At 37.9% G+C, this 575,924-nt stretch overlaps 18 protein-coding genes across 46 annotated transcripts; 5 read left to right on the top strand and 13 right to left on the bottom strand.

Annotated features, from left to right (window-relative positions):
• Positions 1-4,771: 4,771 nt before the first annotated feature.
• On the bottom strand, positions 4,772-20,511 carry LOC117412250 (constitutive coactivator of PPAR-gamma-like protein 1). 3 transcript variants are annotated; one of them, XM_058988440.1, is made up of 17 exons: positions 20,417-20,511; positions 16,770-17,016; positions 14,822-14,904; positions 13,942-14,070; positions 13,540-13,630; positions 11,695-11,786; positions 11,034-11,314; positions 10,583-10,643; positions 10,212-10,436; positions 9,810-9,981; positions 9,400-9,649; positions 9,095-9,209; positions 8,514-8,723; positions 7,896-8,071; positions 7,536-7,691; positions 7,353-7,449; positions 4,772-6,701 (listed from the first exon to the last, which is right to left on the bottom strand). In XM_058988440.1, the coding sequence occupies exons 2-17, from the start codon at positions 16,972-16,974 to the stop codon at positions 6,393-6,395; spliced, it is 2,652 nt and encodes an 883-aa protein (XP_058844423.1). In that variant the 5' UTR covers positions 16,975-17,016; positions 20,417-20,511; the 3' UTR covers positions 4,772-6,392. The 3 variants fall into 3 exon arrangements, with proteins under 3 accessions (XP_058844423.1, XP_058844422.1, XP_058844420.1); XM_058988439.1 differs by lacking the exon at positions 20,417-20,511 and adding an exon at positions 19,620-20,410 and having other exon boundaries at positions 7,536-7,674; positions 7,894-8,071; XM_058988437.1 differs by lacking the exon at positions 20,417-20,511 and adding an exon at positions 19,620-20,410.
• Positions 20,512-23,148: 2,637 nt separating this feature from the next.
• Positions 23,149-68,447, bottom strand: LOC117412247 (serine/threonine-protein kinase WNK2-like). 6 transcript variants are annotated; one of them, XM_058988432.1, is made up of 30 exons: positions 68,023-68,447; positions 67,159-67,900; positions 51,773-51,945; positions 51,419-51,639; positions 50,811-50,968; positions 47,966-48,054; positions 47,055-47,274; positions 45,972-46,263; positions 44,630-44,856; positions 42,025-42,180; positions 41,014-41,052; positions 40,237-40,317; positions 39,062-39,565; positions 38,481-38,750; positions 38,040-38,089; positions 37,619-37,781; positions 37,337-37,453; positions 36,742-36,912; positions 35,984-36,035; positions 35,734-35,847; positions 34,198-35,252; positions 33,368-33,434; positions 32,765-32,850; positions 31,912-32,591; positions 30,481-30,701; positions 29,957-30,184; positions 28,977-29,075; positions 27,547-27,591; positions 26,116-26,381; positions 23,149-25,683 (listed from the first exon to the last, which is right to left on the bottom strand). In XM_058988432.1, exons 2-30 carry the CDS (start codon positions 67,810-67,812, stop codon positions 25,333-25,335), a joined length of 6,849 nt encoding a protein of 2,282 aa, XP_058844415.1. In that variant the 5' UTR covers positions 67,813-67,900; positions 68,023-68,447; the 3' UTR covers positions 23,149-25,332. The 6 variants fall into 6 exon arrangements, with proteins under 6 accessions (XP_058844415.1, XP_058844416.1, XP_058844414.1 ...); XM_058988433.1 differs by having other exon boundaries at positions 68,292-68,447; XM_058988431.1 differs by having other exon boundaries at positions 67,159-68,447.
• A 2,885-nt stretch (positions 68,448-71,332) lies between these two features.
• Positions 71,333-86,154, top strand: LOC117963431 (ninjurin-1-like). The gene is made up of 4 exons (XM_058988430.1): positions 71,333-71,808; positions 80,532-80,766; positions 82,298-82,488; positions 83,497-86,154. The coding sequence occupies exons 1-3, from the start codon at positions 71,749-71,751 to the stop codon at positions 82,447-82,449; spliced, it is 447 nt and encodes a 148-aa protein (XP_058844413.1). The 5' UTR covers positions 71,333-71,748; the 3' UTR covers positions 82,450-82,488; positions 83,497-86,154.
• Positions 86,155-89,069: 2,915 nt separating this feature from the next.
• LOC131697694 (caspase recruitment domain-containing protein 19-like) lies at positions 89,070-94,292 on the bottom strand. 3 transcript variants are annotated; one of them, XM_058988427.1, is made up of 6 exons: positions 94,183-94,291; positions 92,415-92,554; positions 91,832-91,988; positions 91,064-91,132; positions 90,336-90,404; positions 89,070-89,643 (listed from the first exon to the last, which is right to left on the bottom strand). In XM_058988427.1, the coding sequence occupies exons 1-6, from the start codon at positions 94,274-94,276 to the stop codon at positions 89,528-89,530; spliced, it is 645 nt and encodes a 214-aa protein (XP_058844410.1). In that variant the 5' UTR covers positions 94,277-94,291; the 3' UTR covers positions 89,070-89,527. The 3 variants fall into 3 exon arrangements, with proteins under 3 accessions (XP_058844410.1, XP_058844412.1, XP_058844411.1); XM_058988429.1 differs by having other exon boundaries at positions 94,140-94,259; XM_058988428.1 differs by lacking the exon at positions 91,064-91,132 and having other exon boundaries at positions 94,183-94,292.
• Positions 94,293-96,596: 2,304 nt separating this feature from the next.
• Positions 96,597-104,013, bottom strand: LOC131697693 (sushi domain-containing protein 3-like). Of its 2 annotated transcripts, none has more exons than XM_058988425.1 (6): positions 103,905-104,013; positions 103,076-103,183; positions 101,101-101,289; positions 98,178-98,325; positions 97,761-97,898; positions 96,597-97,404 (listed from the first exon to the last, which is right to left on the bottom strand). In XM_058988425.1, the coding sequence occupies exons 1-6, from the start codon at positions 103,954-103,956 to the stop codon at positions 97,182-97,184; spliced, it is 858 nt and encodes a 285-aa protein (XP_058844408.1). In that variant the 5' UTR covers positions 103,957-104,013; the 3' UTR covers positions 96,597-97,181. The 2 variants fall into 2 exon arrangements, with proteins under 2 accessions (XP_058844408.1, XP_058844409.1); XM_058988426.1 differs by lacking the exon at positions 103,905-104,013 and adding an exon at positions 103,658-103,716.
• A 17,916-nt stretch (positions 104,014-121,929) lies between these two features.
• On the bottom strand, positions 121,930-181,840 carry LOC117414125 (FYVE, RhoGEF and PH domain-containing protein 3-like). Its single transcript, XM_058988424.1, has 19 exons — positions 181,438-181,840; positions 147,424-147,597; positions 145,439-145,631; positions 143,278-143,884; positions 139,283-139,372; positions 138,037-138,173; positions 136,920-137,076; positions 135,342-135,480; positions 133,514-133,572; positions 132,528-132,674; positions 131,256-131,348; positions 131,081-131,160; positions 130,538-130,568; positions 129,692-129,796; positions 128,276-128,329; positions 128,042-128,164; positions 127,144-127,275; positions 124,633-124,773; positions 121,930-123,018 (listed from the first exon to the last, which is right to left on the bottom strand). Exons 1-19 carry the CDS (start codon positions 181,454-181,456, stop codon positions 122,785-122,787), a joined length of 2,715 nt encoding a protein of 904 aa, XP_058844407.1. The 5' UTR covers positions 181,457-181,840; the 3' UTR covers positions 121,930-122,784.
• A 7,397-nt stretch (positions 181,841-189,237) lies between these two features.
• Positions 189,238-238,601, bottom strand: LOC117963487 (protein bicaudal D homolog 2-like). 2 transcript variants are annotated; one of them, XM_034903727.2, is made up of 8 exons: positions 238,005-238,597; positions 216,248-216,460; positions 205,356-205,508; positions 203,834-204,292; positions 201,286-202,278; positions 200,753-200,904; positions 195,168-195,387; positions 189,238-191,492 (listed from the first exon to the last, which is right to left on the bottom strand). In XM_034903727.2, exons 1-8 carry the CDS (start codon positions 238,242-238,244, stop codon positions 191,490-191,492), a joined length of 2,433 nt encoding a protein of 810 aa, XP_034759618.2. In that variant the 5' UTR covers positions 238,245-238,597; the 3' UTR covers positions 189,238-191,489. The 2 variants fall into 2 exon arrangements, with proteins under 2 accessions (XP_034759618.2, XP_034759617.2); XM_034903726.2 differs by having other exon boundaries at positions 189,238-195,387; positions 238,005-238,601.
• Positions 238,602-242,085: 3,484 nt separating this feature from the next.
• Positions 242,086-245,961, top strand: LOC117412352 (transmembrane protein 40-like). Its single transcript, XM_058988423.1, has 9 exons — positions 242,086-242,613; positions 242,750-242,815; positions 243,404-243,487; positions 243,585-243,665; positions 244,288-244,341; positions 244,489-244,551; positions 245,024-245,098; positions 245,299-245,367; positions 245,518-245,961. Exons 2-9 carry the CDS (start codon positions 242,761-242,763, stop codon positions 245,535-245,537), a joined length of 501 nt encoding a protein of 166 aa, XP_058844406.1. The 5' UTR covers positions 242,086-242,613; positions 242,750-242,760; the 3' UTR covers positions 245,538-245,961.
• Positions 245,962-246,334: 373 nt separating this feature from the next.
• LOC117414185 (transketolase-like) lies at positions 246,335-259,893 on the bottom strand. Its single transcript, XM_058988422.1, has 14 exons — positions 259,607-259,893; positions 256,529-256,646; positions 255,223-255,336; positions 254,413-254,510; positions 252,369-252,560; positions 252,098-252,216; positions 251,506-251,702; positions 251,129-251,293; positions 249,661-249,817; positions 248,895-249,025; positions 248,238-248,321; positions 247,502-247,595; positions 246,995-247,117; positions 246,335-246,580 (listed from the first exon to the last, which is right to left on the bottom strand). The coding sequence occupies exons 1-14, from the start codon at positions 259,711-259,713 to the stop codon at positions 246,393-246,395; spliced, it is 1,887 nt and encodes a 628-aa protein (XP_058844405.1). The 5' UTR covers positions 259,714-259,893; the 3' UTR covers positions 246,335-246,392.
• A 2,022-nt stretch (positions 259,894-261,915) lies between these two features.
• LOC117411791 (mRNA-decapping enzyme 1A-like) lies at positions 261,916-283,407 on the bottom strand. The gene is made up of 9 exons (XM_034019559.3): positions 283,201-283,407; positions 282,461-282,501; positions 280,866-280,993; positions 272,910-272,976; positions 267,362-267,500; positions 266,604-266,723; positions 265,738-266,490; positions 264,012-264,224; positions 261,916-263,850 (listed from the first exon to the last, which is right to left on the bottom strand). The coding sequence occupies exons 1-9, from the start codon at positions 283,333-283,335 to the stop codon at positions 263,770-263,772; spliced, it is 1,677 nt and encodes a 558-aa protein (XP_033875450.1). The 5' UTR covers positions 283,336-283,407; the 3' UTR covers positions 261,916-263,769.
• A 2,038-nt stretch (positions 283,408-285,445) lies between these two features.
• LOC117412172 (voltage-dependent L-type calcium channel subunit alpha-1D-like) lies at positions 285,446-382,132 on the top strand. Of its 16 annotated transcripts, none has more exons than XM_058988412.1 (49): positions 285,446-285,573; positions 290,824-291,142; positions 292,808-292,913; positions 321,624-321,763; positions 323,968-324,110; positions 324,833-324,985; positions 325,797-325,993; positions 327,243-327,346; positions 329,445-329,614; positions 334,474-334,548; positions 335,931-336,018; positions 337,027-337,053; positions 337,747-337,907; positions 338,584-338,809; positions 338,920-339,127; positions 339,441-339,561; positions 339,924-340,038; positions 340,219-340,279; positions 340,616-340,673; positions 340,950-341,082; positions 341,556-341,685; positions 342,884-342,943; positions 344,230-344,336; positions 344,863-344,950; positions 345,180-345,287; positions 345,382-345,434; positions 345,668-345,814; positions 346,174-346,375; positions 346,935-347,093; positions 347,711-347,821; positions 350,024-350,107; positions 355,322-355,354; positions 356,340-356,468; positions 356,993-357,058; positions 357,284-357,375; positions 357,676-357,835; positions 358,200-358,327; positions 358,606-358,702; positions 359,799-359,901; positions 361,431-361,532; positions 364,447-364,577; positions 371,622-371,738; positions 372,077-372,453; positions 374,404-374,430; positions 375,205-375,354; positions 375,447-375,613; positions 376,730-376,851; positions 377,624-377,944; positions 378,366-382,132. In XM_058988412.1, exons 2-49 carry the CDS (start codon positions 290,970-290,972, stop codon positions 378,657-378,659), a joined length of 6,324 nt encoding a protein of 2,107 aa, XP_058844395.1. In that variant the 5' UTR covers positions 285,446-285,573; positions 290,824-290,969; the 3' UTR covers positions 378,660-382,132. The 16 variants fall into 16 exon arrangements, with proteins under 16 accessions (XP_058844395.1, XP_058844386.1, XP_058844385.1 ...); XM_058988403.1 differs by lacking the exons at positions 285,446-285,573; positions 342,884-342,943 and adding exons at positions 288,403-289,118; positions 343,023-343,082; XM_058988402.1 differs by lacking the exon at positions 285,446-285,573 and adding an exon at positions 288,403-289,118.
• Positions 382,133-382,204: 72 nt separating this feature from the next.
• Positions 382,205-390,004, bottom strand: LOC117411968 (choline dehydrogenase, mitochondrial-like). Of its 2 annotated transcripts, none has more exons than XM_058988420.1 (8): positions 389,436-390,004; positions 387,683-388,538; positions 386,835-386,986; positions 385,609-385,738; positions 385,145-385,279; positions 384,710-384,753; positions 384,054-384,156; positions 382,205-383,627 (listed from the first exon to the last, which is right to left on the bottom strand). In XM_058988420.1, exons 2-8 carry the CDS (start codon positions 388,437-388,439, stop codon positions 383,218-383,220), a joined length of 1,731 nt encoding a protein of 576 aa, XP_058844403.1. In that variant the 5' UTR covers positions 388,440-388,538; positions 389,436-390,004; the 3' UTR covers positions 382,205-383,217. The 2 variants fall into 2 exon arrangements, with proteins under 2 accessions (XP_058844403.1, XP_058844402.1); XM_058988419.1 differs by having other exon boundaries at positions 382,208-383,627; positions 384,710-384,852.
• Positions 390,005-390,133: 129 nt separating this feature from the next.
• LOC131697692 (interleukin-17 receptor B-like) lies at positions 390,134-396,457 on the top strand. The gene is made up of 12 exons (XM_058988421.1): positions 390,134-390,693; positions 390,826-390,850; positions 391,082-391,216; positions 391,657-391,781; positions 391,904-392,030; positions 392,329-392,376; positions 392,618-392,790; positions 393,605-393,673; positions 394,205-394,274; positions 394,784-394,825; positions 395,257-395,337; positions 395,531-396,457. Exons 1-12 carry the CDS (start codon positions 390,601-390,603, stop codon positions 396,181-396,183), a joined length of 1,641 nt encoding a protein of 546 aa, XP_058844404.1. The 5' UTR covers positions 390,134-390,600; the 3' UTR covers positions 396,184-396,457.
• Positions 396,458-397,432: 975 nt separating this feature from the next.
• Positions 397,433-404,672, bottom strand: LOC117412626 (actin-related protein 8-like). The gene is made up of 13 exons (XM_034021141.3): positions 404,377-404,672; positions 403,426-403,596; positions 402,869-402,979; positions 402,263-402,367; positions 401,889-402,062; positions 401,496-401,589; positions 400,908-401,040; positions 400,565-400,718; positions 400,316-400,411; positions 399,861-400,001; positions 398,980-399,241; positions 398,652-398,815; positions 397,433-398,334 (listed from the first exon to the last, which is right to left on the bottom strand). Exons 1-13 carry the CDS (start codon positions 404,524-404,526, stop codon positions 398,191-398,193), a joined length of 1,899 nt encoding a protein of 632 aa, XP_033877032.1. The 5' UTR covers positions 404,527-404,672; the 3' UTR covers positions 397,433-398,190.
• An 888-nt stretch (positions 404,673-405,560) lies between these two features.
• On the bottom strand, positions 405,561-408,729 carry LOC117412132 (selenoprotein K-like). Its single transcript, XM_034020134.3, has 5 exons — positions 408,576-408,729; positions 407,689-407,779; positions 407,326-407,409; positions 406,556-406,651; positions 405,561-406,080 (listed from the first exon to the last, which is right to left on the bottom strand). Exons 1-5 carry the CDS (start codon positions 408,592-408,594, stop codon positions 406,077-406,079), a joined length of 294 nt encoding a protein of 97 aa, XP_033876025.3. The 5' UTR covers positions 408,595-408,729; the 3' UTR covers positions 405,561-406,076.
• Positions 408,730-409,812: 1,083 nt separating this feature from the next.
• LOC117414155 (parapinopsin-like) lies at positions 409,813-414,046 on the bottom strand. The gene is made up of 4 exons (XM_034023917.3): positions 413,638-414,046; positions 412,236-412,564; positions 411,593-411,835; positions 409,813-410,655 (listed from the first exon to the last, which is right to left on the bottom strand). Exons 1-4 carry the CDS (start codon positions 413,963-413,965, stop codon positions 410,527-410,529), a joined length of 1,029 nt encoding a protein of 342 aa, XP_033879808.3. The 5' UTR covers positions 413,966-414,046; the 3' UTR covers positions 409,813-410,526.
• An 18,541-nt stretch (positions 414,047-432,587) lies between these two features.
• Positions 432,588-571,499, top strand: LOC117412410 (voltage-dependent calcium channel subunit alpha-2/delta-3-like). 2 transcript variants are annotated; one of them, XM_058988400.1, is made up of 38 exons: positions 432,588-433,294; positions 433,636-433,717; positions 463,126-463,242; positions 474,767-474,826; positions 488,769-488,931; positions 492,847-492,978; positions 494,001-494,061; positions 494,140-494,290; positions 497,926-498,000; positions 502,984-503,073; positions 506,609-506,722; positions 512,979-513,057; positions 514,896-515,029; positions 521,844-521,861; positions 527,183-527,251; positions 527,804-527,884; positions 528,375-528,449; positions 531,450-531,533; positions 532,137-532,208; positions 533,372-533,433; positions 534,295-534,362; positions 534,791-534,836; positions 535,018-535,115; positions 535,649-535,742; positions 536,178-536,273; positions 536,580-536,701; positions 538,685-538,762; positions 549,140-549,201; positions 549,678-549,722; positions 549,856-549,918; positions 551,072-551,142; positions 553,788-553,863; positions 554,157-554,209; positions 555,687-555,742; positions 559,502-559,607; positions 569,810-569,927; positions 570,538-570,615; positions 571,052-571,499. In XM_058988400.1, exons 1-38 carry the CDS (start codon positions 433,176-433,178, stop codon positions 571,145-571,147), a joined length of 3,264 nt encoding a protein of 1,087 aa, XP_058844383.1. In that variant the 5' UTR covers positions 432,588-433,175; the 3' UTR covers positions 571,148-571,499. The 2 variants fall into 2 exon arrangements, with proteins under 2 accessions (XP_058844383.1, XP_058844384.1); XM_058988401.1 differs by lacking the exon at positions 521,844-521,861 and having other exon boundaries at positions 432,589-433,294.
• Positions 540,442-545,931, bottom strand: LOC117412411 (leucine-rich repeat and transmembrane domain-containing protein 1-like). The gene is made up of 3 exons (XM_034020810.3): positions 545,457-545,931; positions 542,879-543,475; positions 540,442-541,099 (listed from the first exon to the last, which is right to left on the bottom strand). Exons 1-3 carry the CDS (start codon positions 545,461-545,463, stop codon positions 540,654-540,656), a joined length of 1,050 nt encoding a protein of 349 aa, XP_033876701.3. The 5' UTR covers positions 545,464-545,931; the 3' UTR covers positions 540,442-540,653.
• Positions 571,500-575,924: the final 4,425 nt, after the last annotated feature.

Below are 575,924 nucleotides of genomic sequence, written 5' to 3'. Positions count from 1 at the left end.
ATTACAGTAATAGAAAATAGAACGATTTATGGTAAATTCGTTCGACTAGATTTTCTGTTAAAATGGTGTCTATTCATAGACAGTTTTTATTTGCTCCATATATATATATATATATATATATATATATATATATATATATATATATATATATATATATATATATATATAAATCCTTAAACTGCTAGTTGTAACTGGTTTAAAATACTCCGTTGTTTGTAATCGTTGTTTTTGTTTGTTTGTTGAGTTGAGTCAGCATTGTCTTTGCACTGCCACTGTCTGTGACCTGTCAGTTAAGCACACTTAACCTGAGGGGGTTTCCCTCTGCATCCACCACGCCAACTCAGCATCGCAAAAAAAACCAAAAAAAAAAAAACTGTGCATGTTCTAAACCGCTGGTAATCTCTTGTCTGTGAAACCAGCCCGTCATCATTCAGACGTGGTACTTTGAGTTACATGGAGTCTTCATAGCATCACAGCGGGATTTAAATGTGCTATAGCAAACGTGCTACTATACATAGTTATGTTATTGTAGTTATATGTTTTACTGCATTGTGATGGTACACAAATAAAATGCACTAAGTGTCCCGGAGGAAAGCACGCCACGGCGAATGACAGCATGATAACCGGATAACAAATACAGTAGGCCTATGCGATGTAAAGACAGTATTATGAAATCCTACCTCCGGTGGTTATATGCATTGTAAACGCCAACCAGCCCTTTACAGTGCATATAGGTGAGCGTTGACAGCTGTGAAACCCATTGCAATTGGGTTACCACAACCCAGCAGAGCGACAGCAATTCCCTCTCAGACAAGATTGCAAACCTTACCTGCAAAAATGAAAATAAAGTGTAACTGGATGCCTGACAGGAGCCACCCACTGTGCATAGGAAAGGTACGGTTAATCGTTAGTGGATCTTTGAGATACTAGTTTTATGAGCACTTACGTAACGAAATAGCCTTTCTGTGTTAATGGGCGACATTAAAGAAAACTGCTTTAAAGAACGGATTGCTCATTTCACACTTATGATTTTCCAATCTCCATTAAGGCAGGACATTTACCATTCGAAGACAAAAGACGCGATCAAAACTATAGCACAGCTTCTGCCTTGTTATAGTTTGTGGAGGAGAGCTATTAAGTGAAACTATGGCATTTATTTGTGCCATAGATTTACTACTGACGGGACATATATGTGTGTGTGTGTGTGTGTGTGTGTAAAAGTGTTTTCTGGAGAGACATTTTGCTGACAAAACTTGCTCATCTAACAATTTCACAGACATCTCGCAACAAAAGTGCTAACGAGAGAGGTTCAGCTGTATATTGATTGATACGTCTACCTTAGACACGTTCTTATTACCTTACCTTAGTACACGCTCCCATGCTGGCGCCCTCATCAGACTGATTTGAATACTGCATGTTCAGATCCTTGCGTGTCAGGTCTTTCCCCACTATAAGCAGCAGAGTGGGGAATCAAGAGTGTGAACAGATTAAGCAAAGGCGGCACAAGGCTGTGGGTGGGGGCCCGTTCTGTACTGGCAATGCGCCATTACTGAAAATAATCACTTCAAAGGGAGATTCGAGCTCTATAGCAAAAAGGCAATGGAAGGTTAATATGGGAACGTAAGAGGATCACGACACGCTTGTAATATTAATTATAGAGAAGATGAATGCTATTATAAATTATGTAATTAGAAAGAACGAAGAAGGTATCATATTAATTCTATGTCTTGTGAATATTGGTTTGAGTTACCAATACCCCAGATTAACCCCAAGAAGCACAAAGAAAGAGGAATGAGGTAATGAGGTATGTATTGATGCAGGAGCCAGAAGAGCTGAAAGCAGTTTTCTATTAATTTGTTGTCTACCATATATTTTGCATAATAGCACTTGTGAAACCAGAAAACCTACACTGCAGTGAAATTGAAAAGCAACAAAAGATCTGGTCTACCTTCTTTGTTACTGTCTGCTAAATACTGTGCAGATTTTATAGTTTGAACACACACACACACACACACACACATATATATATATATATATATATATATATATATATATATATATATATATATAACATTTTTATTAGCACAGTTAAAGCCAACATAGCCCCCCAAATTAAGCCAACCTATTGTTAATTTTAGCCTTGGTGACAAAAGTTAAACAATTTACAGTTAATGTAACAATTAACCAATTAGGTAAACAATTTGAAAACACACACAGTTACTGCCTTCAATTGAAGCCAATGAATTGCTGAATTGATACCAATTAGCACCAGTTAACACTCCATGAAGTTTCCTTTAAATTCTCTGTGAAGGACAAGCACATTAAACATGCATAGAGGAATTTCATATCTACTGGTTTAGTGGAGTAGTTTATAACACTGTTTTCTCAGGACACATTAAATCAGCATTGTTATAACAATATGCTGATGCTGTATGCTGTTTTTGTACTTGGTTAAATAAAGGTATTATGATTGGTAGCACACCGGGAGATGAGAGAACACAATAGCGTAACACCCCTGAACACTGATAGCGTTTGAGGTAACATGAATTATTAACATGGTCAGCGACAGATCAGTTCGCAGAAGTAGTAAAATCACACTGGATTGATCGTAGTGCTCACAATTCAAAGCATTTTACCGTTCTCATCACAGGAGAGTAGAAGGGTCTTTTTTCTCCCTTCTCTTAACATGTTGACCAGATGTACTGCCCTTTGCATGGCACCTGAAATGAGTGACTGGGCAATACAGGACATGAGGTTATGAATGACAGGCAGGTAGCAACCTCATGGCTACTCATTTTCACTTCTTTTCCCCCTAACTTAGTGATACTGTAACTCCTCCTTAAAAAGAAAACACATTCAATTAGCACGAGCCTGGGAGTGCACTGGCCAGGAATACCGATATACATGTACCATTCATTATTAGCTATAGATAAGGAAATGTTTCAATTCATCTTCATTCATCCTTAAAGTTGTGGAATACACGGTAATTGCTTGAGTATTAGGCAAACGATTTGAACACACAACAGTGATTTGTATTTTACAGTAAAAATAGTATGATTGTGCAGCACTGCAGCTTGGAGGTATTATGGTACATATCACTTATATCTAAAGAACCAATCCTAGATTTCTACAGGTCCTTCTATTTACATTGATTTTTTTAGTAGCCATCATCTGTAGAAAAATGTCACGCAATGTCCAGCAGGTGGCAGGCAACACAACTGTGATTATTTTCATTATGTTCTCATATTCATATACAATTAGACAAACAATTAAAAGCACTTGTATAATGAATTTACATTTAAACATATGCAAACATATGGGATCAATCAATGGAAATCATTTAAATTCAGAATCTGGTATGGCTATTGATAAATCTTATTAAGAACATCAGTGATGTAATTTGGAATGTGTAAATGATCATATTAATTAGATTGTAATTACAAAAAATACCTTGCTTAGTCCTAGAAATTAAGAATTACTGGTACAAGTTCATTAGCAGAGTACCATCATCTTTTTAAAGCACTTGCACAATCAACTTACATTTAAGCATGTGCAAACATAAGATTCCAAGGTATTTCATAAGTGAAACTCACATGCAGTAGTGAGGGATAACAGAAGGTTGAACTGATCAGCTCTCCTTAACATATTAATAGCAACATTCCACTTTAAGGGCTATAATAAACAAATCCGATAAGTCACATTCCAAGTAATGTGAAAGCATTCCGCTGTGTACACCTCCTGGAACGTGCCAAGTTCAGCAACACCCCATGATAACCCTGGGGGGGGGGGGGGGGGGGGGCATGCAATGTCTTTAAATCATCAAACCATTTCCTGGTTTTGCCATACAGGAAGCCTCTGTAAGATCCATGCACTGCATTCAGGGAGACTGGCTCATAGACAAGCTAATGCCTGTGTTCAACTCTTTCAACAGACCTAGAATGAGGTTTAAGAAATTTAACACTGCAGACCAGTCAAGACCTTGGGTGCTGAGTATGCCCCTTTATAATGTCTTGTATTGTTGAGGAATAGAACTGCAATGCACATTTAGAATGCTTTAAAAGGCACCCATGGGCACATTTCTTTGTATAGGATTACCTCACTGACATGCTGCATAAAAGGAAGTATATAATCAAATAACATCAAATACAAACCTTTTGGAAGACACGTTTTACTTTTTAATAGGTCACAACACATTGGAAATACTATCACAAAGTAGATAGTGCAAATACTGAAACTTCAGTCATTTCATGGGTAAAGAATATATCTCCTGCGATTTACATTCAGCTTGTGTAGCACAGCATTGACCTTTAAATTCAGTATCGTGTATTATCAAAACTGTTAATACGGAAATATCCCTGAACTTGGCTTGCCATCAACGTGATGATTCATTAGCTCAGTAATAGACAAGCCTTCATCACGTGGGAGCGTAGGGACAGTATGTGAAGTTTGGTTCAATGGTTACTGACACAGCAAACCACAGCTGCAAATCGTACACGTTTAAATGGCATAAAAGATTCTCATTACAAAATAAAGTATACATTGTTTGTTTGTCATAAACCCGTTCCAATTTCATTTTTTCTTTAAAATCATTTTAAAAGTACATTTGAAAGCACCCAGACCTCTCAAGAACTAAATAATTGGTTGTACTGCTGGAGTTTACTTTCGGGATTAAAGTGCTGATTAAACTCAATGCAGCTTGAACACTGAGTATGTGTGATTAATCACCACCACCCTGCAGAAAATACACAAAACAAATACAGAAGACAGTCAGTTATATACTAAAAGAATATACTTTTATTAAGCATTGCAAGTTGCATTCAATAGCCTTCAAATACACCACACCACATTCCATCAACAGTCAGTCAAACCCAACAGTAGTTCATTCTTTTACAATCCATGAGTTAGGTCAAACTCCTCTCAACTTACATCAAGGTAACCTATTTAGCTCTTGCGGACAGGGGATTGGGGATTACACCTTATTTCTGATCACTAATGTGTGATGAAGAGCATCAGGAGAATTAGATGAAAAAAAAAAGATTATAAAGTAATGATCTGGATTCAGAAGAACAGTAAGTTTGGAAACACTAAACGAAAACATCAAAATGATTACAGGTTTACTTGCTTATGCTAAACTCTTGATGGGAACGTCAAACAAACAGAGTGCTTGTTTCCAGCTACAAAAGGGGGTACATTGTTAAGATCAAAGCTTTTTTTTTAAACGTTTTTTTAAAGATGTTTTGCTAATATGAATGCATAAAAACAGCAACAGAGAACAATAGTGAATACAGTAATGGGTACACCAGGGTTAACATTAATATTCAAAGTGGCTAGATTTTTTTTTTTGTTGTAAGTTTTCTTGATTAAATGCAACAGAGGTCAATAAAATCACAATTTAAGGTTAGAGCAAATCAATTAATGACTAAACAGTTAACACTTTTTATAGGACTATTACTGATTATTAGTCTTTTTTTTAATTTTGCAAATGGGCACAGTACTTTTAAGGATGGAAGAAAAAGGACAACATGCATAATAACTACACACTTTTAAAATTATGAACCATGCAGAAAGTTTAGCTGAAACAGTAGTACTAATGTTCTACATTTGATTCAAGAAACCACATTGTTCATTGTTCACTGATGTATGGTCATTTCTGACGCAAAATGTATCTGAACGCACTGTGTTTAAATCTTTGAAAAAGGTCATTTGCATCTTCAGTGATTTTAAGTTGCTTCTTGAAAGGTTAATTATATAGCTAAAGTATGACGTATATTTAGATCATCAGAACTTAAGTTGCAGTATTTACTCTACAGTTACTTAATTGACAAAATTCTGCACATTAACACAATATAACCACATAAACAGTGATGACTCATAAGAGAATTGTGGTTCTGAGTTTTTTTTTCTTCTATATCTGTGAATTTAATTCTCAAAAAAAGCATTTACTGTGACAACACAAAATCAATTACAATGGCAAATATATGGTGCCAGGTACTGAAAATCTCAGCCTATAGTACTTAAACTGCCAAATGAAAGCATATTCTGCTTCATTATTTCAAGAACAGAAAATAAGAACTGTGTCATAAACCCAGTTTGAAATTCTTCTATAATAGATAATTTATGTGGGAGCCAAACGCTCTTCATTCTCTTAAATTGGTAGCATTATGACTGCCACTGGTTTTCATCTTTTTACCCAAAATAAAAATGAAATAAAAGAAAGACATTATTCTTGTTTTAACTTGCTGACATCAAAAGAGGGATCCGAAATTCCAAAAGTCCTCATTTTTCGCTTACGGAAAGGAAAAAATGTACTCAACTGTAGGCTTTCCTTCTTTCCAGATATTCCTAACTCTCACCATTCTATCATCCTTCACCCTCTCTATAAAAAAATAGGTTTACTCTTCTTTTTTTAAGACAGAGGCACCCAGAGCTTCGTCTCTGTGGCAATCACTGTCTGCATTTAGTGCATTTAAATGAAGATTTGTATTGCACATTTTAGAGTCATTACTCAAGGCACTTTCAGCTTGGTTGGAAGCCTTGCCCTCTCCCTTGTTCCCATTCAGCTGGGAATCTGGTTTGCCTTCTACTCCGTTCTCGGCCAGTGAGCTGTCTGAAGACTGAGCAGAGGACTTGGGTTCCTCCGGCTTGGGCTTCTTCCTGTCTTTAACCACCTCGTTTACTGAAGTAGCATATGCAGGCTTGCTCTGTACAGAGATAGAAAAAGGAAAATCACTCAGCACACACTCTTCTAATCTTATTTAAAAAAACATACTGGGAGATAGACTTGTAAATAAAATCAAACTGAATGTCCAAAATACACACACACACACACACACCAAGAAACCTCTTAGAACTCATTTCAGAAATCATGTTGATGCTGTTGAGAGTTCGACACTTGCTCTCTTATACCTGTTCTTACTTCTGGGAACCAAGTGCAAATTCCATACAGAAGTTCGGCTGCTGCAAAGAGTTCACATCAAACTTATTTGAGGATCAGGTGCCTATTTGTGGAGAGTGCAGCGAGGCGGTCTTAGTTTTATTGGAAAAGAACCGTGATTGGCTAGAGGCTTGTATTTCAGTAAAGTTGTCCCGAGACTTCTCCAATAAAGGTTCGGATTAGAACTGCATACTGACAGAATCACCCTGAACCCTCACGGTTATGTCAAGGCCAGAATTCTGTCAGGGACCTGCAATACTTCTAGTGAAATGATCCCATCGAGGTCTGAGAACGGAGTGTACTGTATATACACATATGTATACAATACACATGCTAGACTACAGTTATATTAAGGGCAGGTCCCTCATTGACCTACAGTGTTTTTTCCTTTATTTATTATTAATAAACAATCCCTTACCTGGTATGTTCCCTGATTTTTGGAACCTCTGTTGTGGTACTTGGCTCCTCTGCCAAAGGTCCTAATAACAGGAGTTGAAATAACCCCTCTAGGGCGCCTATCAAGAGGTGGGAAATACAATTCAAATGTAATGCTTTTACAGAACATGACAAGAAAATAATAAGACTGTTTCCAGGAGCCTACCCTCTATTCGGTCCCCCGACTGAAACAACATGCAGAGGGAAGGGGCCTCTGCCTCGCCCACGTCTACTTCCTGCCCACTGGCCAACAACAGTGCCAGCTATCTCAAGTGTCCCTCCCTGGGAAGACATTGCCTGGATACCTGGACGTACAAGACCAATAAACAAAAAAAAAACAAAAAAAAAATGTCAATTGACAGCACTGCAAGGAACAGAACTACTACTCTGATGTTAACAAGTCTACTGCAGAAAAAGAAACAACTGTATACCCTATGTGTTACCAGTTAAGCATATAAGGAACAGCACATCCATTAGGCTTGAGGATACGCTTAAGTGCAATGCTAACATGCTGAGATGCTTACCAGCCAGTCCTCTTCCTCTGCCCTGGTGTGCAGGTTGCATTGGGGGCGGAGGGTACATATTAGCTGGGTAGAACGGCATCCCATGTGGTGGAAAAGGGATTGGATGCACCGGGCGAGAGAAATGCAATCCTTCCAGGATACTCTGACGCATCTTATCTACTTTAGCAACCTGTTCGGCCTGGACAATGAGAAACAGGCACGTTAGTTTAAAATGGCATTGAAAATACTACTTTATCCTTTTTTTTTTTTTCTTTTTTACGTTTTTCTGTCTGCAGACACTCAATAATTCTGGGCACTTTCTACCTCTAAATAGTCACTATCTACCATTTTAACAATGTCATTTTTGCCAACTTGAAAAATCTTACCCCCCCTGCAATGGAAAATAGAATCCCAGGTGTAATATCTTTTTATAGCATATATCTGATTTGTGCCAATTTAAATCAGGAACATAGGGCAATCCCAAAGAACAGATACAACTAGATGGAAGAGACAGCCTCGCTCACTGAAACAGTTATTAATACACACCATAAGGATACAAAACAAACAAAAAAAACACACGGTTATATTAAAAGGTATTATTTTCTAGAAGCAGTGAAATGAGGAAACTAAGAAAACGTTACCTGACCATCACAGAGGTCAATTAAGGGAGCTTTCTCCCTGTTGGCTCTTATGAGTTTACTTTGGAGAAGTTTGCCATCAAAGTACATCCAGGGACAGCAGTGCTCCCATGGGATCGGCTGTCCACAGACATCATTGGCAAAGAGAGCCATATCTACACCGCTCATAAACAGAGCGGCCAGCTGCACGCCTCGCAGATCAAGGCTGTCGATCTAGGCAAAGAGAGGCAGAACTTGCATCAGGACTTCACCAGATAGCAAAATATGCATCCACAAGCTTTCAAAACAAATGTTTTAATATATCTATATGCACACACACACACCACCATCTCTCTCTCTCTCTCTCTCTATATATCTACATCTATACACACACACACACACACACACACACACCCCTATCTCTCAGTGCCTAATCCCACTGTAAAATCGCTTTAAAAAAAAAAAAAAAAAAGTATGTCTTTGCACAATCCGTACTTAAAGCACATGCAGATGTATTTACCAGAAGGGCTGGCAGATACATTTTTGGAAGTTTGTATTTAGTGTGCTTCCGTATGTATAATAATCATTTATACACAGAAACGTACCTTCAGTTCCTGCAGCTGTTCAGGCTCGTAGAGTTTAGGAGAAAGGGCCTGGGCTAAGAAAGCATCGAGCTCGTGACGACGCAAAATTCTTACTCCTGGCCATTGTAGCATGAACCTAGGAAACAACAGGACAGAGTACACATTAGAAACTAATAAAAGCACATCACATTTGGTTTATGTATGGTGGCAACATCTCCCCAGATATTAGTCCATTTCAACTAGAAAGATCCTCCGGGGGGGGGGCTATGATACCCCACAAAACCTCAGAAGTGTTAAGCACACATTTTTTTCCCCCCCAAACTCACCGCAAGACACAGCAAAGCACCATGAGGTGAGTGGGCACATTAGCTGGATTTAACATGGCTGGAGTATCAGATCTCATGCAGGCCAGGAAAGCCCTCATTCTCCTGTTTTTATCTTCCACTGCTTTCCCCAGCCAGAGTTTCTTGAGGTTGGGGCAGGTCCACTCCCGGAAAGCGAGGGCTTCTACCAGTTCTGGGGTGTGGGGAGATTTGCCTTTGTATGCTGCCCATTCCTTTACTATCACTGGGGGATCTGGAGGATTAAGAACATTATACGTTATTGAAAACAAACAAAAAAAAACCCCAACTAACGCACAGCCTTTTATTGATTAAATTGTATTCTTACGAGGTTTCTGTATTTGCGTAGAGAACAGCATAATAAAGAGAGATCTCAAAATCGCCAACAGACTTACACTCTGGGTGTCGGTTCCTTCTCATGGCAAGCCTCTCAGCTTTCTTCCTGGCTTCAGCAAGGCTGAAGAGAACGCCATAAACGTACTGACGAATTGGCCGGTAAAGCTGAGTGGCAGACGGCAAATCTTTATTAGATTCATCTTCAATGGTTACTGGTATCTTTATCTCACCCTGGAAAACAGAATATACATGACTAGATTTGCACTGCATTAGATAACAGATAAGTGTTTAAAAATACCACAAACATCTTGCAAGAGGCAGCGTCTTGAAAAGAATTGGACATATTCCTTTAACAAAAAAACTACACAAAAGTGGTGTAGGGACTGATGATTTTCCTGCCACTCTAAGCGTTTCAGATTAGAAAATCAAGCCGTCTGAAGATGCAATAGCGTTTCCCTTACCTTGGTGAGAACGTGATAGATATAGGGATACATGAGGCCCTTCTTGTGTCTGTGCTCAGCCACTCGCAGGACCTCAGGCGCGACTCCTGGCAGAGGGGGGGTGGTGATATCCATGTGGTTCCGGGTGGACATAGACAGAAGACACGGGATCTGGGAATTACCTCCATGATTCCCGCTGCCTTCGGCTACCTGGCTTCCCGAGGATGCAACAGAAGAAGCTTCTGCCTATAAGACGACAAATCAATAAAATCAGGATGGAACTGGCTCTTAAAGCTACGATAAAGCCCTGCCGACCTGACCTACAAATGTTCCATTTCAAAAGCCTTAACGCAGAACTGACTTATTTCTTTACCTATATATTAAGGAATTACCTTTGTTTGGTCTCCACAGTCTCCCCCAGCAAGGTGTTCGACCTTCTGTCCACTTACATGGCTAGAAAAATAAGAAACAAACTAAGAATTTATTTTGCTTTCAGACTTCTATATATTCCTGTTAGTGTCTACAAGGGACTCTGGTGTTTTCAGAACGAATGCTCATGTGTTAATTGTTAATTGTAACAGCAGAATGACAAAGACAGTGAGGCTCAGACACTACTACTTAGATATGAACACAACACCAAGGGTTTCATTATTATATATATTTTTTAAATAACAATCTTCAAAATTAGCTTTCATTTGACCAACAATTCTATCAACTGCAAAAAAAACCTCGCTCACATACACATCTTCACTTGATGACCAGATATCCCATGCAGGTACCGTCACATTCCTGTAAATCGCAAGCAAAGCACGGAACTATAAACCTAAAAGACTGTGAACTCACTTGGCAGTGGCTGCACTGTTGTCATCATTCTCGGAGGAGGAGGACGTGGAGGAGGTGTTAAAGTATGCAGGCTCCGTGTGGTTCGGGCTGGTCCCCTGGGCAGGGTTAATGGGAGAGGACCGTTCATAGAGAGGCGTGTGCTTTCCTTCATGAGGAATGTTGCTGAAGCTGTTCTGTTCCGCTAAACTTTTTCCGATGGCAGTGTCCAGGTTGAGGGCTGGCTGTGTCAGGTTCGATGGGTAGGCATTTTGTCCTGGGGGCGCACCTTGACCAGACAGCTCCTGGGCCAAAAGTAAAGAGCAAATCATAGAAAAATCAGGGTTTTGGTTTTTCAGTGATTGTAGTTTTTTGGGGTTGGTTCAGTTTATTTTTTATTTTTTTGCCCTCACACTCTGAAAACCAGTTATACGCCTTAAATACTGCAATATTGTGTTATCCACCTGAAACCATACTATATTCTTTATTAACATTCATTTCTATTGATGGCTGGGTTGCAGGTTTGGAATCCCCTCTCCTTTACTATACATCACTAGCCAGGTGTTGACCTCAAATGGGTTAGGGATTTATTACTTTATAATAAGTGCCCATAATTTGAGACTACTCGGATCATCACACACACACTAAAGTTGTTTGCTTTTGGCTAACAGGAATTCAAACTTACACCAGATTTAGCAGGAGGGGTCTGTGGAATGTTGAGCATATGAGGGACACATTGTGGAACAGCATCAAGCACTCCAAACTGATTTGGTCTAACTGTAGACATGCAAAAAGAGAGAGTACAAGTATTAATGTTAAGTAAAGTAGACCATTTATAAAAAGTAAAGATAAAACCTTTAGTACAAACAACCCTCTTGTCAGTCAGTATCAAATAGGGATGCACTGAGTTTTTGAGATTCGGCATACCGAATCCATCTCAAAAGATTCGGCCGAATACCGAATCTACAAAAACAGTCAAGAAAAACCGATGGAAACTGTTGAATGAAAAATAGACTGGCAGCTACTAACAAGGGACGCGCACAATATATAGTTTTGAGCCTTTTACACAAACTTACGCAATTTACCGCTAGCCCCCTCCCCCCACAACAGAAACGTCAAAATACAGAACTGTTCACTTTACAAGAAAGGAGAGCTGCATCTTTGCCATAACCCACTATTTTCTCGACCTGTGTCACCTGATCTGAGAGCAGGGTTGTCAACAGGCTCCGGAGTCTCGGGACACTAAGCTAAACTGCAACATATTCAGTAAAGTGAGTGTGAATTGTGTGAACTGTCGCTAAATTAATTGAATTGTTTTACTTAGTTGTTACCAAAAGCACACACATGCCTGCGAGGATCGATTCCATCAATCAGACCTATACAGCAGCTGATTGGCTTTCTGAGTCTCTGACTGGGCGGGACTGTGTGAAGCAAGAAATATTAAACAAATAGAAACTTTACCTGCTGTCACAAGGTTAAATGAGAGTGCAGGTGAGTGCACAGTTATCTATAATGGTCTTGCACTACTTTGATAGATATTGTTTACTGTAAAAAGAAAAATTCAAACCCCCCGAACCCTGCTCAAAAAGTAGGTATTCGGGCCGAATCCGAAACCGAATCCTGGATTCGGTGTATCCCTGGTATCAAATAAGCATAATTTTAGTGTTTTCAAGGTTTCTCAAACTTAAAACTATATATTTTTACTGAAGAACTTAATTGTTAAACACAACTAACATATTGTACTCATCCGAATGGTGAAAAGCAACAAACTGAACTTTTAAAGAAAGCAAGCTTCACAGTGTACATTTCTGCAGTACGGATGGTTTTGTTTTAGTCTAGTCAGCAAACTACAGGCCATTCTGCTCCTCAACGGTCTTTTCTAAAGCAGTCTGTTTGTATGCTGAGCACATAGCAGTCATTCCAAAGTGCGCTGCGGCTCTGGGTTAAATAAGAAAAATCTCACACGTTAGTGTAGAGAAGGATCCTGTAATCGTCCCATCTATTTATCCCAAATAAAGCTCAAAAGTACAGAAAGTTTTAAATAAAAACTGCAAATCTGCCTCCGACATTTGCTTTGCTTTGTTTAAACTTCACAAAAAGACGCCCAGGCATTCTTGCACCTACTGATACCATGGAAACTTGGTAAATGGTGGCGAGGCCAGAAGCAACAGATTTGTCAAGTATACAGAAAACTCCAAACTAAAGACAGAAAAACATTTGTTCTTGGGTGGAAAATGAGCTGGTTTGGACTTCTCTGTTGCCATTACAGAGCAAATTCTTGAACACTCATTCATAAAATGTTTTGATAAGTACCTTTTAAAAGTAAACTTGCAAGTTATCCATGACTGTACTGAAAGAGTTACTGTATCTATTCCAGCTGGATGTAAATGCTAAGAATTCCATTTCATTTAAAACCCTGCACTGCACTGAACCTCAACGATGAACACAAAACAACTTTCATAAATGCCCAGTTATTGGCAATGCTCCTTCAGTATGACAAGTTTAGGAATTGTGGTAAAGGTTACTTTACCTAAATAAGGAGGGTACTGTAGAGGTTTGCTGGCTGCTGAGTAGTACTCAACTGCCTTCTTGAATCGGACAACTTTGTCATCGGTTCTTGACTAAAGAAAAAAAAAAAAAGTATAAAGTTAAAAAAAGGTAGCAAAACATGGATTTATTGCTCAAGCATAGCAATATAAAAATAAAACATCTCAAACCAATAAGACAGTTAAAATTGACTCCTCATATAATGGGGGTTAAACATTTTTTCTCCCTTTTTTTTCTTTTTTAAAATATTACCTTCTCGAACAAAAATATGCCACGTTGCTAATAAATGTGTCCTAGGTTTTGCAATTTGACTCTCCAAATCCCTAAAGTTATAGACTTTCAAAAGCTGACAGACACTGGGCAGAAGTGCTTTTGATAACCTTACCTGTGAATGTTTGAAGATGTCTTTAGCAATGGCTTCCAAACCTGCGACATCCTGAATGTTGCGGACATAATCTGCTACAGCTTTAATCACCACGTCGCAGGGTGGAAGAACAAGCTGGTGAGCTCGTACCTGTTACAAACAGACCGAACAAAAAAACTAACATAAACACATATTCCAATGCGTTCCTTCTACAGTAACCACTTATCATAAATGCTGCCGAAACTGTAGCTAAACTCACTCTTGCATGCATAATTTGTGAGCTCAAAGTACAACAATCCATTCTGGTGTACACAGAAGCACATTCATTATACTGTAAATGCTGGAACATGTTAAATAGACACTGAATTTTTAAATTCAATATATAACTACATTATTCACATTATAGAAAAGAATGCAATATATCTGCAAATATATTTGGAAACAGGTAAGCAAACAGAGCACATTACAAGCGGATGACGACCTACACTTTTGCATAGTAATGTTTTCAAAGCTACTACACAAATATATCATTGTACAGGCATAAAGCTGCATACATTTACTTTTGCAGTCTCCCGCTAAACAAACAATACAGGACTCAAATTACAAAAAATAAAAAAAAAATTCCTGTCAGCCGTTTAGCAAGATCGAAAAGGTTATTACAACACATGTTCTTAGCATCGACATTTGATTCAAATCAAGTCTTTTTTGGACAAACAAAATCAGACACACATGGTGTTGCACAACAAAACCATAGTTAAGAAATAGAGGGGGGGGGGGGGGGGGCTGAACAAAAACAAAGCACCCCCATCTACAACACTGGTGTTCTACACAGTGCAGACAGATAAAGGCTGACCATGTAGCCTGCCATTCAGAGGGGCATCACAGGGTTTGGGTTCGATACCTTTAAAGATGCTAGAGGATGCTCGGGACCTAGTAAACTCCAGTGAAAGGCAGCCAAATCTTCATCAGGTAGAATATGATTACCTGGAAATACATGCAATTGTATTGTTATTTCAGGTTATACCTCTCCAGAAAACTGAATTCCATGTGATCATTTCTACAGCAGATAAACTTCATTAATTAAATTCAGAGAACATACAGACCATAAAATTATTGCAAAAAAAAAAAAGTGTTTGGCAATTGATGATGTCACAGCAAACAAGTAATTACCAAAGACTTGGTGGTCTTGTTACAAGTTAAAATCTGACTGGTTGACTCTGTCGCACCTGCAAACCAATCGGTGAAAGAGAACTACTGTACTTTGAACATGACAAATCCTTTTCCAGCAACAGCATCTGGCAGCCAGCTCCTGTGCAGTGCGTGATTGCATTTGTGTTAATTCAGCCCTGCATTTACTGCACAGGAGCCAGGTCCAAAACAAGGCACTTGCCTTTAACCCAGATGACTGATCTCTGAATCTGAAGAAGAATCCCTTCAATAATCAGCACTCCTCTCCAGACAATGTGATGAAAGCTCACAATTAATTATTTCTCTCTTATTTTCATTGGCTTCCATTTCAGCATTAACAGGGCAATCATAATTTGGCAGAATAGTAACTGACTTATGTTAACACACACACACACATATATATTACATATACACACACACAAAAGATTTATAAAAAAATAGATATATTATTTCTGGACAGATATGTTATGCTTTGACAACTTTATTCAGAAACATTCTAAAAAGATAAAAACAATCCCAACAGATTCAAACCACCACAACTCACACACGAAACTATGAGTTGCACTTTAGTAAACCTAAACATACCACTTCCCTATTAATATGAATACTTAAACATTTTTTTTTATCTTAACTACCAATGCTAAAAAACAAGAAGAGCACCATCAAAAAGATTACTCGCCTGCAAAAGTGGGAAGCGTGTGTATATATCTGCAGTGAGCTCCGGCAGTACGGAAACATTGTATTACATGTGTCTCAGGATTTAACGAGTTCAATAAGCAGCGGACTCAAAACAGAGACATGGGAGCTCTAAACTCTGCTCAAACATCACTGTGACCTCATTTTAACGTTTAAATCCCTGGACACTAAGCTTTCATTAAAAAGACAGCGTACTGTATAAAAACACAAACACGGACAGGATGTCCTGGCCTATCAACTGTTCCCATTGTTCTTTTATTTGTCTGACAGCTTGTCCATTTTAGAGGAACCAGATCGTTTTGGTTTTTAATGCACTCTGGAAATAAATTAACTTATATCAATACCACAATATGTATTAAAAGCAATACTTGTATATTCATTTTTGCCTGCAGCCTTTGCTGCTGTGGTTCCCGCTCCCAGCCCCGCCCATTTAGTAACATATCATCAACTGAATTTAGGTCAAAGATACGGTTTAATGGGCTCCCGAGTGGCGCATCCAGAAAAAGCACTCGCTAGAGTGCAGGATGCGCTCTATAGCCTGGACGTCGCGAGTTCGAGTCCAGGCTATTCCACAGCCAACCGTGGACGGGAGCTTCCAGGGGGCAGTGCTCAATTGGCCGAGTGTCGCCCGGGGGGAGGGAGGGTTAGTTAAAAAAACTAATTGGCAACGACTAAATTATTTAAAAAAAAAAAAAAAAAGATACGGTTTAAAACCTGCTAATCCAGGTGACATTTTGTGCCTTTAAAATCTTAATGTATTAAATTTAATGCAGAAGTGGCATTTACATTCGTTTCATTTTCTTACTTTTCACTTTTTTTTTTTTTTTTTTTAAAGCTTTGCTACAGATTGTCAACACCTGAAAAATAAGCAAATGGAGGATTATTACTTTCATATGTTTTAACTTTCTTTTTCTGGGGCCAAAAAAAATAAATACGTGCCAACCTAGGAAAATGCGTCTACTTACCTAAAAGTGCAGCGAAGATTACAAAGCGATTTGGATTCAAGTCCAGCTGCTTGGCGACCTCGTGCATCAGGTACTGGCTGGTGGTCAGGCTCTTTCCGTTGCGGCTCAGTTTCAAGGCATGAGCACTGAAGTAGTAAGGGATGTTGCACAATGCATAATCCGAGTCGTAAGCAACCAAACCGTGGAATCCGTTCTCTCTGCACATGGAAATCACTTCTTGGTGGTGGTCCTCAATGCTCTGTGCAACCTGAGAGACGAGAGACAAAGAGATTTTGCTTGAATAAAATACTAAATTATTAACAGTGAAACACAAGTCCTCTTCTGACTAATGTGCGGATCATCATGGTTGAATATATTGACTTCAGTCATGAGAAAACACAAAGAAACGTTGGAGGCATTTTACTGAGCTTATGCTTTAGATACTGCAATACTTATTGGCATTTTAACACTGTGTCGTCATTCTTCAGTCGGAACTGCCAAACTATGAAAAACTGGCAAAATTAGAATACAAAAATGCTAAAAGTTAATTCAATCTATTATTAAAAAAATTTAAAAAAACTTATTTTAAGTGTGGAACAACTTTTATATAAAATATTCAAGCAACACATCCTGCACTTAGGTCCAAAAAGCAATACCTGCATGTTAACCGCACTGCCTGTAAATGCAAACAAGCCTGTAGGAAAGTGCTCTCTACAGCCTGTGCAAAATAAGCCAAAGTCATGAAAGGTGTAAGTCAAGGATGGGATTAAGCACTGTAGGGCTCCAATACTTGTATCCGCGGACGGGTGCCAGTGTGAGTGGTGTGGGGGGTGCAGCTCAAATCACATTGTGGCTACTGTAGGTGTGCTTTAGTATACATCTGTACACATATATATAAATTTGAGACTTCTATTGCATAGCAGTGAGTCATCCAAGTATTTAGAGTGATCTTAATTAGACAAGGCATGCACCTTTTGTACAGGTAACTTACAATTAAAGATCACAGGAAAGCATGGAATGACTCAAACTGCTACAGAATGGGAGACTTGAATTACTCCCTGCAACACTACTCACTGCAGATCAAGAAATGTGTGCAAGAGGGGTATTGCTACTAGAAACCGCTGCTTCTTGTATAAAGTGTCGTCAACTGATGATACTGTAGATAGTTCACATATAACTTTATAAATAAATAATGACTTGCTTACAAATGCAGTATTTTGGAAACTACAGATTTGCCTGGTGGCTGGCACCATAGTGAAAAAAAGTTCCACCATCTACTTGGTGTTCCTATTGGTGGTTGAAAGGATGTGAAGGCTTTACAGGAAGCTGATTGGCTGGCTGTCTGCCTGTACTACATGTCACTCAGCTGTAGCAGTACAGCTGGCAGGACTTAAATGCCTGAAGGCCGAGACTGATTTTAAAAGGTATTTTTTAGTAGCTACACATAACTTAAGTCTAAACGTGCAAATCTTAACTTCCTTAAATCGCTTGAGAACTGCTGTAAAATGGTGTGGCAATAAGCTTTATGGCCATTTTAGATCGTAATTTTAAAAAAATCTGTTGCAGAACTCATAGATATGCCATTTATAAAAACCTGCAATATTTTGCTATGCTTGTGGGAACAAAAGAAATATATCTGCTTTTTATTAACTGTGGCTTAGAAACACAGCCATACTATTAGTCTGCACTACCTAAACACAAAGCACTCTTGCAATTTAGCAGTAGGGTACAAAGTTCAGTTCCTGATGAACATTGTGACTGTTGCAGTGAAACCAGAAGACAAAAAAACCAAAAAACATCCAAACCCAAATGCATATGCATTCAAATGTTCATTTTCACACACAACCTGATTCAAACAGATAGCATGAACAAGTTATTCAAACACAAAAGACCTGCTAGTGCTGTATTTACACATACAGCGCATCTCTTACAAAGGCAGACAGATTGGCACAAAGATGTATTTGAGTCAGCTTGACATCCTGCTATACTGCTGCATAAAAACATTCTTAACCAGTTTAGGTTATACAAAAAAAGGTTTTGTCTGCCCCTGAGTAACCCCTTCAGCATAAGTGCCAGCCGAGTTAAATCCACGACTAATTTTAAACTTTCATTTATTTGATTTACAATCTCTAAGAGCTGCAACTATAAAACTAGGCACAACTTTCTGTGCGTCAGTGCAAAACACTGGTTGCAGGCGGTCCGATGGGACATTTCTGAGTATTTCAACCCCAAATATTTAAAGTCAAGCTGTCATCAATTTTAAAATCCTGGGACAACATGACAGTTGGCTGGACCTTCTACCTTAGCAACCCATTTATTCTCATCAAATCGCTCTGTCAATAATGGCATATTTACACTATTTTGCGGGAGCACAGGATGAATTGATCAAAATTGATGGCGACGCACGCGATGGCGTACAGGCCCCGCCCGGATTTATTAAAATCGATTAGCAGCTGAAACATCTGACGGACAGATTTAGACTCACTTTTCCAGGTGATTCAAGACCTTGCTTTACCGACGTTATTCGCTTCAGCCAATGCATACGTGTACCAGAGGATGATGATGATGGGAACATATTACTTCATCCAAAACTAATGCCCTCAAAGTTCCAGTTAAATAACAGAAATGTCTTTCTGGTTAATGCACTCACTGACAGTTGCTCCGTTTTCCTCCTGACCTTGGTATCCTTTCCATGAAAAAATATATATAATTACAAATATTTGCATTCTGGATCTCATGCAAGGCCTTATGACGGGTCTTATTTATTTTTTAGACCGTGCATTTACAGATAACATGATGAGCAATCCTTAGACTTGCGTCTGCATTTCTTGCGCTGCACACGAACCTTAATAAATAAATTTAATGGCTTACCCCGATGTGGAACCTGAGGAGTGCCAATCGGATGCAGTGGGCCATGCACACCGGGGGCAGGAACCAGACCTTGGGCGGCGGAGTGCCCTTGTTCTGGATGTGGCTGACAATCTGCTGTGCGGTCTGTCTCTCGTTCACCTGCCGTTTGACCCATTCGTGGAGGCGGCCCTTCTCCAGAGCGCCATTAAAGCACACAACCAGCTCTATGTTGCCGTTAAAGCAGGCCTTGGCAAGGGCTGCCAAGTAACCGAGCATGTGGTTCCACTGCCCTCCGCTCACCCAATCTGTGTAGAAGCCGCCGTAGAGCCGGTGGAGACAGTTCTCGGCGTCCACCAGCAACCGCAGCGGGCTCTGGGGCGGTCTCTGTCGGCCGCCCCCGACCAGGCTTCCCCGGGCCAGCTTCTGAAGCTCCACCGGCACCACGGCGCTTGGGCAGTGCTTTTCAATATATTCCTGGAAACCCTGGACTCCCATAATGGCTGCCACTAAAAAAAAATATATATCTATCAATTACAACTGGGAAAAAAAAAAAAATTAAATTGGGAATTTCATGAAAAGTAATCCCCTTCTTTTTAATTTTACGGTTGAATTCTTTTGCCGTTGTTTTTTTGGGGGGGTAAAAATAAAAATCCGGTGAAAAATAAAGCGGGTTGTTACGGGTGCATTTATTTATTTTTTGGCGAGTTGTTTTTTTGGTTCATGGCTGCTGGCCGCCATGTGCTGTCTCACGGAGCCATGTCTCTGGATGTATCTGGACTGTGCAGAGAGAAAGAGAGACAGTGACGCAGGGCACGTACCGTACACAGGAAAGGAGGAGCCAGGATCGGGAGTCTGCTGTCAGCTACAGTGGAGAGCAAGGAACAAAAACCTACCGCAAACCGACTGTGCTACCTGGGGTGAACGAAACATTGCCATATAGATTAGGATTGTGCAATGTTCCACTACTGAGGTCAATTTAGTTTTTTAGAATTTGTGGGCACTGGTACAAACACACCCTCACACCCAACACAGTCAGTATGCCAGGTGTAGATACGTTTTTATTTGTAACAATATATATATTTTTTTAATCTTTGAAAAAATGTCGATATTGAGCGTTTTAAAATCAGTGGTATAGATTTAAGCAGGCATCATATCGACTCGACTACCAATACCACATTTTATCATGTAACTGTTTATCCAATAAGCGTTCAGCATCAAGGGTCTTCGTAAAATGACAGTGCCAGTTCTACGGTACCCTGGAAGTACAGATTATAGGTTTGGCCATCAAAATGAAAAAAATAAAAAATTGTATAATTATATAACATTCCCTGTTACATAGTTTTTGAATCATAGTAACATTATAGTGATACACATCGACAATATGCCTATACATTTATTTAATCTTTGTTTGCAAATATCAACGTGAATTAAAATATTCCACCCCATTATATATCATCTGAAAATGTATGATTTAAAAAAAAAAATCGACATTCACACGGTTTCTGTTAAAATATTTCCACAGTGCCATCTTGTGGACATTAGTACAAAGAGCAGGAACGTATTTCTTTCATTAAAAAAAATTCTGAATTGCAGTTTCCTTGTCATAGTTATATAATAGGAATAGTATTTTATTTTCAATAAATTATTTCTTGCTAATAGTATCCTATAATAATAATAATAATAATAATAATAATAATAATAATAATAATAATAATAATAATCGTCGATATTATTCTTTAATGGAATTATCACAGGGTCGATCTTATTCTTTAATGGAATTATCACAGGGTCGATCTTATTCTTTAATGGAATTATCACAGGGTCGATCTTATTCTTTAATGGAATTATCACAGGGTCGATCTTATTCTTTAATGGAATTATCACAGGGTCGATCTTATTCTTTAATGGAATTATCACAGGGTCGATCTTATTCTTTAATGGAATTATCACAGGGTCGATCTTATTCTTTAATGGAATTATCACAGGGTCGATCTTATTCTTTAATGGAATTATCACACGGTCGATCTTATTCTTTAATGGAATTATCACACGTCGATCTTATTCTTTAATGGAATTATCACAGGGTCGATCTTATTCTTTAATGGAATTATCATAGGGTCGATCTTATTCTTTAATGGAATTATCACAGGGTCGATCTTATTCTTTAATGGAATTATCACAGGGTCGATCTTATTCTTTAATGGAATTATCACAGGGTCGATCTTATTCTTTAATGGAATTATCACAGGGTCGATCTTATTCTTTAATGGAATTATCACAGGGTCGATCTTATTCTTTAATGGAATTATCACACGGTCGATCTTATTCTTTAATGGAATTATCACACGGTCGATCTTATTCTTTAATGGAATTATCACAAGGTCGATCTTATTCTTTAATGGAATTATCACAGGGTCGATCTTATTCTTTAATGGAATTATCACAGGGTCGATCTTATTCTTTAATGGAATTATCACACGGTCGATCTTATTCTTTAATGGAATTATCACAGGGTCGATCTTATTCTTTAATGGAATTATCACAGGGTCGATCTTATTCTTTAATGGAATTATCACAGGGTCGATCTTATTCTTTAATGGAATTATCACAGGGTCGATCTTATTCTTTAATGGAATTATCACAAGGTCGATCTTATTCTTTTCCCCATGGGTATTGAATCCCACATAGGCCCCCTTGTGCTCAACTGTTACCTAAAAAGCAGCACTTTATTGACTTATTTAAAACTAGGATCTTAAAAGACCAGTTTCATATGGATACTTGAAGATAAGTTTTATTAAACTTTTCACTAGATCAGGATCATCCGGTTTTCATGTGTTCTTGGTACAGAGCAGATTCATCCTTCCACAAGATGGGTAAAATCTTTAATATACAAAAACTGTACCTTCTAGATTCTAACAAGTGTTTTCAGGATTTTACAGTACTTGCTTGTAGCACTATTATCCCAGGACCAAATCCCACTTGCAAAATTGGGGTTTGCTGAAATTCGTGGCAATGATGCAACTTCATTCAACTCTTTCCATCCCCCCCAAATAAACAAGAAAATAAAAATCTTAAATGTTTCAAATCTATTCAGGTTTTTGTGTATATTTACTACAGTAGTTTTGGATTAAGACCAGAGGAAAAAGGGAAGACAGAATACATTGTTGATATGTATGGAGTAAAAAATATGCTCCCTGACCAAATGTCATATTCAGTCAGCATTTACATAAGTCATTGGTTTACTCATGTTTCTCATGCCATTACTGCAGCCAACAACCTAGTCGCTGCTGCCATTGATGCCCGCATGTTCCATAAAAACACACAGAGCGACAAGGTACTTCTTCCTTCATGAACATTTTGGCATTCTGATTCCCTACTCTATTTATTTAAAAGCGTGTTTTATAATGCAAAACTCAGAATGGAATGGCAATGACCAGTGTAAGAACTGTAGGAAAGTTTTATAGACAGATACTGTCAAGCAGCTGGCTGCCTTATTAGTCTTCTGACACTGGTAAAATATTTCGATAGGAATAGAAATACAGTCCATATGTTTTCAAGCACAAAATAGGTTTATTTCTTTCTTTAAACATGTACAATATTTGTGATCGAGTGCCAACGACTATGTCAGTCAACATAAGAGGACATTACAACAGGCAGAAGTAATTTAGACATCAAGTTTCAGTGCAAGCATCAATGATTTTCAAAAATAGTTCCCCATGTTTGCTCATGAAGCATACAGACATGACTATAAACAAATAAATGCAAGTGTCAAGTAACATAACAAATCTCTTACTACAGTAAGTATTTGCCAAAGGCAGAAGAATCTGCATAATATTCTATAAAAATCCAATTCTAACCGAATTGATGGAATATATATTGAAGGGTAAGAACAAAACAAAGTAACTGAAGACTAAGATCAGTTAGAAGTACAGTAGAACTATACAATTCACAGCTTGGCAGCACAAAGCATCTCTGCAATTCAGCACGTTGTACAAAATGTGACTGCATGAAAGAATACAAAGGAATTAAGATTTGACTTTGTACAGTGTTCTTTTTAAACCTGTGCCAATGTTTTGCCATTTGTTTTGGTCAAAAACATAAACTACAGGAACAAACTATCAGTTTTACACGTACAGTTTAGTTATTATCTTGTGCCATTTAGTTTATTGAGAAGTTAAACGGCGTGTCCCAGGATTTATGAAGCAGGCTGCTTTTTCAACTAGAGATCTTGAAAATCATTCATGAGTGATTAGCTGTTAACATTCTAGATCTGCTCATCTGAAAAAAAGTAACTTCTCTTTGCGTTAAAAAGCTCTAACTCAGAAACAGAATACAAAGATCTCACATTGATTTATTAAACAGTACCTGCAAAGGAAATGTCACAAGAAAGAAAAATAAATCAAAATAGTACCCATCGTGGTTTATTGGTAAAAGTCCTAGAAAATAATAGCACAGTTCACATCTGCTTTAATGTAGCGAGAACACTGTTTCACATTAGGAACTTACAGTAACAGTTTTCAAGAATACCATAACTTTGAAGGAACAGTATATGCATTTTTGTGTAATATACATTAAAATTATCCCCTTCTGACTTGTGTATTTAAATCATGCAACGGTGTTATCAGTTCACAAGCCAGACAACTATGTGATGTTATCGGTCTTATAGTGAAGTAATAAACTAAATGGATAGCAGGGTTAAGTTGTATACTTCCATGTAGGCAAAATATAACTAAAATGAACGAATAATAATTTTCTGTTCAAACACTGGTTATTGCACAGCCCCAAACAAACAAAAAGCACTGTGCCCACTGCTGTAAATGCATTTACGTCATTAAAAGTGTTAAATGTGCAAACTTTCTGGATAATTGTGAAGACCAATTCCAATGTGAAAAAAAAAAAATCCCTTTGCAATCTTCTACACATCAATATATTTCAACAAAAACACAAAGAATACAATCCCCAGCAGCTTCCAGCTCCCTCCGTGTTAAAAAGCACTGCGGTGTATCGGTGTAGCTCTGGTCTGGTGTGTCTTTAATCCCCTAAACTAAGCATTCTTTTAATCTATTTTCCTTTTCTGACTTTTATTCAAGTGAATCAGAAATTGTACTGGTGTGATTAAGTAAATACAAAAACTTTTTTTTGGCAAGCGAGAACCTACATTCAGAACAAAATATCCATTTGTTTTGGGTCAAGAAAAAAAAAAAAAAAAGCAAACTGCATTTTTAGTGTAGCCGATTAAAGAAAAAAAAAAACCCCTGCAATCAATAGATTTATTCAAAATAAATACATTTACAGTGGCGACTGAGCAGTGCTGGGTAGGTATTTTAGATTTCCTGTAATTAATAAAATTAAAAATTAAAAGAAATTGAAAAGGAAATACACACACAAGCCAAAATAAAAAAAACATAGCTTTCAAACATTTACACCTCTTTCCAGCAGAAACTGAAAAGCATTATTCAAGGCACTATACTCCTGCCAGTGTTTTAACTTGCAAGCATATAACATAATAAAGTGTCTTAATAATACTTAAGCTATAAATTGTCCCAGACAAACTAACCTTAACTTTGTGAAATTGTTTCACAGTGATTGCATGATGCAATGTATGGCTATGTGCTCAATCAGCCTTACATCAGTTGCCAGCAGAACCATATCCAACAGCACAAGTGTTCCCTATAAGCTAATACACACCAGAGTAAAGCTTTATAAAACACTGGACCAGCAAACACACATTAAGCTAAGTAGTCCTCATGTTGGGGCTAGGCGGGTTCACAATGGGTTTCTGTAGTGGTACAGGATAAACTTGCAAGCCTGCATTTCCAAGGGATGGAAATCTGGGCACATCTGGTGCCCCGAACACACCGGCTTGTGCCACTGGACCCGTTATGACTGGCCATTGTACTCCATACACAGACCCTGGAATGGGTCCTCCGAAATGGCAGGCAGGCATTCTATAAGGAGGCATCATCCCAGGCACGTGGCTGCCAGTCATGGCTGGTGAAATCCCTGGTGCCAGAGCAGCAGTCATTGGGCAGGACAGTGGAATCTGGTACTTTTTCATTGTTCCAGGTATACTCGTACATTTCATCTTTAAGGAAAAGAAAGAAATGGGTCATGTTTGGTTTTTTTTTTTTTTTTTGGTTTTAGAAAAATGCTGCAAATAAACAAAACAAAAAAAAAAAAAAACATAGTTTCCAATGGGACACACTAAAGAGCAACACACATCATGTTGCTCAAACACACAACAGTGCCACAAAATAACTTCATTTCTCTGTAAACACTTCAGAATGTTTGAAATGCTGCATTATACTTACAGCAGTTCCTTGTTGAACAGGATTAAGATTATACAGTGCACTGAACTATAATATGAGCCATACCAATGCTGTTTGTCCCTCAACTTCCCACTTTGAAATAAATTGCTTACTTAAAATTGAGCCAAGATTATGCTGCTCTTACTCTATAAAATGTTGATTCCCAATAAATAAATAAATAAATAAAAACACTGCCAATTTCCTCTCACCTCGCTCACAGCTTGCTTTGGTTTGTGCTCCATATCTTGCCATTGTCTCTTTTGCTTTATCTGGTTTAAAGAAGGTTTTATATGTGTGGCTCCAACGGTTTCTTTGGTCCAGTCGTCCACTAGCTTGTGCAGATCATCTGTAAAGGTGCCTTTCTTGTTGTTGTTGTTGCTGTTGTTGGCTTGAGCCTGCCCCAGCCCCTGCAGCTGTTGTGGCATGGGCTGCTGGCTCTGTACCGGCACTGTCGAACTACTACTATTTGAGGACCCTAAAAAGAAAGAGATATCTTAAAACGGTACCCTGTGAAAATACTGTTTAACCATTTTGCTGCTTGGTTTGTAACTTCATTGACTATATTAACAATAAAAGACGTGCCTAACCACTTCCAACAATCTGTCCATACTATTTGTTTTGATTAGGTGTATTCTAATGACTAGCACATTGGATATAGCAATGCAGTCAAATCGCCAGATGAATAGAACCAGGCAGACATTAGCTGCAAAACAGAGCACCAATGATGCAGTACATTTGTATCACAAGAATGGTTTCGGGGGATTAAGTGCAAAACTAGAAGGTAAGAAACAAAAAGTCAAGCAGATAAACATTTCAGATGCAAGTTTATACCTTGCATTTTACTAAGGTAACATTTTAAATGGATATATTCCTTTATAATAAATAATAATAAAAATGTGGCACAGATTAAAATAATTTTTCTTCAAGCCTCAAGAGAAGCACTTGTATTCTTGTAGCAAATAATCATTTCCAGTGTTTTTACTGACCCTACAGAAAACCCCTAACCCTAATGCTGTGACAGACAGACTTGGAAATTTAGAACTTCTGAAGGCTGTGCAGAAACCAAGTGAGATTTGAACAGCCAAGATCAAGAGAAGTGCCTCTGCAATGTCAAGGAACAACTCTTGGGAAGACGACCAAGTTACAACAAAGCTGTTCTATAAAAATGTCTTTCATTTTAAATTGCACCAATTCAAATGGTTTTACAATTAATAGATGAATAACTAAAAGCAGTCACATGTGTCACCATTTAAAATATTAATAACACTAATTATGTGCAATAGATTTGCAGGATATTGGCTTTAGTAAGCATGAGTAAAACCAGCAGCAAAAGCGGTTATAAAAACACATCTCATATAAAATGACTAACAAATAGAAATCAAAATTGATGTAGTATTTAATAATGATACAATAACCAAAACAAGTTACATTCACACACACAGTAATTTAAAAAGCAACACTGCCATGCACTAACACAATAAATGTATATTCACAAATTATATGAAAACCTGCTCTTTGTTTAAATGTACATTTCACAGCAGCTGCTGGAATTACCATCATGAATCTGGCACCAAAAAAACATAAAACACGGAATATTCATGCCATGAGGAAGAGACCAAGAAAGTAAATTGGATAGTTACTACTACTGCGCTCTTTGCCTAGACAAAGTCGTTTCAGGGTAGACCCTACAAGGCAAAACAATACAAGACAAACACAGTTAGACCTTAACAGACTGAACACAATAGGTTGGGTGGACAAGGTGTTTCAAAGCAATACAAAGCCATCATTAAGATAAAATAAAAAGGAAAAAAAAGGGAAAGGGGAATTTTAGTCAAAGGTTTAGATGGGAAACGCTGGACTTTTGACAGATATTGGAATCATCCTAGAACAGAAAGAGAAGTATGTGGCCTTTGTATGGGATATGAAGAAACTTTCTGGATTGCACTGTACAATCAATTAAATGTTTAAATTAATGAATGTGAACAGATTTAAAATGATCAAAATTATCAGATTTACTTCCATTTATAAAAAACAGCCTCAAACATGAATTCTATTTTAAAATCAATGTTAAATTATGAATACTTCAACAAAAGGTACCTTAATATATCTTTATACGTTTCAAAATAAGTGGGTTTGTAAAAAATCACCACTAATTTCACTGACGGATTGTTGAAAGAAAAAAACAAATATACACCTATTCTAGCTCTTAGCTGGTTTATGTTTTTGAATGCAAGATGTAGAATACTTTGCTTATTTGGGAGGTCACACAACAAAACAGCAAAAAGAAACTTGGGGTATATTGCTCCAGCCAGAACATTTTTTGTACAACAGAAATAATTGCCTGTTTCATATGAAGGGGGACATGATTCCTCAAAGATCATATTAAAACGGAAAACCTATTAAGAATATATATATTTAAAAAAAGGGGGTGGGGGTGGGGGTGGGGGGGGTGTATATAAAACACACTTACTCCAGCTATCAAAAACAAAAAATAACAAAAAACAACAAAAAACTAGCTGGAGCACTTCTGTATCCACATTGTCATCATGCAAGTTAAGCAAGAAATTAAAACAGTGGAATTAAATAGAAGAATATTTTAATACAGCCCTTTTAAACAGACGTAATGCCCATCAGTGACCTCCTAGTACTGTATCAGCTTGTTACATGCATGTCTTCATTGTCCAAACATGTGTGAAAGAGACCATTCTTCAAGTGAAGGCCGGGATTCTGCCCTTTTTTTGACACACAGGCTGCAGACTTGTATAATTTGCCACATTGTAACTTAGATAACTCCACAAATTCACCACCAATGCCCACGTTTACAGAAGATGAGCTCTTCCACATATGCTTTTGGTATCCAGTTGCGAGCCAAAAGCAGTGCACGAAAGCATTTGTATGGAAAAAACTAAAGAATACATGAGCTATAAAAAAATAACTAAAAAAGGGTTAAATCAAAAAAGATGGCTGTGAAAAAAGAAAACGCAGGCAACCTGCCCAAATACAAAACTGGAATGAACAAAAGAAGGAAAAGGAATGAAATGGGGCAAAGTACAAAAGAACAAATACAAACAGATGGACAAAGACACAGGTCCACTGAGGAATCTGGTACGAGGTTTGCTACTAGATTTATAGGTCACTCTCTCAGGTGTTTGGTGGTAAACCGTCCAGCCTGCAAATGAATATAGAGGGAAGAAAAAACAAAAACACACTTGTAAAAGGAAATACAGTTCTGATCAGAGACCCTACACCAATATCAGGCAGTTAACCCACAGAATTAAGTTAAGTTAACACAGCCAAGAAAATGTTAGTCAGATGTCTGATTGCGTGCAAGAAGATGCAATGAAAGCATAAGGGCACAGTGTACACGTCAGTAAAAGAGAGTAGCTCTTTTATAAACTTCAATGCCATTCCCACCTTGCTACTTCAAAACCCTGTACGCACTAAACCATTTAAAAATACAATATTTTCACGGAAAACAAAAAGCATTACAGAATAAAGCAGTAAGTTTTGTGTTTGGGGTATTTGTTCTAAGAAGATTATTTTAAAACTACATTAACATTTACAGTCAGCACAACCTCTTAATCTTATTGCAAATCTAAAATTCTTAACTGAACACCTAAAGTACAGACCGATTTCAGAAGCCAATCAGTTTACAAAAGGTATTTCAGGGCCTATTTTTTGGTGTGCATGCAAAGTGTTAAATTGCACCCTAAAATTTCACTTGAGGAAGATGGCTTCAGGATCAGCCTTAGCAAAGTATACTTTCAATTGCTCATTTATACAGCCTTATATAGAAAAATAATTCCATACGATGTTGGTATCCCTAAACAAGTACAATTTTGGTTACCATAGGTTTAAAAACCCATAAACAAAAGGACTGTGTATTTAACCTCCAAACAAATATCTTGTGTAAATTAATTTAAACATCATTAAGATGGTTCTAAGAGGCTTATAAAAGATGCTATCTATATGCTTACCTCATCCAGAATTCTGAAACACCGCACTAGAATGAGACACAGTTTATTACTTGCAATGCTCAGAGATAATCACCTTGACTGAGCCCGCTGTGTGCTCCGCTCCCATCGCTGATGAAGCCGGAATAGATGCCATCAGAGGAAAGAGACTCTTTGACTGAGCAGGGCTGCTGTGTCTGAACAGGCTCTGTAGTTGGAATGACAGTAGCGGAGGAAGGCAGTGTACTTGCAGTGGTTAAAGGAGTACTGTCAGCCAGACCGGAATCTGGGGCTGAGGCAGCAGTGGAATTCACAGGTGGCTCACCTTTAGAAGATAAAACACATACAGTACGTGGATTATTGCCAACAGTATAATTCTAAGCTTAAAACAGAGATTGTTGCTTATATTTATTGTAACCATTCTTTAAGCCTGGAATATTTTAGGGCTGCACATGTAGTCATTAGGTTAATAACCAGGCAGGCAAAAATGTGTGTGCTTGTTTTATTATATATATATATATATATATATATATATATATATCTATATCTATATCTATATCTATATCTATACATACATATACACACACACACACAGAAAAAAGAAAAGACAACTGCACCTACTGTCATTGGTATTAGTGGTAACATTTTTAAGTTGCTGAACCAGCGGATTGAGCAGCTTCCCAGCCTTGAGCTTGCACTTGCTTGCTCTACGCCTGCGACCAGTTGGTGGCGCTGCATGCAGGAATCCCACAGTTGGGGGGAGAGGTTTGCCAAGTTTCTTGAAAAGCAACTCAATCTCACCCCTCTGGTGGGACTGCAGTTCAGAGATCTCCTTCATGTGTCTGGGGTAGAAAATAAAAAAATAAAATAACACAAATATATCTCTCTTCACAAAACTGTACAGGTAAATAATATAACAGGTAAATAAATGTCTTTTAATTACTTTTTTTTTTGTAAACCTGACCAAAATGTGTGTGAGCAGATTTTTATAAAATAAAAACCTGGACTGGATCTCGAGGGCCAGAGTTCAGCACCACTGGACCAGGGTGTGTGAACTATATGAATCAGATGCAGAGTCACTTACAACAATGTCTCACCCAAAAGACAAGGAGCACAAGGAGGTTAAGTGACTTGCTCAGGGTCACACAGAGAGTGAGCCGGGACCTGAACCGGGGACCTGGTTACATGCCCTTTTCTTTAACCACCAGACCACACAGCCTCCTCCACATCAATTCGGCCAGCGTATAGGGGCAGCTAATGAGCTCCAATGGACAAGGCCATGGGCCAAATTATATCACATTTCATTATAGGCATGGTCATTTGTCAAAATGCAATAAAGAATTGTTCATTTCAAATATGGTGGATGTCTCCTTTCTGAAACAGTGAAGAAGTACAGTAAAGAAAGACAGTTGAGAGATAGGCTAGCAAAGCAAGCCATTTAGCATCTACAAGCTTTTTGGGTTTTTGTTTTTTTAATGCTGATCAGGTCCTTGTTGTCAGCACCTCTTTAAAAAATAAATAAATAAATAAACAAAATAATAATAAATCAGAGGCTGGACTTAATGCTACAGAAGTGCATTCTGCTGATTGGCTGACCTGCAAGTTGGTTGCTAGGTAACCACTCAATGTTCAGACAAAGGCAGATGGAGCAAAGGAGTCATTGGGAGTAAAATTTGGAGTGCCAATAACAAATGAACATACCGGTTTCTTAAAACAGAAATAGTTTAAATTGCGCAGGTATTCGTGACCCCATTAAAAGGCAGTCGCAACTCAGTTTGAGAATCGCTGCCTTAACTGAAAACAATTTTCAGTATTTAAAAAAAAAAAAAAAAAAAAAAAAAAATCGAAAACACCCCCCAATTTTTTTTTTTTTAAATAGTAATAATTTACTTACTCAAATAGCTAAAAAAATAAGCACAGAAAAATGTAATACAAACTTAACAGAAGCCCTAATTTTACATAATAATAATAATAATAATAATAATAATAATAATAATAATAATAATAATAAGGAGAGAACAAACAACAACAACAACATCATGTATTACATACTTTTCTCTAAGCCTCTGCAACTCTTTTTTCATATCTGCATCTTCAAATTCAGAATCATTGTCACTGCTGATGTAGGAGGACTGAGAATGGAAGGAGGTAATACTTATTGTTGGAACGTTTGCCCCCTGTCCTTTCAGAGAGTCAGGGCTCTGCACGCTGGTGTGTTTTCCAGATCTTCTTAAGAAAGCAACAGCTTTTTTCATCAGATCATTGCTGGTGTGATCGCCTGTGCCAGCACACGGGATGGTGGCAGAAGCAGCAGATTTGGGTTTGTTAACCTCATCCCCAGAATCCGTAGAATGACTGTGGACAGTGACATCAACAGGAACAGATGTATGAGCACGGGGAACAGGCTTCATTTTGGGACTGGAGGGAGGTTCATCCATGTAGAAGTCAGGAGGTGCTGAATATCTGTTATTGTTAGGTGTCTTGAAAGTTACTTCATCCTTTGTGCTAACGACAGAGAACCTGCCAATAGTTGTGATTGGAGAGCCCTCTGCTGGTGCACCAAGGTTACTGTAGTCAGGCTCAGTCGTCTTGCTCTCTCGAAAGTCTAAACCATGCACCCCATTCACCAGAGGGGCCTGTGCCGGACTGTTTGTGCATTTGGTGCTTGGACAGATACTCTTCTTGCTTCGGTCGAGTCTCCTTATGATGATATCTGGAGGGGTAGGAATAATCTAAAAACAAAAAAAAAAAAGGCAAAAGTTGTCAATTGTTTGAGTGTACAAATTTTCTAAAAATAACGTATCAAATAAAATTATTAATTTTAGAAATGCAGGTCCATACAAAAAAGCAGCATTTTGAAATATGAACTCATTAATATGAGAATATATCTTTTTTTTAAATCTACCTGAAACCTGCTCTTTGTTGTGCTGGTTGGTGTACTAGCGGCAAAGTTCAGAAGAAACTCTCCTCTACTTGTACTGTCAAATGACCCTGAAAGGAAAAAAACAAGATATGTTACTGAAAAGGTCAAAAACAAACATTCCCGGCCACCTCTTAGAAATCCTAAAAAAGAAAACATTTACCTTAAAATGAACAGAATTAAATTAGATCTGGACAAGCAACATCAAATGGATATTTATGGAACAGGTAGTTTCATTTGGGGTATTTTGCTGAGCTTGCAGAGTAACCTGGCAGCCATTAGCAGTCATCAGCTTTCACTAGGAATCACAGCTTTGAGGAGTAAAATAACATTAAACAAAAATACGCAGAACTATCCATTAGAAGCCTTAACCTAGAAATTGTTGACCAAGTGTAAAAACATACCAACTGTCGAAATTACATTGATGAACCACCAGCCAGACTGCAAATACACAAGATATACACAAGTGTGTCTGTTTGGCTCAGGACAGTAATACTTTTTCTACTTGGATAACCTCCAATTAATACAAATATTTTTGTTGCCAAGAAGATTAATTAAATTATTTAATAGGAGTGAAGTAAAGCCTACCTTTTTTCCAGGGTGTGTCAGTTTCATTACCATAGCTCAAGCTGTCATTTCTTTCTGGAATTTGAGGCTGGGAGAGAAAAAATAAAATTTTAAAAAAAAAAAAAAAAAAAAAAAAAGTTACAATTTTTCGCTAAGGAATACATTTGCAAATGTCTTTCACCCGAGCCTGCAAAAGGCTAACTTTGCTCCTGTGAATGCGACGCAGAGATACTAAAAGACCTGGCCTCTAACACACTGGCAAACGCAAACCAAATTTAATTGCCGTGCTGGCCATGGAAGCGTAGCCCCACCATCCCTATATAGTCAGTTCAAGGGTGCTTTACTCAAGGGAAGCTCAGGTTAATACTATAACCCCAACCACTGAGCATGAAAAAATAGCATCTGTGCAATGTATGTGACCTGCCATTTAACAGTACCAATATAGAACACAGACACCTTGAAGGGAAATGTATTGATCTGCCTACCAAGATGCGACTACTGTGGATCCCTAGATAACCTTACGGGATAGCAGTGGTTTAATTTGCCTTTATACTTTGGTATTTGTTTTGCAACCTACAGTAAGGGTACATGCCAAACAATATTAGGAGTTCCAAAGGTTACACCATTTCACAATTCAGATTTAGCATCACGAGGCTAATAGAGCTCTGCACTGCTTTCTAGGCTATTCTGTGACTTTACAGAATAGGAGGGTCTTTTCTCAAGTAATTTTGAAAAACAGTATACACATCACAACAGTCGTGTATACAACACTTTTTTTATAAACAAAACAAACTATATAATAATCAATTTAATTTCTAGAGTGCCTTTCACGGCCAAAAAATAGAACTTGCCATCTGTTCACGAAATGCAGATCGTGGCGACACATAGTTACAAGTCACTGTACTGGCAGGAGCTGTCTGGATGACACCCTTCACAGGTAGTTCTGATGTACACAGAGGATGATTCAACACTTCATCAGGAAACGACATCCGATTGCCAGCTGTGTCAGGGATTCCTGATGGCATATTTTCAATTTCAGCTAGCATACTTTCAGTAATAGGAGGAGAGTGAACATATTCAGCACCAGAACCACCAGGGGTTTCAGATGTACCTGCTGAGCACGTAGGAACGTACTCTTGATATAGCAAAGTGCGTAGTTTTTCATCCAATGTCTTGATTGTGTTGTCCACAAACTCCACCCTTGGCGGGCCTTCTCCATCAGACTCCACCAGAGAAGTCTGCGGAGTGCTAGACAGCCCAGAAGCGGATGCTTGCTGTTGCAGATACTGTTGAGGAGCTTGAGCTGGGCTTTGAGGCTGAGAAGATGCCGTTGTTCCAGTAGCTCCAACGGTTTCCTGCATCTGGGCTGTAAAAGGCTGCTGCAATACCACAGACTGCTGAGCTGATTCAGCCACGCAAGCCGGTGGGTGGTCTAAAATTTGGTCCAAGACAGGGAAAGGTGGGGACATGACCCTATATGCAGAAGTAATTTCCAACGAAGGTGGCACGATGGGGCAGCAGGGAAGATCGGCAACAGAAGCTGCACAAGCAATTTCAGCAACTTGCTGCACAGCCTGCAAGGGTGAGAGTGAACTAAAAAGCTCCTCAATTGGACCTGAGCTCAGAATTTCATTCAGAGGTCCATTGGTCATTACAGGTTGAGTCTGTTGGATTTCTGGCTCTCCTGTACTCCCACACGGATCCTTAACTTGGGCACCAGTCGTTGATGGCAAAGCAGCAGATTGAACAATTGATTGAGCTGATAAAGTTGTTGAGGGGGCGACAACAGCAGGGCCTGTAGCCAAAGGAGGGGGTGTGCTGCGATGGCCATCTGAGACATCAAAGTGAGTCTGAGCTACTGTAGCAGACAAGTGCACTGCCAGAGTACTGATCTGCTTTTCTGGCTCTGAAAATACAATTTTAATAAATAAAAACGAGAACAGTATAATTATGGAACTCTGTTAAAGTATAGCACATTTAAAAGCCTTAGGAAATTCATCAGACCATCTTTCTTTATTAGAAATGAACATATGCATCTCACTGAAGCAGAATTGTAAGCTTGGCAGGGCGTGGTTACATAACCATTCTTTTCTCTGGCCTATACAGAACGTGGAAGTATACCCTCAGATTGTTCCTCTTGGCAAAATGATCAACATGTAAAGTTTATTTCTGTATCTACTTTGTTGTAGCCAAAAAAACCCCACAAAAAAATGATTTCTATTAAAAACATTTTATACAAAACATTCTGTAATTTAATTTAACAAAAAAAAAAAAACTAAAATTCATATATTTTGATCTCAAGTCAACTATTAAACCCTTTGCTATTGCACTTTAGTAAACTAGTATTTGAATTACAATCCGTTCGCTTTTTTTTTGCAGCAATTTACCTTGAGCAGTTGCAGGCTGTGCTGTTGAAGCAGATGAAGTGCTCGTCTTTACCTCAGGTGTGGGCGTTTCATCCACTGGGCATATAATAAACCACCGTCTGCCAGTATGAAGCACTGTCAAGAGGAATAAAATAAATTCGCTACGTTAAGACAGCATTTTTTTAAATGCAATTTTCAACCTATTTCCCTCTACTTGGTTATTTTTTCTCTGGTTCTATAGTTGCAAGCAAGGCAACTAGTTAATCCTTACCATTCTGCTGATAAACAGGCTGGTTGCCCCGCGACTGCTGATCTGTTGAAACCTTAAAATAAAAAAAATAAAAATAAATAAATATATTGTATATATATATATATATATATATATATATATATATATATATATATATATATATATATATATATATATATATATAGACACACACACACACACACACAAAATCTCTATTTTAAAATGATTATAATGTAAATATTTTATATATCAAGAATGTGTTGGGACTACTAAACTGTTCATTTAAAATGTCAGAACGTTTTGAGACACACATTGCTATGGACCTTTGCTGCAGTTGCACAGAGCCGTTTAATATTTTGTAGTACAATGGTACAGACTGGAATATACAAGAGTAGTTAAAGCTCCATCAGCTGTTTCACGGTTTCAAGTAATAATGATTTCAGATCACACAAGACTCCCAGGCTATATTGGCGAGGGCTATAACTTAGTTCCAGCAGTACACGTGTCCAAGCTAGGCTGTAAAGGGAGAACCTAGCTGATTTAATAGGGCTCTGCCACCAGACACACACCACAAGGGAGCTCTTAGCTACTAAGAGAAACACTAATGGGAATGGTAGAAATAATAAGAAAAACTGAAAAATGACATCCTTTAAAAAGGCATTTTTGGAACAACCTTGTGAATTATTATGCCCAAAGAAATCCAAATAAAACACTGATTTTTAGACACATGTTCTCTGGAATTTAGCAACAATGTTTTCTTTTGTAAAATATGTCCTCACCTCTCCCATTTCTAACACAACGGTATGTCCTTGTTGTGGACTTGTTCCTTGATCAGAACTTCTTTCTCCTTCTGTATCCTCACTCAGCATATCCTCAGCTTTATCAATGATATCTTTCAGTTGCTCAATAAATGTCTCTTTTTCGGTCTGCAAGATGAAGTCATTCCCGACCTACAAAAAAGGGGAAAAAAAAACAGAAAGCACTTGATACACAGCATTTCCCCTTGTACACCAAATAGACAGGCAGGGATATGTACAAGTTCAATAGGGAAAGGAAAGAAAACCCGATTGTGGTGACTACATAGTTAGGTAGTTCCATCATTTATTTTAGTTCACACACTACTGCCTATATTGTGGCTTACAAAACAGCATCTTCGTAGCCAATTATTTTTGGCATAATCTTAAAACAACTCCTTCCTACATAAGGCAGTTTAAAAAAAAGTGGGCCTTTTAAAAACACAATGTTAACCCGGAATGTACATTTAAACAAAACCTTATACAGTAATCATCATTTGTGATAATTTAAGAAAATCTGATTCAAAGTTAGAAGCATATTTACCTTTAAACTATACTTTGTCATTAGAGCAAAACTTACCATGTAAATTGCTATTTCTTCAGGAGCATCCCCATCTAAATCAAACTTGAATGTTACCATTTTATGATTGTGTGTCTCCAGCTGGCACTCTACCATCTTATCTCCAGTGTTACAGACCTATTGGAAGATCAATAATTCAGCAATGAAAGAAATGAAAGATATATAAACATGTTTAACTCAAATAATTAAAATGTACCTATTTTTTGTGGAGAGTTTGTAATTATTTTTAGATCAGTATTAGCTATACTGTAGATTATTTTGCTCCATATATTGCGTACTCACATTTAGAATGGTTAGTTTGGGTTTGCTTGTTTTTTCTTGACGGGAGCGAGTTCTCGTTGACCTTCTGTGATGTTTTCTTGACTTTCCTTCTTGCTTTCCACCACCTTGAATTCCTTCATAGCCATCACTCATCTCTTTACCTGACGCAGCATCAGAATTCACACTAACGAAAAAGGAAATGAAAAAAAAATGACACCCTGCCAACTGTGATGATGATGGGCTTAACATTTTATTTTAAGAACTGCCGTGGGACAATTACACAAATATGTGCCCTTTTGCTAGCATGCCTTTGAGCTAATTAATATCATAAATCAACAGCAACAACCTTGGGTGTGACTGTAGCTTACTTCCACAACTTCTGTGTTGAGTAACCCAGAGGTATTCAAGTTGTATGCAGGTAACAAAAGTAAATGTGACTTACCTGTCATAGCAGCAACTGTGTAGTGGTAGCTGTTTCTCTGGTATGGGCTCCTGCGAGTATATTAAACAAATATCTTCAATATATTTTGAAAGACAAAAGAATAAGCAATTACAAACACAAGAGCACACCTTAAAATGATTGAACAGGTATTGCAAATACTGAATAGACTTCCACCTTAACTACAAGCTTCTGCCAAAATAACTGGAGGCCTTGCATTTTGGTAATATGGTTAATTTATTTTTAAAAAATTAAAAAAAATGAAATGCTGAAGAAAGGCTACTGTAGATGCCTGGTCCTCGAAGGGTTAGGGCCTGTTTTGCAATAGGTAATGGAGAAGGGAAGTGTCACAAGAGTTTAAAAGGAAATGATAAAAAAAAGAAATCAAACAGGCACCCTATTAACACCTACAGCCTCATTACAAAAAGTAAAGAATGTTTGCACCTCTTGACAAACGTCTGCTGCTGGCTGGGCAGGTGCAGTCATCCTGGTTTGCTGACTCAGTGGTTGGGTTATGCTTGTAGGGGCAGCTGCTGCGGTCTGCTTGCCAGTGGGATGCAGAACCTGCTCCACTCCAGCTGGTGTAGACATCATTTCCGGCAAAGGTGGGGACACAACTGAAGCCTGGGCAGTTCTTATGGGTGTCTGAAAATGTGTCTCTGCTTGCATTCCCAAATCAAAAGAATACTGAGTGGACATCTGTCCAGCATTCATCTAAAAGAAGATAGATAAAAAATAAAATAAAAAAATCATGCCATTTTGCCTTTTAAGTAAGATTTGTACTTAGTCTTATTTGCTCTGCATTACAATTGTATATTCCTAAAAAAAATAGCTTGATATGCAAGACATTTAAATGCAAAAGGCATAAAACACTGAAGAATCAAGTAAGTTTTATTGGTCAGCATCAAAACAGCCAATCCACTAGGTCTTTGTCAAGCTAGTTTTTAAAAACAATACATAGACCAAACCCTACATAATTCCAGGCGATGTCTGACTTCTAACATGGGGCCTTCTAACATAGTTACCTGCCCGGAATGCTCAGCTTCAGGAATAGCTTGCTCTGAAAGTGGAATTAAATTCTGCTGAAGAGACTGCTGTAGCAAAGGAAGCTGCTGATGCTGCCGAGACACTGTCTGTGCTATTTGAATAGGTTGCAAGGGTGGAACCTCAGCCTGAATCATTTGCTGTAAGGGATACATCTGCTGCTGCTGGGTTAGTTGGTGCATTTGCTGCCGAGCTGGCAAAACTGAATCACCAGAGAGACCCATATCAAGCAAAGACACTGGCGCAGGCAATCCCTGGCATGGCAAGACCACAGATTCAGGGGTTTGAGTCAGGTTTCCCACCTGCATGGCAGGAACCACTTTAGTTGTAGAGAGAGACACAGTAGGGTTCACTGAAGGAGGAGCTACTGTTTTGCCAGGCGAGAAATAAGAGGCTGGCACAGTGGGAACGTTGGAGAAATCAGGGCGAGAAGGAACAAAAGTGTCACATCCAGAAAGGGGAGTTGCAGGGGGAATAACAGGAAACTGCCAAGGGAAAGAAGAAAAGAGTGAGACGAAAGAAAACAAAAGTTGGTCAGAGAAAAATCGTGCAGTCGGGATACAAGAGTGTAACGTTCAAAGTAGTGCTTTCTGTAACTTGACAATTGTTAATATTTTTACCTGCTAAAATTTGTCATTGTAATTAATTGTCCAATATACCCCCCCCCCCCCCCCCTCCCCTCCCCCCTCAAAATGCCAGTAATTTACTTTAAAAAAGAAATTCAGGAGCACAAGCAACTGTCTTTTATAACTAGACATAATACAAACATAGGTTAGTTTAAGCATATAAAACAAATAACGCTACCAGCTTCACTGGTGCACGGCTGCTCGGAAAGGCACTCAAGAGTGAATGTCTCAAAACACCAATATATTACATTCATTTAAGACAAATCACTTCTAAGGGTTTCATAAACACCACTGCAGAGACATTTAGTAAAGGTGGCATTTTTAACATTGCAGTTAAACATGTGTGAAAAAGCGAAGCAGATTGATTTGTACTGTTTCAGTTCTTCATTATGTTTTTAAAAAACAAAATACACAATAAAATCACCTAATAGTATGTCAACTGATGACCTTTAGTACCCCCAAGTGATGTCAAGAAAAGCAGAATTTATCTCAAACAATATTTGGTATTATAGAACTGGGATAACATGTACCTGTGTGGGGGGCATGGAGATGTGAAGTGGCTTCATGTCAGAAACCTGCTGTTGGAGATTCGGCATTGCTGCAAGATGCTGCTGCAGAGAGAAATAACAGATGTTAGAATGTAGTGTTTTTAGACTTGAACTAGTGGCGACTCCAGGATCGTGGAAGAGGGGATGCGACGGATGGGTGGCCCATCCGTCTTTTTTTTATTTTATTATTATTTTTTTTTTTTTAAAGTCTAAGGGGAGGGAGGTCCATGGAAGATAAAGTAATAATCTGCAGAACATTCATAATTTTTTGTTTTTAGTAAACTCAATTGCTAAAGGTGACTCGCAATGTAATATTATATACTCGGTGCCAATAAAATTAGTCAAGAGATACAAATTGTTACCATAGATTATTTTACTGTACACAGCACACAGACAGGGAGAATGTCACACACATAATATCATGAAAGAAACATGTGGGGGGTGGGAACCCAGCCTGGATATGGACAAAAAAATATTTCTGTAACGTATACAATAAAATCTAATATCAATTAAAAAGGTAAACTTTTAAAATAATTTCACCTTACAGATAACCAGAATTTCACACGGATACTTCACAGATTTTCGCTTTTATCTTAAATTCCATAATCTTCACCTTCAACTTCATAGACGTCACAAAAATAACCAAAACAGAATATTTAAATACATACTACTGCAGAAAAGCAAATCAGTTAATTTACAGAAAAGCTTGCATTAAATTAAAATGCATAAAAATAGAATTAAAAAAAACATAACATCTACCTGGGACTGGAATGTTGCAGTGTAGAAATAGCTTTGGAACTACGAGAAATAAAAACAGGAGTGAAATAAAACTAGAAAATTAACAAAAAAAAAAGAAAAACACCGGTTTACAGAGACTGTATTCCTTTTCATAAAAAATTATGAAACATGTAAAACAATCCCACAATATCAACCCCCCCCCCCCCCCCCCCAAAAACTACTTGGAGGAAAACCAACACCATACCATAGCCCTTCAAGTCAGAATGTGCATAATGTATGCGGAATGGTTTGTAAACCTGAAGTAAAATGGACACAGTATGTCATAAAAATAAAACTCTGTATCACGGACATGACCAGTGGTTAAAACACTGCTGTGAGACGGTTAATTTTTACAGGACAATGCCAGTGATAGAACTTGACAAAGGATAATGGGGGGTGGGGGGGGGGGGAAGCTGTGTACCAACTGTAAAGAAAGCATCTTAAAGTGCGTAGTCTAAATTATTCGTATGACCAGAGGCTAAAATAAATATGTGGCTGTGAAACAATTTTTTTTTATTTTTTTTTTATCCTCCCCCCTCCCCCCCAATAAGGAACTCAATTAGTTCCAATGGGTTGCAGCAATTCACGGCATTGGCCATATGATGCAATTTATTTTGCCCAACCAAAATAAAAATGTGTTTTTATTTTCAAAACATGAAAAGGGGTAGTTGTACTTAAATACAAAAAAAAAACACACAACAACCATACAGATCCTGTCCTGCCAAGTCTGGTAACCTTTATAAAGATATTTTTGTCTGACAGGGGGTGCTCTGCTGTGCGGTTCTGGTCCTTACAGTAAATACTCTGCATGAATGTATTTAGTGTATACGTTTGTTTGAATGTAGGTGCTACTGTTTGGAATGGGAAGGGAAGCAAAGCAATTATTTAAAAAGAATGCAGCAGTGGAATACTGCCTCATTAAAATGAAGAAACAGATTTGTTTCTGAATACTCTATTACCATCTGCGTTGGAGTGAATGTGCTGCTCGCTCACCTGCTGTGTTGGAGGCATGGTCTGCGATGGGGCATGCTGCACTGTGGGGATTGCAGTTGGCTGTAGAACAGAGAATGGCTGTGTTGGCTGCTGGTAAAGCTGCTGGGACTGCTGAGAGAGGGCAGCAGCTGGGTTCTGGATCATGGAAAAGCCAGGCTGAAACACAACCGCAATGTTAAGTACATGTCAATCTTAATCCTGTCCTATTTGGTTACGAGGGAGGAATCAGAATACATTTTAAATATGCAACAAGGTAAAAAAATCCTTCAAATTGTGTAAAGTAAAAAACATTGAATTTGTATTTTTGGTTGACAAATTAAAAGGTTAACATACATTTTGTTTTAATTAATTAATTTATTTTTTTAGCAAAAACAAGTAGAAGCAGCCATAACAATGTTGGGTATTACTTAAAAGGTATTTGAACAACCTCTGTTCTTTTTGTAATATGCCTTTATCTAAATATCAATCAGAAACAACATGTTATGAGGGATACCAGGCTGGGCATCACAACACAAAGGATCTGCAGGGGTATTTATAAATGGTGTCTGGTATGACATTGCTGGAGTTAAGGCACTTTTCAATCAGGATCAATCGGATCAGTGTAAGGAAAGGTTATTTCAGTGGGACCAAGCGAGGCTTTCCAATTACTGTCAATCCTCTGTGGAAAAATCTACATTTATTGTTACAGTCCACCAGTCTGGTGAATTGAGGTCTCTTGTACCAGAGAAATGAGAAGGGATGTGCATGGGAAAGTTCCATTCAGTAAAAGCGGTGAAAATCGCATCCAGGAAATATAGGAAAAAAATATCACGTTGTAGGCTGCTTGGTATGCAATTTCAAAAGCAAAAAAAAAAAAAAAGATTTAAAAAACAGAAAAAAAATTCAGCAAAACAGGAGAGGAGAAAACAGAGTTTGGCCCATGCAATTAGCTTGTACACCTCATATGTAAACACTCTAAAAGGTACTTCATCCACAGGGACAACAGGTGAGGGCTAAGTGAAGAGCAAGCTTCTTTATCTAACCTACCATATTACTGCGTCTGTTTTCAATAGCTGGGGTACCCCTGCTGTTTTGTGCAGCTGGAGGCATTGGTTTGGCCTTTTCACTCTGCACACTGCTCCCACAGTAGCCCTTCTCTTGCTGCTTTGGAACTGCATGCACAGCAGCCTCTCCTCGGCTACAAGAAGGCTGATACGATCCTCTTTCAGTAGGCTTTAGGGCTCGAAGAAAAGACACGCTAGTCTTTCGGCTAATTATGTGATGTAAAGATTCATGCAATAATGAAAGGTCTGAAATGTCTGCACTGGTCCGTCTTCTAGCCAACAGAGGCAAAGGACAGGCTGCTGTTGGTTTATTACAGATGCAAGGTGGAAGCGAGTGAGGTGAAACGATTGCAGTGTGCTTGAAATCTGCTCTAGACCTTAGCAGTTGTGCCACACAAGCCTGACAATACTGAGGTTTTTGCGTCAACAGCTGGATGGGATGCATGTGGAGATCCAATTCACAGAGCTTTCGCTCAGCTGCTTCCCCAGGATTTCTATTCTGGGATGAGTTTTCCCTGGCTTGTGCAGAACAAGATAGTAAGGAAGTGGCAAGTACTGTGGTTGCTGAAGAGGATGCCACTGCAGAATCACTGTGACGGCGAGAATCTGGCAGCTTTGGGTTGAGGTGCAGGAGGAAAAAAGGATTTAAAAGCGAAAAACTATTTACATTTCCAGAAAGGGCTTCGGGAAGACTCTTGCCTATTGAACGTTCACTTGTCAATTTCAGAGCTGCCTTACCCAAGGGAGCCAATACTTGCTGAGCAGAGTTTGATTTTCTGAAAAAAGGATGCAGGCTGCTACTGCATTTTGGTGCGTTAATTAGAGAGGTGCTTCCGCAACTGTGTGCAAAGTTCACTCCTTGCACGGTGCTAGAGCCAAGCGCAAAGGAAACTTGACCCTCAGAACAATCAGAGGAAACATCTGACAAAAAAGGCTCCTGGACTATGGCGGGGACACTAGAATGTCTCTGTTTTGATAGCGAAATACAAATACATGTTAAAAATAATTAATTTGAGTCGAGACCAACATCTGTACCTGTAATTCAAAAATTAAGTTAAATCTATAAAATGAACTACATTTAACAGTGTTCTTAACTTTCGGATTTCTCTAGTTTAGCAGTATTTTACACAAAGGGCTGAAGTACTGTTTTCAGTGGTAACACTTGCCACAAAAAACAGGCTGCGTCAGCCATCCGCTTTTTTTTCACTCTGCAAGCCCGCCGTGCAGCCATATCCAGAACTTACAACGTCGGAGGACCAAGCAGTTCTGAATTGCAGGCGGCTGGCCAGTCACAGGGGTCGCTGGTGTGCGGTGAGCCAAGGACTCCCCTGCTGACCTAACCCCTACCCCAACCTGGGAACATTGTTGTTGTTTCTTTCTAACTTCAACTTTCTACCCTCCCTACCACCACAGCTAGCTCCACAATGAATAATAAAACGTCAGTATACACTATGAACTCTTTCCATCACATTGTTATCAAATGGCTGGGGTATCAAATTCTGCAATGTAATCTATTCTGACAGTGTTAAATGTGGGCGAGTATTATATTCTCTACTACTCACTGCTGGAGGCTGTGGATAGGACCCCAGCTGCGGCTGCTGTTGGTGGTGGTGGTGGTGGTGCTGCAGACTAGGGGGAGGGCCCTGGGTGTCACTCAGGGGTGGGCTGCAGACCTGCTGCACAGCACAGGGGATGGGGTCCAGGCGAGATGGGTAGATGACACTCTGCTGGCTGCTCTGAGAGTCCGAGTACACTGTCAAACCCAGGCCACTGTCGAATGTACTGTCAGCTAGAAGCAAAGGAGACAGGTCTAAGCAAACACAGATGCCTCCAATTCCTAAAAGGATAGGTATACTGTCAAACATACATGTGCCAATATGAAAGTACAAGCTAGGCCTTCTATTCTGGGGGGGGGGGGGGGGGGGGGGGGGGGGACGACACCCTATGTATTTAGTCATTTAATAATGCACCTGGTGCAGAGCATCCCACTCCCCACATATCATCCACATGCAGTACGAATTTGCACGCGTTACTTTGAAGGTCACATGAAAGCCGGGCCCCAGGAGATTCACAAGGCTTTTTAAATACACATTAGCATGCAAATGGTGTCTAGCAACGATACGTCAGGCTGAAGTGATAAAGCCCGGCGTGAATAAATTACATCTAGTGGGCTGGAAGGCAAAATGCCAAGCTGATGCATGCACCAACAATGGAATAAAATCCTCCAGCACTCTCTAAAAATGACAGCTCAGCTCAATTATTTCTGCTCTCTGTGGGGTCTTCACGCTGTTTCAATGAAATCCACCCAGTAAGTACATGCATATTGACACAAACATGTTCATGATCATGATCAATCCACTGTAAAGCAATATTCTGAAAGACTAATGCTTCCTAAAAACAGCCTTTTGTTCTAAAATCATTACCTACCATTTAAGTGCACAAGACAACACATGTTTTGATATGCAAATGCTTAAAAAGAAGAATATGAGGTCACCAACAAATAAAGTATTTTTTATGCATTGATTTTTAAGCAACTAGAGATTTTGCTACTACTATTGGAACAAGCATTATTACTCTGTAGCCAGAAACCAATACAGCTTACTTATAGCCTAGGTTGTATCATTTTCAATCTTGCCTTTCTAAGCACTTTCACTGACAACAAGTAGAACATAAAAATGATCCATAACTCATTGTGATCCCTTGATTCAAACCAGGGCTGTCGCTTCCATCCAACCTTAATACTTTGTAGACTGACAAACACAGAGAAATAACCGTATTTGTACATGCAAATGGGATACGCAACTAGGAAGCAATTCATATTAAAACTGCAGTGTCGTGGAGGTTTTTCATTCCTTGTGTAATTTAGATGAGGATGCATCATTTAAAAGCACGGTTTGTTCTTACATGTAACAGATGTGGCACTGGCAGGAAGATTCAGATGGTGGGCATACTGGTCTGCTTCTGGCTCCTCAGGCTCCAAGACGACTGGCTGTCCCACTTGAAGAACGCCTACAACTGGGATCAGCAGTTGTGCTTGTTGGGCTTTCTGTTTCTCTAAGCCTTCGCCATCTCGGTTCTCCTTGTTTACCTGCAACAGAACTGTTCTTTCCCTTTTCCATTTGATTAATGCCACCCTGTCCTTTATAGACTTTCCAACAATCTTGATATCACTTTCATGAAAGAATCCAGACTCAATCTGGAAAAAAAAAAAAAATTAGGTTTTATTAGGTCTTGGCTGCACATTTAAGATAAAAAAGCACAACCAAGCTTTTCAGCAACGAATTATAGCAGCAGTCTTTAAATGGAAATCTGAACAATGACACATGACTTTACATCCCATCCTCACTGCCTTACAAATAAGGACACTATTTCAGGGTCAAAATTAAAATGCTAATGCACAGGTATGTACACACACTTTGAAATGTTGCTGTGGAACAAAACATTCCTAACAATGAACGATGCAGTTATTCAAGGGCTGTCGCCCGACACCTGCTTCTTTACTGCAGAGTAAGCTTGCTCTATACAATTCAAGCCAACGTGGATTTTCTGTCGGATTCACTTTAAACAGCATCACACCGAAATGAAATGTAAATAAATTAGGCTTCCCAGTTTATATTCTCCTTGTAACATCCTGTCAATGGGCTTTAGGCAAATGTTTTTGCTCCAGTTCAAAATTTGAACCTTACATTTATTTATTATTATTATTTCTAGTTTTAAAACACCAGTCTCCTGCCACCACACTCAACAACTGAAAAAAAGTGTTAGTTAATATATAAAGTTTATTTCAGATCAAATCATGGCCAGCTGGCAATTAAATAAAAAAAAAAGAAGGACTGCTGTCTGGTCAGCTAATCAATATTTTTTTTCAATTAAGACATTTAAAAATTACATAACTTCTAATCATTTGAGCACATTGAACAAAAGTTCTGGATTTCCAGCTTCTATCACAATTATCTGAGCCTTATTGCAAATAAAAAAAGGACATACCATTTCCTGAGCTACATCCTCAGGAACTTCATTCTCCAGATCAAAAGTAAATTCAATGGCCCCATTGTCTTTGTATTTCGTTTTGAGTTTCTTGGGATCTTCAACCCACAATTTCAAGGCAATTGAGGACTTCTTGCCATCATCTTCCTCTGCGAGTTCAACCCTCACCCCTGTGTTCTCCGCAAAGAAGGCATGATTTAGAAGATCTTTTATCGAGTACCTGCAAAACAATCCACTATGTTAGAGTCCAAATTACTAGGGATGTGCAAACAAACCAAAACTTCGAACTTGGAAATCTGTTTCAGAGCTCTTTTCAAAATATCCACCAGTGCACCAAGGTTTGAGTTCTGTCCTCTAAATCACTTCTGTTCTGTACCACATCATGGATTATTGCTGTGATACCTGTTTGGCAATGTCGGCAATAATCCTTACACTATCAGTGCACTAAAAACGGACATGTAAACAGTTGTCCGGATGTTAGTAATGAAAAGGAAAATCACAGGCACGTTATTTAAACAGTTGCAGCAACATGTGAGGACATGTAATGCTATATTTTTCAGAACCCTGCAACCTTTTTTTTATTTAGTAAAATCGCCAATTATTTTATTATTTCCTCCCAATTTGGCACATCCAATGGACAAACTTTCAGCTAAAAAAAGGCATTATATCAAGATAAAAATGTTGGCAATTCCTCAGAGATGGAGTAGCAGAGACACTAGCCACACTATTAATGCTGAAAACTGATATTTCAACTACCATGCGCATAACCATTTGCTCTGTACATAGACTCAAGGGCACACTCCACGCCCAAGTACATTTTTTTTCTAAGGTTGTAGTAACCTTTCAATCAAAGGCTTTTGTGCTGCACGAGAATACGGTGGTGTTTGTTCATTGTTCAGTTTCAAACAAACCTTTCTTCTTTTTTTTGGCAGATGCATTCCCCAATAATTTCCTTGATTTCCGGATCAGTAACCTTGTTGTAGCTTGCTGGCTTCACACCCTGAAATAAAAACAGAAATAAGTTGCTGTGGGATACATAGTTTATTACGAATTCCACCCAACTAAAACAAACAAGAAACTGTAAAAAAATAAATAAACATTGTGTCAAAATTATCATTTAGGAACTATAGCCTACATATTTTACAAAGTACAGCAAGCTTAGTAACTTTTAAAATAAAATGCCAATTGGGCAATTCATTTTCTGGTTGTGTTTGAACTGTATTTCACAGCAAAGAGTAAAAACGGAAAAGCCTTATTATTCTTCCCCTCATTTTTCACTTATCTATCGAAAACAGGTAAATACATGCTTGAGAATGCAAAAATCACCTGTTTAATTTTCTGACCACAAAGCGCAGTAAAAAAAAAAAAAACAACGAGTAAGCAGAATTCTGAATATTGTAATTAAAACCACATGATTCTATCCTAAAACCTACAGGATGCTCTCACTATGAGATCTTATGAATTTCCTGGATACAGTAAAATGACAACTGAGAGGAAGAGGAAGATTTCACAAAGCTCAACAAATGTGTTTCGATAAATAAATAAATAAAATTAAACCACAACCTGTATAGGAATATTAAATTAAGGTGACCAATGTTAGCTGAATACAACATTAACTTGACAAATGGTCTTCCTGTTTAGTACAGTGTATTTGGATTGTAGCAATCGTAAAAATGAATGTTTACTTGGAATGTGTAGCATTACTCTAAAAACCACACTCCAGAATACAAACCTTCTAACCATAAGGCATTTAAATCCATCTGCTTGTTCACAAGTTATTGCATGGCAATTTTTTTTTTTTTAAATGTTAGGAGAAAATGGAAATAGGTGGTTGACTAAACAGAATGCCTCCAATCCTGACTAGATAAACACAATGTAAAGTATTAGAGATTATTTTGTTTTTACACGAGAATACACATTAGTAATTCCTGTGGTACTATTACAGTATTTTTTTTTTTTTTTTAATCTTAGTTTTGCTCAAGTAGTGCTACGAGAAACTATAGGAAGCATTTTCAGAATTGCCATGCTCGGGCAAAGCATAAACCCCTTTCTACTTTAAAGTCCCTGCTCAACTACAAAACCGGAGAATCAACTCTTTTTTTTTTTTTTACTGATTTGTGAGACCAAGAAAAATTAGTAAAGCGAGAAGACATGTGCATATTTCTCTTCTGTCAAACAGTGTTTAATAAGGTAGTTTTAACTCTTTGGGGAGTCAAGTACTGCAGACCATCTTGCTAGAAACGGTGTCAGCTGCAGAAGTCAGGCAATCTGTTTTAGATGCATGTTTGGCTCTACTTTAAGAGTAGAAAAAGGTAAAAAGGTAAAATGTAAACGCATGTCAGTAATCCACTACAGAAACTTTGCCAGACAGTAAGTAAGGATTAATTTAAACAAAACTTTGTCAAATCACAAAAAAAAAGAAGAAAGAATATAAACTTTTTTACAGTAAATGTTTCTTTTAGATTCCATCCTTAGTTAAACTCTAGGATTGTGATCAAAATATTCCCCAAAATGCTTAACTTAATGAGGATGGACACAATGCCGAGTAAGCAAAGGTTTACACCACTTTTTCCTAAAGAGATTTTAAGCCTGTGACCTTGGTACAATCCTGATGACAATTGGTTACATCAGCACTGATAGGAGACCCATTTTTGTGCATTCAAAATATTCCCTAGTGGAGGAACACTGCATGCTAGAGGGCACAACGAATTCTTGACAGATCTAGGTTACCGAATGAAACTAACAAACACTTGAGCATTCACCTTCATATTGTAAAAGGAATGTCATACAGTATGTGTTCTTTACACTTTGAAACCCCTATCTAATACTCACCTGAAAAAGTCTTCATTCTAACAGTGCTGGTTCCTAGACAAGGTTTCCCTGTTTGTATAACAGAATCCGTCTTTCTTTACTAACTGACCCTTTCCCCAAACCACCTTCTTTGAGTAAAGAGCAAACATCTACAGGATTACTGTAAACAAATCATTACCCATAACAATTATATTTCAGATGTGCCACAGGACTAATTTTGCAGTTGACTTCTTTCTGGGGAAATTGTGTAATTTAATATGGGTGATGAATCTGCTTTTCCAGTTAAAACAAATTTACATATTTCTTCATGCCAAGTAGAGATTAACATACTTAAACATTTCCAAGGAATTATTACTAAGGCAACAATCCAAGCAACTAATAAACCTTAGAAAAATCCAGTTCCTACTGTACTAATTCCTCAAAACAATTCTGTAATGTTAATGTTTTTTCCTTTCTAAAAAAATTGAATGTCAACAAGTTATATGTTTCAGAAAGGTCATCGTATGACTTACTGCTATAACTCAACAGTCACTTACCCCAGCCAAATAAGTAGTTTAAGACTGTTGCTCTCTTTGGGAACAAACTAATTATTTCATTGAACTTTCATTTCATAAAACCATTTGCCACACTAAGCTCAGCACATTCCACCTATATTAAATTACTGTTGTAAAAATACTGTGGGGTGTGGTTTAATAGTGCTTGTAAATGTATTTAAACCTCATAACCATAACTTTTAATTTAATAACATCTTGAATCTATTTTAAGGTACAGCTGTATATTGTGTGTTTTTAAAAGAAAACACATTTACTGTAGCTCACATCAGAATATAGCTTTACGTTTGTACTTATTTTCCTGTAACAAAGTATTGCAAGTGAATTGATTCCAGCAAAATAGAGTATCTCAATTAACTGCATTTCTGAACTTTTGTAATGGCTTCTTACTCACACTTGTTACTTTTCGGTAAATCTGTGCAGCATTCTGGCACTCTGAGTATGGATATTCAGTGGTAGCCATTTCCAGCATGCACATCCCAAAGGCATACACGTCTACAGATTCATCGTAATGTTCTTCATACATTTCTGGAGCCATAAATTCAGGAGTACCTGGAAAATTTAAAAAGTAGAAAAACACACAAAAAAAAGCCAAATTAATGGGTTTTCCTTTACCTAAACTACTAGGAATAATTAAACAAGGGTATCAAGACATTTTTGCATACAGAACTAACACAGCAGGTTCTCAGAATAATAAAACATCAGTAGCAACATTTGTATATCAAATCAAAGGCTTATATGGTTTAATTTACAGTATCGCAATAAACCACTCTTGAACAGGGCAAGCATGGTGGTCATGGTAGAGCGCAGAAATAATCTGAATTCAGCCATAGTCTCAAAATCTAACTGAATAATAAATGCTGAAAATAAAACGCAGTAAAGTTCAGCAAGACATATGCAAACACAATACTTCAGCATATCCACAAAAATATAAAGGGTAGAATTGCCAACTATACAAATTGCCTCCAAGAAAATAGTAAGACGAAAGGGGATGCAAATTACCTATTACACTTTTGGCAAAAGAAGCCCTTTTTAGAGTTGCAAGGCCCAAATCGCCTATTTTCACAGATCCAGTCGGTCCAGTAATAAATATATTATCACATTTCAAGTCTCTGTGAATGATGGGGGGAGTCCTTGTATGGAAGAAGTGCAGGCCTTTCAAAATCTGTCGGCACCAACTACGCAGAACCTTTGGTTTCATCACTTTAAATCTCTTCAAATATCTACAGAAATAAAAAAAGCAAACAATCAAAACTCACATTTTATTTCTTAATGATGAATTGCTTCAACTTAAATGTTGGAATACAAGACAATTCCCCCAAAGATTTTATAAAATTTTAAAAAAAGAATACTTGCGTTTTTAGAGTTCCAGAGGTCATCAGCTCAGTAACCAATACAATACATTTCTTTCCTTTGAGTGAGGATTCCCAGGAGTCATAAAATCGAACAATGTTTGGATGCTGCAAGCCTTTCAACATTTCTGCCTCCTCCTTAAACCTCTGCCGCTCTACCTTTGAGAGTTTGCGGTCCTGTAGGGGAGAAAAAAAAAAAAAAAAAGTGTGTAATTTGAAAATATAGCCCCACAGGAGCACAATGTGTGTCTATATTTGTAGAATTAAAAGAATAAATCAAATTGAAAAGGTTAATAAAAACACACACTTGTTTTGAAACATTTACAGTAGATATTTTCAAAGATTGCAATAGAAGCCAAATTTGATGCTGCTTCCTGGTCAGAAATCACTTCCTGTGCTCTAGCTCAGTTTCATGCCATGGTCAAGCTGTGTTCAGGTCATGTGACCTACTGCACATGAAGTGATTAGATGCTAGGAATAAATTATTTATATAATATAAAATCTGTATGTGAAGAAAATAAAATCAAAAGAATAAATGCTGCTAACACAAATAATAAAGAAGGAAGATGGATTTTAGGTTACATGTACTGCAACAATCCTTAAAGCACAAAGCTTAATTTGTTTTCATTGCTATTATGTTAAGCATTTAACAGAAGAAAATACCACTGAAAATCCAGCAACTGGTATAACTCTGCCCATATGCTGTGTGCTATCTTGCTTTGTAAACCTGTTAAAACATTGAAGTGTGAAGATGACATTTACATTTAGATTTAATTGAGAGGTGGCGGTGAGGGGGAAAGAGAGCTGGCCAAACACACAGTGGTATTGTTTTCTACTACTGTCATTGTTTTCATTCTAAGAGCTGTCTCTTGAAGTCTGTTTTACATTCAAACCAATACAAATACACTTCATTTATACTAAAATGCTAATGCTGGGGTAGGGTGGGGGGTGATTTAGTATTTAAATTGTAAACAATGCTTGGGAAACAAAGGTCTGATTAAAGTGAGTTTATTACTGTTCCTGGGACAAGCCTCTGTTCATTAACAAAGTCCATCCCGATGTGAATACTGTGCAGTGGGAAAACTAATCCTCAAGTCCCCTTGAACTGTCAAAAAACACTATTTAAAAAAAAAACAAAAAAAAACACCACAATATAGTAAATGCAGCAGACAAATATATAGCCACTACATTTATTGAAACTGCATTTTCACAGAGGATCACTCCGCTCATAAGAGCCTAACCTATAGGTTGCCCCTCCACCTTTTCCACTCAGTGAACACATGCACTAATATTCTGTTTTGCTTTGGCCTTTTAACAAAGTTTAAAATTAAATACAAAAAAATGGAGAAGTATTCAGAGGATGCCAGAAAGACCACAAATGATAGAAAACCACAATTAAAATTCACCCTACACCAACACTGGTGTTTTATTATGGGCAAACTTGACCCTATTTAGAAGCGTGTGTATTTCTGTCAAATACATATTGTTAATTCTTTGTTTTTGCACTTGCCTCAAAGTATCTTACAGTAAGCCAATGTTTGACATGGCAAGTATTTTAAACTGCTATTTCTGTTAACTTACCTTGGAGAATACTTACAGTACACTTAAAAACAGTACTTCCTATTGTTTGTTTAGCACTTCCCTTTAATAAGCTGCAGGTGGCAATTCTAGGTACAGCATTGTGCAGAGATGCTATTGGTACTGGCTAAGCTACTTGCATGTATTTGTATTGAATACATGCTCAGTAAGTACATATTGAACATTTCATGCTGAAACACCTGCTTTTTCTAAAACAATAACTTGATATAGATTGAACAGCAAGGTTTGGTTGGTTTCTCAATCATTCTTGGAGCTGGGCAGTTAGTCCTTTAACTTTCTCCACCCGCTTTCCAACAAACAATCACAGTAGATGCCTGTGGCTCCTCTTAAGTTTTCTTTTTACAAGTAAGGCATACTGAGCCTATAGAAGAGGGGTTCTTAGAAGCCAGAGCCATCAAAATGATTATTGTATACTGTAGTCTAGAAGGGAGCTTTTACTGTACTCTTAATGTATACCATATTAATAATGCATCATTGCAATTAATCCATTATGCATACAGTACTCTTGAAACCAGGTTTTATGGTGATGCTGTTCATAAATTGCAAGTCGGCCTATTTAGTTTGCTGTGGCCATTTCACTAAATAAACCACTGCATTATTAAATTGTAGCATGCAAGGGGGCTCCCGAGTGGCGCATCCAGTAAAGGCACTCCGTGTGGAGTGCAGGATGCGCCTTATAGCCTGGAGATCGCCGGTTCGAGTCCAGGCTATTCCACTGCCGACTGTGGACGGGAGTTCCCAGGGGGTGGCTCACAATTGGCCGAGCGCCGCTCGGGTGGGGAGGGCTTAGGTCGGCCAGGGTGTGCTCGGCTCAACACGCACCAGCGACCCCTGTAGACTGCGGGCCTGCCTGTAAGTTGCCCAGAGCTGCATGGTCCTTCGATGCTGTAGCTCTAAGGTGGCTGCACGTTTGAGGACGCATGCGTCTGTTTTCATCTCTCCCAAGTCAGTGTAGGAATGGCATAATTGGAGAATTGTGATAGATATATAGATTATATACAGTGCAAAAGTTTTAGGCAGGCGTGAAAAAATATTGTAAAGTAAGAATGCTTTCAAAAATAGACATGTTAATAGTTTATATTTATCAATTAACACAATGCAAAGTGAGTGAACAGAAGAAAAATCAAACTCAAATCAATATTTGGTGTGACCACCCTTTGCCTTCAAAACAGCATCAATTCTTCAAGGTACACCTGCACACAGTTTTTGAAGGAACTCGGCACGTAGGTTGGCCCAAACATCTTGGAGAACCAACCACAGTTCTTCTGTGGATTTAGGCAGCCTCAGTTGCTTCTCTCTCCATGTAATCCCAGACAGACTCGATGATGTTGAGATCAGGGCTCTGTGGGGGCCATACCATCACTTCCAGGACTCCTTGTTCTTCTTTACGCTGAAGATAGTTCTTAATGACTTTCGCTGTATGTTTGGGGTCGTTGTCATGCTGCAGAATAAATTTGGGGCCAATCAGATGCCTCCCTGATGGTATTGCATGATGGATAAGTATCTGCCTGTACTTCTCAGCACTGAGGAGACCATTAATTCTGACCAAATCCCCAACTCCATTTGCAGAAATGCAGCCCCAAACTTGCAAGGAACCTCCACCATGCTTCACTGTTGCCTGCAGACACTCATTCGTGTACCGCTCTCCAGCCCTTCAGCAAACAACCTGACTTCTGCTACAGCCAAATCAAATTTTGACTCATCAGTCCAGAGCACCTGCTGCCATTTTTATGCACCCCAGTTCCTGTGTTTTCATGCATAGTTGAGTCGCTTGGCCTTGTTTCCACGTCGGAGGTATGGCTTTTTGGCTGCGAATCTTCCATGAAGGCCACTTCTGACCAGACTTCTCCGGACAGTAGATGAGTGTACCAGGGTCCCACTGTTTTCTGCCAATTCTGAGCTGATGGCACTGCTGGACATCTTCCGATTGCGAAGGGAAGTAAGCATGATGTGTCTTTCATCTGCTGCAGTAAGTTTCCTTGGCCGACCACTGCGTCTACGGTCCTCAACGTTGCCCGTTTCTTTGTGCTTCTTCAAAAGAGCTTGGACAGCACATCTGGAAACCCCTGTCTGCCTTGAAATTTCTGCCTGGGAGAGAACTTGCTGATGCAGTATAAATACCTTGTGTCTTGTTGCTGTGCTCAGTACTATATATATATATATATATATTCTCACTATTATATCACTGTTATCCAATTATTCACATAACACATGCAGCAGTATACACAATAGTTTGTTACAAAACAGAAAAAACTGTTACTGCATAGTTTCACTATTTACAATAAATATTTAAAGTGTTGTTACACACATTAGAAATGCATATCAGATTATAGTGAAACTACTGTACTAAAAAATACGCAACTGCATTTGAAATATATAAACCCTGAACCAGAATATAATTTAATTGTTTTTCACATGTTTATCTTTAGATGGCACAGAATTACAGTACACAATGTGAAATTCACTGTTTCTTTAAAATATCTACTGTTTTTTCATTTTATTTTACCACTGTAAATGCATTAAGCTGGACTTGAATCTTTCGTAATCTGCTTCCAGATCACTTCCCAGTGTTATGGATAAATCACTCCTGGCCTTGTGTTTGATATTGTATGCTACTGAAATCCAGAACCTACTGAATTTTCCATCAAGGTTGATAAGGTTATTTGCATGCAGTTTGATCACACTGAAGCTGTCTGCATCACAGGTCTCTTATTGTAGGTTCAGTTCAGTTCTGATGCTCGTCAGCTGGATACTGGGTCAACGTGAGCTCCCACATGCTGTAGTATTACACTCCGTACTACTGCTTTTGTAAAAAGGTGACTTAAATCTATTGTACCGTATAAATCAGTGATTTTTATTTAACTTCCTTTCTTAAATTCAAGTTTATGAAATCTAAAAGTTACTACATAAAAAGCTGTGGAGGCAAATTGATGCATACAGTGATAACAAGTAATAAAAACAAACAAATAAGCGTTTATTGGAAACTGGACCCATTTTACAGACAAAATTCTTCACAGGAATTCAGAAAACACGCCTTGATCAGTTACAATGTAATGGAAACAACAGCATTCACAGCAACAGTAAACCAAGCCAGAATGATTACTCTTTAAATAGCATATTGGCTTTCAGTGCTCACTCTGACAATCATGGTGAGAGTCTGCAATACTCTTCCTTGACAATAGGCATTTAAATGACTTGGATTACTGTAATTATTATTTTTAAAACACACACATTTTCCTGTTCAGGAAAGGAGTCAAGTGAAAGTCCTGGCCGGGCAATAACATTTTTAGGTATTCTATTTGTACATTTTCAAAGTGGTGCTTTCTGCTTCGGTGCTCCTATATAGACATACATGTGACTTTACAGCAATATAAACCCCCCCATGTGCTACTGGAGTATAAACAGTACTGCAATAAATCAAAATCTGCCGTTTCTGGGTAAGCCAAAAAACAATTAGCAATGTTAAAAATCAAGCAGCTTCAGAAAGCACAACCTGTGCTTTCACAGGGCATTTCAATGACCCTCCAAACATGAGGACACCTTCCCTTCTCAAGGAACCATGCTCACATTTGCAAGGAGTACAGCAGCAAAAGGATACGGACAGCTATCTGTACCTTCAGGGTTTAGGAAAGGCCTGATGAAAGAGATTCCATGCAGTGCTGAATAACTTCACAGGTTCAGGCTTTTTGTTCTGGAACACAAATTACGTAGTGCTGCATTTCAGCAGGCCTTTGCCGGGTAGGGTCTGTGACCAAGCACCAGTACTTGGATTCAAAAGGCTTTCAGACTGTCGAAGAGCCCAAGACCACATATCGTTTAACCCGGTTGTGCTAAAAACTGACAGATCTGAATGTAACCATTCACTTTCGAGGTTTAGCCTCATTTCAACTTGTATCGGTTTTAATACTTACAGCTTGAATAATAATGCAATGCACTGGCAGTGCTACAGTACAGTGACAGGATATTCATCAATCACATATAAACAACACAAAGGCCAACATTACTCTATGTACATCACCTGATAACTTACAGCTACAGTACTCTACATACTGTAGCTACTGTATTATCTTGCAAAGTAATATTTTTATGCAAGTGAAAAAATAAATGTTGTCAGTGCATAAATGTTATTATATTGTCACGGTTCATCCCAATAACCAATACCAGTTACGTTACAATATCAATGCAATGCAATTAAACATGCATGCTCAAAGTACCTTCTGAACCTGTCAAGTTATACTCTGCTCTACGCTTTTCTTCTTGCACACTTGTCTTCCCCTTGTTATTTATGCACTGCAATGCAGTTACCTTGACAGTTAAGATAAAGGTTGCATTAGATTGTTTTTGTGCACTCTGTGCAACAGTGTTTGGTAAACGGTGGGAACAAAATGTTTCAAAACTACTGCAGAGTCATGTGTTCTCTGTGTCTTCACAATCTCACCAGCTTTTGCAGGGTACACTGTTCGGGTTTAAGAAAACCAAATTTAAGTTTTTGGTTTTTTTTGGTCAGTTATAATATTTTGGCTATCAATCCACAGTCGTTGGCTTGGGTTAAGAGAATTTTCTATTGATTGGTATTAAAAAGGGGCCACCCATTTGCTCCGACACACATTGGTACTGCATGTCTCCTGTAAAGCCCAAGCCAGTCCCATGAAAATATGGCTTTCATAATATGAATTTCAACTCTATTTCAAAAACCGAGTATCGCAAAAAATATATTACTGCTTCACATACAATAAAACACAGGAATCAAAAGATAACCAATTTGTCACCCTTTTAGTATAATATGGGTATGCCTGCCCTTCCTGGGTGGTGTGAGACTGTTGGGAGACTGCCAATAACATATTGCAGCAGCCTCAGGGGTGGAACATAGCAACCAAAATTAAAATAAACACAGCAGACGGAATTTCTAAATCTTAGGTTTTACACTATTATGCTTTTTGCGAGTTTAACAAAATGGGCATTAACTGGTTTTAAGTGCATAAAGAAAGAATCCATTACATTAGATATTTGAATTGATGTTAAGGAGCATTTCCACTAAACAAAGTCTACCTGTTAAAAAAGTACCTCGCTCCCATCTGTGTGCTGTACTATACAGTGGAAAAGAGTTATGTTCAAGAAGGGTCTGTCACTATCCTGGAGGAGCTGGTAACGAAAACCATGCTACCATTCCATTTTTATCTTAACTTGACCCTTCCAGTACCTTATCTCCTGTAGCTAGCAAAGTATGCAGACTTCCCTCAGTACATTAAGACAAACTCAGTCAGCATATTGAATACCCTGGAGACAAAATACTGCAGATCAGGAAGGAGGGAGAAAAGTAAACCTTTTTATTGAGACTAATTCCTGATAATCCACTTTATCAACTAAAAACTGCAACGGATGAAATCCAAAATGCTGGATAAAAAATTAAAAAAAAGTTCAACAAGCACAAGATTAAAAATGCTACTTCATAATACACTGAGCTGGATTCCCACTGAATTCATTTATTTCCAACAAAGCAAACATTCATCAAGTCTTTCTCACACTAAACCCACCCCCACCCCCAAATCCAAACCCCACAATGGGCTTGTGCCAAGTTTTCTATTAAAGCTTTAGTAGGTTTCTTGTGTGTTGAATCTTCCGACACTCTTTTGGGAAAATGTAAATCGGGAATGTATCAAGTAAAGACCGGAATACTGAAGGTGTTTACATTTCAACCATACCAGTACAGTACTTGTGTTACTAATTGGCAAACATACTGTAAATATCCACCAAGAATTGATTCTCAGCCCCTGCAATTACTAAAATATCTTTATATTGAATTACAGCACAAAAGCCGCCTTTGACCCGATACAATTTTCTTTATGCTATTAAAATCAATACAAGGGTTGCACCTTTACCACCAGCATATTTTCTTTTAGCATATTGAAGATTAAATTGAAGGCTGCTCACTTCCAACTCCAAGTCTATACAATAGTTCAAAGTGCCCTATAATGGCTATACAATAGTTCTCCAATATAAAAGCATTACAGTCAATCTTACGATAGTGCAGCAGTCTTGAATCATTTACAAACACATTAATTTCAATTTTATTATACCAAAGCCCCCACTGCCTCCAATAACTTATCAAGTATGAGAGACAACAGGGAATTGTGTACTATATTTGTATCCATTTTGTGATCACATTAGAATTAATTATGCAATCTGACCATCTGTGAAGCACTGATCACTAAGCAGTATTGGTATACAGGAGCACTGCAAGTAACTGTGAAGGACAATACCAAGCTATAGGGACTGCAACATGGTCTGACAGAATTTTACTGCAGAGAGAATATGAAAAAAGGTAAATGTACTAATTTTAAAACAAGATTAAAAAGTGTTTTGGGGATAATATTGCATTCATAAGAAAAGGAATACAGCACGTAATGAAGCTATAGTACAGTGGGTTTCAATCTAGTTTTAAGGCAATATTACCAATTCTTGTTTAGAAATTAACATGTCACATCATTAAAAACTTGACTTCGGTTAGAAACTTGCTATTAAAACGATAGCTGTAGAACATCACACAATAATTATTGTACAGAAATAGCCTACCAAGAGATTTTACTGACTATCACATGACTTTTGTGTGAAGCTTCCCCTTAAGAAAAGGAGGAATCAGAGCATGATAGACACCCTACGATACTTGGTAAACATACATATGCTACAATTAGGGAATGGAAAAATGCTAAGTGAATAACTTTTTTTTTTCCTTTCAACAACTATTTTAAAACCGGGAATTATGAACTATTGTATATAGACTATACAGCAGTAAAATCACTGACTATATTCCTAAAATAAATGCTGTGCCAGCTATATGTTTAAAAAGGATCAATCATTTAAAGTGGGAAATGACTCATTAAGAGGGTAGATGATTCACTACACTTCATGTAACCGTTTCCTGTAAAAACTGTGCTAAAACAATAAGAATTGGGGGGGAAAAAATAAATAGAAATGAAAACAGCCGTTTCAGTTGCATTATGTTGCTGGAAATACGCAAACAGTGGGGGGCTGCTTTGTATAACACAATGGTCACTGCTACTTTAAGATTACCCAAGAAAGGGTACCTCTCAATCTGCTCCCAGTGGTCTAGTGTACATCACAAAACCACCATCACAATATCACCAAAATACAAGTTAAAAAGAAATTAATTCAAAGCGCTATATACAGTGCGACTATTGTATGCTCCTTGTGTATGTCTGCTGGTTTTGCCTTGGACATGCACTTACTGTACAATGTGAGGTAAACTGCTAGAAGATACTACAAATACTCACCAAGGCTTTATTAAACGGAGTGTATTTACCGGACAGACACTCAGGTTCAACAGCCAGAAAACAGTTTAAAAAATAATCAGGTGAATGAGTCCTAAGTTTTGGAAACAATGTTCTAATCAGACACAGCTGTTAAACACACAATAGTGCTGAATTAAGAAATAGCCACAAAAAGAAAGTAAAATCCAATGGCAAACGTTTGGACTAAACGTTTTTGAAATTTAGTTCAATATAGCCTTTGTAAAACAACATGGTGGTTGTGCTATTGATCAATAAACAGTTTATTTGATGATTTGCATCCCAGAAAGATCTGTCTGGTAGCCTAATGTAAAGTAACAGAAATTGTTTAGATATATTCATCATTATGTGGGCCAATATAATAAAGTCTTTGTGGTGTAAGAAAGCAAAGTGCTGTTACAAACTATGAAAAACAGAGTCTGTTAAAACATCCATCCTGCACAGGGCCCAATTTAAAAGAATCCTTCAAGCTGCCTGGATTGTATTACAATCACATCTCAAATTAATGCTTTAACATCCCTCTCAATACTTTATTGTTCTGGAGTTTTGAAAAGTATCAGAAATGCAGGTCACAAGTGTTGAATCAAGTGACATATACAGTAGAACTTGTGTTGCAGGATGTCCTTGTAACATAACAGATAGCTGAGGACCATGAAAAATGCGATCTGTCAGTTTACAAAACTGCTGCCAGTACAATAAAACAGTTGAATCCAGGTCACAAGGCTGCATTTGTAACATTCATCCAACATGAAGCTCATGTACAGAATTTGACATGAATCTGTTGCACCAAAAAAGAAAATAACTGGAGTTGCCTGATTAAGGGATCATTTAAAAGGAGTTTATGTTCCACTATAACTATAAATAGGAAGATACTGTTTTATTGCAGCATGTTACAAGTAAAATACTGCATAAGAATGCCCATTTATAGAAAATAAATCAACAAAAGAAATGTATGAATATATTATTTCACTTAATTATTTTTTTTAGAAAAATGCCTTTCAACAACTTTAAATACTAAATTACCTGAAACACTTTGAATCCTTGAAGTATTGGCCCTAAATTAGTTGGCTTCTTTGTCCTATACTTAACCCACACAACGGGAAGAGTTTGGCATTTTATTTATCAACTCACTGTCTTTAAAAAAAAATTAAATAGCATTTTATCAAAGAATACTGTGACGTCCGCCATTCTTGACCTATTTAGAATAAGTTAAAAATGGCAGATCAAAGTAAAATGGGGCCTATTGATTATTTTTATTTATTTATTTATTTATTTTTAAACCAAAGAACCACAATGAAATACATATTAAGATACTAGATTTACCTTTTCCAGAATAGAAACATGTGCAATAAGGAGCAAATGAATCTTACAAAAGGTCCCTGTTGAAAGAATAAGTTAAAATACATAAGTTCCAGGAAAATCCTTGCTTACCCTTTTAAAAAAACAATAAAATCAGTACACGTGTCACTGGAACAGGAATGTCTTTCACAAAGATTTACTGCCCATAGCCAAAGATGCCCCAAGGAAAGTACATAAGAATTGGGAAATACTGTGCACTGGCAACATATGCTCAAACCTAGCCAATTTCAATATAATCCATCCACACACGGTTTCAAAAAACTTTGTTTTGTCAAAATCTTCATTTCCAAATATTCAAAATGTTCTACAGTAAAACAAAACTACTGTATTATCTAACACACAACCACACACACACCGCTTCTACAATGTATGCATCCAAATCGTTCTATAAACGATTTCTCTAAAGCTTTACATACTGTTTACATTACGTTTTCTACCATTTGGAACCATCATTCATTATGGACTAATTAACCAAATGACAGCCTGGAGTGAATAAGGACACGCTTAACAGGTTTTGGTGCATTATTTCTCATAGATCAGCTCAGCCAGTCATGTTCCAAGTAGAGCAGTTGTTATCCTACAAGTAGATGCCCTCGAGAGCAAACTGGCTTAAAACAGCAACATTAACGCCAAGCAGCCTAACAGACTGGAGTAAAAAATATAACCTAAAAACACATCTTACACAAAAAACATATTTGGTTTGTAATAGTATTGATACTATATCTGAGGCAGTGGTCGTAGCTGTTGATAACTGACTGCCACCATCCAGCAGGCAATAATTGCTGCATCAGATATCAATACTTAAATATAATTTGACAAATGATATTAAAATGAGGACACCTACCATGGCATTCAAGCAGTTGTGAGTTTACTATGTTTGAAAGAATCACAAACTACTGCAAGTGCCTCATTACGGCCTGTACAATGTGTGCAACTGTCTGAATCTTTTTTACTTATTTCAACAATGGAAAGTACATACCAAAAACACTCAACACATACAGTAACACAAGTCTTACAGTCCATACTATTGCAACTTCAGTACTTGACAGCCTTTTCACATCTGTCCTATATTCTAATTGCACTACTGTACTGTAAAATGGACAGCATAGGTGAATAAATGCTCTTGAGGAAACATCAGCATACCGTTTTGTTTTAACCCTGCTAGTAACGGGGCTTTTGGAGAAGGCAGTTTATTCCAGTAAAACTGTTTCTACTTGACGTCATGCACACACACACATATATATATATATTACTGCTAATGGTAGTAATGAAAAGATAATATGCAAGAAACAGCAAAATTGATGTTTATTCCTAAAGGCCATGGGTATAAAATTCTAATTTTCCCTGGCCTCCACAAACACATGTGTTTTGTACAGTCATTTCTTGGTGCAGATAGACCCTTCTTGTAGTACAGTGAAATTAAACCTTCTCTGTGGCAGACCAAGACATACGAAACCCTCAAAAGAGCAGCATGATGAAAATGCACCAGCAGGTCACAGCACTGTTTAAATAGCATCCCTGCAACCATAGAAACAAACTTTAATATAAATGTATATTCAATGATTCTTTCCTTGGGTTATTTGGATGGGACATGATGTGGCAGTTAAGGGTACAGTACACCCAGGTGAGTTAATTAGGTATTGCAGATTTATAATCTCAGTCATTCAACACAATTATTACTGCATGTTAAAACACCATCTGGGACAGCCAAAGATAAAACATTGCTTGTTCTTTGAAAAAAAGTCTGCTTCTTCTTGGCTGGTGCCACTTTTTGAAATATTGTAAAACTTTTCTGACAAATGTGAACATTTTTATTAACATTTCAAATACAGTTGCTTTGCTGATGTTCTTTAAATCAAATCGAATGTTGTACAGCAACAATCTCATCCCAACATTACATTTGAATATTACTGTACAGGAAAAAGCCTTCGTTCATGTTCTGGCACTGAAAAGCTTTTAAGGACAATGGATTAGCAAGCACGCAGTACGACATCTGTTTCAGGACAGAGAAAGCAATAGTTTTGAAAAGCAATGTCAGATTATCACATCGTGAGATGGAAACCCAGGTTTGTTTCCATGCGATATACTGGAGCACAGACTCACTTAATGGAAAACAGACATGCCCTTTCTCTCAAGCAGAAACATGAATGTAATCCATAAAAAAAGTTGTACAGTACCTACAGCGTAGGACACAAAAGTGTATTAAAAGGCCACGGAGCAGCGGTTTCGATTTGATTTAAATGGTATGCACCTGGGTCACACTGTAGCACTGTTCATTCTCCGTATAATATACTACATGCACCTCATTCAAAGAAAACACACAAAAAACTATGATAAATCGGTGTCTAGGTCTCTGCTGCTTTCATTAAAACAGACAGCATCACTGCCATAGGGTACAGTTCTTATTACCATTACTGGCACTTGTGATTCAGAGAGTAGTCTTTAATATATACGCAGTAGTCCTATGCAACATGGCTCAAAGGGTAGCTTTTATTTATTGCTTTTTTATTTAAACTGTCTCAGTTTCAACACGCCTTTTCAGTACAATTAAAGTTAAATGTTTAACATCTGCAGACTGACTTGCATCCAAGCTATAGCTGTGACATGTAACTCAGTAACTATAATAGCGATATTGACTCATTGTGATAATGGCATAATCCCAAACCAGAGATGGTTAAGTTTATTCTCTTAATTACTCGATTCACATATACTAAAAGGAGTCCAGTGTGCAAGCAAATTAAAACAAATTACATTCAAGATTTGAAGAGATAACTACAATGAAAACCTATAAATATCAGGGTTAGAGGGCAAGGACACAATGTTCACAAAAACTGGCATGGTTAATGTTAGAGACAGAGACTGCAATGTAATCGCTATAGTGGCTTCACGGATTAGAGATGTATGTGCCATCATAAAGTATTTGCCAGTCTGACTGAAGCCACAGAGATGGTGTAGTCAACCTAAACCCTCATGCTGTGAAAAAGCCATTAATTCCCCAGATGAGATCAAGGATTGAAGATGGCAAAAAGAAAGCAATGGACTCGAGAGCAATGCAGCTACGTATGTATTCTTGGCTGAGGCGTCAAAGTTTGACCTTTTTCTCATCTTTCTGGAAATGCATTCAAGGCAAAATGCCAAGAGAATAAATGCCAGCCATTTTCATCATGAGGAAACACATGTTCTTTACTGTATATAAAGACTTCAATGACATCCAATATCATTGTTCAACAAAATGAACTGTGGCACCAATTTCAACGACATACATATTGAATTACTACTCAATTCCTTTAACATAAGTTCAAGTGCCAAATCAGATTTAAAAAACAACAAAAAAAGACATTGGGGAAATAGCCAACATATCTTCAATTTAGCACACAATGCGTTCTGGTAGCCTAAAACCCATTCTCAACTTACTGCAACACCTTTCTAAAAGTGCTGTTAGAGACATACTACTAACATGACCTGCATTCTTTGGAAAGCATACAGCACTAAAATTGCTTGTGCAGTATGCCTCCCCTAAATACCAATTAGGATGTTCAAACCCAGTTAGCCATTCGCTCTCAGAGAAACATGACAAATGTGTCTGGAAACATCCAGTATAAAAATGATTTGCAGCATTTACACACCAGGCATTTCCTGTTTACGGAACAACACACACTGTAAATTCTATGCTACAGTTTCAAAGAACTAGAAAATGGATTCCCAATTCCAAAATGTTAATTTACAAAAATATTGCTTAGTTAAGATTTCCTAGTCCAGTACACTGTGGCACTGTGTTTTGTTTCTTGTGAAGATGATTTTCTTTACATCATGAATATATATAAATAGTGACAGGGAGGTATTATCAGATTATACCCTGAGGTCACATTTTACCCAGTCAATGTTTCCAGATGCTAATATTTCCCCCAATGTCACGGCTGTAGCAGAAAAGGACAAGAATCTGCCTGTCTGACCTGAAACTTAAATCAGTCACTGGTCCCTTTACTTTATTACCAGGTACTGTAGCCACTTCTCAGGTTCTTCACCTGGACTATAATTCAGGTTTCCTAGTCTTTGCCGTTTTATAAAAACATGATACATAGTAGCAACAAAGTTACACCAACAGCAATCTGTTACCAAATAGCAGTCTACTCTAATGGAATGGCCTGCTTGAAACACTGTAACTCATACTGTAGGTGACAACACATAATTGATACATTGTACACCCTGTGGGCATTTTTTTTTTTTCTTGTGTAATAAATGTGATACATTTTCTCTGTATCCTTTGCTGTTTTAATGGAGTGTCAAAGTAATAATGGTGGAAAGAACTAAAATCAGCCAAGAGTCAATCAGAATTACATTCCACTGTATTCTGTTTTGAAGCGGTGTGGAAATGCCTTGTCACAGTTTAGGCATGATGGCTAGATTTTAAACTGGCACTTGCCCCTATTGCGCTACAGTAGTCTCATTCTAAAAGGTGTTCATTAGAAGTTTTGTTATTCTATGCTGTGCTGAATTTAAGTAGACTTAAGAGCAACGAACTTAAAAAAAAATGTATAAAATGACAACAATTCTCCTGAGAAAGCTAACACTTTGGAAACATGTTAAACATACTGTACATGGAGTTATATTGAACAGAACACGTTCTGCCATCCCTGCAACCCCATTAATCTTTGCAATATAAATCCTGCAAAAGTACTGACTTGGGCAACCGCAGGTAAAAAAAAAAAAAAGTCAAACTTGATACCTTGGGGTAGTTTTACTTCAGTAGTCACATGCATATTCAAACATTTCTACAGATTTGACTTCTCTAAACAGGATTTTCAGAACTTTAATACACTTTTCATTTAATGTTTAGAAATCAGTCATTTTACCAAGGGAGCTGGAACTAGGGGTGCTGGGGGTGCAGCAGCACCCCCTGGGTTTGCATGGCTTCCATCGTATACAGGGGTTACAGTTTTGTTCAATGGCTTTTAGCACCCCCACTTTAAAAATGGTTCCAGTGCCACTGCATTTTACTTGTGTACATTAATGTGTTACTGTCGTTTATTTTTGTGTATATATCATGTACTGTGTTAATCTATTTTGTTTCTCTCTGTGTAATTGGACACTATTGGGATTATTTGCCAAGTGTATTGTACATTACCTGAAGTTCACACCACGCAACTTCAACCCAGGTGTCAGTGTCCAATCCCTTGTAGACAGTCTTGAATGACCCTCTTCCAAGCTCAGTGTCAAATTTAAGAAACCTCCCCCCTGGAGATGTGGAAACTGCTTTCATCCCAGCCTCTTCCTCAGTCTCCTCACTCGCCGATTTCCCCACAATCTTGGTATTTTCAGGCAAGACAGCGTTGCACTTCTGTTCGACTTCAGCTTTCTCCTCATCTGCACTAACGCTTTCCGTTGCACTGTCTTTTTGTCCGCCTTGACTCTCGGTGCTGGAGCCCTCCTGCACGCAACCCTGAGTCCCCACTGTCCTACCTACAATTGTTCGCAGATTTAGATTTTGAATTTTGTTTTTATTGTCACATTCGGGTGAATCAAAGCTTTGTTCTTCGGAGTCAGAAAACCACAAACTTCTCCTTCTAAACCGCTGATTGACAAGCCTATGATGATGTGATGGAGGATAAGCGCTAGGATCGCTTCCCCCTCTCGGCACTGCAGCAGTATCCATGGTATTGACATTATTGTCACTGACGGCGTGATAAATATTAATGTTAAGTTCACAGTCGTTATTGGGAACAGATGGGAATTTACCTCCCAGCGGAGGATTGGAATTAGACTCGCCTCCCGTTTCCATTTCAGCAGGTGATTTTAGTATGTATACTTGATGTTCCCGATTTATATTACCATGGTCTTTCTCCAAAACAGTAGCAGCAGCTCAGTACCTGCAAAATCAGGAGACACTGACGCAGTTTGCTATAGTACGGGTATCAGGATAGCAATTTCAAATACATCCGTCTGAACAGACGAAACCTTATCCATATATAGTTTTGCTACTTAAACTTACCCCCAAAAAACACAATCCAGAATTTAAGAAAACGGTATTTTGCGAATGTACGATAATATGAAATTTTCAATTCCGAGATCGTCGTAGGAGTACTGTAATCATAAGAGCATCTCATCCACCCAGTATTATATGCTCCTATTTTGTAGGGATGTGCTGCGTTAATAAATATTCACTGAAGCAATTTCAGAGGCCAGGTTCAAATTAATTGCAAAACGTTCGAAAAAGAACTGCATATTTATAAAATCCTAACAAATACAAACCAGCTTTACCTTCGCTTCAACGCGTTGTGTGACCTGTAGTTGTTCGTATATTACAATATATTTTTAGTTAAACAAATATATCGGTATTTACACTTACACAGTCCGTTTTAGCTACCTAAGTTACTGTAAAACTCTAAAAAGAAAAAGTGTATATATATATATATATATATATATATATATATATATATATATAATTTAAAGATATACTTAATGAGACTGTATTAATATTATTGACAAGAATATAGCTTTTCCTCTGTGTGCCTGGTGTTCAGCTTCAAGCGTTTTATCCTCAGTCTGGTTTTATTTTTAGGAAAATCCCATTCATTGGCAGCAGCTTGTCTGTGTTCGTTCGCTTGTCCTTCTGAACACGCAAAAATGTAAATAAAATTGCACAGCTTCTGCCCCACTTATAACATCGAAATTACGAACTGTGAACAGAATTTTAAACACGTGAACAATTTTAAATGTTTACGTACAGCCCTTTCACCTCAATATTTAAACTAAAATAGTCCGATATTGTCCATTTTCTTCTGGTCTCTCACATTTTAAAGCTAGTCAATGGAAACCGCTTGCATCCGGCTACCATTTTTACACATCTCTTCCACGCCCCTAGCAACGCCTCACAACCAATCAAAATGCACGTTGTCATTCGATACCGCCTTTTGCATGAGAAACCTATTGAAATGACGAGACATGTGTTCCCGCCCACCGCTCATAGAAGTCCAGTGAAACCCGCCCATATTTGGTACTCATGCTTGTACGCCCTAAAGAAAGCAGTCGTTTTTTATTGTGACGATTCTTTAGGGGTGACGATAGTGTTGCTTTTTTCTTTTATAAAATATCTAAGCCAGTGTTCGTAAGTTATCGGCCCTTACTGCAAACTAACCTTAGTAGTTGTGTGTAGCTAAATCACCTACCCCACTTTAATATTAAACATCTGAGAGATTTACAAGCCAAAGACCACAGTATCTATAACTAATTAAAATTAGAGTACAGCTCCACGACATCCAGCTGAATGTGCGTTTCTGTGTGCTAAACGACTGCATTCACAAGCTCATTATTATGTGTCCGAAAGGATGACGTAAAGACCGAGTCAGCTTAAAAATGCTTGGTTTCTTTTGCAGTGTTGCACAAAGAACTGCCGAGGACCCAGTCTGTTAGGATTTCAATTGGAATCTGAAACAACATTACCAACTGTTTATTTGTTTTGTTTTTAGTTGACTTACTTTTTTAAATACCTTCAAAGAAACATCGTTTTTGTTTGTTTGTTTGTTTGTTTTTGTATTTGTATAAATCACCATCTTAAAATGATATTAGGTCATTAATCTTTGTTCTAGCCTATCATTCAAAATTGTACACCGGTACCTGCACACTTCAGTTTTTAGTTTTTCCATTGTTTGTTTTTTATGCCTTTATTTATAATAACAATGGTGCAAATATCAACAGGCAAATCGTAATAAACAATAATACAGGGCATACTGTAAATCTAAGCAAAAAAAAATAAAAAATACAAACAAAATAAATATTGGGCTTCATACATTTAATCTTTTAAATCTGTGAGCTGTTTCCACCCGTATTTCGCAGCTTCTCTCACAGTCCAGAGTTTGGCTTGTCATTCTGGTTTAGTTCATTATTTTGAGAGATAATTATTATTATTATTATTATTATTATTATTATTATTATTATTATTTATTTCTTAGCAGACGCCCTTATCCAGGGCGACTTACAATTGTTACAAGATATCACATTATTTTTACATACAATTACATTATTTTCTTTACACATTATTTTTACATACAATTACCCATTTATACAGTTGATATATGTAATACATATATGTAATACAGTTGATATATGTAATTGAGCACAGGTTATTTAACAACTGTTGACTCGTTCAATTAAATGATGTCAGTTAACTTAATACAGCAGTGGTCTAGTTGTTAGCCTAAAATGTAATGCATTGGTATCTAGCACCTGTATTAATACATATATAAGTTTAGCATTTGTACTATACTTTATCAGGTAGTAACCTGGTTGAGGCTGACAATCCAGTTTGTTTACATTCTCTAAAGTCGGGTTTAGATGCAAGAATTTAAACCTGTTACCCCGTCCAAAAATAAAAAGCAACAATTTTAAATATTCCAAATGTTTTAAATATAGTTTTTTTTTGTTTTTTTTTTTACATTTGTATTAGCTTACACTAAAAACATAAATACTGGAAACGGGCCTTTTCAAAACGCTACACGTACTATTTTGGATTCTGCTGTTCATTTATGACGCTCGCAAATCCTATTTTTAGAAGGCAATCATAAATAATGAACACTGCAAATGTACAGTAGATGGGAGAATATCGTAGTAACATTGTGAATGCACCTCAGTAAATAACGGCTTGTATTAGGACCATCTCAATAGTCATAGTAACTTACTGCTATAAGGTATTTGTCTGCTTTGCAGGTACATATTGAGGATATTATGTCATCACACTAAATATGGTACCTGTGTCGCATGTCACAGGAGGCTGTGTGGTCCAGTGGTTAAAGAAAAGGGCTTGTAACCAGGAGGTCCCCGGTTCAAATCCCACCTCAGCCACTGACTCATTGTGTGACCCTGAGCAAGTCACTTAACCTCCTGCTCCGTCTTTCGGGTGAGACGTAGTTGTAAGTGACTCTGCAGCTGATGCATAGTTCACACACCTTAGTCTCTGTAAGTCGCCTTAGTCTGCTCCATAAACAAATAATAATAATAATAATAATAATAATAATAATAATAATAATAATAATAATAATAATAATAATAAATAAACAACAATAATTCCAGTCGAGACTGTATCACATTCCAGTCGAGTCTGTATCACATTCCAGTCGAGTCTGTATCACATTCCTGTCGAGATATGTCTTCCGCGACACTTCAGTGCATGTCCTTCCTCCTTGAAGCCCCCTGTCACTCTGTGAATACCAATCTGCAGCAGCAGGAGGTCACACCTACCCTCTGTAAACTCTCCTGTAGTCCACGGAAGCAAAACAAGCACCAAATGGGGTTTGTGTTACTGGTAGCATTTTACATGAAAAACGGAGTAGAAACTGCTAGGCTGCAGTGATATAGTTACAGCAATATAACTGATACAGTCTAAACAGTGCAATGTCATTTTCCCCCTTAAGAGGGCAGTCTTTTTTTGTTTTGCTTTTTTACTGAATGATGAACTACAGTAAATGACTGAAACGGGACACAACGTTTTAAAAACAAACTACACTTAACAAAGCGGCATAGCGATTATTATCATGCGTTGAAAAACCTGGAACTCGCTACATTTTCTTTCTTTCGGATGCAATAATATGAGCTGCATTGTCCAGCCCATAACGCCCCCAAACGGAAGACGCCAAACTTTTGTTTCTCTACTGTAGTACGTAGCGTTTGAAAGCGACATTCATTAAAAGCACACTTGCTTTACTGCGTTCTTCTGTACAGAATGGATCGTGAAAACATCGAACTGAACGGTGTCGCTGGCGCGGGTCCTGCCGACCATGAGGTAAGAAGCATCAATTATATAACCCATTACCTATTTAAACCTAAATTTAAGAGCCATCTTAATTGAACGGAATGCAGAATTCTGAACCTTTGTTAAAACATAACAATGCCTATTTGTTTACATTGTAGTTTATGTTTCAGATCGAATGTGAATTGTTGGTATACTTTTAAGATATATTGTTGAATTCATAGTCATGATGAACCAGAATTCGCCAGATCTGTTTTGTGAAATGAAAGTATGCGGCGCCTAGATGCCGGTGGCTGGTCTACTTGTTATCTTTCAATACCAAACTCGTGTTTACTATTTTGGTTGGGTTTGTCTACTTTTGAAAACAGTATGTATGCATTTACTTATTTATTTATCAGCTTCTGGTGTTGCCATAGTAACTGAAACACATTTGCCTGGTTATAATATAATCTGGTTTCCCGGAAGTGCTATATGATTTCCCGTTGTGTGATGATAGTAATAATATGTGTGTGTAAAGCTAAAAAAAACAGGTGTATGGAATTTATTTGTATTTACATATTTGCCCCATTTCACTGATATGATGAATATACCTGAAAATGACATATAGATATATATAGTTGGGCAGCTGGCTCTTTGAGCTAATATATATATATATATATATATATAATATATATATATATTGGTTATGGACTTTTTTTTTAAACTCACCATAGTAAACAATTCCAAGTTTATGATATGAAATGGAACAAATACTCAAAAATAGTGATTTGTTTTATTGGTATGTGACACATTATGAAAAGACTAACAATCCATTGTCAGGAGGAAGTTGCAGCTTCGTTATGAAGTTCCCCAAAAGTTCTTTACTGTGTCATGTGACCTGCAAATACCGCCCTCTTCCAAAGAACACTATGAGTATGACATCAGAGAACAGTGGATTTTTAAAAGTAGAAGAAATTGAATAGTGATGTACAAGTTATTACTGTTCCACAACATTTATCAAATGTCTAATTTCATCAGGAACCATAGCCCATATTGTATACAATAACACACAATTATATAAATATTTTATAGTCTACAGTACTTTTTACTACACTTGCGAGAAAAAAAAAAAAAAAAAAAGATCCTGATGCTTCTTGCAGGGCTTGATCAAGCTTCAAAAGAACAAAACATGTGATAGTCCTGATGGCACTGCTTTGTTGATACATTGATCAAATGTTTAACAATGGGAGAGTATTCAACTTTAAAACGCACGTATTCTTTATTCAAGAAATATCTGGTGAACCACAACGAGCTATGCTGTGCTTTTTGTATCACGACACAAGCTGTACATACCTGTATTACGATACAATCTATCATGTAAAGAAAGTGTCTTGAATCATTGATGCACAATGAATCATTACACCCTGGATAATAAGTGCCGTTAAATTACTCTTGTCCTTAAAACAACATGCTGCAGGTTCGGTGCCAAAGCACTGAGCTGTCACCTGCCACTGGAACATCTCACTTTTACAGACGTTACTATAAATTCTTGCATCATCTCAGAAGATTCCATTTCGATTCTGTTTTTTAGTTGTCAATACCCAGAGCAGTGTGTGATGCTTGCTGTATACAGTTCTCTTTTATCTCAATGTAGCATTATTAGGGTTAGTGCACAGAGTTGTATCGTTTTGTAAATGTACAAGACGGTAGTTAGGTTCATGGTTTGTAGATTGATGTTCACATTGACAAGTCAAATAGCATATATTTTCATTTGCTAAGTACAGTATTAAGCTGTTCTTTGGGTCTAAAACCCAAATACTGGTAAGTAATAGTTTGTCATGTACACTGTTATAAAGGTTTACCATAGTAAAAGGATAGTAGTGTAATGCAGCATAGTGAAAGTGTGGCAATGCATAGGCAAGCATTTTAAAGCCCAGATACTGTAGGTGTGGTAAACGATGGTAAATGCATAGTAAAACCACAGGGAAGGCATAGGGAAACTGCAAGATTACACTGCAAACCTACCTTGGTAAACTTTTAGCATAAGTTCAATTGGTGTACCGAGTGTGTTGCTGCTTGATACATTTCAGTATAAAACTGAATATACATTTTGGAACATAAAGTAAAAGCTGTTTTTATTAGATCATCTTTACCAGAAATTAATTTAAATAAACGAGTACAATGAATTAATACAAAAGCAGGTGTGGTATAATTTCATTCATGTTGAGTTCCATTAACTGTCCTTTGATGTCAATGGGAACAATAGACCTATACAACTCAGCACCTGTTGGTTGGGCATGCTGGATTCACACAAAGCCAGTCCACTAGGAGTTAAGTTTTGGGCTTATGTTGAACATGGATTTCAGCGCTTGGAACAAAGGAATTTAATGAGAAAAGAATGCAAGATTCTTAAGCAGAACGTAGAAGCTAGATATATTTATGAATGGACTTTTAAATAAATACGTTTGAAAACTCATTTTAGCATACAGTCTAGTCTCTTTAAAGTTGAAAAATGCGGCCTCTTAATACAGCATTCCCCTGAATTGAGGCCGTGGTCTGTGGTGTTTCTGTCACTTTGTTTCAAGGAGTTGTGTTATACATATGGCTAACATGGGGGGCTTTTAAGGAACTAAATACAATATTTTAAAGGAAAGTTGTTTTCCCTTTTTTAACTGAAAAAGAAAATATTAATAATGATGGAATGCAAGAATACTGTACCTACTGTATCCTAGTTGTATCCATTTCGTGTTGTAAAAATCAGATTTTTGTATGTATAATTTGCATGGGGTAGGAAAAAAGAGCAGTTTATGGATGTACTGTATTAGGAGAAAGGACTGCATTAGAAATGATGTTCATTTCATGACATTGTGCCAGAAATCACACACGAGTCAGCTGTGTGGTAAAACAGCAGATTTTCACATTCTCCAATTCTAATGACTACAGACGTCAGGATTGCTGCCTTTCAGGGGCTTTCCATTTAAAATCATGCAGCTCTGCCACTGTATGCGAGTGCCTGTCAGATGGAATTTGAGTTAAAAATGAAATGCAATGTCTTCCGGAATGAATAAGAGGCAGGGTGGAGTGTCCTTATAAAAACAGTTTCTTTTTGAGTTTGGGGTGGTGGGTGGGATAATGTAGAGGTGGAATGTAATTACCAGGGGGAGGGGGGGAGGGGGGTGCTGAGGAGGGGCACAGTCTGTTGATTAGGTTTTAGCACAGAGATTAACATTATTCTCTTCAAAGTAGAATGCTCCAATTTTGGCAGTACTAAGAGCAACAACAAAAAAAAGGATTCTTAATTTGACGATAACGCAAGAGGTGACTCGGGCTGCAGAGAAAACAAAATAATAGATCAGCAGAGTGCTGGATCACAACGGCTAGCTGATCGCAAATGCAATAGAAATTGTCCACTGTTTTGGTAAACTATGCTTTGCATTACTGGTTGCCCAAGTTGACAAACACAATAGCTGCCGTACAGTAAACATAGAACAATCAAATGGAAGCTAGTTGTTAATCAGATATTTGTTCATTTTGTGATGGGTATCACTTTTTACTCTTCTCAATAAAGCCATCCATACTGTGTGTTAGAGATAACGCCTGTTCAAGGACTGACCTACTGTAGCTTCCCACTAAAACACTTTGTAAAATATGTGCAAACGCATTCCACAAGTCCAGTTGAACTTTGCAGTACGGGAAGAAGAGGGCCTGTTGGTTACAGTATAACCCAGAAGTGTGCAGAAACAGCACTTTTAAAATCAATCCCAAAACAACATATTACATTCTGATTCAGTCATACAGAACCTCCAGACCTGGAGATGTTTAATACATTAACAGTATCCGCTCATATTCACTGCAGTGCAAATTAATTTCTTTCTGACTTTCTAATGATCTGTATCATTGTCAGTCAATTTAACAGCAATGGCGATGGAGGATTGCACAATCCCCATTGTTAACCACCACAGGAGCAGAAATGACATCCAACCATTTTAACAAATAAACATGAAGTATTGCTGTATTGATTTATGCAGTCAGAACCTTGATGAGTGAAAGCTTACAATACAGAAGTCTCTCTTTACTGTATCTGTAGAGACTTCAAAGGTTCATCAGTCAGTGCATAGACTACAGCTCCTGAAAAGGTTAAGTGCACTGGGAAAGTGATCTAATTGGTGTCAACATGATGTTCCGGTTCTTAAGTAGTCTCAGATGACTGTTTACTAGACTGGATATATTTTCTGCAATTGATACTGAAGGTGAATTATCAATGAGTGTTGCCTCTAAACTAGCCTTGTTGTTTTGCAAATTTAAAACTAAGATTGAGTTGAGGGTGCTGTTTGTTTTCACTGTCTCTGCAGTTTGTACTAGAAGAGTTCAAACATGATTATCTGTCTGTGGAACAGGCTCCTTCTTCCCACAACCACACATGCAACAGTTTACCCACATTATAGAGAAGTCTGTTTCTAAAGCACCTTTTTACATGAAGGTGTTGTAGCAGAGGGAGCTGCAGGTTATGTTGCTATTATTTTTGCAATACTGCAAGTCAAGCCACTTATTATTGAATGATTTCTTCCATATCAAAGGATACGTCTATGATAGTGCTGCATTGTGTGCACTAGATGGACTGGTTAAAGACTTGAAATAAACTATGCTGATACAAATAGTGTATTGTACACTATGTATTGGCACTGTCTTGAAGCTAAAAAAACTGTACCACACATCATTTTATATATATATATATATATATATATATATATATATATATATATATATATATATATATATATATATATCCATATAATTGTGGAACTCAGAATCAGCATCAGAGTTTATGCTGACAAGTACCCAGTTTAACAGTCAGAACAGTGTGTCCACAAAGGGCTGGGAGGATGGAGAGAGACTGTCATGCTGATGGTGCAGAGAGCCCTAACTCAATTAGGAACCACTGCAGAAAAGCAGACTAATATGCTACAGTATGCAAAAGCTGTCATCAAAAGGAGCCTGTTGGTGGCTGTTAGTACTTGTAAGGAAACTGCCTTGAAGTTCAATAAAGGCAACCGTAATGTGTCATTGCATACAGTATGTCATCCCAGACTGAGTCGATAAAAGATCAATAGAGCTTTTAAATGGCTTTCTGTTGGTAGAAATGACTTCATCTTGTGCTGTTGTCTGTAGTCCTATAAACAGGCCAATGTTTGTATATTATGGTAACATTTTAGTTGTGTAAAACAGTTTCTATCTTCTTTATATACTGTACCTACCAGTCTACTGTAAATGTCTACCTTTCTATCTACACCATAAATATATATATATATATATATATATATATATATATATATATATACACAGTATATATATACAGTATATATATATATATATATATATATATATATATATATATATATATATATATATATATATATCTGTCTATCTCTACTGTATCTGAAATGATCAACAGGCGATCTGCAGTTAAACCACTGTAGGATTTCACTAACACATCAGCTTGTTTACGGTAGGCATCAGAGGTCACTATGAAGCAAAATACATTATGATGCAATTTCATAAAATCACCACTTCTGCAATAATTACTTTCACTTCATGGGCTGAAAGGAAATCACATTTTTTCCTAAACAGGGAAAAGTTGCAGCTTTTGTTTGTCTTCCCTTTTTTTTTTTTTAGTATGCTGGCATTTTACTCCTTGGTCACTTTGTAAAGTCAGAAGTGTAAGTGTAACCATTAACCTGCCCCCCTGCAACACTCTAGTGGAAGTACAGCAGGAAACATCACACTGGCTCTTTGTGGTACAGTATCTCTTACATCCCCACATTGTAGACATGCAATTTGAGAGGTATAAACATCATTAAATCCTTATTATTATTATTATTATTATTATTATTATTATTATTATTATTATTATTATTATTTTTATTTATTTCTTAGCAGACGCCCTTATCCAGGGCGACTTACAGTCTTAAACAAAAATACATTTCAAGAATCACAGTACAAGTATTAATACAATTAAGAGCAAGATAAAATACAATGACTTTGGTTCTAGCAAGTACAAGTATGACAAAATACAATTCAATAACAGAGCAGATAACAGTGTCAGTGATAGTTACAGCAGGATATAATTAAATACAAAATACTACAGATTAAATAACACTTGTGACAGATTACAGTACTCTTAAGTACAGGATTAAATGCAGTAAAATAGTGTATATTAAAACAGTGTTCACAAAACTCTATTTAACAACATCAATGTTTTTTTAAACTAAATGAAAAATGGATGGAAAGTTCCGAAGCTGAACTCTGGATTATTATTATTATTATTATGATGATGATGATGATGATGATGATGATGATGATGATGATGATGATGATGATGATGATGATGATGATGATGATGATGATGATGATGATGATGATGATGATGTTAAAATTCATTACAAGTAAAATACATCAGTTAAAATCGCTGATTAGTTGTGACTGGGGAAGATACAGTACAAGTGCAATGTTGAATATTTGGAGCGGGAGGAGGGGTTCATCAGAATCCTGGTCTCCCTGAGTCAGTTAATGTTTCAAGAGTTTTGAGGAGGAGGATATCATGATCTCACCCCGTCTGCCTATTACACAAGGCCTCTCCAGATGCTAATTTACTGGGAAGCCCCCTTGCAGCCTGATCTATCTGCTGTGACTCATAAACAATTGAAATATTTAACACAAATCCCCTCCAGGTTACATTCTTTTTGAAATACAATTCAAGATGGCCACCTTTTGTTTGATCAGGGTTTAAACTTATTGACAAGCTTTTTTGTTTTACCAAGAACAGCACTCTCCCTCAGGGTGGTAATACGTTTGAACAGATTTACATTACAGGAGCCGTTGTAACTATCTTCCCCAAGAACTGCAATCACACCCCGATAGTATACCGGACCACTGTTTATTTTATCTCAAGGAGGAACACAGTAAGCTTGCACGAGAGTAAAGAGGATTTTAAAAAGCACATTATTGCATCACCTTTAAATGGGAATGTGGAAAGCATGGAGATCAACACAATCTTGAAGTGAAACTGGTGTCTATAAATAGGCAGTCTCACTGGCACTGCCTACCCTGTACACATCATTGACACAGTTGTTCCCAGCCCAACAGAGGTAGATAGAGGTAGATAGCCCCCTGACTGATTTATCTTTTCACCCAAGCCAAAAACTGTAAGACATGTCCTGTTATATAAGCCCCGTGGCAAGATGCCTGCAATTAGGTTATTTACAGTATTCAAAAATGCCTTGAAATTATATAAACAAAACAGGAAACATGAAATATGGGGGGGAGGGCAGCTATCCTGCCCCCTGCCCATGGCTTCCCTACAGTCAGCCTCTCCACTATCAGCAAACTAAATTATGGGTAGGGGTACCTTAAAGGGCGAGGCCGAAGATGGAAATATGTATAACGTAGCATTATCTTGTCTTCAGCTTTAGTAAATATTGTTCTTTCAATCGCATGAGTTTTCCTGACTCTTGTGGTGGTTTTGCATAGTGGAATTTGTGTAATTCATGCTGAAGGGTTGAATGACAAACAAAGCATGAAAGCACTAAAACCCTGAGATATACAGTGTAAAGATAAACAGGAAATTGCTTTCCTAATACAGCCTTTGGCCTTGTATTAATGAGTCTGCTTTCGTATTGTCCAGCACAGCAGAAATTTGCATGTGAACGATTTACTTTCAAAGGCTAGAGGATGGAAATAAAACTTTTGCATTATGTTAAACTAGAATAAATAGGAGGCTGTGTGGTCCAGTGGTTAAAGAAAAGGGCTTGTAACCAGAAGGTCCCCGGTTCAAATCCCGGCTCAGCCACTGACTCATTGTGTGACCCTGAGCAAGTCACTTAACCTCCTTGTGCTCCGTCTTTCGGGTGAGACGTAATTGTAAGTGACTCTGCAGCTGATGCATAGTTCACACACCCGAGTCTCTGTAAGTCGCCTTGGATAAAGGCGTCTGCTAAATAAACAAATAATAATGCAGCCCGAGCCGAGTGCCAGTTATGAGTCATGTCCTATCAGCCTTTGTCAGACATGCAATTGTACTTGCAGCGCAACTGCTCATACAGTACTAATGCACAAACTTGTTAAAGTGTAGAGGGCATTTCAAAAAGAACTCTACAAGGTGCTTTAGTGGTTTTCTGTCTGCTTTTCATCTCCAGCAGCTCTTGCCTGCATAGAGTATGTAGCTATCTACCTGACTGGACTCCCAAGTTATTATACTAAGGTGAAAAAACAAACACTTTACAACAGTTTCATAGTTGGGCTTCACTGTTTAACTTTCAACTTGTCCCAAAGCTGAGACACAAACAAAAAACACAATTCCAAAGCCAACAGTTTATACAGCAGTATCCATGAAAGAGTTTAAATGCGCGTTTACAAAACTTCCAATGTAAAATTAAACTAGAAATGTTTGCGTTTAGCATGTTATCAAAGAGGACACACATTAAAACGGTTTTACTTGAGCAAATGGACCGCCAGTAATAAACATGATGGTAACTGTCCAAGTATAAAACATCATTATTTTTTTATCCACAATAATAATAGCTTATTGTATTTCATAGAAGATCTCTTTCCAATTTAACAAGGTGCTTAATTAACACACAGTAATAAATCCAACTACAGCATTTCCTGTTAGCAAGCACATGAATCCAATCACATTAATCAAAGATTTTATAGCTGTGACAGACTTAGTCAACACTTAGTCCCAATTGAAATCTTTGTCTCTTCCTTCCTCGCTGTTGCAGTCCTCATCCTATCGTCGCAGCAGGAGAAATGCCCCGTTCAACATGAATCACTATGCCAACAAGAAGAGCGCTGCGGAGAGCATGCTGGACATTGCGCTGCTCATGGCCAATGCCTCCCAGCTGAAAGCCGTGGTGGAGCAGGGGCCCTCCTTCAGCTTCTACGTCCCGATCGTGGTCCTCATCAGCATATCCCTCATACTGCAAGTCGTTGTCGGGGTGCTGCTAATAGTCATCGGTGAGTGCCTGGAGAGCGAGACCACTTTTCAGTGCATTCACTCACAGATGCCATATTCCAAACTGAGTGTGGGTCTGTTTTCCATTTACAGAGCAAATGGTTTCAGATCTCTTCATTTTACTTGGGTATACGGTATAAGCATAGTTGTAAAGTGTTGCAAAAGTGTAGTGCATGGTAAAGGACAGAGAAATATAGCAAAGCCTGGTAAGACATGACAAAGCATGGTTAAGCACTGGAAACAGTACAACACTACAGTCTTCTCATGTTGGCTGCAGCCCTTAGAGTCTCCCAGGCTTGCTTGGCTAGACAGAGAGAGTCCTTTTCCATTTAGAATTCCCCTTAGCACCAGTTGTGCCATCCTGGTTCAACTGTGGGGCAGGTGAATGACATTGTGATATATTTCCTCTGAAAGGGACTCTCAAGCACAGAAAACAATGGAGGAATCTAAAACAAGCAGCTCAACATGAGCTACAGTCAGCAGGGAAGGGCACTGCACACAGCAAGTGATTGGAAAATGTTCAGTCTTTATTACAGGCAGACCAGTGTGTTTTTCTTTAATTTCCGAAACCGATAATGAATTCATTAAATCGCCAATAGCAGTTGCTAACAATACTGTTAATGGGTAAGCCCTTTGCACTGCTTGTAAAAACAGTGTGAAATGCGTCAGATGATTACTGTGTTGTTTTCCACAGAGTATTTTTCCATTAGCCTTCCTTCTTCCTCCTGGATTGTCAAGAGTAATTTTATGTGAGCCATGAGTCTGTGCTGCATATGAAATCTCCAACTGCTGCTTCACCTCAGCTGTCTGTACAGCCACGCATGTCTTGAATGGCCTACATTTCTGTCCCCTCGGGCTAGGCCAAGCATAAGGAATATATTGCATTTTCAAATGTTGGGATTGCTGTTTGCCATTGCTGACGCACACTACTACATGGGGAAAATCACAGCATTTTGGACAACTCAGTATTAATAATGAAACTGTGTTGTGAACTGCATGAGACTGTGGTCTACTTTTTGCAAGCTTATTCTGTTACCAGGTACAGCAGCTGGTGTTGGTATAACAGACTGATGCTACTAATGTGGTCTATTTTAATGATCTGAACTGTGGTGGAGATACATCCCAAAACTCTTGAACTCTCTTAATCCAGGTGGGGTTTTTGTGATGTACAGAAGCCACTTATTAACTCAGGCTTAGAAACTGAAAAATCAAGTTTATAAACTGTTTAGCTCAGGGGTGTCCAATCCCAGTCCTGGAGGGCCATTACTCCAGTCCAGGTTTAACAGGTAACATCAGATCAGTAAGTACTTCAGGGTCTGGATGGAGGTTTGCTTGGTTCAGTTAAACAATTTAGAACAGGGTTGGAACAAAGTCCAGGAGTGCAAAGGCTAACTTTACATTCAGAGTAATCATTTTCTGATTGAAATAAAAACAGCTTGGTGTGTATTGATGGATCTGCAGCCTTTATATAACACAGCTAAACTTTCAACAAGCCACTATGTAATACTGCCAGTTTTTGTTTATTTTCTATAGTAAAATACGACCTGAATGATGAAAATAGGCAAGCCCGGCTGGACCTTCTCAATAATATTGCGACCGGGCTGGTATTTATCATTGTGGTTGTGAATATCTTCATCACAGCGTTTGGAGTTCAGAAATCAGTCCCACAAAACCTGAAGCAATAGACTGGAAACCGAGAACCTGCATGTCTTCCATTTTCAAAGGTACAGTTTCAAAATCATCTTGGAATGTGTGTTTCAATATTACTAAGACTTTTGTGAAACACTATGTCACGTTGGCATTGTGTGTTTTTGTTTTTTTTAATCCTGTATTTTCACAAACTGCTTTTCAGAGCACTGATTTGATCTGTTAGCTACTGTGGAAAAAGCATGATACTGGACCACACGCCCCCACATACCCACATTGTACTCTACAACCCACACAGACAGTCTATCCACAGAGAGTGCAGCGTGGTGACACTGCTCAGAATGTAGTTTAGTCTCTTCTGTACTGGACAGACCCCAGAGCGAAATAGGAAATCTGAGAGCATTCAGTGCGTTTTGCAGCCTCTTTATTGGAAGTATTCTCATGGGGTACCTTAAACAGGTATATAAGTGATCTACAATTTCAGTCTGCCCATAAATTAACACAAAAAATATAAAGTGACCCAGCAGCTTAGGGCACTGTACTGTATGCAGTTATTTAACACTAACACTGCGTTAAATGGCAAGCATCAGAGATCTTTATCACTGCTGTTGTTTGCTTTGGTATTTAGTACTTTCAATGATTTCAGTCTGTCCCTCTTGTGGGGACAGTTCACTTTATTAATTATCATGTATAATATGTGTTGCTCATCATTCCTGTTTTCATTTTAAATGTCTCGCTGCACTGTCTGACTTATTAAGGCTTGGTTGAAGTATTTTTAGTTTGCCAGCATTCCGCAGAACACAATACACAATAACACTTCAAAAACTACAACCTCATATATATTATGACATCATAAGGGGAAAATCTGGACTTAAGTGTTTTCTTCATTTATAGTCAAATAGGATTCCTGTTCTCAACAAGGGGGTACAAAAGGCAATAAGCTTAGCAATGAAAGTCTTTGTTCATTAATTGGACTTTGATTCACAACAGCTATAAACAGTAGGTCTCTGAAGCAGTGTTGCGATTCAAGGAAAACAACGCGATTGATGGATTCCTCAATTCACTCCCTTTTAAATATATTCCAGCGCTCCCTGGTATCTTCATTCAGCAACCCGGGACTACAGAGAGATGATAAACACAACTCAGATTCATCAGCACAGCGGGCCCTGAGAAGAGGTTTGGTTTACGAAGGAAACAGAACACAGAACACGGAACACAGCCCAAAAGCCTTGATTTATCAGCAGTCACACCTCATAGGCTCCTTCCTTCTTTACAGGGTCTTTGGACTTTTAGACCCCAATGAAATCTACCAAGTTACAGCAATATGCTTTGTAAAGTCATTGTTTCACAAAACCCTGTTTTTATCACATCAGGGGAGGACACATTGTAATACATTTTTAATTGCTGTAATGTGACTCGTTGCGATTATTCTCCATCATTAATTGTGTAAAGTGTCTGAAAAGAGCCTAGGCTTAACTACTGTACTAGATATATTCCTTGTATTGCAAATACACTCTGCTACCCCATCCACGTCCTTTTTTTTTAAGGTCAAGATTTTATAGGAGTAATTTATATATCATTTGTATATTCTTCATTCAAATTGAAAAAAAATGGTATATAGAAACAGTATTTTCTTAAAACGCTAAAGGGGTTAGTAGTAGTATAAAGTTTGACTACAATGCATGGGTAGTGGGGTCTACAACATTATCCAAACAAAGCACTTACTGGCACTACGCTGAGGTCATCGGGTATCCTGATCTAAACTGGGTGTTTAGTGGGGGAATGGGTTTTTAATTAGGAACATTACAGTATTCATCGGCATCAATTTCAGCTTCATCAAATAGACCTTCATCAATGGCCATTTTATCATTTCATTCCAGCAGGAGCCCAGACCATGGTGACAACATTTCAGTTTCTGTTGTGAGTTTACAGACCTTCTCTTGGGAGGGTTGTTTTGGAGCAAGGGCTCCCTCTAGGGCCTCGACTGATAAACTGCTTTATATAAATCTGTTATTTACAAAATAATGTACATGCCTTAACTAAGCTTTTTCTACCAATTGTTTCGTATTTCCTACACCTTTTTTTTTTTTTTTAAAGCAATGCTTTCCCTTGCTATACTGTGGATCTGTACATAAAGTGAATAGCAATATTACAGGAATTTAGATTTTCTGTGAAAGAAAGAAACCAAGAAAGGGGTTGGTCACCCGAATCTTGGGCATTAATGTTTGTTTTTTAATCAAAGTTAATTTTAAATTTAATTTCCGATATGTTAGTGAATAGTATTATATGTGTCACAGTGATAATACATGTTCTTTTTATGTAAAGTAGATTTTATTTGTATATTATTTAATGTTTTATTATAATAGGGTCTATTTGATTCATTTTAAACGGTGACAGATCTAAATGCTGGCATTGTTTTAAATGTTTTTTAAACTAAGTAAAATACCAGGTTTGGTACTGTTTCTGTTTAATGAAATGCATAATTTTTTAAACTTAAAAAATACCACATAATCTGTTTTTATTGCTAGTGTGAGATTATAAAATGTTTATATTGATTTGTACTTCGTGTCACCAGTACCTACTAGACAATAAGATGTCAGAATCCCTGTGTGCATCAGTCTCTCACATTCCATTCCTACAATAGCAATGATATAAGCATGTGGACTTTTTATTACTCGGTATAATGCAGAGAAAGGCATGAATATGGTCCTCACAGATCTAAAGAGTTTTAGCATGTGACTTCATTTTTATTCAACTGTCTTTTAATCTTTTACGTTATTCAGGAATACAACAACGCAGAAAATATCTCCCTTCAGAACAATCTAAAAAAAAAAAAAGCTGCAAAGTGTAAGAATGCATATAACAAAAAAATTAAATAAAATGCATCTTGAAAAATAAAGTGTGCAGAAAATGTGACTTGTTTCAAGAAACCACAAGAAGATGGATAAAACATTTTAAAAGTGGAGAATCTAGCAATAGTATTTATACGATTTTTCTGCAGACCCTTGCTTTGTACTGTATGTGCAGTATGTACTACCAACAATATACAGTTTATGAAAAGCTGCTGCTGGCACTTGTTCACCCAGTGTGCTGGCATTTTTCAGAGTAAAATAGACCCCCTTCTGTTTATTCATTCAGGAAAAAACAGTTCTCTCCCTTGTTTACAAAATCCCTTTGTGGTTTTAAGTATTAATCGTCTTAAGCTTAGACTGGCTTTCTGTCTGGATGTTTGTGTGTACGATATTAATGGATACAGGCTGAGTCACAAGTGACGCAACAGAGGAAATTATGTACATTTGGAATTGGTCGAATGATGTGCTATTCTGTTATGGCAGGCATCAATCTCTGCATAGAGATGTCCATACATTGCTATATATGCAATCAGCAACAAAAAGGGAATCGCCTACTGTATTCTGCAGACAGAACAAATCAGCTTCGCTTTGTGGTCCTCTCACCCCCACTGCAAGAGAGGATACAATAAGAGACACCCAACACATAGCTTAGGATAGTATTAACAGTAGTATAACCCGTTCTGTTATTCTAAACTAATAACTAAATATGTCACATGCCTTGGCTAAAAATGCTTTATTTGAGCCTCATTTACATTTATATTAAAAGGTTGGCCCACTTGGCAATAATGCACTTTTTGTTATTAATGTAATCAAATTTTGTTAAGTTTTATTAAACAAAATTAATATATATATATTATCTTCTTGCTGTGTTTTGTCTTTTTTCTTTAACAGAGGTTCCCTGCCATCAGGCAGCATTAAAAGCTGAACAAACCAAGTTTATCCAAGTTTCTTTCTTTAGACTGCAGTGGCTAATATGAACCTGTGACCTTCCAGCGAATGCCAGTTACGCAAACCACTGCTTGGTTGGTTTTAGCCTAAACGAAGCAAAATGTTGGAAATCTTATTGTGGATCCTTGATTACTTTGCCGAAGCAAAACTTTACAACACAAGAATAGTTAATGACCATTCCTCGAAGTGCAACTCATGCCCAAAATTAACACAGTTGATTAAACCCTGTTCCTTCGGTTCCAATGGGCTCCTGGGGATGGGGACTTTATCAGTTCTCTGCTACAGCATATATATATATATATATATATATATATATATATATATATATATATATATTCCTTTCATACAAAAAAAGAATCCAGTGCTGTAAATATGTGATTTAACAAACCACTGAGAAACCCGGAGACCACAACTGAACTCATTCTCTGGCAGCTCCAGTTTGCTATTGATCAGGACTGGGCGCTGCTCTTGTTATGGAGACCGTACAGCTAATCCACCTTAACATATCCAAGGTTAAAGCAACATGAATTAAAAATACAATAGCAACAACACAGGGGCTAGCTGCTCCATAGAGATGACACCATGCAACACATTTCCACACGTTGATGCTTCAATTGAATGTACAACAACGCATTACAGTAGAGTGCTATGACCTATGCCCCTCCAAACTGCTTTCCAGTCCCTTCAACAGATGCTCATCATGATTATAATGTGCGATTACATTACAGCATCTTTAGACTGTATCCTGTTAGTGACAAAACTCAGCTGTGTTTTGAATCCAGTACCATAGGGGTTTAGCATAGCTGTAGCTATTAAAGCTCAAAATGCAGGTATGTTTTAATGAAGTCAGTGTAACTCAAATCTTCTGTAGTCTGTATTTGAGTTTCTAGAAAAACATTTCAGGTACTAGTACTGTATTTCATTATGTGTGCTACTGTATAAGCACTATGGGTGTCATGCAAACTAGGTAAATGTGATATACTATCAGAGTTTAAATAATGTAAATAGTGTAACCCTTCCATAATTCTAATACGAAGCCTGTTCCAATCCAGGCAAATACACATCCTGTTCATTTCATCAAGCACTTCTTATATAAGAAAGTTATTTTAAGACCGTACTTAATCAAAACAAGCCTTAAAATAAAACATGCTCTGCACGATTGTCCTGAACTAAACGAAAATAAATAATAAAATCTCCTGGGGCCTTGGGCAGCTGAGTCACAGACAGCAGCATCATTGAGGAGATTGAGAAAAGAGCATGCATCACAACTGGCTAACCAAGAGTCAGTTCTTTTCAGGAATTTCTAAACTGAAATAAAGAAGACAGGAAAGCTTTTCCAAGCCAGTGAGGGGTGATTAATGGATCTTACCATGAAAATCTGTATTCAGCACCTACAGTGCAATAGCGAGGCTTCGGTAATGAAGTGCTGCATTCTGATCAATGTTTTTTCTGTAAAGGGATGCTGTGGAGGCAGTTTAACTGCGGGCTCAGAATTCTGAATGGGCAAAGAACACATATAACAAAATATTCACGCACTCCATCAGTCTCACCAATGCATGCCCGCCTAGCAATACTATAAATAAGTTTATGGTGTTCTGTCCATCGTGTTCACAGACGGCGAGATGGACACAATGTCACATTCTGAATGTTCCCAAAAAAGAGATTGAAAATGTATGGTATAATAAAATGTAAAGCTTCTGATGTTGTTTTGCTACGAGTATGATAAAATAGGACCCACTTTTATAAATGCCATGGATTAGGGTTAGGGTTACATTTAATTATATGAATGCAAATAATCTTTGTTGTAATAAATACCAACCAATCAGTTCAGCTTTAACAGTTTATTCATTATATATATATATATATATATATATATATATATATATATATATATATATATATATATATATATATATATATATAAAAGACAAAATTAAGCTGGATATCTTACAGACATGAATACAAGAGAGTTCAATTGATCTCTTCTGGTCAAAACCTATATACAAATGTTGTATAAACAAACAAACACACAAACAACACCTGTATTCATTGATACACACAAAGCTGCTGCACAGAATGAGGAATATTTCAAGGGTCTAATAGGAAAGTGAAAAATACCGTTACAAAAATAATCAATAATGTACATCATTACATCAATAGCACCACTAATTTTCAGTATCTAATGGCCGATTTCTGTGGTATAAAAGACAAACAACCCTATTCAGAAATACTGTATACAGTTCATATTTAAAGACTTTAGTTTCTGCTCTCTCAGGTGAGTCTTAAAAATGTGGTTAAAGAAAAGGGCTTGTAACCAGGAGGTCCCCGGTTCAAATCCCGGCTCACTCACTGTGTGACCCTGAGCAACTCACTTAACCTCCTTGTCCTCCTTCTCTTTCGGGTGAGACATTGTTGTAAGTGACTCTGCAGCTGATGCATAGTTCACACACCCTGGTCTCTGTAAGTCGCCTTGGATAAAGGCGTCTGCTAAATAAACACATAACAACAAGAACTTCTACAGCATAAGCAGGCTTAAATACAGGCTGTCTATACTGTAGGGGGCAGCCCTGCTTACATAAAGAACAGTTTATGCAACGACAGTCTAGAATTAATGAGTGGAAAATTATACAATTGATAAAACTTACTTTAAAACACTCTTTCTTTTAAATAAATGCTTTCATCTCAAACAAATATTTTATAAAGCATCACAAAGACAAAAAGATTAACCATGTATTTTACAGGCACAGCTGCCTTTACACTCTTTGTTAAAGGGTTTTCTTTGTGAAAGTTTTGACAATGCAACAAAACAATTAGAAGTTAATCCAAGTACTGTATTCACCCAAGAAAATGTCTGCCTCTAGTGGTCAAATAAACGTTTATTAACATATGACTTCATAAACTTAAATTCAGGCAACTACAATATATATTTACAGACTTCAATATGTCCAGGATGACGTATTGTTCTCTGTTGCTTGAGTTTACTATCCAGTTAAAACCTGATGAACAAATTATTCAGCAAAGGGCTAAGTGGAGGGCACTGTACCTGGAAAAGTAAGGACAAAACCATCCTACAAGCATTAGTGTCCAAAACTTTCAATCTTACAGTAAGAATAAAATATATGTTATAAGGCTTAGGATGTCGTCCTATATTTTGAAAGTAAATCATTTAAATCATATATAATTGCATACATGCTTAAAAACAGTGCATTTTCTACTGTTGTACACACATTTCATCTAGTCTTTGGTATGGCATGCTGGTTTGCCTTGTGCTTACTCCATACTGATGTTGGCAAATGCAAGGGGCTGCTTTCTAGCATTACTGGTTCTTTGACTGGTCCTCTGCGTAGGATATTAACATAGCTTTGGCTCGTCTGCTGAGCCCAATTGCTGTAAATCCTAGTATCTTCTTGGCATCTCCAATAACTTTATCCTCTACAAAAATAAGTAAGATTTTGTCAATTATTATTATTTATTTATTTCTTAGCAGACGCCCTTATCCAGGGCGACTTACAATTGTTACAAGATTTCACATTATACAGATATCACATTTTTTTTATATACAATTACCCATTTATACAGTTGGGTTTTTACTGGAGCAATCTAGGTAAAGTACCTTGCTCAAGGGTACAACAGCAGTGTCCCCCACTGGGGATTGAACCCACAACCCTCCGGTCAAGAGTCCAGAGCCCTAACCACTACTCCACACTGCTGCCAATTACCATTTAAGACAAGATAAAAACAACAACAACAAAACATGATGGTTCTCCAGTCAGAATCCATACATATATCAAACTGCTAAGTTAGAAAAAAAAAATTAAAATGTTAAAACATGTATTACTGTGTTTCTTTATAAAGCAGTAAATTAATAAAACAGGTCAGGTATGCAAGGCTTTTTCTCCCGAGTTTAGGTTAAAACTTCAAATCCAAGATAGAAGAACCTCAATGTTTTACATACAGTGACCCGGAAACAGTTATAAAGTGGCATGGCTGTGGCTCCCATTTGACCCATAATGCAGAACACTAATAGCACAGCCTTGTTACTATTGCTCCTTACAATAGCATTACAAAGGGGGAGCACTGTAATACATATACAAGGCTAAAAATAAAACAATGATGGCAATTACCTTCATTACTGTAGTAGTACAATGCCAGCCCAGCAACAACACTAAAGCAGATGATGAAGAACATTGGACCTGGAAGATAAAAAGCCATTATGCTGCTGGAAGAGACTTTCATCAGGGAAAGCATTGCCAGCAAAAGAGCCAGCGGCACAGAGAACAATAAGGGTGCTGCGCTTGTGATTTCAAGTGACGGTAATCTCACTCTGAACACCCAAAGGAAGCGTGCAATTCAACACAACAATGAAATACCATCTGCGCTGGGTTCTAAGGTGAATTCTGGTGGAAGTTTCCATGGACCGCTAACACAGAAGTCAACCTTCCGTTTGAAACTTACTTTTACTCAGCTTCCATTTATGCCTTCAAAACAAAAAGATGCCCATGCAAACACATCTTAATAGATGTACCTGTGCAGCCTAGTCATATTGCCAGCAGAAGAATCAGAACCTGGCTTTTTCAGAAAACTGTCAGCAATGCAATGCAGTTCGCCAGTTGGACCTAAAATTGCTGATGGGCTTGACAACTCCCTTGCAGTTATGCAATGTTGCACAGTCTAAGTATTCCAAGAAGTACAGAAAAAAATTATTGCAGTATTTCTTAGAAATATAGGGCTGTATTAAAAGAGCACTGAAGTCTCATGCACCTGTCCTCCTGCTCATGCTTTATAAATACAAACCAGAAAGAGACAGTTTAAATGCTGATCTCAAACTTCAAGGTTATATGTTTTGATTTACCCCTTTCATTTAGCACAAATCTCTCCCTGGGGTCTGGATGAATGTTAGTCCCATTGGGTTCTGTTGCGTCTAGGAACAAAAGCAGCATATGGTTAGGTCTGCTGCACTACGCAGAACACACAACTACACAATGTTAAAGTGCTGTTGCTAAGTTATTTGATCTTATTAAGCATAGCATTAATAGCTACTGCTAGATTATACTTTAAATTGCAGAGCTGAAAGCGCATCACAAATGAGAATGCCTAAAAATGGAACGTTCATGGATAGAATTATGGCACTATGTGGAAAGGCATTCTTTAGAAGATGTCGCTGTTTACAGGACAAAAGTCATAAAAATATATCAAATAACTGTATGTCTTATAAAACAGATTACATACATCTACGTACTAATAATAATAAGAGTTGGCAAGCTTTACATATGGAAGGCTTATCCATGTTTCTCACATTTTGACAATGCACGTCTTACAATGAGAATGGATTAATGTGGCACCTTATGCAGGGAGCCACCAGGTGTATCTAAACAACAAGTGTTTCTCAAATACCCTTTTCACACTCCAGTACGTAAATAACGCACGACCAAAACACGCTGAAACCACGTGAGCCATTTACCTCATTCACAATCTCATCTCCGAACATGATGATCGTGCGTAGGGTATAAGTCACATCTGAATGCTCTGCACATCCAATTTAGTATGTCATATACCAAAAATCTGGCACAACACAAAAATAAAAAGTTATCCCAGTTTGTTAGTTGTTAGTTAGGCTTACCTCTCTGTCTCTTTCTGCTGGGCAGGCTGATATAAAGTTGCTCAGCATGGATGTGCAGAGCTCTGTAGAACTCATGACAAGCCTCTTCTCCTTTCTCTTTTAAGGTACTCAACAGGTCTGCCAGCCTAGTCTTTGTTGGTACTTTCACGTCCCTGAACTACAAACAATGAACAGTTTAAGAGACTTTCCTTATCCAAATAAGCACTGCTGTTTACTGTGCCTCTCTTCCTCAAAAAGCACACCCTTGCCTTCACAAACCAGTGCAGGGTCGCTATGAATCAGACCACAGACCAAATAAGACTGCCCAGGCTTATCAACCCCTTTTCTGCAAAGTGTTTAAAACGAATACATTCCAAAGAGGGGATACTGTCCTCTTGCTGTACTCTTTTCAGTTTTACAATCTTGGGCTCCTGAGATTTTTGTTTTTGTTTGTTTTTAAAAGGGATGATGTTAAACATTGCTTTTTGTTCAAAAAGAAGATCAAAGTTTTTGTGAAGTTTCCAACTGTTTGCAAAACTCAGGTCCACTAAAAAGAAACTTGTTAGTTTGATATGAGCGCTGCAATGTCTGACGGGCTACCTACTTTCTGTGCTTCTTTGTCACTTAAAACATTGGGGTGGATCCTGTTCAGCTGCAGCACAAGCTTTTCAACCAGCTGCGCACTCAGCCTGTAGTCATTCTTTAAGAACCAACTGTCCTGCTCCAGCTGATCACAGTAAGTGTCTGAAAATCACAAGACACGTTGCTTAATAACATCTACAGGAGTTACAATGAAAACCTTTTTTTTTTTTAAATTTATGAATTTTAGAAAACAAGTATTCAAAAAGGTATTCCGTGGAACATTGTAATCAGTGATTTAATTTGATAATAAAAATAGCATGCAAACATTTCACATTCTATAGAATAGAGCTGTATTTGACTCTAATCTGCTCAACATTGGCACCTGTCCGTCAGCAATTTTAGGCATGTTATCTCATTGAGGAAAAGAATGCGTGAGGGAGCTGCAGTTGTTTTTTTGTTCTCTGCTTGTGTTCTTCACTTCAGTTTGGAATAGGCAGATATTTCATAAACATCGCTGCTTCCTTAGAAATGACATAAAAAAACAGTAATAATAGTATATATATATATATATATATATATATATATATATATATATATATATATATATATAAGGAGGTATAACCGCAGTGCACAAAACTATACAAAATTAAGTGGTTTTTTTTTTTTTTGGATGTACATAAAAAGTTTAAAACAGAAACAGCAGCAGTATCAGTATTTCTTGCCACAACATGTCAGCAAAGCCCATGTTAAACAGCCCTGCTGCTGAATGTATAGATCACAAGCTAAGCACTTGGAATAATGAGAAGCACTAAAGGGATTAATGTAAGATTGAATTTACATGATCATGCAAAACACTCTATAATTACCCGATTACTGGAGATTACACTCCCTCACTTCACTTCATTTTCTCTGACTGCAATTACTGTATTAAACCTATTCGACCTGGACTCGGTCCCACTCCAAGAAGGTCTCCTCAAAATAACCTTGATGAAGAAGTTTTCTTTTTTTAAAATTACTATCAGAAAGTTAATGTCCACTGTTCTAACAATGTTGAAGGAGCTACTGATAGTAGCTAATAGCAGGCGCACACACAGGCTGAAGTGTACAGTGTTGCATGTTTGTGTTGCAGACCACAGAGAACGCCCTGTGACTCACAGTTACCAACACAACTCATCATACTGGCTGCTGGTTTCAAAATACAAGGGGCAGGAATATTAATACAACAAATACATCAATATGATATACTGTATTTGTATGGAAATGTTACGTAACATTACATATTGACAGCGTTTGCGGTGATGAAGAGTGTACGGTATCACTTTGGTATGGTACTGTATCACATAACTGGGAAAAGTTCCATGTCCAAATTGTATACATTCCGTCGAAAGGACAGTCTTTTATAGTACAGCAACAATGCAACAGGACTTAACTAGCTACAGCGCCTACACAATGACTTTGAAAACTATCGCTGCTTTATATTCTATAAACAATAAAAGTTCATTTCCAAATGCTCTGTGCATGCAAAGTAGTCCTACTAAAGTTTAAAGCAAAGTAGATGTAATTACATAGTTACAAAAGAAGTAGAAAACACATGGACACAACTGTGTTTAATGAGATAATGACACGACTTTGCTCTAGCCTGGACTAGAACTTAAGGTCAAGTTTTAATAACAACTCAGGCCCCTCTACGCGCAACAGGCACTTGCTCCTCGAAAATACACAGTGGATTTGAATAATCTCTACTAACCTGACATGGTGATATCTGCGGTAAATCCTGGAACTTTATTTACCCGTCTCGCTTCTCCACTTCCTCACTTCCTCGTCCCTCCCATGATGGCAAGACTTTCCTCCCAGTGCTGCGCTGTCAGGTTTCATCACACCCATTGTACGTCACAAGCAAAAGTTTTTGATTTAAGGTGGTATCGCTATTATTGCAATGACTCTTGCGCGGTAACAGTTAATCTAAAACGTTTATATCTATCTTTACATGTTTTGATTTTTATAAATGTTAACATATGTTTTGGTTGCATTTCGGATGTAGTAATGTTTTCTGAATACATAATTTTTTGTTTTTTCATAATTGACTAAACTCTTTTTGTCCAGCAGAGGCTGCCCTTGTCTGTATATTTTACACAATTATAGGAAATGGATAACGGGAGAGACAATGCAAACCTCAACCAACAAAGAGTGAGGTGATTTCTACAAGAGGAGATTCTAGTCTGTGTGAACAGCAGATACTCCTTGCTGTAGCATTAAAATTGACCATGAAAAACTCAAACCCTGTTTTAAATAAATAAATAAATAAATAAATAAATAAATAAATAAACACTAGCCATCATTTTCTTTATTCATGTCTTCCTGCAAGCCTGCTTGCTTTCAGTCTCAAGCCGAGGCACAGCTTGTCATGCATATCACACATCCCTTAAAGTAAACCCTGAATCCCTTGCCTTGCCTCATGGGCAGTGCTGGCGGTTTGCAATATGACAAATTCTCCAAAGTCTGCACTCGGTAGTGTCTAGCGTCACTTAGGTGGAGTCTCTTGGGTGTAAGGTAGGATCTGAAATGAGCTTCTGATTACCTGAGATAGTGGGTAGATAGAAACAGAACAGACTGTACCGGACACCACAGATCCCAGGCAGGAAACCACACAGACCATGCAGTGTTGGATTCAAGGCCTGGTCCTATGAGGCTGAGGCCAAGACCGAAGCTGGCATTCTCAAGGCCAAGGTGAGGAGCCCTTTTTTAGGATGTTGCCAATTTCACGGTGTGAAGAATTAAGAGCTCCTTCACACTTTCCTCTTTAGGGGTGGAGACCACATTAATCAGTAATGCTTAGGTGCAGAAAGACGGGCCACGCTCTTTACCTGGTGCAGAAAGATGAGCCAATGTAAAACTGGACTGCATTCTTTTGAACACATGAAACGTTCACTTGGAGCCGTTGCTTGTTCTCGAGACCCTAACCCTGATTACTGATTTCAGTCTTAGACTCAGTATTCCAATTCTCTCAGCTGGCCCATCGTTGAAAAGCCTGGCCCGTCTTTCTACACCTATGCCTCCAGTGATGTAAGATTGTGGACCAAAACTCATTTCAACATTGAAGAGTAAATGATGGTATAAATAATTACATTTAAGGTGGGGAATACCAAAAGAGACAGAAGGGGAACTTTATGGGGTGGAAAAATCTTAAACATGTGAAGTTAAAAAAACTGTTCATTACTTCCTGTGCAATGTGCACAAAGCACTTTGCAATTTTTAAAGTGATATTTTGGGCAATTTTACTTTACCATTCTTTCAGTGCTTTAAATGCTGAATTGGAGTGAGTAGTGAAATCCTATTAGTGGGCTTAAAGCATCCCCCAGAGGCAACAGCCAGGGTACTACGCGGTAAGCAATAGACATGACTGGGGAAGTAGCTTCGCTTTTGGAGGCCTGGGTTAGAATTTGGCTTTGGTCACAAGTGAAATTAGTTTTCAACTTTCCCCTCAGTAGAGAGTACCGCACTTCACAAAAAAAAAAACCTCAATGCACTTCCATGCAATCTGTCTTTGCAAGATTGGATTTAGAAAAGAAAAAAAAAACAATGTGCACATCTTCTGTAGGCATTGTTCAACACTGACAGATGCAAACACAGCCCAACTGGCAAATCACAGAGAGCAAGAAGATCTCTATACCAAAGAAAAGTCTGGCTGGAACAAAAAGACACAAGTCTGAAATTCAGCAATGCATTTTATACAGTAACACAGTAGTATAAAGCATTCTCTGTTTTTCGCTGCGTTTTTCATTTATAGAGTAATCAGCCTATTCTGAGTTTTTAGCTGCCAGGATCAATTTTAAATTTAAAATGGCACTGCTCAGCACAGATGGATTTGGTGTGTATCTTCATATCTGGCTTTAATACTGAGCCCTGAATACAAATAATACAATCTGGCCCACGCATATTGACTCATCCCGTCTCCATTGTTCTGTAACAGAAGGAGTGCAAATAAGGGACACTTAAACATAAGAGCTGTATATTTGCAAAATGAAGCTTCCTGAGAAAGCTGTATTAACATTATCATCAATGAATCACCAAGTGCTTTCATTTAAATTGTACTACTTGACCAAATATAATTTGTACTATCCACTGGGTGGGCTGCTTTTTCCATACACAGAACCTGTTTCAGCCATGTAGCGTGGGCAAGTGTTTGCCATAGACAAAACATGTGGACGAGCATCGCACATTTATTGATGTAAATATTACAATCAACAGCTGAAAACATTTTCACTTTCCCAGTGTAAACCAGTCCAGAGTCCTGAAAGGCATAGGTTGGATACTTTTTACCTTGACTGCAGTTTTGTAAAAACAGGTAGAAGCCCATACTAATTACTTTACAAGTCAACTCCACTCATGGCTCTTTTAATGACCTTTTAGTCGCAGTTTTCAAGGGAATAGATTTGAGCATGTTAAGAGAAACAACCAGTTTTAATACAGTGCCTCAATATGGCTGTTTTTCCAAAAATGTTTTTTTTCAACTTCATTCCAACGACAGCACATGAAGACATTTATGTTCCACCTATAACCGAGAAGACAATCTAGTTCACAAAAAAGTCATTGACTGTGCATTGATCGATTGTGTTCTCATAAGAAACTTTCAAATGTTTCAAAAAAGCTCAACCTATTGGCTAACGGCGGTCTCTGCAGAGCAGAAGTGCAAACATCTCTTCTTAGTAAATCTCAGATTCATTAAGTCCAGCAAAAAAAAAAAAGAAATTGTTATTAAGGCACATGGAGGTCCGATTTGTGTCCCGTCTTATACAAAAAAGCCATGCAAGAGGTGCTCCTGTAGCCTGCCCTGTGGCTCTCGGCTGTGTTCATAAACTTCGGCCATGCGAGTCCCACTGACAGCTGAAACACTGCATTCCGGTAACCTGTACTTGCTTGGGATTTTATTCTTCTGTGGCTTAAAAACGACGGACAGGCGATGTTCACTGCAGCATGCTGGGATGGAGATGTTCTTGGAGTGCTCGTGGCACCTGCGGATAGCACAGTACAGAGGTTAATGCTTCCAGACTTATAATCACCATTATAAACCACTCACCGAGACATAAAAAACGACCTTTAAAATGATGTTGAAATGATGTTGCCTTAATAGCCTGCTCATATTATTATTTTTAACCAGGATGTTTTAGACCAATGTTTTGAACATGGTAAAGAAATGCTAAAGATTCGTAAAAGCACCGTTAAAACGTATGGAAACACCTTGTTTCATGCCTGTCTTTTCATGTATCTTCTATACAATTTACATATAACAAGACATATTGTTATAGTGCTGTGTATCATGAAGCTTGAGGAGAAAGCCTCTGTTCATTCTCAGTGGCTTACAGCTCACCTGCAGTAGCCCCGGTTGTCATACCCCGTGTTCCTCTGGTCTCCTGTCCTATTGCTGTTGTTGTTGTTTCGTCCTTTATGCCCATAGTAAGTATCCTCCAGCTCGTCACAGTCTGTCTGATACCACAGCTGCACCTCCCTGAAAAACAACACGCGCGGTCAGTTTAAACCAAAAAAAAGATCATTCAGTTTGGATTTTCCAAAGCAGATGTTTCCATTCTGTGACATTTCTCTCCTTTCCAGTATTTAAGGATGCACTTTTTTTAGTACCAAAGAACAACGGCTTAACACATTTTGATTGGCAGAAATACAAACCCATTCAGAAAATAATTAAATGCTGTTAAGTTAGATTGAGCCCCCCCCCCCCCACTCCTATAATATCAACAGTAGAAAAATAATAATTGTAGGGATAGTATACCTTTCAGTCCTCTTTCTGTCTCCCTTCTTAATGCACTTGATGAAACAGCAGGTTAGAAATGCCATAGACATCAGGAGAATTATAGCACAGCTAACAATGGAAGCAATCACTGCCACTTTGAATCCAAAATCCTCAAATATCAAAATAGCTGAAATAATAACAACAAAAATAGCAGTTAAATTGCGCGCAGTAGCTAGCCCTTCTGTGCATTCTAACTACTTTATCAGAAAACTGGCATGGTTGACCGCCCGCTTGGTTTACATTCTCGAAAGGTTGTTAACTCTAAGGTGACAACACTATGAGTATAAGGAATCAAGCAGTGATTATAAAGGGACAGCACCTTTTATTTCCAAATGGGCTTTTTGTCAAACTGATAACATATTTACAGGAAACGCCTACCAAACTATTATTTTCTACATGGGCTAGATAACAAGCTCCTTATAAACTGGAAGGAAAAACTGATTTTTAACTGACAAGCAGGGAAATATAAAACATGCAGATGACTAAGAAGCACTGTCCTTGATTTCGGTTAGCTGTTTCACCTAAAGCTGACTGATTGCACGGTGTATTGTTTTTGCAGTTTGGCTCCAAGAGCACCGGTTAGGAAGAGGTGTGCATGTTTCCTCTTTTTAACTTAACAGTTACCCTTTATTTTGGGTATTATGACTTAACTATTGAACTGATTCGAAACCATGCATTGAGGAACCGTTCAGTAAGATATCACTGTTATGCTGAAGCTTGTTAACCAATGCTTTACATAGTTCCTGTCTTAAATATGTGTTGGAGCAGGAAGCTACCAATATAGGTACACATCACACATACATAAAGAATACCAGCACAACATTTCAATTGCAGCCTAAAGCAGGTCTATTAAATATCCAATAACTATTCATAGACATGTAACTTAACTACAATACATGGGTAGTGTATCAATCAAGTACTTGTTTATGCCGTGCAAAATAAAGCATTGCCACTAAAGCAAACTTAACATGTGACAAATCTATTTGTGATAAATTCCTACTCATTTTTAATATGCTTTTTAAATAGTGCAATTTGAAAGCTTGCATTTCAGTTCCAGTAATCTTTTAATTGATGTTTTGAGCCCTGGAAATTCCCAAGGGATGAAAGTCAAGGGAAGAAATGAAACTGCTCATCGACTGATTCATTATTTAGTAATTAAGCGAGCACGGTCTTTGACGTGACAAACAATCAATCAGGCAGCCCAAACCGCTGGTTTATATAGTCAGGAATGCTTATCAGCCTATAATGTTGAACTATATTTCCTGAAATGCAGATTGGCTTTAAACTGGCTAATACAGAGTATGAACGCACAGGCCAACACAGATTAGTTTCCTCTTAGCAAAAACACACCTAGTGTGTGAATGAAGTAATGTAAACGCAGGGAAACATACAGGTAACACTTCAAGATAATGGCCACCATTTCATAATGAATTCCGACTGAATGCACTTCCTCTGAGTTCTGAAGTAATTCATTTTGAATTTAGTCCTGTTAATTCCTGTGAATATAGTTATCCATATTCACAAATGATGTTGATCACATTGTTATGAACTTTTATAAACAACAGTGATACTCTGGTATTGTATATTGTCAACTCACACACACAGAATTGGATAAAATATATGCTGTTCTATGTACCAATCTATTAATCTGAGGATGATGTATATGTGTGAGGTTTAATGTACTGATGTACAGCATGAAATATTTCTATAATGTCTATCTTTTTGCATTTCTGTAATTTACTAAACTGTGGAATGTGCTTGAGATTAATTTTTTTCATGTGATACTGTTAATATAATAACTTTTTTGATATAAGAAAACATTTTTTACAAAAAAAACCTATGGGCAACTCTTTAGAAGAGTACTATAGTGTATTTTATATTGGATACTGTCAGGGTTACCTTAGCTTGGTGTAGACAGGCTAGGGAGGGGCTGTTCTTATTCAGTTAAAAATAATCCTGTTTTTGTACTTGTTTCTGTAACTTCCGCTGGTGAAGAACAACACCACAAGGTTTGAACGCCCCCAGACACTCAGCATGCAAATAGCGCTCAGCCCCTGCGCTCCAATGTGCAGTACGAGCCCACGCACTCACAGAAACACATATTAAACAGATCCAGAGAGCACTGTGCAGGTTACATCTCTAGGAACAGGCTGGCATCTTCTAACCCTTCTGCACATTATTTGTTTTTGGTTTCGGTTTTTCTACACAGGTAGTGAATTGTCAGTTGTGGTGAGTTTGAGATAACAGGAAAGTGGCAACTGAGCAGATGCTGTAAACCTCGCCACGGTTTAGTTTGGTTTGACATTTTTAAGCGCAGAGTATTAATAAATATAGAGAGTAAATATAGAGCCTACTATACTTTACTATACATCAGGGACTGCAAGTGAAACATCCAAATGGATCCCATAAGTAGGGTTACTATACGACTCCATGTACACTAGGACAGTTTGGGGCAGTTCAGGCTTTTCAGCTCATATCGCAATGCATTCTGGTAAGTTTTACCTGTCTCAGGTACCTTTCACAGCAGGACTACACTTACCAGAATGCATTGGGGTATGAGTTGAAAAGCCTGAACTGTCCTAGTGTGCACGGAGTCATATGGTAACCCTGTCCATAAGCAATTAGTCAAAGTACTTTTGTAGGCACTTTGTGGTCTTGTTTAGTATCTTGCTCAACTTGGTATCTCCACCTGCAAAGTCCCATTGCAGAGTTATATATATATATATATATATATATATATATATATATATATATATATATACACAGACTGACTACATTTAAAGTATAATTCCCTCCTTACTTAATACAAAATACCAATAAATAGAGGGAGGGGTATCAAAATTGGACGTCTGTGAATACCAGTAGGATAGAAAAGGGATGGGAAGTGCTTCTTTGCCCTTACGTTTGCAGGTTGGCGTGCTCCCTGTCCACTGCGTGCTGTTGCTTTTCCAGACACACGAAATGAACCCGTCTCCCAGCAGCCTGTGCCTGGAGGAACACTGGAAGGAGATGACTGTGCCAATGCTGGTGCCGTTGCCCTCTGTTATCTGCATGCTGCCCAGTGATGGGGAAGTCACTGGACTGCACTGTCCTGGGAACAAGGAGAGAAATACAGCTTCCGCTCAAGCAATCTGATCATGCTGTCTAACCCTCGCAGTCCTGCGGGACTTCAAAGTTAACATATCCTGTCGGAAATCACATCGGAACCTCCTGGGTCCCATGAGGTAGGGTATAAATATATGTTAAAAAAAAAAAATGTTGTTCTGTTTTCATGTATACTCAATAAAGGAGTATATTCTTCAGCTCGACAAAAATAATTCAGGACTGAAAGAGTTAAAGTAAAGTCCTATTGTATTGTCCCATACCAGTGAAAGTTGTTCTTTCTTGCTCACTTTATTCTATCCTGTCCATTTCTGAGCAATCAATATATTCTGTGTGAATTACTAAACAGGGTAACATGCTTTAAAATGTTAAAGGACTGCCAGAACGTAGGAATGGAACATATCCAAAACCTGCACACAGTTTGGCACACTGGAGTCTAAGCACTCATGTTAGATTCGGGTTATTCGTTGGTTGAGCTTTTTATTTTAATTTTTACCTTATTATATTTTAATGAATGCAGATGTTAGCATACATATTTTAGATTAGATTTTGCTCAGATTACCCATATATTACCACTAGAGGCCACCTTTTTCCAGTTGGAAAGGTCGTGACAAGTGAAATGTTTGAAAATAGCAACATTAATTTGAGGTAGGCTATAATGAGACTAACCTTCACACTTGAACATTGGAGGGCATTCTCCACTAGAGGAAATGATCACATTTCATATATTTAAGATATCATCTGCCTGTGTTGCTGAAACAGTTAAAAGGGATCTTTTTATGACAAAAAATATTGGTTATATATATATATACACAGTGCAGTATATATACAGTGCAGAGGAAGAATGTAGTAGCACACACCAAGCAATTCTATTTTAGTTTAAAACCAAACATGATTGAGCAACCCAGAAGACAGCAGCCTGTGTTCACAGATGAAGTAATGTTGTAAACTCCAAAGGACCGTCATTTACTGAATCAAGATGACTAATGAATAGTTAAAAAAACGTAATAAAATAAAAAAATAAAAATAATCAATAAGCTACATAATATTTAGTCTTATAGAACTACATCAGTTCATAACAGTACCTAAAAGGAACTGCATTTCTCTCTTCTGAAGCTTCCTCTTGCACTTTTTGTCTCATGTCCAGAACTGGATACATTATTATTGTCAGATGTATGTTAATTGTCTTTATATTGTTACTCGCTGTATCTGCATCTTAATATTATTAACTTAAAAACAGGAAAATAACTCATTTTTACAATAGCAAATTCAGAAAATATACCAATGATCGTGTCCTTCTGTATCATCCAGAATATTTTTCTTCTAATTTAAAATTAAGAATCATGTTACATTTTTTTTAAAGAAAAGGGGCAACCATAACGTTTATGTATAGAACACACACATACAGTAACCGGCAACACCAATCACGTAACCTATGTAAGTTAAGCAGTACTGGTTGTTCAGTCGACTGAGACTATACATTATGGGTTACTGTACATACTGTAGTACTGCCTGGTAGAGATTCAGGGAAACTTTCAAAGAACGTATTCATTCTCAGAGAATAAATCAATTAAAAACATCAATACAAATAGCAGTGTAACGTTAATGTATAATGCTGCTGAGCTGGTTTAAGCACACATCGTAATAATCATGTGTGTCTTTGTACGTCAGATGATAAAGCAAATGTTATTCTTTGCATTAATGGCGTCCAAAAAACATTTAAATTGAGCAGCAATAGCAGGAACTTGAAGAATTGCCATCCAATCTCGCCTTACCTGTGTGAACGTGGGCACGATTCCCATCTTCGGGAGCCAACATTGTCCTTGAAATATCAAACACAGAAGCAGTTGCTGTAGACATATCCAGTTCTGCAATACCAAGACCTGAATATAAATATAAATTTATCAAATAAATACACAAGATGACGAGATGCAGCCGTGTGTTTCCCTTCGCGGTGTATTTATTGACAGGTCTGGGCTCTGCTTTCTTTAAGGGGTTTAATGATGCCTCAAGCCTCTTTGGATTTCATAATAAACCTGAAAGAGGCATACAGTCCCAGACGAACCTCCCCGGTTTGCACGCTGTTCACTAAACTGTGACAGTCAATGTGCAGTTATTAAACTAACTCGGTTTCTGAAATAAGGCGGAGAAATAATTACAAGGGCACGCTTCCCCCTTTCAGTTTCAGTTGCTCCACCTCCAGTTTTTCATCCTTTAAAAAAAAAATCTGTTTTACTTTTCCGTCTGCACATGTAAACCACTTCCTAGTCTTATTCATCGTTTTCTACAACTGAATAAGCCGAAGCTTTCCATCAGCATGCATGGCGTACGATTTGCGTTAAATGTTACAAACTTACTGTTTTATCAAGTCATTGAGCAGCTTTGAAATGTCAGCTTAAACAGCCACTTATGAAAAATAACGAGTCAAAACATTTTGAAAAGAAAAAATGGGGAAAAAATCAGAAATATCCTAAAAATAAATACATAAATAAATAAATAAATAAAATAAATAAAAGAAATAAAAGAAATAAAGAAATTTGCAGCGCTGAAATTGCCAGTGCGCAGCATTCATTGTCATGCAAGTACTTTAATTATAAAACGCACCTGGCAGAAATAAGCATCTTGGAAGCAGACATTTCACTGAAGGCAGGATCATTCAAGAGCAAAATAATGATGCTCATGCAATACATTTTCACAGGGCGCTCTAGCAGTAGCAATAATGAGCGAGTTTAGGCAGTCTAGTAATCCAGACACCTGAGACAGCTGAACAGCTCATATTTATGCAGTTTTTTTTTTTTTGATGGCTGATCATTGCATCCTGTCAACATAACAAAACTACTATTGTACATATTCAACTTCATTGCTTTCCTCAATCAAAATTGCATAATAACTGCATTCAACTGGGGAGCATTGCTTATGAAAATGCATTATGGTTAATTGCACCAACAGGATATGCAAAACACCAATCTGCTGTATTGAAGTTATAGTTTCAGTTGCTTGACCATTTTTTTTTTTTTTTTGTGAGATGCATGGGGCATGTAGGGGTTCGGGGAGATTAAAATGTTTACTGAAAAAAAAAACAATGTTATAGATGTCATACTGTTTTTAAATGATCATTTTGTTTAATAGGTAAAGGCCCCTAACATGCTTCTTTTCACTGTTCTAATTGAGAGGTGCAGCCTTTTAAATGTTTCTCAGTTTTATTATACTGTATTATACATTCTACACCTGTAATAATTAGATGGGAATACAGCCAAATAAGGGCCATGGTCCCACATCAAAGGGAACCTGAGCTCACTTAAGATTTTAAAGCAGGGTGTAAAACTGTGCTCTGATTCAAGCTCTGAAGTGGGTTTCACATCATGGCAAAAATAGATTCATATTCTTCAACATTATGTTTGGCAGCAACACAACTGAATTGTGAAAGATCTTTTACTGCCCATCCATACTGTAGCAAATTGATGATGCAATTGACCTCTGGAAACGATCAAAAAGCTTTTTCTTTTTTTTTAAATTACAAATACATTGAACATGTATGTCTTTATTTTGTTGCAAACAGCAAACGACTAAAGCTTGTCACTACCATTTTTTTAAAAACAACAAAAAAAAAATCAGCCTAAAATTGTAGAGGGCTAACAGTTTTGGCTGGCTGGTGTTTATATATAGTATATTGGTTAGTATATTTTGTTACAGGTTTCGACCTAGCAATGTCCATTTTAAGAAGCCGTGGGAAGCTGTAATTAGAAGCTGACTTGTCAGGTCCTGGGTTTGACTGTGCTTGTAATAAACAGACAGAAAGCTAATATGGAGTGACTGTTTGTCCCAATGATTTACTGGCCTAGCTCCATCTAATTGGATTCAACATCCCTGGAAGTGTTATAAAACAAAATCCTCCCTGTAAATTACAGACAATACGTGCCTGCGTTCTGAATGAAGCAGTGCCTTCCAATGCAGTACACCAGAGGTCTGATTGTTTAAGATACATCATCACATGCCTTTAGAAAACGTACCAAGGTGATATTCAATGTGAGCGTGCGACTGGTAATGTACGTTTTAGATCATAGTTCCTTACTGATGAAGTCGCTCACAGCTTGACATTTGTTTCAGAGTTAACAGTTATGAATAAGCATTACATTCCTGAGCAGAGAAATCGTTCATTTCTACTAACTATCCTACTGGCTGTTTCCCCAAGAAGACTGACGTAATAAACTACCAAATCATTGAGATCTTTCACCACTATGTAGCCACTTGATGATGCTGGCCCAGGAAACATAAGCAGAGACATGTGGAGATTTATGAAAGATGTCTCAAAGCTATGTTGCAAAATCGCAATACACTAGACGTGTCACTTGGAAGTAAATTAAAAAAAAAAAAAATATATAGCATGGCTTGATGTTGTCACAGTTGTATCTTTTGATTCATTACCTCCCTCAAGGTGAGTTTGTTGGAGAAATTTCTTATGTGTTCTTTTTTAATCATCATTCATTTTAGGGTTACAAAAAGGGGAAGAAAGTTTCCTTGCAGCCAGGAGATCAGTTTTGCAACCTTTCTTTCTTTTCTTACTTTAACCACGTCAAAAACAGTTTCAACACTGCCGCCCGAAACTGAGACAACCACGCAATGTTTTCCTCTTTGCCAACTGAAGACGTGCAGATGACCTTTTGGCATTAATTGCGTTAGCCATTCTCGGCGCAGTCCAGTAAACAAGCAAACTCTGAAATCTGAAAACATCTTTACAATGAAGGATTGGGATATGTTCCTTAAAATGTGGGGCCCATTTCTACATGAATTACAAAAATAGATACATGATATACTGTATATTACTGACAGCTTACTAAAGTGACTTTACATTTTGTAACATTCACTGTCACACTGTTCCAATTATGTCATAATTATCACTGAAGGTCTGGGTGCGGGTTTAGATTTATACATGTATGAATGTTAAAGTTACATATTTGAGAATATGATGGCATTATAAGATTGCATGTATGTTATTTAAAAACGTAATACAAATATTTATATAAAAATAAAGAAGACCTATTCAACTCACAGTTTCTTTTGTTTGGAAGGTAATAGAAGTCATGCCAGCTGGATTATATGTGTGGTTATAGAGTACAATAATGCTTGAGGCCAGACAATTACAGGCTTCTGCAGATTTTATCTGATTTTATGGATCTCTATTGTACCCGGTCATAGCAATTTACTGGTTACAGTTATCCATCATTGTAAGAACCCTTGCCTTTGTTACATTTAAAATATACTTTCATTTTATGGTGGGATAAAGGTACAATGTTAATGGAAAAATGAAATATATACCTGTTTAAATTACAGTATACAGCGCTTACGTTTTTACACCACTTTTTTTTTTCTTTTCCCGGTCAGTGACTAATCTTTATGTCAATTTGATAAAAGAAAAAATTTTCTCGGTGAAAACAATTATCAATTTCTATCATAATTCCCTTCTCTGATTGGTCTCAGAACATGGTCTAACTTGTATTTACAGTATGTCGTGATACTAAAGGCATACTAGGGATCTGTTTTTAAGAAGGTTGTTACTTTGTAAGCCTTATAAAGGAGGGTATTAGCCAGGGAAAACTGGAAAAGTGCAAAAGTGCTGTGGTAACCCCCCTTTTTCTTGCTGATTCATGGTGAGCCATCAGAAGATGGTAGGACTGTTGAAGGAGATAGAGTAGGTGGGTCTGGATTGAGTTTGAGGTTCAGAAAGTCAACACATTGTTATCTATTTGTCCTGATAGGAGAAGTCCTAAAAATGTATTTTGAATGCGTCATAAAGCATGGTTCTGGCAGCTCACTTTAACCTTAGATCAATTTACGATCAAGCATATCTTAGTCTCTTCCATATCAGATCAAATCATCAATCAAATAGCTAGTATCTTATTTGCCCTTCAATAAACAATACGTCCACTGATCAGCAAGGAAAGGGTTTATATCTTACCTCAATCCATTCCGTCCCCGGTGTGTGCCAGGGGTCGCCTTCCACCTCACCAGCCTCCACATGCTTTTTGACTTTGTTTAAAGGCCAAAGAATGTAGTGTAAAATATGTATAATGTAGTAGTGTTGTCTAGTCTATGTTTTAATAAATAATCTATTGCATGAGTTTCCTGACAAAGTGTTTTACATACACCTTTGTGGCTTCATAAATATCTTGAATTATGTTCCACTGCACATGTTCTATTTTGACACCATGTAGTTTTAGTTTTATTTCTGTGTACTTTGAGTCTACAGTTCGGCCAGTTTTTTTTTTTTTTAAATGGAAATTAACCAAGGCACAGTTTCACTTCGCTAAATACTGTACAAGATTATTGTTTTAAGCTTTAAACCAATTTGCACTGGAATCCCCCAGACTAGCCTTCAGCTCTCTCCATTCCATCTCCAGCAGCGCTAAGGAATGGAAGAATGAGCAGCTCCATTGAAAAGAGGCTCAAGCACACTTCAAACCCTCTGGCGAGTTCACAGCACATTGAGGTCTTTGCTGACACTGTATTGTATGCTAAACAGAAGATGGATTATGCAAAAATGGCAGTCGTAGGCACCATTTTACAAGTTCAATTAAATAGTGAGTAACCGGCTGAGTTCAAGCTTGCCTCCCCTGCTTTAGATGATAAAGCAAGGGTTGCAATTCACAATGCAATGCAGAAAACCACACAGGGGTCAGCAGGTGTTCTGTACACCCTGGTTCTCACCAGCAGGATCTAAAGGTTTAAGCACCTGCTGGGATTCCTAAACTAGGAGATTCATATTTGAGTTGCCATTCTATATGGAATAATGCAATTTTATTGGTTTGCTCTAACATTCTCTGCACGTTAATCACCTGGAAATCAGCAATCGGATTGGCTGATGCCGTGTAGTGTTCAGCATTCCATTTGGTTTATCATTAAGACTTGGCAGGGAAATAAAAAAAAAAAAAAACGACAGGCAGTCTTCACATTTTATATGTGTAATGCTACAATACATGCCTCTTAATTACACATTACTACACCACAATAACACAGTACCGACCAGGGCGGTTATGAAGTTACAATGCATCTACAAATTTAATTGCAAAAAAAGTATTTTGTAATTGCATTGTAGTATTTAAAAATGTGGGTGTGTATTTATAATGTAAATACCATGTAACCAAATGGGTACTGCACTGTAATTAGAGACAATGTAAAGTGTAAGCTTTTCTGTTGAAAAGTAGACCAGGCATTTTACAAACAGACTGCTTTCAATGAAACAAATGAAACAAATGAAACATTTACCAAGTTCAATGCTTTCAGCCTGTTATTGATTGTGCAGAGGCACAGTTAGCACAGGTATCTCTCTCATTCTGTACTGGGTCATTATAACAGTTCCTTTGTGATTTGTAAACGAATGACAAGGGTTGATCAATGGTTAAAGGCTTGTACGGTAACATACAGGATTTTTAACACATATTGCCTTGGCATTGTCCACAATCGATTTTACATCATCAACCCTTATCTGGTACATTTTAATAGCTTTGTATTTCTATTCCTTCCTGACAACGTTGAGTTTCATTGTCAAAAATGAGGTCAGAAAGCAATATTAGCTGTGGACCCAGAAGCCTCAAAGAAATCAATGCTATTTTCTCGTGGGAAACTGGGTCTAACTGCTTGGATGTTTCTATAGATCCAGGCATGTGGATTTCTGGTCTCTGTTCTCCTATTATCCCTAGCTGTTCTCCTTCCAGTCAGAGTTATATCAGCCTTCTTTGCCAGATCAATACACTGTGGATCGCCTGCAGTTTCATTTAGTTGGCCTCTAGGTTTATTCTTGCTGTTTGCTGAAGGTGTTATCCCTAAAGTCTTAAAATCCATTTTCCTACTCTATTATCTTTAACCCTTCTTTTATCATTGTGCTGTTGACGATTTCGTTTCTAACACATTTCCATCAAAATCTGTTCCAGTACAGCTACGCTGACATTGTAAGATTCATAAGGAATGGAGGTGATTCCAATAAACAGTCCGACAAGCCTTTAGTTAATAAAAAAAACTTTACATATAAAAAGCGTATTAATACTGTTCACATACAGATACCATACATGAAAATAGCACCTAATTCACCACAATATTATCGATCAGCTCACTTTTCCAAGTCCAATCGTATAGGTTTTTTTCTTTATCTTTTGTATTTGATGGTCAAAACGCTCTGCAGGTTATTGCATATTCCATTTTGTTTGTTTGAAATAATCATTAAAAAAAGAAGCACAGGCATAGATGATAATGCATATATAAATGTGGTAACTCATGGACAAAAAACATGCTTAAGCACTGGAAAGCATGGGAAACGGAATTGTACATATTTAACAGAATGGAGCTTGTAAGGCTAATAGTTAATAGAAGGGTGCAGGCAGCCCCAGTGAGATTCTTTTATTGATGTAAGGAGGAGCACAGACAGTGCAGTGGCCCTTGAGCACATACTGGAAGCCACAGTGTGAGACAGGCTTCACTACAGAGGCTTAAATCTAATGCATGGTCACACTTACTCTTCAAAGGTCACTTGTGAAGAGGGAGATTTGATCACGCAGATCTTTAAAAAGAAGGCGATGTGGAGAGGTATAGGGTTTTTCCTATCCTATTTAAACACTGTAAAGAAAGGCAGAAGCAACTTCTAGAATCCTACCTAAATAAATGTGCAATCAACGTGCATTGAAACCATGTCAATGCCATTCACTTCAATCGCATTGTCAAAACGGGCTGACTGTGCATTATATAGGTAGTGTGGGCAGGGTATTCGTTTTAGAGCTGTTAACCTTATCTCTCGCGCTGGGGTCAGGATTCATTACCACAATGCATCACACAGCACCGCTCGTTACACAAGCACCTGTACAAGCGGCATTTTTGCACAGCTATACAAGGCTCTATTTTTCCAGATATATGATGCCTATTCATTGTCTTTCTATCTGGGCAATCCCATTCATCTTCCGATGTTTCAAAAGCAGTCTACATTTTTGATGAATCAGCATCGGTAGTTGCCAGGTTTTGAGTTTTCTCCTCTTACAGTACTTCCTCCACTTGGTCATTTCCCCACAGAAAACATCATTCATTTTGTCATTCCGGTCCTCTGTATTTCTTCATTTTAGGTAGACGTGTCATTACAGGCTGAACCTATGCCAGTAAGGCATTTGTTATCTTTATTTTTTTTAATCCTATAAAGTGGTCCTTTGGTAACTCCAGATTTTAGATTTTTTTTCTGCACTGCTCCATATTGCTTGTACAATGCAACGTATCATTTGTCTTTTTGATTACCTGGGTTGTTTATTCTTGAGTCTGTTTTGTTGATGTAGTTTATTCTTCAGTCTGTTTTGTTGTTGTAGTTTATTGTTCAGTCTGTTTTGTTGATGTAGTTTATTCTTGAGTCTGTTTTGTTGCTGTAGTTTATTCTTCAGTCTGTTTTGTTGCTGTAGTTTATTGTTCAGTCTGTTTTGTTGCTGTAGTTTATTGTTCAGTCTGTTTTGTTGCTGTAGTTTATTCTTGAGTCTGTTTTGTTGCTGTAGTTTATTGTTCAGTCTGTTTTGTTGCTGTAGTTTATTCTTCAGTCTGTTTTGTTGCTGTAGTTTATTGTTCAGTCTGTTTTGTTGCTGTAGTTTATTCTTCAGTCTGTTTTGTTGCTGTAGTTTATTGTTCAGTCTGTTTTGTTGCTGTAGTTTATTGTTCAGTCTGTTTTGTTGCTGTAGTTTATTCTTCAGTCTGTTTTGTTGCTGTAGTTTATTGTTCAGTCTGTTTTGTTGCTGTAGTTTATTCTTGAGTCTGTTTTGTTGCTGTAGTTTATTGTTCAGTCTGTTTTGTTGCTGTAGTTTATTCTTCAGTCTGTTTTGTTGCTGTAGTTTATTCTTCAGTCTGTTTTGTTGCTGTAGTTTATTGTTCAGTCTGTTTTGTTGCTGTAGTTTATTCTTCAGTCTGTTTTGTTGCTGTAGTTTATTGTTCAGTCTGTTTTGTTGCTGTAGTTTATTGTTCAGTCTGTTTTGTTGATGTAGTTTATTCTTCAGTCTGTTTTGTTGCTGTAGTTTATTGTTCAGTCTGTTTTGTTGCTGTAGTTTATTCTTCAGTCTGTTTTGTTGCTGTAGTTTATTCTTCAGTCTGTTTTATTGCTGTAGTTTATTCTTCAGTCTGTTTTGTTGCTGTAGTTCAAGCAAACTGAAAATATTATTTTGATGCAATTTATATATTATGGATCCATATTGATTCCATGGTTAACTTAAAAGCATTGCAAGCAGAGAAGAATATGGTAAACAATACACAGTATTAGCTAAGAAATGGTAAATGACAGAGAGATATTAAATACTACGTTTGAAGTGTATATATATTTATAATTCCTAGCTCCAGATTAGACATAAAATATGACAATATGTTACAGCTAATACAAATATCCATGTCTCAGACAATATAACAGACAGTATAATAAAAATGAATTATTTATTATTCCGTTCTTTGCCTTGGATTTACATAGACACTGCAAGCAATCAATCAATTGCTGTTGGAAAGCAGATCTATATAGGACCCTCATTAAAACACCATCCATCTGAGGCCAGTGTTGCTCATGCTGTGCCTTGGCAGGTTCTGTACGATGGAGGGTTGTGCAAATACACATCAGGACCGATCAAGCAACATATTCAAGTATCATAGAAATGAAAGAGCATAAGAGGCCATGCTATACTCATTTTCTACCACATGTTTATAAGTTTGATTTCTAAATACGCCATTGAGAAAAGTACAGGAGATGCATACGCAAACTGCAAATGACTGTACAATTTTATTACATGGCAGACTTTTGAAAGGTACATTTATCACTGTCTGTACTCGTCCTTCTCTAGCTAGGCAGTAATACTGTTAAATAACCAATGTTTGCTCCCTGATAGTTTGCATGGCTTTGGAGCCCAATTTAATTATGTACCATTTGAAATATGTTGTTTTATTATTATTATTATTATTTGTTTATTTAGCAGACGCCTTTATCCAAGGCGACTTACAGAGACTAGGGTGTGTGAACTATGCACCAGCTGCAGTCACTTACAATTATGTCTCACCCGAAAGACGGAGCACAAGGAGGTCACACAATGAGTCAGTGGCTGAGGTGGGATTTGAACTCGGGACCTCCTGGTTACAAGCCCTTTTCTTTAACCACTGGACCACACATAATTGTAGCATGGTGAGCAAAACCTGTGCTCTCTTGCATACTGGCCTGAATGAATACATGGATGTGTGTGTGTGTGTGTGTGTGTGTCTCACTTTTGATGCGGGACAGCGGAATGTAAGATCATTCCAACGCGTGTCATCAGATTCTATCTGGCTATGATTATTCATAATATCAGGCTGAGTGAAACATTAACTCACAGCCTTCACAGAGCCAACAAGTAAAAAGATGGCAAACCAGAACCCAGTTCTATTTATTTATTGATTTATTCATTCTTTAACCAGGAATAACCCCATTGAGACTGAGGCCTCATTTACAAGAGTGTCCTGGAAAGATGACCAGAAACAGACAGCAGTAATTTCACATCCCTAAAAACAACATCACTCTAAAAGGCAATCTCATCACACATTCAATCTGGGATCAGAAACACTTACACTTGGATAATTCTTGGAACCGACTCATTAAAATAAATGTAATCTTAGTCATTGTTCTACGTTTAGCTGATACATTTGGGTTATTTATCTGAAGCACTATCAAATACTGGATACTCTGGTCCAGACTACTCCATGCCAAAGGGGGTGCTGTGACTTAATGCTGATCAACCAACAAAGTACCTTCTCCAAAGCACCCGATAAGCAGGTATATAAAAATAGGTCATAAAATGTACTTGGGTATATTTACATGTAACATTGCGCCTAGGTAACCTGGCAACACAACACATTTGCCTTCTACAATTCAGTGACCTCCAATCTAGCCAGTAGGTGGCAGTGATGGGTTTGAGGGTGGCAAAAAGAGAACACCACATACCTAGCTGCCCTTGCTAATCTCAGCACCGCTGGTATTTGCTTGTCACGCTCATCAGATTGGCAATTTTTTTTTTATAAAACCACATTTCCTGCCCCCAAAACTAACCTCGTTATTCCACTCAATATTGGCAGCCGTGACAGCGTCAATACAAATGAATACGGTCTCACTTCCGTGCCGTTTCTTGTACGCAGGAGTTCATAATGAACAATGAGGAAAATGTCTTAACAGATGTTTAGTTCATATGAAAATCAACAGGAAATCAAAAGGTCAAACAACAACACATTTCCTGTACGGACCCTTCTTGTCAAGTGATACCCTGTATTTGAATTGCAAAATCTCTTAAAATTCGATTTTAGTGAGAATGGCAAAGGGACCTGATGTTTATTTATTCTTGTTTTATGGCTTCACACATGCCGTGGATCTTGCACGCTCACAGCCTGAATCAGAAGACTTACAGCAGTAAATGTGACACCAGAGCCTTCGATTTATCACTGCAACGAATGACAGCTGCTAAGAGAGAACAACTCCAGTGTACTTGAGCAAGTTCAATTTTCAGGTTTGTTAGTTTTTTAATTAAAAATGGCAGGAGAGTCCGTGTCCAATTAAAAAACGAGACTGTGGGTCGTTGCCTCAGGGAGACTTCATCTCAATGTGACAAGCTAAATGCTTTTCCTATATCTGGGCCAATGCATTTGTAAAGGCTACACGAGCGAGATAGACAGGTCTTTGGCACCTGTGCTGCCAATTTACAGATTTAACTGCAACTTTGCTCACAAAATGACTACCTCCCAGTACAAGGTAACTACAGATGTCATTTTAATGGTACTGTACATTTTCTAACCTATTTATATCCCATAATGTTAATTCATGTTTATTTATTTATTTACCACTGTGTGTGACATTTTACCCAGTGTTCTATGGGCCCCAGGATTATTTAGAGCATCAAAAAAATGGAAAATATATTTCCCACAGTCTCTCACCCGCAAGCAACCCAAAAATAAATGTCTAGACAGCACGTGACATCAATGACTTACCTGATTACAATCCAAAGCAAAACCTCTGCTAAAAAACCTTACCTGAATGCCCATTCAATTAAATGGCTTGGCATGATGTCCCATTCCATGTCATGTATTCTTTATTTCCGCTGCCCTAAATTACAATCTGTTCCACAGTACACTGTTCCAGTGATTGCCATTCGCTGCAGGTCCATTCAGGTCTCAGTGAGAACAGTTAGCAAAGTGGTTTCAGTGCAGGCTAAACCAGCAACGCAGGAGCTCAACAGGGAAAAATACATCACAGGGGGTGAGATACCTGAACATGGAACATAAATATGAAAGGATATCTTTTAATTGGAGGCTTAGTGAGAAAGGTGCTTGGTAGTGGAAATACAGCTTTTGATCTCAGGAGGTTGATCAAGTCTGAGAGGTGTTTCTAGAATCAAGAAAAAAGGTCTAAGTGTGTTGAGGATTGCTGCGTCCCTCGTGGGTTCAGATGTGCTTTACAATGGAATTGCTAAACACATGTGCTAGTGGAATGACAGTGTAGTTAGAGATGCTTGTTTTTTTAATGAAACAGTTTTCTTCCCTCCTGGCATTCTGGCATGAGAAGCCTCATGTGGTCTTCCCAGCAAATCAAATGACCCATCCATTTCACTCTTGTGTTAATCATTTACATTTATCACTGACAAAATGCAATTGTCTTTCCTAAACATGTTATTGAAAGCAAAGCCTGAAGCTTTTTTTTTATGTATAGGAGTAACACACGCTGTTACTCTATTTCTAATTGGATTTTTATAGATCTGAAGTTATATCGGATATGTTTGCTGTCGGAATTGGAACACAACTTACTCTTACAACCTTGGTGAAAAGCCAGGAATGTCAATGTGGGATTTAAACTAAAGGATTCATAGGTACTTCATTACCAATATGTAGGCATGTGTGATCAAAGGCATTGTCAGGAGTTTTTTACAACAACATTTTCTGTACAATAGCTACAAAAAATGTAAAAGTGATAGCTTGGATTACTATTGCATATACAATAGATGATGATGTAATTAACGTGGGCACCTGCCTTAGTAAGAACTGTGTTAAGGTGCAGTTGTTATTTTGCAGAATGATCTGAGCTGGGCTTCTTGCAAGGTTCATTGCTGCACTCACCTCCATAGCGAATGTTTGAATCCGGTTGAAGTCACAAGTAGAAACGAGCGTGGCAGTCTTGAAAAACCACGATGTAGGGGGCACCTTCCTTTGCAGAAAAAAAGCGAGGCCAAAGATTGGAGGAGCAGATGTGGTGGACGAGATATAATACTGCGGTTGTGGAAAATGCTGTGTCAGTTTGCTACTCTGTGCACAGCACCACTTCAAAAAAAAAAGTGTACTAAAGCCTGAGGAGTCTTATATAAGTACAAGACTGGGACCAGTGTTAGGGAACCTGATCCAAGAGCTCTCTGTTCATTTTGCCACTTCAGTCTGAGCAACAAAACTATAGTAATAATACATAACCAGCGCTGCAATATATTTTGGATCTTTGGAAAATATCTACTAAACACATACCCAAGACTTCCACTGCTTTTCTTGAAGGTATTTCAGTGTCTTATTGGACATACTTAAAATACTGTGTTCAATGGGCCTCAGTCTATGCTATGTCTGTGACACTTCCTTTGGCTCCACCTGCATATTCACCTTCTTAAGCTGGAACTGTACAGAGGTTGTTTCATTCTCCCTGCCTGACAGTTCTGGTTTATTTCTTCTTCTGCTCCAGTTTGATTTCACCTCATTATATCCGTGTCATTTTACAAACACCATTACCATGCAACCCCCGTGCACGCTCTGTCATTCCCAGGTACATTTTCAATGCCGCTCAGCATTTTTCTGAGAGGAGAGTTTATGGGTTTTGTTCTCTCAGCGCTAATGATCAGAGGTTGTTATACGATTGTTTTCATAGATCTGTCTTGTGAGTATAAATGGGCTCCTCCTTTTAGAACAGTAAGCACAGGATCATTGTATTAGCTGTGTGTTTGTCCCCTGATAAGGGCACGTCACGCCTTTCATCTCTCCGCACTGTAGCCAGAGAATAGCTGGGGATGAAAGTCACATTAAAGCCAGTTCAGTCCCTGATGCAGAACAGCTCACCACTCATTATATACACCTAATCTACAATTACATTGCACCTTCCATGTCAACTATCACAAGATGTAGCATATCATAACCTTCATATATTTCCATGGGTATGTTCCCATACATATTTAATGCCTATTTTCTCAACGTCAAATATACTGGACACTGGGCAGCAAAGGGTTAAACCTGTTCTGCAGATGGTATTCAGGTGTGATGATCTATCCTGGCATTTAAATATGTCAGACAGACCGTTGACTACAGAACACTCAGTTTGTACAAATCATGAAAACACCTTGCAAAACCAGCACATTGCCATGACATCATTTACTGTTGTTATTTTAAGAGAGGTCTGATAAAGCTGCTTCTAACATAAGAATCAGCAATACCTCCAGTGGTCACAGTGCATCTACTTTACAATTACAAAATAAAAAGATAAGCATTGGCATGGTAAGAAAGTAGTGTCTCTATAACGCTGATTTGAAAACCTTCCTGCTTTCTGCAGTATTTCTTCCCTGGGTAACACTTTAGTTTAGGGATCCATTAAAAGTGGTTAAATACAATGCACTTTTGAAAATGATTATATGATTCATATGCTGATGTTTAGGCACTTGCAATAGATTCCTGAAACTACTCTTTTTGGCCATAATCCTCAATTGCAGGTGAAATGAAGCAGTTTGGTTTTATCATGATTAAAAGAAAAACAGTCTCAAATTTATTTATCGTCAGGTTTTTAAGATGAAGACATGATGGATTAATAATTTCTAACCACCCTCAATATATTTTGTAGCTGCTTGTTTGAATGCTAGCTATACAGCTGGATCATTAAATGCGAGACAACTGAGGAAGTCTGTGACTGTTGTAAAGTTCTGAGGCTAACCACACTATCGTATCTACAGCACCATTACAGCATCTGTCAAACCTCCTGGGTGCAGTCGTTTCTCGGAAATGACAACTCTTTGTGCCAGCATCATTCGGTAGCCCTATTATCAAAAGTCCACACATTCAAATGCCTGTGTGCTTCCCTCGGAGATATTTTTGAAACCCAAATGATTTATTATGTTCATTAATGCTAGAGAATCAAGATCGTTGCAAGCACCCGGGTCTCTCGCCTGCAGTGGTGTCATAAAACAAAATATAAATCCGCGGCAGGGATGATATACAAATGAAAACCACTTTCCTGTGCTGTGCTGAGAATATGTTAAGAAATGTTTTTGTTTAACGGGCAGTGGTTTCAAGACTCGGTATCAAAGCACCTGTGTGGATTCAATTCAGCTCTAGGAATCATGTCTAGACTTGTTTGCATAGAGCCAATTGTTATAGCAAATGAAACCCTGTATGTATGTCTGCGTGTGTGTATATATATATATATATGTGTATATATATATATATATATATATATACATGAGACTGCTGCTGCCTTCTGGTTTTGCTCATTTCTTTAAAGTGCGGTTCATAGCTGGTCAAGTTTAGCTTCATGCAAGCATTCACACTTTCTTCTGTGAATCTCGAGCGCAGGTTGTTTTTGATACACGTTGCCGACCCCTAGGGACTGTTCTGAGTGAAGGAGCAGTTTGGTCTCCACGTCTATCCCTGGCCACTGTTTTAAACCATGCCGAGCCCATTCATTGTGATGATTTTGTGATCTGAACCTAGACAGGTGGTCACCGAAGTCAAGGATGGGAACAATAGAAAACGAAGGTCCATCGGAATAGATTAACCTATTTCTCTCTGTTCATTCTGTGCCTAGCATAATTATTGATTTACTTTAATTGCAATTCAATCTGCTTAATGTGGGGGCAGCAGGGGATCAAATACTAAGAAATTTAAAGGCTCACTGAGTTGATTCTTACCTTCAGTATTGAATAATCAGCACTAATCATGGATTTGATTGATTTTCACTTTTTTTGTTATCTTTTACAAGTGTCATTAACAATACTATACAATGTAATATACCCTTTGTTGGGATTCCAGAAGTAGCTCATCAAGCTGTAGTTGGAGCAACAGATTTTACTGACTGAATTAGAGCTTATAAAATACTAGGTTTGCCCAGTGAGATAAATTGGCATCCTGGGAGAACAAACAGGGACCCAGTGGAGAATCTCGCACAGATGAGCTGAAGGGTTTTCAAAGTGACTCAAGGACAAAATGAGTTTATTTGTATTTTTTTTTATCAGGAATATGCGCTCCTTGCAAATATGCAATGCAAAGGAATACATCTGCTGAATAAGTGTATTTATTTTGCACTGTCTAAAGGATTTTAACTGCAGACGTGCATGCTGGGTATGTCATTTTTTCATAATGTTCCCAGCAGGTCTCGCTGTCACAGAGTGTAGCAGCAGGCTGTAAGATAGTACAGCCTCTGCATTGATCGAATACACATATTCTGATCTGTATTTGCATTAATGCAAGCTAATGTAATCCACATTTACACAGATCAGAAGAAAAAGTGTTTCAGCTGAATATGTGTTCTTCTGACCAAGAAGAGATGGTCTTGTCAATCCAATTATGTTAAATTATCTGGTGATTTTTTTTTTTTTGTCAGCTGATGACTAAGTTATCAAGCCCATAGAAGTTTTCAGAATTGCATTCTAAATTATGGATTTTTAATTTGGATTTTTTTTTTGTGTGTGCAAAAACGGAACTGTGCAATTTGAGCACAAGCTCAGTAAATTGGGTTTAAATCACTTTTAGATATATGAAAGGCATTCACGACCATAAGGGAGTTATGTCTTATCTAGTTATTAAGAAGCAGCAGCACCATCGGAAGATTAAATAGTAATACATATGAAGATAAATGAACATCTATTGACTGTCCTCGGCTGAATTCAAGATTAACTTTACTCAGCAGCATTTCCACGAGGAGCAAAACAATTCTCTCCTTTAAATGGATTACCAATTTGCTAAAACATAATCCTTTACATGAGAATTCTTCAGTTGTTAAGTGACAAACCGGAGAATAATAGGTACCGTACAATGAATAAATAAATACATCTGCAGTAATATATGGGCAGAAAATTATAAGATGGAAAAGTCACTGTTGTATCAAGACAAAACACAACTGCAGCATATCTTTGCAGCTGGTCTCAACTTTCTGAAGTTAGCAGAAGGGCTGCAACTTGACAAAAAAACGTCTACTGGATTTACATTTCATTAGAATCTTAGAACTAATTATTTTAAAAAAAAATGATCAAGAGCAGTTATCACTGTGCCTGAAGGTAGTGCTGGCAGTTTGTACCCTGTGGGTTTAATACTCCATCACATCGAAGAAGTCTCTAAGCAATATCTGCAGCGTAACTTAACATTTGGGCAAAAAGGGTATAAATCACAATTCAAAAAGCCACCTTGGCTCACTAGCACCCCTACTGGATTAAAGCTGTGCCGTATTGAATTTAGCACTAGGCTCTTTGTAGGGTCGTGTAGGTAGAAACTTAGTTTTGCTACAAGGTCCGAGTAACTAGTTGTGTTTTTTTTTTATTGGGAAGTTTATATATACTTTCCTGGAACCCAAACTTTATTATTAGGCCAATTCCGTTACAAAGCCAACGTCCTAATGAAACATTCCCAAGAAACAAAGTGCATTTTTAAACAGCCCCCCTAATAATACATACAGTACTAGTCTATGATTCCATGCATCACTGAGCACCAGCTTTGAGCTAGGGCTGCATTAAAGGTTAATGTTTCAGTTCTGGAAGAATTTTCATTAACCAGGTTAATGTTATTTTGTAATGGATGGAAAGGTTTGGTAAAATGTGTTTCTGGTATTTCATGACTTTGCAGGTCCTGCATATATAGTTTACCATAGCCACGCATAGTAAGAGAGGTGAGGATAGTATTTTAATATGGCTTTTAGCCTCTAGGTGTGAAATCAAATGACAGTATGTCTTTGCAGTTAAACACATGTTTTCCCTGGGCTAATAAAATATGCATCTTTTCATAGTTAACACCTTTTTCAGTGTCTTTTGGACATTTTTAAGTGGCACAGACAAAGGACTTCAAAGGCCTTCGAAAAAACATGAGGCTTGTGACTATCCATTACATATAATAATAATTCTGGTTGCACAGTAAAACAAACATACAAGGAGCTAGAAACGACATTGCTAAAAAATACAAAACCTGTTTTACTTTGGGCAAATACCACTAATCTGCACTCGAAATGGATTATGCTCTGTTAATAGCTAGTAGGAGTGTTTTTTGCAAAAAAAAAGCTTGAGACAGATGATAAAGACCTCCATCAATAAGGCTGGTAAATCCTTCTCAATAAAATAAGTCTTCCAGCTGTTCGTACAGTAAGTTTATGTAGCTCCTGTCCACGAATACATATTTTGGGCAGTTGATCTCATTTATCACTTTGTCTTTCATTATAGAACACAGTATGTGCACAGCATGCTTACCCACAAACATAAAAAAAAACATATATATCAACATGCAAATTAAATGTTTGGTGGGGAAAAAACATGCTTTGCGGTTGCTCATTTACAGCATAGCCTTGAATGATCTTTGTTCAATTCGTATCATTTTCCTGTGTCATTTGTAATGAAATGCGGTACTTTCAATTTGAAATGGCATTTTCTAGATGCAATGTTTTATGCATGATGCACTGCAGTACACACACCTCATTTGATGATGAAAACACAGCTTAAGAATAGAGGCCTTATTTTCATGCACTGGTATTCAGGAAAAAGCAAAGACTATGGCTTTTCATGGAAGGTGAGGGGAAAATAAGATGCATCACCTGCATCTAATATTATAAATCATGCTGTCATTACCAGCACCAGAGATGGAACATTCCCTTCACAGGAACAAAAAAAAAAAAAAAAACAGCAAAAAGGAAAGTTTAACACCAACGACTTGCACTCTACCTAAAGTAACACTAGGCAGCCCAAGATGAGTGCTAATCACTTTGTGAAACCAGTATTCTTTTCTTTTTCTGCAATCAATCTATAAAACTATAGAAAATAGTCTTACAATGCAACTGTATACAGGGCGGTATTCTCATGTTTGTTTCAGGATGGTCACTTTATCTGCTTGATGGGGAGGCTTACCTTCCAGAGCTCTTAATTGTTAATGATCTAAGACCTACAGTTCTTTACAGTAATCAATTCGAAGATTACCAGACTTCTCTGCTGATTGGACTGTCCATGCCTGAATCAAGACGAATTGATCTTCTCTGTTTGAAAATCAAAACATGTTGTTATCCAATCTTCACGAAAGCTTCATGGACAGTGCATTTCAAATGCCAAGTTTGAGTTGAAATCCAATTTCTCGGCTAAATACGAATAAAACTATGAAACCAAAACTGATTGTATTTGCTTAATCTATGGCTACTAGGTTACCAGAGGAAAGACTTAAAATGGGTGGTAAATTGGTAGCTTGTGTTGGTTTGGAATTTCGTTTCACAGACCACCACAAACCACATCTGGGAGAGACAAGGCTCTTTCTAATATGAGCGAAAACTAGAAGTATTTGGTTCCTAAAAAATAGGTGTGAGCATTGATTAACATTTTGAGAAACCAGACCAAGACACAACACAAATTTCTATACCAAAACTGCCAAAAGTGAACCATATGCATTGTTTTTATTAATGTTTTGCTTACGTTGTTGTTCGTGTGCATGGTCCCAGTTAGCAATATAAAATTTGTCCACTTACAACGAAATGTACTTGATGATGAAAATTAAACATGTTCATTAAAAAGCACAGTACATAAATATGTCAAATAAACATGCAGGCAGAAACTCCCCCCCCCCCCCCTCCCTCTATTGAATTCTTAGGAATTGTAAATGTTCCTGCCTACAGTACTTCATCTTGCTATGTTTATTTAAATCACAAAAACGGCAGACGTAGTCCAATTAGCAGTAGTAAAAGTAAAATAATTACATCACTTAAAATGCACAAGGAGAGTTGCATTGTGAGAGCACAAAGGATGGACAGGAGAAATGTCAGTGGCCAGCCACAAGCTTTCACAACTCTTAATTTAAAAAGTAGCTTTTGTTCAGCAAATGAAAATACTATACATCCCGCACAGAATAGCCACTGAACAGACAAGGAGAGGTCACATTTACAACCAATACTGAATACAAATGAATAAAAGATATACCTTCGCAATTGCAGATGCAGTTAATGCTTCACCAAAACGTGTGCACAACGTATTTATGAGATCTCTCACCAGTTAACAAACTGTTTCTGTTTCTAGATTTATGAACGCATGTTACCAGACTGATGAAACCAAACAACAATTTTCTTTTTAAGGAGGCAGAAAACAGTGATAAAAACACGTACACAGATATGAACACGGAGGAATGATGAGATACATCCTCTAAAATAAAAGTGCCATGGTAAAAGTGAATTCAAGTAATGCGTGTACATTACACACTATTGGAAGTCCACGAGCAGCACGCTGGCTGGTGATTACAGGCTGGTCTTCGCTTCAGTTTTGCTGCAGAGGCCTTCCTGTTCCGACTCCCCTTTGACTGCTTTAGAAAGGATCTCGATCCATTTGCTTTGGAGCTCCTCCTCCTCTGCGCTGAACAATATGCTGTGCTGGGATTGGCTGAGCTTGAAAACATGCTTCATATCAAGCTTCGCTGTTGCCAAACTGACTTCACAGCCAGGCAGCGGAATGGCACGTGGCAATTGAACCTCCTGAAACAGAACGAGTTTGAGAAAGGAAATGCCAAGCATTAAAAAAAAAGGGTCTTATTTTAGAAAGCCTACCAAAAATACCAACAAACATAACAACATTGAACAACCCAGACAGATATCTACACTGTTGGCTAGTGTTGAAATTGCATTGAGGTCGACCACCAACTACTAAGACAGGCTTAAAAATGTGAACTTGTTCAATAACATGACCCTCTTTTAAGAAACTTAAAACATCTCAAATCATTGTCATCTATGCCTAGGATTCAACTGTCATTACGCTGCCATCATTATTACAGTATTAACAGAACTTAATTGCAATTATCTTTGTCACAATTTTTATTATCTGGTACTTTGTTAAAGCCGCAATATAAATAGTGATGCAGTAATTCAATATTCATCCCAGTCCGATGTAAAAACAGAAAGACAAGAAAACAGACACAGGCATTTTGTTATTTAGCAATGGTATTTCCAAGCCATTCACTTGAACTAACTAATCCTGCGATGTCCATTTTGGTAATTGAACAAGGTACTCTATATAATGTATATGCAACAGCTTTACTGTTTGTCCTACATCACTAAAATTCATGGCGTCTAATTTCGGGATAAATTTGTTACATATAAAAGGGTTTACAGTATTTTAATTGAAATGCTGTTTAGACACCAGTCAAGCCATTGACTTAGTTTCACTATTTGGATCTTCTGAGTTCTGGAACGAGATATTGAACTCCTGCTGCAAATCTGGCTAATTCACTGAAATGTGTAGACCTGCATTTATAGTTACTAGGCTCATTATAGTATTTATTTTTAGATCTTTTTAAATCTTTTGTGGCGATTAAAAACAAAATATTATAATTAGCCGGCAACAACATACATACTGCAGTCATAGGAACAACTCATTTCAGCTCAGGGTGACCTCTGAAGTGCAGTGCTCTTAAAATACCCAAACCCATCTGCACAATATTAATTAAGAGCAGCTAATAATCTCGTGCCTCCTTTGAAACAACGACGCTAATTGTTTTTACTATTTTTAGAAAAACCTATTCATTTTTTTTTGGTTGGTAACTTTCTTTTATTCTCTCACAATTGGGCTGGTATTTTCCATTACACTAGAAAAAAAAAGTTGCGTAGTTCTGCATTAATCAGACCCAAAAGTTATGAAAAATCATTCAAAATAACTGCATTCGTCTCAGTCAAAACGTACAGAGTGATCATGATAAATGACTAATGACTCATTCCATGTTACAATTGACAGATGGTTAATTATTGTATGTACAACAAAATTGGGTTTTACTTGTAATACAAAAATATTTCTGTAACTACAGCTTCCTCTCGTAACTCCAAAGAACACTATCTAATGCACTTGCAGTTTGTCAAGTCATGTCAATCCAGCCACCCTGCCTTTCAAATTGGTGGACGCAGTCCGTTCTTATAAACTTATCCCTGACAGCTTAGACAGGATTTGTAATTCTCCAAGGCCTTGTACCCGATACAGATACAAAGGATGAGATTCACTTCTTGTAACTCAGCCAAATCTCCTGACCTGATTCTCTCTCTCGCATGAATGAGCCATCGTTGGTGGAGAGGGACAGGTGTGTTCAGGGAGATCTTTCTTACCTGGCTGCTCGGTAGCAGGTACAACACCAGTGGTTCGTTTTTGGTAATGGAAACCCACGCTTTGTGCCAGGTCTTCCCCTTCTCCTGGAAATGAAGGCTGCTGCACAGGAGGCTGTTCTCTGCTGCTAACGAATTCTGTTTCTGTTAAAGGAAAAAAAAGGTACCTAATGATAAATATTCTACGCTTCTGCTGACTGCTTCTTAAAATGTAGAAAAGCAGGGCGGAACTCTTCTTTAAAATATTATTTTTCGGTTTGTAGGGGCGCGCGGTGCTCTGTGCCAGACAGTGCCCTCTTGTGGTTTTGTGGATCAGATCGAAACAACAGTACATTTTGATGTGCAGGGGGACTCGATTCCAGCTCTACGAGAACATTATTTATGCCAGCATCATGATTACAAACCTCAAACGCTATAGTAAACTTTTGCTACACTTCTATTAGGACCAGCTGTCTATCAACACCACTTTACTCAGTCCTTTTGGTATCGTAATAAAGGAAATGGGGAATTAGCAGGTTCAGCACAGCTGGTCAGCCCATTTGAAACTGAAGTTAGTACAAAGGCAAATGTTATAAAAGGAATAAAATAATTGTAACAGCATGAAACTAGAAAGAAACCACTCAGTTTATGCAAATAAAATCATTGCATTCCTTTCTGAGAAGGTGCCTTTGCACTTTACCCCTAATGTAACTCATGAGAATAGCTTCCTTAATCTGTTGTTCCAGTGTGTCTCAGCCCCGCCTTAGCGATGACAAGGGTTCAAGGGCGTCTTTCTGATTAATTACTTCCAAATGTGCCAGTCAATTAGTGGCATTTACGAAGCTGTCTGTTCTGCTATTCGTGGCGATTGTGTCCGTGTAATAAAAGCAGCTATATTCTTGACTGACAAGCAACACTATTATATTGGCTTGCATACTGTAAACTGAATACATGACCGCGTTTGATTTAGTGTCTGTTAGAAACCGTTTGTATTACCCATCGCACACTCTCACCCTGTAAACAGAGCAACATGTGACCTTGTCAGCGTGCATAGAAATATATCTGGTGCACCGTGTCAGCGGTCAGTCTGCACTTGTATGAGGTACAGTGTTAATAGGGTTACAGCGGCACAGGCTAACTCATTTAGAGGTATTCAAATAATAGGATTGCTACATTGACATTGCAATGCAGTAGACTGAAAACAAGTGATAAAACATTATTACTTACTGTTGTTTTCAGGACTGGCATAAACGTTTGATGAATCGCATAAAGACAGGCTTTACTAACACCTGTATTGCCTAGAATACAGGTACATAGAAGTCCCAATCGGTTATATCGCTATTTAGATTACATTTTTATATTGTGCATGCATATATTCACACTTAACAACTGAAATTGTTCCAGCTCATGTACATGAAGTTCAGCATGTTGTGAGTAAAGAACAGTGCTATAGTGCCATGTGTATGATCACATTCTTTATTTCTGCAGATAAACAACAACAAGTGTTACAAATTCCATGTTGGTTATATGCGCTAGCAAACGTGTTTTATAGTGCGGTAAGTTAGATATTCATAGAGATGATTACGTTGTACGTCTGCCTTACTTTCCTAAGCAGCTAATACTAATGTAATAATTAGGCTTCCAGACAATTATATTAGAATAAGAAAATGAAATAATATGATTGTTTTTTATGTGGGTCCCCAGTTCTCTTTTTTTTCAGGAGCGATCTAATGTTAGTGTATTTTTGGTATACAATTCGCTTAACGGTGGTGAAATGACTGGCAACACAAAGCGCCCTGTATGTGGTGTTTCTCCATGACTGCAGCTTAGCACTAAAAGCAATGTAGTGTAACAGCTGCAGGCTCGCCACCACACAGCAGGCTTGCTATAGATCTGATACTTCAGATCGGAAGCCATCCATGCAGCTTACAGTAAAGAATCTGCAATGATTTCCTGCTGACTCCATTACCATAGAAATAGACCCCATTTCTTTCTCAAGACCACCCCAGGCTGAGTCCAGACTGCAGTTTGACATACAGGGGTGGGACCTTCTAAAGGGGGAAAGCGCTGACCCACAGGCATGTTTGTGTGATCTCAACAACCTCCACAAAAGTGTTTCAAAGCTCTTTTCAAAATGGCTTGGGGTTTGAGATCTGGCCTCTAAATCACTGCAGGAAGAAAAAACGTAACAAGTGCTCTGGCTTTTTTGTTCTGTACCACATCATGGATCGTTCTTGCTGTGTTACCTGTTTGACAACGTGGGCAATAATCCTTACACTATCAGTGCACTACAGCGACCAAAAGAGTTTTGAAACAGACTTTAAAGTGTAAAAAGTTGTCAGGATGTTAAAAATGAAAAGAACAATTACAGGTACGTTATTTAAACAGTTGTAGCAACATGTGGGGACGTGCAACGCTATATTTTTCGGAACCCCGCTACTTACTCGGTAAGACTCAACTGCAACTCTAATTAGGACTTTTGTACAAATTTGTACAAATGCAATCGGCCCATACGGATTCAAAAGAGATTGTCACCTCAACGGCTGCTTTTTTCTTCTGGTCCCCTGTGGTTTCAAGTCCTGGGCTGGAAGGCAGTGCCAGTGGAGATGCGAAACACTCTTTACACACTCGCATCGGCTTGAACTCGGAGCATTTCGCACAGATGGCCTGCCACAGATAGAAATGCATTTGAAGTGAAACTAATAAAAGGGAGAATTGACTTTAAAAATCTCTGTGAGCCCACCTTTAATCATATTTGAGACAGTGCTCTTTGTGGGTAATCATGTCTGTTTATAGTTTAAACAATCACCATATTTAAAAAATAATAATGAAATAACTCCAATCAAAATCTGTCCTCATGCATTGTTCCTGGAATCCAGAATGCTAACCAAATCCCACTGGCACACATGCTAAAATGATCTACATGTTAAGGACTGATGGTCATAGACAGGTTACGATCGCTCGGACAGCCCAGTATTATTCTTCAGTCCTTCCAGGTGCAGATCTGTTCACTCCAGAAGAGGGCTCTGTTAGCTTTATTTCTTAATCTTTTTGCATTTGTGATCCCTTTATCATGCTGTATTATTATTATTATTATTATTATTATTATTATTATTATTATTATTATTATTATTATTATTTATTTATTTCTTAGCAGACGCCCTTATCCAGGGCGACTTACAATTGTTACAAGATATCACATTATTTATTTTTTATTTTTTTTACATACAATTACCCATTTATACAGTTGGGTTTTTTTTACTGGAGCAATCTAGGTAAAGTACCTTGCGCAAGGGTACAGCAGCAGTGTCCCCCACTAGGGATTGAACCCACAACCCTCCGGTCAAGAGTCCAGAGCCCTAACCACTACTCCACACTGCTGCTGTAGGATGTGTGGGAAAGCATGCATGCTTTCTGATCTCATGACACTTACCACTCCACATGCTTTGCAGTGATGACGTCTTTTTGTTATGGAATTAAAGCTTTCGTTGCAGCCTTTGCAGGTTTGCTTCTCTTTTTCCCTCTTTGATTTGGGCTGTTTCTTGCAAGAATCCATCTACAAATATGAACATTATATTTCATGTTATATTTATTTATTATTACTGTAAAAAACCTGAATACAAACTAAGTTGTAACTTGCTCATTATTTTCATTTTTCAATACATACCCCACCAGCAGAGGTGTTTCCATCGAGTGAATCCATTGAAAAGTAGCCAACAGTCTGTAAAACATAAAATATTACTTTGTAACAAAGCTAACAATATGTGCTTTTAAATCCAGTTCTGACATCGAAAAGCAGGACGACATTGGCTCCAGTCCTGACATCGAAAAGCAGGACGACATTGGCTATTCTCCCTGGGGAATCTTCACAAAAACAGAGGACACGGAAAAGATATTCTAAAACAGGAAAAAATGTATTTTGCATTCAGAATGTTTATAAAAAAAAAAGGTTTTCTTTTTCATTTTAAACAAAATAATTCTGAAAATAATTTTCTACAGATGAAAAAAAAACCCTTTTAGTCCTTTAGTTTACTAAGTGACAATACAACATACTCTGTTCTGTTATTTTGTCTTGTTGAACACTAGATGGCAGTAGCTCTCTATCTACTGTCTACTGCAGCATTGCACATCCAACATCTACATTACAGTATGTACTGTACTCGACTTAGAAACAGACCTGAAAGTTACAGTGGGGTATATTTTAATTAACCAAACATCAGCAATTCTAGAAGCGTAATAACACCTTTCAGATGTTTGTGTAATATGCTACACAAATTTCTCAGGTGTGTCGACACCTAAAGTGTGATTAATACTGAAAGACCACATGTGCTAGAGTGATACTGCTTCCTCAGTACCATCACATAAAATACAGTGTGTGACAGATCTGTGTGTTTCCTAATGAATTAATGTTATGTCTACGTACAACGCTCCTCTATTTTGTAATACGTGTTTTCAGTCATTCAGTTGACGTCAATGTCTAGTTGTCTGGATATTAACTCGCAGTAAAACCTCTAGAACGCACTTAAATCGTTATTCTCAGCCTCCTCACTGGTAAATCAGTTTCTAATTAATACTGTAGCGTGCCGTTCCTCACTGCTTCATTTTCTTTTCATGCATTGTGCTATGTTTAGCCACACAGTAGTAATTGTCAAGATAAATAATGTGTGTGTGAGTTCTGTGGGTCTGAGATATTCCAACACCGACAGACCAGCAGAATGCTGGCTGCTTATCAAATAATCCTGCCCACTTAAACAGCCCAAGGGCTGCCGAGTAGAGAATGGTTAAGGTAATTACCACATACATTTTCATAAAGCAGCAGCCCTGATAAGGTCAAGGCATTCCGAGTTCTAGAACTCAACACGCAAAGATTAATAACTGCTTTAACTCTTATGGATCCTGAAAGTATTTTGTAGAAAATCTGTATTTGTTCAGCGATTTTGTTTTTAAAGTTCTAACCTCATTTTCTGTCTGAGCTGTGTAATCCGGTAGTTCAGAACTACAAATAGGAGTTGTGTGCCCCATAGAAACCCCACTGTAACCGCACAGGGAGCCGGGCAGAAAGGGGTCACCATGTGATACTTACAGGCGAGTCTGAGGGGTGATCCTCGTCTCGGGAGAACGAGCTGTTGAAGGCCTTGTTAAAGGTCTCGCTGTTCTGCTTGTGCTTCTCAATGGTAGCCAGGATAACCTGTTGGATAAGGGTAAAGTCACATCAGATCATCTACAGTATGTGTTTTAACTCTTTTACAGTGGTATTGATTTCTGATGGACCACAACCTTTCACTTTCAACTTGATTGAAACATACATATATACATACATACATATGTACATAGGTAGATACATAAATAAATAAAGTTGAAAACAAAGTTTTTCATTTCTTCAAATCAAAAATGTCCTTAACGTGAGCAGGACCACATGTGCATACAAACTGAATCTCTGTGAGCCTGGGTCAATGAATATTCATGACATTGTGATTGGATAAGTTTCTGCTAGAGGCCATGCTCATGCAAAGCCAAGCGGACAACCCCTTCATGGCCCCAGACCAAGGAAATCAAACAAAGAATGATTTCACAGCACAGTACAAGTATGTGGGGGGGGGGGGGGGGGGGGGGGGGGTGAGCTGTCCCTTTTCGTATAGATGTCAATGTGTGCAGTCCTTTCTGGGCCATTCAGACACACAGAGAAAGGAAACCTCCTATTGTCAGAAACACAAGACATCAATCCTTTCACCTACCAAAGATTCACATAGTTCTTCAAAAGAAACCGCTTTTATTTTTTCTGCCTTTATATCAGTTTGGTTTTTATTCCTACACTCTGGAAATCCTTTTCATGGAAACTAAAACACTAATCTTTTACATAATATTTACAGTTCAGTTCAGTACAGAGAGCTAAAAGGTTAAGTTTGTCGGGAAATTAAACGACCATTACCTGAATCCAATCCTTCTTTTCCTCCTCAGTTCTGGAAAAGAAAAACAAATACATAAATAATGACATAATGATGAAAGCAGCACTTCTCAGTAAAGCTTCATACAGACTGCAGGCTATCTTCAAAGAAACCGTAGCATTTGGATCCATATACGAATCACAAGATGAAAAAGCATATGTTGAAACTCATCAGGGGGGTTAGGAGCCTTTATATATATATATATATGTATATATATATATATATATATATATATTTAAAGAATGTTCTTTTCCCCTGACCATTTATCAGAATATTAAACCACATTTATGGGCCTAGAAACAGAACATGTTACATATGTTTATACAGCAAAAGAAAAAAAAAAGGTCAAATCAAACTGTCAAAGACATAGAAAGAGTAATTTTATTATTGCAATACTATACTATTACAGCAGTGACACAAACCAGATACTGTATCCAGTGCAACAGAAACTGGAAGGTGTGCACTATTTTCAATGGATCACATCATATCTACTAAGCTCTAAACTGTATTTTATGGAACACACATACCTGGCCTGCAATTCCAAAGACCTTTGTTTTCCAATTATTGCAAACGTGTGAGTCAAATTTTGCTTGACATTTTCTTGCACCTGAAAAGAAGGCACTGTTTAGAAAAACCACCCGAGCGAAGGGGGGGAACGAGATCAGTGTGACTGCATCGTGAAAGAGAGAGACTGTTACAAACCTGCATGCCTGCAATGTCTATCTTCTGCCTCACGCTGAATTTCTGACCCATCAGCCGCAGTTTTGGTACACAGTACAGCACCATGTTGTTGAACTACAAATAAATCGAAATGATAACACATAAGTGGTTTGGTTTGTATAATGTACATTCCGCTCAAACAAAAGCATCTGGCTCTTTCTAAAAATATATTTTCCTAAAAGACAACTGGTCAGGAAATGAACACCCGGCATTAGAGGGAGCTATACTTACATGTATCTTAACCATTGGCATGCCCTTTGTGTACTTCTATGGAACAGCGAGCTGCTTATGACTAACCATGGAAATGCTGTTCACCAGAAAATCATTGTGTGTTATGAGAATATTTTATATAAAACATAGAAGCCTAGCAAATTATGTCATCAGTCTCTCGTATGGACACAATCCAATTTCACAGGCTGGAAGTACAGCCCACAAAACCTGGCATACAGTAAGTGTTATGTGGGGAGTGGCAGAGTGTTCCTCTCCAGGCAGGTAGAAATGCAATAGATTAGTGCGATGAGGGAGGAGGTGATTTGAAAGGTGTTAAGCAACTTCTGCCTGGGGTGCACCTGTAAAGAATAACCAGCAGGACTATCCTTTATGTTTTTTGTATCTCAAAAAAGCAGGTGATGTCAACTTTATGTTCTAAAGTAAACGGGTAGAGCTGGGCTGAGCCTAGCATTCCATACACCACCTAAGAGGTAAAGCGGTCTTGAACTCAGAGTTCACCTCCTCAGAGTTTTAAGACAAAGCCATCTTTTTCATGGGCGTTCCTTCCGCAAACCATCAGGTGCACCAGTTTACAACAATCAGACACAACAGTCAGCCTCCCTGAAAAGGCGTGCGTGACGTACTCTTTCAAGGTGGAAACACAGGTATATTTTTATTACTGTAGGGAGGTGAAGCGCTGCAATTGTTCTGCATCTCTTGTAAACAGGTATGTCATATCCAGGGATAGAAATAAGACTCCTATTGCACAGCAGTTTCACCCATTCCAGGTTTTAATATGTGCTTGATTAGCCACAGAACATAGGTAACAAGCTCAGGTGTTTCTTATTAAACTGATAGTAAAACCAACCAGGGATCAAACTGCTATGCAAAGGAAGCCTTATTTCCATCCCTGCATCTCTGTTGTTGCAAGCCATTTTTTCTTTTATGATCATGTTATTTTCAAGTGTTTTGCTTCCATATTGTAAATAAGCTCCTTTCAAACCCCCCCCCCCTACACAAAAATACATTAAAATAAAGACTTACCAGGAATAAATACCTATCTTGAGCTGTTCCGTTTTTAGCAGACAGTTTCTGGATATGGCCCTCTTTGATAAGTTCGTTGGCAGGATTTACAATGTCCTCTTCACCCCCCAGTCTTTCGTACACTTCCAGCAGTTTGTGCATCTTCTCCTGAACACAGACAAACCGCACAAACGTCAGCCCAGATGCAAAGTAACTATTACGTGCACGTGGTTTCTGTTGACTCTGAATATTATCCGAGTAATTCTTGATGCTGTTTATTCCTCAACAAGACAAAGCCGAGGATTCTTATTCTACTTTGGGCTAGAAAAAAAACAACAAACAGTCCTGACCACAATGACTTTGCAGTGAAAACAAAAACAAAAACAAAAAGTCTAGCAGCAAGACATACGGAGGGCAACAATATCAAATAATGAAAATAATCTGGAGATTGTAACTGTAACATTCACGATGAGGGAACATTTTTTATTTTTACTAAATCATATACTGTACATGTTTAATTGTATTGCATCGTAACACATTAAAGTGAAAAGCTACTGCCCTATATACAAAAGGCAAGAACCATCCAGCTTATTGTTCAAACAGGAAACGGCGGTTACTTCCTGAAGTGTAAGCTGTCTGCAGCACGTCAGTGTGCTAAAGGAACGCTTGTCTTTTATACTGTGAGAACACATCGGTCAAGTCTCTCCCGTCATGTGTACACTGAATAATTACACGCTCAATACACAGAGAGAGAAAGTGAACGTTGCACAAAGACACTAGTGATGGGTCCAGCCTGAACTAAAAAAAAAAACCTTTTGAAAAAAAAGTTTATGAATTTAGTGGAAACAAGGAAAATAAATAAGTAAATAAACTAAAATATCCTTCTATGGATTGCTGGATAGCCAAACAAGTACAAAAATAAATAAATAAACAAATAAATAAGTAAAATCTGGGGAACTCTGGCTTAGAAAACCATGCTGAACAAACAGTTTTATTTTCCATCTTACCATCTTTCGAATAGCTGTGTTTGAGTGGTTGGCTGCTGTTGAGATGAGCTCCAGTGACTCTGTAATTAGAAACAAAATGAAAACCGTCCTTGAAACCCAATACAAAACCCCACTGATTCCATGAAAGAAAAAAGAAATGGGTTAGACTAAATAAATAAATAAATAAATAAAACACATGTGCCACTATATAAAGCCTGCCTGCCCAAGCCAGTATAAGAGGCCCACAACTGGCACACACCCCAATACATACTGGTATGTATAGACTGCACAGTCCCATTAAAACATCAGCATGCTCTCAGGAAATGAGCTGCCCTTCACAGCAGTAAAATAAATCCAAAGCAAGCTAATTGTGCTGCAGAATATAATCTGAAAATCTGAAATAAGGTAAATCCTGATCATTTAGCATTCAGCACAGATGAGTTAGTTATAGTCTACATGAGGTTAGCAGTGTCTGAAGGTTAGGCTGGCCACAAAAGAAAACCTCAAAACTTAAAATAAATAAACATATTAATACCTCTTTGTTTTTTTGTCACCTGATGGAACACTGCGTTTACAGTAAATGTAGACAACTGGCATTGCAAACTAGATCAACATAGGAGACTATATGTACTACAGAATAAGCTTCCATAGAAAAGGGAAGAGATTTCAAGGTACACTTATTCTGTTCAACAGTGGATTGTGCAGGGAAGGCAGGCAGTTGGTTTTTCACTGGAAAACTAAACATGACCTCGATGTGAAAGAGGAGGGGAAGCATAACAAGAGAATGGGTAAGCGCAGGAAACGAATGCTACTGAAGCAGAAAAGAAACCTGAGGATTTTATAAATTGCACTGAAATGTTTTTTTGGTGTGAGAGAGAAACTGACAAAAAATACTAAATATTGCCCAAGTGAATCGCTTAAATCAGCACATTTAGGAAATAGAAGTGGGAAATGAAGAGTAGTGACCAGCAGGGTTGGAGGTGTAACTGGTCAGTTTACTGATGTTCACAAGTTTATACTATGGAAGCATGCAATAAAAAGACAGCAAGCAATATCTGAATATAAAACTGGACATAATAACAGGACAATCTGGCTTTAAAAAGTACAGTAAAATAAATGACAGAGAAGCTTTACCATTCTCAAAGAATGGGAAGAACTGGAATTATGAGTGTCCCAAGGAAATGGAGTAACTAAACAAGCAAAGCTTTGTAAAAGCAAATAGGATAATTATACATGACAAGGTCCAGCGCGGACAGTGAGGGCGTTAATTGGCAGTTTGGGAGGCTTTGCAAAGTCTTACATGACACCGATGTTATTGCACTGGGTAAGAATGCTTCAAATCATTCTAAATAGTAAAAATAAACACCTTTTGGAGCTTTCAGGGAGAAACATTATTATTGCACTAAAGGTTAAAGGGTGGACAGTTTTGCAAGAGCCAATTTTTTTTTGAACGGCATGCATACACACAGTAGATGGTATTACACTGTAATGTAAAACACCATTTACCTTTACAAGGGCTTATAAAGGTGGCAATTGAAATGCAAATGTTAACTTGACTGAGCAGAAACACTACCATAATTACAATCACATGCACAAAGCCTTCAGTGTAAGTACATGTCTCCTCAAATTTAAGGTTACGTTGCATATGTCAAGGTAGCATTCTACTGTCAAGCTTAATTTATGGTAATTTGTTGGCGCAAAACACAAGTAGAACTTCTCAAGTACATCCAATGATGGCTTCAATTATAGGCCACCCAGGATATAATGTGGGAGTTACAAACAAGTGGAGTCCTGACCTACAGACACAGCTGCATGGTGCCTGCCATGAAAACTCAAGGGTGTCTCTTACTTTCAGCATCCTTCCTGTCCAGTGCATCCTGGGGCAGTTTCTTCAGGTAGTCCTTCAGAAGCAGCACGTAGCGGGGGAGGCGCTGCACCGGCTCCAGCATGTGATGCTGCAAGGTCAGGTTCCCACACACTTCCTGTTTCTGTTGGAGCCATGAGCAAGAACACAGCGGTCTGACCTGAGATAGCTGGCACAGTATTCAACACGGCAGAGCATCAAGTTTTACATGTCATATTCATGTGAAAAAGGCCAGATCTAAAGTGAATCGGAAAGGAGGTCACACCAGCATTCCAAAGTGTTACTGGTATACGTCATTGCTAATCTTTGCCTCTAGGCAAAATTGAGCTAACAATGTACAAACAGGGCGGAACTTGTATTTAATACTTTTTTTTAATAATTCCCCTCACAACAGCACAGCTGACAACTTGCACGGCATTCCTTGTTCTCATGCAGGTAGACCCAGCTTTACAGACCTCGCCCTGACTTTGTGATGGGGTGCTCTTTGTATTGCTAGTACTAAAGTAGGGCTGGTCATCATTGTCACGTTTGAAACAGAAGGCGTGGGATCATACTGGGATCGTACTCCCTGCTCCGACTTGTGTAAACTGACTTGTTATTTCAATCTGCAATGTGTGAGACGTCCTGTCTTTGTCAACCACTAATAGTTCTTAACTCCATTCTCTTGTGACCATCAACATACCATGTTTTTGGGTTCATCAGGACCTAAATACAGCTTCCCAGATGGTGCCTAGTAGACATGCTTCAAATATGCACTTCATACCATCATTTGCACATGTGTCTTCCCTTAGAGAACAACCATGAAAAGAAATGAAGCTGAAAGCCGTCAGCTCCCATTATTTTCTGATAGACTTTACAAGACCCAGCAACTGGCATTAACCCTTTATGTGCCTCCCTGTCATGTGAAAGAAAATACAACCTAACAAAACTGAGCTAGTCTTTTTTGGGTAAAACCCATAGGGGGACAATAGCTCAACTGTTAATCAACAGAATGATGCAAATAAAGCACACAGTGTTAGTCATGTCGACTCTCACAGGCGTTCCACAACGTTATTAACGGCTCATGCAAATTTTAAGAGCTTTATGAAAACTAAAACAGGTTTGTCGTGTTCCTGAATTGTTCTAATAAGGTGGCTCCTATTTCAAGACAAAAGGAGACAAGCTAGACTCCAATGAACAAGGATTAGCCACTAAAACTAGATCACAGTTACACCTCTGAGATCCAAGGTTCACATTTTACTAGAATGACCGTCCGTCGCCTGTTCTGTATATACAAGCCTTTTGGGGTGACATTCGTATATAGTGTACCTAAGCCACGGTGGGAAGCAACTTATGTAAAAACCTAAACCAGTGGCCATACGTTTAGTTTCCAGATCATCAAGACAACAGGGTGAGATTAATCTCTGTAGTCATACAGTACTGTTCAGTAGTTTAGATGAATGCACTGTACAGCTATTGAAACCGTATAGAAAACACTGAACACATGTAGGTCAAGGCAGCTCAGTTAGTAAATAATTTAGTTTGCAGCGGTGGTCTGTGCAAAGAACAGGTCTCCCTGCTTACCTGTATGTTCTGAACCACACTCTTGAACTGAGATGATCTCTGCGTCCACGTATTCACTAGGTCCATGGCTCTGTCAAAGTTTTTCACATATTCTCCATACATCTTCAAGAAAGGGGCCAGCTTCTGCAGAATGTCTCCTATTCGAGGATTTGTGTTCCTGAAGAAACATGAAAAGGATTGATAATCACTAGAAATCCTATGCTTGCCACTGAACTCATCACCAGTAGTTTCCAGCATTAGAACAAAAAGATGGTCATTTTTCAGAATACACTTTTGGGAGAATTTTGCAGCACAGTGGTTGTTTTAATATGTTTTTTAATATACCTTCAGAATATTTAATAATGAAGACATGTGTACAGGTAGAGCATCCTTCATACCTCAACTCACAATATTAAAATAATTTCTCTTAGCAATGAATCAATGATAATAATTTCCTTTGGCACATTAAGTAATGACACCTTTAAAAGCCTTGAATACATTTAAGTTATACTAAGTAGTATAATCTTAAGAGACCACTGGCATCACAAGTGACAAAAACAAATGATACATTAGTTCCCACCCCCACCACCACCTCCACCCCCCCCCCCCCCCCCCCCCCAAACCACACACAATATACTATTTTACAAATTAAACAGTCAATTAAAATCATGGATGTCACTAACCCTCTTTTGTGAGGCTGGTGTTTGTACTTTCTTTGAGTGTGCCAAAGGTTCCTAAGCCAGGGTGCCGTTCACCATTGCCAGTGCATTGATTAATATCATATTTCTACCCAGGTTACCTCAAAGGGAATTCAACCAAGTTGCCCTCTTTTCTGATGGAAAGCGTGTTGTGCTACAGTACGCAAGTTTCTGCAGCAAATACATTCCAGGGATAAGAGCAAGTTGTTTTTACATTAATAAAAACGGAGCCAGAAAAACGTATAAACTTCAAAGCCTGTATTAAATTGCATATCTCTTCTTTTAAACGGCTTTGTACTATTTCTAAGTTTGAAATACAGACGGCTCCTCGATACCGGCGTATCAGCACATGTCTAAAGGGATAAGAGGTTATTTTGTGGCGAGACAGAGAGAGAGCAGTCTTCTGCTGCCGCACCCTGCTTTCATTACCCTGCACTCACCACTCCTCCGTGATTCGAGTTTTGAGCTCAGGAAGGAGAAACTGCTCGTGGAATCGATCGATAGAAGTGATGTTGGAGAAGATTCCGGTGATCACATCTTGTGGAATCCCAGCCTCTGTTAATTTAGTGCAAAATACCTACAAAAAACAAAACACAAACATGCAACCTACTTTAACTGCTTGTATGTGCATAACACCACAGAGATTGTATGCAAAACCGAGGAAGAATTAACAATGAGTGCCCATGGGCCAAACACTGATACCGGAGATTCCCCATCTCTCGGTTGCTTAAGGAGGGGTTTCCTTCAAAGTATCCCACGACTTTTTCTCTGAAGCTACAGTATATGTTTTTCATTTGATCACAAATCCTGGCCAAACCAGAGTAAACTGGCATTTAAACTGCTGATTCATCGCATTTGTAATAAAATGGAATAAGTACACTGAACCAAGGCTATAGTTAGAGCATTCAAGCTTGCTATTTACAAGGCAGCTCAAAACGATGACTTTAAAGTACTCGCTTAAAGATGTAATCCTTCTCAGTAGATCCATAATTTAAAGTATATGGGACGGCTTCAGCAATTTAAAGTCAAAGGGGAAAAAAAAGCAATCTATTAAATCCATATTGAGTCAAGCTAGTTGTTTGTATCCTAAAGCATCAATGATTTATGTATTAATTTATACTGTGAATAATTAAAAAACATAAAAGGATATTGCGTTTGAGTCACTGGATCAAATATAAACCCAGAGCCAATTTGTGCAATTTGTATTATAGATTTATAGAATGACGATGCAGTTAACGTTACAGAAGTGGTTGCAAAACAAATTACAAGGATTTCTTCAAATAGACGTAGAAACAACCAACATGCATAAAGCATGCACTGCAAGTCCTGTGTGTACAGTAGCTGGTTATTGCGGTTATAATGAACCACAATGACCCTGATCCCTGGATCAGAAGGTCACAGACTTAAATCTAGTTTATCCAGGGATTATCATGAAATATTGAATCTACCCGCTTGCTTGCAGGGCATTAGGGGCAGTAGAAAGAAGAGGCACGGTCGTCAGATGATGCTTTACATATATTGCATGTCAGAGATCAACTTGCACGTGTGTCACAGAAGAAGCACAGAAAAAGAACCCAGTGTCCAAATTCAGTTTTCTGTCACTTCAACTTCAATGCACAAGCTTTGCCACTTAAATGCAGCCTAGCTATCCAACAGAAGAAATGTGAAACTGTATTAGAGAATTACCTGATCCAGTAAGTGAAGTCTCTTCACATAAGCTTCCTCTGTCTGCAGGAGTTCCCTTGCAATGTTGAACAATTTCTGTGGCTCTGTGCACTAGGAAATTAAACAGAATCTATTAGCAAAACTGTAAAGCAGTCATTTTGCAAACCTGTATCAAACAATGAGAGGGGTACCGCACAGCTGTTAATGTTTTAATGTTTGAGTTATTCCAGGTTCGACTGCGACACGCTGCTACTTCCGTGTAATTGATGCAAGAAGCTACACCACATCCTCTTCCTCCCTGGCCAAGCTACAATACCAATAAAAAAAACACACAATCAATACCCATTTATATAATCTGATCCGGCAGCATCTATATGGAGCCTGCAATGTAATTATAAAGAGGGTTAATGCACTAGCCATTAAACTCTGGTGGATAGAGTTTGAAATTATTCTGATCCACATCATAAAACCACCACACAATGATTACACTATGTAACACAATTTTTGTTCCTGGGTAGTAAGTGCTATTTCCTAATTGCTTATGCCTCAAAAGTATAGAAAATGGCTATTATTCCCCACAAACTTTGCTTTTGTGACCAGGACAGTGATATTTTGAAATTTACCTATTTCCAATGAGAAAACAGGCGAATTTGTGTGTCTTCGTTCACATAAAGTCAGAAAAAAACAACATATGAATCCAAATTAACATGTATTTATAATACAAATACATTTATAATACAAAAATGACTACAAAAGATTTAGAAGTGAGTAGTTTTTCGAGATTTACGATTATACTGTAAATCACTTACACGAATCAGCCCCCAAATGTAGTCTCCCATCATGTTCTCGTTATACTGTCCTTCATTGACAGCTCATCCAGGAGCCTTAAAGCCGTGCTGCTCCATAATGGTAACAAGTACCTGTCTCTTCCCCTGGCTCACTCGGTGCACCTCAAAGAGGATTACAACAGCACCAAGACCTTGCTGGACGCCTTGAAGTATGATGAGTACGGCTGGGACCCCCGGAAGGTGCTGATGCCACCACTACACATCAAATTGGGCCTTATGAAACAATTTGTCAGAGCTCTAGATAAGGAGTCGGCAGCCTTCAAGTACCTTCAAGACTTCTTCCCTAAGCTGTCTGAGGCAAAGGTCAAAGCCGGTGTTTTCATCGGACCACAGATAAAGAAGATCCTGGAGTGCAATGAATTCCCCAAGAAGCTCACTAGTAAGGAGAAAGCGGCTTGGAACAGCTTTGTCGCAGTGGTTCGGGGCTTCCTGGGCAATCACAAGGCCCTATGTGGAGCTGGTTGAGACTCTGGTGAAGAACTACAGCACAATGGGCTGTAGGATGTCCCTCAAAGTCCATATCCTTGATGCTCATCTTGATAAATTCAAGGAGAACATGGGAGCGTAGTCGGAGGAGCAAGGCGAGCGCTTCCACCAGGATATACTGGACTTTGAATGACGCTACCAAGGACAGTATAACGAGAACATGATGGGAGACTACATTTGGGGGCTGATTCGTGAAAGTGATTTACAGTATAATCGTAAATCTCGAAAAACTACTCGCTTCTAAATCTTTTGTAGTCATTTTTGTATTACTTTAGTATAAATACATGTTAATTTGGATTCATATGTTGTTTTTTTTCTGACTTTATGTGAACGAAAAGACACAAATTCGCCCGTTTTCTCATTGGAAATAGGTACATTTCTAAATATCACTGTCCTGGTCACAAAAGCAAAGTTTGTGGGGAATAATAGCCATTTTCTATACTTTTGAGGCATAAGCAATTAGGAAATAACACTTACTACCCAGGAACCCAGGAAAAAATTTGTTACACGGTGTTACCTTTCAATATATTGGCTGGGCATGGAGATTGAACCCTTATGAGGCTGGTCCCTCAAGGACAGAGATGATGCATGTGAGTGGGGGTATGTAATTATTTTGTATTTGGTTTTCTATTAAAAGTAGGATACCACTAGAAATGAGAGTTTGGTTGAGGTGTATTTTTCTCCAAAAAACATAACCTCACCCAACCAGAGCAAAAATGCATTATTGCACCCTGTATAATCACAAGGTCATGAACCACTTGTGATGTATTGGTCGGACCTACACATGGAATGTCGTCGGCAGACAATTCTAAATTTTGAACATTCTAAAAAGAACAGTGATCAACTTTGTTAATTTCTGAAAAATATATCTGGTTTTATAGCATCCACTTTTTTCTCTCTGAGTCACTTAGTCTGACCGCTGAAGACTCAACTGAAACCTCCAGTGAAAACACAAGTACAGTACAGTTGCTGTTACTGTATTGTAAGAGTCAGCACCACAAAGTTAAAAAGTACTGTAGTATTAATTACATTTGTTTCCAGATCTAAAATAAGGAGGTCACGTGTATAGTATGCAATACTATTCAGATAAATCTTATATTCTGCTGCAAATAAATACAAATTATAAACTGTTGAATGCCTCACTGTTTTATTAGCATGGGTGACAGATTACTGTGATTGAAGTTGTCAAAAGAAAGCCTGGAAAAAAATAAAATAAATTAATAACTAACATGGCTGAGTGATAGTGGGAATACAAACCACAAAGGGTGACTTGAATTAAAAGAAGTTCAATGCCACATACAGCTCTGCTCTGGCGAACAAAAATCACCCAGAAAATACAGAAAATACACGGCAGATCTGGGAGTGTCGGCGATGGATGATGGAAAAAGAAAATCTACTGAATGCACAAACAACCTATACTCTGAACAGACTGATAACCTTTCTTGATCTGAATTTCTGAACAGATGGAAAAATGTGGGCTGACTTTTGGGAGGAGTGCGTCGAAGAGATTAAAAAAGTGTCGGGCAGCACCCAGCGACAGACTGGGGAGGGTGCAGTACGTTTGCTGATATTTGTTTAGCTTGAAGAAGCTGGTGGTAAAAGGAAATTCTGGGTGGGGGTGAGTTCAAAGGGGAATATATAGAGCAAAGGTAGACAGATCACATCAGAAACACAGCTACATATCCCAATGGTATTGTAAAATCAACAGACACTACTGTGAGATTGTAACACATCCATCCATCGTTGGAACACCTGCTGACAGATTGGGGTAAAAAAAATATAAAATACTATTGTCTGAACCGTATAAATGAAGTCAATCAATTCACTATTTTGTTTAAAGGCAACAATCTGGTTTTCAGTGAGTGTGCTAAAAGGCAGCACCTTGCCTTTCCATTGGTTTTGTCATGGGAAGGGGGATAGCCTTAAGAACACCATATGTTACAGTTCAGTAAAACTCTTGTGTACTTCAGATAGGAAAATGATAACTTAGCCGTAGTTCAGGTTGTCATACTCTTCGAACACATGCAATTGCTGGACTATTAGCATGATGTCCTTATAGGGCTCCCCACTGACCTGACAATCATTATCAAATAATAATATAAAAAAGGTTGCCATGGTATCCAAAGGTTATGTAATGGGATTCGCATTCCAACAAATGGGCTTCTAAAGCCATATATTATATTCCTAGTTGTTCACAGATTTACAAGGCACCATACAGCAGTCCTTTCCAAGAGCTGAAATAGACTTGGCCATGCTCCACCACCTACTCATACGATACCACAGCCATCACAGAACCGAGTTTAAAACACCACAGCCAACACCTAGTACTGTAGCAGTGCCTTCACAGATAGTAAGCAAACAAATATCACCAGCATAACTTGGATTCGCTTTAACGTTACGGTAAATCTTTTCTCATCCACCACATCCTCAAAATACCTCAAATATTCTAGGCACAGCATTCGATTATTATTAGTACTCTTCTTATTTTACCACCACTGTTCACTTCTGTTTTGTTTGTCGTATTTAGCCACAAGCTATTTGGCTAATTGGGATTTTGCCATGTGAGAATTTGTGAACTTGGTTTTGTGACCTCCCGTACCAAAAACAGCAATGGTTTAACAGAAGCACTGAATAGAGACAATGACAATGGATTGCCAATTGGCAGCCCACACCCAGGCTTACCTTGGCTGCGTCTGGCTGTTCTGTTTTTGGCACTTCTGCTGTCTCGTGTTCTTCGCTGCTGCCTTCGTCCATATCGCTGTCCTCTTCGTCTTGTGTTGAGTCCCTCTTATGTTCCACAGATGAAACAGAACTCTCCTTCACTTCATTCACCGTCCCTGTGTCTGCCTCGCTCTCAGCGACACTCTCATCCTTCTTCTTCTCCTCATCGATGGCCTCCTCGTTTGAAAACACCTCTCCCTCCACGTTACATGAAGGGCTATCGATTCCACTGTCTCTGTTGGGCACCTTGCCATTCCCATTCTGCTCCAACGTGGAGTCCTGATTGTCATTGAGCTCGCTGGACCCGGCAGCCCCGTTCACAGCAGAACAGTCCCCAGGGGTCTTTAAATTGCATGTGCTGATATCGTCAATACGAAGCGCACTTAAGTTTGAGAGTTCGGTATCGTCAGACATCGTTTCAGAGACGGGGAGCGCAAGGTTTTCTGCGGTTGAACAGTCACTGGAACCCAGAGGTTCAGAGTTTGAACACTCCTCTGGTTCCTGGGCAGGATCCATGCTAAGAGACAGATGAAGCTGGCTTCTCCTATAGACTCCAAGAATGGGTGTTCTGCAAAACACAACAACCTCAATAGATAACTACACCCTTCAAAAGCGAACATGGAAATGATTTCCTATTGCTAACTTCAGAAAAAGTGCTCAGCAACAACTACAAACTAAAAACATGTTTTTACTCCCCAATGAAGGAGAGATTGGGCACTGTTAAGGTAAGTGCTATAACCTGTCTTTCCTGATATTTTAGCTGTCTATTAAATTGGGACAAATTGTATCGATCATTCCAGTTGTATCAGGGTGTTTATAGTGATGCTAAAAAGAGGATCACGAAGTAATCCCAAGCATGATGTCATTTCATTCTGCTGTAAATTATCTCCATATTTGTGTGCCGTGGCAAATCAACCAAAAAAATGCCCCATACAGAAAACATCACCTTCAGTTTAACTGCATGTAATAATTTAGCTGCCCTGTAATTATGTATAATATCTGATACCACTTGTGACGGAAATACAATGATTCTTGGTTGTAAATCTCCCTCCCGACCTGTGAGGGTGCTAAGCAGCGAGAACAGAGTTCCTTGGACAGGCTGGTCTGACAGTTCTTTCCCAGGGTTCAAGGGAAGTCGGCCAGCCTGGAAAAGGGCAAGACTCTGTTGCAATAATGCAATGACCCGGAAGGGAAACGACGTGGCAGCCGCAGATTGGAGAGGCGGTTGCACTCGTTTACCAAGGGGTCATTGTTTGTCTGTGTGTGTAATCGTCTTGTTTGTAACACTGCACCAGACAGCTAACACGAATCCGGAACTGTCCCCGAGGTCCAGCAATAAAGCCGGAACAGCACTGCACTACTGTCACAAAAATAAACTGTATCACCCAACACGAGCACTACTGCACTCACCCAGGACTGGTGACCGTGTGTGTATAATTGTGGGGCAGATACGTGTGGTTTATTATTATTGTTTGGGTCTGCAAACCCGTTATTGTTTATTGTTATTGCTACTGGTCACCAGACCTGGATACAAAAATAAAAGACCCCTTTTCCAAACTGGATTAAATCTCTCTGTCTGTTTTATTACCGCACTGCATCACCCCTGCACCTGCATCCACTCAGCCACTTTGTCACACCACTATACAATATTTATGTTGAAACTGCACAGTGACATCTGAAAATATATTGTAAGTAAGCCATTGCTAGCAGTTTAAGCCATGACTTTACTGTGGTTTTATTTAGACAGATCTTACCAGTCAAAGGGATCTGCCTTTACAAAAGTTATCCCATAGTAAAGTGTAATAAAGCAAGGCAAAGCACAGGTAAGCATTGTAAAGCACAGAGAGGTATTGTAAAACATATTAATAAACATGGTAACTGGTGGTAAACTATGGTAAATGTATATTATAATGATAGGAAAAGCATGAAAAAAACTGAAAAATTACTGTGCAAAATGACCAGAGTAAACGTTTCTGAGGGTGGTGTTCCCTTATTTTCTGTTTCACTGTCTCTGCATGCAACATTCTAATTACAACATTCAAATACTGTGCTAAAATCTCATTCATAAAATCATACAAATGTTAATGAATACATAAAAAAGAAAAAGAAAAGACAACTGTACCTGGAGCTTTCAAACTTCTCAATAAGCAAGCACACACTGTTGGGCGATTCTGTGTCCTCCTTCCACGCAGAGGTGCAGTTCTTGCCTGGCTTGGGAACTGGGTCCGCAGGCAGAGGCCTGGAGGGTGCCGGTGGGATTGCCCTGGGTCGTCTGTCCGGACCAGGGGTCTGAAGATGAACAGGCTTAGGGGGCACTAGGAAGAGAACACAGCGTTGAACAGCCTTCACGACTGAGGCAAGGTCTTCATTGCTGCTCTCCTGCGCGGCTTACATCACCCAAGGGAAGAGTCTTCCATGGTTTAGACTGCCAGCTCCTTAAAGGACGTCCATTTCAATGAGCTTTTTAAAGAATTTTTTTTAAAAATGGCACTGGGTGTTTAAAGTTAGAAAAATGCACTTGTCTGTAAAGAAGAAGATTATTATGGCCAGCCTATGCTGGAGACTACCACTTCCTTATTGCTAAACAGGATGCAGCAATGTGTGCACGTAAGTAGCGTGTGGTTTCAAAAAAAAAATATATACTATATATGATGGAACCATCATATGTCCTCCGCTGAAGTCCCCTCAGTGCTAGGAAGGGGTGTTGTGATAAAACAGGTCAGGTAAAATTACTGTAGACTTCAGAACTGCTTCAGAACTTGAAAAAAATATGTAAGCATAATAAGAGAGCCTTTTTCAGGAACTTGCACACACAAAGTGAGAATAACTCTTTAACTGTGGTTCTCGTTCAACAGTTTCCTTCCTCTTTGGGCTGCACTGAGCTCATGATAATAAAAAGTAAAAACATGCAGCAGTAGCTTATCATTTTGCTGTCATGACGTAAAAGCACCAGCATTGTACAGGGTTTTCGAAGATGGACTTACCAAGACACTGTAGGGGTTGTTTTGTGTCATTTTGTTTGGGGAAGGGGGTGTGGGGCAGGGGTTCACAGTTTCTTTCATGGTTTCAGATTTACGTAAGCAGTAACCCATGGCAACATGTTTACAATTTTGCAGAAGTCCATGTACCATAAAAAAAAAAAAAAAGTGACAATACCTTGCCTGTCTACAGTTCTGAATAATTATCTTATTCTGCTGTGTGAGCCAGTTAACCTGCTGCCAGGGAGAAATGTGTACTTCCCTGAATTACACATTCACAGTAAAACATGGTCAACAGCATTTGCAGTGTGATGTAAACCTGGATTCAAATTACTCAAAATAATTAAATGTTGTGTATCTCAAAATGAGAAACATATTCTGAAAGTCCTAAAGGCAAGTTAGTACAAAAGGCTCCATCACCTAATGCCACTACCCATTACAAAAATAATAAAAATAAATAATATCTAGGTACATTAAATAAAGGCGACTACTGTTTAACAGGAATAAAACCTAATCATGGCTTCTCCTCGAAACCAGAAGCATTGCTTTCATGGTAACGAGTAAGATTGTGGTTGATGGATGCAAGGACACTAATTTGAAGCCATGTGAGAGGTGAGACTACTTGTTCCTTAAACAGGCAAACCATACTACTATACTACTGGAACAGAAGCAGAAGACAGGACTCCTCTAAACCAAACTACACTGCAGAGTAGACTCAACAGCAGCAGCTGTGATGATGGTTTGAATGGATAAACATGATGCACTTGCTATTGTCTGGTTTCTAGTATAACACAGGAGGCATCAGAAACATGCACCTTTTATTATTTCAAATGGGCCTTGTTCTACTTTACCCATAAACAAACAATTTCCCAGGATCTTAAGTCATACTTTCAAATATGCACATTTGAAGTTGGCACCAATCATAATAGCCAGCAGGTGCCAGCTAAGCTTAGAATCTTTGCCTTTTGGCGATATCATATAGATTAGTTGGTTCATAACAGCAATAATGTCTTCTAAGGTAGCTTAATGTATTCCCAGGGAGTTCTAGTTGTGTCCTCCCCTTCTTTTAGCCCCCTTCCCTTCAAGCTCCACAGTTAATCATGAGTATTACTTCTCACTTCGGACCTACCCTGGGGTTTTTGGGCAGGTGGTCTCTTCAGTGCAGCCGTGCTGTTGACACAGTGTGTCCCTGTTTTCTGAAGACATGGTGCAGAGTTATGGTGGGGCAGATAGCCTCTGATTTCCAAGGGTGAGCTAGAGGCAACAGGACGGCATTTAATTTGCAGTAAAGCTTGACTGCAACCTGCACAAATAGGAAAAAAAAAAGAAAGAGAGAAAAAACGTTTAGGGTACTCGTTAATTTAAGCAGTTTGTGATACAGCACTGCACAAAAGCTCCCAATGCACCAGCACTAACAACTGTATGATTTAAATTAGAGTTTGATGAAATAATCACTTTTTGTCGCATTCAATAACCCAGCATTTATTTGCAGTAATCCAATTTGGCAAAACATTTTAAAAAATCCACTACACGGCACACACTTGAGCATTAAAACAGACACAGACACACATTTTCATCATTTAAAAAACACTGTAGATCTCCAATTCTATTTCATATTAAGGGATAAGGATAAGGGTGTCTGCTAAGAAATAAATAATAATAATAATAATAATAATAATAATAATAATAATAATAATAATAATAATAATAATAATAATAATAATAATAATAATATGTTCTAGAAAAGCTTATATCAAAAGATGCATCACAAATCTGCTTATAAATTAATAATAATAATAATAATAATAATAATAATAATAATAATAATAATAATAATCTATGTGCACTTTTATCTGGTTTATCAAAAAACAAAATAATCTTCATTTGTGAAATTTAGAACTCTCACAAGAGTCATTGTATTTGTATTGCTGTGTTCCCGGTATTCCCTTTTCTAAATATATTGAAATACAGAAATACAAATCAACTGCTCAGAGAACCTTTTGGCAGCGGGCTACTTCAGAGCTTGTCTATCCAGGGGATATGGAAAGCATTGAGGCAGCTGAGACCAGACCATTTAAAACAGATCCAGATATCGCTTTTATAAGTATGAGGATCTAGATTAAAATGGACTTCATCACTGCCAGGAATACCAATACACCCCTACCTATATTTCAAACAAGAATACCAACTCGTACAGGTATGCCACTACTGTATGTTGTAACGTTTCACTGAAAAAAAGACAACAGACCAACTCGTAGTCAAAGCAATAGTGTCTATCAATCACATAACAAACCTCCACTACAGTACTTTTGCAAAATAACATGTTTGGTCTGAAGTGAGTATTTTTTTTTTTAAATCTATTTTTAACTCCCAGAACATGTCCAAATATAGACAAGCCCGGAAATTAAACCAGCATTAAACCAACAGACCCTTGTTGGTTTAATGACTCTCACACATTATGTACTGTTCAGATATAAATGTGAAAGCATATATCTCTGTCTACAGCATATTTCAAAACAGCAGGTCCACTTATAAAGAGTAATCTCATGACAAAGACAAAATATTAACAGGCACATATTTATAAAAAGGCTACTCAGTTTTCGAAACCGCACTTAGTGTAGAGACGTTCAGTTTCTATAAAGCGGAGGCAATGTAATTGTATACAACAAACTAACTAGATTTATACAGTATATCTTTCATTCCTTTCAGATTCAGATTGCTCCATAACATAAAATCATCTTTTAAACATGTAGATCAGAGGTGCACAATTCCAGTCCCTGAGGGTCCAAAGCCCAGGGATGGAAATGAGACTCCTATTGCATAGCAGTTTCACCCATTCCAGGTTTTACTATGAGCTTAATTAGCCACAGTTTGTACAGGGTAACAAGCTCAGGTGTGTCGTATTAAACTCATGGTAAAACGAGGAATGGATCAAAAAATGGGAGTCTTATTTCCATCCCCCCTGGTCTTTGTTCCCCCTGTACCCTAAATGACTTAGTTGACTCTATTTAACCTCCTTCCATCATTATTGAATTCTACCTACAACACCATGAGGGTCTGATTTGTGCACCCCTGCTGTAGTGCTCATCCGTAACGTTAATAAACACTTCATCACAAGTTCTTAGGTAAAACAATAAGAACATTTCAACAGAATACATGAATTGGTTTAAATGTAGATATCAGCCTTACACTTATCACGTGGAATATCTATGCAAATTACAACTAGCCTCACTACATCAAGACTGAAGGCCTGCAGTGCATGTTAAAACAAAACTAAAATAAAACGGCTGTTAAACAGTTTGGGTAAAGCATGCGTTTATTTAGGTAAATACAGTACACACACTTCTCTAAGCTACTTCTGCATCCAAAGATGCTGTCCTGGGAAGTGGAAATGTCCATCTTCATTAAGAGCTCCGTAAAACATGTCAAACATCACATGATAGCATGCAGCATTTCTGAACAGTGTGTGGTTCATGCAGCTTCCTGTGTACAATAATCACATGATAATGGAGGGTGATTGAGGTCTAACTAACTAAATAAGCTCTACAAAAGTTGTCTGTTTACCATGCAGAACGTCTCCGCTGTTTTGATGGGTATTCTTCGCAGCCTGTGCATGTACACTACATGTATTGCACACTAAGTGCTCTTTCACCAGAACCAGGATATGTATGCACAGTTATTTGGTTAAGCAAAGCACTTGAAAGACAAGTCTTAGATCTTGTGATAGCACATTAAAGTGTTCAATGCAAATTACTGAAAAAAGTAAGATTAGGGTAGGCTTTGTTGTCATCACTTTTACAAAGTATCATCAAATCCATTTTTCTTTAGTATTAAAATCTAGTATTAAAATTGGAAAGGCAGGCCAGCACAAAAGATAATAACTACTGTAGATTGTATTTCATTGTGTCTTATCACAATCTGCAGTATAACATGCATTTCGCATTGTATTATACAATAGTCATAAATTTAGCTCCCTGTTGATGACAGTACGTGGGCACCATAGGTAAACAATAGGACAGACCTTTAATTTAAATTGTATTTATACAGCAAGACTACTTCAAGTTTCATATTAGCCATTTAGTAACAAAACCCCAAACCCCAAACTAATCGTTGCTCTCACATACTCCATTATATAGCAGTCCTAGACATCTTCTGGGTGACAAACACATTATAGGAACTCAGACCCCACAGTTTCACAATCCTAGTGACACCACTTGCTCTTCCAGTTACCCAGATCATACAGTAAAATAAATGTTGCTCAATGTAGAACATTCAGCAAAATTTCTTTTTAACTTTTATACTATAAATCTTATCATAAAACACCAGCAATCCAAACGGCATTTCTGCATCACTGAGCCTAGAGATTCACTTTCTTAATAGATCTGAGATCATCCAGATGTGTCACAGGTCTAAAACGTTACCTGTTGTTTAGGTCTTAATCTTTCTTGGAAATGACTGATTTTTGCAGAGAATTTTCCACTGATTAGGTGCGGCCAATTCATGCTTTCTATCTTCCCAGCCTTGCTCTCCGGGCACCAATAACTTATTCTTTTTTCCCATGGAGGCAATAAATGCTGCTTTCGGCTTCTGATTCATTAATCTGCAATGGCATTTCATGGAAGATCAGTCCTGCCAACAATCCCTTCCAATCTGGGATGTTTTATAGTTCTGCAGGAACAGCAATTACTCAGTAATAACACGCAAAGAGGCCAACAGGAAGGTAATAATGCACTCCATCCAACCTACCTTTAGGCTATTAAAGCTAGCTTTGAACACTGCCATCAGCAAAATCCCCTGCACAGTAATCAGTTATATAAACTGCAGCACAAGTGTGAAGGGATTTGTAGAACACACCACATTTACTCCACATGGACACATCTAACAGCAAGCTAGTGGTGCAGAGAGGAGCGATGAAAACACACAGCAACCCATTTATAGCAGATAATAACCTTCCTATTGCCCATACGGATGCATACCAGCCTTGGTTATCTGATACAGCACTGTGACAAATACTTATTTTCTCCTTATTTGTACCAGTAGGAAATACTGTATACAAAAGTATCCAAGCAGTCTTGTGTTTTCTTGCGATTATATTGCGGCAGGGCGGATCCCTGCCTGAAAAAAATGTGTTGGTGGTTATTATTATTATTATTATTATTATTATTATTATTATTATTATTATTATTATTATTATTATTATTATTATTATTATTTCTTAGCAGATGCCCTTATCCAGGGAGACTTACAGTCGTAAACAAAAATACATTTCAAGAATCACAGTACAAGTATTAATCGGAGAACTGTGTGTGTGGCTGTGTTTGCCACAGGTGTATTATTTATTCTAATTGATTTATTTTTATTTAATTAGCGTCACCTGCCTGGAATTAACAGGCAGGTATTTAAACAGGACAAAACGTTTGTTCTAGGCAGTCTCCAGTCTGTGTGAAGAGAGAGGCTGTCATTGTGAAGAGACCTGTGTGGTTTAACAAAAGGTTGTGTGTAGACCTTTTTGTTTGTGGTGTAACGTTAATGTTTTGTGACTGGTAAACAGCTTAGCTGTCCAGTTTGTTAGTCTAAGGACGGTACAAAGTTTAGTTAGTACTCCGTGTGAGTTAGGTTTTTGTTTTTGTTTTGACAACTTTGATTTCTGTAAATAATAAAATTGCACGTACGTGCTTAAAAAATTCAAATTCTTTTGTGTGGGTCTGTATAAAAGGGGCGATAAACCTAAAATTAAGTGGAAATCTTTCACAATATACACACACACACAAGCTGCCATAAGGTAAACCTAGTAAATGAACTGTTGCCTGAATTCTTACCAACAAAGCCTGTCTTTCTGTCTAATGGAAGAGAGCCCTTGATGTCAAGCAGTGAAACAAATCCATAATACCCCATGCTAACTGACCATTCAGTTAATCCTGATTGAGATTGAAACTAGCAGAAACAAACTATCATTATTAGGAAGTTGAAAATAACCAAAAACATAGCAATGGCTAGTTTTGTAGTTGGTGTACTGTATACAGTGCATGCAAAATATATAACAGAGATGTGATGCAAGAGGACACATACACAGTGTACCCCCAACATGCCCCAGGCAGCCCCTTCAGCAGCATGACCAAATGCTCTGGGGTAATAGATAAAGATAATAGAATGCAGTCTACAGGAAAACACTGACTTGTTTATGTACAAAGAGTAACAAGGACAACCAAAACAAAACCAATCAACAGAGCAGCATACACCCAAAACATGCTCATCACGGCATGGATCCCTCTATAACAGCAACGGTGACAGGAACATGCATTGCATGGGTGCGTTATCGGGTGTGCTACCGAGGTAAACTACACTGTCATTTATGTTTCAGCATTCCCATTACATTTCATAATAACTTCTTAAGTAGATAAACGTTTCATCTCGTGCCTTCATGAGCGTACGGATCGGATCTCCAACACTGTAATAAGGTATGTACAGCAGATCACACACAATACGTGCGTTTACTGTAATATGGTAAGCATTATGCTGTTCTTTCTTGGCTAATTGAAAATGTAAGAATATCTGAAGACTAAACTCATGACAAACTCATGTTGTCCAGCACTTAACTGTGGAATAGATCTGTTCTGCTTCACAATGAGTTCAGCAGGAAATTGAGGGCTGTTTTAAACATTCCCTGAATTACAGATTCGCAAAATAAAAAGTGTTACCTGATATACAAAGGGCACTTACAGCGTTTACCCAAGGCGTGTTTCTACCTGCACAGCATCTCCTCTCAGAACTAAACAAAGAAAACCAATTCAAAAGAGACTAACTTTTCTCCTTAAATAAATATAAACCGTTTTGGAGAACAAACCACGTATTAAATAAAAAGAACTTGAAAATACACAGGAAGGCATACCATTGTTTGTGTGTGCTGTATTTCCAGGAATGTAAACAGATTTATAATCCACCAGTAGATCAGCTAAACGTAATAAACTCAACTACTTACATGTCTGAGAATAGTCTCTCCTTCAAACCTGTACGACTGTACTTCCAGTATCAAGAGCAGCCTACACAACTGTTCCTTTTTTCAATGGTTTACCGTTTCCAAATTACACAGCAACGGTTCCACTCTCAGTGCAGTGCAGCCGCCACATCACCTGCTTCAACTGAAACTATTTGTGTTACCTTGCAGGATTCTCACCTACACACCTGTAAAACCACGTTGCCATGGCAGCAAAACAATATTCTTCATACTTACCAAACTGGCTCGGCTGAAATGCAAGATTTCCTCTGCAGCCCAGAGTCACAACACCAAGTTCCCAAAGTCATGTGCAGACTTGCAGGTGAGGCTCTTGTACGTTACATTACAACGGCAATGAGACACCGAACATACGTTTTAGAATCTGACTTGGAATCTTGTTGTTAAAATAATCCCAAACAAGAAACGGGACAGATGGCGACAGTGTGTGACGAAGCACAATAAAATGGCAAACACAGCACTAAACAACTCAACAGCAGGTTTCTCAGAATTGCTGGTTGTACCTAAAAAGGTCATACTGTACAGTGCAGTATGGGCAAAGGCACTTCATTACAAAACATTTTAATGAACTGTTGTGAATGGTGATAAACACATGCGTTGACATAAGACTGCATTTACAAGTACAAAAAGGAACCACCAAAGCCAGAAAGCCAACATACCGGTTAACACATCCCACAAAATAAATTCAGACATTTCTGCAGGAACACACTACATAAAATAAAGAAAGCACTTGGGAGATAAATATATTTTTAAAATAATATCATTGACAATGGATAAGGTACTATATGGCACACAGTGATACTTGTTCTATAATAGAAATGCAGTATATTTGTGTCGTATGTTTTTTTTTTATTGTTTAGTGCAGAATTAGCCCCTGCAATGTTCTTTTATCTGTCTATATTAAGGTTAAGGGGAGGTGGAACTGGAGCAGTATTTACCATCTATCACTATTACAGACATACTTCTCCTTGACGTACTTCTCCTTGAGTGAGAGTTTGTGTTTTTGTTCCTCTCCCCTGCACCACCACAAGTCATACAAAATCCTGCATCACTGGAGCGGAAACAACACAATGCATACGAGAGAACCTGCAGAGCTCTGAGCCAAAAAGTGAAGCCTGTGTTTAATTAAAGAGCAACACCCAATGGTATAGGTGGAGGCACAACATCCCACATTGAGTGTATTTAAATGAGCTGAAACAGTGTCAGATATACAGTGTTAAAAAAAACACCATTCTTCAACCCTGCTGGTGTTTACTCCACAGGGGTGATGTACTGACCTCCTCATTAACCGAGCACAATACAAATACAGAGATCAGTGGTAAAGTAGGATTTGCTGCTGCTTAGAGAATTACAATAGAACTTGGCATGACAGGCATTTACCATTTAAAATACCTATCTGAAACTAGAACTAAAATGACATCAATCTCTGCTTTACACCAAGGTTCAATACATCCCACTGTAATGTTGCAAAAATTGATATTTTTAGCAGAAAGAATACCTAGGTCATTTCTATGCATGGAAAAAGAAACAAGATGAAATGATCAAACTGGCTCTTTGTAAGCTGATTCCTTTTATCTGAATGCTAATAGCTGAAGGTTTTTTTTTTACAGCTTTTGACAGATGCATTAATTTAGAATGTGCTGCAGATAGTGTGCAGTCAGAAGCAGGGCATGCTTCACAGACTACAGTATCAGTGCTATTCTTTCTCAGCAGATACAGCAAGATAATGTTACTCTGAAAATGCAACGACAGTCTCTTGGGAATGACCAGGAAGCCATCCTTATTTTAAAATGCAGTTTATATGTGTGGTTCATGCAGTTTAAGATGTCAGCAATAAAGACTGCTAAAATTAGAAAAATAAGTGCTTATTTGGTAATGCATTTTTGATCCTATCATCCATTGTTTCCGAATTAAAAAAACACATTTATATTCTCATGAAACACAGGTTATGGATTGTATTTTCACTAGAAAGTACTGTAAGAACCTTTAAATAAGCTCTTTTCTTTTGGTGTGCTAAAAAACAAAACTATTTATTTTATATTTACTTAGAGCACAGTGCCACCCGGTGGAAAAATATTGCAACCGCAGTTATTTTTTAAAAGGAACAGCCCTGAACAGGATTACAAAAAATACTCTTTGGCACTACAAGTACAATACATGACTCTTTTTGAGTGGAAGATACTGTGAAGTGATTCTTATAATTTCACATTAAAAAACAGCAAGCAAAGATCGAGGATTGCTTCGCTACCGTACGATTACAAGGAACACAAGCAGCAATTCACATTTATCACAACTGTCTTCATTACTGCCAATACGTGTTCAATTTCTAAAACAGCATTCCTGCAGTAACAAGCTTTCTGACCTCAGCTTTTTTGGAATGCATTAAAACACACATATATAAATATATACACATACATACATATACATATATATATATATATATATATATATATATATATATATATATATATATATATATATATATATATATATATATATATACATATATACATATATATACGAGAGACTATTTGTAAATGTGACTAAAATCTTTCCTAACCCTTTCATGGACAAAAAAGACACATTTGAGTTCAGACGTAAGTTGTGAATTACATTTCAAATTCTCTTCATAGCAGTATTATTATTATAATTATTTTTTTTTATTTTTTAAATCACCTCTTGTCTTACAAACTCCTCATGATGGAACTGAAATCATGATTACAGTATTTGACTACATGGTATGATCACAACCAATACCTTTTTGTAATTATTGACGTGTTTTGACAAAACCCAGAGGAATACTGCAGACAACAGTCTCAGCAATGTGAAAGCAAGGGTTGCTTCTGAGGTAATAAAGGAAGTTCCGGCTCCAGCACTTTAAAAGGCTTTCTCCCTTAAGAAGCCGTTTCCAAAAGATAAATCTGGAAACAAAAGCCTCATCACGCTGACATTTATTTTATCCTGTATGGGCCTTGAGGCGAGAACATCTTATTTAATCTGTCAAGGTCTGAATAACTACGGCTGGCATTATCCACAACATAATTATTGCAGCGTCTATCTTGTCATGAGAACTACAATTGAAAGCTGCCGGGGCTCTGAACTGAAATGGGGTAGAATCATTTGTATAAAATATCGCTGCTGTTTCTGAGGTTTCGTATTGTCAAGTTTATGATGTGGACCATGACTAGCCAAACAAAAGTTCATCATAAAACAAATGATACTAACAAAGTTCATAGTATTCCAAGCCAAATGTCAAATCCTTCACTTCATTTTTTTAAACAATTTAAGTTTACATCCAGGCTGCATGTTCAAATAAGGACATGTTGCAGAAAGAAACACACCAGTTAGTAAAGGAATCCTGTAACAATTTGCAGAATCTCTCCAACAGGACACTCTTTAATGAAGTACTGGACCGCATCAAGGCACTGTCGAGGTCTGCTTTCATATTCAAACAGAAACCCATGTACCTCAAAATAAACACACTTGTGTGGAAGCAAAGAATCTGTGTAAACTCAGTCAGGACAGCAATGCAAGTGCTCAGTGCTGACATCTAATGAGAAAGCAATTCTGAGCGTTACATAAAAGCAATTCTAATCTGAAATCAGTCATATTTTACTAGTATCGAAGAAAATAAATCGTATTAATATTTCAGCATGCATCACAATCGCCTGTGTTAAACTGCGCTGCACTCTCTCTTTTTGTTCTTCAGTTTTGACAATGTACAATATCCACACTTGCTTTTTCCACACAATTTGAACACAGTGTGTATGCTGTGCACTGTTCCCTAATACATGGTTCACAAGTTCTGTACAGTATGCTCAGAGGGAATTCTAAGTGGACTGCACTTTACATTCGACTCAATTATAAATATCCAGAAGAGTGCAGACTGAAGTCTTTGGAAGTTGAATGATACCAAAACCAGCAACATCACTCAGTGCCATTTAACTGCAGCACACACTTGCTTCCAGGCCAGGTCAAGGGTTCAATAGACTGCTTGTGGGGAAAGTCCTTTAGCTTACATGCATCTCCACCGCCTAGTTGATCATTGTTTTTATCCTTATAACCCTTCATATTTTCAGTTGCATGTATCTACATCATCCAAGTTTGTGGTCATAAATAAAAGCCACTCACAGACTTAATCTTTGTCAAATTTATAAAAAAAAAAGACTACATTAGACTAAACAAATTGCTGGGTATGATTACAAAGCATTAGGTCTCTACGAAGTCCAAGCAAACAAATCATTGTTTTGGTAACAGGTGTGGGAAGAATTAAGAATCTTGTAACAGGATTTCTATGCAGTCTTCCTGCTTTATTCTGCCAGTCTCCTGACCTTTATCAGGGTCAAAACAGCCTCACAGAATGTCCATGTCCCCCTGGTACTCGCTGAAGTCCTCACATCCACATACTGACCGGGCACAACTTGCATTACTTTCTGATTGAACTGTGCACAGTAAATGCACCAAGTACAGATCTTTATAACTGCTTCCAATAGTGCCAATTAAACACATGTCAACTGTTTTTTGCCGAACAAGCAATTTTGTACAAATACAATGTGAAACTCTGATCACACGCACATTGGAGCCATACAGTAGATCCACACTATTCACTTCAATAGGCAACAGTACTTGAAGTCACATTTAATGTATTGCACTGATTTAAACCTAGAGGAAAAGCTGTTCACTAAATGTGTCACCTGATGATAAAGGAAAAGTAAATCTTCTCAAAACTGTTGATCAAAGCAGTTCTGCTAAGACACGTTGCTGTAAGTGACTACTACATTATATAAACCCCTGCTGTCAGCCTTTCATGTGGAAATCAGTATTAATATTCAGGATTTGTTTTCTTGGATCAGTTTGAAAAAAAAAATGTTAATGGCTCAACAAGATTATTGGAGACTGTTCTGTCTGACAGATATGGAACTTGTGTCTTTTGAAGTTTGGAACCTGAATAAGTTACATGAATAAGGCAGAAGTGCAGTGGGATGCTCACACATAATTGAGCGGAATGTAGGTCGAATGGAATTAAAAATAAGCGCGTTTAGATTCTGAAAGCAGCTGCCGCTCTAAGACACAGATCTGCCGGTCTGATGGAGTCTCTTTTACTTCAAAGAGCGCCTTGAAGAAATGGAGCAATGACTGTAATGAATAAGCACTTGCCCCAATATTTTAGCTACTGCATGTATCTGGTTACCTGCAGTCAATAAAGCAATGCTTGGATTTTCTGAGCTGTCTACAGCTACTACTGATCTGAGGTGTTCTACATCATGGTTGGATTGATGAATAAATGTGTGACAGATATAATGGATTGGTATCTACAGTAACATACAGTTAGATTTAAGATGGTTTATTAGTGGTAAAACAGTGACACACTAAACAGTGGTGTGTCTATATTAAATAGCTTGATCAGTAAATGTTATACATGAAAAAATATATTTTAGCTGAGCTTTAAAAACATCCTCAATAGATTATCAAGATGATACTATACTGTACAGTACTTAACACCTGATAAAAGATAATTATGGTTATTTATTGAAGGCATTTTCATATCTCAGCTCAAAATGATTATTTCCTACGAGAGGTAATCAACATCCAGTTCTTGTGCAAATATTTAGGCAAATGTTTTGCAGAATCGATTTCCAGGTGTCTGTCCTTTCCAGAAGTGTGAACTGCTTACAGTCGCATTCTTGTTAGTGTGGCCGTTTGTGCAATCATCTACTTTGATGGTTTAATCCATCACTTTTTCAGAGCAGCATTACTGGTTATTTAAATGCTGCTGACAGGAGGTTATTAACTAATTCTCATTCCTATTGCTTTTTTCGCCTGTCCTAAAAGTTGCCTGCTGCCTGCCAAACAGCTTGACGCTGCAATTAGTCACTTCCTTGAGAAGCACATCCTGCTGCTTAACACTAAATTGCAGCTTTTGAAAGCCTTTTCCACAGTTTGGATCATTTTGCTGTCTGATTAAATAATGCCCTATTTAATGTGCAACACAGCCCAAGCAACATGCACAAAGTATCCAGAGCCCACTTACAGGTGGCATCCAACTGGACAAACAGTAAGACACTACATCTGGTTTTTTTGTTTAACAAAATCCATGTTTTATTGTTGTTGTTGAAAAGTCAACATACTGTACACCATTTAAAAAAAAAGAGAAAAAAGAGAATTAAATGTTATACTAGTTATCCCCAATTCGTTACCCCAATTTGTTTTATTTAGATGTCATGACTAGGACTAATACTGTTTCAATCTCCTGCCATATGTTTGTATAGAAAACAAAAAAGTAAATGCCATTTAGACATCGTCTGCATGCTGGTAGGATTGGCATCCTAATTCAAAAACAGAGCGCTTGGAAGCGAGAGTGGAGACAATTTAAATGTCATTATTGATGAGTGCAAAACACTGCAGAGGCAGACAAAAATGGATTTCAAAGACCCTGTGTTGATGAATCCTACTGTATGATGCAATTCCCTCTTGCCATCTTACTATGCTGCAAGTAACCTATTAGAAGTGAATACACAGAAGTGAATTAAAATAAAAAATAATGTTAAATAGGAATTCATATCAGCCAAGTAAAAATAATACACTCTGGGCACTGTGCTGTAGGTAAGGTACTGTAGCATCACATAAGCCTAAATCATAATGAAGGTAAAATGCAATTGCACATTTATAAAATAGTCAATGTATGGAAGCCGATTTTCAACCCAGGACGCAGTCAAAGCATGGGTTACAGCAATGCATGTCTGATATCTGGAACTTGGTCCTTTTTCCATTTGCACTAACAATAACCCACTCTTATTTTGCTCCCAAGGTTTCTAACACTGGTGTTTTGATGATAATAATAGCAACTAATTCTAGCCACAATGGTCTGGCCATGCTGCAATCATAAAAAAGGAAGTTAAACCTTTCCATTGTGCAACAGTTGCCAGTGTCTGCTGTATAAAGCCAATACAAAAAAGGCTTTGCCATTGCTGGTTTAAAATATACCTCAAATCGTGACCGCAAGACTACGAGCAGACATGCAGTGCTTGTGATCATTTATCAATAATGCACACTGCAATCACAATTCGGTTGTGATATAAATGTATTGAAAGTGTTGCTGCTGTAGACATTCTAAATCTGAGCACAGGGAGAATGGTCTCAATACCAGAATATTTAGTAGTACAACGATCATTGCACCAAAAATAGTAACAATAATGAAATGTAAAAATCCTGACTGCCAAATGCATGTCGTACATCACACGCTACTGCGAGGAGTATAGGGTCAGTTTTGTCCTGAAGCGTTTTATACAGTATCTAACCCTGTGGAGTTCAGTTGAAGTTCAGCTCACTGTTGGAAGCTTGTTGCTGAATCGGGGGCAATCTAAAAAAACAGAAATGTTATTTCTAGCAGTCGCCCAGGCATAAACATGTTCCTGTGGGAATGAAATCCCAAAATGGCATTTCAAGTGGAAACCCTGTCTCTGTTCTGCTTTACAGTGTATGTTGTTAAGTACTGTGCATAAAAAGTTCAGTGGGATTTTTGGCTTGGCTTTGCCATAATCAGATGCAAATACTGTACAACCCAGCCAGGGAAAATAATGGAATAATAACTAGTGTATATAATGTGAACATAACATGCAGAGTACGTTGTCATGCAGATTTTCAATCCTCCACAGATGCAGTAGCTTATCCCCTCTACAACACAGTTGCATCCATTGCTCTAGTTTACTGATCCAAGATCAAGAAGGGAATCAAACTATTCTATTGCCACAAGGTAATGTAAGGCTTTTAGCACTAAAATAGAACAATTACGATCACCAAGTCTTGTAATATGTTTAGTGCTACAGCTTTAAACTTCCAAGAAAACACTGGGTACCAATTTCATGGAAATTCTAAAGCCACATTCTTTAAATTTCTATGGTAGTCAGATGTCTGGATTTGAGATATGGTAAACGATCACTGTGCTCCGAAACCACTGACAAGAGGACTTACTTAAAAACTGACAGTGTCGGGGCATTGCAACAGATTTGTTTTTATTTATGTAATAAAAAAAATCATTAAATGCAATGGCCTGCCAATCGATTTTGAATAACGCTCGCTATTTTCATACGGTGGCCTCCTTCTCAAACTTGGAGCAATTTATAGCTCCCAGGAGCATTGACATGAGCAACCCCAGTTCAAAGAGTAATAATCATTAGTAATTAAATACTGTTATTAGAAATTGCTAGTAATTTACGTTTTATTTTATTACCCTCATTACACAGAAACAGTGGAAATCCCAGGTGATATCATCATTAACCCAATGCCCTTATCACCATAATATGCTTGTTATTGCATACAGTAATTCTTTATCTAATGATATTGTGAGGTGGATAATATTCACACACTCGCTTTCTATGCTGCAGCTGGTAACAAATTCAACACACAGCATTACCGGGGAAGATCTATATAACTAACAAAGCATTTAGAGTCTGAAACAGATGCAGTCGGATCTTCTATTAGGAACCGTGAGCTAAAAGCTGGTAAAAACAATTAAATAACATGTGGAACAAAGAGTCGTCGTTGTAAAGATTACAAAGCATTTCCAATAGAGCATGTCCAATTGGGTGCACCCTTCATTTTAAAAGAAGCTGCCTGCAGCGGAAATAAATGACACTCTCTCATCCTTCGGTTGTGTTCTTCCAATGAAGTGATAATAATAAATAATCTCATTTAAAAGTCACCACACGTTAATTTGTTTGAAATGTCATAAAATTATGAAAAACGCCCTGACTATTAAATTGGAGAATGGCATCAACATTAACTATTACACTACTCCATTGCTGCTTGTAACTCATGTACTGTACTGGATATAATAGATATCGGTGCAATTATTAAAATGTAATCTTCTGTTTATTCTCAATACAGAAAGAGAACAGCGCAGTACTATGGGAATAACCATAACTGTCATATATACATTCCCTTGGGAAGCAGACGTGAACCAGGATAACTGCCTGTTGTATAATCCAGATCTATAATCAGTATTAATAATTCCAGTCATATCCATTTTCAAAGGCTGGTTTCTCCTTTTATCACTTTACACCTGTGCTGTCACCCGAGGCTCATGTTTAAAGCGCTCTGCTCACACCTGTATGTGCCTGAATAATTCATTGTCTGGAAAGATTTTTGGAAATGTGGCTGTTAAACATGGGAAACAGTAACAAATGGGCGATTGAAGACGGCAGAAAAATACAAGAACTGCATCTGCATTACTTGAACAATGATTACATTAGCTTGTTATATGTGTTTGTAATATTGTAGGACTTAATTCTACTTTTTATAAATTGGATTTTATACTGTATAATTTTGCAATTTTTGAAGAAACGCAGAAATAGACGGCATGCATTTTAGCTACAATGTATCGTGTAATATTCAACACAGTGCAATTAGCAGTCATTTAAGTTTGCAATTAAATGGAGGAATTGGACTCAAACAAACCCACTAAAAAAGGGGGTTACTAATAATACTGCAGCATCTGAAGATGCGTGATGTGCAGACACTGATACTTGTGATCTTCTGGAAACTAACTGGATAATTTCGTTCTGTGGTTTGCTTGAATATTTGCATCCTGATGGCAATTTATGACAGGAGCTTTCCAAATGCTTTGGAACCAGTTCCCATGTATTTCCAAACCACACATAAAATATACTGCAAGTTTGCCTGCAGCAATCTTCAAAAGATAAAAAACAGGGGGAAAATGCACAAAAAACCCCACTTTCAAAGCATCCCTGGGCTAGCTCTACTTTCAAACTGAAAGAATCCCATTTGTATATTGAACATAGATCTATAAAACTACAAAGTAATAATTCTAACATTTTACATTTTAAATACACCAAAGAGAAACATGGAAAATATGTTGTGACTATTATTTTAGAAGTTATCTTTTGTGTGTGAATGCTTCTAAAATAAGACAGTGTTATCTTTATAAGAAATCAGGTCATTAAATGCTTTGTGACCCATATACACTGATATCATTGTTTTAATGAAGGAATGCAAATATTGTGGCCACACTATAGGCTATTAATTAAAAACTGAAAACAAAGCAAATTTAAAAGTGTTTTGTGTGTAGAGTCCAAGGCAACCACATGAACATCTACAAACGAATTAAGAAAACTACAGTAACCTCATTTAAAGTTACAGAAAGGGGTTCATGGACTGTCTCACAATTCCTTCTTTATTATCAACATGACAATAGTACTTTCAGAAAATGCACGGCAGTTGCGCTGAAGCTTTGTCCCACGATTAGAGGGTATATAATAATCCTTACATGTTGCTATAAAAAGATCATTTCAGAAAACAAACGACTAAGAAAGCGAGCACGGTAAACTGCGTGTTACGGTATGGAATGCATAACAGGGCAACAAAAGTAATTTATGAGTTAAATAGGTTGTTCCAGCTGCTCAGGAAGGAGTAAAAATATATGTGTGTTATTTGAGGAGAATGTTTGCATTAACGGGGAGTTGAAGATGCTTGCTGGGGATCCAAACGTACTGTACATACACCATTTCAATCTGAAACGAGCACATTTGAAAACGACAAGGGTCTACAAAATGGGAATTTTGTCAACAAGTGACAGCTCCACAAATGAAACATTTACTACGGAAGTATGGAAGTTGTTACAACTTTAATGGAACCACCACAGTGTATATTTACAGAAATGAACTTGTCTGACACTGCATTCTATTGCCGCATTTCTATACTATATAGGCCCACTTGAGCAATTTAGCACATTTTCAGGTAATTTTTCCTACTTTGCATCCACTGGAAAAAACTCCCATAGACCCTTGTCCTTGTCCCATAGACTATTTTACCTGAAACTCAACATATTACAGCATTAATAGGTCATTATAACCATCAGTCCTTTTCAAGGCACTGTATATTGTAATGCGCCTCAGTACTAAGCTCAAACTGATCATCATCATCACTCTTATATTATCGCACAGCGCATATTTATATACCTTCCCATGAGTTCCCATGAGAAATGTCAAACTCTGTGTCCCAACTCTGTGGCGCACTAAGTTCAGCTTTGATTGATCTGTGGTTAAAAGGTCAGTTATTAGACTGGCAAGCAATGTGTTAAAGACCCTAGCAGCTGGTGCTCTGGTTGTCATGGAGACACTAGGGCCCATGTACGGTGTTCTGCCCGCTGTAACAACACGTAACTCTGAACCACTGGTCTGCTTCCACATGTGCAGTATGAAAATCAAATCATCTTTTAAAGGGTTGTGTCTGGTAAAACCAGCCACAGCAGTGCTGAGGCAGATATTTCATTTCAGCAACAACCCTTCTATAAGCTTACTAGAACTAGACCTAGACATAGCACTGCTTTATGACACCAGCTGCTTGGATCTGGATGAAGTCATGTATAAAACATTACATAGCACATCCTTTGCATACACAAATGGTGAAATACCTTTACAAAAATGCTAAGCCCTGTACGACTGTGTATAGAAAACTGTGATTTATGAATTATATATTTATTTGTTGTTTAATTTGAATAATACAAAATAAAAAACACCTGACACATTTCAAATACTAGAAATAAATAAACAAAGTGCCTGTGATACACAGTACACACCCCAATGTACTACTGTAAAGCTTAAGCTTGTTTTATTCTTGGTAAAACACCACATTTGGAGTCATTTAGAAAAACAATTTCAATGGAAAGCTCTCCTCTAGCCCGTTTTATCATTTATTTCATTCTTTTTAATTTAGAAAACTGAAAGCCCACAACACCCCAAGCAAAATTTCATTTAACAGGCAGCAATCTATTATTTCCACATGAGGAAAACGACATAAATAAATCATCTTGCAAAACAAAATGCTTCATTACCCTGAAAAAATTCTTTGAAGACGATCCAATGCCCAGCATGTCAAAAAACGAACCAAAAAAAAAAATCCATACTGTACTAAAGCAATCTGCATTTATAAAAATGTTATTACACATTAAAACAACTGCATGCAGTAAGAAGACTTTTTTTTTTAATAACCACACATAACTGGTGAAGGAACATGCCTGTAGATAAAGCCCTAATGCAGGCACCATCTTAACTCGGACTCCAATCCTAGAAAGACATGTATTTGCAACAGATCCGTATGAAAGCTAACCAAGCAACTCACCAGCTAAGCCCGGCCAGCCATCTGCCTGTTTTCCAAAAGCAGCTTCATGCCACAGCTTCTCTCATCTCCGCAAGAATAAAACAAATAAATATATGTATCTATGACAAGCCCAGTAGCCACACAGACCACAGCACTTCCAATCAATGAATCAAGCCGGGTTGGTTTTTCCATGCAGCACTTTGTGCTGTAGGTATACAGTGGGTCACGCAAAGGTTGTTTCTTCTGTTTAGTTCCCCCCCCCCCAAAAAAAAATAACACAATTGTCCAACCAAAATGTGCTCTGACTAGCTTCTTTTTTTCAGGCTTCATTCAATGCTGAAGGCACACACAGAGCCTCCTAACAATGCCAGACAGCAACGATGAAAGAGGAAAAAGTAGTTTTCAGCCTGTATAATGCCTTAGAATGGTTGCCATGGAAACAAATGACGGTGGGGGAAGAGAGAGAGAGAGAGAGAGAGAGAGAGAGAGAGAGAGAGAGAGAGAGAGAGAGAGAGAGAGAGAGAGAGAGAGAGAGAGAGAGAGAGAGAGAGAGAGAGACTGCTGACCAATGCTGGTAGAAGGAGTAGAGCTAGGAATCTTTTTTTTTCACTCATGATTCAAGCTGGCAATTTGTGTGACTTCTTTCAGACTGCGAAATAAAAAAAAAAAAAAAAAATAAACTACTAAAGAAATGGCTGCTGCTGTCTTTATGCACATGCATTATTTCTTTCTTTCTTCGGGTGCACTTTGCAAAGTATAGGCCTAATGCAATCGTGCTGTTTGAATTGTTGGTGCATACAAGCTTTCCCACAGGCAGTGTCAGAGGAGAGGGGACCTGAAAGGAGTTCATTTGCATTGAACTGAGCTCAGCTAGGAAATGGATTCCATTGGAGAGCTGCTACTGCTTCTCAGCTTACTCATGAAACTGAGGAGATTCACATGCAGCGCTGTACTCTTGCAGCTCCTTCTGAATTCAGCTTTATGACAAAGTGCCAGTTCCTCACTAAGGTGTCAGAGGGAGCATACTGACCATGGTATGAATTACTGTGAGTCAACACCTGAAGTTTGGAAAGCATGTGTAGTGTGATTTTTAAATGAGAGGCGGTCTACTGCGAAGGCGATGATTACCTGCAACTGGGCTGATGAACATATTAAAGGCACTGCTAGTCTCCAGGTTGGCAGCAGTGATGCAAACTGATCCCCTATCCAGAGATCCATTTTATCCATATATTACTGAAATGAATGTCCTTAGATAGAAGTATTTAGTTACACTCAATACCCCGTCAGGGAATGTATATCTATTCTAGCACACCACAGCCCTACAGATATTGACATGCAAGGAATCAGGACATCGATCCACAGCACTAATGCGTGCAGAGGGCTTTTTGCAGAGTCACTTCCTTGTAGTTAAATTGCTGCTGAAAGATAGCCGTTTTTAATATGCCTGTAAGAGATTAGTTGTCGTGACAGTAATTGCTGGCCTTGTAATTTACATGTCTGCAGGCACACCAAACAAAGGGTTTGGAAGCCATGAAACACCCTTGAAACCCTTTCTTGAGATTGGACCGTTATCCACAGAAACGTCAAGGTCAACCATTGCAGCTGATTTCGAAGCCAGTAAAGCAGTGTGCTGAGCGCTTTGGGATAAGCATGCACTTAAATAAAAACACCCTCTTGACACGGAGGGTTCTGGAATCCAAAGTTCAGAAGAAAAAACAATTGCCCTTCGCAATAGACAAACATCTTGTATTAGAAACGCTGGAATAATACAACTACAGAATACATTTACATCGTTGTTGTCAAAGATTATTTATTCACATAATTAGAACACTTAGGAAGTGCAGGATCTTTAATGATTCAAGTCAGTACAGCTAAGAAGCACGCAGGGATAACCTGATGCCATTCAAATACCGTCCATCTGAAGGCTTTACACCAAGTAGAGCAAATACCATCTTCAGTAAACCTGTCCCTGTTTGTCTTCCTATCGCTTAGAGACTGTCCAGTGGACTTACTGGGCACTGTCAAGTTGCTCCAGGGTACAGCTCGATCAATGTGAATGTTTGCACTTTTATCACATCCCCGTCACGTCAGGGCTGATGCATGCTGGCACAGCAGTGTGGGGATGCCCTTTACTGCATGTAGCTGCCCTTTATCTGCCTGTACACACAGCGAGCTACAGCCTCACATAACTGCCATCCTTCACCCTTCACCAATTCTAAAAACGGAAAACACCAAAGATGGAAATTAGCCTTTCACAGTCTAAGACAGTACTTGTATAGCTTTAATGTCTTCCTATCTGACAGTTGACTATATGTTTACATTTCAAGGGGATACTGCAAAAGAAAACTTTTAGACTGCAAACACTTCCAATTCATCATTAATATTTCATGCAGCTAAATAGGCTTTCAGCGGAACATGCCTTGGTGGAATACCTTGTTTTCCCAAGGTTGAATATATATATATTTTATTTATTATTACAGCAGTTTTACTCTTTCTCTTTGCACCTATTTTACAAATTAAGCGTATGCATTACCCTTTACACCAGACCGTGGTTTCAATCAATAATTATACGACACCTTTGCATCTTCAATTATCATGCCGTCTAAACTGCATTTATCAAATGCACCAGGCACAGACATCGCTCTTCTCTGTCACGATACGAGTAGTTAGCACTTCAGGGAGAAAATAAAAGAGACCCATAACATCTACAGAAGCCTAATTACCTATCCTGAGTATGCTTAGGAGCAAGCCTTGGCAGATACCAACAGCAAGGGAGGCTGCTGTCTGTCAAGCCAGTGAAAGATTGTCTGCAGAGCTGAAGCCTACAATATGAGTCAAACAGGAATCTGGGTACCACATCCTAAGGGTTTACAAGGTTCCCTGTGATGTCTCATATTTGAGTCACGGTAAAGCTAGACAGTCTCACTTCTTTATCCCTTTGTCATTATAAAGGCCACTTGCCTCCAACAATCTGCTCTTGTGGTCTGGCTGCAAAAAAAGCTATTCTGCTGTCTTGTACTGGAGAGGGAGCAACTGAAAGTGGATTAATGCCCCACTGTACAGTAATGATTTAGATACAGTACACTGCTCAGGGGCATCTGATTCACATTCACAAAAAACAAAAGGAACCAAAAAAAAAGTTTTGATCAATTTTGCAAATATTGAAAACAACTGTTTTTCATTAACCAGGGAAATAATTACAGAGCAGGCTTCTCTTTAAAGAAGGATTACTTGTACCTTCGAAACACACCACTCCTCCAGTTTCACCTCAGCTTGCTTACTGCCCTCCTCACCCATTCATTATTCCACTCTTCTGATTCTGACCTTGATAAATAAGCAGGCAGCAACTTCTAATTAAAACCAAATTGCAAGCAAAAGCAACCCTTCATGCTGCTGCAAGGTCTTTTTAATTGAGCACACAGCAATACAGCTGTAATTTTGTTCACCAACATAAAAGAAAGAACGCAAGGAGTTCAGCCCAGCAATGACCCCAAAACACTGTCTCGTCGGTTCAGAAAGGATCCCAGTGATTTAGCAGCAACAAAGTTCCTTGGTAGACCATTCCATTCACTCACCACTTTCTGTGTGTAAAAATAAAAACAAATCCTCCTTTTTAATCAATCACCAAAAAGTAGTACTGCTTGGTGTATTTCAAACATCAGTTTATTTTAATCTACTGCAGATGGCTGTACAGTATACAATTCCACCATAACGTTCTACCGTACTTAAAAACTGAACTCTAAACTAAGATATACAGCTGGTGTTAGGTATATGTTCATCTGACAATTCCATTAATTTGACACAAGCCAGCACACCTATGACTATCTAGCCTAGACAAACCTTTTCTTACGATATTTGCAAAGCTTTGCAAACGCTGCAAACTAGTTTAAACAGAAGAGCCAAATCCTTAGTCCTTTTTGACGCTGGCATGGCTAGGAGATGAATATAATGATACAATTCGGCACTGTTAAGCATTTACTTTGCCAGCACTTCCATGTTCAGGTGACCTAATTCAGTAATGAATATACCCCTCTTGTAGTAGGCTTGCTTAAACAGCCATCTCTGTGTATAGACACATTAGTGTGCTTGTGCAGTCTGGAGTTAGAATTACTGCATGAGAATGCCATTTCATTCAGCACTACACTATTTTTCAGCAATGTTTACAGCAAGTCAGAGTTATTGTAATTAGCGGAGGAGAGAGGAGAGACAAGAAATAATTTCCACAAAGGAATTTAAATTAAACATGGATTCTTCAATTACAGAAGTGTGTACTGTGTGGGTAAGAACCAGGTTTTAGTCGCAAATTAAATCTGCTGTCTTATAATATATTCCTGCTCAACAAGAATAGCTTTCACTAGAGAACAGACCAAGACACACACGGGCAATTCTAGAAGCGGTAGAAGGTGGTTAAAAAAAACAACCTTCACAGCCCCCCAGCTGGGTGATAATTACATGGCTCAAGAGACAGAGAGAGAGAGTGAGAGAGCGAGAGAGAGAGAGAGCGAGAGAGAGAGCGAGAGAGAGACTAGAAGAGCTGCAGGCTCCTCCTTCACAAAGGCATGCTACCAAAATACCAGTCATCAACCAGCTGTATGATTTAACCTGCCATGCTTGACTGGCACTGATGGGATGCGGGCCTGCCTGCCTGCCTGCCATGTGAAAACGGCAGAGACCCTGCCATCTGTCACTGCAAGAGATGGGATTTGCCGAGAGTGGCTGGCATGGATGGAATTCTCAGCTTTGGAACTCCCTCATGATCAGCAGGCAGGATGCGTGGGTGGCACCAAAGGAATCTTGCTGACCCCCCCGTGTCTGCATGGCACAGAAAGGATCGGATCACACCATGTGCCAAGCGAATGGCATGGTCCTACCAGGTGTGGTTAGATTTACAGGATTCAAACCCAGCATGCCTTATGCTTCCCCAGCTCCAGATTACAGCATAGTGGATGTGGCAGTGCACTGCTCGCTGTGCTAACTTGTATTCTCTTGCACAGGGGTTAAAATAGGTCCCCAAGGCTCCGAATAAATAGTACGATTTACAGCGGCTGGTGGCATCTGCTTTATTAAGCAATAAAGGCTTGTGCAGTAACTGGGTTCATTTGGCAAGCTTTGTGGCTCAGTGGACTTGGCTCATTCCAGATTCTTATTCTGTCACAGTTCATCAAGTCATTGATTTCCTTGGTGGTAATTTGAACGATCAGAGCAGTCAGGCCATCAATTTCTAAAGCAATCAAACTGCTGCAAGGCGTGCACCGTGCCAAGACAAAACTGTGGTTGGAAACCTCAGCTTGCTTTTGCACACATTTTTAACATGACGGATATGTGCGGGTGTTCTCTTAATGCAGGACTGTACCTTTTATGGTTGCATGCTGCCCCTCTTCTTGATATTTCACCTGTTCAAACTTTGTAGAATAGATTACCTGACTGCAGGCAACTTGTGAGCTGTCACTACGTATTACTTACAGCCAGTATCTAGCTCCTCATCTACAGTGCTTTCTTCTCTATTGACTGCCTATTTCTTGAATCTAGTGCCTCCTGCAGTATCAGTCTGGAGCTCCTGTGGCTCATCACTGCACTATTGGTGTCTGTCCAGACCTTGTTTAATCCTCCCATCAAAGGTAGGTCATCTTGAAGGTGGTTTCTGATTTAGTTTTGTGGCACAATTCAAGCTACGTTTATGCTATTCTCATGAAAGTTTCTGTTGGTGAAGAGATCCAGTAATTCAATAACAGATCACCTCCCGCATCTCTGATAGCAGGGACCAAAGTCTGTTTAGAGGTCAAAGTAGAAGTGCCCCTAGCAGTCATTTTTGTAAATGGCTGCTTAGAAGATTTTTCTTTTTCTCCCCCTCTCCTTCACGAAGGCATGCTACCAAAGAGACTAGAAGAGTCGTCCGTCTCCCCACCCCCCCCCCCGGACCCTTTTAAGTGCTTCATTCTGACAAATTACCCCCAAGATTTTATCATCGCTCAGAGGGTTTCACTCTTCAACAGGAATCAAGGTCTATTGTCAGCTCTGATGTTTTATTTTGTTTTTGTCTTTTTATCAAAACATCAGCTGGCGCTTTCCTTTATGTAAAGATCAAAAAGGTCATCTGATAAATAGCTTCTGAGGTCAACATAGACATATTCCGTTACTTGGAACACATTTTTCTTTTCTTTTTTTTTTTTTTAAATAAGTCTACTTCTAATAAGTCTCAGCTGGAAGCCAGGATTGACCGTGACGGTTCTCATTTGCTCCTGACAGATCAAGGTGACTTTCTTCCCATTAGTCTTCTGCTGCTGGTTATTATGGAAGTTGTGTGTGAACAGGTAACATGCACGCCACACATCTCTGCTTTGGCGCCATGGATTTCAATCAGGGCTTGCTTTATCTATTTAAAACCTTTGGCGCTCTCTGAACATTTGACTACTGTATTTTAAAGGTGCATTTGTCTACATGCTGAAAGAGCCTGATCTTGAACCAAGCTTGATAATGGGGTTTAAAGCCTCCTACTGCTGCTAGTATTTAGCTCACAGGGACATTCTGTACTTTATACCTTGGGATTACATTTTATGGTGCTGCTGCTCCGTTAAACTGAAATACCCCAAAATCAGTTGTTGTTTGTCTTGTTATTTGCTACTAAGGACAGCGTGTGTGCACATCTGTTGATAATGGTTGTGGGATACAGGATTACATTTGGATTTTGCTTAATGCTGGCAGTGCTGACTTCTTGAAGCAATAATTTAGCCATCTGAGTCTTTTCTTTCATCTCACTAACAAATAAGTCCATATATCATTATATTATTATTAGCAGCTGACTGCATCAGAATATTTTTTCTTGCAGTAAGTGCATGCATGAAATATTGAAAATAGCTTAAAAAAACAGTAATTTTGGACACATTATAAATATGTTTCATTGAAAATGTTTTCCATTTTTCCCATTGCTTTATATGGGGGGAAAATGGCATCCTCACATGAGATCATCATACATTGGCATCTTCCATATGTCCCCATATAAAGACTAGAAGAGAGTTTTTTGGTATCTGTCCTCACGAGGTCGCCATGCATTAAAAGGCTTAAAGAAATAACCAGTTAAAAAAGGCACAGTAATAAAACTGTGGCAAACAACAATCCTGTTACAAAACATACATCATAAGAATATTTCCTTGTCTGGTAATTGCACTAATGCGTACCGCTTGAGCACATTGCTGATGCACAGCAATCTCTGTAATTAAAAACAAACACAGTGACATGAAGAAGCAGCAGGGTGTCACAATGCACAGCAACACGCCTCACAGACTTTGAAAACATACCTCTGGGTTTCACTGCCTCAGACTACAGAGAGACGCGTTATGCAGCACACCATCTACAAAACTCCACCGCACTGAAAAGAATCGGCTTTTGAAGAATAGCAGAAATTAAAATCCTCACACTAGGCTGCTTTCGACAGATAAAACAAGGCCTGGACAACAACCATGAGAAATCTAGGTCTGTTGCACTGGATTTAATTTCTAACACACTTACAACAGATAGACTAATTTTATACATGTGTATCTTTCCATGGCAGATTTTATCAACAAAAACAGTCTGTCTAATTGTAGTAATCTCCTATGTTTGTCTTGAAATGTTCCAATTACGGTGGCTTCCTAAACAGTGAAAAACAAAAAATGTACAGTATGTGAAAACATTCTTGGACGCGTCTTCTCAGCACTTGCCAGCTGCCAGAAGACAGAAGTACTGTAGTAGGAATGCAAAGAATCCTCACTCTCAGCCTGTATCTGGTTTAATGTAAATAGCAATAAAATGAAAGTGAGCTTCAATAGGGTAAATATGTGACAACGGCAGCAAAAAAATAATAATTCATTCCAGCTTTACACAGCCACGAACAGAACCCTTTTTTATGTGGCTTTTTGAAGCAGGCATACCACACCGTTTTTGGAAGGACCTTTTAAATTCCTACCCTGTTCATTCCCTCTGAGTCAGCCAGAGCTTAGTTAAGGTTACATTATATAACCCACACAATTACCAACTGTAGAATGATCAAAGCTCAAGAGTATGAATGGCGCTACAGTATGAAGTCCCAGCGTGTTCAAACCACACAAAATCAAAACCTCCCAATCTATCGATGCACTTCTGCCAGCAATCAGTCAGCCTCCAGCGAGCATTGCTTGCGCTCTCGACACAGCTGCTTTATGCAATGGTGTACGACTGGCCCGTGTAAAGCAAACCTTGCAGGTAATCTCTCTAGGGCTGGAAAAGCCAGTCGTCACATGGGTCCAGGTCAATGAAGAAGACAATGTGAAACTTGGTCCAGACTGCAGGGATGGAAAGAAGACTCCCATTGCACAGCAGTTCCATCCAATTTAAATGTTTTATTAGTGCATACAGGTAAAAAGCTCAGGTATATCTTAATAAACTCATAGTAAAACCAGGAATGGCTCAGACTGCTGTGCAATGGGAGTCTTATTTCTAACTCTGAGTTCGAGATATATGCAAAGCAACATATCTGCATGGGGTCACTGCTCTCACACACAGAGCATCATCTTAGACTTAAATAAATAAATAAATAAATAAATAAAAAAGAAGAGTTTTTTTCTCCCTCTGATAACATTACATGCCATATTCAGTTAATTTTGCTTGAACACAACGTTTATTTTGTTATGTTTATATAACAATATTTTCCTTCCATCTTATTACACAGTATCTTGACTTATGGTCAAGTAAAAAGTATGCCATTGGACTGGAGTTAAACTATTTATTAGTACTAAACGCCAGAGTCTTAATCCACCGATTCTGCAACTGGCACTTAATGAAATAATGTGGATGTGTGCGTGTGTGCTTTAAATGACAGCAATGGCAATGATTCTCATACCCAGCAGAGGAAGCTCCTGAGCACATAGACCTTGGATAATTCCCTCCACATGCTCCACTTCCAGAGGTGGCAGCCATGAAATGGGAGCTGGGAACTGGACACACATACACCAGCAGAGAGCAGCTGTTGCAGTTATTTCTTTATGTTGTTTGCTTTGACAGCATTTTGGTTCATTAAGTGATTCTCCAGCCATATTAGATAATTACCAGATCTCATAAAAAGTGAAACGATATAATCTGTCAACTATTTGACAAAACCACCTGCTTACTGGAAAATCTCATTACAGAAGAGCACAACTTGTGTACAACAATAATACAAAAATAGTGTTAGAAATATCAGACTAAAAACCCCCAGCAAGACCACATCTGACTGTGAATACAGTGCGCTGCATTACATTTACCACTTCATGATGACACTGCAGACAAAAAAAGAGAGTGTGTGGTGAGGCACTACAGCTGCTTCTGTGCATCTTTGTGTTGTAACTTAGCACACAGTGCCACCAGGTGGGGCAGCTCATTGGTGCAATGATCATGAAGCTCAGACCCTATTCTTTTTCCCATTCCTAATAGAACAGAGTGGAGTAAAGACGGAGGGTATTTGGAGCTACCATATACTGAGCTCTCTACAGAAAGCAGGTGATGACACCCAGGTGAGGACCAATGGTGGTGATTGGGCTACTGCAATTCTCTATAGAAACACAGAAGAAACAGCTTGAATTTGTGTCGACTGCTGCTCTCCACAGAGGCTATTAGCCCAATTAATCGAGTCGTGTAGCTCTACATTTTTATGGCACTTTCTAATAAAATCTGAACAATGGTTACTAAGGGAACGATGTCAAATTTAACCAACATTAGATAACGGGAAAGCACACATGTACAGTATATTGAGAGGGTTGATAGGCCCTCTTTCTTGGTTTTTGACATCTCCCACAGCTTTATTTTCTTTTTTCTAATTTCCAAAACTCTGAACTAAGTTTTTTTGCATATATGTTTTTTGTGTTTGTTTTGTTATTGTTGTATAGTATTACAGTACAACACATCATAAAAACATCCAATCAAAAGTATTTCATCTACTGCTAGCCCGTTTTAGTTGCTATTTTATTTTTAGTACAGCATTTTAACCATTATACCTTTGACTGTTAAAATGATACCCCATGCTTTATAAAGCTGTTTTTCTAACATAATATTAGCACTAAATTGAGGGTATTGAGATAAACGTCGGCTGTTCTGGTCTTTGAAGAAATAACAGCAACAATGGTGACAGTATTAATAACACTAGGAAATGTGCTGTCAACATTCATGCAAGACAAGTGAGATGTCAAGGATTTTAATGATGCCATCAATAACACACTGTGCCTTCCACCCACACCTGGGCCAGGGAGTCAATTCCACATTCAGGCTACAAATACAAAACAAAAAAGCAAACCAGGTCAAATAAACATATTTTTAGATATACAGTACAATACACACAGGCATTATTAGAAAAGTGTAACCACATCTAGCCTTATTACCTGCTTAGTTTCTTTTTATATTCAGAATGGCAGATAACTGGGTACAGTAGCTTCTGTGTTTTTGACATCTTTCTACTGCACAGCACCACCTAGTGGCTGCCCTGTTCTGTTGAGAGGGAGACGGTACAGTATTAGAAAATAATGCACAAATGATCTGGCAGCTCCCAAGCTATAAGCCACAACCCTTGAAATCCATCATATTTGACCAGCACATTTTATTCCTGCCATGTAAAGTATTTGAGCTATTTAAACCACCAGTTCCTAATAATAGTGATTAATTAAGTTTTATGCCTTTAAAAATAAAAATGAAAATAATAATAAGTTCATTATTTTTTTGCTGTCAGGAAGCTGAAACAAAACAATGACTGTCTTGTTCATTTGCATCAGTGACTTATTAAACTCAGATCCCACACTAGATTTTGAGCTTATCCAGTTACTCTTATCTGGGTTGGGTGTTCTTTTAAAAACAATGTCAAAAGCTTTGACTTCCTCAAAATGTGTGATGTTGATCACAGGTCAGCAGAAAATTAAATGCATACATGTATTAAATAAGAACAAATATCTATGGGTGTGTTTCCCATTGAAACGCCCAACAGTGTTCTGGAATCTATACCCACCCCACCTGCTGGATATCCAACCACATGACAGCCAGCCTGGGACAAGAAGAATAAACCCTCAAAGTTCTAAATTCTGAGTGATGACACGGCTTCAACCTGTCAGAGAAACAAAGTCACATATACTGGTACATTGTCTTTGGTTTCATAAAAAAAAAAAAAGTTATGAATGTTCCTCGTCCAGTTCGATACTATTGCCCTGATGAGTTCCTTACATGATTAGTACCACCTTCTTGATATCTATGACGTGAACATTTTTAACACAAGACTGTGGCTGTTCTTCTCGATAGGTTTGCTCGCTGAATCTGCTGCTGGGTTACTACAGGCTAATTCTGAATGACATGCTCCAATACAGTGTGGTATTAACAGAAGGCAGGTGGCTGCCTAAAGTCAAGAGCACAACTTCACTCAGATCACATTATCCTATCAGCACTTGGATCTGAAGCAAATCAGGGTGTGACGAAGATCGGTACAATAACTTCATGCTTTACAGGATCGATTGGTCTCAGTGGTGCTGGACATGGAGTACAGCATTACTGTACAGAATTGTTTTGTGTTTTCAATACAGTACAGACATGCTACAGGTCAGCGCCACAGTACACAGATGAGAATAAGCCTCCCATTGCACCAAACTGGACTGGAACATTGGGCGCTGGACTCTACTTTAGCTAAGATTGTGTGACTAATTACAGTTGGCTCCCAGTAAAACCTGGAATAGGCCACACTGCTATGCACTGGCAGTCTACTGGATATCTAGTCTAGCCTACAGTATCCATTTGCCAAATCTAAGCATATTTTAAGGAGTAAGGACTTGTTCAATACTAACATGGGTTCTGCAGATTAAAGCGCAGACACATTAATTGGATTTGGATGCTCAGGCCAGCGTTGGTATGCTGCCCGAGATGCAAAATCCAGTCCCATCTGCACCCAACACCACCCAATACAAGCACAGGCTGTTAGTACAGTTCTTGGGGAAGGAGGAAACCTTTTAAAAACAGGAGTGATTGTTCATAAATCATTGGTGGTAAAAGTGTTATTTACACATGTCTAAAACCTTCAAACAGCAAAGAAGAGCCACTGTCAGTGCTGAGTACATAACCACAAGGCAGTCCCTTGAGGAAGCCTGAATAGGAAAGCAAGGACTGTTTGATGTGGGGCAAAGTCAAAGTCAGAACCCCGGCCAAAGGATATGGTCCCTTGTCAAGTGTTTTCCCATCCCTCAGTACACAACTCCACCAAATTCTTTCAATGATCCTGTCCATGCCCAAGTAGACTTCCACTGAAAAAGGCGTAACAACAATGGGGAGCAACGCCAAGCAAAATAATGCAGAGGACACCCCTCCTACACCTCTGCTGACTCTCACATTCCCACAGCATGGGAACTGGGGTCTGCTCTCAGCGTGCAGACAGGGTTTATCACAAGCAGGGCTGCGCTAATCCGTTCAGGAGCATCCTTCCCTTGCGATCTGGCACCAGCACAGGGAGGAGATCTTTGGGAGTTACGGCTATGAAAAAGTGGGAGGGTTCTTATTTTATTGCCCCCCCCCCCCCCCCCCCCCCCGGAATTCTCATGCCAACATGTCCAGAAAAAGATAAATGCTAGGAAAAGCACACTGTCAATTTTATAGCAAGTATTATTGTGAGGTTTTTTTTTCTCTTAAAAACTAAAATTACAGTAGGGATGGAAAAAAGACTCCCTTTGCATAGCAGTTTCACCCTTTCCAGGTTTTAATACATGCTTGATTAGCCACAGTGTATAGTTAACAAGATCAGATGTGTCTTATTACTTACTCTACTTAAAGCGACTCTGAATCTGGATGGTTTAAACACTAAGATAAGTACTTGAAGAGGAATATCATAAGAACATAAGAAAGTTTACAAACGAGAGGAGGCCATTCAGCCCATCTTGCTCGTTTGGTTGTTAGAGATCCCAGAATCTCATCAAGCAGCTTCTTGAAGGATCCCAGGGTGTCAGCTTCACTTCAATCCTCAGCAGGTAGCTCTGATTATTAGTAACAACCTAAAACAAAAACCCACACAGTTACATAAAGATTACAGTGTGTCAATGTCTAGGGCAGGACCTGCATTCGAATCCCAGTGCAGCTCTCTGCACCTCCCAGTGCTCAGTCCCACGCCTGCGGCTAACCTCCTCCGGACTGAGACCAGGTTTGTTAAGAAAAAATGAAACAACTAACTGTCCTCTATACAATGGGAACCAATCAACCTCAACCTTCAGGCATTTGACGTATATACTGTAACATACATGTAATCCCATTACATGAGGCGTGTAACATACATGTAATCCCATTACACCAGGCGTGTAACATACATGTAATCCCATTACACCAGGTGTTTAACATACATGTAATCCCATTACACCAGGTGTTTAACACTTTCTTTCCACCTCTACTGAGAGAGCCAAACAAAACGAGGAAAGCCAATCACTGTAAAAACCTTTTACATTATCAAATCGAATCAGCACAGAAACATGACTCCTGCTGTCCCGTCCTCTTTTTCAATGTCAGCTTAAGATATTCCAGGAGTGCATGAACTCCTTTTTACATCCAACTACTTCTGTATATTAAACTAACTTGACTTCCAGCCAAATCTGCTTTCCTCCAGGCTACTCCTGAGATAGAGATCAGGGTGATACAAAGCATTGCTTTTAAACTTATGATTGATGCTCAGTTGCTTTGCTCCCATGCTATGTTTTACAGGCTTTTTCTTTCCTTTTTTGTCCACTCAAGTGGAAAGGCAGCCTTGAATATCAATCAGCTAATAGGGCTTTTTTTTTTTTTTTGAATATTCCTAGTTATTTAATTCTAAAATGAATTTGAGCACAAAGACATGCTTGTTATGATAAACCTCCTTTCTCCGCGGCGGCGACCCCCTCGCTGGAGGTTCCTACTGCACTCTGTGTTTACTTCACAAGGAGGGAGATGTTTAGAAAAGGCTTGTTAAACTGCTTTCGTTAATTATAAAATTACGTAAACATTTCATCCACGGGCTTGTTGAGAAAGCGTACTCCTCGGAATTCATTATTTGGAAATACAGTAACAGAAAAAAAAGGGAACAAATGCATTCTCCTCTCATCCTGGCAAGTTGCTGTGCTGTTGCAATACTGGGCTCTCAAGCATTACAGTATACAGTAGGCTGCACTTCCTATTCTTCGTTTCCAATCCAGCCCAGAGCAGAGAGAACAAAGCTTATTTACACTTGATGGCAGAAGGTCACAAAACAGAACCGACACTGCTGGTACAGCTACTGCAGTTACACTTAAACAATTGCTGTCTTCATTTGTACAATAGATTAGGAATAGTAAATAAATAACTATACAGCTACTAATGTTCAAACACTAAGGCCAAAATCTATGTTTCACATGCACATTTCTGATAAGGTTTTGGGTGTTCATTTTCCGAACCCCAAAGACTTTTGCTGGATTGTTGCCATGACCACAGCGCGTTGAATGCTTTTTTTGTTTTTGTTTTCCCATGGTGTTACTTACTGTACTATTGCACAGAGGGGTAGAGAATTCCTTCAAACTGTATTTCATTTGACAGCTGCACAGCTGTCTGGACAGCAGAATCACTGCTCACCCTGCTCCAAGTGGAAACTAGAAAGCCCCAGCCACTGGAAAAAGCCATGAGCACGTTCAGTCTTCAATGAACGCGTACACTCTATAAATAGGGGCCTCTCAACTACAATGAAAAAGGTAGCAAGCAGAATGGCTTTAACAGCTTTGGACAGCTCTACACAACATCCCAAAGCAATGCTTTCTGACTCTTTCCCCCCTTCTATTTCTATCAGAAGATAGTTTGGGCTACATTATTCAATGTTAACTAAAATTACCCACCTGAAAACTTGAATTTGAAAACGTTTTACAATAAAGTAACAGGAAGCTATTCTGACCACAAAGCCTTGGTAACTCAGCTGGCCAGCATTATTATTAACATGACGATGACTACTAACAGAAAGTACCACCTTCCATTTATCATCTTTTATATTTTTAACAACAGTATTAAATACGTCACAGATTGAGGTTTCATCGGTTTCAAAATGATAATATGTTTGTTTCTTGTCTCTGACTTCAGCATTTAAACTTCAATTAAGGAATAGCAAATACACATATTTATAATGGATTCTAATTGTATAGATAGATAGACAGATAGACAGATAAAGAAAGTAACCACTGTAAATAATGATAATCATGAATTAATTGGCTTTAACATTGGTAGGTACTCTGCATGGTGTGACAGCTATTCACCCAACATTGTGTAAAACGTTTTTCTTTCTGCAGTGCCCTGGTTGTGTACAAGGTAGACACAGTAATGCATTTGTACATATGTCAATGTAGCTCAAATCTGATTGAAGCCATCAATAAAATAAATAATGTTTGCTGTTTTGGCCAAGTTCTGAATTATTTAATACGCTGCATACAAATGAACACAACAATCTTTCTTGAAAATGAGAATGCTTTATTTTTACTCTCCCTTTTCAGCAGTAGTTAAAGTGCATGGCAAATTATAAATTGGCACATTCATTTCTGTTAACCAAACAATTTCCAAGCCACATGTTTTTATAAGCAACCTCACTTAGACTACTGGAGAAATATAAATAAAATAATGCAATATGCTGTACAGTACTGTGTAGTGCGGGATTATATATATATATATATATATATATATATATATATATATATATATCGTATACAATAACACAGCTTCATTGATCTCGAATCAAGCATACACAGTAGTTTTGACAGCAAGTACTATTGCATATTGATATTTACCCTATTTGAAACTAACAATATTTGATCTGTATAAATTAAACAAATAGTCAAATGTTAATAAAATAAAACAAAACAACACGTAGAATAATACAAAGTAACTCTAACTAACAGTTTTGCTGCAATTGATACAGTACTGCTAGTACTTAACAGATGTAAATATTGATTTTGGGTATAGCTTTTTGTTTGTGTGTTTTTTTTTTTTTTTGGTTTTTTTTTTTTGTGTACGATGCATCTATGAATTACTTACCAGTGGTCACCCCCTGCATCCTGGAGACGATGTTTATCCGTGTTGTTTTATCCTGTACTCACTCCCAAGCAGGATTGTGGGTCCGGCTAGATGTTGCTTCTGCTCAGGCTGTGATTCTGAGACACATCAGGGGAAGGAAGAAGTAACTCTACTTAAAAAAAAACTGCAGTTTTGCTTTTTCTTTCCAACTGCATTTCCCCACTGCACAACTAAAGAAACCACATCGTGCTTATCTAAAATACCGTTTACTCGGCGTTCAGCTTTCTTATTATATTCGGCTTCCTTGCTGTCATTTATCTAAACATTCACAACAGACCCGAGATCCCTCTGGATCTCTGCTGAAGCTTGTCTAGCTAGCGTGTTGTGGAGAAATGTGTCCGTGCTCGACCCCGCAGCGCGCTCTCGAGAATCACAATTGCACGGTCCAGTTTTTTTTTTTTAAAGTTACTAACACTGCCTCCTTGAAATCTGTCTATCAACTTTTTAATGTTTTTTTGGGTGGGTTGAAATATTTCTAAAACATTTAGTAGTCTGTGTTTTTTGCACCTGGACCCCCCCCTTTTTAATTGTTTTTTTACCCCAGTTTATAATATGGGCAGTATTTGACGAAACAAGCAGGCATAGAAACTTGCTTCTGGTTTCAGCACACTGTTGACTGTAATGAACAATATTACCCACCTATTATAGAGTATCAGCATGTTTCTTCAATCCATAGCAATACAGTATTTTAAGTTTGTGAATTTAAACCCTGGTTGCATGACCTTTTCATGTTTTCCATGCTTAACCAGCACAGATAACGATAAAAGCAGTCCTCTACACAGTGCTATGTGGAGTTCCTGCATACATGGCTCTTCACTACAGACTTCACTTGATAGGCTATTGAGCACTGCGGCTTTCAAGCTACTGTTAGTGAGTGTCAAGTCTGTCACTGTCTTTCAATGGAGTGTCCTTGACAGGGTTATCTGAGATTCACATTACGGTCCTTTTGAAAAGCTGCACATAAAATACTCTTCTGAGGTCAATGCCATGCTTTGTTTTACATTCTCTTTCCAACCATGGCTGTTGTGTCTGAGTGATAGTGTGAAAACCTTTAATGGTCCCCGTGTCCCAGACCACAATAACACTGACACATCCACAGTCGTGTAGGTCAGCATCTCAACAGCTGTACTTGTATCTGTTCGGCGGTAAAGTTAAGCGCTTCATTTTGGTCCATTTGGAGACAAGTTCGAAGGAGAGATAACCCAGACAGACAGTCACAATCAATGCATAAGGCAACATAGTGACCAATACGATGCAGCAGTTTTCCAGTATTCTATAAGGAATTTCAAAACAGCGTTTTCATATTGTGTGGCTGTCTGGCCCTGAATCTCTTAAAGAGGTCATCAAAAATAAAGCAAAGATAACGAATGCGGTCAGCTTCTATCACTGAGAAATACAGACGTCTGCTTGATTTGTTAACTAGATGTGGACATGGCTCAATGTGCACTTCGGCTGTCAACTCTAAACCACTGATAACCCCAGACTTGAAGGAAGTTGCAACAGACAAGACTTTAATGAAATGGCACAAAGGAGGATTAAAATGGTTCTCCCTCCATCAGCGTGCACACTGCACACCATTGCATTAACAGGATTATGCTTGTCTTTTGGACATTTCAGATGCACACAGACAGCTCTGCTACATTCGTGAAAAGAAAAAAAACGAAGCAGAGATTTAATCCAGAGTGTCACTCTAGTTGCAACCCCTCCTTGTTTAAGAATGCAGGCCCTTCTTATTTGGATATGGCCTTGGTGCTTGTTACTGGACTATTCTACAGAACATTCTACTCATGGAGTTATATAATTAGTCATGCTGGTCATTTAGCTTTAGAAATTAGAACCAATTGAAGACTAGGACTCTTTATGACCACTTAAATGGGTGCAATAGTGGAGAAGGTGGAAGGCGTTCATGTAGCCATGGAGCTAAATCACAAGGCCTACCTCCACCTGAGGGATTTAGAACCCTGTGTTTAGAGGTGTTATCAAGTGAGACTCATGCTCTTGGCTCCAGCTTACAGCTGTTTACAATGACCCTTCCATTTTAGGGGAGGGTCAATATTATACTTATTTGTTATGCAGTCTTTCTGGTACATACATTTATAGCATGCAAACTTTAAGTATACTTGTTATAGTATGTTGTGCATGTACTATTGTCATAAAGTCCAAGCTTTCTTACACAGTCCTTGACAATACAAAGTCAAGTGGTTTCTGTAAAAGGGGACCAAAGCTTTAAAATCCATGTCGTATCTCTTATTAGCATTAGGAACATTGTCACTAGTCCCCTTATTACTATGCTATTAACTAATGTTGTATCTCTGCTGGCCCTGTAGGCACACAGTGAATAAACTAAAAACATACATATAACTAACAAAATCCTTGTGCAACAATATGACCATTTCAAGTTTTAATATTCACAAGACATACTCATAAACACTATATTACATTCCAAAGTTATTTCTGTGCTTTGCCATTTGAATTTTAAACTCATATGCCTGTTCTGTTATGAGACTTGAATACTCATAAACAAACTCAATATGTCTTGTAGATGACTTTTATATTCAAATGAAGCAAAAAGTCATTAAACTGAGCAAAAAATATGTTGCAAGCAGAAAAGTGATCATAAGGAGATCGTCAGACCCAATGTCATGGAGGGTCATGGCAAGGAGAGATATGGGGTCCCGTTGTACAACACGTGGCTTCTCCATCACTGTCCTGCTTAAGCACCTCAAGCCCAGTATCTACATAACCCCATCTGCTGTGCCACCATTGCAATTAACCTTTAAAATCCACCAAATGGAAATGGCTTGCAGTGATGCTAGTCCTTGCCAGATTCAAACCTGTGCACCGTGACTGGAACCGTTATCATGGGAATTAAACACTGAGGTCCCCCAGCAGTGTGTGTGTGTATATATATATATATATACAGATTAATGGGTAAAACACACCATTTTTATAAAAGATAACTATAATACCACTGCTGTAGATAAAATAGAAGTGTTATTTTATAGCTCTGTATACTGAATATTGATATTTTACAATAAATATAAATACAATTTTAAGTTAAGCTTGATTGATTATTATTTCTGTATGTAAGCCATGCCATTTTAACTAACTTGCAAATATCTAGTGTGGGACTGTATTTTTTATTGGCTTTTCGTGGTATGTTTCTAATTTGTTTTTTAGTGAATTGACAGATAGCAGTAGAGAAATTGTGTTTTCAAGCCTTTGGTATATACAGCAGATACATTTTATTTCATACCCCTTCAAAGATCCCATTTGCCTGTCTTTGCTAGTTTTTTAAGGTTCAGTGGACCTCTTTTATTTTATGCAAGCACACTTAGATGAAAAACTAAAAGATGTGTTGATTTTCTCTGTATGGTAATGCGATCTGTGGAGACAGTAGAACACAGCCCACACAGGATATGGTGGTGAACAGCAGTGAAGGCAGCACAGCAATGCAGGCTGGTCAATGTGAAGAACAGGAAGGGTTTTGCTGGGTCTGCTCAGCAGTATTGGGAGGTTGATTACACCAGCAGGGCTTCAAGCCACTTTCATTATTAAAAAAAAAAAACAAAAAACATTATCTGAAATAAGAGTAAACAAAAACTTCCCTGGACCTTTAATCAGCACACTAGGAAATGTAATGCTTTGATCAATTTCTACATGAAAGAGAAGGCATCTAAAATATGTGTTTCACTAAAGACCATTTCATTTAATCTGAAGGCAAACCAAAGCAACCTAAAAGCTGCTCAAAACATTATCAGCCTTTCTCACTGTTCTGTAATGAGCGACCGCTCTCAGATTTACAAAGCATTTGCTTAAGATGATAATATTTGGTAAACACAAAATTTACATTACTAGTTATGTATTACTATTTTCTTAAGAAACAGTTTGCCAAAAAAAATTGCACTTGAGCACTATTTTATTCAAGCGAAGCACTGCCTAGAGATTGCAACGCCTCAGTAACTTCATGTAGCAGAATTTGAGTGCTGGAGGCAAGTTGTCTGGTTTTGTTAATGGTCTGAGTGCATTGTCTTGAAGGTACATCTAAACCTGCAATGAAATTCCTGCTGTTAGAAAGAAAAAAAAAGGAATCGAGACCAACAGCTACCTCCAAATGTCATTGATGTCACTAGAACTGAGAGGACGGATTAGCAGTGCCTGGAACAGAACAGCCATTTACTGGAAACAATGGGTCAAAATAGAATGGCTTCAACAGGGGGGACAGCTCTAGAGAAGGGATCAGGACCAATCAATACTTTATTCAAATTGTCATATTGTCACTTCCAAACCTGTGTAACCCATTGAATACTCCTCATTGGAAACTGGGGCTCCACTTTGGGGGCGGGATCATGGTATGGAGACATCCTTCATTGACCTTTCACCCTAAACTACTGCCTTTAAACTCCAGGTAACCACACCTGAATGAATCCCAGTCCAGCAGACTGACCTGGGCAAATCAATAACATTCAGAAATGGAAACTGATGTTGTAAACGTGGTAAAAAACATTCAAATGGGGGTAACACTTAGGATACATACTCTAAAGGTTTTATATATATATTACAATGCACATGTTAAATCATGTTTTTTATATATTATAAAAAACATGATTTAACACGTGTATTGTAATTCAGTTTTATTTTTATACCAAGCCATTGTCATAATGCAATAGAGCACCCGTTAATGGAGGGAATACTGTATTTCCAGGCATGCTAATGCTTTATGAATATGCATTGAAGTACTCTATGCCGTTCACATGGTGTGAGCAAAATGATACCGTAGATCTGATGATGGCACAGCGCTCTAGGCAGTTAACTGTTCAAGCTCTAGAGGTATCTTTAGTTTTCATCCCAATACTATGATTTTATAAAAACGAATGCTCTTTACTGGTTATGTGTTTGTGAAATTTCATGCCAGAGGGTTTCTCTTTACAGGAATAGAGTTGACTCAAAGATTATGTCATGACGGTCTAGAGGGCACACTTTTCTTGTTATCTTTCAAAACAGAGACCTTATGATTTTGACTGTACTCATTCCCCCAACCTTACAAAAGCACACATTATAACAAGAGTGGAGCACAGCAATACTGCCAGCCTGCAGTCACACAGTGTGCTGTAGATCACCATTTGCACAAACAGAGTGATTGCAGCTCACATAGCATTCTGTGTGCCAGATTAATATTTAAAAGAGCCTTGATCATTGTAGGACATTTGTTTTCTGCAATAGAAGAGAAACCTGCTCGGGTTGACATGTCGTTTTCCGAACTGTTTCTCCGATGCTGCATGGAATATCTTTTGTGATGCTCATGTGCTCCCATCAGCATACGATGAACTATGTTGGACATACAAGGTCTCTTTGTGCTCTACAGCTAGGGCTGGGTTCAGAGTGTATCCCACAGTACATAAACCCCCAGGTTTTTTTTATTAAGTCAATCCTTTAGGTTAATGATGTCACTCAAGGATGTTTCAGAAAGAACTTCAGCAGTGAATGATGTGATTGATAGCTGTGACTGTGTCCACGCTCCTCAACTCCCCATGCAGTTCATGCTTTTTTATATGACCTTGTTTACAAAGGCAACAATCAAGCAGATTTGAAATTAAATTTCATTCTATATGCCCATACTTTTTTGGAAGAGTTGTAAAAAGTGTATTTCTTAATAGAACTAGTACAGGAATGTCTAACTGCTATCAGGACCTGCATCTATATAATGAAAATATACATTATTTTACAATGAAACTGACAAACCCAATGGGAATCTAAGTGAACACATGAATTGAACATAGTCATGGTCAGACGCATGTGATTTGATTACATTTAGCCTGTTATGAGAAGTAACACACACAGTTGCTATAGTTTCCATTATGTTCCAGTTTTTTAGCGATAGGAGCTGTTTTGCACACACAGTAGCAGCAGAGCCTCTGATGCGTGTTACATTAGTGCTTCTCAGATGGGGTTTTTCTTCTGGTCTATACGCTTTTGCTCCTGTGTTGAAAACAGAAAGGCATTGCAGGCATATTTGTTTGTTGTTCCTAAGAATTTCATTACAAGGTAAAACAAAAGTGCTTGGTACTTGATATTTTCCCAAAACTGATGCAAAGAAAACAAGCCAAGAGATTGTGCTGGTCTCACTTTCTGTAATCTAGTTCCTTTTTGAGGTTTGTTATTTTAATGTTGACAGTGAAGAGCACAAGCCAGCATCGTGTTACACTGCCTTCTTCCTTTTTTATGATTTTTGTGATTCACTGAAGTTAGTGCAAATAAAATACTTATTTACACAAGCAGGTGTAGATTCTATTTCTAGTTGCAGTTTTTAAGTTCTGCCTAAAAACTTGTTAACAATTCAGTGTTTGCCATACAGCATACCTGCTGAAAATCCCAGGAATGGCTGGCGAGTGGGAGATGAGCAAGAGTACTGGTGGATATCCAGCTGGTATAAAGAAGTGTGAAAGTACAGCATATTTTCCAAAAACCCACCATTAAATCAGCAGCAAATCCATTTTGCAACAAGCATGCTCTTTCAACGTATGACACTGCAATGCTGTATTGGGTTGTATTGCACCTGCAAAATCATGGAATGTTTTTGTGTAGCCGGACCTGGTGGTTGTATGAGTTACTGCATGTTAATCTGGCTGACTGTTTGCAGAAAGTGAGCCATTTGTTCTATTCACAACTGGCACATGCTTGTGTGACTGCCTTTGCATAGGACAGCGGGGCTTAGTATCGTTATGGAATAGTTTAGCTACTTCAATCTTTAGTTCTAACTTCTAAAAAATGCTTTGAGGCAGGACTGGTATCAATGGTCCCATTGATGGAATACAATTATGTCACTGGCTATCACTGTGACTTTTTCCCAGTTCAGATTTTGCCACGGGGAAATCTAATTTGCATTGTAACCTCAAAACTTCGGGAGTCTGCTCTAGTGGCTGTAGAAATAAAATCACTTCACCTACAGTCCAGCTCTTGTTCTGAAACTGGATGCAACTAGAACCCAAACTGCATCTCAAGATCTGGATGATTGTATTATTACTTTGTTTTCTGTTCAGTGCATAACTCATTTGTTTAAAGCCGTGTGTAATTTCAACAGGAGCGTAGCGGCATATAGTATATTGTAAATGTACTCATTCTGACTGGTCAAATGTAAGTCATGTCCTTGCTTTCCTGTTGTTGTTTCCCTTGTGCCCCCTGCTGGCAGATTTAATCAACACACTGGGAAGACTTAATCTGACAGTGGCTCACAAACCGTTCTGAAAGGGAATGTTCAGTGTGTTCTGTAACCTGTGATGTAGAATCTGGAATCTGTTGCAGAACACTGACTGAACACCTTCAGGTGGAGAAATCCAAGACAAAGGCCAACTGGGCTGCACCAGGATATAACCTCCAGTGATGGTGCTTCGGTTTAGATGAACAAGAGGATCATCAAGTCTGTGTACTGAGCCTTCCTGGAAATAAACATATTTGTTTTGGGGATTTCATGTTTGTGTGTGATGTTTTTGACAATTTATAAAGGGTACCTGATGTATCAGCTTTAATAGAGTTTGAAAATGAAGCGCATTGACAGTGGTACTGAACACTCTCATTTTGTAAGTGAATCTGGTTTGGACTTTCATTCTTTCATTGTAATCAGAAAAAGAATACCTGTATTCAGTGTTGATTCCTTGGGTAAGGTAAGTTAACCGTGCTGTAATGCTGAGAAGCAGACTTCGGAGCTAGAATGTCTTCATGTTAAAAAAAAAAACAAAAAAAAAAACAACACTCTGGACACAATTACTTTTTAGTCACATTTATTGATATAGCCAATATGACTACCTTTACACAGACAGTTTTTCTAGAAAAAAACAAAACACATTTTTGGATTAGTTTGGAAGTAACACATTAAAGCCTAAAGTTATTCTTTTTAAACTTTGTTGAGTTTACGTTTGTTTGTTTTTCCCCTCAACATTTCAATGAATACATCGTTGTTTTCAGATCTGTGTAAAGGTTCCTTGGCTGGAGTACATGCATATGACATTAAGTTGAGTCCGATTTGCCACTAATGGTAATGCACATAAAAGTAATACAGTACTGTATGACATCATTTCAAATAAATACCAACGTACAGACGAAGCCATTGTTTTTATATAAAGGTATCAAATTCCCATATGGATCAATACTGTAATCTAAAATGACAATATAAAGTCTGCACGTCTAGTAATCACGATGCTATATTTACCAGCAAACAGAAAACTTTTCTTTAATGTACTTAAATAACAGCATTTGAATTGCACTTAATTTAAAACAAAACCTTTCAAACCATGTCAATAACTTGACGTTTTAACGCCTCAACAAACAGCACCAATATAAATGGCGCGACGCGCTTGTTGATGCAAAAATCTGTTTTCTGTTTACTGAAATTACAATGGTTAAGTAGGATGTAAAATCAAAAACAAAAAGAAAAAAGGAAATAAAAGAACTTTCACATTTGCCAACAATACTATAGATATCACGTGACCGTCACCATACAAAGCTATAGATACGTTAATATTACAGATAGTACTCTCTCCTGCAACCACAAACGTGTTAATAGAATTGAATCATTTTGTTCGTTAGGAGTCCAAAGTCATTAGATTTGGTTCTCAAAGTGTTTTTTTTTTTTTTTTTTTTTTTTAACTTTTTCATGATACCCCTGAATTTGCACGGTTCTGCATCTTTACAGGATCACTGACCAACAGAATTTCCTACAATTTTATTTAAAAAAAATATTAAGACTACAACAATTCTATCAATGCAAAGGAGAGTCCTCTTTGCACTTATTGCTTCTCAAATTCATTTTAAACCAAGATTCAGTAAGGCAGCTTCCTTGCCTTTGAAAATTAAACTAGTCTAGGATTCTCCCTCGAAATTATTAAAGGCACTACTGGCAAGAATGAACAACAAAATAAAAACAAGGCGTTGAAACACCCCAGAAAACACCGGGTCCTCTATGACATTTCCTTATCTTGTTTCTTTTAAATATCTAAATGTACCAAGATTTGGCACAATAAACAAACAGAGAATGAAACAATTCCAATTTGGAACTTATTTGGTGCACTTGTAAAACAATTCTGTTCATCAGTGAAACTGCTTTCATTTGAATCCAGATATCCTGGAGTCACATAGGTAATACTAATTATTTTATTCATGGTTTTCAAGTGCCTATTACCATTTAAACCAGAACAACGTCAAGTTTTCTCCTTGTTACATTGAACTATTCCTAAGAATAATATATGAAAAATCCCAGAATTTGCTCATCCTGGATTTTGTTTCAAACATGGCAGTTTAACATCAGTAAATAATAATAACAATAATAAAAAAAAAAAAAAAACATAAAGCTTATTAATATTCTAAATGGATAAATTCACTGCAGTACAGAAGATAGAACTCTGGTTTGTGTTGCAACTCGATTCTAAAAACATTTAAAAAATTAACTCTGTAACATGCTGATACAGAGAACAATTAAAAAAAATAAAACAAAAAGTAATATTAATCTTTAAAAAGAATAATTCAAAAAATAATAATAACTGAGTCACAAACCACAGCACTATATACCTTTCCTAAGTAAAGAACTCATATAAAAAAGAAGCCATAGTAAATATATCAAAAGTGCACAGGTAACAATGTTTAAGAAACAAAACACTGAATAATTGCAATAAAACATGTTAAGAAAATGACCCCTTGTCTTTGAAGTCTTGCAGTAACTTGTAACATATTTGACCCCCACCCCTCAAAACCAAAATTGAATTTCACCAGTACTTGTGAGTTTTGTGTTCCTGCAGCAGCATTCAAATGGTAAAGCTATGTTCTGCTCACAAACTGTGAAAGAGTTCCATACTTTATGTAGGCCTATAACAGGATAGTTTCAGTTTTTGAGTGTAAAGTCAAAATTGCAAGTGGTTTCCACTATCTCTATCAATTGTGCAAATGGCTATTTTGTGGTGGCTTAAGAAACTGGAGTTTGCAGTACAACTGTCGGGAAAAGTCCAACTCCGGGATCTACTCTATCACTGGAAAAACGAAAAAACAAAAAATGAAAATTAGCAAAACAAAACCTGTAACTTTGAAGTAATCAGATAACGGGGAATGCACAGCAGGTTTCGGGAGCCAGGTTAGTCGAATATATAAGTGCAGACACCGGTTAGTTTCCAAGGCTGGAACATCCATCATCAGGGCTTTCTATTCACAATTCTGTTTGTGCAAGCGCCAAGCATCAAACTGAATGTTATTTACGAAGGTTATCAAGTCAGTAAGTAGCTGTTTGCAGGAAGCAGAAACCTCACAAGTAATGAATCTCTACGCTGCTCATGCACAAGAGAGAACAGGGTATACAAAAAGGACTGGAGTGTTGGAGTTGGTAGGCTCTCCATTGCCATGCAGGTCATTTTTGCATGCAGGCTGCTATTATATTATTGAAAAAAAAAACACCAAAAAACAGCTGGAAAAGAGCCTGCAAGCAGAGGTAGGCAAAGGTTTAATAAGTTCACATGCTGTGTCCTGCTCATAGGCACTGATTCAAACCTATACCACATTTTTGACTGTCAATACAGGGCCTTATTATGAACTGTAGCAGTTCTTTTAATGAGGAAGCTATTCAATATCCCATTCTACAATGTGGCACGTTAACTAGTTTCTATCAATGCCTATGGTAGTTTTAGCCATTCGATAACACTGGACATAAAACAAAGCTTTTAAATCTCTAAACACCCTGAACAATATTATCTCTAAGCAACAGTTTCCCCACATCATTTTATTAGTATTTGCTGTAGATTGTGACTGCCAGCTTATTCACTGAACTGATGCTCCAGGGAAGCCATCAGTAAATGTATTTTTTTTTTTTAAAGCTTCCTGACACAGTGGAAGCAAAACACGTATCTGCTTCTAAATGGAGCAGAAATGATTAGAATTGTAAATGCCTGATTTTTTTTTCTTTGTAAGCAGAAGTAGTGGCAGACATTTACCACAAGAAGATAATAAAGGCCTTTGAGGATTATGCAGCATACAAGGAAAGCAGGGTTGAACATTAAAATCGTTTTTGTTTCTTCCCTTCTCTTTGGGGAATTATTATTCTTGGCGTTTTCCTTAAAGACAAAACCTGATTGTATTTATTATAATGAAACAAATACATCTTTGTCTTTAAGTCTTTACACTTCAACCCTGCTTTTATCAGTAATATTAAAGCTAACATTCAAGTGATGATGATCCACAAGTGCTAACAAATGAACTGAACACACCTAAATTTGCTTCAACTGACTAGTTAGCAAGCCAAAAGCTGTCAGCATATAAAAACAGTGATTTGAAAAATCCTCCTACAAATTTGGACTTTACTGTAGAAGTGATTCGAACTAATAATTTTAAGATTTCGTCCTTTTTAAATAAGTTTGTCACTTCTATAACTCACAGTATATACTAAAGGAGATTTTTCAAAGGACTTTTGTAAAACTGGTTAGTCAGCAAAGCGCGCTGGGTTCTCCTTGGCTAGGAGCAGCTTATACATACTTGATTATTACCTGACATTAACAATGGGATAACTCCTTTCTACTTAAAGGCAGAGCGGCGCTGCAGAGGAAGCAAGCTGCTGACAATCTAAAAGATATGGTAGTCAGATGAAGCAACATACAGCATTGGAAATAGCTTAAGAGTTTAGCTACCCACAGCTTTCGTTAGAGAAGACAGAAGCTCACACTGCTTTGAGAGAAGCGAGAGACAGAGACAGTGTTAGCTGTCATACAGACAAAATGGTACAGGGCTTTACATTGAAATAAATGACTTGATTAACAGGCACTTCCAAATGTCGGCATCTTACCCAAAATAATGTGCCTTTTTTGTGCTCTTGCAGATAAGAAAAACTCTCAATATCAATTCAAAACTAAATGTTATCTGTTCACAGTTTTTGGATCGAATAATAATCTTTAATAGTTGAAAAGGTACAGGCACCCATTTTTAAAAGTACACTTTTTGTAGCTTTGATATTGATTGAGACTTAATGGCTGTTACAAAAAAAGGCCCCATGTCGAATCAAGTCATGGATTAAGCCTTTCAAAATTGTGGGTACAAAACCAGTTTCTTATCGTAACGTAGAGCCCCGTGGTATCTGTGCTTGTACAAGTAAGAAAACGTTAATATTAGCTGAGAAGCAACAGCAACGTTAACCGTAATACTGAAAGCAATGCATTGTGATTCTGACAATACTAGAGTACATCGATATTGGATTAACAGGTACAGATATACATTAGTAGATAAAGACACCCTTATCCCCCTTATCAATTATTTCCCCCAATCAGAAATTCTAAGAAACACCTTATTCAACCAATTACAAATGTTATCATAAAACATATTATATGCTGTATATAAAAAATTGTAATCAGCTTCATGGCAATTTTGTTACAAAGTTATCTAATCTTTTTTTTTCCCCTGTGTCGGGATGAATTTGCATATTTCTCTAGTGTAAACACGTGCAGCATTGTCAGACAGAACCCAGCCCGAATGGGACATGCAAACTGAAGCTGGGCAGGGCTGTAACAAAATGGAAAAGCTGGGGAAGCTTCTGAGACAAAGTAAAACTTCTCTGGCTTTGCTCTAGGTTGAAAAAAGAAATCAGCTAATGTTATCCTGCTTTTTCTTAACCCATTAACATGCAGACTGTATTGACAGCTCAAAGGGGTATGTCATCATAAACCTATCTGATTATTCATAGATTTTGAGGAAATCACTCATTTTGATGGAATTCCCTGCAGTACGTCATAAAATTAACCAGGCTTGTGACAGGACCAAATATAAGCGTCATAAAAAACAGCCTATACAAATCAGAGGCTATGATCTCCCTAGAAGGCTGATTTCTTTGCATACACTACGGTTAAGTCTTTTAAATGTAGATTAATGTACCCAGGCTAGAAAACCATCATAAAAAGCCTAGAATGCTCTGGGAGCATCATTGATTTAGTTGACTTTCATCATTCTGCGTGCCTGATAATATCAGTATGACTTGTACCAGATGGCAGGCTGCTGTTTGTATGAAGGGGATAATTGAATCTGATACATCTTGGGTTAAGAAAAAATGCAGTTCAACTTGAATATGTAGCAAGCAAATGGAACTGCTGACACGGTTTCATTTTGTCTAACACCTTTAGCTTTGTTACAGCCCTGGAGCAGACATCACGTTTGCGCAGTTCAGCCCACGGCCAGCAGTGTTAGTAGCAAGCTAAAGGGATGAAGGGACATATCAGTAAACATTGTACTAACACCCACACACCAAAGTTGTAGCCCCACACTATTAGATATGCAATGTCACATTTAGATTAAAGCCGCTACCCTCACAAACATTACTATGAACGATTCAATAGCAAACCCAATGCAAAAGAAATTTACCTGGAAAGAGCTATTTTCATGCCTTACACGTTACCTGCCTAACAGCATTCCCATACATATTGAACTAGCAGGAGTTAACACCACTGGAATCCAACTATTTCAACAGCAAACCAACACAAGTCATTGCAATGCTAAGCAAGCTGGGCTTTATATCTACGTAGGACGGATGCATGTCACGGCTGTACAGTTCCTCACACGAGCTTCGAGGGACCGCCTCCTCCCTAGTCGCAGTAAATTTTATACTTCTCACTGCAGAAGACTGGGTTAGTGAGGAGCGAGCCCTCTGGCCGGTCTGCGCAGGAGCGCCCGTGACTTACGTGGGGGTTGGCTGAGGCGGTCTTGCTCCGGGACGAGGTTTTGCTGCGCCCCCCCCGTCGGGTCTGCTCGTGATCAAACTCGAGGTCTTCGAGCCGCTGGGTCAGGGCCAGTTTCTGCTGGATGGCCATGCGGAGCAGTGAGTTCAGGGTCTTCTTCTCATCCTCCGCGGCGGCCAGCTGTCGCTGCATCTCATCCAGCTGGACCACATACTCATCACACCTGTCAGGGAAAAGGAATTACAGATCTCCGTCTCAGATTTACATAGCGGTATTAACATTTGCTTAAGGTACAGAAAAGCTGCAAATACAACATTAGGCCACCAGGGAGGGCCATTCAATATCCAAATGATGCTTCACTGCGTATACAAGAGCTCAGTTATTTCAATAATTCCTCAGACTTTCATTTTTGCCCCCACTAGAGGGAGCTCTAGGATTTTCACACAAACAAAACAAGTCCTGCAGTGAATTACAGTAAGGATATTTCTAAGGTATTACATCAGACAATCCTAATATGGCAAACAGAGTAGGCCTTCCAAAAAAAAAGCAACCCTACGCCCCAAAACAACCAGTTACATAATTTGCCTCTTGCCTCAAACAACTGCATTAATTATCCGACTTCAAGCACACACATTGTGTTTCTAAAACTATGCTGGAAAATAACATTTATCATCAACATAATGGCCAAGTCAAAGGAATAAAACAGCAATATTGAAAATGTATGCATAATAATAGGCATCTCTTGCTGTTCATGTAAAATTCAAGAGCACATGTAATCTACAATGCTGCTGCGATGATGACTCAACCATGTCCATCTTAATATCTTAACAGGATATGCTAATATATGCAGAAGACATTACTGTCATATTATAACTGGGAAAGATTAATGAATTAATGTATTTTTAATGAAAGACCATTATGAGCATTGCACGTGTTCATGCCTTAGTTCAAACCTACTTAAAATAATTAGCTACTATAATACTACAAAAAGCTGTTTCTGTTTTTTATTTTTTTTATATTCAGATTGAAAATGAAGAGTCTATGCATTCCATCTAGATTTCTAAAAAATACTAAAGCTGTGTGTATGTCTGCATAAACTCTATTAACATATGCCACAATACTGTTTGATATAATTCTAGCTATTATAGATCTATGACGGCTGAATCAATGACAAAAAAATGCAACACACAGTCTGTCAAGAGCTAAAGAAGAGATTTTGTTTTTTTAAAACTTTGCCCTTGAGCTCTAAAATCAGGAGACAATGTACCCGGATAAATACTTTAACAACACAATCTTTCTGCACAAAACGATTCAAGTGTAATTGAACCCATCCTTTGAATGCCGTGCGTTGAAGGCAGTTTGACAGATAGAGACATTCTGGGGGTAAAAAAGAACAAAGGCAGCACCTCAGATCTCTTACCCCTGCTGGGCCACATGAAAGGTGTAGGCTTAAAAATCTTTACAGTTTCAGTTCAGTCAACAACTTCTGTGGCTCAGTACACAGCACACGTGCTTCAGGGCCAGGTGGTAGGGAGTCCGAGAGGTTGGCACAGTTAATGTTAATGGACTAGATTTATACCTTGGAAGATCTGGGTTCAAATTTAAATGAGTTTGGTGGGTCACTTCAGTCACTAATTATAAACAATTTGGCTCAAATTGAAAACAAAAATGTCATCACTTATTAAGAGATAAAGAATGAAGAGCAGGCACAGCCCAGTTTATGGTGGAGTTTTAATAGAAGGCTAGCAATAGACATGCCTGGCTGTGTTTGTGAGTTTAGTGTTCGTGAAAGGAAATGGGCTAATAGCACTGTCAACAAACAGCAAAATTAGAAGCAAAATATATTATTTGGGTTTAGCCTTGCCTTAATAACATCACACCCCGCCATACAGTGGCTATGCTGTTGGGGCAGTCCCCTGCCAGATAATCAGGCACATGTTACAGAAGACCGTGAGTACTGAAACCCTGCTGCTCTGCGCAGATTCTCCATGAAGCCTCCCCTCCTCATCACTAACATGGTACAGAGCCCCTACAGATACCAGCATTTGTGCTGAAAGAGCTCCTTTGCATAAATAAATTCAACAAACAAGGCAGACAAGGAAAAACACAAAGAGAATCTACACACAAAGGGGATTATGAACACTCCATTCCACAGACTCTTTTGTGGGTTTTCTTCCATGAATTAAGACTTGGACGGCAGGGGAAAGGTCCAGCTTCTTTCACAACTCCTGCATTTGGAATGAGAATCTTCTTCTTGTGATAATAAACTAGGGTACAGAGCAGACACAACAGAGGACGCTAGAACGTATTGTTCAGGAGACAGGGGTTTCAAGTAAACAATGTCAGCATTCAGCATGCTTGCTGCAAAACAAACTGAAGCCCTTCCTAATTTTAACATCAGCAGAACTCAAATGCAGTAGAAAGTAGCAAAAGTGTGCAGAAAATGTATAGAAAACCATGAGCTGCATGCTAATACAGAATAGAGTAGTAAGCAGTTTTACTGCACAACGGTTATTCACATTTTCAATGCACTGCTGTTATTAGAGACAGAGGAACCATAATGATATTGTGTATTGTCTCCTTTTATAATCTGATCTGCTCCAGTCAACACATGTAGGGTCATAAATTGGAATCTAGACAAAGCTGGTAACAGGACTGCGACCACAATGAGGGTTCTCATCACAAATACTTGGAGAAATCATTATTTTGACATCCTTTTAGTGCTGGCCATGTATTGTGATAAACAGCACAAGGTTTAAACACACATTTTAGCATGTCAATAATCTGCCAGTGTTTCAGCAGCCAGTCATCTTAACTTGAGATCTTAAGAGCAAACAGCAACACTCCTTATTAACACAAAACCAAAGTGAATTCTTGTGCATTTAACATTCTTCACCTGACTAATTAAAAAAGAAGTACTGTACTGTAAATACAGTGGAAAACTTCCAATACTTAAATAAATGAGCCTCTACATCATTCTTTAAAAGAAGTAGTCATGTGTTTATACTGTACATTATTTGTATTCTGTGTCGGTATGTTTAATGTACAGTAAGTTATGAATTAACAGAAATGTTATAAAAAAATAAACAAACATTTGTTATTACCTAAAGCAATAGGCTTGTTCACATGCATATTTGCACATAGCAAGTGCACTTCTGCCCTTACCATTTAAGGTCATGTGTGCACTGATGCATGTACGGTTTATAGGGAAACGAAGCATCACAGACACAAACACTGTATCAAATGCACACAGAAACAAAGTGCACTAAATATATACAGTATTTGCACACCAAACTGCAATATGTGCAGTAAAGTAATACAAGCTCAACTCAGAGCAAGAAATGAATGTCACAATAAAACACGTGTATTTGCTAAGCTCCTCATGCTAGTTAAATGTCCTTGAGTTCACGTGGCTACAAGAGGGCTGTATATTTGGAGTGTGGGAAACACCAGGAAGGCACGTACCATTGGCTGCTTCTTTAAATGGGGCCTTCTGCTATATAGGAACTCTGAGAAACCTATTAGCATACGAATACAAGCTTTTTACAACAACGATGAAAGATTTTTAGGCAAAGGGAAACTAAATCTTTTGTGTTTTTGTTTTGTTTTGTTTTGTTTTTTTAAACACCCTGCATCACAAGATCCATCTCAAACTCAAAAAATTTAAATAAAATAATTTAGTGAAAAATCTGAAACAGATTACAAATGTGAGTGGCATTAAGGACTTCTAATGGTCACACATTTCCTATGTGTTTAATTTATAGGTACACATGTTTAGGGAGCTTTTAAAATGGTCAACACAGGGCTTCTATCTTGAGAGCAGAGAAGAATGCAGCCTGAGGTGACACTGCTATATGAGCAGCCTCGGTTTCATTCTGTTGCAGTTGTATTAAAAGGAGCGGCGTTACAAAAGGACCACGTAGCAGCACTGTCATTATTAAAGAGCGAAACTGAACACAGAACCAGTTGTTCACCACTTGGAAAATGTACAAACAAATACATCTATGCAAAAGGAGTTAGGGTGTGTCCCTAAACTGATGTTTCCTCCATTTCCTGTTTGTATACAACCATGAACACAGGCTAAATGTTATAAGGAAAAAAAGCTTACAATCTTAAGGAGGTCTGAACAAGAAAAATGTATACGATAAAAACAGCAGTTACTGTAGTAGGAGGGAAGCCTAAGGACCCAGGGAAACTGTTTTAACAGTCTTAAAATATCTATTTTTTCTATATAAAAACACCTGTACTAGGCCACTAAATAGCTAAGCACGTACAGCTCCTAGAATGCCCTATCAATTATAGTTCCACCACCCACTTTATCTAACCTGCCTGAGACTCACTTGCACAAAGATATCAATCTCCTCTGGGTGGTGTCAAACTGGTTTTACAGGGTTTGTATTTCCACTCATATTCCACACGTTGCTGTGTGGAGCAGCCCTAGGTTTGAAACACACAGTCTCAGCTGCTGCTGTATTTAAACACAGAATGCTGCCATTTAAAATACAGTATATATAATAAATAATAAAAACACAGGAGATATAGAAGATACACAAGAGAGGTGAGGGCAGTTAAGCTTTTCGTTGCAAAATTACATAAGAGCTGTCATTTTTGTTAAACTAATAAAATGCACAAAATATCCCCCAGGTGTCTTAATAAAGAGGTGTATTTTCTGAGAAAAAAAAAAAGAACCTATTTCCATGTACATGATAATTCGAGGCCTAAGTGGATTGAGTCTTCATAAATGAGCATTTTTCTACAAGTGGCTCTTTCTGTGCTATATTAAGAAATGTGAAAAGCTTGGATGGAGTAAGAGGGCGTACTTCATTGCCGACACCACAAATACATGGTTACTCTTCTAACTGTAGGAAACAGAACAGCCATTTCAGCTTTCTGTTTCATCTTAATGAAGTTTTAACAAGTCCACAGCGATATCAGGATCCAAAATAAATACCAATTATAAAATTACAAAGGGTTCACAACCCCCATGGTAGCATTCTGAAACTGAATGAACCTCTTCTACAAATCTCTTCATCTTTTAAACCTGCATAGCCGGAACAAAAAATAGCAATTTTTAAATATAGTTCTCTGTCATTAAAGCATGCTTTGATGCCATATAAAGAGCAAATGAAGAACAGATGGTGAAAGATATGTGAACAGAAAAGCATCACGTTGTGAGGTGGTGTGTCCACTGTGGGCAATGCTCCCTATATACAAGCATCTAGGCATATTGAAGCAGGAAAGACATGCAGAGATGCGCCATCTGGCATACAAGAGTGCCATGGAGCGAAGACAGCAAAAGCATAGGAAATAAGAAAAATTAAACATATCGAGTCTTGAAGGGGACTTTAGCACAGACAGACATTTAAAACGTATGGCTTGGAGGATTTACTGTCTACTGGAAAAGTAATTTGAATTTTATAAGAATACACAGTAATTATGGTAGTGCTTACCACAAAACCCTCCCCCACCATATTGACAAAATGATGGGGATCTTGACTCTGCTATTATAGAAGTTATGTCCTGGTGCAGTTTAACACACAAAAACTGATCGCAATAAAGTTGAAATGTTAAATGTCATCCCTTCATACCGGGTAGCGAACATGGCTCTGAGAGAAGAGAAAGTAGCAGCGTCTTCTTTGAGTGCCTTCAGCTCATTGCGCAGCTTCATCATGGTCTCGGTCACCATGGCCTTCTCGTTCTCATATTTACTCTTCAGGTTAGCCAGCGCCACCTCTGCGGTCTGGAAGTAACCAAGAGAAGCACACATTACCCTGACAAGAAGGACATGCATGCAGGAGCTCTGTATTGTGGAAACTGGATGTCCAGGCTTGGCATGTGCAGGGAGTTGGGAATCTGAAATCAAGATTGTCTGACTCCCCACGCTTACTAGCACACACCACACCTGCTCCACTGTTTTCACCTTTCATTTTTTTTTTCCATTTAGCAACATTTCCTAACATACTGCATGGATATAAATATCCCTTCATTGAATGGGTACTTCAGTACAACTGCATCTATTTTTATAGATACAATGAAATAGAATCTGATGTACTTGTTATGCTATTGTCCTCGTCACAAAAACAAACAAGAACATCTGAAAGCGCTGTTGTCGTTTCCCTACCTGTTTGTTGGCTTTGAGCACAGTTCTCAGAGTCGCTATTTGCTCTCTCTTGGTGCTCAGCAGAGACTTCAGCTTGAGAATCTCCCCCATGAATGCTTCTTTGTCTTTGTCCACCACTGGCCCCAGTTCGTGGGAGGCCACTCGCTGCCGAGAGAGCTCTGTGGTCCTGTCCACGGCCGTCTGGAGGTGTTTAATCTGGTCCCTGATGATGGCAACCAGGTTGTAGATGTTCATGGGCTCCTTACGATGGTCTGATACTGGGGAGGGCAGGGAGGAGACAGGAGATGGGAGGCTGTCCCCATTTTCGAAAAGGCCTTTTGTGAGCAAAATGGGCGATCTCCGGCCCCTGCCCTCTGGGCTGGTACGCCCACCCTTGCCTTCCTTGTAGTAATCCAGCATCACTCTGTTGGGCGTCTCATTGTTGCACATGCAGACGTGGTTGTAGAGGTTGGCCAGCTCTTCGCTGAACGTCACCAGCTCATCCTGGGCCACGCTCAGACTACCTTGGGTCTCCCCGGCCACGTCGCTCACCTTCTTGAGCTCCTTCTCTAACCGTACCACCTGGTCTCGGTCAGTCCGGTTGGTCTTCTCCAAGGAGGTGAACTTCTCTGTCAAGGCCTGGACCTCAATCTCCAGACGACTCTTTTCCTCCTCATACTTGGACTGGCAGTCCTCATACTTGGCCTTCAAGGTCTTCAGCTCCTCCTTGAGGTCCCCGATCTCGGCCACAGCCACCTTGTATTTGCACTCCAGGATCTCGGGTCCGTTGATGTCCACCTCATAGTAGTCTCCATCCTCGTGGCTGTCACGCTCCTTCTCGTTGTCCAAGGCCGACTGTCGTTCCTTGCTGGCCTGCAGCTTCTTCATGGCGATGAGGTTCTCTGTGAGCCTGCTCACTTTCTCTTGCTGTTCCGACAGCGCTCCCCGCGCGTGCTCCAGCTGCTTCTGGGACTCTTGAAGGGTGGCCAGCAGGTTCACCTTCTCCCTTTCCACCTTCAAGACAGAACAAAAGTCAGTCTCATCCTGGTCTAAATATTAATAGCTTAGCCTTGCAACACTTCTTAACTTTAACCACTGAATAATTCTTATCCTGTGATGTCTTGGTGACAAAGTCCTGCTTATGTTGTTATTTGTGTTTTTGTGTTGATTAGATCAAAAATACTATTATTTTTATTATCAGTATTATGATAGAACTGAAATAATACAGCCAATTTGCTATTCAATTTTGCCTTCTGTTGAGACTCCTACCTTTTTAATTGTACAGCATACTGTCAGCCAAATTCAACTTTGCTCTCCCAAAGGTTTAATGGGCTTTTTTTTGCCTATACGGCACGGCTTACTGCCCTAATACACTAATTCATCACCTTGGAAACAAGAAGTCAGTACTCAAGGCAATTATATTTGAGGTTAGCAAGACAGCACAATCATTGCAAACTTGTAAGAAGCTCAAAACACAATTTTAATGAAGCTAGTTTAGATTTATCAAATAGAACATCTCCTTAAATCTACATACACTATGTATGTTTTACTTCATTAACAAATGCATAAAACTATTCCCTAGTAATACATGAGGGAGTCTTCATTTTAGATTCTCAAAATTTTAAGTGTGTGAAACATGCTACTATTAAAAATGTATCAAGGATAATGGATGTATTACTGAACTGCACTTAGGGAGATTGCAATGCTGTTAATATTTCAAAGTATGGGAGTCTCTCGCTGATTCAGAAATAAGCGGATCAAATACAATATCAAAAATAACAGAGGCAACTTCACTGGAAAAAAAAATATGAGACGGAATAGAGAACCCCCAAATGCAGATACCATGAATTGATCTGTGATCAATAGGAACAGAGGGGTATTGGAACTCCTAATTAAGTGAAGGGGATATTTACATACGTTGATTTCCAATGGGAACGTCTCACAGTGGCGGTTCACAAGCTTGATTAATCTTGCCAGCTGTAATGCATTAATGCTTGCCACAGAGCACTTTAGTTTAAAACGGCTTGTAACTAACTGGATTTCTGATCATGTTGTTTGGTGTCATGGCTTCTTAATAAATTGTGAAGCAAACAGAATCGGCACGCCTACTTCTTGGGGATCATTTTTATCCAGAGAGCTGAACTCACGCCATGCTGAGGGAGTTCCTCGGGATCAGTCCAAGGTACTAACTCCATTTAATGTTGTGACCTAGTAGCTTAGAAGACAACTGCAGATATACACTAAGCCTCCCAATATATTACAAGGAGTTCTGAATAAATGTTAAAACCATTAAAACGCTCTTTCCATTTGGGAGTCTTACACCACAGTGATCAGGATCTTTATACAAACACAAGTAATTTAACTAAGAAGGATATAGAAAGAAGGGTACATTTTGACTACATGGCGTTCCAGATATTTATATTGTTTTTATTTTTTTCCACTGTGATGCATCTACTCCCTTCACCATCTCCTTAGTAAGGGCCCTGCCAGCCTTGGTCCACTTGACGACTATTGCAGGTCCACCTCAATAAAGCCTCTACAGCTGACCAGTGTGAGATCAGCAGCGTACCTGCATGAGCTGCTGTTTGAGTTTCTGGATCTCTGAGATGTTGAGCTCACTCAGGAGGTCGTTGACGAGGCTGGGGGCCGGCTGGTAGAGGTCGTTCTTCTTGGGCGTGGACCCCTTGTTGTTCTCACTGCCGCCGTTCATCTTGCTGAAGGAGTTGTGCTCGTAGCCATTGAGCACCTCGTCATTGTTGGGCTCCAGGGCGTCGTCGCTGAACTTCAGCCCGTCCAGTGAGATGCTGAGCGGGCTGTTGTACAGGGAGTCGCTGATGTTCATGTAGTGCGAGAGCTCCTTGCGCAGGTTGTTCTTCTGCTCCCGTTCAGTCTTAATGGTCTCCAGGGCCTCTCCCAGCTGCCGCTCTGCAATCTCCTTCAGTCGGATGGCGTCCTCCAGCTGGCTGTTGAGGAACTCCGTCTCCTCCTCAAGTCGCCGTATTTCATGTTTCAGGCCTTCAAATTCAACCTGGATTGGAAAAACAATGAAAATGTCATGTAAGGAAGGCACTGTATATCTCCAACACTCGTATTAATATGTGTGATTAAGATATGCACATTGTTTAAACAATTGTAAAATGTTAGTCTTGTTTAACTGGTAAAATCGAAGTTATTTAATGTATTAGGGGATGCTGAATTTGTATCAACAGTTTCGCCAGAAAATATCTATTTGCAGTAATTATTCAATAAGTAAATACAGTATAAAAAGTTATTAATAATGAATTATAAAACTAGCCTCCCATTTATATTTTACTTCCATGTTTAGTTAGTAAAGAGAGAAATAAAAGAGAACCCTTAAAGCATTCTCTCTCCAGACAGTAAATGGTGATTAAAGCAGATCTTTAATCCTTGCCTTAAACACCGAATGCATTTCAGTGTTGTCATTATTCCAACTTGAGCCTGATTACCATTCAATTAGTAATTGCCAACACATTTAGTCTGAACAAAATGTACTTTTATTACCAAAATAACCCTGGGCAGTCCCCCTAAAAAATAGAAACGCTTTACGCTTACAGAGGGAATTACCAGACGTTAACCTACTAATGGAGCCAAATATATCAATTATGCTCTACAGCACATGCTGCCTTTACTTGTATGTCTGTCAGTGTCTTTTTGTATTTTACTTCCTGGCCAAACAAATAAATACAAAAAATATTCAACCCTAAACAATGTGGTTCAGTGCTGTTCAGAGTGTTGATTTTGGGGTTTCACATCCTGTTAGTCTCTAGCTCTAGTTTCCTCCATTTCCCCATTGCATATCTCTTTCTGTTTCATACATCAACTTATCTGTATTCTATTATATGTTGATTTCCTTTTTTTGACATGCTAAGTTAACCCTGCTATTGTATCAGTATCCGATACACCAAGTGCACCCTTTACTACGTGCCACAGATGCATTTTGTCAAACTATGGCTTTTCCAGATGTGCATGCTTTAACCCGAATAGATAAAAGCAGTCTTGAACAGTGCAATGCTGTGTGGAATACGAGTGATGCTCTTTTCCTGTGTGCGTCTGCACTGGCGATGCCCCACCTGGCTCTGTTTAAGGACGGACACTTGTTTCTGCAGGGAGATGTTCTCCTCCTCCAGCTCTGTGTAGTCCTGCAGCAAGCGAGCCTCCCGGAACTTGTACTCCTTGATGTCATCACGTAGGCGGTTCCGCTGCAGCTCCACAACCTGGTTGTTCTGGAACACAGAGAGAGAATGGAACTTTAGCTCACTACAGAAACCTTGTGCTACTGAGATACAGCCAGGTTGCCTGTACAGAGATCCACATCCAGTAAATCTGACTCAAATTAAACTGGACTAGAACGCAATAGAATTCTACAAAATGCAGCATCTAAAAAACAAGAATGGTCTTTTCAAACTATTCAGCTTAGTGTTTCCTAGCAACTGCACAACAGTAGCAGCAATACACAAAAGTAAAAAGGCATGTGATTCGTTTCAAGCAAGGAATCTATTACATTTCTTGGCAAATAGTTGGTTTACTTTTAATGGATTAAGAATTTAGTATCATGGGATTTGCAAAAGTTGCCATTTCATTGGGAAGGCATGGCTCTATTCTTATAATACCATGGCTCTCAACTACCAATGGTAACAACAGTAACTATACTCAACACAGCAATAATGTAGAAGCTCAATTTACCAGGGACCAGTTTCCTTTTAACTATTCAAATCTCTTGCAACAATTAGCAACTGTAAAGTGACTTATAAGCAGAAAATTGCCTATGAATATTGTAGATGTAATAGCATGGCATTATCCTCTCTGTTCTCTATTTAAATCTGGAAGTTTCCACTGCTTATTGTTAATTAAAAAAAAAAAAAATTTAAAACCACCAGAAATATATATTAGCTTGTGTAACCTATCCGGATGTTTAGTTAATCAACAAAGTGATACATAACCCGGACTGAACCATCCAATATTGACATTGGGTAATAAATGTTTGCTCACAGAATTGGCCTTTAGAAATGGTTTCTTCCTGGTGTAAGTATGGAGCAGATGGTATAGGATTGACAGCAATTATCCACATGGCAGGGAAGAACACAGTGGATTGCAATATCAGGATTTGACACTGACTGTCCATTAATAATTCAGCAGCATGAACTTGAAGGGGGAAGGGGGAAGCAACTTTGCAGGGCCATCATCAGATTCCATCTCCATTTCCGTTGAGAGGCACAGAAAGCGAAATCAGATAAGCAGAGCTGTCTCCCTCTTCCACTGCACAGGGAAACTCAAACCTCCCTGAAGACTGCTAATCACTTTACCCGACTACATCCCATCTGATATAACAGCAAGAATGGAAACAGAGCCTCCTTCTGAAGGCTGTGTATACGTGTGTGTGTGTGTGTGTGTGTGTGTGTGTGTGTGTGTGTGTGTGTGTGTGCGAGTAAGAGATACAATTGTAAAAAGGTCACTGTATAGGTGGCAAGGCAGAAGGCCAATGGATTTTCCATAGCACTGACTGCTAAAGTTGTGATGCCAGTGTTGGTTGTGTGTTTGAGAACAGCAGGGGTACTGTAGGTTACAATTAACACCTAATCTACTCAGCACCACACATCACAAACAGAGCAGAGAAGCCCATTATCTCATCACACATCCACTTCAAGCCATCTGACTGAAAACTCATTAGGAGCTGACCGATCGCCAAATGAGCATCTACTATACAAGAGATTACATACCACAATACACTCATTGAAAAACATTGGTTGCATGCTGGTACAGTACGAGCTGAAGATGGCCTTGCAGTGGTATTGCAGAGTGATATGGAAAGCAGCATGGACTGCAACACATCTGTCAATAATTGGAAATAAGAGAGGGTTCCATTTTGTTTCAAAGTAGGGTCAAGAAGAAGAATTGTATTACCGATGCCAAGCAATATTACTGGGTCTTGATGAAGAGCAGATACTACTGACTTTAAATGTTGAGCATCGCATACTACAGGTACATGGGATGGAGGCTGTGCCAAAACACACAAAGCTGAACATAATTATCATTACTGAAAATAATGGCCAAAATGCAACAGCGCATAGACGCGCTACAATATTTCAATAAATGATGTGTTTTTAAAATCAGAACTGCAAGAATTATCAACATTTTGAACAACGTGGGATAGTCCACTGTAGCATTAATGGCCATCAGTTCTATGTACTTTTAATTTAACTGTGTAAATGTGAATACATTAGAAAATGTGGTTGAAACCCAGATGCTTACAGCATCTTACGGGTGAATCGTTTTTATAAAATACATACTGTACATCAAGAATAAATCTGCATCAGCCTCACCCACTTCTTCTACCTTTCCTTGGTGTATTTCTTTGTTCACAATACCCTTACCAAGAATTACTGTTCTAGTTGTTCTAGTTACTGTTCTAGCCTAGACTACTGCAACTCCCTCCTGGCTGGCCTCCCTGCGTCCGCCACCCGTCCGCTCCAGCTCATCCAGAACTCTGCTGCCCGCCTGGTGTTCTCTCTGCCTCGCTTCGCCCACGCTACTCCACTACTCCGCTCGCTCCACTGGCTCCCGATCACCGCTCGCATCCAGTTCAAGACTCTTGTACTAGCCTACAGATGCCTTGACCAGACTGCACCCAGCTACCTCCAGACCCTCATCTCTCCCTACACCCCCACTCGACCTCTCCGCTCCGCCTGCACTAGAAGACTAGCTCTACCTCCGCTACACTCCCCTGCCTCCAGAGCCCGCTCCTTCTCCACCCTTGCTCCGCAGTGGTGGAATGACCTTCCTACAGATGTCAGGACTGCCCAGTCCCTGACCACATTCCGGCGCCTCCTTAAGACTCACCTCTTCAAAGAGCACCTGTAGAACTCCTCTGTTTGTATCCTGGGACACTATCACCCTTCATGTAAATGTGCTTTATTTTGCTCTTATCTGCCCCTATTTTACTGCATTTAATCCTGTACTTCAGAATACTGTAATCTGCCAAGTGTTTAACCTGCAGTACTTTGTATTTAATCATATCCTTATGTAACTATCACTATTTAATCATACCCTGATGTAACTATCACTATTATCTGCTGTATTATTGAATTGTGGTTTGTCACACTTAAACTTTGCTTGAACAAAAGTTATTGTATTTCTAGCTCTTATTGTATTACCTGTATTGTAACACTTGAAATGTATTTGCTTACGATTGTAAGTCGCCCTGGATAAGGGCGTCTGCTAAGAAATAAATAATAATAATAATAATAGTTGCCATGGTCTTCACCTCTTTCCACTCAGTCTCCAGTTTAGACTAACTGTCAACGTCAGAATTGTGAAGAAACAGCATAAGAAATGCATATAAAGCCACCAGGGATTCAAGGCAAGGCTAAGGAATGCAGATCATTCCAACTAACCAAGTGGCCTTTTGCTCTTTGAAGGGAGGTCACCAGCTGCTACCCAAAGGCTAACAAGGTTAAATAGAAGAAATAAGATCTTCTTGTATCATTTTTAGAGTCATTTAGTAAGCTCATAAAGTAAAAGAAACTGTCAGATATGGTGAACAGGTGAATAGGGATGAAATACAGTACTATGAATGTATTTTTCCATCACACAGTAGACAGCCTATATAATGTATTATAAGACTCCCAATAACTCAAAATTCTCAAAGCCGCTTAGTAGCTCAAGTTACATTTCCTTCCAGACGTAAGCAGCCGCCCTCCTTCAGATTGGGATGGTTTCAATACACTGTCTGCAGCCAGGATTCTTACATGAAGACGGAGTTGCTCAAGGTCAACATCTATTGAAATTAGCTTTCTTTCTTTTGGTTTATTTTAGCCAAACTGGGATCACATACAGCTATGGATATAAATAAAGTATCCCAACGACAACTGGGACTACTCCAAAAGGAGATTTGTATCGTAATGAGAAATAACGATAGCGAGGGACTCCAAGCACGGAGCCACTATCGCTGGTGTCACTGCCTATTGCCTTAAACCTACTGTACCTAAAGGCATCTGTTTTTCCATGGCAGTTCCATTCTGTCTTTAATGACTGATTTGAAAGCACAACCTTTTACTCTTTAATAACACACACACCCGCTTTGTGGAGATTACATTGCAAATCATGAAAACTCTAATAAATCTGTATTGAAATGCCTCTGGGGAAGAGACTACGTTATTATAAAAAGCTCTGTTGCCAGAGATAGCAGCTTCCTCGTTTGGTACAGTCCAGCACAGATATGTACATGTTTTAACAGCAATGTTTTAAAAGCAGTACTTCATGTTATTTATGTTGCTGGAAAGGGGGAAATATTTATACAACCAATTCCCACCTAATGAAAAACACATGTACTGTGTACATTGGGCTTCCACTCAGCCATGGTGGCTGCTGTTGTGCAAGGCTTTCACAGTATTCTCTGGGGGAAGAATGGCTGATTATAATCTTTACTGACATTTCATTGCCAGAACCTAAAGACCTCTGTCAAAAAATACCTTTTATCTTCCTAACAAGATGCATTTGACTAGCCTTGGGCTCACACGCAATGGGGTTACCAATAGCTACTCTATAGCAAATGACATAAGTTTCAATATGTAATATTATATATTATATTTCCATATCAGGTAGACATAAGAATCTGCATTATCCACACAGTACAGTCTATTGAATACACTGATCTATAGCTCTGCAGTAAGCATGCTGAAATTAATTTTGTGAAGCATGTAGGCTAAAAAAACCCAGTATTTTCTCTCCTAAACCCAATGCATTCAGGTACTGTAGCATCTCCATCAGTTTCCGATTTAATCAGTGATCACATGTAATCTTTGAAAGCTTATCAAGTCAACCTGCAAATCCACAGCATTCTCCTAAATCAACATCATTGGGTGCTCTACTAAACTGAAATTAAAATGTTTCTGAAGTTAATCCGTTCTGATAAATACACTTATTGATACCTTAGAATCCAAGCTACAGTACAGTGATTTCTTTTAAAACGGGTGACATTAAACACCACTTGGCTTGATTACAAATGGGAAGCCACAGCAGATTGATCCAATATGATCCCTCACGTGATCATAAAATTATTTGTTTTGCGATTTTCTAATATTTGAAAACAGTAGAGTTCATCTTCAGGACAATCACAGATTTACTAGGGATTAGTCATCATCTGTGAGCATGTACTGAAACAGTCAAATCCTAAAACCCAATACACGTTTATGGTTTATATTCTAGACTGTGCCATCACTGCTGTGTCTATAGACAGTGTGGAGAAATTCTTGAAAAAGGAAATAGGAATTGTCTATGACAGAAAGACATGATGGATTTCTACACAAAATACAAACGCAAATCTCAAGGTTGTTGCTCATTTGAAACCCTGAGGGTCCCTATTTAAAGTGCTATTTAAAATATCATGAGGGTCCACTTTAACCATCAAGATTTATGTTTGTAAGCATGAACTAAAGTTATACAATAATTTACTTTGCTAATGTCTTCAATGGCAGATAAATTATCTGCACATTAAATCACTACTGATCAATAATGGTCAATTTAAGCTTGAGTGGTTAGAGGAATCAATTTGTCAGAAAAGGTTACCGGGGGCCTTTGCACGACACATTATAAAATAAATAACTCAATTCGCTTTTCTCACAGACACTAAACTAAAAAACAGGCTCAAGTAATCTATGGCTAAACAATATAATTTCCATCACACAATGCTAAATATCTCAATTTAAGAATAATGTAATTATTGCTACAGAAGTATGTGCATGCTTTTCTTTTTTTTTTTTTTTGATCAGAAGGACTGAGCAAGGCAGTGCTGAAGTTGGGTAATATACTGTACTGCTTTTTCAGTTGATTCACTAATAAAAAACTTTGCTTTATTTTGGTAATGCATGCCTTGTGTTAGTATTTTTCTTGATATCAATAATTATCCAGTACAGATGAACCAAGTTTAGGCATGCAGATGCTTTCCATCATGTACACGTGAGGTGGACCAAGCCTTGGAGCAGCTGTACAGTATGTGTAACAGCCATCAAATACAGCTTGACTTGCACAGACGTCAATACATTAGACTGCATTCATAATAAATACAGAACAAAGCTATGACAAGGCCCCAAAGCTGTTTATAGCTTAACAAAAGGCTACAGTCAGCAAAATCAAACACAGTACAATTTCCGATAGCCTTGAGGAAGTTAGGTAGATTCTGATGGAACATAATTACACTTTGTGAACACTGTATTGTACAGTTCTGAAATACAGTATACACACTGGCCTACTGTATGAAGACTTTCAGAACTGCTTTAAAAATAACCCCTACCCCCCTTTCTCAAATTGATTATACAGTATAACGTGATTATACAGTATAACATGGACGATATGATTTCAATCTGGTTTCTGAAAGTTAGGTACTCAAAGGCATTTTTTCCTGTTAGCAAGTCAAGTAGATGCAGCCAGATACATATGGTCTGCCAGACTGAGAGCACCATTAAAGTGTTGTTGATTACTGTTCCACCTGCCCTGTAAGGCTCTCTTAATTACACCATGTTCTATAGGTAATACACTTATTAATGTCATGAATTTCTCACACGCACACCTTTTTTGTACTGCATACTGGTTCATAAGATTGCTGTTCTAGTGAGGGTGGAGTAGCACTAAGTTCTTCCATTTGGCTGCAGGGGTTGGGTAGCCTTGCAGTTTAACAGCTGGGTGTATCCCATAAGGTACTAGGACTTGTCTAGTCTAGCAGCAGACACTGAACTTGATCATCTGACTCTCCAATCTTAACCTTTAAACCCATGCTGCAGCCTTCATTTACTACATGTGTTTGAAACTGTTTGGTTGTCTTGCTCATCGCTGTCTCCTTAAAAAGCAAATGGCACTTTAGCTTATTTTTCAATTGGATCAGGGTATACAGAGAAGTGGTACAGTACACAAATCCAGACAAAAGCCATGCGATTATGAAAAGGTCATGTGTCTCGATGCACTAAAATAAAACTTGTTCATTTTGTTTGAAGTTGAAGTAATGAACTTGAGCCAATATAACTTCAGTCAGATATCACATTCCTTCTAACTAGGTGGGTGATTTGAATAAACTGAATTATTTTCGATGCCTTTGTGGAGATTTTCATTTGATGTTTTAATAATGTTTTACTATTAAACTCTGCCTTTTGTTTCAGGGCTCTTCAAGTGTATGCTGTACTTTGATATGCTACTGTAGATGATGCTAGGGAATTAAAGTCATAAATACCTTAGTTAGCTATTTCTTGGAGGGCAGACGGTAATGTACTGTGTCATTCCATAATTAACAGTACAACGTTTTGTTGTGTGAGTGCCTGAGAAAAGGGTGCTCTCAGCCTCTCATCAAAAAATACTCAGACCTCAGATGATTCGGACACAGAAATTGTACAAACTGGGACATTCATTGATCGTTTCCACAAATCTATCATTACACATTTCTGCTATATTAAACAGGGACTTCTCTCTGATAATCCTTTCTTTAGTATTTTCAGCTCGACATATTTATTCAGGGCAAAGCGTGAGCCGCAGTCCAGAAGCCAGTTTTTAATAGAGTTTAATTTAGTGGTAGTACTGAGATTAGTAGAACGTGGGGCACAGACCAAGCAAGTCCAGTGTATAAATACTTTATTATCTCTCCATGCTTAAAAGCACATTTATTAATCCAACATTAGAAAGGTTATCAAATGTATAAACTGCATAACATTTAGCCTAGAAATGCTTCATACATTTTAAAAAGGCAATATTTTAAGGTATCACATTTGACAATTTCCTGTGGGGTTTCAAAGTTTCACCTCACACTACAAATGGCCCTGATTTATTAACATGTTGGGAGACCTACACACTGAATGTTCTTATTTTGTACTGAAATGTAATGTAATCTACTGTATATTAAGTAGTGTTACAATACATACACATGACCTCTATTAAAAATCTCTTTAGAATAGCTATTTTTGATGGTTTAAATACTTTGCAAATAGGTTGCTAAATTGTTATGTATTATTTAAGTTGTCAAGGAACCAATATAATTAAAGGTAGAATGAACAGGGTATGTTGAGTGCCATCAACACAACTGCTGTTAACAGGATGAATCAAGCACTCAGAATCAAGCACTCAGGAAGAGTTTAATACTGAGGTGTAAATGAATGGATCCCTCTGTTTGTCAATCAATCCTGTGAACAACATACCTTCATTCAAAGTCTTAAGTTACTCAGTTAACTTCAGCAGTTCTATTCTGTTTCAGTCAGCCTGTCAGTTCTGATTAGGACTTCTGCAAAGATCACACACTCCATGGGTCGCAGGTCACAGTCATTAATAACACAAGTTTTCTGTGGTTTGAAATTCCCCATTATGTCACGCCTTGACAATGAGATCATGCTACTAATTAAATTCACATTGGAGGACTTTCAGGTTTTATTGCATGGAAAGAATTCTTGTTGGAGGAGGGTGGGTGGAGGGCGTCTACTGAACTTGAACTTATTCCCTGTGTGATACGAGTGGTCTTGCAGGCGCTCTTTCCTTGGTATACAGCAATCAAACTCCTTGCACAATTAGATATCTTTTAAACTGGGTCTGCAGTTTGACATTCAAATGATATGGCCACACACTCTCAAGGTTGAGCCAATATGCTTTTGTTGGGATATGTGACACAACCTGTGTGATACTAGATCACCTGGGAATAGGAAGAGGACATGAAACAGCAGTTCTCCCATTAAAATGTAAATAGAAACTCTAAATAAAGTGGCCTGACAGTTTAAAAGCTTTACGATTTTAATCAATTCTACACTAAAAAGCTGTTCTTACAAACTCTTGCAGTCAGCATTTCTATTTCTCCAGAAAAAAAAGAAAAGGCAACAACTGTCCTGGCTTTCTGTAAGAAACTGCAACCTGTCTAGACAAACCCCAGGGTGGGTTTGTCTCTCAGTATTACCATCACAGGAGCACTTCCTGTGATGAACAAAGGCAGCCCACAGCTGGGCCCATTCACCCAGAAATTCATTCCAAGGCAGTGCTGGAAGCATTTCATTAAGCAGCCTACAGTAATCCCTACTCGCCCCAGTAAGAAGGAACTCCACTGCTGCCGATATTACTTTACTGTACGTGCAGTTTCCTTGGGTGCAAATCTTCTTTTCCCAAACATGCCCACTGAATCTCACCAACACATTCACCAGAGAGCGCACAATAGGAGCTTTCAATCCTCAATCTCTGTGTGGTTCCACACTGTGTTACAATAGTCTGGTTTCAAGCACCAGTTACAAATTAGCTCTCAAAGTGAGAAGATTTAAATCCCCTAAGATTTGTGAACATTTGATTAGGTATTTAAGCGCAATTACCTAAAAGAAACACTGGAGATAAGCATCTCTTAAATATTTACTATACTACAGTATGCAAGAACATACAGCATGAGAACCATTTAGTGATTATTTAATATAAAAAAGTACAGCATGTTCCAGATAAAATAGGTGGTCTTGTAGCTGAAGATAACTGGAATAACTCAGTGACACTTTATTTCTCAAAGGTTCGAAAACTAACTGCACACGCATATTTTCAGATCTGGGTGTGTAAAGCACTGACCGACTGTGCAATAACCAGTGTGACATTATTACTTAGAAACCCATTGGAAGCCAGGAAAACAAATTTGCAGTAGTAAAAACAGCATTCTGGGGCATGGGAAGCAAACAACGACAGAGGCCTCTCATTTTGAGTGCTGAATCAATGTTACGGCTTCAGAGAGAGAGAGAGAGAGAGAGAGAGAGCTAGGAAGAAAATGAAGGAGAAAATATGGTGCAGCCCCCCCCCCCCCCCCCTCCTCCTCCTCCTCCTCCTCCTCCTCTGACTAATTCCCTGTGTTCAAACACACTGCAGGGAGAAGGAGGTACAGTGTGCTCTCCCAGTGGAGCAGATTTCATGTTCCAGGGAAGGAAGCCACAGTGCTCAAAGGGAAAACAGGGAGGGGGAACAAGTATGAGCCAGACCCCAGCATGACATCCCAACCCCAGTGTATTATCTAGGATGGTTTCCGCTAAGCAGGACCCATCCAAACCTGCCTGCCGCTGCAGAGGTGCAGCTCTCTGAGGTCTTTAACCAAGTGCTGCCTTACCAAGAGCATCCTTAGCACTCCTCATCTCCTCCAGGACAGCAATTTTCTAACAATTAAACACAATACTTCAAAAGGAGGATTACAGGATTTACTGGCAAGCTTCTGCTAAATTAAGAGCCTAAATTATAGCATTTGGAATGGCTGGCTGGGAAACCAACTGAGATCAAACATGTTCCAATCCAGATGATGACAACATTTCGGCTTTGCTGTGAATAAGCAATTGGTTTAATTAATACACTCTTAAAACAGGAATTTCAAAGATTAAACCTTTTGATTTACCCCAATAGCTCTTCTACAGTATTACAATTGCTTACCAAGCCCAATTTACACAAGTCTCTATGAAGTGTTTTACCCCAACCTCTGCCAAATCCAATGGCATCTGCTGCATAATGATGGACACTGCCATTTGATGCTGATTGTTTGGAACATCTCTGGAGTATAAGAAAGCAGGATTGCTGTGTTGGTGTTTTAAATTGTACCGCCCATGTCTCACATAGCACTAAAAAGCCTTTTTTTTCCTGCATCTTGAAATCGCCCTCTTCTGTGCCACACACAGATGTTTTTGCTTTTCTGGAGAGCTTTCAATTAACACTCCCCATGAAAAGCAGCTGTGATTTATTTAGTTTCAACAGCAAATGGAAGATCCAGGGAAACTTACTGCATGAGTTGGCATTAGCGGTGCTAACAATATGCAATGGTATCTGCGACAGCTGCTAATAACTAATGATTGGGAGGGTATGATATGGGAGAGGGGACATGAATTGACAGGCAGCATGGGGAAGCCTCTACTGTTGCACTGGTTCTTAGAGGAAACTATATCTAATAGTACATTAAACCAATTGTGTTGTACTGTATGAAGTCCAGGGTGCATCTTACCTCCCTGATCTCCTGTGCTAGGGAGGCGAGCCGATCGTTCTCGGACTGTGCGTTGGCGAGGACGTTGCGCATCTGTTTCAGTTCTGTCTGCAGCTCCAGGACTTTCTGCTCGTAGTAGGCTTCCTTGGACGCAGACTCCTGGATCAGGGACTCCTCCCGGCTCTCTCCATCCGCAGCAACCTTTTTGTGGTTGGAATACGCTTGTCCGAAGGCCTGAACAAAATAAATAAATGTAATCCTTTGAGCATCACAAACATTTCAAAAAGGTTAACCATCAAAACATACAAAACACTCCTGAGAATTATATTGCACTGGTACAGTATAACTGCTGGACAAGGACATATTTAGCTATCAAGAAATAAGCTACTGTATTTGTAATTGCCTGTTCCATTCTCTTTTACTGTTTTATGTTCAGAGAAAAGGATAACATTATAAGTATTGGAACCACAATAAAACCATCTGTTTATTGTTGCCTGTGATACTGTACCATGAAACCAAAATCCTGCACTATAGACATTCTGCTGTAAAGTGTATTTACACTTGTAAATGTATTCATTTAAAAAGTCCTAATGACACAGAAAGAGTTATTCTGTCACAGATTCAGACTTGCCTGATCCTTATCAAATACATACCAGAATAAAAGTAAAAACAGCCACCAGGAAATGGATTTAATAAATGAGATATACTGTTATATGCACAAGGGAACAATACTGTAGGTTGTGAAAGATTTTTGATTTTAAACAAAATGATTTCAAAACTGATCTGAAATCTTGATTCAACCTCTTTTTTTTTTAGCTTTTTAAAACAAATACAGGTAAATATGATTGCTGGTTCACAGGTTTTACACAGTTTAAGAAACCTACTGTATCTAGAGTGTAATCTGGAGATTAACTGCCCTATATATTTTATTTCCAAGCACTGAGAATGGCTTGAAGAGCTCCATCTAGCCTACATGCTGCACAGCTTCATTGACCTGTGAGTCTCTCTACAAGGTCATTGTCTTTGAAATGGTTCTGCGCTTGTGCTCAGTACCACTTAAAAGCACACGGCTCCATTTACTGGTCGGTGTCAAGTCATTAAGGGAAGTTTCCAGTTCCTTCCACTGATAATGGCTAGTCTGTGACCAGTCTGATGGCAATGCTGCCAGATCAAATCACGTTCGATAAAGTCAAATCCAGGCAAGAGGGGACAGAAACATCAATCAGCTGAACTCTGGGGAAATTAAAAAAAACAGCATGTTCTGGAATAGAGAGAAAAGAGCCATCTGTCAAGTCTCCATCAATTACATTTCAATCGCCCCAGTGCAGAGATTAAGAGTTTGAATATTTCAGGCCTTATTTAAATGTCAAAGGGCTTCTAAAACCAAGTCCCACAAATACAAGTCTTTCCAAAGCATTTTAAACGCCCTTTGATTTCGCTGTACACTAAGTAGGTGTGATAACCACGTCTGTTCCTTAAGCTATATTTGTTTATATGCATGTACTGTACGGAAATGCAGGAGTGTGTCAGTACAGAAATACAGTATTATACACTAATAAGGAAAGAGGACTAATAATGATTACTGATGATTAACATTTAGAACAAGGGACAGAATCAGTATGTCTGGTACTGCAGACAACCTGATAAGGGGCCCAGCTGTAACGAATGAGAACCCTCAGCTGCTGTAAACGAAGCACTGTGTTTCATCATTATTCCTCTACAGTATCTTAGACCAGGACTGTCCCCCATGCATCCATACTGTGTAGGCTGAAACAACAAGGCCCCCATTCTGCAGCTGACACGACTATGCCAGTCAGTTATACCATAGGCTGCTCCCTCTGTTTGTTTAAATACAACAACTCAAGAACACAGCTAGAAAAACAAACAGGAAGCAATTACAATGGAGGCAGATCACCCAGGGATCCTTGCAGCACAATTAGGTTGTCAGTATCTGACTCCGAGACGTCACCCATCGTCTCCAGAGGCTTTGCTGGAGATGTTATTGCAGTGCTCACAGACTGCAGGTGGGTAAAGCAAGGTCCTTTAAGGCTAAAAAAGACAGTACATCTGCCTCCTACATAAAGCCCTAATGCTGGAATGCAATTATTTTAAAATCTAATACAAAGAGAGCATTGAACGGAATAAATGTAGTGATGACACACTGAGTGAATACAAGGCAAGCTGCTGTTGTCACAGTGATATGATACTGCACACAAATCAACATAGTACATGTGCATACGTGTAAACCACGTGGTTTATTTTCATCTTGATTTAGAAGTACTGTGAGGGAGGGTATTTGTGATTTGAAGTCTTATAGTTGAGTGACTGACTAATTTTGCAATTTCAAACAAAGGGACAGATACGTTCAGATTTTCGAGTTACAGATCTCCTTTTATGGTGTAAGATTGCACAACCCCTGGACCATGTTGTGTGGTTTTGTAGGTGCTGTGACTTGTGACCAATAAACTAAGTCAGCTGCATTGAGCTTTCAAGACACTGAAACATATAAAAGCTGTTCTGGAAAATGCAGCATGGAACATACAGTAGTCTGCCCGAGTCTTTCCCCTTTACCAAGATGGGAAGCACCTTGGTGTTAACGGATTGTTCCACTGACTGCTATTAGCAGGACAACAAAAACTTACTACCGTATACACAGAATCAGAGTCTGCAGCACAAATAGCAACTTGGGGAATTATTCAGTGTCCACAAGTGGTCCGTAGACCCCAGTTAGGGAACCTGTTGTCTACATCATTGTGCACATGTGAAATGAAATGATTCCCTTCCTGCTCTCGCCCACTGCAGATAAAAAGCGTCTGGGGGTGCCTGGAAGTGATTTCATCACTGCACTACCAGGTTAATGGAGAAGGTTCAGGTCTCCTGGGCATGTCGCCAGGAAAGGAGGGCAGCTGCAGACATTAACTGAATGGAAATGATTATGAAATTGGACAATTAGAGGAGTTAAAAGCATTCAAAATGTGTTGGGTGTACCAGATGTTTATTTGGAAAATGCATATAATAATAAAAATAAAAAAACCTACAAATTAAACATGCAGAAGTTATTCGTTTGTTAGACTTGGTGGTAATTTACCCTAAAGGGGGTTGGAAATCAATTCAGTTACAGTGTAGTCGCTGAATCCCAGTGTAGCACAATAGGATATTTTAGTGGTATAATTTCCGAGGTATATTTGATTGGCATGCATGACTATCCCCTTGGGCATTATACAGCGCAATAGAATGCAAGAAAGCTAATCTATAACAAACCTCTTTGCGCTTGTTAGAAGCATTGCAAATGGTCTCTTGTTCACTCTAAGAACTCATGGAAACATTGTTTCAAACACTGCTTTCCATCGCTCTGCAAAATACTGAAGACAATTCATTTCCAGGGTTTACCATAGGTTTAGAATTTTGCTCTCTATGGTCTACAAATACATGAATTTAAAATGCAGACACACATCATTTTTTTACAAGAGCATTCATTTCACAAGCTCTCAACAAAGCACTGTGAATTATCTTTGTATTACATTCAGTACCAGACAGCCACAACCACATCATAAAATAAAATGGAGGCAGACTGTAGTCGTGTTAGCCATTCCCACACATTCAAATGCTAACTAGAAGGATACATAAATTCTGAATCTGCTGATACAGCACACTTAATCCCCATCTGATACAGGTGATGAATCTCATCACTAAAGCCAAAACTGCCATTAAAGGATTTCCGAGGATAAGATGATTAACCATCAACTTGAAGATGGGAATAATTGGAAGTTGCTGCTTGTCAGAAAGGTACTACATTTCTATTCTGTATCTGCCATAATGGCAGGGTTGTTCAATCACAGGATTTGAAGTGTTTTTGTATATGTTTTCCCACACCAGAAATGGAAATGGCCAGCATCAAAGGAATGGGTTTTCTATTTAAAATGTGGGCTTTGCACAGTAAACAAGGAGTGGAGGTGGTTAAATAGGGGAGATTAAGTTAAGCCCTTTCTTTCTGCTCTTGAGATTAGTTTGCACTAAAGTTCACATCCTAAACCAGCACACATCTACAGGAACCCACAGACTAAACTGTGGTAATCTAGCCAAACAGGGTCACTGGATTCAAATACCTGACATCACTGGCCCTAAATTCCTTTACTTAGCCAAATAGAAACAGGACCAGTCGCAACAGTGACCTTTGTTCTGTAGCAGGGGCCACATAAACTTAAACAGCTGGAACTTAGTTTATTTGTCAAAATACGTACATATGTTTTGAATCCACCCTCCCCCACAAGATCCATTCAGCATTTGGGATGAATGCTTTCACTTGGTGAAGTGTCTTTTTACTGCAGGGATACAGAAATGTCTCCCCATTTAGCTTGCTCTATTTGTAATTGCTTGCTGTGTTGTGTTGGCCCCTCTTGAAGTTACAAATAGTGCTTCTTTACTTTAGTCTGTATAATGGAAGATTTAGTCTGCAGTGAGTTTAGTAAAATGACACCCCTAAAGCTCTGCATTTAGTGCTTGATTCTCTTCATTGCCAGCATTATACTAAATTCCAAGGACAAATCAATGGGGGTTGAAGAGCATTATTTTTGATGCACAGTGAAGCAGCACATTTATCTACTACAGTTGGTTGTGTATAGTGTAGAGTAAAATCAATAATGTTCTTTTTGTATGCAATATTGGAGCACATTTGCATTATAAAAGGTCTGCTGTGATTGATTTGAACTGTACAGTAGGTGTTATCATTAGGTTGGTTTTGGTCTGTACATTAGCTGGCTAATCACTTGAAATAGCAGGTTTATTCAAGCACTTGGCAGAAAACAAGCAATCCACTACACTGCACTTCCTTAACAGAGTTCTTGTCTCTGGCAAGTCTGACCAGCATCGGAAGGCAATGGTTGGACAAATGAATTACTTTAAAAGGTGCTTGTGAACAAACAAATAGTTCACTTATTACAGAATTTGATCTAAAGCTGAGCAGGCTCCACTGATCCTATGTGAACAACAAGCTCAGCTGTTAGGATGAGCTCATTGTGACTTCTGGGAACATCTGTGGATTTTTATAGCCATTTGCAGCTGGCAGTATTTGTGTTCTGGATACTGCTCAGTATAGTAATGTATAAAATATGACAAAATGGTTTTAGGTACCATGTAATGTAATACTGTTCAGATTACTAAAATACCTACCATATAAGGCATGTCGAGCTCTATTCCATGTCTAGCAGCTCAATGCAAAAAGGCCTGGCAGATAATTAGAACAAATGCAACACCCTAGAATTCACATGAAGGTGGTGTGTAATTTAAGTGGTTTGGACTTATGTCAAACTAAACCAACGCCTTTGTGAATACATAAATAAAACAGACAGTTTTGTTTAATGCCCTAACAGACATGAAGTGCAAACTTGATGTGAAGAAACAGGTTTGAAGTCAACCCCCTCCTGTATTGACATTCACACTTTGTTGGCAATGCGTCAAAGCCTGCGCTCCCTGCCTCGTGCTTTCGCACATATAATTACAATGCTACTGCGCTCCAACAGAAAATGCCATTTCTTCAGTTTCTTGTGACCTTCATTTGCTCTTTCTGTGCGGGTTGCATTCCGGCACTCTGCTGCTTCATTGGAAAGCACTCTGGTTGCCAGATGCATTCACTGTGCTCTGCACCCGGCCTCCAGCTCACTCTATCCATTAACAAACAGGGTTTCCAGCATACTGATCAATAAACGTGTTTCCATCATAGTGCAGTGAAGGGCTGTAGCTTACCGAATCTCATATCTGTCACATACTGTACACTGCATGATGTGGCAGTTACCTTTCGACCACAATACAAGCTAATGAAGATAGACACAGATGTTTCGGGTAATAAGAGGCTATACCACTCTGCTTATACATAGCAGGTTGTGCAGCACTGCGGCATTCCTGTGACTTGGCCAATCAAACATTTTTTCTCTGCAGTGGCAGTAAGACTTTTTTTCTCCCTCAGACTGCACAGCATCAGCAGTCCTTTACCATCAAGATCTGTGTTTTCATGAAGATTAAGGAAGGTACTTTTTGCTTGTTTGGGGTTTTTGAAGAAATTTCCTACTATTTAAAAGGTACTTGTTCATTAAATGTTTTCCCAAGCCTCTTAAAAACAATCCACAGCATTTTGAGATAGGTCTTCATAAAATCATTCAGAGATACTTCCTGTCCAGGTTTACAGCACAGTTTACACTAAACTCAAACTAAGCAAGGTGTTAATGAAGTGAGGAAACATTAATTAACACTTTCCTTCACTGAGAATTCACACAACTCAACACCTCACCTGAAGTTAGACCGGATGTGTGAATTATTGGAATGTCTGGGTTGTTAAAAACATTTACTGCATCCATAAGGGTAGTCTGTCCTCTGCATACATTTAACTGTATGTTATGTAGCACTAAAGCCAGGTTAGGTATTAAACTTGTATAGCCCTGTGAACTGTATGGAAAATATTCTACTAGTTAACAGAATCCCCACATGTTGAAGCCAAACATGCAACTGCTGCAGCATTCCATTCAAATGAGTGGAAGGGTTTCCATACACCATTCCAAATGTGCTATACTTACTGCCGGTAAAATCATAAAATGGACAAAGCCCTTCCTAATGGAAGTGACCTATTTAAAAGCAGCATGGAATATAATGTATGCTGCTACAGTATGTGGCTTAGGGGTATAGTTACAAAGGGATCACCTAGTTTTGTATTTGTATTTTTGTATCTGTTCTTAGGCGGTTTCTACAGGGCTCTGTGGTTATGTTAGGGTACCACAGCCACTGTAATACTCCTATTGCTCTTTGGATATTAATATTGCTCAAGTGAGAAAGCAAAACCGAAAGGAAGCTGTGCTATTTCAGGAACAGAAATGCCTCAGTGTGTCTGAGGGGAGGCAGTATTTCTTTTCAAAGCGTTTTTAACCCCATGGTTTCCCAACAGTAATGTCTAGTGCACGCTTGTGCCTCGTTACCTAGCAATAGCATTAACCACAACTAACCCAGGGGTATAAGCAATTCAGCATCCCAGATCATCAGGTTATTAATATATGGGTCAGCCTGTTATCTATTATTCATAGGAACTTCCTCATGAAGAGTTCTGATTAAATCAGGCACACTGTGAATCATTCAACCTTGTGTAGTCCTAGACTCATGAAATTATATACATTTACAGTAACAACTTACTGTACAAACTACAAGACAATATTTTTTCTTCCCAGTGGAGTATACTGTACATGATGTTTTGGTCTAATGTATTTCTCCTATGGACCTGGACTCAGTGGACCTGGACCCAGTACAGTATGTGACTCACTAACACACACGAGAATGAGTATGAATGTTCATCATGTACAGTCACTGCAAATGTGGCTACAGTATGGAAACACTTTTTGACTAACCACAGAATGAGTTCTGTAAAAAGTATAGTTCAGCAACTACAGTATAATAGGCTGGCAGAGTAATGAGACAGCCTGCTTTGATGCATTATCTTTATGAAAAAGCACTAGGATTACATGCAGGTTCTGTAGTCTCTGGGCCAGGCCATCTTTTTAAAACACATTGCATGGTGAGGTGTCAGTCTTCACAGCTATACTGACTGAGATATGATAGATCTTGTTCTACACTGTAAAACATACCATGCATACAGATTTAAGCTCCCTGCATTGGTCTGGCAAAACACTGTTTTAAGTCAAAGGGATCAATTTGATCATTAACGTATGTATGATATAGTATTATAATGTACGGTCTTGGTAGTGGGTGGAGGGGTATTTTCGGAGTGTGCATTCATCTTACATTTTCTTCTTGCCACATAAGCAAGTATGATCAATAAGAAGAAGATGATGTCATGATTAGAGAGTACGATTTAGAAGCTTATGGCTGAAAGCAATTTCTCTGAACAAACTGAAGGCTGAAATCTGTAATCTTGGTCTGATGTGGACACAAACCAGCAATGAAGAACCAAATCATTCCTGTGCTATTAAAGCTACTTGAGTGCTGTGATTTCAGGCTTAATGAGACACATCACCCATCTGGAGAGCCGCTTTCAAAACGGAAGGAGTCATACATGCTGGTAACATCTTTAGTACTGTATTAATAAAAGAAATCTTCTGCTGAATTGCAGCCCCAGAATTCAATGCCATTGCATGAGTTTGTTGTATTAAAGCATTTGCAGTAGCGCAATGGCTCTCAGTAAATCAGTAGACTATCAGTAGACAGCTTGCTTTGTGCTTTTGAATAAAACAGAGCTGTACAAATAACAAAATGAAAACGTAGGAATCAATCGTGCTGTTGTAGGTGGGTAGGAGTGTGCCAAGCTGCAGTGAATAAAACATTCCTGTGGCTTTAAAATCGTCAAATAGCATATCAGTGACTCCAGGATTGAAACTACAGTACTGGAGCCACTAACAGGAGGAATTTCAAGTATATTAAATATACTTTCCAAAACGCACTGGTTTTTTTTCACATGCTAAAAATAGTAACAATTTAATTTCAGAATATGTGCTAGCGAGAAACTGGTGGTTATTTTGATAACTGGATCACAGCATTTCGTGCAGAAAACTTAACTTGTTAGGGAAAATAGATTTTTTTTTCACATCAGCTGTTAATTGGCATCAGCAAAAAAGAAACAGTTTAATTTAAAATGTACTATAAACAAGGGTACTGTGTTTTTGGTTAAAGTTCCTATGATGTCCCAAAGAATACACTAATGAAAAAAATGTTTACCAGGTTTACTCAATTAATGCATTATTGCTTTTAACCAAGAAAACTAGTAAAGTAATTATGTTAACTGAAGAGTTTCTCATAAGCATTGTGTAGATCTACTGTAGACCACAAGCACGTCAAACAAACTCATTAGGCTACATTCTCTCTATATAGAAACAGAAAATAAGGGGTGTGGAAGCAATTCTGTTTAAATTCTTCAATAGTTCTGACCTGGGTGAAAGGCAGTCAATTCTGGAGCTTCAAGTCAAGTTCAAGCTGGCAGCTCTGCACTCCGATCAGACTCCATGACAACAGCAGTGCTAATTAAACAGTGTCAGGCGAGAGTGTGAGAAGAGGGGTGACTGACTGCATTGCGTTTGCTTCTGCAGTGACAGGGAAGTCTACAGAGTTTCCTAAAGCTAAACCAGGCCTTCCTGAAGACACTTCAGAAACCCAGCCTTTATCAATGATTTACTCAATCAAAACTTCCTGTTTTCATCCCAAACAAACCAAGGCAGTCATGCTGGTTAAAGCAGTCAGCCTCTATCCCGTTCAAAACAGTAGTGCTAAATGTCAGGGAACAATGGGGAATGATTTAATAAAATGCCAAAGTGCCCTTTCTTTTCATCGAAAGCCTAATCCACTGAACTCCCAGTCAGGGGTCTATGAGGCTTCATGCTGTCTGTGTCTCCTTTAATCAATCAGCAGTGAGGGCTGCTTCAGGGCAGCCCACAAGCATGAGACATCTCCCTTTCAAGAAACTCCACTGTACTGTGCTGTGACAATGAAGTCCATTACCTTGCTGTACTGTAAGGCTGACCAAACCGCAATGTCACTGTCAGAAATGGGATTGGTTCTAAAAATAAATGCAAAGCCGCCACTTCATTAAACGCTTACTTAACTGGTAGCAATTCGGTGTGTTCTGAAGGAAACCTCCAAGCCTCCACGGTTTACAGTGAGGTGCATTGGTTTTAAACTGCCGTACAGTATAAGTGGGAGTTTACTGCAATTCATTTCCATTGGTTTTCTAACTAGCGGTAGTTTAAACCAGGGATACAGTAGATGTAATTTCACAATGTCCTAGTTAACAAGCTACAGTAACAGACTGTTAAAATAGAGTCAGCCACATGCTCGCGTTTATTTTCCCTTCCAGGTTTGTAGTATTTATTTGTGCACCCTTCAGGGCAGTCTGTCGTTTCCTTTTGCTTTCTTTATTCTGTGAAGGGGGTATTAGGAAGACCTGGGTGTTTTGTTAATCATCAACAAAAGACTGGTTCCTTTCATTCTGCCTCCACCCTACACAGACGTGACAGACTAGAAAAACAGCCATAAAGCAGTAATGCTGATCTGGATTCCTGTGTAGCGACTGTCAATAGAAACAGGCTTTTTTTTTTTTTTTAATCAACTACAAACAGTACAAAAATAAATAAATAGTCTCAGCGATTGTATTAGCAGAAGTAACATTACAATGATTAATGTGTGTGGTCTTGGTATGGCTTGTATTTCTAGTATGATTGTTACAGTATCCATCAAAAAAACTGTACATTAATTACAGTGGGTAAACAATGTAAACCTTGCCCTGTCTTACCTGCCCCGCTTCGCCTACGTATGGTAAATTACTGTAGCAATTTATTCCAATAAATTGGAATATTTTTTTTTTTTGGAATTTCGGTAATTCCTTCTGTAAATGCAATGAGGAAAAGTTAACAGGAGAAAGAGGTCAGAATTCCACATTTTATTTCTGTTCAGAATATTTTTTAACTTTTAAAAGTACCTAATTGAATGCCAGACTTTGATTGGTAGGGAAACTGCTTTTCCGTTCTGTACTACACTGTGCAATGACAATGGCATACAGTCCCTCATTTGGCAGCATTTTAGAAGCGCTACAGTAAGTTACAGATACTGTAACAATACATCAAAATGGAGGCTGAGTGAAGAACACGGACCGCCTTTTGTGTTGGCGATCAATAGCATTTTGTTTGTGTGGATCACATTACTCAGTAGTAAAAATGCTGCCATCCTACAGTACACCGAATTAAAAAACGAGCGCTTAGCTGTCTGGAGCAGTCTAAAGTTCCACAGCTATGCAGTTTCTGGACCTTCTACAGCCAGCCAGCATCTTTCGGTTGACATTGTATCTGTGACAGGGAGCTGGGAATGGAAGCCACGACTGCTGTTTCTCTACAAACAAAACACTCTGCTGGGATTGAGGAAGCATTTGAACAATTCTGGGCTCCTCGAGTACACCGTCTTCAAACCATTTAAGAGCTTTGGGGGGGGGGGGGGTTGTCTACAGTATATATAGTATGCACATTTGTGGTCATTCTTGTTTTTATAGTGCTCACATCATTTCAATACACAGATGCACTGTAGAGTATAACAGCAGTAGCAACATGGATTCCAAAATTACATTATATTATGACTCAAATCCCCAAATGATTCCAAGTAACTCCTGGGAGCCGAGGCAAACGCTGGGAATTACAGGGAGTTTATAAAGCTTGCCCTCAGCATGGTTCTGCAAGCGCAAAGGTAAATAGATGATGCAATTAGCCTACGATCATTTTATATCATTTTATATCTGGGCATATCCAGCAATTAAAAACACAGAAAATACAAGCTGTATTTCTGTGTGAATAAGGATGCCAATCACAAAAATAATAGGACTGTCTTACCACAGTACTTCACAGCTGGGTGCACAATTTCTCCATTATATTTCTGCTACCCCTTTCTAGTTCTGCAAGAAAATTAATCACCCAGACGTGACATAATAAAATGATCAATCAATCTTGTCTTTATCTCCCTTTGGAAGGCTGTGCCAAAACAAAGATGTGTAATTACTCTTAATGGCTTGCTCCAACCCCCCATCGCTAATGAATGGGTGCAGTCCATTTCACCCTTATAAACTTTTAAAAATGACAGGAGACAATCTTCGGGTAGGGGCATCTGCCACCTGTTCATGAATGTCTTCATTTTTTATTCAAATCAGTAAGAACATCCCACCAATCCCTCCATCTTTGTGTTTGTTTTTATTCCGTATGAGTCAACGTACTGTAGATGTACTGCTTTGAGGATCTTTGAAGATACCATAACCACAACTGATTCCTGCAAACAAATATGCGAAGTGAGCCCGACTGGAACAGACAACGTGCTTCAGGCGGCACAAAAATAACCCTGTTTGGTTCTTCGTCGTCCCTTTAATTTGAAGTTCAGGTCTGCATTGTTATTTAGACTGCCACATTTAAGGGAAAACAAGGGGACAGTACTGGGATTCTGTGGCATCCACTCACTACTGAATATGTGCCACAAAGAATGCCTCATAGAATTTCAGGCCAGGACATCTATTGCTAACAGCGTTGGGAAAGTCTGTACTTTGATCCTTACCTTCATTAAACACTAACCACACCAGAGCAGAAATCATGCCAAGGGCACTCCAGAACTCAAGTGGGGAGTCCCTGTCACAGCTCGGCATTTTCTGGATGCCCCAAGTCACTCGCTTCCTGCCACCTTTCACTGCAGCTTAGTCCTGCATTGCTGTCAGCAAGCGTGTCTCTCTTTAGTGTAGCAGAGATACGGGAAACAAAATACTACAATTGAATTTAAGATGGGAATAGAAAGGGACATTTCAGAGACAAGACCTGGCAAACACTGGAATGCTGAGGGTCAAGGGCACTCCACTGACAAGTTCCCTCTGTGCTGTATTCTGAAGCACACTTTGGTACACACCCTCTCAAACTTCATTCTAACCTTCTCCTGACAGGACAACATTCAGCTTCCTGCTCCTCTAAATAAACGGCAGAAAACAGAAAACAGGAAACAGGGGGCTTGCTTTACAACACGCCAGACTGTGTAATTCAATCACCAGAGGTGGAAGCTGAGAGGGGGGTGGGGGTCACGTCACTTTGCTATCGCTCCTCACCACACTCACAGAGCAGTCTTTCTGCTTTTCCATGACTCAAGTCATTTCCCATTTTATACTTGGCTGCTGAATGAATAAAGCCAGCTTCACAGAATTCAACACAGCTAAAAAGCTTTATTTAGACGATTGCAAGCCAGAGGTGGTTGAAGGGAAGGTCACACAGCACTGTGAGGTTCTCCATATTAAAATACCGTACTACCCATACTGTAGCACGTAGATATCAAACTGCAGTACAAGCCTTTTTGTGGCACTGAGCTTAGCAACGTACTGTATAATGTATTAATGTATGAACAAAGGCATTTGATTGATGACTAGGTACTTTAACAACTGAATATTAATCAACGTCTCAGGTGACCTTTCCTTTGTTCAAAAGGCTTTAGAATTGAAAGGCAGATACTGTAGATACAGTATTAGATGGATACTGTATTCATGACAGGACCTGCATACAAAATCCATAGGTCCTCTTTTATAGATTTATTTTACAAGCACACGTTCACTTAAGTTGCTATACAGCAGGCTACATGTCCTGGTTGCTAATATTCTTTAAAGACCTTTGCAAAACCATAATGATAAGCTCTGAAGATTTAATGCTGACTTATTAATTCACAAATAATACAGCACAGTCATAATCCTTAGTCAACTATAAACTCGTTAGTCACTCTGGAATTAAAAACAATGAACAAAGTACAATGCAATCATCTTCAGCAGAGCGAAATCTTTTGAGAAGCGGAACCGCACTTTCACTTTAACGGCACTTGTCCCAGGGGATATTTGTCAAAGACGGACACGCACACGTTTCCATTAGGAAATTACTCATCACAGTTCCTTTCTGTGTAATTATTTGAAATGGGTATAAAAAAAAATAATGAAAATAATTAATATTAGTCATCAGGAAAAACAAGAGAGAAAATTCTTCTTGCTTCTTCTGTGGTTTGGCTTCATTCTCATATTTGGTTGTAAAACTAAATATATTGACAGCTTCTGTAACATACAGTACAAGCCACATCCTAACCATTTTTCATAGCTCAATGGATTCTCTATGGTTGATTCAATTCTGTCTTCCCTCAACATCACTGGATTCCCTACTGTAGATCATCTTGCCTTCAAGTTTTTTTTTTGAAGATGCATCAGCCTTGCCTGACACTTAATTCATAGGATAATTAAAATAACCTAACTGAAATAACATACAGTGTATCTACAGTACTGCAAACAGGGATTTGCATTACAGCAGAGTCGACACTGGCAACAATAGATCGAGTGTCAAGCAACTGTTCATAACACAGGCAGACCGTTTTCTTACAAAACACTTTTCAGCAACAACACAAAGGCTTTTGTGCGAGTGGCACGGAGCCCTGGTTGCAGCCTCGATATGCAATCAGAGGTAACAATGACTGCAAGACAACGAGCAGACTGTGCTGTTTGAACTTGAAGCGGGTGATGAGGGGGAGAGGGAGGGGGTTAGGGTTCGACTGCAATGAGCTCAACTTCCAGATTTAGACAAGAGGCGGTCCTAAGCTGTACAGTAGACATATTTCCTTTAAAGACATCATGCTGTGGCTTGGATCCAAGGGGAAGGCATCAATACCGAAGCATATTTCGGATTTCTTATGTTACTATTGAAAAATATCCCCTTACAATACAACTGTAGCCGCTGGCTGAAGAGATTTCAATAAGTCTTTTTTCCAAGCATATTGTGTTGCATTTCCTTTAAGACTATACAATAACTCCCTAATTTCAATCATCTACAGTTACTGTAATTCAAGATATTATTTGTTTCAAGTGAAGTTTTTTACTTTTATTGCTGGCTCTCGTTTGACAGAAGTTCAAATTCAGGTGCAAACTGTAGTGGCCAGAATGGCAGTTAACAAGAGTCCCTTCAGCAGGGTCAGGTCAAAAAGACAATGCTGAAACATTATTATACTGGCTTGAAATCCACTTATTTCTATTTCAAGATAAAAATCGAATTAACTTTCTCCATTTCACTGACCTTCACAATGGTGCTCTTTGCAAACCAAATAAAGCTAATGTACATCACTGTAATCCGTCAACCTTACCTATCAATGTTAGCAGATGGAGGCGAGGAATTAATCATTTTAACCAGCCTTTCAGCTGTGCTGACCACAATACTTTTAGCAAAATGGGAGCATATTCTTTACATGAATAGGATATATTACAGAGCATTGTGGGGATGAGCACAGATGTACAGTAGCTCAGAAATTAAATTAAAAGCAAGCACAGCAGTGTCATCTCTTAGATTATATGTATGTTGCCAGCTAATACCAGCTCCCCAAGGGATGTCTGTTAAAGGTGAAACATCACTGATGGTACACATCAGTCAGGTTTGGGCATCTGTTTCTCTCTCTTCCTATACTATAGAAACAAACCACAGACTGATTGATGGTGCTCAAATCCATTACTGTACAGCACTCTTCTGCACAGCTGCCTCATCTTATTCACTGCTCTGCACCCACAACAGTTTTGAACTGCAAATCCCACTACACCTAACTCACTCAGTATAAAAGCTACGCGGCTCTCTGTTTCCATCATCCAGCCGAAGTGCTATTTATAACTTTAATTATCACTCTTTGTTATGCAAACAGCAGCCTTGCTGGTTTGCTACAAAGTATAGCAGCAATATTTTTATATCCTTTTACTAACACTATAGCCAGGGTTTCCTTGCTTCCTGAAAGTGCAAATTCAGAATTCTACTCCTCCAGTCCACCCAAAGCAGACTGCCCTGGAGCCACCACACTGGCCGTTTTCCCAACTCATAAGCTGTTTTCAGACAGACAGGGATTCATCCTCTTCTGTGGCCTAGGGGAGGGGATTTAGGACCTTATTTAGTGCCATTTGGAAAAGATTACCCCTTAATTGCACTGTGAGCTGGCAGGGGTGGGTGCAGATGAAAGGCTTGAATCAAGCACAGCTGACAAAGGAGAGAAGACAACTGGGCAGACCGTGGAGGAGCAGGGCACCGGCTGAGACAACTGGCTAATAAACTCCCAGGCTGGGAACAGATCCCTGGGCAAGGGCCTCAGAACACAGACCTCCTTGTGTGTGAAAGGAACAGGAGAATAAGACGTGATTCTTTAGTCCCAGGCCTCGCCAGCATACAGCTGCCATCTCCTCTGCATGGCTACCACTTTCCCCAGTCCAAACACAAAACCTTCTTTCATCAACATGCAAATCAGAAGGCATGCTGGCCAGAGGCAAACACAGTGAAACCATTCCACAGCCTGGCAGCATTACCAATGCAAATGCATCATTTGTCTACAACACTACAGTAGGGAATTGCTCAGAGACAAAACTTCTAAATCAAGATTAATCTCGTCACATCTGTGTATGAAAACAGAGGGCATTGTGGGCATGACCGCACTATTGCAGCAAGTCGTACAGAAGCACAGACTGAGGTAACGATTAGGCTATCTCACAAACCTGATTGATTCCTTCCATGGTACGATACTGAGCACAAAATAATTGGTTTAGATTATTTCTGGATTTCCCAGCAACAACCAAGCAAAAGAATTATGATTGGTAGCATCTTAAACTCTAATTGCAGTACAATTAAGAATAAAATCATGTTTAAGGCTAAAGTATTCGAAAAGACTGGTGAACGAAAGAAAATAATTCTCAAAGGGTTGTGCTAGAACACAATTATAAATCTAAGTTTTATGACAGGGAAACAACAATCTAGTCTGTTTTCCTGCAATTGTTTTTTCTACAAAAAGGATAAAAATAGTGCTGAACAGAATGAATTTATTTTTGCAAAAGGATCTGATAGCATCGGATTACTGTAGTACTCATTTTACCTTAAGGGAAGGTACAGTACTGCAGTCCAAGACTTTAACAAGTAGACAATAAATACAAATACAGTAGATGACCTCAAAAAGTTAAATGACACCGGCAGGCTTTTGCCCAATAGATTTTAAAAAAAAAAACAAAAAAAAAACTACTGTGCAGTACAATGCCACACCTGCTTAACCCGTTGCGGTTTGCATTCAAAGACTTGTTAAATCTCAGTAACTAAACTGAACAACAGACACCCAGAACCTATTTGGAGTTTCACAATGCATTAAGAAATTTGCTATTGGTTGTTTCACAGATTCCAGCACACAATTCCCAGCTTTTTTCACAGGCATGAAAACAAGAAGGAAAGACGTAAATGCCTTCGCTGTTCACTGACTCCGTCAACAATGCCAGAGTGGCCCGATCAACACCGCTCCTCTTGTCATGCTAACAGCATTTGGTTTGAGAGCAGGAGAAGGTTTATTTACTTGAAGAAACACTCCAGTAATTTGATTTCATGGGAGTGCATAAGAATTGTATACCCCTAGTTTTCTTTTTCCAAACTAATCTAACAAGCCCTGACATCTTTATGGCCTTTCTCTTGGGACTCACAGACTGCAGAAAACAGTCATACAAAGGAGTATTCTACTAAACAATGTTTACTACAGTATTTTATAAGGCTAAAACACATTTTATTAATCAATAAAATAGTCTAACTGCACAAAAATTTTAAAAAAGCCCTCTTTAAATGATACATTCTAAAAATGTAATTTAGTATTATATTGATTCTACATCAAATTAAGATGGATCTAAATACGAAAGTTAAGCTTAAGGAAAAAAAAAAAAACACTTTGGAGTGCTAGTTATTCATAAGCAATTGCTAGGATAATCTTTAAGTATGTGACCCTAACTTTTATAGACAGCTGCCTTACTGCATTCTTCTCCAGTGGATGATGGTGTAATTCACCGTCTGTGAAAGTCACACAGCGGTCTGTGCATCGTGCCTCGAATCAGTAAAGGTCAACAGTCACAGCTCGGGCTGGGAGCTCACACTGGGGTGGCAGCCCGTTCTGAGGGGACAGCAGAACAAACACTCAGTGACCTGGGACTAATGCCTGAGCAGATGGATCCATTAATTCAAGCCCGTACATAGAGGGGTACCCAGTTGCTAATGAATAGATTCCAGCACTTAAGGAACCCTTCTGAAACATGTGGAAGATGGGGAAACTGGTTCTTGAAAAAGACAAAGGCAAAATTTAAAACTTGAAAAAAGGTCATGACCTGACTATACACTTAATACAAACCTTAGGTATGCAGATCAACAGCAGACAAATTGTATGACAGCAGAACTTCAGTAAGAGACTGGGGCTTCATTTTTTTCTGGTGCCCTTTGCTGCAGACAGACCTGCTGAAGCTCCATACAGAGAAAGGGTTGCTACTGTACAGTGACCTATAACATGTGATGCTGCATAGTACTGGATGTGAAACAAAGCCCACTACTGTACAGTAGGTTACACCACCTCTTTGACTGGTAACGTACCATTTCAAATCATTTTTGTAACCTTCTGACTGAGACTCAGTAATTTCCCTTTACAATAAACATGCTTAGTGTGTTATCAAATACTTGATTACACTTACACACTAGATATGTATCATGTTTGAAAAGTGACTAGAGTCTGGGGGGCCCTGCAAAGATGTGCTGTACCAACTACTGCTGCTGATGCCGTTTCCTACCCGTCTCTTTTTCTTCAGTATGACTGCAGTACAAAGGGAGACGTCTGGCCTTTTAGAGCATGCAAATATGTGCAGAAACAAGCCTCTACAAACTGGAGAGTTTACTGTGTGCAGGAACGAGGTCAGAGAACCCTACTGGTTTCTATCAAACATTCAATTCTCTGGGAGAACTCAACAGCATGCCATCTTGACAGGTCTGACTTTCTGACATTAAAGGTACAGTACAGCATGACAATACAAAGCATTCGTACAGTCTCTGTGTTTACAGTATATTCAGTGGATTTAAAGCATTTTGATTTTCTTTTGTACTTATCTTTTGGCTTTGTTTGTGAGAGAATCATAGTTGTTTTGGTCTATTGGCACGATAAAGAAGCATCAATAGACCATAAATGTGATACCCAGGATTAGGTGGAACGTGTTTTTTTGTTGTTATTTTCTTTTTATATGAATACCTCTGCATCCTTCAGAATCAGTCCGGTACTAATCCTTGATGAGAACTACAAAAACAAGATCAGATGAAATCATTCTCAATGGTGGCTGGCAAATCCCTTTCAATCGACAAACACTGTACCTATTTAACCTCATGAACAGAGAACTCATGAGCCAAACAAAGAAACATCATTATCGATGGCATTATCATTTTCGCCACTACAAAAGAAATACAAATTGGATTTGGAAAGCCAAATGTGTTCCATCGACCCGAAGAACAGTGGCATGTGCTCAGCAATGCATAGAAACATGACAGGCAAAACCAACTGCAATGTCATACCAACATGATGATCTTACTGTAATTGCATACATGGCAATGCCATTTAAAAGACATCCAGTCTATAGTGTTAGTAAAAGGATTATAACTGAGGAAAGGGAGCCAAGAGATTAAAATTGAAATCCCAGCTCAGCCCCTGGTTTTTACTGTGCTTCAGCAGAACCCATCTGTATCAATGGATGTAAAGAGGACCGAATTTAAAGTGCTAATTGTACAAGACAGAACAACCATCACTATTGTTGCAGATGCAATTCCTGCTACGTACCCACAGACTCCGCATCAAAGATCGATTCACACAAAACAGGAAGCCACAAATGCACCGTGCTATTTTTAGCACACGCTTTTGTCCTTCCTAATGCCTCAGCGCCCTAGCCTAGACTCACCTTACCCCAGAATCAGACGGGCTGTGATCCCAACTGATTAAGCCCCTGGGGTCGAGCAGACAGCTGGCTGCACTCGTGAGGCTCCAGGACTGGTATGTTTAAAACTGTGCTGTGTTTACTTCCGTTGACATAAACAAAAAGGCTTGTACAGACGCCACTGTACAGTGCAGGCACGCTTGTGCAGTTACAAGCATAGAACAGTTACCATAATAAAAAATTGATCTGCTGTACTGTCTGAATAATCTCCTGTAGATCCAAGATCTGAAATCAAAGGCATGGTTTTATTACAGTACAACTATAGCTAATGTTATGAAACATTTCCTCATTAAAATAATCCCAGCTAATACAGGATGATCAAGCCATTTGAAACAAATCTGAGCCTCATCAGTCCATTAGTCTGCTATTTCAGGCAGATACAATGACGTAAATCAGGCTGGGAAAAGTCCAAATGAGCAGAGGCATTCAGGCAATACACTTTCTTGCTTTACAATATGCTTACTAAAAACTGTCACGAATGGGTCGTATTAATGTATGTAAAAAATAAAATAATAATAAAAAAAAAAACTAAATTTGAAACAAAGTTTAAATACTTTGTAAAAAAACATTAACAGAACTCTAAAAAGTGACCTTGGTCCTACAGTCGGTTACAGCATAATGACAGAACACTATATATGGTAATACATTTCTACCATATTACCACTGTGTCTAACCCCACACAACAATCAGTTTGCAATGAAACTCTTGATACAGCAGTTTTTTTCAAGCAGCCTTTAAGAAAAAGTTTTCAAATACTCAGGCTGTTCATTATAGAAAGTGGTTCAAGGCCAGTCATTTTCCCTGCTACACAGTCACTGTTGTTGACTTGGTTACTGGGCAAACAACTTCTTGCAGTCCAGTCCAAGACATGCGAGAAGCCAAAGGAATGCCTGGGAAATGAATCAGTGTGGAAGCAGTCTTGTGGCCTCTCTGAGCACCAATCAATTGTACTCTGCAGCACTGCAGTGATGAAATGCTGAAGTCACTGCCTGCAGCTTGTGGCAGTGTTCATGACTAACACACTCCTTGCATTCTAGTCTTCTGGCTTCTTCTATTCAAATCAAAAACAGCCCTCGCTGGCTGTAGGATGTAGACACAAGGTGTACTGACATTCTGAAGAAGAATTCAAATCAAGTTTCTGACACTGGACATGTAATAGAAAATAACTGTTTGTTTAAGTCCCATGCGCTGATATAGCAGCTAATGAAGGACAGCTTCCCCCTTGTATCGGTTTCCTTCGCTATATCTGACATATGATGTCTTCTTTGTTTCAATTTGGTTTTGCTACAAAAGGTTTTTTGAAGAATTCATTCTAAAGTACTTATTTTGCTTCTACTGTTTATTGTACTGTAATGTCAATTTTAACTACTGTAGTCACAAATTTGTTACAAATTACACAGAGATTACATTTCCTTATATTTTCAGAGAGGGCAGTAATTTGAGCCATTACATGCTTACTGTAGCTAAATTAGCCACACTGCTTTGCATACCTGGGATCTATTGTGCAGATTTTCAAAAATGAAACCAATTATAATTTAAATCAGAAGCTTGCTCCCAGTCTACAGTGATTTCAGGTGGCCTGCACTGATCTCTGCTTTTTTTCTTAACCTACTTTTCTCATCAACATCACATGATCAACATCTGTTCTAGCAGTGAACCATCTTTTGGCGCAAAAAAATAATAATTCAAAGCTACACTGTCCTCTTTCATGTGATCCACCTACAGGGAAACTGCCAGCATTCCTTGAATACCTTCCATGGTTGCAGCGCCTCAGAACGACACAGTCCATTCTGTTGTCAGGCATTAATATCTCATTTGTAAGTTTCCCAACCGATTGTCATCCTGTAGCCCTACACATATTAATTTAAGCTGCTTAAAATAACAAACTTATCATTTTTAACATGACAGTTACAGTAGCACACCTGTACTGCAGTGAAACATGGTAGCATGCATCTTACCTTTGGGACTATATCCATAAAACTACAGTCTCAAATACAGATTTAAACCACCGCTTTTAAACTTTTTCAAATCTTATATTTATTTGCATTTGACATTGTAATTTGCAGGTTAGTAAACAATGAAGGTGTAACTTGCGGATACCCCTGTCAATATCAGATAACTGTCAGTGTCAGATTTTTAAAGACTTAAAACATTGTACTTAAATTATTTTGAAACATTTTAATTATTCTTCTCCGATATATTTTAGGCCGAAATGGCAACATTTAAAGGAGTCTGCTGTCACGTTTATTCACTGTCAGACGCGGGCGTTGACATCTCGTTAACAATTTGAATTTGAAAAAAACGCCAAACTCAGTATTAGCTATCACCGCAGTATTAATTATTATCAGCTATAATGCAGTATTATTATAAGCTATAACTGCAGTATTATTGTGAGCTATAACTGTACATTCAGTGTTAGTATTATTTCAAACGTTATAGCTCAGGTTCCGTATGAAACCGTTCTCCTACCTCTCGCAGTTGATCCAGCTCCCGGCGGGCAGTCTCGTACTCTGCCTCCAGCTCATCGTACTGCTGCTTCAGCTGCTGCTTCTCCTCCAGCACCGCTAGCCCGTACTCCGCAGCCTGCATCTTCTCATGGGTCGTCTCGCTCAGCTCCCTGGACAGCCTCTCGATCTCCGTCCTCAACCACTCCGGTGCGGCTTCCAACGCCGCTTTCGAGTCGGGGTACCCCTGCCCTTCCACAGACATCTTGCGGCTGATCCTGGCTTGATCGAGACGGGAGAACCACTTCTAGTTCTATACCTAACCCTTTCAGGAATATTTAATTCACCAGTGTCTCCTGTATTTGTACTGCATTATTGTTTTATTTTAACGCGCCTGCTTGTCATAGCGAGATGATCAGCTTCTTCAAGCTGAAGTGTTAGTATTGCTTCTTTTTAAAGCAGATCCTGATTCATGGTTGCTGCTGATCTTACCCTCATCTGCTTCTTTTCTCGATTAAACCAGTTGGAGGAGTTGCAGCAGTCTTTTACTGAGATCATTCACTGGGAAAGGTTCCAAAACAAAAATGTGGAACACTGGGAGACGTAGTCCTGCTGTCGTCACGGTGTACAGCTGAGGGAGAAGCGAAGGACTTCAGATACCATGGGGCCATGCGTGTTTGCGCATGTGTGCTGTTGAATCCTGTCCAAGGGATGTTTCACCACTTCCTTGGAGAAGGAAAATTATGAGTTGGCAGGACATCGGTTAAGAGATTTTCAACCAATATAAAAATTTAAAAAAACTCAGCCAACGCTAAAATGATTTACTCTCTTGCATATTTGAAATCAGATTTGCTATAAACAATATGTTTTACAATATCTTCCAGCAATCATATTTCAGCAACTATGAACTCTACTAGGTCACGGAGAATCATGTTGTCGTGGAAGTTGCTGACATCTGCTGGTTGGATTTATAATATTACTCTTTGACCAAAAAAAAAAGATACAGAAAAAAAAAAATTGATTCACTTGAAACAAATTATTTACACTACCTAAATAATGCACGATCAACATTCATTGAAACCACGTGTCATTCACGTCATTTACAATCATATTTTCAAAACATGATACTTAGGCATTGCGTTGTTGCTGTGGATAGGATATTATTAAGACCTGGTTAAAACAACGGCCAGGACTGTTGAATTGGATAATTGAGGGCATAGTTGCAACATGGTCCTGAACTGGAATTAATTTAAACAATCGCTAAATGTGTACCACGGTACTTCTTCTATGAGCAAAGCCGCCGCTTATAGTCACACTTGAAAGAAATGCTTCCCCAGTTAAAGATTTGAAATGTCCTAACATGGATAAACGTGAAATAAAATGAATTAAACAGAACAGCAGAGGAGATATTCGGAGCCTTTTCCAGCCAGGTAAATTATCCACGTGGTAAAAAAATGACATTGCAAAAGTATCATGCACATCATGCACACAGTCTTCTGTCTGTGCCTCAGAGGAGAGTGGTCATCATTTCAAAAGCACCGGAGGTATCACTTGCTATCCGTTCATATTCCCCTAAAGCCCATTCGCCACTGAAGGCTCCACAATGCATCAGTTCATTATGCTTTCTATTTAACACTGGGTGTTCTGGCACAGGTACGCTATGAACACATGCACCCCTCCTAGTAAATTAAAGATAGGGCATGTTTAGGAAGGAAAAATGACAACTATTGGTTATGAGTGAGCTGTTTAGAAACCACTATTTTATTTTATATGGCATTAAGACATACAGGAGGGTAATAGCATGGAATAATTAGTAAGTCACTTCATACACTCTGTGCTGCAACTATATTGATAGAGTTAATTATTATTTATTTCTTAGCAGATGTCCTTATCCCAGTTGTTACAAGATATCACATTATTTTTATATACAAGTACCCATTTATACAGTTGAGTTTTTACTAGAGCAATCTAGGTAAAGTACCTTGCTCAAGGGTACAGAAGCAGTGTTCCCCACCTGGGATTGAACCCACGACCCTCCGGTCCAGAGCCCTAACCACTACTCCACACTGCTGCTCATTGTAATGGTTTGACCCTGGAGCTGATGAAGACCTCCGAATGCAGGAATGCTGCAGGGCATCCATGAGCTCTGAGACCTTTCTCTGCTGTGAGATGGGATCTCTGTGGAACCCTTCTTCACTGCAAGAAATACTAAGCAGATGCAACTGCCTCGGGAGAAAAATAGTAGCTATATCAAAGAAGTAACTTTAGAATGCACTGGCTGTTTATTAAATAGCATCAAATCAATACTAAAAAAAAGTATAGTGGAAATGCAAAAGGCTTCCACTACCACACAATAAACAAGGAGTGACTGAGACACCAGGTGATTGCTGGGGTGCATTTATTACAAACCTACACAAATGAATAACATGTGCCTAGATACTGTACAGTATTAAACATTGCACCCTTCCTGTTTTAAACAATAAACAGTGTGATTCCTTTTGAAAACATGAATCCCACACAACAGGTTTTTGTAGAGAGCCACATGGGAGGCAGTGAATGTGCTACTTTACTCACAGCTGTGTGGACCTACACATGTTCCATCAATAGTCTACATTGTCAATCAGCCCTATTAACATTTTCTTATACCATTATTGATTCCTACTGCTTTCTATAGGTTGATTGGTAATTTGTAAAATGCATTTGTTGGAATTCCTATATCTATTGGCTAAGCAAAACATGAGACTTGGTACTCTTCAGTTCATATTGCACATGAACTGTTTTATTCCATTGATCTGGGTTATTGTTTGTATGTGTTGTAGCTTGCTGTCAATAAAATAAATAAATAGAACATCTGTAAACTGTAACTTCAGACGGGCCTGTTTCTTTTTTTTTCTTTTTTTCTTTTTTTTTTTTTAGTTCAGTTTAAAATAATGTGCCCTTAGTGTCATGACTGTGTTTCCATGTTTCTTCTGTGTGGTTGCTGTGGTAACCAAGTCGTACAGACAGTGAATCTGAATCTTTATTGTTCAATTCTGAATATGAAGTGAGAAAAGCTACAGTTTTAAATATCGATGTTGCAAGTTTAGTGAGGCATCAATTCACTGCACAATGCCAATGGCAGTAACTAATTTGTAATTGAATTAACAGGCTTTGTCCTCCTTTCACTTGAGAGGCTGTGGTGTGATTTACAGCGAGTTACTACTGTAGCTATCATTTAAAATAACCTTTTCTATTCTAAAGACTTGACTGAATGAATTAGGTCACTTCTGAGGTCCATTCAAGGTAATGATTTTATACATTACAAGATTATGCTTTCTATTTCCTGCTAATTAAAAAGAAAAACAAATCTCTTCAAACCTCAATACAGGACATTTCTATCTGTGATGGGCCTAATGACCTTGCTTAGCGAACAAAAGGCTCATTAGAGATGATGTGGTCGCTGAAGCTGTATTGCAATATTGTTTACTAAGTAAGGTCGAGATATATACAGTATATATATATATATATATATATATATATATATATATATATATATATATATATATATATATATATATATAGTGGAGTGATTTTTTTGCAGTAATTCAGTATAGACCAAAAAATATGAGTAGTAAAAATACAAAATAAAATTGCTTTGTTCTCACACACCCCAGTGGCCAACTGTAGCAATTGTGTTTTTTTGTTGACAATGTATGCCACACTGTGGCAACATGTAGTAACTGCAACTTCAAGGCTCTGAAAGAATGTTGATAGGAAAGTCAAATCTCTGAAGCTACACCCTTCTCACTGGAGCGAGTCGCGACACAAGTTTGTAAACCTTTGTCAAAATAAAAAACAGCACAGTCCATGGATTTTTTCAGGAATAACAGCACTTCAATCATAGCGTGCTGACTCTGTTTTCGTTGCAATGTACCCATTAACATAACACACAAAACAAATCTGTTCTGGGGGTGGTGAAAGGCTTACATTTTTTTTTACCGCACTATTATGCTTTGGAGAGAACAGACGTAGGCTTTAAAAATGATACCACGCCCTGAAAAAAAAAAAAAAAAAAAAAAGCCCTCAAGGTATTTTGGAAAAAAATTGCGGAACAAAGTGTATATATTGTTTGAAAACACACCTACAACTAAACGTCGGAAAACCCAAATACTTTAAAAATGGGTTGCTCTAGTTAAGTATTGTGCTGTACAATCTGAAGCAAACGCATTACAGCTTCATGGAAAGGCTCTCACAGCAGAGAAACCCAAGAGTATATCGCTGCAGAACGAAGGCTCCCACAGCGTAGCTCTCGCAGGGAGCTCACGTCGGGCAGTGCTGCTTGCGGAACTCCTAATTTACGTAATTCTTCATTCACCCTCAACACCCCGAAACCGTAAACAGGGTGTGGGAGGGGGAGAACACTGAACATAGTGATTGCTGTGGGAGCCTTCGTTCTGCAGCTATACGCCTCTCGAGAAACCCGCTGGTTGAAGCGAAACTGTTTTTATGTAAAAAACTTAAAGTGAAACTTTAGAAGACTGAATCAACTCTGAAACATCATGCAATGAATCTTTTGAACTAAGTGTCATTTCGCACCGCTTCTTCTGCCACATTGAAACAACCCGGAAAAAAACAGGTTATTTGCCAGAATAAAGGTAAGAGAAAGACAAGACAAAATGTATTTACTTATATAATTCGGTTTTACATTATCATCATATCATCATAAGTTAAGAGACACTAGTACGACAGGAGCAGCAAAGTTCAGCTGTTTTTTTTTTAACTTGATTACAGATATTTCAGCGATGGGAAGTAACTCAGACGTTCACCAACCAGAACCAACCGTTTCAAAGAAGCAAGGTACAATGGCCTGCCATCAAGCGTCTTCCGCAAATTCGGTGTTAGCATTGTTTTTTCTGAAGGCTACAAACGTTCACATAAGGCATAAAATGTATCAAGAACGATTTGGTCATACATCGCATCTATAAAATAAACCATATCCGCTGTGACTTACTGCATTTTAACTTTCATTTCTATTTTATTCCATTTAGAAAAAGTGTCGGAAACCGCGAATTTGCGGAAAAGGTTTGGTGAATATAGGCAAATCTCCACAAATTATCAGACAGGCAATTTATTGGCCAGTTGGTTTACTGAACATGGAAATTACATCTCTACTACAGCTGTCAACTTATGATTGCGCAATATTTGAATTGTTTTGTCTTTTAAGATAAATTAGAATGACGTCATTAACTTTAGCATTTGCTTAAAATTTCTATGACTATAGCAATTGATTGCGCCTGTACCAAATTCTGACAGCGTACCACTTTCTGACATTACACAGGTCATGTTTTGGTACGCGTACCACATTCTGACTTTCTGGCCCTACACCGGAACTAGATGTACAGTTAGTGTTATAATTGATGCCACTTTAAATAAATTTATTTTCAGATGGTGAATTGGAGTCGGAGGAGGATTTTTCTGAAGAGGACAGCAGGGATCCAGTGCCTGACAACATGAAAGTAGAGCTCCATGGTATTTCACGTCTCCCTAGTGCACTTACACATTCTTTGAGTATACTTAACTGCCTTCAGTGTGGATATCAGCATGTGTTGTTTTGTCTTTGCTGCAGATCCTCAACTCTTAATGGCTGTAGGTAAACCTTTCCACCAACATGACGGGAGGGAAGACGACCAGCTAAGTGAAGCAGAGGGTAGGAAAACATGTGTTATTGAAGGGTAATTTAAATGCAACTGGATTATTCTTCATGTCTGTTGTGTTAAGTGTCATGCGAATGGTGGAGTGGTATTGGGCCCAGTCTGACTAACACCAGGGTGTATATAAAGTTCTATTAAATTAAGGGTACATGTTGTCTAGTGCATATTATTGAGTCTTAGCCATTACTTAACTACTGTACAGTTTCTGTCTATTTTTTTGTTACTGTATTTCCAGACACAACAGAAATTATATATGCAGTGGAAAGCAAGTAACTGGTTGTTTTTAAGGTATCGGTAATACAAAATGCTAAAATGATGTATCAAATCACACGTGTTATGAAAATACATTCTAAAGGATTGTGCAATGTGACCCACACATTAGGCATCAGGCATCTTTCACTGCCCCTCCCAAAATATTATTGATTTTTTTCTTATCCATATTTTCTTGTTTTATCACTTATTTTAATAATAATATGTATGCGTTCTAACATCTTTTGTCGTATTATGTATGTTATGATCTTCAGGCATTTGTGAGTTTTTTAATATTTACACTGTAGAAAAGGCACCAAAAAATCCATATGGTAATAGAAACTATTTGCATTTTATTTTAAATATCAGATCATGACGAAGAGACTCAATGTGAAAGAAGGCAACAAATAATTAGGAAAAATGGTGAGTAAAGGGGGGCTTGTATTTGAATGGGTTTTTTTTTGGTACAATTACTGCTTTTGTCATACTTGCAACTTTTTTCATAACAGTAAATGGTGATAATTGTAACACTACTGGAGCTAAAAACCAATAGCATTCCTTGTGTTTCAGACATGTTCTTCCATTTTCTCATTCTCTGCTTTGCTCTGGGATCAGCTTTGGTCATGCACAATGGTAAGGATTTTTTAAAAATTTTATTTCCTGCATCACTAGACATTAGATTTTTTTTTAATATGAATGATGGCAGTGTACGTTCTTAGGATAAGATAATATTGCTATTACGATTAAAATAGCATGTTAGTAACATAGCCTTCCAATGCTTCACCTGCAAATGCAAAGTGAGTGATGTGGGTATGTTAAACACCATAACCTACATCCGACTTTCGTTAAAAAATGTTCTAACCGTGCCTCTCACTGTTAGATATCCGGTTCTTTGAAACATGTAAGTGTTACATACATACATGTAACTTGTTAATGACAGACAGCTAGGCACCTTTGTGTATCCCTCTCTTGTGCTGAACATGTCCAAACTGTGTGCCACATGGAATCGTGGACATGTGTTTTGTATCTCTGTTGCTGGGGATGTTGTGGTAACTTGCCATATCATTTCTTCAGTGACTTTAATAGTTTGTTCCTTTGTTTTCAGACATTTTTGTAGCTGCTGGTGTTGGTTTGCTTTCATTTTCTTTAATAGAAATCATTGGATTGTACTTTAATTTAGGTAAGTACATTAAAAAAAAAAAAAAAAAATAGAAATTCTAAATGTAATGCTGTTGTAAACAAGCTAGTATTTTTAAACAAGTCAAAGTGTTTTGTACTTGTTTACTTACTATTTATTACTCAGATAACCTGCCAAGGCCAGTTGTCTTAGTTTCTTAGAAGTGCAGTTTTTGACACTCCTCGATGGTTGTCTTCTTTCAGTTGGTCGAATTCGAATCGTCTTTGAATATTTCCTTCCACTGTTTGAAAGACTCAGAATGCCTGTGCCGGGTAAGAGATCAGCTATCTTCATCACAGTTTATAGTTTTACTAGAGTTTTCTTCAGTGGTGAAACGAGTTTCTAACACACTTCACTGATCAATGACGTTTTTGGGATAGAACTGTTTCTAATCGATGTTTGTTTTTTCCCCCACAATATAGCGTTGGCTAAGAAGGATTAAGAATCTCCTGCCGACAGCACAACACCCTACAAACATGGATGCATTTTAGCAGAAGGGACTGTCAGCAGTGGGGGTTTCACTGTGTCGAATGTTGTAATGAAAATGCTGTCTGTGTTTGTTTTGTTTCCCTGTTTTAGTTTTATACTGTGGATGCTGCCTTTTTATTTCATAAAGTCAGTTAATTCAGGGTTAGGCTAGTCAAATACACTGTGTGTTTACTGTATACGGGTTAGTCACAATTACTGACTTTTACTTTTGGGGAATTCTATTATGGTGTCTTCAGTCTACAGATTTAAGGGCAATGACATGTATACTTACAAAGAATGTGTCATCATTAAATAAGAAATATATATTTTATATACTGAATACAAATTATTACTCTGTCATGTTTCCTATGAAATACAGAATAAATATGCAAATTATATTGAGGTGTCAGGTTTTAATCCTTTAAACACAGGAAAATACTGTATTAAGAGTGTGAATTGTAGATTCAGAAGTGGTGCTAATGACATTGTAATAACATTCACAGTGGAGACTTGTGCAGTTCAGTGAGAAAAATACAAAGTTTACAAGTTACAGGTACAGTCTCCTTGCTATAAAGGCTCAAAATAAGCCCATCAGAAAAGGAAATATGTTTTTGCTAGGTCACATTACTGGCACACCCATACCATGCAAAATGCTCTAGGGTAATTAAACATGTTTTCAGCTGGTATCCATATTCTTTGACTGTTTGGCTCTGAGTTCAAACTGCATGTGATAAACAGAACAAAAACAATCAACAAAAGAACAACGTGGCGGAAGGTTTGAGTAAGCACTTTATTATTAGAAACGGTGTGGTGTGGTGTGGTGCTTCAGCTACTTTCCATTGGCCGAGCTGCTTATTGCTTTCTTGACAGCCTGCACTATGGCCTCCTTGTCAATGCCAAACATCTGGAGCAGCTCCGCTGCTTTCCCACTCCGCGGGACGTGGGACACTGCCAGACGATGGACCACAATGCCAGGCTCGCTGGCTACAGCAGAAGCCACTGCCTCTCCAATGCCACCTACAGAAATAACAGAAGAAAGCACTGTTACCACGATCACAGGCCACACTACTGGGGGGGACGGAGCTGTAAGAGTGTCCTTCACACTAGCACAGTTTTTGGATAGTTTTTGTTTTATCCGTGAATTGAAATGCATGCTCATTTCACAGTAACTCTTAGGCCAACAAGCTTATGTTTAACTAAATCAAAACTAAAGTGAGTTTTAACTCCTTTGTAACTTGGTGTTAGACATTTCGAAAGGGTCACTACCACTTAGCTACTCCTGTTTCTCAACAGATAAGGGAACTTTTTAAAGGAAACGTGCTATGATGACTGTACATGTTAAAGACAGTGGAATGTTTAAAGAGGATTTTAAGGTTTTGGAATACAATATTAGTATCTGTCATGAGTTCTTCCTGTTCTTGTTTTTCTTACCTTCATAGTAATGGTCTTCCACTGTAACAATACGTCCTTTAGTTGCTTTGGCGCTGTCAATGATCAATTTCACATCCAGAGGTTTAATGGTAAATGGATCTATCACTCGGATATTGATTTTCTCTGTGTGAAAGAATATTATATTGAAATGTTAGCGTGTTTTAGCACTGTAAGAGATGTCTGTGTTTGATTGGAATCCACTGACAGAAGTTTTATATTCTGTTTCTTTACTTGGGTTCTAACATCCTGAGAACAATACCAAATGCACTGCTATTATAAGCATTACCACACTAAATGTGCACAGCATATAATACTATTTCAAATGAGCTGCTATTATAAGCATTACCACACTAAATGTGCACAGCATATAATACTATGTCAATGATTATGCAATTGTACCATTTTAGGGCTGCTTGTTCCTGTGATGCTTATTCATGAACAACGCTACATAAATGAAATTGCATGATGTACAGTATTCTTGTATGTACTAAGCTCTGCATGCTCTACCTTTCTTGAGGTGCTCAGCTGCTGCGAGGGCCTCGTGCAGAGTAACGCCAGCTCCAATGACAGTGACATGGTCATCCTTGCTCTGATGCACCACCTGGTGGCATAAGAAATGCATTGCAACTCTGAGAATGCACTTCAACAGCAGCAGTATGTTCAGCACTGGCACTTGCAGTGTTATAGCAGGTCAAGGATAATAGGCAACAGAGCTACAGTTTCGGAGGACAACGCAGCTCTGAGCAGCTTACAGGCAAGCCTGCAGGTGCCAGTCTACAGACACCCTGGCCAACCTAAGCCCTCCTCCCCCGGGTGGCGCTTGTCTAATTGTGCACCGCCCCCTGGAAACTCCCGTCCACGGTCGGCAGTGGAATAGCCTGGACTTGAACTGGCAACCTCCAGGCATGGGGCGCATCCTGCACTCCACACGGAGCACCTTTATCGGATGCGCCACTCGGGAGCCCCCTAATAGGCAAAATCTTTATTGTCAAACCTTTTTGTGCTTTATGTATTTTCTCACTGGAAAATCTGGTCGTGTTTTAGTAAGTAACAACAAGCAGACATCTTGTAAACTACCAGTATTTTGCCTGAGAATATTAATAGCTACTTTCAAACAATATATTTAACTATACACGATGTTTACAGATGTGGGGGGGACTTAAAATTCTGCTGAACATCAAGTACACAAGATGTCCTGATTCAGTGTCTATAGTTATGGGTGATTTAATATTTTCTTATATACCTTGGCTTGTCCGACTTGAAAGTCTTCGTTGTTGTTATAAATGACAGTGTTCTCAGGACGGCTGGTCCTGATAAAGCAAACACCCTGCAAAAAACACAATACAAGAACAATCTACAAGAGTACTGGTTTACAAACAGGCACATTCAAACTACAATAAACAATAGGAGGGTGACATTTCTTCATCCATCAACAACAGTGCTTGAAACTGTAAAGAACTGTCCTAGGACACCGTGTTGAGACTCAATGGAGACACAGTGATTGGAAGGGAATTCAAGACTGCTTGGGAATTCAATCTTCCAGCAGCCTTAGCAAACAACAACCAGACAATCAGCAACCAGACAATCATGGAGGCAAAGTATGAGAGCAAGCAGAAACATTCCTCATAGGACTGTTGATCTTTAAATGTTTACCGTCACAATAAAATATTACTTTTGTGAAATGCAGTTCTTTCGTTACCGAGAATTTGAGACAAGAGAAGTCACTTCATATAATGTAAGATTTACCAAATGAACACAATAGCTTTTAAACCTTTAAAACCATACAAGCACTGTACAAATCATTACAGGTGTTTTCATTATTGAACAAGCACCCATATATGGATAGACCTGTATCCTATTGTGCTTATATTTAACTGAAACTGATTCCAGAGGTTTATACCTTTGTGTTAGCAGCCAGTTCCACTGCCTTCTCGGTAGACACTCCATCACTGGGGTAAAAGACAGTTGCCGTGGGAACGGATCTGAACATAGCCAGGTCTTCCAGAGCCATCTGGGAGGGCCCATCCTCACCTGAAAGGGCAAGTCCAGACTTGTGAATGACATTCCTACCGAGATCTCTAACAAGGAAACCAAAAGACAGGCAGGCACAGGCAATACGGCATGCAGTGTACCTGTTTAAGGAAAAGGAAACCTGGCCTCCCCATAAGAACCTCGATGAAAGACAGGGGAAGTAAGAGGAAAGAAGAATGCCAATAAGACAAACAGAATAAACCAAAAAATATATATAAGGAAAAGAGTGAACAAAATAAAAGAGCAAATAATTAGGAAAAACAAAGGCTTACTGGCAAAACTTAAAAAAAAAAAACGATGGCCAAAAAATAATAACTGCCTCTCACACATTCAAGGGTTTAACAGCTAATCAATTCTTGAAATACACGAGGCAGCAGTAACAAATAACACATTTGATTATGATTGTTTTTCTACACATTAATAAATTTTATTTGAATAATATCTCGATTCTTTATCTTTTTAGCCAATTGTTATCCCCTGCCACGTATTTCCTTCTAATTTTGTGAATGAAAGACGTTTTACAAAATCAATCCATGGTTTAACAACTGCATATTATCGTGTATCCTGTATATATTTCGTGCTGCTCCTCATCTTTAGGGTATTGCCTGCTGAGGCAGCAGCAGTGTGGTACTGACCAATGGAGACTCCGCAGTGGGATCCCACCAGGTTGATGTTGCTCTCAGAGATAGCTGCCATGCGGATCTGGTCGAAAGCACGACTGAAGAAGGCTGCGAAAGAGCTAACGAAGGCCACGGTCCGGTCCCGAGTGGCACAGCCAATAGCAACGCTCACCTATAGAAAGAGAGAGGGGGCCATTTGTTAACTGTAACCTTGTCTCGTGCTCAAAAGATTGATCCCCCTTCTGTAGTCAGAACTACAAATGGATGTAACCTCCACGACTGTCTGCTATGCGTTCATCCTGGATGCAAAGGACTGACATGAAGAAAAGCCTGACTGTATTATTTATGGGGGTTTTCTCTTCTGGTTTCTTTTTCCTATCCTCCAAACTGGGCTCTCTCTTTCATCTCTAGCTATTCTTTTAATTTTAATGTGTAACAGATCTAGCATTTTCCTGGTATTACCATTTTTAACCCCCCCCCCCCCCCTCCCCCCTCCTGATTTGCATTATTTCCTTTAGCTATTCCGGGTTGCCAAAAATCTGGGCTGCAACAGAATGAGAGCCTAGTCCCTCGATAATAGCTCCACGCAGGCAGACAATATGTGCCTGGCTCACAAGCTATACTGTCAGGGGTATGCTCAGTTTTCATTGCAGAGGACAGTTCTGTGGCTAGGCTGCAGATGTCAGCTCCTGCAATGGACATCAATGGGCGACGTGTGTCTTCTGAAGAAGATGCATTTTGAAGATAAAGCTGTCATATATCACCACAGCCAAAAATTTGGTTCATTTCTATTATAGTCTTGGTTCACAGCCTAATGCTGGTGAGTGCTGATTTTCTTCCTTCTAACCAATGTGAAAACAGTTTCACCAGACATGACTGTGAACAAGGTGCCAATGTTTCCATCACAGCTTAGCACCTCTGATTAGCACTTGTATCTCTGTCTCTACATGCAAAGGATGATGGGCAATGGAAATGCATTACCCTTTCTAAGCATGTGCTGCAAGAAAAACGTGGACAAGAAAAATTCAACAGTAAAAAAAAAAAACTGCCATATATTGAGCATGTTACCAAAAATCAACATGAATGCGTCCCAACCCTGACCACTGCTCCTTCCATACAGATTATAGTAAGCTGCAGTTGTAATAATCTTTTAGTTGTTGCAGTGCAATCAGACAAGTTATCTGTAATCGCACACACCTACATATTTTTAGATTTAACTGTTCAGTTTTTCCACAAAGAGTTACCAATCGGAAATATAAGAAGGAAACCCTTTAATATTAACAGTATTCTTTACAGCCATTCAGTATGATATAAAATACAGTGAGCTTCTTGGACCTTAATGTTGCTGATGCTATATTTCTGTAATGTTGTACTTACAGTATAAATAACTCTAATGGAAACCTTGGTCTACCTTGTATTATCATTTTTTGTCTTTTAGTTTTACTTAAAATTATGGACGAGAAAAAAAATTGAGAAAACATACCATGTTCTGCTCAGCAATGTAGCATTCAATATAGCGGTCAGGGTACTCATTCTTGAACATCTCAGAGAAGGTGGAATTTTTGGTATCTCCATCTAAAGCAATCACTCGATCACTGGCACGACCTAACTTTGCCAAAGCAAAACCGTAAGCCTTACGCGTAGCCATCTGATGAGAAAAACCAAAAAGAAGAAAATGTTTATGAACTGTAAAACTGAATAAACATTTGGGGCTTGCAAGATGCTATGCAATATACACAGCAGTATCGTGAATGTTTTGCTTGCAGATCCTCTAATACTTTAAAACACATTTTAACAAGCTTTTTCAGGGTCTTCACAACATGTCACGAGTGCAGCTACAGGCTTTGTGCTGCGCAGTACCTTCTCTCCAGGCTTGTAGCTCGGAGGACTGGGCATCCTGATGTTCCGGATGTTGACGTTTGGCACGTCGTCGACGGGCAGCGAGGGGTACAGCCTCTTGTTCTTGCTCAGTATCTGGCTGTGGAGCTCCTTCAGCACTGGCTCAGCCAGCTCCTTGCTGAGAGGCTTCCCATGCCAGCCCAGCTTATCCTCAGCCACTGGAACACAGGTCAATAAATAGGTGACAGACCTGCCGGCTCACACAGAGCAGCAGCAGCAGTAAGTCTTGCTTCTGTTGAATCAGTAACTAGTGATGTGCAAATACACCAATCAAACTCTGTCCTTTTACCCAAACAGACTGAGACCACCCCTTGAGAAGGATTCAGTTCAGTTTGATTAAAATGAACTCTGAAAGGGATTGAGCTCTTTTGAAGTGTTCACATATACTTCCAAAACTAACTGAACTGCACTCAGTTTTGAAAAATTCAGCCCAAACGTGAATATAGGGGTGTGAATACACCCCTATATCTATCGGGTGTCTAAATTAAAACAATGAAATTGAAATTGAAACACTTTGGTGCATGAATCTGTCAATCCCTTGAATCGAATGTACCTGCAATTCCTTTCCCCTTGAAAGTCTTTGCAATAATGGCAGTCGGTTGCTGCCTGGCCTGGCCGAAGGCTTTGCAGAGCTCCTCCACACTGTGTCCATCCAAGACAATGGTGTTCCAGCTGGAAAGAGATGGCAGGATCTTTAATACATACAATGGTGCTTTCTTACACACACACACATACACACATGCGCGTGTGCACACACACACACACACACATTTACACACACGCACATTTACACACACGCACACACACACACACAGGAAGCTCACCCAAAGGCTTTGCAGCGTTTCTGGTACTTCTCAACATGGTGCTGCAGGGGGGCTGGGTCACTCTGTCCTAGACGGTTGATGTCCAGGATTGCCACCAGGTTGTCCAGCTGGTAATGGGAAGCAAACGCCATGGCCTCCCACACTGACCCCTCGGACAGCTCTCCGTCTCCCAGCAGGCAGTAGACACGGTAACTAGGAAAGCGAGAAGCAGAAAAGAAGTGTTTGCTGTGTTCTGTATAAGAGATATGGGAGCTGGTCAATGCTGGTTGTTTGTGGCACCACAAATGCACTGTTTATTTCACTAATATATTATAGCTAAACAATATGAAGCACCACACAATACTTGTACAACCTGTTTGTGCTTATCTCATGGTCTAATGTTATTTTTAATGTATGCCAGTTACATACCTGGTGATTATTCAAATGTGAATAGATTAACTGAGTAGCAGATTACTTTAGTGTAGGGATGGACAAAGCTTGCCCTTCCAGTGGTTTTACTGAACCAATGAGCCCTTAACCTGCATCTACTGCTAAATATAAACAACCTGCTAGTGTTCCCTGCTGATCACAGGGCTGACTGCTGATCGTCCTGGAGAGTCCCAAATGTACTCCTAAAAAGATTATGTCTCTGTCAATTTTAGAAAACACTGCTGACAGAAACTCTGCAAAAATCACAAGTACGGTCTTAAATCCAAATTATCACGCCACGTCAAAGATAATAGCGCCTGACAGCTTTCCAGTCAAATAGACGCATTTTTATTAAAGCGAGAAGATTGGCCAAGACAACATGCATTACTGCACGCATGCCAGCTCTGTGGAAAAGAAAAGAATTCCGCAGCCAGTTCCGTGGCACCTGGTCTCAGTGCCTCTTTGCATCTTCACTTCCAATTAATCACGACTGTAGCCGCGCACCCACTAAAAGCTATCTGTCAACACAATTTTGTACAGCATAACAGTGCCAGACAAGTGCCTGTCGAATAAAACCATAATTATATTTAATATGTGCAATTCACCTGTGTTACACCACAGTGTAACAGACACTCCCTAATTCCGTAAAGAAAAATGAGTATAACCACAATTCCGTTAAAGGAAGGGCAAGCTAAGTATGTTGAAACATGGTAATGCACTATACATACATAGTATAGGCTTGGGGTTAGCATAGGGAACTGACAAAACCACTGTGCAAATGTATCATAGTCAGTCTTAATTAGGGTTTCAGTGTAAACTCCATATACACAATGGTCTGATTTGTAGAGCAGGAACATTTTCAAATCAACATGATGCGACTGTTTTGCTTGGTTTGATTTTCATTCAAGGATCGCGTGGCTTCACATGAACAACAGCAAGGTGCTGCTTTGTTTTACAGTAAGACTTTGTGTGCAGGCACAGCTACTGGTAAGAGTTTTAGAACTCAAGTCACCATCACGCTTTCCCTTCTTGCTAAATAAAGCTTTACTAAAAGTGACAGGTGGTCCTATCGGACATCTCATTTCCGGCAGGTTTCTATTTCAGTAAAACAATCCAGCTGCAGCCCTGCATAGTAAGTATTACTGCCTGCATGGACTAATCTGTCCGACAAGGCAGGTGAAACCCAATTCATCTGACAACAGGAGCTGGATCGCTGTGGGCTTAATTAACTGCAGGTAAAGGCGAAGTCAAAAAGCAATGCTGAATGGAAGCAGTGGTGTGAATCACAGGAAGCAAGGTACACCTCAATGCCTTGTAATCTATAATTTAGAGATTACTGTACTGCTGCACGCGTCTACCTTTGCAAATGTGCTTTAGATTTCAGTATACAGAATACAAGGGCCGCACTTGCCAAAGCACCCCAAGGTTACTACCACCTCTTTACTGGGGTATACTAATTAATCTATTCCAGATCACACAAAAATGTACAAGCCCTATATATAAGTTCAGTAGTTAATGTCAGTTAATGTCAACTAAATGTCACATGTCAAACCATATTAATGTTGCTGAATCCCACCATTTGTGGAACGCTGAAAAAATGGGTTAGCCTGGTTGATGAAATGGAGCTTCATCTTACCTTGCTTTATCAAAATATTTGCCTGTATAGGCCATTCCACAGGCAGCACCAAGTCCCTGGCCCAAGGATCCTGTGGCAACATCAACGAACTCCTGCCTCTGAAATCACAAGGCATTTCCACTTACTGACTGCTGACCAGCCTTCAGGGTTGACCATTAAATCAGGAAAGTGACTAGCTGATATACAGGAAGCTAATTCAGTTTATCTTGCTGATTCACTCACATTAATACCATTCAACATTGTATATACAGTATGTGCGAGACATTTTGTTGAGCCAGGTATTATTATTACCTGAATGACTTTAAAATGTCAGGGTTTAGGTCACTTGACTACTTACTGTAAACAGCAGCTCACAGTTCTGGCTCTTAATTCACGCTTGTAATGTGTACTGTGAATTACAGGTGATTGACATCTTGGTGACATGCACGTTCAACCAATGTAACCACAAAAAAAAACCCACCCAGTCTGTGCATTTGCTTGTTTGCTGTCACATCTCAATAGGGTCCGATTATCTTGTTTGTGCCTCATGCAATATTGAGACTACTTAATAATGTGTTACCAGTATACACTCATTTTATTACATCTTTAAAAAAATGGCTTTTCATGAATACTGATATGCCAAGATAGTAACCCACAATAACACCCAGATTAACTAAGACACCAACACTGCATAATTAATGCCTATTGCTTTGCATACACTGAGGGAGGTGGAGGAAAGTCCTAGATAAGTATAGCCTGCTATTTCAGAAATAGCAGGCTACTGCACTCGCTGCTACTGCATGCTAATATGGGTTGGAGCCATTCACTCACTGGGACAGGGTGTCCTTCCAGGATGGAGTCGATCTTCCTCAGGTTCAGCAGGTCTGTCTCCTTCAGATAGTCTGCCTCAGCCCAGGCAGCGTACAGGACTGGAGCTGCATGGCCCTGCCATTCAAACACCAGAGGAGAAATCAGCAACCGGCTTCCTAACCGAGTATCGGGCAGGTAATAACCACCAATAATCAAAAGCAGGAAGCAAAGAAAATGTGACCTCTTCACGAAAGCCTGCAACTGAAACTATGCATGTGCTAGAAATATAATCCAGATGCATGAGGCTCCAAATAGGGTACGAATCGTTCAATGAATATTTCATCGATTAATTGTTAAACTCTAAAGGATGCTCATTAACGCAACTTTGGAAGCAAGAGTCCAGGCAAATAAGCTAGCAGTGTCTCTGAAGTGTGATGCCTAGAGAGTCTCTGGTAATAACCTCTTCAGTAGGGTGCTGCTTATATACTATATATAGGTAGTTTTCTCATACTTTTCCCATGGTTATACAGTGCATTTACAAACGTTTACCAAGGTATGCCATGTTTACTAATATGCTTTACCATACCCCTCTAATATTTACAATGCTCACCTAAGCTTTACCATGCTTACACTATGCTTTATTACACTGTGCTATACTTCTAGTATGAGAAACTTTAATAAGGGGAAGACCGAGAACTTCTACACTTTGCATTAACAGTTCACAAGATCACAACTTCACTATGCAGAAGCAGCTGCACTCTTTCATGTAAACTTATATAATAATATCAGATCATGATCACAGCATTGAACGCCAGGCATTTAGGATTCAAAGCAGTCAATGCCTTTGGAGGCAGGTAAGTTCCTTTACACAGTAATTCCAATAATGGAGAATCGTTATCAAAGCAGATGAATTAGGCTCTCGCAGGTTACTATTCGGAGGCAGGTTCTAGCACACAGCTGTAACAGAAATTAAATTAAAAGCAAGCACAGCAGTGTCATCTCTTAGATTATATGTATGTTGCCAGCTAATACCAGCTCCCCAAGGGATGTCTGTTAAAGGTGAAACATCACTGATGGTACACATCAGTCAGGTTTGGGCATCTGTTTCTCTCTCTTCCTATACTGTAGAAACAAACCACAGACTGATTGATGGTGCTCAAATCCATTACTGTACAGCACTCTTCTGCACAGCTGCCTCATCTTATTCACTGCTCTGCACCCACAACAGTTTTGAACTGCAAATCCCAGTACACCTAACTCACTCAGTATAAAAGCTACGCGGCTCTCTGTTTCCATCATCCAGCCGAAGTGCTATTCCAGTCCTTACCTTGGACAGCACAAAGCGGTCATTATTGGGGTTGCGGGGGTCCTGGGCTTTGTACTTCATTGTGTGGAAGAACAGTACTGACATGATCTCTGCCACACTGCAGCATGATGTTGGGTGGCTGCAATTCAAAAACAGACAGCTGGGTAACTCTCTCCATCATGACCCAGTCCTGTCAAGGGCAACACAAATCTCACACAAAGAGGGAGACTTTTCATTTATGAATGGAGAGAGAAGCAACTTGGAATTCTCTTGGGAGGTGGCAACTAGTAGTTACTATACTGAGCACTCTGCAACTGTGTAGGTATCAAAATGATCTACTTAGAAACACATTATTAATAAATATTACAAAGCTGGCAGCATCTGCTGCTGCATTAATACAGTACAGAAGAAGAGGTCTGAGATTACACACATTACTGTCACACATATACAGCACGCGGTTATTTATTTGTGTAACTCAACATGAAAGGACACACACACACACATTTCCTTCAACAACGTCTTCATGCACATTAGGTTTTTGTTCTGCTAAGAAGTGCAAAGGACGCTGAAATTAGTAAAATGTGCATACATTAGCATGTTAATGATTACCCTCAAAACACGTCATGCTGGTTTAATGTTTTGTCACTCTGCTGCTGTTTCAAAGTCAATACTTAACCATCCATCCGGGACTTGTGGAATCTCTTGGAAACAGATTTTTCTATTTTTTTATAAACCTGTAACAGGAATCATTTTGGAACACATCAAGGGCGAGACAATAGAAGAACATCATTTGTTCCAGCGCTTTATAATAAACTTGTCATCTCTATTTCAGTTTGCTCAGTTCAAGTGCTTGCAATTATTTCAGCTGCAGCCTCACCGTGGGAAACCTTGTGGGGAACTCTGCAATCTATAACAACCAAAACACTTACTCCCTGCATCACTAGTGTTGTACAGTTTAAAAACAGCTTATCAGGTGTGGAATTTTTCAACATGGAAAAAACATTTGGAGCTTATTTTTAAGCACAATTGAACAGAAACAGAAACCCGTTTTGGTTTGGAATTCAGTGGCTGTTATTTCTTGAGCCAACATAGAGGGGCGCTGTTGTTCCTTGGCTGGCTCTGCAGCAGTCAGCCAATACTCGGATTCCAACTCTGAGATTTATATTTCTGATTCAAAGAAGACACAAAGGTTGATGTGTTCGTCATAGTTTTTCATTTTATTTTATTTTGTATTGAATTACATTAGTTACATTCGTAACCTGGTCGAAAAAACATGGAAATAAAGAAACCAGATCCGCCAGCCCTGCAATAATGAACTTACTTCAGCCAATTAAAGTTAATATGGACTATGCATTTTTCTGAGAATATATATATATATATATATATATATATATATATATATATATATATATATATATATATATATATATATATATATAATACATTGCGTTTGTGGTATTAGCCGTGATTTTGACATTTCGAACCGTCCATATTTTTGAGAACTTCCTTTTACAATAAACTGACCATCATCATTCAAGAAAGGGAAACAACGTATCAAGTTTTGAAACACGAGGAAGTAATTTCAAAGTCAGTTTGTTGCCAAACATATTCCAAAATTGCACAATGCTAGATGATTAGCAAAAACCATTGCACTTCCTCCCTCGAACAAGAGATGTCTTTGAGGCTGCTGAACCTTACAGAACTACAGGCATCACCACACTGAAAAAAACGGGCAACCTAATTGACGGGCTATTTAGTTTGCACCCTTAGAAGTGTGCGACTGAAACAGGTTGAAGAAGTACATGTTGCATGTCATCTGTAGAAAAGAAGGTTCGTAGCTTACTATTAATTAGTATTATTATCCATCCATTATCTGTAATCGCTTAATCCTATAGAGGGTCGCAGTGAGCCGGAGCCTAACCCGACAGACACAGGGTGCACGGCAGGACCACACCCTGGACGGGACCGCCAGTCCATCGCAGAGCAACTAAGGGGCAATTTAGAGAGGCCAATCCACCAAGCCAGCATGTCTTTGGACTGTGGGAGGAAACCCACGCGAACACGGGGAGAATATGCAAACTCCACACAGACAGACCCCTGAGGCCAGAATCGAACCCAGGACCCTGGAGCTGTGAGGCAGCAGCGCGAACCACTGCGCAACTGTGCAGCCCTAATATTATTATGTTGAAAGAATTCACTGTGAACGACTGTGCCAATAAAAACAGTAAAAGCTGCCATTGTCCTTTCGCAACTTTCACGAATGTATGTCGGCATGTTTCCTGCTTTTGAAATCGAAAAAGCCGTGACTGCACAGCTACACCCACTTACAACTGACATTTGAACTAACCTCCGTCGTTTAAGTGGAGCTCGAAAAGCATTAAAGTACGATGATTTTTAATTGAAAGTATGCATTTGTCGTCTAAAACGTATAGTACGCTGCTCACCTATATGCCTAGAGTCGCACCTGTGTGGAAATCCAGTACGCTACATTCTTATGAGCCGCGCATATACATTTTCTCAGTACACTGCGTAGGCTAGATGCATCTGTTACAGTATATAAATACCTGGACATGACTGGGTTACAAAGTGCACAATGAAAGTGATACATAAAGCGCCAGGTAATGATATGCATTTCTTATGTTGGTATTATGTGCGTACAACAGGTCTACCACACATAAAACAGAATGTATTTACTTTTATTTACCTATATCATGTATTACCACCTTGCTACGATACTTACTAAAAAACGTGAACTACTGGGCCTGCTATGTAATGCAAATACAAATACAGGAGTTATCAGATGGGGTCATTCGTAATAAAAATAATAAATAAATACAAAATAAAAAAATAAAAAAACACGAATATTTGTTATTACTTTATTTCACATTTTGTTAATAATATTTAACTGCATTGCTTGTATTGTAAATGGCATTCTTTTTTATTATCAACATAAGGCCTTCTGCTAATATGTGTTGAACAAACAGCAAGCAACGTTGCACCGCTGCAGCCAAATAAAATCGACTACAGTGTTCAATTAAAATAATAATAATAATAACCGAAAAACTATACATATACTGTACTTATTGACCGTATCCTTACCCGGAGCCAGCAGCTGTAGTCGCCCTGATAGAGCTGATCCTAAGCCGGTTGGCAATGTTCCTCAGCTCCTGCAGAGTCTGCTGGTCGGGTTTGTGATAGTCCTCCATGGAGAAAACCTGTTAGAATTACACGCAACCTACAACCGGGTGCTATACTTTGGATTTCAGATTTCAACTCGGGCGTGCGTGTACTGTCTGCCAGAATGGACTAACAGGCTTTGATGAAGACAGAGCACCGGAATGTAATAACAGCGCACACAAGCCCTGCAGTGTGTGTGTGTGTGTGTGTGTGTACAGTGTACAGTACAGTAAGACACGGACGGAAAAGGGGGGTGGAGTTGACAGCGCTAAGCACTACTCTGCTGTCCTGTCTGAACTAATCAGCAAATAGCAGCTGTTGTAGTCATCCGGCTAATTCTTTCATTACGCCGATTATAAAGACTGTATTCTACTGTTTCCAACACAATTATATAGTATTTAAAGTGTGCCAGTTATCTAGCTGGCCTAGATGTATGTTAAGAAATAAATAATAATAATAATAATAATAATAATAATAATAATGTTAACCTAACATCTCTTTATATTCCATTACTTCTTTGTTCTATTTGATGTATTTTAGTGTTTATAGGTGTAGCGTTAAAAACGGCTTAAGGAATTTTAACTATTAAATTATTCAACAATACATTTTTAGATACGTATAAAAAAAAGCTTCTTGGCCGCAAAAGTATGATTATATAGGCTATTAATTTTATAACCCGAAAAGGAATAGTTGCACTTCTAATTAAGGCGCGAGTGTGCGGTCGTTTCCTGCAGTGATAAGGCAATGCAGTGGAATTCTCCACACCTTTTGTGTAGGCCTGCTGTACCTTCCTATGTAACTAACTGTAGAAAAGGAAGTAAGCGCTAAACAAAGCCAGAATGCAAAGTCACTGCGACTCAGCCGAATGAGTAAGATGAAGAAACGCGACGCGTCAGGTACTTTCATTGCATTTTCAATGATTATATATAAACTATTTTCTCCACCCACACTATACCATTTTTGAAACTGACAACATACTCACTACGGTAATGCATTACATAATTATACAGTATATATATATATATATATATATATATATATATATATATATATATATATATATATATATATATAGACACACATTATTATTTTCCAGCAAAACATATTCTAGCGTTATTTTAAGACGAGTGTGAACGAGCCGGTAATCAATAAAATAGCAGAACATCCAAACATTATAATAAATCATTTACTGGTATGTAACAAGATTTATCAATTTGATTAATAACTTGATTGAATTAATATTGAAACATACAAAGTACTCAATATTTTAAATAGCTAATTAGTCAAACACATTAATTATAGGCATCAATTGAATTTTTAAATACATGTTATCAAGTACAATAGTATGAAAACATTTCTACAAAAGAAACTTGAATCACACCCTTTGACAAATGGTAAAACAGTCATTGAATGGGTTTCCAGTATTTTATCCATCAGAAGGCACTGTAATAAAAACTTGTTATATTTTGTGACATGGCAGTATAGCACCAAAGTTTTCATGTGAATATATTTTGTGTTATATTATTATAAAGCTAGCTCCAAATCAATATTTGAGTGCAGTACTATAATTGTAATCTTTAATATTTAACTACAAAAAAACAAAACAAAAAAACCCTTAGGAAATGAATGCATTATATAGGAGTTACTGTCCCTTGAATATATGTGCTAGCCTGTAGTGATCCCAGCCCTGCTGATAGCGTGAATACAATAAAAACACTTTCCGTGTTACTGCAGTATTTAACTTGATCACAACAGTTGCGTTGCTATCACTGGAAGGGTTACTGAATTGTATTCTGTATTATTAAGCAAACAGGAGCAGTAACATTTCAGTACATACACAATACAGGGTGCAATGTTTAGCTAGTCACCTACAATGGCTCATGTTTACTTGAAAGGAGTTAGGGATTGATAGTAGCACCATCTATTCTAGTATACACCAGTAGAATACATTTTTAGGAAATATTGATTCTTCTCTAGTCTATTTGAGAATTCTTCAGGCATGGTGAATGCATCCAACGCCACCTAGTGGTTAATTACTTAACAGCAAGGTATCTTGTTGATGCCAGGCCGTGGTGTACCTTTTCATTAGAATATGTAATGTTCAAGCATATTGAACATATTAAAATAAAAACTGTTTGTTACTGTGTTATGTATATATGATTTGTGTAAGTCACTCAAGACATTGCATTTATATTTTTGCGCCATTTATAAAACACACAATGACAAAACGCTTTTAGGAGGTGCTAAAAAGCACCAGGATTATTTGTTTTTATTATAAAAAATATATTTGTAATGTACAAAATTAACTGATGAAAAATGCCCAATTTTTACAGATTGTTTCTTTGAAGCACACAGGCTTCTAAAAAATAAAAACCCGCCAATTTATGGCACAGTATTTATTCCCACACTGTAACAAAGGCAAACGGAAAATATAACATTACAAATATTCATGGTTTAAGAAGCAGTACCTCATGAAAACATCCTTCCTAAAAACCAAATTAAATAACTGACAAAGAAACTTAGAAATAACCAGCTTTCGTGGGCGTTCTTTACACATGTATGCAAAGGAGGCATTAATATAAAGGATGGTAAAATTATGGTTTAAAAGGACTTGGATTTAAAAACAAGTATGACCACAGTATAAAAAGCAACTTACTTCCAACTTAAGACACTGCATCTTTAAAAATAAACATAACCCTAAACAAAGCTTTATATTGCACACATCCTTGAAAAAGACAAAGCACGGCATTGCAGTTGCAAGTCTTTCCAAGTTGTTTTGAAGGCCAATATAGAAGGTCAGTCTCAAAAGAACAGGTGTCTTGTACGCAAGATTTAATTCATATACTGTGCTTTTTGGTTTCAAACATAAATATATATATATATTTTACTCTTTAGCTCGGCTGCTTTGATCTGAAAAGAAAATGCTAACAATCCAGATATAATTTCAATTTGCAACTCAAGTGGAGAAATACACACTGAAATGCTTTTCAAGAGCGATTGATTGCTATGTTGATTATGGCTTATTCTGATGAAATGGTAAGAGCAAAATAAAAAGCAGCTTTGGTCATTCGATAATTTCAAATGATTTTTTTATGCTGCTTTTTGATTTTCCCCTCTGAAGTTAAGATCCTTACCAACATAAAAAAACAAAACAAAAAAATGTTTTGCATCATATAAAAAGCAAAGAGCTTCATAGAACAAATAAGATGCTTCACTCTGAATGGTGTTTTGGCTTTATAATTACACAGGGGTAAACACATGTAGAACGCTGCAGCTACTTTTGATTGCTGATAAAGAATCTTAACAGAGAACTAAAATGGAAAATCTCTTGTGACCACATTTTTAATATAAACCAACCATTATGCTTATGTAAGGGTAAACCCTAAAGTATACAATTATGCAGGGAAATAAAGACCATTATATAGTCAATATCTGCTGTAGCAGAAATATTGCAAAAGATAATATTTTTTTTTAAAAGGAGCAATAGATTTTTAAAAAGAAACCAACCAAAAACTGCGACATGCTGAATTACACATTTTTTCCCCCATCTATATTTAAAGTGGCCCACCTAGAACAGATTTTTTTTTTTTTTTTTTCTCAAGTCTAAATTTGGTACTTTACTGCAGTAGCTTTGTACTGCATGATTTAATCCTCACTGACATCAGCCTTTATGAATAATTACTGGGCTAATCTTACAGAAAATGGTGGGATACGTTTTAAACCAAATAAAAAAAAACAAAAAAACAAAAAAAAACATTATATAACTTTTTTTAAATGTATTGTTCCCAGTTTCAAAACACTGCTGAAAATGAAATAGTACTGAAAATGAAACAGTGCAACAAGATAAAATACATAGCATATAAATACTCATTTTGTGCAAAAACACAAGTGCCTATTTCTTCAATGTAAACCTGCTGGTGATCGACCAAAGTGAAGCTACTTAAGTTTAAGAGAATCAGTCATATACTATAGCATCTAAGTTTTTTTTTCTTCTATTTTTCGCTCTCTAGTAAATACTACTGCACATTACAGACCACCTCTTTCACAATAGAGACATTTCTGTGTGCAGACCCAAAGTTCGAGGGCTATAATTTCATGTTGCAGAGATCCTTGGCTAGAACTTGAAGGTAGGCCTCGTGAATTGAACTGAGGAATTTAGAATCATTCTGAAAAAGAAAAAAACAGGGAATTAAAATAGAAGAGAGGTCTAGCACACGGCGCCACCTGTAGATGGCTCTAGGAAAGACAACTATAAAAAACAGGAGACCAGTAAACCAACCAAACCAAACCGTAGAAGGAATGGACACTGACAGCCTGCACTGCTTACCTTTATTAGGTGGATTAAGGTTTCCTGAAGCTGGGTCCTACTGAAGATACTGGATGATGGCGGAGCCTCTGCTGCCAGTGTTAGCGGTGATGCCGAACTGGGCTTGCTGTCTGGCTCTGTGGGCTTGCCTGCTGACTGCTGGAACACGCTTGGGGAGAGGAGGACTAACAGAGACTCTGCAGATGAGACTGAAGTAACCTGTGGTGGCACAACCTGCGGAGATACAGGGGTTTAGTGGGGCTGGAGGATTTGAAGAACCATCTCCTCAAGAAGGAACACAGAGGAGCAGAACAAAACACTAAAGACAGTGAACTATAAATAATCTATAAGCCCCCCCATTTCTACACACGAGAAAAACTGTGGTTTGTTACTAGTTACCAACAAATGTACTTTTAATGAAGTAATGAATACCCAAAGCATGAGGCATTCCCTGATTTCAAAAAATAATAGTAAAAAAAACCTGACTGCTGTTATTATCTACCAGGCCATGTCTTCTGCAAGGTGTAAGTCACTTAATCTACTTATTGGCAGTTATTTTGTTAAACTTTTAGACTGCACAAAAACAGCCACTTTATTTCTTATGCAAGGACATTATAACCCAACTGAAAAATTACACATTTATAAAGCTATTTTAAATTCTGTTCCTATAAGCAGCACCTGGTTTAAATGCACCTTCTCTTGTAATGTAGCAGTACACTTTTGATCCAAAAAAAACCTCAGTAAGATCATGGCTAGGAAATCCGGGAAAAAACATCTACATTTTACATTTAATAATGTACATAAATGATGGACATTGACTAAATGTTTTTGGTTTCTTTTTAATCACTCAATCATTCATCCTTGACCATTACACGCTTGAGTGACAATGACTGAAGCATATGCACTTCATCACCTAATCAGTGAGACAGCTGACTGGACACTGGACATGGAGTGATTTCAGCTGTTGAATTGCAAGCTTGAATAAAAGCAATAAAGAAAATCACAGAAAAAAAAACAATATGAAACACGTCTGTCAAGAGAGCATCGCCTTTGTGCAATTGGCATGTTGGAGGCTGGACGAGGGCAGCGTACTGTCGCTCGCCGTCTTGGGTGCTCACTGCCAGCAATTTCAAACCTGGCGAGACAGTATAACCAGACACACTCTGTCAATGACAGGCCACGAACTAGGAAACCAAGAGCCACAACACCTGCCCAAGATAGACAGATCATTTTGCAGCATCTTCGTGATGTCAGTTGTTAATCGGCACAATAAAAAGTCACTGCACCTGCTCTAAAACAGTTTGTCATTTTTCGATCACATCTAGTGAATTAAGTGATTAAGTTTCTTTTGATGCTCAAATATGTGATATGTTTCTTTCGATCCTCAAATATAAGTGATACTTTTCTTTTGATGCTCAGTATTATATAGTATTTCCCATGCTGACTAACTGTTCACACACTTCAACCACTTAGATTTCTGAAGCTGTTTGTAAAATGGCCCTGTGGGGCTTGCAGCTCTAATTTTGATCTCCTTCGAAGCTGTTTGCTTATAGTCAGTAAGCACAGTAAACAAGGACCTATGCAGAAACTAAAGAGCACGACAGAGAAAACACAACTGCATAATAAACAGGTTTGTTTTGAAACAGAAGCTATAAAACATAGCCCTTTAGTAACTTCTAGTAGTTGTAGTGTGTAATATGACAGACAGTATCAGATGGTCAGCATTTTTGCTCTAAACTGATAGTACCTGAACAGGGGTAGCCGGGATGCAATTGAGAGCTACTGGTTTAGAGATGGACTCTTTAAAGCACTCTGGTGTTGCGAGCTGACTGAGGGAGGGCAGGAAGTTTGGTGCGAGGGTTGGCTTGCTCAGTGCCTGCTGAGAGAGCTGGCCATGCTGCGGTGTCAGCTTCAGTTTGTGGAGGAGGTCTTGATTGAGAAAGCCCATGCTGAGGGCACTGCTTCCAAGCGGGGGCCGAATCCCTCCCGGAATGGCGCTCTGTGAGTGCGGGGCGGGATTCAGCTGCTCTGAAGCCGGTTGGCACACCATGAGGGGTGAGGTGGGCTTGATGTGAGACTGCTGCATCACCTTCATGAGGTCACTGCCGTCGGTACTGAGGTTAGACAGTATCTGAGAGCCAGCAGCCTCTGCAGGGTGTATGGATTGAAAAACAGGGCTGGAGCGAATGCTGGAGTTCGGGAGTTTCTTTATATCCGGTAGGGAAACCAAAGCTGGCGCTTGGCGCATGTGTGTCAGAGTCTCGTGTTGAGTTGAGGTAGCGGCACCAAGGCTGTCACCTAAACTCTCCAGGCCCTGTTGGGACACCAACGAAGGCTCATATGGGAAAGACTGGGCGAGGTTTAGCCTTCGGAGGAGACCATCCTGCTGTGTCTTCTCTGGTGTACCAAAGTTAGGGTAGCCCATCGGCGACTGTTCCTTTGGCAAAGAGCTTCCAAATAACTCTTCCACAGTTATCTGTTTCGGTCCTGGGTGGGTATTCTGTGTAAATACAATATATATCTTTATTTATATCAGAGGAATGTAATATACATGTTTCCATTAAAATGATGTTACCACTAACACTTAACTAAACAATGTATTGCTTACAGTACCTTTTCTTGCTGCTGTGAAGTGGCTGCATGTTCAGTAGCTTCCCCTGATGAAGATTTATAAGCGTTGCAGGCATGAAGCAATTCTGAGCTTGAAGAGATATCAAATTCACCAATCTGAGTCTATAAACAGAAATAAGGCAAATACTTAATTTAGAGTTTAAGCAATATCATCCATCCACCAGTAAGGGGCAGCATATATTAGTGCATAGAATTGTGGTCTGCCAGCAAAGCCAGCTTCTCAGACACACAAAAAAAAATTCACACACACATATATATATATATATATTTTTTTCAAACACCTTCAGTATGTTCTGGAGATAAAGCAATTATTAAACATTTTTCATTTCAGGTCACCTCTATGTACCAAATATTCCCTACATTGGCTGTCCTCTGCAGGCTCAATAATGGCTATCCAATTAGTTCCTAAATTGAAACATAAGCCTTCTGTATTAATGTGCCAACTGTCTTGCCCTCCACCAGTACAAATGGCCCTACTTTCCTTCCATTTTGAAATCTTCCCTCATTTCACAAACTGCCTCAATGCTTCCACGACAGTCTTGATTTCCCTTTAATCTTCAAAATATGTAAACACAAACCCAAGCCAGATTATTGTGTCCGAACAAAGCTAAACACTGTACCACATACATGTATTAATACAATCTAGAATACTATAATATAATACAAGCAGTTAAAAGCCCTTTAATACACAGCTGCTGTACCACCTGACTGTTGTACACGCTAGCGGAGGGCCGGCTCACCCGTTCATACTCATCCTTTGCTTTGCTGAGCATCTCCAGGATGTCGATAGGCCTGTCTTCAGTGCATCCATTGGTCTTGCTGGGTGTTTGCCTGCCGGGAGACCCCTGTTGGGCTCTCTCTGCCTCTTGTTTTACCACACTGAGGAACACAGCAATGTAAACAGGTTAGCACAACATCAATGCAAAGCAGAGTGACCACCTAAACAATTTATCCACAGTAGTGCCAAGCAACAGGTTTCTCCTGTGAGGAAACGTATTGCTACAAGCACTTCCAAACAGACTCATCTAGGAATATTTAATCCAAACTGCAGGTTTACTGAGTCGCAGTGCTATTAAATGGGTTCCACGAATTCAGTTTCACTCCTTATTTAAAAGCAGAGAAATAGCAGGCGCCTGTTGTGGGAGATTTGGGTTCTCCCTTATATTATAAATAAGCCACCATCATTCTCTTCTTGATATATATTATTATTAATATTATGTGTTTATTTAGCAGATGCCTTTATCCACGGCGACTTACAGAGACTAGGGTGTGTGAACTATGCATCAGCTGCAGAGTCACTTACAACAACGTCTCACCCGAAAGACGGAGCACAAGGAAGTTAAGTGACTTGCTCAGGGTCACAGTGAGTCAGTGAGTGAATCAGGATTTGAACTGGGGACCTCCTGGTCCACACAGCCTCTGTATGTGATGTTACACTACTTAACATATGAATTAAAAATAAGTCATTTAAAGCTACAGTAGCTGCTAGTTCCTATTTTATACAAGTGCACAGATGTAGAAAGAGCTTTGGATTAGCCTTGCAGATTCCATGCCACTCATATTTGGAGCGCTGGTAACCAATTTGAAATGATCAGTCATTTCATTTCCATGACAAAATGGTCATGGACTACAATATTTGCTAATCATTCTCAAGAGGACAATCCACATTTATCTTATCTTCTAGTGCACAGAAAAATACTTATGGGAATGAAAAGATTTTAAAAGTGGCACCCACTATGTTCACATGCTGGTGTCAAGAGGCATTATAAATACTGTACATGGCATGCAAACGGCATGCTTCAATCCCAGTAACCAAACCCTGTAGTGGGAATTGTTCTTAATGTAGGCTCTCTCTTTGCAAGCAGGTTCATCCAGGTTTCATTAAGCGAGAATAAATAGTAAAGCATTCTCAGCACACAGGCAGAGATCAGACATGGTTTAAAAACAGATCTGTGCCTTGCTGCAGGTGAAAACAAATATATTTTACGTTTGGGGCAACACGCACATGTTCTACAAGAACATGTCTGTCTAAGCACTGGAGCACTGTAACAATGGGAAGTGTAAATCAAGCTTATAGGTGTTGACCTATACTTACCAGGCAACCTTTTTGTCACAGTTGTCTGCCTTTAAAAAAAAAATGTCATAAATCTTCAAGTCTATGCGGAGTCCAAGCTTGGTCAGGTATGGAAATAAGACTCCCACTGCATAGCAGTTTAACCTATTCCAGGATTTACCACGAGTCTGACTAGCCACAGTGTACAGGTAACTAGCTCAGGTGTGTCTTATTAAACTCATCGTAAAACCAGCAATGGATGGAGCTGCTATGTAATGGGAGTCTCATTTCCATCCCTGTTTGTACAGATTGGTGGTATGAATTGGCTACAGTGGTTTTAAAGGGACCAGCAGCGTGCAGTATCACCAATGCATGATCCTTGAAGTTTCCATCCTGGAGTGTTATAATAAGCAAGTGTAGTCTTGCAGGTGATTAAAGACAGAAAGACAGTTACCCTTCAACCTACCAGCTACACTGGGACTGATGAGACGAACACGCAGGCTGGCAGCAGTCAGGGGAGAGAACAGGTGTCGGTACGCCAAAAACTCTGAGCTACAAAGTCAGACACCAAACACTTTCAGTATTGTTTGAATAATTTTGAAATGTCACAAAGCTGTCAAAAACAAAAAAAACAACTGCTGCATGTTTTTCCCCCCAAAAATACCTTCTATAAAAAACAATGCATCATCCCTCCATCACTGTGCTTTACCTATTTTACTAAACAAATCTCCAACTTAAGTGTAATCTACTGCTTTCCCAAGATACTAAGGAAGCAAGAAATGTATTTAAGCAGTGCTTTACAGCGTTGCCAGAAGGCACTCATAATGATCTCTGAACTTTCCAATGCTCTTAAAATAAATGTACTCTACAATCAATTTAAAAACGAGTATCCAAATACAGGGATGGAAATAAGACTCCTATTGCATAGTAGTTTGAGCCATTCCTCGTTTTACTATGAGTTTAATAAGACACACCTGAGCTTGTTAATTTTACGCTGTGGCTAATCAAGCTCGTATTAAAACCTGGAATGGATGAAACTGTTAAGGTATTAAAAAAAAAACCAAAAAAAACTAATGAAACAAAATATTTAAAAAATAACTTGAAAAGTTTGTACAATGACACTTTTAGTATAAATGGGAGCAGAGAGGTGATAATCACCACCAATCACCTACGTCAGAGGTTCAAAACAAGGCTAACCTTCACAGAAGGGATCAGAGCATTTCGGGGAACTGCCAACAACCCTTAGTTGAGCTGTATATCACAGTGTCCCTTAGAAACGAGCTTCTCAGCTTTTATCCTAGTGATGATCCGGTATCTTAGGTTAGAGATGGATAAGTTGCTATATAGAATACATCTTTGTCCGCCTCGGGGGTGTCACAATCATGCAACAATATGCCAGGAAGCAAGTTGCAGGCTCAGCTCACACATGGGCAATTTCACAGACATGTGCAGGTATAAGCATGTGCAATTCCAAACCCACTCTCTGAAATCTAACTCATACCCAGATGAGAAGGGCATCTGGATTGTGCCCAAAGGCTTGTACGGTACGTAGGTGTACTGGCAGAGAGAATATGAGAACCATAATGATAATTTAAGCGACACAGCCATAATACTCTTTTGACACGCACGGGATGCAGACTCATTTTACATTAGAAAGCTTTCACCGAATGCATTTCCTTTTCTGTTGTACTGGATATGTGCCAATCCACAGAGCAAACTAGTGTATCTGCACAGCTTCTTTTCAAAACATCCGGGGCAGCCCTGCATGCTTTTCAACACTAAACATCAAACACAGTGAAAGATGTGCTCCTCATATAAAGCAATCTTCTTTCTCTAGCCATTCTTAGAACCTGCATTATTAAACACTACTTCAGGCTCTCTGCCTCACAGAAGCTCAACTTTTTGGATATTGAAGTTGTATTCTTAACTATTCATGTACATGAATAGTTTAAACGGTAAATGACAAACACACATATAAAGAAGGTTTAAGAATTTCAATATAGATTCACAGCTTTAATTTATTCAGCATCTGTCATTTCACTCCAGGCACCCAAAGAATGCCCAAGAAATACTAGCAAATAGGAACAGCGGGAGATAAAGATTTTAACAAGAAAACAAACAGGCAGACAACCCAATTACAAGAACACATTTACATACAATGTGGGTTTGTGGGAGTCTGCGGTTATATTACTATTTCCTATCGTCCAATGACTATTCTTCTTAACCTTACACGTTATCTGCATTAAAGCCAGCTCTTGCTTAGGGCAATTTTCTAGCGCAGTGCACATTCTCCCCTTATCACTCCAGATAATAATGTGACATTCTATTTCTCCTTAAATGGGCAGGTTCAAACCTTTTAACAAGACTTTGCTTAGAAAACCCTCAATTGCCCCAAACGAATGTAATAACCTGAGTCATCCTGCCCCTACCCTGCACCACACAAACCCCACGATCCCAGGGAATGAAAATCATGGAGCGACTAATCATCTGAGCAGGTATTTTTGGAACGTGTGAGCCTCAGTACTTTGCAGCATGTCTGTGTGGATCAGACCCTGCACGACAGAAGGGCCTCCAAGCACAGATACGCAAGCGGCTGCCTAAGAAAACCTGACATTTAATGCTTGCTGCTTCATCTCTGACGCAGCAGCAGTCATTGAAAACAGGGGGCTGCATCACAGAGGAAAGGGATCAAACAATGCATTTTAATTAAATATACGCTGTGAATTACATTTAAAATAAAGCCAACTTAATGACGTGAATCCAAATAAACATTGCTCTACATTTCCTGTTGACAAACAGTGCATCTGACTATGCTTTTTTTATGCGAGAGCAAGCCAAGAAAAACAAAAAAAACTAACTGTGAATAATACAAAACCTAGGCCTGCTTCACTGAATACTTCATATATTTAATTGCTCTAGAGTAGGAGTTGCAGTTTTCCACAATAGCACTGTGTCAATTCAGGTTTCTGTAACTCAGATCTTAATTATGTTTAAGCCTACGTTATCATTCTATAAATTGTATATGATTTTTTATTATTATTAATATTTTTTTTTTTTTTATTTCACATGCTTGTTCTCATTTCCAATCTAAATATTTCCATTAGGAGTTTGAGAACTGTACAGAACACTGAATTTTACTTGATTAGTCTGTATAATGAAGCATAACCTTGAATAACTTACAGCCCCATTTCCTTTGGCTTCTTACAAACTTTACAACAGTCATCATAGAAACACATTATATTGCTGCAAATTTGCATTATGCACAGAATGGCCAAATGTATGCCATTAAGGTGCGCATGCTAGTGGAGGCAGCCTGCTAAGCACTCCAGGAAGTGCATGCTGTTGTGTGCAGGGAAGCAGACCCTGAAGGTACCGTACCTGGAAATCAGCCTCCCCAGTGATTACAAGTGACTGTTCTTCAAAAGGAGAGTGGTGGTGTACCATTCCCTTATGCCAAACCAGCTAATCTGCCCCCTGAGGAATCTTCCTCTCTCCCCCCCCATCCCCCATGAAGGTCACAGTGTCACTTTCAATTTTGAATATAAAGTACATGGAGGGGGGCAAAATATCATTTCAGAATAAGGCCATATTAAAAATCCATGGTTTGCATCTTTCAGGCTGTAACCACACGTATTTAATTCAGAAATCCCCACCCTAAATCAAAGACATTTATAATAGGAGGCTGTGTGGTCCAGTGGTTAAAGAAAAGGGCTTGTAACCAGGAGGTCCCCGGTTCAAATCCCACCTCAGCCACTGACTCATTGTGTGACCATGAGCAAGTCACTTAACCTCCTTGTGCTCCGTCTTTCGGGTGAGACGTAATTGTAAGTGACTCTGCAGCTGATGCATAGTTCACACACCCTAGTCTCTGTAAGTCGCCTTGGATGAAGGCGTCTGCTAAATAAACAAATAATAATAAATGTCAGCCACAAATATATTTGCACCCCCCAGAACATACAAATTACTCATCACAAGGAACTGGAAGTCTTCACTGTGTAGCAAATTACACAATGTTGTAAAACGAATACAAAATAAATAAATAAAAAACACCAACACCTGCACGGTAAAGCAAATACCTCAAGGAGAAACCATGACGGTGTGTTCTCGGATTGGAAACTCGCAGTAAAATGCTATCTGCGTCATTTATTAGTGTTGATCTACAACCATTGTCTCTTATAAAATGTGTGATGGAATAATGAAAAGCAATGCAATAAATGAACAAATCAGACACTTACCGTGACATGAGTTGTGCTATTCGTTGACAGTCGTTCTTGTCATAAAACCAGATGCTGTAAATGGACACTGAGGGAGAGAAAAATAAATAAATAAATAAAACAGGAGTAAAAGGAGATTTCCAAGCTACAATGCCTTCCACCACCTCCTCTAGGTATTTTACCATCAACTTTCATTCTTATTAAAAAAATAAAAAGCTTTTAAAAGATGTAAATGACCACTTAAAAAAAGTAAAGTGGGCAGCAGCCTACAACTTCAGTTGTTTCCTTAGCATTTCTACCTTGTGATATCAATGTGATATAAATAAATAAAGCTTCCAGACACAGTTATGATATGATCTTAACACTTGACTCCCCTCCTCTCCTCTCCCCTCCACGTCCTGCAAGTATCAACAGCTCCACCAAGGCTGTTGGCCTCAGCAGGTCACAGAGCATCACACACTGCAGGGTCAAAAGTTGACTTGGTAATCCCTTACCACTTCTGTTTCAAATGAGAATATGCTGCTGTATAAGTTTATACAATTAGGGAAGCTCGGGATAAAATCTGTGCAATCTGCCAACCTCCAAAAACATCACGTCTAGATGTGAAGCATTGTGCATTCAATAAATACATGCTGTTGGGGAGATACTGAACACTGTAAGCTGATGTCAAAGTGTGTGCAATTGGGCAAGGTACTGTTTTATGCAGTGATTATTGGAAGGATGACAGATTTAAAAAATAAAATGTAATTCCCTCTCCCAATACATACATTTACAATAAGTTAAGAGTACGACATGCTGACAAAGTAAAATTCCAAGAATTTGAAAATCAGGACCAGATATAGATTATTCTTTGGTCATCAACAATTCTTTTTTTTAGTATCTCTTTTCTTTTGTTATTCTATTCAATGTTGTGTTCTCTTGTGAACTGAACACGGTCACATTATACAAGATGTTTACCTACACATCACTGAATTAGGAAAAACAAACTCAAGGTTTGCAATCAGGGGTCAGTTCAGCACCATGAGAACTCCAGTTAACATTATCTACCATTACCGGTGATGGATGCATTTGCAAAGAATACATAAGCCTTCTCATACAATCCCTTAAACAACAAACTGCTCTTTGATCCAGTCCCCATCCCCACCCTAATGCAGGACATTTCTCACCAAAAATAATAAAATAATCCCTTCCAACATCAATACACTAACTATGTACATACGTAATGCATTAAAGTGAAGGGGGTTCATACACAGAGGGCTCTCTGTGTTTGTTATACATGATCAAGAGAAACGAGGTAGATTGCCACCGAAATGTGAAAACAGCAAGCTGCTTTTCATTTCCCATTTTAAAACCAACAAATGGATTTGCTAAGGGTGCAAGTGACAACACTTTAGCTCTTCAGCCACCTGCCTGCATCCCCCCTCTCACACCAACTATTTCACAAAACGAGCATTCAGATTTCAAGCTCACCTTTTTAAATGCTTAGAGAACGAGGATCAGCGTGTAATGTTTGCTTTGTACCAGTGTCACTCGTTAATGAAGAGTGTAGGGCAATTATATTTCCTTGCAATACTAGTCAAACTCGATCCCATTGAAAGAGAGACAACTTGTACTGTAAAAGCTGACCTTTTATACAGGAGATACCGTGTCTTTAGCTAGAGCTCCCTTAACGATAGCTTAATGGGCAAAAAAGGAGATAAGGCAAGCACTCTCCATTCTGCCACAAACAAGCTTACAGGAGTCCATCAATGTATTTGAATCAGTTTGAGCTGCTAAACGTGTCCGATTGTTCACTTTGCGCTGCTGGCAACGAGTCACAAGGAGTTGCCATTAAAGTCTATCACTGTAGCGCGTGGGAACTCACAGACGTAGAAACATTTCACTTACCAGAGGCACGGCAAGAAATTATAAACTGTCTCCCAAAGTCAAACATCAAACCTCCTACATGTTCTAAATGCTTCCCACTGATTTTAGGCTTATGTTGCATTCTCTTAGAAAACAAACTGCATGTGACGCACAAACTATTAGGGAAACAAAATGGTACACGTTACCCCAAATCTAAACTCCCTTAATAGAAGCCAAAATACTTAACATCTAACAAGCAATGGATTCTTGCACTACTGTTCATCCTATGTTGGAGAATGGTCGACACACACCTGTTCAATGCAGGCCAAAGATGTTGTAATGGGGTTTGCAACCTGCAGTAAAAAAATAAATAAACTGGCCACTATTTTTAGCAGCGTAATTTTCCACAGCCTTTTGAGCTGGGCTGAATCACTCTGCCAAGCTTCACTAAAATGTCACTTCACAGAAAGCAATTATTGGAACACAGTTTTAAGGGGGGTGGGGTGGGATGGGTCACAGGTATGACAGTTTGTTCAGCAAGCCATGAACACAACTAGAAATGTCACCTCCCATTAGGGTTGTTAGTGAAAACTTCAATATAAAGCCATACAGATAAATAAAATAAGGAAATGCATTAATAAGTTATAAAACATGTTTGGCAATATATCAAAAGGAATACTATGCAGATTCTGTGGATATAATATGTGTTGTTTACTAAGAAGGTACAACCTGTAAAATCCAGCCAGGAAAAAAAAGCAATCCTCCACTGAAAACTGGAGCAAAGTGGTACTGCATTACCCTAGAAATGTGAATTTTATAATAAAACAAAACAGGACGAATGATGGAAGAAGGTACAGAGAAGGCACAGGAAGAAGGAGAAGGCGCAAGCCGAGAGCGCCTGATGTTTCTGTGTCTAAGAAAAATGATTGAAAGACAAATCAACGCAACCAGGTAGAGAGCATAAGAGCAGGCGAGATCCTGCAGTGCCGACAGACTGCACAACATCCCCAGAGCTGCAAGCAGGCATGAAGTGCACTTACTGGAGCTCTGAGCAGTTTTACAAATGGCAACTTTATCGCCAGGATCCATTCCTTAACTGAGCTTAGTCAACTTGTGTATTTGTCTACCTTGAATAGCTGAATACCCTGTTGTCTCTGTACAGTAGTTCAAAGTAACATTGCAGTTAAAATGGAAGGCTCTGTTTTTAATGCCTACCCAATTCCCATTAAAGATTGTACAGTATTTATTGAGATTACTCATGACTCAAGGTAATGTTGCATTTTACCCCCAAAAATACATTTTACTCTCCGAGTTAAAATTAGACGGTAATTACTCCCAGACCCAAAAACTTATCTGGAGCGCGGGATGCATCGCATGGTGACCTACTGTCAGGTACAGGTCCTGTTGCAGGTCCTAGTGTTAGTGAGTGAAGCTGACAACATAAAGCAACGTCACATACAAAACCATATGTGACATCTCTAGCATTGAGATACATCTGCTCACTTTATAGCACTTTACTGAGCAATATGCTCTTTCTGTTAAAACAGAGCATCTTAAAAAAAATCTATGAGGAATTGATAAAAGGTTTAACAATAAAAAATACCATATCATATCATTTTATTTATTTTCACTGGTCTAAAAACTTAATTTTAGCTGATGCAGTCAAGAATTGAATAGAAAAAAAAAAATGTCAGACTGCAAACGGTTAAAAAAAAAAAAAAAAAAAAAAACAGAACTGAAAAGAAAAATGTAACAAAGCAAAAGTACAAGCCTCCACCCACCAGTTTGATATGCTGCAGGCATCACAAATTGATTTCAGGCATTCGTATAGGCAGCAAGTACACCCTACACACACAGTGAATTGCATGGATTAGAAGAGGCAACACATTTACTGTTATTACTATGCAAATCATATTTAAAAGAGCAGCAACTGCAAACCAGAGAAGCTTTTGTTCATATCTATCCACAGGGCTACATGCATGCACGTCAGACCATCACTATCACTACCATTACAATTACCAAGTGTTAGGGCATCTCACTGAAATGCACAAGAATCAATACATGCACACAAATGTACATATATGCACATATTTAAAAAGATAGATATCATTAATATTTTGTTTCAGTAGCTAATTTGAAGGAATATTGCAGGCAAGTTAGTTATTAGTCAATTCATCAAATGCAAATACATGTGGATTGAGAATTGATTAACCCATATTCGTCCAGCAAAATGTTTTTTATTTCTGATCAGTTTTATTAAATAACTATTTCAGCAAGTTCCAATTGCAAATTCAAATGCATAATCAATCAAGGATCAGAAAGCGAATTACTCTACAAAATCAGCTTTATTCAAATCACCAAACATTTGCGGTGGGTCTTGAGAAAAGCAGGCAACCCTAACTCTGCTAATGAGGCGTATTAGCAAGCTTATCTATTATTAGAACCTCAAATCCTAGCAACCACAGAGTTCCCTGTGTTAATGAGTCTATCTGGAGACTTTTTTTCGGGTTTGCAAAGCAAGCAAAGTAGCAGCTCCATCCCAAAACCATTCTACAAGCCCAGCTGCTATTTGCCTAAACCAAATCATCAGGTTGCTTTTCACCACTCCCAGCTATCACCCCCCCCCCCCCCGCCCAACCAATCTTCTATAGTTGTGATAATAGAAACACATCCCATCCAAACAAAAAACAGAAATCACTCTCCCACTGGGGCTGGGCCAGACCAAGTTGCTGTAGCCTGTACATTCCCTTCTGGTGATGGGAGAGACATGGCAGGCTGACAACATCATCAGTGACAGTGCTCATGACAGGAGGCAGTGTGTGCAAGTCTTGCATCGAAAAGGCATCTACAACAGTTTGTGTCAACATTATTTTACCAGATGACTGGAATAAAAAAAAAAAATGAACTATTACCAAGAATGCGGGAAGAATACAAGCCTTCGGCATTAGGAAATCTTACATGTTCCCCCACCCCCTTCTCTCAAGTGAATTGTCTGTGCTTTTCTGTGCAGTGTGAAACCCCAAGGACATACTTTGTTTTCTGCCGCAATTGATAATCCAGGCTCCCTCTTCTAGTTACCTCGTTCTTACCGCAAGGTAAATGTGAACCTGTGGATGGACAACCGGAGAGACAAGACACTTCGGCTCTCCTCTGAGTAACAGCAGCGTCTCCTTTCTCCTTTCCGATGCAGGTTTCCTAAGGCTGTGAAAATGAATTTCCAGGGTCTCTCCCAGGAGCTCATTCTGATAAACAAACCTCTGTATCTGGAGTCAGACCTCAAATACAAAGGGAAAGTGATAACCGAGACGGATTTGGAAACCTACTTTTTCCCTGCAATTCAAGGTAAGTTGCTGGTTTTCCTGGATTTAAAGTGGTTTGCTCTCATATTCTTTTGGATGGAGGTTACCGGGCTGACAAATCAATTACTAGATAGAAACATGCCGGACTGAAGCGTCACTATCAGCTACAACTGCTTGCCTATGCTTAAAGCTGCATCTTGCTGCTTAAACTCCAGTCTCTTGAATGTGCTATTGAATCCCAGTCTGGACCATGTGCAAGCCTACAGCCCCCCAGGCAACCAGGGTATAGTTACACTGTGATTAGCACTGAGTATGATACAAGGCTATGAGACACTGAGCTATATACTGAATAGGAACCTAATATTAATATTGGTTATATCGCCTGCATCGTATCAGTTTCCTGTCTAAGAATGATCCCGTTAAAAAAAAATAAAAAATAAAAAAATAGAAAAAGTCAACATTTCCTAGTTTAAAAGTCAGAGTAACAATACGATCATGGCAGAGCTCATCAAACCACTAAAATAACCGCCCTTCCATCAAGTCCCAGCTCTTTTGTCTTGGGATAAATAATTATTTAAAATCGCGGCTGATATCAGAACTATAACACCAGAAATCTGTACTAAAATATCACGAAAAGCGCTTATTAATTGAGACGTGCCGCCCCATATAAATGCTGTCACAAGCCATTGCTGAAGTAATTTATTTTATTATTTTACTTTAACAGTCATTCAGATTTTTATCTTTTCTTTTCACACTTTAGTAGCACAAGGATTTCAGTAACGGCGGTACAGGGCAGGCTTCACAGAAGGGATCTTTCCTTATATGGAAGTGGGGTGTTTTAAATTGAGGCTTGAGAAAGTCCAGTAGCTAATCACAAAATTCTGCCACAATGGAACCAATTATCTATTCCAGCAGTGCTCAGGACATGCCTTTAGCAAATATTACAATGCAAAGAACAGAAACACACTTCTTTAATGATTTAATATGCTCTTAGAAAATGTAGCTCAAAAACAAAAAGGAAACTCTGCGAATTAACTATTAAATTACTTCTTAACAGTAAGGTTAATGCATAGGGTGTGCATTTGCATGATTAAAGATAGAATTCATATTCAAAGCCATGCCTAACCCAATAAAGACACTTTTTTTTTTTTTAGGGCTGCCCAAGAGATTAGTTCAAAATTGCACAGTACAGACTTAGGATTTATTTTTCAAATCCTCAATACTCTCAGCATTCACCCCAAATCCTTTTGAAAAATGCATAAAAATAAAACTTTTCAAGCGCTGACTCAGCCTGCAAAATCTGACAGGAATCGCTGCAACACAAAGCCATGCTGGGCACCAGGGAGCTTTCTTTACAACACCCACGTGCATTGATGCAGTTCACAGATGAAACTGCATTCAATTTCAACTTTGTCATTTCTTAAGATTAGTACATTCATTTACAGTAGCATACAGATCTCATCTTCACAACACGATTGAACCACTTTGTATCTTCGGCAGTTGATGCTAAATTTCCTTGAGAACTGGAGTAAGTCACATTGTACAGTGATTTCAAGAATATAACACATTTCTTATTTATACTGTGTATGACAAGAGCTGCTTTGGGTTACATAGAACCTAATCATGTGCATCTCTTATATTCTACTGTATAAAAAACATCACAGTGTACTATAAAGAATATTACCCAGGTCTACAGAACAGCTCTTTATTATGCACAATCCGTATATATTACTCAGAATTTCTATTCATATTTGTAAGAGGCTAAAATCCAAGCTCCACCCCCTAAACACAGAAGGGGAAACACTAATATGTAACAAAACAAAATGAACATTAGTAGGACCATTTTGTAACATGGAGATATGTAGAGATATGGTGGAACATTTCTTGTTGTAGACCCCAAAAGGATGTTATCCATTTAGGCAATTAAGACTGACATCTGGCTGTTAGACTAAGGTAAGGAGTTGGATGCTAATACAAGTAATAGCTGTGCAGTGTGACTGATATAACACTGTAGAATATAGAATGAATCACCCATTCTAAGACAGCTCAGGCTTTTTTTTTTTTTTTTTTTTTTTACATGGGAATCAAATAGATTTACGCATCTATGACAACTGCCCATGGTGGCTTGGTTTTCTAAAATAATTCAACAAGTGACTGACAGATCTAACATCAATCTATTTAAAAGAGGTGTGTCTAAACAGATAAGTGCAACGAAAGGGGATGAATCAGTCAAGTAAAAATATTCTTGGCAAATTTATAAAAGTTGCACTTGCTTGTACACAGAGCAACACCTTTTTGTATTGTGTGTTATTTCAGGTACGTTAAAGATTTATGAATATGGGATAGTTGGTGATCAATTTGCCATTCTTATAAAAAAAAAAAAAAAAAAAAAGAGTCATGGTTTGGAATGTAGTCTTCACACCTTGGGTGGTTGGACACCGGCCCACAGCTAGCTGTGAATTCTGGTTAAAGTTAACTAGAAGCATATATAGGAGGATACATATCTAAACTCAGTATTGGAGGAACAGAAAGCAATGCTTTTAAAAACATATTTGTATTTCATGTTCTATGTTGTATATAAAACTGGAGCATCACCATATGATACTTGAAAGATCTGCATCTCACTCATTCTGCAAAACCTGGTCCAGTTGGCAATGTAATCACTGCCATTGTTTTTTTTTGTTTTTTTTTTACCCCACTTAATTTGAAGTGTTTTTTGTTTTCTGCAAATGAACAATTGTGCAAGGCACTATACAGCCAGCAATGTCCTTTAAAATGCAGTCACAAGCCTTGGCCTGTATCTTCAGTACATACTAACAGGCACAGTACTTACAACTTGAATTTCTGTAGAGAAGAAATGGGTCCTGGAGCTGAAACTCCAGATCTTTGTTAATGGGTTCAACTAGATTCTTCATGTTCAGCCGATTCATGATTGTAAAGCCATGGTATGGCGTGGCATACCTGCAGGTAAACAAGCGTAGTCAGTGATTCAGTTAGATATTTTTTTGTGAAATCTTTATGAAATACAATTCTGAAGCCTAGTTGCTCGGTTATACAGAAGTTTGCACACTTTTCCATTTAATGAATAAAAGAACTGAGGTGGGGGATGATTGAATAGTTTGTTTCCCGATTCTGTTTGTCATGTTTAGTCAACCATTCACTTGTACTTTCTGCAAAACCTCCCAAGGGCCTTACTGTCCAATATTCCTTACAAGAGTGCAAAGTCATTGCGTCTCAAATATTCGATACTCAAAGCTCTCTGGTGTTGAGACAGGAAACGTAGGTTTCCATTGCTGATGACCACCCTGACAAGCCAAGAAAGCTACAGACAGACAATTTGGACAATTTCAAATGTTAGCAGTGAATTCTTCAGCTACTATTTTGAGTTCCTCATTCAATTAAACACTTTATAATAAACCTAAAAACCTATGCAGATCAACACATACACGTCTGCCATCAGGTTTATCCTGCAAAACAGGAGGCTGTGTGGTCCAGCGGTTAAATAAAAGGGCTTGTAACCAGGAGGTCCCCGGTTCAAATCCCACCTCAACCACTGACTCATTGTGTGACCCTGAGCACGTCACTTAACCTCTTTGTGCTCCGTCTTTCAGGTGAGACGTAATTGTAAGTGACTCTGCAGCTGATGCATAGTTCACACACCCTAGTCTCTGTAAGTCGCCTTGGATAAAGGCGTCTGCTAAATAAACAAATAATAATAAACAATTAATATAAATTTTTATAGAGCACCTTCTCGGTGTAGCACAAAGAAGCTGGAAAATATTTTTTTTTCAACTAGCTTAAGAAATTAGCTTCACTTAAGATTTGAGTCATTAGTAAGTAAGATGCACTGCACAGAAGCTCAGCATTGTGTACAGTATCAAGTCAGATAAGCATTTTAAATGCAAGTCTTGATTGAGGTCCAACTGCATAGTTGTTTTTTCAATAAGTCACAATGTACAAATCATACACTAATCTGGACTGGAGTTGAACAAACTGAAAGGACTTCGACCCAAATACTCTGCTAAGTCTTTCTTATATGTACACTTTTTTTTTTTTTTTTAAACCTTTATTTTACTAGGTAAGCACATTGAGATTAAAATCTCTTTTACAAGTGCGACCTAGCCAAGAAAGGCAGCAGCAACCCAATAAAACACGGTACAAAAACACAGATACAAAAATAAAATACTTGACAAACAAATCATAATACAGTCAACAATCAAATAGTAACAAACAGTAACAAGTCTACTCAACTACTTCAAACAACTCGTGCATCTTACTCTTAAATTGTACTAAAGTTATTCGGGACTGCAACTTAAGTTTACACTGTAAATCATTCCAAGACCAAGGCGCAAAATAGGGGGCAAAACAGTTAGAGACAATACAGTGGTCAGGTTCCATGAAATAAACAAGTATGTCTAGAAAACCAACCTGGTGTACACAAATAAGGTACCCTCGATATCTGTCTTCTCCTGTAACAGGGCAAAAACAAATACAAAATGTTACTTTTAAGTACAGCATTTCAGGTAAGATGGAAACATATAGAACATAATCTAATACTCATTATGAACTTAATTTAGGCTACTGATCCTCCAAATCCAACGTGACATTACATATTAGGCTTTAGTGACAGACTTTGTTGATCTTATGTGCCCAATCTAACCCAACATAAATCAAGCATCAATATTATTATTGGACTTTAGATTAAAAAAGATAAATCTTATTGTATCAGTCATAAAACCTGCTTTAGTATCTCAAAGTTGGTTTATCTAACCACAGGGTTCTGCCTGTTACCAAAATGTCCAGTACACAGTAACTAATATATATATATATATATATATATATATATATATATATATATATATATATATATATATATATATATTTAAGTATGTCTCGACAGGAATAACGCAGTTCATAAACCATTATGTGGCTTTTGTAGAAAATAAACACTTGATCACAATTCCGTCGTATTTTGACACGTATTGCTGTTGTTATTTTTTTCCATGTCATTTACCACGTCTTGACTTTTTATATATCTAGCAGAAAAGACGAAGTTGCATTTTGTTTTGTTTTCACTCCGAGTCTAAATCGGTGGACACAGAAATCTCGCCAAATCAGCTCAGTACTGTTTTTAATGGCGCACAACCGAATGTTTCTTAACCGCTTACCCATTCGTTTGCTTTGGGATTGAATGTGTAAAGTGCTACCTGCCCGGTAACATCGACAATTCGGTTAATGTAAGGATCGTGTTGTTTTAGTGCTGCTAGACTCATATGCTGTCCTGCCGTACTAATCGCCTCCATCTTGGATACTGAATCCTGGACAAACGCACTACAGAAGCACTTCTATCAACACTGCTCCCCACGCCAAAGGGCGCAGAGACTACAGCAAATATCGTTCCTACCTTGATAAACGACTTTTATGTTCCGTTCTAGTGCCATGTTTCTTTTGCAAACCAATGTTTCCCCTTTTTTATTACCGTTGTGTAATCAATCAGATAAAGCCGGAGCAGGGCTTATGTGAGAAGGAATAGTATGTGTAACTTGTGGTCTACCACATTACAAACTGAAAAGGCAAATCTGAAAAATGTGCATAATAAATTAATGCTGTATAATCTAAAATCTAAAACCTCCAATGTGGTATCTGCTTGATGGCTTTTGAAATATAACATTTTGGACAGTGATTTGATGGCAGACATATATTAAAATATTTATTATTTTTAAACATTCTACAAAATGCAGCATTTTGCCTTATTTTTACAGCCCTGTTATCCATCGACTTAACTGTTATTTTATGTTGGGTGCCAGGCGTAGGTACCCTGTAGCTGTCGTTTTGTGTTACCATACTTATTATACCTAGCTCATCAGCCACACTGCAGCATATTTAAGCAGACAGTGCACTGCAACAGCAAGATGCATTTCTTCAAAACAGGAAAGTCAGATGTCACTTTACTTAAGGCAAATGGTCTGTGAAGGATGGAAAAGAAAACACGGTTAAATATTGCTCTGTAACACAAATATTAATAATCAGAATAAACTCAATTAAGAGGTGTTGCCTTGTGAATGATTTTTTAAACAGCATTTGAACATTCATAAAAGTAAGTTACTGTTGAAAGGGGATATTGGAGAACTGGGTTTATTTTCTCTCAATGCCATGTCTGGTCAGCACTGGTTTCAAACCAGTTAGAGTTGTCTGTTTATGTTTTGAAGCTGGTTGATACAAAGAACATGGTAAAGCTCAGATAGTATGATGGAAGCACAGTAAATGGAAAAATTACCAGACTGTCTTTGACTAAATCAACACACTATAAAACATGGAGTTGCAAAAACTGCTGTCAAATTTTAAAGTAGTTTATTTCACAGCTTATGTTTGTGTTTTACCATGCGTGTCTGTGCTTTGCCATGCTTGTACTATACTTAGTACATTTTATTGCTTTTACCATGATATGCCACAGTAAACCTTTACAACAGCTATTCCGTGTTTGTCGTTGCTGCAAACGTGTGTTGAGTTTAAATAAACAAGCTGGGTAACCAGTACATATGTGTGTTCAATTCAAAAGTCAGACAAGATGTTTTTAGGTTTTTCTTTACCCTAATTTATCCTGGAGGACTGGAAGAAAATCATATGCCAGATGTCTCTAGCACAGTGTGCCCAACTCAGCCACCTGCTAATTTACCATGGAGCCCCGTAGCGTGGAGATGAAAATAGATACAGCACAACCTAGAAAGAAAAAAAAAAAAAACACACAGACCTTGACATTCAGTTCTCTTGTGCAATACTGACTTTCTCAGAAAAAAAAAACCCTGCTTGTAACAGTGCCTGACTAGGCTTTTGATCTACACCTCCCCCTTTTTATTCACTATTAATGAGATAATTTAATTCTCAGCCAATCAAGGGTGACTAGGAGGAGTGAGCTCTGAAACCATTCCGTTTTCTGACTGAGGTGGCGCCTGCAACACCTACACTACAATTAAAAGCTTAAACAATGGACAAGGTAGTGTGCATGCAACTCTGCTCCTTTTTTTCCCTCTGTTGTCCATTGTCTTACATGAAAGACGTTTCTGTTCTGAGTGAATGTTACACACAGTCCATTACAGGCTATAACAGGACTGGTTAAATGAGTTTAACCCTGTTCTTAGAATGGGTGACTACTTCACAACTCCTCATAAACCAGAGCATTAGGACCAGAATACAGGTTTAGGGATGTAACACAGAGTCACACAAAGTCCAGATAGCATGATTTCATTTTGTTTTTCAAATAAACTCTTCCAGCCTGCGGGGGGGATGAAATAGGTCAGAGGCAGCCCTCCTTGCTTTGCTCAAGAACATTAGAAGGATTAATAATTCAAAGCTTATCTCCTACAAACAATTATCTGGTGCAGGCAGGTAATCCAATATCCTGCTACCTCCCAACCTGGAGTTCCATTTATTTCATGATTACAGGAAGAAGTGTGACAAACATTTCTCCAAAGTTGTTCTGCTGTCACACACAAAAAAAAGAAGATGAATGGTTTTATTCCTTGTGCTTCCAGGTCTCTGAGGTGAGGCCACATTAATTTTTCAATTTCAATAGTATTGCATTTGTGGCATAACCTGGACTACAGTTAATGTGGCTTGGATACTGTTGTGTGTAGACAGAATGATATATGGAGGACTGGGAATGGGAATGCATACAATATCTGCAATGCTTAGTTACCAGTAACACAACCATTGCATGCCCTGTATTGCACATATGCCTGAGTAGCTTCATATGCAATAGTTTTTAGGGGTTGTGTTCCTCCAATTTATTCTTCAAAACATCAGAAAAGTTAAAAGGTGTTTGTGTTAAGCTGTTAAGAGCCCTTTGCAAAATCAGGATAGTTTCAATGGAAATCTGTGGTGTGTTGGCAATTTTTGTCTACATTAATAATTTTAATATTACTAAAAATCTTGGGATTAAGTGTTTAAACTTATCGAGAACAACATGTATTATGAAGTAATATATTCAGGTAGCATTAAGGTCAATTCTTCAAACTTCATATCATTTGGTAATGTGGTGTAAAGTTAGAATATATCAGTAAACACCTGAAGCAATTACTTTTCATGTTGTTTATCAGTGACTCTTGCTTAGCAGTATCTAGACAACACTGTATTAAAATGCTATACTGCTTCATAGTTCTGTACAAGCTATTGTAAAGCCGCTCAAGACCACATTTTGTTATAACCAATTCTTACTGTTTACATTTAGAGGGTGATTGGGTTTGATTATTGTTATTCAAAAACTAGGAACACTTTCAAATACCATGTGTATTTTAAATGTAGCCAATATAAAATGTCAAGTTACTGTCAGCAAAGCATCTGTATAATAAATAGATTAAATAAACAACCTGCAACTACTACAGTAAGACTACAGGACCTGTACACGGCTGCTACAGGCTGTGTAAGTGTTTAACCAAACTAGCCTCAGGGCATAGTCCAGTTCACTGAAAATTATTACAACAACGTTTAAAATAACTTCAAACAGGGTCAAGCTTTTGGATTAAATAATATTATTGACATGTAATACCAGGTTAGCAAAATTAAATAGGATATTGTATTATTATTATTATTATTATTATTATTATTATTATTATTATTATTATTATTATTAGCAGCAGCAGCAGCAACAACAGTAGTAGTATTTACAACACTCGTTTTAAAACCTCTTTCATACTTTAAAATGAAAAAAACAAATAAACAATATTTTTTCCTCATTTGATGAAACCGTTACTGAATTTAATGCTGGCCCTTTAAGACTCGTCGCGAAGCTGTTCGTCAATATCAATTAGCTTTGAAAGCTATAAATACGGTAGACTGTTACAATCACTATCTTATGCGGATAACCCGTCGCATCTGAGTTGACCACACTTCGCGCCAGCCTTTAGCCCACTTTACCTTCCACACTTGTTCAAAATGATTCAGCTATTTCAAATGCATTTTACTACAAGTAAAACAAAAGTAAAATGAAAAATAAAAAATCTGTTTTATTTAGATACGGTATAATTCCTGGGTTGCAGAACGTTCCAGGTACAGTAGTAGTTTGTAATAAGATGATTCAGCAAAGGCTGAAACAAGATACTAGTGCTCCACATACAATATCGTCTTACACACCTATAGACCGGCTACAGCAATTTAACTGCAAGATCTTCTGAAGAGTGCTCTACTTCCGTGCTGTGTCATGTGACACAGCAGTGTAATAATTTGGTAATAAAGTATGATTGACGATTCAATGCAACTAAAGCAAAATGCAATTATTATTTTATTCGTATGGATTTATTTTGCAGACACTTTTATCCAGGTTAAAACAGGGCAGTGCATACATAGGTGCAATGCAAAATTAATATTTAAATATAGTATAGTAAATCCAAATTAAACTACTAAGATGGAACACGTTAGGGTTACAATTTATATCTACAATGACGTATTAGCAGTGCAATAGTGCAAGGCTCGTGCATCAGCTAAGGATCCAGCAACGTGATGCTGAGGTCAGGCGAATACAGGAGGGGGAGAGCAAGTGCAGTCTAAACAGGTGAGTCTTGAGGACTGTAAAATTCACTTATCTAAGTTATATTTGAAAATATGAACTTTATATGCGTGTCATTCTTTTAACGTATACAACAACATCACAAATATAAACAGAGGAAAGAAATTATATATTTTGCGTGTATTTTATCAGATTGGAATATGCAGATAGTGAGGTAAAGCCAAGGTGTCCTCTAGTACTGCCTGCTACTAAATCGTGTCCTGTGTGGTAGCTATCTGTGTATGGTCTAGCTGCAATGAAATGAATCGTATTCATAATTTAAATTGAGATTCTAACACAATATTAAACATCTTTCACTCCAAGCTTCAAAGAATCAGACCACGTGACATGCAGCAAAGCGAAAGCGCTGTCCTTGACAAACCTTTATTTTAGGATTTTAAAGCCTTGCTCGCATTTATTTATTTATTTATTTATTTATAACCAAAAATGCCGCAGTACCCTCTGTACCCGGTAGAGAGCAGAAGTTCGACCTTTTAAATGCTATTATTATTATTATTATTATTATTATTATTATTATTATTATTATTATTATTATTATTATTATTATTATTATTATCCTATTTGTTGGAAAGTCTATACAAAAACAAAGACTATGTCAGCTGCACTGCTTATTCGCTTATATAACCAAAATGATTAAAGCCGATCTATAGTGGCATTTCCCTCGTGTGCCAGAGGCGCTGGCTGACAATCCACACACCTTGTGCCCATGCTCACTCCGACACCAAGCGTTTATAGCTCAGAGCAGGTTCCAAAACGCGATACTAAGTTCAAAATCATTCTGTTCTGATTTGCCAGTCTGAAGATGTTTAAGTCAAAAACTTATCAGCAATCAACATTTTCCAGCTCTGAATTTCTCCTGTCTGGTTGAGTTATTTACTAATATGGCGATGCTTTTATAAATTAATTTATTTTTAATGTCGTTCTGTAGCAGGTCTCTATAAGCGAGGCAGAAATGCGCATCCCACAGTTCTGCATAATAATCATATTGGCATACTAGAACGAGCGACATGTTCGGCTCGGAGATGTTGATTTTCTTCCTCAGTGAGTGACAGCTGTTGCTTCGAAAGACACTGAAACGTCACTCCACAGGACCACAACCACAGCCCAATACTACAATTAATACCATCTCCGTACAGAAGAAGAACACGGAATGACAACTGCGAATCTGCTGCCAAAGAACGTTTTCTGCAACCCGAATCTGCAGTTTATTCAAGGGGATTTTACAAAACGTTTTTAAATCCAGGAACAGAAATAATAATTTTAAAAAAGGCTTGCATTTCATTCTCCACGACTGGATATGAATTGGGAGAGTTGCTATGAAACCCATCTTGTAAAACCAGCACCCGGATGTTGCTATATTATAATGTTGGCTAAAACACCCAGGGATGACTGTTATTGGAAACGTTTGTCTCAATAACATGGGGGTCGGGTGAAGGGGAAAAAATATATATATTATTATTATTTTGTTTTTTAAATGTATTAATGAGGAAAGGAGAATGCATGAACAAGAGACACGGAAAGAAGGTAAAACACTGTGTTGTGGGCTGTATTGTAATCAGTTGACGCGACCGAAGCGCTCGTGGAAAGGTTTAAATAATCCATATGTGTCTCTTTTGCCCTTAAGCTAATGCATTTTATTTTGCTGTTTGCGGCTGGACCTACGTTTTTTTTTCTTTTTCTTTTGCTATGACAATACAGATTTTCTTTTCATTGAAACTGTGGAAAGAGCAGTCAGCTGAATGTTGAGTATTGAGAAAAGGTAGGAAATATAAAAACTTACAGAAGTTAAAAGGAACTCGGTAACAATTAATTTTCAAGGGTCTTTAAATGAACCCATTGCATGCCTTTTCTATAATACATATGGTACTGAGGTAACCTAAATCAAGCTTATGGGTATTTTGTATGCATTTCTTAATATATATAACTGTATGGGCAGTTATTGGACTTCAGAGTCAACAAACTGTTGAACCTTTTAAATTAAGCGTTTCGTGTCAGTCGCGATAGAACTTAACGCGACTGACGAAAAATGTAACGTGAAACCCTGCCAGAGCCTTATTATTAAGCAGTTCATTTGTAACCTGGCAATGGCACCAGCTGTTTCGCTGTGCGCTCTTCTGAGCGTCATCTGATGTAGCCACATTTACACCTCACTATTTGGTGAACTGACATCTTATCCGTCGTTTTGTTTTGTTTTACCTGTAATGAAAGCTCTTTAATTTTCGTCTATCTATGAAGTTTTTTTCTCCTTTAAGAGATACGAGGTAAGTGATTGCATTCGTTTTGTTTTGGTCTGGATCTTTCACCGTGTACAGACAGTATGTATGCCTGTGAATTGTCACCTCATCCTTACTGAATTCGACTACTAACTGTAAAAATAACCTTCAGAATATCATTCTGAAATGAGGCTTGATACCAGTTTTTGAAAACGTTATGCTACAATGTGCATTTAATACTGCTGTCTGTTGTCAGATAAAAAAAATACTACCATAATTATAAAAAGGACGACGTTGATTACAAGTGGCATGATTTATGTGAATCTAATTAGCGTCGTTCAGCAATATTTATATATGTTTGTGACTTTTTTTATACAACGTGCATGGATCTTGGACCATTCCATGTTAAATTACTACAGTTATATATTTTTGTGTATTCTATACGAGGACTGACGGTTCAATTACACGACTGATTTGAACAAGTGATTTCTGACAGCTTCGAATTCACGCAGTTATTGTGGATGCTTTTCCTATAAGATGTGTGTCATATGCGTTGATATTGTGATGCACATTGCATAGCGTTTTCCGTTTAAAAAAAAAATAAAAAATACAAAGGATGTACATGCAGTATCATTGTAATAGATCTCCAAAAGAGAGATTACGCCAGACTGGTTTTAAATTTCATGTGTGATCAGAATGAATTGAGTTTATTGTCTGCTGCCATCCACCTGGCCTCCACAGCACTCACCCACACATGCACCAACAGTCAGGCAGGACAGAGGTGTAAAACAGGTACTTTTATACCAGCAAACAAATCAATATTTGACCATTGTTAGACTGTTTTTAGACTCCAGGCTGAGGCACATTAGACGTATTGTCTAGCTTGTTCCTACCGGGTCTTACTTTCTCTACTTCCCATTACCTGGAGGTTCTTATGGCCATGAAAAGTGCTATTAGTTCTTGTGTTGTATTCTATTGTGTTGTTATTGATTATGTCCTTTTTTTTAAATTCGCAGGGGCGAAGTATGCCAGCAGCACCAGAGTTCCTCTCCCTGGTGACGTACCAGGCCTTCAGTCAAACAGCTCCGCACCGCCCAAGTCAACTGCTTTCTCCTGGCAGGCAGCGATTGATGCTGCTAGACAGGCCAAGGCTGCACAAACCATGAGCACCAACACCCCCGCACCTGTCGGATCTCTAGCCCAAAGAAAACGGCAGCAGTATGCCAAAAGCAAGAAGCAGGGCAACAGTGCGAACAACAGACCTCCCCGGGCACTGTTCTGTTTAAATCTCAACAACCCCATCAGGAGAGCCTGCATCAGCCTGGTAGAATGGAAGTATCCTTTTGTCTTTCTCCTGGATGTAATTCTTTGCTATGTGCATGAGGGGTTTGTGACACGGCAGGAAAACAAACCCTACATCGGCAGCACGCTATTGTGAAGTGGTGCAGAAGGCAGCTGCCGATTGATCAAATGCTCACACTATTGCTTTTACTGCCTGGAATAAATTCAGACCTGAGCTGGCCAGAGGGAATATGTCACCCTATATATAGAGAGAGAATAATGGCTAGCAGCTTGTGTATTATAATACTGTAAACCCATCAAGGAGATGGAGAAAAAAACAAACAAGTTATTGGTTCCCAGCAGGTAATTGCATTCCTAATTTAATGTACTGATAAACTTAATTTGAACTAAGTGGGTATAATGTGTTTTTTTCCCTATGATTTGCAGCTATCAGCCACTGATGGACGTAGTTAAAGCAATACATAAATAAAGAAATGGTTTGCGATATCAGTTCCTGAAGCAGTAGAAAGGGTCATATTAATGTAAATCACTAACCCTAACTCTGGTCTGTAGTATACATATAAAAACAACCGTCCCCGGAGCACAGTGTGTGGATGTTAAATCTGATCTTGTACGGTTTGAACAGCTGTCATTTTTCAGCATTCCTACAAATATGATTGAGGTAATAGGTATAAATGAATATCGTATTTACTGTAGGGATTCAGAAAGAGAAAAGGGATTGCTATTTAATGTGCACAGTTCTCAACCAGACATTCGCTATCCCAATCCCTATGGAATATGAAGGCTGTGTGGTCCAGTGGTTAAAGAAAAGGGCTTGTAATCAGGAGGTCCCCGGTTCAAATCCCACCTCAGCCACTGACTCATTGTGTGACCCTGAGCAAGTCACTTAACCTCCTTGTGCTCCGTCTTTCGGGTGAGACGTAGTTGTAAGTGACTCTGCAGCTGATGCATAGTTCACACACCCTAGTCTCTGTAAGTCGCCTTGGATAAAGGTGTCTGCTAAATAAACAAATAATAATAATATGGAAACCATACCAGGCTGAGGTATCAGTTCCCTTTTTTCATGGGTGTTTTTCCATGCTTCTCCCAGGATTGTGAACTAGTGTGAAGCTACACTGTGATGCTGTTTGGTGCAGGTTGAGAAATAACGCGTTCTCATTTTAGGCAGTGCAGTGAAATATTAAGTGGATAATACAGAGGTTTTAATTGTAATCCCATGACCGTCTCTTTGCACACCACTTGCTTTAAAATCCCACAGTACGATAGGTGTTGGAGACAGACTTGCATTCATAAAGAACTGCGTGGAATAAAGCAGTAGAAAACTGACCAGGAGCTTTGATATCAGATTGAATTTGACCTCTGCTCTTGGGGTTTTGTAAAACCCTGGTAGAATAACACAGCAGATGACACACATTCAAATGAGGTTCACTTGCTCAATCAACCCCCAACCAGGAGACTACTGTAGGTTAACACCACCTGAATTCATTTCACGAAAGACCTGCACTGTCATCGGAGCAGATCTCCTGCCTCTTTATTATGAATCCTTAAAACCTTATCCACTATCCAGGCCCGGGGACAGAGTGTGATTTCTGTGTTTAACATTAGAAATTTCCATGGCAATCCATGTATAGGCCTGAATGTTATATGTGATTGTTGTATTGCACTGTTGATGTATAATTTCCTTAACCATATGCGCAGGCCATTTGATATCTTTATATTAATTGCAATTTTTGCCAACTGCGTGGCCTTAGCTGTTTACATCCCCTTTCCCGCAGATGACTCCAATTCAACGAATCATGACCTGGTGAGTGTTCCTGGTTTCTTCTGTTTTATTTTGCATGGTTAAGTTGCCTTTCCAGTGTAATACACAGTGGTAAAAACACAATGCAGTATCTCATGAACGTATGCCCTGCCACCCCATTTAATAAGGGTGCATAGGCCCCCGTTCATCCAAGCTTTTTACTTCAAAACGCATCATTTTTGTGAAAGGAAAACTGTCATGAAATAAGTGGGAAACATTGCAGAAGGATCAAGTGAACTTGTTTCTTTTTTAGTTGTGTAACATTTCTGTAGTGTTGAAGAGCTTTGACAAATAGAAGACAAATATATTCGCTTGTGTATGTTCCTGTCCGTTTTTTGACTTGTTGGTTTTCTGCTAAGCTGAACATTGTTCCACAACATTGTTCCATTTTCTTTCTTGAGATGGTGCCTGTGGCATATCTTTTAAGAATATACAGATGCACAGAAGTTTAATGCAAATGTGTCTGTCCTTTACCAGTTGCCAAAGGTGCATCAACAAATGCTTTGAATTTGTTACCATATTATTCTTACTACTTTTAAATATTGGATACACTGACTACTAAGAGATTTTTTGAGCAAAAAATATTTTTGAACCGCCACTTGTTATTGGTTTGCCAAGGTGAAGCTCATTATACACTCTGGCATTACAAATAGAGGAATAATTGAGTAGAAGCTAGAACTGACAATTGAATTGCATTTGATCAGAACCGTCCAGTCCTGGTCTGCCTAAATGCTCGGAGAGGAGCGATTGCGATATTTACCCAGAGCTGCTTCGAGGCTGTGCTATCTGCATGACACACAGTGGACCAGATGGTCACTTTAGGCTGTGCGTCATCTGGACCTTATATGCATTGCGGGCCTTGCAATCAAATTAGCATGAAATGGAAAAGCCAGCGCTTAGTGCTTGACGCTATGCTTGGAATCAAAAACCAGGAGACAGGGGTTTCATGAGTTTGCTGTGTGTACCCTCCAATTAGAATGAAAACCAACCCCTCCCCTACCCCCCCAAACTCTACCCATCCCAGTAACACCAACCCTGGGTCTGCCATAGGAAGTCTGCCTTTACTGCTGCTCAAGAATAGGCATGGCCCCTCCAGCCCATGTTAGGTATGCTATCCATGTTGAGACAAAGGGATACAGGCAAGCACAGCCCACATCCAATTGTTATACACTCTATAAATTCAGAATAATGTTTCTGGGCAGTCGTGGCCATTTCCACTGTCATATCAGAAGGGTTATTCGCTCACATGTATGTTTGACTGTGAATACTACTGTATACTGTCTGGAGAAAAGTGTGTCGTACCAACACAATATAAAATCCAATTAATTGGATATTGTCTCTGGCAGTTGCACACTGTTGACGGATCTAAACTTATTCAGCAATTTGTAAACGGCCAGTTCCAATTACAGAGCTACAGCAGCCTCGTTAGGCAGTGGATTTAAAGAGAAAGGCTTTACAGGCTATTTAAAAAGCCTGCATTTCAAAGAAACTGCTATTTACCTGTAACCAGAAGTCGTAAATGAAGGTTATATAACATGAAAATAGTAGAAGCTTGCAGAATTACTTAGTAAAACTGCCCTGATCATTTTCGTATTGATTTTGATAGCTGCTAGGGTGACCGATAAGTTTGCTCTGAATTATTCTTCTTAATACCTTACAAAGGAAATTTGTTGATTTACAAATTGAACGATTAACCCTTTAGAAGATTTTATAGACTCTGAGAATCTTAATCTGATAGAAGTTATCTTTTAGATAACTTGCTTCTATTTCTCAGAGCATGCTGTTGTGATGCAGACTGAAAGACTGTCCCCTTTTACAAGTTTTATGGTTTTATTTTACTTTATACTTTAGCCTTAATGAGGTGATTTCTGAAGCTGTGCATGTTTGAAAGAGATTCTGCATCCCAGTGGGGATTTAATGAATACATGTGTATTCCCTTATAAAAGTTTACCGTAGTAAAAGCAAAGCACAGCGTTAAACATGGTAAAGCAGTATTGTAAAGACTAGCAAGGTATGGTAAAGAATATTAAAACAACATGGCAAACCAGAGTAAACTATGGTAAATGCACAGTATAACCAAGGGAAAAACATGGGAAAACTGCAAGAATACAGTGCAAAAATACTGTGCTAAACTTTTATAAGGGTTATTACGTTATCTTTTTAGTTGGGTTCTTTATGACTTCTTAATCCAGCATCCACTAGTCCCTGTCAGAGTGTAGAAAAGTCGCATTGCCTATTGTATACATTGCACAGTGTTGCGGATACAGTCTGTCGTGGGGCTGTTGCAAGCTTCTCTTACATCACCAATCAGCAGGAATGTTAAAAACAGACATCTGTTTCCTCCTGCAATGTAGGAAACAGAATTATTTTTACAGAGACTGTGAAAAGTAATTGTTTACATTAGGAAACATTATTCATTCCCAGATACCAAAGTTGACGTCCATTTCCCACAAGAATCTCACACTGGTGATTTATAATGCTTCATTGAAACATTTTCAACACATCTCTGCCGTGGTAGTACCATGGATTCCTGAAAGTGGTTTTTAAGTTTTATTGACTTTTTAAATGTGATATTATATATATATACTATCAGCACTACATTAATTAAACAAATACATTTAGGAATTCTATGTGGCTGCCATTCAGTAGCTATACTTTATGATGGCTATGGTGCCACCTTAATTTTGATTTAATCCAGGCCCCAGTGGAGAAAGGGGAATACTTAAAATGGTCAATAGGACATGAAAGGTTATCACTAAGACCAATATCCCTTGCATGTCTGTCAGAATCCAAGCTATCATTTTGTGGGTTATTTTAAAACCTGGGATGGATTTTCTGCTCCACTAACTGGCTTCCTGCATCAAGAGTATAAAGCTGCAGAACGAAGGCTCCCACAGCGTAGCTCTCGCAGGGAGCTCACATCGGGTAGCGCTTCGTGCACAACTCGTAATTTACATAATGCTTCAATCACCCTCAACACCCCTACCATGTGACCATAATACCCCACGAACCTTAGGTTTAGGGTTAGGTTATTGTTATGAAATAAACTTTGTTTTATTGTGATCGGGCTGTAGCATATAATGATGACGTCTATTACGAGTTGTGCACGCAGCACTACCCTGTGTGAGCTATGCTGTGGGAGCCTTCGTTCTGCAGCAATACCCTTCTCTCCTGCTTTGACACTGAACCTTAATACTAGACTTAAGTTGTTTGCTTACTGCACTGGATGTCTGTGACCGGAACAGCTGTTTTTCCTTCATAATGAGGCTGCACTGTGCTTTCTTCCTCTGCTGAGCGGATGTGAGGAACACAGAACTTAGCTGTGCATACGCTGGTCCGTTCCACGCTGCAGCAGGTTTAGTGTGATTTCTTCTTTTTAATTGTGTGCAGTGGACAAGCCTCTAAGATTAAGCTTTGGGGTGGATTAGCTGTAAATAAATTAGGACACAGGACTGCATGTGTGTCACAGAATGAGCGATTTGTCCGATTCAGTGGCATGTAGACGGTATCAGTCAGTGGTAGCAATGAGGACTTTTTGCCAACCTCATTTAAACGTTTGACTTTCTTGCTGTGAAGAGTGTAATTAAGATCACAATGATAAAGTGTGAAACCATCCTGTGCGTTCTCAGATATTCAAGGAAGCTGTTCATTCTGCTTTCGTTAATGAGCAGTAAAGCCCATGATCCTATAAACATCAAAGGCTGTACAACATAGTATATAAACATATTTACAATCTTTACCTAAAGACATTTGCTGGGATTGTGTAGTATATGTTTATTGTGCTTTCCTCCCTGAATATTTATATGGCAGTTTAGAAAGCTCAGGATGGGGGCTCCCGAGTGGCGCATCCAGTAAAGGCGCTCCGCGTGGAGTGCAGGATGTGCCCTATAGCCTGGAGACCGCAGGTTCAAATCCAGGCTGTGTCATTGCTGACCGCACAATTGGCCGAGCACCGTCCGGGTAGGGAGGGATTAGGTCGGCAGGGCAATCCATGGTTCATCGCGCACCAGCTACCCCTGTAGCTGATAGGGCGCCTGCGGGTCTGCAGTGGAGCCATTCAGATCTGTGTTGTCCTCCGGCACGATAGGTCTGGAGGACGCGTGTTTCAGCCTCCATTTTCCGAGTCGCCGGGGGGTTGCAGCGGTGAACCGGGATAAAAATAATAATTGGGCATTCTAAATTGTGGAGAAAACCGGGGTACAAACCATTGGCGACGACTAAATTAAAAAACAAAACAAAAAAAAATGCTCAGGATGTTCTGTGAAAAGGGCAACACTGTGCTGCAGAAAACAGTCCTCTGGAAATGACAGAAGTAATGGGCCAAGGGGGTTGAAGTGTTTACAGAGCACCCTGCAGTTTTTACAAGAAACGCATTACTTTACCATTGCTGTATCCCACGTTGCCTGCATCACAGCCATAACATTTTCAACACAATACTAAGTGTTTGGAATTTTTTATTCACACATCATCACGGGTCATAAATCATCTGGGAATTACTGTGCATTTCTTAACTTTTACTCAGCAGCCTCCACCAGGAGACTTTCTCTTATAAACATAGCAGTGAATCCAGAGAGTCTGTTCTGTATACACCACCGTGTTTATAAAAGAAGTTGAGGAATGTATTCCCCAAAAGTCAGGATTATGTTGAAAAGCCTATCGCTGCAATACAGACAATGCAGAAAAGCGCAAAGGTACAATAATGCTTATTGCAGAGTATATTATGGCACTAAAGCATGGCTAAAAGATTTTTGTTCTCCATAATTCTACCAAATACTTGGTTGAGAGCTGTTGTTTTCAAAACATTCTGTTCAATGAAGTTTCTGGCCATTTCCCACAGGAATCTCACACGCTAGTGATTTATAGTGCAGTGTTGTCTGTCTTACAACAACAACATCAGTGTAGCATCACGAAAGCAATGCTTACGTTTTGAAAATCGTCAGCCATACTGTCAGAAATACAGTTAAATACAACTTTTAAAAACAGCTTTTACATGTTTTGTAGGACTGTTATTCCCTTATAAACTCATGTTGAGAATATCCACTGTATTAGTTGTTTCCTGTAAAATGGTCTGTATAACAATTTGGAAAAATGGCCTTTCCCATTTTAGCTTCTGGTTACCTTCTTGAGCTACAACAGCTTGCAGGTGAGATTTGGCAAAACCGTCTGCTACCGCAGTATTAGCCAATGTATAACAGCTTTTAAAATGTGTCATGTAGGTTTGAATAGGCAGGGAAGCTTGTGTCCTGCAGCTAAATGCCTTTGGGGAAAATAAACAAACTTGCTGGAACAAAAACATGGTCCGCTTTCTGATTTAAAACAAACAAAAAGTTTCTGGTTTGGCATAATTCAAATAACTTTGTAGTTGAAAAAAAGGTTAATTCATGCAATAAAATGCAAATGTAAAGCTATATGTAGCAAATGAATGCACAGTCACTGGTACCGTGTGTTAATTAAATTAAAAACAGCATGTCATAAAGGTATCTATTGGTAATTACAGTGCTAGGAATGGCCACGACTCCCATTTGCCCCATAAAGCAATTGCATTCTCATTACAAGAACACACAGTAGCACCGCCTCTTAAATATGGCTTTGACTACAGAGCTATCGGTGTAGCATTGTATATCCACATTGTTTATCTGCTACTGTATGTGTGTTTTGTACGTTTAGAGAATGCCAGAATCAAACCTTAATATTCCAGGGCTGACTCGGAAAGAGTTCTTCAGTGATGTCATTGACCCCCATTGTGAAATTCCTCTTGAAAGCCCCTGGTTCAGCAAAGCTTAAAGTTTAACATGTCGGAGATTGGCTTAGATTATTATTGTGACCCATAATTGCAAATAAAAACAAAATCAGCAACACATAAAACAGAGGCAGGTACTAATATACTGTTGATTTGCATTTATTATATTTACATAATGAGGAATTTATTTCGACAATGTAGACCAGCTAGTGAAAATGCATTTTGAAAATACATAATTTTATTATATGTCATGTATGCAGCATTATACTGGATGTATGTGCCTCCAAGACTTAATTCTAAAACAGCTTCCGCCTATCAGCCAGGCAATGCAAGTGAAATGTCCTTGTAGGGGACACAGGGCTTCACCTCTGAGATTGGGTTTAAATCTGGTCATAGAACTGAGGGTCTTCTTCTTCTTCTTCTTCTATCAAAAAATATCTCTTAGCAGGGAAAGATAAACAACAACCTACTTAGTGTACAGCAGTGTGTTTGTTAAATGGTTTTTTTTTTCTCTGTCTGGGCCAGCAAACCATTTAAGTGTTTAAGATAGAAGCCTGATGCTTTGAATTTTGTCTGCTCACGTGGCAGCAGAGGCAGCTGGGATTAACCTTGGTGCTGGCAGCTTCTCTGGGTCTCCGAACACGCTCAGTGAATGAGGGTCACCAAGGATGCCAGCGGGGGAAATGGGCATGGCCGTCACTGATTTCTAGTTGCTGCTTTTTAAATTTTTTAATGGTCGTCCTAGTATTTAAAGCAGCTTTCCCAGGTGTATAGTTAAACAGTTGCTTTCCCTGGCGCTCTTTTAATTAGGCTGGCAATGCTGAATTTATAAAGGTTCTTGGAGGGATTACTGACTACCTTTTCAGTTTAAAATCAATAATGATATAACAGCTGGTCTTTCTCTCATACAGAGCCATGTCTGATTTCAGATCCCCTGGCAATAGACCAAGTTGTCTTGTTCATTAAATACGTGTAAGTCACAGAAACACAGCCTCCCCCAATGTAAAGCAGTCCTTTTTAATATTCTGTTCAGAATAGAACATTATGTTGAGGTTAAATAGTATACTTTTCTCATCAATTAACATAAAGGGCTTTGCATACGCAAACATGCCAAGCGGAATAAAACAATTGCAAATTAGCATGAAAAGCCTTGTTAACAAAGATAATTTTAACAGACTTTGTGATCCTCAAGGCCGGTTTATACACCATCACTTGACCGTCGTTATAAAGAGCAAGGTGACTGGCGATTATCGCTGTCGCGTTGTCGTGCAGTTTATGGTGTCGCCTGACAATCGCCCTGCTCCAAAACAACAGTCGCTGGCAGCGTTGCTGAGAGTTCAAATCAACTGACCTTTAACCTCATCTATATATATATATATATATATACACACACACACATATATATATGTGTGTGTGTGTGTGTATATATATACACTACCGGTCAAAAGTTTTAGAACACCCCCATTTTTCCAGTTTTTATTGAAATTTAAGCAGTTCAAGTCCAGTGAATAACCTGAAATGGTACAAAGGTAAGCGGTAAACTGCCAGAGGTTAAAAAAAAAAAGTTTAGGTTACCAAAAACTGAAAAATAATGTACATTTCAGAGTTATACAAAAAGGCCTTTTCAGGGAACAAGTAATGGGTTAACAACTTACAGCTGTTCTGCAGCAATGGAAGTAAATTAAGCCTTGAAAGTTGTACAGGTGTCCCAACTTTTGTTGATTACTTACAAACCCTCTGTCTGTATAAAAGCAGTGTTGGAACAGACTGTGTTACTACACCCTCTTAAGCATTATTTGGACAGTATTGTACTGCAGGAAGTAGTATATTGCTCTCATAATGGCGAGAAAAAGGCAATTAACAAAGGAAGACAGACAGACCATTATATCCCTTAAAAGTGTAGGTCTTTCCTTTAGAGAAATTGCAAAGAAAGCCAAGGTGTCAGTGAGTACAGTTTCCTACACCATCAAAAGGTACTTGGAAACTGGAGGAAACTCTGACAGGAAGAGGTCTGGCAGACCCAAAGCCACAACAGAATCAGAAGACAACTTTCTGAGAGTCAACAGCTTGCGTGATAGGCGGCTCACAGGACAACAGCTTCAAGCACAGCTTAACATTGGTCGAAGTAAGCAAGTCTCAGTTTCAACTGTGAAGAGAAGACTTCGAGCTGCAGGTCTGACAGGTCGAGTGGCAGTAAGAAAGCCATTGCTAAGATGGCAAAATAAGAAAAAGAGGCTTGCCTGGGCCATGAAGCACCGCCAGTGGACTACTGAAGACTGGAAGAAGGTCTTATGGACCGATGAATCAAAATTTGAAATCTTCGGTTCATCATGCAGGGTTTTTGTACGCCCTCGAGTAGGCGAAAGGATGGTTCCTCGGTGTGTGACACCAACTGTCAAACATGGAGGAGGAAGCGTGATGGTCTGGGGCTCTTTTGCTGGATCCAGAGTCGGCGACTTGCACAGAGTGAGTGGCACCCTGAACCAAAACTGCTACCACAGCATTTTGCAGCGCCATGCAATACCCTCTGGTATACGCCTAGTTGGTCAGGGGTTCATCCTACAGCAAGATAATGACCCAAAACATACCTCCAGGCTATGTCAGAACTACCTTAGAAGAAAAGAACAAGACCGTAGGCTTCAAATCATGGAATGGCCAGCACAGTCTCCAGACTTCCATCGAGCTGGTTTGGGATGAACTGGACAGAAGGGTGAAAGCAAAGCAACCTACAAGTGCAACACATTTGTGGGAACTTCTGCAACAGTGTTGGGAAGAACTTTCCGAACAATATTTGATTTCCATTGTAGAAAGAATGCCACGAGTGTGTTCGGCTGTTATATCTGCAAAAGGTGGCTACTTTGATGAGTCAAAAATTTAGATTAAATTTTGTTAAACAAAACGATTCCATGATTTCTTTTTTATCTCCAATTGTTTATTTGTTCTATGCTTTAATTTCAGAGTACATTGAGACATTAAACTGCGTAAATTTCAATAAAAACTGGAAAAATAGGCAGGTGTTCTAAAACTTTTGACCGGTAGTGTATATGTATATATATATATATATATATATATATATATATATATATATATATATATATATATATATTAGTTAATTCTATAGGGTGATGCAAAACCTTTGGTCATAGCTGTACATTCTCCATTTTACTGTCACTGTGTGCAATGTCTTCCTTAGGTGTAGGTTTGCTACCTGTAGTTATAGCCCAAGTGAAGGTATTATGTGTGCCACATTTGCAGTTGGATGGAATAAATCTTCCTTGTAACTGCGCTTACACTGTAGAGAGTAATGTAGTCATAAGAGCTCCAGAACTCAGGGCTCGGGGGATAAAAAATAAATTAGGTGTGCAATCTTAAAAAAGAAAACCAGCCGTGGCTCCCAGTCAGCTGCGCTACAGCCGAATCCGATATCCCACTGTATTCACAATTATTGTTATCTTCACTAGGTCAAGGGCCAGAGGATTGCTGCTGTATGGAAATACATGTGGGCCTCCTTGAGCCCAGCTAATTTGGAAAGCGAGGCTTGTGATTGAGTAATTAACCTTCCTTCTTTCGGTTTTCGTTAGTTATTAATTACCATGGTGATTATTTAAATGTCAGGAAGACAGCATAGCTATTAACTTTTGAAAATGCTGAACACGCATTGAACCGATGCAATTTCCTTGTGTCTCAGTATGAGATGAGCAGTGCGTTGTGGAAAGATTTTGGACGCTGCGCTTTCGAAGCGTTATATAAAGAAGAAACGCTGTCCTGGCCACATTTTTACAGTCGGCATGTGCTGTGTAAAATCTTTCATTTGTTTCCCTTAATTTCCTTTTTCCAAGCTATTAAATCCTTTCAGCTTTCACAAGTGTGGCTCAGGGATCTCTGCTTGGTGAAGCCCTTTGTGAATGTCAACACTGTATGTCTAGCTGTCTGTTTTGCAGTGTCAGACCCCATTAAGTGCAATGCTAGGAGAAGTCAAGATGGTCTTGTTTATCCTCTGATCCATTTTTGGGTAATTTCTTTTTGAAGTCAGACTTCTTTTGACAGCTTCATGTTTAATTCAGAGTACTGTTATAAAACAGTCCACTTCCTGTGTCCTCTTCTGATGACAGTAGAGTGCTCTATACTAGAATGCTGGATTAAGGATTAATGATTATAACTTACAAATATGAACTTACAAGCCTTTGGGAGGTTTAGAGTAAAACAACCTTTTATTTAAAGAAGACCTTTTAATATTTGTTTCCCTATATAAAATCCTTTGCTAATGTTGATTATACAAACTGGTTTTGTGAAATGTTGCATCTTTAAAAATGCACAGGCATTTATAGTACAACCCTGACCTTGACCCTAACCCTAGCCCTGACCATGACCTTAACCCTAACCTCAGCCCGAAACTGAATTAGATCCCGACCCTGAACCCTAATCCTAACCCCTAACCCTAATGGCAAATTCACTAGGGTTACATGGATTTACAGATGTATCCCTAACCAAATCCTAACCCTAAAATCTGTCACCCTAACTTGATCCAGGAAGTACGCCTCTAAAATAAAATAAATCAGTACGAGGTGAAAATAAAGGTAGAAATACTGGACTTTTTATTTTTTATAACACTGGAGATATCTTCAGCTGGTCAGTTTTGTCTTTAATACATCTCATTTAGGTCACACAGCCTTGTTTTGTCTCCTCATGCGAGGTTTGTAAATAGCTATGTTGCCGTTGGGCTTTGCAGATTTAAGATTCCCTTTTATGGCAGAAACAAGAATTATTCATCTGAATTGCAATCAGAGCTATTGCATGCCTGTTATGCAAACTCATGTCATTTTCTTTATTTCGCCTGTCTGGTTTCTGGAGTATTGAATGCAAATGATATATTTTTTACTTTGGCTCTGTTTTATCTATTTATTTATGCACCTGAAGAAGAAATCCCCATTATGTTTATGTAGAACGACATTTACTTTGTGACCTCTGCTTTCTAGATTCCTTGGCAGCGATCCTTGCATTTTCAAAGCTGCCAACCAGAACCGTGTTGTTCATGTTTCTAAATAAACAAACAGGAATCTGAAATTAATATCGATTTTGTTCCTTTTTTTTTTTAAGAGAGACTTCTAAGGAAAGCGCAAGGTTTTTTTTAAGCTATAAATTTACTATATACTGTAATATGTATGATAAAATATAAATGTTATTTATGTATTCCTGCTGTAGGGGCTGGCAGTGGTCCCTGTGTGCTGTGTACAGTAGTTGGCCATTTCTTTGTGTCCAATACTGTGTGCACGGCCTGGCGGTGAAAAGTCCTAAATATGATTTAATCGAACATAAAGCTACTATATAGAGGGTCAGAGTCGATTAGGTGAGCAAATCCTTGCTGTGAAATTCACTATCCTTGTACATTAATTAATGCAAATCATTGGTCAACCACAGAAACACTGATAATAAGCGCCCAAACAAAGATCTACACGGACGTGGGTTCCACATTTCAGCTTCGTAATACTTTCAACAAAGTAATTGCTTGCTTTGTCATTTGAATGTGGGTTGAACTATTACAAAGACACCTAGTGGGAAGGTGAGGCTCTTATCTCCAGCCCATGTTGTATCCATGTTTGTGGCGAAGGCCATTAGGGTATCCACCATGATGATTCACTCATGCATATTAAAAAAAAAAAAAGATTCTCCAATTTAACATTTTTTGAAGCGTAGTGTAGCTAAATGCATTGCATGTAATTGAAATAAATAGTTTATTTTTCAGTGTTGTTCATGATGAAAAAGTAACAATTGTGATATTTTGGATGCTGAAAGCGGTAAGTGTAAGGTGATGCCATCTCGATGGCCACCGCTGTACCTGTCTGAAATGAGTGTGCTCTGTAAACACACTGCAGCTGGCCTGGAATGATGACTGAGGGTCAGTCAATTAACTCCTAAAGGAAATGGAACATAAAGAACTGTTTGCCATTGTACTGTTGAACTGCAGCTGAACTATACATGTCTGTATAAACTATTTAATTTAATCAGATGGCAGTTTTCTGGATGTTTGGATTACTGATGCTTTGTGGTTTACACAGGTACATTTCTGTTTTGTTCAGTACTGCGTTTAAGCCAGCGTGCACTGGGATATCTGTTTACTCGACTTTCATCATTAAATAACACGGGAGTTGCCTTTCTGAGAGCTTATTTTTGCTTTTTGTTTCAGTGACACATGTTTGGTGCATATATAGTAGAGGTGGAACTTGCTGAAAGTTAATCACAACTAAAGTCAAAATCAGAAACAAAACAAGAAAGCTGATTGACAACCGTATCGGAACATCGCTGTAATGCCCTGATTTTGTAGAATCAACTGCACGTTGATGTTGTACCTTGGACAGTTCCCCATAGAATTCATTGGGTCATTTGAACGGCAGAAGATTGACGGGACTTCAAAACAGGACGATGAATGAAGCCATTTATCATGTATGCACTTGAATACTAAGCTATAAAGCACATCTGGCAGTAAAGCAAAGTGAGACTGTGATAAGGGAGAAAAGCACACTGTAATCCGAGGATTTGGTTTTGTCATTGTGCTGTGGATTTTTTGCCAGGAAAGTGGTTTATATTTCCTTGAATATTTGCGCTGAGGTCAGATATCGCATAGTGCTTTGGAATCCTTTAGCACTTTTCATCTTGTCATTTTGAATGTGCAAATAATACCGTCAGTAACAACAATTTTAAGAAATATTATGTATGTGATAAAAGGGTGCAGGTCACTTATTGTGTCTTCAATAAAGCATTGGTTTTATGCAGTGTTACTATTTTAAAGCACAAAATAGTAAAAAATCTGGTATGTAGTTCTGAGATTTTCTTCCAAGCAGGGCTCGTTGGACAGTTTTTAGAGTTCCTCAACAGCTAAAGAATGGCCGGGCTTGATTTTATATTGCAAGTTTTTTTTGTTTTTTTTGTGTGGGTGTATTTACTGTTGACATCATGCTAGACATTAAAGGTCTGCAATTTCAATAAATACAAAGAAAGTCTTATTTGAGATTTGAAAAATATTAAATATTGAGATCATGAGAACACTGGGATTCAGAATCTCGCATTATCACACAGTCTGATGTCCTAGTGGCCTGTTGGCCTTATATTGTTTCTTAATTTAAGAACCTTGTCACTTTTTATTGCAGTGTAAAAGAGGGCAATTCATCATTGCATTTATAGATCTTATCCGTCTTACATGTAATTAAAGTCACCCATTATCTAACATCAATGTCTTTCTCCTCAAGAACTGCTATATACCCCCAAGGGTTTAAGGTGGCATCAGTCAAATGATTAAGTAAGGACAGACTTTGAAGACAAATATAAGTTTAAATCATGCAAAATCCTCAGTGTACTGTATGTCATACAGTTATTTTGTAAATACCAAAGTGTATTTAACAACAGATAGTACATTCAATAACTCCTTTGTATTATAAAAAATCAATAGGCACAACATAATAGTTGTAGTAATTTATACTGGTGATATATTAGATAGATTTCATGATTATAAATCACAATAGATTTAAATCACTTACGTTGTGAGTTTCCTCAAATCAATAGTTTTTTGGAGACACTTTTGGTGCCAGTATCAAACACTACCCAAGTATACTCATATATAATGTGAAACTTGCATTTAACACTGAGACATGTTTACATTTTGAAAGGGTGCACATTATAAATGATGGAGTAGCAGTCTACAACAGATTAAAGATGATTAAACTTTACTTTATGAATAAAAACAGACTTTAAGGTTTGCAAATAGCGCCCAATATGTCAGAAGCACTGTTCCTAATTCACACATAGCTCTACGGACCTTACAGGTGTGTGTGGGCTTGGAGTGATAGTTGGAAACAGGAAGGAAGTGCAGATATTTCAGTATGCTTCATTTATTTATTTAAAAAATGTTCTGAAAATGTTCTGTGTACTGCATGTTTTTACTGGTTTGGAAGGTTTCAGTTTTGTTTTCATCCTAATGTCGGTACTGTAACTCCTAAGTCCTCTGTACCACGTCTGCTTACCTCCTAGCCTGCTGTATCCCAACATGTACATTGGACTGACTAGTAATCCATTGATATTTGCAGCCAGTATTCCATTTCTGAGGGATGAAATTGACTTTGAAACATGTGACTCTCCCAGAGCACCTAATTAATTAGCAGCTGCACTTTGAATGGTCTGGGTGGGAAACTCTTGAAGGTCATTCACAGATAGTGTTGGTTGTGTCTCTAGCCTGTGTACGAATCGGACAGATTTCACTGCTTCTCATGCAGTTGTTTCCTGGCTTGCCTCACACTACTGTTTAGGCGCTTCATTGCTTGCCATCTGCCACAGAAAACTGTTTTTTTTTTTTTTTCAGCAAACAGGCATGGCTTTGTGAAGGATTCATTCATCAGTCATGATATCATTATCATTCGTTTCACAGTGCTTCTTAATTGTATACGTTTAAATGTGCTTTACACAAACAAAATAGAAACATTTAATCTTGCAGAACAGGTTTATAAAATACCTTGCGCCTTTAAATACAACCAGTCACCCATTTGATTGCAAAATGCAACAAAGATAATTAGAAAACCTATAAATACCTACAATGTCTAAACAGGTTTGAGAAAGATGCAGCAACCTTGCTGAATTATTTGAAGGTTGAGAAAAAATGTCATACTACTATACTACTACTAATAATAATTATAATAATGCTATAATGTGAAAAGTCATGTGACGGAGTGTTATTTAAAGGTCTTGGCTTCTGTAGGTTATCTTCAAACTGATCTTTGCTCTCCCAGTCAGAATACGTTTTCAGAGTTGTTAATAGAACTCAGACTCCCTGTGTGAGAGATTGTGTCTCTCCTGCAAGATAACTCAGCAAGCAAATTGATCTAATTTATAACACTGTGAATGGCTGAAATCTGAACCTGAGTGGATGGTATATCCAATCACCTGGGCCATTGTACCTCCCACAGACTGGGAATGGCCCACTTCAGTCTTGAGCTTCTGAATCCTTGTAGTGCTCAGGAGCTGTAGTCCAAGCATGAGTGTGCCCTTTTTATGAATTTCATGTTATTCTTCCACATATGTGTCTCACTGCAATTCCACAAATGGTATTTATTTAAAAGACATACTGCATGGCTACAAATGCCATTTATTTATAGGCTTACCTTTTTAGAATGGTTCCACATTCTCATGCTCTCATATTTTTTATAATGTTTCTCTATGGCCCTAAAGTTGAGAGAACACAAACTCACCTTTTCAGGAACAGTGGCTTGAAACCTGGTTTCAGGGGACAAGGAGACTAGATTGAGGCAACTTTGCTGTATCAAACACCAAGTCTCCCCTGGTGTGCCATGCAGTGAAACCAAGTTCCAGCCAGCTTCTGTGTTTAACCATGTAGCAGCTGGAGTCAACAGAGTTGAAAGGTCACACTGTAAGACTTAAGACCAGGAAGCAAAAAAATAAAAAATAAATAAAAGGTTGGGAAAATCCCACAGACCTGCAGTACATTATTATATGTGGCATGGAGTTATGTCAGACTTTAATTAAAATAACAGCTTTATTATAAAAACAAATGTAAAATGTTTGCTTTGTTAAAATGCAAATTTGCCAAACCTGTACTTCAAGAAAAACAATTCCGCTGTGGATGGCTTTTCTTTCTTTCTGCACGAACAATGCACAAGCCTATCGCATTGATAATCTGTGTATTTTGTAGCATTGGTGGGTGTCTATTACTGCATTTACACAGTGGGTCACATTGCTCTTATCAAAGGAGTTGTCCTCATTTTGATCACATGTGTGTTGCAGTTGATTTAAATCATTATTAGCTGTGCAGCAAGCTCTTATTTAGCAGGTTAATTTACTGATAGCATGTTTTTCTGTTCCCACGTAGCCAGGCTTACAGAGGTCATTTTTACAGTAAATACAGTGATACAATAGCAAGGCTGCCATTAGTACTTCCTGGAAACTGAAAAATGAAACGGCTTTGAGGATTTTCTTTTATTGTGTTAAATCTACTAAATCATGTCATTACAATCAATACAACAAATGAATACACATATTTGATAAAGGTCTCTTTTGGATTTGAAAAAAGTGTCTTTAGCTTAGATTGAACTGAATTAAAGCTAGTGTAGTAATTTCCTGTAATTTCCAGTGGTGTCCGAATGCGCTCTATTTAAAATGATGATAATGTTGCTTCCTGGCTGCTGACTATTCAGTCCTTGGGAGGTAGAGCTCATTTCGCCTTCCGCCGTCTCTCTTATTATCTTCCTCTGGGATGCATATCCCTGTCAAAAGGAGGTGCCCAAACGTACGTCTGTATCTACCTATGTCATGCTTTATGAATTATACATGCACAGAGAGAGCGCTTCAACTGCTTATCCAATCGGTTATTAAATTAAGTTATTAGGCATCCAAGCCAAGGAAACTGGCAGCTTTTCACAGCCAGGATGTCAATCTGCGCTCCCCTGAATGCTTGATTCACCCGGGGCACACCACATGGCTGTGTCTTTACCAGGTGAGCCATTCGGGTATGGGAAAGAACCAGCATCACGATAGTTATCACTGGAGTCAGATTTTGGTATTGTCTGTCACGATTTGAGATCCATTAAGCTATTGGTGTTCTTTGGAACAAAAAACTGTTTTGTTAATGTAGACTACGGCACTCTGGGTGCAGCATTGTTCTGTAATTGTAAATCATCTCTTCTCCAGGAGAGAGAGAGAGAGAAGATAAGCTTATGCTGTTACAACTTATGAAATCTGTATTACTTAGTTATATTGTAACTCAAAGAATGGCGGCACGCTTAAAATATATATTTGATGTCAGTACATGTTTTATATTAGTGTACATTAACAATGCCAGTTAAAAAAAGTAGTATTATATAACAACTGCCGGGTCCAGGTTAAAATGACCCACTCGAGAATATGAAACATTAGTTTTAGCTTGGATTTGTTTGTCAAAATGCTTTGCAGATGTCACCACATCTTTAGTATTAGATTTTACAGTACCCCAGTAGTTAAGGGTAAAAGAATGTGATGAAAAACTTTCAGAAGGACAAACTCTGGCTTCTGTCGGAACACCCACTGTGAAGGCTCCTGTGCTCAGGCAGGTCGAGTGTAGAAGCGAAGGAAGGAAAGGAAAACAAATGGCAGGCTGCGTGTCTCAGCTGACTGCTCCCTGCGGGGCTGTCCTAAATGCAGACACAGTGCACTGTTCCCTTCCCATCGCCTCCTCCTCCACAGACAGCAGAGTAAATCAAAGAAAACTTAAATCCTAGTGAGGCACTGACAATTCATACAGTCACCTAAACTTTAAATATTAGGTATATTTCCTAATAGTACTTTTATGAAGATTTGTGAGAGCGAGGGCATGTTTGCTAAGGTCTTTTTAAGAAGGCTAATTTGCAAGGGTTTACAACATTAGTGGTCTGGGGGGATGCAATATTTTGACAGCAAAACAGCAGTCAGCTTATCATTTGACCTTCTGGTACACGTTAAAGTGATGTTAATCTCTTTGAGAAATAATTGGATGTCTAGCGCTTCATAACTTGGTTCATTGGTTTTCTGATTGCAGAAAGCCCATCAGAATGCTATTACGCATTCAGTATTCATTTAAGGAGTTGACAGCTCTCTAATCCAGAGACCTTCATTCATGGTAAAAATAGAAACACAAACAACCCTGAACCAAACCACTGGCAAGTATCACATGCAAGGACCACCTGTATAAAAACACAACTACATATTGTTACCACGAGGCATACACATGTTGTAGATTTGGGATGTGGAGGACTAGAGATTTAACTAAGATAAACATACTCTTTAAAAAATGCCATTTTTAATTTTTTCAGGAGAGAAACAGCATTGATACCTCAAGAATAAATACAGCATGAAAAAACCCAGCTCCCGTTAAGAACGAATAAAAGGAACCACTTGCCAGAGGTGTGGCATTACCAGTAAAAACAAAAGCAAAACTGATTTTGCCTCTTTCTTCTGTGGTACAGCTAGCATATATCACAATCCTGCCAAGAAATGTTGCTCAGCTTGAACCATGCTGGTCAATTTATATGGTAACAAGACAAATCCATCACAAAGTGAATGAAGCAAATCAGCAATACTCAGCCCTTAAACACACAAATGCTTTCTGATGTGAACTTTAATATCCAATTGGAGTTGGATGCATCTGGCTGTAAAGTTATACAGTGCTCTATTTAATTATTTTGTTTATTCACTAAAGATGCACATTGTAGCTATGAAAAACAGAGTTAAAAAAGAGTCAGTGTATGCAATGCAAAAGCAATTCTTTTCAAGCAGTGCTTAAATAATTTCCATTCATCCAGCTACCTGCTGCTGTCTGAAGATGATTTTCAGTGTTTAGTGATGGAGAAAGTTTTTAATAAATTAGACTTTAAGTTCAGCATTCCCTTGCACTAATTTACCCGTGCTGCTGTGACATCACTCCTCTTTGAGGGCTGCACATGTACCTCTGTGAATCAAACCTATGAGCCTGCAGTAAGAGCTGAATTAGAACCTTAGACATCACGGAGCGGCGGGAGAGGCTTTCTATGCTCATTCAATTTGATCTGACGCCACCACATGAACCTGTGGTTCTCTTCGCTATCTCAGCTGGTACCTTTATTTATTCATGCATATTTTGCAATTGTTCTTAATGATCGATACCAATCATGATTGAAACGGCTCCCATCAGTGTGGTCCAGTGGTTAAAGAAACAGCCCTGTAACCCGGAGGTCCCCGGTTCAAATCCCACCTCAGTCACTGACTCATTGTGTGACCCTGAGCAAATCACTTAACCTCTTTGTGCTCCGTCTTTCGGGTGAGACGTAATTGTAAGTGATTCTGCAGCTGATACATAGTTCACACACCCTAGTCTCTGTAAGTCGCCTTGGATAAAGGCGTCTGCTAAATAAACAAATAATAATAATAATAATCAGATGTTACCAGCAAAAGCTTTTGATGTTGTTAATGGCTGTCCACCATAGGGGGAAGTTTTTCAGTGACTGCAGACCAATTTAGCATTCCTAGCAAACTGGGGAGCCTGTCCCGGTCAAACATGAAGTTCTGAATGACTACAGGTGTGTTCCCACTGCTCCAATGCAGCAGTTGGCTATAAATTATATTCTATGATACAGTGCAGAGTGTTTGCTCTCCAGCAGGGGGCTTGAGCGTATATAAAACAGTCTTACAATATATGTTGGTTGTACTATGGGTATTATCAATTACTTGGGTTTGTGTTCGAACTGTATGTGATGTATAAAGATACATTATATATTTAAAGTTGTGCAGAAGCTAGGATTACATTTTTTTTCAATTAGGGAGAGAATTGTGAAATGAGGTTAGACGACATTAGGTCTCGAATCATACTCTTAATACATTAGCTTAACATCTTTTTAAAGCAGTGCCCCTGTACAAATCAGCACTGAGCTCCTGATTTGAATCTGATCTTCAGCTACTTCAAATCATTACAAATAAAAAAGGTTTTGGGGAAAAAAAAAGCTCACGGCAGTCAGGAAATATGTTGATCATATACGGGTTCACTGAGCTTTGATTTTACAGCTGTTAACTTTTCATAAACTGCTTTAAACTCTTCTGCCAGATGATACGTCTCCTGTGAGAAGCTGGCTGGAGGCTTAGGCGTACAGAAAATTATACGCTTTGGGTTGTAAATTAGACTCATTACAAAATGTCAACGATATGTAGCACTCTGTCCCTCATTGATTAACTGTCATAACTAATTATCCCAATGATTTATACCAGCCAATACCAACACATATATTTGTGAGAGAAAGATTTATGTAGTATCTTTCCAAATAAAATGGGAAGTCATAATTCTCGTAAACCTAGAACCTAGAACTAGACTATTTAGACTAAGTGCCACATACCATGAACACAGAGCAGATAACAGATTCAAGATTTTATCAGTGCAGGTGATGAAGAAATCTTTCAGCGATGGCCTGTATTATATAACGGGCAAGTGTTTCTTGTAAGTAGGGGTGTTGGTTTCTGTTCAATATCCTAAATGTTTAAACTTTTATATATTGTTCCTAGAGGTCGTCTAAAATCAGGAGAGGCAAGAGCCTTTAGCTGTGGTGCCCCCTGCCTTTAGAACTCTGTCCCAAGTCGTATCAGAGATGCTGGCACAGTCAAATCGTTTAGATCACATGCACTTGTTTGAGTTACCATATTTCTGAGCTGGTACTTTGGTTTTTATTGTAAAGCGCCCTGGGAGGCTCCGCATGAAGAACGCTATATAAAAGCAAACTGGATTGGATTGTATTGGGAATATTTGGCACCAATCAGAAAAGCCACTGTGTTTAATGTATGTGCACAGCATTTAATATTATATGGAAAACACTAAGAAAAAATATTTAATATAAAACACCTGTATGTGCTTATTTTTGTCAACGGTTCAAACAATCGGCTAATGTTAAAACATTTAAACGCTACCTAATATTACCTAATATTTTTGATTGGATGTTTGTTGTCCTTGTGGATGAGCTAAAGATTTCTAACAAATGAGATCTTTTGACACATGAGCTCACTGAGCCTTTCCCCGCTCACCTGCATACAAACACATGCTGTCACACACACATAGAGGAACACGCACACGCACACACACACACTCTCACTCACTCACTCACTCGCGCACATTTGTCACATGGCTAGGAGTTGCTGATGGGCACCGCTGTGTACACTAGCATTGTTTGCCCCTCGGCACCTCTGTGCTGACTGATCCACACGGACAAGCCAGACGTAAAAAAGACTGATCTACTAAGAAAGTTCAGCCATGGATGTCAGTGGCTCAGTACACCCACATTCCAGCCTGTACTCTTTAGGTTGTTTTTCAGCTAACTGTAATATTAAATGGAGGACTGGCAGTGGCCGCGTTGTTATTTCAACCTTACAGAGCTGGGTTTCTACTGTACACCATCCTCCCCAGGTTAATGATTGCACCCTAGTGTACCTGATATACTTGGAGGTCAGACATGATTCTCTGTTAAAGCCACAAGGGTGTATTAACCTAAGGGTGTATTAAGTATTTAAAAAGGCAAAACAGAAAATTATATAATGTGATTTAAACAGCAAGAAGAATATGTAATATTTCTGATCCATAACAAGTTGATCTTTTACTTTCCAATTGCATATAAACTATACTTTTAAGACTGCAGTGGTACAAAGTAAAAAGGAAAACTGTGTTTAGTAATAAATTTATCTGCATTGATTGGGAACAGACTCTTTTGACTACTTTCACTCTGCATTGACCAGATGCACACTGCTAGATAAACACTGATTAAGATAAGCTGCACTCCCCATCTCCCCCATTCACACTTTCTTCTGTGGTGACCTAAACTATGAACATCACCAAGTAAACTGTACCCCTTACACAAACTGTACTCCTTACACAAACTGTACCCCTTACACAAACTGTACTCCTTACACAAACTGAAAAATACAATTACATTGGCTGATCAGGGTTAAGAGTAATACGTCTTCTTATCATTTCATTACAACAAGCACTGCCAGTGATAACGGAAGTCACCATGCATTGTAATTCACTGCCTCTCCTCTAATTTCTTCTCAAGGGCTGCTTCTGGAAGCCACACTAAGGGGCATCTACTTTGTACCGCAAGGGCTTGTTTTTAAATTGTGTTACAAATTTTTATCATGCGCTCTCTCTGTACAGTTCATTCTATTCTGTACAGATTTCTTCAGGCTAGATATTTTTTCACCCGTACAGTTTCTCTGCTTTTCTTTTTCTTCCTTCACAAACATTTTATTTTACTCTTTGCTGAATCTACCGTGGCACTAAAACATATTCATATAGCTTCTGGACATAACTTTAAATACATTGTTCTTGATTGGCCAAGTCGGTCACTAGGGAGATGAAAAACAGGCGTAAATAAAAGCTGAATCTGTGGCTCCCTGTTTAAGGGCATTCTTGTAAATGTTAACAACATGCTGTTTACCTTGCTCAAGATCCGTGTCTATAAGTGCTTCTGTATTGTAAATCCTGAACTTTAACTTTTATACTCTGCGTCTCTAAAATACAGTATCTGCATCGCTGGTTTCCATTTTGAAAATGTGTTCTCCTGCCCAACACACTTGTCAATCAGCTACCTTTTTGATCACATACTTTTATCTCCATTGTGTGTGTTTTTATATTTAAGATGCTAATTGACTGGCCAATAATAGGATTTTGAATTTTTTTTTTTTTTTTTTTTTGCTGTGCTTAGTTCATTTAATTTACATTTCCGGAAAATTAAACGTTATGTTAACAGAACTAATGAACTTAAATATTTTTCTTTACATTGTCATTTCCATCATATAAAGAGGCAGTGTGGCAAATTTTCCATTTTGAAGCCCGCAGGAGAGGAAGTAGGTGTCAGTTCCGATTAACATGAGTCGCATTTACAGGCCAGGAGAACTGACCTCCCGTTACAGTAGATGTGACAGCACAAATTACACTCAATTACAGTGAACTACATTCGACTGCATTGCGTCTGACACAGTGGATGGGAGGTTGTTGCCCCTCCATAGCTTTTTATAAATAAAAAATACAACAGTTTTAAATTGTTAATGTTGAATTTCACATTGAAAAACATGCACTTTTTATTTGTACGATACTGTGTGTGTTGCAGAAGAAAATGTTGGTGTGCCAAACCATTTCATTTGAGTGCTTTTCAGATTCTCACTTTAAATCCCAGTAATGCTGGTGCAATCCCATTCTAGCCATAATAGCACGCCTCCAGGACTAGCAAAGATTGCCTGTCAGGATAATCACTATTCTTAGTATAACTTGAACTTGCTTTTGAATGTTTTGGGCTAAACAGAGTTTTTTTTTTTATTCCCTCCATATACTGTAGTTCTATGCAACATAAAAAAAAATGCATTTCCAAGATTTTAACTCTTTCTACTGCTATACATGTGATGTGTTTAAAGAGATACTGTTAGTCGCACAACTTCCTAAAAGCACAAACAAGATCACTTTCTTTAGGGCATACATTTACATCAGGCTGGTAATATTAGGTATGCATCCAAACTTTTCTCAGTGAATGAATTATGTGCTACCTTTACTGATCACTTATGACGTAAACTCAGAACCACGACTGCGGATCGGCCTACAAAGCTGAAAGCAAAGACAGATTATGACAGCCATAATGGGATTATAGTTTATTGCCGTCTGTTGATTAGCTGCATAAGAAACACTCAGAGAATGCATGCCGGGATAGAACTGCTTTCAGGTGATTCATACTGTTCTATTTTGAAAAGCCTGAACTTTAAGACCACGTTTCACAGAGCTTCATTAGCACTAATCTTTGATTTACTTGCCTTATGTAACCCTGTGTAGTCCAGCATTATTGCTAATCGGATTCTTTGACAACCCCCTCCCCCCACAAGAAGCAATGCAGCATGGGACAGGATTGTTTACGAGTCGATGTTTTATAAATTCATAATAAAGTTGTAGCGCAGTTTTGAATCAGTCCTATTGTGGCAAACATGTGCAGTATATTTTCATATTATTAGTGATCAGTTTTCAAATTGAATTCTGCGTGGATTCCAAAACAAGACACCTGGTTTAACTTGTGAATGTAAGAACAGTCTTGACTTTATGAATAACATAAAACTAATCTGCAGCCAGTTTGTACAAATTCCCGTCACCAGAAAATATTTGAATTGGTCCACTGACAGCAGCGAAAGCATGCTTGTCTCTTTCTTTGCTTTGGCTTATGGGGGTTCATTGTAGACTGATTTCCCACAACTTTAACGCTGCTACCTGCCATCCTAATCTTTTGAATGGGTTTTACTTCACCAAACATTAACGCTGATTACCTTTGAACAAACCTAGCATTTTCCCTTGATTTCACTGCAGGTCTAATTATCATGCTTCGTTTTCTAGCTGTGAGCTCTCACTGGAAAATAAAAGATGCTTCAAGCAGGAGTCAACATTTCACTTAAGCAACAGAAAAGATTCCATCCTTTTCAAGCTGTGCTAAGTGCTCCATTGAAACATGAGTAAAACACTGCCTGCAGCAGATAGCCCAATCATTGTGAGATTGACGGGGAAACAGGGCTAGACTCACCAAAAGCAAACAATTTGAGGATTTTATTCAACAAGTTAAAATGCCTGTGCCTAATCTCATTACTGTACCCCTGGCCAGGTTTATCAAAGGGACAGAAAAGGTTTAAATAGAAGCCAGTTGCTGAGCCAAATATGCTAAATTGCTGAAGCAGACATTTGTGACTCCCGTTTCCATTCCAATCCAGGGCCATGTTCCAACCATGCTCCTACTTATTGCATTGAGCATCCTAGAGCACAATTCCAAACAGGTGTTCAGTTAATTAATGAAGGCCTTGGATTGGTGTGGACTGAGAGAGCCACAAGCGAGCCCCACAGCTCTATTGATTGTGCACTCCTTATAAAGTAATGTGCCCTTGTTATGTCAGGGCTGACTGAGAGAGGAAACAGCTCATTTCTAATTACTGAGCGGAAGAATGTTTTTAGCTTAGATCAGTGGTTTAAGTAATTTCGGATCTGGTTGGGTTCGTATTACAAAAATAAAATGTATCCGCATGTGCTTTGGTTATTGCATGAGTTTGTATTCTCCAGAATAGCCTTAGAGTCATCACTTTAGAGACTGTTCTTATAGAAACACCAGTCTTGGATATGGATCATATTTGCTGCCTTGCCCTTTGTGAGGAAACAGACTTGCAACATGACCCTTATAAACGTTTCCCAAAGTAAGAGCACAGTAAAGTGTAATAAAGCATAGTTAAAGTATAGGTAAGCACTGGAAAGAATAGCAAGGTATGGTAAAGTATATTAATAAACTTGGCAAACCAGGGTAAATGCATAGAATAACCATGGGAAAAGCATGGGAAAATGACAAAAATACAATGTAAAGGGAAACACAAAACAAAAGTTTGTGATAAACACCAACATGGACATTGCTGACGGTATTACCGGAACGTAACAAAGAGAAAACCTTGCTCTTACCCGTGTAACGTTTCTCAGCAAAGCTAGATGTGTCAACAAAGCAAAAACCTCACCCTGCTCTGTTTCAATTGCCACTAAAATGCATTAGTTGCTTTAGTAACACCCAAGTGGTACAATAAGAAATGTGACCGTGTTGACATTAGCTAAAACAAGCAGGTTTCCCGGCATCATCCTGTAAAACAGCTGTCTCTGCCAAAGTGTAAGCCAACTGCGCTTGTTATACCACAGATTCAATTTTATTAAAACTTCGACAGAACGTTTGCATTAGTAAAATGGGAATACATTGACTGCTTGTTGCTGGTAATAATGAATCATATTGAGTGGCAAATAGATTATACTATCCCTTATTGAGAGACATGTCAAACAAGGTAGCAGGTGTATGTTTATGAAAACAAAACAAACATCTGTTTGATTATCAGGAGTTTAGGGTCTGTCTGGTTGGCACTAAAGTTATAAGAAGGAAGGCACTTTGCTTTGTGAATGTACTTACATCATTGTTTAAAGATGCAATAACCGGCACCATCAGTAATTTATACTTCTAGTGCGGCTGTCTCGGTTTTCATTCAAACTGTAGAGGATCAAGGTAGCTCTGTGTCCCTCCCCACTGCTCTGGAGAGCTGACCTGTGGTGTGAAGCCAAGCCTAGAGAGAGGATGAGCGATGGTATAGCCTGACCTTTGTAGCAGTGACCGACTTTAAGACCATTATGATAGTCTCTGTTTGCGGTCTGATCAGTCATTATGTTTTCACACATATGCAACCTGAAAAACTTGTAACATGATTTTTATTCCAGTATTAGTACAGTAGTCCAACTGTGCTAATATAGTATAACAAGTTATTTTTCTTGCAAAGCACAAAGGGGTACATGTTATATTTTTCAGGGATGCCCTTATACAAGTTTACCACAGTAAATGTATAGTTTCCTGTGCTTTCCCCATGGTTATACTATGCATTTACCTTTGCGTTTATTATCGTTTTACGTATACCTCTCTGCTTACCTGTGACTTAGCCTTCTATAGGAGAAACCTTTACATGGGTGTAAAAGGCATATTCCGATTTAAAATATCTTCACACCTAGGATATTAATGATTGCTTGCCATTTAAGTTTTTAGTGGGCTGTAAACCTCACACTTTTTTTTATCCAATGTGATAAGCTGAATGTAACTTAAGATCTCCACTGTGGAGACCTACAGTGTGCCCAGCAGTTTGTGTGTTAATGCAGCCCGTGAGAGTGGGACAAGTTTTACTGTAATGTTTTATGCTCACACAGTGGTGCACAGTAGATTGTGACACATGATCTCTGCATTCAGTGCTTATTAAATATGGATGGTCTTGGTTAAGGATCACCAGGTGTGAGAACGGATTACAAATATGAGAGTCAAAAGAGGAACTCTGATCTGCCACACTTGAATGATTATTTGAAGAGAACCAGTAAACTCAACGTATTCAGAAATGCATGGTTTTACATCAGCGTGCGATAAAAGCACAAACTAAAAAAAGGTGGTGTTTACCAAAAAGCATCAATATTTGAGATGTTAAGTTAGACCCCCTGGGACACTAGATATGGACGACCTTCTGTATTATTTAAGTCGACATAACCAATTACTTCATACCCACCGCGGTGTAGAGTTCAATTTAAGATACAGTATTAATGACATGGAATATGTTCTTATATTATAATGCCTTCATCGTTCTACTGTATACATATCCTGATTGAGAGCATTTTATTATTCCACACTGTCCCACTCAAACACACTAGATACTGGTATGTACTTACAGAGTCACATATCTAATCAAGAGTCTGATTAAATAAGCCCTTTGTCTGTTTGCTGTATGTCCGTAGATACGGCTGCACATCAGACTTGCTGGCTTCGTTTTTCTTTCTCTGAAACATGAGTGATCAGTAAATACAGTTCACTGATGAGTGAGTGTTTATCAAACTCCAAACGTCTTGTTTAAAGATAGACTTTAAGTATTATATATATTATTTATTTCCTAGCAGACGCCCTTATCCAGGGCGACTTACAATTGTTACAAGATATTACATTTTACATTATTTCACATTATTTTTTCATACAGTTACCCATTTATACAGTTGGGTTTTTACTGGAGCAATCTAGGTAAAGTACCTTGCTCAAGGGTACAGCAGCAGTGTCCCCCACCTGGGATTGAACCCACAACCCTTCGGTCAAGAGTCCAGAGCCCTAACCACTACTCCACACTGCTGCCAGAGTCCAGAGCCCTAACCACTACTCCACACTGCTGCCCCAGTGATACTGATAATATCCTTAAAAAAGGTAATGGTGAAGTAAGAAAAGATCTTCCTGGCATGAAAGAAAATATTGCATTTTCTTTCTGGAATCAAAAGCACAATAGACAGTGTACAGGAAGTCAGATGAGATGAAATACTGGTAAATAACTTGAAGGGAAAAAATAATGAATTCCAACTGAATACCACAGAAACAACACCTGGATATGTTATGCACTTCCTCAGAGTTCTGAACCAATTCATTTTGAATCCAGCCCTGTTAATTCATGTGGATTTAATTACCCATATTCATTCTGTGTTCCTTTGTAATAAATTATGTTGATCACATGTATAAGGCATGCATTCATGCATGAATGAACACTTCTCACAATCCCCTGGTGGGCGGGTAAGAGGGTACGAATTAGTGAAGAAAAAAACAGTGAAGTCATTAGGAACGGATGGAGGGGAAAAGGGGACCTAAATGTTTTTAAATCATGATGAATTCAAAATGAATTACTTCAGAACTCAGAGGACATGCATGAGATATTCAGGGGCTGTTCCTGTGGTATCCAGCCAGAATTCATTATGATTTTAAGGCCATTGTTTTAAAGTGTTTCCAGTGGAGTTGTCATTCTGGCAGGACCTCCACATCTAGGAAACGGTTTGAGATCCTCTTTGTTAAGAATGCTTTTGATTACTTTCCGCTTCTTAGTGGTGACAGTTGCATTAGGTAATGAAAGCCTGAGCCTCTAAGCCAAGTCTTGGTAAGAATTCCTGATCTGAGCACGCAGAGTGCAGAACGCAGTGCACACAGGCAGACTGTCGAGGGTCTGCCTCCCCCTGGGGACCTGTGTGTATGAAACAATGGCCATCACAGGTACGCTCATTTTAAACACATACTGAAGCAAATGCTGATATTGACCTAAGGCTTGGCAGGAAGAAGCAGGAGCCATGGGCATTAATAGCAATAGCTGTTGTGGCTTTTCCGACAGGAATAAACAAATACAGTTTGTTAAAATGAGTCCACTTTATTGACCTGGATGATTTATTCTTTTTACTTATTTTTACACCATAAAGTCACTAAATTCCTTTCTAAACTCTGCCCTTGATATCCACACAGCTTGACCCAGGAAATGCTTTACATTGTTGATGTGGAACATGACACACACTGTCAGTGCAGTACTGTGTGTTTACTGAGCACTCACAGGGAATATGTTGTGAGCTGAAACCGAGCAGAGAGCTGCTTCCTGTATGGATATGAAGCCGGGCCTTTACCGTACATTGACAGATCATCTTTTATTGAATGTGTAGCGGATTACAGGATTACTGTTTGATAGTAAGCCCTGTTGAGACCTTACTGTGTAGTAAAATGAGAACTGATGATACAGTGTAAGTTTTAAACAGAAATGAGCTCACAATGCTTTATGTTTATAGAAAGTCTTTACTTATTCGTTGTGTTTTTTATCATGCCACATAGATCAGGCTGTGGTAGAAATAGTGTTTACGTCATCGTATGTGTATGAGATGGAATCCGAGTACAGAACAGTATTTGTTTTGTTACATCGTAAGGTATAGGTTTAGCACCTCACTACATTGATCCAGTCTGCAGTGTCATTTCAACACATTCTAAATTCTGAATCCCATATAACCCATCAGAACTGAATGTGATATTAGTATCTTTACTGCATACTGATGTGAATTAAATGTATTTGTTTTTATTTTTTATTTTCTCTTCCAGGAAACAGTAGAATATGCCTTCCTTATAGTTTTTACAATTGAAACGTTTTTGAAGATTTTTGCATATGGATTAGTAATGCACCAGAATGCTTATGTGAGAAACGGATGGAACATGCTGGATTTTATAATTGTAGTAGTAGGGTAAGTATACCACCGTCCTCATTAGTTTTGTTGACTTGGTAATGTTTTTCTGTGAAAGGCGTGCTAGTGCAATGAAACTGGTTTTCCTGGTATCTCTCTAATCGCTCCCATTTCAGTGATGAATGGCCATGCATTTTTTAAATGTTTGGGTTATTTTATTTCTCTTTCCCCTCAAGTTATAATGTCATTTACCTGAGGTCAAATCATTTAAATGAGCTGAAAAGATCTGGTTGACATTTAATTTTCAAGCTGTTGAGAAACTGCCTAACAGCAAAAACACAAGGTTGTTAAAACAGCCAATTTAAATCGATCCAGAAAGGATACAGATCTGGAAGACGGGATGCGAAAATACAGGAACTGAAATGTCATGACCTGGCTATTGCAGGCTAATAGTGTATGAAACAGACCATAATCGCTGAAGTTGCCACTCCTAGAACTCTTTCAGCTATTCTTACTTTTGGAGTCAGAATGCTATGAGATCCCCTTTTAAAAAATGAAAGCTATGCAGAACTTCAGAACACTCAATCCGAATTCTAAGAAGGCACCTTTGTCAAAGGGCAAGGTCAAGGTGTTTAATATATTGAGCTCTCATGGATTCTTTTGACCTATGTAACGGACGTGACTTCATATTAACAGAAATGCTTATTTACTTGCCTTTATCCCCTCTCTGAGCGCAGTGGCTCTACTCTGTCCCGTGTCACACACCCTGCACCTCGAGCGATTAAAAAATGGAAATGCACACGTCTTACCTTCTTCTGAGACCATGTGCACAGGCACAGTGCAAATTAAACTGACGAGAGATCGTCCAACTAATTAGAAAATCCTAAACAACCGTTTACACCTCCCGCACAGAAACTGATTGGAACTTTTAAGTTTCCAGCCATTGTAGATGGTATTACCCTGTACAGCACACTGATGCAGTCTACTATTACCCTGTACAGCACACTGATGCAGTCTACTATTACCCTGTACAGCACACTGATGCAGTTTTGTATTTAATACAAAAAAAATAATACAGTAGAGAAACACCAGGTCGAATAACAATTTTAATATATGTAATTATTTTTATTTTTATTTTTTTGCCCAGTAACATTAGATTAGTCAGCCACTCTCTCCGTTAATATTCACACAGTCCACTGCATACAGTAGCTAGGTCAGCCCACTGTCTGAATGCAACATGAAAAGCATCAGTACTAAATAAAATATATGGGTGCAAATGATATTCGGGTTAATTAAAACAGGGAATGTCAGACTGGGAATCAGTGGCAGGATTGTACTGACAGTAGTAATATCGGTTATTGTGGTTATTGTCCTGGAAAGATTATGTTGTGAGAGAAACGCTCAGTACTGTTAAGATGACAAGCAGCAGGTGTGTGGTATAGGTTATTGAGCTTTCCCAGAACGAATCTAACACTCGTACAAAAAATCTGAACTGAAATAAACCATGCACATCAATGTGAATATCGTCTGTCTCAAGTCACTGTAGAAACCTGGAGGAGAGGACAGCGACAGCATCAGGAGGGCATTAGAGCATACAGAACATTTCAATCTATATAGCAAGCTCATTACTTACTGTACTGTTGCATGCTGTGTGCTTGCTGTGAGTATTGCTGCAATTTCTTTGTTTTTAAATGTAAACACAAAACAAAAACCCTGAAATGTTTCTGGGGGGTGGGTTAATGAATTATTCACATTAAAGTGGGACTGATTGGGGCTCCTGAGTGGCGCATCCAGTAAAGGTGCTCCGTGTGGAGTGCAGGATGCACCCTATAGCTTGGAGATTGCAAGTTCGAATCCAGGCAGTGTCACTGCCGACCGTGACCAGGGTTTCCTAGGGGGTGGTGCACAATTTGCTGAGCGCCACCCAGGTAGGGAGGGCTTAGGTCGGCAGGGCAATCCACTGTTCACCATGCACCAGCGACCCCTGTGGCTGATAGGGCGCCTGTGGGTCTGCAGTGGAGCCATTCAGATCTGTGTTGTCCTCCAGCACTATAGGTCTGGTGGCTTCGCTGTGAATCCGCAGTGCGATAAATGACAGATTTCGGAGGACGCGTGTTTTAGCCTCCGTTTCCCAAGTCTCCGGGGGGTAGCAGCGGTGAAAGGGGATAAAAATAATAATAAAGTGGGACTGATTTGATGACTAGCTCCACTGTGATGTGATGAGCACCCAGCTAATACAACATGCCTTTTCTTTTGTGTTTCAGGTTATTTAGTGTTGTCTTGGAACAACTAACCAAAGAGGGAGATGGAGACAACCACTCTGGTGGAAAGCCAGGCGGCTTCGATGTTAAAGCCCTAAGAGCCTTCCGTGTGCTGCGTCCGCTCCGACTCGTGTCAGGGGTGCCCAGTGAGTCCATAGTCAGGGGGTCTGAACTTCTACACCGTGCACATTCACTGTAAACTGACATGCCTTCTACACCGTGCAGTTTGTTTTGAGCTCAGTGGGTCACTGCTAAAGGGTCTCTGCTGTGTCGGGGTGGGGGCAGGGAATGTAGAGTTTGGTCAGGGCACTGGGGACGACCCCTGTGCTGCTCTTCTGCTCCTGGGGAGGTGTGCAAGGTCTAGGAAGTAGATGGGACGTGTCATCTCAAGGATAGACCTCCTCCCTCTGCACGCCACGCTGGGGAGATGATAAACAGACGAGGTCCAGCTTTTTTTTAGACTTTTTTCCAAAGTGCTGTTTTGATCCAGTGACCTACTAGTCCAAAGGCAAACGAGTTACTAACTGAATCCCAAAGTTATATTTCAACACATTTAAATTTCAATACATTTACATATACATCTTTTTTGCAATGCATTTTATGATTTAAGATTTTAAGTTCCTGTTAATCTAATCTTGTTTAGTATATACTGTACTTTGGTACTATGGCTCATAAAATATGACTATTTCTCCAGGTCATCGATTCACTATTTAAAAGACATTTGCTTGTATTATTATTGTATGCTGGTGTTTTTATGTAGTATACCATTTTTGACATGGTTCACTTTGGGATCCAAATATAAATTGCATACTGTATACAGCATTGTGTTGTACAGATCCTGTGTTCACTTATTTTTCTCTTTTTACAGGCTTGCAAGTTGTTTTGAATTCCATTATAAAAGCCATGGTCCCTCTTCTCCACATTGCCCTATTGGTGTTGTTTGTAATCATAATCTATGCCATAATAGGACTGGAGCTTTTTATTGGAAAAATGCACACAACGTGTTATATTTCTGGTACAGGTGAGCTGGCTCTTTCTATCTGAAGCTTTTCTGGGTTAGGACTTCTGGTTAGGACTTCTCTACACTGCATAAAGCTGTAGCAAAGCTTACAAAAATGCATATATCCTACTGATTAAAAAGCACCATAACTCCATTCATTACATGCCTCAGCTAGTAGCTTTAAATGCATGTTTTTACTGTAATGTTCATTGGACACACACGAAGGCACAGGACTGGATAATAGGCGGTGAATGCTTCCTTTTACCAGTGTATGTTTTTAGTTTTACTTTTGAAAAGGCTTACGCGTTACTACAGATATAAATATTCTATATAATAAGAAAGGCATATAGCGACTGTAGGACATTTACATTTGCATTAGAAGTAGAAAGTGCAACTTCAGTAGTAAATTATATAAAGAATAGGCAATCTTGCCATTGAAAAATGATCACTCAGTATCTATGGAGACAGCATAATCTCTCTCAGTACTCGGAGGAAGCTTAATCTCTGATGGGTATTCGAGTACTTAAAGTAAGTGAGAAATCTGACGTTTCTCTCTGTCACAACAGGATCATTTTAGCAACATATGGAGCTGGTCTCAAATGCAGTGCGGCATTGACCTATTTTTTTTCTAACTTTTTGGGGATTCATTTTAAAGAAAATATTCACTGCATTGAATGCTGGATCCTAAGTCAGCGGTGTCCTTTTATGACTTACTGTACTATATATATATATATATATATATATATATATATATATATATATATATATAATAATTGAAGCAGAAACCTGAATATGAGTCTTCCTTTTAATGTCATCCTTTTTCATTCTGTAGATTTAATAGCAGAAGATGAACCAGCACCATGTGCAGTCTCAGGTGTTGGGCGCCAATGCCCCATCAATGGCACTGTATGCAAGGAAGGATGGCATGGTCCAAACGGAGGCATCACCAACTTTGACAATTTTGCCTTCGCCATGTTAACAGTGTTTCAGTGCATAACCATGGAGGGTTGGACTGATGTGTTATATTGGGTAAGTTGGCATGCTTTCTGATTTCACTGTAAACAGGTCAGTTAAATACATGAATTGGCATACTTAAACTAAAAAGATTTGTAGAGAATTTGAACAGGGTTATTTGTTATAATGCTGCATCAAAGGATAGCATCACAACATAGGTGTTGCAATGACATGTATGGAAAAGTGTGATTTCCCAAATTGTACAAAATACCATCCAGTATATATTTTGTATATCTCCATGTTAAGTAAGCATTTACAGTAGCACTCATGATTGATTGCTGTACACTGTACTGGTCATTATCGCAGAGTAGTCGTCTCTGTTACTGACTCCATGATAAGTGCCATACTGACTAACACTCTCAACTTATCTTTTTTAACAGCTATGACACTGTAAGGTCAGGAAGTGCAGCACAAACTTAAAACAGTTCTGGCTTTTGTTTTGATTCCAGGGCTTATCTTGCCTGGAAATCATCCATCCATTATGTAATGTAGTTTTGCTGCAGTTTGTATTTTGTATTTAATTCCAACGTTAGTTTTTCTTCTGTTACGGTATGGTCGAGTTTGCACATAATAGAACCTATTTATTCACACAGCTTTAACTCATGAGTTATGCAAAGCTTCTTCATCACAGACTAGAACAGTTTGATGAATATGTGTTAATAGGACCCAACACTGATGACCAGACATCCTGGTTTGACCGGGACTGTCCCCTTTTTAACATCAACTGTCCCAGGTTCCCGGAGCCAGATAGCACTCCTTGTGTTAATTACATAAACAATCAGCAATCATATTGATGGTTCCAGACCAATATTTTCATACAGGTTACTATACTAAATTAAAAGTATGCAAAGTGAATACAGTAGAAATGAATGGTGCAAATAGCAATACACATAGTTAGAGCATGTCATTAAACATGGCCACGGACTGTAAGGGGAAGTGCAGTGGTTGGGCAGCAAGCGTTATATTCATATCAATTATATATATATATATATATATATATATATATATATATATATATATATATATATATATATATACATACATACATACATACATACATACATACATACATACATACATACATATTTGAGCTTTGGAAATCTGGACACCCTATCAAAAAGTCATTTACTGTGTACCAGGCATTGCTGGCTATTGCTTTGAAAGTAGCAGGTACCTGTATGTTTCTTGAATAACTGTTCCATGCATTCTTTAGTTTACAGCATGCATGCTAAGGTCAATTCTTTGAACTGATTGTTTTTCACAGATGAATGATGCCATGGGATATGAGTTACCATGGGTTTATTTTGTCAGTCTGGTCATCTTTGGATCATTTTTCGTGCTAAATCTTGTTCTTGGTGTGTTGAGCGGGTAAGCAACATCTTTTCTTAATTCCTGTGCAGAGTCCTATAGTCAGCTGCCATGGTCACACTACTACTGCTACGACTACTACTACTACTACTACTACTACTAATATTTGATCACATTCAGAGGACAGGGTGCTGATTGGCACCACTTTTATAACCAGTATCTTTCCTGATTTGAATTATATCTAGGGGTTACTTCTTTGAATCACAGATATACTGCTACTGTCCGAGAAAAAAATACTATTTGAATTGAGAAGTGTGCACTAGGGTGACCATGCAGCTGATGTGGGTTCTCTGCCTCCTCCTCACTGTTGATTTTGTTAACAAACTCCTCTGCGTTTTCACAGGTCAATGATGCTGTTGGAATGGAGACACCATGGATCTATTTTGTTAGTCTAATCATACTCGGGTCATTTTTCGTACTTAACCTCGTTCTGGGTGTTCTCAGTGGGTAAGCCCGACGCTGCAGTTTCTACTGCATGGGATGAAGTGCCTTTTGAAACTCTTCACCGCCCCCTCGGAGGCTGTCTCCTTGCATGCCCTTGTGAGGTGTTGCTTTTCCTTTTGCTTGCGGTTATGAAAAAGCAAGCTAGCCTATGTGCACAGCCTGCCCCTTAAAAAATCAATCAGTGAGACCACACAGAATGAAAAGATTGACTTATTTATTTCATATGTAGGATTTGGGTATTTTAATCTCTTGTGATCTGCTGTACTTTTGGATGGAGTCAAGATATTGATGCTGGCATTCTTCTTGTTCCAAGCATTACCTCTGTCCTACTCCTGTTTTGTTCAGTATATTCCACAAACACTATTTTCAATATATTGAAAACCATAGTCTTTATTGGAAACTCCCCACTGCTTTCCACCTTGTACACAGTAAAGAATTGAAGGGAAACTGACTGTTTTTCACTGCTTTGTGAAATTCAAAAGGAATGGCTGAACATGCTATTTCTGGCAAATGACGATTGTCCCTAAGCATCACGCTCTGATACCTATATCAATAAAGCATTCTGAGTTACTGGCATCTTTCAGATTACCATCGTACACATTTCCTGCAGTTAAAGGCACCATAATGATGCTTTTTTGCTTGGGTTGAAGTTTGCGTTGGGTTGATTTCTTTTTGACTATTTCTTTTTGATTTCCTATGATAATACCCCTTTCATATTGGTTTGTTCCAGTGCTTGTGTTTATGTGTGTCAAATGTAACCAATAATGTGCTGTTTGCACCAAGAGTTCCATCTAGAGGTAGGACTGCACAGTAATATCAACGTTCATGTATTGCAGATTAAACACAAATTTAATTGTGTGGTTAAATATCCTGAGGGCTGTTCGCATTTGTTACTGATGAGAGTGGCTGATAGAATTAACAATCTGCTTTGATTTAGGAAGGGAAAACCTGTTATTATCAGAAGATTTATAAAGCAGATCAAGAAGAAAGCTCTAAATCTCATGAGAAACTGGACCAGATTCTCAAAGCAATTGACTTCAAAAAACCAAATACAATTCTAAAGTAAATAAGAAACAACTTACTACAAACCCAAACATGAAACTTCTGACTAATGTTTTTTTTTTGTTTGGTTTGGGAACTTTATTGGGTGTTTTTTCGTTGTGCAAAACAAGATTTGGAGGAAAGAGCTTTGAGAATCTAGCACCATTGGTTGCGTAAAGTAAAACACTGTAGTAAAACCCTAACACTTTCAAGAAGATATTGAATCATTTATATTTCGATATTAAACTTACATAATGCAGAATAAGTGCAGAAAGACGGCCCAGGCTTTTCAGCGATGGGCCAGCTGAGAGAATGTTTTGAGTGTTGGAAATGAAGGTTGTACAGTTTTAAATTGGCCTCTCTTTCTGCACCAGGTAAAGAGCGTGGCCCAATTTTCTGCACCTATGCCCATAATGCTAAATTGAAATGCCATCTATTCTTTTATTGTTGCATTTTAGTTGTTGACGATATGCAAAGCCAGCACTCAGTCGAAAGCACTGTGGAGGTACTGAATGCACTCGCACTTGCTTCATGTCCCCTGTGTGTTTGCTGACTGCCTGTTGGGAGAGTCTGCCTGGTTGTAACATGTTCCGTCGTGTTCTGCACCCGTCAGAGAGTTTTCCAAGGAGAGAGAGAAGGCAAAGGCCCGCGGAGACTTCCAGAAGCTGCGGGAGAAGCAGCAGCTGGAGGAGGATCTGAAGGGGTACCTGGACTGGATCACCCAGGCAGAGGACATCGACCCTGAGAACGACGAGGATGGCGACGAAAAGAACAACCGCAAACGTGAGTACCTCGTCAGAGACTCCCGACGTCATAGGCTCTGAATGAGAGGAGTGAGTTCCAGGGGTTTAGACATGAAGTGCTCAATTCAAAGCTGTTTACTCCAAATCGTCATTCGCGCAATTTGTATCTGAAAGGACAAAAATAACAAAAAAAACATTACCATTTAAAAAAAGAATAAGAAACCACTTAACCCTACTTACAAGTTCCTAAGTTTTAAGTTTTAGTTGTTAATATCTGGTTTGGCAACTTCATTGGTTGCGAAAATGTGCTAATGATGATTTGGAGTAATGACGCTTTTAGAATGTAGCCCAAAGTCTGTCCGAAAAACAGACCTAAACGTATCTCTGTGATTGTAGTTGAAACATATCTTGAGTCTTGCACTGCCTCCCAGTGCAGCATTGCGAGTGGTTTTGTTTTGTACTCCAGTGTTTTTGAACTGAAATCACGCAGGTCGTTTGTTGTTTCGTGAGGATTGAGGAGGTAGGTTTTGGTATTAACGGAACACTTCCCTCTCTTCCACTGCTCACCATGCCCTTGTTTGCAGGTTTGTAAAGTAAGCCCTATTTATCTGGGACACAGACAGCAGGAAGAGAAATGGTGCTGAAAGATCAAGGTTTTTCTGTTACACGCATAAGCTGCACATTTACTTTGTTGCCCCTCGGGCTCCTTTTTAAAACCTGACCTTGGTAGTTATGTTTAGCAGTCTGTATTCATAAAGCATCAGCACACCACTTATTCAATGTATTAATGCTTAATGAGTGCAGCTCAATGTCCCTCACATCAGTTTCAGTGTTGTTATTAACATTGCAAGTAAAATAATAAGGTGAATGGAAAGCTGTTGGATGCTGTTTTCTGCTCCTCACTACTGATGCAGAAGGTTGTTTTATCTCCACAGAAAAAAACTAAACAATTTAGTTTTATATATATATATAAGCTCTCCTACCGAGAAAAGATTATACATCATTAACCATGTAGCAAGTTATTAAAATAACTGTACTTTTGTAATTAATTATTTTTTTTGTTTAAATGTCAATCAGAGCATTTTTCTTTCAAAGAATTGCATTGTGGTATAAATACATATCGAGTCTCAAAATGCATAACAATGAAGCTCTTGGTTCACGTGTATTCATACACAGGAAACCTGATACACTTTACATTATGCAGATTGAAATCTTGTTTCTCTTACCTCGCTATATTAATCACTGTGACTGTAAGTTTGACATAGGCATAGAGGTTTTTTTTTTGTTATTATTTTTTGTAATACTGGTGTGTGTAAGAATAAGCGACTGTGGATCCCTAATGTAATTTTGTCCCAAGTGTCTTAATTATTTTGTGTGTTCACTCCCTCCCCTCCAGCACTGGTCCCAGTTGTATGTTTAGGGCTTTTTATTTGGCTGCATGCTAACATGTAACATGTACAGAAGTGGCCAAAAGCTTTGCATCACCTAGAATTTTAGGATTGAGACATAATAAAAATTATTATACATAATTAAAAAAAATCAGATATTTTATTTAACATCATGTAATCAAAGAAACTACAAAATAATATTCTGAAAGTCTACTGGAAGCCAAAATAGTAGTACAGTATGTCATGTTAGATTTCAAACTGTCACATTTTTCAATTGTTGTCAGTTTTTCATTAAGTATATGTTAATTTAACATTACACAGCAGGTTTCATAAGACTTTATGAAGCAAAATGAGCTAATTCTATAGGGTGATACAAAACGTTTGGCCATAGCTATAGTTTTCAAGATTTATAATATAGTATTATATAATACAGTGCTCCCTTGTTGTTTCACGGTTTGATAATGCACAAATTCAATGAATTAGCAGCTAGGTCATATTGACAGTAAGTGGTACAAGTACATTTTACTGTATAAGGGTGTTTCACAAATTCACTGTTTTCAGTATTTTACAATGTTTGTTATGTCTACATGAGATATGTTGTCGAGAAAGCTCTGTATTCTGAACCCAGTAATACACACTAACTCACACCATTATAAAACCACTGTATTTCCCTGAAGAGACTATAGCAGACCATATCGGTACCAACAATGACAACACGATGGATGAGGAACAAATATTGCCGATTGCACACTGGTACTGATATGGTTCTATGGTGTTGCAGTGAAATTACCAGTCTCTCCTTAGTATGGCACCATTGCATTGCAGTTATGTACCGCTGCATTGTCATTGAAGATCATTTGGAAAGGGCAAACAGGTCAGAAGCATGGTACATAGAAAGATTGAGAAGCAGATGGTGTTTATAGAAGGTCTAGGGTAAGGGAGGAGACTACTGCTGTCCACAATGAACAGCACGGGTTATTGATGCTGTTATACGACATTGTTATATCATAAATCCTATTCAGAGCATACAAACCAAAAGCATTATTTGAATAAAAAAAAATAAAAGATATTCCCAGTTGCAGTACATGACTGCTTGACATCTGTCGATTTTGTCATGGTCAAATCTTTTAAAACCACATTTGACTCTCAGGCCTGTGTTTGCCTGAAGATTACTGAGCTGGAATTACAGTAGCTCCTATTCGTGTCAGGACAAATAAAGAACACGCAGAATGGAGTCCTGAAGTTTAATTCCTAAAGTCCTCTAAGTCGTTGAGCATCACCAGTTACAAAGTGTTAATATCTTAGCAGGGATTTTGTCTAACTAGGCCAATGCTGTGTTTAATGATTAATATTAGTTATTGCTCAATGCGTTCATCTTAGTTTAGGCACAATGCTCCCCTTATCCTTGCACCCCCTCCCCTCCCCAATTTTGAAAATGCAAGATGTTTCCAAAAAGGTCTTCTGTAATAGACTTTCTCATTAAGTAGATATACGGACCAGTTTAGAAGAAAAAAAAAGATGCATCGAATTAGTTACATAGTTGGAAGGCTTATAAAAATCCTCTTTATGTAACTACCATGTGATTTCATGCCTGACATGGCAAGATTTTTTATCATGGTGACTTTTGTGGTTGTTCTGCCTGTCATTTATGTATCAATTATAAAGGCGACCATATGACCCAGCCTTATATTTTTTTTAAATATGATGTATGGTATTTGTATTAGGAACACATTTAGCTTTTTGTAAACAATAAAAAGGTTGATTAAAATCAATGTTTATGATGCTGATATAGTTATGCTTTGAAATGATTTTGCTTTGATGTCCATAACTTTCACATCAAAGGTTAAACTGTGGAAATTGTTGAGGTCGCTCTCTCACTGATGTTTAGTACAGGCTGCGATGGCTCATGATGTCTCTCTGTCACTGATGTTTAGTACAGGCTGCGATGGCTCATGAGGACTCTGTCTCACTGATGTTTAGTACAGGCTGCGATGGCTCATGAGGACTCTGTCTCACTGATGTTTAGTACAGGCTGCGATGGTTCATGAGGTCTCTCTGTCACTGATGTTTAGTACAGGCTGCGATGGCTCATGAGGTCTCTCTCTCACTGATGTTTAGTACAGGCTGCGATGGCTCATGAGGTCTCTCTCTCACTGATGTTTAGTACAGGCTGCGATGGCTCATGAGGTCTCTCACTGATGTTTAGTACAGGCTGCGATGGCTCATGAGGTCTCTCTCTCACTGATGTTTAGTACAGGCTGCGATGGCTCATGAGGTCTCTCTCACTGATGTTTAGTACAGGCTGCGATGGCTCATGAGTTTTCAGTCCCTGTGGTGCTGTTTAACAGCAGTTCTTGCCACAAGACAGAAAAAGAAACCACAGTAAAGACTATATGAAAGTCATCCAGCCTATAGATGGAAATATTAGCAGAATAGTTTATTCACAGGAATCCATTATAATGGTCGGTTTTATCGGTTAAAACTTTTAAAAGCATTTTTCTGTTGTATTTCATTTGATATGACATTGTGTTGCCTGGTTCCCTGGCTTTAGATATAGCCTGTAGGTACAGGCTAATGAAAATGGAAAGACTTCTACAGGGACAACGTCCTTTGAAGGAAACTCCCTCCCTATGCTGCAGACATACCAATCAATGTCTTTTTCCTGAAGCACGCTTAAAATCCATCCAGACATCTTTACTAGTTCCTGCATTCTTTTATTAGAATCACAGATAATCACTGGTCAGTTTCCATCTTGTAAGTCACGTGATCTGCCGCAAAATCCTTTCTGATTGGCTACCAGCTCAAGGAGTCTGGAAACATGTCTTGATTCCTGGTCTACACTTCCAAGTTTCTGGAATTATCCAGGATACACAATCATACTTTGGGATATATTTCCTGAGCTATTAACTCCCAATAAGGAAAGAAAAAAACACGGAACAACTCAAACAATTTCAGACTATATAAAAGCATCTAAATGAAATGCCTGAGACATTTGTTCTTGGCTGGGTAACTTTATTGGGTGCGTCGTTCCGTTCTGAAAAGAATGTGCTAATTTGGATTAAATAGCTTTTAGAATGTAGCCCGCTGTTTCTGGAAACATGTGTCTGGAAATGTGTTTCCTTGTGTATCCTGTGCTTTAGAAATAAAGATGGGCTTTAAAGAGCTGTCTCGGAGAGTATCTGAGCTTGATTTTAAAACGCAAACAGCACTGAAGAAGTGCATTGTATATCGGTGGGGTACATGTTGCCTGTTGCAGAACAAAAACAAAACAAACAAAAACTACTAACACAGACGTGAATCCTGTGTTTTGCTTAGCAGCATGCTGTTAGTATTTAGCTGCCAGTTGTAGTATATGCCACTAATAGTTTCCCATCTTCTTTTTTGTTCAATGTTGCTTATGTCTTCCTAACCCGTGTATGTGGCTGCCTGTTGTTGTCCATTGCCATCTGCTATGTCGCTGCTTCCATCCACTGTCTGAATGCATGGGATATTGCATGCATTTAACATGAAGCGGTTACTCTGGCTGACTTAATGGAAAAGAAGAAAGGAAGGCTTGGTTGGTTCAGCCATTCAACTGATACACATGGTAAATTTTGTTTTGCGCTCTGGCGTCTTTTTTCTGTGTGGACCATGCCTGCCTTTGCAACTGCACATTTCCACAGTTGCATGCATGGGTTTTCTGTTGAAGAATCATTTGCTGTGTGCAATAATTATAATTATCATTATAATTATTATTATTTTTTAATTGATTTTTTTTTTAACGACTCGTAATGGATGTTCAATTTTGCACGGCTGAGTTTTTTTTTAAATTTAAATTAACACTATGTACTTTTAAAGGCAAATTGAATAACACCTCTAGCAAACATTCCCACTTGCTGCTAAGAGAATTGAAAGAGATAACAGAGAAAAGCCCAGTTTGTGATGCGAGATGATCAAAGCGTTCTGATGCAGTTTAAAAATCAAGGGGGTTGACTGCAGTATATATTTAGCAGATATACTACCGGAGGATGTGGTAATTAAAATTAAGGTTACCAAGACTCAAACTTCACTTTATTAGGAATCGTTAGCTATAAGAATACAATGAGGTGATCAAAACACCCCTACCTATGTGGTAATTCGTATGTGCATTTCAGAATCTGAAGTATAATTAATACTTTCTAGTGGTCAATTGAAAGGCCCAAATAATATTAACAAACTGTGCCATCTTAAGAGATCCCATCCCATGTTACTGTTCTCCATGTACAATACTGTGGCAGATCATGACATCTTCCGTGGCTTGGAATTCTTTTTAACTGCAGACTTCTGAAAATAATTACTGGAGTTGATGGATTGTGTCGCTCGTGAATTTTATTTTGGGATTCTACAAAGTCAGTTATGTCCTGGGTTTTGTCAATAGACAGACCAAAAATGATTGTAGAAAAAAAAGTTAAATGGATCAAATAAAGTAAAACAAAGCAATGTTGAAGAGACCATCCAGATGTTTAGAGATCTCATGTCATGCCACCACACTTTTGATTGCAGTATTTCATTGTATTGACAATGCCCGCAGTAAGTGAATGACGGATAGACTATCACTTAGTGGCAAGATGATGTGAAATCTAATGGCCTATGTGCTGTAGGGGGTAGAAATGGTGTAGCCTGGAAAGTATGAATATGAAAACACACATATAAAGAACAGAAGGACCTTACTAGACTTTTTTCCCCTACATATCTATTCTATACCTTTTCTTTTTACATTATTTTTATTTTAGAAATCTTTTTTTGTATTTCTTTTAGTTTTTTTCCTTAATCGCATGTTTATAATTTGCTTTGAATGACTTGAATCGTAATTGGTTTGCATTTCATTTCTTTAATTACTATTTTATGTATAGTTCTGCTTGTTGATTTCATGTTTTAATTCCCCCCCCCCCACAGTCGTTTAAAGATAGTTGCTTTAACACTGTGTTTCTGTTCCCTGTGTCACAACAGCAAGTATGCCCACAAGTGAAACTGAATCTGTAAATACAGAGAATGTGAGCGCTGAGGCTGAGAACACAGTGTGCTGTGGAACTCTGTGGTAAGTCCAGGTTTGTGAATCAGCTGATGCTATTGCTTCATTCAGAACTATAAGAGCCTTTTCGCATATAGTTAGTTTCTAAACTAACCGAACTGAGTTCACTTGGAGAAAAAAAAGTCAGTTCCATCAGTGCAAAAGAACTTGGTTCACTTCAAAAGGACCCTGTGCTTTTTGCTGGTTCACTTCAACATTTTTCTGAACTGACTGTGCTTTCACATTGCACTGAAACAAACAAATCAAACTCTGTCCTTTTGCCCAAACAGACTGAGACCACCCCTTCAGAAGGACTCAGTTCAGTTTGATTAAAATGAACTCTGAAAGGGATTGAGTTGTTTTGAAGTGTTCACATATACTTCCAAAACTAACCAAACCGCACTTGGTTCGAAAATAATCCGCCCAGGCGAACTAAGTGTGAATACACCCTAAAACACAGCAGTGGTATATGTACCCCTATACAAGTTTACCACAGTAAAGTGACACAGTATTTTTGCAAATTTCCAATGATTTCCCCATAGTTTATTATGGTTTACCCTGTTTTGTTTTTTTTTAATATGCTTTACCATACCTTTCTGGGATTTACAATGCTTACCTCTGCTTTACCATACTTTCACTATGCTTTGTTGCACTTTGTTATGCTTTTACTGTAGTAAACTTGTAGTAACAGTAGTCATTTTTAGATGAACTTGCATAGACATTGAGAAACACTTCTAGTTGAAACATTTGTCAGAGAATTGTATATGTTTCTTTTGGTTCTACTGCTTACCGTTGCTTACAGTGTTAAGAAGAAACAGCAGCTTTTGTGAGAGCGTTTACTGTAAATATGCCATTCTATTTGAACCAGTACAATGTTTACCTCCATTTTTTTTAACATGGATAAAAACATATGTAAATGTTTGTTTAACACATTTGTAAACCTTGTATTTGTGAAATTCTGTTTAGAATATGGTTTTGCTATGTCTGCTAAAGGGTTTTCTGCTTTTAACCTACATTTTTTCTTTTTTGTTCCAGTCAAAAAATTTCAAAGTCTAAGTTCAGGTCAGTATATTTTGTCTTCTTCGCTCTTATTTTGTTTAATACAGTGCATAATGTAGAAATCTGTTTCTTAAAAGACATTTAACATTTGATTTAGCCTTACAATAACTCCAGGATATAGTATACTTGCGCTGGTCCTGTAAAACATTTTGTATGAAGTCAGGCATATTGTTAAAATGCCCTTCCTTTAGCAGAGTACAGTAAGCAGACAGGAGATGAAGTGTCTGCTAATTTGTGCGATCCCCTCAGACCACATCCCGTCTATGTGCTGTCTGTACTGCCTTTCAAGGACGTTTTTTCTTTCATCTAAAGGAGTCTCTTCTAGATAACTGATTTGAGATGCATATTAAAAGGACATCCTTGAGGTCTGTGAAATCTGACATGATGTACTTTTTTTTTTTTTTTTTTTAAACTGCCACACATTTAATTTCTTCATGCTTCGCATCAAGACAAGCATTTTAAACCTTCTTTAAGAAGTAATTTGTAATAGAAGAAGTTCCTAATACTCTTTTCATTGCATCAAGAGGACTACTGACTGAATCAGACAGTTGTGCGAGAGAGCTTGCCTATATATGACCACAATAGTACCGAAACGATGTACTGTCACAACTACACCACTGGTCTACTGCATGTCTCTTTTACCAGAGGGGGTTTATTTCCTGTTGTGATGCTAACACGATGTCATTTCCCTTTTAGTCACCGCTGGCGTCGCTGGAACAGGTGCTGCCGCAGGAGGTGCAGGGTTGCGGTGAAGTCCGTCACGTTCTATTGGCTGGTCATTGTCCTGGTCTTTCTCAACACGTTAACCATCTCATCAGAGCATTACAACCAGCCCTACTGGCTCACTCTAGTCCAAGGTATTGGTTCCAGAAATACCACTCTGCAGGGCATGCGTGCAGCAGATGGGTTGTCATTCCATCCAGTAATCAAGATCAATGGTCGTAGCAGAGGTCTCACTGCTGTGCCTTCTTTTTAAATCTGTGGACATGAACAAAAAAATATTGTTACCACTAGATGGCAATAGTGAATTAGGAGAGTGAGATGTTAAAAAAAACATTGTGGTCCCCAATACAGTGTCGCCTTTAGGAATGACAACAATGCCTATTGGGTAGCATGTAGGGTTGCCACCTGTTCTGGTTTTGCCTGGTTTGTTCTCTTTTTGAGGCAGCTGTCCTGGGAAATCTGTAAGACTTCCCGGGACATTAAATGTCAAAGTATATGATTTATTTATTTATTTATTTATTTATTTATTTATTTATTTATTTATTTATGTACAAAATGACTCTAGTGTCCTGGTTTTTTGTAAGTCAGAGGTGGGAACCCTAGTAGCATGCTGTATTTGATACTGTGCTTGAAATGAACTACTTGCTTTTTAAAACTGTGTCATTGTAAAAACCGCCCTTTGAAATTCATAAACAGGCTTCTGAAAATAGTCCTTCTTTGTTTTTTTTTTAATTGTTATTGTTGGCTGGTAGAGCAGCAGCAGAGCAGTATTAACCTGACGCCTTTTGGATTTTTTTGTTTTTGTCACAGATATTGCAAACAAGGTTCTCCTGTCCTGCTTCACCTGTGAAATGTTGGTGAAAATGTACAGCCTGGGTCTGCAGGCGTACTTTGTCTCGCTCTTCAACCGATTTGACTGCTTCGTAGTGTGCGGAGGAATCATAGAAACAATATTGGTAGAGCTCGAAGTCATGTCACCTCTTGGAATCTCAGTGTTTCGATGCGTGCGCCTCTTAAGGATTTTCAAAGTGACGAGGTAAGATCTTCAGCACTCGTGACCTGTAGATTCAAGGCTTGGCTCTCATGGAAGAATGAACGTGTTGATTCGTGATTGCTGTGCCACGCTCCTGCTCATTTTTATTTCAGGCACTGGACGTCTCTGAGTAACCTGGTGGCTTCCCTGCTGAACTCCATGAAGTCCATCGCCTCCCTGCTGCTACTGCTCTTCCTCTTCATCATCATCTTCTCACTTCTGGGAATGCAGGTCTTCGGAGGCAAATTCAACTTCGATGAAACGCAGACCAAAAGGAGCACCTTCGATAACTTCCCACAAGCTCTGCTAACGGTGTTCCAGGTAAAGGGTTGTAATTCTATTGATGATTTTTTATTAGAAAACTTTTTCAAATTAGTTGATGAACAGCTCAAAGAAACATCACAATTGTTTACTACTGTTTTGGTATCTTTATTGGGTGCTACTGATTGGGAGTAAAGGAGGATCTAGGACCAAAATGTGTTCCTGTCTGCCTACTTGTAAGCCTAAAACAAAATGTTCTGTCATGTTTTTTTTTTTTTTCTACAGCGTGTTGTTTATGAATCAGCTGTTTATTTTTATATTCATTTCTATGCCAAAACCTTTTTGTTGATGTTGTTTGCTTGTCTCTGCCTAGATTCTCACAGGAGAAGACTGGAACGCTGTGATGTATGACGGGATAATGGCATATGGAGGCCCATCATCCTCTGGAATGATAGTTTGCATATACTTTATTATTCTCTTTATCTGTGGTAACTGTATCCTTTGACATCCAAATAACCGAGATTGCATTTCATCATTTTTATTTATTTAAGCAACGGCACACTCTGCAGCTAGGTGGCATTTCATATTAGGCTGAGTCATTTATTTACCTTCTATAAAATAAAACATTTTTATAGGAAGGTATACATTCCATTGTGATGCAGCTCAATCACAGACAATAGCAGGATGGAGAATAACAATATACTCAACAAACTTACATTAATGAGTTCAGTTAAAATAGAAGGCTTACTGCACCAGGTTCGTTATCTTGCCTTAAAGGGTATTGTTGCTATTATGAACCTTTTTTTCGTAAGTTATCGGACTCTGTATGCTTCAGTTTCCTTAAGTTGATTTCAAGATATCCTTTTAAATGTCTTCTTGGCTATTGCTGTGGATAACTTGGCTGATGCTGAAAGTCTAAACACTGCGCAGAAAGAGGAAGCAGAAGAAAAACAAAGGAAGAAGAGCGCCAGGTAGATATACCAGCGCCAGTGACTAACAATAAGCATATCAAACATTGGAGGCTACATCTTTTACATGAAGAATTGGTTTGCATGACCGGTATCACTGGCATCATCAGTATGTGGATTTTTAAACTGGGCACGCTGGCTGATTTACCGTCAATTAAAGAGATTTTCTTCTTCTTCTCACAGAAGTGGAAATTCAGACAATAAAGAAGAAGAGACACATGAGGCAAACGCTCCTGATGCAAAGGTAACTGTTTTTCAACAGAATAACAGCGAATGTGATTTTCAGTATTGGAGACGGTTTGCATTTGAAGCATTAACACTGCCTAAAGCGTGTCAGTGAAAAAAAAAAACGGCATGGAAATCTTTAAAGTTTACTACTGTTTTTTTTTTTTTGTCGTTGTTCTTGTATTATAAGTTACTATGGAACTGCTGCTTCGTGATATACTGTAGAAAAGTTCAAATACAATAATGTAAACTTGATGCATGCCGTTGTAACCCAGCAAGGATGCTAAGCTAGCGGACCTGTACCTGAGTGCTCGTGTGCTGTCTGATCTGTGTGATGTGGTTGTGAATATTGCAGATTCCAGTGGAAGATGAGGAGGAGGACAAGGATCCCTACCCAGCAGGAGATGTCCCGGGTAAGAATTGAAGAACTGGGGCCCCCGAGTGGCGCATCCAGTAAAGGCGCTCTGTGTGGAGTGCAGGATGCACCCTATAGCCTGGAGATCGCTGGTTCGTATCCAGGCTATGCCACTTGCCGACCGTGACCGGGAGTTCCCAGGGGGCGGCGCACAATTGGTTGAGCGCCGCCCAGGTAGGGAGGGCTCAGGTCGGCAGGGTAATTCTTGGTTCACCGCGCACCAGTGACTCCTGTGGCCAGCAGCCTTCTTTATCTTGTCCATCTCTCTCTGTAGGCGAGGAGGAAGAGGAGGAGCCTGAAGTCCCAGTTGGGCCCCGGCCTCAGAGGCTATCTGATCTGACCATGAATGAGAAGGTCACCCCCATCCCTGAGGGCAGCTCCTTCTTCATCTTCAGCAAGACCAACATGTGCGTAGCAGGACCAGCCTGCACTTTACTGTATAGTGTGGAAGAATCACAGCAAACCTAATGAAAGTGTTTGCTGTGCACCGCAAGCGAGCGTCTAAACCACTGTGCAAAAGACCAGGCCCGTCTGCATTTGTGGTTTTAGAGCTTTTTACTGACAGGGATAGAAGCTGTAACATATATATATATATATATATATATATACACAGTATTTATATAGTAAGGAAGGCATTGTGAAATCCATGGCTGATCAGGATAGAGCGTGGCAAATGTATTGTGAACGTCAAAGAGAATGATATCAAGAATAATAAGACAGCAATTGAATATAAGAAAAAACAAAAAGCAAACAAAACCCCAGCATGCTCACAGAATATGAATTCTGTGTTTGCAGGTGGGCCAGTGCATTATGAATATGGGTGTATAGTATATTTTCTGTGCATGGCTGGGATTGTCTGACATGCCTTTTTTTTGTGCAGAATTCGGGTTGGGTGTCACAAGCTCATTAACCATCACATCTTCACAAACCTGATCCTGGTCTTTATAATGCTCAGCAGTGTATCGCTGGCAGCTGAGGACCCCATACGCAACTTCTCCGCTCGCAATATCGTAAGTAAAGGGTTTTAACCTGTGTTTAACAATACTACACGTTAATAGGAAAACCATTTTCATGCTGAATGTACTGCTGTATATACCGGTACTTTATACAATAATTGAAGCAATTCATGATATTCTTGTACAAAATAATAAAATAAATCAGTGGACCACTGGTACCCCTTGCTGACAGCTGAGATGTATTTAATTAGCTAAAGTGAAATAGTTTCTTTGCATTGTAGCTAGAACCTCCCCCCCCCCATCTATCTTACTGCATGTATTGCACTTTGTTTTAAGTGCCATTTATTGAGTATTTTCTTGCTGCTTGTATACAGCAATGCCTAAAATGTTTGTACATTTTAATTCAATATGTTAACTTAGCATTATTCAGCAGGTTTAATTTGACTTGAAGCTTAGTTAATCCTATAGGGTGATGCTAAACTTTTGGCCGTAGCGGTACAGTTCAGATATGTGCATGCCTTTGCACTTGCTTCAGAACAGGCAAGTGCCCTTAGACAAGAGGTTAACGCCAACGTTCCATCAGCTTTCCAGAAGCAAGCGGGCGTGACGTCAGGAGGTAGTGGGCTTGCTGCTTTGTCTTGAGGGAACAGAGCGTGGTACTGTGTGGTACATAGCAGAGGCCAGGCTAAGGCAGTACTGCCACAAGCTTCACTTCTTTTGTTGTCTGTTTGATGAGGGTGATATAGGAGCTGCAGTTGCTGTAGGTGGAGGGAAACATGTCTTGCTGTTATGCTAGGACATTGGTGAAACGTGTGTGTAAACAAGGCTATCTGAACATAGACCAACAAGAAGTGCTGTGGGAGGGAAATAACCCACTTACTGTATTGCTGTAATAAATATTTGCTGTTCATGAAATGGGTTTAAGTATTGCTTTAAGTTTTTAGATAGTGTTTATATGGTAGTAAAGACTTCCACCTTAGTGAAAAATTAGACACATGCATTATTGTTTACTTGGGCTTATTTAATCTTTTTACCATCTTAAAGAGAGTCTAGAAAAATGCAGATGGGATTTAAAAAAAACAAAACATTAAGGTGGAATGATTTTATTTTTATATTGTAAAGTAATTTGAAGCTGCTGTTTTTGTTTAAGATTGCCATGTTTCTAATCTTGTTCATATACACTGTATTAAAGCATGCAGTGATCAGTGTGATGTATGAATGCTGCTGTTAAACATGTATGTTACTTTTGCAGATACTTGGTTACTTTGACTATGCATTCACGTCAATCTTTACTGTTGAAATCCTGCTGAAGGTAATGCATTGTTCCTCGTCTCTGTCGACTCAACAGTGTTCTTGTGCAGTAACACTTTAATCATTTGATTACCTTCCAGGTCCTAGGCTACGCAGATTATGTCTTCACTAGTATGTTTACATTTGAGATCGTTTTGAAGGTAACCCCTTTCTGAGGCTGACAGAGCCTTGCTGCATTATCCCTGTGTGTCACCTGCCACTGAATGGGACCTGGCTTGTTTTATTTATTTTATTTTACTATTGCACCTCTTTAAACTCCTATAATACTTACCATCACAATGCACTCATGAAACATTGCAAAATCAGCTATTTTAAAATGAAAGAATGCAGATTTGTGGCATGGAGTGTGGAAGAATTTTAATAATATTTGCATTTAAAACCCACTTTTAAAATGCACATAAGTGTATTATGCAATTAAAATATGCAAGTGAAGGGTCTGTTTGAAGAAGAAACAGTAATCATGCAGTAGCTTTAACTATAGTCAGGTGTTGGGTGCCTTTGCAGACTAAATGATCTCAAGCCTTACAATAGTTAAAACCTCAGGCTGAGCAATAGGAAACCAATCCTAAAAGAGGGAGCAAGAAGCATGTGCATTCAGGATCATTACATGGTTTTCAATCCTATCACAACTTAACTGGGAAGTGCATATAAACGAGTCCTGAAAATGTGCACTAAAACCTCTTTTGTAAGAACTCTGAAAAAAGAAATTCAAATGTGATTTTGTTGAGGTTCTTACTAATGAGTTTCTACAGCAAATAAAATTTACATGCACTTGTGGACAGATTCTATTTTTTTGTATTATTTCCAGTACTCTTTATTTTGAAATTTGCCTGCTGGATTTTCTATCCAAGAGCTGTATACCTCATTTGCTTTCATTATGGAATGTGTGATCAATGGCATACATGAATGTGACAGTAAGGGATGGGTTTGCTTTTTAAGAGGCAACAAACCGCATGTTTTATTGCCACATCCCTTGCTTTGAATATAAAGCTATTTATAAAAAAGAAATCGCTTACTACTACATTCATGTGAATGTAGCCAAAGATACAGCAATGTGAAATGGAATGCAGGCTTGATTGCAATGTTATGCAGTGAAGCTTACCTTGCTGAATATATATATATATATATATATATATATATATATATATATATATATATATATATATATATATATATATATATATATACATGTACCGGACTGTTGTGCACCCCCATGCCTTGCTGTGTGTAAATTTAAGTTTTACAAACCACAAGCGATCGCCTGATCCGATCTTTCCGTTTTTTCAGATGACTGCCTTTGGGGCATTTCTCCACAAGGGGGCGTTCTGCAGAAATTATTTTAACTTGCTGGATTTGCTGGTGGTGGGGGTCTCCCTGGTTTCTTTTGGAATTCAGTGAGTAAAGCCGTAGCTCTTTATGAAATGGTTCAGAAATCAACACACCCAGTATAACTTTATATTAGACGATGTCAGACTGTACATGTAACACGAATAAGGCTAGTGACTGCAGTGTGTCAAGAATATCGAATAGCAATGGAAAAGTGTTCTACTATAAGTACTATATACTTATGCCATCAGAGGTGCTGTAGGAGACAGACATTATACAACCACATCTCTCTCAGAAATAAATATGATCGAATAAAAAATACACATGAAAAACATTGAGGCAATTAAAAAAAGAAGTGCTGGTCGTCTTCTTGTAACATGTAATATTTCTCTTTGACCAAAGCACCCAAAGTAATCCGGTGAACTGAGATTCCAAGCGTTCTGTGGAGTTGAGCAAGCCCTTTGATCATTTGTTTAAGTGTTCGCCCCATCGCAGTTCTATTGGATAAAAGGTGTTTCGCGTGTGATCGTAGTGATGTTGTTTTCTGCAGGATGACCTGCACTGGTCTGAACCCCTTTTTTGCCTGTTGTCTAGATCATCGGCTATCTCTGTAGTGAAGATCCTTCGAGTACTGCGTGTGCTGAGGCCTCTCAGAGCGATCAACAGAGCCAAGGGACTCAAGGTATCCAGCCTTATTTAACATTACATGCATCGACTGGTATGTATTCACTTTGGAGTTGGGTGCAATGATAGAAAATATAACATCAAATTCTTCTGTAAAGAAGTAAAGGACATGCCATGTTTCATCGTCATTACATTTAAGATAGCACATGATTTTCCATTGATCAATAAAACGAAGGCCAGTCGTGTATAATTGAATCTGAATACCTGTCCTCTGTGTTTCTCTGCAGCATGTGGTCCAGTGTGTCTTTGTTGCCATCCGAACCATCGGCAACATTATGATCGTTACAACCTTACTGCAGTTCATGTTCGCTTGCATTGGAGTACAGCTCTTTAAGGTACACCCTTCTTTTGCTGTTGTTTACAGATAGCTTCAAAAATGCTGTTAATTGTTGATTGGTGGTTTGTATATTTGATATATTTCTTTCACAGGGCAAGTTCTATCGGTGCACAGATGAGGCAAAGACATGTCCTGAGGAATGCAAGTAAGATTAAATACAGTAGCATATATATATTATTTGCAAAATAAGAAAGTAAATGGAACTCTGAAGAAGTCATGCATGTAGGTGCGATATATGTATAATTCCATGCTTTTAACTTTAACAACTGTACACATGATCAATACAGTGCATGTTTCATAAGTCAGTATATTCCATACACTGTCTACTGTATTAACATACCTTCTCCACTGTATCGACTTGTCTTTCTTTTTAAAAAGGGGAACCTACATTGTTTATAAGGACGGAGATGTGAACCACCCAATGGTTCGGCAGCGAATTTGGCACAACAGTGATTATAACTTCGACAACGTGCTGACTGCAATGATGGCTCTCTTCACTGTCTCCACTTTCGAAGGCTGGCCTGCGTGAGTATATTCTTTGTGTATTACTGTGGTTAAGGCAAATATAGGACAAGTCATTAATCACTGAACTGCAAAAACTGTAACGTTTTACATATAGTCTGTACTGAAATCCAAATGCACTTCAAATCCTATAAAATGTGGCATTGCCACACTTGCTATATAAACCTGATTTCTGAACAGGATTCTGTATTCTACTCTATGCCCCCCCAATGTCATTAACTGCTACACTTGGGGGTATATGTTTAGCTCCCATTTCTCCAAGGCTTCTTTCCTGTTTCCGTACCCCATGTTTTGTTTTTCACGTACTAGCTGTTGATAGGTTTAAATCATGTTGGTCCCTTTTTGGTCCTTTTATTCTGCAGGCTTTTATACAAAGCAATAGACTCCAACGGAGAGAACGTCGGGCCTGTCTACAACAACCGAGTGGAGATCTCCATCTTCTTCATCATCTACATAATCATCATCGCCTTCTTCATGATGAACATCTTTGTAGGTTTCGTTATCGTCACATTCCAGGAGCAGGGAGAGAAAGAGTACAAGAACTGTGAGCTGGACAAAAACCAGGTTAGCACAAACAGTCAAATTGCATACCGACCATGCAGTGCAACAGACCCAGATACTCCTGTTGTTGAATACAGTGTGGTTAAGTCTGGACCACCTCGCTGTGTGATCCACCTGTATGAGACATGCAAAGCCTGCGTTTAAATCTTTGGAATAAGTTGCATGTCACACAATAGGGGAAACACACGAAACATATACAGTACAATGCGCTGATATTGCACTTGTGCTGCCTTCAAGCTAAAGCCACTGCTGTTTATTCAAATTGCATTAAAAGGGTGCTGAGAAACATTATTTTATTCATTGCTTGTTTTCATGCAAATTGGCTTCAGGTTTTGTGAAAGATCAGTCGATCAGTGCTCATGTTACTGTTAGAGTGGGTGACTTGAGTGATTTGCTTACTTGTGTTGCTTTCATTTCCATGGTAACCTGAGAGGGGGAATCACAATTGTTTAAGAGAATCAAAGCAAGCATCACGCCCAAGCTTATAAAATGTTGTTTTCAGTATAACAGGCAGGGTCTGGTTAGTTTAAATATCCAAGAGCAACATGTTTCTTCTCAACAGCGCCAGTGTGTGGAATATGCCCTCAAGGCCCGGCCTCTGCTCAGGTACATCCCCAAGAACCCATACCAGTACAAGTTCTGGTACGTGGTGAACTCCACTGGCTTCGAGTACGTCATGTTCGTCCTCATCATGCTCAACACCCTGTGTCTGGCCATGCAGGTAAGCCCCACTTGGAGCCACAGTATTAAGACTGGCTAACATACTGTAGAAAACAGGGCTCTCATATAACGTTTGAAGTGACTATTTTGTTGTCCAGCTTGAAGACCCCAACGTAGTGAGTTATATAGACTGGTTTCACACTCCCAATCTTGGACTGCCTTGTGTAAGGTAGCATTACAAGTAGTCCGAGATAATCGGGGTTTGTGAAACCAGCCCATTCTGCTAGACGTGTAATACGTGTTGAGATAGTCTCAGCTCAAGGCTGTTTTAATGCATAGGTGCTAGCTACCAGGTGTAGCCTCAATTTATAATGTGATTTGTGGGGTGTTTATCATTTTAAAATATGGGACAGGCTTTGTTACACCCTTAAAACACAGTATATGCAGTCTTCATAACAGTGTGTCCGTTATAGCGTAGGTGGTACCAGTTTTCCTCTCACATTAAAATCCCTTTAAAGAGCCACCATTGAAAGGAAAACACAAGATATTGTCAAATTCACTATGTTCAATATATTCCTAGCCAAGCTTATTTTATTGGTTGATATCCAAAGTGACAACAAAGGTCAGGCGTATCATCTTAACAGGAGTGTTTCCCCTCTTTGTTGTTCCTCTCCTCAGCACTATGGGCAGTCCCCCCTCTTTAACTACGTCATGGATATTCTCAACATGGTCTTCACTGGCGTCTTCACTGTGGAAATGGTTTTGAAACTCATTGCTTTTAAACCAAGGGTAGGTTGCTTTTTGTAATGATACAGTACAGCAGGTTTAGGAAAGAGTGAAAACATTACCATCCTTCCGCTTGTGGGCAGGAAACCGTACTGTATTTTTTTTTAAATGTCAGCAGCTGCAGCTTTTCTAAGATTTTACATGTTAAATCTCCAACCCCACGTTACCCTTGTACTTAACTGATAAGCTGTAGGGTAAAGAAGTATAGAACAAAACTATAAAACAGGCATGACCATGCAGTAAAGATGAGCTGTTCACAGAAATCAGAGACAGTAAGCAGAACATAATCTAACAACATTTCTTCTTAGCCAAAGTATTAATGCTCGATTTGTTCAGTTTATTTGTATTATTTATATTTTGATGTCCCAAACTATATTATATTTACATTTTTTTTACTATTATTTTTTATCTGTTTAATAACCTATTATGTGTTCCCTAACATTCAGAATGGGCAGAAATTATAGCTGCATATCCCTTGTGAATATGCAGTGGTGGAAGGGACATTAGTTACTGCAGCAAGTTTGGATAATAATGATCTAAGCAGATAAAAAAGATCTGGGGAATTACAGAAAGCAAACATATTAGAGGAGTAAGAAATGAAGTGATGTATTTATAATTCAAGCTTTTAACCAATGCATTTTATGACAGCTCTGTGTGGAGAAAAGGAAGAGAATGCTAGTAAGTGATTCACCGGGGTTGCTTGGAGTGTGTGAAAATACCATTTCAGAAATGCAGGGGATTACTTGTAATTCCTGACCTGTCCTTAATAACCCTAAACTTGAACTTCTCCCTTGAAGAGGTTCTTTTAAAAATGGTACAGGGCCATCCATTAAGAAAGTCAACACAAAAAAGACATTTCAGCCCCCTTCTCCCTCCCCCACCTTGTACCCTTGGACCCCAACCTTCCGCCTCCCCACCCAAAATTGTGTGCAGGCCCAGAGTCCACCCCCTGCTGCCGATATGTTTTAAGGATGGTCCCTTTAGCATTCCCAGTACAATGTGCACCACAGGTGTTCCAGCAGGCAAACCGCTGTCTCTCCACACATTGGAGGAGATCTTGAAGGAAATGTACCTGCAGTCATTTTGGCCAATTAAAAAAAACCATAAAATATCGTACTGGGGTGCATTTTCATTTCATCCTGGAGCATTCAACATTTTTGTAGCGTTCGCTGCAAGGTGTTTTTATCAGCTTTGCTGGTCCTCAAGTGCAGCATGCCTGCATGTGGTTTCTTTTGTTTGGTCCCCAACTCTCAACAAAAAAAAAAATCAGTCTTCTGGTTTTAAATACGTATAGCATGGGCTATTGTTTTGCAAATCACTCTTATTGTTTCTGTCATTGAAGTTAAAGTTTTTGTAAGTACCAGTTTGAACTAATGAAATCAAACCTGAAATAGCAGCGTATTGAGTTAACTGTTATTATGGTATCTGTTTTAATAAACTCTTGCCACAGATATTTAGATCATTAAAGCAGTAAGAATTAATTATTAAGAGAGACTACCCTTTTATCAACTACTGTTTCCCAAAGTGCTAAAAGTACTGTCATGCATGTGTTGCTCCCTTATTTGTTTCCGCAGTTGTCCAAACAGTAGAACGTCTATAGATACAAGATACTTTTTAGTTATTGTTTTTGTGCCCTTTGTTAACCCCGCTATTTGCACCCTACCTGCTCCCTTATGTAGGGTTATGTGGGGGATGCCTGGAACGTGTTTGATGCCCTCGTCGTTATTGGCAGCATTGTAGACATCGTTCTCAGTGAAATCGACGTGAGTATCCCTCACCTCCGACCCCCTGATCCTGGACAGGTCACTTGCTGGGGCGCTGGCTTAGAACCCTCTGATCTCTAACTGTCTTTGCTTTTACTGACTCTGCTGCGGGCAGGCGATCTCGTTGCTCAACTACTGTACTATCTGTGTAACCAATAGGCTCTTTTAGAGACCTAACCCTCAATCACTACAGCACCTGATTTACAGATTACCATTCGTTTCATACAGACGCTGTTACATTGCTTTAATCACCACTTCATTGCTCATTGGGTTGTTCTCACAGATACAGCAGGTGGGCAAATGGATTTTTCTAAATCACCCCTTGGTTGCGGTTGTTCTTGATCTGTAACTCTTTTAACTTCTCTGTTATTCTGTCGTTCTCTCTCTCTCTCTCTCTCTCCCTCTCTCTCTTCCTGCTCCCTCTGGTTGCTTGCACTAACAGCACTATTTTACTGATGCATGGAACACTTTTGATGCCTTAATTGTTGTTGGTAGCGTCGTCGATATTGCTATCACAGAAGTTAATGTAAGTATGTTTATTTACTCACACCCTCAGATCAGACAGCATTGTGTTGCTTTGCTACTACAGCATCCACACAGCTGAGACATGTTAGAAATACCAGAGTAAATGCCTATTTACACCGGACGTGATTCCATTTGTCTTGCGACACTACCTTTCACACCAGTGGCGACAGGCGCACGTGATGTAATAGGCGACTCTTCTCTGATTGGTCATTGGTCAGTTCCAGAACTGTCGCATGACAAAATAGACACCAATCCTATTTTTATGTGCATCGCTTCAGTGTCGCCCATCGCATTGCAGGCAGTGTGAATGGTTCGTATGTGTCGTACTTCACATTTGCTGTCGCACTGCGTCCGATGTGAATAGGCCTTAACTGGGCAAGTAATTGTGTTAAGTATTTTTTAAGATTATGAATAAGTAATAACAGTTTATTACAGTAATATCTCAATGTCAGCTTCATGACAAGTTCTAAAGTTATTATAATATAGAAAGTTTTAACCCTATTTTTACATGTTTAAATGTTCACTTTTTATTTTATTTTACACAGGCTTGTTATTGCAGCCTGTCATTGTAATTAACTGTGTACTATTGCCTTCTAGTCCTATAATGGTATATCATATGTTTACTGATGCATATCAGTTCCTCTGTAACATTCAGCATAAACACTGTATGCATAGACACAAAACCCATAGTAAAGGGTAGGGCTGTACTCTATCCATTGCAGTGCCATGCATGATCGCCAATGTTCTGCTAAGTGTTGTTTGTTCCAACTATGAAAGGCTCACTATGTGGTTTGAATGTCCTTTTATCTAACTGTGTTTACAGATTTGTGACAAGCAGCCTTCCTGTAAATGCTGCTTGTGACACAATGATACAACTGTTTGTCTTCACATTTAATTGATGAAAGATCTTTCATTTCCTTTTGTTATATTCAAGTTTGTACCAGCAAAACCAGTACAGTGTCACAGGTTTTAAGCTTCATAGCATGCCCTGTCTCTAAAAACATACGAATAGAGTGCCTTAAAATATTGTCTAATCCTTGTTCATATTCATTCTGTTTTCTAGAAACTTATAGAGGCAAGTATAAAAAAACAACACAATCTCTGATTTGCTTGTAATCTGTTTTATTTAAAATTGTTTTCACTATTTTTTTTTTTTTTACACTGAAAGCACTTTTTATCCAGGTCATCTCACTTTTTAAGGTTTTGTGTGAAAATAAATATAAATATACATTTAAATTATTATGTGCTAGTGCTTTGAATGTTAAACTGCAGTAGCCGGGGATTTACATTCTAGACAAAACTTGCTTATTCCCTCCTTTTTTTTAGTGTTCACAGATTAGTTATATTTTAGCTGCTTCAAAAAATATCTTGTATTACTTGAACTTATTACTATTTATCCAGAATTAATTGATAGCATTTTCATTTTTTTAGTTTTGCAAAACCATTTAAAATGCTCGATGACCATCACGTCACTAATTGAACTGACCTTCTGCATGGTCACTTTGGTTGTTAATATTGGACACTGATTTGTATAAAACAGCACATTATGACTTTACTGAACTGTCTTCTATGGCTAAAGTGCTCAGAGTCTCACACACTGTAAAGTGGTGTCACCTAACACGCCCATTCCTTCCTTATTTCTGGAGTCGGTACACTAGTTTCAGGTTAAGCTTTTTTTTGTATAAATTCTCTTCAAAGGGTTTAACACTTTCGGTTTTAATTGAGGATTCCGCACAATTACAGAAAGGTTAATAATTAAAAACTGTAATCCAATGTTGTTATTATAAATGCAAACAGGAGCACACAATAAAGGAGTAATGCTGTAGTATATAAGGGAGCAAGGTTTTAGAAGTACTGTGTCACTGCTTTTTACATGCATAGCTGGCTGTTTTTATTTGTATCAGTTTTACAGGGCCCATATACTCCTATAATTGAATTGCTAATTAGTGTAGAAAGCCTCATATAATTGATGGCCACCTTGAATTTTATTTGAAAGTAACTTTTTTCTCGGGAGTTACATACCTTTCTGTAACCCGGAAATGTTTTATAAATGGCAGGCAAGTGATTATTGGTGGAGTGGTGTCTTGTTAGATAAACATGATAGTACAGTACAAACAAAATTGGATTTTCCGTTCACACGGACTGTGCAACATTTACATTGAAGTAAAATGCTTAGATATGGCCCTATACATATATATTCAACTGACTCATAGCTTATCTCTAGTAATATTCCAGAATATTCACTGGTGCATTGATATATGTTTGGGAACCCTTCAAACTATGTACACAACAAAATTGTATACCTGGGGAGAGATTAGTTATAAATCGGTTATCTTTTCAAACACAGAATTTTGTGTTGTAATAAAGATTAGAAAAAGGTAAATACGCTTTAATTATGTGGTAACCTGAAAATGTAAAGAAAATGTCCTTTTTTAAAAGAACAACAGAGTGCCGCTAAGTTTCAAATTGTCATTTTTTAAACTGTTGTGTGTCTCTGATGCTTCTGTTCCTACCAGTACAGTGCTGGTTTCTGCCATGGTGTGGTTGTGATTGTATTGTCTAATGTGTGTGTTTTTTTTTCCAGTTTTTTCTTTTTGTGCTTCAAAGTCAGCATTTGATATTATTCCCTACGCTTGTGTGTTTGTCTGCTAACATTGTGTTTTGTGTTTTTTGTGTTATTTTTGGACATCTCATTGCATGTCATGTTACTGCATGGATCCACTGCTCATCATGACCTCCAACCTTCACCAACCCCCCCCCCTCCTCCACCCCAACCCCCGCTTTGTGTAATTCACTGCTCTGTCAGAATATTGGGAGTCTGAAAGAGGTAATGCTCTCATGTGTGTTGTGCTAACATTGTACAGATCACCTTAACCTGTCTTGTAACACATTCATTTTATGTTCCTGAATTCTCATTCTAGTTGGCTATGGGTCATTCACTTCCTCCGGTTAGTTGTTTGAATCTAGAGGGTGAACTTTGCTTTCTTTCATCGTTCTTATTAAACAGGAATAGAGCTCTGAACTGTCTGCATGCCCTGTACTATGAGTGTTTTAATAAAGTGGTTGTGCATGGACACTAATGTTTCAATGTGTGCCACCGGAAACGCTGACAGAAACCATAGAACTGCAGCAGGCTGTTTGTGTTTCAAGTTGCATATGAATTGCAACTATATTTCAGGTGTACTAAAAATGGCTGGGAAAGAGGTTCTTATTATAGGGGGGTAGGGATATCCATTGTTATAGAAACAGTCACCCATTCGATCTTAGTAATGTTTTGAACCCTTTTGACAGTGATGGGCAGCAGCACATGACAGGATTGTGATGAAAGCCTACAAATGAACTCACAGTTACAGCATCCTGCACCCTTATAAAATGTTCCCATAGTAGAAGCATAGCAATGTGTAATAAAGCACCATGCAAGTATGCTAAAGCATAGGGAAGCATTGTAAAGCACGGAGAAGTATGGTGAAGCATATTAAAAAAACATGACAAACCAGGGTAAACTATGGTAAATGCATGGGGAAAGTGCAAAAATACCATGGTAAACTTTTATAAGGGCAGCTATTGGGTATGTTTCAAACAGAAGTGTAGCCAGAGATAAAGCTGCTGTTTTTGTGTGAAGTTGCCATTTGTCCATTGGCAGGCAGCTGTCAAATCAACCTCTCTCTCTCTCTCCCTCTCATACACTCTCACTCACTCCCTTGCTGGGAACATGAATAGGGAACGAGAGAAATACATGCTAACCTGTTTGTAGACTTTCCAATACTGATGAGTTTGGCTTTGTTTTTTTGTTGTTTTTTGTAGTCAGCTCTTTTAACTTAAGAAGATCATTTGTAGGGAAACCAGGTCTGTAGCTTACTCAGTCAGGTGCATGGGACGCAAGGATGCTAGCAAATTAAGCACTTCAGGCAAAATGCTTTTATTGAACTGCACTGGTCTGCAATAATTATTGCATGGGCTGCTGATATCAATAGATAAACTGTCATCATTCAACAATGTCTTGCGTGGAGTGATTGTTTGTAATGTGTTGATGCCAAAGCATGTTTCAGAAATGTTAAGTAGGATTTTTGTTTTTATGAGCAAAGAGACATTTGGTTTAGCTTATGCATTTTATTGTTTCCGCTCATTGACATTAACAGATCACCCTGCAATAATGTATATACATTATATACGGATAGAGAACGTACGCTACATTCAGTGTCTTGTGTAGCTATCCTGGTACCATTGTTACAGCCATATTTAAGTTACATTTCTAGAGCAGATCCTCCTTGTCATATAGACTGAGACAGATAAATGTATGGCTGTGTAGTATCAGTAATTCTAAAAGACCCTTCTAGTTGAAATGTTTGCCATTGAAGTTTCTTTTAGTGTTGCTACATGTACCACAACTGAGTGTTTTCTGTTTATGGATGAGATGTATGGCTAGAAAGCACACGGGGTTGGTATAAAAACACAGACTAGACAGATCAAGAGGGGTATGAGCATAGAAACATTGGTAAGAGGAAGCAGTAATCACAAGACCAGGCCAGGTATGCATCTTAGGGAGCAGCACCCCGATCCCTCTGTGGATGCTGTCATTTCAGTGCTGTGACAGACAGGCAGTCAATTAAGATTGACCAGCATTTCTTAAACTGTAGAGCAAGTTTTAGAGAAAAAGTTCATACTATATTGATGAACGAAAAGAAAAAAATTGCCCAAGTCAGGTTTTTAGCCAACTAAGATTATTAAGACCAAAGAAATGACCCGTATACCTCCAGTAATTAATAATTATAACAAAATCCCTGGTTTTATTGCTACTGAAGGTTATGAGAATCATATAATGATTTAAATGACAGGGGTATTTTGACATGCTGCTGTTTGGTTCAAGTCAATAGACCCTACTGTGTTCTAGCCGATTCTGATGAGCGCGCTACCCAAGTTCAAATATAAAGCCATTCATGTATCTTCTATAATGAAATGTATATGTTGCTGTATATTTTAAAGAAAACAATGGAAATTAAAATGTGACTTTGGCAACTTTTTGTTCTTCAGTTCCTATGCTTTTAAATGAGAATAAATGAGAGGGCTGCCTGTAGCTAACAGGTGCTGCTCCTGTAGAATGTGTACCACTAACTAAGATGTTTGCATTTCATGAAGGTGAACAGATTTTATTTGAGCACTTGCTTTTCCAGCTCATCCCATGTTTAGTCATTAATGCAGCTCTTTAATTTTAAAGCCGACAGAAAGCCCCCCAGTGGGAGAGACTGGGGTAAGACGGACCACCTGTCCCCTGCGTTTTATCCTCATCTGCGTTTTTTTGTTTTAACTTTTATTTCCAATTACTGGTTTAATTGAGCATTTTCAAGTGTTGATTTTAAGGAGAATGTAAAGCTATTGTAGATACTGGTAATGCTGACTGAAAACCCCTTACCTGTACCCTTGGACCCAGCTTGCCCCTGAAGTCTAAAAAAGTTTTTGAACTAAATGCCTGACTTGACTTCAGCATGTTTTTATTTGATTTACCGATTATAATTTTTTTAAGGAAGCCATGCTTGTGCATATCAATGCAGTCAAGTATGGAAAGGTATATGGCATGCACCTTCACTTCCCTCCTGTTTGTTATCTTACAATAAGTGAATATGTGGCAGTGCTTTAAAAACAAGCTAGTGGTACATGTTAACTAATGCTGACAGAGGCATGAAGGTCCGATGGATTGGATGTCATCTTAAACAGTCCGCCCTGTATAAATAAGATCTAATAAAACCTAACAATACTGTATCAGTCAGGTTGAGTTTCAATTCATGATTAAGGTTAATTACTAGAGATGTGTCCAATTCTGACTTTCCATTAGGTGACAAAAAAATAATAAACTGCATTGCACAATTACACCACCTGGTGTTGCTATCTACCGGAAACGCTTAAAGGGGAAGAGATTTTAGCCTCGATATTAGTATTTTCTGAACCTCCCCTATAACTTGATTGAGGTCAGTTTCATCTTGATAAATCTGTGTACAGCAATGTTAAGTGACATCATAACAGTTATGCATGCATATTAGTTAATGTGTATCTAATAAATATTGCACAACGATAGGACCAGGTGTGCGTAAAATCAGCTGACCGAACTGTACACCAAACATAAGCTGTAAGTATGTTAACTTGTTGTTAAAGCATTACTGTCTGAAGCACTTTGCCTTGCCTGAGACCTACGCTTGCAAGTCCTTGTTTGTGATTTCACCGCACGTCGTTCTCTCCAGAACTCGGAGGACAGCTCTAGAATCTCCATCACATTCTTCCGCTTGTTCCGTGTGATGCGATTGGTCAAGCTGCTGAGCAGAGGGGAGGGCATCCGGACACTCCTCTGGACATTTGTAAAGTCATTTCAGGTAAGTGGACTCTACCTATCCTGTCTGTCGATTTGCATTGCTGATCTGAAGATCACTAATCTTGAGTGTACAGATATAAAGCTCTGTGGATTGTTGTATTGAACTTTACATACACATAGTATGCAAGCAGGGTGTGTGCAACCCTATAAAAGGGTTGGTCTAACTATGGTCTTATTATGCATTATACCCATAGGAGCCCATCACCAGAAGCTAAAAACATTATCCCTACACAACACAAAATGAACTGTCCTATGCTGACCTACGCAGTGCATACAACAATAATCTACAATTTGTTGCTATAATTGCAACAAGACCCACACTCGTCCCTTCATGAAAATACAACGTTTGTTACGTTCTGTACTGGCAGTCTTTATACTTTGATTTCATGTTTGTTAACCTACAGCTTGCCTGTAGTCTGATAGGAGAATGTGTTGAAATGGCTTCTAACCTTCCCTGCTGTGTAAGGGCTTGCTTTATTAAAGCCTTTTCATTTTACAGTTGCTGATTTTGTGTTTTTGTCCTAGGCTTTGCCATATGTTGCTCTTCTGATAGCCATGTTGTTTTTCATCTACGCTGTAATTGGAATGCAGGTAATTGTAAAAAAAAAAAAAAAAAGAAATTCAATCTGACAAAAATGACAATGTAGCAGTAACTTTAATGCATTTTCTTAGATGGATGTAGGTTTTTAAAAGCATTAACTGCATGTATCACTGACTCCGAACACCTCAGTTGTGTAAAGCTGGTTCAATATAACATGTGCCGCTGTGGCTGGTTTGTCTGTTTGTTAATGAGAACGTGCTTCTCTGTGTTTGCAGATGTTTGGAAAAGTTGCCATGGTGGACAATACACAGATAAACAGAAATAACAATTTCCAAACCTTCCCACAGGCTGTTCTCCTGTTGTTCAGGTAATTCATTTCAACATATCTCTCAAGGAACCTCCAGGATAGGCACAGTAAAGGCTTGGTCTGCTAAAAAAAAACAGACAAACTGTTTGAGCGCACACACCTTAGATGCCCGGTTTCTTAGGAATATCAAGAACTAGGTTTTTTGCACGCCTGGTTTATTTTGTTTACCTGTTTAACCAGCTGAACATAGGCAGCAGGTGTTGCACTGAGGTAAACTAACCTCAGCCTAACCCCATGACAAGGTCCCCAGCCAAGATTCGGGTTCAAATTCAAGCCTTTATGTTGTGGTGTTTTTTTCAGGTGTGCTACAGGGGAAGAGTGGCAGGAGATCATGCTGGCATGCCTACCTGGTAAACTCTGTGACCCTGAGTCAGACTATGGTCCTGGGGAGGAATTCACATGTGGAAGCAACTTTGCCATTATTTATTTCATTACTTTTTATATGCTGTGCGCCTTTTTGGTATGTTTCATAAATATCTTTTAATTGTTTTTAAAATAGCAAACAAAGTTTCCAAAAATATCAAGTCATGTCTTAATGCAATGGCTACTGAGTCACTATAGTTTAACCTATTGGCAATCTTACTTATTTTCTTTCCAAAACGTCTATGAAATAGTAATTGGACAACATTTGAATATGTATAGCACATTAACTATGCTTATGGTAAATGTGTTACACACACTGCAAATGGATAGATTCTTTGAAAAACTTTTAACAGTTCATTAACATCATCACGACTTAACAGAGCACAGACGAATTGAATATCAAATATTATAACTTTATATACAGTAGTATTTTAATATACAGTGGTATAACTTTCTTTCAGATCATCAACTTGTTTGTTGCTGTCATCATGGACAATTTTGACTATCTGACACGGGATTGGTCAATTCTCGGCCCCCATCATTTGGAGGAATTCAAGAGGATATGGTCAGAATATGACCCAGGAGCTAAGTAAGGAAGAATGTGGACCGATTTCTTTTAGGGCATATACACTGAATGGTCTTTTAGTAATCAAGAATTGTACATACAGCTTATGAATAGTGGGGGTCACATTTTCCCAGACCAAGCCCATCAAGTGTCTTGCATATTTGCATTTACATCATTATGTTCTGATTTGTTTGTGTACTGTGTGTTTTTTTTTTTTTCTGGTGGCTACTTTATCTCATGAACCTAACGGAATTCTAATTCTTTTTTTCGCCACTGTTCTTAATGTTGTAATGTTTTATTAGGGGCAGAATAAAACATCTCGATGTGGTCACGCTACTCCGCCGCATTCAGCCACCACTTGGCTTTGGCAAGCTTTGCCCACACAGAGTGGCATGCAAGGTAAGACCCACTGCATATCTTCACAGAAAACCCATTGACACTACAGGATTTACACAGAACATACGACTGAATAACTCGACCATGGCATGGAACTAGTATGGACTGGGGCTTTCCCAAACATTTGGACATTCAGGAAAACTGATTTTACAATCGATCGTGTTTGAAATCACTTTCACAATACCTCCGTTTGGGTCCGGCCAAGACAGTTCCTGATCAGGTGTTTTGTGTTTTTATTTTCTGGTTGGCGAGTGCTAAATTTTAATGCGTGTGGGTTTTTGGTAATTTTGTTTGGTTGCTCAAAGGATTCTCTCTCCATTGAACTACAGCAGTTACTCTACAGCAAAGGTTGCGAGAGTCATTTAATTTTGATTGGAGGTGAAATAATTAACAATTTTATTTGTATTAAGGGCTTTAATTCAGAAAGAGGCGCAATGGTTTGATTTCAAACAAGTGTTATTATACATTTAAAACTATTATGTGATTCGGAGTATGAGAGTCAGGCATCAAAGCAAAAGCTAGCAGTAGTTCATTTGAAAAAGGAAACAAAATCAAAACGGAATGATGTTTCTTGGATTGAGGTCTGCCCTCATTGTACTTGACAGAAACGCTCTGAGGCGAACATAGCATAGTTGGTATGTAACAGAAAAACAAACAAAAAAATATCAATCTGGAGACTGCAGGATTGTTTTCAGGCAAAACCCAAGCTGTGATTTCACTGGTGTTTCACCCCCAGCAAGTCACAGCAGGCGAGGGAATCATTCAATTAATTCTGACATCCTCGATTTATTTTAGGGACATTGTCTCAGTGCCTCTCATCAGTCATTCGGCGTTTGACAGCTCAGTTTGGAAACTCAATTACTAAATCTTCATAAGAAACAAGAAAAGTTTGGAAACGAGAAAAGGCCATTTGGCCCATAAATCCAACTGTGGCTTTAAAAGAGGCAGCAGCACTTGGGGATCACCCTGGATGTCATCAGCCAAGTCGTTATCCAGGGATTGCTCCGGAGAAGCGCTGTAAAATGCTCAGATAAAATCCAGCTTTATCTTGTACCTGTGGGGTATATTGCGGTAATGTCATTTTTTTTTCTTTTTTCAGAGATTAGTAGCCATGAACATGCCGTTAAACAGTGATGGGACTGTCATGTTCAATGCCACGTTATTTGCCTTGGTCAGAACAGCTCTGAAGATCAAAACAGAGGGTAAGTGATTATCTACAGTATCAGTGTGCCGATTAGCAAGGCAGAAGCTAGTTTACATTGCTTTGGTTTCTTAGACATATCTTTGAGATACTTCACAATTAAAAATCAACGCTATTACAAAGTCTAAGTTCCTCAGAGCTGACTCGCCCGATGCTTCATTTGGATTTCTTCAGACAAGTGTCCTGTTGGTGCAGAGCCCAGCACTGTATAATAAATCACAAAGAATAACCTGAAGCACAAACCAGGTCAAAAACAAACCTCAGCAACCAACTCCCACTTGAATTCCATGTATTAAAGGCCACTGATAACATGTGATTATTTTGTATTTACAGACAGACAGGTAACCACTGAACTTTATCAGTGAATCACAGTCAGACACCACTAAACTTCTTATGCTCCCCCTCATCTCTAATAAAGATTCTGTTTTTTTTTCCTTCAGTTTTTAGTCAAACCAGCTATTGACGCCCATGTAGTGAATTATTTCGTACTGATTGAATAAAATAAACAGAGAGTTTGCAGGAATTAATCAGCTTGTTTTAAGGCCAGTGTTTCTGCTTGGGCCTATAATAACAGCTGAAATTACACGATGTACAATTAGTATCACTAATACAGACCTAATAGTCTAGCTTGACTTCTGATGCACATGATTTCCGCCAGATGCAGGCTTGTGGTTTATTAGGAGACAAAAGCAGGTGTCAAAGGAAGGCTTGGGTTGCTGGCTGACCGTATCATTTAGACTAAATCTGTTTCATAACGCATGCAAAGATGCAGTGGAGTGTATCGTATTATACAGTGAAAAAGAATAATACAGTCAGGTGTGTAATAATTAGGGAAGAGGAAAAGGCAAGAAGGAAAGTTTGAACACAGAGTGGTTAACACTTGTAAGGGTGTGGGTGTAATATACATCCTGCCATTCTTCTGATGTTGCAACCTGCTAATTAGGGAAATGATTTAACCCTTGTGGTTTCAAACTGCATCAGCCTTCAAGACAATCTTAGAGGCGATGTAAAAATATTTCTTTGAAGTGCACTTGATTCCTTTTACATCATCATCAGGGCTAATACAAAGTGCCATTTTGCCAGTAAGTAATACATTTAAGGTGCATGTGACAATCATCCTGAGTCTCAGATCTGACACAGCCTTTGGCTTGGTTGATAGCATTTTAGAAGTCAGAGTGATTCCTTGTGTGCTTCTCAAATTGAGTTTAGTCTAACATTGAAAACTTGTGTGTAGAGTTTAGAACAGTAGCTGTTAATCAATATCAGAACAGCTACTGAGGGCTTGTTGTCTGCTCTGAGCCTGAGTGGGTGGAAATCAGCTTGCAATCTTACACAGCACCGTATACGTTTTTAATATGAACAGTTAAGCAGTATGATCTAATCTTAGGGTGACGTCTTTTCTGTCTGATGCACACTGTCTAATGCACAGACATTTCAAATGTATTGTAAAAACACGTACACATGGTTTGTCTTTGTTAAATGTTACCTCCTGGGTTTATTCTAAAAGGAAGGGGATGTCTTATTCTCTAGGTAACCTAGACCAGGCCAATGAGGAGCTGCGAGCAGTCATCAAGAAGATCTGGAAGAGGACCAGCATGAAGCTGCTGGACCAAGTGGTTCCTCCCGCTGGCGGTTAGTCATCCCGGTTCTAAGCAGTCAGAAACACCCTGCAGAGTGCTTAGGGGAGCAGCCAGCGTAGTTTTGATCATAGATCTGTTTTAATAACAGCTAGGTGCAATATTGCAGTAAGATGAAAAAAAACAGTTTGTTCTACTGTAGGGATTTTATAATTTTTTTTTTTTAAGTGTTTTGATATAAAGATTTTAGGGGCCTGTGGCAATGTGCCCCGCCCCTGTGTGCATTTCTGTGTTGTATGTTGCGTGTGGTGTGTTAATGGCTGCACGGAATATAAATGGGTGTGTGCAGCACGAGTTATTTAAAATGTATAATTGTATTTAGGCACAAGGTTGCACATCACTTCACGTGCATTTATAGTATATAATATGCGAGCACGAGGTTGCACGTAATTAATTCACGTGCTGGGATTCAAGTGAATAATTAATGTTATTATGGGACTGCTGGTATTATTTTCTGCTATCTTCTTCTCTACAAACATATTGAAAAGAATAGTTTAGTACTCTTAATGCTTTCCTATTTTACTGTGACTGCTGCTTAGTTTTCTGTTCAGAATTTAAAGCATCAGTATTTTGTTTGAACCACTTAAAGACCTAGAGGAATGCACCTAAATGCTTAGTTTACTAGCTGTGCCTCCAACATACCTTCCTAAAAACACTGGCAAGCTGAGACAATACTGTTGCTTTAAACTGTTTTATATTTAGCTTTTAGAATGACTGTGTTGCTTTCTTTGACAGCTTGCATGGCGTAGACTACATTAGCACTGCATGTTTTGTTCGTACTAAATCTTGTCTTTTTTTGCTTGAGCTTTTCCGCAGCTTGTGTTCCTTTTATACTCTGTCCTTCAGAATATTCTGAAGCAATTCTGTTTTAGGGTGGTGGCATGGAACTAGTGTTGCCTCTTACCAATATCTGTCCCCTGCATTGTTTTTAAAGTCACAGACTCCTGCTTCAGAATTATTCACACAGCTAGCTCTGCTTGCCTGCATGTGCTGACTAGAGACGATAGGGGCCGGTGTCCCTAGAACACTGTTGTATTAGAGTTTCACATTCTGTAGCTGCTTACTTATCTCTTTAACTACTGGATTAACAGCATGATGACAGCGTAGATCTACATGCTGCAAGGAATGAACTACTGTCAGAATGTCTCCTTATTTCTATAATGTTAGGGTTGTCATGGTATGATATGCAACAGTAACAACACTCTATGTTCTTTTATGTTACATAATGGTTTAATGTAACATAGAACATATAGCATATCTAGAATTAGAAAACAACAGTAATAATTCAGGGGTGACATTTCATGTTCAGTAAATAAATACGTTGCCACACGGTTAGAAATCCGTATCACTAGCATTTATTGTAGAGTGTAGTATAATTTGTCATTTATTTATATAAATAAGTTGCCTCCATTTTCATCCAATGATCACTGTACTGCTTCTTTTTGTTTTTGTCAATAAGTGTTTTCTATGGTCTTACCTGTTATTCTGCATCCCTTCTGTCCTCACCTCTGGTCCATTGCTGCTGTTATGCTCCCTATTGATTTTCTCAGCACCTAATAGGCTCAGACTCACAGTATAGATAGAGGTATAACAATGACCATGCTTTTACAGTCCCAGCAAAATGCATGCAGAAATGCAGCCCCTGATATTATTTCTGTTTGTATTAAAAGAAAGAAACATCATGTGAAATTTGTATTAACATTTTGTTATAGACACATATCATGACATCCCTAAACACTTTTCCAAGCAGCACAATTAAAAATCTAAGATTATTCCAGGAATCCGACACGTTTTATCCCAGTCATGGCTGGCATTTCCAAACTCCTGAGTTGGAAATGTTTGTATCGAAATTGTTCGTACCAGATGCTGGTTTCTTCCAAAATAAGAGAAGTGTGATCGAAAGTCAAATGAAGTGTAAAGTTTGATACAATTATGGATACGGTATGTATTGGTTACATCTTTGAACATGGCTCCTCATGGCCCTGTTTTATTAGCAGGTGGCACTCTTTAACAAAGAGTTCATGAAAGCAGGTGATCTATAAATGGTGCACTGTTTAGATTGCACTTAAACTAAGAGACACAGCAGAAGGAATTGCTAATTATTATTTGGGGTCAGTCTTTTTATCTATGAGAACTTCCGTGCAGGTTGAGACACTTTGTGTACTGTATCAACATACACTGCTAAAATGTCATCCTATAAAATAGAAAATACTGTTGCAAGTGGATTAAAAAATAAATAAAAAGTATAAGCAATAATAAGAATAATTGGGCTAGATTCTCAAAGCTACTGTATTTACTCCAAAATGTCATCAGCATGATAGTTTCACAAAGTAATAATACACCAAATGAAGTTACCAACCTAGAAATAAACAGCTTGGGGCTTGTGAGTCGTCTTGAGTTGTTTCGTATTCATTTTAAAATTCTTAATGGTGTTTGTTTATTTTTTTTTCCAATCAGACAAAAATAATGCTGATGACCATTTGGAGTAAACAGCTTTGAGAATCTAGCCCATTGTGTTTTTTTCAGATAAACATTGAAAGTGTATTCTAGCATAGGCACCCTTTATTTATGAACCAACTATTCAGTATGCTGGTCCTTACAACTTGATGGTCTTACTTTAAGCTGGGGGCTATCCACGTTCTAGTCATAGCTGTGAAGGTCTGAACCAGCTGTAGTTAACACAACTAACACAAGGTTTACAATAAGAGACTGGTTCTAAGTGAGAGGAGCAGTGGAATCCCAGTTCTGATGCCAGACCTTAGGTCCTAGGTGTTGCTACCTTGCCGATTACCTGCAGGCCAGGTACCCCCTACTGCAAGTGTCTCCAACGTTTCAACAGAAGCGTACAGTACCAGCACCTGAGTGCATTTTACTGACAGAGGAGGGGTTTGTGTGGTCTGTTCATATAGATGATGAGGTAACCGTGGGGAAGTTCTATGCCACCTTCCTGATACAGGACTACTTTAGGAAATTCAAGAAACGTAAAGAGCAAGGCCTTGTGGGGAGACTTCCATCAAAGAACAGCACCGTGGCTTTACAGGTAAGTCTGGTTTATCTCTTCCTGCGCCACGTTTCATTTTTGATATGATTTTTGTTTTTGCAGGTATTCAGTTAAAAACTAAAGAAGGTTCACTTCTTAACAAACTCTTTGTAACAAACTTGCATTGTTTTAAATAAAATGTTTGTTTATAGATATTGGTGGCTGCATTGTGTCCTTCTAAACTATATTTAAGCAGAAGAAGATAGATATTTATTTTAGAAATTAAGATGCAAGTGTCATTATAAAACATAGCTTTCAAGGAGTGTGCAGAAAATGTGGATTTGACAGTCTTTTTAAAACATACTAGCACACCACAGAATCAGGTAACATTTAACAATAACACCTCCTGCCTTGGCTCTCACCCAGGAGATATGATTGGGCACCTTGCTAGACTTGGTGACTGCAGAAGCGGTCAGTGCAGTGAAGCTCAATAATGGGTTTGTAGTTAAGTCATGAGCGGCAACACTTCCGATGAACTGAATGATCAAAACGTTACTGGCCGTGCCAGCAAATAAGGCAGGTGATTCTCAACAAGACAAAGGCATGGCCAGCTAGGATTTCCACACACTGGGGTCACGCAATCCACAACTCAACCACAATCATCCCACTGTTTGGAATTTAGAAATAGTTTATTACCACTTTTTAGATGCCTAATAGATTATGAGAAATGTATTATTATACAGCAGGTTAAGAACTGTAGCAACGACCTTAACAGAGGCTATATAAATATATAATGATATTGAGGAACATTTTCAAAACCAGCTCTAAAAATCCTGCAAGCTGTGACACTGATTATCCACTTCTCAGGTTGGGTATCTGCAGGAGTGTTGTTGTGTTTCTTCATATCATGCAATTCAATCGTGTTGACAGGTTCCTTTACAACCACATATAGTAACTAAGTGTATGTTGCTTTCACTGAAATGTCATTCTACAGTTTTCAGTGTTTTTTTTTAGATATCTAGCTGTACTGATTGACTTATTTGTTAGGGGGAGGGAGGCTAAAGTAAGACAAACACAATATATTCCTCTTCACCTTTTTCCCATTTGCACAAGTTGAATAGCTTTTTCTAAAGGCAGCTTGTGACATTCATGAAGCTATCTATCTGCTGTCCCATCCAGTCATTCCACTGCATATGAGAGCAGTGTATTGAGATTACCATGGAAATACAAAACAGTGGAGGCTTTCTGCTGCTCTCAGATTCTCAACTGTAAAGTCATTTGTTTGCCAGGTACCTGGATTGATCTGGAAAGGTACAGGTACTAATAGATTCAACTAAGATTGCTTATATATATGATATATCCATAACTGCAGATTCTCTTTTATATAAACCGTGGAATAAGCCTGGATAAAACGTAGTAAACAGCAAAACAGTAAACTTGTATAAGTATACAGTGTTTTTAAACTGCAACACCATTGCTATCTGTTAAATTAACAGCCACTGTTGGGATTTTAATTTGTCAGTTTCTTGTTGCCCTGTAAGAACATCTGTATAATAAAAAAAATGGCATTCTATTATATGAAAGCAACATCATTTTGTACACATTAATGTTTCTTTCCTGCAGTGTGCTCTGCTCATTGTGACTTTGAATTGCTCCCACTGAGGAAATGAAAGCTAAAAGATTGCAGGAATTTAGGGTAAACTACAGAGTGCGTCAGTAATTCATTTTAATTACAGTCTTTATAGGCAGCTCTTCCTCCATCCAGTACAATTGTTCAGAAGCAGAAAATCAAGACAGATTAAATGAGCCTTGCAGTCGTGCTTGTTAGAATGTCTGGCTTGAAAGAACAAGCTGATGCATTTACACACTATTATTATTAATCCTTAAGTGGTGATCACAATAATAATAACCATTATATTCTCACAAAAGAACCTGTAGAGAAATGTTTTCTGAAATGTTACTTTCAAAGTACATTATAGAGTGGGGGGATGCTTTACACTGTAAATCATAAGGAAATATTCATTTTATACAGTACATGTAGCAAGCCAGTCAGTACTAGAAAGTAAACTACCCCAGTTTGCCCGGAGCTAAAATTGCATTGTCAGTTTAAATAGTTTTAGGCAGCAGCCTGCATGGCCTTGAGGTTTCCAGAATAAAATGAAATAAGCTAATACATTATTTAAAGAAGGGACTGTGACAGGGTGAGGTGTCTCCTGTTGCAAGGACAGATTTACTGTTTGATTTTGTTGCAGTTTGGCAAAGATTTGAAGGTTTGAAGAAGATTAGGGTTTGAATCCTATTTTGTCATACTTGTACTTGCTAGAACCAAAGTCATTGTATTTATCTTACTCTTAATTGTATTATTACTTGTACTGTGATTCTTGAAATGTATTTGTTTACGACTGGAAGTCGCCCTGGATAAGGGCGTCTGCTAAGAAATAAATAATAATAAAATAATAATTAAGCTTTCCTATCGCTGAATGTAAATTGGTCCCTGGCTGCCTCCATTTCAGCCATGTGAGAATGTAGCGGGAATGGAGGAAACTGGCCCTGTGATTGGCTGGCCAATTAATTAATCAATCATTCAGTTTGATAATCCTACAGGTGTGTAGTGTATAAAAACCCACTGACAGGGCAGTCAGTGGTGGTAGGCTGTAGGAAAAGCTGGAATAGAAGCTATGCCAGCACAGATACAAGCGGTTATTGAATGAATAGCTGTAGCAGGGAAAGCTGGGTCTTCCCTTAAAAGCCTAAAGATTGCTGCCATTTTTTTTGTTTAATTAGTTTATTTTTGTGGTTACTGTTATACAGCATACCATACTTCCACTTATCATTTACTTGCAGTGGAACTGGCAAATCCTAATTGGGTGCGGGCTGTTTAATATTACAGTGTGTCAAATGTTTGATAAAAGACCACACTTTCACAATTTAAATATCAGCTTTTAACAGTTTAGCAAGCGTTGTCATTTTACAAATTGAAAGTCTAGATTAATTCAGTCTGTCTGAGTTAATTGACTGCTATTGAAATGTAAAAACAATTTTACTTGCGCCAATTCATTTGGAATGTTCAAAGGTTGGAAAGTCTTTCATTTTGTTAAAGAGAAAAGGCAGTAAATTACTTCTGAATGTACAGCATCACATGGCAAAGAAGTTCTGAAATTGAACAGAAATCTTTACGTGACAAGGCTTTTCCAGCACCAGCCGTGGTTTTCAGGAGCAAAAATGAACAGCAGTAAGAGTTGAAAAAATTGGTCTGTGTTTTGCCAAATTGTTCTTAGTTAGCTAAATAAAATGAGATGGATTCTTAATATACCCTAGAACAGGCTGGCATTCATTTAAAAAAATGAAATTGTTTGGAAAGCCACATCCCATTGCCTTTTCAATCCTAATTAAATAGTTTTATTACAGTAGATGGCAGCTTCAGCACCCCTAGTAGGAGCCGTGGTGTCGATGGTGCCCAGTCTGTTAGTCTTTGATTAGTATTTCCACTGCAGTATTTGTAAAGACATCTTAATGACTACAGTGTTGATTTTAGCCGACCAACTCCTGCACCCTTACATGAAGAACATGGTTTCAGCTGTACAGCTTCTTACTTATGCTTCCAGCATTAATAGGCATCAGCTTTATCTCACCATTATTAGCATCATTAAACTCTGAACAGGAATCAGCTGTTGAGTTGAATATTTTGTATGCAGCCTTTGTTGTTTTTAATTAGAAAATTGTGCATATAATTAAAGAAGAAAATTAGAACTCTTCAAAGAAAAAAACACAAAACGCACACAAGAACAAAAACGGCCTTGTCTTGCCAGTGTAATGGTAAACAGACAGTAGAGTACACTGAGCTCCTTAAACTATCTATCCAGAGCTTCATCCCAGCAGACGTCCTGGGGATATGAAATAGCTGTTTCATGTGTCACACTTGTGCTGAATTTTGAAACAACAGCCAATGGGGTTTAACTGAGCCTAATGAATCCCTTGCGAGCAGGTTAAGAAAAGTGCTCAGAGGGTGATGTGTCACTCAACTCAGTCTAATTGGGCTGCTGGAACCCTTTTGTGTGATGCACACAGCGGTGTTCAGTTAGAGGAAAAGGAGAATTTGACAAAGTACATCTCCGTGGATGTCAGGGGCGCGATGCATTCAAAGGCTGTGCTCCCTGCTCTTGTTAACATGGGCTCCAGAAAGAAGAACAAATCTGTCGGACTACCTTTGGACAACTACGTCTCTTATATTCACTGCTACAGTGTAGGTCCTTTTCCTGTTTCATTTGGCCACTGCCTAGAACTGTACTGGTATTTGTGTTTTCTTATATTAACTTTCTAGACAAAAGATTATCATTTGCCTTTTTCATGTAATAGAGATTTGTGGTGTTTTTTGGCAGGCTAATACTGTTTTTAATGTAAGAATATGTTAATACAGTCTTTTTAAAATGATGTAGCAAATTCAGGACAACAGGCTTGTTGATGTTAATTGTTGTCTGTAGAAAGTTTATTTTATTTGAATGTTGAATCCATCTAAATTAATACCTTAATTTCGTGAAACAAACCCAAAGTGAACAGAATCGGTGAATTATATTAGATGCCAAGTCTTTCATTCGAAAACCTCACACAGAATCACACAGAGATTTACAATTTTAATATATCTGTAATATATTACAGCTCCAAACATTTTTTGTTTTTAAAGAAATTGTTAGACCTATTTTTTATATTCTGTGTGTAACGCTGGAATGTGGCCTAAATGTTAGACAACATTTATGATTGAATTTGTTTTCTTGTTAGTAAGAGAATATGTGTATTCTTTTAAAAAGCAGCCTTTGAAGAATACATGTGATTAAGGCCAGGAGACACGTTGCTAGTGTTAAATTGTTCTTGCATGTTTCTCAGAAATGTATTTTAGAATGTTAGGACTTATGTATTGATACCCAATAACTAGTTCAAGTTGATAATGGACCAGTGTTATCCTCGGAATAGTGCTTTAGTGAATGTTGATTTATTGTTTTAAATAGAAGTCTCAAATGATGTCAAGGAGGTGTCAAACCACAGTCCACAGTTAAAATGCCAACTACCGTGTTCTACATAGCCGTGTCACCAGTTATAAATGACATCTACACAACCTAAAAACAAACCGGTATGGTAAATGGTCTCTGTGATACGTTTGTAGGTCAGTATACATTTGAGAAATACTTTTAAAACATTTTTCTTGCATTTCTTCTCTTACATTTTGAAGATATGGTAGTGGAAACCATGTTGGGTGTAGGGGTGTGATATGAAATATGTTACATAATGTGTGTGAATACTGGATCAGTTTATGAACGTATTTAACAGACATAACGTCAAGGACAGCCAAAGCACATTCAGTAGCAGTACAGGCAGTTCAGAGTTTTCAGAATACAAAGCCACCAGTTCTGTCAGAATTCTGCTCGCTTTTTTGTTTCCTTTGATTTGCATGGACAATCATAATTGATACAGGTAACTCATAAACAAGGTTGGGGTGTGCTGTTCTTGTCTAGGACTGTAAATATAAAAGCATTGAGTAAAGCATTGAAGACCCTGAATATTATTATCCTTTATTCATTTGTGATGTGGACAGCAGTGTAGTGAGGCTAAGACCACCACTGTTTGTTTCACACAGATCCCTTGCATTAGTGTACAAATCAGAACGATGACCCATTAAGCTACATAGTCCCTGGTGATTGAGTTAGGTGAAAATTTGCATGGGTCGTCACTGAATAATAATGAGTCAGACACGCCACACAGGCACGCTTATTTTATTTAACACAAGTGCTGCCACTAGGGTACAAGTAATGGTAGCTCTAGTGCCAGATTTAATAAAGAAAACAAAACAAAGCTAACAGTAAAGGTTTGCCACACAAGGTGAGCGCTAGCCTCATTAAAAGAGACATCATGCTCCAGGAACCTACTACACTACGACAACCCTCTCTGTACTGTTTGGGATGAACATACCTTAAACTAACCTACTGCTGTTGCTGAAGTCCCAGCCTCTCGGCTACTCTGGGTCGTTGCCACAGTCCTGGTTGCAGTTAACGGGTTTCATAGTAGTTAATCCTGCGGAGCGGATGCTGTCCTCCTCAATGTCAACAAAGAGCCCCTTTGTGTAGCATGGCGGTACAGTCCAGCAGGTTGCCTAGCAACATGTCTCTTGTAAGGCATCCCAGCAACACACATCCATGCAAGAACCAGAGACAGAGCTCCCTGTCACAGAAGTATTAAAACAAGCAGCCAGCTTATTCTGCGATGCTGAACTAACTCGGAGGAGCTCGATAAATGTAGGATCCAAGGTCTCTTGAAAGTAGAGCTTTGCCCTTTGAGTGACAAGGCATTTGCAGCATCTAGGTGTGCTTTTATATTAAACAAGATTTTTAGTATTACTCTTAAAAGGAAAGTCAAATTCAAATTTTCTGCACATCTCTCGTGCTGTTGCACTGGGTATCTATAGGGACGTGCCTCTTTAGTCTACTAGCTATATTTGATGTGATTTATGAAATGTGAGCAGACCGATTTATTACAAATCATTGTTATCTTTCCAAATTGTTATAGTTGTTTACTGTAAATTATTTATTGAGCATACCACATACTGTCAAAAACAACCTGCAAAAACATTGCTTTGCACGGACTGAATATATATTCATAAATATTAAGATTGCCATGCTTCGGTTGCTGATTCCTTTGAAACTGCTTTAACATGCATTTGAACTTGTTTATCTCAGGCATTCCACAGATAGACAGCTGCTTCTCTATCTGTTTTTACAGGATGTGGCCAGTATGAGAATATGTATATATATACGGTTGCATTGCTGCTGTAGTTCCACCAACACATTAAAAACTCCCCTTTTCAGAAACCGTCTCATCCCCTCATTCCACATCTCACCCAGTTCTTCACAGATCTCTATAGGAAGATTGTGCATTCTGTGTTTCCTCAGTGAAGGCACTACAGCCTGACATATACAGTTCAGAGAGTAACAAGAATACTGTCACAGTGTTTCCCTGTTATGGCAGTGATATATAGTTAGAAGCTGTCCTGTATCACACAACCCATTGTTTTGAAATGGTTCTGGTATTTATATTTTCCTGTTGCCATCATTGCAGGCTGGTCTCCGGACGCTGCATGATATTGGGCCTGAGATTCGACGAGCAATATCATGTGACCTGCAAGATGAAGATGTTATAGATGTTAATCCTGAGGAAGACGAGGATATCTATAGGGTAATTCCTGCTCAGGCTAGCCCTGCTTGGCGGAACTTTGACTGTCTGAAAGTTACAGTGCAGGGGGCTCGATTCTATAAATTTTTGGGCACTGTAGTAATAACGTCTTGGAGAATTATAAGTTAATGCTATAACATTCATTAACAGATTTTTTTGTCATTTAAAGGTGTGCTTTTTCACGAACATCAAAACGTCTCATTTATTGAATTGTGTGCACAGTAAAATGTTGATTGAGATGAGATTTAAATGAAAAAAGCCGTGCCCTCACTCTTAGAAAGAGGACTTGCAGTATAACATGAATTATTTTGTGTTAATGACTGGAGCTCTTTGTGTTCCAGAGAAATGGTGGCCTCTTTGGCAACCATGTGACTCATGTCAATGGCAGTGGCAGCAGAGGGAACTCCGCACAACAGACCAACGCCACACAGCGCCCTCTGCAGGTCAAGACACCAGCGTTTGATACTGAGAGGCGGACTCTGTCCAGCAAAACTGAGAACTCCCTGTCTCATAACCATCACAACCACAACTCGGTCTCAAAGACATCACCAAACTCCACCAATGCCAACCTCAACAATGCCAACATGTCCCTCATTCCTAATGGAAAACACCATGGCCATCGGAGCCACGAACATCACTCCGCCAACGGTTACCCTTCCCACGGGCCATACTTCAAGGGAGATCTGTATGAAAAGCACAGAAAAACCAGTGGCAAAAGGTAACTGAAGTATTTTAATGCAAACGAAAGAACATCCGAGGGAAATAGAAAATCTATAAACATTCAGATACATAACTGCCTGGTTTCACAGAACTAATTTATCTTATAGGTAAGGTATTCCAAGATTACTCCTTATCAGACTATGTAAGCTGATTCAGTATTAATAGTTGTATTGATGTTTTGAGTGCTTGTTTACTTACGTGAAACCCTTGTTTGTTAATGGTGAGAATTTTTTTTTTTTTTTTAAGGTAAATCTCACTTTTGAGAATCTTTTTGTTTAGCCTAGACATGATGAATAAACAGATAACTGAATTTGATAGAGAAACTGCCAATGAGAAAAATGATGGGACTGCGTTCCTCATCGCTTCCTCACTGGCTATCAGAACCATCTGTTTACAACAACCTGCCTGCCTCTGCAGGATCACTTTGTGACTGTTGTTACTTGCCTGTCTTACTGCATTCTTTCTGACACTTCAGTAGTGCTAAAGCGTAAGGTTGTTTTCTGATATGGTATGTTTTCTAATAATGATAAAAAGTTGACACCTGTTTATTGGATCATCTGGTTTTGTGGTTTATGACTCGCAAGCATGTTCCTTTACTAAAGGGGGTTACATTATCCAAGCAATAATGAACTGAGTAACTAACATGGATTTTTCAAAGACTGTATGGCTTCAGTGTTAAAAAAAAGTAGTGGGAAATTCACAAAACTGTTTACTCCCTTGCACTACATTTTAAAAAGAGAAAACAACTGTTAATGTTTTTTTCTGCTTCCAGAAAAATGTTATGACAATACATGACAATTGGGAGTAAATTGCTTTCCATTAAAAAAATATAGCATTACACGTCCCCACGTGTTGCTACAAGTTTAAAATGTCCGCTCTAGTGCACTGATAGTGTAAGGATTATTGCCCACATCGTCAAACGGGTAACACAGCAATAACGATCCATGTTTGTTTTTTCAATCGCTTTTCCTGCAGTGATTTAGAGGACAGATCTCAAACCCCAGTGCACTAGAGCGGACATTTTGAAAAGAGCTTTGAAACAGACTTCTAACCAGTTCTAAGTGTAAAAAGTTGTCAGGATGTTAACAATGAAAAGAAAAATTAGTTACGTTATTTAAACAGTTGTAGCAACAATGTGGGGACGTGTAACACTATTTTACGGAACCCCGCTACTTACTTTTTAAAAGGCACAGGCCATGTAGAATCCCTTCCCTATATTTTGTATAGGTTTTCTCAGAACAAACACACATTTTTAAATATCTGCTTCTAGTATTTTCCTCTCATTTAGAATGTTTAAAGTTTAAAGGAGATGCTCACTCATTGGGTAATAATTAAAAGATGAGGAAGCCTGTTAAAAATGCCTTATTACAAAAACATGAAGCAAAGCTTTTCCTCACTAGACCTCATCTACACAGTTATTGGTCACCAATCAATGACAATCAAACAGCAGCTCCTCCAAATGTGTAGTTTAACATAAAACCTGTTGACCTAACCTTTTGTGTTATGTAATAATGACGCTTCTTCAGGGTTATTTACATGAAAACTGTTGACAAAAAAGAGTAACAAGCTGAAGGAAATGACTTGGGAAACCTCAATATCTGCACACCCCTATATCTCTTATGATATAAAGTGACAACTAGAATCCTGTTCCCAAGGGTTTATGAGATAAACAAGTTGACACGGCTCCAATAACAAGACATAAAAAAGACATAAAGACTTTCGACCCGCACGACTTCAACCTTCCCATTCCATGTCCCATATCAGTTTTCTTATTCCTGCATCCATGCATGTTAATCCAACATTAAAAATACATATGTGTCATATACTGTATCTACTGCATAGTACTGTATACTGTATATGGTGCATTTGACCTTCTGTACTCATTTTCATTTCTTGATTACCTAACCAAAATACTTTCTCTCAATCATTTCTATGCCTGCTTGGATAGGACCCACTACTATGAAACATATATTAGGTATGTCCACTGTAGAACACGTCTCTAGACTCTGTATATATTTTTGTGTATGATCATTGGTGGCAGTTATCCAGAAATACATCAGCACTGGTAGGTGGCTTGATAGATCACATGTGTACTCTTTCCTGGACAGTTTTGACACAAACCTAACTCCTATATTATTATTTTACCACGTAAAGAAAAAGGGTCATTTTCTACAGTAAATACAGCATAAAACAAAACTGAAGGTTTATGAATCAAAGTCTAAAAAGCTTTGAGTTTAGAATGTTGCTGTATGTTTATTACAATTTGGTTGATACTGAGACAGGAAAGAGGATAACATGATATTGTAACCCTTACTGTACCTAACGTTACGTGACTGCATGCTTGAATTGTTTGCATAGCAAATACACAATATAATGTAGAAACCTAGTGATAAACTAACTAGTATCTAAATAGAATAGTAATTGATACAGGACTGTAATGGTTTTGTTTCTAAATAAGCTATAAAAAGCAAAGTATATAAGCAAAACAAGCTGACCGAACACAAATCCACTTTTTCAAGAAACCTGGTTCCAGAGGCCAGGAGACCTAGTTTGAAGCAACTTTGCTGTATGAAACCCCAAGTCTTCTCTGGTGTGCCGTGCAGTGGCCTGAAACCAAGTTCCAAGCCACAAAGTGTTCCCTCAGCTTTAGTTCAATGTAATTGCTTACCTGAAGTGTACGCTCTCTGCATGTAAGCATGTGGCTGTGCAATGAAGAAGACAGCTGAGCGATGTGCTTGTGCCCCTGTAGGTCCGACTCTGGGGACGGCCGCTTACCCACTATCCGGCGTGGAGAGCCTCCGATGGATGAGCACTACCAGGAGGATCGCTACTCCGGAGAGCAGGAGTATTACAGCGGGGAGGAGTGTTACGAAGAAGACAGCATGCATTCAGGAGATGGGTGATTGACTCTTTAATGAACCCAGACAGTTAGTAAGTGTGAGTTTCTACTGTCTTATCAATAACCTCCCTGCATGCATCTTCCTATTCCAGGGGATCATATAAGGAATACCACGAGAGATTTCACAACAGTGACCTTGACTATGAAACCCCTAAAGGCTACCATCACCCTTACGGATACTACGATGAGCAGGATCAGCAGAGCTATCACGACTCACGGCGTTCTCCGAAGAGACGGCTGCTCCCTCCCACGCCCCAAGGTGAGTCAGGGATGTGGAACCCTTTTTATCTTGGATCCTCCCACTGTTCTAAACAGTATAGCCAACCTCATCTTCTGTGGAACTACCAAAGTTCAGACTGACACATTGCACAACTGGCTATAAAGATTTTACATCTTTGAAGATAAGGACCACAGCAACAACAGTCACAACCACAAACTTAGACTTTTAAAGCGACACACATGTACTGTACATAATAATGAGCACTGTACATAATAAAACAATACTAATAAAACTGAGATACAGAGCTGGGTAGTTGCAAAGAGCAAACTATATAAATAAGAATCTGAGTCCCAAATACCTTTTGGGATTGAGTTCCTGAGCCTAGGCGTATAGGGTTTAGGTTATAGAGTCTTACTCTGTGCTGTACCAATAATCCAAGATCACTTGCAAAAGGAAAGTGCCACAGTGTGTTCATGTGCTGATCCTTTGCACTGAGGAGAAGCAAGTCTAAACCCATTGCTGCCTTCATAAATGGTTCTAAAATTGTGCACAGTGATTTTCTGTAACTTTGAATCTTCTATAAAAAGGCAGATTAATCTGAGTGGCACTAATCCAGTTGCGACACAGTAATGTTTCATGTGTACTGTACTTCTTTCCATTTTAAATGCACCTATCATATGTAGCAACCCACTGAGTGGAAAAGCTAGTCCAGATTCAAAATAACTGTAGTCTGCATTAAATTAGAATGAAAAAATAAACCGAAAAAAGTGCTTTAAAATGGCAAAAAGGGAAGACTATTTTAAGCAACCCTTCGATGGTAAAGGCAGGCTGTTTCGGATCTTGAAATTCATTATAGGAAACTGACACCTCACTTTAAAAACAAAACCTCTATGATAGTGTAAAGATTATAGAACCTTGCATGCTAGCCTTCGAGAATCCCAGTTTAGGAAAAGGGAGCAATCGGTCAACAGGTAAGAGAAAGTACTGGGTCTTCAGACGTTACTCAAATGGAGCGTGTGAAGTAGAATCCAGTTGTTGAGCGTGACGTGAGTTTGAAAGGAACCGCTTTTACTAGGCACAGCTCTGTTAACAGCTGCATGTGCCGTTGAAACCATTTTCATTGTCGAGTATGTTGCGTTTTGTTTTACTTTTCAGCGAACCGGAGGCCATCCTTTAACTTTGAGTGTCTGCGTAGACAATGCAGCCAAGATGAAATCCCGCTGACTCCTGCGTTCCACCAGCGCACCGCCCTCCCGCTGCATTTAATGCAACACCAGGTAGCGCAGCCTCTCCTGTGAACTGAGTCAATGTCACTGATTCAATTGCAGAGCTGAAACGTGCTGCTACCTACTGCTTGTGACTCTCATATCAGACACGTAGTGGACATGTCACGCTTTAGAGAAGAAGGGTATTGTGTGCTCTGTTTGTAGGATTAGTTTTCAACGTTACGGAACTAGTACTGATTGTATTTTGAGCAAAGGATTTCTGTTCCATTTCTTGTGTATTTTAGTCATTAGTGTTTAAGTATGAATTCAGTGTGTTTGTATCTGTCTATGTCCATGATTTGTAGAGGTTCTAGTTTTCTGTCTCTAATTAATGTCCTAGATTGATTGTTTTCTACTGCAGAACAAAGTGTGATTGATATGGAATTAGATGGTCAGCGAGTCTCGGCTTCCTTAGTAAAAGAAAGACTTTGGTTCGTGGTTTATTTCTGTTTTTGCTGCAAATTAGTTTGTTCAAGTATAATGCTCAGGAGTAAAATTCTCAAGTGTAATTCAAAATTCATAAAACTTCAAATTGAGTACCGTAGTAAAATATCTGATGTACGGTTTAAAATGGAAAATTTAATATTCTAGTTGTACTATAACTTTAAAATATACAATTCCAGGGATGACAGCAATGACACTGAAATAGTCCACTGTGCTGTAATGCCATGTTGACTGGGATATTTAACTGAGGGGGCATTTGCAACACAACTATTAAGGGAAAGTGAAAAAGTGGGCATTATAAAATGTATGATGTATAATACTTGTGTTTGGTGTGAAATAGGTGATGGCTGTAGCAGGACTAGATTCTAACAGAGCTCAAAGGCTCTCGCCCACACGGTCAACTCGCTCTTGGGCGACCCCGCCAGCCACTCCCATCAGCAAGGAGCGCCCTCCCTACTACACCCCTCTCATCCGCGTGGACAGACCCCACCGCAGAGACCATGTCAACGGCAGCCTTGCATCACTGCACATGAGCTCCTGGTACACAGATGACCCTGATTATCCCTACAAGGCATACACGCCTGCACACTTAAAGATCCCTTCTGAGTTTCGACATAAATACCATGAAAAGAGAGGGAGCGCAGCCAGTTTGGTTGAGGCGGTAGGTGGAATTCTATAAAGCAATTAATCATTATATTGTATTGTATTACTTGTACTGTAACACTTGAAATGTATTTGCTTACGATTGTAAGTCGCCCTGGATAAGGGTGTCTGCTAAGAAATAAATAATAATAAAATAATAATAATCAAAATATATATTTCTACTGTAGAGGTTTTATGACTTTGGAAAGAAAATTGGTCCAAATTATTAAATCTGCAACAGTTCATGACTTTTTTGTTGGATAATTTCTATTGAGTTGATATTTGCAGACTGTTAATTTTAAGCTGAATTTACTGTCAGACAGTGTAATTCTAATTTAGAAACCATGTTACGTAGCTGTTAGATTGAAATTTTGTTGGGGTACCAATCTGGATAATTGTAATAAATAAATTATAATAAAGTATAATTCTTCTCCTTTCAGGTATTAATATCTAAAGGACTGGGAAGGTACGCGAAAGACCCAAAGTTTGTCTCGGCCACAAAGCATGAGATTGCGGACGCTTGCGACATGACAATAGACGAGATGGAAAGCGCAGCGAGCAATCTTCTCAATGGCAACGTGACGACTCCCGCCAATGGGGAAGTGTTCCCCATTTTCAGCAGGTGGGACTATGAGCTTCACGACTTAGGTGCTGGCTACAGCGACGAAGAACCAGACTCTGTGAAGTACGAGGAGGATTTAGCAGACGAAATGATATGCATTACGACATTATAGCATTTGCTAAAGGGAAAAATACACGGATTGGGTAACAAACAAAAGAAGTGCCTTGCTGGAATATTTTAAGTCACTAGCTGGATCAACAGGCGATTTGGGAAAGTTTGATTGACGCAGCCAGTTGAAGCCATAGAGTGCTTTGGAACCAGGTGTCTCTTTTGATTGGGGAGAACAGACTTCCTAATAGTTACGCTCTGAACTCTAGAGGGGAGCCTGCTTTGGTAAGGTACATCCCCACGTGGGGTCAACAGAAGCATGACTGCACCTTTTAAGGAAATTATTACAGGGCCAGGAGAGCTGAGGCATTAGGAAAAGGCTACCTACTGAAGAAATAGAAAACATACATGCATTCTAGCAGGTGAGGTGTGTCACTGGTGATGACAATCAAATAGAGAGTGTCATTACCTCAGCCACTTTGTAATACGTTAGCATATCAAGAAAATACATTTCCATTGCAAAAAGACAACAGCATATCCACTGTATGTGTCCAGATATAACCTGAATCTTGAAATTCTTCTAATACTCTTCTACATTTTTTTTTCAAATTGTTATTTCAATGGCACCATCGACATTAGTTTTCAGTCACTAAATGATACCAGTTTACACAAACCAATATCACTTTTATTTATTGTATTGTAAAGCTATTTAGAGATTTAGTCTGTTTCTATGACCATCATAATAAATGCATTACACACTGGGAAATAAATAAATAAATAAATAAAATAATATATATAAGGCATTCATAATGCACTTGCAGCCAGGTTAATGTTGAATTTTAGCCTATGTTGTTTAATATTTCATAGTAGATATATTACTGTACTGTACAATTGTTATATATATATATATATATATATATATATATATATATATATATATATATATATATATATATATATTAAAAAAAAAACACTTTATAAAGAGATGTTCTATATTTTATGGTACTGTATTTGAAAAACAGCAGCAATATGGTTCTTAATTATTATCATTCTTATCAAATAGATTGATGTTATTTTATTAGGAACATAGACTACTATAGTATAACAGCCTTTTCTTTTTGCTAAGATGCATTTTTAAGAATACGTTTTAAGTCGATGTGAATATATGTTTACACAGGATATGCAAAGACTTGTTTTCAGCAACCAGAATAGCTTGTTCTTTTTGCAACGCCCTAATGTTTTCAAAAAATTAAACAAAGTAAAACGATTATGATTCTGTTTTTAAAAAACAGAAATAAGATTTCCTTTCATTGTAATGTTTATCTCACTATAAAATAAAACAAAAGCAAAATGAGGATGCTGCTGATTTTAAAAGCCAAAAAATGGCATTTCCTTTTAACAGCATATGAAAAATGTTGCAATGCTCTGTATGCTTGTGGTCATTTTTTGCATATCCTGTGCAAAACAATTGCACTGATTGGTTAAAGTCTCAACTAATCTGGTGTATTGATGAGGCTGCTTGATCAGACAGATAAAGTGAAGCAAAAGTAACATCGTTTACAGGGATTGAAATGTTTGACAGAAATACCTTAAAAGTAATCACACTTCTCTGCTTTACTTTTTATAATTGTCATGTAGCAATGCTTTCGAGGGTCTATTTCAAATTGCCTTTACAAATAAATAGTTGATAAAAAACCTAATTATACTTAAAATGGATTCTTCTGGAGCCAAACGGATCCAAGTTATAAAATGTTATTATATACAGGAAATTGCATTGGGGTCATGATCATGCACAATATACCTTCCTTATCTTCATTGTGGACCTCTACATAAAGACTTGTACTTCCCCTGTTTACCAGCCCTTCTAGTGGTGCTTGGCCAGTGGCTGCAGGATATCTGAATGTTCTTGTTTTTGATTGTTCTAGCCATTGTCAATGATCTCATATAAAAAGTCAATGTTCTGTTCGTCAGTCTTGAAAAAGCATTGCTACTGTACAACACTGCTGCACCCTATAGGATGACATTGAATTAGCATTGCATCCCGGCACACACGTTCACTTCCTGTCAGTAGGTACTGTCGTTTATACAGTATATGAACTTTAATGTAGATATTTTAAAACTGTAGGGGTGTTTAAACTGTAGTTTCAGTAAAATGTCTAGTTTTTATTGGATTCATTAGCTGGATTTATTCAAATACTTGGGCAATGGCATACCGTAGTATGGTATTTTGAGATCAAATCCTTCAAACCCTGTAAAATGTGAGATGATAATAAGCAGTAAAACAATAGTACCCCCGTATCTCCATGTTACAATGTTCTTAATAGTACCTCTGGAAGAGAAGACAGAAACATATCAGTGTTTTAAATAACTATTTCAAATGTGGCATTTTACACTGTTAAGGTATTTTAACTATAGTTCCCTCGACAGAACAATCTGGACACAAACCATGTTTGTTTACAATCTGGAAAAAAAATGACATGAAAAGTTTTTATTCATAAGAAAAAAACAAAAATTTGATTTAATATGAAACCATGCTTTTAAATTCCTGACTGGTGTAGTGAAATACCTTAAAAGTATTTAACAATGGATGTGCATACAGAAAGGGCTCTTCAACTGTTCATGTGAAAATGTGTTCTGGTCAATTTTATCTTGTGGAGATCCGTTTCAAACACAGGCATATTGTACTGTACGTAGCAAGTACTGGTATCATCGAATCTAATATGCATTCTTTTTTGAAAAGTTCTTGTAAATTGTGTTGATAACTAAAGACTAAACCAAGTTACTTTTACCTCATGTCAGGGATTCCTGAAAACTGAATTGTTTTAATTCTATACCAATGGTATTTAAATCTTAGCACACAGCTGTCTGTCATTGCACAAGTAAACGTATAGTGATATTGTTTCTTACTTTCTTTTATATGAAATTCCAATCTTTGTGTAATAAGGTGAGCTAATTTGTACTTTCCTGTGACTGTATGTATGGTATAGTGAGATCTATATTTGTATTTTAATGCCACCTTATGATGCTTGGGTATGTAATAAACTCACCAAGCACTGGAGTTTATTTCTCTCATTAAACCAGTTTGCAAGTAAAGGAATAAAACAAAACAAAATAATCTTGAAAAGTAATGTATGAGAGTTTACAAAAACACAGCGATTTCATCATTTTTAATAGCAGTTTTCAATTAAATATGTATTTAAATATTGTATGGATAAAAAATAATATTAAGGTGAAAATAATAATCTGTGGCAATGTACATGGTTGAAAATACTACTTGTGCTCTTTAAAGTTTGTATTCAAGGCCCCCCCCCCCCCTCCCCCTTTATTTCTTAAACAACACTACAGTAGCAGCATATACTGTATAGTACCTGGTGTTTCTTGATTTTGTATCATTAGTGATCTGTAAAGTATTTCTTTGAATTCTGTCCTGGATCAAACTGTGAGATGACATCCTAAGAATTCCAATAAACACAAACTGGATTTTTAAATTCAGCATGACACCGGACACACAACAGTCAATAATGCTACATAGATTATTATTATTATTATTATTATTATTTATTTCTTAGCAGACGCCCTTATCCAGGGCGACTTACAATTGTTACAAGATATCACATTATACATTATTTCACATTATACAGATATCACATTATTTTACATACAATTACCCATTTATACAGTTGGTTTTTACTGGAGCAATCTAGGTAAAGTACCTTGCTCAAGGGTACAACAGCAGTGTCCCCCACTGGGGATTGAACCCACAACCCTCCGGTCAAGAGTCCAGAGCCCTAACCACTACTCCACACTGCTGCCCACAGATTAGACTACACTGTGGATCAACAATATGAATTAACCAGATTTTTCTGGAATATTGAGTGGACAAGTAAGCAAACTATACCAGCTTTAAAGAGTGTATTATTAAGGAAAGTGTGCAGTGCTCAAGTCAGACAAGAACATGATATTCTTTTTGTTTGGTTTAAACTGAACTGTGAGCCTAAATTATTACCTGTTGATTAAACCTGAATGTAGTGGTACACTAACACTCTTATCTATTATTTGAAAAAGCAGGACATGATTAATAGAAGATTAAGTATAAACTGTAATAGATTACATTCAGTTAATCTTATCAGTAACTGTAATAGATTACATTCAGTTAATCTAATCAGTATTAATACAGCTCAAAAAAACGGAAGTGCATTAACCCATATTCTGTGCTCCCGGGATTTCAATAATAAAGACCTTTATTATTTTGCTTAATCTTGCTTGTATAAAACAGTGCTTCTGCATGCTTATGAATCGACTGTAAGAACGGAATTTAAGACATGTAAATGTATGCATAAAAACAGCACGGTCAACTTTTTAAAAAGTGTCAGTTTAAAATCGGCTTGTAAACAATGCAAGGAAATGTTTTAAAAGCATTACTACTGCTTTTAAAATGCTCTGTCATTAATCTGTACAGTTAAATTGTAAAAACAGAACTATTTAAAAAACGCACCTATCCAGGTTTAAACACCTGTTTGTTGATGGGCAAGCCGTTCAAACTGGAGATGGGTGAGGCAGAATGGCACATCACTAGCTGGGTACCGTCTGTGTATAATCATCGTTGTATTTTCTCCACCCATTCACCGCTGGGCTTTAGCTCTGTAAACAGGTACATTCTTCTCATGGAGCGGTGGAAGGCCCTTGATGACGTCGGCAGCTTTCTCAGCGATCATGATGGTTGGTGCGTTAAGGTTCCCGCTAACCACGCTTGGCATGATGGAGGCGTCCACCACTCGTAGGTTCTCCACCCCTATCACCCTGGCTTGGGGGTCAACCACAGCCATGGGGTCGGAGGGCTGCCCCATTTTGCAGGTACAGGAGGGGTGGTAGGCGCTGTCGGCCTTCTCTCTAACAAAGGCATCGATTTCCTTGTCTGTCTGGACATTGATGCCTGGCTGAACTTCTTGGCCACGGAACTTGTCGAAGGCTTCTTGGGCAAAAATCTCCCTGGAAAGTTTGACACACTGTCTGAATTCCCAGACATCAATATCTGTGTATTTAAAATAAAGAGGTGAAATAAAGCAGATATTATTTCACCTGAACTGAACTCCATCTGTAATCTCGGAAATATGTAGCCGTAAACATCCAACAAGAACAGTGCCTAGAAAATATCCAAGGCTGAGTCACTTATGTATGAACTCCAAAACATTATTATATGATAAAACAGAATCATGTTAAAATGTACTGTATTTAATTTCACATACAATATTAACATGTTGGGCTGGTGCATTGACTTCACCCAGTAGCAGTCTACAAATCTAAATTACTGCAATACAGATCTAAACGGTGAATAATTTAAATACAGCAGTTGTTTAAATCATTAAAAGGGGACTTTGTGATAACCAACATTCAAGTCCCTGGACTTCTATCATTAAAAGTAAGTAAATCACCTATTTAAAGATTTAAAACCACTTACCTGTTGACAGGTAGTTCGGCTCAATAATTGGATGGTCTTGTGGATTGGCACTCTTCAGCTTAAGCCAGCCTCTGCTTGTGCTTCTCATTGGTCCAACATGAACCTACATAATAAAATAAATAAGGTAGGTATAATGCATTGAGAATTGCTTATTCAGTACATCTTAGAAATTAAGCAAAGTGGTGGTTCAGGCACTCGCTTTAACCTCAGATCATATCGTTTAAACAACAAGCATATTTTAGGCGCTTCCAATACCAGATCAAATAGTCAGTCGAATAGCTAGTATCTTATTTGTCTTTTGTTAAACAATACGTCCAATCTTCTGCAAGGAATGGATTTATACCTTACCTCAATCCATTATGTTCCCGCTGTGCACCAGAGTTCGCCTCTACCTGTTTTTTGTCTTTGTCTAAAGGGGAGGGCAGCTATTCTGCCTCCCTGCCCATGGCTATGGTAAGCTTCTCCACTTATCTCCAAACTGATTAATGGACAGGGATACCACTAAAGGCGGGGTCAAAGGCCAAAGAATGTAGTGTAAATATGTATAATGTAGTAGTGTTCTTTAGTCCATGCTTTATTAAATGAGTTTCCTAACTGAACTAGTAATTTAAGATAGTTTCACAGTTTTCCTGGGAAGCTGCTTTGTTTATACTCACTTGATACGCTTCTATCTTCGGATTCACTCGTCCATGATCTATAACTTGGGATGGGAGGAAGTGAAACTGTATATCAGGATGAGTCACACCCGGGTGTCCTCTGATGAATCCTCCAGACTCTAAATGGGAGGTTGCACCATATCCTAGAGGAAAAAAACAATTAACTTTGCTTTCATGGCAGCCAATTAACCATGGAGAGAAGACACCCAAAACATAGCAGTTTATATTACAGCAACATGCAACATTTGTACCCCAACATTATACCTTCTAAATATTCCTATTGTACAGGTTACACAAACAGATCTATTCAAGATCATTACAGCATATCTGCAGCATTTTAAATGGTATATCCTGGGTTTTAACAGTGCCTATAGCTGATACTGGCAATTCCCAGTAATATAATGTAATACCAGACTGGCTTCAATGTGATGGTACCTGTAAATCTCCCTAGCCACTCCAGGCCAATCTTAACCATTAGGAAGGGTTGCTGAGCCTGGTAGAGAGTAATGGGTTGAGTACATTGCTGCTGCACATACAGCTCCAGATGATCCTGAAGATTCTGGCCAACCCCTGGAAGACAATAGGAAACAGGGGATCCAGTATTAGGGGCAGTGTTGGACCGACGGTTTCTCCAGCAGTACCATGCCTGGTGTGGCTGATGGAAGGTGTGCTCATTCCTTATTCTTACTCTGGTTAGGTTTAAGCTTCATCTTGGTATGGGGCACCCTTTTTAAAAGTTAATTGTTAATTTTCACCCTAAGGAAATGGGTATATAGTGGTAAGATAAATGTGTTGGTTATGTAAAATAAATATTTGTTAAATGTAATTTTCCCATTTAAATGGCCTGCACACCTCAAACATGCAAAATCATGAGTTCAAGTGAACTAATTCCTTCTTACCTGGAAGATGAGACACGACAGGGATTCCCAGGTTTTTAAGGTCATCTGCATTTCCAATTCCGGACAGCATGAGAAGTTGTGGGGAGTTGATCGAACCTCCACTCACAATGACCTCCTTGTTGGCATAAACCTGGGAAATTACATTTGAAAACATTCAGTGGAGGCTGAATGGTCCAGTGGTTAAAGAAAAGGGTTTATAACCAGGAGGTCCCTGGTTCAAATCCTGGCTCACTCACTGTGTGACCCTGAGCAAGTCACTTAACATCCTTGTGCTTTGTCTTTTGGGTGGGACGTTGTAAGTGACTCTGCAGCTGATGCATGGTTCACACACCCTAGTCTCTGTAAGTTGCCTTGGGCAAAATAAACTAATAATAATACTTGATAATATTTTACTAAATGCAAAAGTTGTTTCATGGGAATCTTGCATTGAATTTCACATTTTTTCATTACATCATTTACATTATCTTGATATATTGTAAACCAATAAAATGAAATCCAATATGGAAATCAAAATTATCTTTTTAATTAAATACAGGTATTGAATATCAAACGTAATCAAATTTTTCATTGAAAATGTTTATGATAGATTAAACTGTAAACGCCTGCTTACATGGAAGGTTAAACATTTAATCTATACAAAGTAAACATTTACAGCTATTTTAAAAGTGTTTAAAAAATTATGAAAAAAATATTATCTGAAAAAAAAAGTCTGCCTGAGCACAGATGATAATAAATATTTGCATATTTGACGGCGTGTTTAAAGAACATATACTTGGAAATGAAAGAACATTTAAATATGTTATCACCTTCCATGATTTTTTTTTTTTTTTGCTCTTCAAAAGGCTATGCAAATTATCAGGTGTCACTCATAGCAGGAACAGAAAAAATTCCTTCCGACTGCTATTGGGGTAGTTTGTTCATTGGAATCAGATAACGTACTTGTCATTTATTGTAATTCCTCTTCAAGTTTATAGTGACAGACACGGCTTGGGAGATGCTATAACCTGTAACTGATATGGACTGGGGGAATAATGATCCTGTGTTGGTTGTTGCTGTAACGCGTAACAGAATGCTGCCTGCACATTGCGATGGCAAGAATCATTTTATAACATCAAACTAACTCGGATTTAACCTGAAGAAGATCACCTGCAGCTGCTTGCCCTCTTCTCTCCTACTAGAGAATACAGCTTCATATTGTAGAAAACCCAGTTTAACCACAAATGTACCTTCTTCTTTTCTCCCTTCTGCATGTACTCAACTCCCACAGCTTTCGTTCCCTCAAACAGAATTCTTGTTGTGAGGGTTTTCACTGCAGCTTTTAAGTTGGGCCGCGTGAGAGCTGGACGTAGGTAGGCACTAGCTGAGCTCCATCTTTGACCTGAAGAAAGCATTACACGTGTGTGAAATCCATATTTCATTAGGCATACACTATACTACTGAGTGTAAGTAGTAACATCAATACAATTAATGAAATATAATATCTAATTCAGTAAATTGTGTTCCATAAGATGTAATAGACAGCAGCTGGGGATCCCTTTTTTTAAAATTGCTTTTTAAACATCAGAAACGTGTGTTTTTTTATGTATTTTTGCCACTTGGCATTAATCCTAACACAGCCTGGAAATGCATGTATGATATTTTCTATCTGAAACTTACATTTTTCACATTGCATGTTTATTTTCATGAGGACGACCACAAACAGTTACAACTTTTGGAAGCTGATTAGGTGTAAAATACTCTTATACTCTTATAATTATAATTAGTTCTTCAGTTAAAATTATTACTAAATATTTAGTAAAGTAACAGACGTTGCTGGTGTCTAATCCCCTCCCATGTTCAACGCACTCTCGTGGTAAAGCTGTAATCAGACTGTGTAAACTAAAGCACATGAACCAGGGTGCAGCAGTTTATCTATGGCATTGTACTTGAAATACCTGTATACCCTGAATTAATATTAATACTAAGTGGTAAGAAACAAACTGAAGTAACATTTTGTTTCCTCTGGAACTGCCCTCTTTTAATACAATCAAACCAAAGAAAACCTGCAATCCCCCGCTGTTGTAGTGTACCATACCTTTATGAACAGTCATGTCCATCCAGCCGAAGCCTTCCTGTTGAAACCCGTTCATGTCATCTGTGAACGGATATCCAGCCTGCTGGCCTGCCTCTATGAACGCATGGTGTAGTGGATGATCCGTCTTGCCTCGTGAAACGTGCAACGGTCCACTGCCCCCTCGGTACTGGTTCGGACCCAGCTCATGAGCCTGGGCCTTCTTGAAGTAGGGAAGGCAATGCTCGTAGTCCCATCCAGTGGCCCCCTCGTTGTGCCAACGGTTATAGTCTTCTGCATGTCCTCTGATGTACACCATGGCATTGAGGGAGGACGATCCACCCCATACCCTCCCTCTGGGCCAGTACATAACCCGATTATTCATGTGCTTCTGTGCCGTGGTATGATAGTACCAGTTATACTTGTCATTGCTGAGGTTATAGATCAAAGCCGCAGGCATATGGATCTTCCAAGACAAGCGCTTGCTGTTGAGGAGCATGTCCTTTGGTCCAGCCTCCAAGAGAAGCACCGAATCATCAGGGTTTTCAGAGAGCCGATTAGCTAACACGCACCCCGCGGATCCAGCTCCCACAATCACATAGTTAAAAGACAGGGCCTTTTCAGCATTGGCTGCTGCTGCTGATGTACTCAACTCAGGGCATGCTCGCTTGTGCAATGTGGCAGGAAAACTCTGCAAAACTTGGGTTGGTTTCACTTTTGAGAACCTGCCCACAGCACTTGTGTGGAGTGTGGAAAACACTACTCTGGAATAGTAAGACATTGTTGGTCTTGTCTACTGCTGCCAGGGCCCACCCTCTTAAGGCAATCTTAATTCTGTAGCAGATCAGAGGTGATTGCAATGCGGGCAATGAAGTTCGTGCTGAAAAAAAAAATAAGAAAAGAAAACACCCAAGCAAATGCTTTAGACCTATTTTTATACACAATGGTGAATATTTTAATCAGATATACCGTGCCATGTGACAACATAACTGTGTTTAATGTCAAGATATTGAGATCAGTTAGCTGATCTCACTATAACATGGTGGCATGACTACAGGAGAGTATATAAAATATCAAACAAATCGATAACAGGAAAAAAAAAAATAATAATATATTTTTGCATTCTGCAGAATGCTGAATACCAGGAACTGTGTGGCTTTTCCAATTGAAACAAACAAAAAACTCAAAATAATCATTTGCCATCCGTTTACATCAGTAGGATTGAAACTTGATTCTGTTACTGTTTTAATCATTAACTCGATCATGCGTAAAGGTTAAAGTCTGCAAAGGTCTTCTCCTGTCTTATTTCAAAATCGTTCCAAATGCTAAAACTGACTGAGGGCCTTCCCTACAGCTCACAAACTCATGATCTATCTCTCTTCAGAAACCAGATTTAGAGCGGTCTGTTGAACTGTCCAGTTCTCTGAGCGGAGGTTTCAAGTGTCAGTGACCACGCCAAACAGCTGCGTTCCCCTGACAAGCAATCAAAGTGTCACCCATGTGTTTCTGTAATAACCAAAATATCTAATGTCAACCGCTGACGCTTAAAACTCATAAACCATTAGTTTCTACTCGCAGAAACTGAGTTGCCCAAATAAATACCATTAGGAAAAAATTAAAACAGTAATATGTATTTGGCCCGATATTGAAAAACATGTACAGTAGCCTACTTGTGGTAGAACAATATTATAATACTGTATGCTTGCTGTACAGTAGTGTATTTTTAAATTAGTATAATGGTATGTATTATTGCGACGGCTGGTTTTAATGCACTTACCCGACACAGATTCCCAATGTCTGCAGCAGTTGTACTGGAATTTTATGTTGTAAGGCGGAGTTATTGTGTATCTTTCACTCCAGTTTCCATTGGAAAAAAACTGGTTCCACTGTTTTTGCAGTAATGTGCAGTGCACAGTCTGCTTGCTTTACAGTAGTGTATTTTTAAATTAGTATAATGGTATGTATTATTGCGACGGCTGGTTTTAATGCACTTACCCGACACAGATTCCCAATGTCTGCAGCAGTTGTACTGGAATTTTATGTTGGAAGGCGGAGTTATTCCAGTTTCCAATGAAAACGAGGGGCGGGTAAATCACACTGTTTGTGGCGAGGGCATGGAATCACATTCCAGTTGTTGTTGTTGCTGTTGTTATTCAAATTACGTTTTCTACCCACATTAACGCCTGAACTCTAAACACTCCATGAAGCTTAAAGGCTCCGATTCTGAACGTGGTAGCAGCATTGAAAGCTCTCTTGTGCTCAGTCTTTCTTTCTGAATGTTGCATTCATGTGATCTAGGGACTGCTCAGGCCTGACCACGCCTTCCGGCGCCTCCTCAAGACACACCTGTTCAGAATGCACCTGTAAACTCTCGACTATACTGGACTATATGGCATCCAGCTGTATCAGTACTAGCATCAGCTTGTACTTGCACTTAACTGCTCCACACTTTGCTGTATTTTAGTACTGCTCTCAATCATAATTATATTTTCTGTATCTTGTTCTTGATATTACTCTTGGAGGTAACAGTACATTCACGTTTTTGTTTTTATAACTGCTCTTATTTCAAAATCGTTCTTATTCATTTATTGTACTTACTAATTGCTCTTAAGAATACGCGTGTGTGTGTAAGCAGCTAATTTAGGATTATGAAACAGTATAAAAACTAGTTTTATGTTTTATGAATTCAATTTAGAAACCGTATAAGATGTTTATTGTTTTATTAATTCAATTTAGAAACAGTATTAAAAAAAAAAAAAGACAAAAAAAACTTTTTGGAACCTGACACTAGCTGCACGCGTCATTTCAGCTAGTACTGGTAGGGGAGATCTCTGAGTGATAAACTTTGGTGACTCACTCCGTCCTGAATAAATGCTGCTGAGAGATTAAAAGCGGCATTCAAAATAGACAAGTATACAGTAGACACTACTCAGAATTGAGGAATGAATTACCAGCCCTATGATGCCAGAACATTTTTTCTTATTTGCCTGTTTGGATGGGGTCCAGTTGTATGTGACACACAAGTTCTGGAGCAGGTAAGAATCAAAGCGGAGGCAATATAGTTTTTTTTTTTTTTTTTTTTTTTTTTTACTGTGACTGGTTGGATGCATGAAATCAAGTAATATTAATCCGTTATACGTTATCATGTTTTCGTTTTTCCCTTACAGGATATTATTTGTGAAGAGCATGATGGTAAGTCCAAAGCTCCTAGCAATATGTATGTATGTATGTTATTGAATAACCAGATTAGTCTTTGAACAAATTTAGAATTTAATTCATATTTGCGGGGTATTTTATTCACCACGTGTTGTTAAATAAACAGGACTTCAAAAATACTAAAATATTGAAAGGAGCGGTGTGTCCTTTGCTTTTGAGCTTTCAATACAGTATAAACTTTTAACACGGCTTTCTTATCTTTTCAAGCTTACATCCCACCAATAGAATGGACCATAAAGAATAATTTTACCCCTTCAGATCTCCAGTCACTCAAAGTCAAATTGGGTGGTAGCTCTGAACAGTCCCCTACATTAAATATAAGCTGGACCATCAGTGCAGATGGTAAGTGTTTTCTTCTTCATATAATTAAATAATACAGAATCAGTAAATGTTGAGATGTTCCACCACCATTCATCTACCTATCTCTTCTTTGTTGTTGTTACTGTTATTTCTGGTTATCCAAAAGTTTATGACCTAAGATAGAGGAATAGTGGTGGGGTGGGGGAGATCAAATATTGCTACATCCACTGTAATTATTGTTGAAGCTGACACCCTGGGATCCTTCAAGAAGCTTCTTGATGAGATTCTGGGATCAATAAGCTACTAACAACCAAATGAGCAAGATGGGCGGAATGGCCTCCTCCTTTCTTATGTTCTTATGTGAATGACATAACCAACTGACATTGCTGTGTATTTTTATTAAATGTTTGAAATAAATCCGAGTGACAATTTAAAAAAGCACACATATTTATTGTATTATTATTATTTATTCTATATTTTAGGAAGCATTGCAATCCTTAAAGCAACCATGATCCGCATTGAAAATCTAAGGAATTATATGAGCCACAGTTTTCAATGCAAGTATACACAGACATTTCTGACTCAAACCGATCCCTGGAATAAACAGGTACTGTATATCAGAAAATCTAGCAAATTATTATGTGTTTTAAAGTAACAATGTGTTTCTTAAGTTAAATTGTGTAATTAATATATATCTTTTTTTGTATTTATTTGTTTGTTTTTTTAAAGTGGGAATTTTATTTCAGTGGATTTAATGCTGAACCAGAAACACATTATTATGTAAGTGCTTTCAACATTCCAACAGCTAATATTGAAGGAGACCCACCTACAAAAAGTCAAACCTTTAAAACACCAGGTAAATTGTTTAGATGATATTTAAGCAATGGCCGTATCTGAAGGATATAGCTATGTTTGTCTCACTGCCCTCCCTGGAAATGTTTAGTTTTTTCTGACTACATCCTTTGACTCCAGCTTCATTGCTGAGCTATGCTCTGAACTCAGATTTCACTGGTCAGTCCAATCGGCTGTTTTAGTGGTTGTTTAACATTCTTTTCAAAGTCCAATGGTTTTAGGAAGTTCACACATTTTACTATTTATTTAGCATTGTGAAAAAATCACTTCCATATTCCAATCTATGACCTGTATTTTTTCAGATTGTGAGAATGATAATGTAAAGTATCATGAGCACTGTGTTTCAGAAGGTAAGTAGTCAACCCTCCAACACACATTTTTTAATGTAGTATGTACAGTATAAGTACATTTTCACTTTGATGTAAAAGCAAATTAAACAAAAAAAAAAAAGGTGTTTTGTTAAAAAATTGTCTTCATTGATCTAGTGTTTGCTAAAATACCATACTTCCAGTAGCTGTGACTGAGTGCTTGCCCAGGAGGAGTTTCTTGTGTTTTTTTTTGTTTTTTTTAACAATTTGTTTCCATGTATAGGAAGCCTGTGGGAGCCAAACATCAGTTCATTCTTCACTGGGGATGAAGTGGAGGTGGTCTTTACCACCAGTAAACATTCACTGAAATATGATATTTTATTGTTTTCTTGCAAGAAACCTTCTGAAAATTTGGACAACTGTGAATTCTTAAATATGATCACTGCGGAATTTCAGGTAAATATTTGCACGATACACAGTTACGTGTTCAAGAAAACACCATTCCGAGAACCAGTACAACGCTGTAACAGCAAATGTCAGAGAGATTTGTATAAACAGTTGGTGGCGGTCTGAAGTTAACCAGTATGGCTGTATTTGACATGAGATGGGCAGCAGTCTTTTCTCATGAGCACGTGAAGTCGTTTTTTTTAGTGTACATAAACATAACAAAATTGTACTTTGGCTACATCCTGAACAATATAAACCACGAGTGCACCATCAAACACATCCAGGAGCATACAGTATCTGACAGCAGATCACTGGTATGTTTTTTTTTTTCTTTTATCTGAGTAATTTCTGCTGTAAGTACTGTGCAGCAGGGGCCGTCCACCTTGGCTGTTTGTTTCAACCAGGTCTTTGATTATTTAATTGGCCCTGCTGAAGATCATGAAAATGATAATGGGAACTTTGTTGGAACAATGTTTTGTAACAGAACAGACTAGAAGAGCCAAAGTTGCTTACCCATTCTCTACATAATGTCACGGTAACGTGCTATAGGTAGATTTGTAAACTCTAAACTGGAATTGGACTTCATCCAGATATAGAGTGCTGTCGGATTCCAGGGTCTCTCCACAAGGGCACACACTGATGATGCTAGGACAGTATCACACAAACCCTTTAATTATCATTCAGATCAAATGCAGGTTATATTCAGTACAGTATGAGTACAGTATGTGGTGTTGTTATTTTGTTTCAATAGGGTGTCAAATAAATGTTGATGTTTCACGGATTTAGATCCAATTAGCGACATGCTTATTTTTCTATTATTTAGGCCAATGAAACAAGAAGTACCAAAAGAATAAAAGCCAACAACAAAGACTGTGAAATATTGGTTATACAGGTACATTTGTTTTTTTTAATACGCTTTAAAACTTGTGTTCATGAATACCGGCAGTATATTTAAGCTCTGCAGTTTCCCGATTGTCCAATATTACACTTTTAGCATGTTTTTATGACATTAAGATACTGTACCACCAGAAACATCATTTTCATGATGACAGTTTTAAATTTGAGAAAAGGTGGTATTTATTTTCCACTGTATATGTTAGAATAGCATGCACACCTCAGTGGGGGTCTGTAATTCAAGTGATCTGAGCATCAAACACAAAATATCACAAAGTTCCTTTACGTTTCTCTCTATTTGTGGGTGCTGTGAAAACTCTGCATCCAGATGTTTTAATGTTAACGACTATGAAAACCCTGCTTGATAAGAATGGTGGTCTTGTTAAGCAGCTAATAAATAACATCACATTGCTGTAAGACTTTTAGTGTTGTTGCCCCTTGTATTGGTGTCCTTACTATGGCCAAGCCCAGATTAATGTGTTTTACTCCTCATCACTGAATAACCAAATCTGATCTGTGCTTCATTTAGATTGTACCTTATTTTCATGGGTGTCAGAGTGATTGCCTTAGACACGCCAAACACATGGACTGCAAAATAGGTATGTTTTACCTATCAAAACCAGATTCTAATGTTATGTTGTTCCATGCCAGATGGGGCAAAAGTTAAACCTCCTAATCTTGGATAGCAACGACTTTTCAGAAGATATGGTGGTAGCTATGTTGGGCTCAGGTGGATAAAACAGATTTCACTCATGTTTTGGACACGGCTGTCAAACTAGGTCTTTATTTATGATACTTATGTTGCCCAGGAAATTGGGTTATTTTCTGTATAACAAAAGTCACATCATTTGGGTTCTATTTGTCTGTATTTTAAACTAATATTTTGCCTGGCAAAAGTTGCTCCAGGATACTATAATGGACAGCAATGCAATGCTTCTACACAGTGATGTCCTACAAGGCCCTTTCATAACTTCATATGAGACGTTCAGCCTAATGGGTGTGAGGGTGTAAAGGCATTCTTCCAAAGTGTTGTGTGTTTATTGAGCATTGTTTGCGCTTTACAACTAAACAGATTCCTAATGTAGAAGTGCTTTTATTTATATTTTAGAAAGTCCCACGGAAACCACACCAAAAAACCCTGACAAAAAAGGTAAGAGTGCAGTTTGAAGGTATTGTGTCCCTGTGACCCTTCTCCTCTGAGCATTCCTTTAACAAGCCCTGGTTTTTACTTAGTATGGAAATGTAATGCTTTATAGGTAAACCATTTGGATTGCCATCTTTCCACTGCCTATGAAACTTGACCAAATAAATGCTATTTAAACGAAATCTTTATTTAATATATAGATAGATAGATAGATAGATAGATAGATAGATAGATAGATAGATAGACACTAAAATGAAAGACTTATTGGAAATTGAAATTCTACATTTAAATTATATGGCTGTGTGTGCAAACAACAGACCCTTGAAGATAAAGTAAGAAATATTTTCTAAAAATATTGGTTTACTTATTATCACCCCCCCCCCCCCCCCTTTTTTTTTAAACCACATAATGAATAATATCAAGGTGTTACTTTTCAGAATCACAGCTCCTCATCATTGCTGCTACATTGGTTTTTGCTATTCTTCTTGTGGTTTCAATCTATGCAGTGTGGAAATCAGGTAGGTAATCATTTTTATTTTAAAAGCATGTGGCTTTTATAAAACATACTTTAATCCTTTTAAGTACAAAATCTAGTGTCAAATCCAGTAACCCAGTGTTATCTGTTGGCATATTGTTCAGGCGTGCAGTTTAAAAAAGACATTTGCAGGGCTGATAAGCCATCAATTAATGAGTAAACATTTTATTTTCTAGGTAAAACCAGAAGATGTTTAGCAGATTCTGCCTCGAATAACTGCAATGGTTCACCAGCTACAGTACTTATCATTTATTCTCTGGAGAGCAGAATTTTTCAAAAAGCTGTGGTGGCTTTTGCTGAATTCCTGCAATTGCACTGTCGGTGCAAGGTGATTATTGATATATGGCAAACGCAGAAGATTGCAGAAATGGGCCAAGTTCAGTGGCTAGCCACACAGAAAGAGACTGCTGATAAGATTGTTGTCATTTGCTCAAACTCAGCCAAAAGCAAATGGAACAGCACCTCTAACCCTACAGCAGAAGACTACACAGTTTCCACTGCTCTGGAGGACATGTACAGTCTGACTCTGAACATGTTTAGCAGCGATCTGAAGTGCCCGGCAGCTCTGAACAAATACATGGTTGTATACTTTGATGAAATCTCCACTGGGAAAAACATCCCTCCCGCGTTCAATTTTTGCAAATCATATTCCCTTATGAAGGAGATTGGGAAAATCTGTAAAAGTATGCATGGTGCACCTGATCACAGATTCAGCCAAGACACAGACACATTGTTATGCTCAAAGTTTCCACGCAATAAGGAAAGTACACAGCAACTGAGAAACGCAATACTGGAATTAAAAGAATGGGAGAAGAGCATGCTGGTTTAAAAACAGAAGAGCTTGCACTTTTAGAATCTGTGACTGGGTCTTGAAAAAAACACGGAGTTTACTTTACTCAACTGTTTAGTTTTTCGTAACTGAATTGAAATATAACAGGTGAAATTAAACTGTAAAATAAACCAGGAAGCAAGTAAGAAACATTATGTTTTTAATATTAGTGTTTACTATCATAGGATCAGCATTTTTTAAATACAAGGCTTCTGCTTTTCTGTTTTTATTAAATTTAATTTTTTCTGTGCTTATTTTGACCTATTTGAGTTTTATGTTATAAAGTATAATATCTTTTCCTTCTTTTTCAAAAGTTTTTTTTTTTTTGGTAGACTTTGTATCTTTTTGTAAATAATAAAGTTTTAAACAAAAAGCAGAAGCATCTTTGTTTTTTTAAGCCATCTTGCTTCTTGCTTTCAGAGGGACGGATGTTAAAGTAGGTTGCAATTTGGGTACAGACACCACATAGTCGACGTTTCAATAATAACTGCCAAGGATATAACCTTAATTAACATGACTTACATTTACACAAGGTCCAAGCATTGGTTTCATTAAATGTGGCTGAGCAGTTTGGCTTTCATTAGCCAAACCAATCAGACACCAGAGTTCATGCAAATAAAGTTCAAAGTTCCTCACCTAGAACAAACAAATGTTCACACCAAGTTTCAAAGTAATTGGATGAGCGATTCTCAAGATGTGAGCAAGATATAGCATGATCCTCCATTGTATAAAGTATGTCATTCTTCTTATTATATAGCTTATTAAATTAACAAGAAGTTAAAATGTGCACTGAACTGCAATGCCACTTTATTTTAGACAGTATATATACATCTATGATCAAAAGTTTTGCATCACCCTATAGAATTAACTACTGCTTCATAAAGTTGAATGAAACCTGGTGAATAATGTTACATTAACATATTGAATTACATACCGCTTTGTAGTTTAACGAAACACTGACCAAAATCGACATTTCGGAATATGAAATACTGTACTACTATTATGGGTTCCGGTAGACACTTGCAATATAATTTAGTAGTTTCTTTGATTACATGATGTTAAATAAAATATCTAAATAATTTCTTTTTTCTTATTTTGTCTCAATCCTACAATTCTAGGGGATGCAAAACTTTTGGCCTCAGCTGTACATAGGTTATATGGTGAGTGGCGATTAAAACACTTATTACTTAGAAATTCTGCTTCATGCAATGTGATGAACCACATCCTTCACTGATCAAGAAACGTTGAGTGTGTCAGAAACCTTCCTTTTTATTATCAGATTAGAACTGACTTTTACTTGAACTTATCAGATTCAGCAGGAAAAGCTGAAAACAGATAATTATTAGTTTAAGCAGTCTTGGAAAAAACAAAAAAAACAGCTATTTAATTGTAGTGGTTAATTGTTGGCATGATGTATATTGGTGCACTGATAAAAAGATGGATTACATTTTCCCAAACAAAAACGATATATTTTTTTTTTGAGGTTTATAGACAGGTTACATTGGAAGACGACAAAAGCGTTCCAATCTCGTCAGAAGTTTTTTTTTTTTTTTGCCTGCTCACGTTTCAAATTGTCGCTGACGTATCTGTTTTACAGATTCCATGGAAACAGGAAGCAGTCACAGGTAAGTGAGTCATGCAGTGGATTGTGCCAACTTATTTAGACCAGGATTTGCTTTTATGAGGTGGTAATCAATCACTTAATTTGTACAACATTGCAACACACTATGTGCCTTTCTTTTAACTTTCTTTGAACAAATTCAGATGCAATAGAGGAAGAATTTATATACAGTACAAAACATGATCACATTAACTGGTAAAAAAAAAAAAATTAAAAAAATCATCATAGTGGCCTAAGCTTGTGCACTTTGTCAGTGTCTTTAAGATGACAGCTGGCCATACAACTGCAAACAATACTTCACGTAGAAAGTGATGGCGCTCATGGCACTGGTACTTCAACAGCCTTTGCTGCGATTCTGGTTGAGTGTGTCCAGCTCAGGAGGAAGCTCACCAGACAAAAGCAGCTCTCTCCCTCAGCATGCGCACTCCGAAGCGCTGCCACTCCCGCTGGTAGATCCACAGCTCCTGAGTGGTGTCCAGGCAGGCCAGAACTGCACCCCCTTTCCAGGCAATCAGTCGCGGATCCATGTCCTGAGAACACAACACAGTCAGGGGGTTGGGAAAACCAGCTACATGCACAAACAGTGCTGCGTACTTCCTCAGTCTGGTAAATATTATGCAGCCAAGGTGATATAAAGTTGATGTTTGTACCAGAGAAAGTTTTAGAAGTGGTGTAAAAGGTTAGTTTCTTTTTGTGTAACTAATATAGTACAGACTTTTTTGCATCTAGAAAAAATGTTGTACTCTTAACAAATTTGACAACTAGGGGAACGGCATGCATCAAATTACAATCACATGGATTGCACCACAATTACTAGTAACCACTTTGCAGCAGGCAGCAGACATACCTTGGGTCTTGTAATGACTTCCACATTGTCTACAACTCTCCTGAAGGAAGGGGGCATCTTATTGAGGATTCGGTGCTGCAGGAACTCCTGTGACCCGTGGAACATAAGACCCCCTCCGACTACTAGGATACAGCTGTACATTTTCTTCTTAGTCTCATCAGATGCTTTAAAAAAGACAAACAAACAAATAAGACTGGTGATTTGGGGCCGGAAATTTATGGTCTACAAGCCAACTGAAAGTCCCCACCCCCCGGCCCATTTTCTTTAAAGCTCAAATGATTTACAAAAAACCCCCCAAAAAAACAAAAAACAAAAAAACTTTCCTTACCACAGCAGTCAATACTATGAAGAATAGCTTTATCAATGCCCAGCGCTTTTCCTTCAAACTGGGATATGGCCGTTCTCCTGGACATGACAGCAGAAGGTGACTCCTCCACCTCATTGCCTGTCAGGCAGTCGCTCTGGGAGTGCCCCAGGTCCATTTCCTGGGAGTGACTCCTGTCAGAGGGTTCTGGGTTCTGGCTGCATGACTCTCCGTCAAACCCAGATGGCTTGGGAAAAGTCTTCCTCTCAGCTGTGGCTTTAGCAGACTTCATACACAAAATAAGATGTTAAAAGTCAAATAGTAACTCGATGTATTATTTTATTTTTTTTAAATAGCACACACGATACAGATTGAGTAGTCACAGAGAACATTATGGGGCTGCTGTAAGGATACATGCAAAGTGATTTGCAGCTGCAAAACACCCATATTGTGGCCAACATCAGCGTTTTGCATGCACAAACCACGTTTAGCAGCGGTAAAGTGGGACTTTAGCGGCCACTTAAAATGCGGCGTATGTAAAGAATGGTTTTCACCTGCCATTCTGCACCCGCTATCAAATTTCATGAGATTCAATTTAAATGATATTAAAATGTATTCAAATGAAGTAAAGAGCATGAAACTGGGCGGGGAGCCGGAAAACTAAGTGGGCGCAAACATTACAATGAGATATAAGGATTTTGCCTTGCATTGGGCAATTGCTAACGCTCCAAAAACTTTGCACCTCCTCTTGTTTTTAGTGCTGTATAGCGTCTAATTTGACTATATTGACTATGAGTACAGGCTTGTAAATAAAAACCCTGAGCCAATGTATCATCTTGCTAGAAGGACAGTAGTTGTAGCAGTGTTACACATCAGTTTATATAGGCCACTGAGCTGCACTGCACCTGGTCCTGTTTGCTTTGTGTACCCATCAAGTACTGCTCATCATGAGGGTCCTCCGAGTCTCCCTGTGATCTTTGCTGTAATGATGTCATCTTCTGACCCACAATTCCAAAGGTTGCTGGGTAGAAGAGTGCCATTGGTGCCTGGTTTCAGAATATGACAGTTAAGAGAGACTCTTTCTTACACCACATACGAGACAGTTACACTCTGAACGGAAGTGTGCAGCATTGGTGTTAGCAAAGATAAGATATAAATCAAGAATGTGTTGGTTCTTATTGATAGAAATCTCAGATCAGTTATCAAGCAGTGGAAAGTAGAAACGTACATTAAAAAGGTAATTACAAGTCAAAATAAAATACAGCTTTATTTATTTATGTACAAATCTTGTTCAATTACTTGGCACATCTTGAAAACAAAAACAGCATGGGTGGAAAGCTAAATGAAGTGGTTAGTGTACCTGTAGCTTTTCATCTCCTAATCGGAGCTGGTAGAGCACAGCAGGGGAGTCTGGGTTTCGGAGTTGAAATTCATGGTCTTTGAGTCCTGAAATGTCCTGGAGAGAAGAGAAAAAATTATATATATATATATATATATATATATATATATATATATATATATTATATATATCCTGTTCAACCAAAATAGCACAATAAAGCAGATTACTCCCGATACGATTTTCTTGTGTTATGCCCCCAACATTCCTTACCTGTTCAAGATGACAGAAGGTCTCTTTGAGCTGCTGAAGGAGGAGACAGTCTGTTTTGCTGGACAGCTGACACTCTCTATAAGGAAAGCCAGCTCGCTGTATGAGCCAGAAAAAACATCTCGTCACGTCCAAACCTCCGTACGCCAGGCACAACCTGTCAAAATACGTGCACACGTTTCAATTGTAATGTTAAATCTTACAAAATCAAAAGAAATATAGAGCAATATAAACTGTATGAAAATACACAGACCTGTTTATGTATTAGTATTATTATTATTTATTCGTGGTGTAAACATGTCCCAGTAGGTCCTATACTATATAGATATTGTAAAGGAAAGCAAACCTTGAGTTGCGATGAGACACTCCATCTTCTACACAACACACACTGGTCTTCTGGTCTCCAACATCTATAACACATGCACTGCTTAAGCCACTGCCAAAAGTGGCACACACTGACTCCTGATGGACTACAATACCTGCACATTTACATGGTGAAAAAAAAAAGAATTAGATACTTTAAATGTATACGGTTTAAAAGATAAGCTTGCAAGTTCTTAATAAATAATACATAGAAAATTATAGCCACAAAAAAAACACTGACTGGCAGCTCTTCAGATTCATTTCTCACAGCATGTTCTTTTTTTGCAGGATGGTACCTTAATACTTGATTATTTTTTCTTCGCTGCGATTTTATTTTATTTTATGATTTTGTTAAACCCTGATAGTCTTAAAAAAAACAAACCTCTTTAATGCATTCAATACCAAAGCCTATAAACCAACAAAATTACTGTGTTAAACAGTGTGCTATATCGCCTCCTTGTGGGGGAATACTAAACCATGCTGCTGCCACTAAAATGAATATAAAACATACATGCTGATAAGTCAATTGTAGTCAGTATGTAAACACTTAGAAATTGAACAAGCTTTTTACCTGAAAAGCCCATGTTCATGAGAAGCATGTTCACCAACTCCTTTACATGTTGTCTGTTATTGATGTCTGGAACTAACAAGATGCATCTGTAATACTGAGGAGTACATTTACAAAAATAAATAAATATCTTATTTTATCCCAAATATTATGTAGCGCAAAATACAAAGCATGCACTACCTGTGTAAAAGGTTTAAAAGAAGCAGGAAATTACCATGTTTAATACAGTACTGCAGAAATGCAAATGCACTGCTGTATGTGTTTTTGTCAATTAATTCCTGAACATTTTTCTTTCCACAGAGGATTTCAAGTTAAAGGATTGTCCAGTCTGATAGTGAGTACGCTGTACAGATCTGCCAAATAATCTGCGTTATAATTCTGTAGGTTTAAATTTACCTTCAAATCTCGAAGTGGAATCTCTAAGAACTTCTGTATTGCATACGACCATATAGTCTCCAAATCAGCCATAACTGCAGTCAGGGTGCCACCAGGACCACCATGAAGGTTTATTTGTCCCCTTCGTATCGGCCAGTGGATGTTGTAGCAGTCTGTAGGATTTACGAGAAGTGCCTGTTAAACAAAAGAAGAAAAAACAAACAAACAGGATTTAAAGCAGATAGTAAATCAGGCAGACACATTTCCGTGGGTCAAGTTGAGACATTGTTTTAGAATAACATACATCGAATTACACCTCTTAAATGCTGTGTAAAAGCGGCTCCTGGCAGCCTTTTTCTGCAGACACAGGTAGTGTAATTAATGTCAATGTGTACCTCTTCTCCCACAACAAACTCAGGGTGATGGGATGTGTTCGTCCACTTCACTCTGGAGCTTGGATCCAACACTGCAGGCCGCATTTGTTTATTGAATGCCCTTGCCTACAAAAGAAACCATATGTTAAGACTCAGAATGAAGTTTAATCTAATGCTACATGAAACACTGGAAAATGGGAATTTAACTAGAGGGTGTTATTGACTGCTATTGTTGACCAATCTGTCTTACCACTTTTACATGTTCACAAGTGAAGACTATTCTTGAACAGTATCCGGAGTACACATGTATACATCCTCGGTTTCTCTGCCGAATAGCAGTTTTCATGATACATGATAGAATTGCAGACACCAGCCTTGTATAATTATACAGTTATGTCATTGAATTTCTTATGGTTGTAAACGTAACTATGGACTTTAGCAAGATCATACCAGAGGTTGGCGTATTTAACAAAAACGACTGCATTCTCCTTAGAAATATGTAGGCTGTGAATTTGCAGTATCAGGGGAACAAAAAAAATGTAACTTAAATTATGTAACTTAAATTTAGTCCCATGGCCATGTCTACTGGTTCCCTGTTAAGAAGGTCCCATATTAAAGTAAAATGACCTGATCAGCAGAAACTGGAATTCTTCTTGCACCATTTGTCATCTTCTTGGACCAGATTGCCTGGTCTACCATTTTAAGGCCATTTTGTCTTTGTTCATTACTTTCTGGTTTCTAAAAAAAAAAAAAAAAAAAAAAGTTAAAAAGTAAAACAGTAAATCTCAAAACAAGAGGGCACAAGGACACCTTAAATGGTAGGTCCGATTTTAAATGAAAGGGACATTCTGTCCAACATGCATACAGCTTTGACAGCAGCAGCACTCCCCTCTGATGGGGATAAGCGGTACTTGAGGTTGCTTCATAATAAAACGACTGTTGCTACAGTACGTAAACTCCTGCTTATTACAACAAAAACTAATTCACATTTATAGTTAGTCTTCTGAAGCCACTTATGGTCTTTAACAAAATCAATACTCTCTCTCTCTCTCTATATATATATATATATATCAGTACTGTACATAATGACAACTTTGCAAGCAAGATAGAAATGTATAACGCATGTTGTTTGCAGTCTATTACTAAAGCCATGCCAGAGAATCTTCTCTTGCGATGCCACTTACATTGAGACCCTCTCTCATCAGCCAGGGGTCCTCGTGGCGGGGCTGGCCCTGGTGTTTGTGCCTCCTAGCAATGACATGAGGAATGCTTACAGGAAGTGTATCCGTGGCTCGGCCAATCCTCAGCGTGGCTGAACCTGGATTTATCACCACAATGAAGTTGCTCTGGATTTGCTTTATAAAAGACAGGTAGGTGAAATTATAAAATGTTAACCACAAAGGGGTAAAAACAAAACAAAACAAAAAATGACATTAATAATAAGAGATATACAGCACTGCACATATATGCATCAATAAATAAAACACATGTGTAATTAAACTGCTGGGGTGGATCAAACGCATGGAAAAGTTTTAAAAACAAAGTTGGAAAATGATGGTAATATTTCTAAAGGCTCATTAAAGCACACTCCTCAATCTACCTCTGAAATCCTGCGCGTTGAGTGCTGAAGGTTGTTGAATAACACTGTCAGTACAATGCTGTAACAATAGTACCAGCAGCTGTTCAAACAAAATACAGACGATTACTAGGTTCTGGTGCAGAAAAGTCACGTTCTTTGCTAGAAAGTGTTGCTGTTGTTGTTGCTTATGACGTTGCACGGTCTACTCAGCAATGATGCATTTTAACCATTTAAGTGCTATTGTCCTCATTGGAACATTTTTTTTAAAACTCCCATCTACCTGTTATTTTAATTTTCTCTCTTAACTATATTGTTATGAAAACTTACTCTAACTTGGCTAACCGCAAAAGTGAAGTCTAAATGCAGTGCATCAAATTACATAAATACAGCTTGTGTTGTGTTGTGCTTCCCCCCAAAAGAAAAATGAACCGGGTAGTTAATGTGTTAAACTACCTGTACTAAACAATATGGATATAATACTGTTTAAAATACACAGTCCACACGGAAACAGGTCTTTGCCACGGCGCTGGGTATGTTTTGGGATGGGAATACAAACCTCTTGTAAAGGTTCGGGTATGACAGGGGGAACTATCGGCCTCTTCACTCCCCGCTGCTCCTTCTCTTTCTCCTTGTCTCGGTCTTTCTCCTTTTCACGGTCTTTCTCCTTCTCTTTCCCGTTTTCGGGTTCTCTCTCCGCCTGGGTCATCCTGTCAAAACTCCAGGTATCCGTTACAGAGATTGTGATGAAGAGACGGAAACTACCAAAAACAAAACGCCGGGCACTTCCGGTTGCACGCACCAGACAGTGGGCAACTCCCAACAATCGCGGAGTTTCGCACAGAAGCAATGGAAGGCCAAATGAAATCTATCTCAGAGTTTTGCTGTAAGCTGTAGTTGTCGTAGCATGGTGACGGTACATTGCATTGTCCCCGGAGTAAACAGAAAACCACTTTGTCATAAAATATACAGTACAATTAAAAACATAGTACTAGAACCACCATCTATTTAAGCTGTAAATTTAAATTGGTAAGTTTCGGCTATGGTTCTCCAAAGTCCAGGATCCTGAGATTTAAGAGATCTATAGAATTAGCACCCTCAAATGGGTTTAAATTATCTTTAAAAAAAAAAAAAAAATGGCCTCAAGTCTCTTGGAGGGGGAATTGTGTAAAGGCATTATTGTATCATTCTGAAAGTGTGGGGAGGGAGAGACACTATCTCTATGCACAAAAGCAACTCGCTGATAATACAATAAAGCAGTAAATCTGACATGTTGCAAGTCTCCTTTAATTAAAATGATAGATGTTTCTTATCTGTATTCTCTGAACTATTCAAATATGCATATTAATACGTTTGAAACTTTGATGTAATTAAGTCTTGCTTTTGGGTATGTAACTTCTGAAGAGTTGATAACATAACTTAGTGTTTTGAACTCAAATGACAACTTCATAAAGTTTTTGTTTCCAATACGAGCACGTCCACCTGAATTTTGTGTTTCCTGCACTTTCACAGTGGTCTTGTGAAGGCAGCAGCCTGTAGATTAATGACGTTCAAGTCACTTTTGTATTGGTTTAGGTGGGCTGCATATCTTTTAACCTTTGAGTATATTTTATAAGAGTGCACATATCCTGATTTTTGGTCATTTACAGCATTAATCCCAGGTTGTCAAAGTAAATAGTATATGTACCATTTATAATTTACCAGAGATTATAAAAATATAAGAATAATACAGATACATATTACTACTATCTAATTGTTTATTAGGAAAACAAAACACATTTTGTATGAGCACACATTAATTTTAACCTGTATACATGTTTCATATTGTATTAAAATGGGGTGTAAAAGCAGGTCATCTTCCCAGCATTACTTTATAAATATTCAAGAGTTCATTTCAATAGCAATAGTATATATATATATTTTTTTTAATATTACACATTTTTTTATTATTTTATTGACACATTTCAGCATACAGATAAAAAAAAGGAACTTTTAATCAACACAAAAGAAAAACATTAGGAAACTCCCATTATACAAAGAAAGGAAATGCTGCTCATCAATTGCAGTGGCACCTTTGGTCAGGTATTCCCAGCGCAACATCAAGAATCTGCATGTCAGCAGTAGCAGCTGTTCAGGTGGACACACACACATTCACATTACCAACTGCGCAATTCTCTTCTTATGAAGACCTTCACTTTAAAGATCCAGACCAGCCTTGTGAACATGGGCATCCTTGCCTGCATTAATTTATGCAGGCGTTTACCTGTTAAATTATAAAATAAGAAATAGCAATTACGTAACTTATTTTTTTCAAAATAAAACACTTTTAAACTAAAGTTCAAGTAAGGGATCTGTTTTACAGAGATCTGAAGTAGGATACATGTGCTGAAATTATCAGCTAAATACCAACACCATCAGCTCCTTTTATTTTCAAAGATTAAGTACAGTTTGATATGCCTTTTACTTGTTCTAGACAACTGTTCTAATGCCATGCATTAATCTAAACTTGTTTTTCCTGTTGTGTGCAAACAAACAAATCCTTCGAGTGTATGTGAGCAGAGGAGCTCTGATATACAGGGCGATTAATGATATGGTACGTTGATGTGGGAAACTTACATTTTAATCAGCCTTTACGATATACAGTTTACATTCTAGATTGATTTGACTACTTGGACCAGTTTTTAAATCTTGCTAAAGAAAGGAAAGATTGCATTAGAGAGGTATGGACTATAATATACCTTCCTCATCCACCTCCTCCCATAGGAGGGGCACTTGGACCGCCTCCACCATGATTTACTCTTCCCATTCGTCTTCCTCCAGGGAATCGAGGGGGGCTATTAAAGGTAAAGAAAGTAAATCAAAAGATGACTTTACTGCAATGCGATGTGGAATCTCTGCAATGATATACCTGAAAACAATGTATTCCTGTGCATTTTTGTAAATAACCTAAAAGCACCGGATTGCAACACAGCTACAGCACAGGAAGTAGTAGCAACATTGCTTTGAATTATCTGTATAATCTAAAGTGTAAAATCAGAGGTGGAAAACTCCCACAAGTCCTTCACCCATTCATTGCATGCCATTACAAACATGAACAATTTCTATTAGTAAACCTACAGATTCAGATGATCTTTACTCATGCTGTGATTAGTGCAATCAGTTCAGGGCATATATAGCAGAGGCTTGATTGCTCAAATTCCTGGCACCTTGTCACTTCATTAACACACCTAAAGAAGTAGAGTTCTGAAACCCAGGACAAGTTCACAGTTAGGGTTTAGAACTAATAAAATACAATCAAGAAATAATATGAAATAGAAGAAAATGGGAAGTCACTAAAAACATTTGTATTGCTAATAAAATAAATTAAAACTTTTGTTACCAGTAATTTAAAAAATAGCTACGAGGACATGTTCCAATCAGCTGGATAAATGCTGTACTTCTGTGTAGACTGCATGACATGAACAAATTATTGCAATAGCCTATACTGAGTCAAGAAGATCAAACATACCCTCTGCCATCATCAAATCTAGAAGAGGATGAGGAGCCAGGAGTTCCTTTCTTTGACAAGTCTGGCTGGAACAAGCTATGAAAACTAAAAACACAAAATAAGGCAATTTAAATAGAACATTTTGCACAATTGGTAAATGTGAATTGACAGGTTACTACTCAGGGGGTTCTAATCAAGATGAGGAAGATGGTGTTTAAGATCTCCTCCCCCTCTACCCCACCCATATGGAACTACTATGCTAAAAACAATACTGCAACAACCCTTTTGGACAAACTAGAATTAATATTATTATTTATTTGTGGCATATTTTTCTTCAATTTAGCAGTAGTTAACAGAACAGAAATGTGTAAAAAGAGGACTTACAATAATCCAACAAACTCCACTACTCCCCAAAAGAGATCTGTAATAAAAGATAAACTCCAAGGGGACTGGCTCCGGCTATCCAGAACCTGGCCTGGGATTGAAACATAGGAAGAGTGAAATGGCAGCATAAGATTGATTTCATTGGATGCACATGATTTATAACGGTTAATAATGACGCTACGTTAAATCAACCACAGGTGTTAACAAATAAACTAGCGACACTTAACATAACCAAAGCAAACGAGACTGAAGCTCAGTTTTGAGGTTTCGATATCTGAACTAAAAATAGGTAAGAAGTGCGATTTCAAGTCTTTTTCCTAACGATAAGAACATATCTGTGTGTATGGGCGTCAACTGCTTTAAAAAAATAAATACATAAATAAATAAATAAATAAATAAATAAATAAATAAAGACACGAAGTTTGATTATCAATATTTTCTCCAGGCAAGTACGTCGCAGTAGTCGCTCTAGTCGTCGTAATGTCGATGAGTGTTGAAATTTGCATGTAAAAAATCCACAGTATAAAATATTTTCCATGGTGGCGTAAGACTTGTTCGAAGTTATTTCATGGTAAACTATTCAAACATTGATTGATATAACCTCATGAGCTACACGCAATACTTCTCCGCCTTTCATTTAGACGTATCGGTTATAAGTCAGAAAGTGTCCTAAAAAATTAAACCATTCAGGACATAAATAACTACTTCGCCATCAAGCTTGTTTAGCAATACGATGTATATTATCAGCGTTATGCGCTACTAAATAAATAAATAAATAAAATAAAATAAACACACACATTTCTTAGATGGGTTGTCAAGTTCGAACGTTTATTTGAACAGACCCCAAAAAACGTGGTATAAGCTTACAAATCAAAACCCTTCCTCACCATTAGACACGTAAACCATCTTCAAAACAGTGTTGCGTCAACGCTTGATTTTGGTCTTCCTCATCCGGTTCATTCAGTAGTAAGTCCTCCTTACGCAAAATGACGCCATTGCGTTGCTTGTAAATGTCACCGTGCGTCGTGTGATGTCAGTTCTTTGTTTACACTGAAAAAAACTGAAATGTTTAGCAGTCCTGCTTAAAGGTGTGGAGTCTGCACTGATAAACAATTGTTTAAGTACCTGAAATGCTAGCAAGCTTCAGAAATGTCTGGAGTTGGTCTTACTATTAAAGTCAAAATAGACGCAAATATTGGTTTGGGCGACTGAGCAACAACAATGAATAATGAATGGTGTAGCTTAGAACACACACACACACACACACACACACACACACACAACAGTGGCACCAGTATTGCATTTATACCAGTACTTGTCTAAAGTGGGTCTGTGCTTTGTTTTTGTGGTGCAGTGCTCCTTCAATTTAGTTATATGCACATATATTGATATTTAATTAATTAGTTTGAAATGCAATGTTTTGCAAAATCTGCCCATCAGATTGCAATTCCTACCAACGGTTGTCAACATCACTTTGCCTACGTTTTGCAGATAAGAGGAGGGAGGGGCTGCTGCTTTGGCGTTCTTAACCTGCACTGTTGGAAATCAAAGGGTTCTTTTAAAGTAAGTGCTCGATATACACCCATAGTCTTGCAATCGGCACCAGCCAGGAATCTCAGATCTCCGTGCATGCCTTGATCTGCGCTTTTTATATGTAGTTTAATTGGTTGCCAATATTGCATGGTTTAAAATATGTCAAGCCCCTTGGAGTCAGCGAGACTCTTCTGTAGCAGACACACAATACTTTAAATATTGCGGCTTTACCGGAATAACGTCTGTCTGGAGTGACGTGACGAAATATCTAGCACCACCCTCTCAACATGATATGTCATCTTCATCTAAATATACTGGACTGATTGTGATGCTTTTTAAATAAAGTGATTCATTCATTTTGGGTTCTGGTGATGCAATATTGAGTTGGCATTTTTCTTGAAATCTGCAGTTACCCGGCTTTGAGCTTTCTTCAAGCTTGTCTGGCGAACCCTAACTGCCAGGACTGAACAGATACTTATTCCATTCAGATCATGTGACAATGTGACCTATATACTGTGTTCAGTCCGGGCAAGTAGAGTTCTCCAGAGGAGCTTCATTCTCAAAACTCTTTGAGTGTGTTTCTTTCCTGAAAGAAAAACAACCTTTTACAAGAACAGCTGTACAAGTTTATTGACAATATGAAATATTTGTTAACACTAACATACAATAATTGATTTCTCTAACAACCAAAACCACAGGGAAAAATACATAATGCAGTATGACATACATAATACAACATTAAAATACTATTATTAGAGTGCTTTATAACAACCTATATAAAGTAGCTGGAAATAAAGACTATATTCTTTAAAGACCATGAGCAGTTTTTGACTAATTAAAATGCATTAAGAAGTGATTAAATCATGTCTTGTCTAAAATTAGCTTGAACAATATAAAAAATGACATACACTATTTATTTATAAAGAACAAAACTGTGCGCTGCACAAAGTAGCTGGCTAACACAATATCAAGTATTTGAAGTATGTTGTTAATTTACATTAACTTCAATTTTGAATATCCAGAAGTTGCTGCTGTTTCCTGGTGCAAAATTCCTTCTAGTTTGTAATTCAAAAGCCAACTTAAGTATATTTTGTATGTACTAGGTAAGAATTATGTGCTCTAGAATAAAATGTATGCATACATCGAGAGTATATTTCAATATATCATGTGCATTATATCATAATGATTTCCCAGATGCCTGGAATAAATGAATACTGCATGTACTTAACAGTGGTACGGCTATTTATGCTCAGTAAAGTCAAATAAATTTAAAGAAAGTTAACTTTACAACAACAAAAAAACATGTTATGTGGGAGCAACTTTGGTATTACTTATATTGATTGTAGAAATGGTGGTTTCCTCTTCTGGGCCATCGGCCTCTGTAGCCCAAGGATTTCTTCCACACATTAAGAATGGAACAGCATAGTCACGGAACTGAAAGATAAAATCCAATTTATATAACATTTAATTGCCGAAACATATATCACAGTGTCCCCACATGTTGCTACAAGTGTTTAAATAATGCAACTGTCATTTCTTTTCATTGTTAACATACTTTTAAAGTCTTTTTTCAAAATGTCTGCTTTAGTGCACTGGGGTTTGAGAGCTGTCCTCTAAATCACTGCAGGAAGAGCAATAAAAAAATAAATTAAAAAACATAACAAGAAATGCACTGGCTTTTCTGTTCTGTACCACCTCATGGATCGTTATTGCTGTGTGACCTGTTTGACAATGTGGACAGTAATCCTGACACTGTTGGTGCACTAGAGCGGACATTTTGAAAAGAGCTTTGAAATAGACTTTAGAGTTCTAAGTGTAAAAAGTTGTCAGAATGTTAACAAGGAAAATAAAAATGATTATATTCAGTTTGGCATATAAGCTTGGTATATATACCATGAGCTAGATTTTTTTCAGAGAGGTGAAATACACTGAATAAAGTTACTAAACCAGAAATAAATAACCTGGATATATGTAAGCAGTCTTAAGTTGATTTCATATTTTTTTGTAGGGTCCTATTGAGAAACAGTTATTTTAAACCTGATAATAAGATGATCTTCTCTAATGGAGTTTAAAAGTCTTCTGGGAACTAAAATATTGACCTAATTGATCAAAGAAAACCTTTCGTTTAATAGTATTTAAAGTTTTGTGAATAGGTTTTTCCTTTCAGAAAATCTGTTAATAACAATTATACTGACTTGGAATCCCTATTATAGTAATGGGCAGTGAATTCCACGGTTGTAATTAATGCTATACTGGTACTTACTTAAGCCATAATAGACACATTACTCACTTTCAACTTGATCTATGGGGCCAGACACTGAGGAGTGAGAAAGTGGATGCTGTGGGGCACTACAATATTTTAGCTACTCGCCTGTCTGTTCATGAAGATGTAAATGATTGGGTTGTAGACTGTGCTGGTTTTGGAGAGGTACATGGGAACAGTTGCAATGATGGGATTAATGTGAAGCTGAGGATTGAAGACCACTGCCATAGCAAACGCTGCATAAGGAAGCCAACAGACGAGAAATGCCAACACCATCATTATAACCATCCGGGCAACCTGAGCTTCAGCTTTGGCAGTGCTGCCCGCCTCGGCAACCCCGAGCCTGGACACCTGTGTGAACAAGGAACCTGGCATTAGATAGGTCCTGTAATGCGGAAGCTTATTGGCAAAAAAAAAAGGCAACACGATAAAGGTCTATCTTCACAGTCAAAGGAATGGAATCTCATTTCCATGATCTTATTTCTTGAAAGAACCTTTGCTTGTGAGAACAGACCTTCCAAATTGATCCAATTTCTTTGAAGGACTTTGCAATTTTTAAACCCATCCAAACTGAAGAGACGTACTTGACAGGCTTGCAGTGAAAGCTGGTTGTTGATGTTAACACAGCTGGTGCCATTTTACTATATCAAATGCATTGCTCATCAGATGAATGGGCTCCAACCTTGATCCAATTTATGCATAGATTAATAAACGTGTTAACATGCATGTTTGCATGAGATGTTTTATTTACCTTTCTTAATGTCCACAGTAGGTGTGAATAAGAAAACACAATGATGACGAATGGTACAGTGAAGCACAACGAGAAGTAGCAGATGATGTAGGAGACGTTGACGGGATCAGTGCTGTACCAGTCAGGGGCACACGAGGTCTTCACCCCCTCCAGCTGGTAACTCCCCCATCCGAGCAGAGGGGGCGTGTTCCAAATGAAAGACCAGATCCAAGACAAGGCTACTCCTGCCACAGCATGCTTTGACTGAAAGGTGACTGTCCTCAAGGGTTTACAAACTACAATGAGACGCTCAACTGCTATCACTGCCACTGTGCAGAGACCCGCGATACCTGTAAAACACAGTTAAAGGCAAATGTTTTTTAAAAATAACCTCCACTTATTAATTACATATTTAGGGGTCTATTGGATTGATCTAAATGGTCCTGTGTCCTAAATGGATTGATAAAAAAAACAAAATAGCATTTGAAGTAAATACAGTAGGTGATGAAAACTAACATCTCTTGTAGTGCATTTAAAAGTTTTTCCATGAGATGAGCGTTGGTTAAAAAAAAATGCTGTTATCCTGGAAAGAAATCAATAGCAACACAGTTCATTTGAAAGAACTGGCTTCTTAAATTATCATGAGCTTTAAAATTAATTTAAATGTTGTCAGTTACATGCAGACAGTGCTCAGACTGTGACATACAGCAGTAGAGAGAGAAAGTGTAGGGTTCAATGTACAGAGATACTAGCAGTGCATTATATAGGAGAATTTACAATATTTACAATTCAAGAACTGTCCCAAGTTTGCTTTAATTATTTTGAACCCTTGGCTGCATTGTGTCCAGTCTACTGGACTCAATTAAATGGTCTATATGGAGTTTTATTTTAGTTTCTATAGGTAAGTAAAACTTGCTTGAATTCTTTTTATGCTAATAATTGTATTGTATGCTTTTGTTTTTTAATTTAATAATAAGGATCTGAAAAGGATTTATTTCGTGTCTCCAATTTTGATCAGTTTTGTGGAATGCAGGGTTACATTTTGAGACTATTCACTGGATATTAAAGACTAATGATTTTTTATTTTTTTTTGTAACCTAGATACATACTGCATACAACTCATAAGTATTATAAACAATGACTAAAAGCATACTATATAAACAGCATATTTTTATAACTTAAAAACTTTTTTTCTGGAACGACTATCGTAATCTGTAAGAAAACAAGGCCTACTGTTTAATCCTTACAGAATGTTTCTTTTTTTCAATAATAAAACTACATTTACCATTCACTTTTTAAAGATGGGTATTCTCATTTAATTAATTTATACACTAATATTGGGAGTGCTAAAACAGTGATAATAGATTAGTTGCATTTACTGGAATCGCATCAGTCAACTTACTAACACAGTAAATTAACTTACCGAAGAATGCAACACAGAATCCCTCGATCACACATCCAATCCTTCCCAAACTGAAGTAGCCCATTGCATTTGTCACTGTGGTTAACAATCCCCCTGTAAGAGTAACGCCTAAATCGGTAACCGCCAAATTCACCAGAGAATAGTTTAAAGGTTGCCTCAATTTCCGGTATTGTATGGTCACCAAAATAACTGTTGTATTCAGGATAATTGATGCAATACTAAAGATTGCCATGATAATGGCTAATATTGTATAACCAATCCTAGGCATCAGTACTTGTTCAGTAGAATCATTGTTTTGTGCAGCTGCTAAAAACTCCGGACGATCCATAATTTGCGGAGTTGGAAGGAAAACTCAGAAATGGCAAATGAGAGCAAAAATTCTAATCAAATCTCCTCACCTTTCCCAGGAATGAACCAGCTTTCACACACCTCCTTGTCTTAACCTTTATTTATTTCCGCTTCACTGAAAGTGGCATCTTGAAGATTACATAAATCCTACTACAAATCCTTAGATTTGAATGGATTAGAATCCTTAGAGAATGGATTTTACACTTTAAAAAGATTTGAATCTGCAAGCCTGTTTTATAATGAATTTATGTAACCCAACATAAAACACAATTGTAGCACATTGCAATTAGCACCATAGAGAATTAATCAATAATGTTCCAGCTAGTAACAAACAGTGTACTGATAAGTAACTTGAGTATAAATAAATGTGGGATTTCTAGTAACTGTTCTATACAAGACAGATACAGAGACTGTGTCGCTTCTGTCCGCACACAACAGCAATAAGGCAGTAATTCTCCATAGCCTTTCAAGTGCACAGCCAGGTACCTGCATGAGTTGTCACCTTCTTATCTTGTTAACTATGTGGTTACATGTCTTGAAGTGTTTCAAGGCCTTTTATAAAAGAAGCTCAAGCTGTTATAAGTGACCGAAAGGTGACCTGTCTCTCCTGTTATATAGCTGTAAAGTCATGTAGGTCATGGCTCTATGCCACGTGGCCAGCCTGTATGGTGCGGTAAAGATACTGTTTTTCAGACTTGAATAAGACCTGAAAGAGCAAAAATACATATAAAGAACATTTGCAGTGACTTCATTTTTTCTTTCTGCCCTATAATTAAGCAGCTTGACTCAGTATTCCAAATGGAACACAATCGCCTGGAAGCTGCTTTAATTTGGAGCAAACCAGCAATAAGCATCAGTTTTAGGAATGATTAGAGGTCAGTTCAGGGTTATTTTTTTGTATGAAGAGGATGCCTGGTACTTTCTAGGACTACATTTCTTTTTTTGTGATTTAATTCTGCTGCTGATTAGAGGCAGTACTGTAGACTGATGTCCTTTCCTTTGTCCATAGAACAGAGATATGAGAAGCAGTGGCAATCCAAGCTACCTCGCATCCACGCCTGCCCCAGTCTGCCCAAGCCTGCCTGGAGTGATCAGCATGCCAGGGGGTGAGGGAGCAATTCACTGTCAATGCTAGTCAATCCTTGGCCTCTCTTTCCGAGAGTGTCTGCAAAATAACACAAATGCATGCAATGATTTTTTGATCCGGTTATCCACACTTCACTTGGGATCTGAGAAGGTTGATAGAAGAAATAATTAAGTATATGCTTTTAAATTAATGATTTTAGTTCACTCCTAATCTATATCTCATTTTGAACATCAGCTTTTCATTAATCCACTGGTAGGATCAAGATCAAGAGATACCTTCAGGATCTATATGTTCTACTGACCTCACTGCAACATCTCCCAAGAGCTGTATTAACTACCGTAAATTAATAAAAAAAAAACAAAAAAAAAAACACCTGTTAATTGAATGCAATTGTATGTAGAAACCCATATGGGAACTTAAAAAAAAAAAATATGGTCTATGTGGTTCATATGTATTTAAAATATATAGCTTTACAATATATATGTTGTGCCTACATTTTACATATATTTTATATAACTTGAAAATATATCCTCAGTACAATGCTCCCCCTTTATAAGGCAGGCCCATTATACTGTGGAACAGGTTATAAGGTTGTATGGTCATAGCTACCATTTGCCCCATAATGCCATTACACTAACACTAGTATTCTTGTTATAAGGTGAAACACAAATAGCTCTTAACTATAGCTCCCGACTACAGCGCTATAAAGGGAGAGCACTCTATATATATAATATATATATATATATATATATATTGAAAATATACTATCCTTCTGAGAGCATAACCTTTTCCAAATATAATAGCTTTTCTAATTGGGCTGTAATAAAAAGTGTTGAAGTACTGTATATTAGTGTTTATAGTGATTCTAATATAAAGCCCTTGCGCTAGATAAGCACTGTGTGGTCAGTTATATAAACCTTATTTAATCCTTTCAGTCCTGAATTATTTTTGTCAGGGTAATGAATAAATTCCTTTATTGAGTATACATGAGAACAAGACACTTTTTCTTCAGCACATCATGAAACACGTTGCACTCACAGATACACCAATCTTCCGCGATGATGAAGCTCAAGATCTTTTCACTTTTTGGTTTGTCTTTATCAAATGCTAGTCTGTGAGAGTTCAGATAACATGCTTAGGTGCTTACAATCGCTGTTGGCTTTGCAGAAAATGTGTACAGAACAGGGGAGGATGGCTCAGTCACATCAGAAACCTTCCTTTAGTCGTTACAGAGATGACTTTCATCTCTAATTATACCCTCTGAATGCTCTGTTGAGCTCCAGGATAGTGGATATGTCTGGCAAGATATTGACTAAAGTGGATTGTGTCTGCCAGTTTGGACAGTAGCTCAGCAAGTCTTGTGCACGCGATTTGTTTTTGAAAAGCATTGACCATGCATTAGCGTACTGAGATAATACCTATAGTACTTTAACCTTTTGAAGATTTTTCAGGGCTCAGATTTATTACATTTACAAAGTGTGTCATGCATTGATTTTCTGGGGCTGCTAGTATTTCCTGGCATTCCTGTTTTGTTTGACACAAACACCTACAAAGATTGGAACGATGCCTTCGTTGAAATAATCTTTTTTTCTTCACTTCTTGGATGGGTTAATCTGATTGTTTTGTTCACCTTTCCCGTCATTATTTATACTGTGTATTTATGTATACGTCTGTATTTATACAACTTTATACTGTGTAATATTTTACATGACTGCATGGATTGTATGGACTGTTTCAATGTAATTGAATAAATCTGTAAATCAAATGTATTTATTAAGTTACTCATTCAAGATTAGTCCACTGAGATGGTAGCACATCGTTCACAAGGACATTTATTAAATTCATTTCTTCATTTACAGATCTGCCTGTGCATTTTTTGCAATCTAAATGCACAAATATACACAAACACAGATTTGCATATAGTATTCTACCCACCTACCAGTGTGGCATTTCTTGTAGATATTACCCCACATAAGGACAGCTATATTTAAAATGGTATAGTCTATGACCTTTTAAAGAGGTTTATCATTGATTAAGTCAAGAATGGGATTACAATTGACTTGCTGTTTAATGTAAGACCAGAGAATTAGCCTGTTCTATAGAGTTCAATATATTCATGTACGACTTTACTGTTACATGTTTTTTTCTAATGGTTCCCTCTTCAGAAAACCATAAAAAAAAAAAAAAAACATTGAGGAGAACTTTACATTTTGATATTTTTTAGATTTTCATATTACAAGCTGTTATAGAAAACAAATGTAACAAGTCTTCATTCTTGTTTTTATTTTGGTGCTAACAACTAGAATATGACTTATTGGTACACGCATTTTAGATCTCTTGATTTCAGCCCTGTGTCATTGTGAACTGAATCCCTGCTATTTGACATTAGCAAACCGACTAACCCCAACTACATGATGGTCGTTTAAACTGGGGTTGATCATGGGGCATCCTAAGGCCTCAGCCATTCATGTGTAATAGGCTATAGTGGTTGTAACGCACTGCAAAGTATTTCATAGATTAACTTGTAACTGCTTCATAGGGAAGACCTGTTTTGGGGTAACAGTTACATGGTTTTGAAAACTCTGGAATGAAATCATGTCATCTGAAAATAAGTAACCTTACACTTGAAAAGTTGTTATTCATTTTCAAAATTGAATTACAAAATCTGACATCAGCTGTGATCTCTGCTGCAGATCTGCTTGAGGTTCTGCATTGTGTATAATGTGAAATAGTAGCCTATTTCTTATAAGTAGAAGTTGACAGCATTTGTTACTACAGACATATAGCTTGATATACTGTAGCTGTGCAGTTTGGGTTATATCAATCAATACAATTCAAAGCCTCGTATGCTAGTCCTATTGGTCAACCATTTAATAAGCTGGAATTCGATTTGGAGTGTGTGTGTGTGTGTGTGTGTGTGTATATATATATATATATATAATGTGTGTGTGTGTTTTTTAATTGACAATTGCTGCAACACCTTATGAAGACACATTATGTGTCGAAACTCTTTGTTTGTTTCTTTTTGTTTCAACAAATAATACGTTTTAAAAACAAAATGTAAGAGGAACCTGATGCTTATAATTATTAACGGTCACGTCTAAAAGAGATTTTTTTGAGCGTGCGACCAACCTGTCATTGCTGTTAACTATTTTTTAATAGCGACATTAATATATGCCTTTATAGGCCAGCTTCTGTTTAAAGGGTATATAAAACACTCACTCTTAGTTTGTTTCTTTTTAAATAATGACTCTCCACTCCATTTAATTAATAGGATTAGGATCTTGTTGGTAGTTTTAAGAGATGTAAAAGGCTTTTTTTTTTTTTTTTTTTTTTTTTTTTGCAGTTGTGGTTCTTGTCAGACTTGCTGTTGGCTCACAGATGAGCCATCAGCAAGTGTGGTTTCTGGACAGCTTTCTGTCGACTGCACAATAGATTCAAGCTATGAATTGGAAGGTGCAAACTGCAATGCCAAGCAAACATCTCTGTAGTTCTGTGATTTTTCCACTAGGTGTCAGCAGCTTGTTGTGGTGAACATGACCAGATTTTAGCAGGCATTAGAAGAATTACAAGGATGTTTACTTTGGTGTTCTCTGAAAGTGGTTTCTCCCTATTTCATGAAACCCAACAGTGTTTTTTTTTATGTGTTGGTACTTTTTGGAAGGTACAGTGTACAGTGCTTATCACTTCAGAAAATGAAGATAAAGTAGAGGTCTAATATAATTTGTGGAAAAAATACTGTGCCTGCAGATATCTGTATAAGTTACACAGGATAACGGACTCCTTAAGATTCCTTAAACTTCCCCCCACATCAGGGTGATTTCTCTGTCATCAGTCAGCAGCCCCTGTTGTGTACGGCTGACAGCTGCAGTTTTCCTGACTGATTGCAATTTTAGTACGCTTTTATTCAAAGATGGCCTTTGGGGATTTCATTAATCGGTCTGCTGACCCAACTTCTGTTTATGCAGTGCGGAAAAAGACAGGATGTAGACTGCCTGTCTGCAACTTGGACAACACGTGTAGCCTGACTTAGATTTGTTTTTAATAAGAATTGAATCAAGCTTGGAAGAATGGTTTCTGATTGCTATGGATTGTTTTTGGGATAGGTTGACATCTTGACCAATCAACTTACTGCTGTCTAGATAGAATGTCTGCCAATACAATAATACAAATTTTGACGTGCAATAAGTAATCAAGTTGTTGGCCAAACTAAGGTTGTACCATATGCTAGGTACTGTCAAACATTGTGTTTTACTGTATGTTGCTGGTTCTAAAAATGATTACAATTGTAAGTACACATGGGGCTGGATTATCAAAGCTCTTTTCTCCAAACCGTGATTAGATCAGGGGTTTTTTAGAAAGGAAAAAAACCCTAAAAAAAGCTACCAAACCAGAAGTTTTTACGTGTTCAACGAAACCATGGTGAAGCTGGCTCAAAGTTTGAAAGAAAGCCTGAACCTGATAAACACGCCTAATTGTATTGAATGTTTACACTTTTGGATGCTTGCAGCTCGATTCTCAGTAATTAAATGGCGACTCTTCACAGAGATGGACCGATTTTATGTGTGCGTTCTGGCACCCTTCACTATACTGCTGCACAGTACTTAATAGACTTGTGTTGAATAAACTTTCATGTGCCTCTCCTTTAAGTAGGAGAAGTTGCTTGGCTCTTCGGGGCAAATTCCATGTTGTTTGAAGAATGTACATTTTAATAAAGAGTACTGAACCACGGCAAGTGAAGCAAAACTGTCAGACAGTCTGTAAAGTGAAATTGCCTTTCTCAAATTAATTGATAGAAGAAAGATGCAGAAAAAAAGAGAATCAAAGTAATTGGCTTGCCTGTGAGACACAGGTGGGATTTCTAAATGGAAGTGCCAGAGCCTGAAGCTGGTAAAATAAGGTGACAAGCTTTGTGCGAGCACGGGCTGAAAATGCATCATCTATATTCATGATTCTCAGTAAAATGTGATCACCTGAAACCTTCATATTCCATCATTACTTCTCTAAAGGAATTTCTATCTTGAGTGGTTGATCAAAGCATACAGGCTGTTTCTCTAGCAATCAGTGGGAAGAATGTATTATACTTGAAGAACCAGAGAGTAGTGATAAGTCATTGATTTTCTTTGTGACCAATTTCACAAGAATATTGCTATGGATTAAATACAATTTAATTTGAGCCCAAAACTAAATAAGTCTCTCCCAAGTTATTGCTGTCCTTGGGGAAACTAATATAGATATAACAGCAATTCATGTTGGTGGTTTGCAACTGCTCTTTACATAAAGCAAAAGAAAAAACAGAACATTTTATTTCATTTTTTTTCCACCCATCATACTTTAAATACACCCCACTCGCTGTTTGTGTGATACAAATAAAGCTGCTATTTAGGCTTTTGAAAATCAGAGAGCATTACAAAGCTGTTAGTTATAAGAAACAAGATTTTTTTTTTTTTTTTATTTTTTTTTTTTTACTTAATTGCAAAAATGGAAAGCTACAAAAAGCTGGTGAAGACTGAAAGCTTGAATAAACTCATTAATGGATTTTCTCCTTTGTTTTATACTTAATTTAAAAGGCATGTGTCTGTTGTGCTCGCCCAGCTAATGGAAAAAAAAAGCTCTGAAAAGCAAACCTCATACTGTTCATTAAGAATTAGTGTGCCGGTAAATGAATAGGACTGCAAGGTATTTACTGGGGCGCTAATACTGTTTAATTGCTTTCATTGCAATACGTAATCCGCTTGGTGGTAGATTCAATAAAAACATACAGTCTTGTTTTATGAACCATGTTACTTTTCTGTTGACATTTAATTCAGCTTCCCAGAGTGCAGAAATTAATGTGTTTTATTGTATATCATTGTATATAACCACTGTTGCTGCATGATTGTTTTTACTGAACCACAGAGCAGGTATATAACACAGCTCATAAAGCACATTGTGTCCATCCCAGTATTGATTATCATGCTGTTCTCTTGCTGTATTGATATCTGACTGTAGTTTCTGAGATGCACGGGTGCTGAATCTGATAGTAAAATGCCTAGTAAAACAAGTTTAATTGGGTTCAGTATTGATAGCGTTCGAGATGCCTTCTTAACCTGAAAAGATATGCTTCTGTCTGACATTACTGAACTAAAAACAGTTCTCACTATCCTCGTTCCATTTCAGACTTTTCTATAACGTGTCGGTTGAGATAATCATCCCTATGTGCTTTGAAACGGCTTAAAGATGTTCCACTGTTATTGTTATTATTTAAGCATTCTCTTATAGAAAGCCCACTGCAATTTCTGAGCTTCTTTGCAAGCAATAGTCATATCCTAGGACATTCTGTGCGGTATAATTGTAGAAGTCTGGTGAAACAAACAGAATAGATTCTGACCAAGCCACAGGAACCAGTGAATAGAAATGCCTGGATGCTGGTTGGACAAAGAGTAACTACAGCATTATGCAACTGAATTCTAAGGGTAAGGAAAACAAAATTACCATATACTTAATATCCAAGGAGACGAATACTTTATTACCATATACTTAATATCCAAGGAGACGAATACTTTATTACCATATACTTAATATCCAAGGAGGCTAATATGAAATCATGGTTCATTAAAACAAAAGAGACGGCCAGGCTACTGAATGCAGGTTCAGTGATAAAGCAGCTGTATTGTATAGAACGCCTTGTATTGTTGGGCTAATCTGAAGCCATGGGTTTTGCCTTGAAAGAAAAGTCATATTATCTAACAGGACCTGCTCATTACTATAGCATCATTATTGAATAGGTTCTTCACTTATTGCTGACCAGCTACTGGTTTTCACTGTGTTTTTAGCCAGCTGATTGATAGATCAGGACCATTTACTGCAGTCATGCCCAGGTCCTAATAAAATGCATACTGGTGCAAAATAAACTGGGAGCGTAATTCTTCAGTATATCGCCTCGTCCCTCAGGTTAGCCTGGTTGCACTTGTTAAGTTCATTGTTATTGCATCTGCCTTCTATTTTTGGATCTGTTCTTTTAATTATGCATAGTGTGGTGCTGCCTCCAAAACACATAGCTGCTATTCAGTTCAGAGTGGAGCAAAGCAGATTACAGAGCTAAAAAAAACAAAACAAACACAAAAGGGTTATAAAGACCACTGCTGCTGTCTCTTGAATTGCCATTTTTACTGAATACCGTTTTCATGATCGTTATACCTTGTATAGTATTCTCATTTACCAACATCAAATACACACTACGAGGTATTGAATTGCTTTTAAAATGCATTATTCAGTGAGATTCCAATGTCTTTAGCTGGTAATGACAGTTCAGAAGGAGGTATATATTTGACTGTTTTAAAAGCTCAACTCTTCTGTTAAATGTGTTCTTGCAATTGCTCTTAATTAAACAGGTTAAAGGCAGACAGGTTAAGTGAAGAGGCAGTGATTTCTCTGTATCAATGCTGGCTTCGCACCCTCAGCTCTCAATCAGACTGGCCCGTCAAGCTGAACGTGTGTCAGGCAAGGATAGGGTTCAGGAGTTTACTGTGGGTTTAGAAAGCAGGATTGACTTAAAGCGCTTGCAAAGATCAAGCTGGAACAAAGGTGGCTGGAGTGCAAAGGGCAAGGTTCTGTAAGGTGAGAAGGACCGTCAGAAATAAATAAATACAAATCTACTGTGTGCACACTGACTGACACTGGATGCCAGTCCCTTGGCTTTCTAATTGATCAAACAGCTTGCAAAGACTGGAGTCAATTCTAATTCTAATTGCAATGACAGCAGAATGGTTTGCTGAAATTCCAGTTCCAATGCTATTCTGTTCAATTACAATTACAGTTGCAATGATGCTGCAGTAATTACAATTGCAACTACACTAAAAAGTAACAAACAACTACACACGTTGATATTCACTGGTACAAATACAGAAACGTACTATATAACTTTTTTTTTTCAAGCAAATGGGGTCACCAAAAGTGGTTGAAAATACAAGAATGATTGAATAACAAAATGCATAATTGAACTGTAATAAATCAATGATCTGGCCAAATCCAATTACACAGGTGTGCCAATGTTAAACTACTATTTCAATGACATTGTAATATGCAATGAATTAGGAATTGCACAATTCCAATTCTAATTGCCTTCAGGTCTCTTCACTGCGTGTTATGCACCATGAATCACCCTGTGGTAAAACCAGTATAATGGCATCCTTGTGCATGGCTCTTTATAGTAAGGTAAAAAAAAAAACAACAAACATCTGAAATCTGAGTTTCTTTGATGCCTATCTGATTTTCTTTTTTTGTTTTTTTAACTATAGCAGCTGTAACTAAATTAGCTTGGAGCCTTAGCTGTGTTGTAGAAATGACAATAAACTCCATTTATTTAAATGGACAGATCTTTAAAGAGTGCTTTGCATTGATTTTAGTGGAAAAGTGCTGAGATTTTGCTGAATCTTACTTGATGTATTCTATTTTAATCAGAAGTCTAACATATATATTTGACACTTTTGATTAACATGCCAATATTGGTATTGACAGTTATCAGTCATTCAGATTACATACTACATGTTAAGTTCAAGGCTTTGATTTTTTTTTCAATACAATCTGCCTTAGGGTTTGGTGTTTTCCAGCTGCACTTGTGCTTATCAACAGAGATAAAAATACAGCATTAGATTATTGCACGACTAATGTAGCACGTATTATACAGCAGTTAGAATTATTGTAGAGGCCAGGGTGTAGATTTTTTTCTTGGTAATGATTTTAAACACATCTTTGTCAGTTTCAGGTAAAAATACATTTCTGACATAGAAGTACTGTAGCTTCAAATGTAATTGGGATCCCTTTTTATGCATTTCCTTTGGTATGGCGTCCGTAATCAGTCTGTCCCACGTTCTCTAAATCTGCCTTTACCTGGCTTTCAACATTTAGGATTATCAGTCTGAACCCCAACCCTAACCCTAACCCTCATTCTACTGAAATCATGTTGCAATGTAACCTTTCAACTCTGTCAGCCCCATTTCCATTCTCTCTCTCTCTCTCTCTCTCTCTCTCTCTCTCTCTCTCTCTCTCTCTCTCTCCTCAACTCAATATATGGGCAACAGAACCTAGAATCACTTGGAATGACTGGAAACTCCATTAAATATTTTCAAGAATGTTTGGTATTAAACTGTCCGTAATGATAATTGATGACACACAATCTAAGAAAATGCACTTGTGAGTACCTACCACTCTTCTTCAAAGCACGTATTGAAAACAAACAATTTGTGAGTAATTTCAAGATCTTTTTATAACACAATCAAGTGCCAGATTACAACAGCTTAACTGGAGAGGTAGAATTCTGCTAACAAGCTCATCCACACATAAAGAGATTGCATCGAATATTTAAATTTCAGAATGTAAAGAATGTTTTATTATCCCATTTTAGTTTTATTATATCTCATTGTATTAATTAACAATAGTCCTTGTGCTTTTATTAAGTCAACGTGACAGTGGATTGAACTGTTTTGCATATCGCATTTCATTTAAATTTTCAAATCCAGTCAGTTTGGTTTTCCATTTTTTTGGCCTTCATGATTTCCTTCATTTTCTATATAATAAAATGAGATCCATGTCCTTGGGTAAGGAGGAATCTAAGTAACATAAGCTTGAAGCAAATCCTTTTCTCATTCTGATTTAAACTCAATGGACAACCGTGTGGTGTGCACTTAGACATGCAGTCAAGTTAGCATCCTGGCTATGAAGCTGCCGATCTTCATTGGATTCCACAGGGAGTGCTGCATTGGCTCTGGAGATTGGAGATTCGATGTTGGAGATTATCTGCACATTTCAATTTCTCATGTTGTATTATGTGGTTGGCTAACAGAGGGATGAGACTGGGTTGTTACACGAGCTTGGTGCTTGTGGTAGCAGTTAGGCTGGATGGAGCACAAACAGAACAGTACTGTAATTGTCTACAGAGCTGGTGCTCTCTCCAGCTGCAGGAATCTTATTTTATATTCTTCTTGTTGCGGGCTCCAAAACTGCTGGATGTTGTGATGGAGTTGGGTAGAGTATTTTGATGTTGCTGATGACCCTGTCAATGCTGAGTGTGTTTAGGGTTGCATCTGGTTCGTTCCACTAAGAGAAGTGAAATCCAAAGTTCACCCCTTTCTTCACTGTGATATGCTGATGCCAATGGACACTTCAAAGGTATTTGTCATGATTGGTTCCTTTTATATCTGTTACAAAGAAAAGACCATAGGCTAACAGCAAAGCATCTCAATAAATTGCCTTGTGTAAAGATTTTTAACTGTATGCCAAGGAAATGATGAGTACGTAATTGCCTTAAACTGCAATTAACCATTGTAACATGCATTCTGCACTGCAGGATTTAAAAAAAAAATAGATTAGTCTTGATGTTCCCACAGGACAGCCTAAAGCTGTGATCTTACACTTGCTGAACTCTCTCTTTTGTACTTCGTCAACTGTTACGTAAGTGCTAGGGTCTGATTTGAAGTTGTAGTCATGTTTTTGCTTCCATATGAATTAGATGAAGGCTTATTGCCTTGAGATTCTTTCTAAAGCCAGGTAAGGTGTATTAAAACACAGACACTGTCTCGCCAAGTGGAAAAAAATAGAACACGCATGAATAAACTAGCAACTGGATTCCATCACAAGGACTTGAGTCAGATGAGTTGTTGGGTTTTAAAGTACAAATGACAGTCTATATTTAGGAAGCGGTGCAAATAAATACTTCAAAAGGGTTCTGATTATAGCAATAATATACTGCAGAGTAATCTAACCTGTAGGTGATGCATTGTGCACTGGATCCTGTGCAACACGGATATGCTTCCCACTCCAGCCTTGCAGAATCTTTTCCAGAAGAGATATTTTAATTTAGAATAGACAGTAAACCTGGTAAATAATGAAGATCATACAAAACCCACATATAGGATATTGAAATATTGGTAAAAGTGCTTTTTAGCACTCTCAAAGTATTTCTTTTTTTAGCTACATGAATATTAAAAAAAATGAAGACTAAGCACAGTAAATATGCCCTTAGTCTTATTCTTTTGCTTCAAGCTAGCTGCAGCCTGGGCACGCTTTAGCTTGGTTGGACTTGGACGAGACATCTGTAAATGATGTTTGTGTTTTTTGTCTCTGGCTGGGTGATGTCACTGGGGATGCATCCTGGTAGTTAGTGATAAGCGTGGGGGCTGGACGTCCGTCAGTAGATGGGATCAGTAGGGCAGGGGAAATCATGTGGCTGGTGCAGAGATAAGAAGAGTAATTGGTTATTGTAAAGAAAGGACCTCGATGAGTGACAGTGAATTAAGCACTGGGCTGTTGCTCGGGTAAAGAGATAACGCGGTATTCCCGTCTTATTTTGTTGTACCGAGGAAACAGCATCCCCACAGCTCTGCAGTGTTAGAATTGTTTTTGGCTCCCTTGTGTCTGTTCTGCACAACAATATCTAAGGCTTGTTAACGGTCCTCCTTCAGAATGTGGGTCTATGCATTAATGCCTGGCTAAGTGCATTAACATATACTGATTTTATACCATTCTTGATATGTTCTCTATACTTATATACACTGGTACTCAAGTGTACGGGTTTTAAAAATGTTTTTAACATAGATATTGAATTTTATATATCATTCTGTCTTGTTTTGTAATTGAAAGTTAATGATATGTGCAAATTGGCATGTTTTGCTGCTTTAAGAGGATATGGTCTGAATGGCAACCCCCTGTTTTATAATTCAATTACCTTGCAAGGTATTTAATGAAAAGATTTTGGATGCTGTTTACAGTATTGCGATGAAGGTGCTCTTGCAGCACCAAAACTTTGAGGTTTTTTTTTTTTTTTAATAAACTTTTAAATGATGAACTATAATAATTCGGAGAGGCTTGGAGTGTGCTGTTTTTTCAACAGTTTCTTCCCTTTTTAGAACCAGTTCCACTGTAAATGATGAGTGCATACATTTCATAATGAATATGCAACACTGTGGACATGATAGTAGCTGGCTTGAGTCTTCCCAAAATGTTTTACCTTTCAGATTGGGTATAAGATGAAAGATTGTATACACATTTTTAACCTTGAAGTTGATGTGTTCTGACATTATGAGGGTACGTGTGTGCACTGGTTCCTTATTCACTGGCGTTCTCACTAATACAGTAACAGAGGGAAGCCTCTGCTATTAACAGCTAACAAGAAAAACAGTCAGATTATTAATGGCATTTCTAGAGACAGGTAGCTCTATAAATATGAAAGCAGAAACATTCATTGAATAATTTTACCTCCACGTACCCTGATGGGACTTGTACTGCCAAGTGCAATTTAAATCACCCTGAACACTAAAGGCTTTGGAGTATGCCTTGGGTTCTAATTTCACATTCAGATGCTAACGGGGCACAATCCATGCTGCTAGAATCTATTTAGCATTTTCCTATTTGCAAAACAGTGAATGGATTCTATTTTACACATGTTATACAGTACAAGCTACATTTTTACAGTATGTGTAGCTTGTATTGTATAACATGTGTGAAATACATATCTGCAGTTTATATTGCCTGAATATTACCTAGGGTATGGAAGTGTCCCTTTTCAAGCGTGCACAAAGAGATTGTTTCATAGGAAGCTGTGGCTGGGCAGAGCCCTGCTGGTAAATGGATTATTATGATTTAAATGTATTTGTTTTGTGTTTATTTTAAAATGAGTGATTTAGGGTTGTTGTTTTGTAGCATGCATGTATGTTCAGTATTACGCTGCTGAAGGTGTGGCCATGACCGCCTTCTAGTTGTCGCTGTAGATTTCTCTCTTTGAAAAATGTTTAATGTTCACAGAGAGGCTAAGTGTGCATTCTGGCTTTATGCTCAAGATCAAGTCCTCTGTGAAAGTATGTCGCATATGACGTTTGGGAAAATGCACTGAAAATAACTTCTCGGTTCCACTATTGGAGCCTTGGTCTTTTAGCTTAGCCTAGGCTGCATTGTCATATAGTCACAAGGTTATCGGTTCAGATATTAGTCCTGGCGAATAAAGAAATATAAAAGGGTGCTGAAATACCAGATGTGTCTTTGCTGTTTGAGAATACGCTGGCATTGTATGCCACCAACTTGCTGGATTAGCACAGAGGATCACAATTATATATATTTGAACTGTTTTGCATGCAAAGAATATCACATATTGCCGACAAGGCTGTCTATTGTATTGGCTCACCTTTAAACATCTGTGTCAGTCGTTGATCTATCACATTGCCACTGGGGAACAGGCATAAATAAAACATGGTCATTTTTTTACAGGGCTGTGCTGTAATGTGCCAAGTGCATTGTGATTATTTCCAGGTAATTATCTCAGTAGTGCACTTGCATCTCTGAAGGTAGAACATTTATATACACTGTTCAGGGGGAAAGAAAATTAGGCTAATCCTTTTGATGACAAGCTTTCCATGCTGACGTGTTGACAAAAGCAAAGCCACAGCCCTTTTGGTTATGTCTGCTTTACAATCTTGCTGTGCTGTTCTGCTGCTCCAATCATTTGTCTGTATCAGGATCAACCGGGAATATAAGAATCTGTAGAATCCTATTTGTCAGTTCCTTTTGAGTTCTTCCTGATTCCATATAAATTGCATGATGTGGAGACCTTTGCACTCGGCTAGTTCCACCTGGTGGCAGCCTTGTGTGCTGTCTTTGGAATGAGGAACTGCTCAAAAGCAGCAGGTAGGCTTCAACAGGCTCAGATAATGCCAGGAGAATTCTTGTACTGTGTGTTCTCAAAACAATGAATTCTAAATCTATGAGCTTCCAGTTCGGATTTGTTTAGGGGAATGTGCTGGATACAAAGCTAATGGTGAGTTACTGTGAAATAATTTTTGTTCATAGTTTGAACTGCGTGAAAGGTCTGATGTACCTCCCTTTTGGAAAGGATATACCAGGATACAGTTCTGTGAGAATACAGTTTTCAGTAGCCCCCAAAGAGGAGGCATGGTGTCATAACATGCATCCTTTTTCTCCTCTCTTATTAGCATTAACTATATTATCACTGGCCCCAACATGCTGCTGCTGCTGCTTGGTATTGCATAATCACTTCATGCTCTGTAATTTAAGCTCACCCCAATGGCCTAGCTGTAATCAAACCATGTGACCTACAGCAAAGTTACCAGTATGCAGCAGTCAGTCTATAGTGTTGCATTTGAAATATTTGCATATGTGCTTGCAGTTTTATTAGTGAATGCATGTACTCTAAAATCGAGATATTAATTACTGTTAATGCATAATATCTTTTGGGAATACAACACAGGTAGCCGTAAACCACGTATAGTGCATAAAGCACACAAACCTTAAGGTTCATTTATGAATGCAAATGCAGAGAGTGAAATAAATGAGTGTGATTAAGCCACTACACTGAATGACGGGACATTCAAACACTGGCATGCAGGGAATCCTGTTTCAGATCTGCAATAAAAAGACAGCAAGTAATTTGAGTTTATAATGATGAATGCAATGTTAAAATTGTACATCGTATGAACAGTTTATTTTAAGTCGTATATAAGGTAATGTACAGTAATTTAGGTCAATTCGTTGTTCTTGTTTTACCTAACATATACGAGAGGTTTGGGCTTGAGATATTTACCCTTTAACCTGTAACTGCTCATGTATTCCTACAGTGTGGTGTTCTGAATAGTCGCTCTGACCTGCTTTTCTTAAAAGGTCCAGCAGGGGGCGCACTGTAAACACCTGGAGGGAGATATGTATGACCCCATGGCGTAAGGTTTTAAATAAGCAGAGTGTTGGAATAATGGAAAAGGTAATTATAGTTATTACATTGTCACAAGTAAAACCCTCTGCTTGAAACCATGTTGGAGTAGCAGTTGACCTGTTTTTCATACTGAGAAAATCCGATATTGCATCTAAACGAAGGATCTCCTCCGTGCACAAAGTGACACAGCAGCAGCTGTGTGTAATAGAGTCTGATTCAGAGTAGCGGCTGTGAAGAGATTCCCAGCACAGAATTATCACTCCTCTTCTTTTCTGTTGATCTGAAAAGAGATGGGCTTACCATCCCTTAAAGTCTCGGGGGACTCGGTGTGTTATCGTAGAAGGGATTTTTAACAGTCTGCCAGATGAGGCATATCGGAAATTAATGGAGTACTGTAATGTCCCAAAGTATGTGTGCATCAGTGTGTGTTTTAAATGATTTATTATTGATTTCTTAGCAGACGCCCTTATCCAGGGCAACTTACAATTGTTACAAGATATCAATGGATAAGGGCGTCTGCTAAGAAATAAATAATAATAAATAAATAAGATATCACATTATACACATTATACATATATCACATATTTTTTATTTTTTATTTATTTATTTATTTTACATACAGTTACCCATTCATACAGTTGGGTTTTTACTGGAGCAAGCTAAGTAAAGTACCTTGCTCAATGGTACAGCAGCAGTGTTCCCCACCTGTGATTGAACCCACGCCCCTCCGGTAATGAGTCCAGAGCCCTAACCACTACTCCACACTGCTGCCAGTAAACAATGGAGTACACTGTTTAAAACAAATATATACACTAATTACGGAAAAAGGCAAAAGGTGTAACTTTAACATTTTGTTCACAGCACCTGTCTGTCAATTTACCGTTTTTTGTTTGTTTGTTTGTTTGTTATTTTATGAGGGACATAGCCTTTTGCGGTTAGTAGGCCTCTACACGCTAGCCCACACTGTGCTGTCCTTCAACACAGCTCTGTTAATGAACTCTGATAAACGCTAACACAAATTGAACACGAATATTTATTTATTTATTTGTTAGATTAAAATGTGTTTTAAGCTAACTAATAAAAATGCCATTATTGCTCCTGTGTGTGTGTCTGGAAGACCTAATATGAAGTTAAGAAATATGACCGGTTCCATGTCACAAAAGCTGCCGCTGTCCGGCTCCAATGGTGCTGAAAGTAACATCGTCTATTATTCCGAGTGGCGCTAGGAAGACATCACTTGTGACATGACTTACGTTGGACACAATTTTAATTTTTATGACGGCTAATCATAATGTAGGCTACCGCTTAATATTTAGATTTAAATAGATTTACACTTATTAGGAATGTGATTTTATTATTAAAAAAAAAAAAAGTAGTGGTTCTATTCTTGAGCCAAATGCATCCCAAAGATGCTGCTATACTATATATAGCAGCCCAAATTGTCATTCTTAGTTTAATTCAATGCATTGCATTTTTCACACCATATGTTCTTGTTCCAATAAAAAGACAAGCATGTTCTTAAGATGGCTGTTAGCCATACTCTGGAAGACGTGTGATTTCTGCAGGATTCGCGTTTTGTGTTCCAAATATATAAAGACGAGTTAAAAAAATAAATAAATAAAAACGTAAAGTTGTATTCGTTTTCCCAGCGTTATCATTCAGATATTGAAATGAAAAACACAATACCAGTTATATTTTAGGCGCTCTGTCTTTTAAACAAGTTTATTTTTCCTTCAACACAACACGAAAAGCAGTGAATTGTCATTTCAATTCTCAGTAGTACTGAACGCTATTATAATCTGCTTTCATAACTTGCCCCCCTTTTATTATAATATAAAGGCTATTACTCAGTGTACTGGCCCTATGTTGAATCTGTAAATGAACAATAAAGTACTACAACAAATAAGCAAGTAGGCTACAATAAATACATACTGTGTCGTTATTTTGAAATACTTGCGAACACACGCAGTTTTGTATAATACGCTTTCACTTCAGGGGAGCTGCCAACTCCCATGTCGTTGTAAATGTTACCCCGTACTTCCTGTAGATGAGATTACAATGATTACACGTTTTTCACAGCACTTCTTTGGCTTCAGGAATGCGAAGACGATGTATCGAAGCAGATACCGCACATAAAACAGGTTCTATATGTGTAGCAGGAAAAAGGGGTCATACGAACGCGCTTGTCAGTAAGACAACCCCCTAACGGCCAACCGAAACAAAAACAAATAGCCTGTGATCTTTCCTTATTTTAAAACCAAGTGATTCCTAGGCTACACAAGCACAAAATGAATAATTTATTCACAGGCTCGAGTCACTTAGGCCGCATTGATTTACTTACGCTGCATTTCCTTTCAATCACAAAGCCTTTTAAGTCGATCCTTCAGATATAACCTAGTGTGGAAGCTTTTGCACAGGGGGTGAAAAGAAGGGAAGCTGGCGTCCTACTAGGCAGCACAAGGACTCGTCGCACACTATAGGCTACGTGGGGAAAAGAAAGACCGAGTCTGCGGAAATATTGGCTACCAACATTCTGTTTGCTGAAGATGGTCATGACGCGTCAAAAATAGTTTTATTTTATGAGTGCTAAACTTTTTGGTTTTCTTCAGAGTAACCCAATCTGTCATGATGTAGCTTGTGCAGTGTGCGTTTCACATAGCAACAAGGCAACTATTTTGTCAGCTCTGGGGAAATAATTCTGACTCCCATCAGCTCACCCTCCCTCCGTCTCTCTCTCTCTCTCTCTCTCTCTCTCTCTCTCTCTCTCTCTCTCTCTCTCTCTCTCTCTCTCTCTCTCTCTCTCCTGGTTTCGTCAGCACTTTTCCATTAATGCCTGTCTGCTCCAGCGAACCTACACTACTGCATGACTTGATGTGGGATGAAAGCCGAGGGAGGGTTTTATCAGTATAATAACCCATAACAGGACCTACGGGCGCTTTTCCCACTCGTGAAGTGAACGGTGATTTGCAAGAAGAAGAAGAAAAAGCGTCTCAGAAATCAATATATAAACTCTCACTTTCTGTACTGTCTAGCAGATAAAGGGCACTTCGAAGCAGCAATAGGTCACCTCTGCTTTCCTATCGGACTTTGCTCACTGCTGCTGGAGTTGTGTAGAACTACACCCTAAAGAGTCTGCAGCATTGAACTACAAGCACAAACATAGACCGCAGTCAAGGCATCCAAGGACGCGGCGAAAGACAGAACTATCTCTTGCAATTAGTGACACTCTCGCAGGACTAAAAACATGAATGGGCAGTGATTTCTTCAAGGCAGCTTCTTCTGTCGCTCTTTTTTCTTCCTTTTTTACACTTACCATACACGATAAAAAAGCAGCACTAGCTACAACAGAATCGACCACACACTACTGATCTGTCTTACAACTGGTATCGGATAGGAGCAAACAGAACGATGCTGGGGAATTCGAGCATCTCGCGTGTGTTTTTTGGTTTCCTCTTTGTCGTTTGGATAACATTTTGTCTGACGTTGGTGGACGTTGCCAGGTCCCAGCAGCCGATTCCCCTGTCTGTGTAAGTCTTAAGTAGTTGAAGTTGTACTCTCAGTAGTTGAATGAATGAGTTTACCTCTTTTTTTTAATAACTTTGAAACACAAAGTGCATCCGGAAAAACATCTAAATTGGTGTTTCAAATAAAATCTAAATGTTTCTGCACAACCATAATGCACGTCTGACACAATAAGGTGTCCTTATTCTCTGTCTCTATTAAATTAATAACACATTTCATTGTATGAAAGGCACAGGTGATTATATTCCTTAATTTAATGTAGACAAAGTGTCACAGTTTGAAATACTATTGCAAACGTTACTGATTTCACTCTGCTTTGCATATGCTTTTTTATTTTTTATTTTAGTGTCAAGTTATGGGCCTCTGCGTTTGGAGGAGAAATCAAATCAATTTCAGCCAAATACTCGGGTTCACAACTTCTACAGAAGGTATGTTCTGATACATTTAATTACATTGAATGACAATGTACCGGTATCTCGAGAATTGTGTGCTTTGTTAAAGACACATTAATCCATATGCGTGTATACTTTGTATCAAGTTCAGGTCGGTCTTTTCCAGATTTTCAAATTTTAAGGCCTAGATTAGAACAGCGTATTATTTAATCTGCTTGTTATTCCAGTAGGTCATTACAAAAGCAGTATGACTTCAGTGTGTTTGAGCAAGATAGACAGAACTGTAGTTTGCTCAGGTGGGCTTTAAATAGTTTATCCAAGTCAGCAAAATTGTGTGTGCCTTCCCTTTGGAAAACACAAGCCTTAAAAAACACAAGGGGCTCATTGCTTTAGCTAGCTGATGACCCCATTGTGAAAGCAACCATTTACTATATACAGTGTGCAAATGTCTGCCTATACATTGCTACAAACTGTACATATTTACACACATCACTACATACTGGGCATGCAGCATTGTGTAGTTCAAGTAAGGAGTTACTTCCTGAAATATGAGCCTACTGCTTTGCATATGCTAAGTTAGAAAAGCTTCTGCTATTTTTTTTATACATTGCACACATTGCAGATGCTAATTTTAGTGTGCCTTTGTTAGGCTTAGAAATATGTACAGTATTTGATTAGAGAGTCGTACTAACAAACAGATATAACCTACAATTCATAAATGTAGCTTTGTGGTACAGCATAGGTTTTTGAAATGCAAAAGTCTGACTGACATACAGTATCTATCTGGCAGGATGTGGTGGACAGTAGCTGGGAAGAAATACCCTAGTATTGTGTTTCATCGCTGCAGTCTCACAATCCCATTATTCCCCGATCACCAGGACCCTGTGCTGGGATGTATTACATCATTACAGATAAGCGGGACGAGCGTGGTTATCTCCCAGTTCAGCTGCACAGCTGGGCAGCATTATGGTGCACTGCACAGACTTGAAAAATGGAACAGTCTGTTAAATTCAAATGAGGGCTGGGAATTTATTGTAAAACCCTTTATAAAAAGTGCATCTTTTCTCATTTAAATTTAAATAGAGGCCATTGTGTTTATAAATTGTAGCACCGTGAAGGGAACCTAGTGAATTGGTATGAATGCTGGCTGTAAATAAGCTAGGACCTGTTAAGGAAGAAGGAAGATATTTGCTGCTGTACATGGTAACACTTTAAAATTAGTGTCTGTAAATGTAATGACCTACTCTATAAACATGTGCTAGTATATTAATATTGCATCCATTGGGTATCTGTTTACTGCACATTCTACACTTATTCATAATCCTATTGAAGACCAAATGAGCACGAATTCACCATAAGCAATTGTTTTGAATAAAGTTCAGGAACAACAAACAATGAATGCTTCTGCAGTACTGTGTATGTAGGGTTGCACGTAGATATTAAGACATGTGGATTTGTGTTTGAGAGAAAACCAATGCATAATTTAGTGTGATCTTTTTGAAGTATGTAAAACCGTTACAGAGTTTGTGAGTAGCACTGAGATCCAGGCTGTCTGATACAGGTCACTAGTAGCTTGATAAGAGTTAATCATTCTCAGCATCCTTCTGAATGGCACAATAGTTTAAGTGGGCTGTGGTCTCAATTGGGAGGGTAACAGGATAATGGGTCCCTTGTGGCAGAGATTTGCTTTTTTATGGCCAAAAAATAAATTAAGAATAGGCTGGGTAGATTAGTACTGATTTAATTGTTTCTTTTCAGGAGTTTATAGTTGAGCAATTCTTGTTTAGGATTGTTGCTGCTAACAACTGAACATTTGTATTTAAATTGAAGATTTGGGGGGTGGGGTGGGGGGGAGGATAAGTATCCATCTATTTACAAAGTGAATAATTTAAGAGGGTAAAATTGTACTTTTTTTAAATTTTATTCATAAGATACACAGGCAAAATATTCAGTTTGGTTAATATATATATATATATATATATATATATATATATATATATATATATATATATATATATATATTTTAAAGCCAATAGTCTTATTATAGATTATAATAATGTATAAAGGAAAATACACAATTCTTTGAATATTAATAATTTTCCTACTAATTTTACCTTGTTAGGAAAAAAAGTTTATTTTTCAAAGCAGAAATATATATATATATATTTTTTACTTTATTTCTAAATATAAGAAACATATATTTAGAAGCTAAATATAAGCTAAAATAAAAATTCGTTCTTTCAATTTACATGACTGAATATCTTTAGCAATGGATTAAGAATGAGATCATAATCTTATATATTAATTAGTTGAACAGTAAATATAAATGTATGCAAACACACTATTGTTTGAGAGTAGAAGAAAAAAGGAAAGGAAAGAATTTGCTACACTGAACGCAATTAAGAGATTTACAAAAAAAGACTTTGCTACACTTATCATTTTTCTGCACTGCATATTTTTAGAAGTGCTTTCTTTTTTATGGCAATTTAAGTCCTTTGTATTTAATATATCACTTAGTATATTCTTTAATTGATTATTTCTTTCCTACATTATTAGCACTTGAAAACAACACAGATACATAAAAATAGGAATTCTCTTTTTTTAAATTTGACACACATACTCCCCGCCCCCAGACTATCCAAATTAGCTCAACAGCCTTCGTCTTATGCCCAAGCGTAAAAGGTTGATGTTGGGAAAGGAAGAAAAGGTTTCATTGGTGGCGTGGCTAATTCATAGAATTTTTACAGCTGTCATGAAGATTTGGCCTCATAAAAGAAACTGTCAACCTCCTGCTGAATGCACATGCTTGCACCACGGAGTAGTTGGCAAACTCTGCTGTGATAACTGCTGTTCTTCTGCTAGAATTTCAATATAAATGAGCTTGCTTTGCTCTGCCCCATCAGACCATTTCCAGGTATGGGAAGTGACAGATTCTGCTCAGTCTCCAGACCCACAAACTCTAGCTCAAACCTTGCGGTGCACGGTACGTTTTGAGAAGGACTGCTTTCCGACAAGTTCCATTGCTGTGCAGAATCTCGCCCACAATAAACACAGAACAAAGCATTGAAATTAAAACATTACTGTTTATGAGGACTCTGTTTAGAAATCAAATTTCATTTTTGCTGTTTTTTTTTATTTTACCGTAGTTTAGCATACAGCAATGGATGGGAAGATTTGTTTTGCTAGTTTGTTTAACCTCAAAATAATACAAGCAAGATAAGATAATGACCCTATGCAGTGGGCCACTAAAATTGTTTCAAAGTATTTATATTTATAATAATAATGCTATTAGAGATTATAATATACATAATATTAAAATAGTAATACTACTACTACTACCACTACTAATAATAATATTTATTTCTTAGCATAAGCCCTTTCCCAGGACGACTTACAGTTGTATACAAAAATACATATCAAGAACTGCAGTACAATTAAGAGCAAGATACAAAATACAATGACTTCACTCCTAAATATTATTATTATTATTATTATTATTATTATTATTATTATTATTATTATTATAATAATAATAATAATAATAATAATAATAATAATAATAATAATAATAATAATAATAATAATAATAATAATAATAGATTACAGAGACTGGATAATATTACCTCAATTTGCTGAAAATTGATGAAATACTAATGTAATGCAGTAGAGAAAAGAAGTTACCTTTCAAACAGATTCTGTTTGAATAAATATGAATAAAGCAAAAGCTGCTCCTGGAGCAACTGCTGTGTAAATTATGACATTTATTAAAGAAAGAGGTGAAAAAAAATCTAAGTCATGTTGGAATTCACCGTGGTTCAAAATACATTGTTTAAACAAGCAAAACAGTAATGTTACACCTGATGCCTTTAGTTTAAAATATTGCAAGATAACAAGTCATTGATGCTAACTGCTGGGGATTCAGGATAACATAAATTCCCAAAATAATTTGCTATCAGTTACTATCATTCTCTCCCTATATTGTGTATAGTATTGTAATATATTATTAGATTTCAATTAGCAGGCTACACTTAAATATATGTGCCTGTTCATGATGTTGATTATGGGGTTTAGTATTTTTTTTAATTGTAATTGATGTTTTTCTTAATCAGAATTCAATACTGCAAAGTAATAGCACGTTTTAGAACAGAAGGACATGTTATGGATTCCATAATGTACTGTAACCATAACTCATTATTTTTATGTTCCAGTCCAGGGCAAGTGCATTTAAACACACCCTCCGAGTTGTGCGAATGCTTCTTTGTGAATTTAAAATAGAGTTTGCACTGGGTTTAATGGGGCGTGTCTGGATAGCAGGTGCTGCTGCATGCATTCAGAACCGTGTGTGTCTGTGTGCTGAACGAATCCACTGTTGCAGAGAAGCAAGGCCCCCCCCCCCCCCCACAATGTATTAAAAAGTAATTTCCTCTCCATATTGGAAAATGCGAGCATTTCAAGGTTAAATGCGCAAGGTCCATGCAGATGCTCAAAAGGCAGACAAGTCCTTCAATAGTTGTATCCTTTGAGAAGCTGGGATTATGGTGATTAACCTGAAAGCATCCACTGATCAATAGTTTCCATTGACAGTCCTTATGCAAATGAACTTACCCATAAAATGCTAAACTAAACAAGTATTTACACTTCAGACAATACAGCGTTAATGTGGTTCAGGAGTTAAAACAATAGACCAGGGCATCTCAAGCTGTTAGTTTACGAAAAGAAAAGAAAAAATAGTAGAATGCAGTGTGTCATTTGTTTTTAGATTACTGGACAGCCCTTGAAACACATGTTTCCTTTCACAAACTTTACCAATACATTAAAACTAATGGCAGAAACGATCCACAACTTCAGGCGGTTTCATAATGTTAACATATGCAAGCATAAAGGCTGTGTTATTAAAACTGTTTGTACAGTATTTTTCAGCTAATACACAAGTCAGGGTTTATTAACATGTGAATTTAATCAGCTTCTATAGATGAACGCTGTCACATTCCTAGACGTGGTGTTTGGCATCCCAGTTTTATTTATACTTGGGCTTTTCTTGATACAGTTTCTCCAGTTACTCATAAACATAGGCATATTCAATGTGTACTGTGCTGTATTGCTTTTCATGCCAGTTTCAATGGCTGTGAGGGGGTCTGCTGTAATAAGGTAATCCACATTATCCAAGCCGCTGGTTTTCGATAAGTACTAAATCTTACAATTGACAGGGGAGACATTAAATACTCAACAATGTGATATTACTGTACATTCTAAGGATGCTTGTCAAATGACTTGGGAAGACTGTGACACCAACATTGAAGATCATAGATAAGAAAACGTCAAACATATATATATGTTACACTATTATTATTATTATTACTTTAAGTCCTTATAAAAGTTGTCCATGGTATTTTTGCAGTTTTACCATGCCTTTCTCATGGTTATACTATGCATTTACCATAGTTTATCCTGGTTTGCCATGTTTATTAATATGCTTTACCATACCTCGCTATGCTTGCCTATGCTTTACCATGCTTTCACTGTGCTTTATTACACTTTGCTACAGGAAACTTTTTTAAGGGTGGACTTGTTAATGATATATAGTGACTTGTTTACCATTGCTTTTTGTGGGATATGACCCATGTGCTAACATATTATTCAGCTATTTGTTAACAGTAATAAACTAAAGCAAAGTGGCCAGTAAAGGGTTAACCAATGGACTAGAATGTAAAAACATCCATATTCCGTATTTAAAAACAGATGGGGACCAGTGTACTGTATGAAAGGCCATGGGCAATCTATGAACAGAATTAGTATTTTACTTACACATACAGTAGCTTGATGTAATCGGGTCAACTGTGTTTAAAAAGGGCATTTCAGTTTGCTGACATCAAAAAGGTAACTCTCAATGGGAATTTTGACAATTACTATTCATGCTGTTGGATTAGCACATTCTCATTTACCTAAACTTCCAGTAAAATAAATATGATTTTCATTTAATAATCCAGAAAGTTACAAACAATTGTCTAAAAAAACCAAAAAAGGTACAAACAAGTTAAATCTTTCTTAAAATGTTTATTTATTAAAGTCCTGATAGCTAATTCAGCTATGTAGACTTCAGGGTGGGCAATATATTATACCCAGGCAACTCTGCTGACAGAGTACATTTGTCAGGAAAAAAAAACCCAAAACAAAACAGAAATCGCTTTTATTTACAGAACGTATAATCAAATGCAGAAGCGATGAGGCAATGATTTAGAATTTGTGCTTGTAAATACCTGGTATTGCCTCCAAGTGAGTGCAAGCAGAGTGATTTGAGTTTTGTGAGACAACCTCGGATAATTATATTAAAAACAATTCCTGCAGAATTGTGCAAGTCCTTTGCAGAAAATAGACTTTCTTCTTCGCAGATTCTTAAGAAAATCCACTGCCGATTTCTGTGGGGACTATATAGTAGTTATTTCATAGCGTTTGAAAGCTTGATGGAAACCATGCTAAATTCCCTGCCAGACAAAACTGCTGAATAATTGCATTCACAATTCTTTTATATCACTGATGTATTCTCTGTCTGTATGCTGTTTGTAAGTGTAACTGTAGCTTTTAACATTTTGATATTGTGGGGTTGAAAGATGCAAGTGCAAAAGCAAAGGGCTTTTGCAAGCAACACACGTCTCCGAGCAGAATGTTAAATCTATCCGCGTGCCATCATCACCTTGGAAGGGAGAAAAATATTCCTTAGGATATCTTGAATTGAAATCTATCCGTATCATAATAGTTCTGCTTTTCTTTAATCATTGTTTTAAGAAAGTAGTTTTTTTTAAAAAAAAATTTTATTTATCACCAGTTGTGAAAGACTTCAGTACAAAATAGCAAACTGTGTAAGATGATATGACACCACTGGATGCAGATAGTCAATTGCTTGCAGCCATAACAGGCAGCTTTTCTCTTACCCATCTACCAGTTTCCATTATCAGTGAGAATTTCTATTACCATTGTATAATAAAATGACAAATGCTGAAGAAAAGTAACTTTCTATTTGGGGTGTTTTAAAGGGATACCTACAGTTTGAAACAAGCATGTGCGCATTGCAAGCTTTTACCAGCTGAACTTCGAGAGACCCTTTTGAGGCCTTAACTGAAAAAGTTATACCAACTGATTCTACACTGGCTGCAGATATCCTCATGATTTTTCATGTAAACGAGAACGGCAGCGAAAAAAACCTTACCATAGGTGGTAGTACTTGACATGTGATGCTACAGAACTGGTAGAGAGAGATCTCGAATAGGAGGTAAACAGAACATTGGTAAAGGAGAAATGAAAGGAACGGGCAATTCCATATAGAAAATATGCAAAGCCAATATTGCCACTGTTTGCTTCTTGCACGACTGTTAGGTAAGTAAAACTTCAGGGATTCAGTCTTGGACATACCCACACTAATTTTTGTTCACTATTTAAGTGCCTTCCTGCAAAGCTGTTGCCCTGTCCACTGGTTCAAAACAAATTCTCCTCTCGCCTTCCCACACTGCTTTTTCAAGCAGATCTTGACTAAAGTATTTATTTAACTTGGATAAAGAACACTTTTATATAGTGTTGGTATGTGCTTATTGTCTGTTTTAGAGAGAGACAACATATAGAACACATACAATATTAATGACCAACAAATGACATTCCGTACACTTTACTTTGTGTGCGTGTATGCAAATCACTTTGGGCTTCATTACCTTGGACAGCTCCATGCAGGTGTTCCTGTTAATGGGGATTGGAGGGTCTGAGTTCTGTATGTTTACCTGCCTCAAAATATATAGTTTTCACCAGCACTGCACATCACTTTCCTCTATGCTGCAATTATGTTTGTTCTGCAATTTTTACGAAACATATTTAAAGACCGACTGGGATGCAGTTTTTCAGGAATTACTTGTCTCCGACTACACTGGTAATTTACAAAGCCAGACTGTTGATCAGTGATGTTGTTTTGACAAAACAACTGCCTGCAACTAGATGTGTCTAATATGTACATATATTCTTAATCTACCTAGTCTCCATTTTTTAAGCTAATATACTTTACATGGTATGATAGTAAACACATGTATACTGTACAATATTAACTGCTACAGCTTTATATATATATATATATATTCATACAGGCTCTTTAGCACTCGCTCTATGTGTGAAGCTTTTAAAAGCTTTGAGGGTCACTGCAAGCTAGATTGTTTCTCCGCACACATGAATTCTGCCTTTAAAATGATGCCCCTAAAATATTGTGCATTTACTAAATATGCATAGGATTACATAAAAAGCAGCAATCAAAAGCCATCATTAGCATATCATTAAATGTATTCGCTGTCTTTCACCCAGCAGCATCATCACTCAATGAAAAGTGGAGCCCAGGTGCTTTGGAATGGTTTTCCACTAAATATACAAGCTCTTTCCTTCCGTGTTCAGTTTTCATCTTGTCGATTTGCTTTGAGCCTCAGGGATCCTCTGTTAATGATCTGATCTAAACATAGCTTTTGAGTTTAAACTGAGAAAGGAGCTAAACTATTATCGTTTATGCAAATAAGTTCTAAGATTTTTTTTTTAATTTTTTTTTTAGCAAAGTAACATCTAAATGTGTTATACAGGATTTGTGCCGAATGTTGAAATCAAGCCATTAATTTTCTGGTTTCTGTTTTTTTTTTTTCATTGTCTAGGCTGCCCTATTCTTTGCAACATTTAATCAATCTGGTTATTACACGTCTGTGCACTAAAGGATGCAATGAGCTCATTTTGAGATACTGCAGGTGTTTATTGCTGTAGTTTCTCCACATCGGCACTTGGTGGCAGAATACGCGAGACCTGGGGAGCAGCTACTGTAGAAGAGTTTCAAAGTGTTACAAGTAAAAAGCCTACTTTCTGTTGCAAGAGTGCAAAACCATTATCTTAGCAAGGATATGCTTGTTTATTCAAAAAAGAAATATGTGCCTTAGATTCACAATGCGCTTTGAAAGGAAAAAAGGGTATATTATGAAAGAAACTGCGATTTATTTGATTTATCTCAGGAAATAGAGCTGCTCTCCGTGTCCTGATTACTCTACAGAGAAGTGAATTATTGTTTTTTATTCAGATGTAGAGTGTATTTATAGTGCCATTTTTATCCTTGGATTTACAGATTTTGAGTGGGTGGTTGAAATCATGGATATAAAATGGCACTCAGTTTGGGCCATTTATCTTCTTTAATCAGCATTTAACATGCGTCCAGTAACCAACTCAAACATGTTGTCATACAATCATGTCCAATTTTATATTATACTAACAGAATTCCTTTCTGTCTGTCTACTGCATTATTCCTTGCAGACCTTGTTGACAGTCATTTTTATTAGTTTTACTTAAAAAAAAAAAAAATCTTTTTAGCAATAAAGCCATCTCTGTAGTTTGTTAACCTTTAAAGAAAATATATTTTTTTAATCAATAGACAAAAAGTTGCCACACACTCTCTGTTTTAAATTGTGGATTTATATTTTCCTAGAATACTTTTTCCCAGCTAAAAGTTAATTGAAATGGCCTCTTAGCAAGCAATACATAACATGTTAAAATAAACTGTTCACATAGCAAAGCACAACATAAAATAAATAAATAAGTTTAGGGTAAGGTACTGATTTTATTTTAACAGTTTGGTAGTTGTAAACTTAGTTCAGACTTCAGTTTAATGTATAATGAAAAAGAAAAATTATTAATAAACTGAAAACTCATTTATGTAAATTGATAGCAATTTACGTTAGTGGCTCGTTCAAAGTAAAGACTGACTAGCATGTTTAAAGTACTGACACAGTGGGATTGCCTCTAAGATGCAGTAAGCCTGTTTTCATTCTAGGCTTGCTCCCTGAGTTGGACTCTTGGGCTCATATTCTGTTCCAAAGTAATAAATTCAAGCACAGGTGATAAATATCACCCTCGCTACCAAACATCATCAGCTTCTATTCGGCTTCACTACTGATCACTGGAGATAAGAACACCGTCAACAGCAGCGCGAATGGAAACCAGCCCAGCTCCTCTGTTATTATCACCTATATATGAATATAGGTCTAATTACATATTCTAATGGGTAGTAATGCTGGTCCTTTGTTTCGCACATATTCTGCAAAGTCACAGTGACTGGGTGGGTGGGGGTAGGGGAATTGCAGCCACCGTAGGTGCTTAAGATAATTGTCACAGTCTCCGTGGAATACATAGTGTACTCTGTACCGTTTTGAGTTTTTATAATGCAACGGTGTTAGTCACAAAAAACAAGACATCTGTTCTGAAGAATGTAACAGACAGTCACTGATTTGAATGAAAAGCTTTCCTACTGTCCAACTGCGCATACGAGTTACAAGGGAGATGCGTAAAGAAACATGTTCTTTTTTTCTAAATATCACTTCGATTTTACAAGTTTGTTGAGACCTCTGCTTAAAAATTTGTTTAATGATTTTATATTTAAAAAAATGTGTTTTTTTAAAACAGACAAGTGTTTATAATTAAGGAAAACCAATGACCATTTATCATTCTTCTTCTCCAGATGCCTCTACCGTGTGTAATGTTGTGTTTCTAGTGTGCCCTGCAGCAGCTTCACACTGCTGAATTGTAATCGTTTACCCCATTGTGTTCCTGCTACACTGGCACGTTTACTCATCATTGCTCTGTTATAGATGTACTGTACACTAATGATATTGATAATTATATCTTTTTTTCCTATTGGCTTTTTTGTACAAATTCCCAGAACACAGTGCATGTTGAAATGAGGCAGTACGGTGTGTGGACATTTAGGACAAATTACCTGCATTTCATTCCCATTTGTATGCAGTCACATTCCACTAATCTTTTAAGTCAATTTAAATTCTTCCATTAATCTGAAGATATGACTTATTAGCTTGCACATGCACTGGTATCTCCATTAGTGTGTGTGTGTGTGTGTGTGTGTGTATATATAATATATATATATTATTTTGTTTGTTTTTTTGTAGGTTTGAGTAGTCACAGACAAAACAATTCCATTCATGTAGTATGTATGCAGCATGATAATCAAATAAATAAATAAATAAATAAATAAAATACATTGGTAAGCCAGCAAAATAGTTCTTGTTCCTCTGTCTATTTTCAATTAAAGGTAAGAATTTACATCTGATTATCTTGTTACTGGTTTTCTTAATTGTAATTGATATGCAATTGATTTCCCCTCTGTTATTTAATCAGAATAAATCCGTATTTTACAGGCAGGATCATCTAAGACAGGTCACAGGCCAGCTTGCTCGTTTCTATTCGAAAGATACCTTCAGTACAATATATCACCGTCACGCTGCAACAGAATGTGGCGATGCATGGGCTCATCTATGATGTCTTCCAATGTGTTCTCATAAAGCATCTTCACAATGATGTGCTGCTACAGTGATGATGTTTAGTGCATTTCCCATACCAAGACAGTGGATGGACTGGGGCTAGGGTTAGGGTACAAAGCTTTTCCTCCATAACCATACGGGAAGATTGCTGTTAAGCTACGTTTAGATTGACTACTCAAAAAAAATAATGAAATTCCTGCCTTAGGGCCATTCTTTCTTGGCAGTTTACAAGATACGTCAAAAACTGTTTAAATCTTCAGACATTTTACATAATTCAAACGAAAAAAAATACTGTAAAATATTGAGTAGTTATTTACAGAGTTCCCAGAACAAGTAAAGATCACCCATTTTGACTAATCCGTTTGAAAGAAGGATTACAAGTTAATTATATTTTCAATTGCTTTTATTTGTAAACCAGCACCCATTATATGGCAGCAGTCAACCAAACAATAGATTGTGCAAAAAAAGAAAGACAAGTAAAACAGAAGGCATCAACAATGACCTCTAATCAGAATAGCTCTTCTGTTTTTAATAATGAGGAATGGGACGGCATTGACTTGAAGTGAAGCAGAACTACTGACATTTACAATACTTATGCTGTGCTTATTGTGTGAAGGACTCTGCCCTGTAGGAGGATCAATCATTCTGTCAGAGAGGACAGACCTTTATTTATTACATAGGGAGGGACTATTTTAAAGAAACGGTTTTTGGTGATGAATAGACATTAGATGCCAATGACTTTGGTGCTATTAATCATGATGTCTTTTTTTAAGTGAGGAAACCGGAGTGTTGTTCAACAAACTTCAGCACAGAGGAAAGGTGTTCATGCCGCAGTGTAATAGTGTAGTTTAAATGCAGATTGGTTGTAGATCAGAATTATACACATACTGTAGTTTGAAGAAGCCAGTTCCGTTGCTCTTCAAATAGAATCAATCAATTTTTATTTTATATAGCGCCTTTCATAGTGGACCACCATCACAAAGCGCTTTACAAGATGCAGTAACAACAAGAAAATCCATAATACTTTAAATACAGAGAAATGCATGATACATGCTATATAGTTTTAAAAAAGGGCCATAAATAGGTATTTAATTGCTATTCAATTGACTATTTGCTGATGTTTAGTTCCATGTTCTTAAACGGTGAATAGATATGTCGTGCATGTATGTGTCTATGATGAAACAGCCATTTGATCTCATGTTTTATATGTATGTTGAGTCTGTTTTTTGAGATCTGGTAGTTTCCTGATACAGGTTAAAAAAAAAAATTACATAAAACAGTTTGTAAAGCAGCTAATACCCTGTTCACAAGATTATTACAGTATGAAAACAGGATTGTGACTGGCAAATGTGCATTACCTAGGTAGTGTAGTAATATTGGTAATGCTACATACCAGTCTTTTGTATGTTTTTTTTTTTTTTTTTTTTTTTTTTAACTGGAGCAGGAAACTACCAAGTCTCAAAAAAATAATGGCAGTCTCTAAATACACACATACATGTCACGTCTCTTGACTGCTTATTAACATGTAACTAAACTTCAGTAAATTATTTAATTGCATATTAATTAAATACATTAATGCCACTCAAAATAAAGCGTTAGTGAAGGAGATTCTGTCCATGAGTTATTGTTTTGTAAGGCACTGTATGCCATGCTGGTGTGAGGATATAAGGGATCACTGTCAGGCTGCAGGTGCAGTATTCCTGACAGATTGAGTCCCGGGCATGTTCTCTCAGTTACAATGTTTATTTGCAAATCTAAACAGCCAGACCACGGTTAGGAGATTATCTGATGAGCTGAGTTATCGGCTGTTCCTTTACCTCCGGCAGTGTGGTTTTTGGTGCAGAAGGTGCTAGTTTCAATCCCTACTTGCATTCCTCGTTCTCCCTCAGGTAATAGGACTTCAAAAATGATTCATGTCGGCTCCTTGCTGTGTTGATTTTTTAAAGGTGTATGACGGTAAGTCCAACTTGTATTGTATAGCAGCTGTGTAGACTAGGAGCCTCAGTTCAGCATTCGGTATTGAAGGAGACAGCAGTAACTCTGCACTGTATATAAAACATATCAGTGTCACACAGTAGCTGAATTTATCATTTAAGAAATATATATATATATTGGCCTGAACATTTAATACATTAATTGTTTTCTCATCTGTGCTGGCAAATACTTTTTTTAAAAATGTATTTAATGTATTTTTTTTAACATGAATCTGCTGCCCATTTATTTATTCCAACTAAACCAAACCTTAATACCCATATCACCCTTTGAACTACAAAACACGTTTCTGTACTGTTTGTTTTGCAATAGGAGGGACATTTTCCTTTTAATTCTGCACTTCACCTTTAGCACAGTGAAGTATCTTATTACACCAGTAGCATACTCCGAGCAACATGCAGCTCATTATGTGTAGAATGCCTCAAAGGACAGTGTTATAATGAGCATGGAGCACACCCCACCAGTATAATGATACAGTTTGTCATTTCTCAGAGTCATTTATCTTAACCCTGTGACTGTTTCATATCTGTCCATGCCATGCATTGCCCTGGGTAGAGACCAGAGCTACATAAAAAAATTAGATTCTCTACTGCATTCCTATATGAGTTGGCTCTGTTCATTATTGGTGATGCTTGGCATATCTTTAACAGACGGGAATCTGGACTTTACACTTAAGTTAACACACCAATGCAACAAGGAATATTTTTATTGATACAGATGTGTAAAAAAAAATTAAAAAAAACACCTCGAACTGCAGCAGGGAGCAGGTTCTGTACCTTTGACCTTTTTTAACGCTTCCAAAAGTGTCGGAGTCCATTAACGCAGGATTTGCTCATTCCCAACCACTGAAGTGTGAAATTTCAAACCCGTCTCTCAAAGGACAAAACTGCACCATATATCAACTAAGCGAATGCTCACCGACCCCCGAAATATCCGAGTCCTGTCTGACCTTGCCTGCCCAACACATCATCCTCAATCAAATCTCAAAACATATTCAACATACCTATGAAATACGAGCTCAAATGGCAGTCTAATGATAGATGCACATTCATGGAATATCTATTCACTGTTTATCAACATCAGCAAATGGTTAATTGCATATTAATTACATACTTATTTATGTCGCTCAAAATAGTTACCTATTTTTCCATTTAACCTCTTTGGATTGTTTTATTATTATTACATGATCATGTAAACATGTATGTTAAGGCTAAGTCACTATAGGGTAAATATATATACAGCGCATGCATTGTTACCATATGTCTTAGTGAGGCTTTTAAATCTTTTAATATGATGTACAAGGTGTAAGGAGCAACCATTGCCTGTAAAGGACAGTAAATTAGTGATTAAAAATACTGCAATCGCATCAAATGTTCTTTATCATTAACGGATTTTAAACTCATAAGCTGACTAATGATATGGGCAAAACATTATAATATAAGCACAATAAATATTTAAAGACGAAGCTGAATATAAATAAATCTAGGAACTTCTGATTTGTAATGCCATTTGAGAATTGTCATTTTTATCATTAATGATAAATGATTAATGATAAAGCTGCGTCCATTCTTGTCAGAAACTCATAAACCTGAAGGAGCAGGGAGATATCAATTATGACTTATGTGATAAATATAAATATATCTAATAGTGACAAAGTTTAAATACCTTGGAGGACATTTAAGATTTGTATTTTAATGATTCCTTAGGTTTAGCGTGATTTTTTAAAATTTGATTTGTTTCATATATTATTCTGAAGATTTAAACAAGTGATACAGCTGAAGTTCGAGGTGTTTTTACGCAGTAGAGGAGGTGTTTTACTCACATGTGCCCTTCACTCTCAGACGGGTCCTGCTGCTGTTTCAGCAGGGATCGGCAGGAAAGACAGTGTTTGGCTACATTATACATTCTCAGCTGGTATCTGCCCATAGTCTGGGGTCCAGGCTTTTAACCTGTGACATTGAAATATGATCTCAGTCAAGAATTTGATGAGCAGCATTAATGTTGCTGAGTCAGGAGCATGCCCCCAGGTGGTTGAGCACTGATACAGAACATTCTCTCTGCTGTGCGTCAGATCATTTTTTGTGAATCCATATTGTTGTAGGGTTCACAGTAGTGGACCAGCCACTTTCAGACAGAAAGCAACAAAAATGCCAGTACCGTATATCCGTTTTTGTAATTTCACATTTGCACTGATTTTTTTACACACACATATTAGTTTCAGAATAATAACGTACTCAGTTCTATGTGGGACTGACAGTTTAACTACTAGCATTGTCATATGACTATTTATTACACTTCTTAAATGGTACCAGTGTTGTATTACTGGAACTTCAGCAGTATGAAGTCCTGCTAGCTATACATTTCAGTTCTGGTTATATCAACCTAATAACATGCTAAGCAGTTATTTATATTTACTTAAGGGTGGATTTAATACATCTATACCTCACAGGGATAAGCTGCTGCTGGATTTTATTAGAGGTTTTTACAGTGCTGGTGAATGTCCTGGATTTCATCAGCTACAGATCCAGTGAATTTCGCAGTGTTGTAAATGCTCTCAAAGGAGGTAGGTTCGTAAGTAGGTATCAACAATTGTTTTTTTTGTTTTTTTAAATAAGCATTTAAACCTTTTGTGTACCTTTTTAAAATGGTTTTAATTTGTGTACTCTGCACACACACATATATATCTATCTATCTATCTATCTATCTATCTATCTATCTATCTATCTATCTATCTATAGATAGATATATATATATATATAGATATAGATAGATATATATATATAGATATATATATATATATATATAGATATATTAATAATTTAAGGGCATGCATTAGGTAATAGTAAAAAGAATAACTCAACATTGTATATGATTTGTTGTGTGGATTGTAGCGCATTAAAACACTTACAGTAATGGACAAACAATGCAAAGCACTCCTATCCCACGCACTCCACTAACAGCTGGAAGCTTTACCAGGAGATCTCAGTCAATTGCAGAACATGAATTCTGTACTTCTCTATATCATAACTAGCATAGAAACTGCCTTAGAAGGATCCCCTTTGATGTCAAGGGTACTGAAATAATCTATATATAGTATTTAGCAACATGTCCCCCCGTAGTACTGAATATTGGCACATGGTTGACTTATATTGGCTACCAGACTAAATATGGATATGGTTAAAAGCCTGAATAATCTTCTCTATTATGTTAAAAATATGGAAATTCATCCAGTAGTTCTAAGGGCAGTGTTAATAAAACATTAGCATGTCAGTGGGTTTCTAGAACTTCAATGCATTTAGGGATGCACTGAGCAATACAGCCTCATGGGTTTTGTGTATGAGTTGGTTGGGCAGTGGGAAAGTACCACTATTTGTACCAGCTTTCATTTATACCTATATTTAATGAAGAAATGGCTGCTCCCACTTTCATGTTAAACGAGACAAACAGGCAGGGATAATGTGTGCACAGCTGAGTCTCTTTGAGCAGCCAGTAGACTTGTTTGCCTTAGTTTGATGCACTATGTATTCTCCTGTGGATGCATTTGTAAATGTTAATGTGTTCTGTGTTTTAATATCATTCCGCATGACATGAATGTGAATTAATGTGTTGGGAGCGGGCAATTAAAATAAAAAAAAAAAGATTTTGTATCTCAGCAATCTAGTAAAATGAATAAATAAATACATAAGCACAGTAAGGATGGCCAAGTAATGATGTAGCCGGGAAGACAGCTCAGCTGACAGATCTCAATCCAGATCTGAACAGCCTCCCCTGCATTTCAGTACTGGACCTCTTTCAAACACAGGCAGGCGACAGGGCTGAATTGTGGGGTTTTATGACCTAACCACTCATTTAACTTATGCAGGGTTCTATCCAAGGTCTTCAGAAGTACAACTTCAGAATGTATTAACACCATTTTCATAATGCATATGGTGCAGCATTGGCACCTAATCTGTCACAAGAATTACGTTTTTGGTTCAAACTTTAGGGAGAAATCAACTAAAATCTGGTCTATTTATCATTCTCCACATGTAACTAAAACGTTAGTAGCTTTCTGTTTTAATATACGTCCATGTAATACACTTTTAACCCTTTCAGTCCTGAATTATTGTTATCGCGTTGAAGAATAGGAACTACTATATTGCATATACATGAGAACAGGACAGCATTTTATTTTTATTTTTTTTACATATATTTATACTGTACTTCAGACTGGGACCCAGGGGACCCGTGAGGTTCCAACGTGATTTCTGACGGCATATGTTGACATACGCCGCGAAGATAAGGAGGGACCTTGAGATCCTGCCAGAAGTGAAAGGGTTAAAAAAGAAAATAACATTGTTTAAAAAGCATCCTGATGTGTTTGTTAAGAAAGTATCCTTGTTGATACCATTTCAGCTTCAATCCGTTTTTTAACTGTATTTAAAAAAATGAATACACCCAGGGGATAGAAATGGAAGTTTGTTGTGTTTAATCCTAAACCTGTCTAAAGTGTTGCCGTGGCATTGCTGAAGCATGGTGTATCTTGGCAATGGCCGATATGAAGTTCACCTCCCCTGTACGGTATCCCTTAATAGATATAAAAGTCACTGTACTGTACATATGTTAAAAGACCTTTCAGGTTTATTTGCCAGCTGTTTTGCTGACTGTGTGGTTTCAAGCATGCGTGGGTCTTGGCAGCCTTCTGCTTGCCATTCAATAAGAAACAGTTCAGCATGGCATTATCCAGCTAAAGCTTTTCTCGTATCGTCATTATAAGACTTGATTTTAAATTCCTTTTAGTTAAAGTTCAGCACCTTAGGCTTAAAGAAAGAGGTATCTTTTACATGGTTAATGGTTGTCTATGAGTGGGCGGGGGGATCAGTAGACCTTGTGAATAAAGAAGCTACTACTGTCGCCGCTTGCTGCTGACACTGTCTTTGCTCATGCTGTGTACACCAGTGGAGTGTGCCAGGACCCCAGCTTACTGCTTAAGCACCATTTCTGATTTGTCACAAGTTGCCTGTGGTGTTCCGCAGGGTTCTATCTTATGTCCTTTGTTGTTTTCACTATATATGCTGCCATTAGGTGATATTATTCACAGGCATGGAATGAATTTCTATTGTTTGGATCCAGGCAATCCTTCTACTGGGGTGCTTTTAGCTGCTTGCCTTGCTGACATCAAGTGTTGGATGTCACAGAGCTGCTTCATGTTGAATTCTGACAAAACGGAGGTCATGCTTGTAGGCCCACAGCATCAGCTAAAGAATACTCATTTACATAAGCTAGACCTTAGCAGTGTCTCATTGGAACTAAAACTAGAAATGAGAAATTTGGGGGTCATCTTTGATCCTGATCTATCATTTGAGAATCACATTAGGAAAATTACTAAAGTATAATTTTATCATTTGAGAAATATAGCTAAGCTTAGGCCCATTATTGCTGTACCTGATGCTGAGAGGCTAATGCATGCCTTTGTTTCATCAAGAATTGACTATTGCAGTGCACTTTTCTCTGGTATCCCAAAATGGGTGGTTTCTCACTTACAGCTTGTTCAGAATTCAGCCGCTAGAATTCTGACTAAATCAGGGAAAGTGAACACGTTACCCCTGTTTTGGCTTCTTTGCACTGGCTCCTTGTGGAGTATAGAATTGATTTTAAGATTTTGTTGTTAACTTATAAAGCACTGAATGGATTAGCACCCAGTTATTTGCAGGAGTTACTGACCCCGTATCTTCCAAACCGCACTCTGAGATCACAGGATGCAGGGCTGCTGGTTATTCCTAGGCTCAACAAAATCACCACGGGAGATAGTGCTTTTTCTTGTAAAGCGCCTAGGCTGTGGAATGCTCTGCCTGTGTCTGTCAGGGAAGCTGGGACCATTACAGTTTTTAAGTCAAGACTGAAAACTTACTTTTATAAAATGGCTTTCTTGTCTTAGTGGGGTTTAATGTAACTATTATATTGCTGCATTTTTATTATTATGATGATGTATGGATGTGTGTGTAATTTATCTATGTGTGTGTGTGTGTGTGTGTGTGTCCTTTTAATGTCGTTTGAAATCCTTTGGACTTGTCCTTTCTTCCCCAGGGACCACAGATTAATGGAATTAGGCATTTTAGAGTCTGACAAGTTGATTGTTAGCCTTTCTGTTCCTGTCAAACGAATAGACCTTATACACATTACCTTTTAAAAAAAGGATAGGGCGCATATATATACACACACAATGTTGCAGTGCTTTTAGCTTTCCTTGTCTGTGTGTGAGTATGAAAAACATTTCAGGCTTAAATCAAGCAAAGATAAATAAGCACAAGAATGAAATAACTTGCACTGAAGGGGTTTCTTGCATGCGGCTAAAAATAAATGTAAAACTTATATTATAAAAAAGTTTTATTTAAAGCAGAATTAGAGAATCAAAGTGCAGTTGCAAACAATCTCTATCTACATATACAACATATACATAAGTGTAAGCTAAGTAGACTATTACTAACATTCTTTAACAGTGAATAGTCCAATTACTTTTTTAAAGGAAGTGTTATATTTTTATTTGTATTTGGTATAACATTAAAAAAGAAAATGTAATAGGTTAATGCCAATTTCACTATTTCATTTCCATTGCAAAAATGGATGTGTTACTACTTGCTGTATAAAAGCTCAGTACAGGGAGTGTTCTCGAAACCTTGTGAAGTTACATTCTGCTTGTTGTCTTTATAGAGAAAGCCAGAAGCATCCATACTGTTTCTGAGTATCCAAAGGTTTTTAGTCCAGCACTACTAAGGTTCGGATGAGTTTGAGTACATGCTTGATGAAAAGGAGCTCTATAACCTTCAAGTAACGCTCTGTAAATTATACGAGGCATTGGTGGCTTTTCATAGGTGTGTTTAATTTTTGAATGACTTTTCTACCTCTTCTCTGTTGCACCGTCGGCCCAGTATGGCCTTCAGCCATGAGTAGCACTGGTAATGATGTCTCACTGCATCACTGCACATGCTCCCAGACGGTGATATGTACCCAATAAATCACTTTTTACACAATGTGAACCAATGGATGGTAAAAACAGCCAACTACATCCAAATACAGAGCCATAGATTAGCACCATCTTACATATCCTATGTCCAATGTGAAGAGGAATATAAGACTTCATGTTAAAAAAAACAAAAAAAAACTGAGGAGTATTTACAGGGTCAGACCCCACATTATCCAAGTTGTTGAAGAAATCCTGTATTTTTTTTTATTCATGGTTTTTGCTTATCACAGGGCTTTCTGCATGAGCCTCCAGTTTTGCACAGGATCAGATTCTCACACTGAGTGAAAGTGGCATTAGTGTGGAGCGGTTGGGGTTACACAAACAGGGACATGTGAAATAAATGGTGTTACACTTTTCCATAATTGCAGTAAAAGCTTTCCTCAATTCCTCCCTGCCTATCGGCAACCACTGTAAAAGAGAATCATAATCCGCAATGTGTTTTCTTACCTGGCAAACACATAATAAAAGTAATTAGAATCGCTGATTAGAAGAAGAAAATATAATTGTTTTAGTGTCCATTTGCAGCCTCCTTTTTTTTTTGCAGACGTTTGTGCTTTTTTAATATAAGAAACCTCACCACCAGCGCTGCCTTTGATGCAGTGGTCTGCCTGCCACAATGGTTCGTTATAACTACTGATGTGGAAACCAAGAGTCAATGAGTACTTATCAAGCGGTTTCCAGAACATTAGCTGTTTTAGTTGCTGTGTGGACTGGTGGTTTATGGGTTAGTCCATTCGATCTTGCAGTTACTCGGCAAGAATTGATTCCGATCTGAAACACCTCCCAGTTTTTTGATCAATATTATAATTACTCTTATTGCTAGATTGTTTTATAGTTGTGGTCCTTATTGCAATATGTCCGCTTAGGAGGAATGAGAACTGTCCCCTGCTGGCTGTAATGCGGCACACATATCTGTCTCAAATCAACACGGTATTGAAGCGGGGACGACAAGCGTGAAATTAATTGTTCCACTTCATGTGAGGCTGAGGTTCTTCTTTTGAGAGAGTAATTTGTTGCCTCGTGTAAACCAGGAAGATGCAGGATGCAGAGATGGTTGTTTATACACTAGAAAGCTGTTTCCAACAGATGTTTTTGCTTGGGTAAATACATGCTTATCCTTATAAAGATTGCCCAGCTGTAATAAAGTGCTTTGGTAGATGACGGAAAAGTGGTATAACATTACATGGCACAGCATTTTCTCAATTTCCCAAAAACATGTTAAAATGTAATTGCAACAGGGCGACCTTAGTGTCAGGGACATGAAATTAGGAAGATTTGTCATTAATCATTGCAGTGGATTTGGTTCAGATGTCAGCATTGAGATAACATTGTGTAAAAATATACAGTATATATCTGGAGTTATTTTTGAAGTCTATAAACCTCCCGTCTGTGCCTTGTGTTTTGTATTCTGTAATAATAAACTGGTTAAATTGCTAAGATTTAAACTCATTTTAGACATAATTTCTGTCCAGAACTAATTAACAACACTGTCATCAATCTGAAAAGGCTCATCTACTGCACAATGTTTGGTTCAGACGAATGACAGTATGCATTAAGTACAGTATGCATACAGAGACACATAAATAAATAATAATAATGTACAGCTGACCAACAAAATCTTAGATGTGACAGACGACCCTGAAGGGAGTATTGTGAAATCTATATCTGCATGTGTAAGTGTGGTTTAAATTGAGTGCCCAGTTGGTAGAATCATCTGCACAGTTTTATCATTTCACTTTTAATGTTTTCTTGGTTACACTCACTTGAGGAACGCACACAAAAACCTAGCTAATGGCCATTTTAATACAGTAAAGCTGACATAAGCCTTACTTTGATACATAGCAATTTACACTGCAGAAAAGACCCTTAAGATCTTTTATAGGTGATGCATTTTCACAGTGAAGTGTAGGTAATTGGCTATGATTACCCAGCTTGTACTTCTCAACTATTTATTTATTTTTAAGCTGGATCTACCCAGTCAAGCTGTACCGTATGTCCTTGAAAAAGAATAGAAACATCCTCAAACTGTAAATGGAGAAAAAAAGAAACAGGATTGCAGCATTTATGCAGATACTTTCCCTGACCCATACAATGCAATGACAACAGAAGAAAAGCTGCAACTGCTTCCAATTTCAATAGCACAATGATCACTTGAGTGGAGTCAAGAGTGTTTTCCACGTTTAAGTAGCTCAGTGCACCAGATCTAGTAAAACCAGATCTGGGAGGTTAAACAAAGTCTGGGCAGCTTCCGAGCATGAGTCCATGTTCTTGAAGTCTCGTTCCCAACCGTGCACATGGGCACTTCCTGTAAGATGACTTAAGTGTCCCCAAAGACCCCACTAGGAATCAGCCCTTGGCCTCACATGCCCTTTTCTTTTCCTGGTTTAGAGTAAAGCAGTTATCTAACTGCAGCAGACATCTGTGTTTCCAGTAGGCACACATTTTTACTTTGCATGCTTGTCCCTTGACAAACCTCTTCCCTTCATCTGGTCTGTCCTCTTCTGACCAGTCAGTGAATGCATTACCTTTCCCTGGTTATGCTTGAGCCAGTGTATAGCCAGCATCCTGCACTGTCAATGACTTCAAGCTTTTACTGTGTTGCCATTTCTGCTGAACACAATCACATAGCTATTTGTTCACATGCAATGAAATCATTTTGAGTCTGCCATTATCTGTGGAAATGGACTTCAGTGGAGCTACATTTCTAACCTACTGTATAATAAATTACTACATAAACTGCATAATGGATTTCAAAATATAAATGAAAATAATTGCTATAGGTAGTTAGAAATACCGCCTTCTTTCAAATATATTTGAATAAGTCTGTTCCTTTTCTCCAGTAATGTTGCATTCCTTAAACCAGATGTAGATTTGCCTGCTCTTTCCATGTTTTGAAATTCAACAAAACAAAAATAATCCCTGGTTGTGCTTCCCTTTGCCGGTGCTCAGGACTGTTTTCTTTGCTCTCTTTAGCTCATTTTTAAAATCCTTAATTCCACTTTGGCATTCATACCTTATAATTATTATGTATTTAAGCTATTAAAGGCAAACAACAAGGCCACCTTTAAACCTGTGCTTTGGGTTACTGCCCCCTGTAACAGGAACGCCATGTGAAATGTGTATCCCAGAGGATTAGTGGTCTCCAGGAACACACTGGTGTTATACTGCTGGGAAGCTGCTTCTCATCCATACAAGAACAAAGGGATTAGAGTTATTGCACTTTTACTGAGAATACGTATCAAAGAGGAAAGGAGTCGATTCAGTCATATTGACCTATCTGGTGTAGCACGGTATCTCAGATTAGAGTCTCAGTTGGCGCATGTCGTTTTGAAGTGATTATTTTTTAAAAAAAAGGCTTTATTTTATAAATGCTTATTTACCTTTTTATACCACTTATTTTACAGCTTTTGACAGGTAAAACATTTGGTTTAAAATGTCATCAGTTTTATAGATGGTGCAATATTTGTGTTGGATCTAAATCCAGCCCTCTACTTCTGTAATACAACTACTACTAATAATAACCTAGTGCCAAAAATAAAAGATTTTGGGTGGCCCTTTTTTGTTCTTCCTGAATCGGGTGAGCCCCACTCTTCATTCTGAATAGCGCCAATGGCTGTGAGCCTTCCGCTGAAGTGCATCATACAGTTTCCACGGATTTCCTTAAAATAATAAAACCTTGTTTAAGACAAGCCATGCTCTGAAAATCTTATTCCCAAGATGACATCTGTGAACACTGTAGATATACAGTACGAGTCAACATCTGTTCCATTAGCGGCCCTGGCACTGAGAGATGACTGAAGATTTAAAGTGTAGAGAATGACATTTCTCACTGGTGTCGTGGGTGACAAGATCAGAGGAAAGGCAGACGCTCACCAGGCCAGCAAGTTGCAGACTCCAAAAAGGCAGAACTCCAACAAATAGGCAGCTCTCTGCTGCTGTTAATTCTCCCTTTGAAGAACACAGGGCAAATCAACAGTCTGCTCACTATGAAAGGCCTCTGTGTAACTGGCTCTTACTATTTTATTTCATGCCATTTTCTTGAAATAAACAAATGAAACAAAAACACTACAATCTTAGAATTCATGGTTGGGCAGTAATGCTTATGGGGCTGTTCAGTTAAGCCCTGGGAACACAAAGCCACTTTTCCAGGAACAGTGGCTTGAAACTCCAGGAGACTCAGAGATCTAGTTTGAGGCAACTTTGCTGTATCAAACCCCAAGTCTCCCCTGTTGTGCCATGCAGTGGCCTAAAAACTATTTTCCTGAACCTAGTTCCTAGTTCCAAACCACAAAGTGGCTTAGTGTTCCCTCGGCTTTATGTGTACAATGGTGGAAATGGTTGTTACACCAGTTTGACATTCAGAAGGCACTGCAATATTTGAAAGCTGGAATCCAGCACAGGTACATAGTAGTACTTTTTAAAAGTTTAATAGAAAAAAAAAAACAGTTTTAGGCTAAGAAAAGAAAATTGCTTTACCTGATTTCCCTGACATTTTAACTGTAGCAATTATTATCAACAACAGAACTTCATAACATATTTTTTGTAATCCGAAGCTGAGCGATTTTTCCACTGTGTTTAAGCCCTGAAAAAAAGTGGGAAAAAAACTTGTGAAGGACAAAAAGCTAAAGAAACACATTTGAAGTGGATTGTAAAAAGAAACGATTCAACTGTGAAGGGTAGAAACAAGAAAGGACAAAGCAAGTTTTCAAATCAAAGTATGTGATAGCAGTGCAGGAAAGATCTGTGTTTGCAGAATTCTCTATCCCAACAGTTACAGTTACAAGTGTTTTTTTTTTTTTTTTTCTAAATGTACGATTTAATATACTGGGATGGTTTTTGACAGCAACAACTATATTATGGTAATGGATGTTAAGATAAGACCTACAACAGCAGTTCATATTGGGAAGTATAGATCTGGGCTTTAGTGCACTGCAATTATTAAGCGTTTAACGTGGATATAAATTGATTGGAATGGTCTGTGATTTTGAAGCGTTTTGTGTGTTAGATTTCTCGGGTTCTGGTACAGTGAATGTGTTTTTTATTCAGCTGAGCCCATGCTTGAAATGTATTGATCGGGTGGCTACTTGACAGCTCGAGTGCTTTCAGTAGTTAGTAAATCAAGTGGAAGAACATAAAGTAAAGTTAAACTCCTGTAATTCTCAGCTCAGTCTGTCTGTCGATAGCTCCAAAAAATGTTTCACAGTATTTTTGGTGATGACCTTGAATAGAGGCGATCTGGTTGGAAAAGCACAGCATTCAAGAACTTGCTATACAGAGGCGTCGCCCTAAATCAGGTATCCATCTTTGGAGTTTTTTCCCCCTTAAACCACAGATTACTTTTAGAGCAATGAAAAAAAAAATCAAACAACCATCAAGCTCATCCAGCAGATAAATAACTTAGAAAACAAAAAATCAAAACCAGAAAAAAAGATCCATCTATCTTTCTATATAAGACTATAGTTTAGGTAAGTGGGTTAGGGGTTTCAGAAGTAAGAAGCGATGAAACCAGGCACCTTGAGGACAAAAGAAGTGACAGGGTAATAGATGGCAGCAGTTTGACGTGGGAGGAGAGGGTACAGATGTGGCTCAATACTCTTAACACTTCATCTCCGTCCTGCCAGCCTGGGCTTCTGGGAGATTAGACCTGTCTGTGGATGAGGCGGCAGAGCTCCACAAACTCACTCATACATGGCAGCTCTGTAATGAGGTGATACTTCATCCCCTGAGCAACTGAACTAGAACTGCACAAACAGATGTGGACCCACAGAGCCTTTTTCTGTGTTAAGTAAACTCCTACATCCAATCTGAAAGGCTTTTAAAGGTACGGTTTTGGTTCCTGACCGTGTACCTGCCATGGGTCAAATAAAGTTGTGATTATAAAAATGCTGACTCATTGTGACTGGTGTTGTTTTTGCAGCTTAAGGCATTTTAAATTCAAAAGTACAATATGTATGTGAATGCTTAATGTTGAAGGTCTTATTATGAAGTGTAGTAGAGTACTGTAGTTATTCCACGAATGAAGATAGACAACTAGCCTGAGCCTCCGAAGAGGTAGAGTGGGTTTATTTTACAGTTAAATAACCACAGTCCCACAGCACTCAATGAACGTTCATGTAACACACACATAGCTTCATATGCATAAGAGATGGGGGTCATTTCTGTTGATGTAGTACAGATCTCTAGTATATTTTCATTCTAAAAATTGGCTTGGTTATTATTACACTGTTTACCTTCAGGGGACAGACCTGAGTTTCTGTTCCTGACTGCGGTGTATTTGTATTTTCTCAAGCTGCAGACGGCAAGTTATTGTGTAGGAGGGCTTCTTCTGCCACTGCTGTCTTGATGCTGGTGTTTGTGGTCAGTGTTTAAAACGGTACATTTCGGGCTTAATGTTGTACACGGCGTGGGGAATTTCAGCTAAATGTCCATTGCACGGCAAAAGGTTTCCATTGCACTGTAGCCACTGGCACAAGGAACATCAAGACTGATCTGGATCTGCTTCACTGTGTAGTAAAAGCTGGCTGTGATAAGCTTCAGGCTCTGATAGGATGTATCTCTAAGAAGGCTTTTTTAAAAGACAAGGGTTTTGCAATCATTGGTTTTAAAGGGAAAAGGCTCTAATGTCATATCATCAACTGCAGTAGAATTTGTCGATATGCGCAGCGAAGTTAATGACTTTTTAAGTCCGAACCCTGTGATGTTTTTCAGACCTAATAGCACCCGAGGCCACTCTCTCCTAGGCATCACTTTGCTCTTAGTGCAGATGGGATTACAGGTGTTCTGTAAATTGCAAAGTCAGTGCTGTCTGCAATGAAGTTCATTACCCAGAATGTCCAATCTTGACACATTATTATCTTTACAGCATTTTGTCTCAATTTCAATTATCTTCCATCACAGCGCGGCCTCCAGGGACCTTTTGCTGTTCTCTCCATAGGTTTCTGCCCACCCAAGCCGCCTGTAATGCGTTCAGAGTTCTCGGCCAATTACTTTGATTGGCTGCAACATTTCAAACCTCGCTCCTGGCAGGTAATTGTTAGATGTTCAGTTACTGGGAGATGGGGAGAGAAAAAAAAAAAAGGCAACCCAAATGCATGAAAACCATGAAATGTTTTGACAGTGAAGTAGTGGTTTTCTTTGCCTGGTGTTTGTGTGAAATGATCTGGTAAAATAGATGCTGTAGAAGTAAAGCATTACTGTGTCTCCCTTCTGAAATGATGAATGTCCTTGTCTTGGAGCTGGTGCTGTAAGCAAATGCTAATGCCTCATAACTGAAGAGTGTTCCCACTTGTTTTCTGAACTGTGGTTTGCACAGCCCTAAAGAGAATATGCATTTTCTCTTGCACAATGTGCATGACACGGCAACAGAGTGCAGTTCGACCGCAGTGTAACAGCAGCATAAAGCATCATGACGTTATTGCAGAGCAGCACCATTCTCTTACTGGGGTACAGCTGCAGCTGCTGCAGTTTTTCTTAAGACAAAATAAATACCAGCTGTTAAAAACATATTAAAATCAAATACATGTTTGTCATAATGTGCACATCCTTTCAAATAGCAAGACGCTAGGACTATGAAGTGGCTGTAACAATTAGTATAAGGCAATTATCTCCAGGTACTGTACTTATTTCTTATTTGCACCAGCACACTTCAGTTAAAGATCTTTTGATTATCTGCTTATGTTTCATACTTCATATTATGTCAGACTACATTATTGAACAATTAAGTTCTTACATTAAGTTCCTGATGCTTCCTGGTAACTAATAAATGTGTTCTATTTCACACTCCCCCCAACTGTGTAGCTGCCATGTGACCTACAGCCATGTGACCTACAAGGTACCAGGATGTTGATGTTTATCTTTAGTTTTGCATTTCAAATATTTACATATCCTAAAAAAGAGAGAACCAAAAGGTTATGAGCATAATACAAGGGACCAAAAAAGAAACAAGATCTATTGAAATAAGCAAAACAAAAACAACATCTGTTGAGCTACAGTAACAATAACAATAAAGCTTTTACTCAGATAAATATTATACAAGGCGGAGGCAGTCCTATATAAAGTGCTATTGTTTATTGTCCATGCATCTGGGGGGACAAAAAAAACCAAAACAACAAAAAACAGATTTAGTTCCATGTCGGTGTTCTAATGAATAACCTTTCAAATGATTATTTTCCTGAAGGAGATGTATTTTTCCTTTTTGTTTGCTATCATTTAATGAGACGATGAGATCTAGGTTTAGAATATAACTGCGTGTATCCACATTGTTGATAAGCCTTGAAATAACAATTTGGGAGATGGCTCATTTATCATTTCACTACAAACAGGGGTGTTTGGGTTATAGCCCATGCATTATGCAACATAGGGCAAAATATACTTTAAAGAGACACTGAAGGCAGCCGGAGATCAAGAGGCATAGATTTTGGAATCTTCCACCCGCCTCATCTTTTTTTGTTCAGTCTGTTGCACCAGAAACTCATCCTTATGAGTTATAATACCGCACATTGCTAGAGGTAGCATTCATAATGATAATCCTGTTCAATCAGCTGTTCTTCATATGGATCAATAGAATTCATAAGTTGGGATGACAGCATTCCACTGCTCGCACTATCTACTGGTACTCTCACTGGTGGCCTTTTTTGGAAATACACGTGATGTAAAAACACTGCTGTAATCTTCAAGTTACAGCTTTTTAGACCCAAATCCAAACCGTGATCCTGAACCTACCTGCAGAGGATATTTTACGTGATGAAATATCTCCCCATGCGCATGCAAAACTACAATGTATTATTACACAATACTGGGTTAGGTCAATCTTGTAATTCAACAGGAAGCAGATAATGTTGGGATGTTGAATTGGGTACAAATTCAAATATGAGTTTTAAATGGAAATGTCCTAAAAAAAATGTGATTGTTTAAGTTGGGGAAATCCAAATCCAAAATATGATTTCCTTTTTTACATTCCAGTGAAATTCTTGTCCATTAATTCTAAGTTTCACGCTGGCTTATAACACTGTTCATACAAACAGACTGTCCCTGTAAGCTGGGTCACAAAATACTTTATTGATGTAGCACTCAATCAAGCTGTGCATGGAATAGTCATTCTTCTTATCTCTGCTTTACAGAAATACAAAGAGTATGAAAAATCAGTTCTCGTTGAAGAAATCGATGGCCTACGTCTGGTCAAAAAGCTGGCGAAAGATATGGAAGAGATGTTCCACAAGAAGGCTGAAGCAATGAGAGTGAGTACCTGTTACGCATTTTAAACTGCTAACGCTTTAAACAGCAGTGCTATAGTGATTACAAAACACCAGAAACCAACAGTGACGTAATGATCTAATGGAAAACGATTAAACACACAGCGAATAAATACCTTCATTATTCATCAATTGCAGTGTAAATAGAAATAAACATCCCGTAAAAGTAAAAATACTGGCACTGTTTCTGATGTCGTTTTAACCTTCAGCCTGCTGTAACAGGGATTGAACACTTGTTATTGTTTTCATAAGCATGTTTTATATGATAAATGCATTGGATTGGAGCCGGATGCTCACTTTTCCGTAAGGGATGTATGATGTAACATTCAGTAATCACTGCCCCCTTCCTTCAGGCAAGAGTAGATCTCAGCCTTATTGTGTCAAACCCTACCACAGCACAGTCCGGGGCTTTCTGCCATTGTTGAAAGGCAGATTCGTGGATCAGTGTATTATGACATTTGTAGTATATGCATAGGTTTTGTGGTTTGGTAGATAAATCTATATATTTTCCCAGAAACCTACATATCAGAAATATTCAGGAGAAAAAAAAAACACATCTTTTTTTAAAAGGGTAGTAGGTTTAATTTAAATGTTACGGACAGTATTTGCAGACACCACAAAGCTGTGCATTTTCCAAGAATTAAACCTATATTTGGTTAAAAATAAAAGGTCAAATGAAAAGCTAGGAAATATAGAATACACAATGCAAGTGTAGTTATGTTACTCCATTCTCCATGTTAATATTGCATTTAATAAAAGTTGCATGATGCTAGCTGGTAAAAGTTCCATTCAGTATTCAGTGCGTGTTCCGTACACTGTCTCAAGTCTCCTAGGGGTTGTGACAAGGGCAACGCTTCTCTGAGCCCCAGATTTCTTGTGCCAAGGGGATTCCTGAGTGATTTGTTGAGGCAGCGATTCAAAACGAATCTGAGAGATCTTTCTCTGTCAAGGAACAATTGAACAGTCACGCTACTTTTTTTGTTGGTGGTGGCGTTAACATTGGTGCTTCCAGTAATGTAACGGACAGTGTTGTGTGATACACTGCTGTTTATGGATTCTGTCCAGTCCCTTGTCAGTGTGGTGAGATGAGGCTGGAAGCTCTGGGAGCGCAGATGCAAATGAACCAGTCTATTTTGCTTTGTGGTTAAGACGCTCCCTTGCGGCGTGCGGGGTCGTTGGTTCGTGCCCAGCTTGCGCCCCCGTTACAGTAACACTAAAAGAAATGTATACAATTCAATGACAAACCTTTCATCTATAATCCCCACATGTCTAGTACAACTGGTACACCAGAGTGCAACCACTAACTCTGTCCCCCAGAGGATTTAGAAATAGCACTTTGATTTTGTGTTGTACAGTATTTCTTACTGACGTATTTATTAAGCCCAATTTGGAGCAGAGTGTTGCAAGGGGGCATGGTAAAATACCTAAAAAAAACCAAATTTTTTTCCCAATTGTCCTTTGTTTTGTTCTTTTTGGTTATTTTTAAAAGCCGTTATAAAAAGCCTTTTCTATTTAAACACATCATCGACTTTTCAGCGTCACAGAATCTACTGCAAGCACATGCACGTACACATGCGTATTTGGTTACTGAAAATAAACATGGTTTTGACCCCCAGATGCTAGGCGTTTAATGGAAAATAATTTCATGTCGTTTTAATTGTGCATTTGATGTGGAAAGGTTTGTGCTCCCTACTGCCTCCGGGGAGCTACAGGACCCAGGTGGAGCTTCTTGATAAAATACATTTTAATAGAGAAACATAAAAGAAAACTCATCTTGGCTATTTCACCCAAGGCTCAGTTATTATCTTGTTATTGCTGCTTTACAGCAAAGAGCATGGCTCAGCTCTGTGTTATAATGGCCCTGAGCCTTTTCAAAAAGGAGTGCATTGATTTTCTTCTATGAGCATTATGTTATTGTTAATGAAAGATGTATTTTGAATACAGCTATGCAAACATGCAGAGATAATACGGCAACAGCTCATTCTATAATTATCAGCTGAGAAAATTTAAGGTGCTGCAAGCAGTGTTTTTTTCTTTTTTGGTGGCTGTGATTCGCATTACTGCCGTTTTGTATGAAAAGTAATTGTTGTACAGTAATTCAATTTCGGTATGTACACGCTTCACTTCACTGGTGGGCTTTATCTGCAGTAGTCTAAGGCTTCAAACCATTTTATCACAAACTTCCACTTGCTGTCACATGAGGCTCCATCTTCTGGTATACAATCATTTGCATGCCATGAATGTCTCGGATATGAAATTGGTTTTTAGTTCACAGGAGTTAAATCTGGAAGGCGTGAAACAAAGTTTTGCTGGAGAGGAGCTTTGTTAAACGGTGGATTGAGACACCACAAAGTCTGGTTATAATAGAAATACAATAGAAACATGCAGTTTGTTAAAAAGACCCCAGTTATGCCGCTAGTCCCGAAATGGTCGCAGCTGGGGATGCTTTGAATGCCAGCATTGGAGAATCATCTGTTTCTGATGCTGTGCACTGAGCCTTTTGGAACTGCTGCTAATGTAGTCTTTAATCTTTGCAATATTGGGTGCGCACTGTCGCTGCACAGGGATTTACAGAATGGTGTCATTGTATCATTGTTACTTGGTTTAGAGCAGTTTTCAAACGTATTTGTCTGAGGGGACCCCTTATTTAAAGTCAGTTTTGAATTGGAGTCCCCAGCTGAAAACTAAAGAAAAGGCAAACCGCAAACAATAAAGATGCACTGCCCTGCAGCCATTGTAAAAGTTCAATTATAATACTGTTTGCAAGTGTCATAAAGCCGATCTCTTACCACAATATTTTTATAGGACAACATTTTAAGGGCACCCTTAGCGAACCCCAAAGGGTCCCCGGATCTCCGTTATGAGAACCACTGATTTGGAGCTGGAGTCTAAGGGGTTGATGCCAATAACATGGACAGCTGTGACCATCTAAAGCATATTTTTCAAAATTATACATAGAAACAAATATTAAAGGTGATTTATGCAGTAGAGCCAATCTAGGAGCAGTAGTACTTTCATAAAAGCCATGTTGTACCAAGCTTTTGAACTACATGAATGAGCAACTGTATGTGGAGCCTTCCACAACCTCCTCCCCTTCCCACTCAAGGGGTTTAAATATCCACCCACCTCCTGCTTCTTTACAGATTTACTTGAAGTATAATTTTGGATCACCACAATTTAGTGTCAAGGCTGCTGATAGAATGACAGACTGGAGTGCATATTAACATTACCCAGCAGCTAATGTCAGGGGGGAAAGCATGGTTGTCACTGTGTAGGACAGCGGAGATGTCTAATTTAAGATGAATGTGGGAGGAAGGAACCATGGTGTCAGGAGCAATCGGCATTCGAAAATGGATGACAAACCCAGGCAAGAAATTTCTAAAGCATTGGCGACCAACACCTATGCCTGATTTAATCATTGTAATTAAATGGTAGGGTTTCTCAGTAGGCCTTTTGATATGCTGTTAAATTGATTACACATTGCCCGTTTTTACACATTTTTTGTCTTAAAACCAGTCTCTGTAATTGACTTAATTGCCATTCCTTATATCATTGTCTCATATAATTCATGATCTTGAAAAACAATGTCACACGATGTCGAGTTTACAGCTGTTCTGCTGGGGTACGGTTTTGTAGTTCTCTGGATGATGGTATTGTTTTTGGTGTTTTAGGTGTCGCTGGTTTCTGTGTGGCTGGCAGTTAATGGGTCACAGTTAAGTGGTCTGTTACTGCCTGACAGCTGCATAGAGTAATTAAAACCAGGGCTTGCAAGTGATGCAAACAAAAGAGTATAATCATGTGGCAACATAATCAAGTATTGATGTAAACAGGATGTTGTAATCACTGCTATGTCCTGTAAATAAAGGAATATGATTGGGGTTTCATGGCTGGCAATTTAGAAAAAAAAAAACTAACATGATAATGTGTCATGGCTCTTGTGTGTCAATATAGGCTGTTAAAATGAACATGACTGGCATGTGAAGGTCCACAGTAATCAGGGTCATTGTTCAAATATTTAACGGGGAAAAGCAAATGTCATATTTCACATGGGTTTATCCAAAAATGGGAAGAAGAAATCATTACTCAGTCAAGCAAGAGTGTTTTGTTTTATTTTTGTTTACGAGAAGACTGACAGTATGGTCTCACCTATGCTGATACGTTTGAATGGACTGGCATCTATTGGTTCAAGTTATGTTTTGCAAGCTCTACGTCTCTGTGGTATATTGAAGCTATTGATAACAGTTTCCTTCCCTTTATATCAGCAACATGGACCCTCCATCCTCATGCCTATAGCCATAACCAAGCACATTGCCTCGCTTTCCTTCATGGCTTGGCAAGCGCTCCTCCATCCTGACAGGGACATTCTGTCCTGGGCCTGTATATGAAAGAAGACTCAACTGCACACTTAGGATATTATTAACAACCTCAAAAGAAGAGAATCAAGGAATTTGCACAAAGTAAAACATTTTATCAGGATGTTTCAAACATATTTCAAGAGCTTGTTTTAAAGGCTATTGGTTTATTCATTTTTCTAATTTGTGCACATTCCTAAAGAGACAGTGTTGACAACAGCTGTCATCATGCAGCTTGACTGACAGCCAGCAGTTTGGATGTACGCTACTGCAGGGAGGGTTTTACAACACTTAAGGTCGTGGTCTGTTTTTTGCACCACAAAGGGAAGTACATTTCTTAATAACCTGAACCTAATCAATGGGATTCCAGCAAATAGAAAGACCAAACAGCTAACATTCTTAAATGTTTTTTCCTTTGGTAACCCAACAGAAAATAATGTGCGGTTGCATGAAAAGGGTGAAGACCAGATGTTTATGCAAGATATTTTTGGATTAAATGATCGTTCCTGCTGTAAAGATTTGACGACCTGAATCCAGCCTTTTGTTCTTTTCACTGAGCCGTCTTTCTTCTATTTTAGTTTACCCTGTGGCAGGCAGCTGACAGGTAAATTACAAGGGGCGTTTAAGTAAAACGTAGAAATATATACAGACGTTAATTGAATACATTTTTCACAGTAGCTAATGTTCATGGCACTCTACCCACAAAGACGCCCACTTGTTCAATCACAATAGAACTGCATGGTTTACAGTCAGTAGACTGGTTCAGGACCAATGGGACAAGTATATGCATATGGAATGAAATCGCATTTGCCAGTCCTTTTCATTTCACTCTGCCATGTAGTGCTTCTGATACACCCTCCAAGCCAGGTTTCACTTGAATGGTCATTATACATTGTTAACAGTGTTTTGTCCTTGAAACTGAATTTAACTGTTAGTATAATGGGAGAATTCACTATACAGCAGTTACTGTCTTCCTAAAAAATATGACTATAATATATGAAATAGCTCCCTTGGAAAAGTATTGAAAAGCTATACATCAGCTGCATACATCCCCTCTTTGTTTAATTGTTATGTGTGGTTTAGGCATTTTAGAAACAAACATCTCTTCTCTTCCATCACAAATTCCCAAATGACTCGCTCCAAATTATACATCTGCACAAGTGCTAGTCAGATCTTCCGTTTCCCTTCAGACCGTGTCTATGGTAATGGCTGAGCTTTGACAACTATGATTGCAAGTATTTATTTAAAGTATTTTTTGTATAATCCTCCCAATTTAAAAATGTAATTCTATGATTTTTTGTTGTATTTTGTTTTATATTTGCATTTTGTTTTATTTTGTTTAATATTTGCATTTTGTTTTTATTTCGTGCTATTTCGTATTTGGGGCTCTATATAAGATGATTCAATGTCTTCCCAGTTAATATAATTTTATGCTCTTGTTGCTGCTTATCTTTTATGTCACTTTTTAGAAGCAGCTCCCATTGTGGAAAAAAAGAACATCAGCTAAGCCTGGTATATAAAGATTCCATCAGAAACAGCAATAATGAAATGTTCCGACAGTGTAGGTAGTGTACAGTAATGCACTTTCATGAGGGTGAGTACGTGGATCCAGTGTTTTGCAGTCTGTATACTAGCATAGCATCTCAATAACCCATGGGCTTCTTCCCTGAACATTACTGTACAGTGGTTAGCCTAGGTCACCTTTAAAGCAGAACAAAATTAATAATTTATTTAGATTTTTAATGTCAGATGTTTTAACCTGAAATGTACAGACAAGAGGTTCCTGGCTCTGTCTAGCGATGAATCTAAAAAGAGGGGCATTTCCTGCAAGAATATTAAAAACAGCATTTATGTTTTATCAGCTTTTTTTTTTTTTAACATTCTTATATGGGTAATGTATTTCATCTTTAGGAATGGGATGTTTGTCAAACCCCTTTGATCCACAGATATTATATTAGCAGGACCGTATTGCATTTTTAGCAAGCTGTAACATATTTCTTCCGAATTGCACACAAGAAAGCTATGAACTTTTTTTAATTTAAAGACTAATTAAAGAGTAAACCTGTACTGCATGGTCAGCTTGAAGATCTTTTAAAGTGGCCCTTGTGGACTGAAGTCCACTGTATACATTTCGCAGTAAAAGCGAAATCTCTAAAACTGGAAAAGTAGTCACAGCAGAGTTATTGCAAAACTTTGAGGACAGTTTTTTCTAGAAATCAAAATGGGATTTAAAACAAAACAGAAAATTGTACGAGCATTTTAAATGAACAGCTTGTTACAATATTTACTTTTCCTTAACGTAGTTTCTTTACTGGTTTAGTGAAAGGTTGTCTCTGTATTGAATGCACTTTGTTGGAGATTGTGATTGACCGCCTGCTGCCAGTGTCCTCCAAGACGTTCTTGAAAAAGAGACGTTTCCATAAATATATCCATCAGAAAACCAGACATTGGTGTAAGGTTTCAATGTTCTGAAGCATTTCTATGGTCAAAAGGCAATTACAAGTATTCCAATTTATTAACTGATTCCATTCTCTTCTTCTCCTTAAATCCCTTATGAATGCTCACAAAGAAATGACGTGTAAACCCTTTAAACTCGTATTCTTGTCTGCTTTTGTTAGACACAATCTTCCGAAACAGTTTTTGCATTCATTAAAATGAGTGAATGAGGTAGCTTCAGTGATGCACAGCCAACTGCGAGTCAACAGGTCATTGCAAAGGCACTGCTGATGCTGTGCTTTATACTTAATGAATCTTTATTGGCAACAAGGGCAAACCTTGACCGTGTTCACTGACTCCAACCATGCCAGTCTTGAAAGTAATACATCCTTTTTCAGAACATTTAAATGCAAATGAACTTGTCTGGACCGTCACCCGCTTGTTTTAAAATATATCTGGTACTGACACATGTAATATATTTGAAATCTACTCATTAATGAATGGATTTATTTAATACCTGTCGGTTTTAAACACTCAGGGGCAATTACGGGTATCAACACAACCCTAATACCTTGTTGGTCAGTGTTCATCGTTTAGTACTAAGGGATAGATTCAATAACCTCTGCTATCTTTCTGGTGTATGGTGTTATTTGGTGAGACTTCCTGAAGTAGGAGGACATCTCCTGAAAAATATGCGACTTGTGTTGCCTTGGTCTTTAAACATGGCAATTCTACTGCTATGCAACCACAAATGCCTGCTTCATATACTTTTGCATGACAGAGGTAGCATACACTAGCTGCTCTGTTGCCATGGCGAAGTTATCATGACTGTGACCAATTTAATGGTACAAATATCACCGGCACTGGCTGTGTTTGTGATGCTTTTCTAAAAGCACGATATTGGGGTTTTAAATGTGTCTTTCTATCACAGTTAATAACCATCCCAATATGAGTACAATACAAAGACAGGTGAATAATGCTCAGCTAATAGTGGTATGCCTCGCCCAGTAATCAATCTTCTAATAGCAAGATACATTTTTAACCTCTGGAGTGTTTTAATGTGTTGAAGTATGAAAGGTTAGTCATACCTTTTCAAAATTGTTATTTATGACCAACAAAATAACACTATGGACTGAGCACTCTGAAGGTATTCATTAATTCTGGCTATCAATAACGGGTCTATTCGCATTTCAATTCATCAATAATACAAAGTGGACTGATTTTAAGTTGACCCTGATTTATCCAAGGCAAGGTGGAGACACTGTACTCAAGCATTGCAGAATACTGTGTGTGGTTTAGAACAATAGATATATATATATATATTGTTTTCCATGCGGTCCATCACATGTAAACTGTTTAGTTCTCGCCTGTCAGGCAATCTGGGATCCGGCACAAATTAAATGCTCAGGATTGTTGTGTTCTGTTCTTTTAATATTCTCAGTTCTGTGCTTTTAATTGTTAATAATAATCACATGCATAAACTGCTCACTTGCCAGGTGTTTACAAATGCATAGCTGACTTATTTCACCCCTTTTTTTTATTAATTTAATTTAATTTTCAGAATATATTAACTGAAATCATGAAGTGTTTTGTAAGCTGGGCTGGTGTAACCCTGTGTGGTTGGGACACCTCATTTATATGGTTTAGGTGCTTTTAAAACAATCACATTGACATGTTTAACATTTTACCCATCAAGCATTCCTTTTTTTGTCTTGATTGCTGCAGGTTCTTCTAGATTTACACCATTTAATTACATAGCAACCTAACGTTTAATAAACAGTTGGTTTTGACACATTTTGCTTACAGATCTGAAAGTCTTTGAGGTTGGAACAGAATCTGAAACAGAATCTGAATGCTTCCCTGTGCTTTCCGGGACGACTTGTCGTGAGACCTCAAGGGCTCACTGATGCAGGCACTACATAAAACGTTTGTCTACTTGACTTGTTTCTCAGAAGTTTTACTTAAATTATCACAATGAAGGACACATGAGCCAGTGACTGTGGGTAGTAAATTGAAATGTAGAACTCATCTTCAAACCTGTTTGACAAATCTTTGTTTAAAACAAAATAGAAACTGAATGTTGCTTAGTAAGAATAATGGTAACACTTTAAAATAATGGCCACAAAATCATAATGAATTCCAACTGAATAGCACAGTAATAACTCCCGAATGAATATCTTATGCACTCCTTCGGAGTAATTCATTTTGAATTCTGCCCTGGTAATTCATGTCGATTTTTAATTACCCTTATTCATTCAATGTTCCTTTGTAGCAAATGATGTTGACTGCATGTATAAGGCATGCATTCCTGCATGAATTAACACTTGATTATGTGATCAACATAATTTGTTACAAAGAAAGAAGGAATGAATATGGGTAAGTGAATCCATATGAATTAATAGGGCTGAATTAAAAATGAATTACTTCAGAAAGTGGAAGTGCATAAGATATTCAGGTGTTATTCCTGTGGTATTCAGACAGAATTATGAATTTGCAGTCATTATTTAAAAGTGTTACCAGACTAATAATAGCACATTGCAGTGTGTTTAAAATATTGCAAAAAAAGTGAGGAAGTTTGAAATCATAGAACAGAAGCCTTGAATGTGTTAAAAAATAAACACAACCAAAATCACTCTTTTAGGAGAAGAGCTGAACAGATAAGAAGCTGTGCAGTTCTGCTGTCAGTTACAGCCTTTGGGTTCATTTATATCACTAGATGTAAGAAGCCATTCTATTCCAAGTCTTAGATAACATGGATGTATTGCTTATAAAACTGGACAACAGCTTATCTTGTGCTGCCAGAGTTTGTGTTCGATTCTTATTAGTTTTCTTAAGTTTAGAAAGTGTGTCTGTAATATGATGTACATACAATGTTGTAGTGCTTGAAATCCTGTTGTTTTTCTCTGTGCTTGGAATGAAAGTATAGACTGGCAAAACTTGAATGTGTTTGATCTGCAGTCCACACAAAGGAAGCATTCCAGTGATTTAATTTTTGTATTGACTATACTGTAGCCTTAAAAAATAATGACTTGGATTGGGACATGGATGCTGTCATGAAGATTATAGAGAAACTGGAAGGTTGTAAACAGGCATGCTGCAAGGCCAGTGTTGGGATCTGCTAGAACAGTGGAAGGTATTGAGTTAGAAGAAAGGAAAGGGTCAAGGTCACTGGTAGTTTCCCTGCCTTTTGAACACAGAAACATAGCTGCCAGACACTCAAAACTAATACCATTTTCAGATTATCAAAGAGAGAAAAAAAATGCTTCAAACCATCAATAAAACCAACAGAGTGCCTGTAAACATTACAGAGAAATTGGTTTCCTCCAAAGCCCGTGCTATGGAAGCTTTTATCAGATAGTTTTACTTCCTATACACATTATATACAACATGTGTAGGGAAGGCAGTGCATGCTTTACCAAGGTGCTGAACAGTATCTTGAGAGATGGCAATTCATTCAGTCATTAATACTTCATGCAAGTGGTACAACTAGGTAGGCGGAGGACCGTGATGACAAATGAGTCGTTCAAGTTCATCCCAGACATGCTTCTATGAGGTTCGCTCAGCTTGCAGGTGAACTAGGGCTGTCATCTTCAGGTTCATATCCCAAACTCCCTTAATAGGCTTAACCTCTATTATACCTCCAAAAATAAAAGCGCTTCCAAGCTCACGCAGAACCTGGATGCAGGTTAAGCCCTTAAGGGACAAGAGGAATTGAGCGGTTGTTCAAATGGGTTCTTTTTAAAATGCACTTGAGAGTGACTCATGTATCACAAGGAAACTGACCAATTACCTTTTTTTTTTTTTTTTTTTTTTTTTATAAACACTGTTTCGTGCCCCTCAAGATAAGAAAGTTTGCATTTTTGTTTGTCGGACACGCAAGTGCCTTGTACCTTAAAGGGTTAAAATATTTAGTTTTGGAGACTGGAGATCTCCATTGCTGTCGGATTTCAAAATGTGGTCTGCTGTGTACGAGTCTCATCAAGCACTCAAAGCAAATAGAGGTCATGTTGTGTAATGGTAATAGTTTGTGAATCAGGTGCCGTTTCCATTGAGTCTTTATGAGGTTATCAGCATGGAGATTCCATGTGCTTTTGGAATGGATAATACCATCCTTTACGGAACAGGTCAGTAAAGCCCCGTCTTGCAAGAGACACTTTAAAGCTTCATTCTCACCATATGTAGCTTTCAAATGCTCATCAGGTCATCCTGAACCCAATCTGTCATTTTGTAATCTTTTTTTGAAATAAAAGCAAGGAAGAACTAGAATGAAATTACTCTGCAAGTAATTTGAAACATAATATTACATCAGCACTCTTTTTCATGTAATACATGTATTTAACCGGTGTTGGTTTTGATTCACGACTTCAGAATGTAGAAAATCAATGGGCATTTTTACATCAAAGTCAGATGCCACCAATTTCATCTTCTGTTTTGATTGTAGCCGAAACTAGAGGTCATATTAGAAAGGATTCTGATTGCTCTGGTGTTATCACATCAATTTATTTTACAAAGTTAACCAAGAAAAAGGTACCACGACGATAAATGACCTCACCTATAAAATAATGTAGTCACTGCTATCTGAAGACTTTATGTTCTGTATCAGTGAAAGGGATTACATGAATGCTGAAGTAGGTAGCAAGGTGAACTCCAATGTAATGATTCAGCCAAGAGAAATGTCTAAAGGTATCTGTCTGACTTTTGTTTTTTTAACTCTTTCACAGAGACTTGTAGAAGCTGCTGAAGAAGCCCATTTACAGCATGAGGATGACCCTGAGTTGCAGGTAATTGTGTATCATGGTTAATGCATGTATTTAGAAAGTGAGAAAATGAAAAATATATGTCTAACAAGTTAGATGATCTGTCCTAATAATGCAACTTGAATATGTACAATGACTGTGTGACTGTGGGAATGACCCTCCAGGACCTGTTTCTTCAATGTCCAACACAAAATACCCTGAAACCTTGGATAAAGCACTAAAGGATGGCTTTGTGCTTGTGTACTGTCCATGTGTGATTCCATCACCCTGTTGTCTTGTATAATTGTAAACTGCAGAGCAGTGGTAATACACAGCGGATTGTAGGATGTATTTGTATCCACGTATCTAGTTCTGTGTGAATGTTTATATATATATATATATATATATATATATATATATATATATATATATATATATAGAGTTTTAATTCAGCACTTCCTTTCTCTACGCAAACATTCTGCAGGCTACAGGGCTCCTAAGCTTCCTAATCTGGTCTTGGCTCTATGACTTTTAAATTAAACTGCCTCCAGTCGTCATTTTTATTTGGCTATGCTACAAATCCAATATGGTAAGTTTAGGGCTCTGCCTTCAGTATTCATCATCACATTGTAGAATTCAGTGGTGCGGTAGGAGAAAAAAAAAATCTTCAAAAAAAAGTAATTCCGACAGACATAAAATGCCAATTTTGAAATGCAGGCAGAAACATTTCTAGATCACACAGACAATCACAAAACCATCCGTCTGTATTGCACTCATTTAGTAATTTGATCTCTAAGAGCAGAGGATTCTGATGATTTTAGAGAACTGTCGGTGAGTGACAGACTTGGTATTAAAGCAGAGCTTTTTCTTTTTTTTCTGAGGCAGTTTTACAGCAGCTTACATGAACTTTCATATCCCGGTGATAAGGCTGTCTTGCCGGAAACTAGAGTTGAGACATTTTATAGTCTGTGTGTGATCTGAGGCTTGTTCTAGTCTTGGGGTTCTGATTTAAGCTATATTAGTTTGGCACTTTCAGTGGGCAACTGGAGGCTTTGGGGAAAGAACTAGAATTCACTCCTTCGTGCACAGAGTCAGGATTCAGTAACATAACCTTGATGTTTTACATACTTTATAAATGAGTACTGTTACACCAACAGGCACACAATTGTGAATATAAAAAATTAAGTAATTCTACTTGCAATATATTCACAGTTTCTTGTGTGAGAGTTAAGAGCAACTATTCAGCCACAATCAGTGACTTCTCAAGGGACTTCTTCAGGCTAGTGGGAGAAAGCCTGGAGCAGAAATAAGATCAGCATGTTTAGATATGTTTAGATATGCCTCCATGTTCTCTGGCTATCGCAGATATACAGTAGGAGAGCTGCAGGCACAGCATCATGTTCTTGTCTCACAAATGGGAAGATGCACTACAAGTACATTGGGCATGAGGAAGCTCAGGTAATACCCAGTCCTGTACCTGCGCTGGGTATTACCTCAGGAATTAACATATACAGTACATGCATATTCATTTAAACCAAACTACTGTACACACATTTAAAAAAAGAAAACAGATTGCACGGTTAAGCATCAGGGTCATTCATTCCACACTGTTGGGTTGTCCTTGGCATTTTGTACAAAGCAGTGCGCTGACGTGTCTTTTTAAAATAAAGTGTATTAAAAGGTTACGGATTTCGAGTGTCCGTTTCAGGTCTGTTCATTTTCTTTGTCCCGCCACTCTTGTCGAATATGTAGCCCAACATATGCAGGGCTAGTTCTTTTCATCAGGGGCAGTGTTGATGACCAACCCAATGTTTGTGCATTACTGCAGCGAGTCTTACATTCATCAAAAGTACCCTAAAAGCCATTTATATGTCAGCAGGATTAACAGGACAGTAACATTGTGGTAAGAGACTTGTCATTTTTTACTGCCACACTCCATTAAGCTGAATCAATTCTTAATCTCAGTTCCAGCGACCCCTTCACAACCTTTACGGTGAGATTGTTGTTCTTTATCAAAACTCTCATCACACTATCTGCTCAGGCCTGAAATAGCACTGAAATGATTAGCCGGGGTAAAGGGAGTTGTGCTTGAATATGGATTTAGTGCAGCAGGGATTCTTCCAGGGAAATTGCTGCTTTTTACATAGCTATAATTACAACTGCTATCAGCTCATGAACCATTTCAGGCCCTATGCATAAAGTTCTAATGTGTAATTTGTTTTAAAAGTCTAACAAAGTTATACAAAATAAAAAAGTCCCACATTTTCCAAACAGCTTCCTAGATCAAAGCTTTGTGAATAGGGATATAATTGGCAAAGTATTGTTTTTCAAGAACCTGCCGTGTTCAGAGATTGCTGTACCCACACGATAGTGCTGAGGTCAAAAAGGTTAATCTCTCGTTTATTATTAATTGCTGGAACAGCAAACATAAACATATGCTAATTAGTATTGCATGCTGAGCAAAGTATAATCCTGCTGTTGGATAAAGTATTCTCTCTCTCTCTCTCTCTCTCTCTCTCTCTCTCTCTCTCTCTCTCTCATTCATATATATATATATATATATATATATATATATAAATAAAAATGTGGTACTGTAATTTGATGTATATTTAGCTTGCATTTATAAATAAATGTCCATTGAAATGGCTGTATGCAAATGCTTCCAATAGCTGTGTTTTTGCTTAGAAGCCAGTAAAGACACTAACCTGGAAAACATTGTTGACCCAAACCTGCTGTTTGAAACTGTGTTTCATTGCATTCTACAGTAAGTGTGTTCTGTAATAAAATAGTTTAAGTCTTGAGGACAATTCTACTTCCTCAGTTCCTCCACTTGTCTCCTCAGCTATATTAAAAGCAATTACAAGCCCATGTGGGAAATGCCAAATGCGATTTTCAGGCATGTCCAAAATGTCAACGTGCCAAAATATTGGGGGTGCCTGAATAGTTTCCAGGTCTACAATTCATCAGTAGCTAAATCCCTGTTATTTCAGTCCCCAGTAGCATTCGCTGCACCAGAGGAGTCTGAATACACAGCTGAAACAGCAAAGAGTAATTCTGTTATCTCTTGTTTGCTTGTTTAATCCATATCAATAAGTGTGCTACTTTATTGTTTAATTAACTTGAAAATGAAGTGACAGAATAACAAATTCATTGTCTTGCAATAGGATTAGGGAGAAATCGAGGGCACAGTGCTTATTGATGTATGACTAGATTAACCAAAGTAATAGCAATAGGAACATGAAACACCCCCACTGCGTCCCTGCAAATACCTAGTCGTGAAACGAGGTGAGAATCTGGCAGGGTATGGATGTGTATGATTTAAGAGAAATCATTGTTATTCTAGATTACATAAAGCAATTCTATTAATTGCCTTGCTTTTTCAGTGGCACAGGGATTTCAGTGCCAGCACAGAGGCTGTTTTCACAGCAAGGGCTCTGTGGTGCTTTATACCCAGACACTGATACATTGTACCTAGCAGGCAGCTTTTTTCTAGATTTCCATGTTTTCAGATCTGCTTCTATTGGTAAAGACAACAACTATTCGTCAGTATAGTTACCTACATTAACCCTACACTGTAGGAATAAACAATCCTTAACAGAATGTGATAACTGTGTGCTAAGTGTTGCAGGGGTAGAAAGTTCTGATGGGGAGGCAAATTGTGACATCTGTAGCTGTCGAATTCTGCTACCTTTAGCTAATTCTGATGGGGAGACATATTGTGACGATACACTGTGTTTTTTTTTTTGTTTGTTTTTTAATAAGTTGGGTTTCATGGCAATAACCAATAGATTTTCACAGCTGTTGTTTTATTTTAGAGATCTGCCCATTTTAAAAAAGCTGCTATAAGGATAGCATCGCCACAATAAAAAAAAAGAGAAAAACTGCCTTGGTTAAATTTCTATTTTCATGTTGTGTCTTCCTACAGGAGTTGAGTAACACAATGTTTGTGTAAAAATCTGAACGCCGCATCAATTCCAGTTGCTGTTGCTGTTTCCTTTTGGTTTTAACACTTGGATTAAAGTGTCATGATTGCGTTGTTAGAGAAAGGTCTCATTTTATATTCGCTGACATCACCTTGGTTATGCATCTCACTGACTTGCTTGTGGGTTGTCAAGCGTTACAGTGCAAGAATCCCATTAGAAGGACCAGTAATCTCCATTCCCTGGTCGTTATTAACTCCACTTGTGAGCAAATCATTTATAATAGGACTGTATTCATTTATAATTAGGAGATTGCTCTATGCAATTGAAAAGCTTTTTTTTTACTTTAAATTATGGCTAAGGAGGGAGTGGCGTGTTGCAAAGCACACAAACCTGAACCACAGTAGCCTGTCTTTGTGACCCACCACTGAGTCCAAAGCATAAGATGTTATTCTTGGAGTGAAGACCATAAAACAGCCTTATCGAGGAAGAGACAGTAGAACAGATTAAGGGTTTTAAACTATCAAGTTAAATATTCAGGTCTAACTGGGGTTAGTATTGCACAGACAAGTACATAAAGCGATTAAATAAATTAGCATCTGTTCCTCGGTAGCCGCAGCTCATGTAATTGAACATCGGCTTGTTTGCATAATTTAAAGCCTAAGCGAACCAACGGTAAAATATACTGCATCAAGTACATAGATAAAAATCAATCCTGTTTTCACTGATAATCGGGCCATTATATGTTTTTTGTTACTTTATGGAGTTTTTTTTTTTTTTTTTACTGTTGCAATGTCCATGCAGTCAGGTAGCAAGATATACTGTACTCAATATATTTATCTTTGCCTTTTAGCTTTCATCACAGAGTGAGTCATAGTTTTTAATTACTTAAGCTAATTAGCAGTTAAAATTAAGAAAACAATATATATATATATATAATTGAAGACTTTGTGCCTTTGTACTGACATGGCTCGCTGTATTTATTATTATTTGTTTTAATAAATTTAGTAGTTGCCAAATTTAGTTTTTTTTTTTGTTTGTTTGTTTTTGTTATTTTCTCCGCAATTTAGTAGTGTCCAATTCTTTTGTTTAGCTCAGCTCACCGCTACCACCCGTGCACTGACTCGGGAGGGGGGCTCGCTGTATTTTGAGTTTGTCTTTCTTGACCGCTGCGCCTTTAGGTCATGGTTCATTGATTCTGTTCTAAATGAAACCTATGTTCTTTTTTTTAATTGAAGTTAATTAAAGCTTGTAATGATCATAGTCTAAATTTACTCCGGATAAGTTTGGTCATTTTATAACACCTACCATCTTCACGCTTCGTTTGATTAGCCGTGCTGTAGGCCTACCCTTCACTTTGAAATCCCAGTTGAATTCCGTTCCCCAGAAGATTTGACTTCTCATTAGAGCGTCGCATCCTTTGCAGTTTAATATTGTTCTTGGTGCACTTGGGAGCAGGAACAGAAGTACTACAGAACCGATGAAACGGGAAGGGCAAAAATGTTAAGAACTGTTAAATCTCTAGAAAGGGGAGGGAGACAGAATATCTGCAAGGACCCCTTATAAACAGCATACTCAATACTAGCATTAGCTGTACATGTAAACTTTACAGGACACAATGTTGCAAGAGGTTCCAGTGATATCCAGGTGACGCAATAACTCAGCTTTTGCTTCTTGAATAAAAGACTTCTCATGTCTGGGCACGTCAAGTGTTTTGAATTGGACAGATACAAGGCCTATTCAATTGGTCTGAATACCGGCACCATATTAAATAATAAATCTGGACCAAACCTTCAATTTTTTAATGTACTTTTACAGACAAAAATACACTACAGAGACCCACACAATGTGTTAGCCTTCAGGCTAGGGAACAATTGATGGGGGAGTTCACCTAATCCCTGAATGATCTAATCCAACCCCCAGAGGTAGTTTCAATACTGAATGAATTGAAACTGTAATAGTGTGTATAAAGTACTTAACCAATATCTGCATTGAACATGCTTGTTCCTTGCTTTGCCACAGGCAGTCAGGTATTTCAATGGATTGAATGCACTGTATGTAAGCAAATAATTGTTTTTCTGAGTCCTGGACCAATTCCCCACAGTGTAATGAAATTGAATTCATTTGCATATTAATAAGTTTAGCGATTAAATACTGAAGTATTGAGATCAGATGGCTTGAGTTGTGGTGCCGTCAGACCAGGAAATGAAACAATAACGATGGTTGTACAACGGCGCTGCTGAGCTCATATTTAATAATTAACAAAATTAACAGTTTAAACAAAAGAACACACAAAACAACACAAAGGGCACTATGGCCAAAGTAAAACTGACACTTTTAAACAAGTCAATTTTAGATATAGAAATTGTTTCTCTATTAATTTAGACTCACGTCTCGCCTCTGACACTGTGTCCTGGAGCGCAGAAAGCTGCAGGTTTTTATACAGATAATCATCTCCCGATTAGCTACAATTAATCAATGAATTAGCTCGGGAGATGGTCACCTTCTGCACAAGGTTTTTAAATAAATAAACAAAACACAAACGCACAACTTTTCGTCGTCATCTTAAATAATAAATAATCATGTCGGACGGACACAATATAAACACAATATATGTATATTATAATAATAATAATAATAATAATAATAATAATAATAATAATAATAATAATAATAATAATAATAATAATACATACATACATACATACATACATACATACATACATACATAAATACATAATAAAATACACACGGGGTGGGCACCCCATCACAACTATATATTTGGGTTTAGTTTTTTTTTTTTGTGCGAGAGCTTAGGGCATAAGTTGGTCGCTGATGTAAATTCATTGTGTCATCTCCCATGTACAGTACGCTCTTTACCTGTCCAGGTAGAGTTATTTCAAACCTTTTGGATGGTTGAGTCTGGATTTATTCTAAACTTGGCTTTTGTGCCATCTGTTTTGAAAGGAGGAGACACAGCTGCTGATCTGTTACATAACATTCACTTAAAATGTATTGAGTATTTATGCACACAGAGGGGTGCTTAGGGAAGTGGGGTGAAATTGTACAATGAGCATAATGGTGTAGCCGGATCATGTTATTTAAAAACAAGTTATGTTTTTAAAGCAGGCTGTTTCTACTGTTGAACCGATTACAAATCAAGTTTTTATCATTTCCAAAATAGTAAAAGACCTATTAGCTCAAACTATTACAAAGAAAATTGCTCTTTCAATCAACTCAAGGCTACAGGCTATATTACCATTGTTTTTTTATCGTCTTGTGTTGTGAGATCTGGTAGACATTCTAGAGGCCACAATACACCAGTTTTAATTATTAAAGGATGTTAAGGAATATTATTGTCTTTCCTTTTCAAAACAGCTTGATAATTTTACCAGTAAGCTCCCAGGTAAAGAAGAATTTAACCCCCAAGAACAAAGCACATTTTTGACTTCTTATTCGTTTCAGTGGTAAGTCTACGTCTGTCAATATTGGATTGTCTTGCCTACTCTACCAGTCTCAAAGCAGCGAAAGTGCACAAGCTGACAGTGGTGATTGTCATCTGAATAGTAAACTACTTAGTTTCAAGATCCATAAGAACCTGTAGTGTAACGTGATTAGAAAGATACAGTAACTCCATAAAGATACGGCAACATTTCAAAGAGATTTTCATACCTTATAACCTGATATGGTAACATTGTAGCACTGGACAGGACATATATGCAAAAACCAATTCTTAAGAAGAATGTATGGTGGGTCTGCAAAAGTATTTATTGGATTCCACAGACCCTGAACTGTGTGATTTCACACACATCTATATTCTGCTTAGCACTCTAAACCACTGCTTTTTAAGAAAAAAAAAAAAAACTGAGACCAAAGTGTGTAAATTTAGCGAGCTCAAGGGCGAGATGGAAGCACATGAAAACCTCGCACTTTGAAGAGACACTTTTCAATATATTTGTATGCTGTCATTTAGCCTTGCTGTTCTGTGCCATGAGACCAGTGTTTAATCAGGAAAAGTGCTTCAGCACAGTGGGTGCTTATTATCGGTAAAGGGCCATATTTACACGGCCCTTTACTGCTGCTCAGCTAACACACATCTGCAGTTTACTGGCAAATCTTTTTGGCTCACGTTGCTGCTTCTGTTTGGAAACACTTTGCATGTCTACTTTCGCACGGGAATGTGGGTGTTCTGGACTGTGCCAGCTAACATTCCTGGCAATATCGTTGCGTGTTTGCGGCTGTTGCCACAAACATTGCCAAGTTTGTAACCCTGTCTGGGTTTACGAAAGGGTGAGTGTAGATCTGAAGCCTCTTAGTGTGGCATTATGATGCTGTATTGGAAAAAAAGGTAAAGGCATATACAGTAATTCTCTCTATAATGCAAACCCCATGCATCACATGCATGACTGATCTACCTTGAGTTCAATCCCTTGAGTTTCTTTAAAACTACTGAAAGAAACTTAACAAATTCAATGACGAATGTATTTTTCAGTGTCGAAACGAGTGAGAGATCTTGCAGCGGTGTGAATGGTACAAGTCACAACAGGTCACGTAAGCAAGGATAAAAGTCACATGTATTCCTTTAAAATTTGTAAAGGGTGCTCCATATATACAGATAATTACGGTACGTAAGGGAGGCAAAAAGAACCAAGTCTGTCACAGACATGCATGGCAGTTTGATGGAATGTTAAATCTTAGTTTTATTAAGCTATGGTGAAGAAAGTGTTTAACATGCTGTAGTCCTACATAGGATGAGCTTAATCTATTGGAGCTACAGACAGGGGAAACAGTGGCTTATATCAGCAATTCGTCCCTTGTGCTACAGGACCTTCATGACTGTCTTAGATCTGCATATATGTTATTACTAATAAAACTGCATGATCTTTATTATAATAAACAGTATTTACTATCATGTGAAACTGACTTTGAATGTAGAAATAGTTTGCTTTTTTTATGGTGCAATTGGAGCAGGTAAACCCGTTTTGCTTGGATGTGGTGTTAGCAACCTTGTATTGGACAGTGCCTGGGGAAATCAATATTGTTGTACATTGAATTTAGCTTTATGCACAGGCAGCCTGCTCTTTGAGATCCATCACCATCCATTAACTAATGTCTTGTTTTTATGTCCCTGGTACGACCTTGTAAAGAGTGATAATCACCTTTTTAAATGCAGTAAAACTACAACTCGTAGCAATTTGTTCCATAAAAATGTTAAATCTGGCAAATTACTGCTTAGGTAATATATATATATATATATATATATATATATATATATATATATATATATATATAAATAAATACAATTTCAGTTTCATATTGACCTCTACAGCTGTCTATGTACAGTGTAATCCCAATTTCACAGTGTTTGTAAGACATGAAAAACCAACAGTGACAACAGGAGCATGCTCTGAATGCAAGGCTGTGTCTCCAGCTGGCTGTTGCCTGTCTGCCTTTGTTTTTTCCTGTACATGATGTTTCCTCCATGATTGAAATTCTGTTCCTAGCCTGTTTCTTAAATTGCAGTGTTTATCGCAGCACAGCAGATCAATGTATAGTACATGTAAGTGTGTGTGTACATTTATATTAGATTAGTAGACTATTACCCAATTCGAAGATACAGTACCCAACTAAACAGGACAGCTAATGGTATTCTTGTCGGTGTATGATTTCTTTATTCAGATTGATTTTAAAGAACAAGTGATGTCACATCCGTTCAGTATTTAGTTTACCAAGCCACAGTCGTAATTCTAATTTTGCGAGCGAAGGCATAGATTGTGTCAGACATTCTGAACTTTCTTTCCAAGCCGTATACAGTAGATAGATACCCTGCTGAAAATATCCACACACGATAACCAAAAAAAAACAAAAAAAAAAAACTGAACAGATAAATGCTGGAGAAAAAAACGAGAGGCAATTTGATAAGAGGAAACAAATCAATGCTTGTGTAAACTCGGAGATGACAAGAAAGATTTTGGTGTGCTGCTTATTGTATAATGAAAAATAGAAACCCCTTTTTAAAAACAGAAAACACTACAGTTTAGTACATTCAATCTGTGCTTTGCGTTATAAAGACTTCATTTAATTTCTAAGGAGCAATATGTGTTTGAATGGTTTACTATTACTGTAAACAAGTAAACAGGTATTTCTGAGTAGGAATGCACATATATTTGTGTACATTCTGGTTTCTGTATTAGGGTGCAGTGGCTTCTATGTTGTTGTTGTTGTTATTATTTTATTGTTATGTTAATGTATTTTTCTCTAGATATTTTTTACATATTTGTGGTAATATAAAGTACACAAAAGACTCAGCTATGAAAGCATATAATTAACATTCCTCCAAAAGTCATGGTTGAATTGTCCATCAATGTGGGACACATTACTGTATTTAATTATTTATTAAAACCATGTTTGCTAATTTAAATAAGGGCACGTAATACACATTATACAGTGTCATCATGGGGGAAAAGTACTGTATGCAGCTAAAATGATGCATTTTAATTAATGCATCAACATGATACATTTTAATAAGCCATCACTGTTAATCATTTACATCAGAGTAACCAGAAGAGAGAAAAAAAACCAAAATCTAAAAAAAACTAATTTACATTTTCACTTTAAAATCCATTACAGACATAACTGATAGGGCAGGACATCACTTTAGGAATATTTCAATATTTAGCCTTGGTTTCCCAGTACCGAGCACCTACTGATCACAACTGAATGACTAAATGACTCCTTAAAGTTCAACTTCAAGTTGTTATTTTAACCAGAACATTCCACTGAACTGTTATTTACTCTGTTTGCAGAGCATACCGTATGTATTATTAGATTTTACTAACTCTTGTTATATATTACCTGTTAACCCCTGTTATACCAAACATAATTTATTTAGATAATGCTTGTGAGAAATCGAAGTATTTTGTGTTAACACCTCAACGGCAAACCCATCTTGAATTTGTTTGGGTGTTTTTTGGACATCTGTTGTACTGATTTACCACTTTTGCAGATTATAAATACAGTATATATGAAATGTTTTGTTTTGCATCTACACAAGGTTTAAATGATAAAAAAAAAAAAAAAACATTTATTTCAGGATGTTTCGGACAGAAGCCCTTCAGCTGTGTAGAAAGAAAAATAAAAGACAGAATTATGCAAAGCGCCTGAACTCAAAGAGGATGCAAAGCTGCAGTGTTTGCTTCTGTACAAACTTTGCACATTTACTTTCCAACTTTCTATGAGCAGTTGTTTGTGCACATTTTGCAAAAGATCAAGAGCTCAAAATATCATGGTAGTCTATGCATGAAAATATACCGGTTAGACCTACTGATTTATTGAATTGTAATTGTAAGTTACAGATTTCCATTTTTTTATTGAATCAGTTTCTGTAGCAAAGAAATTAGCTGAATATTTGAACAGGTAATTTATTTTAGTAAACCATTTCCTTTCACAGTGTTGCAGATTGTCTGGGATGTTATTGATTTCCCCAGTGCTGCACTAAAGCTGTCTGTCAAGGTGATAATAAGCATTCATTAAATAGCATCCTTCTGGCTCTGCTCTTTGAATGGTCTTGCAGCATAGCCAAAGTCGCAGTGTTATTTATGCAAATATCAATCTGGAAGTATATTGAGAATACATTTTTCCTGCCATCTCTTTGTGTGTGGGTCAGAGAGCTGCCCTGGTCGAGGTCCTATCCAAAGCATGCCTTATTTGACAGGATTACAATGAAGTAGTTTTCTCTTAGAGGTTTGCAGCCTTTAGCGTTACTCAGCAAATAAGACTGTATCCCTCTTCTCGTGAGCTTTCCCATGTCTACACTTTACTGACAGCGTACACTGGATATTATTTAATCTTTTTGGTGATGAATTTGACACGAGAGAGAGCAAGAGGATTAGTAAACAGTCAATCTTACATATCTGTCCGCAGGTCAGGTGTCTGTGTTATCATGCTCTTCGGTATAACAGGCTTACCAACAATAGTACTGTATGCCATAACCATGGCTTCTTAGGGCATTCTGCTAGTTCAGCTGTGATGACCTATGCATTGACCTATGCATTGTTTGACTGTTTCCTGTAGAACTGACAATCTTTATTTGAATTCCTATCCTGTAGCACCTCTGCACTCTGACCTTGGGTGATTTTTGAAGTTGTTTAATTAAACCCAGTTTATCAATTTAATGAAGTTAATGTTCGTCGGCACATTTCATAGAAGAAAAGCCTTTCGTATTTAAAAAAAAAACAACAAAACAAAAACAATAACAATAAGGTGTTCTAAATGAAAGCTCCACACATTAGTAGTGCATTCCAGTCTTAACCGACACACTCAATGCATTCCATCTCTGTATCTTCAATTTTCTTCATAATGGAGCTTCTGAATAGAGAAATATGTCACATGATCTAGAATACAAAGAACGAATCCTGAAAATCACCTAATGCAAGCATATCTCTATGCAATAAAAATGCCTCTAGCATTATATATCTATATATATTTTAAGTTTGAATACAAATCTGTCATATTTATATCCACATTCTCTGAAACTGTACAATCGTTGGGAATGTATTGTGTTTTGCTTTAACAGAATGTAATATAGTTTAAAAATGACTTGAGCAGATCTTCAGAACATAGTTACTTGCTGAGAATACTGAGGACTGTATTTTCATGCTGATTTTTAGTGGAAACAAATATCCCCAGAAGCTGTGCAAATCAATCCCCGAATGTTCAGTGGAAATAATAACCCCCACTGTCACATTTCACGCATGTTTACATCATTATTAATGCATGTGCTCTTTTCAAGGTAAGAAGCTAAACAAGCGTCTTCTGTAAGCAACTTAAACAAACATTATGCTTTTGCTAACCTGGTAGGAAAACACTGGTAGACGGTTCCCTCTCATAAACAATACATGTTATTTGTTTAATCAGTGGAGCTCTTTGTTAACATCTTCAAAGGATAAGCTGCATTTGGTAACATGTTACTCCTTTACTACAGGAGGAAAAATGCAAGTTCAAAGTTAACAAGGCTTTTAAAGTTACATAAGGTATATTATCAAAGTTATGCAACATATGCTTTTGTTATAGATATTGCTGACCCCTGCAGGCTAGATGCTGTAATGGGATACAAGCTTGTCCAAAAACGGGATTGATCCTTTTTTCCCCCGGGGTTATTTTGCTCATTAATATGAGTAATAGGGGAACTTGTCATTGTGTTTTGCATTTTGGCTGAAATACTTAGCAACCTACATGCAGTGGGCTCAATGAAGACATGTTTAGCTGTTCTGTAAATGCTGTATTAGGTGTGTTTCTGAATGATAACAAAATACTGTCTGCATTGCAAACATAATAATAAGTCGTTGTAGGGTACATCACTTCCTTGAACCTCGTTCTTTGACTTAAACCTTGGAACACAATTTATGGTTGTGGGGTATCACCAGTCCAACCTGTCTAGGTTCTTTGTGTTTTTTTTAAGCATGAACCATAAATAAGTTCCAAACTTTTGGTTCTCAGCAGCAGCACTAAGGGTACCAAACTACTTCACCTTCAATGGCAGCACTTTCACTGCTAAACACTGAATAACTAGGGTAATCAGCTGCGATTTAATTGAACTGATACATTGCATGTCGTTTCTGTAATTGATGGCTTTATTGGTGCATTGCGTGGTTTGCAGGAATGATAAAGAACCAGTATATCAGACTTGAACAAAAACTAATGAAGGTTACCTGCTCTTAAGTAAGTCAGAAAATCTTTTTGAAGTGCAGCAAACGGAAGGAAAGCTACAGACTTCCATTATCTTAAACCCTTAATGAGGCTTGGGAGACAGCAGTGGGGTTTGGAAAACCACTGATTGACTGATCAAGTAGCAGCATTACTTGAGGTTAACAAGTGTGAGCGATCCTCCCAAAACTCTGGCAGTTCTCACGAAAGGCTATTTTTTTATGTTCTGTTTTGAGAAAGTATTTTGGTTTTCTGGCCACTAAAAAGTATTATGAGATCGAAGTCCAAAGGCGAGTACAAGCAATGACTGAAACTGATGTTAGAGATGTTTCTGATATTGTGCTCTTCTTTTTTGTTTTCAGTATGAATATTTCAATGCTGTGTTGATAAACGAAGTGGACCAGGAAGGCAACAGTGTGGAACTTGGACAGGAGTTTATTTTGCAGCCAAATGACCATTTTAATGATTTGTCGGTCAACATCAGCCTCAGCGTTGTTCAAGTCCCAACCAACATGTACAATAAAGGTATGTGAGACACCAGACCGGCATGCTTTGTTTCACCTCTCTCTCTGCTTTTGCAATTGGGAAATTACCAAATCAGCTGTGAACTATAAGAACAAGCACTGTGACAACACTGGATACTGAAGCTGTTCCATTGTTATCTGCAAATATTTTTGTAAACATTGTTACCAATAAAAGTGTACTGATACTTTTATCATTGGGATGTTTTTGACTAAAGTCAAGCATCATTTATATATAGTTGTATCATTTCAGTTTTGAAATGGAGTAAGCATAATTATATAGCTGTCAACTTGAGGTTTCTATGCTATATAAAAGCACGCGAAAACAGCATTGTATTGTCTTTGAATGGACTGATACATCTGTCTTTCCTTTTGTAAATGAAACTTGATGGTGACCTTTTAAGTCATGTGTGTGTCCTGTGGAAGTATGGCTTGATAAATCCAATTACAGGACATGTAGTAAATGCAGAGTGATAAAAGGCACTGAGAGTGAGAAGTTGAGGTAATTTCTTGGAACAAACTGAGCCTTTGTAAATGTTTATTTGCGTGATGTCAGCTTGCTTGGAGCTGTTTTTTGTTCCCTTTTTGTTCAGCCTTTTTGTTCCCATCTCTATTGTGTGGCACGCCAATTCACTAGGTAGCATTGTTTGTTTGAGTGGCTTTTGCAGCGTAATAAATGTTAAATTGACCCCTTTTTAAAATCGCTCTGCAGAATCAATAGTAAGGGCTGTCTTTGTACTTAAAGGACCTGCCTTCCTTTTCAATTTCTTTAACATAAGTAACCTTATTCATAAAAGATGACAGTGTGCTTCTTAGTTTCTTAAAAAGGGTTGTTTTTATTTTTCTGGTTTTACCCTCAATAGGTTTAAATAGAGTCAACATTAAAACAATCATTGGCAAGCAGACATGCCCTGGTTTTATTCTGTCTGAACAAGGGGATTTGTTATCCAGTTAGTGAATCTCATTATATTAGGTTATCTGATCCTGAATGGATTCTTGATTTAATCACTTAAGAGGTCATTCAAAGTTAATTTAAGTTTGAACCAGAATAAGTTCAATTTTGACTAATCTGATTAAACAAGGCAAACTATGATCAGATCTAAGTTTTAATTGCAAGTAGGACGTCAGCAAAGTTCACTACCTCTTGGCTTTATCAGGTCAACAAATGTTTTTTTGCAAATTAAACTTCACAGACGCTGTTCAAGATGAAGGTTTTCACAAATACCTGCTGTTTAGATCAGCCACTGTTTAGAGCAATTAAATAGATCCTACACTCTTAAAACCCTGCTTATATACTGTATATTTTTCAAAAATAAAAAGAAACAAAAACAAACACCTAGCCCACAGGACGGCTAAGCCGTTTACCTGACAAATAACAAAAACACACAGCTTACAAAAATAAACACAGCACAGTACTCACAAAATGACTGCTCGGACACAGAGTACCACTTTCTGTCTCTTTCTACTCAGCAGCCTCGACGCACTCAAACTGTGAGGCTTATATGCCCCATCAGTACAGTTTGAGGGAGGGTGGGGTTCAGGGTTCGGATCTGTGCACACGCCTCACAGGAAGATAAAACAGCCACTCCCAAAAAAGGTCCTCAGATTTGATGATTGCATGCTTGTCTGCTAAATTTAGATGATGTTCTTTGAGAGCCAGTCATCTTGTCTCATTCAGTATACACTGTATACTGCAGTATTAAACACTGTATGCCTTTAATTGCCATCTCTATATAGGATGATTATACCAGAAGATATGCTGCAAAGTACACTTATCTATCCAATCTAAGACGTGTGATATATCCTGGGACATATTTACTCTAAACATGAAAAAGAAAGGTGCATACACCCCTGCAAAAAAAGAAAAAGCATGATTATTGGATTGGATTGGTGCTGAATGTCATTTTTGAAATATTATATGTGAGATGAGAACACATGAGAACAGGAAGAACACCACCAGGCTATCGCTGACTTTGATGAACGAATGGAGAAATTCAGTATCTCGTGACTCCAGTTTTCAATATACTGTAAACCCTGTTTTCATGAGAATTCATTTCTAAAGCTATCACATTCCAGGAATTCAAAACCCTTTTATTTATTTATTTTAAAATATCGAAGAGGAAAAAAAAAATGTTTCATCATTGTGAAAACAAGCAAAGAACCGGGTAATCACGCTATAAATCAAATTACATTTTTTTGCCTTTTTGTAATTATCAGTTTCCGATAACACTTTCACTGTATCTCCCGTGGAGAAAGAGTTCTACAACTAATATTGCTGAGAATAGATAATCTTGGCTTGACAGTCACTGGAAAGGAGCTGATAGCCTGCTTTGACCGAATGATATTCATAGCTCCTTTAACTGGGAAATTGGAAAAACATACCTAATCAAAACTGGATGTGGTTGATCACATTTCAATATCTTTTCAGGCAGGCTCCAGATACTCTGAAGATATTTGTGTGTGTGTGTGTGTGTATATATATATATATATATATATATATACACACACACACACACACACACACATACACGTACAGTTGTACATAATGTTTACATATACGCCAATGGAAATGTATTTCTAGAAATTTTTCAAAAACAAATAATTATAGGAAAAATCTTTTATAGCAAATGTTTTGCTTTTGTGGATGAGAAAAAAACTCCAGAAATGCTAATTCAAAAGTATTCATACACTAACAAGGAAAATGTAATTAATAGCTAGCTGAGGCACCTTTAGCAATAATAACCTCTTTTAAATCATTAGGATATTTGACAATGAGCTTTTGCCATGATTCTTTAGTGATTTTTTGACCATTCAACACAGAATTGTTCCAGTTCAGACAAATTCCAAGGACTTCTTGTCCACAGCCTTCTTCCACTCATACCAAAGAGTCTCAATCAGATTTAGAGCGGGACTTTGACTCGGCCATGCCAGAACCTTGATTTTATTGGTTTTAGTCATTCTGAAGTAGATTTTGATCTGCGCTTTGTATCGTTGTAGTGTTGGAAGATCCAGTTGCTCTTTAACCCAAGGTTTGTAGCGGAGGGTTCTCTGTCACTGTTTATGAACCTGCACAGTTGTCTTGTTTAGACCATTATTGAAATTTTGCATCACCTTCTCCTACTAAAACAGAATTATTTTTTGTCTAGAAAATGCATTTCTTTAGCAGGACAATGAGGCAGGGAATTGTTGCGCACGTTCAGCTGAAATATTAAAGTGTGCTTTCTGCTCGCAATTTACTCAGCATGGCAGCAACACTCACTAGCACTCAGGGACAGCGGGAAAATAACACAGTGTTGTTTGGAACCTTTTCCCATTGTATTCTATCCCATATACAAGGTTACAAAAACCTGTAGAACAACTGCCTACCATAGGAAAAGAAAGAATACAGTGAAGCAGGGTGCCAGCTGGGCCAGTGGCTCATTGTGCCACTTTCATTCCTTTTGCAGGATCTCCAGGTTTCGAAAGGAACTAAAGCACATTAGGTCCTGAACACAATGCAAATGTTTTAATGCTATTAACATGTAACAAAGCCGGCATCTTTCTCTGAACTATGTACAATTCATTTCATTTGATTGCGCTGTGTTACATTTGCATGTTTTTCAATCTCTTTAAGTGTAAGACAAATCTTGTATCTGTTTACTGTATATCTGTACATTTGAAAACTAGAGTACAGAGAATTAAAAAACAGCAAACAGCTGTACATCCAAGGAGAATCAGGATCCAACAGGATACTCATCAATCACTAGAAATAATGAAGAAAAGTAACTCATAAACTGAACTTCACTATTTTAATAATTAGCTTCATATATATATATATGTGTATATTCTGAAAACTATAAATAATATTAATTAGCTACATATATAAACGTATATTTGAAAACCTATTATAAAATGTATATATTTACTTCTTGTTTTTTAGATTCTGCAATAATGAATGGGGTTTACTGGTCGGAAGCCTTAAATAAAGTATTTGTCGATAATTTTGAACGCGACCCTTCTTTGATATGGCAGTACTTTGGGAGTGCAAAAGGTTTCTTCAGACAGTATCCAGGTATGAATCAGCTGTTTCAGGAATTATCTTGTCAACCTGAATGGCAAAGTGGTGCAGTGGAATACAGCTTGGCTATAATTAGCCTGAGGCCTGTCTCTTGATGGCTTCTCGAGAGTGCTGAATGTGTTTGATTGACAAGCAGACCCTGTAGGAAGTGTGAAGACACTCATTGAAGAATGAGGCTTGCTCTGTACTCACCAGCTGTATAGAAAGCCCAGGGAAAGCTAATCGTATAAAAGATGTTGTCCTGAAGTTTAAAAAAAAAAAACATTTTCCTAATCTGTATTAACTTTTAGTAGTAGCATGTTTACTTCTCCCCTTATCTTTTCATTTGTAATTCACTTCCTCATCACAGTATACAGCAGCCTTCTCTTACATATCAGTCTGTACCTGTGTGAACAGGACAGCGTCACTGGCAAGGATGTTACTACCAGGAAGAGAGGTTCTGACCCAGAAGCTGCAAGTTAAAGCGCTAATGCGCCTGTTTAATAACAAGCACAGTACCAAACAACACATACAAAACCACATTAACAAAACAAAAAGCACACACACACACACACACACATTCCCCTGGCAGGGCTTTCACCCTGCCACAACCTATCGGAGAGTAGAGCCCCCCCCCCCCCCCCCCCATGCTTTCTTTGCAAGACAGAACAAGTCTTTTCCCATTTAGTGCCGCACTGCTGTTAAATGACACATAGGTTCAAAATGTCAGTACAAAGAGCATGGAGGGACTGTTATAGCTACAGAGTGCTGCTCTATAGTGCTGTTCCTTTTGACATATATTAGTCCAATTAAACCATGGAGGGAAGGAAGGACATTGAAAAGAAAACAGAAGCTAAAGTGAACTAGTGGATTTAGAATAGAACCTCAGCTGCTACACAGTTTTAATATCCCCTCTTGACACTATAGTTACATTGTGTCTCTGTAGAGACTCTGTAGTCATGCACTGTATGCTTCTTTAGAGCCACCAGGTGTTAAATTAAGCTTTTCCTTTTATTTCATTGTTTTCAAATATGTAGGTATAAAATGGAAGCCAGATGAACACGGAGTCATTGCTTTTGACTGCAGGAACAGAAAATGGTAAGAAAATACGCTTAACGTTTTTTTTTAAATACAATTATTTTACAAAACCTACTGAGTTTTCTTTCTTTTGTTAAGGTACATTCAGGCAGCCACTTCCCCAAAAGATGTGATAATTTTGGTTGACGTCAGTGGAAGTATGAAAGGACTGCGTTTAACAATAGCTAGGCAGACAGTTTCCTCAATCTTGGACACACTTGGAGATGATGACTTCTTCAATATAATTGCGGTGAGTATTATGTTATTTCATACCTTCGGTTTTAAAGGATCCCTTTTCCTCAGAGTTCACAGCCTACAATTTTCCAACCCAATAAATTCAATCTAACTTGTGTGGTGACTCCTGCTGGAATTTGCTGGGCTTGCTTTCCTGCTCTGCCTCTCTGTACCACGGTTAATAAAAATGGGAGGTTAGGAAACTTCACTTCAATCAATTTATTTATTTATTTATTTATTTATTTCACAGGGACAACATACAATTTTTAACAGTATTGCACCCATATTTAGCTATGTGGACAGGTGTATAGAAAGGAAGAAAATAAATAAACAAAAATGGGAAAAGAAAATAATACAAAATAAAGTAACATTTACAGAAAGGAGCAATTTGCAATTGACAAATCTCCTCAAACATAATGCAATTATTCACTCCAAACAGATACATAGTTATAATAACGAAAAGAAAACAGCTAAGATTCATAATACCAAAATAATTACCCTCCCACCACAGATTTTAATAATCGCAGTGCAACAATTTGCTAAAATCTACTAATATACCACAGTTAATAACATAAAGCGCCAATCCAATAAAATAGTATATTTACAATTAGGGATCACAGATTTGATTTTAACCATGCTTTTAGTTTAAAAGTGAAATCTTTAAATTCATGAGTACATTTAATGTTGTCTGGTAAAGAATTCCACCTTTAAGAGAAAATCCAGTTTGTGCAAATGTTGTACGTCACCTTGCCTCCATGCAGTTACCTTTAACAGCTGCCCTGTTAATTCTGTTTTTAATCATCTGAATAGAGTTTTATAAATTCCATTAATAGGGGAGGGGCAAGATCACGTTTATACAGACAGTACATTGGCTGAATGACAGATTCCCCTGCTTGTGACCAAGTGGTTATACAGTATGATAATTGGGATAAAATCATAGAATGCAAATATAATTTAGCAGCATTAGTGGATAGATTATTTCTAATATACCTAGAATTTGACAGATTCAATCTCACAGTTTCTATCACCTTTGTAATGTGTTTTTTGAATGTTAATTGAGAATCCATTATTATTCCTAAGTATTTAAAATCTGAAACTATATCAATAGTATTCCCTTGAATTTAAAATATCTAAATTATATTTAACTTACTTTGGTTTACTGTTATATTTGGGTTTGGGAGTGACTGGGCATTTCACAGAGCGGTACAGTATTTCAGATAGATGCAAAATATTCTGGGCTGGTCCACTGTGAATAGCTTTATGACTGGCTTCTTGAGTAAACTGAAGTCTGTGCAGAAATAATGATGAAGTAGGCATATGAGTTAATGCACTATTTTTTTATTTTTTTATTTTTTTTTAACTCTGGAGACCCGAGTTCAAATCCGGCACTGCTGGTTCATAATTGAAATTAGATTGGTCCCCTCAATGTAACTCTCAGTGGATGGCATGCAGTCCATCACAAAAACACCACATGAATCTGCACTTTGGCAAAACTGTCAGTCTCTGCAAGGAAAAGGCCTGTGGCTGACTGGCAAGGGGCAGGGTTGTGGCTCATTGACAAAGCTTTGTAAGGAAGTGCAGCTTTGGGTTCTTCATCAGCAGCTTCAAAATACTCAATCCACCCTGGTATAAAACATATTAGAAACTTAGTCAAGCAAACAAGCGTTCTTCAGCGTGGAGTACACCGAAGAAGACACAAGCTGAAATGTTTGTCTACTGCATTAATAATGGGACTTGTCCAGTACAGCATGAAGCATGGATGGAATGGATTTACTGCTTAACTTTCAGAGCGTATTAGGAATTCTTTAAATCTTTTTTGAATTACAACCCAGTTTCTATAAAATTATCCCGGGGCATGTATGTCATTGTTATCAGATCTCAGTGTAATAATGAACTGTTACATCTAAAGCTGTTTAGCTGTTTATAAATGTCCAACATATTCCTGTATTTATAATAAATCTAAATGAATCATTTTAATTGTATAGAAAAAAAACTGTGGTATCGAGATCCGAACTTAAGTTGTATCACTGATAGCAATCAGCAGCCTATAATGCAGTAATTCAATGTTTTTTTTTACTGAACCTACCCTTAATATTTGATTATATAAAATGACGGTACATAGTACTCATTTTATTAGTACCAATACTATATTTTAGTGGTGCAATTGTAGTGCAATGCAATACATTTTCATACCAGTATTTTAAATAAATATTTTAATTGCAGTGATGATATGTTCACAGCTGTCCAGGAATGTCAAAAAAAAAAAAAAAAAATATATATATATATATATATATATATATATATATATATATATATATATATATATATTAAGACATAATACAAAGCTTGTGAAAATAGGCATAATTTTCTAATTTACTTTAAAATATAATTCCTAGTCATGCATTAAATTAACAATATTATCTGAAAAAAGCAGGCCGCTGATTCTATTTAACTCTCAAATCTGAAATCTGCTCCAGCACAGTGGTGTAAGCCATGCAGAAAATGAACAAAATGATTATCGAAGTTAGAATTGTACAATTCATTTAATGCATTAACCAAATAGATTCCAACCATTTTCATTACGGCAGACAACACTGTGTGGTGGTATGCGTTGAACTGGCTGGTGAAATGCAATAATGCTGTGGAAACTGGAGAAGATCCTTTTTTATTTCCAAATGACAAAAAAAATAAAAGAAATAAAAATAAAAATAGGAAATTACTATGTTACAACCATGAAACATATGGCCACCTCGTTGCTTTATTCTTCATATTTCTGTCATTTTTTAATTATCCTTGCTAATTCATGCTCCCCAATTCCACAGCAGAAATTATTTCATTTGGATCAAAATGATATGTCACTTTCAGTTTGTTCGAGACAAAAGCTCTTTTCATTTCGGGAGCAATAATTTGTTTTCCTCTTATCAGACGCATCACATATTCCAGTTCATTGCCACGGTCACAAACCCGGGCAGCACACCGTAGTTTAATTTTTCCCTATTTGTCAAAACCCCAAACATCCTCTGCTCATATTGTGTTATCAGAGTCATCCATGCTATCTCATGTTTTCTCTGTAATAAGAGGAACTGTGTCTCACTCTTTTATATTACAGAGCTTGCTGGCTCTCTGGTTGAACTCTGCCCTTTCACGTTTAATATCCTTTTAACTGTGCTCTGCCTCGGTCGTTGTTTTGTCTTGCAAGTTGGATCTCTCCAGCAAGCAGAAAGCTGTCAGAAAGTAAATTAGGAAACTTCATTGTTACTTCATTGCTAATTGGTCACGCCCACTCTCCGCCCTGAAACTGCCTGTGTCTGTAACTGCCTGCTGTTTTCAGAAAACCAATGTGTAAAACATGATAAAAATGTAATTGATTGAGGAGCAATCCTGTTGAGTTTCCAATCTGGGAATTATGAAGATGCTAGCTTCAGGCAATAGAGATCACAGAGCATGGGGTGTCACTTGACCATACCTTCAGTTCATATTTGTGTTGTTTCCACCTCTGTTTTGAGATCTAAACTAGATCTAAATCTTTTTACTCATCTTTTTGAATTGTATTGATATTCACACGGTGTTGTCTTATGTTCTATTCAGACTAAGCTAGTACACTTATATTCATCATTATCGTAAACTTCTGTCTTTTGATTTCATCCACAGTACAATGAAGAACTTCATTACGTTGAGCCGTGCTTAAATGGAACATTGGTACAAGCTGACAGAACCAACAAAGATGTGAGTTCCAACCCAATCATTTCTCATTAGTAAAGTGCCATCATGGCTACAAAGAAAGCGATGTGGTTCCACACATTGGCTAGTAGAAGTGCCCCTTTACACCTGGTAATATTCAGCATTATGAGTTATGGGCTGTGGCTTTCAAAGGCAGCATAAGAAGAATCATTACATCAAAACACACTTTGCTAAACTCAGCTTAACAATAGTAAGAGGTTCAGCTGCCATTAGGGTTATCAATAATGTTATATAACTAGTAAACGTGTGAGCAAGCAGATGTAACATTTTACTCTGTTGTGTGTCTCTAACCCATTTGCTACTCATTCAATTTCAATATCTTATCATTCCTTCTGAATTAATCTTGTATTGCACAAATGCATAAATCTTTGAAAACGTTACTTTAAGTACTACGGTACATACACAACAAATATATTTATTCGAAGCAAGCACGTTTAGAGTCATCAAACGCATGTTCATGCAGTTCATAAGCAGTGGAGCAGTTCATGTTCATAAGCAGTGGAGCAGTGATGTTACAGCCAGACCTACAGTGCCAAGATCACAAAAAACCTGGACTTGACAAACTTCAAAAGGGGACGCACTACCCTTTTTTGTATTTCGGAATCCATGCTTGTGTGACGTCTTTAATTTAATCAGAAAGAACCTGTTCATACAGTGTAGCATACAGTTTGCAATGTTACTTGTCAGTGATTTTCCATCTCCATCAGCTGCAATACAGATGCCCAAAAGCCATTTTAAAAGCTTAAACTACTGTAAAAGTAGCACTAATAGAGGTATTGCTTCTTAATGAATGGGAACACATTCTAGGAGTGCCACACAGGGAGTTGCATAAAGGAGGGCTTCATTCTTTAGGCTAAAAATGGCAGAATGCAGCATTTCTGCAGCGATTCCTTAGTGAACATAATTTTGCCCTGAGGGAGACCATTAATAATGACAAATGGCATCCAAACCACCAAAGAAAGGCCGCTTTTGTTGAGTAGCCACCCTCTATTAATCAGCTGTACAAGCACTGCATTTATCTTTAAGTACTGCATGTTATTGCCTTTTTTGTTGTTTGTTGATAAAGAACCTGGCATCTTACCAAACTGGTTTTCATTACCCGCTAACAGTTATCAAGATGAAAAGTCCAATGCATTTCTAATTAACAAAGAAAGAAAAAAACATAGTGTAATGGAATACCTCTTTGTGGGTCTGAACAAACTTACTAAAATGTGAACCACACTGAAAACCTATCTATTTTCCCAGCATGCATCACTGTGAGGTCAAGGCTTCTCCAGCAGGCAGGCGAGCAATCAGTGTTCAGCAGGAGCTTTCATTAAGATCATCTTGCTGATAAACCAAGAGAACAGCTTCTCCTTGAAGACCCATCTTTGAATCCAGATTACGCTTTCACGAAAGTACAAATGTAAAACTGGAACCTGGTTATTGAAGTTAAAACTTGTTTAATTCCATCCGTATATACAGCAAACGCTGTTCTTAAACTCTTACTGTATGTACCAATGTCGCACTTACATTTTTACACAATCATAATGAAACTCTGTTAGGTCATTCTTTAGCAGTTACTGAGAGCATCAGAATCAGAAGATATAAGGAGATGCGGTAACACTTTGCATTGTGTCTCTAATTACTGTGCATTTACATAGTAGTTACTTAGTAAAAACATGTGTACTGCAATGTGGGTATGCATAGTACCAGTGTACTTAATGTGTACATCTTTTTACACGATATAACCCTAACTCTAACTCAAACCTACCCCTTACCCTTTTCTGATACAATTGTGAAGTTACATATATCATGCAAAAAGATTTACACATTAAGTACATTGTAACTATGCATAATAAAGTTGTGATTATGTGTAAGTACACATGTATTTACTAAGTAACTACTATGTAAATAAACATAAATTAGAGATACTTAATGTTAAAACACTATTGCGTTCTAAGCAGTTAAAGGAACAATGTGTTGAATTAAACTGATTCACACTTTCACTTCATTAGGGTTGAGAAATGCTGGTGAGCTGGCTTGGAAACTCTGGAAGTGTTATCTGCTTGCACACAGTGCGTTTAGAGAAATTGTTTTAGCCTGTAGCGCTGACAGGCTCTAATATTTTACATGCACTTACTAAAATAACAACGCTGCAAAAAAGATTACGCTACATTTTTAAATGAACCAAATGTTATGGGAATTTTTAGAACCCCAATTTAAAGAAGAAAACCACAACTGTGTTTTATGGAGATATTGCTAAATATAACAGGCAAGGAAATGAGATTTATAATTCAGATAGTTATGTTAATAGGGACTGTCGTCTGGGTTTGTAACTGTGTACGGTGGAACGTCGCATATCCCACCGTCACATAACCGCTCTGATCAATGAACCAAACTGCTTATCGGCTGTGGGCAATATCAAGAAAGAGCGCAAAGTAGAGTGAAAATACAGAAGCCATCAGTTGCAGGTCACTGTACATTTACTGTTTGTTTTGTATTTTATTTTATTTTTTAAAAGCTTTGCGTGGAGCTGGCTTATAGCAAACTGCATAGCAACACTGTGTATTTGTAGCCTAATTAATCTCGTTTACGTTTGCTTACTTTTAAACAAAAAATGTCCCCATGTTTAAAGCAGTTTGCGTGTTGTTTTTGTTCACTAACCTATTTATGGATGTATAAATGCTTTTTCTATAGATGTTCGCAAATCTGACTTTTTCACATATCCGCCTCTACCCCAGTCCACAGGGGGTTGGATATGCTATGTTGTACTGTACTACAAGAAAGGAATAAAATATTAATGATATAAAACAACAATGAGGTGACACTTCAGCCAGAAGTTCATTTTTCCCAGAAGTCAGAGCATCATCAGATAATAGAATCAGCAGTGCGGCACACAGGCGTACTGAAACATTATTACTTTGATCAGACGTGACAGCTCCTATCAGAAGGAATAGATACAAGGTAAAGAGCACGAGGCACACAGGGAAATGTATCATTAATTCAGCCATTTCTTCGGAACAACATCTGCTTATGGTAAAGCCTGGAGGCAGAAAACCATGTCATTTCAACTGATAGCACTCCTCAGATCTTCTTATTGTTAAACAGAGGGAGAGCTATGCTGGATCCATTTCCACACAAAGTTCTAGCACCTTCTATTGAGTGTACCAAGTATTGGCACCCTTATTATAACAAAACAAACTTGTATGTTTTATTTTCTTTCCTAAAATCTTATTGTAAAGGAATAAGCTACCATACTCCCATGAAATAACACCAGCTCCCTAGAGAAAGTCATCAGTACAGATTGGTAGTGGCTTGCCCATGCAGCCAGTACGATTCAACCATCAGGATCCTTTCTTACAGAAATGTAAACCGAGTGTGTAAAAGCCTGTGCTGTAGGCGGTTGTTTCTGGTTTGCATCATTATCAGGAAGAGATAGCGAGCTGTTCGCCGATTTGTCCTTTTGTGTCTTGCATTTGCTTTGTTTCAGCTTATTTGTGTGTCTTAATGTAACGCGCATTAGAGCTTGCAGCTAGCCCCCTCAAGGTTGGCTTTGTAGCATGCTGGCATGTGTCTGGGTAACGTCCTTCCTTCGATTTTTAAAAATGTTTTAATATTGCGGAGGCCAATGACGGGAACTGTATTCTCATTTAAATCAGTGGCTCTCCCCCCTCTCAGCTTATTTATATATTTTTCAACAAAGAGCCCTGAACAGTTAAACTCTACATACAATACAAAAGGATTTCATACAAACGTCCACCCAATGATCAGCTCGGTGTGGCACAACATAGACCTGGTTCCACAGGCATGAACACTATTCTTTTCATTGCGCAAATTTGGATCTAAATTCAGGATCCGTCTTTTGGAAACGGTCAGATTGGGGTTGAGAGGAGTGAAGAAGCAGGGTCACATGGCACTGCCCTCCAGAGCTCAGTGCAGTCTTCTGTCCCAGGAGCAGTCATTGACACACGTGGGATGTTCCTGCCAGCCTGTACCACCAGGAGTGGCTCCAGGCGTTGGCTCAAGCAATGTAGAAATCAAACCATTAACCTCTTACCTACTGGTACAATAAAAAAGTGGTCCTCTCTTATTAAAATAACAAGAGGTGCACATTATACAGTACATGCACAGGATACACTTTATATTCTAAATATTAGAGTGGTTTCAAAATAGATTGGATAACTGATGATTTGATGTAGTTCAAAACAGCCTGGTTGTTTTTAATTGATTTTGCAGTTATAGGGTATTTATTTAAAAGTACAAGGGTTGAAATTGACTGAAACATAAATTGAAAAAAAAAACATAATTTCTGTGTAATATCCTGCGGGTACCTGAAGTCTGAATTTTTTTACATTCCTATTAACAAAGAAAAGAATAAATAGCAATAATAATAATAATCATAGTAATAGTAATAAAATAAAACCAAATTCTGTTTAAAAAAATCAAGACGAAGTTCTGTATCTGTAATACTTTCAGGTTTATTTAGATAAGCACTTTCTTTTTTTGCCTCTTGCCATTTTTTAATTATGAGCAGCATAAACCAGACCTATTGAGTCACTATGAACATTAAACTACATTAATTGTTTTAGAAAGCTTGTGTCAAACAAAAAAAAGCATGTGTCTGTAACTTCCTGAAGGGTTGTCCTTTGTCCACTTTTACTTGTAAAATTGAAATGAAAAACAAACAGGATTGTGCAATCTGTTGTTCATATTCCACTGTTTCGGGATGTGGGTTTTAATGTATTGATTTTGTTTTATATTGAATATTTAATGGGGTTGTTTACTCAGATGGTAATGTAATTATCTCATTTTACATACTAACCTTTAATTTCCTCTTTCTGTTGACCTGAATACAATGGGATTGTTCATTTAGATTTTCAGGCAATTACCGGTTTACATTTCAGTTCCATCCTTTGTCAATTTATAATGCACAATATAATTTCAGATTTTTTTAATGTACCTTTTCTATCTTTTTTTTCCGTGCAGCATTTTAGAGAACATCTTGACAAGCTTTTTGCCAAAGGAATCGGAATGCTCAACATTGCTTTGACTGAGGCTTTCACTCTTCTTAACGATGTAAGTAAACTTCAGCCACTATTGGAAAGCTAAGCCCAATGGGTTTTCACTCTTCCCCGTTGATTCGAAGTGCCCAAAGGATAAGTCATGTGAAATGATTGGAAGACCAAGAGGGTCATCATAAGCTCTGCTGTGGCCTCCTCAATCTTGGTGACATACTCTTTTTAATCACTGAGCTTCATGCAGCACCTTTCAATGGCGTGCCAGTGTATTGCCAGAATCTTTACACTGGCAAAGAAATCCAAAACATTTACTCATTTGTCGGATCTACTGTAAAGTAAGTAAGATGACAAATATTGGTATTCTGCAGAGACAACACTGCAAAATAAAAACTGTTTTCATGCTCCCTGTCCTATTCAGCCCAGGGTCTTTCGCCTGGTTTTCTGTGTGCCAGAGCCAACTTCCGTCTTCCTCCAGGGTTTGTGCAGATGGTGTGTGCTGGGGAATCTGTTTGCTTCTGACTCCAGACATCATAATGTTTTTTAAGGACAAAAAACAAAAAACAAGTACTGTGAAAATCACATATAAATGAAACTAATATGTTTTGTAATAACTAATTTTAAGATTTCCACCGAACGTGATGATAATATGCTTAATGATACAAATATGTCTGTAATTTTACCTTACACAGTAAGATACTGTATTTTTCAGTCATATTTTGCGTTTTATGTATTTACAGTGTCTTTTTGACAGCTATAAGTATTCATGTTTTTAAAGGAAGTAAGAAAAAGGAAAATCCCAAGCATGTTAAATCTCTTCCTAAGGCTGTGAATGACATGCTGCACAGGAATCTCATTGCCACGAGATGACTTATTTTATTATAGTTCATTATAAGATCCTTGTCATTGGTATTACCATTTCATTGCCCTCGCTACTTCATAGAGAGACGGAGAATTTCAGATGGTTATTAGATATTAAGAATTCTTATGTGCTAATGATTTATTTGCAAATGCAACAGATCATACTGTCCACCGGGAGCTTAATCCCAGTTGCCAAGGTTTATCAGATATTATTTGGGCTGAAAATGTTTTCAGAATATTATTTTGGATGCTGAAGATTTTTAATGTTGATATTTCATGTTGATAATGCCAATGCATGTCTTTTATTAGTTTCATGGTTATGCACAATTTTAATGGGATCCCCCCCCCCCTTGCATTATTAACTGTAGAAATGCTAATACTTCCATAACTGTTTTGAATAAGCAGGACCCCTCAGTCTGATATTAGAAATTAACATACTGTAGTTGACAAACATGTGCCTGAGAATGAGTCTCGGCACTTCAACTCTATATACGTTTTAGTCATTAAGATCAGATAACGTGATGCAAATGTATTTAATTTTATAAAGAAATGGTTGATTGATTAAAGGGCCATTGACATTAGACAACAAACAAATAATGCACCTGCACAAATCTTTTAACCATTGCGTTTGTTATCTTAAAATTTCAGTTTATTTTTTAACGTGGAGGGCACCGGGCACCAACTGTGTTTACCATGTGTTTGTTGTTTTTCTTTCTAAATAAAGGGGTGGGGTGGGGGACCATCGTGTAATGGACAGCAGCCGTTACAGATTCTGTCATGTCCCCTGTTGTGATAGAAGATGAGGTTAAAAGCTTTAACACCAATACTGCAGGCGAACCTGGCTCTTTTGCACTGTGGTTAAGACTCTCTCTTCCGGGTGCGCAGGGTTTCCGTTTTGCACCCGGCCTCTCCCCTGTTACACTTGGATTTGAGGAATATTTATTTGGAGATGGAGATTTGCGAGCGCTTCTGATTTTTTAATTGACCCTCACCGCTGCAGGAAGACTCTCAGGGTTCGTGTGGCACATCTACTGCAGTGGCAGCTCTTAGAATTATTTCACTTTGGGCCATTGTTAACCTGTCTGCTTCAAAAGAGAGATACTGTACTGCAACAAAGACATACTCGTGCTTTTTAAACAGCCTCGGACATGCTTCTTATTCTAGTATGCTTAAATCTGCCAGCTGTTTGGGCAGGTTTTTTTGACAAGTAGAATGAAGATTTTTTTTTCATGGGTTCATGTTGAGGTTTACCCAGGAGTTAAAACATCTTTCATAATAGAGACCTGGCAAAGATAGCAATAATACAAATCCTAACAAACACATTATCCCAGGAAAGTGTCAGACACATCAACCATCAACAATGTACATGCAGACATATACACATGACAATCTCAACATGTGCTAAAACTGCAAGCTCAATGAAAGCGATTCTGCGTTGTGCTCTCTCTACCTGTGACCTGTGAGGTGTCCTCTGCATTCACACAAGGGTTATGGAAGTCAAGGTTATAGGCTTACTGAAAGTCAGTTTGGTTCTGCATGATATCCACTTTATGTTAAAGTTATAGTCCCAGCCTTCTCCATTTAAAGTCCCTCCCTCGAGTTATCCTCAAAGAATTTGCTTGTACTCCCATTCCTATCACACCCCAACAGCAGTGTCTATTTCCACAGGCTTATATCAGTATTTATATTGTCTTTACATTGTCTTTTTAATTATGTTTGCTAAGGTCAATACATCTGGGGAGAAACATAGAATAATATAGAGTTGAAGGCTGGTGTTATTTTGTTATTTGCTTCAGCCATTGTTTCATTATCAGTTTCTATTCAGTGTTATAAATGGAAGGAGGGCTGTTTTCATTATGCACACATTTCATTACAGAGAACTTGATGGGGAAAGTTCTCATTTCTTTTTAAACAAAACTGCAGCAGTATATATGAAGCTTATCTCCTAAGAGGCATTATAGTAATTAACTGATTCATTGACCTGTGACAAACTGAATGTTGGACGCACACTGTTTCCAAACATTATCACCTAAAAGTCTGTTGCATATTTCATTGCTCACAAAGGGGAACAGTAACTACAGAGCAGTTTTCTTCAGCACATCAGTGTGATTATTCAGATTTGTGCTGATCACCAGTGAATGCATATGTTTTTTTTGATTGTGGTCCAAGACAAAGGCAAATTGATATGAGTCGTCTGATTTTTCTAGCATAGGATATTATGAGCTAGCTGAGTTATCAACATAAATGTATCAATATAATAATGAATGCATTGATTAATGATCTACATAATAATTAATTAAATGGTTGATTTGATTGAATGATTGGCTGGTTAATTACATTTATATTGTCACCTCTTGGATGTTACTTATTAGAATATTCATTAATGTATTAACTACAGAACAACTATTAATTATGTAAACCGTTTAAAATGATAAAATAGAGCACATAGGAGTGTTCTTTTAAAAATAGCTGCCTCATTTGCCTCATTGTCACTTTTCAGGGTGTACAGTACTTTGGTAGGTTTTTTTCTCGCTCATGTGACTCGTGGTGTGGAGGTCTCTGGCTTCTTGTTTTCCTCTTGTATTGTAGCATTGCAGGGCAAGTTTACACAAGACTTACTGTGTGGTTGCGGAAATCAGAACAAAGTAAACTTGAACAGTATCCCACGGCAACTGATGAAAGGTTCATCACTAAGACATTCTGTGTTTCTCCTCCTTTCCTGTTCCTGTCTGTAGTATAATCGAACCGGTCAAGGCAGTATCTGCAGCCAGGCCATCATGCTGATCACAGACGGAGCAGTGGACACCTACGATGCAGTGTTTGCAAAATACAATTGGCCAGACAGAAAGGTACGTTTACTGTCTTCTAGTAAGTTACATTAATAAAAAAAGAGAAAACGTCAATACAGATTAAACCGCTTAAATACCCAATGGGGTTGATTTATTTTTAACTCCTGTTCCATTTAAATACTTTTCCTCAGGGCCTCTTAAGCCCAGAAGCATGTTTTTGAATTCCCCTTGGGGTGGGGACGGCCTTACCTGCATGACAACGTTTTAAAGAGAAGGTCTAATAAACGTTGACAGCATCCTGAATAAGAAAGGCACCAGAACCCTGACTTTCACCCTTCTCCTTCAGTTCCTCTGTCTTTCAGGATGCCGTGAAATAGCATTATAAAAGTGCTGAGGCTGTATGGAGCAAATTGAATGTCTCAGCTAAACTAATGCCTGGTTGGAATTCAATTGGAGGGTTGTTGGGTATCTTTAGCACGTATGCTATTGTTGCAGCTATTGTGTGCGCCAGCGTTATCTATGGAAAATGTTTTTTTCTGACTTTGTGTGGAGCAGCATACTTTAAGAGCTGATGTACCGTTTGCGGCTGGCTTCAGTAGCATGCTAAAAGATTATTTGACGAGGCTGAACATAAGACTTTATTTGTTTATTTAGCAGATGCCTTTATCCAAGGCGACTTACAGAGACTAGGGTGTGTGAACTATGCATCAGCTGCAGAGTCACTTACAATGACATCTCACCCGAAAGATGGAGCACAAGGAGATTAAGTGACTTGCTCAGGGTCACTCAATGAGTCAGTGGCTGAGGTGGGATTTGAACCGGGGACCTCCTGATTACAAGTCCTTTTCTTTAACCACTGGACCACACAGACTTGCTTGATTGTGCCACAAGAAGATATAACAGTGTCCATGGAACTGTTTATTTTTGTCATTGTTGATTTATGTATTTATTTATTTTTACAATTTGCTAAAATACTGCAGTGGACTGGCAAAGAAACCCAGAGTGCATTAGTTGTTTACGTTATGTCTAGTAAACCTCCTGTCAACTAGGGACGTTCCCCTAAAATCTAAACAAGCTTGTGAAAGCTAAAGATAATATGTATAAAGGAAAATAGACGGATACATACTAAACATACTGTAAATAAAGAAAAAAAACTTAAAATTGTGAGATTATCAGAACCTTTTTATTTAAACCGCTTTGTGTCCCATTTATCTCTCATTTCAACACCCTCTGGGAGTGTTAACAAAATGAATATCTCTCCTTTGGAGTTTAATTAATAAACCTGTCGAAACATTTGACTGAGCAGCTACAGCTGATGATAGATCTCCTCCTGGAGACAGTGTGTATTCCTTTCAGAGTTCATAGGCCTTATAGAACGCTTATGTCTCATTATGTCTCAACAGCAGTTTATGCCCTAATAAATCAGGGGCGCTTTGCAGAGAAGCTCCTGACAGTAATGAATCCTTCTGTTGGCGTTTCCACTTCACATACACGGATAATGAAGCAAAACTGCCCCATCTGGCCACTCCGAGAGAGTGGAGACGCAGTGGGGAAGCTTGTTTTCTCAAGCATGACAAAGGTCATTGTATGTAGCCGTCCTGAGCGATAGCAGCAAGCGTTGTGAATGACAATGTCGAATGAAGCCGTTTATGAGCTTTTATCATTGTAATTACCTTTATTAGTCCTGCCGTCAGTCCCTTGTTGTTTGTTTTTTTTCTTGGACTGTTTGCTGGCAATGTTTTACTGCAGCAGTGAGTTTGTGACAGTGTTTTCGTGATTTAGCTTTGAAAATTTTAAAATTATACCCAGGATTATTTATAAAAAAAACAAACAAAAAAAACATTTTACAAAAAAATCACCATGTTTCTTTCACGTGTTCAATGCTATGACATACATCATATTTCAAATAAATTATGAAAGCCCTTCATGTTTTCTACCATAAAGTGAATCCACATTACCTTAATAATGAATCGAAGGTTTTTAGCATAGCATTTAGCAAATGCTTTTATATTATTCTGTCATATCAAAATCGTTTAAGAATTTGCAAAATCCCCAGCATGTCCTTCAGTAGTCTGCTGAACTATGGTTTATTTCAAAATTATATATATATATATATATATATATATATATATATATATATATATCAGGCTTGTAATGCTTGAAATTAGCATTTAACCCTATGTAAAGTCTGTGAAACTAAACACTGATAGACCTGCTTTTAGAGTGGTGTGTGTTCCTGTTGCTCCAGTCTGTTCTCCCCTTTGTGCTTTCCCCTGAGCTCTGATGCACACCCCTGTGCCGGCCGTGTCCTCTCCCTGTCAGCATCTATTCATTCAGGCTCCCTGTCATTTGCTGTTCTTCCTTCCCACTCGGGGGGAACCCGCTAGCTCTTTCACTGAGGCAATATACCAAGCCATTGTGCTTTGCAACCGGGAACCGCCTTTGCTATCAACAACTGAGCAGAATTATGCTTATTTTGGTTGATTATAGAAGGGTGTTTAATACTAGTGTTTGCAGGCCTTGTTTATTGTAATTGTTGTTGTTGTTGTTGTTGTTGTTGTTGTTGTTGTTGTTTTTTTCTGTTTATTCATTCTTTCATTCAATACAACATAAACACCCTTTCCTTTACATTTAAATTACAGTGCTATCCAAACAGTAAGCAAAGGCCATTTTTTTTTGTAAATTAGCGAAATGAATGTGTTTGAAGGGTAGAATGATACAATCCCTTACCCCTGCTTTGTTCAAGAAAACATATGAAATCAAGTGGGGAGATGCATAACGCTTGTCCATGTTGATAATGTGGACATTAATATTGTTCTCCTTGTTTAAAACGACATAGTGTGCACTAAAGTATAAGGCAGTGTTTTAGAGAGAGAGAAAAAAAAAGATCTCAAGCATAAAAACAGTTCAACTTCTTCTCTTGAGGGGATTTTGGAGAATATTGAAATGTAAATGGGCATCTCGGCAGCTGTGCTCCTCCAAGCACATTCCCAGCAACATCTGGGTTACTCAGCACTGTGTTTGGCAGCTTTGGTTTCCCCTGGGCCAGGAGGGGCAGCTGGAACAGCTCAAGCTCTCATTCATTTGGCAGAATCATTACCTTGGATTCGGACAACAGGAGTGTTCTGGATGGTGTTTTACAAAGGGATGCAAAACTGGGGCAGAAGCAATTGTCCCCTTTCCCAAGGGGGGCGGCGCTTCTAATAAGCTAGTTACGGAAATTCTAGAATTTGCAATTTGAAGAGTCTAATTAGAACCCCTGATTCCTCTCTTAGAAACAGAATATTGATGCAGGTTAATATTAAGCCTCCAGAGTCTCTTTTTTTTCTAATTAATTTGCCGGCAGTTTGGAGCTAATTAGCATTGTCTATGAAGTATTTATCCATTCTTTATTTAACTGCAGGAATATATACATATTGCGAGGATGTTAACAAAGAAAGATTTAAAAGCATGTTTGGTTATGGAAAGAGATTGCAACGTATGTACTTGATTCTCAGTTAATATGCTGCAGATCATAATGTGGTAGCTGTTAGCAACAGCTGTTTAATTCTGTAGTTATATTTTAATAATATTATTTAGTATCATGGAATTTAATACTGATATCTCCAAGGGATACAGCTATACAAACAAATGCATCACTTCTATTTTCACAAACTGTGTGGGTTATATTCCACAGTATCAGAAATGGGATGTTTTTCCACACACGCCTAAAAAAATAAAGGACGTTCATCCCTCTACCTGTACTATGGTGCTTTTGGATACGTCCATCCCATCTAAACGTATAGACACACTGTGGTATTTCTGCACCGAAGGTTTGAGAATTGAAATCATATCTGAATCACACTATAATCACCAGAACATTAGTTTTCATGTGCCGAGCCTTTTAATTAAAGCTGCTTTAGTTTACAGCATCATTTTCCACATTTCAAATTCAATTAATTTTCCATTTGCTTTACACAGTAGTTACATAGGAGCATTTGCGATAAAATGCAAAATTGGACTGTTCCAACCCTGACTGTTGATTTAAAGGAGTTATAACCAGTTTTAAAATCTTATTAGCACTAGCAATATTATCACTGGTCCTTTGGTTATTTTCATGTACTTATTTGCAAAACATACTCAGCACAATCAAAGTGTTACCAGTAATACTGTTCATAAAACAAAGAGGTTTAGTCAAACTTGCGTGAGTGTACTCTGAAGAAATATAAGCTGTTCCATTTACAGTTTCTGTTTTTGTTTTGGCATAATGGCATGCCGGCTGTCTTTTGACGGATGGTTTTTAAAAAACAAAAAATTTCCAGCTTGTTTTTCAGGGTTAATGTGGTTTTTGAAGAAGGGTTTCAGATAGTATCACCACAATTATTATTATTTTACAGGGTAGAATACGCAAATATGAAATAATTTCTCATTTATCAGCACACACAGGCAAGGATAAATACATGGCCTTATCCAACATCTCCAAAGCCATAATACTGCAGATTCAGAAGTTTTAAAACTTCAGGACAAGATATTACCCCTAACACACTCATGATTATTGTACAATGAGAAATAAATACAGGGTGCTTTGAGTGTATGAGGAGAATAAATCCAACACAAATGTTTTTATACCAGCATGGAAGGCGATTATGTTCAAGTACACCTTATAGCTATAATATATCAAGCCTGATTTTAACATAGTCAATGAATCGACTTAGCAACGGGTCAGTGCTATTATCGCAGGATAATGTAATTTTGGTATCCCAGTGAAATTTAATGGCAGAGATTCCACTTGTCATTCCCCCTTCGGTCACAATTTTTTAAACTACATTTTTAGAAACGGTTTGTGTGAACTCTATGGAGTTTGAGAAGTTTCCCTGCCATAACTTTGAAAAAAAATAGAAAATAGAAACATAGGAAACTTAATAACATCCAATTATACACACAGTGACTGAAGGGAATATACTAGTAAATACATGTAAGCCAGTTGTCTCCGCTTTCTCCTTTTTGTTGGGGCATGTTCTCCATCACTAAGCAATAGCACTGAGACTAGAGCATCCTGAGGCCTGGGTTTACAATTATCATGCACAATCAATTCTGAAAATGAATTTCTGCTTCATTTAAGTTAGGGGTGTTTCTTCAAGTATAGAAGCTTTGCAAAAAAATGCAGGTGATGGATACAGAAATGAATGAAATAACATGTCTGGCATGGAAATCGGAGGTACTGCATGCAATATTGACCTTCTTGCTGACTCGTGCAAAACCATTGCTTAAATAACCCCAAAATAGCTATTTTTCTTACAGGCGAAAAAAAAACCCAACAATTTTGGAACCTTTTAAAAAATAAAACTGTCAGACCGTGTCTAATTCTGATGCATTAGATCCATGTGTTTGAATTCCATTACTTAAAGCTGTAATGTGTTTTCTTTTCTGTGTGTTCTGTGTTCCTTTTTTGTCATTCTCTTTTCATGTTTCTTTTTAAAACGAGGTATTTTAGCTGATTATTTACATACTTCACATAAAATTGACTAAAAGCCACTGGCTGACCCCCTTGTGACTGTGTATTATTAAGGTAGTCGGAAAAGGGTAATAATGTATTTCTATCAGTTCTCTCCCCTCATCTAATGCAGAAATCTGTTTTTTAACTTTTTTTCTGTAGTGGTTTGTCCTTCCCAATTATTGGATTTCTCCCTTCCACATTCACTAATATAGGAAATAAATTGTCCTTCAATTTAAAACTTAATTGTGGGCAATTTAATTTCTTATGTCAGTGATGGTGCAAGTGTGATAATTGAAAAACCGTTGTAAAAAAAAACAGAGCAATTTTTTTTTTTTTTTTAAAAAGGAAGAATTCTGGGTCCACTGCATATAGAGGTGTTGTTACATGAAACAGCTGTTTTTTTCGTGCATTGCTCTTTTCTACAGAACATAAAAGATTATTGTACAGCACACATTTTACAATGAACCTCATTCTGCACAATGATTATGCTCTTAGGTTTGTGGGTTCTGGGAGTTTAATGCATGGTTAGACGAGGTCTAAAAGACATGTTGTGCATTGCTATAAAAAACAAACATGCTATTGTTTCTAAACCATTAGTACAGAGTATTAAAAAACATTTACAGTAACAGTAAATCATACTCTGTACTAGCAACAGTTCATATTAAAATACATGCAAATAAAGAAAAGGATCATTGCTGTTTCTAATAATAATAATAATAATAATAATAATAATAATTGTACTCGTCAGGACAGTTTTACAGTCGTAATAAACTATGAGTCTGTCAAGACACATTATTTAAGATTCATTTAAAGTCTTGTTTTTGTTTTTCTTCTCTTCAGGTTCGCATATTTGCCTATTTAATTGGACGTGAGACTGCCTTTGCTGATAACCTGAAATGGATGGCCTGTGCTAATAAAGGTCTGTATTTTAAATGACTAATTCACGAATATAAATGGTGGACGAAAGACAAAGAGGTGGTGCAGCTGACATTTCTGTCATCTCTGTAACAATGATTATTGTATAGAGATTCTGTTAACACTTTACATTGTGTCTCTAATACTGTGTCTTTACATAGCAGTTACTGTGTAACTAAATGTGTGCTTACACATCATTGCAGTGTTATTATGCATCGCTACAATGCACGTAATGTGTCCTCTTTTTTGCACTATATAACTGTAAACCCGACTCTTCTGATACAATTGTGTGCTTACATTTGTGGTGCAAAAAAATGTACACATTAAGTGCATTGTAAGTATTTCTAATAATTATGTGTAAGTATTTGCTAAGTAATTACAATGTAAATAAACGGAAATTGCCCCCCTTGGTTCATAAAGGACATTAAGCCTTATAAACAGTAACTTGGCAGAAACAGCAATAGACAAGTATACAAAGCACACAGTACAGTATTATAGAGGTATTAGATATTGTAATGCAGATGGTATAAATATTCTAATGTTTGGTGGTATTGATAATGCACAGTGCCATGTCTACTCCAAAGGTCTTGCAGTACCCCAATCATTGCTTGCGGTAGAGCCTGTTAGCACTTCAGTGGTATCACCGAGGCAAACCGACACCAACTATTCTAGCTTGCTCTTAAATGGGCAATAAAACATACAGCCTGAGATTTGAAAATGTTTCAGTGTTGTTTAATGTTGTTGTACTCCTAAGATACAGTTTGAATGGGGGCAAAATATATATTATTTGGTCCAATAATAAGAAACATAAGGTGTTTTTATTATTATTATTATTATTATTATTATTATTATTATTATTATTATTATTATTATGGGGTGAAGATTGGAGCTCGGTAGCATACCAGCAATTTTTTTTATTTATTTTTTATTTTATTTTTTTTACTTCAGCCTTACACACATGGTATAAATGGCTCTTTATTTTTGTCGCACCTCCCCCCTCGGCTCAGCCCAGATCTGTACTGGAGAAATTACCAGCAACACTCCGGGAGAACAGTAAAGGGCGAGCAAGGCTGATCTGGGGATTGGCTGAATAAGTGTGCCACAGTTTAAGCTGTGCATGGGTGGGCCGAAGCATAGTGCTGTCACTGAGGTCAATGGCCCTAAAATCAATTTTCCTTGCTGTGATTTTCCCCATGGATGCACAGTACTGATGGAGGCAGTTTGCAGTGTTTCCAGCTGACTGCATTCTGGACAGCAAAGTCCTTGCCTGGAAAATGGATCACAGGGGAATTTCAGCTGCCTTTTTCAGAGCCTTTAAATTGCAGATAAAAAAAAAAAATATATATATAAACTTGCTGGGACATAGCCTGAGGGAGGGTTATTTTAAACTAACAGTATCCTGGATGTCAGTGAAAGCCAAAACAAAATGTATACCTCAGCACAACTCTTTGAAACTCATTCTTGATAAGCTTGCAGGGATGGATACACTCGACTTACACTCCGGTTTAGGTATATTACTGAAGTGACCAGATGCCAGAGGTTGAACAATCAGGCCTCTGGTAAATCTGCTGTGAACTGATCACATGTATTGCAGCTTGAATAAATTACACTGGAGCGTGTAGGTTTACTAATAGGAGTGGTTCACACAGTACAAGGGAGGCGCAGTACATCCAGTTCCTGGCTCCTGATCGTTTTAATAATATACTTTAATTGAGGGTAGTTCTGAAACCCAGGACTGGTTACAAGGCCTTCAAGACATGAGCGTGTTCTCTTTGAAATGGCTGTGGCAGTTATACATGCTGTAGATGTACAATACATTTTCTGTTAATTCTTCCATTTCAGGATATTTCACACAGATCTCCACGTTAGCGGACGTGCAAGAAAATGTGATGGAGTACCTCCATGTCCTCAGCAGGCCCAAAGTCATCGACCAGGAACATGACACTATATGGACAGAGGCATACATTGACAGTACAGTAAGTGTTTAAATTTCTGCTCTCTGAAACAAAACTTGCGGGTGCAACATATGGAAGCAGTATCATTTTGTTTTTAGTGTGGGTTTATGGGATGCAAAGAATGAACCTCACTAATATGGGATCTGTCGGCATTTGTAGATGTAGCTGCAGTTTCTAACTTGCTCTCTAACTCATTTTTGATCTATAAAATGTGAATCAAGTATGTATAAAGTATACCTTGTGGGGTGGAGGTGAAGTTGTGTGGTTTGTGACCCAACAAAGCTGGTAACCGCGTTGTTCTGATTATGAAAAATATTCTAAGGGAAATTTATGTACTCAACCACCTTGTTTAGAGAAATGTTGTAACATGTACCCCGAAATGGAGATGGAGCATACCACAAAAATATCCTTTTGAATCTTAACAGTGGAACATCTTTGTCATCTAACAAATATATATATATATATATATATACACATTTCTTTTAAAAGTGTAGTTTTCTCATAGACTTACCTTAATAGGACAGCAGTTTCGTTTTGTGATTGGTGTCCAGATTTGACAGCCTGGTTTATAAATATCAGTGGGAACCCACTTTTAAAAAAAAAATAAAAAAATAAAAATGAACACGTGTTATCTTTAAAAAAAAACCAAACAAAAACATTTCAAATACATAAAATAAATACAACAAAACTACCCCCTGAGCCACTTGTTTTGCTTTTGGTATCAGGAATATGTGCAGCGGCTCCAGTCTGAACATGTGAAGGTTAGGTCATCATTGAAAAGGAGAACTGGTTCTCAACTGACTTGGCTGCTTAAATAAAGGATTGATGAAGCATTAAACCAGTTCTAGGCATGTGCTGTAGAGAGTGACGTTACTGGGGTGAAAATCATTTACTATTAATATGCTGTATAGAGATTGGACAGAAGTTTAGCACAGTATTTTTGCACTTTTCCCATGCTTTTCCCATGGTTATACCGTGCATTTACCATAGTTTAACTGGGTTTGCCATGTTTTTTAATATGCCTTACTGTACCGCTCTGTGCTTTACAATGCTTACCTATGCTTTAACATGCTTCCGCTGTGCTTTAATACACATTGCTATGCTTTTACTATGGGACACTTTTATAAGGGTATAGCTGGGGAAGAGAATAGTGGAAAGGAAAGTCAAAAGCCATGAGAAATAGTTGAGAATTGCCTTTAGGTTACCCATTATGTATTTTCAGTCACCTTGTACACACTCAGTAACATCTGCATTCCCACACAAGTGCAATGCATGGTAAACTGTTACATAATAATAGCGCAATTGAAGCCGCAGTAACCAAACCATTGTGTTGAGGATGCTTTTAAGCAAGGAAGTGCACTTGGCTGTCAGGGATGTGGAACGGAGGATGCCATCTGCATTGTATGGCACTGATAAAACCCATTGTTTGGACCCCTCTCTCAGCAGATGGGTTCATTACATTTAATAGCCCCCTGAGCATTTAGTAGCAGTGTTAGACGCATGTGAAACATACTGTGACACAGCACGTGTCTCCCCACAGTCATTACCACTCTGCCGTGGATTACACACAGTGCCGCAGTTTCCACACAGTATTTTAAGACGAGATTATTTGAAATGAGACATATTTAAAGGGGTGAAATGGATGTTCGGTTTCAATAGAAAAATAAAAATAAATAAAAAGGATTGAGCTGATTTAAAGAAATACAAATATCTGGTTAGTGTTTCAACTTCTTCACGTGTGGTATTGCATTATTGAACTAGATTTTTAATTTATATTACTAATTCATATCAACTTTGCTTTTATGTTTATGTCATTTTGGGTGGGAGTGTGTGTTGTTACAGGCACAGAACTAGTAAGAAGGCTTTGGGCTGAATTTAAAGATAACGAGTTATCTATTTAGAGTTGTCTTTTTTCTTAGTTTAAGGTACTGTATCTATATTTCATTAAAGGCTTGAAGATAAATATCTAGATAACAAATATTTATATATTTTTTCCGTGACTTACACATTTTTATTTGTGTGTGAATATGGCTCCTATATTAAAGCGTTCATTCATCTGCATCATTAAAAAAGAAAAAAAAAAATGCTTTTATGGAGTAATGTCATAACATGATTGATGATAATCCACATGGTTAAACTCATGCCTTATACTTATACAGTATTTGGCACTGCAGTTTGAATTGAATTTTTCATTCCATGTTGTTCTGGCTAACCTGTTAGAATGTGACGATGACTCAGCTGCTCCTGGCTTATGTAAAACACTGATGCAGGTCGTTGTTGTTGTTGGTGTGTTTTATGTAAGTGTTGCTAACTGCTTTTACTGCTGTTTCCGTTGCATAACAATTTAGTAAAAGTATTATTTTGCATAGCTGCTAATGAGCTCTCATTTTAAGAATGTGGCACAAAAATCTGTATGAGGCAGTATCAGTCATGCTTCTTGTGCCATCTGATCAACTCCTCCCTCTTTCGCAGTATTTTAAATATTTAGAAAATGACGCACCTGCATTGCCTTGTCATTCATTCTCTCGTAGAGCATCGCTATTAGGAACCTGCAAGTAATTCCCACTGAATGCTAGTTGTGTCCTCTGACCTTGCTATGTCTTACTGTATTGTTGAACTTGTTCAGTGCTGTCTCTTCTCTGTTAGAAGCTGTACCAATGATGTTGTGGTGTGCTGCCTTCCCACTATTGGAAAGGTCTTCCCTTGATAAGTCCCACTTTTTATTGTAACGGTTAATTAAGGAATCTGAAGGCCTGGGATGATAAAAGGGGCTGACTGTGCTGTAGTCAGTGCATCATAAATGCTGCTCTGTGGTACAGTATTTGACACTGTGACACATTTAAACATCAATTCTGTGCCTAATGTTCACCCTCTTACATACAATACAAGAAAAAGAACATATGCAAGAATTCAATTTTGTTTGACCGTTGTTGCCATTGAAAAGATTTTAATTGGCAGGAAGTGCGCTATTCTACAGGTTTTACATTTGGTTTTGTATAACGGCACCTTACGCTTGTATAGTCTTGGTGCCAATAAAATAAATATGGCATTCTAAGCTGGTTCTTAAAAAGCATTGAAACCTCATAACAGATTACTTTTAATACAATATTTAGCTAGCCCTACTGAGAAATTAATTTAAGCTAATGCTGCTGTAAAACTGCTGCATCACTTATAATGTGATCTTTTTGGTAGTTTTAAAATGCAGATTTGTGAAGTGCATGAGACTGTAAATGTAAAATGATATAGCATTTAAGGAGCAGCAGAATTTGGTGATGCATGCAGACTAAACATGTGAAATACCAATGTGATTACTGTATTACAAAAACCTTGTTTTTATTTGAGACGTGTATTTATAGTACTCGCTAGCTCAACTGCCATGTTGGAAGTAATTCTTTCATTTCCAGTTTATGTACATTTAACAGGGTTCTATTAATGGATCTACCATAAATGACAGCGGATCTAAATATGGATGTTATTCAACATTGTTTTACGTACAACCGCACACCAAAGGGATTTCCAATGCAGATTCAGAGGGCCCTGATTTAATCATCTAAATAATTTCTGAATTTAGATCCATCGCCGTTTGGGTCAACTGACTAGACCCCATTGTTTCAAGACAGCTGTTGATTCCAAAAGATAATGGTTTTGACACACAGTCTGTGGCAGCCAATGCCCCGGGCCTTATTTCTACCAGTTTAAGAGTGAAGTAAACAGTTAATTCCTGTACCGTAAGGGATCTGCAGTTATCAGCCATCAGACGTCCCTTTGCTTGTCTTAATGTTAGAAGTACCCTGGTGTTACTGTCTTGTAAGATGTCAGGATTTCATTGATATTAGTATGTTATAAGAGCTAACTGTTTAAAGATGTACTTCATACATTTTTAAACTTGTGGAAAAGGCTCTCCTTTTCTCCTAGCACAGTAATGCAGGATGCCAAACAATGTAACCGAGTAAGTTGGCATTTTATCCGGGTATGTAAATGTTAGAGTGCTGAGTTCAAGTTTCTTTAGTGCTGAATGTATAAATATTGGATTGTTTTTTCTACTCTGCCTGGCATTCGCATATCCCTTCTGCATCTAGATCATTTAGATCATTTCTGTGTTAATGTGTTTCAAGACATTATAGAAACCCTGTTATTTTTTTTTTTTAACCTGGTTTGTTTATGGTGCATGCTGATTTTTTTTTTTAATTGAGTCTTTTATCCACAATCTGAAATTATTACATTATTCTGCACAATTGAATGCCACAATGGAGGACGTTTTAAAGGTAATTGTGAGATTTGTCATCTTGTAATGGAAAATGCCATGCGAGTAATAATGACTCGGCAAAACCAATCACATCTCACAAGTCAACAAGTTATATTTCTGGATATAACACCAAGCAATCAGATAAAATGCAATTAAGAAAGCGTTCTGTTCATACAATAGTGTGCATTATTGCTAACTGTTTGGGTTAATGGCGGCATCTCAGATACCTGTAATGCTTTGTAAACTTAAAATGGAATGCTTCATTTATCCAAATCTTTATCAAAATACTATAAACATGTTGCAAAGACATGTATTGAAATCCTCTATTTAAATACATTTAAAAACAGAATTGGTATGCGACTTTCAATTCCCCTTTTTTATTTTTGACTTGAGATATTTATAGCATGTTTCATTTGCACTAAATTTAACTAATACATTTTCTTCCCCCAATAATTTCCTACCGCATACTTAACTTTAACCTTACAGGATTAGATTTAGTAGGTCTCAAAAATGTGTGAAGAAAATACATAGCGTTACTATAGCTTTAAGTCTACTTGTACCAAATCCTTATTTAACGTGCAAATAAGTGACATAGTGATTGAGCAATGGCTTTGCCCTCATTTTTTTAAGTGAACATTTAAAGAATTGATTTTTTTGGAGCAGGGATGTGGAAGCTGAGCTCATGAGACCAGTTACTAAAAGACAACCACACGCTGGGCTCTGAAGAAAAATAAAATCCAAAAACATGACTTGACTGATGAAGGTGAGGGAACACCAGGAGCAGTGCTGTGTTGGTGCTGTTTGTGACTGGACTTTTTGAGACCACAGAGAGGTCTTAACAGTCTCTCTCGTGCTGTGGCTCCATCGATTTCCTGTCATTTTTGTTTACTCGTTTCCATGTTCACTTCCTCTGAAAAGCATTAGCCAATAACAAAAACCTTGTTTTCTGGGAGCGGTCGAACCACCACTTGTTCTGAAGGCACCCCAAGGAGACTCGAGATACTATATAACCTTAAAGGAGCCGCCCTTGTTTTTGAAGAATAACATTTTTTTACATTATCTTTAGTACAATTTGTCACTCCTGCTCCCTCCCATTGTGAAGTCATGCTGACTTTATTTGAAGTCTGCATATATAATGTGCTGCAACACAGGAGAGTTTAAGAGCTTTCATTGTTACTTGAGATAAGTATATGTAGATAAGAAACTTTCTGATTGCTTACTTCTTTATTGTCTTTCATAAAAAAAAAGTTATCTATCGTTTCCTTGGGTACAGTAAGCATACACTTATGTTCAATAATACATTTGCAAATTTGTTAATGCTGCACTTGTTTTTTTTTTTTTTTTTACAAAAGTGAGTACACATTATGTTTTGGTTTGTAATACTTTATTATTATTATTATTATTATTATTATTATTATTATTATTATTAGTAGTAGTAGTAGTAGTAGTAGTAGTAGTAGTAGTAGTAGTAGTAGTATTCATGGATTTAAGCATTTTCATATCAGCATAATCTTTGGATGGTTGTACAATGTGTATCCCACACAATGCCTTGAGGCCAAAGGGTACCTTAGTGGTTGCCATGGTTTCACTAAATGGTGCAATTTTGTAATGTCAGGTATTGGCCTACTTTTACATTGTATTTTTAATTCAGTTAAAGGGATACACTGCACCAAAATGATAAAATAAATAATGCAATGTTGTACAAGGCCAATAGAATAGATTTGTATGAGTTGTTTCATACCATTATAAACCTAGGCTAACACATTTGCTATATCAATTGGCATTTTTCAAGTTAATGTTATTTTTTTTGACAAATTTATAACATAATTGGTCCCACTTTAGTTTGGGTGTTTCATGTTAAAGTTGATTAATTCTACATGGATGTTGTTCTATTGCTCATTAAAACTGTAATTAAGCATTAATATATGGAGCTTTTATTAATTACTAGTACTGCAATTGTTCATTGTTTATGTATATGCTTTATAGTATATATAGTCCCTGTACTAATTGGCATTAGCTAATTCTTATTTGGTGTAACTCGTCTGCAATCATTTGAAACTCCTAAACTAAATGGGTTTTTTTGTTATAACATACAGTACCGGAACGAATTATGGCAACAACAAATGATTTACAGCAAGACTAGGGGTGGCAATTGCATTGCCCATTTTTCCTCAGTCAGACCCTTTATTTACTAAATACCCTGGTATCTCTGAGTAGATAATCGTCTCCTCTTTAAAAATAAGGTAAATATTTTAATAAGCAAGGCATCTCACAAGTAGGGAAGCAGTACAACTGGGGATGGGGGATTAAATATCTCTTTATCCCTGAATAGATAATTGTCTCCTCTTTTAAAATATGCTAAGGATTTTAATAATTAGTTGTTGCCATAATTTGTGCCGGTACTGTATATATCTGCTTGAAACATTTTCCTTTGGTTTCATATATACTTTTAAAATACAAAAAAAATAAAAACTCTTCAACAGCAGTTTACCATAAGACAGTAGAACATCATTAGCTTCCAGATTTTCAATATGGTTTGAAATTTGGTTGATAATTCTTCTCCTTCTTGTTTGTAATCCTTTTCTTTAGCTCCCTCAGGCCCAACAGGTAAACTTTTGATTCAAATCTTACTCCATCGTGTATTCATGTTCATGTATGTCACAAAGTGGTTTGAAAATGTGGAGTGTATAGCCAGGGAATATTATCAAACATCAGCTGCACTTCCACTTTTCATTCTGTGATTAGTTGTTTCTCTGTTTGCTTTGAATGGCAGTGAAGCTTTGTAAAAACAGTTCACATTGTACATTGTTAATGGAGTATGGTTTGCATCAAACAGTGGCATCCCCATTCATCACAGCTTTACACGCAGTGTGATCCTTCTGTTTTGTTGCCATGCTTATCTGGATCATCGCTGGCTACTGGTCTTTTTCTCATGCTTCAGCTCAGTATTGTCATTGTGTCAAGGTTTAAAAGCCAGTTTAAGAGAACTTCAACCAACTGAAACATTATTTATGCTGAAGTTAAATAAGTGTTAACTAATAAAAGAAAATATATATATTTTTTTTCTTACCTCTTGTTTTACACGAGCAATATTAGCACTGATCCCACTGGTTGCCTTTTAAGAAGTATTTATCAGCAGGTATTAAATAAATCAGTTAATTAATGTGTTGATTTCAAACAAGAATAGCTGTCCTTCCCTCACCTTTGCGATTAAGTACCAGTCAATGGCAGTTCACTTCCACAGTGTTTTAAAAGCCGATTGAAAGTGGATTTTCCTCTCATCTGGCTGACCATTTTAGCGCCGTACCGAGGCTGTAAAAAGGAAAATTAGTTTGCTGCAATATGAAAACAGCTGATTTGTTACGTTGTAATATTTTAGCTAAAATAATTCAAATGAGCAAAATACAAATACTGTAGTTAACACAAATTATGACATCCACGAAATAAGAAAAATGTAATGTCTTATGGAAATTATTTCTGCAAGTTAAGGGAAACAGAAAGACAAAATGTCGTTGTCACAGACTGGATATTTCTCTTAGTCCAGTTGCGATTTGCATTGTATTTATTTTGAAGCAATGTAATGTTTTTTTTTTTAAGCTTTTTTTTCCAGCTTTTTTCTAATGCTAAATACTTCAAAAGGATATTGCCTCCTAAAGGGCATAAAAGTGAAATACTACGTTCCCATCAGCCACTGGGAATGACGTGACAGTGATTTCAAATAATTTCCATAATCAGCTGATCGAGGTGACATCAATTTCAATTGGGACTGTGTCAGCCCAGAACACAAAGGGTGTGTTCACGGAGATCACTCTGCGCAGAATCTGACCAAATCATACAGTCAGGGAAGCATTGCAGAGCCTGAATTCATTTATAAATGGCAATTATAAAAACAAAACCTGACACTGTACATCTAAGTGGTCTTTGACTTGTGTGCAATGTCCGGTTGCATATTGGATTGCTGTTGTAGTTTGCAGATGGAACAGGCTGCAGCCTCGGTTTTATATTGGAACAAGTTGAGATTGAGTTTTACAGTCTGGTTTCATGCTGGAGATGTGGCTTCAGTGACTGCTCTGTGTTGGTGTCTGTAATCCTCATATGTTCCGACCCATTTACTTGTTCCTTCTGTTATCCTTGAATCTCAGTAAGTAGAGTTTTGTCCTTTTTACACCGTGTGCTGAGAACCATCATTCATCATTCTCTGCCTCATTTACTTTTTGTCTTTTGAAGTGCTGAATTAATTGTCATTGGAGGGAGAGGGGGATGGGGGTGAAAACATTGCAAGGTTGCCATGACGTTCTCACTTCTAAATGAGGATTCTACAAGTCTACCCAATGAAATATTACTAAACAGGTCCACGGTTTGATCGTTCTGCTTCCTTTCATTTTCTTTACATTTTCTACCAACAAAGGATTATTGAACGGTGTAGTTCAGAGGGCTTGATGATGCAGTGGGTTAATACACCAGTCACTTTTATATGTGGAATGTCTGCATTCAAATCCAGTTACTCATTACGAGTGAAAAGCGTTTGGATTGGTGATCAGCCAATCGATGAACAACACATACTGTTTATTCTTACCTGACACTCCCCTGTTTGTCATCTATTTTGGTTTCTCCCCCCCCCCCCATTCACCTCGCTGCAGGTTTGCCCCGAGCGGTTTCTCTTATCATGAGCTCCCAGCTGCCTGGTCTTGGCTGTGCCGAAGGCTGTGAAAGGCTATTGGGCCAATGTATTGCGATGGTCACATGGATGCAGTATAACAGAGGAAAAAGTGAAATCATTGAGCCCGGTTTTGTTTTGTTTTCTGACTGAAAGACACAGGACTGGTTTGCAGAGGTAGCTGTTCAGGACATGAATGGGGTTCAGTGGTTTTTCAAGGTCACATAGTTCTTGCCTACTTAATTTTAGTCATTTCTGACACATAATAAATACATTTTTAATTGAAAATGTAAAAAAAAAATCCCCTTGCTTTATATGGAGGGAAGAAATGACATCCTCATATGAGGTCATCAAGCATTTGCATCTTCCACATGTCCCCATTTAAAGACTTGCAGAGAGTTTTATATATTTTTTTCATCCGTCCCCATATGAGGTCTCCATGCATGAAAAGGTTAATACCTGGCTGTCGCTGATGTGATTGCCCTCCATAAGTACAGAAGACCTGAGATTTCTTATCCGATCTTAACCTTTATGTTATAAGGAGACACATTTTGAGTGCTGACAGTGCTTTCAGCAAACCTATTAGATATTCTTTGTAAGTAACTGAATGTCATAGGACCACTAGTATCTTAGTGTATTCTCTTCAGTTACTCTGCAGGAATTAAACAAGTTGTGTTAATGGATTTAGAAGCAGTGAAAACGAAAGAACTACAGGAAAAAAACGCCTTTAAACAAAACAGGAGTTACTTTGATTAAAGACGGAAGAAATCATTTAAAATGTGCCTGTGGCAGGGCAGAAGCCTGCTGTGTAAATAGTGTGTGGTTTTGGTGTTGGGTTTTTATAAAGTTTGATTATTTTGAGTATCCATGTGCGGAATGTGGCTGGGTCTTGATTGAATAATTGATGGGCAGTCAAGACCCAGCCACATTCCGCTCAGGGTCAAAAAAGTGAAAAGAGAAGACAAAAGAACAACTGCATTAATTTTGGATTAACCTTCCCCTTTCTGAACTTGAACATGCCTTTTATAATCTAATATCCACCCCCTGCAGAATAAGACACCTTTTAACAATGACTGATAACTTTATACAGAAACACAGCAGAGTCTCTGCTGAAGAGTCATGAAATAGCGAACAGACTATCCAATATTTAATTAGCCGCAGAGAAGGAATTATTGAATTGGGTAACAAATGAAGAATTGTCAACACTGAATTACTATATTAACAGCTAATGATGTGGCCGATGTGACAGTAGAAAACTGCCCTGACAGCAGAATTAGGTCTATCCTGTTGTGTGCCTGCAAACTTCAGATAGAAAGCTGGCTGTATCTAGTACACGGTTTGAATTCAGTAGTGAACATTAAAAGCTTAAATTTGTATCAGTCGTTTCACATTAGGTTATTGCTATTGAAGGCTAGAACAAAATGGCACGTCAAGAAAACATCCATTAAAGTTTTTATTTTTCATTTTCTAGTCATTAGAATAAAAAAAAATCCACATGCCTGGCCTGCTATGAACGACTGTTTGAGCAGAAAGATGAATGCCTCATTTTAAGCAGCGCTAATGATATCATTAGCAGCAGATACGAAGCACAGAGGAAAGTGATGGCTGATAGCTCAAGTAGCCTGAGTTCATTTAAGCCTCTTCCCTTTTTTCTACCCAGAGAATGGAAACCAGTTAATAGACTCATTTATTTTGCTTCCAAATTGTAAAGATGCATTGCAATTCAATTGTAGTGGACATGTTTACATTTCCATACATACGTTTCCATGGAGTTATTTAATCCAAGTGTCTGGTGCATTTTTAATTATTGCTAGTTTAGACACAGGAGGTTACAGAATGTGCTTAAATTACATTTTAAGGATTAAGACAAATGACAACACTTCAGAATAATGACAGCACATCTGAATTTCAATTGGAATATAACAAATATACCATCTGAATACTATTAGCCTATGATTATTGTATTTGAACTTGTACATTTGAAATAATTGCAACAATAAATGAATAACACATATTTCACTGGCATTCTGGAAAAAAAACTGATGTGAAGAAGGGTGGTTTAGTTAACATCTATAATGATAATTTACTTCCATTTAATAATTCACTTTTTATTTTATACATTTGTTGAGGGAGCCCTATTCACAAAGCTTAGCAGTTTTTTTTTCTCCTCAAAAAGTCTTGGCATTCGTGAAACTGTTTTTAACAGATGCTGTCTTCTTTAACAACAGTTTCAGGAATATGTATTTTTTCAAAATATACATTCTTCAATAACTCCCAGTTTCCCGGGCCTTCATGGCATGAGCTACAGGCAGGAGTCTGAGGGAAAAAAATTCAGCACAGACATTAGAACGAGGGGGCAGACATGGAAGCTGAGTAAATGTATGTTTTTACGAAATTGTGATGCTGGCAAATGAGAGACGTTTCAATGTTTAATGATGATATATAACTGATTTCATATAGTTTTATGTTGTTGCCTTTTGTAAGGATTTTGTTTCAGACAGTGTTAAGAACATAAGAACCAAAGAAAGTTCACAAACGAGAGGAGGCCATTTGGCCCATCTTGCTCGTTTGGTTGTTAGTAGCTTAGTTTAAGAAGCATATCATAAATTAACCAAAAACACCTTGGACAGGCTTTTAATTCATTACTCTCTTCGAATGGTTGCCATAATACTACCACTAACAGTAGTGGCTCCTGACTAAGTTATATATATATATATAGCAAAAAGCATTACACAATAGGAACATTGTAACTATGCATAACACTAATTCTGTGTACATACACATGTGTTTACTAAGTAGCTACTGTGTAATTACACAGTAATATTAGAGATGCTTTATGTAAAGTGTTATACAATGGTGTAGGAGTTGAACATTAAAATAAAGTTGGCTGAGACTTCATCAGTGGATCTGTTACTTCAAACAGAAAACAATGTTTTTGGTCCCACTTGTTTACCACAGCATGCTTGCAGTATTAAGAAAAACGAAAGCTGGGAAGCGTATTTCCTGGAGTTGCTCCAGACCTCATAACCTCATTATTTCTGCTGTAGTAAAACACATGGATGAGTTTGTGAATTGAGCTTCACACCTACAACAACCCTGGCAAACATGGATATGTCTTGTGCTTACTGTGAAATCAGCCAGCCAGGGTGTGGCTTAGGCTGAAGCATCTACAGTAAGTAGGGATTTTACCTACCTGGTGAACCAAGGATTTCATTTCCATTGCTAACACGCCTATTTCTTTATTTTTTTTTTTTTTTTTTTTATGATTTAGTTTGGTAATATGGGACCGGTGCTGATGACTACTGTTGCTATGCCTGTATTTAGCACAAAAAACGAGACTGTAAGTATATTTAATTGCATATATTTGTATTAGTTTAATGGGATTGTCACACTGTTAAATAATTCTGTACCAGAATGGCATGTTTAATTGGAACAGTTTAAAGGAGTGCTAACCAATGCTTTTAAAACCAAAGTGTTGCCTTCACATTTATTACTGGTGAAAATATTTTAAATAGAACATTGAACATAATAGTCACTTAATCTGCATGCTTGAGAAAAACTGCTTGAAAATGCCACTTGCTGGTTGTTTGAAAAGTTTCCTGAAATTCATTTTTAGACTTTAAAACTGTAGTGTGTATTGTTCTTTTGACTTCAGTGTTTGTTTGCAGCTTAGGCCATTGCTATTGTTAGATCAAAAGCTGCAGATGAAAATTTTCATATCCGAACTAACAGTGAACTACCCTGTACTTGAATCTAAGCAACCCCTTTGGTTAACAGCAGAATGGGGAGATGGTAGAAGGCTTTTTTTTTCATTTGCAAAAGTTACAATAGTGGTTTCACAATAATGTCTGCAAAAACTTCTGCTAAAGACGAATTGTGTCTTTCTTTACAGCGCAATAAAGGTATTCTTCTGGGTGTAGTGGGGACGGATGTTCCAGTTCAAGAACTTCTGAAAACGATCCCAAAGTACAAGGTAAGCTAGCATGTAGGAGGACAGCTGTCTATCAATAGTTTAATAATTATATTGCACAAATAAGATGCATTGCTGTTAGTGGCCTCGGAGTGAACAATGCAATTACTCATACTCTTCTGTTTTTAGTCTAGATTGTTTTTTTGTTCTATTCAGAGGCTAATCTACTCCTCATACAAGTGATCAATTATTTCCTAAATATCATTTATTAAACAAATACAACCAGAATTGTGAAATGCGCACTTGACATTTGAGAATGTGTTATTTGCAGTACTGAACTTCTAGAAATGACAGGGTTTCGTTTGAAAGAAATGTCACAGGCCACAGGTTTGCATTCATTTAAATGAACCGTTGTGTGTTGATGATGGCTATGAATGCCAACACTGAAGCTGTAAATTACGAAGAGTTTGATTGCACACAGTTTTATTTAAAATGCACTAAATTAATCCTATCTATGCTGTTGTTTTTTTTTTTTTTCTTTCCATAATTACAGCTAGGCATTCACGGGTATGCCTTTGCAATCACAAACAACGGATATATTCTGACTCATCCAGACCTCCGCCCTCTGGTAATCAGAATGTTATTTTTTAATATACGTATACCGATGATAGTGGATCATGTAATCACACCTTACAACACTCAATCACAACATCCAGGACAGCACTGAACCTTTACCAAACGTTCACAGTGGGCTCCACATGAATTAATTACATGGTGTGCATAGAAGCATGGCTCACGCTGTAGTATCATCCTATACAGTAGTGTGCACATGTATTAGAACACCTCAAGATTTCTTATTGATATCCTTTATATACCTACCTGCATGAAAACCCCTGGGTATGAGAATTTCATAATCGGCAATAGTCACCCCCCCTTGCAGTATCCTCAGTTCCATCAGCTCTGCGGCTGTGTTGGGGGGGGGGGGGGGGGGGGGATTCAAATGAACTGAACATTCAGAACTTTGATGGTTAATCTGAATAAATGAAGATTTCAGTCTCTTGAATGCCAATGATTAAACCTATTGTAGTTTTTTTTTTTTTTCTTTAAGTATAAAGAGCAACCACATTCTTCTGAGTGGGAGCATTGAATTGCTATCTAATTAGGGCTCCTAAATTACATATATTTAAAAGATAATGAAAGGTTTGAGGGTAGCTAGGCTAACCGCTTTCACATTTAAATGAGTCATTTAAAAATGTATGTGTTAGTTTATAACATAAGCCTTTTGGGTCTTTGTGTTGCTAGTATACATGGTTGCGGGCTGAAGCATTTCAAGAGTAATATAAAAACGTATATTATTATTATTATTATTATTGTTGTTATTATTATTATTATTATTATTATTATTATTATTATTATTATTATTATTATTAGTAGTAGTAGTAGTAGTAGTAGTAGTAGACATTTCTAAACTGTTTAATGCATGACCTCTGCACCTATAACTGCAGCGTACGCCTGTTTGTTGATCATATGGAAAGAACGATTTTACATTTTACCTTCCCTTGAGGGGGTCTGCTTTATGCACTGAATATTCGTTAGGATATTAATAATGTTGATGAAATATGTATATGTGTGTGTGATCTGTGTAGTACAGTATTTTGCTCAAAGAGCCAGCTACCCATAAAATAATGTATACAGTACATTCATAAATAAATACTGTGTAAATTCAAAGTGTATTTTTGCAGTTGAATATTTCTATATAGTACCAGTATATATAGATATAATAGTTTTATGCTTGAAGATCTCTGGAAGTCACTGGAAATGCAAGCTTGTTCGCTGAGAGTAATTATTCCTGCCGTTCATTCTAAATAAATAATTGCATTTTGTAAAATTTGTTGTTTTTTCCGTTATCTTAATTACTTGGATAGAGGCAAATAGCTGGCAGACACAATAGTCTATAATGTGTACCAGTATTAGTTAATGGAAAAAAACAAGGTAAAGAGTGCAGCCTCAGCATTAGGAGAACATAGCACAGTTTAAGGGAAGAATGGTTTTCAGCAATTCAAGATGTAAAATCTTATCACGGTTAAATATAGCTGACGTTTCTGCTTGCTGGTATTATTGTACAATCAATATAATACGGGGGGGGGGGGGGGGGGGGGTTTAACAGTTCAGCGTTTTACTTCTTCAATGCCAAAAACCAAATCAAGCAGCTGTTTAAAGGATGACAATAGGCCCCCAGCCTCCGCTCGGTTAGTGCATCAGGAGATCAAAAATGAAGAGGGGATTGCAGAGCTAGGAGCACCAGCAGCAGTCTGGTTTCCATAGCTGTGAAAGACACATCTCCCTGCCAGTTTGCATCCCTGAAAGCAAGCTGATGGAGTTGGGTGAGACCCGCAGGTGTGATAGAGTCTGTGAATACTGCTGAGGCGCATTGATTACTTGTGCTTGGCTTGCCTGGTAACAGTGCACAGCGAAGAGCAAGATCTGGGGTTCTCAGCTCAAGACCTTTCCAGTTCACCTTTTCAATAAGCCACCTGTTTTAGAGCAATATTACATAGGGTGCTTTTTTTGTCATTGTTGAATACATTTAAATGATTGTAAAGGAGTATTGTATTATTAAATAAATATATACATTTTAAAGAGTACAGGAAGACTAAAGTGCATTCGACTGTATTGGAGATTATCACAATGCCTCTTGCCATATTGAAAAGGAACACATTCCCTAAAGGTGTACATTCACCCACTGTAAGTTTTAAAACTGGTGTAAAGGAAATACTTGTATATTGTGGGAAATGTTTTCCTAATGTTGGAAGCTGTGTTATGAGATCCAACATAAGATTATACAATGATACTTATAAAATTGCAGTAACCCACTCTTAGGGACAAGTCTTTTTGGGTTTGCATTTCTATTTGGGAACCGCACTAGTTTTGACTATTCTACAGCATTTGCTTAATTTGAACCAAATTATATTTATTTGTGATTTGTATTCCATTTTTTAAAACTGGCCTTTGCAATGAAATGCTTTGCTTGCGGAAAGGTCTGATCTGAATAGATAGGACTGGCACACGGTATTTAACAAGTTCAGTGTCTCCTGGGTTCATTACCCACATGGAAATGGAACTGGTGCTGCTTTAATGTATTTTTAATAGAAAATGTCAAGTCGCTATGACAGTCAGCTACAACCCACACAGCTGATTCATTAGGCAGGGTATGGGGCTACATATTAAACAGCAAAATAGCCAGAAAAGTGGGTTTATTTTTTAGCGTTATGGAATGTAAAAAAAAATCCATTCCATTAAAATTGAATATAAGCTGTATTTTAACCCCGTTTCGAACAGGTGTGTGTAAAATTCAACTTTGTTTAATTTGGTTTTAAATGATTTTAAGTCGATTGATTTAAGATCTTGGCTCTGCTGATAACATTTGTTGTGTGCATTTCCTATAGTTTCCACTAGAGGGCAGACTTTGATAATTCTGTAGAATTGAAGTACAGCACTGCAACTGTGATCCATCTATTGCTCCACATAGAATACATCAAGTATTATGAAGGAGTATTATAAAATACACTGCAGAGCCATTATTGCCCAATGTGTATGCTTGTCTTGTAACTTATTTTCTGATTTACAGTATGAAACAGGGAAAAAGAGGAGAAAACCCAACTATAGCAGTGTTGACCTCTCGGAAGTTGAATGGGAAGATAAAGATGACTTTGTAAGTTAGATTATTATTATGATGATGATTATTATTATTATTATTATTATTATTATTATTATTATTATTATTATTATTATTAGTGTTGTTGCTGCTCCTGTTTTAATTATGATTAATGTAAACAGTATAATTTTGTACAGGCTTTTTGATATCACATACAGTACACTGACATCCTGGCAATTAAAACCTTTACGAATACAATATACCATTTAAATGTTTGCAATGTTTCGTTTGTTCCCTGTTTTAATATCCTAGCATGTGTGTTCTCTATCAGTCTCTTTTGTGTCATTAAAAATAGAATATTAAACGGGCAATGCAGATAACTACCGCAGTGTCTGCCATGATACAGACGCATGCTCTGACAGGTGAGGCTCTGTTTGTAGAACGTGGATTCAAGCTGTAGAAAACAAGTCTACTGAGGCAGTTCCAGAGATGCTTTGTAAACATTATTCCTTGCTTTTTTACCAGTGACTGTACAAAATTCAAAACTCACTACACCCACCCAAGGCACTAATATTAATACTATACCATTAATATATAGAGCCAGCAGCTGACAAATTGCATACCCATTTCCAATGAAATAACGTTTCCATTCTGTTGTAGCTCCGCAATGCAATGGTGAACAGGGTAACAGGCACATTTGACATGGAGGTTAAGAAGACCGTGGACAAAGGGGTAAGGTGACGTGTTAGGAAATATGCACAAAACAGTTTCATTTTGGAAGAAAGCGAAATGGAACTAAAATACAGGTGACAAGATCATTCAGGGAAATACATTGTTAGTGGTTCTGGGATGCAGAAGGAGGAAATAATAATTAAGGAATACATTATTAAGCATTTCAAAGACAAAACGTGCATGGTTATCAACATCTGCCTTGATTCATACGCTTTTTAATAAATTGAGCAAAATATGCTAATGTATTGGATGTTGCAATTAAAGTAGAAAAACACAAGCACTGGCAGACCCTATATAACAGCAGGGAGGTGCAGTAAAGAGAGCCGAGAGAGAGGGGGGCCATCCTTATCTCACTCAAACACATTGAAGGAACGGCACTGAAAATCAACCACAGAAGCAAGTTTGAATTGAGAAGCTGACACGAAGGCCAGGGCTGTGAGCAGATATCATTAATTATAAAAAAAGCAAAACTCTACTCTAAATCAAATATTATTTGATTTAGAGTAGAAATGGTCTGTTTAAAATAAATAAATAAATAAACATGCAAATATGATCTGATTTCCACGAAAGAGTTTTGAATGCCTTTCTGCTTTGTTGTAGAATGGCCTCATTTCGATTGCAGCTCTGGTTCATACATCATATGCTAAGGTGTTGAATAAATGCATGAGGCTGTGGGGGCTGTTTCAGTGTAAGAAGTGGATCCAGTTCTGAATGAAAGCTCTGTTTCCCTAATGTTGGGTGATGAGCGTATTGATAACAGCAGTAGAGTGATAGTGTAGGCAGGGTTTGAAAAGGATCAAGCGCCTGCACAAAGGTCCATGGAAATGCACATTTCAGAAAGGCAGAACAGTCCCAAAAATGCAAGCACTGAAGAACGCAAACAAACATGTATGAGAGATGAGAGGCGGAGCTCACAATTGTGTACATTAGTAATGAGAAATACTATAGATTTGTAAACTAGCAATAGGCGCCATTTATAATCTTAGTTCAAACTATCCATTTCTATTGTGTCTCAATGACAGATCACTTTTTTTTACTCATTTTAAAAAGAAAGGCAACACAATGCAGCCTTTCGTATATGTATCTATCGAAGTATTCCTTGTAATATTGTTACTGCATTATTAAGGAAGGTACACATGTCATGTTTCCTTTGTCTGGTTTAGAAACGAGTCCTGGTAATGACCAATGATTACTACTATACAGATATCAAGGGCACTCCATTCAGGTATGAGGACATCTGTTATTGTCTAGTTCTGTACTTTGTCCTTTTCACTTTTTGTTAGTTCTAGTCTTATAGCCCTCCTGGGGGTTACTGTCTTAAAGTGTTTTTTTTATTTTATTTATTTTTTTAATTTAATTTGTTATTGTTATTTTGTTTTTACTCAGTCCTTATCCACTGTCAGTTAGCATTACACAACTTGACCTTTTCTTATCTGAGTGAAAATTGATTTAAAATAAATTCAGTGCTATGCATGGATGCAAGACAACCAGAAGCCATTTACTGTATATTCCAAAAAACCCCCCCAAAAAAAAAAAAAACCCAGAGCAAATGAAGCATTTAGAAGATAAGAGGGGATATATAAATGTAAATTTGGCTTCAGTTTTCAAATAAGTTGTTGTCCTTTAGTTTCAAAGGGTATGTGTATATATCTTATATTTTAAACAAAAATATAATGTATGAGTCTATGAGCTACAGTAGGTACCATGTGCCTTTTAAATACTTTTGATGTGTAACAGTGAAAATACTATTTGGAATGAGTGAGGAGCACTATGTGGGAGGTAACAGTGAACTATGTACATGTACAGTAAATAAGTGCATCCTTGCTATGTGTGTGTATTACATGAGGCAGTATGGGCATGTGAAGATTGTTTGATAGCATTGCATGTTGTTTGATGGTGCGTCTGGTATAGGGGTGATTTTTATTTGCGCAGCATTAGAGTAGAGATATGAAGAAAATGAAGAATTAAGGAATACTAAACTGCTCTTTAACAATAATAGCGCAATTAAAATATCCTGCCATGTGCTGTATAAAACTCCCATTCACAGCTGAACAATAACAAGTTTGATCTTTTCTGTGTTGCACAGTCTAGGAGTGGCTTTATCTCGGGGTCATGGGCAGTACTCATTCAGAGGAAATGTCACCGTGGAAGAAGGTGAGAAGGCTGGACAATACACAAACGAGGGTATTATATGGACAGACACCGAGCTGCTTTATTAGTATTGCATTAGTAACTCTTCCAAACATACGGCATGCCTCCAGCACACTCCAGGATGATCATGTATTGATTCTCAGGAAAATATAACTGTGTGACCCCTTATAAAAGTTTACTGCAGTATAACATGGAGGAAAAAAATATAAAAGTGTAGTAAAGAATAATAAAAACTATTTTTTTTAAGCCCAACAAGGTATTGCATATATATTGTTAAAAAAATAAAATAATGCCAATTCTAGAATGAAAAGATCAATGCAGCATACATATAGGCAGAGGAAATGCCATGGCCCAGGAGCACATGAGGGTTTAACGTCTGACAAGCAGTTCCAGACCCCATTGTCTAATGGCTATGTGAATTCCTGTTGCAGGGCTGCATGACCTGGAGCATCCAGAAGTGGCCTTGGCAGATGAATGGTAATAATGACATGCTAGGTGGCATTTCATTCTGTTTAAATCATAATGCTTTGTGGTTGTTTTCCTGCCCTCTAATTAAGCTTTACATGTTGTACATATGCTGTATGCAATAAAAAAAAAAAAAAAAATGTCAGTGCTTGCGTTCTATTCAAAATCCTAACATGTACTGTCCTATCGACAGGACTTACTGCAACACTGATCTTCACCCGGAGCATCGGTACCTCACCCAGATTGAAGCTATTAAACGCTACCTCACTGGGAAAGAACCATTGCTACAATGTAAGCACGCTGCAGTTCTGGTACTGGCTGTCATGTAGCCTGGACTAGTGCTTTTCACCTGCATTCAGCACTTTAGCAAGTTTCACACTTGTACTAATTCTATTCGTAAAAGTAACAAGTCCCTGTTTTCTTAATTAAACATTAACATGCAGTTTAAAAGCAGAAACAAAATGGATAGCAACCCTGGGAAGCAGCAGTGTTGGTGTCCGCTAGAGGGCAGACTAGACAATTACAGAATGTGTTCTGGAACTTCCAAGACTTACACAGTGTGAGGCATTGAAAAGGGAAAACGTCTTTATAGCTGTCTTTATTTGAGGCTCAGAAATAGACATTACATTTAAGTGTACTCACAATTATACGCTATTCTCAGCTTGAGAAAATAATAATAAAAACATGAAACTCAGATTGTTCTGTTTAACTTTATAACTAATCACTGTTAAAAAAAAAAAAAATCAGTAAAAAATGCTGAATTTTTTTATTTAGGATTCTTCTGAAATATATAATCAGTGCCGTGTTTTACTCTGGTTTCCCAGGTGACAAAGAGTTAATCCAGGAAGTGCTGTTTGATGCTGTGGTGACAGCACCCCTGGAAGCTTACTGGACCAGCCTTGCTTTAAACAAATCAGAGTAAGAGGGGTTATCTTAAACTGTTTGTTTTCTTTATCCTCCTCCATGAATGAGATATACTGGTACACTAAATTCAGCTAGTACTAAAATGGAGCGGTCATAATTATTTAAGCTACACATAAACAAGAGATATTTCCAAACAAACACACAAACATAAAATATTCTAAATGATTTTAGGAAATAATATTTAAAAAAATATATATATATTTTTCCAAAAAGTGTAATGGTTATATTTTCTGATATGTTGTATGTAGTATGGTTTTGTGTTCTGTGTCCATTTCTGTTATGTTTCTGGTTTTCTTTTAAAAGGTTATATTTCAGATGCTCACTCAGTCATTTTATTCTTCTCTTGTTTTTGTTTTTTTTATTATTAATAAACAGCATTGTATATATTACTACTGCTGACCGGAATGCATTCTGTATATTTTCTTTTAGAAATTCGGATAAGGGTGTCGAGATAGCATTCTTAGGAACGCGCACTGGCCTCTCCCGAATAAACCTCTTTGTGGTCCCTGAGCAGCTCACAAACCAGTAAGTACAATACTGTAACTCCAGTATGGATTGTTCTACCTGTATCGTCAGTTACCAAGAGCGCATGTTATACAACTATTGCATTCAAATGACTTGACCAAACCTAAGAAACCACAGAACTTGAAAGTTTTCTTGCATTGGAACATAAACTCCAAAAGGTATGGGGACGATAGTGGGGTGACTGTCCCAATACTTCTTTGAGGGTAGTTTACTGTAGATCTCCCTGAAGTGAAATTGCAGGTGGGTTTGTCTTCGGGCACAGCAGCGTATCTGTTTGCATCACTCTGGATTTTTGTGTGTTTCAAGAGACTTCCTGACAGCTGAAGATAAGGAGGGTGTATTCAATGCGGATCACTTTCCACTGTGGTACAAGAGAGCTGCAGAACAGATCCCAGGGACCTTCATCTATTCCCTCCCATTCAGCTCAGGTAATTTTGAAATGAATGTAATGTCTGAAATTCCCCACTGGTGTCACAATGATTCACCCTGCTACTTGCTGGGGATATCACCTGCATTCTGTATTATTTGTAGTCTTCTGTTGTACACGCAACATGTGCAATTGCTCCACTCACCCAGGTTACCACTCCTGCTGACAGGAGGATTGTGGGTTTAGTGCTTACTCCTGCTAGGTATTTGACAGTGGCCCTAACAATATATTGTATGCATCGAAAGGTAGAAAAATATATATACCTATTTATCTGGACCTTAAGATGCATGCCTGTCTACTTCTTAAGATTCATTCACAAATCCACTTAATTGTGAGGAGTGAAACCCAATCCTTTTTCTGGCCCAGTAGACAGAGAAATGTATCAGTCACAGTCTGGCTGGCAAGTTTGTTTCAGACCTTCTCCCTTGGGTACCAGTTGGTGGAGAACTCCGTAAAGAGAAATGAGCAACTGGTTCCTACATGTGTTTATTTGCTGAAGCAAAATGAGTATTTTTGCCTTTTCATTTCATGGTTGCTAGAGGGAGTTGGCAAGAAAACGTTGCTAACAGCGCAAGCTCTGCTGTCTTGTAAGTGAACCACGTTCTAGAACAGCTCAGCCACGGTATTATTTATTACAAACCGTGAGGTCTTTTAGTAATGTTTTTGGCTCAACATTTACTCTACATCTGTATATATACAGAGGTCCTATAATGCATCATAAGGCAACTAGCAGTAAAGCTGTTAAGCGATTCTTGTATTTTCCTGTGCCACGGTTCAATCCAGCAGAATAAATGATGCACGGTAGCTCTGTCTTGTAAATCAGTGCTCGTAAACTTAATAGGATTGCTTGTGAGATCTGCCTCCCACTCACACCTTACTTATTCATAATAAGACACCTTTTTAAATCTGATCAAAATTAATTTCTCAAAAGTTTTTTCGTATGCGTAATGTGAACTGACAGCAGTAGCGTTCAAAGCGCTACAGGGAAAGGGTTTTGTCTGTCGAAGAGTTTGGGAAGTTCAGATGAGAACAAACTCATTTTGCTGGACCATTCACTGTGGTGTAACAGTAGACTATATTACATTTCTCTGATTTTTCTTACTTGTACAACTTTGTTCATAAAGATTATAATTCGTTATGTGAATTATATCAATGGCCATCATTAAGTCATAAAACAGTGTTTGTGAAATTCAGACATTGCACACAGAAGAAAGAAAGCAGAACCAAGTTGAAATATAATTAAAAATGACATAATAGCTTCAGTCTAGCCGCTCATAAGAGCAGTAGCCTGATGATGTTTGAACATAAAAAGTATACAGCATTTATCAACACTGTAGATTTTATTTGGGGCACTTCATCCTTGCTGTACTGTGTGGAAGACAACAGTGACATCTCATAGAAGTTATGAGAAATGTATTCGTTTCAGATAAAGTTTTATATATGATGTACCTTGTCGAACATATCAGACAGATGTCTCTAATAGCAATGGACACGCTCTCACTGCAAGCAATTCATAGCTATTGCACACACATACAGTAGTTGCATGTTATATACTGTTTGTTAACACTATCCTCTAAGATTAATACATTTTTAAAATGGAGAAATTAAATAAAAAGTAAAACAGACATTTGGACCTCCTGTAATGTTTAGCACACACCACTCCACTTGTTCAAAAGGCTATCGGATATGTATAGCCCCTTTGCAGTGACATGCATGTGCACTTATTAAACAGGAATTGGTGTCTGTTTCTGCTCTTCAGCATTCACACTGTCCCCAAAGACACAGCAAGAGTACAGCCTTAGCTGTTCATTGTACAAGAAACTAATCAACTGAATTGATACTAAATAATACAATAATAATAATAAGAAACCTGTAGAATATATTTTATATTTAAAAGAGAACACTTTAAAAAAAATTGATTTTGAATAACATTTTTTTTGTTATATAGTACCATTTGTGAGTTTTTTTTTTCTTCTTCTTCTAGGAACAGAAAATAAAAGTGTGGTGTTAGCCAGTACTGCCATACAGCTTTCAGATGACAGGAAGTCTCCCATTGTTGCAGGTAAGACTTGCAAGTGTTTGTAGTATATACTGTGTCATGCTTGCAGGTTAGTAAGTTCAGTGTATAGAACCTATATTTAAGACTGGAAAGTCTTCCATGCTGTCTATTTTTTGCCTCCTTAAACACAAATGGTGTTCACAGTGGGGTGGGGTGGGAGAATTCTGCTTGGAACTTTGTAGGGTGGGAGAATTCTGCTTGGAACTTTGTGGGGTGGGAGAATTCTGCTTGGAACTTTGTGGGGTGGGAGAATTCTGCTTGGAACTTTGTGGGGTGGGAGAATTCTGCTTGGAACTTTGTGGGGTGGGAGAATTCTGCTTGGAACCTTTTCGCTTACTATTCAAATATAACTGCAGGTAGATATGGAAAGCTTTTGGTCTAGACAGCTCTGGTTCATTAGCTTGTTGCTCATGCAGTTTTCAGCGATGGCTATCTCACCTAGACGATTTCACCCTTGCAGATAATCCCGAATAAGATTTAGTATGTTATGCAAATTCAACCCTGGTTCATAGATTTTCCAGCTACTGAATCTAATAAAGAATAAGGCAGTCTGTCTGCCTTTGTTGTGTGGGATATCAATGACTCTTACCGTTCATCCAGTATTCACATCTATGCGAAAAGCTCAAACAGACAGCGGTGAACATTATTTTAAAGGGGTTTTTATGCCGTGTTCCAGTTTGATTTTTGGAAAATTCTGCATTAAAAAAGCACTGTTGACTGCACCTCTGTACTGAAGCGATCGCAGTCAGTGGTCTTGGGGTTAATTTACTGACTAGTAGGATGAATCCATTGAACCGAAGCACACACGACAGCAAGCTGCAGTCCTGGAAAGAACAAATAACCCTCCCATTAGGTCATTATTGTTTCCAGTACTGCATTCAAGCAATTTACTTCTAACCAAACTGATGTTCTGCCATAAAAGAGGAGACAGCGTCCCGCACAATGCAAGTGAAGAGCACTGATTTCTATTACATTAATGCCATGCTAAATAATTTCCTGTATGACTAAAGGGTATTCAGTGCTTCAAGCAACATACTGAGCGGTCACATGTGGATGTGTTCAGCTCCATAGATTAGAAAGAAGAGCACAGAGAGTCAGGCTTCACATTGTTTCTGGCAACAGCAACACAAATAGATTTGAGTTTATGTAAGGCGATATGCCAAGGCTTAGCTGCTGTGAATCCTGTTTTAATTGTTCTATCATTTGAATTCCAGGGGGCTTTTGTTTGTGACAGAATAGATGTAATGGAAAGGTATTACAATACGTCAAATGTCACCTTTAACAAGATTCCTTATAAAGTTTCTTAAATTAGCTTAACAGATGCGTTTCGTCGACCGTGGTTAATGTGGATTGTTTCTGAAGGACAAAACATGACGCTCTCGGTAGCATATTGTGGACTGTACTTTATCTTGCATATAGTGTAAAAGCTACATTTGGGAGATTTATATTCAAGATATTGTGGAAAATACTGTATTTCATTCCCTTTTGTGTACAACTGAGTCATCTAATGAATTATATTGAGGCAATTTATTTAGATACTGCAGGGATGGAAATCAGACTCCTATTGCATAGCAGTTTCACCCATTTCCATGTCTTAATATGTGCTTGATTAGCCACAGTGAACAGGTAAACAGATCAAACTGCTACGCATAATAGCTTCAGTCTAGCCCCTATCAATGTTACTACCATTCCTTATGTTAGTATGTAAACAAAAGCAAAGGTACATTTTATTTATTAACTTTTAATCTTTCTCGTAATATATATTTTACATCATATTTACATGCAGTTGATACGAACAGTCTGTAAAATAGTGCTACAGTGCTACCAGGTGAAGTTTGTGACAGTCTGTAAATGCTGTCGTTTGTTTTTTTATATACAGTATAAAAAGCAATAGTTATGCAAGAGACCGATCCAATGGTTCATTTTCCTCTGGGCACCCCTGCTCAGTAGTTGGCGCCAAATGGTCCATTTTCTTGCGCTCTCTGTGATATTTTGCCATAACGGCTGCGTAAGCACAGCCATAAACAGCAGCAGCCAGCATCATCAGGCATACGATTCCACAGACCACGGCGGTTATCACGACCGTAGCGATGGCATAGCGGAGATTGACTGGTTGCGGACGCTGTTTCGGTTCACACTCCGGAACACTGTCTCCGGCGGGCTGGTCTTGAGCGTGAGAGCGGGAACTCTTGGGCTCAGGGTCACGGTGGTGGATGTTGGAGAACGGGTAGTTGTAGTTTGCGGAGGGGCAGGTCTGGAACATTTCATAGGGGACTTTACGAAGGTCTGTCCCCTCCAGATCTTCAGGCTGCAAGCAACGGATTTCGTCAATTGTTCCCCCTGTGAAAAAAACAAAAGGCAAACGCTAAATAACATGTAGGGTTACCTTACGACTCCTTGTACAGGACCGTTTGGGGCAGTTCAGGCTTTTCACATCGCAATGCATTCTGGTACGTTTTACCTGTCCTCAGGTATTATTATTATTATTATTTATTTCATAAGAACTACACTTACGAGAATTCATTAGGGTGTGAGTTGAAAAGCCTGAACTGTCCTTCTGCACGTGGAGTCACATGGTAACCCTAAATAAATGTATGTATCTGTTAACAAAATATCATACAGGCATTTCACAAAAATCACAGTAAATCTGAAGTAAATAATGTCCTTTATGGGCAGCAATATTTTGTGTGATTTATTAGTTTTTTTTATGTCATATATAATTTATGTTGCTTACAGCAAGCTAATATGGTAGAATTATAAAAAAGCATTTTCACTCCTCCAACACCAACCATTACAAAGGCAGCACAACTGAAAGCTTTGTTACTTTTTACTTTTTAACATTGAAATGCATGCTAAGATTTTAGGAGCAGTCCCTAATGGCAAACAGTATTTAAAGTATAAATTAAACCTTTATTGCAAAGTTAAATAAGCTTCTCAGGACGTAGCGCTTTGCCAAGTTTCTCAGTGGGAAGGCTGGCAGCTGAAACTGGTACAGTTACTGGTAATGAGTGAAGAGAGAACAGAATCTCAATATCAGGTCAGCAGGTGCTCCCTGTAAATTATCAGTATAACAAAAACACCATTTAGAGGTATTGCAGAGCTGAAGGAAGCCATTACTACCCTGCTACTGATAGAGGGAGTCGCAGGGGGGTGTCCTGGCTGTGCTATACGACAACTGACAAGGTGAGCAAGACTCAAAAGTGCCTCTTTTCGTTGGCTGAGACTTTGCTATTCCAAGTTGTTAACTCTGGCATCTGGTTTATTTCAGTCACACACAGAAATGCAATATAGCAGTAAAAAAATACTTTGGGAGGAAAAAAAAAAAACACTTTGGAAAAGAAAAAGGCACAAAGTAAATGAGGTCACTACATACATTAAGGAGATGATATATTTAACCTGCGTGGAGATTCTGGCTGAATTTGTTAAATGTTGTTAAAAATAAAGAAGTGAAGAAACCAGATTTACTAAGTTTGTATGTCTACCATTTACAACTTCTGGTTCTTGAAGAGCACATGTAGTGTGTCTGCCGATCTTATTTCTTCGCTCCTGGATTATTGCAGCTATGATCAGTTGACAATTAACTCAAGCTTTGGTAGTGCACTTGATTACAAAGGCTTCTGTTCATCCTGGTTTGGCATACAGTACTGCAGCTCCCAATATTTTAGGCAGAGAAAGCATCTGCCCCCATACAGAGGACACTGCTGTACATGAAAATATTACGTGAAAGAATCTTTATGACATCTTTAAGCCAATTGGCAATTAGTATGTTTTTTGACATAAATAGCCCATATTTTGGAAAGTAGCCATATTTTTGGAATTGATTGCCTCCTTTTTTTTGGAAAGTAGCCCCATTTAGAATTGATAGCCCAGTTTTTGGTAGACCTTTATACTATTGTACATGAAAATATTACTTCTTGAAAAAAACTTAGTGTTGATGCCACCACTGCCCTCTTAATAACATGCTAGTGTCTGTATCTGTTTTTAAGATCTGTCTGTGATATTGCAATAATTGGCCCGGCAGAACACAGTGTGTCCAAGTTATTAATTGCGTAATTACACAGCTATTCCAGTGTAGTTATTACGACTTTTAATCATGTCAGCACTAAAGATAATACAAACCTTTGAACAGGAACCTCTCCAGCCAGAGCTTGAGTCCAATGACCTGACAGTCACATGTCCAGGGGTTGTTGTGTAAAAACAAGGCCTGCAGTTTGGAGAGGGGCTCCAGTAGCGTTCTGTCCAGCCTCTGCAGCTCGTTGTGACGGACTGAAAGCCTTGTGAGGTTTGTAAAGTCCTCCGCCAGGTTCCCAGGCAGGTTTGCTATACTGTTAAAGGCCAAATTCAGTTCGGAGAGACTGTTTGTGGGGCTGAACAGTTTGCTATCGATATCCCTGATAGAGTTGTTTGCAAGGTTCAGAACCAGCAGGCTGTGCAGTCCTTGAAAAGAGCTTGCGGATAAGATGGAAATACTGTTGTTTGACAAGTCCAACACCTGCAGCGAGGATGCTTCCCTGAAGGCCCAGGGGTGGACAGCATGGATCTGGTTGTTCTGCAGGTACAGTTCCTGAGTGTCAGGCTGCAGCCTGGTTGGGATATCATTAAGTCCTCGTCCCCTGCAGTCTACAGTTTTAGTTTTTAGGTTGCATGTGCACTCTTTCGGGCATCCACAGGCCTGGTGTATCAACAGTATGCCAATCAGGGCCAAAATGAGTTCACCTGTGCAGAAAGAGGAGACAGGTTAGGTTGTATATTTTAAATAGCCATTTAATGTACACAGTTGGTTTCTTTAAAAAATAATAAAAAAATAAATAAAATCTGGTCCCTAACACAAACCTTAAAAAATAAATTTAAAAAAACTGTAGAAAGACCTTAACACATTAAAAGCACATGTATTGCTACTTCAAGAGAGGAGATTAAAATAATAATAAAAATAATAATAATAATAATAATAATAATGTGCTACTTTAATGCTGATGTATTTCTACGCCACTTTTTAGCCAATTAGTAATTAGTATGTTTAAGGAATCGATAGCCTGTTTTTGGAAATTAGCCCTTTTTTAAACTAGCCCTGTTTTTGTTACTATTATCAATACATTACAACATTTGTAAGCAGAGCTGTATTTGTTTTTCTTTTCTGAATTAGTGAGCTTTTCTAGAGGCTACCTGATAGCAGACTTCTATTTTAAATTTGTGCCACTAAAGCAGAGGGATACCCAAGTGTAACATTTCAGGTCGACCTTCAAAGGGGTCTGCTGACATTTCCAAACCTGGGTTCACCTTATTATTATCGAAACAAAAGCAAGTTTTCTTCCTCTGCATGTTGTGTTTCTTTCATCGACCTTCATGCAATCTTCGTGCAGACTTCCTGTGCATTTCATGGCAGCGCAGTCAGTGACAGGCTGAATCATAGGACAGTGTGGAGTAATTAAGCCTCTTTGCTTTGTTTTTATCCTGGCTCTCAGCAAGACTCCAGATGAGATCACAACGTTATCTTTAGTTAAACCTTTATGGTATGTCAAAATGTATACCCTATGATTAAGTAATATGGAGAATGTAGGAGTGTAAAAATCACCCCAGACAATAATATCAGATAATCCTTGCATATAAGAACTCCACCAATCACAGTTAGGGATTGTCAACATTCCGGTGCATAGAACAAACGGCACAATTCTAGATTTAAAAGAACACCACCACTAGATATGTGGCATTCCTGAGTACCATCTTCATTTTGTGATTTTAAAATTGTAATTTCAGGTTAGTACGTCATGTGTACCTGCGTAGCCTCCCTTCACATTCAAACAGCACCAGGTGAAATGTATTACAGTATATCATAAAATACACCCTGTGCAGAATTCTTCACTTACATCAGAAACAACGTAGCTTGACATTAAAAGGTCTAAGTATCATGTGCCCAGACTCGGTAATGGGTCCTTGGACGCTGTTTTTTTAATTTTGGAACAGTCTTCCAAGCATTGTTTAAGAACATGATCTTGCCGCCTCTTGTGAAAACATCTGTGCAGTGTAATTATTAAAATGATGAATGGGGTGAGCAGGGCGCGGGCTGATATTTAATACTTATTTAACCTTGAAAGAATTGTCAACTGTCCAGTATTTCTGTTCACAGTGCTGGCGGAAGACTGGAGTTAGTTTAATAAATTGCTGATCCCTTCCTTTAAAAAACATCTCAGAGCTGTTTTGATAATCAGCACATTTATTAATGGAATGTTTCTACAAATCTATACATACAATACTTTAATACTAATTAACTCTTAATATCCATATAATATTTTTTCCACTGACTATAGTACATGCTCTAATTTAATACTGGAATTCCATCTTCATGTTCAAACAGGTGATAAGCCAATATATCAGTAATTAAATTGTGTTGCGATCCATTTCACTCCAGGCTTTAATACAGTATGTCATGAGTCTTCCTGCAAAGTAGTTTTTAAATATTTTCAAGAGCATTATATACCAAGTGCCTGCTTTTAATAGCTAGGTAACTTTTGTTGACTAAATCTGTGATAAGGAATTCTGATAACTAACTGGGCTAGTGATGTTTGCATATTTAAGTAGCATGACTTCACTGAGCACAACAGAATATTTCATTTCAGTTGAAATGCACACATTCGGCTGTAAATCAAGCAGGTGTCTGCATCACAGTATACTAAAAGAACACAATATCTATCAGTCCTACCTGTCATTGCTGGCAGCTGGTGTTCTCCTTCGTGTGAAGCTATACAAATCTGATCTGCTACTGTTTCATGTGAAACATTCAAACCTGCAGGTAGCAAAACAATGTTTTCCAGAGAAGTTTAAAAAATTAGACGCAGTCTTCCAGCTTTATCCACCAGAACAATTAGGAGTGCACTGTAGTCGTCACAAGTGACCTGTGTTGTACCGACCTTTTTGTGAACTGAATCACACTCTCTCTCTCCCCTCTCTCTCGCACTATTCAACAGACCATGCAGCGAGTCTTTGTCAGCTTGCACTGACAGCAGTGCCTTGCAAATCAAAACCTAATAGCTTTAAAAATCTGCCTGAAGTTCATGGGACAAAAATAAAGCTACCTCCTGAAATCTGCCATAGTTGTGCTGTGTCAAACCTCGTAAGGTCAGATGACACGGGACATGGATCCCAGAGAACCCAGGCTGTGATTGGAGGCAGTGGGCTGTGTGATATTACTAAGAGTAGAGCGGCTTTTTGATGGCATGGTTTTGACATTGCACTTGTTTGCTCTTCTTGGGGGCTTTCGGTCTTCACATCCAAACGCATTCATTTTACTGCACGGGTGAGAATGGCTGCTGCCTTCTTTGGCGTAATGTCATCTTGATGTAAACGCTTAAATGGCATTACTTTTAATTAGCTACTAATTGTATAACTCTCCCAGTAACACAGGGGTCTCTGAATGTGTTTCGCATCCTCACCGCTCTTATTTACCTGCCCACAGATCTAAGATATGTCAAGAAGTTTATTCATCGTAGTGGGAACATGTAGATGTAACTAACTATTTGAGTACTTTTTTTTTGGGGGGGGGTAACATCATTGTGTTGATATATCAACATAACGATGAGAATAGCGTACCAACAAGCTTTTACAAAGTGAACAAAAACCCCCACCCCTTGGGACCCTGAGGGAACATATTTACATTTTAATTTATTTTACGACGGCTTTACACAAATAACAAAAATGGAAAAGTCACCAGTACCAGATATTTTGGATTAGACGTCAGGGGTAAAATTAATGAATGGATTAGGAAATAGAAAACTAGATCTTACTCCTTTTTCTCCAGTGGCTACAGTGTTATGTAACTCTAGTAAGACAGAGCAAGTCATCACAAATGTTATCTTTTCTATGTCTGTTCACCTGCTTAAATTATGTATTGTTGTTTTACAGTAATTTTGTTGTTAAAAAATACTTTATTAATTCCAAAACAAGAATGGGTATACATGAACGTATAACCTTTCCACCTGCAAAGTGATTCAACAGTTATATGTAGAAGCCAGTATTGAAACATTCAATTATCATCTAGAAAGCATTTGTCATTTCAGATGAGCCTTTCAAAAGTAATTCCCAAGATACCAATCAGTTTTTCTAAGACTGAAACAGTGTGGTGTTTTTCTGCCTTGGTCTCCTATAACCCCAAGATCCACCTCACTGTATTAGTTTCAGCTATCAGTACCTTATTGTGAATGTGGTATACCCTCAAATAACATCATACTAACCCTTAAAGGCTTTGAATAACCTTGCACGGATGAGGTATTATAACATCGCCTTACCTCATGCTTAAAATATACAGTATTGTACATTTCAACATTTTGTATGTTTCATTGACCCCATTTCCAATTTGTTTCTTTTTTCTTAATTAATTAGAAAGTTACACTCACATTTGCTGGAGCAATTATGCCATCGGTGCTTTAAATCTATTGTAAATTCCATCATATTAAAATCAGGCATGCAGTGAATAACCCAGTTACATAACCGTTTGCGTGAAGTCATCTGTGGGGTGTACAAATTAAAAGGAAAAAGGAATTTCATAGGTCTGCTGCTTCATTTCCACAGAGGATTTTTTAAGAATCTCTTGAGTCTTGGGCGAGTGTGAAACTTTTTTTTATTCTTTACAGTTCAAGTTCTGTTCACCCCAGTGACTTTGAAATGGCGCAGCTACTGGATATTGAAAGAATTGTATCTGTAAAATTGAAGTAGACCTCAGATTCAATGCTACTTCCCGCTAAATGTTTTTTACTTGAATGTAATTTAATCATTTTCAATAAAGATACCTCTGGAAATAAATTAAACATCTATTGTGTAAATACCTTAGTATGTGTAGAGAAATACACACACACACACACACACACACACACACACACATAATCCCTTCCTGTTGTTATTATTACATTATAATCACACAGAACAAATCCACACGCTAGGATTATCATTTTTAATCCATCTTCTATCTAATGAAAAGTATATCAAAAAGAGCGCGTCACTTGAGTGTTTTTTTTTTTTTTTTTTTAATACATTTAATTATGATTAATATTATCACACGTGTTTTAAAGGAATACAGACCAGGAGAATAAGTGCACCAATGCAAGTTATTATTTGCAATCCTGTTCCTATTTCTCTTTTGTGTATGGAGTTTATTTACAGCTTCAGTTGGAATGTTTCTGCTGCTGTCTAACTCATTGAATGCCATAGCTTCGAGTGCCTGGACTCTCGATTGAGAAGCCATTCCAATGGGGCTGCACCTGTCCTGTCCTGTGGCTAAAACTGGACACCACAACCCCACTTCAGTGTATGCCAGAGATAGTGGCCTGCCAACATATTTCTCATATAATGCATTTACATTAAACAGAAATGAAATACAGTAAACCTATTTTGGTTTCAGCTCTGAATCTCAGTACAATGTCCTTTTATGCAGGTAATAAAATTAATAAAAGTAATACGGTAGAATTAAAAGTCTTCACTCAAATCTGATTTGTCTTCATTTGTTCAGATTAAAACAAAACAAAAGCTTTGTACCAAGATGATAGACTTCAGATTGAAATAACAAGCCTTTTGCAGCAAGGCGCTGATTTACTATAATGTTGTGAGCATTATTACTGACCAAAGTGCAGCATCATTGATGCAAGAAATCCTGTTTGGCCAATAAAAATCTAAAAAAGGCCAGGTTTGATCATTATCACAAGAAACGTGTTTCTGAGGAACATCGCTGTATTTTTTGCATTATTGTTAGAATACTCCACTGAGCTCCAGGATGAATTTTCTCTGCAGTGCAAGTTAATCCTTGGGGATTATCCTAGTTTTTTATGTGTACACTCCGGCATTAAATTGCAGCCACATTTGTAAGCCATGGGTTGTCTTATTGTGCTGTGACCTCAGTATGATAATGTCAAGGCTGGCAGTAAAGTAACCATGTGTTCCATGGCGTTGTTTACAGTGGCAAACTGGGGATAAGGCTGGAATTCAAACCAGATTTGTTGACATCATTTGTAGTGTTGGGAAGGCTTCTTCAAATAACACATGTTTGCTATTTATAATAACTACAATTAGGTGAAGAGACTCATTGGTTCCTACATCATATTTATGTTCCTGAAATCAGATGGCACACACCTTCGATGCAGCATCGATTCTACTTTCTCTCGTCAACAATCTTGTGCATTTCCTACACAACTGTGTTTACAGGGAAAATAAATATACTGATATGAATGGTATACAGCGAAACTTAAAATATATACTTTGGTATACAGTGAAACCTTCCTCCACCCCTGAAAAAGGTACATGGAGGGAAAGGATTGTATCCATGTCGATCTAATTGGGTCTGTATGATAAATTGTAATACCGTGGATAAGATGTCTAATTGTGTGCCATTTGTAACAGCTGTAGGTATCCAGATGAAACTGGATTTTTTCCAAAGGAAGTTTTGGACCGCCAGCAGACAGGTGAGTTTCAATGCTTCAGTTCTAGATTAATATTACCGTAACCCTTAGCCATACATTTAAAATGTGTTGGTAGCACTACACGGTTTTCTATTCGTTATTTTTGTTTTTTTCTTTAGCCAGAACTCATCTATGAATTTTTTTTTTTTAAATGTGTTTTTAATTTATATACTGTATGTACTGGATCACGTATGCCTGCTTGAAAGTCACTGTTTAAAACTAGTTTCATGATTGCACAGTAAATTCCCATTATCTTGGGTGGACATCTACCACAGGACAGCTCGTCTCAGAATCTGATCAGCTGAGACAATCCATCAGGTTTATACTGTAATTGTGATAACTAAGTTGTTTCAAAAGCAATTAAGTTGTTTTCAATGGAACTTGACAAAGAGGTCCTTGATGTCATTCTATACAGTAACTAGTCAAGCAAACCTCCAGTACTGTACTCCCCTGGTAACTGCATTATTGCTGTATTACAGTGTGCAGCACTTGACGGAAAGTGCCCTACAAGCTGTGATGATGATGTAAGTACAACACTTTAGGTACCATATGTACTTCCTTTTTGTTTAAAGAAGTGATCTTGCTTACAGGATACACTTTTGCAATAAATGGTTAAACAGTAACACTGTAAACTATGTGTGTGTGTGTTTTATTTAGAATATCAGCTGTTACCTCATAGACAACAATGGGTTCATTTTGGTTTCTGAAGACTCCTCTCAGGTAAGGGTCAGACAATTTTATTAATAATAGAAATCCTCAGCATTATTTTTGATAATATAATCAACTTCTGATAAGAGATAGATATATAGATAGATAGGTATCTCTCTCTCTCTCTCTCTCTCTCTCTCTCTCTCTCTCTCTCTCTCTCTAGAGAGAGAGAGAGAGAGAGAGAGAGAGCAAACCCCAAATACAGACTTCATAAATGTCAAGCTATTATAAGGCTTTGAACAGCTCATAATGTGCTGTGCAGTATTCTTTATTGTGGATCATGGGTTCTGTCATCACTTGAAGCAATATTATTTAAAGCCATAAGTGTCATCATGCATCTGTCATTCCTGCAGAAAGGTGATGTGTATGATGAATATTGAACCTTTAAATAATATTTAGAAAGATACATTATAAAGGGCATTGTTTGGGGGCTCACCGCTACAATACAATAGATCCCCATTTCTTTTGTTATTAAAACCTTGAAAATTGCAATCCCATGCTGTGGCTGGGTGTGAACAGCAACAAGCTGTCTTAGCAAACCCGGGGTCGCTGGTTTGATTCCAGTCTCTCCAACCTGGATAATAGCTTACGAATGAGAAGGGTATTGTTCCTCTGATCACTTCATTACCCTTCCATATTGCACCCAAAGCTTACATAATATATCACTATGCTTCTGTGGCCAAGCCTAGAGCAAACAGCATGGCATAAAGAGTAGTCTTTACTATTTACAATTAGTACTTTAATTTCAAAATGTATTTGCTGTGATTCATTTGTATTCAAAGCTAGGCAGGCCTTTTTTTCTTGTTGTACTATTCTAATTTGACAGAGTAAGCTCATGGTTGGGTGAGCTTTTGCTTTGTTATTCATGTTCATCCTAACTACAACCTCGTTTGATTTTGTTTCAATGATGGGATTCATTGATACATCATTTCAAGTCAGTTTTGCAAGACTCCCGTCTGCTCATTTCCTCAGATTATTATTCCCCTAACTTGTCCTGACTCTTAGGTCCTCTCTGATTTTTGTACTCAAGACCCCTCTAAACCCTATCTGTGTAAGTGTCAAAGCTGCTCTCGTCAAACCTTAGGCTTTGTCACTTTTTATTCATTGCACAACATTGACATGCTTGCCTACACTTCTGCTTGAATCTCTGTATGTTCTACCCTAGACTGGGATATTCTTTGGTGAGGTGGAAGGAGCTGTAATGAACAAATTGTTACAAATGGGCTCATTTAAACGGTAAGTAAAACAGTAAATCATATCAAAGCACTAACAGAAAGTATGGTTTAGTACACAGCACAGCACAGACTATAAACTTGTCACGAGACTGTAAACTAGTATTTCTGGTTTGGGAGAAAATGAGTACAGTAGCATAGGGCGAAGACCCCCACCTTTGAGATAAAGTCAATTAAATTGTTTACTTCTCCCATTGAACCCAAGCACTAAGATGACAAATGGAGTAGCAGTAATTTTCAGACACATTTGACCTCCAACATCAGTGAAATTCTAAGTTTAAGGTTGAATTTTACTTTTAGCTACAGACAAAGGTTTTGCATCACCCTATAGAATTAACTAATTTTACATTAACATATTGAATAACATACCGCTTTGTAGCTTTCCATATACTTTACCAAAAACTGACCAAAATTGAAAAATGTGACACTTCCTAGTATTAGGCTGCTGTTTCGATGTGGCCCAGGGCCTGCAATCTGGGACCAGGGCCGGCTTTTCCATATGTATGAATGCAAAGCAGACTTAGGCCGCCTTTTCGTATCACATTACCAGTTTGATTTTCAATGTTTTGTTTGTTTTGAGAATAACCAAATCAATACACGTACCATAAATAAACATTAACACAGGCAACTTTGCTTTAAATTCAGGTAAACATACCTGTCTAATAAAATTGCTTCCGGTATTCAAGTTCAGTGTTGAATGAGGCTTCAGTTTACTTCAGTCAGTATCCAGAGCTGTTCAAAATTGCCGAAAACAATAACAATCACTCCTAAAGATCGGATCAATGAGTTTGGCAAGGACGAATTTCACGTCGATGGTAATGTGCTGTTTTGCACTTCATGCAGCAAGGCTGTAGATTACACTTGCAGGCAGACGATTGTATAATGGGAAGCGCTAAACATAAATTGAATGAAACGAAGCGTAAAGAGCAGCAAACTTGGGATTCTTTTTTGTGCTCAATGCCAGCGTCTCGACAATCTGGCTTGAGAATGCTGCAGGATGTGAGTTGAACTAACATGAATATATATATATATATTACAACAGGGAACTATTTATAATATTTTAAATAATAATAATAAAAAACTTTATTGATTTAATAGTACTGGTAAACTTGTAATTTGCTTAGAATTTGAAAGTGTAGAAAGTGTATTTTCACTAATATTTCAATGCCTGTTATTGTGATTATTATTGTTATTCTACTGGTGATACAGCATGTTGTTGAGCAAAGTGTATTTGATATAAGGTGACGTTGTATTGCTGTATTTAGATTAGGGCACTTCCCTTGATGAAGTTGCCAAAGCTACATGTGGAACAAGGGTTTTGTTATAGCCATATGTTTGGTAATCTTCCAAGGGGTAATGCTAATGTTCAGTCTTTACTGGTAATGGTTAGGGACAAGAGAATAATAATGACAGTGATAATAACAACAAGTAAACAATATAATAGTTTGACGATTGTGTTTGTAAACAATGACGGTATTCATGCAGGTTAAACAAATACGTATAACTGAATGTTTATTGTAAATGGAATGAATGTTAAATAAGAGGATTTTTGAATAAAATCATTCCAGGTGTAACTGGCTATTGAATAATGAATTAATTATTATTCAATGCTGTGTCTTTCCTTAGGAGGGAGCAGTACTATTAGGTGGTTTGTCTTGTGAATGTCAGTCATTGTGTACAACCTGATAGTCATTTGCAATCTGAGTGAAGTATCCATTATGAAAATAAATATTTATACCTGTCGACACTAGCAAGCTGCTGTTTCCTGCATTCTAAATACCTCTTATGAGAATAATGTGATTGTGGGTGGGGGTAAGCTCGGACCATCACCCTGTTACACACCATAACGCTAAGTGAAAATAGTCGATATGTTTTTTTAATATATACCATAAAATTGCTACTGTGCTGCATTGAAAAAAAATATATAAATAAAAAACATCTGCGACAAAAGGATTACTGTATATCCCGGTAGCTCTTCCTTTCTGAGTTACATAAAACAAAACAAGCAGTTTGCCACATTTTAGGCCTGCTTTTCAGTCACTTATGTGAAAGTGCAAAAGCGCCTTAAAAACGCAAATGTGAATGGGGTTGCAGACTTTAACATGGGGCTGCCCGGGACCGGCCCAGTAGTGTGAACGGGGTCTAAGTCTCGAGTCTAAAATTCAAGGTGATACAAATCTTTTGGCTGCTGCTGTAAGTGGATCACTCGGCCCCTCCCTTCACCTGCATTTCTCTGGGTTTGTGTGCTGTGTTTGGCTGTGAGCTGTCACTGGTGTCCCGTCTGCTCACAACAAGATAATCTGAAGCCTGTCTTGTTTCCATGGGTTTGCTCGGGTGATTTGTGGTGGAAACAGTTGTACATGGGTTATTCTGGGGTGTGGAAACAAGACACATGAGCCAAAAGAGCTTCTGTTAGTCATTATAATGTATCTTGTTCCCTTGAATCACAAGCTATTTATTAGGCAGTTATACTTACAATGAAGAACTTAAATACATAATCACAATACTTTAGAGATCATATAAGTGATAAAGGTATATGTAGTTAATTTGTAGTGCTTTGGCATACTTGTCCCTACATTGTATATAGAGTATCAGGGGCTCTAGTACAGTATTTACTAAATGTTTCTTTTTTTTCGTTTTTTTACCCAGAGTAACCCTTTACGATTACCAAGCCATCTGTAAAATATATGCTGAAAGTAGTGACAGTGCACACAGCTTATTGGATGTAAGTATTCTTTTACAACAATAAATACATTTAATCCATGGTTTATATAGTGGAAATTAAACCTACGTGTGGTATGTCCTTGGGATCCCAGTCTGTCTTTAAGTACACAATCCTATTTTCTAATCTTTACAAGTGTAAAGCATTGATATAAACATTTGTTTTTTATGCTTTCACTTACATCCCAATTACATAAAGTTCTGTAAGTTATTATTAAATTCAGTAGCGTTGTTTTTATTGTGTAGGGCAGTCATCACGCAGTGCATGTGTTCTAATGCGATTTTACTTTTCTTTAGCCCTATTTTGCCTTCTTTGCTGCAGTTAAGTGGATATTGACTGAGCTTGTCATGTAAGTAAATTGGATGGGAATTATCAGATACTATTTCTTCTGTGCTTTGTTTCCTCATTGGTGTTGTATGTTTTTGTTTAGAAGAAGATCTCTTGTTTTTTTTTTTTTTTAAGCGTTGAAGTTTCTGGCTTTGCAAGACTAATAGTAACCTTATGAGTCCACTTAGCAGTGCTCTAGCAGGCTGTGACACAAACTGAGCCTATTAGTGTGGTTACAGTACCATTTAAAGAGCTTTTCCATAGGGGTGGCCCGATGTCAAGATGTATATTCATCCCAAAGCTTTTCTATATTCTATGTAGTTCGCCAATAATTGTAAGTCGCCCTGGATAAGGGCGTCTGCTAAGAAATAAATAATAATAATAATATTCCAAACGTATCCCAAACTGGCCCAGTACTGAAACGTGCGGTTTTACAGTCATGTATTATTTAAAACAATAAATACAATTAAAGACAAGTGACACATGCATGTTCAGACGATTTCACACCAGCGCCCAAAGGCTTTTCATTTGAAAGTAAATTAAATATGCACATTAAGTTTTTTTGTTTTGTTTTGTTTTGTTTTTCTACGTTAATGCTAATTCATGTAGATTGTACTTTATTTTTCCAGATGAAGTTCTGTAATCACACACAGCATGTTGTATCAATTTGTGCCTGTGCTATACATCAAATCAGCAGCACAGTAACCGGACACACTTAGGAAAGAGAACAAAAAGTGTCTATTATTGATGCATTCCCTCAGAAACATGAACAAAGTTTAAATGTGGCAGCCACACCTAGCTGACTATCTGCACCGCACATCAAACTGATATGAATTTGTTCCTCTTTGCTTAAAGACGTTTCACATCTGTAGAAATAGAGGGGCAAACAATATTAAAATATATGCCTATGATGCAGAATCAAAGGACACCCTGCATATTAGATGTGATTCTGTGTCTTTCTTCCACGACACAGTGTCTATCTTTAATTACAGTGGTCTCAGTCCATGACAAGGACTGCTCCAGCCAGTTCCTTATTTAATTGCTGCTTGGAAAATACAGTATCAAAGAAATGGTTTGAACATGGTCCTGGGTTGAAATGGACTGGGAGAGATCCAGAAAACTTGTTTTTGACTTGCAAAAGCAGATCTATATATAGATGTGTCCTTTAAACAGAATGTTATAGGTAATTGAAGACTGCCGATTTTAAGGGATATCATGTCAATAGGGCTTTCCCTATTCAACTAGTTATTTATTTATTTATTTATTTTTTTGGTAAATCTGGTGCAAACACATTGAATTGTCTTGCTGGAAGGGACTGGTTAGAATTAGCAGAAATGACTGACGTGTGCTTGTTTTATATAAATACTTCTGTGGCTTTAAGGAAGGACCACCAGAGATTCCCATTAAAAGAAATAAACTCATAAAAAACTTTTTTTTTTTTTTTCTTCCAAGCTTGGCTATACTGCAATGAAAGTCTTTTTAATGGATTTGTTTTTCAGATTTTTGGTGGAATTCAATCTGTACAGTTGGTGGTATTCTGACCTTACAGTAAAAGGTGAGTTTATTTTACTTTATATGAACACTATCAGTAAAAGAGTTGCATGTTTGTGTGCTGGGGATATTTTCTTTTCAATGGTGCGGCACAAACAGTAAGGTGGATCCACTAACGGACAGTGAATCTGTTCTTCTGCAGAATTTACAGAATTGTAAATCTTTATCTTATCTGAGTTAGATAAAGTAGTGCCAGTTATTAATGTGATATTATAATGTGACAGTTGTTTTTTTTACTTAGAATGGTCTATGAGAAATAACTTTCTGATTTAATCTGTAAAGTAAGTGATCATTGAAGAAAGTCATTCAAGAATGGATATTTGTGTTCCTACAAGTCATGTGCGTCAGTGATCAGGTTATGAGAAGTGCAAATTATAATTTGATTATATACAATGTTAATAAATTACTTAATCTCTATGTTCCTAATAGGCTTAAAGTACTGGCAGGATAATCCCAGTAACCCGTATCCCATATGTATTGCCATCACTTTGAAGATCTCACATTTTTCAATATGAAAGATGCACACGTTATGTTAAACGTGTATTTGATTTTAAATGCCTTCTTTTTTCCGTGCTGCACTTCCTGTTAAAGGAACACAGACACAGTGCACATTTAGCTTCTGGGAGAATTAGTTTTTCATATAGGAAAATGTGAGACCTAAGAAATTCTGTAAATGCAATTGAGATGTTTTGATTCTGGGTTTATACTGCGGAACTTGGAAGAGTGTACATCAGGCTACTCATAAAGAACACCATAAGATATATATACGAACAACATTAAGAAACAACAGGCTGAACAAAAGCTGAGAAGTACTAGAACATAGTAAGCTTAAAACAAATCGAATTCAATACTAGTTTTGCATATTCAAACTGTCTGATGTAAGGACATGGTAGGGTTTTAAACAGAAAGCAGAAATCAATAGCGAGGGATCAATCAGGTTGTGAATGACATTCTGCACAATATGAGCAGCTGTGTTTTAAGAATATTATTCAAAGGATTACTGAAATCTCATCAACAAATGTCTAAATAATATTCTAACCGAGCATCCTGTAATAAATAATACATCCAGATTTTGGAAGTATTACATGAATAAATGGTTGAATCCATCTGTGGTTTTTTTGTGTTTACCATGTACTGTATACAAGTACACATTTAAAAATGATTCACAATCCAATGGGAGAGAGGGTTATTTTCCTTGAAAAGACAGCTGTACTGTTGTCTATGACACCAGGATACAGTTTCAGGTTGCACTCACAAATTCTATTTAGCCTAGTTTCATAATAATGGAAATACTATACGGTGACAATAATCCAATTGTGAAACGGAATTTAAAATGTATATAAGTTAAGACATTTGATTACCAGACACAGCTGGCAGTGCTGTCCGAGTCAGACTGAACACATCATTTAGCCCCTGGACATCTTTGAATACCACTGAACAGAAGAATTATTTCATCAGACTTTACGACACACATTGATGTAGTCGTGGAAGTCCTACATTTCTTCTTTACTTCATTAAAATACTTTCCAGGAGGGTCCAGAGGTTGGGTTTCAGGAATAATCTATTTTTCTAGTCTGCCTTATGTTAGAAGTCAAGTACTTTGTTAAATCTGGATGGGGAAGCGTGCCAGTTATTTAATTGTAAATAGTAAAACGCAATCTGCTCTTAATATGTACTGTATGGCCTGTTTTATATATTGCACTAAAACTATAAACCTACCAATCTACTTTGACCAAAGCTCTCCGGATGTGAATTCAACATTCCACGCTACAAAAAAATAAATAAATAAAGTACAGTAATCAAAACCATTGTTTGGAATAGACTTTAACTTACTGAACTTTATGTAGCGTAACATTTTACTATTGAAACAGCACGGATGGAAATGAGACTCCCATTGCACAGCAGTTTGATCCTTTCCTGGTTTTCCTATGAGTTTTAATAAGACTCACCTGAACTTGTTACCTGCACACTGTGGCTATCAAGCTCATATTAAAACCCAGACCTGGTGACACTGCAATAGGAGTCTTATTCCCATTCCTGCACAAGAACAAAAAATGAACTTCACATTGCAAAAACAGGAAATATGTGATGCGCATTTACCATGGTCTGGGATGGGCAGAATAGACTAAAGAAACAGAAACAGTATTTAACCATTATTTAAAAAACAAACCTCTCTTCACTAATGTATCCAATAAACATGGGATTGAAATACAGCCGACTTCATTAGATCATTTAAATAAGATCCTCTGTGTAGCAAGTTTCTGAAAACCAAAAAGCACGTGTCTCTCTTAATAGACTCATTATAAGTGTTTTGAGCAACTGCAATCTCGATCAATCAAACGAGATGACTTTGTGTTATATTGTAAAAATAAATATGTACAATGTGCTTTGAGAGAGTGTTTCAATTCCTCTTCATTTTTTTAAAGATATAATTGAAATGTATAAACTGATAGATTACCACATTAAACTCTATCCCCTTGCTTCCATACAGGTCATGTTTGACATTTTAAAACAAACGTAGATGGAAATAATCAATATAAAATATTAATAAAATCAATACATATATTGTGTTAATTTTAGAATTGTTCATCCAGGTACAGGAACCTGTATTATCTGCTATAACCACAAAACAAATGTAAAAATAAAAATGAAAGTATTTCACAGGAATGACCACCGAATGAGCGACACCCTCTGAGTAATCTCCTGTTTTTAATTATTTTACATTACATACCATAAACAGGTTAAAAAGTATACACTGTACAAAACGAATAGCCAACACGTCTCTATTAATTTAAAGTGCATTGTGATTTAATTTACGAAAAAGCCTACATTTAAACCTGCATGAGCTGTAGAGAAAAATAACTTTATGAAAGAAGAATCTGAGAAGGAATGAATGCATGTAATAACATTGACTCAGCACTAGATGGCAGCAGCTATAAAACAATAACATAATTTGTGGTCTAAAAAAAAATCTCTGTGACTGCTAATGTTTCCATCCACAACTATGCTTTGTTAAAAATGTATTTTAAGATTATTTCCTTTATGCAAAATAAATGGTGTGACCTAATTTGAGGGCTGCAACCAGTTTTACAATTCTGTCTTTCCTTTAAGGTGTTTGTTTGTTATGTAATATAGGCCACTATTCACATCGCTTATTTAAAGAATGCTTTTAAAGTTGGAGATTCATAAGACTGTTCCAGACTGTCGTGTGCTTTGTGAACGGATCCTGTATTTATGTATACCCCACTGTAATCAGGCTCATTGTAACTAACACACACTCAACAGCAATGACATCAATGTGTTAGTTTCCTTTCCTGAACAAAAAGACCCGAGTCTGTGGTACTTGGTGGACATATATATTTTTTTCTGGTTTAAGTCTTTTGTAAGCCTGCTTTATTATATTGGGCTGTTTCAAAGCATAGATATGTGCCATTTATTTGTATTTTGTAGACATAATTAGTGGTCTCTTTCTATTTAGCAAAACTGGTGTAACGTCCAAAAAGTTGTCTAGGTCACAGATAGCACTTAGTTTCTGTTGTCTCTCCTCAGTAATTATAACAGCTGCACAGTGTCCTAGCCGCGGTGAAGTCATTTTTTTTGTTGCGTATGTCAAGCTTATCATCTTTCAATTTTGAATAAGAAAATATGATTACCTGGAACTCTGAATCTTTCAATACAAACTATCTATCCTTAAGTAAATACTGAAATTGCAGCCGCGAGTGTGCAACTGTATTAACTGTCAATGCATTTTGTGTCCACACAGCACAGAGAGCCATGCTTGTGCCCTGCGATACAGAATACCCTGCCTTTGTGTCGGAACGGACTATAAAGGAGACCACAGGGAGTTTACACTGCGGGGACTGCACAAAGTACGTAAATATTTACTTTACGCATGACTATGCCTGCTTGGAAAGTTCAAAAGAGATATCTCTGATGGTGAGCAGCACCTGACCACAGCGCTCTGCAGCTGAAGGAACAGAGAGGAAGCTATGAAGCACTCAGCCTTGTTTAGTTCCCCACACAGGCCCCTGCATTGTGTCTTTTACACTGAAGGAACACCTCAGTGCTTTTGTGAATATAAGGTATTTCATTCAACAAACAGAAAATCGTAGCGCTCATTATTTTCCCAAGCAAATAGTAAGTCTGTCACAAATACGCTTCAATAGTGTTAATAAGACGTGAGTTTGCAATAACTTAGGTCTGAGTACAATACTGTCCAAGTATTAGGGCTGGAGAAGTGATTACAGTCCACTGGTATACTCTGCTACTTTCATTCAGAACCTTTTTCTTTTTTCTTTCATAAAATTAAAACACGTTTGTCTTCATTTCTTACAATTTCATTGAAGTTTTGTTGTAATGGATTCTCATTCTACCCAATTTAAAACTTGGATCTTCTGTATTGCATTTATCATTTTATTATTATTATTATTATTATTATTATTATTATTATTATTATTATTATTATTATTATTATTATTTAAGCAGTCTGTTTTCCTCTTAGAAAATTAGGAAAATATTGATTCATAACATCTTTAAAAAAAATAGCATACAGTTCACTTTATACTTTTTTCATCAAATTAAAACTTATTTATTTACTTTTAATTATATTTTTCAATACATTTACATAGTTTTTTTTACTGTTCATGGGGAAATACAAGATTGGATTATACAGGTTAACAAAAGTTAACAAAAACTAAAACCAAGTAAACGAGACTCTTTTTGACTCATTATTATCTTGTGGTTTTTAATGATATTTCGGACCACAGTCTAAACAGTGTTGTGCTGCTTTTTCAGTAATTGGGTAAGAATGTAAAGTTACTAAGAGCGTGCCGATGGTGTATTCACAGCATTACTTTGTCTGGATCATCTCTTCAGCCCCAGATCTTATTAAAGCCTAAGTGTTTCGCTTGCAGCAATATTATCCCAAATCAATCATTCACACTGGAAACAAAAGGAGTTGAGAGACACAACTGTTTGGCTCTGTCAGTGCAAGTGCAAGGAAATTGTCTCCCCCTTTTGTAAGAGATGCTGTTCCGTTATCCTTTAAGGAAATCCAGGCTGTATTCTGTGAAACGGATTGATTGATTAGTCTATACACCGAGATCAAACGAGTAACAAATATTATTGCTAAAGGTGCCTCACAAGTTCCACACACATGCCCAGCAGAGACAAGTGGAAACATAATATAACAATGTGGAATTAATCTCATATTAAAAGTGCCATTTAAGATTTACAAAACTTTGAAGGCTTTGTGAGCGACATTCTGAATGATTATAAAAAATGTAGGATTTGGTTTACTGGTAGGTTTATTTTTTTAAAAAACATTTGAATTCTACCAGTACCATTTTAGTGCTTGTTTTCAATTTATTGAAATAAGTTTTGCTTGGTAATGATTTAAAGCAACTGCAATGTGTTAAATACAACGTGAGCACACCGAATAGCATGTATGTAGACATTGCTTTTCCTATCCAGCTGAAGAAGGACTTGTAGTCCAAAATGTCCTGATAAAATTGTTTCTTTGACCAATTATTTACATTTGTGTGTACCTACATTACCTTTTTCTTTTTGATTTTGCACCTTATGGTACAAAGCAGTTTTCGAGAGAGAGAGAGAGAGAGAGAGAGAGAGAGAGAGAGAGAGAGAGAGAGAGAGAGAGAGAGAGAGAGAGAGAGAGAGAGAGAGAGAGAGAGAGAGAGAGAGAGAGAGAGAGAGAGAGAGAGAGAGAGAGAGAGAGAGAGAGAGAGAGAGAGAGAGAGAGAGAGAGAGAGAGAGAGAGAGAGAGAGAGAGAGAGAGAGAGAGAGAGAGAGAGAGAGAGAAGTTTGGTTTAACAACCATAAGACAAAAACACAATGTTCCACAAAGGACAGAGTCTGAATCATACTGTCTGTATAATACATACTTTGATTGCAGTACAAAGCAAAGTAAATGAGGGCTGGGGATTCTACAGTAGACAAGAAGATGGATTGTGCAGGTGCTGGGAGTCGCAGAAATAGTTGGAGGATTTAATGGAAATAATACAAATACGAACAATGGAGATACAACACAGTACAGGAACAGATTTGAACAATCAGTAATTGGCAATGTATCTGCTCAAAGATTGCCAAGAATCGGCTTCCAAATGTATTTAGGAATACCCCAAGGCGTCAATCAAGGCAGCCTTAATCTTCTGTTACTATAAACTCAGATAAGTATAATCAGCCCTATCTGGAAGGCTGTCACATTTTGGTGGAAAGAAGCCGCCCAAAACAAGCACTTTAAATGTGAGGTGCTCATTAGGAGTGTCCTCAAGGTCCTCCCGAAAAAAAGGTGTCTGTTAGATTTAATCCCATAACCAACCTTGATTACATCCTTTTGGTATAAACGGAAAACAGCGAAATACCTTAACGTGCACCAGCAAGGTTAATAAGAGGCTACCATGTTAATTACACCGGGGGGCCCACAGATAAATCAGATCTATATATATATATATATATATATTTTTTTGATGACTTGTTTAAAACACGGGGAAGTTGGCTTTTAAACAGTCATTATTTGAAGAGTTATTGCGGTTCACTTAAAAGCCTGGTTAATCAGTATTTTGGTTTGACTGGTGTATAAAAGGAATAATAATAATGAGTGGGTAAAGGGGTATCACCATCATTTAGACAGGCTGCCCCTGCATCATCGTTGGCCTTTTCACTCTGAATTGCTTGCAAGGTCTGCTCACTTAACCACAGGTCAATGAGGTAGAAATGTTAAGCAGCATCCACACTGTGTGCAGCAGTCTAGGACTGCAGCAGTTTTATTTTAAAAAGCAGACTAAGCAGCCATGATGCATGGAGAAAAGATGAGGAAATGGACTGGGATCACAGCTTCTATGAATGTGACCATGGTAAAATTGAAAAACAGGAGGGACCACATTGGAAAAGTATTGTTACATTTCAACTGGGGATAGTTTCCACACAAATACTGCAGAGTTCAAATAGTTAACCTTACAATAGCCTTATCTATATTTATATATTTGTTATTATCATTAAAGTAAAATAAGGCATATATATATATATATATATATATATATATATATATATATATATATATATATATATATATATATATATATATATTTAAGTTGTCAGCTTTAAAGTCAAATTAATGGTTGGCTGGTTATACACAATTGCATAATTTTTTATTTTACTTTTAATGAATATAATACCTTTTTCGCTTATGACGAAATCGGGTCTATTTTGAATGATATAAACAGTTGCGATCTTAATACAGACTCCTTCATTTTAACACTATGATTTCACATAAATCCTGCTGGATTAAAATAGAGTTAAAGAGCGGTGGTATTTATTAATTAAGTCTGATTGAAATCTGTATGCTCTGTTTGCTCCTATAGCTGAACGATTTGACGTATTAAGACTTGCCCTGCTCTGACTGCTCATGCTGCCGGGTTTGTGTCCGGTAGAAGGTTCCTGTTCCATTGGAATGACAGGACCCAAAGCGAAGTGGGAATCATGGATTCCCAGCAACAATGGGTTTCAGTTGACTTCAGCTAATTTGGACCATGTGAACTAACTCTCTAATACTGCATTATAAACAGAGGATTCATTATAGGCAACCTGACAAGTTGATGATTACTGAGTATATACCTGGAGGAGAACAGGAAGTTAAGTTTAGATACATCACTCAGGCCATAGTAAGTTAATCCTAAGGTTTTAAAGCTATAACCCACCACCATGCACAAATTGCTTTCCGCCATCTTTGTTAAACCAAACCCACAGCCATAAATTTGGTGTAATGATGCACAAAGACATTTGAGTCTTTGTACAGACTGCATGCATTTTCTGTGCCTAATTTATGCATTTGCATTATGGGACGTTTTACTTTGATTTAGGAAAACATGGATAGCGTGTTTCATCCTAAAAGAATGTATTCTTTAATTTATAAGGTTGTTGCAGAGAATGGCAAATCTAATATATACAGTTTAAAACATGTACTTTATTGCCTGATAGAAGAAGGGATAAACAGTATATCTCCATTGGCACATGTTCCCTATGCTGTTGGTTGCTTTTGAAAGACATTTATAGTCTATTTTTTTATACCCAAAATTGATTACGATTTATGAGTAGAGTGGGACCTTGTAACTTAATATGTACAGTATCATGCTCTTAGCCAAGTTTCGACAAACAACAGAAAAGCGCTCCAAGTTATAGTATTTATTTATTTATTAAAAAATGAATACTTTGCAAATGCGTTATTTTTATGTCTGTAACAGGAAGCCTGGATCTGGCCATGTAAGGAAAAATAACTGCAAAGTCATCTGAACTTAAAAAATAAAAATAAAAAAACGAGCAAGATATAGAACTACCAAAAAAAAAAAAAAAAAAAAAAAAAATCACAGTAATGTTAAATGTAATAATATTTATACCACTAATGCAAAATACAAATAATATAGTGTAAGACAAAAGATACAATGTTTAAATGAAGTCTGCATAAATCACAAGCACATCGGCAAGTTTATGGCAAATTCCAGTCCTGGACTGTAGTATTACATAGATTACATAGATTCCATATTGGTCTCAGGACCTTTGGAAGTTTGTGAATACATTTTCCTTAGATCTTACTGATCTCGTTACATGTATTAAACAGAGATTCAGATGAAATAGACCTTGTTTGCATTAGGAGAATGGATTGGGATGGGGAAATGCCCTTGTTTTGAATTAAAGGCACTCTGAATTGAGTAACCACACTTTGGAGTTAAAAGGAATGCACTTTGGATTTTAATAAATCTCTGAAATGGATTAATAGGGCATGACTGGCTAAATAAAATCAGAGATTTATTAACCTTTATCTGAAACTATATTGTTTATATACATTAGAGGGTACAGGTCTAGAATAAACATCTGCTTCAAGTTTCTGTTTGGAAATGTAACTCTTACAGTTTTCAACATTGCCAGAAAGTGTTTTTATTTTTTATTTTAATTATTTATTTTTTTAAATGTACAGTACTTCACATTTGTATAGTACATATAGTTTTGTATATGCACTGTGTATTCTTGTCTTCATTGTTAACTTCCACTTGCAGTCAGAAGCCATAAATGATAAACAGAAAATGTAAAGAACCCAAATATATCCATAAACACTAGCCCACTTATTGTCTAAGTTTCAGTGATGACAACAAATTCACATCAGCCTATTTCTAGGAATCGAAATCCAAGTATTCCTAAAATTCAATCCGAATCTAAATTTCTTAAAATATGTTGTACCCCTTATAGCTTTAAAAAAAAATACCGTATAAGCCCAATGTATATCAATATAAAAAAACCCTATTCTCTTCTGATGTCTGAGCTGTAACAGTCTAGAGATAATATAATAATATCATTATTTTTCATAGTGGACCACCATCACAAAGCGCTTTACAGAGGTAGGCTGTGAGCTGTGCATTATATGCAGAGTCACTTACAATAGGACATTGATTTTACATCTCATCCGCAGGATGGAGCACAAGGAGGTTCAGTGACTTGCTCAGGGTCACACAGTGAGTCAGTCAGTGGCAGAGGTGGGATTTGAACCGGTAACCTTCTGGTTACAGCCCTGGACTTTAACCACTGGACCACACTGCCTCCTAAAGATGAAACCTATCACTACTACGTGCTGTCTGTCTCACAGACATTGCACCTGCCTTGCAGTGCACATAAAAACAGCATTCACAGCCTCTGGCTCTGTAGCCTCTGCATCAGACTACCAAGCACATTTTAAAATCAAAAACCTGAACCGTGGTCACCTGGATTAGGAAATACTGACCTACTGACTTTGCAGTATGCAATTGCATCTGTCGGATCCCAGAGATTAAACGTGGCATCTCAGGACTTTCCTGGTGAAATAACATGCATAAATATCACCTGGATGTTTTATTCCATGTAATCTAGGCACTGATCACACATAAAACAATGTGCATCTGTAAAATGTATACAAACTGGGTGATCTCAGTACGTGACTGCTTTAGCAAGGTCTGTGCTGCTTTTAACTTTAAGTACACAGCTGTGCTTCTTGATTACTGCGATCTAAAGTGCTTGGCAAATCTGGAGTCCATTAATTTAAATAGAAACTGCCAGTTCTGAGGAGTTTGTTTCATATCAGTTAGCCTTGACCTACATACACAGATCCCAAATGAAAGCTGCAATCATAGCTACTCAGGAATTTCAAAAACTGATAAGATTTTAAACTTTTCAGAGAAATAAAATGCTTTTAAAGTGTGTAATTGGAACATATTAATTAAATGTTTTTTTTTTTTGTTTAGTTTTTTTCTAAGCACACATGATATTCGCAATACTTTTCTTAATGTTTTTTGGAGTGTTGGGGTGCCATCTCTTGTTTAAAATCCTTACAGAAATAAAGCATGGGCTGTAGTATCCCATACTGTTTGGAATAACTGACATTGCCTTTTGATGAGACACTGTCCCTGCATTGCAAGGGATATAATCAGCAATAATACTATTAGATTTTGCACATTGTGAATTACTGGTATCAGCAGCGATTTTACTTTATAATTTAACATTTTTTGATAAATCACAGCACTAACGCCTCATAGTTATTATGATGTATAGCAGATTTGTTGCTCGGTTGTGTGACATAACCAGAACTCGGCACTTTAACCTCCATTCATATACCTTTTCTATATTATTCCTATCCCTGGTGTTGTATAGTCTGGTACCCTCTGTTTAGGACATGTAAGTGATGACTACAGTCAACGTATAAAATTACATTTATGTTCTCACTTTCTAGTGAATAGATATTCGAAGATTACAATAACGTAAACCAATCATTCCAGAACATTTCTAAATATCTGTCGTAATGTGTGCTTGAGGTATTCAAATATTAAAAGACTATAGATAAACAAAAGACGGGTATTAGCTTTGGTGTTTACATACTGCTGTCTGTCTCAAGATATCTAATTTCAAGACGGTCCGGTGAAAAGTAGGGTGTAGCTGCATAATTTGAGTGTTTCTTGAGTACTCCATTTGCCATACCGAGTCACCTTTTAAAATATATCTAAATTGTTTACTATAACCCAGTTAAGACTGGACTATTAAATAAACATGGCTCAGTAATACAGACCTGTGTACAGTATCTCCAATAAATTTTAAATGGGAGGGGTAGTCATATCCACGCTGTTTGTTTTTCAGTTTTAACAGTTGAAGTTTGTTGTTTCTGTACAAAATCTATATTAAAAAAATGTAAAAACAGAAAAGCAAACCTCTGCCAATCCATCTTTTGAAGCTGTTGAAATGATAAGCTGTGTTTTAAGAGAGAACACAAGAAAGCTGTTGTCTCTACAAAAGCTGTGGTTTACTGTTAATGGTGGTTAAAAGAAACAAAACATCTATCAATACATTATTAAGAAAACACTGACTATTAATCTAAAATGAGCATTTGGCTGTTATTCATATACAGTTATTAGTACTCTGTTGGAAATCTCTCAGAAGCTGACTTGGGTAACTCAAAGCCAAAAGAGTATAAAAAAAGCCTGTTTTAAAACCATGATGAAAAGTTGATGTTTCAATTATTTAAAAAACAAAAAATGTACAGCAGTAGAATGAGACCTCCAGTCTATAAGCAATATAAGGCCTATGCTACATTGTTTTGTAGAGTACATACACTAGGCTCCCGGGTCACAGGAAAAGTTAGCAGCAATGCAATACATTATTACTAAGGCATGCTTAGTGGAGTTTATCTCCCTCTCCTCAACCCACCTCTTTAATGTGTTCTGCTTTAGATTGTTGGATTGGCTTTTAATCCTTAGATATGAGTGCATTTCAAGGAAAGAAGATTAGATTTTCACAAAACCTTTCCGTCTGCCATGATAAAAGCCTACTGAGACAATAACTCTTGCATGCAGTAACAACCATGATACAAACAGACCACTGCAGAGACAGCATACTTTTTGGCCCCACTTAAAGCCTCCGAATCAGGTGCCAGCATGAAACTACAATGAAAATGCGGTTACATTTCTTCATTTACAGCTTTGGAATTTTGTTCAAGCATACTGTAACCCATTATTCTGAAACTGAACATTTTCAACTATGGAAAGTCTAAGGAAGGAAAATATTAAGAATCATCATCATTATCCAGGATCTCAGTGGCTAAATGCTTGTCTTTTAATCCTTAGTAACCCATGAAATCTCATTGCCAGAAGCTAAAAGCACAAGAAATTGAGAAATGTATTGTGTTTTTTTTTTTTTCTGCATTACTGTTTTAGTCCTTATTACTTAAATATGTTTCTTTATGTAAGGGCACATATGGTTTTTATATTGTGTCGTTATGAGAAATGTTTCTGTGTTTAATACACAGATACAGTTTTATTCCCTCTGGTAATTCCAAATGTGGCATTATTGTGGGATTATTGCTATTGTTGTCATGTCAATGAAGATGTGGAATGTTTTATTTATTTATTTATTTATTGATTGATTGATTGATTGATTGATTGATTGATGTATCCAGTGGTGGCCAATACACCAAACACTGCGATCCATTTTGGTGGATCTCAACGGGCTCCGTGATCCACCAGTAAGCTATGACCAACAATTATTAGCGGGATTTAATAGTGTCCAATAAGTAAAACAGCAAAACTAAAACAAAAACGTAACAAACGCGCAATCAAAGAATTTTTAGTATTAAGCATAGGTAGTTATAAAACAGAAACTTAGCATTTTTCACCTGAGTCTTGAAACCTGGTGTAGGCAGGGCTCTACGGTAACTTTTTTTTAGGCACATGTGCGCCTAAGTTAACAAATGTAATCGTGCACTGAAAAATTTAGAGGCAAACAAAAAATATATATATACAATTTTGCTCAAATTTATTGTTGAATATCTGCAAATCTTGTTTCCTACCTTTCTTACGTAACACTTATGCAGTTCAATAATTTTGCATCAACAAAAATATAATGGACAACTTTTTTTTCCCCAACTTAAATGATTTTTAACTGCCTGGTAGCATCTTCCTCAGAATGTGCTATTTGCCTGTTTATGGAGCGGGATGGTCTGGCTGCAGTTTCTGGATGTATGCCGTTTTGCACTATACTAAGCACTATACTAATAATATTTTCACGTTTGAACTTCTGGCTCCCTGTTAAAAATACAGTCTTGCCTGCCATCAGTTCCCCTACATCCTGACAAAACTTGCAAAACATGGATTATTTTTTTTAAACAGGGAAAATCTTTTAGCCACTGTTGTTTGAACTTGTATGTTCTTTTCCTACTTAGTGTGAACACGCGTAACTAGCATAGCCCTTCCCGAAGTTCCCTGTTCATTTTCATCTTCTAACATAACTTCATTGCTTATTTCTAGTTAAGATGCCGACATATCTGAATTTTGTTCACTGTGGTTTTGTTTTGTTTGAAACTTCTCCAATCATATGCAAATAATTTGTTATTTCCTCATCTTGGTTTGACAAGTTTTCAAACTGTCTGGAAATGAGTAGCCGTCGCACAGATAAAGCAGTAAAATTTGCGGGGTATGGTATTTGTAGTTTTTAATGTGTGATTAACTTTGGGCAGTGGACACCAATAAACTACGTTCCCAGCATACATTACGATTGAACTATGAGAGTTTTGATCCGACTGAGATGTGTTTTTTTTTGTTTGTTTTTTTAATTATAATTTTTTGTTTTTGTTTTAGTTGAAAAAAAAAAATCATGTTTATTTGTTATAGTTAACCTTTAGGAATGTGTAGTCGCATACGTGCAGCAAAACTAAAATGTACGTTCGCACAAGCATTTTTATAACATAAATGTGTCTAATAACATATGCAGAAACTGTCAGGATATTTTCATCTGTGCTGCTGAACGACACATAAGGCTCTCCCCATGACCCGTAACAAAAACTGTTGTATGTTTATATGTTAGTGATTGTTCTGATTTGTCCCGAGATCCACCAAAAATCTTGTGTGATCCATCCACCCGTGGACCGCAGTCCCTGTATTGGCCACCACTGATATAATCTATTGTGTAATTGAAATCTGAATTGTGGTGGATGTTTTACTGCATGAATACAAATCTGTGATTGATTGTTTGTTTTCTTCTTCCACAGATCATTTGTGATCCAGCAGATCCCCAGCAGCAATTTGTTTATGGTGGTGGTTGATCAAGAGTGTGATTGCACATCAGCCACGCCCATCACAATGGAACCCATAGAAATCATGTATATCCTTTTTCTGTTACTGCAGCTGTTACAAACTCAAACAGAACATCTATATCTCTTAACGCAAGCTTATGGCGTTTATTGAACAGCTAACTGGACACCAACTTTATTTGAATAATACAGTATTAATAATGTTATCCAAATATCGCATCCTGCCAAGTGCTAATAACAAACCGAGAGGTTTTCATTAAGATTTTATTAATTCAGTATGATCGGCTCTTGGGCATATTGTCTTTGTTTTCCTCTCTTGTTTTTTGATGTGGGGAAATTATAAAAAATATATTTTGAACCCTGGATACAGTTAATGTGTAAAAAGCACGTTATTTATTGTAGTTTATAAATTCAATATGGGTTGGGCTCTCAGGCCTGCATATTTAGTTTTATTTACTTTTTCGGTTTTTGCATGTGGGGGAAAACATAGACATGTTATTTTTTGTTGACTCTAGGAAATGTTTTTCAGTATTCAACAAAACACTTGCTACCATGACTAGAGCTAAAGTTGTCACCATTACATAACTTTCTATTTTTTTTTACATGGAGAGAAAAGTGGTGCATCTCTGTGCATGTAGGTAACGTAAGTGCTACACGATATATTCCTTAACTCCGGTGAACATAACGAATCCCTCAAGTGTGAGCGTTTGAAATTACAAAAGGATAGAAGACGCCCAGATTCCTGTCATCCCTTTCACCCCGAGGTAAGGGCTCCTTAGCTGCAGTAACATGCTGATAAGAACGCAGCAGCATTCAGTGCACCTACCTAAGCAAGGTCATCTTACATTGATTTCATTCCTGGCATTGTTCCTGAACCACCGCAATCTGTTGCCTTTGCTGCACTGTTCCTTTTCTTTTTGATAAAATAAAGTAAAGGAAACCCAGCAACTCACATGACAAAAAAATACTTTATTCGTTAAAAAAACAAAAAGAAACAAAAAAAAAAGTTTTGTTTCGGCTTAGCATTGCTTTCATTACCCCCGATGAAGGCAATGCTGAGCCAAAACATTTTTTTGCTATGGGAGTTGTGGGGTTACTGTATTTTGATATCGTTTTTAACCCTACGCACCACAGTTGACTTGAGCGATGTAGTGGCAGTTCTTACCTGTTTTGATCCATCTCTTTTCTTTTTGACCCCAGGAAAACTCAAGAGAATGTGGAGGAGCTCTTGGGCTTCACCCCCGACTTCCCGTTGTCCTTCTGCTGTCTCTGCTCCTCACTCTGTTCCCAAGGTGACAGGGAGACTGGACTGTTTCATAAATGGCATGCTAAATTACATGGAGAAAATCACGAACCAGGATTCTGATGTGGCATAGAAGAATTTCACTTTAGTTGAAAACATCAGCATTTCATGGACATTCATGAATTTAAACTGTGGCTGGAGTAATGCTATGTTTGTGAAGAAGGGTTTCCAACAACCAAAAAAAAAAAAAAAAAAGTAAGTATCTTTATAATTTGCAAGTGGTAACCATAAACTGTGACACGGGGACATGAGTTTGCAGACATGAGTGGTAATTATGTTGAGCTTTGCCCTATCTGAAACGATCAGATCCTGTTTGTGTACTTTTTAAATAAAGTATCTTTAAAATAACAAGGTATTTGGTAACTGTTTTTTTTTAAATATAATTTTTAAAACCTGTATACATTGGGAAAATTAACGATTTATTTTTAAAAGAAAAAAAGGGTAATGTTGGATTAATAATGTGCTTCCATCTGCTGAACATTAACACTTTAGGTAAAAGTTGGCAAACTCCACCAAGATAAATATTACGAGACAGATCATTTTCAGATCATTTTCAGCAGTTTAATAAATGGTTGTTGCACACAACCATACTATAACAACCTTTAAAAAATCGGAGGTAGTTTATTTATTTCTTAGCAGACCCCACAAAACCACCACCGGACCCTGTGAAAATGGTGTGTTTCTACCATTAGTAATCTTAGTTTTATGTAAATCCTTAGCTTGTACAGTCTTATACAGAATTATGATTGGATTCTGACATTCCAAAATCTTTGGTAAAGGCTACCATTAGAAGGCTATAACAACACAGAAAAGGAAAAGAAGTTAAGGGAACACTTTAAATTATGGGGCATACATAATCAGGTAATAACATGATAATAACTGTGTAACTATCAATGGTTCCTGCTATTTACATGATAACTACCGATGATGTTTAATTGCATGGGAATTGTCTGTGCCATGGAGTTAATACATAATTATATCAGGTAACAACATGTGGTTTTGAAGGCTATGTCCGTCTAATTACACAGTAGTTATTGTGCAGAACCAAGAAACATCGGTAAATACCCAGTTATTACAACGCAATTACATGGATATTCATAATCCAAACGAATTATCACAAGGCATGTACAATCCTTGAATCAGCCATTTTATCTAATGTTAATTATTTGTTTTAAGACTGGAGCAATCTACGAAGGATGTTAGTATTCCGCTAAAATGAACTAGGATTCCTAAACGTTTACCATTTTATAAGACTTTCCTTGTCATCATAAGACACAGAATTCATGCTGACGTTTCTGTAACTATAATGAATGATCAAGTGGATGTCAACAATCTACAAAGCACATTTATAGTTGCATTCCGACGATAATTATCTTAAAATCTGATCCACATGGATTTTAAGGCTTTGGGTCGTATTCTTCTATTTCTGCGGTCTGCAATTAATCATTTAATAATGGTTTCCGAGCTGTTTTGGGTCAGAAAAGTTTGATCCTCTTGCAATTTGTTTTGCAAGTGAGCTATGGGAAGGCTGTACAATAATGGTGAGAAACCCCATTAACTCCCAATTCTTCTGTTTGAAATTTTTAAATGACATCCTAACACTCGCTGAAATCCGATACCCATCTCAGGAACAGATTCCTTTTTGTTCACATTTTAGATAGGGAGGTGTAGGAATAAACACACGGATCCCAAGTGTAAACAGCCATAAGTGTGCACTGTTCTTTCAATCAATCAATCATTACCAGCCTTTGAATTGTGTTTACAAAACACATCTGCGCCAAGTAGTGTTTTTAATCTTTTATTTCACAGCTTTCAAATTCTATTATGCTTTAGGATGGCTGCAATATTTTTCTCCACTACTTTATAAAAAAAAAAAGTAATATAATTAATTATCTTTCTAAAACGCTTCCACGAGTTCTCTTGAATTAATATCTTTATCTAAATTACCAGCTCCCATCAGGAGAACTTTAACAGCCCACTTAGGATTATGGCTGAGATAGTTTGTATGGTCTTTGCCGTACAGAGTTGTTTATCAGTTCCTAAGTGATTTATATACAGTATAGCATGCCTCTAAAGTGTAGACTTCAACCTCTTTGTGTCTATGTCCATGTGTTACGCTGCATTCTGACTCATGAGTGTGCTGTCTGTACAATATACTGCTTTTGACGGGGTTCAGCGTTAATAGGGGTAAATGCATACAGCTTGTATTAAATGTGGATTTGAGTTGCCATATTCATTCCCAGGTCATTACTACTCTTCAGCGTCCTGGGTTTGTACCAAGATTTACTTGTCTGATCTGTATATAACCAATCACAGCTGCATCTTTAGTTTGGAAACATCATAAAAACAATGACATTGTGGAGCTAATAAATAATGTATGTTATTATGAAAATGTACAGGTTATACAGAAATGTAATCTTTCATTCTTTGGCAGTATGTAGATTTGTTTTGCTTTAAAGAAAAAGTGCTTCATTTTTTCAGTTGCTTACAGTAGGCTGCAGTTGATATATTGTTTTCAATGTACTGCTAGTACTAAGTGCTTTCATTACATTAAGCCAAAAACTTTAAGGGTTCACAAGATCTAAAAATAAATATGCATATATGAAAAAACTGTACTCGCTGGCATAAGAAATGAAATTAAGTGATAACTGCTAACAAATTATTTAGTATTACATTTCGGAAATAAGTAATTTATCAATTTAAGCTGTGTGGCAGTTGAGCAAATCTCACTAAATAGTTGTTAGTGTAACTACCGAATATTCAGACTGGATAATAACAACGATTAGACCTTAATGTTTAAAACAAGAAAGTTTCTGCCATGTGGGATTTGTTACCATCCAAAAACATTTGAACTTTCGTACCACTGCATCGGCCCATTCAAGTACGTAATGGACCCTCTTATTAATAACAGACAATCAAAGAGGCATTAAGCTAAAGGCAAGTGTAATATGTACTGTTGATAACAGGGTCAATGAACACAAAGTAGACAATTGTATGCAATTTGAAAATATTTCTGCTCTGATTTAATTTCGACCCGATTTTAAAACCATTCAACGAATCAAACCTGACAGTTCCCTTTCCTCGTAACGGCTACTTTTGAACGGCAATCATACGATCATACGTTCTGTTATGATCAAGTAAATACTTAAAGAACAATGTATTCTATTACAGTAATATAAGTACTGCAGTAAATTGCAAAACAGTGTATATGTTTTGTAGTTTTTTTTTTTTTTGTATAGGAATGTCATGTTATCTAGGGGGGTAGCTTTGTTAATATCACAGGAATAACAATTATATGGACATGAAGAGTAATACCATGCATGGATTTGGTTGTTATAGCCTTAATATAGTGCCCTATTGTGTTATGACAGTTCTTGCTTCATGCAGACATTGTTCAAGAGAAGGATTTGAATGCACACAATAAAAGCACATGCAGAGGCAGACACAGAGCTACAAGAAGCAGGTGACAGTGTTTTTTCCTGAGCTCCACTCAGACACACTTTTGTATTTCCAGCAGGGTCCACTGCTTTGATGTAGGAGGCCCATGCCTCTTCTCCACTGTGAGTGGTTTGTATTGGGAGCCACTCTGGTTGGCTTGTGAACCTCAATCTAGAGCGACTTCACTCGTCACAACAAAGCCTGGCAGCAGAAGTGTGCATTGCACCACAAAGGTCAAAAGCAATGTGTGGTTCAGTCAAAGCCAAGCGAGTCAATGAAATTAAAAAAAAAAGGTAACTTGTCCTTGAGCTGATACAGATGCGCTGGACCTCAGCTTGCAAGTGCAGTGGGGAACATGAAGGTGTGCAAACAAATGCTGTTACAATGACAGGCTTTAGCCTTTCAGTGAAGGGATTCAATTGAAGAAGCTGCACAAAGAAATGAAAGACTTATCTTATGCCAATTGCTGTGGGACCACAATTTCTGCTGTTTAATGGAAAATGAATAGCGGGCAGCACATTTTCCTGACCAATCTTGTCCTAAAGCAAGCTGCACCATAAAGTCAGGACATCTGAAAAACATATATCATGGCATACTAGTGTTTTATTTTTCAGACCAGACCAAGACATTTTTGCACTCTGTGCAAAAATAACACAGATAAAAGCCCCATTATCCAAACTGCCTTGGACTACGTTTGTAAGCCAGGCTTGGCTTGGCATAAGAATTATATGGAAGACTATAAGTCATTCTTGATCATGTCATTGTAAAAAGAGCAACAGTGAGTATAATTTGTGAGCCACTTGGAGCATTTAATGATTAATTCATTAAACAGTGGTCTCAAGGCTGTATGGTGTGTTGCTCATTCAAAATTAAGTTCTACTTTTTTGAAACTAAGAAAAACATGTTTGACAGCTTTTTAGGTCTTCCAGTCCTGGGTCTGTCTATTATAGATGACTGACGTTTCTCTGTACTTGTTGATTATGCTTGCCACACCTTGAAAATCGAGTGAAGTGAGCTAATTCACTCAATGTTTTTCCTTCTTTTATGCAAATTAAGGTTGTTATAATAGTAGAAAACACTAGTGGAGGCTTTGAGTAAATTGTTGATGCTCATAATGCATCAATGTAGAATAATGCAACATGTCTAAGACTTTTGCACAGCAGTGTATACTTGACACTAAAGTGTTAACCAAAAAAATATTTTAATTTTTTTGTGGTAAGCAGTCCCACTATGATGTTCAAGCTGGGTAGTGAAATCCCAGAAAGGGTTTACAGTGCAGATACTGATGATACTGTTTAAAACACTGCAGATCCAGCAGGGATCCATCAGAAG

Source organism: Acipenser ruthenus, chromosome 16, assembly GCF_902713425.1.
Source record: "Acipenser ruthenus chromosome 16, fAciRut3.2 maternal haplotype, whole genome shotgun sequence".
Lineage (NCBI taxonomy): Eukaryota > Metazoa > Chordata > Actinopteri > Acipenseriformes > Acipenseridae > Acipenser > Acipenser ruthenus.
Note: the sequence above shows the minus strand (reverse complement) of the source record. Positions and strands in the feature narration are given on the sequence as shown.

Bases quoted from the DNA above. Each gene is read 5' to 3' on its own strand.
- LOC117412250 (XM_058988437.1), bottom strand. From the start codon at position 20,093: ATGGGAGTCCAGGGTTTCCAGGAATATATTGAAAAGCACTGCCCAAGC. The intron at 17,017-19,619 runs GTAAGCCATTAA...CTCGTCTCTCAG, and splicing joins TCCTCAGGTTCCACATCGGG to GTTGCACAGAGCATTGAGGA. The intron at 10,644-11,033 runs GTGAGTTCACAG...TTATTTTTCTAG, and splicing joins AACAGTGCAGCCACTGCCAA to CCATGTAAGTGGACAGAAGG.
- LOC117412247 (XM_058988431.1), bottom strand. From the start codon at position 67,812: ATGGAAACGGGAGGCGAGTCTAATTCCAATCCTCCGCTGGGAGGTAAA. The intron at 47,275-47,965 runs GTTTGTTTGAAA...ATTGTTTTGCAG, and splicing joins TGCCAAAAAAAAGAAGAAAG to GTACTCGATAAAAGATCTTC. The intron at 25,684-26,115 runs GTGAGAGGAAAT...TTTTCCTTAAAG, and splicing joins CAAAGCAAGCTGTGAGCGAG to ATGAAATGTACGAGTATACC.
- LOC117963431 (XM_058988430.1), top strand. From the start codon at position 71,749: ATGGATCGTGAAAACATCGAACTGAACGGTGTCGCTGGCGCGGGTCCT. The intron at 71,809-80,531 runs GTAAGAAGCATC...TCGCTGTTGCAG, and splicing joins CGGGTCCTGCCGACCATGAG to TCCTCATCCTATCGTCGCAG. The intron at 80,767-82,297 runs GTGAGTGCCTGG...TATTTTCTATAG, and splicing joins GGTGCTGCTAATAGTCATCG to TAAAATACGACCTGAATGAT.
- LOC131697694 (XM_058988427.1), bottom strand. From the start codon at position 94,276: ATGGGTGTGATGAAACCTGACAGCGCAGCACTGGGAGGAAAGTCTTGC. The intron at 92,555-94,182 runs GTAAATAAAGTT...TGTGATTTTCAG, and splicing joins GAAGTGGAGAAGCGAGACGG to ACACTTACTGTGATCAGCTG. The intron at 91,989-92,414 runs GTAGGTAGCCCG...CATTGTTTGTAG, and splicing joins GTGACAAAGAAGCACAGAAA to TTCAGGGACGTGAAAGTACC.
- LOC131697693 (XM_058988425.1), bottom strand. From the start codon at position 103,956: ATGATCCTGCCTTCAGTGAAATGTCTGCTTCCAAGATGCTTATTTCTG. The intron at 103,184-103,904 runs GTGCGTTTTATA...ATTTATATTCAG, and splicing joins AAGATGCTTATTTCTGCCAG to GTCTTGGTATTGCAGAACTG. The intron at 98,326-101,100 runs GTAAGGGCAAAG...TTATTATTTCAG, and splicing joins GAGCACGCCAACCTGCAAAC to CTATTTTGATATTTGAGGAT.
- LOC117414125 (XM_058988424.1), bottom strand. The intron at 127,276-128,041 runs GTAAGTGTCATG...TATCTGTGGCAG, and splicing joins ACTGCAAAGCATGTGGAGTG to GCCATCTGTGCGAAATGCTC. The intron at 124,774-127,143 runs GTGACAATCTCT...TTCCTTTAACAG, and splicing joins AGAAAAAAGCAGCCGTTGAG to AAACAGAATTCGTTAGCAGC.
- LOC117963487 (XM_034903726.2), bottom strand. From the start codon at position 238,244: ATGTCTGTGGAAGGGCAGGGGTACCCCGACTCGAAAGCGGCGTTGGAA. The intron at 205,509-216,247 runs GTAAGATGCACC...TCTGTGTTCCAG, and splicing joins TAGCACAGGAGATCAGGGAG to AACAACCAGGTTGTGGAGCT. The intron at 204,293-205,355 runs GTGGGGCATCGC...TTTCCAATCCAG, and splicing joins CCGTCCTTAAACAGAGCCAG to GTTGAATTTGAAGGCCTGAA.
- LOC117412352 (XM_058988423.1), top strand. From the start codon at position 242,761: ATGGGAAGTAACTCAGACGTTCACCAACCAGAACCAACCGTTTCAAAG. The intron at 243,666-244,287 runs GTAGGAAAACAT...TTTAAATATCAG, and splicing joins CCAGCTAAGTGAAGCAGAGG to ATCATGACGAAGAGACTCAA. The intron at 244,552-245,023 runs GTAAGGATTTTT...CTTTGTTTTCAG, and splicing joins AGCTTTGGTCATGCACAATG to ACATTTTTGTAGCTGCTGGT.
- LOC117414185 (XM_058988422.1), bottom strand. From the start codon at position 259,713: ATGGAGGACTATCACAAACCCGACCAGCAGACTCTGCAGGAGCTGAGG. The intron at 252,561-254,412 runs GTAAGATGAAGC...TCGCTTTCCTAG, and splicing joins AAATATTTTGATAAAGCAAG to TTACCGTGTCTACTGCCTGC. The intron at 251,703-252,097 runs GTACATTCGATT...CCTGTGTTCCAG, and splicing joins CAAGGGGAAAGGAATTGCAG to TGGCTGAGGATAAGCTGGGC.
- LOC117411791 (XM_034019559.3), bottom strand. From the start codon at position 283,335: ATGGAGGCGATTAGTACGGCAGGACAGCATATGAGTCTAGCAGCACTA. The intron at 282,502-283,200 runs GTAAGCGGTTAA...GCCCTGTTACAG, and splicing joins ATCCCAAAGCAAACGAATGG to GAGAAGACAGATATCGAGGG. The intron at 266,724-267,361 runs GTGAGCCGGCCC...TTCTGTTTATAG, and splicing joins CAAAGGATGAGTATGAACGG to ACTCAGATTGGTGAATTTGA.
- LOC117412172 (XM_058988403.1), top strand. From the start codon at position 289,091: ATGCATGAACAAGAGACACGGAAAGAAG. The intron at 344,337-344,862 runs GTGAGTAAAGCC...CCTGTTGTCTAG, and splicing joins CTGGTTTCTTTTGGAATTCA to ATCATCGGCTATCTCTGTAG. The intron at 375,355-375,446 runs GTGATTGACTCT...TTCCTATTCCAG, and splicing joins AGCATGCATTCAGGAGATGG to GGGATCATATAAGGAATACC.
- LOC117411968 (XM_058988419.1), bottom strand. From the start codon at position 388,439: ATGTCTTACTATTCCAGAGTAGTGTTTTCCACACTCCACACAAGTGCT. The intron at 385,739-386,834 runs GTACATTTGTGG...GTAATTTCCCAG, and splicing joins AGAAGGGAGAAAAGAAGAAG to GTTTATGCCAACAAGGAGGT. The intron at 385,280-385,608 runs GTAAGAAGGAAT...ATTGTCTTCCAG, and splicing joins TGTCGTGTCTCATCTTCCAG to GGGTTGGCCAGAATCTTCAG.
- LOC131697692 (XM_058988421.1), top strand. From the start codon at position 390,601: ATGAATTACCAGCCCTATGATGCCAGAACATTTTTTCTTATTTGCCTG. The intron at 394,275-394,783 runs GTATGTTTTACC...TTTATATTTTAG, and splicing joins ACACATGGACTGCAAAATAG to AAAGTCCCACGGAAACCACA. The intron at 395,338-395,530 runs GTAGGTAATCAT...TTTATTTTCTAG, and splicing joins CTATGCAGTGTGGAAATCAG to GTAAAACCAGAAGATGTTTA.
- LOC117412626 (XM_034021141.3), bottom strand. From the start codon at position 404,526: ATGACCCAGGCGGAGAGAGAACCCGAAAACGGGAAAGAGAAGGAGAAA. The intron at 403,597-404,376 runs GTTTGTATTCCC...TCTTTTATAAAG, and splicing joins TACCCGAACCTTTACAAGAG to CAAATCCAGAGCAACTTCAT. The intron at 402,368-402,868 runs GTCATTTTACTT...TTTCTTTTGTAG, and splicing joins TTCCAGTTTCTGCTGATCAG to GCAAGGGCATTCAATAAACA.
- LOC117414155 (XM_034023917.3), bottom strand. From the start codon at position 413,965: ATGGATCGTCCGGAGTTTTTAGCAGCTGCACAAAACAATGATTCTACT. The intron at 412,565-413,637 runs GTAAGTTAATTT...TGTGTTTTACAG, and splicing joins ATTCTGTGTTGCATTCTTCG to GTATCGCGGGTCTCTGCACA. The intron at 410,656-411,592 runs GCGAGTAGCTAA...TTTATCTTTCAG, and splicing joins ACATCTTCATGAACAGACAG to TTCCGTGACTATGCTGTTCC.
- LOC117412410 (XM_058988400.1), top strand. From the start codon at position 433,176: ATGCTGGGGAATTCGAGCATCTCGCGTGTGTTTTTTGGTTTCCTCTTT. The intron at 494,291-497,925 runs GTGAGTATTATG...TTTCATCCACAG, and splicing joins ACTTCTTCAATATAATTGCG to TACAATGAAGAACTTCATTA. The intron at 559,608-569,809 runs GTACGTAAATAT...CTTCTTCCACAG, and splicing joins CACTGCGGGGACTGCACAAA to ATCATTTGTGATCCAGCAGA.
- LOC117412411 (XM_034020810.3), bottom strand. The intron at 541,100-542,878 runs GTTTGTATTATC...TTTTTTTCACAG, and splicing joins GGAGAGGTTCCTGTTCAAAG to GGGGAACAATTGACGAAATC.